The following is a 472,348-nucleotide window of genomic DNA, read 5'->3' on the forward strand; positions in this document are numbered from 1 at the left end:
GGGATTAGGTGGAGCATATCCTTTGCCCCTCGCGTCGTTTAGCTTGCTGGTAGCGTGCCAACATCTCGTCTCCCAATAGTATCTATCGTAGCAAAATGGACGCCACGGAATTTACTAAATGTTGGAAAAATTCAACTGGAGGTAAATCATTCTAATACGGATCACGCTCTAACTACTATTTACCGCATCTGTAGTAGGACTGTCGAAATACTCGCATAATCGAGCAGTTCGAAATTCGAATCAAGTCTAAATTTTTTAATATTATCATTTTTAACGAGACTTTAATACATTTCTAACCTATATTCGGACAAGTTAAATGGCTCCCAGATTTGTATACAGGGCAAAATAAATTACGATATAAGGCGAGAAATATCAATAAAAGTATGAAAAAAAAATAGTTCTATACTGCAAATATAAAAAAATGATTACATATGAAAAATACACAATATTGTTTTCCATAATAATTAATTCAATTCTGTTTGTCTAAAATGTTAATAATCGTCCAAAAAATTTTGATTATTATTCTTATAAGTCAAAATTTTACTAAAAGGTCTACGACCCGTAGGTATGGTCGCCTAAGTGCGAGGGCATCTTTTGCGCCCCCGTCAGGAGCGACCCTGCATGCATAATACTCTTTCGATTTCTTTCGAGCCGTTTTTCCAACAGCTTTTACTCATAAGTATTCAAGTATTCTGACAGCCCTAATCTACGTGTTTACGATTGCAACGAAGTGCATTCGAATGTATAATAAATCTGTGATACACTGAAAACGGTAAATTGTTAATCGTCGTACCGACGCCGTTCGTATCTACAGCTAAAAAATAATTTTTAAATACAATCAGTCTACACCAATGATACATTGGAATCGCATATAATATTTTTGAAATAAAACGTTGCTTTCGCTATTCTTATTTTAAATGTGATTGCTCGACGAGTATTTACATCGCGTTCTCACCAGTCCTCGGGTTTTAAGAAATTCGTTTCAGAACCGAAAATAATACTGATGTAATTTCATTTCGCCGCGGCAAACATTAGGCTCGAAAGTTATTTCATACGAAGATGAGGAGGGTAACTAATTAAGAGACTTTCCGTTAACTAACGAATATTAAATTCTGATTACATTTTGCAATCCCCGATTTCGATTTGCACAGCGTAGCAATTATTCTTGGACTGTTGTATATATGCCTTATAATATTTTGTAACGACAGCTTAAGGCACACAATGTTAAAATTATGGACACTGGTAATTAACGATAAACATTATACGTATATTCTTAACACATTTAAAATGTTTCGACAGTAAATAGCTACTCCCTCTCTGTGCAGGAATTTATTTTTGCTTCTTTCGAAAGCAGCACACGATCGATCGAAAGGTCCAAAAGGGTTAAGGTACTCGACGCTCGCAGTAGTTATCATACATTTCGTATTCACAAGAAACTTAAGGATTTAAAATAGAAATATGATAAAATAATCTTTATTCTATGTACATATTTGCAGTGCAGCGGTAGTAAAGTTATAATTTACTTTCGTTATCTTTTTTCCCGTCGCCCGACGCGTTTATCAAAACGTTTAATAACGTATAATAAAAATGTTATAATTTGTCGCACTAAACTCGAGCATCTATCACCGAAAACGATGCACAAAGCCCCATTTTCCTACGCTTTGATGCAATTTCTATAATTGTTGTTCAGGGAACGAACAACATCCGACATTCGTGTAGAACAATCGCCTAGATTTTGATTTCTTTTTTTATGAAACTTTCCCTTTTTTTAGTCTTTATCACATCGACGGGATCCTCGAAAATATCAAACTCGTCGATTCGATGTGTAATTCGCGTTTCAGTGAACTCTGCCACAAACCTGGGATTCTATTCCACCCAGATAAGGATAGCCACTTTTGGCCTCGCTGGGGCTGTGCGGCGTAATATGGTGGCTCATTCCTGTCGGGGCCGACACTCCTGAACTTGCACCCTGAGCCATGCACTCGCTCATGTTCGAAGCAGTGGAACTCACGCTGCTGCCCAGACTGCCCAGATTCAAGTTGTTGCTGGTCAAGTTCGAAGCTAGATTGCTGCTACTGTAATGAGTCGCGTTAAACAGTCTGTAACAGAAAAATGACAGGCATCTGAAACCAACATCTTCTTCGTTACACTTTGGAAATTAAATAGACTGCACCACGGAGCACAAGCACCACTACAATTCTCGAGAGACCGACGATAATTTGTTTCAATAAAACGTACGGAAAGACGAACCAACACTAATTAAAAACACGCAAGATATAAACTGTCGGAAGCACGCTGGTTGTACTATGGACGCCATGAAGTTGCATCTTAACGACCTCTTGAAGGAGTCCACAAAAGCGTTCCAGTGGCGTGACGTTTGAACCGGCACGACTCAACAAATTAACGATTTCTAAATATTAATAGTATTTCACGAATCAGGCTGCAATGAAATTTTAGTAATTGAAAAAGGGCGAACGTAATACTTATTTGAGACAAAATATAACAATAAGTATTTCACACAACCAATGGAATTATAACGTAATAACAATATTAAATTACAATGAAACGATTAAGTTATAAATTGAATAGATTGGACAATTTTAATGATGAACAGGACCTTGTTTCTTTTCTATTAACTCTATTGAAGTCGATTGTAAATCGAGAACGTCACGTAGTCGATCGGTGAGGGCGCCACCATAATGCAAGCGTATGCGCCACCTTGATTAATTAGTACGTCTTGCGACACGCGAGAAAGAAGATATGTATATCGAAATACAGTTTTTTTTTATAAAAAAGTTATCTCGTGCAAACTATTTCTTACTTATAAATACGTGCTTACTTATTAAAAATTTTTTCGTTAATTTCATTCCACGATTCAATTACAACTGTGAACTGCTTGAAAATTGTCGATTCTGTGCATAAACATATGCCCTATGATATGCCCTGCATATTTCATAAATATCAATAAATATGTGTGAGGAATTGCAAAAAAAAAAAAATTGCCAAAAAATTTAAAAAAATCGTGTTTTACAGCAAACCAGTCATTTGAATTTTGGTAAAAATATTAAAGATGTAAGATTGGATTTTGTGTACGGGAAGCCAGGCTTAATCAACGCGCGGCGTAGAAATTCTTTAATTTTGAGGATCGAGGATTATAAATTGTTCCTGGCGGGCGAAGTTCGCCGGAATTCATTAGCACTTGTATAGAGGCGAATTTGATTTGTGGCGACGCGCCGGCTAGAAGAAAATAGATTTGTAGAACGGTGCACGGGGACAGTCGATAAATTCTCGAGCTTCCGCCAGTTCTGCACTGGTTCGTGAAAGAAATTAAGAGGAGAGGAGAAAGGTCAGAGGAAGGAAACGAAGAGACGAGGAGAGAAGAAGGAGAGAGGAATTAAATGGTTTCAGCATCGGTACGTTTCAGGGTTCTTAACCGTGCTGCTGTGCCGAAACGGTCAAAAGGACCGCTACTCCGTTTTGAAATCGGTTGTTGGCAGCCTCGACACGCCCTAAACGATTCTTATTTGTATGTGTGCGAGCGTGAAAGTTTCTCGCGCTCGCGTGTGCGTATGGTATCGGTTTGCAAACGAGCAGTGAACTTTGATTGCACGGCAAAACGAGAGAGAACTTGTCGGCGGTTACTTTGAGAGTCGCGAAACGGAAAGAGAATTTCATCCCGAGGTTATGGAGGTGAAACTGCCCCGCATTAATATTTTAATACTGTTCCTGGAACGTAACATCGTCAACCTGCTTCTTATTCCCTATAAAATACCAATGAATTTGTTACTTTTTGCAAGATTTCCGAACCTTTCGGTTACCATTGTCGGATCGGTCGAGATAATCCTGCCGCGAAATAACGAACGTACAAACGTTTCGTTTCAAGATGGCGCCCTTGATATAGCCGTTAACAGATTTTCTATCGTTGCGCATCCACCACGCGCATACCGCTCGAACGACGTTAAAGGATCTCGCGTCCAGGCTGCCGTTTACTCGAATCTTTTGTGATTTCTTTTTTAATAGGTAGGTGGTCCGTTTTGTATTGAGACTTCGCAGACATCCAGTAATCCCTCGCTAATGTTTGCTAGCTCGGTTCCACGACGCGAACGATATCGAGGGAGGTACTTACACTATTCCAGGAATTCTCGACTCTTATTTATCTCTGTTAGACTCGATCGTATTACAGACGAAACTGAGAATCACTGAGAGCGAATGAAATGAAGAAAGATATCCAACGTTTGTTTATACCAGAGGTTCTAAAATTACTCGGAAGGCAAAGTATACAATTTTTTTTTTTAAATTGCATGATTTTCGTATTGTAGCTCGAGTTTAAAATTTGAAGGCTGATTTTTCATTTTTAATTGCTTCGAATCGTTTTAATGCGTACAACATCCTTATACATTTCTTCTACCTTATTTTTGTACTTCGTTTTTAACATTTTAATCTACTCCATTCCATTGTCTACATTATTTTGTGAATTTTTTCATTTCCTACATTTTCTGTTCTTACGAGTTGATTTCAAGGTTTTAGTAGATTGTTATTATCTAAAATGTTGTGTATTTTTTATATATAATCATTACTTTTTTCTTACTGTTAATAGTATTTTTCACTTATATACTTATATTACTATCATAAAAGTGTTGTACAATTTATTTTTTATTCATTCTCTAATTCTCACACGTGTGGTGCAAATATAGTCTTGTTTGGTATCATCTCCATTGAAAAATGCTCAACAATGCGATTACAATAATTTTATAATTATAAATTGGAAAATAGAAAAATTTCGTGTTCTTTCGGTGATTCCTTCGTAACCGCGTCATTACTGTGTCTACAGTTCTAGGAATTGGTGGGGATGACTCTGCGAACAATATCGAGGGAAAAACTAGAGACCATCAGCGAGGGACCACTATACTCGAAACGCAAGTAGAACCTGATTTAGAATTTTTGTGTTAAAAGTCACGGAATCGATGTCGGCGTCAGGTTAGGGGTCAAAGCAAATGAAAAAGATTCGCGATAATGGCTCGTTGAGAAAAATTCTTAGAAGCGGCGAGTGTTGAGGTTGTATCGCTTCCGGGGTGAAAGAAAGGGCGCGCAGTTGCCGGTTAAAGCTGGATCATCGGCGAAGATTAGCCGGTAGCGTTTCATTACGGGGGCCAAAGAAACAACATAATTGAGGACCACACAGAAAACGTGTCGGTGGGGCCCCGACAGCTTCGCCGCACTCAACCAACAACTCTCTCGCTCTTTCCCCTTTCCTCCATCTCTCTCTAACAGACCCTCAAACTCACCTGTTTCCACGTTCTATTTCGCTTACTTTTTATTCTCGCATTTTTCTTCGTGCATATCATCTTTTTTATATCTTCATCCCCATTTTCCTAACCTCTTTTACCCTACAATTGCTTCTGCCATATTTTATTCTCAGTTTTGGTAATTATTTACTTTAGGGGTCCTCAACTCCGATCTTGATGATTGTAAAATGTGTAATAGAAAATAAGTTTGCTCTATCTCTCTCCAACAGACTCCCAAATTCACCTGTTTCCATGTTCTATATCACTTACTTTTTATTCTCGCGTTTTTCTTCGTGCATATCATCTTTTTTATATCTTCATCCCCATTTTCCTAACCTCTTTTACCCTACAATTGCTTCTGCCATATTTTATTCTCAGTTTTGGTAATTATTTACTTTAGGGGTCCTCAACTCCGATCTTGATGATTGTAAAATGTGTAATAGAAAATAAGTTTGCTCTATCTCTCTCCAACAGACTCCCAAATTCACCTGTTTCCATGTTCTATATCACTTACTTTTTATTCTCGCGTTTTTCTTCGTGCATATCATCTTTTTTATATCTTCATCCCCATTTTCCTAACATCTTTGACCCTACAATTGCTTCTGCCATATTTTATTCTCAGTTTTGGTATTTATTTACTTTAGGGGTCCTCAACTACGATCTTGATGATGGTAAAATATGTTACAGAAAAGAATTTTCCTCCATCTCTCTCCAACAGACTCTCAAATTCACCTGTTTCCACGTTCTATTTCGCTTACTTTTTATTCTCACGTTCTTCTTCGTGCATATCATCTTTTTTATATCTTCATACCCATTTTCCTAACCTCTTTGACCATACAATTGCTTCTGCCATATTTCATTCTCAGTTTTGGTAATTATTTACTTTATGTGTTAATATGTTATAGAAAATAAGACACTGAACAACTTTTTCCTATAGATATAACCGCTGCACGGCCTTAATTTCCGAGATATTCCCAAAATTCCTTCCATTCCTCCTCTTAGGTTAGGTTCACACGAGCATCGAAACGGCATGCGTTTCTATGTTCTTCCTCGTCTTGTAATTGAAAACAACGAAGACAGACATGACCGGCGTTCCGGTGTCTGCCTTGGTTGTTTTTAATTCAGTTGTAAGACAAGGAAAAACATAAAAACGTCGTTTCGACGCTCGTGTTGCCTCCGCCCTACCGTCCGCCCCAACCTTATCTGCTGTTTCTATAAACATAGGCAGCGGCCGGCGACCAGAATAATGTAACGGGTGAACCTAAAAATTGAACTTAACCGATTTCAATGATTTTGAATTGCGCCTCAGCCTAAACCAGACCTAACCTATCCACACTGGACGATATGTGTACGATGTTATGATAAAATTTATTCGATTCGAACAATTTTGAATGTCAATGTGCGTGGTCAGCGACGAATCGATGGATTGGTTTAGGGTTAATATAAAAATAATATCGCAAATTAATTTAAACTAATAAAGTAACAATAATTATTAAAAGAATAAGTGTTTATTCATTTTGTTATAGAAAATTGTTTTTTAGAAATTACGAATGAGATGACCACTTCGGTGGTAGGTACTTTCGAAAAATAAAAATAAAATAAAAAGATCGACTCTTTGAAGGTGTCACAGAGAAATGACCCCCTAAATCACTCGATGGGTAAGGCGTGGACGGAAAGAGGAGAGGAAGCGAAGAAGTATACGGTGAAGTGTAAGAGCGGATACCTTCTGTGCTCTAAGGGTGTTTCGATCAATTAATTCAGCCATTGCGGCGTAATAACAGGTTGGCGAAATGCTCGGGCTGCTGCAGTATGATGTTACGTTCAGTAACACAACAGAGGCCAGTCCGCTCGAGCGCAGACTGCAAACGAAGAAAGTCTAAGGTCCGCCGAGTGAAAGAATCGACTTGGGAGGCCTCCCTCCCGTCAGTTGCCCTCTACAGGGAGATTCTTTCTTCGTCTCTTACTCCTTCGACTGCCACAATCAGGGGGCGACAGCGTTCGACGAAAGTAACGACCACACTGGCAATGAGTCACCGAGAATTTCTGTTTCTATAGAAACTATTCTCTGGCCAAGTCGATTCTTACGTTTATCAAACCGTATCATTTGGACAACGAATCTACCAAAGTGGTCAAAATTACTTCTTTTCTCATTTATAATAACGATTATCCATTTTCGATACATCTTGTTTTGGAGAAATTTATTGTTACTTTTATCCAAGTACAGCGTTCCCTTTTTAGATACTGTTCGCTAGTTTGGGTCCGCGACACGAACATTATCAATTATTGGGAAATTGTCGATTGTTATCTCCGTTAGGCTTGCACATAATATGGGATAAATGGTATTTTTGTAAGTGGAGACGTAGAGAAAATACATATAGAGGTTAATTTTATTTTTATAAATGGAACGTTTAATTTTTTATGCTCGATTTCGACAGACTGCTATTTGTCGGCCATTTATTTTATTCAAAAATGGCGGGAATAGCTCGTGCACATTTAATGTTATTTTCCTGCCCAAAACAGAATGTGCAAAGCGATAAAAAGAAACTATTATTAACAACTTACCCATAATTATCCGTGGTGGGCCTGGGCCATTGTTGCTGTGCAGCATAGTAATTCTCGCTATAGTTGTAGTGCTGCGGGTAGCCAGCGGTGGTTGTTGTGGCTGCAGCTACCGATGCTTGACCGTAGGTCTGATAAGTTTCAGCACTACCGTAGTGTTGTGTCTGAAACGACTGCAAACTCATTGTGTTGAAAGCGTTCAATTGCTGGCTGTTTAGCTGCTTGCGAAGCCTGGCCCGCCTGTTGCTAAACCAAACTTGCACGCGCGCCTCTGTCAGATTAGTCCTGGAACAACAATTAACAGACATCCGTTAAGGACCCAATTCCTGATCGTTTTAACAAACAGGCTGAAAACGTACACCGTTTATTTATTTATTACTGTATATTTTTACTAATTTTAGCAAAGGCAACACTAGCTTTCAAAATTCATCAATTTTTAGGTTATGTTGTTTACGATTGTCTAAAATGAAAGTTTTTATCTCGTAGATGATTGTACAATTTTCAGTCTGACAGAAACAAATCAAAATTCATCAATTTTTAGGTTATGTTGCTTGCAATTGTCTAAAATGAAAGTTTTGATCTCGTAGATGTTTCTACGGTTTTAGTCTGACAGAAACAAACGAAAATTCATCAATTTTTAGGTTATGTTGCTTGCAATTGTCTAAAATGAAAGTTTTGATCTCGTAGATGATTGTACGGTTTTCAGTCTGACAGAAACAAACCAAAATTCATCAATTTCCTCAAACAATATTGCTAATATTAATTGAACATAATTGATCGAATAAATTATTTTCTATAAACATAACATGTTCCAATAACACGTTCATTTGTACAAAAATCTATAAAAACTTTGACACGCTGATAATCCTAGTGAGATCGTACAATTCGATAGTGTTTGCATTGTTCGATTTACTATTTCATCGAACTTCCAAGTTTACTGTTTGCACGCTTACTTTTGAGCCAATTCCTCTCTGGTGTAAACGTCTGGGTACTGTGTTCGATGAAAAGCTGCTTCCAATTGTTCGAGCTGCTCGCCAGTAAACGTGGTTCTGCTTCGTCGTTGTTTTCTCTTCAACGCGATTCCTGGCTCGCTTTCAGTCTCCGAATCATCGCCGCTGCTTCCACCTTAAACAAAAAACATGATTGTGGTTACAAGCAACGAAACAACTGTAGACAAAGTAATTGATAATAATGCAGAGTAAAGAAGAAACGGGGAACCAATAATAATAACTCAATTTTAAACAAATTGATGTTAATTTTGGATCGTTCGAAACATTATAAGTTGTACTGAACACTGAAATTTAACAATTTTATTCTGCAATTAAATAAAACCTTTATTTATGCATAAGATGTGTTAAATAAAATTACTATGAACATAGAAATTCCAATTGCAAAGTAATACGATTGATTCACTTAAAAATAATTAAGAAAGTATTCTAGTATAAATTTTCCAACAGTTAAAAGAAGCTGTAATTGTGTCATGGAACGAAACTAACGACGAAATTTTGGGAAAACTAATCACGAGCATGCCCGGTCGCATTTCTGAGTTTATAAAGAAGAAACAACTCTATTCAATTTATAATTTAATCAATCCATTATAATTTAATATTGTTATTACGTTATAATTGCATTGGTTTAGTTGTGCATCTGTAAAATACTTGTTGTTATATTTTGTTTTAAATAAATGTTATGTTCACCCTTTTTCAATTACTAAAATTTCATTTATTATACAATTAATATTTAAAAATCATTGCACCGCGAAATTCTCGGAAAAATTGTGTTTCGACCAGCTTCGTTGACCAGTTTTGTCCAAGTATAATACTTGGAAACACAAGTCGAGTCGAGCTTAGCATAGATTGTTTAAATGAAATCAAACATTTATTTTTTATTATGGGAGTTTATATTTTATTATTATCGTTTAAGTAATCTTGAAAAATCCAAGGAAACCTTGATTATTCAAACAAATCCTTGGTCCTATATTTTTGTTGGAAATGTTTCTTATTCCCATGTTGGCAAACATGCATGTGTTGGAAATATTTCTTTTTCCCTCGTTGGCAAACGTGCACGCCATCTTTTGTTTCAGTATAGCAGTTGAATAGCGTTCAGTACCATGTATGCAATTATGTATTCGTGAAATATTAAACATAACCTGAAAAGTACATGCGTCGTTTTTTATTGTCTAATCCTATAACCTCCACTAGAATTTTCTTAATTATTGCCATACAATGACGTGTCTGACTCGTCATAAGTTCATGATGTAAAGTTTCACAATTACGAGGCCACTCACTCGTCGTCGTGCCTTATAAATTAAAATCAACAAATTATTACGTTCACGGGGTGTTCGTAAATCTATTCTTTTTCGTGGCCATTGTACAAACAAATTTAAACAAAATTAAACGGTACACGTTTGAAAAATTATTTGGAATTAAATCATAAGTAAAGGGGTTAAAGAACATGGATTAGCTCGATCGATTAACAAACGCGTCGTAAAATAAATTAGGTGGGTCTGTGGTGTGGGAAAGCAGGAATTGAAAATTCGTTAAAAAGACGCTAGCAAAGGGTGTTATCGTGGAAAGGAATCGATGCGAGGCGATGCGAGGCGACGGTAAGGTCCGAAAGATCCGAAGAGATGTTACGAAGCACGCTTCTTAATAGCAGCAAGAAGGTCTTCCAGGCCAGCACGTGCTGCACGTCAGATACCGAAGGTAGGAAGCGAGTCGTTCCCGCCCACAGTTCACACGCCGGACTCGGCAACCTACCATTAAGACCCTTCTGATTACAGCCGTGCCAGCCGAACCTATACTAAACTAAAACACTGGCGAAATTAGGGTTCGCCGCAAAGAAATTAAGTTCTTTGACATGTCCCGTCCCACACGAGCTAAACGAAAGCCTGTCCAGCGCGGCAGCCTCCCTGGCAGATCCATATTTTCTTTCGTTCCTCGCCGTCGCCTAGTTTCCGTTCCGTGGTTGAAAACTTTTCCACCCTCGTACCCATAATCGCATCTTTACGCACGATCAATTAACGCTTAATTACACTGTCATCGATTCTAACCTCCGCGTGGCACTCGATAGCTTTAAATTTCTTCCGAGCGAGACTCGTCACTCGCGACACCTACAGTCAGTCACGAGAGTCTCCGTACGTCCCCCCAAAATGGTCGTTTTATGGAAAGCAAACAAGAATTTCGCATATTATGTTTGTTGATTAACGTGTGCGGTATTATTAAGTATTGTTGGTTGGTGAAATAATAATTGACGAAATAAAAATTGTATATGTATTCGCATGATTTTATGTACAAAGTAAGTCGCGTTCTTGCTTTGCACAGCACTTTTATAAAGCCTAGATGGCACCAATGCAATGTTTATTGTATGATAACAGATGTCGCGATTAACCCCATGCTCGAATTTCCATATTCCAACAAGTATCATTAAGAAACGAAGTACTTATGCCACAAAAGTGTTCACCAATTGTCACATCTAGTAAATTTTGATTACATTAATATTTTTACGCTTATTTAAACTGCTTTTAATCGCCTTGGCATCGAATGGGCTGATTTTGGACAATGACATATAATTCAATCAATTTTGATTATTTTCATTTGAAAAAAATGGTGAACATTCGTAAAATACAAATAAATATGTATGCAAAATGTCGAAGTTAAGAAACTTATATTTCTTTTGTAAAAAAAAAAAAAAAATATATAAATAATATATAATATAATCTACAAGTTTTATCGAAGATGTTTGAAATTTTGTAATACATTTTTACAGACAACTGTGTACCCTGAATTAAGTTCACACTTAAAATAAAAAAATACAAAAAGACAAAATCTAGTGAACAATCCGTTAATATCAGAAACAATTTAAATATATTTAAATTACAAAAAAAAAATGAAAGGAATTTTGGTATTTTATTTAAATTCGATTGGCTACAATTAAGAATTCATCTTCGTCTATGGAATTAGAGTTAATTATTTGTACTTTGCTACCGTTTTAATTTCAATTCCAGAATTTACTCGTTGCCGATATGGAAATGGATGTCTAAATCAATATACACGAACGTCAGCTAAAATTCATGAAGTCGAAGGCAGCGAAGTGGCGTAGCGGTTCGTTCAAGATTAAAGAGTCCACCGCAGCCGTAAATCCCCGCGACGGTTTCATCGTGCCACCTTAACCACTTCTTAAAGCTTTCCACGATGCATCGACGCTCGATAGTGCTTTCTTTTAACGAGCGTCGAAAACTATCGAATCCGTTACACGATTTGCCCCCAATTCTCACCCATCGATCACAAAATTTCCCCAAGACGATAGTTTCATTTTTAACAAGGTACTTTTAAGGTTTTCGAAATTTCAAAAAATTTCTTTTGATGAAAAACTGTAGCTTCGACCCTACAAAATGATAGAAAAAAGGTCCTGCCGTTGAAAAATCATGTTTAAGATTCTTAGAATTAGAAAGTTAGGTTAGGTTTTAGGAAGAATAATTAATCATTAGTTAACGATTTATTTTCATATTTATGCACGTACAGACGTAGTCAGAATGTTATCTAGAAAGGGGCAAAAATAATAGACTAAAACTTAAATACTAATGTATTTATATTTTATTTTTTAATATAATATATTATAATATATTATAACACGTTTTAATATAACCAATATGTATTTAATATATTATAATAACAACTGGTTTTGTTAAACTCACATTTCTTAGACTTTTCTTGTAATCGACCTGTTCTCTCTCCAATTGTTTCCATTGCCTTCTAAATATCATCACAGTTCATTTAAAATAAAATCAATAATTCATTCTCACACACACACACACAGTTTCATTTTTAACTCTGGAACGTCGTTATTTGTTTTCTAAATTTGCAACTTTTTAACAGATCCCTATGAACAAAACAATTGGTCAATCTTTGTTTTTTGTGTACGAATTTTTGCTTCTTTGGGGCAAAAACATCCCTTAATATGTTGAGCGCCGTGCCGGTCACCGGTGACCGCTTTTCACCTTGCGAGTTAAAATAAAAATTCTTTAACAAATTTTTAAGTAGAGGTTTCACCCTTTAAAATAAATCCTTTCTCTTAATAAAGTCACATCCACTCGAATATCAACAATTTTTCAGTGGAAATTTAGTCCTCTTCTATGTAGACGAGTGCATTATATAATATTTTCCCTTTTTCTTCGGGCAATTAAAGATTATTTTCTCACAATCGGTGGATTTGAATTAACTGATGCAAAGGAATATTAGCAAGAGTAAGAGGGAGATCAATGGAACGTCTAAATCAATAGAGCGCGGTTCACTGTTGGTTGAGAAAAAGAACAGGTTGGCTCTGATACTGGCGGTTTCTAAGATTAGAGGCAGCACGAGACCACGATGGACCACACGCCGCGCAACGTGCGTACGCGTTCAACCTTTTTCCCTTCTCCTTCTACCTTCTACCTTCTTTCCTCTTCGCTAACCATCTCAATAACCTACTGTAGGGATTAATACTATATTCTAGGTATTTCCCCACGAAATAGTTGTACAAGATTAAACGGGAATCGCTATAATTAAATTCAAGAAAACTATGTATTTAACTATATTACGATTTATAAGTTTAGTTCCTTTTGTTTTATTAAATTCTATCTTTCTTTTGTGCTGGACAAGCTTACATTTTATTTTTTTAAATTTGCCACTGCGATACGGAAGTTGAGGAAATTATGTATGCCTGTAGACGGTGTGTTCATGCACTATTATTATTACGCGTGTACTTCCGTTGCCGGTAAGTTACGCGACGTATACGTATAAGTTATGTTGGAAAGATTTCGTTCTATAAGTAAATAAGTCTTTTATCTTTTACAAACCTTTAAAGGTGTATCCAATCCTACTGGATTGAAGCTTCACTGAAATCCAGAGAAATAGTAACAAACTATAACAATAATAAAATATATCGCAGGCTACAACATCTGACTTCCAAGGCGCGAACGAGGACTGACTAACTTGGTGTCACTTTTTCTTAACGAAACTTCTACGCGACTGTCATGCGCACTAAACAATAAGACACGTTTTCAACATATATGAAAGCGTGCCTATATGTCGCAACAAGGCGTATCCAGAAAGTAAGTTTCGTTTACGAATATGTATTGCAGCTGTAACCTAATAACTGTGAGTCTTGATTTATGTGAGGATGTATTTTTATGAGTGAGATTTCTTAGTCTATCATTATTTTATATAGTTTCTGATGAGTCCAATCTAAAGGTAAGAATATTGTTTATGTTGTGAAGTTTATCCGAAGGAGAGTCGAGCAGTTACAGTCAGTGGAAAAGAGAGTGAAGAAGAAGAAAAGTCGTTTAGAGCGTGAGAACAGAATGAGAAGAGAAAGAGAGAAGAGAGTGAACCGCGAATCATCATTTTTGTATTATCGCTTATACTTCATTTCTATTAACTTACTTGTTCACTTAAATATACTGTGTCTGTGTTCTAAACGAAAATCATATTTCGTCCTATTCTAACCTAATAACGTTACTCTTTTTTTGCGTACTGATGTTCGTTTGTTCATAGCCAAGCCATCGAATTATCGTTTTGATAGAATCGGATTCTGGTTACAAGACAATTTGCATTTTAAACGCGTTCAAACGTATCGAGCCGATTGTAAAGCGAAATTTGCAATTCGTTTTTTAAACGTGCGAAATGTGAAACCGGCAGACATTTATCGTGAAATTTGTCAAGTGTATGGAGAACATGCCATGAGTAATTTAATGGTTAGAAAAGAGATTCTTGACCTTTTGTCTACCTCAGACCGCCTTTAAATAATTTTTTGTTGTTACAGACCTCCAAAGACTTAACTCTCGAGGTTTAAGTTTAGATATTTTTAGGGATATTTTTACAGAAAATTTCGATATTTTGCGTACATATTTATTTATGTTTTACGAATGTTCACAATTTTTTTCAAGAGACAGTAATCAAAACTGAATGAATTATATATATCATTGAACAAGGCTTCGCTAAAAAAAAATGGATAGATAACCTAAAAGTTAACAATATTTAAAGGATAGCTGTTTTTCAGGACTGCGTTCACAATATTTTAAAATCTACTTGATCAATTGATATCAAATTTTACATAAACATTCACTAGACATATGGCTATAGTTCGAAGTAAAAATATTTCAAAATTTGCATTTGTTCTACTTTCTTCAGTCCCATAGATTAAAAGAACATCTAAAAAAAATCGGTATTCGAACTTCACAGATTCGCTATTTTTTTAGTCGTTAATATTTCGTATTTATTCTAGTTCCAACTACAGATATACTCGTACTAATGAGAAATATTTTTTTATTTTCTCTTGTCGAATAAATGGAAAAGTCGAAATTACGAACGCCATGAGACGCCATTTTTTTTTTAAGTCGACTACGGACGAGAGCTCGTAGCAGTGGTCATTTTGATTTTTTATAAATAAAAAAAATTATAGTTATTTGAAAAATACGTACAAATATACCTTTAAATTTGTATGGCAACAAGTCTCATAGTTATTTTACCAAAAAATCATAAAATATAGTAAAAAATCGCGCGTCACGCTAAAATGTCCAGTTAATTAATTGTCAAAATTTATATTTTCACTCGGTATAAAACGAATATTTCTAACGTTAATCTGAATAATCGATAAATGAAACTTTATTTGAAACCTTTGAAAGGTAAACAAATAGAGAATTAATCGATCGAGACAAAATAATGAATAAAATAAAGTAGTTTTAATAATTTCAAATTTTGATTTCTTTTTCTTATAGATCCTAATACAATTTCGCTACTACTCGTCGCAAGCATTGATAAAAGATCAAGGTACTATGAAATATCGGTAGTAATAAATATAAATAAACATCTGTGTAAACGTTACTTTTTCTGCGAACGGGCACGTTTCCGTCGCGTTGATTTCGTAGTTGCCCGCGACGATAATTTATTTAATGATTTAACAATAAAGCACTGGAAGAAAGTAAATTGTATAAAAGACGATTTATTCGAGTCTGAAATGAAAATTTTCGCAACAAATGGCGCTTACCGATCAACAGGTAGATTCGCGTTGTTAGATCGAGTTGCAATTCCAAGCGTACATCTAATCAAAACTAAATCTTCTCGACGTGGTAATAAACTCGACACATCTACGCGCCACGGGATGCCTAATATTTCTTTGTGGGCTTCACTGCAGCTAATAAATAGACAAAAAAGGAGCTCCCTTTACGTCCGCCGACTGGACCTATATTCCAGTTAATCTCTTCCTGTCCTCCAAACCATTCAGCCTTCAAACAAGACAAAATTTCTCGATGCCATTGCCAAAGTATTCAGCCTTCGAACCGACCGACCACTTCTCGACGCCATTCTCGTTGCCACTCGATTGAAAATCTCCTCAAAGGCTGATACCAACCTCTCATCGCTAAACATAATTTCCCTATTATACAGGTTGTTCACGCTATTACCAGCCAGTAATTCTTTAACAACCTTTCATCGGCAAACATAATTTTCCTATTATGCAGGGTGTTCATGGTATTACCAGCCTGTGATTTTTTCCAAAAGTATTCGAATTAGAAGAAAATGAAAGAGAAAAATGCTTTACAATTTCTTATGACCAATAGGATAGTGTATATCAATTTTGCATATTTTTAAAGGGAACACTATGTATATTTTTACGGATGGAGACATTTTGGAGGTTAGAGGGCAAATTGATGTTTTTTAAAAATTCTCAATATACTTTTCATTAACGTTGAATCTCTAACATAGGTTTAAGACCAGTAAATGTACTATTTTACTAGAAAATTACAGTCGACTTTGAAATTTCCAAAACGTCTTCGTCAAGACGAATTTCTGTCTTATAAGTGGCCTGAATAGTTAACGAGTACTTCCGCTTTGTTTCTTGAAAATTTACTTTACATATACTGATTGTAAATTAGAGATTCAACGTTAACACGTTCGCGATCGTGAATACTATAGCATTCATTATCATTGCGATGGAAAATGACACGTATGCAATATAACCCACACTATCATGCATATTTCAAAATTATTATGCACTTTAATGTAATGGCTAATTGGTTCATTAAGTATTTTCATTTCATTTTGAAAATTCTTTTTAAATTCTTCAAAGCACGGACAAAATAATTCGATTACAATTTCTATAGCTTCTCCCACTTTAAATTACCCTTTTATCGTATTCAACTTTCTCTAAAACTGTTAGACAGAGTTTAAAACTCGCGATCTTTGCGGTGTGCTTCTATTGGTCACGCGCACAATCTATTGGACCAATCACGTATTTCTTGCTCGTTAGTCGTACGCGTTCTTTTGTGAACGCGACTCGAAAATCATGTGCCCTTTATTTATACGCGTCGTGTTCTGTCGTAGTATGACTACAAACTAATATATATTTCCGTCTGTTAATACGATACTTGTGAAACCGTAGGAAGTGTTTATTTGAAGTCAATCCATCGCCCTAACCAAAACGATATCACACGGCCACTCGTAATATCTTCCAAAGTAAGTACTAAAATTGATTGTTCATAAACTAAGTTAGTTCTAAACGTGTTCGCGAATATGAAGGCTATAGCATTAATTTTCATTGCGATACAAAATTACACTAATGCTATAACATTCAAATTCATAACCCCTGGGAATAATTTTAATGGGAGATTCTAGAGGCCAAAATAAGACGAAAATCAAGAATACCAATTTGTTGATGGAGGCTTCGTTAAAAAGTTATTAACGCCTAAAGTTCCATTCGTAATGAACTTTTTTCTCGAAAATGCGCAGGATTTCGGGGGTATGTCTATTCACCAAAAATGATTGTAATTGACCCCCGCAACAGAAAATAATTTTTCCAGGACCATTTCAAATTTTTTTTTCCGTCGGAAAATTTCACACTTTCTCGAATTTTTTTCTAGAAAGTGGGTAGGATGTCGGGGGTATGTCTATTAACCAAAAATGATTGTAATTAACCCCCACAACAGAAAATAATTTTTCCAGAACGATTTGAAATTTTTGAATTTAATTGTTAATAATTTTTTAACACCCTGTATAATTCTTAAAAATTTGGCTATAACCACTACCATAAAGAAAAGTAAGGATTTTAATATTACTCCAAAATTCACATACTCGACAATCTCGAGAATCATGACTTTTAAAACTATTGTCTGACGCTATTATTCTATTAAGTGTTGAAAATGAAACTTTGTAAATGTATATTTAAACTGTTAAATTTGTGAAAAAGTGTTATAGTTTGGGGAAGGCCACCATTAACGCGAACGTATTTGATCTAGTTATTATTGCTTTAATTCTACATAGTGTAACTTTTACGGAAATAAAGAAAGATGCGTGATGTTTCACCATCGAGTATGCGCTACGAACATTCCAGGCGCCGCGCGGGGAAGTCCCATTCGGATAAGTCTAATAGATGGCGACACTGCATTCCTCAACAAAAAGTAAAATGAGTTTTTGGTTGTTGTAATTCTGGACGGTGGTTGTCGATCTTAAAATTCTAAACATACGAATATAGAGCAGCTTAGATCATTTTTCGGGCATCGGTAGAAAATTCAAATATTGGTCGAAGCACATGCTTCTGGAGATTCGAATGAAAATAAATCGGATCTCGTGGGTTTATAAGTCGGAATATCTTTTTAAAGGAATGTTCCAGAACGGTAGATGGAAAATTAGCGAACAGCGTCGTTGTTTTAGCGCCGCATAAACCATTAGACGGGTGTAAATGAAACGCTCGAGGTAATCGTGCGATAAGCGTAATTATAGAGTGTAGCAACGTTAAGTTAATTGAGTTAAGGTAACCGTAACGATAAATGCTGCTCGAATATTGGCTGTATTTTGCACTGGACTAGAAAGCTCTTACGTTTTCTTTCCTACGTGACTCTCGATTTCTTTGATATTCATAACTTCCTTATCAACAAGTTCTGTTGCTTTAGGTATACATCGTAACCGCTGTAACACGTACAGTGTGGTCCACGAAACGTGCACGCAAAAGTTTTTTAAAAAGTTATTTTTATATCCAAATGGAAGCAAGAAAACACGAAGAAAACAAACGATCGCGTTCAATGGTAATATGTTTGTTTATGTAGTTGGTAAAATATGTATTTAACACTTTGACTGCCGCTTCACAGGATTTACCACTATGGTATTAGAAAAAATAATTCTCAAATTAAGACGTTAAGGGAAATAAATTTGGATAGAATTTGTGCATTTTAACAAGGTTAAAAAAAATTAAGTAACGATACAAATTTTAGGTTATGTAGCTTACAATGGTCTAAAATCAAAATGTTATATGGTTTTGATTTGGCAGTGAACGTGTTAAGGGGAAAAATTGTACTAGACTCACCGAGTATTCCATCGATAGAATGATTTCTTCGGGGATCGTCTCCGGAACGAGTTTGATTTGTAGGTCCTCGAAGGAGCCTCGAGATACTGGAAACCGATGGCGCTGACGCCTTATCACAGACACCATCCTGCTGGCAGAACCACATTGGACTAGTTAGTATAACAATGGAAACTACCAAAACATTCCAATCTACGTACACTCCGTGACAAAAATACAGCACACTGTATCGGTATAAGATTTTTTAACTTTTGAAACTATATATTGCATTACTTTTGATGTTTCTAACGCCTCATAATAATAACAAATTACATAAGTATGTTTCAAAATATTTATTGCGAAAGGAATAAATTTTATTTTACAATATTGAAAAACAAGGAAAAATCGGTGCACATATCTCTTAAACGACTTATTATCCGTAGAAATATATTGTTTTAATATTCTGTTGCTTCACCTTTTGTTTGTATAACTGTTAATAAACGGTTTGGCAGAGACTTAAATAATTTTTTAACAAATCTTTTACTTAGAGATCTCCAGTTTTCCTCGATACAATTCTTTAATTCATGAACGGTCTTGATAATTGTGCCCAACAATTTTCACTCATGTTCTAATCTAGTAATCTGGCTTGGCCATTCTAAAACTCGAATGTTTTGCTGTGTAAAGTACTGTTTCACAATTCTTACGAACGTTTGCATTATCTCGTTGACAAAATAAAGTTTGCACCCACAATTTTTACTAATTTTTTTTCCAATGCATCCAATACAATTTAGATTAATACAGATGATATCAACAGACCTTTATCAGCTTCTCCCGAATCTCCCAGCTGAATATGCCAGGATTTTGTTTCTTCATGTCCTCGATTTTCGCTTCGACTTCCGGCGTGGCGACTCGCGGTTTGCTGCCGCCGATCACGCCCGGCCTAATCGATCCTGTTTCTTGATACCGATTCAAGATTTTCGAAACGCAACCGTGCGAAACCCTTAACTGCCTGGAGATTACGCACGGTCTGACGCCGGCCGCGGCCATTTCTACTATTTTCAGACGAATGTGATTCGGCAGCGGACGCCCGTTTATGAACACGCCACCGAGTTGATTCACGCGTCCTTGTCCTGGAACCAAACAAACCAAGCTACAATTTTATTTACTAAACATGGATTTACAACAAATACTGCGCGTAATTTTTCCTCTATTTTAACCCCTTTATTTTTCTGTAATGTTGCAATTTTTCTTTGACACTTGGTACTAGTTCCAAGCACCCCAAGTCGTTTTCACAACAAAAATAGAGTTTTAAACATTTTCTTATCAAATGTTTTTCTTCTATTTTTCCCCTTTATTTTTCTGTAATGTTGCAAATTTTCTTTGACACTTGGTACTAGTTCTAAGCCTCCCCCAAGTCGTTTTCACATTAAAAATAGAGTTTTAAACATTTTCTTATCAAACTGTACAATATGTATTGTTTACAATCGATGAATCCTGATACTTGTAAGATTGTAAATAACGTTAAGTTGGAATATTGTAAAGTCACAATTTTACCATTGAATTATCCAATATTTCCACGTTTTTATAATTTGAACACACTAAGAACTTCACTAAGAATGTATATAAAACCACATGTCATTAAATTGTTAAGAGCAAAACACACAGGGTGTTGAGCCACCCCTGGGAAAAATTTTAGAGAATAAACTAAGACGAAAATCAAGAATACCAATTTCTTGATCGAGGCACCGTTAAAAAGTTATTAAAAAATAAAATTGAAACATTTCAAATCACTATGGAAAAATTATTTTCGGTTGCAAGGGTCAATTACAAAATTTGGGTAGACAAAATTTTTCGGCGATATTAAAACATTTCAAATCACTATGGAAAAATTATTTTCGGTTGCAGGGGTCAATTACAATCATTTTTGGTCAACAGATATACACCCGAAATCCTCCGCAGTTTCAAGAAAAAAAATTCTTTTTTGACAATATAATTTGAGGTTAGAAACGTTACCCTGAAATTTCATGCAGATGTTTAAACCATCATAACTTCTAAACGGATTGAAGGATTTTAATGTTTCAAAATGCAAACAACGCGTATTTTGGTATAGAATATGTAGAAATTCTAACAATGTTCGAAAAGTTGTTTCTTAACCACGTAAAGTGAGAAAACCCCATATAAAAGTGGTTCAATATTCAAACGTCCATTACTCCTACAATAGTGAATGTATTCCATTGAAATTTAGTAGAGCAGTAGAGCTCATGGATACCTATAAAAAAGTATTAGACAACTTTTCTGTAGGGCGTCAAACAAAATTACTAAAAATCAAAAACGAATTTTTAAGAAAAATCGACAGGGGAGGCAGGTGCTGAAATTGTTCGGCGAAAATGAAGTTTCAAATCGTTTTGGAAAAATTATTTTCGGTTGCAGTGTGTGAATTATAATCATTTTTGGTCAATAGACATACCCCAGAAATCCTATGCAGTTCTGAGAACAAAATTCTTCTTCGGAAATATAATGTGAGGTTAGAAATGTTACTCTGAAATTAAAACATCATAAATTCTGAACGGATTGGAGGATTAGAATGTTTCAAAAGGCAAACAATGCGTATTAATGGAGCTCTAGAGTCTCAGAAAAATGGATCGAAAAGATATATTGGATGTAAGGTTTACTCGTATACCTCATCTGTGATGAGACTTTTAAACATTAATAACTTTTTAACGAAGCCTCAATCAACAAATTGCTATTCTTGATCTTCGTCCTATTTTGGCCTCTAGAATCTACCATTAAAATTTGTTTCCAAGGGTGGTCGAACACACCCTGTATATCGATCTGGCTCAATTTATTCTCCTAAAAACCCAACATAACGTGTTAAATCTATTATCGTAAATTGGATTTTTATTGGCGAATCAAGGAAACACAGCTGTCTCGAACTAAGAAAATTGCACATGGCGTTGTCAGAACGGGAAATTGTGTTTGTCGCAAATGGCGATGAAAATATTAAGTTTTGGTCGTCGATGCAAATCGAGTGTTACTCGGAATTGTAATGCAAACGGTCCTTTATGTAAATAGAAGCTGGTGGTCATTGAGCGTGGCTGGAAGGAAGTTTGTTTTACATGCGTGTGTTTTGAGGAGAAGAGATCCAAGGATCCGACATGGCAGGTCGAACGTTACCCGTTACCAGGGTCCGGTGAGTTTAACTGCTCGACGCAAAACCGGTGCCGTAACTCGTGACTCGTAACTCGTGACTCGTGTGATTCGTGACACCTCCTTTTCATAGTCCCTCGATCTCCGTCTTACGCAAACTTCTTCCAAGGTGGACATCATAAAAGGGTACGAGTAAGTCCCGACTACCACCGCCGCGAGACGCATCTCATTCCGCTTCTCTCCCGCTGGCTCTTTTTCAGAGGCCGGCCCTCCTTCCTCCGGACCTTTTTCACTTTGATTTTGCTGCCATTTCTGTCACGCTGTTTTCTTTCACTTCGTGATTATAATTAAGCTAATTAAAACGAGGACTAATTACCGGTAATTAACGATGTTTGAGCGGCACTTTGCGTGCTACCGCGCATTTTTGCCCACCTTTCGCTGCCCTATCCTCGAAACTGTTCCTCTTGTTCTACTTCGGTTCAAACTTTTACCCTCACCTTTCGTTTCATCTTCCTTGCGTTTTAACCGTCTCTGCGATTATTCGTGTAATTTCGCAGAAACTTCCGGATCGATCGTTTCTAACGCGAGTCTTTCGAGTCATCGATTTAGGGGGATCTTCTAGCGTCAAATGTGTTTTTTAAAACTTTATTCGTAAATTTCTTGCGAACAAACCGTAACACCTTTTACAGTCACAAGGTTTATTTGTACATGTTTCATTATACTTATACAAACTCGGCTAGCTTCGTGATAATTTTACATTTCGTTTGCTACATCATATTATTCAACTGCACCGTGAACAAGTAATAACGTTAGGTCAAACATTTATGCAAATAAATAATAGGGAGAAAAAATCGTTATGTGTTATTGTGGGTTTGATTCGCGCGCCATGTTTTGTGTTGGCCACTCTGTGCGTTTTTTGTGTGTTTAAGATCGCGTCGCCGCTTGTGGCGACACTTCGGGTTTTCCCCCTTGTATTCGTCAACGCGATCTGGGATTCCACCTATATATTAATTCTAATATATCACTCTGTTATTAACTTCTAATGTATCACTCTGGTATTAACTTTAATGTATCACTCTGGTATTAACTTTAACATTATGTAAGTATAGCTGCATGATAACAACAAATCGAGATCTAAAATTCTCTAACAATATCTGTTTTAACCGGGTTATTCTAGCGTCAAATGCGTTTTTTTAAACTTTCTTGGGGGATTTTTTGCAAACAAACCATAACACCTTTTGCAGTCAAAATAAGGTCTATTTGTACACGTTCCCATGACATTTAAAAATTTTTTTTTGACAAACATAGTCAAATATAATGATTCCGGCAATTCTGTTTGTTTAAAATGAAAAAACGTGAAAGATTCATGATTAATATCAATTTATTATAACAAAAAGATGATAATTACAGGAAAAGTATAAATTTCTTAATTTCTTACTTTATTGATATTTTTGTTTCATCAAAGAAACATCGATTGCGATGATAATCATGATCGTTGAATCGATAACGATATATCGATGTAAAAGTTAAACCGTATCTATGAGAAGTGCCTTCGTTTCCGTAATTTCGTAATTCCATTCAAGGTAATCGTACATTCGCGCATACCCGGTATATCTGAGAAAGAATTGCTAGACGCTAAAAGTCCATAAGATATTACCATGATAAAAAGTTTACGACGCACAGAGGTAATTCGATGCGATAAAGAACCATTGTCTAAAAGTCTTTCAGAATATAACATTTCGTTCGGTCGGATCAAATCTAGACGAAGTGCGTTAAACTCGATTCGAGGCTGCAGATATCCATCGATTTTCAAAAGTAACAATCTTGAAGCCAACCAACGATTTCAACTCTAAGAAAATTATGCTTCAAAGTGGAAGACCAACGCAATTTACAATAGAATTCCATTGGTAGATTTAGCGAACTTCTTCTAGAATCCTAATTACCTCGATTACTACCGACCGTCGCTCCAGTTATAATAGCAAGGCGAAAAACTGAACCCACCTCTTAGGCGAACGGTATAACTTGTATACAGTTTCGTAACTGTTTCTTCAAAATGTTTTTATTCGTATAGCGTGTCTCGCGGGCTCTGTCCACTTAAATATCTTGATTATTTCGAACAATGCGAGAAAACTTACGGAAGTTGTAGAGTTTACGAAAGTACATAACACGGTACAAACGGTATTTCTGCAAATGGAGACGTAGTGGAGACATAGAGATCAACTTTGTTTTTTAAATGTCCATTTTCTGTATTCTGAATATAAAAGTACTAATGCATGTTTGTCCTAAAACTTACCGTTTCTGAGATATTTTACTGTTTTCGTGATACTTGTTCAAAATGGCGGTCGTCTGCAACGTGTGGATAAAGTTCGTGAGATGACACGCTGTGTGTTCAAAATTCATGGTTCGTAATACAATCGACCCACATCATATGCACTATAACATAACCTTCATGTTTTAAAGTTTGCTTAACGTGACACGGGCGAAGAAATTCCCGTTTGCGAATCCAAGAACGTCCATCGGATAATATTCTGTTTACGTTTGTCACATTGCACGTCTCCGATCGAAAGCAGATCATTCTTTACATTTTTCAGCGAAAGCTATGGTGGGTATTGATGAAATAATAATTGTTTAACGCGTAAAGATATATGTATATTTCTAGATATATTGGGTGGTATCATGATGTAATCGTTAATAATTCTCTCTTAATGACACTCTCCGTAGTTTTATGCACCTTTTTGATCTATGCATGCACGCCGCCATACTGCCAACTTCACATTTCTCGCTCGTTGCCAACTTCTCTTCTCTACCGTGTTCATACCATAGTACCTATATGTATTCTATAGATAATCAACTCTATGTAAGAAACCATCTATCACAAAAACCAATCGAGCTTTAATGTTGCTCTTTGGCATCGTCGCTATTTTCTTACTTTGTTTACATTACTAATTTTGATTTCTGTGTCTTTTTATAATCTGTCTCACAATTTATAATATGACGAATAATTCGTCATTCCTCGAGTCACAATTTGCCTCATATTGGAACAAACTGACACGTTGTAATTCATTTTCTTCAATTTTTACTCGTGGTGTTTAACCCCTTAATGTCACGTTTTACAATCACGAGGCTACTCGCTCGTCATAAAATCTTGTAAAAATCAACACACTTTTATATTCATGAGGTATTCGTAAAACAAATGTATTCTTTTCAAACAAAATTGAACGGTGTAAGTTCGACAAATTATTTCGAATTCAATCGTACGTTGAGGGGTTAAAAATAAATGTTCAAACTAGGAAAATTAGGAAAAATGAAAAACCAAAAAGCGTATCAACGTTGCCCCGGTGCCCCCTACTTGTCGAAGGGTGAAAGTTTTTTAAACAGCGTATTTAGTCGGTAAATCACGGCTGCTCTTATAGAAATTTCGTCGAGCGTGGGGTAAAAATTGGTAATCATCGCGAGGAAGTAATGGGCCTGTCGTTACACAGGTCCCTCGTAACACCTGCTATGAAAACTCGGGCTAATTACCAAGGCGTAATTCAAAAACGGGCAACGAAACCCGAAGCGCTTCACCGGGCCGGTCCCGGTGCTGCCAAAGTAGTCCCGTTTCGTCATTCATCAAATTCACAAGATTTACATCCCCCTACCCCGGCGGAATCCCAATGGCCCGTAAGGACATATCCACAAACACGTATCGCACACTTACACAGCCCGGTCGCGTACGTAAGGCCCTCGGACACCTTTCATGACGTCAGTCAGGCCGCGGGGCCCGACGGGATTACAGGCAAGATCAAAAGGCGCCGACCGATGCCGCCGCCGCCGACTCGATCACTCTTCCCCCCTCTCTCTCTCTCTTACTCTTGCGCTCCCAGTGGGTGCCAGGAGAGTCGCACGGGGCCCAGAACGGGTTCGAGGGACTTATATAGTCACTGGGGGTGGCCCGTTCTTACACGGGCTACGACTTCTTGCGCGACAATACGTGAAATTCTACGTAACCGACCCCGTGGTTCGTTACGAAACGCCAATAAACGGATTAATCCGTTGTCGGGCGACCGGGGCCTTACGATGATTTCGTTCGACGATCGTACCGCGATTTAAAAATACGTCAGAGGCCTGTGTAACCGATCAAATAAATATACACGTGTCTGGATTTTTTAATAAATAAAGTGATAAATTTCGTTATAGAGACATATTTAAATTATTTAAAAGATGGCGGAAGGTAACATTGATATTTGATATTTTTACGAAGAAACGCGACGGAGCTTGTTACATAACCTAATAGATCAATGCCCGGTTGTCACTTTTGAATGCTTTTGACAATACGGACTGTATCAAGTTTAGCTTGGATCGTTTAAATCAAGTACTTGATTGTTTAAGTAATCTTGATCAACACTCGCTGGGTCCTTTCAGACCCATATCTAACATTTTTCAATACTTATATATTTGGACTTCTAACCTATGAAAATATAGAATGTTCGTTTTACCCATTTTTAGAAGACCTAATGATTCTGATTTTTGTCCTAAATATTTCTGAGTTTTATTAAAAGAATATTTTATTGGGCCCTTGTTCTTAAAATACCAATGAAATATAAACAGTCACGGTAAACGTTGTAGAAAATGGGAGAAAAGAATCAATGAAAAATTAGTGTTATTTGGGTCTAATGAGTGTTAACCAAACAAACTTGATTCTTTGTATTCTTTGTTAATTATGGCGTTATATTTTTAATAATAAGTTTAGGAGGACTGAACTTTGTATTTACAATTTATTGTGGATCTCTAATTTTCTGCCTGCAAATTGCGAATAAATTGTTAAGGGAATGAACATTTATTTGTTGATAGGAATAACTTTATTATTTCAAATATTTACGTATTATTTTAAACGAATTGACATTTCGAAACAACATTGCGAGGAATAAAGGACTAAATAAATTTTAAGTAAAATTCATATAAAAGTGTACACTACCTATAGTCGAACGTGCTTTCATAGGCTTCAACAATAGCAATTTATATATAATTTTGTTTCATTGCTTTCAATTTCACTGCACGTTTCAAAATCATTCCGAAGACCGAATTAACGACTTAATTTCTTCGACTATTCGCTGATGAAATTTAACAAGAAGATTCTGGGCGAAGAAGCTCATCGAATCCGTTGATATTAATGAAGCTGTCAAAATTTCGTTGGCATTCCAGATTCAAACTCTAGACTCAAAAGTGAATCGTCATTCCAATGAATGAACGTGGCGCAACACGCGGCTCCTCAGTGGAAAAATCTAATTAGCGATGCTTTCTTAATAGTCCAAACTAACTACCTATCCATTAATTAATTCATCAGCTTGCAAAGTTATCGCACTAATTACATCAAGTTTTCTTTTTGTTAATGGATGATCGACATGAGGGCGCTCTATGAATCGATGCCTGCACTTTAGTTAAATTATAGGTTAGTTGGTTCCGAACGACGATTCCGGAGAGTAAAAGCGTCACGTTGTTAATAATATACGGTTATTTTTCCACCTGCTGTTCATGCACTTCATTTGTATATATTTACGTGTGCCAATATTCTAACCAATTCTAATCAATATTCTAAAGCGAAATTCTGTGTATTGCTGCCACTTTTAACACGTTCCATTCATAAAATTAATTTCTTACAACATTCGTCTCGCTTTCCTCTCTATCAAACTATATTACCTTGACAATATTAAGGAATTGAGTGTTTATTGTCGGGAGTGTGTGGTAAGATTCTATTCAATTTTGTAATATTTCACGAATGATTTGACAAAATTTGACACAAACTATTCTGTGTTCCATCTACAGATACGAGTGCGTCGCGAAAATACGGAATGAGTGAAAAATCATAGTGTAACCGACTAGGGAGTAATTCTACGTAAAAAAGTAAGTAAAAAATGTGGTATTCAGTTTTACCATTCGAGGATTCGTTTGCTTGGTGCTAGTATTTACAAACATTGATAATAATAGGATGCTGTAGGAAATAATGAAACAGTTCGATGTCTAACAGAAGTCATAGTTTATCAAACTACGTAGCAGTCCGTTTCGTTTTGTTTTGTTGCAAATTATCAAGTTATGGCAAAGTATTTTTATCGAAAGTGTTAAGAAAAAGGAAACAGGAGTTGTTTAACAGATGTTTATTTATTATATTACTGTTACAATGCAACTAAAACTAACTTGTCTTGCTAAATTAACTTTTGTTCTTTTAACCGTGTAACGCAACTGCTATTTCTATAAGTATGCAGAGACCAACTTATAGAAAAGAAAAATGCGGAGTGCTTCCGTCGCGGAGGGGCGCCAAATTCAAACCATACTTGCTACATTTAACAATTTTAATGTAAAGTTAAATAAGTTTTATCGTTAAGGTTTACTTTTTTCATAAAATTCTATATGAGGTGACCTAGTACATGGCCTAACAAAATAAAATCATACCGTTTGCTGAAGTATGAAGTTAAGCATGCCCCTTTTCACGACAAACTATTCAAATACGAATCTTTTCAGCGTTACAAACGGAACAGGCTACTTTTATAAATCACACAAATGTGTTAATTTTCGAAGCAAAAGATGAAACATACTTCTTTTCATACCTAACCTCCCAAGCGTGTTTCCATTATTCGCTGCGAACGGAACATGCTACTTTTCGTGGAAAATTATTCAAACGTATTAGTATTCGTGACAAAAGGCGGAATATGCTTCTGTTCGCAATTAACCTGCCAAATAGTCTTTCTATTCACGAAGAAAAACGAAATGTGACATTTTTTATGTCGAGACAAACGTGTTGTTCTTCGTAAGAGAAATGAAATTTGATTTACTATGAATTATTTAAATTGATACTAGACAAATGTAGTTCCTAAAATGCACAACAATATAATTGTTTTTTATAATCAACGAGTTATGCGTTTTGTTACATTTCATACTGTTGGAAAAATTGTTTTTAACATTTTTATTTCTACAATTTTAATTACAACAATTTTAAAAACAACTAATGATCAAAAGAATTGCTTTTATAATAATATTATTATTCCTGAAATTTCGAAAGAAATGTTGTTCCTTTTTTTTAAATTTCAACTTGCCAACAAAATATTGCTTTTAATATTATTATTTGTAGATTCTCCTTTTGAAAAAAAAACGAGTAAAAAATGACAAGTTTGTAAATTTTGTATCTCGTCGAAAACGTAAGACCACCCTGTAGTAGAAATAAGAGGAGGCTTAGGTGCTTGGAATGATTGAGAAAATAATTTTCAACATGAATTATTGATAACGGGTAATTGATTGTGGGCGATCACGCTAATATCCATGATCGTGTCGATATGACGCGATAGGGGCTTCCCCAATTTGAATTCGTTCTGCGCAACTCGAATCATTAAATTTAATCCTCGAGGCAATGCTTCCGAGAGTTATGGTATTTCGTAGACATCGATACCTAGGAGTCGATGGCATAAATATTTCATTTGTTGAACACTTATGGGCGGAGAAATGACACATTTTGTCATTGGTTATCGATTATTCTTTTTCAATTTCACCAAACCTAGTATTTTTAGAAAATATGAGATATATCCAACAATAATTTTTTTACTTCTTCTTACTTCGTAATATGTTCAATAATATAGAATACGAAATTATATTTTAAGTTTTACTTGAACACAGCTTAAATATTGAGCAAACTTTCAAAACAAAAAAAAAACGTTATCGTGCCATAATTTTTAATTTATCAGGGTTTTCTTTCAATGTAGCAGTATTACATCCTAGAAATTATTAAATATCGTCTGAAACATCTGAATATCGTATTAAATATATGGCTATCGTCTGAAGAATGAGCTATAAGTGTGATTAAATCTGTTTATCCGAATAAGAACTCCAGTTATTCGAACGGAAAGTTAAAAGCAGTGGGGATAATCGATGGATTCCTACTGTATGAACCTGCCCGGTTGTGTGAACTGCTAGTCCCCCGTTGAGTGCACATAAATGGAGTCCTACTGTATGATTAGACACTGAACTATACAGGGTGTTCGGCCAACCTTGGAAAAAATTGGAATGGGAGATTGTAGAGGCCAAAATAAGACGAAAATCAAAGATATTAATTTGTTAATCGGGGCTTCGTTAAAAAATTTCAAATCATTCACGGAAAAATTATTTTCGGTTGTGGGGGTCAATTACAATCATTTTTGGTGAATAGACATACCCCCGAATTCCTACGCACTTTCGAGAAAAAAATATTTAAATATCTTAAAAGAAAATTTGAAGAAAAGTGCAGAAAAATTAAAGTTACCGGCAAACCTTCATTTCCAGCAAAATAATGCACCTGCACATATGGCATATTATACAGTTTGTCAATGGATTGTTTACAACACAGCACACACTTTAAGAACACCTTCCCAAAAAGTGTCCGTAAACACCACATTTCGAATAAATCGGAATTAAAACAAATAATCTCAGCAGAATGGTTTAAAATCAGCAGTGATTTAACAAAGAAGTTGTTCCATTCTATGTCAAATAGATTAAAAGAAATAGTGAAACAAAGAGGACATGTTAAAAAATGTTAAATTATAATTTAATGCGATGTTATATAAAATGTGCCAATACTTTTGTCCATGTATCAGATGATAATAGAACAGATTTTCTTTAATTATGTGTTCTCTATTTTATTAATTTTGTTTTGCCTTTGTGTATAGATAAATGAGATATTATAAGTAAAGATACGTACAAAAAAGAAGCGATACAAACAATTTCTTCAATAGTTCTTAACATTTTACTTATGTCCACCACTGTTGGTGTAGAGGTTATGGAACACTGTCCTCCTAGCATCAATTTCGACGATGTCAAACAATTTTTTCACACAGTCCTGCTAAAACAAACGGCTCGTTAACTGGCCCGATCGTAGAATCGAGAATCAATCACCGATTCAGCCGGTCGCGAATCGTTCTGGTAACTGTATGATAAATGAGGAATTGCGCAAACAATCAGGTCGATGGTACCGTACGTGTCTTGATCGGTCCCCCAGAGGCGCAGGTTAAGGCGCAAGCGCGAGCGCAGGCGCAGGCGCAGGCGGTCCGATGAAAAGACAAGAGCCGGGAAGAGGAAGAGCCGTGTGCGCTTGCATCTGAATATATCCGTACGGTCGAAGGGGATGCATGTATTTAACGTTCGGTGTGAGTTCCGAGTTGCGAAGGCTTCAATCAACGTGCCGTCGCTCGGGGCCTATCCGATATCAGACATTAGGTACCCACGGCTCCAGCTACGTATTTCAACTCTTTCACGTACCGACGCGACGCGACGCGACGCCCACGAGAACCCGGCTGCGGATCCTATCTCGCCACGATACCCCAACTTCTTAGGCTCTCTTCTCTCAAGAGAAGAGGCTACGGTTACACTCGATGCGTTTTCGTCGCAATTTTTAGTTTTGACGAACACGTGAAAGACCATGCGCGTGCTGACGGGCTCGACGCGCTTGTTTAACGCGTTTACTGCCAGTCCAAAACCGTAAAATTATTTACAAGACCAAAACTTTACTTACTTTCATAACCTCGCGAAAATTTATGGAGCTTATTCAAATTTATTTTCTTTAACATTTCAACTTGAGAATTAATTGCTTTAGTTCCACTGTCACCCGTATATGTATAGGTGAGGTGGCAGTCAAAGTGTTAAACGGCGGTTACAGCGGATACAAATAATTGCAATTTATTTGCGAAATAAATATACAATACCGAACGGAAACAGGACACTCGACGCTCGCAATATTTGAAATACTGTAACTTCGTAAAAAATAATTGTACGACAGCCTTTGCGGGGTCATTTTAATGATTGGATTCTGTACTTTCGCACCCTTGAATTCGATTTTCTCGAATGTCCTTTTTACACTTGGAGGAACGTGATAAAATGAAACTGATGTTTTTAACAGATATGACTCTGAAATTCAAACTGTTCCCAAATTAAAAATAGAATGAATTTTAAGCTTCCCCTTTTCAAAAGCCTCTCTAAAACTTAGTATACGATTAATATTTCAAGCTGCTCTTTAAGAGCATTTGAATTTTTAAACAACATTTCCTTAATTTATTGTTACGAGAAAATTATCTGTTAGAAAGTATATATAACATGACTGATTCGTTATGAAAAACATTGTGCATACGAAGAAACCTGAACACAAGAATATACTTAAACGTAATAAAAATCGTATAACTGTTCTTTTGTGTTCGAATACATCCTAAAATCATAAATTGCCGATTTTATTGATCGATAAAAGTAAAAACGTTGATTCAGCAACAAAAACTTGCCAATAATAAATTTGAATAAAAGAGCTTGAATGTACTTAAACGCGTTTCTTAAATGGTTCAAAAATGTGTTTATATCAAATATTGAACACTTAAATGTAATTACAAAATGAAAGGATAAAAAACAGTCTGTTATTATTCGATAACGCAACGTATCATTAAACGAAGACGATGAATTTATTAAAGTAATCTTTTTACCACCCAATGTCACTTCATCGATACAACCAATGGACCTAGGTGTCATTGAATGCTTTAAACGATTTTATAATAAGCATTTATTGTAAAAATTTATGTTAAGAGACGACAATAATGAAGGTTTCCTGGATACATATAAAAATTCAATTTGAAGAATGGAATCAATTGTTGTTAAGAACAGAAGTGTACCAACGATCAGAGAACGATTTAACGAAGGCAATTTATTATAAATTCGCTGTCGACATTCTTGTCGACTCCATAACACAATCAATGGAGTTTTCTAATAATCCACGTAAAAAAAAATCAATTTTTTTGGCATCTTTCTAAAATTTCGGGCCTCGAAAATATGTCTATAAAGTCATTTCACGGAATCCGTAAAAGTAACGTAAAAATAATGATACCAGAACCTCTAAACGCGTTTTTCACGAAATTATATTTTCGAGACTGACTAATACGCTATCATAAGTTCTAATTGACCGATTGACTTGATAATAAATCTTCAGGAAATCTTTACGGTCGAAATTAGGGATATTAAGATCTGTTATTTTAGTTTTTTTAATCTGAAAGATGAAAAAACGAGAAAAAATTGATATGTATACTGAATATCATGTACTTTCGATCACTTCTGTAAGTAATATTTTCTCGCATTGTTTGGAGTGATCAAGATATTTAAGTGGACAGAGTTCACGACACAACACACTACATGTTCATAATTTATGGTTTACGTATTCCTTATATTTTTGCATATCAAGTTCATTCTGTAGTTTCTTGAAAATTAAAATTTATCATAAATGAATAAACATCCGCGCTATTACAGAACGAATACTCTTTAGACACTTGTATGTTCGCTAGCTCTTGGTTTAAAGGAAACATTAAAAATCTGGGGGTGTCTTATAGGTTTGTCGCTATGTGTATTCGAAATTATTTATTTCAGCATAAACTGAACAGTACAATCGTATTTTACACGTTAGAAAACTCACAAATGAACGCGTTATTCCCCTCATCAGCACTGCTACAACCTTCTTGGGTCCACCCTCGACGTACAATTTCATTCAACACTTTCTTCATTTCGAAATATAGCTCGTTAAAAAATACACAGACGTAATTTCCTTTCTTCTCTAAAGTCGAGTGCTCCGAAATTGAGAAGGAAAAATTCGAATATGGAGCAAAATGGAGCACCTTAAATGTCCATAGAAGTTGATTTTCTTTTGCCCCAACGTGAGATAATTTAATAAACACAGTGTCTCGTCACTGCAACTTAAGATAAACGATTTATCGAAACGCCAAAATACGTACTGCGCGTACAAGTCGTAAACAAAGCTCGAATCATAATATTGACGATTTCAGATCAAACTTTTTGAAACTTATTCAAACGAGAACTGATGCGTTGTCGCGTCTATTCTTTATCTCGTAATGGTTTGGGGGAGGTTTAGAACTGGTACCAAGGATTAGACGAAAATTGCAACATTACGGAAAAACAGACGTACTCGGATCTATTAGAAATATCTTGGATCGCGAAGGGTTAAGTGCTCTTTATCGATGATACGTTGAAGAACGTTCAGGGGGCTAGTAATTCTGGGTGTTTACTCGTCGGTGTGGATCGGCCAGAGGGTAAATTACATGCTTCTGATCTCTGGATTATGGTGATATACAGTCGCGTCGGTATTTAAATTGACACACTTGTGTTTCGCCAATTGAACTTCCCTTTAGTATTATGATAATACTAGTTTTTTACCTTCTGTAAGTTATTTATATTTGCAAAAGCGTGCATTCAATTAGCAACGTATTTCTAAAAGTATTGCCAATATTTGTCTAGTCGGAAAGTAGTTTAACTTGAACAAATTCTGATTTTGTAAACTAATTTTGTAAAACTTACATCTAGTTTCTTATCAACGTGTATTTAGACACTCTTTCCAGCTTCGTAACGATGTTACTGAGAATTCTTTGTCGTTTACCGAGAATCTAAGAATTAATCGTGACAAGAGAAAAGCAAGTAATTGAATTAAAAATGGAGCGGCAATTTAAGCCATCGAAGGAAGACAACTTATTACTATTTGAATATAAGACGAAATCGTTGACTATATTAATCAGAACTCGAATAAATATATTTCTGTTAACGTTTGGCTCTCTGGTAATTTTTCTTCGATCTTTCGGGAGATCGATCGAGGTACAGCGGCGTCGTTACGCGAAACACCGAATTTCCTCAAAGCAAACCCTCTAAACTAATCTCTGAACTTGGACTAATTTCACCGGTAAAAAGTAGAGAAGTCGTGGCTTACCTTGGAAAGGATATCCAGTGAAGTACGGTGCCATGTTCAGGGTGCTGACTGCCATCTAATTAAGCGCTTTTGTCCGCGGCAGTCTTCGATCACCGAGCTACCACAATGGAAACAAGAGGGCGGAAACAAAGAGACGAGTCGTTCTTTGTTCGATGGTTACGGTGATTGGGGCCCGGATCACTTAACCGAGCGCAACAAGTCGCGGATTCGCTCGGTACTGGCGAACGCGTCGGAACGGAAACGAGCTCACGAGAATTGGTCCCGAAGCGACACGGAAACGGTCGAACGAGTCGCGGTGGACGATCCAGGCTCAGCCGAAACGTGAGAAACGGAGCATCGGCCCCTGTTTTTTTTGCCCCCTGAACGCAAACTGGACGGAACGATCGAACGGACGTGAGACGTGGAGACCTGTTTGCTTCGGGGTCTCGGCTCGAACTGTTCGGTTCCCGAAACGGACGGGTATTAGCAGGAAGGGAACACCCGTAGGAAAAAGAAAGGAGAAGAAAGGCAGGTACCTGAAAGGAAAGAAGGCTCCGCCTTCGTTACGGGGACCTGTCGAGGAGGGAATATCTGGGCTCAAAAGTATTCTTGATGGCTCTAGTCGAGCGGTGCATTGGTTACGACGAAGGTGGTCCCCTGGAGGCGGAGGTGGTCTTTTCCCTGACTCCGCCCGAGCCGGTCAACTCCTTTACGTTGCAACCGCAGCCCCGGGGCGCCGCTCTTTACCCTCCCCCCCCCCCCATTTCCCTGCGTTTCACTTTCCCGGCTACCACGCTAAATACTAATACACCATGGCAATCAGCGAGATAAGAGCTTGACCAAACTGGAATATTTCAAGAAATTTCCTATTTAAACCGAAATAACATAGAATTTTGTTTTCGGACTAAATGATAAGACGCTACGCTGCGGAGCATAACTACAGCACCGCTGAAAATGAGACGAGTACTTTTTGAAGACGCGACTGTGTTTTCTCTTCAATAATTAAATACATTTTTTTTTCTATTGTTTATTTGCATAAATATAAAATTATCGCGAAGTTAGCCGGAGTTTACCCAATTGTTACTTTACTTAAATCTACTTATTTAGTAATTACTCTGTAGTGTCACCGATTTTTATTTTCTTTCGTCCAAACGATTATTGAAATGTCACTAAAACATGTATAAGTAAGGGGTTGAGACAACTCTCTGTAAAGCTTCGACTTCGTTAATTCTGTTAATGGAAATATAGACACGCGTAAAGATTTTTTTCCTCTATTATTTGTTTGCATAAATGTTTGACCTAACATTATTACTTGTCCACGGTGCAGTTAAATAATACGATGTAGCAATAATAATTGATACAATTTACCCAATTGTCACTTTACGAATCTATTTTTTTAATAATCACTATGTTTGACTATACTTGAATATGTTTGAAAGTATGGAGTATCATCAATTTTAGTTTTCTTTCGTTCAAAACAATTTAAAATATCACTGAAACATGTATATATAAATCTTGTAAATCTGACTGCAAAAGGTGTTACAGTTCTTCGTTGCTAATAATCCTGTAGAGGGTTACACAGCATTCAATAAAAAAAAAGGGTGTTACAGTTTATTTACGCGAAATTGCACCACTGAAATTTTTCAGATTTTTATGATTTAAAAGCAAAATTCGAAAAAAGTAATTTTACAACATAAAGAAGCATTAAAGAACTTTAGTCGAAGCATATACAAGTGGATTGCATATGTATGGAGATAAAATCGAATGTTGACTATGTTGAGGGTTTACAGTGCCAGCAATTTTAACTTTCTTTCGTTCAAAACATTTTAAAATATCACTGAAACATGTAAACCTTATAAATTTTACTGTAAAAGGTGTCATAGTTTGCAAGAAATTTACGAAAAAAGTATTAAAAAACACATTTGACGCTAGGAGATCCCCTCAAATTGGCGACTCGAAATTCGTGCGCTAGAAACAACGAAACGGAAGTTTCTACGAAATTAAAACGCAAGGAAGATGAAACGAAAACTTATAAAAAATGATACTGTAATAAGTACTATTTATTAAATTTTCTAACGCGTCTGAATTAATTTCTATCCATTTCTCAATGCTTTAAAAACTGTAATTTTGCCCAAAGATGCTCTATCAAGTTCAAGATGTGTTATTATCTTGCCAAAATTTTGTAACAATTTTCGTAATATGCTTTGGGTTGTTATCACGTTGGAAATCAAACGTTCTATTATTTCAAAATTGTTCAATGGTTGGAAACAAATTATCCTTTAACGGGTCTATGTATTTGATTGCAGTCAATTTTCCTTCGGTAATTGATAAATTTCTCGTATGGTTGTTACTAAAACAACTGTATGTATATCATAATACAACCACCGCCATGTTTGGCAGTAGGTGTTATAATTTACAATAAATAATTACAATAAATCTATATTATTTTTAGTCAAAAATACGTGTGGAGAAAAAAGAAAAATTAAAATAAAACAAAAATTTGTAACCATGTGAGAAATGTATCGATCGAAAAGAAATCGACTGCAATCAAATACATAGAGTTGTTAAAAGATAATTTGTTTCCATCCACAGAACAATTTGTCTTCCAACATGACGGCCCAAAGCGTATTACGAAAATTGTTACTTCATCTTTCGGATGACTCGAACGTGATTTTATTCATAATTAACGAACTAGCACTGAAACGATGGCCAATTGATACTTTTAGTATTAATTAAGTATAATTTAATTTTATTTTTTGTTTAAGTGTTGTTACATACGTTCAATACACATTTTTATTACAATGGTTCCTGGAAACAAATTTGAAAAAAAGGTCTTGATTCGCACAAAAGAGTTAATTGGGCGTACGAAATCTGTATATTAGCAAAATAATTCTAGTAAAAATTGTTTAGATCCTATAATAGATTCGCGACGGTCGTGAAACGCGACTACATAGTTACGAAAGAAAGGAGATGGAAACGAGTACCGTAAATTAACTAGCAATCGTTAATATAAATAGCAACGAGATTAATAGATAGTGATATACGATGCGTTTAAAACGACTTAGTTCCACGCCTATCCTGCCGTTGATCTCATTTGTATTAATATCAGAAAAGGAGAAATTCTAATTATAGTTTTAAATTCGTCTTTATTTTCTTAATTAAATGTAACGACAGTAAAATCGATGTATTAACAACTTGTAATCAATGAAAATGGGTAATTCCTGCGGCCGTAAATCAAAAAATGACGCCCGAGGCCAATGATCGATCTTAGAATGAATATTATCGATACTTCCGACCAACGATCGTTCTATACAAAGTTACCACAATGTAACCTGAAAAATGGTGAATGTGCGCGAAAAAAATAAATCTTTCTGTTTTAACACTACATTTCCAATGTACTTGTCTCAGTTTTACTTACAATTTTAATACCACAATATTTGCAACGTACATGTATCAGTTTTTAACCTCGATCGTGAAAATGGCACAAGAGAATTTCAGTGAAAAACGTAAACGAAGACAAACGTTTGAAAAAAAGAGTGCTTTATTATGAATTTCCAAACATGTATGAGTAGGTATTATAACGCTTTAACCTATTAAAATTTAACTTCATTCACAGTTTCCTTAACCTAAAAAATTTTGCCACTCGTGTCACTTTTAATTATATTATTGAAGTATGAAAATGATACTATTTAATCGTAACAACTAATCAAACTGAAGACACATCCACTATACAATAGTTAACCTAACCTTGTACCACCAGATTATCATTCGTTTCGTTCTACGTAAAACTCTTTTAATGGTAAAAATTTTAATAAAAATGGTGATATCAAATCGTACTTGATTCCATTTTGTAAAAACTAGAACTTTTATAAACGTGAAATTATGATGTTGAAATATGGCAAAAGGTCATTGGTCATTTTATTCTCTTTATATAAAAGTTGCATGATTTAAAGGAGCACATTATACATATATTGCATGTATTTTTTATGGGCAGATTCATTTCGAAAGGCAATTATTTTTTTTTAACAGAAAGCTATATTTTTTTTATGATAATATAAAAGAACTCTGACCAACAAAATTACGTACTTAAAAACGAGAGAACGAATATGATTTGCAAAAGTATGAATTTGGAGTGTAAACCCTGTAAAACAAATTTCATCCAGAATGTATCATTTTTAGAATTATTCGGTGAAAATTTCGTTACGATTTATAAAATTGACTAACACGTTTAAAATAACGAACGTTCGATAATTGTGGTGCTCGTTAAATTATTAAGATATTTATTTAATTGTTTGAGAAACCTCGCGTTGAACATTCTTCACGATGCGTCTGTTCTTTTTCTATGACTGTGCGGTTCATTTATCTTCTCGACAAGCTTAACAAATGTATAATTACTACGCATACGCGAAAAGTAACATGCCCGATGTAATCACACAATAGCATATAATTATTGTGTGTTCAATACATTTGAAAACGAACGTAAAAATAAACTGCACCGAACGACTTTAATTATTCCATGGTATTCACTTTAAAAGTAAATTGCACAAATTTCATCTATATGCCCAGCACAGAAATATCGTTTACACGGATACGCCATGCAGGGTGTACTGTGCTAACTCTGCCAAACGAGAACTTAATTTAAAGGCCAAACGGGGAAAACAGGTGTTAAATAAAGTTTGCGAGTAAACGCTTTGTTTAAATGTTTGAAAGAAATATTGTATGAATAGAACAAGTAACACATTCTCCGTCACTTAGAAGCTCGATTTTTTTTATTTAGTCTACATAGTTGCATATTTTCTATCGTCTGAAAAAAAGCAAACTATATTCTATATAATTATACAATCTCGTTTCAAAATATCCTTCTACTTGGATATGCAAGCTTAACATCGATAAACAATTGAATTTGTTATTCTACAAAGTTCCTCGATATTTTGTTGAGGTTAACTCACTGCGTGTTTCGTTCGTCGTACGAAGTCGCTTCTGTTAAAACGCGCAGGAATCTATTATTTCCACGTCATCTATATGTATATGGGTGACAGGATTTACTAAAAAAATTTATTCTTAAGTTGTGACGTTGAGAGAAATTTTTGATAGAATCAGTGAATTTTAGCAAGATTGTAAAAACAAGTACCGAAACAAACGTTAGGTTATGTGTGTTTTCATCTGACAGTGAACGCGTTAAAGAAATGAGTTTTCGTATTACAGTGACATTACCGGGAGATAGGATTTACTAAAAAAATTTATTCTTAAGTTGAGACGTCGAGGGAAATTTTTGATAGAATTAGTGAATTTTAGCAAGGTTATAATAATAAGTACCGAAACAAATTTTAGGTTATGTGTGTGTTCATCTGGCAGTGAACGTGTTAAAGAAATGATGACGATACAAAATATAAAATGAAAGTTAAATTCAAATTTTTATGGTTTTTTATATTCTATAATGTGGTGGGGGAAAAATAACTACGCATCACCTCTGCTTGACTTGCGTCTACGTAATAACGTTACACCTTTGTTCATTTATACAATGTGTCCATTCATAAATCTGTTTCTGTAATTAGAATCAGTTTACAGGCATATATTCATATTTACTGTATCGTAGAAAGAACTGTAACTACCGTGAAAGAAGACCACCTTTCCTAGGGATCTTTCGCGTTCCCTTAATTTCGTTTCAACGTCTTAATTTTAGCTTATTCGCGTTGTTCAGTTTGACGCCTTTCGTTCCGAATGTTTCTACGTATTGACGACAATGTTTCTGTTTCGACTCGAAACTTTCGAGTTGCTGGAGTCTGCATTTTCGAAATGTACCCAGATTCTTCCGATTGTTTTGAGGTTTGCAATATTTATCATTTAGCTGAACCGGTGACGGCTTAGGTTATGTCTAGTAGAAGAGGAAGAGAGGATTCTTTGAATCGTAGTGGATCGGTTGATCAGGCTGTCAAGGGTTCACAGAATTGGTATTAATTACGTGCCAAGGTGTCAGCGTGCTCGGTGCGGTTCACTGTGTTTCGCAAGCGTTCTGAATTCATATCCCGGGGGATTTAATCCTTAGCAGCGATCGTCTGTTTACAGGGAGCACCAGAGGGATAACACGTGTCGTGATTGTAGTTTATGGGAAGCTGATTGCAGAAGCGTGGGACGGTTGCAAGATTGTGGATGGGCCCAGTCGCTAGTCCTGTCGCCATTCACTGGCCGCACTTACGTATCCACGGCAGTGTCAGTGTTTCGTTTCGTAATCATTAAGATATGCATTATCCCTCTAATGACGAGCACCGCTCTGTAATACCGTGTCCGATCGTCGACTCCGCACTTCGTTCTTGCTCCCTTAAGAGGTCGCATAAATTTCATCTAAAATGCCTTTCCGCGGTGCACGTTCAGTCTCGGCTTTCATTTCACCCGAAACCATGCTGCATCCGTCCACCAGATTAATTAGTCCGCTGCGGTGCCTCCCCTGCATTATTACCTTTTTTTTTTCTTTTTTTAACCTCTCTTTCGCGTTGGTTACTCTTTTAATCTGCAAACGTGCTCTACTTATTCCGGTAACCACCGAAATAAATAGCATCGTGCGTCTGTATCGAGTAGTACGATCGTAAATATAGAGGGCGTTACGTTCAAGTGCGAATGGTGGAATATTTCATGAGGTATGGAAGGTATCAAAAAAATGTTCTTAGAAAAGTTGTTTCATTTAAAGGGGCAAATTATGTGGTGTAAATAACTTTTGTACAGGTGGAGTGGTGGGGGAGATTTCAAGGTCAAGCTAATTTTTTTAAATGGAACCATATATTTTTTTGTTAATAATTTGATAGCGTTTGCTGAGACAAATTCAACTAACTACATGATATCATTACGAGTCAGATAAACAGAAATTACTAGCCAAACCCTGCGTGTAGAATACCCGTTTTTTGTTTGTCGCTTTGTTTTCGAGAAAATTAATTTTCAGAATTCACAATAACATTTGTTATGCTTTCAAACTGATTCTAATATACGTCAGGTTTAGTTTATAAATTAATCTTCGACCTCCTGCGTTAAATCATCTATAATGTTTATTCAAAGAGAAGTTTTCTTCCCGCCATTTTTAATATCGTCGAGATCTTAAAAAACAGTAGTGAGTCCAACAAGTAACACAATTCAATCGAAAAGATTTTAATGGGGGATTCTAGAGGCCAAAATAAGACGAAAATCAATAATACCAATTTGTTAACGGAGGCTTCGTTAAAAAGTTATTAACAACTAAATTCAAAAATATCAAATCGTTCTGGAAAAATTATTTTCGGTTGCGGGGGTCAATTACAATCATTTTTAGTCATTACACATACCCCCGAAATCCTACACACTTTCGCGAAAAAAATTCCTTACCGAAAATCTAATTAGGTGACTAAATTCGACGAAAAAAAAAATTTCAAATCGTTCTGGAAAAATTATTTTCGGTTAGGGGGATCAATTATAATCATTTTTTATGAATGGACATACACTCACAATCCTACCCACTTTCTAGAAAAAAATTCGAGAAGGTGTGAAATTTTTCGATGGAAAAAAAATTTCAATTCGTTTTGGAAAAATTATTTTCGATTAGGAGGGTCAATTCCAATCATTTTTGGTGAATAGACATACCCCCGAAATCTTGTGCATTTTCGAGAAAAAAATTCAGTACCGGCGGAACTTTGAATGTTAATAACTTTTTAACGAAGCCTCCATCAACAAATTGGTATCATTCATTTTCGTCTTATTTTGACCTCTAGAATCTCTCATTACAATTTTTCCCAGGGGTGATCGAACACCCTGTATACCAAAGATTTTGCGAAAGAAATTTAAAATTGGACAAAGAATATTTTGAAAACGAATTAAAATCGGGTGAAATCTTCCAAAGACCGGCATTTTTTCATTTGGTTGATAAGCTGTCCCTTATGCGTCTACTCTTACGACTATATCTGTTCGAATTATTAATTGTTTTCGTCGCTATTTTATTCACTTACCAAATATTACTAAAATTTATGTTACATATTTAAGGAAATATTAAAATATATTCCTGTGTACAAATCATGATAATGGGACAATATCTCTGCGAATATACAAATATCGATATTGTGGAAAATTTGTTGAAACTTTTTTTGCAGTCAACAGCAGGACAAAAAGACAATTTCGGTCGAATGCCGAACAATCAGAGTAAAAGTCTCCGGAGCGACTTCCATCATCGACTAACAGAGATTTTTCAATTTCGAGGCTCGGCTGTCAGTCCCAAAAGCAATTTCTAAAGAGGGCCACGAACCTTTGCAAAGACCTAACCCACAACCTGACAATATATTCCGGTACCTGCGGTTTAAATGATAAATTGGTCTATCGGGATTGATACGACTAGAGTTTTCATAGGAAATATCTGAGATTTCCGATTTCATGATTCCGTGTTAAATGAGACATACTTGTGGAAACGTGTAAGGAAAAGGCGACAGAACTTCGACTCGAAATAAAATGTAAATCACAAGGAGGCTAATTTTAACAATAGATGACATTTCACTATCGTGGAAAGAATAAAACAAATGCATAGACAAAACGTGTAAAAAGTGGAACTTTTAAATATCTTTTAAATCAATGGTTTCTCGTCATAACTGATACAATAAATGACGAGCTGCATTGAACACTAAATTTAAAAAAAACGTATGATCCTATTAAAAAACCATGTCTATAGATAAACTAATTGCATCAAACTATGCTTTCATTCTCTGAGATTTTCTCAGATCTCAAGGTTTGCATTTCCGAAGGATTGGAGCACACAGATATTTGCTTACTTCCAATATTATTATTTGTAACGTCAGACATCGCTGAATCAGTTGTCTTATAACTAGACTGCGGATCTCTATGCATTCATGAGGAATTTTAATTCTCAAAAAACTACAGAATGCACTTGTTATGCAAAAATATAAGAAATATTTAAAGTAAGATACGAATTATTATATTTAGGGGTTGAGACAACCCTCTACAAAGCTCCGATTTCATTAATTGTATTAATAAAAATATGAATTTGCATAAAGATCCGCAGTCTACTTATAACTTTCGAACAGCGAAGTTTATTTATTTGTACAGTAATTTAAGGTGTTATACGAGTCATATCAAGTTTATATGCGTTATATCAAATAATGATGCAAGAAGAAAGCATTAATCTGTTAGATAGTGAATCAGATTCTCATTTGCAAAAAATAATACGCGTAGCAGAACGGAAACCTCTTCTTGACGGAACATTTTTACAAGTAATACCTGGACAATCAAACTTAAATGGATTTCTAGTTGCTATTTGTAAGAAATGTACAACCGAAGAACTTGGAATAAAGGGATCTTCCAAAGATCCGAACACAGTTAAAATGGATACATGGAGTGGAGGAACTTAATGAATTTATTAAATATTAGGTGTACAAATGAATAATCCAAATTATCTTAAGCAGTTGTAAAATTAAGTTTAAAGACAATATATTTTTCCGCTCTTTTTCGGTCATATAGTGTTGATAGTGGGGTCCATTCGATGGGAGGTTTCAAGATTTTGTTGAGTCTGTTACAATATATGTATAGTATAATTCATTGAATCAATCAGAGCAGATACGGTTGAAGGTAGGATTGTTCGGAGTGGCGGAAATTTTTGAGGCGTATTTGAGTGTTAAGTATTTCCTTCTTAGTTCGAGGGCCATTTCATTGGCCTGCAATTTAAATAGGAAAGAAAAGTCCATAATGTCTCGACTGAGGTCAGGTCACACAAAGACAACGCATGAATATCTAATAAAAAAAGGAGATCGACCTTACTGCAGCTACTGCCCCACTGAAACTCTCACAGTAGACCACATCCTATATCAGTGCAGAAGAACCGAACTCCAAAGACAGAAATATGGTATAAAACCGAACACAGCCCTTACAGCTCAGGACCTCATTAGTGACACTATAAAATTTCTCAAAGAAACAAACATGTATAACCAAATATAGCGCGCAAGCACACATCCGCCGCCAATGACCCCGTAGTCGACGCAGCGTTAAAACACCCATGAAGAAGAAGAAGAAGATATAGCTACTTAAAACAAAAGATAGTTTAGCGAAAGGCTCAACATAACTTTCAAAAGTATTCAATTCAGTGGAGTAGAAAATGGCAACAGATGAGATGTATATCCGACACTGCATTCTTTACGAATTCTAACAAGGGAAAAATGCTGCGAGAGCATGCAAATCGATTTGTTGTATCGTATGATGTGTGCACATTTTGGTTTAAGCGGTTTAAAAGCGGTGATTTGAGTCTAATCGACAAACAACGCCCTTGAGGCCCTCGGAAGTGCGACAACGATGATTTGGAACAACTGCATGCTGATAATGCGGCACAAACGCAAAGAGAACTTGCAGAACAGTTAGGAGCAACCCAGCAAACGATTTCCAATCGCCTACGTGAGACAGGAAAGATCCAGAAAGAAGAAAAATGGGTTCCTCATGAACTCACTGCAACCAACAAAAATCAACGAGTGGCAGCGTGTCTTTCTCTTCTCAATAAGCAGCGTCGAAAGTCTTTCTTGTGGAAAATCGTCACGGGCGATGAGAAGTGGATACTCTATGACAATCCGAAACGCAGAAAGTCATGGGTAAATCCCGGCGAAGCATCAACATCGATTGCAAAACTCAATCGCTTCGGAAAGAAGGTTCTTCTCTGCATTTGGTGGGATATCAAGGGCGTGGTTTATTATGAGTTGTTGGAACCGGGTGTAACAGTTACTGCGGACTGCTAGCAACGTCAATTAATCTGCTTGAGTCAAGCATTGGAACGAAAACGTCCGTATACTGGCAAAGGAGAACGTCCAGTGAAATTGTTGCATGACAACGCCAGGCCGCATATTGCTTCCCATACAAAAGACACCATAATGAGTCTTGGCTGGGACGTCCTGCAGCACCCGGCGTATTCACCAGACATTGCTCCATCTGATTATCACCTGTTCCTGTCGATGCAATACGCCTTATCCCATATGCACTTCCAATCAGTGGATGAGATCCGAAAATGGCTCGACGACTTTATCGGGTCCAAAAATGTAAAATTTTCCCGAGATGGAATTCATCAGCTGCCTGAAAGATGGCTTAAAGTTCTAGAAAGTAACGGCGAATACTTCGATTGAACAATTCAATTTACTTTCTTCTAAAATAAACATTGAATGTGGCTGAAAAAATTGAATTATTCATTTGTACACCTAATAAAAATCGTAGTGTTCTTTTAGAAATTTCCTTCACTGTAGATGCAAGGGTCGTTCAATGAGTCCTTAGAAAATCTGAGATCTGGCGATCGTAGGATCGAAAATGGTTTGTTTTTAGTACTAAATTTACGGGCATTGACCGCACGTATATTTATTGATATCTTCCATGTTGACGATTACCTTACAATACGATTTTTCTTTTAATTATAATATGTATTCATGCCAGTGCATCAATCAAATTCAACATAAGTTGTTAAAAAATAATATTTACGCGTTCTGCAATTTTAAATATGGAATCAGTCATCTGTCAAATTGACGGCTTCCATAAATTTAGTGTTAGTAAGCTTCATGATTCACTAGACAACTTTCAAGGTTTCAGTTATATCCACCACATGGTTACATGTTTATTGTCGATCAAAGCAAGCTACTTTCCCTTGCATCAAGACAATGCACGGGTGCACTTTCAATGGCCAAAATCATGGAATTAAAGTTTGAATTATTACAACATCCACCGTATTCATCGGATTTGGCCCCCACTGACTTCTTTTTATTTCCAAACTTAAAAAAATGGCTAGGTGGACAACGGTTCACGTCGAACGAGGAGGTCACCGTCCAAAGAAATGCCTATTTTGAGGACTTTCCGAAATTTTACTTTTTACATGGCTCAAAAAAGTTGGAGAAACGCTTGGAAATGTGTATAGAGCTAAAAGGAGATTATGTTGAAAAATCTACCTAAAATAATTTGTTTATCTATCTTTTTCTAAGGACTTATTGAACGACCCTCGTACCTCCGTCGTATTAATGTTTATTAAATCTGTTGAATACTTCGCCGCAGTTCCATCGTACACGATCCGCCCCACCAGCCACTTTTGACAAAATCTTGGAACTCGTAAAACGAATCCTTGTCGAGATCACGCCCATTGACTCGTCGCGAGCAAATTGTTCAGGACTATGGCTGGATCGGGAGGAGGGTAAACTGTCGCGATTATGTGACACGGGAAGCTTGTCACAGTACGTCAATGCATGAGTAATAGTACTCGTTATCTTGTTGAAGCTGGACCGAACGAGCCCCGCCCGTGTCTGAGAAAAGGGGTGAATCGACAACAATTAGGTAGATCGCCATCCCCCGGGAATACTTCGACGAGCAGAAAAACTTCGTTTCTCAAGATTTCAAACAGTGGAACGCGGGATCTGGTTCCCGAGGGGATGCAACAATATTAGCAAAGAAGGAGGACCAAATGTTAGAGTATCGAGACGCAAAAAGGTTTTTGTGCTCGCCTGTTCAAGTAGGAATCGTTGCTCGAACTGTGTTTACCTCAACATTTTCTCCTTATAAATCTCCAATTAAATTTCAACCTCGATAACGAGTACTAGAACTGTACCGACAATTACAGTGTATTTATCTGTGACAATGAAATTAAAACGATAGACACGCGAAGAAATATAATATAATGCAATGGAGATAATTATTCATTCTATTATAGAAAATTATGGTAAATTTTCAAAAAATCAGTCGAGTAAATTTTTTACATGTTTTATTAGAAATTACGAATGGGTAATTTTGTCTACTTTGGTAGTTTTAATGTTAACACAAAAATAAACAAATTTAACCGAATTTAACCACAATGGCCGTCGATGTATGTATATCGATATAGCTCAGTAGACATAGATAATAAGTATTTGCCTAGATATAACACCTTTTGCAGTCAAATTTACAATATTTATTTATACATGTTTCAGTGATATTTTAAAATGTTTTTAACAAAAGAAAATTAAAATTCCTCGCACTTATTACATTATCTAACGTTGAGGCAAAACTGGACACTTCGATTACTTCTCTCAACTTCAGAGAACGAAGAAAATAACCTCTGTATATTTTTAAACGAGCTATATTTGAATTCGAAATCAAAAAAGAGTTGGATACTATGCGTTGTGTGTCGAGGGTGGACCCAAGAAGGTTGTAGTAGTGGGACAATGCATATATTTATGAGTAGATTGCGGATGTTTATTCATTTATGGGAAATTTTAATCCTCAAAAAACTACAGAATGCATTTAATATACAAAAATATAAGAAATACTTAAAGTAAGATACGAATTATTATATTTAGGGGTTGAGACAGCCCCCTGCGAAGCTTCTTCCGTTTCATTAATTTTATTAATCAAAATGTGAATTTGCATAAAGATCCGCAGTTTAGTGATAACTTTGGTTCTAAGTATGGTTACGTTTGAATTTGGTTACTGCTTAGAATGTAAAATGGTGGTCAGTTGGATGCCAGAATTACATAACGCACTGCATTAGTTACAGAAATTGGTCCCCCCCTACGTACGAGTCTAAACAAGTCCGAAAGGTTTGGGAAGAAAATTTTTAAAACTCGTTCGAACAAAAACTGGTGCATGCTTGCTCTTTATCTTAAAATAATTTGTAGAAGTTTAGAACTGGTGCCAAGCATTAGAGAAAAAACATAGGTATAACTTTGGTTGCAAGTATGGTTTGGTTTGACGCGCTCGTGGCTGGTTAAAATACAAAATGGTGTCGGTTTCGATTGTCTGACAGATATAAAACGCACTCGTCCCTCTCTTCTCTTTCCCTCTACCAGTATAGCGATCGAATATCTCAATTATCGGAGTGGTTTTCGTCGGTAGCTCAGCGTCCAGCTACGATAGTCTGTCGAACTTGACAATAAGTGGCCATTTTCATTTACCCGGGTCGGGCAAGGGATGGCGAGGGAAGGGAAGCGAGGACACGTGGGTTGGGTAGGTGTGCGTACATTGGCAGTTCGAACTGGTACACAGGGGTACGAACGAGCCAGTCGTTACAAAAGCACCGGCCATTACGAGTGTTACAGCGGCGGTTCGCGCGGCGCGTCAAAGAACGCTCATTAAATGCTGGCAATTAACTGCGGGCTAAGATCTCGAAGGCTCGAGCTTCGTTCTTTCCTCTCGCCTCTGCCTTCGTCGCGGTTGATAACTTGCTCTCTCTCTCTCTCTCTCTCTCTCTCTCTCTCTCTCTCTTTTGCTCGTGGCTCGCTACAGCAGAGCTCGCGGCTGTAAAAGCGAGTCAGATCCGAGACTTGGACCCACACACACTTTAATGAGCCGTCTTGCCAACAAGAACGATCGGCATGCGACCCATCTATCACCCTGCGACGTTCTTATTTAATGCTTTGCATTTCTACGTACTTGTGCGACCGAACATTGAGCCACTTAAGGGGGGAACCTCATGTAAATGGCCTGTTTTTCAAGAATTTTTTCTGAAAAATCCAATGCACAGATTCATTTAAAATTTGAAGTATCATTTATTAACGTTATAATGTAAAGAAAAATATTTTTTATAAATTTTAATTGTTAATAACAATGGTGCAATGGTGGCTTGAAAATGGCATCCTGTAAATTCGCCGTGCAGCGTACAATGCACAAAAATGATCTGAAACAAAAAAATCAAAATAGAATAGTTAGTTTATGCAAAAACGCTCAGCATGACATTCTTCTTTTGTTAAAATTGTGATTTTTGATTATGAACAATTGTTAATGATCACTTTCTAACTTTTTTATCGTATTCCTGAGGAAATTTCCTACCAATTTAAGCAAAAAAAAAAAATGCTCAAAAATTTCATTTTACATGAGGTTCCCCGTTAAAATTCAAGATTTTCTTTTTTAATCTTTTTCGTAGAGTTAAAAGCTCTACTAGACTCACAGGAACACGAAAACACACCCTTAAACTATACGAAGATATTTTTTATTTCATTTTTTATTATCTTTTTATTAAATAGTATTCTTTACCATCCATCATTAAAGAAAATATTTTCTTATAGTTGGTTGGCTATTTTAGACGAAAAATATGAAAAATTTTAAAAACTATAGCATTTCGAAAACAAAAATTTGTATACCGAAAATTGTTTTGAAGCCCGTTGGTTTCCACTGGTACTGAATCTATTTTAAAACAAAAAATATGAAAAATTTTAAAGACTATAGCATTTTGAAGAAAAAGTTTTTTTTTGGTATAAAAGTTGTATCTTTGAAATACTAGTTTTTAAAATTTTTCATATTTTTATATAAAAAAAAATTAGTTTCATTTTATATTTTACATAGCTTCTGTGTCAATTCGTTTCTATTCTACGTTCGTTATTTTCTAGTTACCTACTCACTTCTAGTTGCTTACTTTCCAATGAAAATAAAATATATAGCGTGTAGTTTACAATTCTCATTTATAGGTTAGAATCGGGCACCGCAAGAGCTACAATTTCTATAATTCTACCGATCCAACGGATTCTACCGATTATTATTGGTGATATTAGGAAGCGTGTCTCTTTTGATGTTTTCCAATTCACACGGTATTTGTAAAGTAGAGGCGATCTCGTCCACCGGCAACCTGTTTCGGACAATGATACTGGACCACACGCAGGCGAAAAGAGTGAAGTAGCCGGGGCAAAGAAGCCTCGTCTTTTCCTGGCCGGCCTATCGACCTTTCAACGGAAACCAGGACATGACATTCCTTAACAATTCGGCTCATTGACAATTGCCTGCCAGTAAATCAACATGGCGGCGGCGCTTTTGTAGGTCCGTCAAAGCCTACGGGAAAATGGTGATGCGGTCACAGCAAAGCTTTGCTCCCACGCCGCCTCTATTGTGGCGGCTACGATTTGAGTGGCGTCCAACGCCGACTTCAAGGTGTAAATGTCAGCAAGAAAAAGAAAGGAAACTGAAAGATGACCTACACTATTTACCCTCCGCCGGATGCTGAACCGTTTAAGTACATCGCTATTTTTGGTAAACGATTTCCTTTACAATTGTCTCAATGAATTCCTACATTCGAAGCATTTACAGTTTTTGCTCTACGAATTAACCCTTTTACAGATCATGTTCACCTTTTTGCACTACGAACTAACTCTTTTCTAAAACATATTCGCCTTTTTGCAAATTAAATTTACTTTCGTGTACCGTTTTATTAAGATATAAAGTTATTGCATTTATGCAATAATAATTAAACAAAAAATAATATAAAATTAACAAAAAGAAACTTATCTAACACTGAAAGTATTAATTGGTCGACTTTTGAATATTACCACAGACAATGTACAAAATAAATGTTGATTCGCGAACCCCCTTACCACTTTCGTGTCATTTCCTACGTTATCGATTTACACTGGAATTCGAATTTAGCACTACAGTGTCTGGAATTAAGACTAAATATTGGGAGAATTTAATTATTTCGAAAGCATTCAAAATTGGATCTCGAAACGAACCCAGACACTCAGGACATACATCGTTTTCGAAATTTGTCTATTATTTTTTTTTAGTCTATTTCGTTATAATATAATCAAACAGCAAGCAGAACAATTCATATAAGGTTTTTATACCCTTCACCACGTTAAATTTTATTCAAATCATTATGTACCAGAATAATCACAGTTAAATAACTCTACTACTCTAACACTAAATTCGTACTGTTGAGTGTATACATACATTTAAATATAAGCCGGCACGTGCTGCCCTCCTGTAGGTGCGTGCTAATATAAATACCGTACAACTTTTCGGGTGTGACCAGTCTAGCATCGGCTTATGTAGAACGCATTAATAAATAATAAAGTTATTATTCTCAATACGTACATTATGGCCTTAATTCTAATTTAGTCTTAAATAAAGAAACAGACTTTGGAACTAGAAACAAAGATGAATTGGTTGGCAAAACTGAAGCATCAATATTTTAGAATTCATTGGCATAAACTATTCCCACAGACGAGGTATACGAGTAGACTTTTCACCTTATGGGCTTTCGTGGCCGAATCTGACTGCCATACCGACCTGAAAATTCGGAGCTGATTTTAACGGCCTCTTCTCATGGATGGCGGTCAGTTGAGAAACTATTCATTGAATTAGCATTGATGGGCAGACAGCTGTAGTGTATGCGTAAATACATGTGAGTTGACTATGGAAGAGATTAAAATTCATTTCTGATTCTGTTGGTAACGTTGCGAATGACACGAAAATGGTAATGGGGCTCTAGAGCCCCAGAAAAATGGACCGAAAAAATACTTTGGGTGAAAGGTCTACTCGTATACCTCGTCTGTGGTGTAAGCAAGAGGCTAAACAAGCAAAGGGAACAATTCTAAAAGAAAATTTTGTTCCTAAGTACAAGTATCAAACGTGTAATTTTCACAGTTGTTGTTTAAATAAAATACCATTCGGAAAAGAGAAAATATGTATATTGATGAAAGAGTACTTAAAGTCCCGATGCTCACTAATGCTTAAAATCACCAAAAATTAAAAAGTAACCAAAGTGACTAGATAAACGTTATGTGAACTGTACATAAAAAAAGCTGCAAAAACTGTCACGCTATCACTTTGTGACACTGTCAGGAACTTCCACGGCGACCACGGCAGTAAAAGTCATAATTTCTACCGTCATGTGAAAACAATTGTAAATATGACCGCATTACGGTAAGAAACACAAAGGCAAATACACAACAGTATAAAAATCGATGATGTCGTGGAACTAAATTTGGTGACTTTGTGTCATGTGAAACTACCTTTAACCTCTTACGTGACAAGTTGACAACGAAGTTATATCGTTAAGTCATAAAGGTTATGTTGGACGGCTCTGCTTTACAAATTGTTGCTTGGTAGATTATTTGAAAACATTCTATATAATGTGTATGAATATTTGATATACAAAACATGTAAATATAATGTATAATCACAATTATATTTACACGTTAGTATGTCAAATATTCCATTAATACATTGAAACTTAAATAATTTAAATTTTGTTAAGAAAATGGGAGGCCACGGACATGCCTTACCTAAAGTACCAAGTCCTGACGCATTCAAAGTAGAAGATGTACCAAGGCTTTTACGTGTTCAACAAAAATTAGCCGAAAAAGGATTGAAAGATCCTTGGTTGAGAAATGAAGTTTGGCGTTTCCATTCTTTAGAACCATCTTTTTTTAAACAAATAGTAAATGGGTTATTGAGAGGTTGGAAACTTGGAATTCCAGCATTTTTATTAACAATAGCCGCGGAACAATATCTTGGAAATGATCATAGTAATGGGCATCATGAAGAACACCATTCTGATGGTCATCATTAATTTTATAACTGTATGTGTAGTAAAATAAAGTAATTGGTATTATTGTATATATATTGTATCTTATATTGTACAAAATAAATGGTAAAGTAAAACAGAACTATGTTACTGTAGTAATTAGCCCTTACATTAATTTTTATTCAACAAACATAATATTAATAGAATTATACAAGACTTAAATACAACGCTTATAAATATGAGAAAACTGTTTTGATTTTGATATTATCGTATAAAAAATGTTTTGTCTAATAATATATTATTACCTAAATTCTTTGTCCTGTTATGTTTGACAATTGCAATTAGTAACATTGATATCGATACTGTAACTATAACAGCTAATATGCAATCTTCATATAATACTAGCATGTAAGTAAATATTGACATTTCAAAAGTAGCTAACAACCACTCGTTGCCATAAAATAATACTTGGTCGAAAGAATGGTTATTATCTGTAAATGAGATAGTAATTAAACGATTTTTAAAATGTTATTCTATTGTCCCTTAAAATAAGTAACATTACCAATATAAAAGATCGACTTTTCTGCCTTATGTAAAAATAGAGTATTAAATAATTTTTCAAAGAAATGTTGTTCTTTAATAATATAGTCCACATCTTTGAAATAATGATCCACAAATTTACATAAGAACTCTTTTAATTTAAATTGTCTATCAAAACTTTGTTCCCAGTTTGTTGTGGAAAAGAAATACGTTCTTAGAAAGTTATTAGACCTCTGAAGAAAGATAAACATAACATATGATATATTTTTGAAAATGTAAGTGAAATTTAAATAAGAATCATGTAATACGTACAACCTTTTTTTGTTTTGAAAGTGTGGTAAAAACAATTTTGAATGTTTTTGCTAAAGATAATATAAATGTTTGTTGAGACGTTCCGGGTAAAAGACCTCTATGCGCGCATAAATTATTTTTCTCTTTCTCTAAATCGTTCATTAGAGTAGGTAAATCTGTATCTGCATAACCGTGTACTGATCTGTCATGGAAGAATAATAATAACAGTTAATTGAAGTTATTATGTTTTTATAAACTGCTGCTTTATGTATTACCTTCCATGAATATAAAAACCATAATAATTAAATGGTAAAATGAATACACTGATATTTGCGACCGAACATAGATTTATAAATTTTTGCATTCTATTTGTAACATGTCGTTCGTAGAATATTGTGAATAATAACCATTGAATGCAATATATTAAAACATATACTAAAGTGCACATTGTGTAGTACACAGTAAAATTCGAATTTTCTTCAGGAATTTTCGGTATTAATTCTGGTATTGTAATAACCCATGGATATATCTGTATAATCTACTTAAAATATAAAGATTACTCTCTATTCTAAATTTAATTTTTAAATTATTATTTTAATAGAGATTCTCAATTTACCTGAAAAATACCTAAAACAGCGACTAATTGTACCAATACATTTATTTTTCGCTTTGTTTGAAGCTCTAGCCACTGATTAGCAATAAAATATGTTCGCCAAATACTAACAGGCAAACGATGAAAATTATTATACCTACTTATTTCTTCCGCAGAATTTTTTAATATCGAATACGCAGCTGAACAATTATCTTCGCGTTTATCAGCTGCAAAAGATTCAGAAATACAATTATGACTACTGTGTTCATCTTACTTATATGCTGCTATCTTACATTCAGTTATTAACATTTCTGATGTCGTTTGTGAAAATTTATATTTATTGTCTGATAATTTATTCGCCTGTAACTTGTACAAAGAAATATCTGGAGAGTCGTATTTAAATTGATTATATGCTGGTTTAGGTTGCTCCCAATCAATAAAAAATATATCGATATTCCAATACCGACAAATAAATCCAAGCATTTCTATGAACTAAATAAGAAGTTATCAATGCTTGTATAAACAAATAAATTATAATAGTTACGTTCCTATTTTATTTTGTAAGTAAATACTTACTTTAAAAGCAAATGCTATTGTAGTAAACATTTTAATAGTCTTCTCATTAATATCATCAAAAAGCAGAATATATGGGATTGTTTGTCTTTTGTAGAATATACATAAGTATATACATAAACTGATCAGATTCAAAATAATTACAGTTCCTACAGCGCCCATAGCATAAATAAAAAACCAAAATAGTACAGTTATATATGAAACGTTGGCATAACGTTGTTTACTATGATTCCATGTTTTTATGCCAGAAACGCTTAAAGCTAATGCTGAGAAAACTCCAACAATTATCTAAAAAAGTATTTTTATAGTTTGTAACATATCAATGGTAATAATGCTTAAATAGATTGTTTCCAATCATTTTTATTATTGTAATATTTACCTTAAAATTAAAATCGGTATTACGATCATTCAAAATAAACTGTATCTTGTACTTTAACGTGACTTCTGCAGTTTTGCTTATCTGTTCATGCGTTAATTCAGTGTATTCAACAATTAATAAAGGTGGAAATATTTTGTTCCTATTCTCTGCATTTTGAATATTAATACTGTAAAGGATGTTTTACTTTTACATTAATAGTCATTAAATTTAAGGAATATTAAAAATATTGATCAGAAGGATGTACAACTTACATAACATTTAAAGATTTCATATAGCGTAATACTGATAATGTACTAACGTTTTCAACTTTACTATCTGTGAAATTTGATGTTTTATATCCACTAATATTATCAACAAGGAAAAATTTTCGCACAAATTGCCAATTCAATATATTATTCTCATTCTAGAAAATAATTAAAAACTGTATACAATGATATCCCAAGTCAGTAATTGTACAGAACAATATATTTATTACCACATTTTGACATTGTCTATTATACCTATGAATTAATGAAATTGGAAAACACCTTTCTTACAGTTATTTAAATGTTATTCCTTTGGTTTTTTACTTACCTGGTTAATATTTTTAATGAGTACAGGCAAGGCATGCATTAAAATCTTTTTATTGTCCATAAATGTTAAATAAGGAGATATAAATTCTACTTCTGCGTTTAATAAATTTTTTATCGTAAATTTACATTTCCTGTTCATGTTTACGCCAAATCTAATATATTTCAATAAATTGCATGGTATATCAGGTGTATCGATCGATTTCAAGTTACCATCTAAATGAAATGTGACAAACGTAAAATTTAGTGTACTGTCCTAAAACAAATATAATATATTCAAATATGATATTCATATAAATATCATATAATTTATATGAATATATTCTTAAAAAATATATGTTACATACACCGTCGTGCTTTGATAAACTATATTTTTGTGTTATCTGTCTGGTATTCAGTACCGTTGTCGTTTCATTTTTATTATAAAATAACCATACAGGTGGTTGTATTTGCATAAATAATGTGCAAGCCATTTTATTACTATAAAGACTCAGGGCACACATGTTTGATAAATGTTCGCACGCTAATTTATACTTTCTCTAAAAAAATCTTTATATTATTTTTTTTATTTCATATATAGTTATTTTATTATTTACCTTACAAAAATATATTGCGGATTGTAATTCGTTTGAGAAATAGTAACTATCTATGCTTTGATTTTTAAGTTTTATTATATACGTGGTATTTGCGTCTAATCCATGAGAAAATGAAGCATTTCCATATGGACAGTGATCTTGTATTCGTGCATAATATTTTGACAAATACTTATGATTTATGTACGAATTATATTCAAGATCATTGCAGGGTAAGCATTTAAATCCATCCAAAGATAGATAAGTATTAGCAGGACAAGGCAGACAGTACATACTGTTTAATAATGTACCATCCAAATTTCTATCTACTGTAAAATTATAACATAGCAAAAGTCAATAATTTAATCTGTAATTCAATAGTTTAATTTCTAATGTGGTAATATATGTATATTGTGATCAAGTTTATAATAATAATAAAGTAATTTTAAATGGCAATGTATCATTGTAATGTTTCGATTATTACTTTGTATTTCATTAGTACTACATCTACACATTGCATTGTTACACGCAATACAATCTCGCCCGTCTATGGTAATTGTTGCGTTAGGACCACAAGACAGGCATAACGGATAACCGTTGTTCAAACCAATTTGTTTACTAAATTCATTACATATACATCGTGATCCTACAGAAGAAATAAATTCAACATGAAATTATCTAGCTTTTTTTAAAAAAAAATCATTTTAAACTTACGATCGACGGACGGTCTTAGATTTTTCTTGGTATCGCATTGTATACAGGAAAGCAACGTATTATCAAAATATTCATTATTCTTACACTTTGACAATTCAGATACTTTTAAAATTTCTTTATTCGCGACAAGTGTTTGGAGAAAAATTAAATAAAAAATTAGAAAGTAGGTGGAAATATACTTTCTTACGAAAGAAAGCATTTTTTCAAAGCCTACTTTGTTTACATCTTTCGTTACTATAGCAATCATTAGAAATATAAACATATAGTGATAGACAAAAGTATTAGCAACACAAGGATGAAATTTGTTCAATTTAATTTTATTAGTCTTTTCATGACATTTTCTTCGAAATATATTTACACGTAATTAAAGTAGAATTCCTATTCTTTAAAATTTGTAAGCACAAATCGAGAGAAATAATTTCTCTTCAAATAAATAAAAAACCTTCATTATATAATATAAATATCTACGCATAGTCTTCGTACAGTCGCAGAATAAGAAGTGTAGATGCTCTAATGTTTAAACAAATAACAAAATAAACATCTAAATTCCGAATTCAGGTTAGGCTTGCAAAAGATTAGGCAAGCTCAAATGGGGGTATATTCCTAGTAAACGGACCGTTCACCAATCGGGGTGAGTTATACGCCATTAGATTCGTCTAATTCACTACATTATTAATATGCATTTCATTATTTGCGAAAATTCGTTATTTTTGTTTAAACTTGTCGGAAAGTTGCAATAAAAAAGTAAGGTTAGTATATTTCGATAGGTTCGTACAGCCAATCGACCATTATTTGTCCTATAAAATAAGACCATTGTAAAACAGTATTTTTATTTAATTTTAGTTATATAATAATATGACGTTGCTCATAATTGTATGTTGGCATACATGTTAATTTTAAGACATCTGTAGCTAAATTAAGTCTGGGTTAGGTTAGAAGCCCGGGGGGGTGCAATATTTTGTACTGTTGCTGCACATACTGTCTACCTAACCTACTCCTGCATAGTATGTGCATAAAAAAATGACTTTTACGCATTCATGTTTAACAAATTAGCATTTGACTACGTGGCATTTATAATTTACATCATGAATACAGTAACGACAGTCATTTATTTCTAACTGTGAACCTGTTAAAATATACTTAATCTTACGTTTCTATTGCAACTTTACGACAAGTTTAAATAAAAATAACGAATTTCCTCAAATAATGAAATGCATATTAATAATGTACTGAATCAGACGAATCGAATAACGTATTATCACCCCGATCGGTGTATGGTCCGTTTGCTAGGAATGTTCCCAAATAGGTATTCGTTGTTAACAAATATTCAGGTAACCCGATTTTAAGTAATCCGGGCAGCCCAACCTTTTTGTAACCGAGTTTGAAGATGTTCGACTGGTACAGATTTGGGATTACATTGCGAAAACGAAGTCAATTATTCATAAAATCGGTATCTATAGTTATTCAGTGACTTGCACTAAAAATCGTCCAGTACCGTTTCTTTTCTAATTTTATTTGTAGAATATATTATATAAACATGTGGCTGTCATACTCGATATATACCCTGTATAAAAATATTTTACTATAAAAACGAATGAAACATAACCTCTTCGGGCCATACTAAAAATCATAAATCATATCTATGTTAGACGGTAAGGAAGTTCGTCGTTACTAGTGTTACCGTTGATGCACTCAATTATGCCAAATCTGGTCACACTGATTTAGGGATTCCCCGAACTAAAAAATATATTGTCAACAGTGTGGCTAGATTTTGTATAATTGTGCAACACTAATAACGATGAAGTTCCTTTCGCGCCTAACGGAGTGGCGGGAAAAGCAAACACATATTACTGCATGGGCCGCGTGTACGTGAGCTCGACCTTTCTCGCAAGTGCTCGACCTACTACCTTTTCTTATAAGACCTTCCTCGGCTAACCATTAAATTTCCATGCATGTAAACGAGGTTTTTGAAAGTTTTCCCTCGAGCCCTAACCCAAGGAAAATTACAATATCGCATCCTCATAAACATTCCAGAACCTAACAAACGTTTTTAAGTGCAGGTTATAGGGCGCCAGCCCAAGGTACTGCAGAGGAAGCATGAAAACGAGTTAAAAAAAAAAACCATTAAATGTCCCATCCCGGCGTTTAACCCTTTGACTGCTAAAGGCGTATATATACGCTTTCACAAGTCTATCAATATTATACGAAAAGCGTAAATTTACGCTCTCTGCATTTTTTTTACTATAACACCTTTTACTGTTTTACCAATTGATTCGACATGGGATTGGATAAAAATTGGATATTTCAATTTATTTGCATTTATTATTTTTTTAAACCGTAAGAATGGTCTCTTAAATCTCCGGGTACTTTTATGGTCAGGCATGCGACGATCGCGCCATCTATGTTGATTGATTCTTCCTAGGACGCGCCGTAGTCAAAAGGTTAATGCAGGGCCTGCTGAGGTTAGTTAGGGGTTACCTTACCGATGAGTAATTTATTACAGCAGGCCCAGTATGAAAGTATTATATGAAACGTCACTCCCCATGTCCTTTTCCTTCTCTTTCCTCTTGTTGTCTCGCCTATTTATTTCCTCCATACAACAAGCTGCCACAGTTGCATAAAGTCGACAGAGATCCATATATTTATCCCGTTTGTAAGAAAAAATTATTCATGTCGATTATCGATTATATTTATAAACCAGGCAGATTCCCAATGCCATATCGACAATTATAAAAAAAAGTCACGTAAATGCTCGCAATTCAAATAACGATTGTACAACACAATCCGATGAATTTGTTCTGTGATTAAATGAACGATAAGATCCGTGGAAATTAAATTTTGCAATATTAATAGTTGAAAAAAGTATTCCATATTGAACCGCAGAAACGATTCTTTGGAGTTTTCAAAGTCATTAGGCAAGATCCTGATGTCTTGAATCGTATTTTTCATATTTTACAGTGTAGTGCAAGTATTGAAAAGTAACCAAAGTAACTAGATAAATTTAACAAAGTCGAACAGTACGTAAAAGGAGCTGTAAGGACAGTAAAATTGTCACTAAATAATTTCCGCGGCATTGAATATTTCAACTTCTACTGCCACATAAAAACAAGTCTTAATATGTTTTTTTGATTATGGTCGCGTGAACGACCGACAATAATTCGTTGATTGGCCAGATTCGAGGATGGCTGTTCTCACGAATTTAAATTCGACTCGTGGAGGCGTATTCATATTTTAATTTTAATTTTATTCGAATAACAAGTAATCTTATATTAAGAGAATTTACTAGTTTAAATTCGAGTCGAAAAGGCGTATTTTAATTGTAGTTTTATTTAAATGACAGGTAATCTTATATTAAGAAATTATGTCTGTCAATGTCACTGTAAACGGAAATCTTTTGAGCATACGACGCGGAAGAATGGTGCTGTCTGATTTAGATCAAATCAAGAAAAATGAGCGTGATCGACGTCGGAGGTTACGGTTAGAACAGGTAGACATAATGAATAATTTAAAAGTTTGAAAACAACAAAAAGAATAATATTTACAAATGCATTGTAATGCTTTATATTATTTACTGTATATTATTGAGAAATTTCTCTAGGTACGACAGCAATCTAAAGAAATATCCGACAGGCTGTTGGAACGTGCAAAGACAATAGCTAGGCAAGAGCTAAAAAAGTTAGACAACAATGACAAACTTAATTCCAAGCAAGCGTACGATGGCAAAATCTTGGAGATCCAACAGAAATATCAGGAAGACATGGCTGATATTGGTCAGGCGCACATATCTGCAATTTTAGAACCAAATCATAACGAGCTGTTGCAAGAAAGAGAGAAACAAAACAAATTAACTGCAGTTAAAAGAGGAAAAGAAGCAACTAGACTGATTAGTAACACGCAAGTAAGAAATTTGCATATTCTTTTGATCTGTAAAGTTTGTGACCTGGTCAAATCTATGCAGGAGGAAAATGCGCAATGGTTACACCAGGATAGATTGCGTAAAGTTAGGGAACTGGAAAACATTAGGTCGACAATGGTGGCTAAACTTCCTAGAGACGCGATGCTAGAGAAGGAGAGTGCACAGGTGGAAACCGACGGAGCAAATAGTCAAAGTAGATGTGTGAAAAAAAAGCAGAGGAGGGGTTTTTTTCGAAAATCGCCTGGGAAGATCACCAAATCTTATGTTAAAGTATAGTTTTCGTTTTTAAAAAAATCAAAAAATATAACTCGCAAGTTTTCATGTTCGGTAAAATTATTTTTCACAGGTCGCTTTAAGCGATTTTAAAACCTGTTCACCACGTTCAAAGTCGAAAACTACAAAAAGGAATGGTATAAGTTCAATTGTAGAACCTTCAACATTGAAACCTGTGGCTATTGTTGAATGTGATAAGTTGCAAGAGTCTGAGAACAAAGATTCTGGGAGAACTGAGTCAGTTTCGAGTGCTATACAGACAAAAGTTGATAAAATCTCGAGGTATAGTTTTATAATACTTTACATATAAAATAATTTAGGTGACAATGTACTTAACACATCGAGTACTGCAACCTTTTCATAAAATGTAGCCTAGGAAATTGTTTTCGATTTAATTTTGAATATCTTTTTATATTGTAAATTTAGATTTTTTAAATTTCTTTTTTTTATCTACCGAAATATTGTGTATAGTGTCGCTAAATTCTCTTAGAAGAAAGGCGTGACTCGCTATCAGATGATAGGTAGGTCACAGGTAACTAACATGTTAAATGTTACTAGTACAATCGAAAAAATAATTTTATGACTGTATATAAAAAAATTTGGTGATTTGTAATAGGTACAATCCAGAAGATTACGTGCAATCAACTTCGAACTCGATCATCAACGGTTCAAGCGACAGTTCTAGTTCGTTTAGCGAAGATTCGTCGTTCGTACCTGATACTATACATTCTAAATGTATAAGACAATCGGTGAACGATAAAGTACAGTTGTACGATCATAGCAAGCATCATTGTAATACATATAATAAACCGGCCGGAGTGGTTGAGAAAATACACGTGTGGAACGAGGTTTGTATTTGTTGACAAGGAATAATAATTATTGTGGCTATAGACAGGAATTCGAATTTAGGGAATCGAATTAGGTCGAAAAATTTCGAGTAATTGAATGTTAAAATTTTTAGGGTTCTAAACTTCACTTTGATTTCGAGTACTAAAAAACTCGTGGTACTTACAAGTTTCTAATATTTAGATATTCGAAAATTTGTGATATTCGGATACCCGAAATTTTGCAATGTATACGCGACAGTGGATATTAAAGCTTTAAAATAAAATATTTTATTGTAGACAGTATTATTGATTCAAAAAATCAAAATATTTTTTCATAAGTCATAAAATATATTTTACGTTCCAATGATACATTTCAGTACAATAATTTTTAATCAGATATTTCGTGTATGGTTACAGCCCAGCGCGATAGATTTAGCGCAAGAAATTGAACAGGCGCAATCTGTCGAATTTCATTTAGCAAAGAATCGTAAATCCGAGGCTCAGAAACGTGGCGAAGACGCTGTGCTCAGGGAGAAAGTCCGTCGCGATTATCAGGCACTGGTCCAGAATTTAAATCATCTGGCTTGCGAGGAACGTAAATTAAAAGCTAGCCACGCGAAACACTATCTGGTAACATAATATTCTACAGGTTTTGCACTCCAAATTAACCATTTTGCACCTTGTGAGTGACCGAAAAACGAAGTAATACAATGTCATTTTGTCGTTTTCTTTTTTTGATTTTATTCGTAATTAGCAAGCTAGTGATCAAAACACAACTAACTGATGCTTTTATGTTATTTTTTGTATTATTACATACGTACAATAAAATTTTTATTCCGGAATAATAACTTTACGACGAATTGTATCATTATTACAACGGCTCAAGAGAAAATTTTTTTAGGAAAACTTGATTAGCAGAAGGGTTAATTTGGAAAGCAAAACGTATATTCAAACTTCCTACGTGGACCATAAATTTTGATTATAATATTATCTTATAACCAGGAAGATACAAATACGCAAGTGGAACGAAGAAAAGTACTACAAAACCAGCACAAAAAAAAGATAAATCGTACCATGAAAGCTTTATTGGACGAAGAATGTTTGACACAATGTTCGTCCTATCCAATAGAAAAACAAATTACGCTTAAGCCAAGAGAAAACGATAATGTCGACGTGAATGCTGTGTGGGAGGACCACGCTGACGAGAACATCGTGAAAAATGACAATTTACGCGAAGAACAAATATTAGACATGTTGAAGAAGGTTGAAAAACAAAAACAGCTACTCTTGAAAGAATTCGGGGCAGATTTGCCGGACGATGTTTTCAATGCGACAGTGAAGCCTCTGTTTGAAAAGGAAAAATCGAGTATCCAAAAACCACTTTCTCCAGAGATTAAAGTAATAAACACATCTTGCAATGAAAACAAGACCGAGGAGAAGCAGAGCCCGATAAAAAGGGTGGAGATTGCCGTGCAAACGACCACTGGAGATAAACAGGACATCGCTCAGGACAAAAGCATTCAAGTAGAATTGATACAAGAAAAACAGGTCGAATCCAATTCAATCGACAACGAGATCAACACCTCGAAACACCATCCGCTGGAACCAAAAATCACGGTTATCGCTCCAGCAGACGAGAGTGAATCTAGTTCCGTAATCAACGAAATTGATGAACAAAGTTCGAAAGAAACCCCCGTAAAGCAAGACGCGAAGCAAAAATTGTCCCCGGCGAAGAAGTTTTCGAAGACCATGCCGAAATCGCGCTGTAACGGCGTTAAAAACTTGGAAACCGTGACGAACACGCCCAGCAAGAAGATCAAGATTTACGTGAACCAGGGTGGGCTCGATATTAAGGTGAACCCGCCCCAGGTCGTGGACGTGAGCACTCAGAGTTCTCGAATATATTCGATCGAGGCTCAAGAAAAATTATATTCCATCGAATCGCGGGGAAGGCAAATGAGAACGAGGGAAATCTCGGACACTTCGACGTCATTTGCAAGCCCTCCGCCGATAAAACCCAGAGACATACTGGAAGCGCTGAACAATATTTCTATCCTCGAGATGCTCGATTCCTCGGCGAACGAGAGCTTGAGACGGTTGAAAAAGGACGTGAGCCCGGTCTCTACGCCGGAAACTCCCTCTCCGCGAACAATGGGCATGCCTTCGAACGTTCCGCGACTCGCGAAAATCAACAGAATGCTCAGATACGCCTCCGCGGATTTCCAACTCAACGATAGCAGCATTCAATCTTCGAAAAACGATGGCTCGACGTCGACGAATTTATCCAATTCTGGGGATCTGTCCGAGCAAACGAGATTTTCGAAGCAACCGATCGTCTCTGTGGAGGTCTGCTCGTGCGAAAATCCGGAATGCAAGTTGACGCTTGGAAGGTTTGATAATATTCGGAACTATGCGCTGAAGAATTGCCCTCAGATACTGCAGAAGTACGAGGATCTGCAAAATTTATGCACGGAAAGGATTGTTTCTTTGACGAATCTTATTGAGAAAGTCCGCAATGAACAGAAAGGTACGTTTTTATCCAGAGTATCTTGAAAAAGTTACGAAAATTATTGACCCAATCTGTTGTCGGTTATCGAAAATCAATTTATTCGCAGGCAAGTTAAAATCAATTTTAAAGTAAACAATTCGAAGAACATTGCGGAAAGAAAGGTATCAAGAGTGATCGGGAAAAAGTGTTATATTTAGTACACATTCGTACAGGGTGTTCGGCCACCCATGGGAAAAATTTTAATGGGAGATTCTAGGAGCAAAAATAAGACGAAAATCAAGAATACCAATTTGTTGATCGAGGTTTTGTTAAAAAGTTATTAACGTTTAAAGTTCCGCCTATGGAACGGCAATTTGCGAACAGCTGCGTGCGCAACTCCTACTTACTGACGTATCAACAGTTTTACAGTTTTGTGAATGAGAACCACTATCATGCGTGCGCAGCTGTTCGCAGATTGCCGTTCTACAGGCGGACATTTAAACGTTAATAACTTTTTAACGAAGCCTCGATCAACAAATTGGTATTCTTGATTTTCGTCTTATTTTGGCCCCTAGAATCTCCCATTAAAATTTTTTCCCAGTGGTAGCCGAACACCCTGTATGCACTTCTTTTTATAGTATCTTTGATTGACCTTTAAAATTGAGTTGGGAATATTAAGAGTAGGGATACAAACTTTATACTGTAAAAACGAATAATAAAATATAGAAATAACATAATTTCTTTCAGGTGTAGAGTTTTCTGTAATTAGTGCAGGCGATGAAACCAGTTTGATGCAATTACCATCGCCGAAAATGATGCCCAACGATCTGGAAAATGTTAAGAATCTTGTTGAAAACATAGAAGCTATCCACGACCAACTAACAAAAACGCTTCTTGAATCGCAGAGAGTTATTAAGAATAAGACAGAAGTCGAGGAGAAGAAAGATCTAGATAAAGAAAGTGTTTTAATCAAGGTACCGGATGAAACACCTAAAAATATTATTCACAGTGCACAAGCGAAAGCAGAAGCGAAGGAAACCAAAGCCAAGCCAAAGATCATAAATGAGGAAAGAGTGAATATTCACCTCGATAGGTATAAAATACAATACAAACCTCAGACAATGGCAACATCTTTGAAAACTAATTCTCAAGATAAATCAGATTTTCATGATGAGGTGGTGATAGAAAAATTGTCGAAAGAAATTTTGGAGCAGAGTAAAAGCTTCAAGAATGATTTGATTGCAACGAAAGAAAACGAAACACGAACGTCAACGGACACTACTGGCTCAAAAACCGATATTTCATTGAAACAATCCAACCAACAGGTAACTGGAACACTCTAAATTAATCCTCACCAATTTGTAAATCAAGTTCACCCTTATATTTTAACATAAAATTTTTAATTCAATTCTGAATTATGCATCGTTTAGTCGAAAGAAGACAGAAATTTCGTTCCGTTATTGTCAGACATTCCAAAGCTCCCAAGATCTTTGGAAACTGGCATGCTATCCAACGGAAGAAGCAAACCACCGGTGAGCTTGCTTAGTGGGCCGTATAGGTACAAAACAAACATTTTTGTTTCTTTTCTTTTCCCTATTAAATCCCCATTTACTTTTCTAACTGCAAATTAATTTTAGAACCGAGATTGAGTCTTCAGGCCACGAGCTATCAACAATAATCGAATTCGACACGCCGGACACAGTAACCAAGAGTCCACTATCTACTCAGAAAGTTACAGACACCCAAATAAACAAAGTTTCTTTCACAAACGTCCAAAGTAACCGTTTTAAAAAATCTTACGACTCGTCGACCTCGAAACAGTCTTCGGAGGAAGCTACCACGTTTCGGGATTCTTCAAAAGTGTCAAAAAAGATAGAGTCTCGAGCTCCGGTAAAACCGAAGGCCGAAAGGGGGGAAGAGGAGTCGGAATGCGATGGAGTCAATCGTTTGGTGCCCGGTTCTAACGAGCTGGAGGGAAATGAGAAAGATAGGATGACGTCTACGAGTTCTAACAGCTTTTCCGGTCTGTCTGGAATTTCCCAGATAGTCAGCACGCCGTCTTCCGATGTAAGGTACCCCTCGTCGCCTGAAGAGATGGAAACTGCCTTAAAGAAATTGGGATTAGACTGGGCGATCACAACGCTGAAGAAGACTCGAGAAGCCAGCGCTCTGAGCTCCTCGTCCAACTCCGACGACCGTACGCCGATGAACGCCGCGAAAAGAACGATTTCCCCAGCCAAGAAACAATTCGATAGTAATTACGGTCTACCCGACTTCAGCGACGTGTCCTCGATATCTATTAAAGATGCCAGCAAGAGCACGGAGCAAGCCGTTCTTTTAAAGGGGAGGACTTCTACGCCGAAATTGCAGAATTCGAATTCTAATAGTACCGAGACCAGTTTTAGTATCACGAATGCTTCGAGACGGATTCGGGAACAAAGCGACGGCTTGATTATTCCAGATTTATGCCTGACTAATGGAAAATCTGCCAGCAAGAAGGTGGATGGTTTCTAATAAGGTTTTGGGTTGGTAGTTTTCGTGGGAAATATTTATAGAATATAATAAATTTAGGAAGGACTGGACTTTACAGATTTTGTACTCCTAATTAATCATTTTGCAGATCATATTCACCTTTTTGCAAATCAAGTTCATTTTCTTCTTTCGTACTCTACTTTTTTCTATCGACGAATTCTCCAACAACAGAATCCCATTCTTTCTTTTAAAAAAGAAATTTAATGTGGAACGCGTGTTAGTTGATTTTTCGAATTAAAAGTATTTGATAGATGTAATTAATAACACTTTTTTAACTATTATCTCCACAAAATTGTCGTAATTATTATACGAAATCATATCTAATGAATTAGTAATTTCTATTAAGTAAGTAATTCATACGGATCTTTGTATTGCGTATAGTAAAATTTGGAGTATTTTAATAATGAATTTGCATTAAATTTTATTTTTATTAGAAAAGGTTAAATTGTAAAAAATTGAATTTCGGGCGCAAAACGATAAATTTGAATTGCAGAAAGTTGAATTTGGAATGCAAAGCCTGTATCATAAATATTTATAAGTATCTAAATAAATTTAACAAAAATTGGTTCAAATAGTTACTATTTGACTTTGTACCTTATGTTTACCATAAACGAATAATATCGGTATGTTTTCAGGATCTATATTTTGAGTGGGCTAGGGTTTTGGAAAAAAAAAGAATATAACTGAAGTTTCTAATAAAAATTAACTTACCACACGACTCTGTAATCATGGGTTTGGGTTAGGTCTGTTTACAACGGTAACCTATACAAGTTTGTATAGTTTAACTGAAAAAGCTAACATTTTCATAATTTAAAACCTATAAATATTATAATTTAGTTTAGAGAACGAATAGAGAAGACTGTACCTATGTGTATGTATATTTAAAATATCGATATTGTATCGCAATCACTATTTTTCGTTCACTCTAGACTAATTTTATACTTTGTGGTTCGACGATGACCAGCAGTCTAACAAGGAATCATCGCGAATGGTCCGGCTTCGATTTTGATGAAACTTTGTACACTTATAAAGCAGCCAAAAATAATCGACACGTATTTTTTTTTAGCTGCGCTAACTCGAGTTTAAGGGGTGAAACCACCCCTTGAAGTTTTGGCTCGAAACGGCTATCTCGAAAACGGAAAGACATACAAAAAAATTGTTAATGGGCGAGGTTGATGGTTTCTTATGTACAATAACATGGTGTTAAAAAATTTTAAAAAATACAATTTGTTTATAACAAAAAAAAATTTATTAACTTAATTTTTCATTTTATTGAAATTTTCATAATGACAAAAAATGACGAGCATTTTATTCCAAATCCATTGGTATGCGATTTTTTAAAATTGCCTCTTACAATTTTGCAGATTTTGATGATTTACATCTTGCGCGCACATCCATTGTGGTAGCAGCCGTTCTAACTTTGATTTTAATGAAGCACTGTAGGCTTGCACTACTTCTAGAGGACAAAATTAGGAAAAATACAAGAATACCAATTTGTTGATGGAGGCTTCGTTAAGAAATTATTAACGTTTAAAGTTCCGCCCGTACTGAATTTTTTTCTCCGAAATGCCCAAGATTTCGGGGGAATGTGTAATGACCAAAAATGATTGTAATCGACCCCTGCAACCGAAAATAATTTTTTCAGAATGGTTTGAAATTTTTTAATTTTGTTAAAAAATTTCACACATTTTCGAATTTTTTTCTCAAAAGTGCGTAGGATTTCGGGGGTATATATATTGACCAAAAATGATTGAAATTGACTCCCGCAACTGAAAATAATTTTTTTAGAACGATTTGAAATTTTTTTTTTTCGCTGAAAAATTTAGGCACTAGGCCCTGTCGATTTTTCTTAAAAATTCGTTTTTCATTTTTAATAATTTTGTTTGACGCCCTACAAAAACGTTGGCCAATACTTTTTTGTAGGTACCTATGAGCTCTACTTCAGAAAAAAGTTTCATTGAAATATATTCACTATTGTAGGAATTATGGCTGTTTGAAGATTGGACCATCTTTATGGGGTTTTTCTCATTTTGCGGAGTCAAGGATCAACTTTTTGCATATTTTTGCGATGTCTACGTATTCTTGATTAAAATACGCGTCGTTTGCATTTTTGAAAATTAAAATCCTTCAATCCGTTCAGAAGTTATGACATTTTAAAGATCCGCATGAAATTTTCGGACAACATTTCTGGCCATAAATTACATTTTCGATTAGGAATTTTTTTCTCGAAAGTGCGTAGGATTTCGTGGGTATATGTATTGACTAAAAATGATTGTAATTGGCCCCCGCAACCGAAAATAATTTTTTCCTGGAGGATTTGAAATTTTTTAATTTAATTTTTTAATAACTTTTTAACGAAGGCTCAATCAACAAATTGATATTCTTGATTTTCGTCTTATTTTGGCCTCTAGAATCTCCCATTAAAATTTTTCCCAAGGGTGGCCGAACTTTTCCAAATCCATTGGTATGTAATATTCTAAAATTGCCTCTTACAGTTTTGCAGATTTTGATGATTTACATCTTGCGCGCACATCCATTATGGTAGTAGCCGTTCTAACTTTGATTTAGTGCAAGCCTACAGTGCTTCATTAAAATCAAAGTTAGAACGGCTACTACCATAATGGATGTGCGCGCAAGATGTAAATCATCAAAATCTACAAAACTGTAAGAGGTAATTTTAAAAAATCGCATACCAATGGATTTGGAATAAAATGCTCGTCATTTTTTGTCATTATGAAAATTTCAATAAAATGAAAAATTAAGTTAATAAAATTTTTTTTGTTATAAACAAATTGTATTTTTTTAAATTTTTTAACACCATGTTATTGTACATAAGAAACCATCAACCTCGCCCATTAACAATTTTTTTGTATGTCTTTCCGTTTTCGAGATAGCCGTTTCGAGCCAAAACTTCAAGGGGTGGTTTCACCCCTTAAACTCGAGTTACCGCAGCTAAAAAAAAATACGTGTCGATTATTTTTGGCTGCTTTATAAGTGTACAAAGTTTCATCAAAATCGAAGCCGGACCGTTCGCGATGGTTCCTTGTAAGTTGGAATAAAAAATATATGGAAAACAATCAGTTTAAACCGACTCCCTTGATCGCAGCATGAAAATGTAAAAATGGCTTTATGACAGATTTTTGTATGATACAGATGGCGTTTCCTGGTATCCCTTTTCTCGCTGTCTCGTCGTGTCGATGGTGACAGAAAAATCTGTTAATTACTTAAATATTTATCTTACTACCGCATTCTGTTGCATTTCGTTGCGCTTGCAGCGTTGGTCGCGGTCAAAGCTAAGTATTCGAGCGGGAATCGGTGTCTAAATCAGTGATGAACATCGTGGAATTTTGGTCATGCGCACTGGAATTTTCCCTCGTGGGATTCCTTTCTGTGCATGCGTAAGCTGACGTCACTGCTACCTGTCGTCCGCTACCATAGACGTATCTTTAGCGCAAAGAGAGGTGCGTCTGTCTTCGTTGTTTTAATTGCAGAACAAGGAAAAACATAGAATTGCTGCGATATCGCAACAGAAAAAGTTGCTCGTCTGTTTCCGGCCTTATTAATTATGCGATTGGCGACATGATGATTCTGCGCGTTTGTCAAGCACCTTGACGCACGTATCGAAAAATAGGAGTAAATTGAACTGACAATTAATCATCGTATGCTCTTTAGTTGGCAAGGATCTACATAAACTGGCGTACATATACAAATTCTCTTGAGTCAAGTATACAAGAGACCCTCAAAAGGAGATACAATATAATTATCCATAAAAAAAGTTACTTACATTAGTGATCAGAATAAAAATTTAATAATTGGAGCGTATTTTATGGATCATTTATTCCACGTACTTCCCCTTAAATTACAACGTGGAAATAAATATTTAACATTATAGAATGTTCAAACAGAGTTAGATTAGATCGAATAAATGAATTCGATAATGTACTTAAATTAAGCAATCGTTTTACACAGATTTAATGGCTCCTTCCATTGCAATAATAACAGACTTATTTGTAAAGTGATAAATAACTATGCACGAAAGCGAACATTGCAACAAAATCGTTAGTAATATTCACAAGTTTATTTTTTCTCTTGTGTAATTATTTATAATTTATCATGAATTATCGAATAAAATTAATATACAATATATTTCGGAGCAAGAATTTGTTATACATGATTACAAACTAAGAAAGTAGATACATAGGTAATTATAGCAGCAGAAATGGCCTACTATCTTACAAGACGTTTCGCGTGCCAAAAGTTCATCGTACATTGTATGTTTTAAATGTATATTATCATTACTAATATTAATGTTATTATTATTTACCATTAACATTATTATTACTTATTACCATTAACATTACTTATTATATAAATCATATTTATTAGATATGATTTATAGTATAATCGTATTTATATATTTATATATTTATATATATATGTATGCATGTATGTGTGTGTATGTGTATATATATAACGAACATCGCCCATTACTACTAGAATTACAAATGGGAGCTTCACCATATCTCTCTCGCTCGCTCTCTCTCTCTCTCTCTCTCTCTCTCTCTCTCTCTCTTTCTCTCTCTCTCTCTCGCTCTTCGATAGATCTGATACTCAAAATAGATGATATATCGTCGAATGCAACGTAATACACGCATTTTTTAAATCACTCAGGCAAAATGTTCGTCCTGCACAGTTCACCTCCCATTCCAATATAGTGGCATTTCCCCATTGTTTCATATCCATTCAAATTCATTGAGGACACACTCATTGTGTATTTATATTTGTTGATTATGGTACATATCTGTAAACAAAAAGTAGAGTGTGTCTCCTACAGTGCTCTGTTAATAAATTATATCGACAAAAACAACAATAATTTTTTAATTAATGTACTCATTGGAGAAAAACTCATGAAAAAAATATCGCACTACTAAGTACGTGTTCTTCCTGAGAAATAAAAATGTGTAGCAGACAAAGTAACGCGATAAAAAAAAAGTACTGTAATAAAAATGTATGATAAATATATAGTATGCGTTTTTTATTCAATATGTACATTTACACAGTATTAAAATCATAATTCAAATCAAAGAATTACGTTTTCAGGCTGCAATTAACTTAATGCAATTTTCATAATTCTTTAAAATCGTTATCACGAAATCAAAAATAATCATAAAACCGTACATTTGATTGTTACTAAATGCCAAAACATTTTCGATTTTTTTTTTTCATGTATCTACGATTACACACCTACTTGAAACCTATTAAAGAAACTGTAGTATAACTTAATAATTATATATTTCTTTTTAGTTCGTAATTTTAAACATATAAACTCTATTACAACATCAATAATTTAATATTTATTAATTACTACAGAATTAATGATCCAATGATCAATATTTACAATACTATTTATCAAAATAATTTAATTACAATAACTGTGGTTATAAGCAGTACAGACTGTAAACTTACCTAATAGTGCGTTTGAAACAAAGCTAATATGCATTTGCAAAAAGAAATAACACGTGTATACTTCAGTATAATAATAGGAACTTGGATACTTCGATTTATCAGCCATTCAAAAACCTGTAGTAACTAATTGTATATTACATTAAAAAATTTCTTGTTAATATTAATTTGTTTTAATTTCAGCACATACATTTGGATAAAAAAAAGACAACGGCCAAAAATAAAATGCAAGTGTAACAAAAGAACCTATTATATTTTGATTTTAATTTACCGCAAACAAATTAATTAACAAAAATATATCACTACTGTGCAAAGCTAGACATATTTTAAAAATGTGCTACTTAAAAATGATACCTCGAGATTAAAAAATAAATTAATAATATTATAAGTGTAAATGAAGAATTTTAATAACAATTGCAAGAGACGTAGTAATGTAATGTATAAAATAATAAAAAAAATGTTCAAAATATATTTATATTAAGTTGTACACTATCTAGATAAAGGTATTTGTCGAAGTATTTACAGTTGGACTCATTGAATTAATAGACTCAACTGTCGAGTAAGAAATTAATATTTCCTTTAATGCCATTTTAAGATTTACAATAACAAGATTGTGAATATATTACAAGGATCATTTACTCTCTTGTATGTAATAAAGAACTGTATACTTCATATTATAAAAATAAGTATTATATAAGTATTAATCAAACTAAAGTTACAAAAAATAAACATAATAAGAAAAGTTATAATATTTATAAGCATAATACAAGCATCACTACCCTCGTAGCAGAGTCTTGCAGAATTTAACGTGTAACATATAAAACAGAGAAGGTATTTCCTTTTAATTCGATTCTGTAAGTTTGATTATATATTACTCTCAATTAAATGGAAATATTATGCATGACTAACGTTTTTACAAAAATTGCACAAGTGATCAAATAAGAGTTTAGAATTATATTTAAGATTTACAAATAAAAATAGAAAGTATGAAATACTTAGACGGTGCAATGATATTTACTGCAATAGTTAGTCCAAGCCATGTGAAACACAATAATTATACAAGAAAATTTTTATATAAATAATTAATTTTTGTTCAAAATAAACACTCTACCAAATGTCAAAACATTGGATATTTGTAGATATTCATCATAGTATTGTGCAAAAACAAATTTATAATAGACGAATGTGCTTAAGTTACTTACAACTTGTATAACTTTTGTTTTAAGTAGGTTTTCATAAATGAGCTCCAAACTATTGGTAAGATCCTTCTTCTGATAACATCGAACTGGCGATGTATTTTTTGTAGAAAAAAAAATTTGTTTATGCATAATTCTTCTTTTCCCTTTCGAGTTTCAATTATTGTATACAATCAATAAAAAATGTATTGAAGGGACACTGATTCAACTTTTGATATTCCCGTGTCCTTTTCACTTATTTAATAAATATAAAAATCGAAATAAATCAGGAATACATGCAATAAAAATATTAAACGTAACAAGAAATATACTACAGCAATATCTACTCAGATATTTCATAATACTAATACGAAATTTTGCATAAAGTATCCATGAATTGAAAATTTTTAATCTATTTAATATCGAATTTGTTGTCATTGCAAGACCATCATCGGTCCCTTCTCCTTATATATTGATGCATTATAAAAATACGTAGACATAATGTATTATTATACTGAACATTATACTCATAACATATCTGCATATATCAATTGTTTTGTGACTCCTTAACTGTTATTATGTTTCCCACCATTGTTGATCACAAACGTGACAAATTTTAACTAATATAAAAATATATACCAACGTAATATTTGACACGTACAGATTTGGATAATCACTTGCAACAATTGCCAGTTGCTGCCTTTTGTCCTTCTGTCTCAACTAATCGACGACCTTGCCCACTTGTACTTGCGCTTCCCGATTGCTCGTTCTTTGGAAGTTTTTTAGCTATAACAGCAAAAGCATTTATGGACATACCTTGTTGGAAATTAAATTTAAAAACTTTATTGTTTCTTAAAAAAATAGAAAAACAAACACTGTCGACAGAAACGACTTTAACGACGCGTACGAGGCTGTGGGTAATGCATAAATTTATGTAATTTATGTTTTTAAGTTTTTTAATAGATACTAACAAATCCCCTTGAAGTAATATATAAACAGAAAAATGGCCGTTAAACAGATTGCTCGCTTATTCCATGACCATACCAACGATGAACATCAAACTTCCGCTTGTACGAAGCGTTTGTGAAAAATAATTATCTTACCGATTGCCAGGAATATGTCATTAACATTCATTGCTGTTTTGGCTGAAGTTTCCATGAAAAGAAGACCGTTTTCCTCCGCGTATGTTTGGGCCTCATCAAATTCTACAACTCTCTTATTAGCAAGATCCGCTTTATTTCCAGCTAATGCTATAACTATATTTGGACTGGCTTGTCGTTGCAACTCCTTCACCCACGTTTGGGCACGTACAAATGTGTCCTGCAGTTTTAATTAGAAAATTATATAATGAAAAACAGATATACGTTTTAAATGCCAATATGAAAACCAACAAATATTTATAAACATTATTTAAGAAATAAAATCCCAACATATCAATATTCTTATAAGTATGAAACTCAGAATATTTAAATGTTAATTAGGGCATGCTGCAAGATATAAATATAGTTGTAAAAACCATTTGTGTATTTACTGTTACCCTAGGTGGTCATTTACCTTGAATATCGTATACAATCTTTTACGCGTTTAAAATGTTATATTTATAATTACATTATGTATTAAATTTTGTCAATGTTTACTTGCCTGATTTGTTATGTCATACACAACAATGGCAGCCTGTGCACCCCGATAATACATTGGTGCAAGACTGTGATAACGCTCCTGTCCTGCTGTGTCCCAAATTTCAAATTTGACAGTTGTGTCTTCCAAACATACTGTTTGTGTTAAAAATGCAGCTACAAAGATTAAGATAAATTATAGAATATAATCAAATATACAGAGTGTTCTGCCACCCCTGGGAAAAATTTTAATGGGGGATTCTAGGGGTCAGAATAAGACGAAAATCAAGAATACCAATTTGTTGATTGAAGCTTTGCTAAAAAGTTATTAAGTTCACATTCAGCATGAGAAACTCTACTTACTGACGTATCGACAGTCTTACAGTTTTGTGAATGAGAACCACTATCACGCGTACGCAGCTGTTCGCAGATTGCCTATCTACAGGCGGAATTTTAAATGTTAATAACTTTTTAACGAAGCCTCGATTAACAAATTGGTATTCTTGATTTTCGTCTTATTTTCGCCCCTAGAATATCCCATTAAAATTTTTCCGAACACTCTGTATACTACATTAAATATAAATTATAACATGTGTGTGTGCGCGCGTGCATGTATAACAGGGTGGTCCATCATGACCCACCACCTAATTTACTCAAAAACTGTTTCTTCTATAGAAAAATGTTTCACACAAATGTTATGAAGTATGAAGTGGGATCGATATGATTAATTTTTTCTATATAATTTTTTTTTATTGAGATTTAAAGGTCATTTTGAGTGTTTAAAATCATAATATATAAAATTTGGCTCTACTAATGAAAAGAGTAAACAACTAAGTAAAAAACTATAAGGCAGCATTATATTAATGAATAAGATATTAATTGAACTTATGTTTAATGCAAAAGATGCTCAAAATGTTGTTGGTTTTCCGCGATAGACTTCGTTTCTCAAATGTCCCTAAAGGAAATAAACGAGAGGCGTCAAGTCAGGAGAATGTATAGTCTGTTTGATAAGAGCGTGGACGCGATAAATTAAAAAGTGGTGCATTTTTGACTGCCTTTTTAAATTAACTTCTCTGAAATTTGTAAATGTAACTTCGTCAGTGAAATATGGGTGGGATGAAATTTCTATGAGTATAAGATTTGTAAAAGATTTGTTTTACTAATTTTGTTCTTCAAACTATTTGACGTGTGTTAACATACGAACTATCATTAACTTGAGCAATTAAGATATTATTATTTCTCTCAGTTCTTACAGTATTCTGTTGTTCATACTTCTTTATAAAGCTACGTGTTTTTCTAAGAATTTTACTGAGCTCTTAAAATATACATGATGATTGATTTTGACTTGGATATTTTTTAATATAGTCTTTCTGCTATCACAGAATTCTCTTTGTTTACACCATACATGAGTATCATATCTCTCTTCTCACTGTTGCCAAATCTCATTATTAAGATGTTAATTATCAAATTTATTTCTACCCCACAGTTTACTTTTACGCATATAACTTACACAGTACTAGTTTCACATTGTTATTGCGAAAAGTAAGATATGCATAAAAGTACAGAATATGAACAATAAAATGTAAATAATTAATATAAATAATTCAATACCAATGAAAATTTATCATGATCAATGTAGTTATACTATACACAATGGATGTACGCGCATGTGTTGATCAGAATAGGCAACATTTTGAGTATCTTCTACATTGAACATAAGTTAAATATTAGATTTTAGACCCATATTACCTTACAGTCTTTTACTTAGTTTTGCATACTCTTGTCAGTGGTACATTATGATTAAAAAATGCAATGTGACCTTTAAATCACAATGAAAAAGCAATATAACGAAAATTAATCGTATCAGCATATGCATCGCTTCATATCCTACAACTTTTCTGTGAAACATTTTAGTACAGAAAAAATAGTTTTCAAGTAAGTTATATTTACTTATTTTCTTCAAATAGTATTTTAATTAGCATCCGCAAAGGGATTAAAACATGAATTCTTACCTCCAATGGTACTTTCTTGATACTCATGGAACTGTCCTTTAACAAACCTCAAAACAAGGCTTGACTTTCCAACTGCAGATTCTCCAAGTAGCACCAGTTTAAACTGACAAATTTTCCCTTGTGCTGAACCATTTGGCCTCTGGGCTGTACCCCGATTAGCCATGATCACCTAAGCATAACAATAATTATTAGTTTTGATTTAATCTGTACGCCGTATTAATAAACATGAATTCATACTACTTTTACTGTCAGTAAATGATATTATATAAAATAATTTTAAAATTTACGAATTATACACAATTGATATATTATTAATTACTTAACACATTCGCTACCATGCATTACACATGTGCGAGACATACTCTCACGATAGATATCAGCTGTACATATTTGTGATAACAATGATTTTTTTAATCCACTACCATACAAGTAACTAAAGTATGAGTTTTTATCGATGTCATATGCATGGCACATTCAAAATATAATACTTTGTTAGCCCGCTAATATATTTTACTTGCACATATGTAAAAACATGCACTATATTATATAAAATTACCATAAATGTAGCATAGTTTGTGGTTGATGGTTTTCCAACTGAACGATGGTAGCGAATGTGTTAACAATAAATAAAAATAAATGTATATTAATTTCAATCTAAGTAAAGTAGCATATTTTGAATTTTATCTTTAACTAGATTCTACAAATATACATTTCTTATACAATATTTAAATTCAATAACAGTAAATTATCGAAATTGATGTTAGAAAATTACACGAATGTTAAATAGTTAAAATTGTTCGTTTCTGTCTAAACTCCTAAATCAGAAGATAAATGTCTATTTATACTGAAATTCCATGCATAATAGATAAGGCATTTTATAGATATTTCATTTACATACCGTACAATCGACATTTAACTGAACGTTTTTAATTCAAACATATTGAATTGATAAGCATATGTTAAGAATTATTAATTATTTTTATAAACTGTAAGTTGATTTTACATACCTAACAAAGAAAATAGCTATGAGGTACTTTATTGAAATAAAAACTAATAAAAGATGTATCAAACCATGCAAACAAAAATTTTTATCATAATTTTATAATCTAGAGAAGTTGCAATGAAACAAATATTAACAAATGGAAAAGTATCCTGTGGAACATATGTTATAGCACGACAATTCAAATAAAGTTTTATCAATGGCAGAAGAACATTTCATGATAAAAAAAAAAAAGGATAATGTATATAATTCTTGTTTTACAATTACAACAAAATAACCCCGGTGATTCTAGAATTACAAAATTAACTATTTTAATTAAACAATAATGTAGAAATAATACAAATAATAACGATAAAACAAAGTATAAAAAAGGAATAAAATAATACTTGCAATTGTTTTAATATTCCTAGCCAAAATAATATGAAAATAATTTGCAACATTTAGTACAAAATTAATGTACTTCTTGTGCATTACACAAAGCAATATAAAGAAATCTAAGAGGAATACTTTGCAACAAATGTACATAAACATACAGGCAAATATATATTTTTTAAAGTTATAATAAATGTCTGAATTAACAAAATATACAGTTTCATAATATGTAAACAATCTCCACAAAATTCCATGTAGAATTTAATCGGCTATAAAATTCAATGTAATAACATACAATATTAAGTCTTACTTGCTCGAGAAACTATACAGAATTGAGATCCTATGGAAAAGCATGACATGCATGTATTAATTAAAAAAAAAAAACGAGATACAAAAGAAAAATGACATTAATAAAATAAAATGAACAGATTTAAACAGTGTTTGTATCACCAGTTCGTGAAACATACAAACGATAATAGAACGTGTCTTAAAAAAATAAAAACAAATCTTTACTCCAATAAACACGTATGCGGAATTTCATTATCTGCTTTGTCGCGATTAGTTTTCGTGTCTAACAAAAAGTACCGTAGATTAGCCAACAAGAAATAATAACATATGCTGTTTAGCCCATTAGAGCTTAGCTCCTGTTAATTACATTATCCAATTAATTTACATAGCGGGCTCTTAGCGAATCGACGAATCTGGTGTTGTTTTGCAATAACGTTACGGCTGATAAAACTCAGGCTCCCTAAATGATAATGTACGGCCAGTTTTAACAGGCAACGCGAACGAATATCTAAGACCGTAATAAAACGGCTAAACGCAACAACTTCATGGCGATCACGGAATCGCGTAACAACTCACGGTGACGAGGAAGAAACAGGTTCAAATTGCGCGAACCCGTCCGGGTACAGGTTGACAAGAGGAACACATTTGCAAGAGTGAGAACCGAATGAAAAGCATGAACGTACATCACCAACCTTACACACTCTTTCGACAAAGCAAAGCTGCATCGAAGTCTCATGCTGCGAAAACTCACCCGAAAGTTATCTATGTAACCAATACCTCATAACCTTCGACGAAATGGCATTATCGAAAAATCACGAGAAACCGTTAAAGCGGTGCATAGGGACTGCGAAAGAAAGAAACCGATAAGGACGGATAGAGTTTTCTGTGTACGCGCTCGCGCGCGCGCGTGAATTCTCCTCTCTTTTTCTCTCTATCGCAGGCGCACTCGTACAATTTCTCTCTTCTACTTCCCTACTCTCCCTCTTCTTCCTCGCTCCGTTACTCGTTTAAACTACGACTCTCTTTCGCATTCAGTTACTCATTCGCAGGCTTTCCTTTTTTCACTCGCTCTCATTCTGTTCTCTCGCTCTCTTTCTTTCTCTCGAAGCATAACAAGAGAGAGACGAAGAGAGACGAATAAAGGGAGTAAGCGATGTGCCACAATAGTTACGGCTCCGACTACTTGTCACCGCCCGTGAAACGTCAGCAATATCTAAAATATCGAGTTCTTCGGGAAGCCAGAGAAATTTATCGACCAAAAAGAATGGCAGAGAAAAGGCACAGTCTGAAAAAAATTGTTTGCTCAAGATACATATGATCTTATCGATGTCCATGCGATAGGGTACACGTAAAGAGGCGAATAATATAGGTACATTATCAAGCACATTCTACGTCTTTGTCGTAGATGACACCGATCGTAAACATGACTCTTTTGCACACGACGGGTTATGAGAAAAAAAAATCATTAGAAATGCGTATCGGAGTAGTAAGGATAAGGACACCTGACAAAATGAAAAACTCGAATCTTCGGTGGCTTAACCTGCTGCGTGAGGAAACTCGCCGTCGGATAGAAATGCGGCACTAGTTCTTTAGATGGTCGATTGGTGCACAACACCGCGCGACGATGATTAATGTCAATTCACTGCCGCGCGTCAGACACGATCACTTGTCTCCAGTAAATCGGCCCACTAACCGAGCATAGATCGTGCAATCTATATAGAATGTGTACATTTATGACAGCTCCGGTTGGTACACACAAGCAGAGATACACGACTCTGCGAACCTCCGTCGGTTTATTCACACTCCCCTTTTTCTCATTCAAGGAATATATATTTTTGCCACTTTTTGCGAGACAACAATTGTTCCGCACGACACTTTCCCGTAGAACCGGACAATATCGGTGTCTTTCTAACCTAATGCGACCGAATCGTAGGGCAAAAAATTCGATTGCACTAAAAGAGATTGAAATTCAGACTCGGATCACGACAACAGTACACACGGTGCTGGAACACTTTTATTTACAACGTCGAACTCTAATCACACGCACGTAAACATTTACCGCTGATCAACAGATCAGTCAATTACCAGGTATTGTTCGTGAAACCGTGAAGAAACAACGAAGTGACTTCAATCTCAGAAGATCCTTCGAGAGTACCTTTCTTCAATGTCGTTTTCTTTTTCCTCGAGTTGGAAATGGTGCATTTCAATGAGAACCAGCGAACGGTGCCACTACCACAGTTTATACAGTTGGTCCACTCCCCCAATTTTTGTGTCGCCGAGGTTTCATGTGAATGCACCAATAATGCAACTAAGAACATGGCGGAATCCTATATATTTATTCAGAGTTCAAAGAAAACACATTTTAACGGTTTAACGTAAAATTGTATATTATACAAATCCAAAAGAACATTAATATGTACAAATAAAACAATAACTAATAAATATTTACAATTCCATAAACCACAAGTATCGTTATAAAATGGATAATATAAAATGTACAAATTTAACAAACTGACTTCATTCATTCTCCTAACCAAATTCTCGCGCGCAAACACATTTGCGCGTGCGTACTCGTATAACACTTGACAAATTTCTATGTTGCGTCCCGATCCCGACAAGCGATTACCTGGAATCCGGACCCCGCCAACGGAATTCGAAAATTCCGCCAACAACGCGCAGCGCCGCTTTGCCGCGAAGCCACAGCGCTGACCATCGGAGGCGAATTCAACCAGGTAAGTCTAGGGAATTCCTTTTTATCTCCGTCGGCGGACTCTTACCACTGTTGCGTGACCACGCGAACGTAGCCCCAGAAATATAATAATCGATAGGTAAATTAGGAGCGAAATTCAAAAGCGGATGGTTATGCGTGATTGAGAGAATATTGTTAAGGATGCGCGATGCTGGTGGCACGCGTGGGAAAGATCTTGGGTAGAGCTCGAAAACAGGAAGAGGACACCAATTAGCAGACCCCGAAACGAATCGCGAGTTTCTTGTAAGTCACGTAACCTCTTGAAAAGGCCTTGTCCTTTTGTTAGTCTTAGGAGCGTCGATCGACTCCAGAAATGCTGGCGACGCTAAGGAAGTCATAAATTTCCTTCAAGGGTTGTTCTCTCGATCCTCGGAGCAGAGCCTATTTTCTCTTCCCACGTAGGCACCCCGCTGTGTAACGGAAAAGCGCGACTCCACCGAGTTCCCACCACCACCCGAAGACGGAGGGAAAGTTAGACGCCGATTCGCGGGGGCGTGTGTGCATCGGAAGGACGGCCTACCGCTTGGATCTGATGCGTCCTTCACCCTGATTGGACTACGAGGATCTATGGGAGGACTAGGAGGATTTGGCCAACGACTTCGGCGAGGACCTCGGAGGTGACTTCGAAACGCTACGATTTTTCTTATGTCATTGTGTCTCTAACCGGCCTTCGGACCAGTAAAATAAACTACGAAGTTTACCTAACAAAAGAGTTCTCTTGTCTAGTTTTATTAAAATTCCCACACTCCGACAAGCAGAGCGGTTCTGCGCTCCACGGGCACCAACCCGCGTTCTTATCTTAAATTCCCCGCTAAAATACACGACACCACGCCATCAGTGTTACATCGGGATTCCGTCGGCATTGGCACGTAGCGCTGTCGTCGTGGTTAGATGCCGGGATATTCATCAATGGAAGGTTTGTCGAGCGCTTGCAAGAGGAGCGGTCCCTCTGGTGGCGAGTACGGGAAGCGATGGGCTCCACTGACTCCACATACTATGTTAGTTTTAATGCCAACATCGTTTGTTAAAGCTCGAAATTTTAAAATTATTCGCGAGCAAACTACAATGGAGAAACATCAGCTTATGAGGACATTTATATCAACTGCATTGGATTACACTAAACATCCAAGTGAAACAACCGCCTCGATGTTACAACGAAATCTTGGTGTAAGTTTCACTCAATTTTATATATTATTTTCAATTTATATATTACGTTATCAATATATTATTCTTAATGTTATTATTACGATTCTCCTCATTGTCACTGCCATTATATTTTTCATTATTAATACAAAATTCTGTATGATTTACGTTTATTGGAAGTTGTACAAGTTTAATGATTTATATAGTAATTACTGACATAGGCAGAGAATGTCATCTTACTAATATATTTCACAAATAAAGAAGATTGTCCTAAAAGAAGTAATTGGAACAAGATTACTATCAATTTAATAAATATAGTCAAATATATTGTATAGAAAGTTTATAACAAATAATGATTTGAGAACATTGTTTGAAAAAACGAGAATAAACTGACAAAATTAAGGATTATCTTTTAATAACAAAAACTTATGTTTAAAAGGTAATAAGCGTATCATTGGATTTAAGTATATTTGACCCTGGAACCAGCATAGCAGCAGAATTCTATGTTAGTTTGCATGAACTTATGAATTCTTTGGCATCAAGGACCACTTTGATTTGGAGTGCGGTCGATGTTTTACAAAATGCTTGTCGAAATACTGCTGCAAGACAAGCTCTCATTCACATTTACAAATTTGCACCTATATTGGCCAGATTATTGGAGGTATATATACATTTACATTCTATTAACAAATACATAACTATATTATTTTGAGTTTTTATTATATTATTTTCATGACAGAAAATTAAAAGGTTGTATAACTTTTAAAAATCTAAAAATAATATGTTTTAAAATTCTGTTTATATACAGGGTGTTCGTTCACCCCTGGGAAAAATTTTAATGAAAGATTCTAGAGGCTAAAATAAGACGAAAATCAAGTACACTAATTTGTTGATGGAGGCTTCGTTAAAAAGATATTAACAATTAAATTTAAAAATTTCAAATCTTTCCGAAAAAATTATTTTCGATTGCGGGGGTCAATTACAATCATTTTTGGTGAATACGCATACCTCCGAAATCGCATCCACTTTCGAGTAAAAAAATCGGGTAGGTGCTGAAATTTTTTGGTGAAAAAAAAATTATTTTCGGTTGCGGGGGTCAATTAAAATCATTTTTGGTCATTACACATACCCTCGAAATCCTGCACACTTTCGAGAAAAAAATTCCTTACCGAAAGTCTAATTAGGTGCCCAAATTTTTCGACGAAAAAAAAAATTTCAAATCGTTCTAGAAAAATTATTTTCGGTTGCGGGGGTCAATTACAATCATTTTTGGTGAATAGACATACCCCCGAAATCTTGCGCATTTCCGAGAAAAAAAATTCAGTATGGGCGCAACTTTAAATGTTAATAACTTTTTAACGAAACCTCCATTAACAAATTGGTATTCTTAACTTTCGTCTTATTTTGGCCTGAAGAATCGCCTATTAAAATATTTCCCAGGGTTGACCGAACACCCTGTATATAGAAATATTTATTTACAAATATAAATATGTTTTAGGCTAATTTAACAAGCGAGAAAAGAATACAGGTATTAAAGTTACTTCAAGAATTAACATACGGCATAAGAATTTCTTGGCAAGAAACCCATTTACCTTATTTAATATCAATATTAACACAGTGGGTTACACAGTCTAAAGAAGAAGACATTATTGCACTTTCATTAGGTGTATTAGTAAATCTTTGTTACAAAAATCTTCCAGCAGTGTATACCTTGATGAGGACAATAAATACAAAGACATTTATGCGAACATTGTTAAAATTGCAACATTGCAATGTTAACATCAGTGTACAGTGTTGTAAACTTTTAATTATACTAGAGCATTCGAATACAAACATTTCAGAGAAATACATCTTGGATTTTGCTGCTGTTACATTCAGTACTCTCATTACTGCAATGAAACAAAAGGACGTTTTGCTACTGAGACACGTCATAGATTTCTTTAATGATGTTTCACAAAATGAACATTCTCACTGTGTGTTACTTACATATGTATCGTGAGTTATTCAATAATTTATATTTTAATTGTATCATTTTGTATGGAACGCTGTTTCACTTTTTTTTTTCTTCAAATTAGTTATGGCAAAGATGTGGAAGATGTATTGGTTACATTAAAAGACAATGCGGATCCAGAATGCGTCGCTCTTGTAATGGAATTTTTATCATCATTAGTAAAATTAAAATTACATAGTTTAGTACCCTTGTATCCTTTATGCGTGAAAACAGCTATGACATGGGTTCCTGTGGAACAGGTATGTCTTTATTTTTTAACCATGTGAACGCCCAGTCGTTAGTTCTGAGGGCGTTAAGAAATTGTTTGTTCTATTATAATAAATATAAAAATTTATCAAAATAATTATTTTTAAACTAGGTGTGTTCTAAAGCATTAACGTTGATCAGAGTAGCTGTAATTGATGCACGACGTACCAAAACATCTGCCGAAGTTTTGGCAGAATTGGATGCTTCCGTTTTGATGCTAATTATAAATTTAAAAAACAACGACATTCAAGGGACACAGGAATTGAGTTTGGAAACAGAAACGAGACTAGCAGAATTAATGCAATTATTCCAGGAAATGGTTAAAACTGCCCCGCTTAGAGCAAAAGTCATGCAGTCCTTGAATGAAAATATGATACGTAAATTATTAAGCCCAATGTTGGATTCTGAAACATGTACTGCTGGTGATTTTCCAGAAAATTTTATTCAAGTATTCTTTTTTTCTCACCATATGATAATGTTAACTTCTTGATAGATGCAATTCTATTATTAAACTTTTCAGAATCCTACTACAAATCTATGCATCCACGTATTAGCTTTGACTGCTGACCTGGCAGCTCATAATTCAAATTGGTTAACGTTATATTCTGAACTGCGTCGAAAAAAACAGATTCAAATGACAATGGCACATGCGCTATTCACTGGCGATGGAGATGTTAAACAAAAAGTTTTACAATTGGCGTCGACTGTAGGATTTCCTCAGGAATGGTAAGTCTTATTGCAAAACATTCAAAGCATCTTTCACCGTGTAAATGATATTAATAGAAATTACTAATCAAATATGTTATTATTGTATTTCCATTATTGACTGCATAACACTGTAACATGAGTATACATACATGTTACATTTTTCTCTAATTCTAATACTATATTCGTATATTTTATTTTAAAGAATTTTTAATCATCAACTTATTAAAGATAGATCACAAAAATCGGTCGCTGATTTCAATCACATCTTTTGAACGAATTCTAAAAAAAGGGTATAACTTGTTAAAGAGTTTGTACGATTTTTATCGTGCTTCGAATAAGTAAAATACGTCTTCGCTTAATAATAAATTTTTAACGTTAAATACAATTCGCAAAAATATTAATAATAGTAATAATGTATTGGCGCAAAATGGTTGAACGTATGTCCTTTTATTCTCGGTTTGGATTCACAAAAAAGAAATGGTTAAGAAGTGACAAATTCCATTGCAAACGGTTTTTGTAAAATCAAATATTTTTGGCAGCATATTATTTAAATCTTTGTTAATGCCAACTCTAGACAAATTCACTGTTGCACGTAAATTGTATCCCATGTGTTTTGTGTGACAAGTGTTTGCGCGGTGGCAGAATGTATGAAGCAATTGGAACCTCTGATATTGGTACAGAGTACTCCTGGTGCGGTAACAAATTTTGGAAGCAAGATGTCCATCACTTCAAATAGCGATATGGCGCCACTTTTCTCTTTCGCGCAAGAAGAACGGCTCGACGCGTTTTTAACAAAATTGGAAGTAGCTTACGAGACAAATCAACTAGGTGATATTACCACGTCTGCAGTAATGGAATTGTATGAATACAAGGTACAGTACTCCTTGAATAAGTATCCATTTTTCATACCGAATAAGTGGTCAAAGAGTTACCACTACTTTTTTTGTTTTCTCTATTTTTATTCTGAGTTTTATCTATTACTAGCTGTCGCTCGCACAGGAAACCGTTTACTTCCCTCGGAAATAGATATTGTTTCTCCATAAAACCTTTGAAGCCCCCATTCACCTTTATAGAGTTTTAATTTTATGTCATGCCGCCATCTTACATTTCAAAAGACCTTCATAACGACACCCATACCGATATTTAGGCGTATTTACCTACACCATTGCAACGGTCTAGTGATAAGATAATAATTACGTACTTACATGTTAAATTTGAAGTTTCTAGATCCATTTACGAAAATAAGGCAACTTTAATGCGAAATAAGTGTATCAATGAGCATTCAGACCAAGTATCAGGTAAATCCGATCACGAACAAAATATGTCCCATACAAACGTTGCAACCCCTTTTCACCCCTTCAGAGGATGAATTTTTTAAAATGCCGAAATAGGTGTTTGATTAATTATATCAAAAAGCATTAAGGTCAAGTTTGAAGCAAATCCAACCACAAATAAAGTATTTCTCGTACAAACGTTGCAACCCCTTTCCACCCTTTTAGGGGTATAATTTCTTAAAATGCCGAAATAGGTGTTTGATTAATTATGTCAAAGAGCATTAAAACCAAGTTTCAAGTAAATCCGACCACAAATAAAATATTCCTCATACAAACGTTGCAACCCCTTTCCACCCCTTTGGGGTTGAGTTTCGGAATATCCTTCCGTATTCCTTGTATACACCATAAAGGAAGCCTCTGTGCAAAACTTCAACTTTTTATGTCCAAGGGCTTAGCCTGGGCGTTGATGAGTCAGTGAGTCAGGCCTTTCGTTTTATATACAGGGTGTTCGGCCACCGCTGGGAAAAATTTTAATGGGGGATTCCAAAGGCCAAAATAAGACGAAAATCAGGAATACCAATTTGTTGATGGAGTTTTCGTTAAATAGTTCTTAACGTTTAAAGTTCCGCCCTTACAGAATTTTTTTCTCGAAAATGCACAAGATTTCGGGAGTATGTCTATTCACCAAAAATGATTGTAATTGACCCTCGCAACCGAGAATCATTTTTTTAGAACGATTTGAAAAATTTTTTTTTCGCCAAAAAATTTCAGCACCTTCCCGATTTTTTTTTCTCGAAAATGCGTAGGATTTTGGGAGTATGTGTAATAACCAAAAATGATTGTAATTGACCCCCGCAATCGAAAATAATTTTTCCAGAATGATTTGAAATTTTTGAATTCAATTGTTAATAACTTTTTAACGAAGCCTCCGTCAACAAATTGGTATTCTTGATTTTCGTCTTATTTTGGCCTCTAGAATCCCCCATTAAAATTTTTCCCAGGGGTGGCCGACCACCCTGTATATAAGAAGACTAACAATCCTAAATTATCTTTTCCATTGTGGCTTCGTAAAAATATTACTATTGGATTGATAAGATTATTCTTTGTATCTTGATTATCTTTTATATATTTTGTTTTGATTTCCTCACCGAATAATAGATGTAAAGCGAGGTTCCTACTCGAGGTTAAAAAGAAACTCTGTTCTTGAAATTGAAACGTTATTTTTTCTGGTTAGATTCGGTGACTACTTAATGAAAAAGAATTTAATGACTGTCACTATTATTTTGTACGATATATCCTACTCTAAATGCAATCTATATCCCGTATTCATTATCGGTTTGCAATATGAAAGCTAGCAGCGATGAGACACGCTGAAAGGGCTATGCAATCCAGTTTAGAGGCAGCAAACAATCATGGAACTAGTTTACAACACAGACTTGCACAAGTAGTAGCCGAATCGACTCGATTGCATCAAATGCTGTTCGACACACAACAATGTTTGGAAGGAGTGAAATCTATGTTAGCAGCCAAGTTCGCTGAAGCAGAGGAACAGAGTAAAAAAGCAGTCGCTATTAAGAAACAGGTTTATATTTTTTATAACGAATTTGAAACGGTAATAAAAAATGAAATTTATATTGAAACTGAATTGAAAATCGCATTTATAGGAGATCGACGCATTGAGAAAAATAGTGACAGAAAAGTGTGCCAGTATTGATCATTTAAACATAGTACTTTCACAATATAAGCACGAACTAGAAACCAGTATTAATAGGATCGATGAATTAAATAAAAAAATAAAAGAGTTGGAAGTTGAATGTAAAAATGCGGATGCAAGGACTAGAGAAATGGCTAATAGGAATGACGAGTTGAACAAAATCCTCCATACAATGCAAGAAGAACTTAATAAAAGGGATCAGGTAGGTTTGTATAAATCTATTATTACGAGGGAGTTGTTAATTCATGATCGGTATTAAACAGGTAATAGAATCGAAAAACGCGGAAATTCAATCCAATCAAAAAAACATTTCTGCACTTCAACAAAAGACTCAACAATTATCACAATTAGTGCATACATATGAAGAGAGTATTGCAGAAAAAGAGGAGAGTCTTAAGAAAATGAGAGAAGAACTGACGAATCTAAGCCGCATGCGGGACATGATTTTTGAGATCACTGCCAAGAAAAAGGAGGATTTAAACAAAAGCTAACATATTACATCTTTACTCTAAATCATATATTGAGAATATCAAACCATATTTTTATAGCAATATTACAAACAAATTTTTATTCGAACTGTTTTTTAAATATATTTTTTTTATATAAAAAAAAAAAAAAAAAAATAAATGACATTTACGTGTACTTGTATGTACATAACATGCGTATATTAATCCTCATGTGCTGTGAAAATGTTCGGGTTGAATTTGCCAAAAATTAAAATTAAATTAAACAATTGTAATAATGTATGATTAAATTGTCCACTCAAATATCTTAATTATTGCAAACAATGCGAGAAAATGTTACTTGCATTAGTTGCAGGGTTTAAGAAAGTTCTTGCAAGGGTCTTGCAAGTGAAGAGATAGAAGAGATATAGTGGTTAACTTTTTTTTTTTTTTGAATCATATGTCTAATTTTTTATACTCGATTTCAACGATTTATTTTCCAAGAAGATAATGACCCAAAACACATCTAAAAAATTTATAACGTGTCACGGATATTTGGACGAATAGCAACAAGCTGGTATCCTTAAAAGAATGGTGTGACAACCATAATTACCGGGTCTCAATCCTATTGAATTATTGTGGGATGAGCTAGATACGAAGGCAAAAGCAATGCTCCCAAGAGCAAGGAAGACATATGTTGTAGAAGTTACAGAAAGCCTGGGACGAAATATTGATAGTAACATTAATGAAATTAATTCAGCGAATGCCGAGAAATTATTGATGAGAATGCTCCTATTATTATTATATATTCAAGTTTATTGTGCAATTGTAACATAAGGGAAGCACAATCAATAAATATCAGTTCGGTGTTTTTACTTTCGTATATTATTTAAATACGTTATCAATTTTATATTTCTATGAATAACTTACGAAGTATAAAGTATTTTTAGTTTGACATACACGATTTATTTTCACACAGAGCTTTCATATTTTAATACAAAAAAGTGATAATAGTTATAGCTATTCTTCTTTTTCTTCTATATTTGTACAATCACCTACATTAAATTGCTTCCCTAGTTAATTGACAATTAAAGTAAAATTGTTCGACTTATAATAATAATACAATTGGTTAACTTTATATAAATAGAACTATATATTATTATTATTCTTAGTGAACTGACTACTCGAAAACAATTACTGAATACTGAAAAAGACAGAAGAAGAAGAAGAGGAGGAAATATTACAGTTACATGTAAGTAAAAGTGTTTGTAGCTTAAGTACAAAAAAAAAAACAACAAAAAGTAACAAATTTTCCTGTTTTAAAATATAACTCATCGTACAAATTTATATGCAATAATCACAATTTTTAATCAACATTGTACACGAACAAAGTGCTGTAAATTATATTTTATTACCGTATTCGTATATTATATTTATATTTATTTTTTAAACAAAATAACGACTTTGTATAGATTATTAAATCGTTATTCTACATGAAAGGCAACAATTTTATTCCTACGTAAGAATTAGTTTTATAAAAGTTTGCAGTGCATTAATATAGTAATCTTTATTAAGATATTTTGTATGTTAATTTTCTTGATATCTTTGTATTTTCTATGAAGAAATTTGTATCATTCTATTTTTATTTTAAATTTATGTATGATATTATTATTGATTATCACCACGAAAAGTGTAAAGAAAAAATTTATCACTCTTTGTTGTTATAAAATGAAAATATAAAATTTTTGTTTAGAAATCATATTTCTTCGTTTTATATTGTATGTTACATTCATATTACATATGAAACGCTTACATGTAAACAAGAATATAGATTTTCTGTGCTTTTTGCACATAAATATAAAAAATATTTGCAATAATTTACACCTTCTATATATATATATATATATATGTCATGATATTAAAATAAATTAAATTATTTCTAGGTTTAATATAACATTAATTTTCTTTCGAACTAATTATTAAAAAATTAATTTAAATACCAAAAATCAAACATCATTATCAAAAGTTATATTGTCATGTGAATGGTTTCATTGGAATGTCATATACAAAGTACATTTAATATTTAGCTAATATTATAACAAATACTCGCGTATGAAAATTTGTCATTTAATTCCTAATTTGGTGTTATTTTAGCAAATCAATATAATAAATTGTACCAAGGTGTAGCTTGTTCATTTACGTAAAATTAATATTGTAATAAACTTGGAATTGAAAGAAAAAATTTGTGCCTAGCTGACAGAAATTATTACATAATAATTAGTAACTAAAATGAACTAACCGCAATGCGGTCTAACGATAAATTGTTTTCTATATTAAATGTTTCGTGTCCAATAAAGCTTTGTCATCAACTACCTTTACTCCATGGTTGTTCTGTAGCAGATGCGAAGATCAAGTAAAAGCAATTGGTCGTCATGTTTATTCCTGCTGCCAACCAAAAGACTGTATGCCAACGTGCTAACGTTTCCTGTAACAATTTACTCACAATAACTTTCGCCTAAATAATAAGAATCATTGCAAATTTCATTATACTTACATGTCCCTGAACTAATTTTCCAATTATATACGGTGCTAAAAATCCGCAAGTATTTGCTGCTGTATTCGAAAGGCCATAAAGTGTTCCTGCATAACGCGGTGCTAAAGCAATATGATTCATTTGGTTCCCGGCGTAAACTGCGCCCTGCAGAGACCCTAAGCCAGCAAGCATTATCATTACAGCTGTAGAATCGCATCCAGCCCATATAGCACCAAGAAAACTGAGACTGGGTCCTAATGAACCCACTGTATTCCATAACTTAAATGATGCCAAAGGAGATAGTAACTGACGGACAAGGAGGGCATCTGCGAAGCTTGATATACCGAGTCCGACTAACCAAGAAGTTAAATAAGGCAATGCTGAAAGAAATGCATACTGTTGCATATTGAAATGCAAGATTTTTTCCATATACGTTGGCAATTCTGTCAAAAGAGTATAAAATGCCCATGACTGTCCACATTGCGTTATTGTTATAGCCCACATGGGTAAGGATGTAAATACTGATAACCAAGGAACATCTAAATCGTAGTCCTGTTTCAGACATAAGCAAAGTAAATTTTAATTAATAAAACAATCTGTATCCTACTAATGTAGCAAAAATAAAATGAACCTCATCTTTCTTTTCCACAGTAGCTTCGATATATGCTCTTTCAAGAGGGTCAATTTTTGGATGTTGCGCAGGCGTATCGAATACAAAAATTAACCAAAATGCATACCATACTATGCCAAGGCTTCCAAATAAATAAAATGCAAGAGGCCATCCATCCCAAAGTTCAAATGAACATAACCACCCGCTTACTGGTAAGGATATAACAGTTCCAAAATTTATGCCTACGTAAAAGTAAATATGATAAATTAAATGTATTGTATATTGTATATTGTGAATGAAAAAGTAATTACCTGCATACACTACAGCAGCGAATTTATTTCTCTCCAAAGGAGGTATCCAGTGTGCTAGCATACTATGCATTGCAGGGAATGTAACACCCTAGAAAGTTAATTAATTGCATTTCAGATGTAATTATTTTTTCTCCTTTACAAGGAACATTTACCTCAGTTACTCCTTCTGCTACTCGCACAATTAAAAACGGTACTAATCCTGCATACGCGGCAAAAGGGCTAATTACAGTTAGTACAGCAGTAAAAAACACCCCTAATCCATATATTAGCTTTCCACCAAATTTTTCTGCCATTCTACCACCTGGGACATTTGTAACCACATAGCCAAGGAAAAAGGCACCCAATATAAGACCTTGTGTCTTTTCATCCCAATCGAATTTTCCAGCTTTCTAAAAATTAAAATTTAACTAACCAGATAAAGACAAAGAATGTGGGTGTGCAATATACGTTCCGGCCGCGTACAAGGACATATCAAAAGTGATAAATCTGCATGAATAATACATATGATAATAAATATCTGAGTAATACAGGCATTTGATCTGTGTCAATACTATACACGTACAATATGCTATACCATGTATATAAACTTTAATTCTATATTTAATGTAATAAAAGCAACATATTATATGTATATTAAATAATTATTTAATTGTGTATTATATATAATGTTATGTGACTTAATACGTGTAATGAATATAAAATATTAATAAATAATTTAATTGAATATCAATGAAAATTAAAGAAATTAACATTAAAAATAATATAAAATAGTAATTGTAATATAACAATTAATATAGATGGTAAATATTAAAAAAATATCAAAGCACCTACTGGTATAAATATTCCATTACTAGATTTTGTATTATTACAAACATCGGTAGTGTCATCATCATGATGTATCTCTGCTGTTTGATTAACCATTGAAATAATAGCCACGGATAAATTTACTCTCATAGCATAGACAAGAGCGAAACCTAGAAATCCTAAAAAACCTAATGTATACCTTGCTTTTAGGCATGACTTTGTATCTGATGGTTTATCTGGCACGGTAACTGAAAAGAGAATTACATTATTACACATAAATATGCTGCTTTTTGTATGACAATACTAATTAATGCAATTGATATACATCAAAACTCTATTGTATTTTATTATTTTGAAATTGAATCAATTAATACAATTATTTTAAGAACATAATGGGTTTTGCATTGCTTACGCAATAAATTAATCTAACGTTTGCATTTTTTATAATGTTAAATCTATTACTGTACATATATGACTTCATCTGTTATTATCAATTAATTATGATCTAGTTTAACAAGTTAACTTTCCAAAGTTACCGTTTACATATGGTTATGCTAGAGTATATATTTTTGTTTCATATATTTATAGTTTACTATTACTGCTCATTATACAGTATTGTCTTGGAAATTGGCTGGTTGCTGTCCCTATCACTTCTCAGAACTGGTTCAGGCTCGTCTCTTGCTAAATATGTTTACGTTTCTAAGCTTGCGATATATTGATATGTTATGTTATGCATTTTTTTCTCACTTAACTTTGATCAGTTTTGGTTCTGAATGTCAACCAATATCCAAGACATTATTGCATGTATAATGCATAATAATGTTTGAAGCTAAGGAGTTACGATAAATGATAAACCTGGTTGCTATTTAATTATATTTTATAAGTATTTAAAGTTGCTATTTCTAATACCTTATCTATAAATATTAATTATACTCTTTGTTGCCTTATTGCAAATGAAACATGCCAACTCCTCAGCTCCCAACAATGTGCGAAGTCGTTTTGCGTTAACCTGGCACATCTTCTGATAATACATTGTATAATCTCTGGTTCTTTCTCATTTTCAACATCTATCATTATAATTTGTTTTTATTCTATTTATATGTTCCGTTTATTGTTTATCGCGAATTCTTCGCGCGCCAATTATTACAATCGGTTAATAATTTTGAAATGTAAAGGGAACGTATGTATATTTTCGAAAAATAACCGTCAAAAATAAAGCGCACGGAGTTTGACAGGTGACAGGTGACAGTGCCGCGAAGAACTAATGCGTCGTCTAATCAGTCTTTTGTTTCCAAACAATGCCTCCAACAATTCAAGTGAACGAAGGCGATAAACGCGATTGAAAAAAAACAACCGTTTCTCACGCATGAAAGAAATAATATCCTGAAACGAACAGAGTGATAGAACATTAGTGAGAAACCTTTTTCCAGGTGATCGTTGATGCACAGAGGTTGGTCATCTCTCGAGACACTAGGATCCAGCACCTCCATGTTGTCAATGCGTTATTTTACAGAATCCGAAACATTCACGATTATTCCTGTTTTCTCTGAATCCGACACATTCAGTTGTAATACCAATCTAGCAATACGACTATTAATTGATTTTGTTTAAAACTCGAGACATACAAAGTAGCCCATCGTTCGCTGCCATCGCCGTTGGCGTTTGAACTGCTACCAGCGTAGCCAGATTTGACATAATTGAGTGCATCAATCATCTAGTAATGACGAACTTCCTTTAGCGCCTAACGCGAGTGGTGGTTCGCGCAATTTCAGGTAATCGAGAAAGCGAGTGTGATCCTTTCCTTCTCGCTCTTACAACAACTGAAATCCGACTCGCAACAATCGACATGGAATTTCAAGCAGTGGTACTGGTATAGTTAATATATCTGTATTTTAATCTGCGTACTGATTCTCATGTATAGAAATACGTTTCCACGTGAATTATTATATCCATATTTTGTTACATGTTATTATTCATGACTAACGTATAAGTAAATGCCTGAATGTTTAGGTATTGCGCAAGTAATTTGTTGATACAGACATGATTTGACAGATTGTAGATAAAAATAACTAATTACGTTATTTGTTATCTGTGAACTGGAATATTAACATTTTCTAGGAGTAAACGATTCCTTTTTGTTGTCGCCAGATTTCGAATTTCTTTGTTCTAGCCTTTCACCGTGCGTATGTTCGTACGGTATGAATCTAATTGTAAGTCGTAGTTGTGGTTCGATCGTATGCTTTTCCAATTCAATATTTACATTATTATTAGTAATTTTTACATTGTTTATAATCAATGGTACACGCAAACGCACAGTGTCATCTTCGTTTTATTCAAGTTTAAATCGTTTGACATATTTAATTTTCGAAATCAAAGCTTTTTGAAATGCATACAAAAACTGTGTTATCATCGTAGCTTAAATTAAAATGGTTTTCCATCACTTCTTTCATTATAGTGGAAACAACTGAAACAACTTGCAACGGTTTTAGAATATTAATAATAGTAATAATGTATTGGCGCAAAATGGTTGAACGTATGTCCTTTTATTCTCGGTTTGGATTCACAAAAAAGAAATGGTTAAGAAGTGACAAATTCCATTGCAAACGGTTTCTGTAAAATCAAATATTTTTGGCAGCATATTATTTAAATCTTTGTTAATGCCAACTCTAGACAAATTCACTGTTGCACGTAAATTGTATCCCATGTGTTTTGTGTGACAAGTGTTTGCGCGGTGGCAGAATATATGAAGCAATTGGAACCTCTGATATTGGTACAGAGTACTCCTGGTGCGGTAACAAATTTTGGAAGCAAGATCACAGACGAGATATATGAATAGACGTTTCACGTAATGTAATTTTTCGGCCGGAGTTTCTGGGGTCCCGGGACCCCATTACCATTTTCGTGTCACTCGCAACGTTATCAACAGATTCAGAAATTAACACAAGAGGAAGTGAGACAGAAAATAAAATTACATAAATTTTATTATTTTTTAACGGAATTAAAGCTGTAGGGTCTATCATTGGACATTAATCGATTAATTTCATTGGAGAAATCAATCGATTAAGAGTATTTAAAAATTTCAAGGTTATTAAAATTCCTAAGGATGTTTTTCATTGATACGTACACCGCAAATTCTCTATTTTTTATTTTAAATTGTAATACATCATTTATTAAAAAAATAACTCGGCAGAAACGTATTTGCGACTCGAAATCAGTTTAATCAGACTGTGCATCGGGGCCCCGGAAACTTCTCATTCCTCACTTTCGCACACTATGCCCAATTGCGTGTACGTGAGCTCGTTGAGTTTCGGAAGAGCCGAGAAGAACAGGCTGATACTCGCTTTCCTTCTCGCTCTTGCGTCGCTGACGTCGCTTACATTTCTCGAAAGCAAGCCTGCTGGCATCGCCACCCGTTCGAATCGTCAGTAAACGACAAAAGCCATCGTGACTGATAGACCTTACATTTCTCGAAATCGGACCTGGGCGCTTTTTGAAGATTCATTGACTTTCCATACGAAGCGACCATGCGTTATATACATATACATGTTATACATGCTAGTAACTATAAGTTGTATAACTTTCGTCGTATATCTACTTTCTAATAACATGGGAAAATTTTAAAATATAAAAAAATGTAAGCATACTGTAGAATTTTTGCAATGGAGAATTATTGAAGGAAAATGAATTGATTATATACATATGTATATATCGGACACATCCCTCGCAAACACGCTGCAAACATTAATGAGAACAAAACTGCAAATCTGTCCTTTCTTAAAACCCCGCAACTGATCTTTGACTCGGAACTCGTCCTCTTCATTTAGCAATTATAATAAACGTAGACTCGTTAAAATTCGTAAAAATAACAAAGTTATAGCCATTTAGAGGGAAGAGTACCCAACGGTTAATAATCATACCAGAAATTTAAATGAGTTTTTCTCGAAACCATATTTTCGAAATTGGCTGACATGATATCACAAATTCATATTGATTAATGGATTTGAAATTTATAGAGACATGCCTGTATGTTAGAAATTTTGCCTTTGACGGTTCTGGGGTAAGTCCTGTGCTCTTCTCACAGTGCTCTTACCGGAAGGTCCCACGCCTTCCCTACTCCGTGGCCAGATCCTTCAGGACAAAGTCTTCATTTTTTCTAGCAGTACGACGTCAGGTCGTCTGCCTCTTTTAACTACTCTCTCTCTATTCATAAACAATCAATGCCTCGACACGCGCTACCTGGAGACCCAACGCGGTCGTCCGCTATCGCGTCATCCGTTGCCAGGCCTGTTTAGTCTCATTCGCTCTTTAGGCCACATGCACCCCAAAACTCTGTCATAAATGTATCGTAGACTGAGCGTCCTTCAGTGGTCCTTACATTCGACTCTCTTGGAAAATACATTGTCGCTAGCGTTTCTGGAAAACAAAAGCCGATCCCCTATTTCGGGGGAATGTCCACGCGTCGCGTCCAACCATTGTTGCCGTGGCGAAATCGACTTTTTTGCCTTCGCCTTCGAAAAAGATTAAGTAAAAGAGTTTTCTTCATTGAAAGAACAAAAATTTTCCAGTCCTTTATTTTCAGTAGGGGCGGTGTCAACTTCCATTCATTTTCATATGATTGATTTTAATGAGTCAGCGTTTTTTTTAAATTGCTAAACAAAGAGGACAAATAGGACAGTATTCTCAAATATTTTCAGATTTAAAAATTTAAAATTACAGTGAAATTTATTCGGTTGTTTAGACCCAATAGTATTAATAGTATAAATATATGAACGCACGTCCATAAGCATAGCAAAAAAATGTCTTTTTTTTAATAGTTAAAATATGATCAAGGGGTCCTAAAACGTGTATTTCCGTAAAAAAAATTTTTGAAATTTTTGTTTCATTATGGTATTTTGCTTATACATTGTATACGCCTACATAGATCGAATTTCGGCTGTGTTAAGAGCAAGAAGGATAGACTGACATTCGCCGCCTTTCTCGAATCCTCAAAGAGATACGAAATGCCAGAACTCATATACAAGGAGGTTGGCATTAGTGTGTGTAAGTGGTGGGGCAGCTCCCTTTGGGCACGGGTCTGCCATCTGATAATACTGCACTGCTTTTTCAATTCCCCTCCATAGTCAACTCACATGTATTTACGCACACACTGCAGCTGGCTGCCCATCAATACTAATTCAGTGCCTAGTTTTTCAACTGACCGTCATCCATGAGAAGAGGCCGCTAAAATCACCTCCGAATTTTCAGGTCGGTATGGCAGTCAGATTCGGCCGCGAAAGTCCATAAGGTGAAAGGTCTATTCATATATCTCGTCTGTGCTGTAGTGTATGCGTAAGTACATGTGAGTTGACTATTTTTGAATCTATTGGTAACGTTGCGAATGACACGAAAATGGTAATGGGGTTTCGAGACCCATTGTGGCCTTCCGATTGGCTATTCTTTGATTCAACACTGAAATGATAGCAATTTGAATTGAAAAAATATTAAAATTTTAAAAATATTAATGAAATCTGTACCTTGTATTAACTCTTTTTTAGATTCGAAAACAGAAATATTAGTAATTTCTGTTCAGGTATTAAAACTGTTTTATCCTTATGTTAGCATAATCCTAGTTAACATAAAATAATAAACGAAGAAGTACAAAAATATAGAAAACTGAGGTTCTAGAATTTGAATTATTTTTGTTGTTAAAATACATAAAACCATTGTAAAATGTTATTAACTGAAGAAGTAAATAGACCGTAAGACATTGTTTATATCAAAAGAACCCTGTTTAGGTATATTTGTTAAATTATTTTCTAGTTTAATTATGGCTTCTTCTTCCATCTTCAGATTCCTGAAACAATTAACTTTAGATTAATATTTTTACTGTGCCAATTTTATTTAAATATTTAGAAATAACATTTTTAATAAAAGATTCGAGGATTCTAAATTATATTATACATATAACATAGAATACGATATTAGCATTGTAAAACTGAAATAAAAATTAAAAAATATTAATCTTTTATAAAACCAATTAAAACAATTTAAATAATTCCGTAAATATTGCTTACGTGTAAATTGGTCTGTAATGTTTAACGAAAAACTTTGCCAAATCCTCGAGGATCGGTTCAGTATGGAGAGCAACAAATTGTTCTCTGCAAATCTATAAAAATTACAAACTCAATTTTATCAAAATTAGATTAGTGTTCTGAAAAATTTCAAATTTTTTTTATTAGAAACAAGGACACAAATCTATTTTTCAAATCAAAAATTTCAAGATCACAACATAATTACGACACTTTTCCGAAGATTTTTCAACCCAAGTTGACTAGTTATTTCTGTTTTAGGGATATTCTTTATACTTTTTCAAAGTACAACATGATTAATAGATATATTCGATATTCGATATTCGGAGGAGTATTTGCCATTTTACAGTATTCCTAATCTGTAAAACACTTAAAATAAATGAATCTTAATATTTACAATTTCTTTAACAACGGTCACTTAACATTAGAAATGCTTAATCATAATATATTCCACTGAATGTCCACAGGATATTCCCAAAATAGAAAACATCAGTAGTTTTGAATTGGAAAATCTTCGGAAAATCGTCATACCTATTTTTTAAAATCTCAATTTCATAAATTAAAAATAAATTTAAGTTTGTATTAATTTGTGTCAATTGAAATTATAAAACAAGTATGCACTTATGTTTCGAGACGATTTAACTCGTTTATTAAATATAATAATAAAAATAATTGAAAAACTCGAATTTGGTTACTTCGAATTCTACTAACTTTATTCATACTGTCCACGGTCCCCACGGGCCATGGTCCACGGTGCAAGCATGAGTCCAAAAACAATCGTGTACAGAAACGAAAGTGACATCAGCTCTGTCGCAATATAAACTAGTGAGCATCATGTGTGTAGAATCAAGAGAATGTATGAAATTAGGTGCAAATGCGTTCCTCTGTTTCACAGCATCCGGTTTACTGAAATCATAAATCATAATAATAATAATACTTCTTCCCTCTTCTTCCGTGAGTAGGAGGAAGGGAATCCCTTCTAAATCCGCCGTGCCACGAAAATATAGACCATCTCAAATTATAATATAACATTTTCTCAAAATTGCAATTTTGGAAAAATAAATTTCTAAAGAAAGATTCACAAAGTGTTGTCAATTTTATAGAATAATTTAAAATTTCACTATGAATAAATTTTATTTTTATACTTTAAAGACCTTTATCCTGTCATAGTTTTTGAAGAAAATATATAAATAATTGAAAAACTCTTAAATTTTATTCAGATTAATAAAATATTAAAAGAATGTTTGTAAACAAGTTTATAAGCATTTCAAAATGTTAAACAAAACAATTTTCTACTTAGATTTAATGGCATATCTTTTTCCAAAGTAGAATTCATTTTCTGAAATACAAAAACAACATTTTTAGGTCCATAAAATATCAAATTACGTTTTTAAATAAGCCTACGACCGTTCTAAATACTCTATAAGATAATTTTCTACTCAGATGCTTTTTCTGAAGTAGAATTTCTGTTCTAAAACAAAGAAACAACATGTTTAAGTCCATTAAACATTAAAAATTCGCTTAAATAAGCTTAAATGCATTTAAAATATTTAACAAAATGATTTTCTAACCAAATTCTTCTTCTAAATTACAATTTCATCTCTAAAATACAAAACCAAGTCTTTAATTTATTTTAATAATTCAAAAAACAATTTCCAACATTTTTTGCAATTAATTCTACAGATTAATAAAAACATACTAACGGTTTAGTTTCATTATATGTATTTCTTCCTGAATATCTGGTATTTACTGTAAGGTTGTGCCACAGGGAATCCCAACGGAGTAATCCATTCGATCCATCTACATTTTCACAACAAACGATGGAAATAATTCTTGCACATTTCGTAAACCAATCTTGAATTTCTCTGGCACTTGTGAACATAGTTCTAAGAGTATAAAATGTTTTCTCCGTTAAATACATATAGATACTTCCAGCCCACACATATTCTTCAGGAAAGTTTTCAATATCTAAACAAACCCATAAACAATTAAAGAATAACTTGTGCAACAAATGAAAGTTAGAATTCATCTAAATTACTGAATTTGTATTCGACTCGAAACGCCCTATCAGAATATAAACAAAAGACTATTTTCTTTCATTTAAAAACGTCGACCTCATTTCTCATGACCTCTATGTCGCTACTTATAACAAAATCATTTTATGGCAATATTGCTGAATTTCAAGTACATTTAACTAAATATAGTGACAATATAGTAGGAAACCAGGCACGTTGATATTGTAGTTTAAAAAAATTTTTATAACTTGTTTGGCTGTTTACACTTCATTCAAGTTTTGAATACCGTCCAAACTATTTTTGTGTATAAGTCCAAACGTAAAATCGATCGCCCTATATTATACAATGAAAAGGAAAATACATATAAATGTATTTGAATAATTAATAACAGTTCTATTCGTAAGTAACTTGGGAGAACCGTGATGCACGTACACATAGACATTCACGAATAACATAATCGCGGTGCGTGTTTATTTAATTGCATAGTGGTTAGTGCCTGAAAGGATTATTTGTGGACAATCGTGGGGCGTGTATAATCGCGTGTGGGTGATTTTTGTTCACAACATTGTGTATTGGAAACGTTAATAACTTTGTAATGAAGCCTCCATCAACTAATTGGTATTCTTGATTTTCGTCTTATTTTCGGTTCTAATATGTAAATGAATATGTATTCCCAACACTTATACTAGCTTTTATTTTCAATATTTTTTCTATTGTATTTAGAGACTCTAGTTAAGCAATTTTCATTCACGTAAAACAAATCCACGTGGAACGGATACCTCGCGTAAATTGAGCGACAGGCGTATTTTAATTTCATAAAAATCGATAAGGGTGCACCTTCTCGACAATTTCATCTTCTTTTTTATCGTTGAAAACAATTAAGTTATACAAATGGAAAGTTTTAAATTTTCAATATAATACACATTTACAAAATTGGAAAATTAAACGTTTACCTTTCAACTGTTTAGCAATTTGATATTTAGCGCCATATTTTGTTACTCCATAAACCGATGTCATCACGGTTTGTTTAATTACCTTTCTTTTAACAAATTTTTCTAAAACTTTAGCAATTTTAATTCCGTTTTCAGCATCCTTCACTCGTTCTTTCTCAACCTAAATATCGGTTTAAGAGCTTTGTTTGAGAAGAATTTGTTTTTGTTTGATTTTGAGTTTGTTTGTAGCTTACTATTGCAGCCACTGCTGAGTAAACGTCGTTTGGAGCCTTGAATGGATACAGATTAACGCTTTCTGCACCTATTTTGTCTCTACCCAAAGCTGCATAGTGTTGCAAACCGTTACAACTTCCATCTTGATGCACTGGGAATTTGCTTTGGTATTCCTCGATGTTTGGTGATTTTAGGGCATTTGATATCTCCATGCATGTTGCCAAGGTTTGCCAGGGCTCTTCTGATTGGGTCCACCACATTTTACCCTGGTAGAATTGTAAGTGGTTAGAATTTTAGGTGAAATTTTTATTTTGGATGATTATGGTTAGAGAAAGAGAAGTATTGGATTAGTATTGACCAGAAAAGTTTGAGGATTAGGTAGAACTTAAATTGGGTTTGAATAGGGTTTAATAAAGAAACGGATTAAGTAGAGAACTGGAACGTTTGTAACTTGAAAACTTATACAATTTGTAACATGATTTTTTGCCATAAATGGTTCAGAATTGCACCTAATGATGTATTAAAAAATATATAATTCCGTTTAGGAAAACAAAGTTGACTTTTGTATGTACTCTACACGTCTATTTAGAAAAAAGTTACTCGCATCTAGTTATGTATTGCCTGAAACCATTCAATTTTTAACCGAAACACTTTTTAACACCGTCAACGGTTTCGAAGATATTTCAATTTCAATATTTTAATAATATCATACTTATAATATCACCAACCAGACAATTTTCTCGACTTTAGAAATTTCCTAATTACAACTTAAAAAGGTTGTATAAAATGGGAGAAAAGAAACACTATTCCTAGAAAAATAATTTTAACTTCTAGTATAACTTGCTTTCCTCTCCACAGAGACCATAAACTCACCGTCAGAGGTTTTTCAGCACTGTCCAGAATATTTTCTATATTTTCATCCGCAAACTTCAATCTTTCCTCCATAGAGGATCCCTTTTTCATATTCGTCAAGTTAATTGCATGCAATTTCAACCAATCCAATCCATTCCTACCTAATGGTTTCGGTTTCCCAAATAGGAGTAAAGAACGACCTAAATCGGCGGTCAAATGATTCAAATGTGGAGGAACTGGATAAACTCGTCCTCTGAAGTCCAAATTGTGCGGGAGCCAGAATACCTTGTCTCTCAACTTAAAACAACAACAAAAAAACAATAAATATAGAAAATTGCGATTCAAATAAACTTTTATGGTTTCACAATGACCCAGAATTAAATTTGAAAACATCCCAATTTAGTAATTTCTATATAAATAAATTAGAAACTCACATAATTGGCTAACGAAAGCCTGTAGAGCGAATCACACCACAGCGAATACATTTCATACCTCTTTTGCTTATATTTGGCCATTGCTATCGCTGTGCTTCGTTTCTCATCGGGAGTTGCATCCTTGTTAATAGTTGGTGGAGGACTTAACTTAGAAGTTGATTGTGGAATACATAATCCCACAGAGCCACCATCCTGGAATACCTAAACGATAAAAAAAATACATCGTTTACTATATAATTTTTTCAATGTATTATTAATAATCGAAAAATAAATGATTATTACTTTTATGACTATGTCAAGTATAGCGGAGTTAATAACCCAAGGAATTGAACTGAGCTGATTTAACGAGTCGAATATTGGATATAACTGTTTCAATGGTGTCTTTTGAAGATTGTTCCAAGAAACATTCTGGAAATTAAACATTTGTATGGTTAAAACATTTTTCTCACCTAATATTACAATCTTAAGTGTTATTTGGCTTCATATAAATTGTTCTACCTTTCAAAATCTACCATAAAAATTATTTTCCTCTATAAAATCCACCATCTAAACTATTAATACTACTAATACTACCCAAACTATTATTAAAAAATTTTCCAAACTGTACCGTTTTCTTCGAACCTAGCTTAATTAAAAATACAAGCTCACTGTTTGGTCTGTAATTCGTACAAAATCCGTTCTTGTCAAAAGAAAACCTCCGCAGTCAATCGAAGTCCAAGGGCGCGATGGGCAACGAGAAGGCAGAAAAATTGAATTGAACGTCAGGATTTCAATTTGCGCCTCTTTGTACAATTTCGACACAAAAGGATGGGGTTTAATCTGTAATTAATGTTCTAAATTATAAAAAACATGTCTCACGTACCATTAGTCGATCCAAAAGAATAATTTTAAAATAACATTTCTTAATTTACAAACCTGTTCCATTAAATAGTTTCCTTTATTTCTGAATAGCGTGTAAAAAGCAGGAATCGATCCTTTAACGTCTTGGCCTTTCAACATATCGGGTTTAAGTATTATATCGTTCAAAATAATATTGTACAAAAATTTTCCAACATCCGTTACCACCTCTAATGGCCAATTTATACTGACGGTGTTTATAGATGTTCCGTGTTTCTCTTCCTCAAGTTCCAAGTACTTCCACACGGTACGATTGTTGAGATTTTTTAATTTTGGAAAGCATTCCGGATGTAAATACCATTCTAGGTACTTTTGGTAGACACTTACTATTTTGTCCAGTACTCCAGTCTGTTCTTTTACTTGCATCTAGAAGTTATCATCGTGAAAAATAGTAATTAAACAATACGTACAAATTATAGATGAAGAATTGTTTTTCGTAAATTAATTTCAAATAGAACAGTTTCCAAACATATGTATAAATGTGAAACAATTGCGAAATCCAATTCAAACTTTTGGCTTCCAAATTTTTTTTATATTTACAATATTTGATGTACAATTGTAAATTGAATAAGAGTGAAATTTTACACATCGGTTTTCTATACATATAATATTCCTTAAATTTATTAAAAAATATTTTTGAAATTGAATATTTTGAAGCAAATGATTACTTTTACATAGAAAATTCTAAAAAAAAAAAATATAAAAATACATACCTCGTACTTCTTATGAATATGGTTTCCCAAATTGATGTACAATAACTTTAGAGGCGTGCTATAATTCTCAGAACCCTGTGCAATATGCCTAATTTCTCTCATGATAGCATGTATATAGTGTTTAGTATCCAAAACTTCCAAAAATGGATGCAAAACCATCAAAGTATTATGGGATTGGCATTCTTTTTCTTTCAAACACTTCAAATTCCTTTCAAAAACAGTCAATGCTGTCTCTTTCCAATAATTTTCCATTCCGATCACTTTCTGCCTCTAATTTAGAACACAAACTCCAATTAGTCAATCCAACTCGTGAATTTTAACTAAAAAGAATATCTTTAAAAACTACAATACAAATTAATTAATTTGATACATGTTTAAATAAACACCAATTATCCAATCGAACTTGCAAATATTAACTAAAAAGAAAAGTTTTACTTATTCTATATATGTTTGAACAAATTCAAATTATTATCTCAATCGAAAAGAAGACTTTAGAAATTACAAATACGAAGAATCGCTACTTATTCTATAAACGTTTGAAAGAATTTAGCGGTACCGTACATATCTATTAACAGAAGGGTTTTCACAATGTTTGACGATGCTTTCAACTTGCACTTCAGTTTCCGCTTCATTTTGCATTTGCGCTTTCAAACAATCTTTCAACTCCTCCATCGTAATGATCCCCACCGCTGGACTTTGATAATTATTCTGCATAATAGTTTTATTCAAAACATTATGCGTATATTCCACATTCAATTTTACATCAGGTAGTTTAAAGTTTGGCAAAATTTGTCTAATTAATTCCAAAATCGTCTTTCTTTGACCGTGCTTGAAATACGAATTATTAAATATCTGATTAAATGATATATTATTAATAAACATTTCTCGTCTCAATTGATTCAACAGAGCTGTGTAAAAGAAAAAATGAACTTGTTTATTTTCATTTTTAAACATAATATTATTTTCAACAATGAGAATTACCTATTTGTTTTTCCCCCATTTTTATTTTTCCCAATGTATCCAATATAAAAACGTAAGTTTGTGGCGTTGGCTTGACAGAATCCATCTTTATCACTTTGTAGAGCTCCATTACTTTAACGAAGTTCCCTTTGGAGGCGTAAGCTTCCAAAACGACGTTATAAAGCTCGATACATTTGTCACAATGTTGTAATCTGCCTTGCATGTGTTTTCTGTATAGCATCAACGTCTTGTTTGTTCTCTTCAACAGTCCACAGCTCAAATACACCTGCATGTACACTAATAGGGTCTGGATATACTGTTCTGTCATATACTTATTGACAGTTTGGTCCGATTTCTTCTTTTTATCTGATGCTTTGTTCCTGTGCAATAATTCAGTTGTGTAAAGGTTATCAATCCATAGAAATTTCAAACTATTCGTAGCAATTGCAAAATTAGTCTATAATTAATTAATAAATAGTTAATAATATTGACAGAGATTTGATGAACATAGTATTTCCCCCAACTCTTTTTAACTTTCTAATGCTTTGCATTAACACTTTTTGTATTTAAAAACCACCATATTCTTATCGTACTTACGTTTTCAATTTAACCATATTTTCATCTACTACCGTCTGTGCTACTTTTTTCCCATCACCAGTATTCTTCTCCTTATTAAATTTTTTCAGTTTTCTGTTTGTGTTTGTCAATGTTCCTGTTTCGTTTACCTGTAATTGTACACGTATTTATATAATCACAATCATACTTCAATCAAAAATTACATTTCCAAATCTCAAATAAATCTCTTTTCTATCCAAGGTTTTATAAAGCTAACACAGAAATGTAATTGCTCTGAATAAAAAACATGTTTCTAACCTAGGTATCGCAAGATTAGACACTCTCGTTAATGATACAGAACAAATTTACAGTAGAGAACAAAAGAAATTAAAGCCACCAAAGTCAAATCGAGCTATAGAAAAAGATTTTAATTTTCATACTAATTAAATAATTATTTCTTGCATAAAAGGAGCTAGAACAATTATTAAAACCATAATTATTAATGTATATTCATTATTGAATCTAAATTGGTTCCAACAAATGTTTGTAATGTTGCTAGTTTTGTAATTGCTACTCATAAGAAATAGAAAAATTATTGAGTACTTACTGCACTTGGATCAAAGTCATTTTTACAAAAACTTTTTGTATTCTCAGATTTATGCGATTTATCTACAACATTTGGTTGATTGACAAGCATGGCTATGTCTGAAGCCTCCAGCTTTTGCACCGTGGCCTTCCGATTGGTTGTTCTTTGATTCAACACTGAAATGATAGAAATTTAAATTGAAAAAAATATTAAAATTTTAAAAATATTAATGAAATCTGTACCTTGTATTAACTCTGTACATTTCTTCGTTCTTTGTTTTACTTTCTTTTTTACTGGTATTTCACTCAAGACATTTGTTGTCATTGTGTTGTTACAAATTTGATAATACATCACTGGGGATACTTTTAAAAGAAATTAGTTGAATTTAAATACAATAATATCATGGGAACAAGGTAATCAATAGTGGAAAATATAAAATAGTATGAAAGATAAAATATTGTACAATATTATAGGACTGTAAAAATTCATTATGCGACTAATTACATTTAAACATATCTATTGTAAATTAAAAAACACGTAAATAACAAGTCAAATGAAAATTATAGAAAATAACACTATAATAGAAATATATATAATAATTGAAATAACACTAGTAATATTTTAATTTTAAATAAGTAATAACTACTGAATGATTAAAGAATTTTAAATAATAGTTAAAGTAATAATAATATTAGCAATCTTACATTTTGTAACTTTTCTATGATAGAAGTTACAGAACGAACATAACCTTATTGAACTCTGCATAATTATTTGCTTTGGCATGAAGGGAATATCGTGTATGGAAATGCGTATTGTAACTAAATTTACGAAATGTTTATACATTTTCGAACGATTAATCACGATTTGTTCCAAATTGAATCATTTTATGAATGATTAATTCAAATAAATAAATAACTTTACAGACAATATTAACTTTACGAGAACCGATCAACCGCATTCTGCGGCTTAAACCATTCTGATTAAACTATGTCGCACTGTGGTGGCTGTAAAGTTACGTGAGCGATAAAACTATTTCTTTTTTTTATACTTAATTATTAAATATATTTGTTTGTTTCTTTTTAGCTTCCTGGTTATTACTTTTATTCGTTAACCTCAACAGGTTATGGGCCCGGGGGCTTAATAAGATTCAAACTAGGTAAAAGCCATTTGAAAAGGAAGGTTAAATTAACACGTGACACGTGGTTGAAGAAATAAATTTTGTTGTTTCTCTCCTCCCTTGACGTTAAAGTTCGTAAATCACCAATTCAGTAATAAAAAAAACAAAATTAGAATGTCTAGAAATGGTTGCAATTAACTATTCTGCATGGAAGTTTCAAATTATGGTTTTGTTATGAAATATTGGATGAAAATCACATTGCTAGTAAGTTTAACCGTCCGGTAGGCGCACTTATGTACAGAGTACCAATACGACTTAGTTTCGCGACTTAGTGTTTTGCCAAAAACTTATTTTCTTGTGATCGGATCGACTTCGGAACTTTTTCTATTCCTCATTTTCCTATTTGATCCAAAAGTTAAAATTTTATAGTATCAATGCCGCGTGTACGGAATCCGAAAAAAGGTGCGCTTGTCGTGGGATTAAAGATGTTTGTATGTAACACACTGACATGCAATCTTCTTATCTGAAAGTAAAATCACATTACATTTTAAATCTACATTTTAAAAACATTCAAACGATACAAGTAAGAAAAGAAAAATTATTATTAACTTTAAAAGAAGTATTACAGACTATTCATTTAGTTTGAGGACTATTCCTTAAATTAGACATTTTTATATTAATTGTTAAAGATTCTGTTTCATTTATCGGATTACAAAAATTAAATGATCGCATTTAATTTTGTTTCAAATTGAACATGATGTAGATCATACGACATTAGGGGTAATTTAAGTCATCATTTTGCTAGTTTCGAATTTATTTAAAAAATATATTTTTTATTTTATCTAACGACTTTTGTAAAAATGCAAATGCACACTTTGTTAATTATTAATTGTTTTATTTGTCATATCTTAAATATGCAAATTTGATGTAACAATTTCGAAGTTTAAGTCACGATAACCCATTAATATTTCGATAGTAATAGGTAGTACACTGACTGAAGTGGTATCTTGAACGATTTCATAAATCGATTTTCAATAGATCGATTCTGCAGAGTTCGATTTCATGCTGCATCGATTCTAATCGTTTCAATTTAGAATTGATTCAAGAATCGATTCTTCTTGCAAGAAGTGGGAAAGTAAAAATGCTCGGATGGTCGAGACTCGAAATCGTATGCCGATTGTCATAAGATTAGATTTTAACTGTTGCAAGAGCGAAAAGGAAAGGCTCACACTCGCCTTTTTTCTCGATTCCCCGAAGTTGTGCAAAGTGCTGAATCCACATACGCAGAGCCCATGAAGTAGAATGTGTCTGTTTTCCCCGTCACTTCACTAGGTGCTATAGAAAATTCGTCGTTACTAGTGTCGCCCTCAATGCACTCAATTATGCCAAATCTGGCCACACTGACTGGGACTGAAGTCAGTTCTAACTTCGAAAAGGAAAGATTAGAAATTAGTCAGAATCGTGTATACAGTTGAAAAACCTCGGTAGATAGTTAGTAATTACTATCTTAAAATATTTTAATTAATTAATATAAAACGCAATAATGATTTTGTTAGAGATACACAACAGGATACTTGAAGAAACCTTAACTAACAAAGTTAAAAATGCTTTGTCGGGGTAAGTAATTTTCATTAAAAAAAAAACCTGTTTTTCAATGAATCACAAACGAATCAGATTTATTTAGGGCGGAGTCCACTTCGAAATATTAAAATTTGCATTTGTATACAACAAAGTTCCAATAAATCGGTTTTTTAAATTAACATTTATATCAACATTCGTTCCCAAATTAAAGTATTTTAATATAAAACAATTTTTGCAATTTAAAACATATTATTAATTTTAATTGTAATATTATAATTGCAATATTTTTATTTAGTTGTCAATATCATAATGCTATCTAATTTAATTCTAATTGTAATGTTAAAATGTATTGTTTATAATATAGAATTTTGACTAATTATTATGAAAATACTATACTAATTAACATTTATATTAAACACTTTTCCCGCAATTAAACTGTATTATTTATAATATTGCGAGAAATTGTTACTAAATTTATGTAAACATTATCTACTTTATACAAATATTGTTCAATTTACAATAAATATCAAGTTTTTTTAGCATTATCTTAGTTTAAGATAGGTTATGTTTTTCATATTTTCTATATTTTCTGTTTCTTCAGGCACAAACCAGAACCAACAGACGTTGTTGTGGCTGACTTTGATGGAGTTCTGTTTCACATTTCGAACCTGAGTGGTGATAAGTCAAAAATCAGGGTAAGTATGACAAGAATTTCACAAATTGCATAGTATTTCTTATGAACAATTAAATTTTTGGCAACAATGAAGTCTGTATTTGGTGCTTGACACTTTCCAGATAAGCATTCTGCTAAAATTTTACAAACAATTGCAAGAACACGGAGCTGACGAATTGCTTATACGCAAATATGGATCTTATCTTATTGCACCAGAGAATGGTAAATGGTTTCGCCCATTTTATTTGTAGAAAATATATTTTAATTACAGTGTTTGTTCAAATCAATGATTCTTTTCAGGTTTCAATGTTTCAGTATTGTTGGATTTGGAAAATCTACCAGAAGATTGGGAGGGATTGGTTAAAAATATTGCGCTTTTAAAAAGACATTGTTTTGCCAGTGTTTTTGAAAAGTACTTCGATTTTCAAGAGGAGTATTATGATTCACCAGGGACACAGCTGCAAAAGCGGGCAGTGATTCAATATAGGGACGAAGAAACCATGTAAGTTGGACAAGTTTTCCAAACCATAATGGAAAAGTGTGTATAATTTATTACATTTGGAGTTCAAGGGTTTTATAAAAGTAAAAATTAGGTTTTGATTATTGAATAAACGTCATCTAATACTCGGTCAAAAATCAAAGGCTTTCTAATACCATTCTTGTGTTTAGGTATGTAGAAGCGAAAAGTGACAGAGTAACGGTGGTGTTTAGTACGATATTCAAAGACGAGGATGATATGGTGATCGGGAAATTATTTTTACAAGAATTGAAGGAGGGCAGACGAGCAAGTCACACGGCTCCACAGGTTTTATTCAATCATCGCGAGCCACCGTTGGAATTGCAAGACTCTGAGGCCGCCATTGGCGACTGTATTGGATATATTACGTTTGGTAAACATATTACCCGAAATTTCGCGTATCAGTATATCTCTAAATTCGCATATCCGAGTGTAGCATATCGGAGCGCATAAATTCGACATTCTGTTATAATTGAATCTCTAAAATTGTCGGGCACCCGTAAAGCCGAAAAAATATCATATTTAACATCAAACACCTGCAAAGTTCCTTACTCATAAATGAATTGTCTTTTACAGTTCTATTTCCACGTCACACAAATAGAGAAGCCCGCGACAATACGATCGACCTAATTCACATGTTTAGAAATTACCTGCACTATCATATCAAATGCAGTAAGGTGTATATTCACTCAAGAATGCGTACCAAAACTACAGACTTTCTAAAAGTAATAAATCGGGCCAGATCTCAGTCGAAAAATACTGAAAAGAAAACCATCACGTATGTCTTTTTCCAAAAATAATATTCTACAAATCCTGAAATAATAACGTAGTTAGTAGTTTCAATATTTTTTTTCCATTTTTCAGGGGTCGAACATTCATCAGGAAGGAATGAAAGACTAAAAAGGAAGGTTCTATTCCTAATATCGTTTTTCGATAAATGATAAACGAAACTCCCGTTTATCTTATCAATTTTGCTGGAAACTTTTTGATTTTCTAGCAAGAAATATTCTTTGTAATGAAAAATTCTAACTCGGCGAACGAGTCGAGAATTTTGAATGTTCGAGTTTTATCAGAAATTGTCTCGGAACAGTACAATGTTCTTTAGAAGAGTCTATAATTGCTGTAAACATATTAAAAACGTTATTGTACGCAGCAACAATGCGCACGGTTAAAAAGTCATTTTATAATTAAAGTTCTTAACACATAGAGTTCACGAAAACAAATTTATTTCACTATTCCTTTATGTAAAAAAACGATAACATAATTCTATATAACACATAAGAAATTGACTAAAAATTTATTTGAATTTATTTTTAGTTGGTTAATTTTACTATTAAAAATATTTTTTAAAATAAGAGTTTATGCGTTAAATGAAAATTTATTTAAATTACAAATTTTATTTACTTAGTAAATAAAATAAAAAGATAACAATAACCGATCCCCGTGATCAAATTCTATATAAACCTGTTTTTTTATTATACCACAATTGTTCAACGAAAAATATGAATATTTTGAATAATTTTATGAATTTTATAAAAAATAATTACACCGATATATATATATATGTATTTTTTTTTTTATAAATTATTTCTATTGTCTATACTCTATTATTACCGGTATAATTATTGTAAAATAATAAAAGTATTAATTCTACATAATAAGTGATAAAATTGCAAAACCTCCGTGTCTGTATTAATTAGAAGCATGTATTTGTAGAGATAATGTAGGAATTGCTATTATCAATACGTACTTACTATGGCTGGAAAATCGAATCTAGGTGCAAACTGGGGAGTGTCTGATACGAGAATTCATTAATAACCACACCCTTTCGTTTAAAACAGACACCAGAGACAGTTGGAAGACTTTTAGATCTTCAGTTTGAAGTGTTCTTTCGACTATCACACAGGTTGTGGCGATTAAACCTAGTACTTTTCATGGTACGAAACAATTTGTCCAACCAATCTCATTTGGTTATAAGATGCGAATATTATGACCAAAAAAAATTTTATTGAGGTGATATTTTTCGAGATATCAAGATTATCGAGGTTTTTTTAAACAAAACTATACATTTTTATCGCTGTAATGTTATAGTGGAGGTCAAGATGAATCTAACGATACGTGACATGATCTACATTTCCTATATTTAAAGTCATTTGAAGGTCAAATCGTAGCAATCGATATATTCGTCTTGGAGTAAACGATAAAAATATGGAGTTCTGCTTAAAATGTTCGTTTGGAAGGGGTAAATATCTAGAAGAATAAAAACAATTTTAATCAAGGTCATACTATTTGAGATTCTAAGTTCACCAATATTATTTTTAAATGATACTATATCTTCATCGGTGTAATATTTTTGTTGATGTCAATTACGTCACGATCATAAAAATATGCAGTTCTAATTTTAAAAAATTTCGATAACTGATATTTTAAAAAAATATGACATTAAGGGAAGTCTTTTGTGTACCATAATATTCTTCCCACGGAGCTAAGCAAGATTGGTCAATAAATTTTTTTTCCCATCGTGCAAAAGTAGGCAAGTTATTTAGTTGGCCTGTTTTAAACGCCTCACCCTGTATAACGCTACCGTTTTTTTCTATATTAAGTGAAATTTTCGTCCTCGACGCATGTTTAACGATACGTAAGTACAATATTTTTTCTATAGAAGCGACGCTTTCGGGGCTCAACGCCGTGGACGAGAAACGGTTCTTGATATTTTGTTGATGCCTGCTGGAGGCGGCGAGTGTAGAAAAGAACAGCGAGCATATGACAAAGAAGGACTGAGGCGCTCGAGCATCGCCGAATTTGATATCGTTTCTTTCGCTTCGGGTCGGCTGCAGCGAAACACAGACGATGTTTACGGTAGCCTGTACGAAATCGGTATCCTCTCTCGGTAGAGGTCGCAGAATGAAATACTGATTCTGTATAGGCCCTCGTAAACATCGCCTATGTTTCGATGCATGCCTTTGATCGCTTATTGCGTTAGTAAATAGGATTTAAATTGTATATCGTATTTGGTGTCATTTTAATCGGAAAAGTGTCACGAATATATGTCGATGAAGTTTGAAAAAAAAGAAGAAGAAAAATAAAGATATATTTCGTTGTTGATTTAATATTGTATACGTGTTAAAGTGAAACACCGAAATCTGGAGAATGTCGACTTTCACCGGTGAATGTCAACATTCACATAGTCGCTTAGTGTATGTCCGAAATATTTGCTAAACACCCTTATTTCTGACTTACACCGGTAAATGTTGACATTCACCATGCACTAATGGTGAGTGTTGAACATGTTGGAGATTTATATTTTCTTCTCCGTAATTCAGTCGCTATAAAACGTCACAAGGGTGACGTAACTTTTTCGCCTCTCTTTCTGAAAGGATCTAACCCAGACCTAACCCAGACCTAACCCAGACCTAACCCAGATCTAACTCAGATCTAATCCAGACCTAACCCAGATCTAATTCAGATCTAACCCAGACCTAACCCAGATCTAATTCAGATCTAACCCAGACCTAACCCAAACCTAAGCTAGACCTAAGCTAGACCTAACCCAGACCTAACCCAGACCTAACCGAGACATAATCCAGACCTAACCCAGACCCTAGATCTGGGTTAGGTCTGGGTTAGGTCTGGATTAGATCTGAGTTAGGTCTGGGTTAGGTCTGGATTAGATCTGAGTTAGCTCTGGGTTAGGTCTGGATTAGATCTGAGTTAGCTCTGGGTTAGGTCTGGATTAGATCTGAATTAGATCTGGGTTAAGTCTGGTTTAGGTCTGGGTTAGGTCTGGATTAGTTAATAATCCAAATTATCTTAACCCTTTGCACTCCTATGTCGAGTGTGAGGAGCACCTTCGTCAAGTCCAAACCAAACAGATATCATACACTTGGAAATTACAAAATACAACAACAGTGTAAATAAAACACTTATTTTAACAGGTCAAATAAAACACTTAAAAGCATTGTTCGTCAAATCCCATTCGACATTTTTTCGAGTCCAAACCAAATCATACACTTGGAAATTACAAAATACAACAACAGTGTAAATGAGACCTAACCCAGACCTAACCCAGACCTAACCCAGATCTAATCCAGACATAACCCAGATCTAATCCAGACCTAACCCAGATCTAATCCAGATCTAATCCAGACCTAACCCAGATCGAATCCAGATCTAATCCAGACCTAACCCAGATCTAATCCAGATCTAATCCAGACCTAACCCAGACCTAACTCAGATCTAACCCAGACCTAAACCCCGTTATCAGCGATGAATTGGTCTGGGTTAGGTCTGGAATAAGTCTGAATTAAGTCTGGGTTAGGTCTGGGTTAGGTCTGGGTTAGGTCTGGGTTAGGTCTGGGTTAGATCCTTTCAGAAAGAGAGGCGAAAAAGTTACGTCACCCTTGTGACGTTTTATAGCGTCTGAATTACGGAGAAGAAAATATAAATCTCCAACATGTTCAACACTCACCATTAGTGCATGGTGAATGTCAACATTTACCGGTGTAAGTCAGAAATAAGGGTGTTTAGCAAATATTTCGGACATACACTAAGCGACTATGTGAATGTTGACATTCACCGGTGAAAGTCGACATTCTCCAGATTTCGGTGTTTCACTGTAACATATGCACATGCAGCTTTAATAGCTTCTTAGCGATCATTAAATGTGCCCATGTAAAAGTTAATATTGTAAGATTCTATCAAATATTTGTATGATTCGTCAACAATTTATTCATTCATAAAAAATACCTAAGAAATTTGAGTTACCAAATTTAGAAGAAGATGAACGAAGCAACAACCACCATCACGTCAATTTTGTCCTCGTCGTCTTTTTCACCATGCTCTCCCAACGAAGTAGCCATACGTCCCGGAGATTGCGTCGAAGGCGGAGTCGAAGAATGGTTGGAGGACGAAGCGTTGCCTGGATTTCGTGTTTGGCAATTAGCCGGAATAATCCTCTCCATTTTGCTTAGCGTGCTCGTTGGACTTTGTTGCTGTATTCGATTCAGAGTGCCGCGCACTAAACAGGAAATAGAGGCCAATTACGTACGAGAAAAAATTACGAAAAGCTTCAGAAACGAACTATATAAAATCAACAACGGCGAAATGGACGAAATGGATTTGGAAAAAGGTGATGCAGGTTTTACTCTCTAAATTAACCCTTTTTGCAAATCAAGTTTTCTAAAATCCTACGTGAAGTTATTATTCGGAAATAAAAATTTTAAATAAAATTCTTCAAGTGTCGACTGGCCGCGTAAGATAAAGGAGTGCAAAACCTGTATAAAAAAAAAAAAGAAAACACTTGAAAGATATTCGATATCTTTTCATTTTACTGTTCCATTCTAATTCTGCTTTCTTTTACAGCTTTAAATAAAATTCGAATCAAGTTCGACGCGGAAATGCACGAATCGCGAACGGAAAGTCGAAAAACAATAGAAAGGAACACACAACGCGGATTATTATCAAGATTTAATGCAACAATTAGTGGAATTCATTTCACCAAGACTGACAATATCATTTAATCGATTTGTGTCATTTTATCCTTGGGATAATATTAATTGACCAATAGAATTCCGATTATCCGGCATGTTCAGGATCGAGGCAGTGTCGAATAATCAAATATGCCGGATAATCGAATTATACCTGCATATGAACCGATAAAAGTAATATTACATAATTTAAAAACAACGAACGATACAGGAATACAATTTATTAACAAAAATAAAATGTAGAAAATAAAATATATGGATATAGAACATATAAATATATAATATAGGATACTTGATACAATATGTATGTACTATCACTGTCTACATATACTTCATTTGTGATAAAACAGAAAAATCGGTAAAAATGATAACATTTTTAGATATTAAAAATTTCCGCCTCCATTTTTGTGTTTTAGAAAATCTAGAAACAAAATGTTAATTTAACTTTCGTTTTCATAATTGGGATCATAATAAAGACTAGATTCAATTGCTCGCATAAAGAATACATATTTCGTCGTTGGTAATTAAAAAAATTGTTTAATGTTAAATACTGTTACAGTCATCGATTAAAATTGTTAATTTTTATAATTGAATAAATACAACGCGTTAAATATAATTGACTAAATATAATCTTTATTTAATGGGTATAATACAGAGAAATTAAGTTACTTTACATGCAACAATAATCTATAATACAGCAAAAGGATAATATAGTTTCACAAAGCACTTAATGAGACTATGAGGAATAGTTACCTACCGGCCATTACGTTTTTATGTACTTATGTTAATAATAACTGTGTAGTGCAGCTTGTCCACTATTGAATAAAATAAAAGTTTTTGTTTCTTTATTAATTATATACAAAGTAAATAAATGTCTGTGACAAGAAGAAATCACAAAATAATCACAGTATAATAAAGTAATATTATTAATTGTTAAAAATCGTTATTTGCTTTATTATTTGTTATTTAAACGACGAATCTTCATTATTATAAAGAGTGAAATCTTATGTAAGTAAAAGAAACAAAATCTGTAAGTAAATTACGTTTCTTATTGTCTCTCTGTCTTTCTTATCCTCGTTTCTTACAAAAACAAGATTGGAAAACATCCATTCAAAATAGATCATAAAATTAAATAGCGAATTGGATTATACATTATAAAATTAGATTACGAAAAACAATAACAATAATATGGAAACGTCAAAGAAATAAAACAATCGAATAGAAATATTGGTAAAAAATATTTATTACTCAACAAATATAAAAAGATTAGGTATAATCATCGAATGGAACTAAATACAAGTTCTTAACTGAATTTTGTTTACAAATGGAAATTATCGAAGGGAAAAGTAAATCGAGAATAATAAAAAACCGAAAACAGAAATTGATACTTCTGAAGGAAAAAAAAAAAAAACTGAAGGAAATATGTTTTAAATTTATTTTCTTATTTTTGTTAGCAATATGGATCCTTTTTAATAGATATAAATTATAATAAACGACATTATTTCTCACAGAGAAATACAATGTTTAGAGGAAATTTGACTTGTCATATACGCATCGCATCGTAGGTAACACATTTTTTTACACGCACGCATGATAGGAATGATTTTTCCAGTTAATCATATAGTACCTTAAACTAATTTAATGCATCTTCCATTTACATAAAACGAATTTATATTATGTTTAACAAGAAAGTCAACAAGAGGTTTTATAAAGGATTAAATCTATACTTCTTAACAGCATAACAACAACAACTGGAGAATTAGTTTTCTTCGTAGTTTTAATAATATCACATAGAGAAGTTATTTCGCATTGGAATTAATTTGGGTTTGTATTTCGGGTATCCGACAGTACGAATAACGAACTCGAGTGGGCCAGGGCTAAAAAAATTTCAGGTTTCGAATATCTGAAAATAGATTCAGGTCCCACAAATTTTTCTGAAAAATTTCGTGTTTTAAACTTCAAGACTTGAAGGTATCATCGTATTCTATTATTACAATCGGTAGCATATAAAAATAACTAAGGAAAGAACCAATTGTATTGTAAAAAAAAAAAACCCAAAATTTTTCGGGATCCGGTTTTCGCTTCAGACACTCAAAGTTGAAACGGGTCTCAAAAAGTTTAAATTTAATTATAACATAAATATGACGCGTCTCGATTGTTTTATTCCCAGGTTTTCCATTTAAACTTTTCGTCTCTGAAGCTCAAACGCCTGAAATTATTTTCGCCCCGGCCCGAAAAGAACATATAATTGTTCCTCAAATATATCATACCAATACGTAAATTATATTCAAGTTGTAATCCAATAGAATTCACAATACGACCGACGTGTCTTCTCAAATCCATACTGTATTTTTTTTTTTGTATGGTTATCATTTATTTATCATGAATTTCTACCGTTTATTTCCTCTAAGTAGACAAAATTGCAAGGGGATTCTCCGTTGGAAGGAAAAAGGTACTCGTTTCGTTCTACTCGTAAATTAACAATGTTTAGGAAAAAAAAAAATGACTTCATAGACTAGAGCAGTGTTTCCCAACCGATGTGTCGCGACACACTGTTGCGTTGTGAGGAAAATTCAACATTACGATTAAAATATCTTCGAAACCGTTGACGATACTGAAAAACCTGATGCAAGTAAATTTTTCCTAAGCGGATACGAGGAGGATGTATCAAGGCCAATTTTGTTTTCCTTAAATAGAATCACAGAAAAATTCTAACGAGAAATTTTAGAGGCCAAAATAAGACGAAAATCAAGAATACCAATTTGTTGATGGAGGCTTCGTTAAAATGTTATTAACGTCTAAACTTCCGTCTGTAGGACGGCAATCTACGAACAAATGAGTGAGAACCACTGTCGTGTGCGCAGATTACCGTTCTACAGGCGCGACTTTAAACGTTAATAACTTTTTAACGAAGCCTCGAGCAACAAATCGGTATTCCTGATTTTCGTCTTATTTTGTCCTCCAGAATCACCCATTAAAATTTTTCTCCAAGGTGACCGAACACCCTGGTATAAACCTTTTAATGTATCATTCGGTGCAACTCGTCATTCTTTACATAAAAGTACTGAGCCACTCATGCCGGGAAAACATTAGTTTAAAAGATATTTTAATTTTAATATTTGGGGCGATGCCATTACAAGTATATTATTAAAATTGAAATATCTTTTAAACTAATAAGTTTTTGCCCGGTAGTAGCCAAAATAAGACGAAAATCAAGAATACCAATTTGTTGATGGTGGCTTCGTTAAAAAGTTATTAACGTTTAAAGTTCCGCCCGTACTGAATTTTTTTCTCGAAAATGCGCAGGATTTCGCGGTTATGTCTATTCACCAAAAATGATTGTAATTGACCCCCGCAACCGAAAATAATTTTTCTAGAACGATTTGAAATTTTTTTTTTCATCGAAAAATTTAGGCACATACCTGATTTTTTTTCTCGAAAGTGGATAGAATTTCGGGGGTATGTATAATGACCAAAAATGATTGTAATTGACCCCCGCAACCGAAAATAATTTTTCCAGAACGAGTTGAAATTTTTTTTTTCGTCGAAAAATGTTTCGATCGGTATGGAACTTTAAACGTTAATAACTTTTTAACGAAGCCTCGATCAACAAATTGATATTGTTGATTTTCGTCTTATTTTGGCCTCTAGAATCTCCCATTAAAATTTTCCCCATGATTTCATTTAAGAAAACGAAGTTGAACTTCGCATACCCTCTGCTTGTCCATTTAGGAAAATTCGCTTTCATTAGATCACGTGACCCCGAAAAGCATTCAACTTTCGTTCGAAACGTTTTCCGATATCATCGAACAATTTCGAAGATATCAAAGTCTGTCGAATATTATAAATATTTCTACGCTTAACGGATATTTTTTTAAATAAACAATGACGCGCAACGCGCGTGAATACGTTCATCCTCGCAACCGCAGTGCGTCTGGGAATCCTAACCATCTCTAAACTTATATCATTAACTCAAAAAGGTCCGGGGGAAACACTGGACTAATTCCCTGACACAATCGTAATTTACAATATACACATTATCCTTCATACAGGATTAAAAACATTTACGTCGTGCTAAACGTAAACTTTTTCCAATAGCGTGTGAAAGGAACTACAAATACGTTTTTTTTTGTATCTACCTAGCATGCGTTCTCTCGTTATAACCCTACTTGTAGTAATAAAACGGTTAAATTAGACTCGATTATCCCGATACCTCTCTAATTGATCGAAGATTGGGGTGGTTCTTGAACTACAAGGTAAAAGAAATTTTTCCAAATAGATCTTTACCCGAAACAAACCATTCTCGGATCACTCTACCCAAAGATCGTCTCTTGAATCCTTCGTGACGATCCTTCAAGCGTACCTTCACGATATTTTATTCCTCCACCAAGAGAATTTCATTTTCGGGCTCAAATACTGAAAGCTGATCACCGTTTGTGGTATTAACGACAAAATCGGCAAAAAGCTGCCGCAACTTCGAGTCTTTGGCTCGTCTTCGGTTGTTTCCGCTACGTTTTCGCTTTTTATGCTCCGATGGGGTGTAGAATAAGGGTACGGCGTCGCCAGAGGGTTGCAAGTTATGCGAATTTCCGCCGTGTTCCACTTATTCACGGTCAAAGAAACGTTTGACGCGGAATTCGATGAATTCGTCGACCTGGGTGACGATTTTCTGTTAATTTTTATCGACGATGGCGTCGATCTTCCCGAACTTGAGTTAGAATCTCTCTTAGAGTCAATTACAATTGGACAATCGTTACAGTTTTTTTTAGAACCCGGGTCCTGATTAGTGGATTTCGTGAAATAAGAATTAGAATCTCTTTTAGAGTCGATTATAATTGGACAATCATTACAATTTTTCTGAGAACAAGCGACCTGATTCATGGAAAATGAGTTGAAATATTTCTTAGAATCAATTATACTTTCGGAATCGTTACAATTTCTCTTTAAATCAATTACAATTGGAGGATCGTTACAATATTCCTTAAAAGATACATTCTGATTCGTAGAATATGAATTAGAATCTCTTTTGAAACCGATTATAATTTCCGAATCGTTACAATCTCCCTGGGAATCAATTATAGTCCCGCAATCGTTACAATTTTCCTTAAAATTCGCATTCTGGTTCAAACATCGAGGTTCAACATTTTCTTTAAACTTCTGGTACTCGGATTTTGGGATTCCTTTCAGAGTCTGCTCGAGTTTTTTAGTTTCTATTGTCGCATAGGTCGATTTGGAGGAGTTTTGGGAGAGTATGGGAGTATTTGGGAGCGCTTCGTTAGTCCCTAGGCGATTAGGTTCGAACGAAGCGTCCTTGAACCCTCAGCTCGGGAACCTCGAATAAAACGCGCAGGTCAGATCGTAGTTTTTGAAACGGCAATACTGAACGTCCGTTCGAAGCCAATCACCAGAACATTTTAAACAGTCGGTTTGCTCCAAATCGCGGGGACAACTGGCGGCTATCGACTCTTTATTGGCGAATATGGTTACGACGAACTTCTTTGGTTTGAAAGTATTCAGAACTCGTCGTATTATTTCCTCGTAGGAAGTTTCTGGAATGTTGCTCTCGAACGACACGTACGAGAATTCTGATTCTGGCGTTATGTGGATGGTCATGTAGTTTCCCTGTAGAATATTAATATAATTAATTAATTTTGCGAGGAAAATAAAGAGGCTCTTACAATGGGAAGAATAAAACTTTCGATTTAAATGGAATTAAAAGGAAGATTCGGCACAACTTGGGCAAGCTATATCTCTGAAAGTGATAGAGATACAAAAAAATAAGGCAAAATGAAATGGTATTTCATGATGCACAAATTAAAAATAATTTCATTTATTTTTCTGCATCGATATGTTTAAAAAATGCAACTGCATCCTTTTTTAAACGGGACTCTATAATTCTGATTCTGACGATATATCCTAATCTTGATAATTGAAAAATTATAACAATTTAAAGTGTGTCGATCTAGAGGGTGTTCCATAAATCGAAGGTTCTATAGTTTCCATTGGAAAATTACAGAATCTTACATTTTTCGAGACTCCATTCATGGAATATCCACAGGGCTCGAATAGAAAATCGTCGATGATCATGTTTGGGATTAATTTGTCGATTCCAGATTTCTGGGTGGCTTCATCAGCAGACGAGCAAACGTCTCTTGTGAAAACGGCCATTACTTCTGGATCCAAATGCGTCATGAGGATTTCCAGCGTCTGATCCGGCTCCGATGGCTCGTCCACCGATTTCTCTCTGTTCAGAGTGTACAAGTACCAACAGTCTGTCTCCACGGATCCTAAACAATAAGCTGCACCGTCTAGAAAAAAAATAAAAGTCGTTAATTTAGAAGATTTAGGTTTGTTTGAAAAATTGTTTAGACACAGGGGAATATTTAATTACCTGGGAAGAATGTATTCAGCAGAGCTACTTCTTCCTCGAATGCTTGATGGGGAGATATCTGTAACTCTGGCTTTTTGTAATTTTTCCGGGAATAAAACACATTCTGAAACAAATGGGAAAAGATTTTGATGAAACTTTTTATGAAGACTTGAAAAGATTGTAGATTTTGTGTAATGGGTAAAAGAGATCAATAAACAGGCAAGTACCCTGTATTATAGAACTACCCTATATACAGACACTTATTCATTCACTAGGTCAAGTTATATAGTCGACCACTTTCGACTTCTAATTGGTCGCAGTAAACGACAATTTTTGTGGACCAAAATGATGAAACTTCATTAGAATAAGAAAACTTTCGACTAATTACGCTTCCTTCTAGGTTTGGAAAAGAAAAATTAGTGAAATCTTACAGACTCTAAACAATAGTTTTTATTCTTCACAATTAAGCAGCTTTTCCATTTATCTATGTATACTAAAATAGGAAATAATAGGGGGAAAAAATGATGTGGCTCCTGATTTTTAAAATATAAAGCTTAATTTATTTAATTCAAATGTAATGGATTAAAGTATGTTAAAATAAAACACAATTTTTTGTATGAATTTACTCCATGGAGTTTTAATGATATTAAAACTAATCGATTACCTCTACTTCCTCAAAGCCAGTGTACTCTTTCACCAACTCTAAAAGTGGCTCCAAACACTGAAGAGGTGTGGTTGTACCACACGTTTTTAGAATTAGCCTACGCTTTGATAGGAACATACTGCTTTCGCTGAAAAATAAAAATTACAAAAAATTTATTTCTCTTTATACTATTATTATACATATATATATGTATATACATTTTAATATCTTATCTTAAAATTCGTCTTTTTTTAAATTATATCTACTAAATTACTGATTTTATATATGAATCATCAATTTTAGAAAACATTATTTTTTTAAGAATGATCGAAATGTTTTATAAATAAAAGTAAATATTGTGCATTTTAAATTGTTGTTAGTTTAAGTATTTAATACCGTTTTGATACAATTTTAATTTGTCTAACGTTAAATAATTCATACGTATCTTCGACTATTCTAAATTTTTAAATAAGGAAAAATATTTAAAAAAATAATTTCATAATGTTTAAATATCAAACAAGATTTAGAGTTTGAGATATTAATTTCGACTGTAATTTAAACCGTCGATATAATATGTAGTTGTTCTTCGAGGGAAAGTGCATTCAATAACAACAGGTTTATTTGATATAAAATATAAAAATGACAAATGTATAATGTATATTTAACGAAAGATACAAAGTGGTATCGCACGCACGATCGTTGACCGACTGACCCCCCACACACTCACACACCGCATTCAGACAAACGACGCTCCCTGTGTTCTGAGAAAATTTCGCTCGCAGTTTGCTATCTTGCTTTTTACATTCTATACACTAAATTCTAAATATTCATCGTTTATTAGCATTAACTATACATTTGCGCAGAGAAACATTTCGAATTCACATTAAAGAATTTAATCTATTTCCTTAGTTAAAAAAACATTCGAATAAAGATTTCTTTTGATAATAACGAATTCAAGGTTATGAAAGAATGAAGGTTATTAAAAGACGTTTACTTGGCTTCTACTGTAATATTATTTTTAGCTTTGGATTTAGACAATATTAGGCGAGGATAAAGCCCAACTATGCGAATCTTCAATTTTGAATACTATTTTGAAAAAACTTCTTCCCAATAAAATAAAGTATTTTATTCTCGCAAGTACATGTACGATCTGAAATCAAATATTAATTAAAATAGTATTTGTACTCGACTCTGTCTACAAACGCTTTTAAAATGTCGCGGAAGTAAAATGCTTGTAATATAATTCAATTTCATTTCTATAATTAGAGCATGAGGTCTAATAGCTTTATATTTATATAGAATAAATATTGTAATTTTTAATAATTAATTGCTTTTAAATTTAAGTAATATATTAATGTTAAATAATATTGCATCGTATGTTCCATATAAATTAATTAAATTCAAATACATTTTAAATAATATTTTGTATACCAAGCCCCTAACTTTCCATACAAATATTTATTTCCACGAAACTTCACAGTCATAGCAATGTGTAATGGTCTAATAATGAATCAATTCTGGCGATCATACAGTGGATCCTCTAACTGCCTATATCTGCCAATTAAAATCAAATAAATCGTGACAGATGTTTAATGAACAATGTTTATTGGATTATGATAAAAAATTTATGTAAATATTATTTACCTGAGAACATAAGCGTCCACTTGCTCGGTCTGACAAATGCTGATTATCTCGCAACGAACAATCTTCAACAAGGACTGCCATTTCCGTCTGGAACAATAATGTAGATATTGTTTAGAATAAGTGTTAATATTATTATACATATATTATATTCTTCTTGTAAATTGTATGTATAATGAATCTTGTAATTTTCGTATCTTTTGTTAAAATAAATTTAGCAATTATTATCTGGCACAAACAAATACTTTTGTTACTTATTCGCGTTTAGTTTAGAGTATCTTTACTTTACGATATATTATTTTTTTTCAAAAATTTTCCAAAATCGAGGAAATTTTTTTAATTGTAATTTTTTTATTCGTTTACCATATAAATGATAAAAATTGTTAAATTATTTCTGATAAGAATAAATTTTATAAGCTAAACGATTTTAATAATTTATAAGAAATAACAATTATAAATAATAATCAAACTTGGACTAATTAAAAGATTTAAAAACCGTTGCGTAAACGCTAACACAAGGAGTTATGTTATCCTGTAACGAAAACCTAAGTTCGTTAAAACGTTGAACGATTTTGTAATAAAAATCGGGGAAAATAATTTTTAATGAACTCGTGGGGGAAAAATCTTCTGAGATATAAAAGTTTAACAAATCGGTACATTAATAAATTACGATCCGTTCAAATTTCCATTTAATAATACATAAACTATATCAACGTTTTTTGACACAAATTTTGATTCGATTTTGGAAAATTAAATTTTTCTTTCTCGAACAAAGTTAACATAAACTTTTAAACATTTTTGTTAAAATTAAATTTTTCATCTTCAAACAGCCTGAATATAAATTTTAAAAAATTAGGTATCCAAATTTTGACTAATATTTCTAATCACCAGCCGAAATAGCTCAGCTGGGAGAGCGATAGCCTGACTAATATTTCTAATCATTTAAGAAATTTGTCATACTGTTTTCATTATCTATTTCATTCTATTCGTGATATCTTAATACTCGTGACTATTTCTCTATTTTTCTAGGAAACTTTCGACCGATAATCAGAATAAAAAGCCATGCGCTATGCACGTGTCTTCATTTTATCTTTTATATGTCTCACACAACATAAAATTAAATCCAGAACTGAAAGTAAAACTTATTTAAAATAATCACGTGAAATAATGTGAATTGATATTTCATAAATCATGCATTTCAATTGATCTTTAGGTTCTTTGCTTAATCAATTAATAGTAAATTTGAGGAATTTACTGCTTATTTTCAGGAAATAACATTTATTTCTAGCGTTCAACAAAGGCTTTGAATAATTGTAATAAGTTTGTAATAGTGTTACTAACACTAATAATAATATAGCATTAATATGTTAATATCTAATTGTAATAATATACGCATAAATAAAGAACATATCGTAGGAAAAATTTGTTTTAGCTTTTAACAGAACTTTATTAAGAAACGAATTATTTTCGTCAAATCCAATTAACAAATAATTAATTTTTTAGAAATGGCGAATAAATGATGAATTGGAAATACATTAATTCATTTGAAATAATAGCGTTATTTCGAAATAGATTATTTGTTAAATAACTCTGAAAAATAATTTTAAAATAATATATTTTGAAAATTTCTCAAAACGCCCAGGTTCGTATTAAAATCGATACTTCGTTATCCACAATATTTTAAACGTTCCTTTTTTTAATTAATTAATTAGTTAATTGATAGCGAATCGATGAAACGTACATAAATAGACCCATTCGTACGCAATTTCCTAAACGATTTCGATATCGACCGCAATTTATGTGCGGGAGATTACAAACAAAAGCACACATCGTTTATAAAATATTTATAAACTTGAAAATTATGTAGGAAGTGAATACAAAATAGCGGCCGCGTCAGAAGCACGTTTGCCAAATTCTGTCAATCATTTGATTCGTCTAATTATAAAAAACTTTATACTCGCCCAAATGCACAATGTTCGAGATAAATACAATAGAACACACAGTGCTACCAACAATATAAACAAACATTGATTGCCAGTAAATATTTTAACAAACAGATAAAAAAAAGTAGAAAATAAAATAAAAACAAAACACAGAAAAACCAAAACCATAACGAAAATATCTAAATCATTATAAAAAAAAAGTATTCACAAGTAATTTAGTCAATTTATATGATGAATTAACTAAATTAAAAAAAATTAATGTCGTGTTTACCCAATTATTACACAGTCCTTTCTCGAAGGAATCATGATTTTAAACAAATTTCTAATTATCGACGGAGACTGAATTACAGATATCTGCTTTTACCAACTGGTAGTGCCAGTTTTTCGAACCGAATTATAACAATGCTTACAATAAGTTATTAAAGTATGAACTTCATTTTACGGAACTAAAAGCTATGTTTTTTTTTAAACATTCTGGAGTAGAATTTGACAAAGTAGATCTAAAAAATACTAATTTTTATCGGCATGAAATTTGATCGATAAGGAAGTTTGTGGTTATTTCAGCAAGAACAGGCATTAACCATATTCAACACACTAAAGTTGTTCAAATCTGGCCCAATTATGATCGGTTATTTCTGGGTTAGGTTTGGATACATTCACTAATATCAAATTTGTAAAATAATTTACTATTTGAATATACATATATTGCCTTTTAAGACGAATAAACTTGAAATTAAATCTAAATTATTCATTATCATAATTAATTGTCCATTTCTAATAAAAAAGTGAAACCAAAGTTTTCAGGTCCCCCAAAATCGAAATTTAACAATAATCTTGAATTTAAAACTGAAATAAATGTTTGTATTGGCAATAATCGATATTCCCAAAGTTTGGAACGATAATAAAGTTATGAAAAATGTAAGATCGGCGGCCAAAGCTTCTATTTATATTGACTGTAAAATAAGGCGATAAAGCATATAGATATCAACAGTAGAACGGTCGGTATTACTGGGAACGAGAAGGTGGGCGCATCGATCTTGGCCAAAAAACACGCACATACTCGTCGCGTTGCGATTCAATCGCCCAACTAAACTCATTCCTTGATAAACTTCTCGAAACTACTTCGATTCTTTTCAAAAATTAAAAGTTGCAAAGCTTAGGTTCGCGATAAAAGTCAAAGCACGTGACACACTGTACCGATTCCCGACTGTGTGTTAGGCACACTAACGATTACTGCCGTGGAACATTATATCGAAATGTGCCGGGCGATAAACATAAACACCGATCTTTCGTGTCATCTCTAAATTCTCAATATTTATATCCTCACACTAACCTTCAATGTATAGACAGTTTATTAATTTTGACCAAAGAATCGCGAATTCTAATGTTTTTCTATTAAAATTTGGAAAAGAACGTTCCAAGTTTCGAGAATTGGATTTCGGTATATCGTGTTGGTTAGGTTTCGATAGGGGTTTCGACTTACTGGGGAATCTGCCTGAGATCGCCCTGCTTTCTGTTTACGCTGCTGTTGCTCGTGAACCAAATCTCCAGCAGCTTCTCCACGCCTTCGAAAAATTGCACGCTGTCGGCGACGTCGTCTTTTGTGGTTGCCATCTTCTGAAGGCGGAAAATTTTGTTCACGTTGATGCACAAGAAATTTCCGAATTCGTGTAAATTTTTTAATGAAATCAACGGTACGACAAACCACTCTACGCACAGAACTTTGCTTTACTACTGAGAACAAGCGAGCGAGCAATCATACGGCGGGTGGTTCTGTTCTTCTCCCTCTAATCTCTCGCGTGCGCAATATGGGAGTTCTGTCCTTGTTTCGTGCACCCGTGTAACGTCTTTCTCCAACTACGTTGGGATGGAAATTCATCTTTTAGCCAATCGCAGATTACCTGACGCGCAGGCGCAAGATAAATGATCGTATTTGAAGAGGATCCTTGCAATCGTGCTTAGAAAAGAATTAATAATATAAAATCTTTTACGTTGATATAATTGCAAAAATTCTGTCGAATAATACTATTTCCAACGGATTTTCATCTATATATAAATAATAATTTATGCACGCACAGTGTAACCGATTATATTTGAATTAAAATTCTTATAAAAATAAATAATAAATTTCGAAAATTCTGTCAAACAAATAGTTAATTTTAAATATTGTTTTCAACGAATTTTAATGCATATATAAATTATAATTTACGCATGCGTATAACAGCCAATGGTATTAGAATCAAAATTCTTGCAATCGTTCTTATAATATAATTTATGATTTAAAACTTTTTTACTAAATTGTTAATTAAGTTTGATACATATACAAATTATAACTGCATACATTATAGGGAAATTAATTTTCTTAATTTTTCGGGGTGGAATTAAATTCACGAAACATTTTGATAGATTATAAACATAATTACAAATCAATATACTTTGCCAGAAAATAAATATTTTCTAGTCAACGAGGTTTATTGAACAAAAGATTACGAAATTAAGTATCGAAATATTATATTACAAGTCATTTATAAAAATTTCAATATTATGTTTTTTTATTTTTGCACTTATTTCAATGTTTCACAATTTGATGTCAAGGCCTATTTTATTCTTTTCTTTTTAATTACTTTACTTCTTTTCTTATGAATAAAATTTCGACTTTTATCTTCTTGTTTCAATAAAACATTTTCATCCATCGGTTCAATAACTTTCCCCATACTAGTTTTAACAATAGGTTCGATTAACTTCCTGTGAGAAATTTCAGGTACAAAATTTCTTCCAATCGGCATTCTCAAACTGGCTTCATAGTCTTTGACACTGGTAAATGGAAATGGCAATTCGTTTACTTGGTGTTCTTTCAATTTTTTATTATTTTCTTCCAATATTATAACATCCCCTTTATTTTCATCTTTTCTTGGCAAATCTTTAGGAAACTTCAAAATGAAACGTTTTTTTTTCTGCTTTGATACTTTAAAATTTTTCCCATACCAATTTCCCCATCCTGGTATAGTTAAATCGATATCCTTAGGTTGGAACTTCTCCACCTATGCACAAATGATTTTTAATATTGCTAAATTAAATTAATAATTTATTAATAACATAAACATTTTATAAGTACCTCATCTTGCTTTTCTTTTCGAAATTCTTCGATTACATCATCATCGGCAAATGCTTCGCTAATTATATTATGGTTGTCGTCGTCGTTTTCACTATCGTCTAAAACATCACCACCTTTTGCATCGATTTCTGACAATCCAGTATTCAATCTCTTAGGTTTCACGTTTATATACTTATTTGGATCTATTTCGCTTGGCTTATTTACTACCAAACTACTTCCATCTTCTACAATTTTCAATTCACTATTTATTTCTTTCATTGAACCATTTTTGTCTATGGTTTCATGCAAAGATGAATCTATAATTGGTTTCGGATTTTTTAATGGCATTTCCAGCCCGTCAAAATTCCCTTCCTCGCTCTTAGAATTCGTTTTTGTTTCATATTTCTTTGATTTTTTATTGTAACTTTCTGTAAATTGTTGGAGTTTCAATTTAACTTTGTCTTTCATATTTTCTTCCATGTCATCAAATATATTGTTCACTTCTTCGATATTTAAAATGTTCAACGTCGAAGGTTTAGGTAAATTTTCGACGGATTCTACGTTCCAAACGGAAGTGGCTGTGACTTTGTTTAAATCTTGCTTTAATAATTTGGACTCTTTGTTCAATTTCTTATCATCTGTCGATGGTTTTTTTTTCATTATTTCGTTATCTGAGCTATTCGATTCTGATGATTTTGTACAATTAGTACCTTCATCTGTGAAAGAAACGGAATTTTACTAACGAGATTTATAACTTTTACTAATTGTACTAATAGCCTTACTAAACGTACCTTCTAAAGTAGCATGATTATTTATATTTTCCATTGAAACGTTTACTTGGCTGATATCATTTTCGTTTTTATCGGTTTTGCTTACGTCGAGTCTATGATTTTCGGATCGATTATTTTGTTCGTCCCAATATTTACGATAATTTTTAACAAACTCGTCTATTTCCGTTTCGGATTTATTAGTAGATGTCCATGGATTTTCTGGATCGTGAGAAACAGACTGCATGGAAGGAGTATTGTCATCCTCATCGGGTTCACAATCATCTGGTTTTTTAAACTTTAGCGTCAATTCTCGACTAACCGATAATTGTTGTGCGAGTTCTTGTCGAGTCTAATAATGATAAAAATAAAATATTTTATAAATAATTTGATTTCTTTTCGCCATATATATCACTTTTTTGAAGCAAATTAATTCTCATATTAATCCATCTTTAAATTTTTTACTTTTTTTAAAATATATACGGAAGGGAATCATTTCATTAAATAAAGAATTATTATTATCGTGAAATAAATTAATAGTGTAATATTAGATTAAATTAAAATTATATAGGTTTTTTTAATTAAAGGAAATAATTTTAAGTAATATTTATAGAAATATATTAATTATAATGTTTTTGGCTCGACTTCAATTTTTGAGTTTCCAACTCAATTTGAATTTCGAGTACACAACATTTTTGAGTTCACAGCCCGATTTCAATTTTTAAATTCTTGATCCAATTTGGATTTCGAGTTTCTGTCCCAATTCCTGACTCAATTTGTGATTGTAGATACCCAATGATTTCAATATTGGCTATCAAACTTTTCTGGTTTTTGACTAGATTTCGATTTTGGGTACCCGAACTTTTTGGATTATTGAACCGATTTTGACTTCAGGTATCTGTAATTTTTGCATTCGAATGCTTTCTTTACCCATTAGGAAATAACGTGGTACTTGTAGCAAAAAATATCATACAGGTTTGAATCATTTTCTAATTTTACTAACACTATCTTGGAACTTCTTCTCTATTCTCATTCAAATTGAATAGATTGAAAGTCATGAATTTAAGTGTTGGAATACTTTCATTATTCACTTACGTCTTTATCGTATTTCGCCCTAATTTGTTTTGATTTCGCCCATTTCCCAGTACTCTTGTGCCTCAATGACATTCGTTCCTCAGCCCTGCTCTTATCCAGTTGTTCTAGCTTCTCTAACGCAGCTTCAGGATCAGTTTTCTGCAATTCCTCAAACTCTTTCAATTGCACCTTAATCCTTTTCTTTTTTTGATAACGATGAAATTTTTTGCTCTTGATTTTCCTTTCACGACGAGACTTCGATTCCTTGTAAGACTGAAAACGAACAAAATTCAATACCATATGTAACAATATTCTTTCTTTGTTTAATACTAACTTGTTGTGCTCTGATTTTGGCAGCTTCTTGCCTCTTTGCAACAATTTCCTGCATTGTTGTGGAAAATTCATCGACTTTCTCTTCAATATTCTCTTTCTGTGGCTCCAAAGCAGCCAGTTTTTCCTCCAACTCCGATCTAAGCCTGAATCTCTTGACAAATTGTTTGGATGGCTCTAATCTCATAGACGATTGATTCATGGGAAACTGAAGGGACCCTGCCACTCTGTTTTTGCTTATTATAGCGTTCCATTTGTTCAGTTCTTTCTTTGCATTCTCAAAACCAACAATCCTTTTTATCTGAAACAAAATTTATACACACTATGTTTCTAATATTTATAGGAAGTCAATTTACAATTTGATATAGAAAAATATAATCTGAAATAAAGTTTTACCCTTTCTGCAACTGGTTTTTCCAATGGTTTTCTCAGAATATTTGATTTATTCCTGGCGAATTTTATATTTTTGGTAATATCATGATGGTGACCCTTTCTGCCCAATGCTTTTGACAAATCATTCATGTAAACTGCATCTCTGTCAGATATTCCACTCTTTACCAAATGAAATTCGGAAACTTCCAAAGTAGGTTCGCTCCTCTCTGCTTTCTTTACTCTAACAGAAATATTTGCTAAATTGAATATCATTTGGAATACAATATGTAGTTCTGAGAAACGTCATTTTTGAAAGATTTCAATAAGTTTTAACAAAGCATTTTATGCTCAGACAGAAAAAGACAGTATGCAAAGAGATTTTTACATAAATAAGTAATTTTAACAAGTTAACTTCCATAAATGTAATCGAATAGTAATATATTTTATTTACACAAATCTAGAAGAATTACGAAAAGTACACAAAAAGGTGTACAATATTATGTATCCAATAAAAGCGTTTTTTCTTAAACATTTTAATGCTAATAATAATTCTTTATTTAACAGATTATATTCTCCTTATATAAATTTAAAAACAAACAAAAAATTTAAAGATTAACTTGTACTAAAAAGTAAACATTTTGATAACTATACTGGAAAACAGGTAATACAATTTAGGTTATGCGCTATAACCTTATTTACCTTTGGTTTTTGTCAAGTTGTGATACGGCTTCGAGGAGTTTAGAATGAGATTCCGATATAATTTGTTCGGTGTCATCTAAATATTCTGAATCACTCATGATTGTAATTATTTAAAAAATATAATAGTTCTTTCAATAACCTTAAAATGCGACGGGCTGCACAATTTGAGATAATAGTATGTACCAGCACTACTACTACACCAGTACATAGTATGTACTACGTACACTGATACATTCTAGCCATAGTATACTTATTGGCGACACGATGTATCGATGTTTTGAGAACTATCGATTTTTACTGACGATACATCGAAAGTCGAAATCATCGAAGATTCGTTTTAGTGAATTCTTTCATTATGAAAATTGTTATGAGTTCTTTTAACAAATGGAAGAATATTTTCTTATCATAATCAAATATAATTGATTATATAAAAGTATTTCTAGAAATTATTACCAAAGCTTTAATATAACGACGATATATTCTGTCGATACATCGATGCACATCGATGTTTCCTGATCGAAACTTAGTAACTCCTTTTCTAACCTATAATCTGAATTTTACTAAATCAACTTCGTAGGAACTTATGTATTTTTCGCATTTCAATATCGCAGACAAATTTTTTGGAATTTCATTTTGTGAAAGGTAAATTTCTTTGATGTTCTGAGTTATTTTTTCTAGCCTATAATCTAAATTCTGTTAAATTAACTTTCAGAAATTCTAACCTATAATCCAAGTTCAACCAAACCAACTTTCCAAAAATTCTTTTGTCTTTTATATTTCGATCAATAACTTCCCCTGTTTCCCCAGAAAATTCAATGCTTCCCTTTTTCCAAATCTAAAAATTGCAGCCAAGTTTATTGAATGTCATTTGTGTATTCAAAATTAGATTTTTCTTAATGGAATATCATAGTTTTCAGATTTAAAGAACCAAAATGACAATAAAAAACGAAGCAAAGAAAACTATAAAATTCTCTTCTCAATAAGTGGATGTAAAATTCTAAAAACTAAAGAAGCTATGAACAGTATATCTGGACAGTTTCGCAAAACAATATGGGATCCCATTCTGATAATATCACAAATAATAGCAGTCCAAACTGTCATGTACTTCTGCCTGGGTTTATGGATTTGGATCATTGCTTCGTTACTGGGATCAACCAAATCCTTGGATTATGCGTTTCATTATAAGGAAATACATGTTCGGGACTTTGCCGGACAACTTACTATAATTGTCTTTATTATAAATGCCTTAATTGGCGCGTTTGCTCTGTGGTGGTTGGTGCAAAGGACAAAACAGTGTATGGATTTTGCATGTACGGCTCATTTGATACATTTGTTGTGCTGTTGGATGTACAACACAAGTTTCCCTTCTACCTTCAGCTGGTGGTGCTTGAATATTGTGTCTTTGAGTATAATGTGCGTCTGTGGAGAATTCCTCTGCATGAAAACTGAATTACAAGCTATACCATTGGGTATGAACAGTCATAAAACAGCTTTGTAATAGAAAAATCAAAATTAAATTAAATTATCACAATATTATTTTGGAAGAATTTCGATATTTGTGAAATTATAATGCTATTTTGATTAGGAATGCTGTCTAAAATAATTTGAAATTATCAAATCATAGAGGAATTCGTATTTCACTGTTTAAAACTGGTGGCAAAGCTATTAATATTACAAATTTAACTTACATTTTCACAAAATGGAAAAAGTGATCTTTAAATTGAAATTACAGTTACAATATTATTTACTAATGGCAGAATCCTAATATTTGTGAAATTGTAACATTACGATGATTAAGAATCCTATAAAGTAATTTGTAATTACCAAATTGTCGAATAGTACTATGTTTTACACTGTAATGTGATTAATTAATTAATAAGTATGAGAACATTAAAAATAATAATAAATATATCAATTTAAATTATTATGTTAAATAGATTCTAGGATTAAAATGTTAATAAAAAATCAAATCTCGCAGTTATTTTTACAATAAAGAATACATAAAACATCGATTCCTTGCCATGCTTTTTTTAAGTGTTATTACAATACTCGTCTTTACATAATTCTGGAAGAAAAAATAAATCTGAGAACATTTCATGTAATTACAATATTGTCTTTGTGTGTAAATTTTATCCTCAAATTTTGATTTCCTTGAATTTTCACAATAATGAAACGATTTAAAAATATCAATCTATCGATCTTTAAACATCGATACACTCTAAACTTACAAGGAACCATCGCGAACGGTCCGGCTTCGATTTTGATGAAACTTTGTACACTTATAAAGCAGCCAAAAATAATCGACACGTATTTTTTTTTAACTGCGGTAACTCGAGTTTAAGGGATGAAACCACCCCTTGAAGTTTTGGCTCGAAACGGCTATCTCGAAAACGGAAAGACATACAAAAAAATTGTTAATGGGCGAGGTTGATGGTTTCTTATGTACAATAACATGGTGTTAAAAAATTTAAAAAAATACAATTTGTTTATAACAAAAAAAAATTTATTAACTTAATTTTTCATTTTATTGAAATTTTCATAATGACAAAAAATGACGAGCATTTTATTCCAGATCCATTGGTATGCGATTTTTTAAAATTGCCTCCTACAGTTTTGCAGATTTTGATGATTTACATCTTGCGCGCACATCCATTATGGTAGTAGCCGTTCTAACTTTGATTTTAATGAAGCACTGTAGGCTTGCACTACTTCTGGAGGACAAAATTGGGAAAAATACAAGAATACCAATTTGTTGATGGAAGCTTCGTTAAGAAATTATTAACGTTTAAAGTTCCGCCCGTACTGAATTTTTTTCTCCGAAATGCCCAAAATTTCGGGGGAATGTGTAATGACCAAAAATGATTGTAATCGACCCCTGCAACCGAAAATAATTTTTTCAGAATGGTTTGAAATTTTTTAATTTTGTTGAAAAATTTCAAACCATTCTCGAATTTTTTTCTCAAAAGTGCGTAGTATTTCGGGGGTATATATATTGACCAAAAATGATTGAAATTGACTCCCGCAACTGAAAATAATTTTTTTAGAACGATTTGAAATTTTTTTTTTGCTGAAAAATTTAGGCACCTGTCGATTTTTCTTAAAAATTCGTTTTTCATTTTTAATAATATTGTTTGACGCCCTACAAAAACGTTGGCCAATACTTTTTTGTAGGTACCTATGAGCTCTACTTCAGAAAAAAGTTTCATTGAAATATATTCACTATTGTAGGAATTATGGCTGTTTGAAGATTGGACCATTTTTATGGGGTTTTTCTCATTTTGCGGGGTCAAGGATCTACAGGAAATTCGTCGTTACTAGTGTCGTTGTCGGTACACTCATTGTCAGTTATGTCAAATCTGGCCACACTGAGACCCAGTACTAGTAATTATTATCTACATGTAGTTCATAAATTTGTGAAAATACACACGACGTAATTTCGATCATTCTGTCATCACGATTAGTATTGCGTGCAAACAATGCCGTTTTGGAATTTCTTCCACGATATATTTTCTGGGAAAAGTTCTGAAGAACCCAGAAACGATTGGTAAAGTTCATCATTAAATACTGTAATTAATCAAAACAACCTCTAAACCGTGCATTGCATTTAATAATACCAAATAAACCTTTGTTTTGACGGTTCGAAAATTTTATACTTTCTATCATTTTTCATTTCTCCATTATTTTTTATCGAAATTTAAATTAGTAAATGTTTCAAGTTTTCTAACCACTGAGACAATTATGACAGGGACAGTTTCAGGAATCCAATTTGGCAAAATGACGAAGATGACGATGATGTCGACGATTTCAGGTAATTTATACATTTTACACTAATGATAATAATATTAATTGTATAGAGTTTTGACAATGATAATAACAAATAGTTTGCATAGTATGATGAAATAAGAAATTACTCTTACATAATTATATGGAAACAGTTGTACAGTTCTATATTTTTTTTGCAAAGTGCATCTTACTTTGTGTTACAATAAAGAATAGATTAATAATTCTATGATATAAATTTGTTTGTTTTACAGGCACTCCCGGAAAAGAAATCATTTTCATATTTTTAGTGAACCGCTAGAAATTACACGTTATTTTGAATCCCAAATAAATGAAATATTAAAGAATTTCATGTTTGAATTTGGCAGTCAAGGTACATTTTTATTTTCTCATATATATAAATACAATGAATCTAAATTTATAGTTGATATTGGGCTGTGATTTTCCAAGTATTCTTTCAGATTTGTTAATGTTTTCGTATTTTATAGAAGTGAAATCAAATTGAGTCAATTTCAGTTTCCCATTTCTAAAAATATCTTTGAAATTTATTTTAATTAGAATGTGGATGTTAGAAATTTTCTATAACTGAATGATGATGTATTAGACAAACGATTTTAAAATTTATAGGAAGTTTCTGGTCACTGGTGACTACCATGGCGCTAAATGTGTTAAATTAGTGTGAAAATTCAAAATTGTTGATAATTCAATAGTATGTTCTTTTATAACATTTCTAATGATAGTAATCTTATTCAAAATTTTGTGAATATTAAGCAAATGATTTTAAAATTCTAAGAAAGTTGTCCATCACTAGTGACCACCAAGCCACTGAATGTGTTAATACATAGAAAAAAAAACTATTCTAAAATAGTTCCAGGTCAAAATACATTTATTGATACATTTCCATTTGAAAATTCTCAACAAGAAAACTTACGCGACAAAATGTTAAAATCGTCGGAAAATGTAAATCAATTACAACCAAAACTGGACACAGATTTGGATAAAGAGTAAGAATCCAAATAAATAATAAAAATTATTGCAAATTATATTAACACAAAAGTAAGCTTTCTTCTAATCAAAATAGGGTCACGATGGACAATTTTTCCAACATTTGGAGTCAATATAGTAAAGAGGGACAACCTGAGGCTATGTTTCCAAAACAACGTATTTTTGGAAAATCCATAAGTAAACGTTTCATCCACAGACCGGATGGAACAATAGAACAGAAGCAAGTAATCAGAGACAATGAAGGGAACGAAGAAACAATTATTTCACATCAAAAGGGTGACAAAATGTACACTGTTATCACCAAAAAAGATAAATATGGTGTAGAAACTAAAACAGAAAATATTGTCGATATCGACAGCAGTAAGTAAATTATAATAGATTTAAAAATGGAACAATAGGAAATTATTGTTACAAGTATAACAATTATGTCATATTTTTAGGTGAATCGAAAAAAATAGAGGATAAATTGTTACCATTTAGAGACAATAGTATTGATTTTAATTTTGGCTTGAATTACTTTCCTTGGGAAAAGTTTTTCAAACCGGATCCAAAATTGTAATCAAATTGTTTTTGTAGTAAATATTTATTAACTGGTTGGTATAGTTTAATCTGAAGCAGAAAGTTGGACACGAAATTTAGAAAAAATATACAATAAACTTATTTTATTCTAATGTAAGTTATTTTACTCAATAAAGTATACAAGATTTTCTGGAATTTTAATTAACCAGTTAATGTTGATTTTTAACCAATTAATGATTTAATCCGTTGTACGATTGATTCAAAATATGTAGAGTAATGGTTTTAATGGTTTATCATTATAAAATACAGTTTTAAATTTTAAAAATTACAATTAAAAGTTTTCCTTCTATATTGTATCGTTTAAATTTTTCTTTTAGCCCTTACATGGACTTCCAATCTCAACTGAATTATTTTACTTAATGTTGATTTATACCAAATTGGAAAATGGAAATCAACTTTCCCTTGAAGCATTTAAAAAAATAATGAACTAATGGAGAATTCCATAAATTTTCAAATAACTACATTGACATGTATTAAACAATTAGTAGTTTAAACTTCAGAGGGCCGTAGCGGCCCCAATAATCCATTTGAAGCTTAAATTTTACAATTCTGTTGTTGTTAGCATATGAATAATGAAGGGCCTATTAGTTTATGTAAATTTTAATTTTTCGCGAAATAATTTGTTGGGACATCAAACGTATGGTTAGGATGGCTGACGCTACTCTCTCCACTCTTTCGTCATCTTTAAGGAGGGATATGAACATAAAAACCCCATAAAAATGGTCCAATTTTCAAATGACTATACTCCTACAATAGTGAATGTATTTCATTGGTCCCGGCTTTTTTGGCATTTCCTTGTGGATTGCTGTTCTTGATGTCAACTATATTGTTGACCATCTATGACCATCGAACCAATGGCTCATTAAAACCATTACGAATTCCAAAATTAAAGCCTTCCAGAAGGATACATTTAAATCAAATTAATTTCATATGTTTTAATCGACTTAAAACTGAAAATGTTGGTATTTCCAACAGACCCCTTACATGCTGTCGTGAACGTCGCGACAACACTGGTATGGTTGGCTCACGACGAAGAAGTATAAGCTGGTTGGTTTTTAAAATTATTTATTGCGTGAAGTGCGATTGAAGTCCACGGCGGCGAACTTTGACAATGGTTGTTTGGATCTTACTGATCTTCGGAATTTAGAAGTAATCTCTTTCGGATTTTTTAGAGTGCCCTCGGTCGTAGCTCGCGGGCTACCTTATATACCTAATTTTGGTGGGTGGAGACGCCGGAGTCGGAATAGAAAATTGGGAGTGGTTTATCAGGATTGGCTAGTTGGGAAAAATGTAGGCTGGGACCTAGGAAAAGGAGTGGAGGTATGCATAGGGCTGTTCTGGAAAAGGAAAGTCGGTTAAGAGGACAACAGGGTAAGTGAAAACATGTGGGAAATATGGGTGGTCGAGCGGCGCCTCCAACCACCTAGCCGACGTCTGGCCTTGAGGGTACCACTTGCCCAGGCGACGAAAACTGCCTAATGAACAGGCGAGCAAGTGGTTGGGCCCTAACACTTGGGCCTACCCTACGTATTTTATTGCGTCGCGACGGGACGCTCGAGGGTCTGCGACGCAACACATGCACCTCCTCTTGCGTTTAAGATACATCTATGGTAGCGGACAACAGGTACTTAGCTGTGACGTCGCTTACGCATGCGCAGAAAGGAATCCCACGAAAGCCATCATTGACGGTCAGTGACAGTGTGGTGGCATACTACTATACAATCTACATATATAATATCAGTGATAATATGAGGATGTATTGTACCATGTGGTCCATGTGCCGGATATTCTATAACCTAAATAGTTTATAATTGACGGGTAAAATTTATTTTCAAAATGTAAGATGCCATTAATGCGATTTTTGTAAAATAATTTTCTCATGAAAGTTGCATATATTGTTTTATTTGAAGAAAATATATTACAGGTATAAATAAAGCATTCGTTTCCCATTGTTACAAAATATATTGTTCTGTAGGATGTAATGTGTGTTTGTTAAAATTACAAATGCTTATTTTTTTTTTTAGAAATCTGTAAAACTGAGAAGACCGCCAAAATGATACAGAATAAATATCGTGCGTCACGTTTAACTCCAAAGCATTTAGACCCAAAATGTCTAATGTTTTCTATGTTCACTGCAAATGATATAAGAAATTTAAGTGTTACTAAGATACGAACACCTTTATCATTTAATATATTAGGGCATCCATTGAAAGGGGGATTATACGATCCAGCATTAGGTAAATAAATTAAATAAATGATTAACCCTTTCGATATGACAAGCTAGGTAACAAATACGCTGTTACTATATGGCGTAGTCAAGATGAGAATATACAGGGTGTCTCGGCCGATTTTGACATCTTGATTTCCTCAGTATTCTGGCACGTAGCGAAAAATGTTTTATAGGGAACTTAAATGGTATCGAATGGGGCATACTCTTGTGTTATTAGTTTTTTCGTAGATGGATGTGCCAAGGATATATGAAGGTTAACTTTGTTTATTTAAATGGAACGAGGTACTTTTTTATGCATCAAATGATGCAGCTAGACATTCTTTAGAAAAAAGTACTGACCTATGTCGAGGAAATCAAGATGTCAAAATCGGCTGAGACACCCTGTATAATAATTATTATTGATAATGTTGTGGCATGAAAATATTATATTCCATACATTAATACTTTTCTTAATACACTTCTTGTACTTTGTGCAAAATACAAGCATTTGGTTATTAAATACATGTAATTGTAATTGTGTGTTACATTTACTTGTATTTCGAGGTTTGCTTTAAATTTGTATTATCTAATAATTTTAACATGCTGATTTATAATTTAGTATAATAAGCACTGTTTTATTTTAAGAACAAATTCTGTGTATTAAGCAAGGTTTTACTGTATATGTATTTTCATGTACACAAAGAAATAAATAAATAATTTATTAAGATACATCATTTATTCTGTAAATTAGGCCCTCTGATAGAAAGTTCAGATCCGTGTGGAACATGTGGGTGCAATGTATTCAAATGTTCAGGACACTTTGGACACATAGAATTACCTGTACCAGTTGTAAATCCATTGTTTCATAAAGCATTAAGCATGTTGATTAAATTAACGTGCTTGAACTGCTTTGTTTTGCAAATTCCAGCTTATGTAAAGTTATTGTTGTCCGCAAAATTGAAATTACTTCAGCAAGGATTGCTTAGCGAATTAGAAGGATTGGAACAAGAAGTAATGACTGTTGTTTCAAATTCGAGCAGCCCTTTCGAAGTTGATTTGCAATGTGTTCAAAATGTTATTGATAATTATACAGAGAATCTTATTAATCAATCAAGATTTAATCAGTCATTTATGCAATGCAATGAAATTCAATTGAATACAAAAAATATCAACATGCAGTGGCATACATATGTAGAAAATATTCTCAAACAATATACAACGCCAAAAATTTGTGTATATTGTCAACAACCCATACCGAAACTCTCAACATTAAAGAATAAAATTATGACTACTAAAGTACCCAATACAGCTGCTGAAAAGGAACATTCACGTGGAGTTATTCATAAATTAGAAACGATTATGATAATGCCAGATCAGTCTAAGGATTATCTCAGAAACCTTTGGCAAAATGAAAAAGATTTTCTCAAAATAATTATTCCTTGCTTTGGAATGGTAGACATTGAATATCCGACTGATATATTTTTTTTCGAAATAATACCAGTTTTGCCACCTATAGTTAGGCCAGTTAATTTTGTTAATGGCCAAATGATCGAACATCCACAATCTCAAGTGTACAAAAGTATTATTCAAGACTGTCTTGTTCTGAGAAATATTATTCAGACGATTCAAGATGGAGATACAAATCAATTACCAGAAGAGGGTAAGGTAGTCTTTGAACAAATAAAAGGTAGTACAGCGATTGAAAAATTACACAATGGTTGGCAAAGTTTACAAATAAATGTAGATCATTTAATGGATCGTGATATGAATAAAACGGCAGATTCTGTAAACTGTCAAGGATTGAAACAAGTTATAGAAAAAAAAGAAGGTGTGATTAGAATGCATATGATGGGTAAAAGAGTAAACTTTGCAGCTCGTTCGGTTATTACACCTGACCCTAATTTGAACATAGATGAAATTGGCATTCCCGAAACTTTTGCCCTAAAATTAACGTATCCAGTACCTGTTACACCTTGGAATGTTGTGCATTTAAGACAATTGGTTTTGAATGGTCCCGATGTTCATCCAGGTGCTGTACTGGTCGAGCACGAAGATGGAAGCGTACAACGTATTTCCTCTGATAGCGCTGTCCAACGAGAAGCCGTTGCGAAACGTCTTTTAACAACAAGCGATAAAGCAAATAAATTTTTTAAAGGTATTAAAATTATACACAGACATTTACAAAATGGAGACGTCTTATTATTGAATCGTCAACCAACATTGCATAAGCCTAGTATAATGGCTCACAAAGCACGTATTTTGAAAGGAGAAAAAACATTACGTCTTCATTATGCTAATTGCAAAGCTTATAACGCAGACTTTGATGGTGACGAAATGAACGCACATTTTCCCCAAAATGAACTTGCTAGAAGCGAAGGATACAATATAGCTAACGTATCCAAACAGTATCTTGTACCTAAAGATGGTACTCCATTAAGTGGTCTTATTCAAGATCATGTAATTTCTGGTGTCCGTTTAACGACAAGGGGAATGTTTTTTTCACGCAAAGATTATATGCAATTAGTCTATGCTGCTTTGTCTACGATACAAGAAAATATAATTCTTGTTCCTCCTAGTATTATAAAACCAATACCATTGTGGTCTGGTAAACAAATCATATCCACCGTTATCATTAATATTATTCCATTGAATCAAGCACGTATCAATTTAACATCAAGTGCTAAGATTAATGCAAAAGAATGGCAAGTTGCGAAGGCACGGCGTTGGAAATGCGGTACTGAATTTTCAGATCCTAAAACAATGTCAGAAGCCGAAGTTATTATACGAAACGGGGAATTATTATGCGGTGTACTTGATAAAACACATTATGGCGCTACTCCGTTTGGTCTTATACATTGTATTTTTGAATTATATGGTGGAACATGCTCTACAAAAATATTAAGTGCCTTTGGTAAATTATTTCAATCTTTTTTACAAAGAAATGGATTTACGCTTGGCATCGAAGATATCTTATTGTTGAAAAAAGCAGATGTTAAACGTAAAGAAATTATTTCCAACTGCAGAAAAATTGGGGGAGATATCCAAAGATCAGTACTAGAATTACCCGATGACACGTCAATGGATGTAGTTACAGCTAAAATGGAAGAATCTTTTTGGAGTAATTCTAAATTTCGCGCGCAAGTTGATCGAAAATACAAAACTGCGTTAGACGTTTACACTAATGACATAAATAAAACATGTTTACCAGCTGGTCTATTAAAAAAATTTCCAGATAATAATTTGCAATTAATGGTTCAATCAGGTGCAAAAGGTTCTACTGTAAATACTATGCAAATATCTTGTTTGCTTGGTCAAATTGAGTTGGAAGGAAAGAGGCCACCTTTAATGATTAGTGGAAAAAGTCTTCCAAGCTTTCTTGCGTATGATCCAACACCGAGAGCTGGCGGTTTTATCGATGGTCGATTCATGACAGGCATTAAGCCTCAAGAATTTTTCTTCCACTGTATGGCTGGTCGTGAAGGTCTTATTGATACTGCTGTAAAGACCAGTAGGTCAGGATATTTACAACGTTGTCTTATTAAACATCTTGAAGGATTAGTTATTAATTACGATTCAACGGTACGAGATTCAGATGGCAGTTTAGTACAAATTTATTATGGGGAAGACGGGCTTGATATACCAAGTTCAAGATTTTTAACAAAAGAACAAATTAACTTTTTAATAGATAATAGGAATGCTATTGTTAATGAAGAGGTGGTTAAAAATCTGAAAGAAGATATAGATGCAGAACAAATTTCGAAACTAACGAAAAAAATAAAAAAATGGATAAATAAAAACGGAAATGCTTTACAGAAAAGGAGAATTAGTCCATTTATGAAATTTTCTACAGAAGATATGAATATTAAGAGTTCGAAATATGTAAAAATCGACGAAAATAGTGGAAGAAGTAAAGCTGCACTTTCGCTTATGAGAAAATGGTTAAGAACTACAGAGGAAAATAGAAAATTTATTTATGCCCAATGTATCAAGTGCCCTGATCCAGTAATGTCAAAATACAGACAAGACATAAATTTTGGTGTACTTTCAGAGCGATTAGAAAGTTTAATAGATGGATATATTGCTAATAAATCTAAAACTTCTTTAATAAAAAAAAGTAATTTGAGAGATCTTTTGTCCATGAAAGTAATGAAAAGTGTTTGTCCACCTGGTGAACCAATAGGGTTATTAGCAGCACAGTCAATAGGAGAACCATCGACTCAAATGACTTTAAATACTTTTCATTTTGCTGGCCGTGGAGAGATGAACGTCACGTTAGGTATACCTAGGTTACGTGAAATACTCATGATGGCATCCAAAAATATTAAAACACCCAGCATGGAAATACCATTTCATAAAGATATAAATAATATAACAAAACGTGCAAACAAACTGAGATTAAAATTAACCAAATGTATATTATCAAATGTTTTAAACAGTGTTACAATAAACAGACAAATAGAACTTGTGCCAAACAGACGATTGGTATATACTATGACTGTTAATTATCTTCCACATAAATTGTATAAAGGAGAATTTTGTATACAGCCACATCATGTACTGAAAAAGACAGAAGAAGTATTTTTCAAGGAAATGTTTAAGGAAATTAAAAAAGTTGCAAAAGTAACTGGTGCCTTATTACATGTTGAAGAAGAAAGGAAATCCATGTACGAAGATGATGCTTTATTAGATGAGGCTGAGCCAAGCGAAGGGATAAAATCTGCATTGACACCACGAGCAAACTTAGGAGAATTGCATGAATCTTCAGATGAAGATGAAACAGCAGAAGATGCAGATGCAACTTTAACACGATCAATTTCTCGCCACAAAGAAAATCAGGAATATGAAGATCCCGAAGAAGAGGAAATAGATGATATAAACGAAAAAGAAGATGATATTACAGAAAATGACAATGAAAAAGTAATAAATAGAGAACAACAAGAAGATGAAGACGAAGATGAAGACATTGATAAAGACAAATTGGTGTGCGGCTCAAGTGAAATATATTATAAGCAAAGAAGAAACGATGTTACAAACATGTATGTTCATGGAGTGGAATATGACTACGATGAAGATAAATACTCATGGTGCAAATTAACATTTTGGGTAAGTTCTAAAAAAGTTAATCAAAATAATAATTAAAATTTTTTGGCGATTACTAATCTTTTAGATAAGCAGAATTCATTCTTAGTAATACTACTTTTGATCATTGATCGAGCACGAATCTTACTCTCTTCTTATCGGAAAACATCAAGAAGCTTCGATCGCGTTTCCATAATTCGTCTCATTATAATTTTTATTTTTCAGTTACCACTTCAAATGATAAAATTGGATTTACCGACAATAATTAGGAATGTGGCAAATAAAGTTGTATTATCAGAGGTACCGTGTATAAAACGTGCTTTTACATTTCAAAACAATAATGGAGACACTGTTCTCAAAACTGATGGCATAAATATAATAGTAAGTGAAAGTATAATATTAGTTAAAATTTCATATTTTATCAATTTTTATTAATTATTTTCTTTTATAATATAGGAAATGTTTAAATACGACAAATTATTAAATTTAAATAAGTTATATTCTAACGACATTTATGGTATTTCTCAAACATACGGAATTGAAGCTGCTAATAGAGTAATTGTAAAAGAAGTCAAAGATGTGTTCAAAATGTATGGTATTACAGTTGATACCCGCCATTTGTTATTAATTGCGGATTATATGACTTTCGACGGCAGATTTCAACCCCTAAGTCGTAAAGGAATGGAAGACTCTGCTTCTCCTTTGCAGCAAATGAGCTTCGAAAGTTCTCTTAATTTCTTAAAACATGCTACATTGCAAGGTAGAAAATTAGAAATTAATCTGTAAAATGTTTTATGGAAAAATGATAATTGTCGAATTAATCTTGAAATATATATCTTTTGTTTTCAGGAAAACGAGATAATTTAGTGTCTCCCTCTAGTCGATTAATGCTAGGCCAACCATGTAAATCTGGTACTGGATCATGTTCATTATTATTAAAGATACAAAAACAACCAGAGTCCTCTTTATCAGTGGGTGCATAATAACTATGTAAATATTCAGCATCTTTAATGGTATTGCCATATAGGGGACATAATGAATTAATTATACATATTCATGTAAGTAAATTTAATTTTGAACTATGAACTTTCATATCCTATTTTATATATTAACTAAAACATAATAATATGGAAATAATTATATTGTACATAAATGTTTGTAAGCTGATTACATTTTATTTTGCAATAAAATATGTATAATGAAACTGACAATGTATTAACAAAAAATTCTGTCTTAAATTTTTCTTACAATTAACGCATAACATTGTCTTTAGCGATCACAAGGCTTTTGTTGTAGTCTGTATTGATTAGTACCAATTAGTAAACAATTCTGCTTAAAAATAAGAATATTCAAATCGATTGTTCATTTGTGTTTTAGAACTAGGCTTTTCAGTTTATCATAATTTGCACCGGAGAATGTTTCCAGCTGAAACAAATATAAAATATTAATTCTTAACTATTGCTTTCTGTCTTTCCGAAATGTATATTAGTTTAAAATGATACATACCACTTTACCATTCTTAATAAATACAAAGGTGGGCATACTGGTGATTTGGTATTGCTGTGCAATTTCATGAGCTTCGTCTACGTCTATTTTCAAAAATACAATATCTGGTATTTCCTGTTGAAGAGAACATATTACTTAATAAAAAATACTCCGTGTCCTAATGGAACTTTTTTTACGTAAAGAAAGTCATCTGACCTTTAACAATTCAGTAATCTTAGGTGCAATGGCCTTGCAAGGATTACACCACAAGGCAAAGAAATCAAGTACAACTAACTTATCTCCAGCCTTCGTAAGCTCGCTCTCCAGAGTGGTCTGTAAATGTAATTAATGGTTATTTTCTATATTTTAATGTAGAAGAAATAATATAAATTCTGCAATAACATGTAATTTTATTCATAAAACATTTTTTTTTTACTACATGTGCATGTGTACCTGGTACACTGATATTCTATCACGCTAATGTTGCCGATAGATAGAGATAGCTAACCATGATAAGACACTTGTTTGTCACTAAAAAGTAAAATTTAAATCTGCGTTCTAAATACAGTCATAAAATGTACAGACAACTTATACCGAATAATTTACTATACTAATATCAATTGTAGAACATTAGAATCTATATAAGATTAATTATTATTTTATTTTAAAAAATAATATCAAAATTAAAAACGTACGATTTAAAACATGAATAAAAACGAAAAGAAATAGTTTCTCTAACGACTTTCATACTAAAGGCTTAACGATCAACCATGCGATTTAAAATTAATAAATGGTACAGTGACATTTAATTATTGGGTATTATGTGTATGCATCCATCGTTGGTTACGGGCAGTTTATATCAATACGGTAGAGTAAATTGCACGTCCGCTAAAATTAATACATTTACATTTTTCATTATCTTTGATAATTCAATACACTAAAATCGGGAATAAAAAGTATCGCTTCAAACTAAGCAAGCATTAATTGGAATTGTTTATTGTTGTCGTAATGCTACACGAACGCTATACTTAAAAATGATTGTTGCGCTATTTTCCGCGGCGCTGCGCGGCCGGTACAACTTGTAACCGCAATTGCGATTACACACGTTCTAAAAAAACCATTCCATCGTAATACAAGAAAAATTTCTTACGACATTGCGCGGACGAGCATAAAGTCTTACAAGGTCAACCGGTTATACAGAAAGTATAATAGAACGAACCGCGCTATGATCGAATTCTAACATCGATTCATTTTACTTTCCAAAATTAGTATAGTATGGTTACTCCCAATGTGGACGAATCTCATGTAGCTTATATACACAGTGTATAAAATGTTTATACGAATACGAAAAATAAGATTTAAAAATAATTCTAGTTACTTACAGCATCGTCAACATAGACAGCCATTTTTATTCCTCTTGCGAATAAAATTTATCTAGGTACAAACACAAGGAACGTCGCAACAATCGCTCTGAGACTTTATTAACGACTGAGTGAGCTGGACTAAGTTAATGGTGGCAAACGCGATCCTTCCTTCGGTAGTCGATGTCGATAGCAGTGATGGACATTCGTGGGAATTTTGGTCATGCGCACTGGAACTCATGGTCACTACCGTATACACATAACTAGAATTTAGGGTACCGTTGGATCACATTCAGGAACAAAAGGGTCTAGCCGAATAAGCATGGTAAAAGTGCCCCCAAACCAAATTGAACGGGGTTAATACCACTCGATATGTGGTTCGAGAAAAAAACCCTTTTCACAGAGTTTCATTCCGGTATCTCTACTACAGGGTTAATTACGGGGTGAAAATCATTTTTTGGTTTATCCTTAGTATCCCGGTGTACATGTACTGATGTACATACTCGAGAATTTTTTCAGAATTTTTGGATGTAGATTCGATTTTTAAAAAATTCGAAAATATTTTAACCGGCGATTTTTTGTTGAAGTTATCAAGTGACCACGTTTGTTTTTATACAGTATAAATGTCTCAAACGAATTACTAATTCCTAATTTTTTCAGATTTTTCGAAGGGGTCTAACGTAGTCAAAAAAATAAAAAATGATTAAGAAATGGTGAAAAAGCTTTATATTGCTTTAATTACTTACGTGACTATGTTCGTAATTTTTTCAGATTTTTCGAAAAAATTGTTAAAGAATTATTAATTCATGTTTCCCAATTTTTTATACGGAATACAGCCGCACATGTTTCTAATATAGATATAAGTAAAATATATTTGTTTATAGGTACTTAGTTAACTATATTTAGTTCCAAATACGTGTGGTACCGGAACTCCTGTTGATTAGAACCGCCACGGCGCGGCGCGATGCGCTGATTATTTTGGTAAAGCATCCGCGACATTGCCAACATTTTGTCTGAATCTGAACAATATCATGTACTGATAAACAGGAAGATTGGGATGAGAAATCTTTGTTATCCAAAACAAAACGAAAATATAGTTCAGTTCAAAGTCCAATCACGACACATTAATAAAAAAACTGTACAAGTGTTACATATACTACATCAAATCCAACGGGCTACTAGGGAATTAGACGATGTTTTTGCGAATGTGCAAGTGATAACAGGACAATTGGATGCTCCTCCCATATAGCTGTGATAATTTATTATCTATCGCATGCCAGATATACTTCAAAAATAATATAACCTGCAGAAATACCGAGTAAATTATTTGAGGGTGAAAAGTCAATCATTGATTTTGTTTAGATCATTTATTTTAATCGAAGGAATATTTAAAAAATATTGTTCAGATTCAGACAAAATGTTGGCAATGTCGCGGATGCTTTACCAAAATGATCAGCGCATCGCGCCGCGCCGTGGCGGTTCTAATCAACAGGAGTTCCGGTACCACACGTATTTGGAACTAAATATAGTTAACTAAGTACCTATAAACAAATATATTTGAATTATATCTATTTTAGAAGCATGTGCGGCTCTATTCCGTACGAAAAATTAGGAAACATTAATTGATAATTCTTTAACAATTTTTCCAAAAACACTTTTCCAAAAAATCTGAAAAAACTACGAAATAATAGTCATAATGTTACGCTATAGCTGTAAAAATATGAACATGGTCGTGTAAGCAATTAAAACAATATAAAGCATTCCACCATTTCTTAATCATTTTTTATTTTTTTGACTACGTTAGACCTCTTCGAAAAATCTGAAAAAATTAGAGACTAGTAATTCGTTTGAGAGCTTTATACTGTATAAAAACAAACGTGGTCACTTGGTAACTTCGACAAAAAATCGCCGGTTAAAATATTTTCGAATTTTTTAAAAATCGAATCTACATCCAAAAATTCCGAAACAATTCTTGAATATGTACATTAGTACATATATACAGAGATACTAAGGATAAACCAAAAAATGATTTCCACCCCGTAATTAGCCCTGTAGTAGAGATACCGGGTTGGAACTCTGTGAAAAGGGTTTTTTTTCGAACCACATATCGAGTGGTATTAACCCCGTTCAATTTGTTGAAGTTACAGGGAAAGAGACAAGTTTTTATGAAAGAAAACAGCATAAATGTACAGTAAAAAGTGGAAAACAATTTATTATTTATTTAGTTTTATTTACGTGTGCAGCCGATTTATTACATGAATACCAACATTTGTTGCTGGGGTAAGGAAAACTGTAGAAAACCTTGCCAGTATTCGAACAAAAATGTTGCACGTAAAAATGAACGTGAAACACACAGATACATAAAATATATAATATTATATACTGGAGACATATACTTTATCAATATTAATAGAATACCTTTAAATCAAATTAATTTCATATGTTTTAATCGACTTAAAACTAAAAATGAGGGAATTCCCAACAGGCCCCTTACATGCACCTCCTCTTACGCTTAAGATACAACTATGGTAGCGGACGACAGGTAGTTGTGACGTCAACGTACGCATGCGCAAAATGGAATCCCACGAGGGAAAATTCCCACGAATGTCCACCATTGGTCGATAGCATAGTTGCCAGTGTTAGCGTATTTTTCAGTCATGCGCACTGGGATTCGTCTCAGTATAGGACTAATATCGAGTAAAACGGGTAGTATGTGATCCCTGTTTGATTATACTAGATAGTTTTGTTTAAACTGTTAGAAAATGAATAAAGAAGGGAAAGATGTTGAAATATCTGTTGAAACAGAACGTCAGTCTCATATAATAAAGAATAAAAACTTTATTTTGCAGAAAAAATTGTAGAATGTCAATATTTGTTGCGAGAGTATAAAAGAATACAAAATACATTTATACAAGGTAGTCATAACATTATATGCTTGTGTGTATATAGTGTGGTTCACCTACATAAGGCAATCTAAATGTTTCCTCCAACCCCTTGTGGGGGTATAATAAAGTTTTCAAGGTTATCGATATTTATCGCGTATAATTGTATAATCTTTTTTATTGCAGCGTGCAGTTGATGTAAAGATATGCCCAGATATGTGCATTACATGTCCTTGAAATGACCTTTCCTATGAAAATTAAAAGGAAACGACAAATTTTAGTCCATCGAGACTTTAGAGAACCTGTAAATGTAAAAAAACATATCCCCGAAATCTTATCATTAGAAAGCAATGTGACAGTTTATAGATATGATCTATTGACCAAAAATGATTGTAATCCATCCCTGCAACTGAAAATAATTTTTTTAGAACGATTTCAAATGTTTCTTTTCCGTCGAAAAATTTCCACACCTTCTAGAATTTTTTTCTCGAAAGTGGGTAGGATTTCAGGGCTTTGTCTATTGACCAAAAATGATTGCAATCCACCCCTGCAACCGAAAATAATTTTTTTAGAACGATTTGAAAATTTTTTTTTTGTCAACAAATTTCATACATACTCGAATTTTTTTCTCGAAAGTGAGTAGGATTTCAGGACTTTGTCTATTGACAAAAATTGATTGTAATTGACCCCCGCAACCATAAATAATTTTTTCAGAATGATTTAAAATTTTTTAATTTAACTTTTTAATAACTTTTTAACGAAGCCTCAGTCAAGAAATTGATATTCTTGATTTTCGTTTTATTTTAGCCTCTAGAGTCTCTCATTAAAATTTTTCCCATTCATCTATTGATATTTAATGCAAGCAATTTGTTGTATGTATCAATAATGTTAAAGAAGCACATTTCATCGTCGAAAAGTAAGTTAACGATCGTACAGTTCATCATTTTTAGTAGTTGTCTCCTGTAAGATTTATTCTTGCACATTTTTTGAACTTATGGTACTTCTATCGGTGTCTAAAACCAAGTCTGAAACAATAACTTCCAATATTTTGTCGAGCATGATAAGAAGGCAAGAACGATCTATTCAAAGAAGATGTTCCTTATCTTCGATTACAAAAGTCCTCAAACTATATAACACTGGAGTTAAAATAATATGTGATTCTATCGAAGAGAGGGGTTTTTGCTGAATGGATGCCAATAACAGGAAGAAAGCGCGAAATCACGCTGCGTCACCGGTAATCATACTGATTGCAAAGTAGAATGCAATCTTCTAATTATAACTAGAAAGTAAAATTTATATTACTTTTCCATTTCAAACGAGGAAATGTTTATAAAAAGAGGGTTTTGATCACCGTGTATGTCGTTTTATTAAATTTTTAATTTATAAGAAGAATTCACCGAAATGGTTAAAATTCGCCACTGAAAATTTAAAGAAGCCAATTGAGTTTTTCAAGAGTCGGTTTTTTGGAGCGACGAGTCAAAATTTGAAATTTGTAATTAAAATAGGCGACGGTATGTTTGGAGAAAAAAAGTCCTTGACAGTTGATTAATTTATATCGTGAAATATAAAGATATTCGATGATTCGATGTTGCAGTTGTTATTTTACAGCGTTTCTAATTGAATTATCGTTATTTACAATTTCACAAGTATCATATTCGCCACTCTGGCTACGCACACCGTTGTTTCGCAGTGCGCATGACCGAAGAAGATCCAAAGTTGGCAACTACCGGCTCGATAGTTCGATTTTCCCCACTCTGACTCAACCTTTCGTGATTTTCTCTGCTCCTCTTTTACATGTGCATTTTCTCTCTTTAATGTTGAATGCTTTAGGTGTGGTGTGTCCCACTCGTAGCTCAACGTCAGATCTACGATGACTCGCAAACATCTCCGAATGCTTAGGTCATACTATGATTCCCAGTAGCTAGTATCGCAATGAGGAAGTGCACACGTGATCGCAAGGAAACTCGATAATTTTCACGTATATACGTGTACCAACGTATATATATCTTCATAACTATATTACCTTGTCACGAACACCACTTATTAACGACTATTTTTTATTTTTCAACGATAAGATACTGCGTATTCCTCGTATCCTACCTTTACAATATAAAATAAAACTTAAACTTACGTAAATAGAATTTTTACTGCTTCCATTTTCATTCAATTTTTCATGGAAAAATTTCGACTACCTTAAATATTCATATTTAAGTCTAAAGTACAATGAAAGAAGCGGGAGAGAAGCAGATTACGCAAGACGTAGGCATATCTCTCTCGTGCTACATATTACGTGAGATAAACCACGTAAACGTGATTGTTTCGATACTCGAATATCAAAAGTGCTAGACAAACTATACAGACTGAAATGTTTTGACATTTCTGAGAAACACTTCCATGTATAAGTAACCTTGGCATCAAAATGGTATGGAGCATGTAGCTACCGGGTTTGCAACGAAATTGATCAATATGCAACACAATCAGTTTTTGAAGAATTTCTGCGAACGTAATAAGAGAAATTTTTATAAATTGTATATAATCGACCATTTACTCAATTTATCTAATTTAATCTACATGTATATCTATTTTTAGAAGTGAAATAATAAACATGACTAGCAAAATAAAATTTAACCAAAACGCTGATCGCAGATGATTTCATTCATAAGATAGTGACGTCATCCAATTTTCTTGTTAGTCTGCTGGCAACCATCATCGAGAGATATTCAAACAAATCATTTTTATCGATTATATTAAAAATATTATACCTGCGAACTTAATAAAACTTTTCTATTTTTTTCTGCATTTGTAAAATAGTTTATGTAGCGCTAGTAATGTGACATGCCACAGTAATAATGTAGATAGATCGATCGATAGATTACAACGCAGTAAATCGTTACTTGTTTCTAGTTAGACTGAATTGTCCGACGTATTAAACTCTTTATTGTACACGACGTGTTACCATTCGCCACAATTCACATTCGTTGTATAGTAAAGTTGTTTTTATAAACTCACGTCGTCGTTAATTTTAAAACGATCGCGTGCCGCGATACGATGCTTTATCAATACATAAATTATTATCATAATTTTATAATTTTTGCGAGTTATCTATTATTTTATTCTTTCATATTTTTGAATATACAGACATTACAGACTTTAGAAAACAATAAATAGTTATTTTTAATGTTATTGTTTTACAGTAGTTTATTTTTAGTATGATGAAATAATTACATAAAAATCATAGAATTAATAAGGCAGTAGGTAAAGTTTTCTGGTATTGATTAAACTTATTTGTGACACAATACTATGGCAAACTAGCAAATGTAGAATAACACGTCGTGACGTACATGTAGTGATCAATAAAGAAGTAGATATGCTTGCTTTACATTCGTGCACTAACAATACTTGTAGATACAAGGTGTTCGGCCAACACTGGGAAAAATTTTAATGCGGGATTCTAGAGGCCAAAATAAGACGAAAATCAAGAATACCAATTTGTTGATGGAGGTTTTGTTAAAAAGTTATTAAAGTTTAAAGTTCTGCTCGTACTGAATTTTTTTCTCGAAAATGCGCAAGATTTCGGGGATATGTCTATTCGCCAAAAATTATTGTAATTGACCCCCGCAACCGAAAATAATTTTTCCAAAACAATTTAAAATTTTTTTTTTCCGTTAAAAAATTTAGGCACCCTGTCGATTTTTCTTAAAAATTCATTTTTGATTTTTAGTAATTTTGTTTGACGCCCTACAGAAAAGTTGTCTAATACTTTTTTGTAGGTACCCATAAGTTCTACTTCAGAAAAAAGTTTCATTGAAACATATTCATTATTGTAGGTGTTATGGTCGTTTGAAAATTGAGGTTTTTTATCCGTCCCATAGTCAACTCACGCACACATTATAGCTGCTGTCCATATATTCTAATTCAGTGAATAGTTTCTCAACTAACCGTCATCCATGAGAAGAGGCCGCTAAAATCACCTCCGGATTTTCAGGTCGGTATGGCAGTCAGATTGAGCCGCGAAAGTCCATAAGCGCGCTGTATACCGACACAATCTGGCCCGAAATATGGGTTTACGGGACAAGAGATTTTGTTTTTATATGAGCAGATTTTGGATCTGATAAGGTGTTATTTGAAAGAGGAAGGTCCAATGCAGCGCGCGCTGGTCAGTATCGAACGAGATTGTGTTCACATTTATTAATATCAACGTCGAAAGTCGAAAAAAAAATTGACAAAATACAGCCATAGAATCGAGGACTTTTTCGGTTATTAAAAGAGTTGTGTGATTCCAATACTGGCCAGGGCGCGCTGCATTGGACCTTCCTCTTTCTAATGAGCCCTCATCCGACCCAAAATCTGCTCATATAAGGGTAAAATCACTTGTCTCGTAATTGTATCACAGACGAGGTATACGAGTAGACTTTTCACCTTATGGACTTTCGCGGTCGAATCTGACTGCCATACCGACCTGAAAATTCGGAGCTGATTTTAGCGGCCTCTTCTCATGGATGGCGGTCAGTTGAGAAACTATTCACTGAATTAGTGTGATAGGCGGCAGACTAGTTGTGTGTAAATATATACGAGTTGAAAAGTACGAATTATTCGCGATTCCTTGACTAGTTACAGTTGTAAATAATTTGCTAAAATCAGTCTATCCGCGGTTTCTACCTGAGGCATCCCTCGGGTTCGTAATATGAGCTTCGCGAGGTATATGATACCTCGTCTGTGATTCGGCCACGAAAGTCCATAAGGTGAAAGGTCTACTCGTATACCTCGTCTGTGATCTTACATCCAATGTATATTTTCAGCCCATTTGTAAGGGGCTCTAGAGCCCCATTATCATTTCGGTGTCGCTCACAATATTACCAACAGGCTAGAGAAAGCGACCATAGCGCTTCTTATGGCAGGAAATGAAATTATAAGAATTCTTTTGTTTCCCAACAGAGTGAAAGAAGACTCAGGCTGCGGAGATTCACAGTTGATTCCTCGACCCTACCCAGAATGACCCTACTCAGGGCCTCGACTCCGCAGAGCCTTCTCTCTTCGGCGGTCCTGCCGAAGCCTGAAATTTAATACTAGGCTCGAGATTCCGCGCAACATACAGTCCTTCAACGATTCTAGGAATCGTTATCAGCGCAGATGTGACGAAACTCGAGCGGTACAATCCGTTTGTATCGGCTAACGTTTTGACTCTCCAAATCGAGCTACAGGAATAGGTCTGCCGCGGAAATAAAATTCGTGGCAGTCCTGTCCTGACCCTATCTACTTAAATCTAACACACATACCAGAAAATAAGTTACCTACCTATCTAACCCTGTATTTCAAAAATTCCAACACTCATTCTCGCAAGCAAACACTCCACGGTTCTCACATATAATGTCCGAGCGCAAAAGCCTACACTAGGGAGGATTCCCCGGGGTTCCTCCGACACTCGAACATTGTAACAACATTCATACTTTAAGGTACGTACCATTTACTGAAATCGTCCGACAAATACTAACGACCATTGCGTGTTTTTGTTATATGTATATATAAGCATTTATACAGAACGTTTTGAATATAATATGTGTCAGTGATTCGAAATACTTGTGCTTTGGAAACTCGATCGGTCCTTGTTTATATATTTGGTCGCCGGCGTCTCGATTTCACCTTGGAGCTGGGCTCATGATCCCTTGGTCGCGTGGCACGGGAAACTGTGTTTTTTACACGTCTACACGATGCATTGTCTGTGTCGTTAATCCGTGTGTCACGAAAAAGTTATTGCTGCTGACATCTGCCTGCACAACAGATTATCCAATGGTATTGTCACAGAATCACGATAGGCTTTTATGTAGATCTAGTAAAAATTGAAACAAATAGCTTTAGAAAATATACAATACACAAAAGGAACATTTACATAAGAAACTGGTTGAAATTTAGGTTGAAAACTATTATTAACACATAATATATTTCTATGATTAGAATTAATATATTTGAATCGATCTAGTAACTTGTGCATCCAATAACAGGTCGATATTCAATGTTCAAGCAGAGCCAATGAGCGGCTTGCATTCTAACGTCACAAGAATATAACGTCAATTAAGTAATTAATTGTTTATCTAATATCTTTTTATATGTATTTTGTAGCCACAAATCCTAAATATGTATATTATCAATGTTATTCGAAATATATGGCTTAATCTTTCCTTCAAAGTATACATCGAGAATCGAGACGGTGTACGTGACTCCCTCACCCCACTCCCCACTCCTCGCGCGGGAGACATGTCTGATCCTGTTCGTCATTCTTCGCCTGGAAAGTGGGGCGATAAGTGCGTTAACAGTTTCGCGTCTAATTAGATATGTAATTTTTAATTATTGTCATTTGAATGTCCCGCATTGTTCGTAGTACTCACCGTTAATCTTTGTTGGTGCTTTCATGTAATATTAACGCGTATCTACTAGACATTCTGCCGGAATCGCGAAAAAAGTCGAGTCAGTTTCGTGCGTTTTCTTACACGTCTAATCGACGCCAATTATGATATCTGCAAACGTAATTATCAATTCATAGACCATATTTCGGGTTCAGCCGATCTTTAATTAAGGTGTGAATGCATTTATTCTAACGCAATGGATCGTAATTTTTGTTTTATCTCTGTTATAGACTTTGCTGCAATTCGGCTGGAAGGGATGCTACCGGTATGCAACGGATGGACGCCATTGATTCTTAATGTAGAGTTGCGATGTAGAGAATGCCTCAAATATAACACAGGTACCTACCTGCTTCAGCATCAATTCATCCAACGCCTGTCCTCGTTAATAAAATTAGCGTTGCGCATTATTTAATACGCGATTTTATTAGTGTAGCGAAATATCAATACTAATCGCGTTTGCTTGTATGATAGTGTTGCGAATAATATCAATATATCATGATTACTGTTAGAGTTGCGAACAATTAATATTTTTCGTGTTTTTTTTTTCAAAGTAGTGTTGCGATTAAGAACAGATAGCGGTTTGTTATTAGCGTCGCGAAGTATAAATTATTCGCATTTCTTTGTCTAGTTAAAGTTGAAAATAATTTTTATTAATTGTATAGTTCCATTTAGAGTTGCGAATAATGACAATTTTTGCGTTTGTTTTCCAGGGTAGAGTTGCGTGTAAACACTAATCTCGGTTTGCAGTAGCGTTGCGAAATACGAATATTAATCGCGTTGCAAGTTGTAAATAATATTTTGATCGCGATTGTCTTTAGTGTTGCGATTATTTTTTTGCGTTTGATTTTCAAATAAATTTCCGGTAGCTTGGAATGTTTATTCTACTTCTTTTACAATCGCGATTCCTACCTAGGATAACCGCGGCGAGAATTTTTTTCTCGAAAATGCGTAAGATTCCGAGGGTATGCGTATTCACCAAAGATTATTGTAATTGACCCTTGCAACCGAAAATAATATTTCAGAGTGATTTGAAACTTTTCAATTTCGCCGAAAAATTTAGGCCCCTACCTCCTACATCTATTTTTCTTAAAAATTCATTTTTGATTTTTAGTAATTTTGTTTGACGCCCTACAGAAAAGTTGTCTAATACTTTTTTTGTAGGTACTCATGCGCTCCACTTTAGAAAAAGTTTCATTGAAATACATTCACTATTGTGGGTCTTATGGTCGTTTGAAAATTGCGTTTTTTTAATCCGTTCCATAAGTCAACTCACATGTATTTACGCATTCACTACCAGCTGCTGCCCGTAAATACTAATTCAGTGAATGGTTTCTCAACTGACCGCCATCCATGAGAAGAGGCCGCTAAAATCATCTCCGAATTTTCAGGTCGGTATGGCAGTCAGATTCGACCGCGAAAGTCCATAAGGTGAAAGGTCTATTCATATATCTCGTCTGTGGTGAAAGGTCTACTCGTATACCTTCGCGAGACATCGGAGCTTCCCCCACCCCACCGCCTAATTCGCGAGCGTTGCCGAGCACAGCGGACGGCCATCATTCGTACTTTGAAAATAAACATAGCAAGACGTGTCAAGACGTATCGGCGTTTCGCGGCCGAGGTGCGTATTTCTAACCTGTTTATTCTTCCACTATTACTACTCGCGTTTTAATTACGATCTCTTGCAATACGGTTTCGATTTAATCATTACTTAATTGTAATAATCGTTTGCGTACTTTAATGCATCGTTATTTCGTTTCTGTTACAGTCTCTTATTGGAATTCGAAATTAAGAAATAATAAGACTTATTGAAACCTCTCAAGACGTGTCGGCGTTTTGCGATCAACGAAGTACGTATTTCTAACCTTTTGCTATTTCCTCATTATAATCAATCATTGTTTAATTATGATTTAATTTGTATTTTATTTCTGTTGCAGTCTCTGATTGAAATTCGACGCCATGGGATGTTTTATTGGCGCGTAAAGTACATCATAACAGATGGCAGACGAGTCGACATATTTTGGAGGGAATATTGGTAACGTTTAAACAATTACAACAAAAATTAACACCGATATTAATATTTATATATTTTTATTTCATTATTAAATCATTCGTTGCAAGCATGATCTTAATTTTGTAATCGGTCATTGTTAAGATAAGATATTAAAATCGTTAACAAACTTTTTATCTACTTCGATACATATCGAAGTATATAGAAATGGCGTCGGTAGATATTAACGATAAATTGGAATAGTTTATATTAGACTGTATTCTGATCGCGATTAAATATCTCCGACTGTTATTTATTTAATTGATCGTTTATATTTCTTTATGAATTGTTGTAATTGCAATTTGCATACATATTTCGATACAAGTTTTAGAAAACGTAGTAACCGCGGAGTTGGAATATGCTATTCAAGCATAAATAACTAGCGAACTTTAATTCTTGCAAATTTCGGAATATTTATAAAAATTACGGGATATTCTAACGTTCGAGAAAGTAAACATAATCATGCTTACAACTCTAACGATGAAACTTACTGATATAATATTTATAAATTGAATAATTACTTATACGTAATTATTTTCGTAGATAATATTTTATCGTTGAAATTCTCATTGGTTGAGAATATTTCGCCTTTGTGGCATTGATCATGTCAAACTATGTATACAGCAGTACTAAGAAAAGCAGTATTTCTGTTGACGAACTCTTGTAAGAAGAAAAAAGAAAATCGATAGGCAAAGCACAGGTGTGCTTGTTGTGTTTCTTGTCTCCTGTCCCTTTCTTTTCAGCTCTTTTCTTTCCAGGAAATTTGTTGGCCGCGCGCAATGCGGCCGGTAGATTCAGTGATTATGCGTAGCAACAAGTTTGTTTCTCGGGGCAAAGTGACCCCGAGTACGTTATCGTTCACGATGTTAGGCAAACGCGAGAATAGAAGCAGTGTTTCTTACGCGGTATTAAATTATTTACAGAGCATCGTGGCTCTTTCTGTTTTCTGAATCGCGATAATAGAATCATTTGTTCGCCGATTTCAATCTTCGGTCGTGGTAATTTAATTTAATACTTTCCAATCAAATTAATTATTTTTTCAATTTGAAATTTAAACTCCTCGTTACCGGAATTAGAGTCAGTGCATCACCGAAGAGGATTATTAGGCGATGCTCCACGAGCAAACAATGTAAGTATAAATGTATACTTTGGAATTTTTAATTAAAAATCTCTACAGTTTTGACAATAGATTCTAATTGTTTTCTTATAGTTTTCTTACAGTTTCTGAACATGATCCTGGGAACCAGCAGCAGTACCCGGGGGGTATCGGGCGGTGGACCACGAGCGAACAACGTAAGTATAAATTTATACTTTGAAATTTTTAATTATAAATCTCTATAATTTTAACAATAGATTATAATTGCTTTCTTATTCTTTATAGCAGGACCATGCAGGAGGCTTTGATGACTTCCACTGGGCAGCAGCAGCAGCATCATTATGCAGTCACTTCAGAGGCACAAGTTCATCATTCGTAAGTCGCATGCTATTTGTGTTCCTCTGGTCCCCAATCATGTTGTAGGATGAAAGATCCGAATCAACACGGGTGACCAGTTGTATACTTAGTATTTTTGACGAGTTAAGTGACCGCGGGTATGAGAAATACCCGTGAGTAGCAACATCAATTGTTATATTTTGTTAGTGCAGGCTAGGGTCTTCTTGCACTCGCGTTTTTTAATGTTACCAATAAATGTTACACAACTTCATATGAATTATATAATTGTGTTGAATACGAATTAATATAATGCGAAAGCATTATATCAATCATATGATCCAGTAGAATATCTTACAACATTAACATAATTATTAAATATTCGTTTTATCGATTAATACATCATATGATGTATTTCACGTGCAAGAAGGCGTTCCGCGACTGGTCGTTTCTCAACTCAAAGGAACATGCATGTTAGTTTCATCTTTTAAAAAATTTACTTTGACGACAGAATCGACCAGGGATAATTGAATATTTTAAATAATAATTTAACAAACTTATTTCAATTTGCAAAGTAAATTATTTTATCATGATATCTTTATTAAAGTTTCCCATTTTGAACAATTACATTTCAGTTACAAATTTGTCTTGAATAATAATATTTTTCAATATTAACGTACTCTGTTGTTGATATATTACATATAGCAAGTCGAGTCATTTTAATTGAGAATAGATACCGTTTAGTTAATTACTAATAACCAGTTCTTCTAGTCAGGATTTTCAGGATACTTTTCCGTGTTCGTTGCCTAAGTTCATGCACATGCCCAAGTGTTATTTGCACGAGCAAAGGCAACGGGGCACGATGACTTAGTTTGTAACATTTATAATAATAATTTATCTGTGCGACTGACAATGCTAGTGTATCGTGCACGATGTACTGTTCACATATGTGTGTTTGTGGTTAGGATGTGGAAGTGCATCGTTTCAAAAGTTTATTACAATTCAGATACAGAATTTATTATTTACTTGGCAATTGTTCGTATTGCATACACGTCAATAATACTGTAAAATGCATAATGAATTAGCTTTTCAATCTTATATAATCATGTATAGAGCATATTTTAATAAAGACTATATTAGATATATTAAAATGTTTTACATAAATATTAAAAGTACGCAATGGGCACTAGCTTTGTCAGTCCACTGCAAAAACTGGTACGTACACAATTAGAGTATGAATGAGGTTGTGTCCGGGTGTCGGAGGAACCCCGGGGAGTCCTCTCTAGTTTAGGTCGCGCCCGGACATTCAGAATGAGAACCGTGGAGTGTTTGTTTGAGAGACTGAGTTTTGCATTTTTTTAAATATAGGGTTAGGTAGGTAGGTAACTTATTCTCTGGTGTGTGTGCTTAATCTAAGTAGGTAGGGTCAGGGCAGGACTGTCCACATTAGTAATTCTGGTAGGCGCGTTTTCGCGTGGCAGTTCTGTTCCTGTAGTTACGATTTCGAGAGTAGAAATCTTGCTGATTCAAACGGTGCACTTGTGCTGTTTGTTTCGGCTTTATTTTCGACTCCTCGAATCGCGCGACTCTTAAAGTCGCTCTCTCGCGTTCGCGGTCGTGATCAGGTCCCTTTCGAAACGTTCGTCCCGCTCGAGATTCACCACGTATGCTCTTGCAACAATTCGTATATTGTTGGAAGACTACGTATTGCACAAAATCTCGAGCCCGGTCTTTCGTAAGTTTCAGGCATCGGCAGGACCGCCGAAGAAAGAAAAGGCTCTCGATGAGCCGAAGAGGCCCTGACAAACTGTCTCAAGAGTGGGCTACAACAAATGGCTTTTCATCTTCATCCTCGGATGAAAATGGAAAGTCATTCCTGTTACTACTTTGTCAGTTAACTCGTCTGTAGTTGTAGTTAGTTTATTTTTCTGACTGGCTCACGTATGCATGTACCTGATGGTACATGATTGCACCATACATGCCAGCCATCCCTCCCCATAACCCGCGGTTATGATATACATAGAGTTGCGAATATCCAATAATCGCGTTTGCTTGTAGAGTTGCGAATTGTTATTTTTCGCGTTTCCTTTTCAGGGTAGTGTTGCAAATAATTACCATTCGCGATTGTTTTCATGCAAACTTAGGTACCGGGATTTTGCTTTAAAAGTAGCCTTGCGAATTATTGATAAACGCGATTGCTCGTAGAGTTGCGAAATACTATTTTTCGCGTTTGCTTTTCAGGGTAGTGTTGCGAATAATTACGATTCGCGTTGTTTTTTACTCTTTTTATACATATAATGGACATCAACCGCGTTTGCAATTTTCATACTATAAATTAGCGTTGCGGTCTTGATCAATCGTGCGATTTTTTATTTAGCGTTGCGATATTTTCAATGCCCAAATTCTACCCCAATTGTAGTACTAGTAGTAGTTAGTTTATTTTGTGGCCAGTACATGTCTATGTACATGTACAAATAGCCCCTGATTAAAGTTAGAGTTGCGAATAATATACAATGTTCGCGTTTGCTCGTAGAGTTGCGAACAAATATTTATCGCGTTGATATATCAGTGCTGCGAATAAATACGATTCGTGATTGTCTTTATGCAAACCTAGGAACCGGGCGTTTGCTTTAAAAATAGCGTTGCGAATTTTTAGTAAACGCGATTGCGAATTAGAGTTGCGAATTACTATTTTTCGCGTTTGCTTTTCAGGGTAGTGTTGCGAGTAATTACCATTCGCGGGTTGCTTTTATTCTTACAAGTCGCGTTTGGAATTTTTTCTATTATAAATTAGCTTTGCGATTGTTGATTTATCGCGTTGTTGCTCCGTAGTGTTGCGATATTTAAAACGTCTAACTTCATCCCCATATATGCCACTCTATTGTAGTTTGAAGTAGCTTGATGTAGTTAGTATTTTGTGCATGTATGTTTCTAGCTACAACCGAAGACGCCAGTACCTGATCCAGCGTTTTTGGGCTACGCGATTTGCATTAGCGTTGCGAAACATAAATGTATTTCCATTAAAGATAGAGTTGCGAATATACAATAATCGCGTTTTACTTGTAGAGTTGCGAATTCCTATTTTTCGCGTTTCCTTTTCAGGGTAGCGTGGCGAATTCCATACGCGATTGCTTTTATTGTTATTTAAGAATAGCGTTGCGAACGTACCGATCGGTTTGTTCTTAGCGTTGCGAATTACTATTTTTCGCGTTTACTTTTCAGGGAGCGTTGCGAATAATCATCATTCGCGGTTGCTTTTATTGTTATAAATCGCGTTTGGAATTTTTCTATTATAAACTAGCGTTGCGATCTTGTCACGTTTTTTATTAATTAGAGTTGCGATCCAATGCCCAAAAGCTGGTCAAAACGTTGCTCACATTGCACCAGGATCATCGAGAAGCAAGCTGGGATTCAGCAAAGCCTCGAATGGCTCAACGTCATTATTAAAATTAGTGTTGCGCATGATTGAATATGGGTGCACGCGATTTAATTAATAAAGGAACCCTGTATGGTTCATTTTACGAATAACAAGCACCATTCGCGTATAGCTTTTTATTTTATAAATTAGCGTTGCGAAAGAAAGAATGGTCCACTCACGTGTTGTTTGAATTTAACACGAGTGGACGTTTATTCCAATTATGAGTTCATTCTCGAAAGAAATACTGCTTGAAAGCACTGTTGCGAATAGACCAATTGTTTTATTCTTCGTAACGTGTTAAAATCTGTAATATATGGGAATGTATTTTCATCACAGATTTCTGATGCATTTAAAAATTCTATATTATGATTAATTTTATTGTAGATTGAATTTATGATTGCTATATAGATATCTATATCACTAATTATTCATTCTTAGAGTTGGTAATTTTTACGGGATATAATAACGTTTGCGATCCAATTGTTATTTATAAATAGCGAATTTTTTATAAATATTCTGTATTCTTTGCATAAATCAAAGTTTGTTCGCGATCATTGTTTTAATTGATGGAAAATAGAATGCTTGCATCAAAAGGGTATGCAAATTGCAATTCGATATTTCATATTGAGAATTAATTTCCGCGTAGAATCGACATTTTCGTTCGTTATTGCTTTTTCTGTATGAACGTAATTTAGTTTTGAATACAGTAAAATATAATTATTGCAATGTATACGTCTTGAAAATTTTTTTCTTGAAAAATAAAATCTACGGTAACAAATGAATAAAATTTTCAATCTATTTCTTATTTATCTTAACACTGGGACGAATTTAACTTTTCATTCAATTTCATGTAATATTTATGTTTTTAAACTTTTAATATCAATTTTTACTCGTGAAAGCTTTAGTTAAAATATTAATTTCATTCACTTTTACTATGATCGATTACTATGAGTCTATCTTGACGGTACATAATTATTTTTTTCTGTGTTCATTAATACACTTTCATTTCAGCTCTTAATCCTTGGAACAAGTTTTTGTTACAGAATATATAATCATCGAAGAATGGAATTGGAAATGGTACACGGATTCCATCTTGATCGCTCTTAGAGATATATTTCATACAATTTTATTTATTGTCTGATTTATGTTTCAGGGAAACAACGTAGGATTAATCAAGACACCAAGAAGAAATATTTTTTCATATTTATTTGTTTTATATGAGTTATATATTTTATTGGATATGAGTTTTTGTTTCAGGAAAACATCGTGGGAGTGACGAAGACACCAAGAAGAAAATATCTTGTCGTATTTCTTTGTTTCATGTCGGTTATAATTTATTGTATATTAGTGTATGTTTCAGAAAAACATCGTGGGATTGACGAAGACACCAAGAAGAAAATATTTCCTCATATTTCTTCATGTTTCTACAGATTGCGTTAAAATATAAGTACAAATGTATATAGATTATAAGATAAAAAAGCGTTCTCCTACCGTTTATTAAATATTACCGAAACGTGTGCGTAAATTTAAGTGGGAATGATTAATATTAAGATACATATTAGTATTCTAATATGCAAGGTCCATACGTGCAGTTGCACATTTCTGGTTGGATCTTCAGGATCCTTTCTTCGTTTTGTACGAGTGTCTTGTTAGGCACTGTCATAATGCAAGTATTTATTTAAGAAGGAACAAGTAATAATAAAGTACATATTGATACTTTAGTAATAAGGATTCATACGTGCAGTTGCACATTCCAATTTCGTTTCTAGAAAACATGTGATGGATTATTTCACATGTATCAACATTTTGTTAGGTTTTTGATCTCTTCATCGGTCAGAGTTCGTGCATGCAGTTGTACATTTCAATTTCGTTTTTAGAAAACATGTGTATCATCTCACATATATTGACATTTTGTTAGGTTCTCCATCTATTGATTGGCCAGTTCTTTTAAGAACTCGACCTTTGTAGTTCGTTTCTAACTTTTCGATAGCTTCTCCCTTGGATAGGTATTCCAATTCCTCGCCAAAGGAAGGGTGGTTGGGGCGAGGCTAGGGTGGGTCTCCAGTCGCAGCAACCTCCACGCGGTGAGACCCGGGTCATATTATTTACTATGTAATTAATATAATTATTAATTACATAGCAAATAATATGAGCCAATGGCTGTGTTCTTCTTATAGTTTGACATACCTTCTTCGCCCCCGTGTGCATTTAAAATAAAAAATAGAGGATTTGTGGTGTTCTTATCAATGAGGTACATCCCCCCACGTATTTTAATAATCTCGATATTTTTAAATAATCTTAATCGATTGGTTGCTCCAATGAATGATTGATGCTCAATTCTGTACTGTACAGCTTTCATTCCGTTAAAAAATACTAAAACTCTAATCTTTTGTTATTTTCTGTCTCATTTCCACTTGTGTTTATCTCTAAATCTGTCGGTAACGTTGCGAGTGACACGAAAATGGTAATGGGGCTCCAGAGCCCCAGAAAAATAGGTGAAAGGTCTGCTCTTATACCTCGTCTGTGACATCGCGTTCACGATTGAAATTCTATACGTCAATCCCCATAATTCACTTATGATTTCAATTACAGTCAGCACTGCGATCTTATTCCCATAATTCAATCGATGCTCAATTCTGTACAGTACAGCTTTCATTTCGTTAAAAAATACTAAAACTCTAATCTTTTGTTATTTTCTGTGTCACTTCCACTTGCGTTTATCTCTAAATCTGTCGGTAACGTTGCGAGTGACACGAAAATGGTAATGGGGCTCCAGAGCCCCAGAAAAATAGGTGAAAGGTCTGCTCTTATACCTCGTCTGTGACATCGCGTTCACGATTGAAATTCTATACGTCAATCCCCATAATTCACTTATGATTTCAATTACAGTCAGCACTGCGGTCTTATACCCATAATTCAATTATAATTTCTCTCATACGTAGCGCTGGGGTCTTATTTTTTCTCGATTGGTAACATCACACGCGACTTGACAATCCATCGGATAACCGGTCTATTCTGCTCGTGGTCCACGGCTATTGATTTTCATTTCTCGATAATTCCATACCGTTGTTTTTTTATATTACCGACGGTAGATAAGACCTTGATTTGTATGATCGAAAGAGCGGTGTCGCTGAACGAGAGCCGCCAGGCGCAGGAGCCGAAGGCAAGATTGTCCTATGGGTTGCCAGTCGACAGGAGTTTAGTCGGTGTCAGTCCCGAAACGCGTTCACGTCTGGACATCCTGCCGGACACCATATCGAAAATGGCAACAGATATGTACATTTGATAGAGCAGTTCATTCGAGGGAAAAGCCGTTTTTCGTCCGAGGCAGGACCGAAGGGCACGAACGACCGGAAGTACGCGACATGTACGGATAGTTTAGGGATCGGTCGTCGCCAGTCGTTCGTTTGAAATCCCGTATCGGTGGCAGCTGGGGGGGGGTGTGATATTATTTTTCCGTTTAAGTAATTTTCTAACCAGCCGGAATAGACGCGGTGCGTGGGAAGTTAAGCAATCTCGATGGCACACCCGTGACGAATGGTCCCCCAGGATAAAGGTAAGCGATACACACGTCGGTTTTTAACGAGCTACCCAAACTGACAGCGCGAGTACCGTATCTCATTCATGAAATTTCACACTGTTCGTATCGTCGCGGTAATCAAGCTGCAACTACGTATCATCCTGAACCGATATAAAAAAAATCCAATTATGTCTCGTAGGATATCGCGAATAATCCAATAATGGAACAGAAAGTTAACGTTCTACAATTATTGTAGAAGTCTGGATTTCCGGATATGTAGCCACGAACGTATTTTTAGACCATTTTTTAGTGAATCGTTTAAACGCAGATACGCACGATCGATGTTCCATTTTCTTCCGAATTCCAATCGTGAAGTAACCAAATTTCAATCCACGCGATTCGAACGTTCGAACAACGAAAGTAGACTGTGTCTTATCGATCCCCGTCGACGTTTATCAATAGAATCGAATCGAAGTACGACGTTAGGCACGCTTTGATTTGCCCGCCTCGCTATTAAATTCCTCGCGGACATTGACTCGGTGATTGCACGTTATCGCTCTGGCAGATTAGATCTAACGGTTGAAATTAATTCGCAGATGGAGATCTGTCATACCGGTAACTTAAATTGCAGACACTATAGTCAGCGTCGAGCAGCTCGTCTCAATTCAACTATTCGTCACGATACCTTTAACACCGAATCGAAAGTATCTGGCAACTAAAATTAAAGTAACTTCATAACGATCGTAATCGTATTAAATTTTCAGCAACTTTTATCAACGACGGAATCTCAATTTCACTCTCGTCAAGGGAGGTTTCTATTTTTTTTTAACGGTCCAAAAGATTGAATTTCGATTACACGTGCGTTTTCGTATATATAATTTAAATTTGATTTAGAAGTTCGCGAAATTGGCCGAGTTACGAGGGGGAGACTTATCTTTCGCGACCCTTGGGACACACCTGCTTATTAGCCAGTTGCGTCAAGAAAGGAGTGGCTTTGAATCTTTTTAATATGCCCTTTTGGCGAAGGTAGATTACGGTGGGGATATTGGACTTAAGACAGGAGGTATAAACTCACTAACAAGGGAGGGACTCGAACTGTTCGACTTTAATGTGCTTTTACAGAATGATTGAAGACTAATATTTGGTGTAAAATATTAGTTGTAAATACCGAACTCTTTTTAAGATATAAATAATTAAAGTGGGACGATTAGAAGTTCTGTGTAACCCAAACTATTTATGGGATGCTCGCAAAATTTGATATTATAACGAACAATATTTTTAAGAGTTCTCAAAAAGGTGTCAGATTTGGAGATCTTGGTAGCCATTTTAAAGGTTCACATGTGTATTATTTCACATGGAACATCACTAAACAGTTTACAACGTAGAAATGACGTTGCTCAATAAGAATAGAAATAGATGTAAACAACCTGATGCTAAATTTGCAACAAGATACTAGAAGAAACATTTCTAAATACAATGTTATGAATAGACTGCGGATGTTTATGCATTTATGGGAAATTTTAATTTTCAGAAAACTACAGAATTTAGTTAATATGCAAGAATATAAGAAATACTTAAAGTAAGGTACGAATTATTATATCTAGGGGTTGAGACAACCCTCTACAAAGCTCCAATTTCATCAATTTTATTAATAAAAATAGGAATTTGCATGAAGATCCGCAGTCTAGTTATGAAATATTCAAACTTCTTTCATTCCCGATTTTCTATGATCTCGAAGGTTATCATATAACACACGAAGGAACTCCACTTCATTTAAAAAATTGAGTCACCTTCATTTCTAGCAAAATAGTGTAAATATTGATGATAAAAGAATTATAAAACTTTTTCCTCTCTCGTTCTTCTAATCACAACAGTTTTAGAAATAATCGCTGGTTACTAATAGCATAAACATGAATATAGGAACGAGTGGGTTGGTCGAGCGCTTGCGAGATGGTAAATTGAGCGTGTAGCCCTCTAGTGGCGAGCACGGGAAGTGTCACTACCTCAAACTAGCTAATGGGACATCGATTTGATATTAAATATTGTTTCTTCGCTAATCTTTCTAATTGCAACACACCTAATATTTTACACGCACCAAAAGAGATCACTATCATTCTGAAAAAACAGATTAAAATTTCTAATGTAGTGAAACGAACTACTACATCCCACGATGGACTTTCCTCAACTGAAAAACTCATTAAAGTTATTTGGTATCATCGCCTAATATTAATATTATTTTCAACAATTTGGTCGTTTCTTGCGCAATTTGTTTCGTTTATTTCACCAACGCGGGTGAGATCGTTTCGGTTTTCGTCGGAATCGGCGTTACCGCGTCTCGACACCTAGTTTATTATGTGCACAATTTTAGATACACTATTTTATCGTGTCGCCACCAGGAAGCTTGAACACTGACGAAACGTTTCGCAGCAATTCGCCGTTTCAAACGAAACCCTCCGGATTCGTTTCACCGGGACGTATGCCGGGAAGTTTCGCGCGAGGATTCTTTTAAAATTCAAGACAAGCCAGAGATGAAATCCGAATATAGTAGAAATAGCTGCGTTACGAGATGCGACCTGGAATGGCTCGAAAATTTATGAATCCGCGTACGGTGTAATTTGCTTAAAACCCGAATAAGGGATATAATTTATGATGGGTGGATTATTATCCCATTTTCGTTCGGTATTATGCAGGAATTTGTGGGACAAGGTTCTCGAAGGTTGCTTCTATCACGCTAATTGTACGAACCTAACCGGAGGTTCCATATTGTTTAACGACGAATATTTTAAAAAGAAAAAGTTTCAACTTTTCTGGCACGAAGATCAATATTACCGCGTTAGTTAGACTCTTCTGATTATTTAGATAATTTCCATGGTAAAGAGAATTTATGATCATTTTCATGATTTACTGAATCTCAAGCTGCCCAGACTGTGTTGTAATTGTACAGTGAGAACGATGAAATGGAGTAAAAGAAGTGTTATAGTCGTTGGGTCAAAGACATTTAATCAAATAAATGTTATCAAAGACATTACGAAAGGTATCTTTGCTTTGAGAGTCTATTCTTATTTATTCGTGTCAGTAACTTTGGCAATATTTATTTTCAACGCAATGTTTATATAAGTTTTTTTATTCTATTTCATCGAACCACTTCCTCTAATCTTCAATCCTTTATATTTCAAAACATTTTCGATATTTCATTCCAGCTGGCCTGTACACTTCTGCTTGCATTTCAGATAATTTCAGTGAAAATAATTCATACAGGGAAAAATTTGAATGGGAGATTCTAGATGCCAAAATAAGACGAAAATCAAGAATACCTATTTGTTGATCGAGGCTTCGTTGAAAAGTTATTAAAGTTTAAACTTTCGCCTGTACTGAATTTTTTCCTCGAAAATGCGTAAGATTTCGGGGGTATGTCTATTCATAAAAAATGATTGTAATCGAACCCCGCAACTGAAAATAATTTTTCCAAAAAGATTTGAAATTTTTTTTTCTGTCGAAAAATTTCACACCTTCTCGAATTTTTTTCTAGAAGGTGGGTAGGATTTCAGGGGTATGTCTATTCACCAAAAATGATTATAATTAACTCCTGCGACCGAAAATAATTTTTTCAGAACGATTTGAAATTTTTTTCAGCACCTTGTTGATTTTTCTTAAAAATTTGTTTTTTATTTTTAATAATTTTGTTTGACGCCCTACAGAAAAGTTGTCTAATACTTCTTTGTAGGTATCCATGAGCCTTACTTCAGAAAAAAGTTTCATTGAAATATGTTCACTATTGCAAGAGTTATGGCTGTTTGAAAATTGGACCATTTTTATGTGGCTTTTGTCACTTTACGGGGTAAAGGGACGACTTTTTCAATATTGTCAGAATTTCTACATATTCTTCACTAAAATACTCGTTATTTGCCATGCGAAACATTAAAATCCTTCAATCCGTTCGGAAGTTATAACGTTTTAAAGATACGCACGAAATTTTGGAGTGACATTCCTTGGCTTGAAATTATATTTTCGGTAAGGAATTTTTTTCTCGAAAATGGTTAAGAATTTAGGGGTAACTGTAATGACCAAAAATGATTTTAATTAACCCACGCAACCGAAAATAATTTTTCCAAAACAATTTGACATTTTTTTTTCCGTCGAAAAATTTCACACCATCTCGAATTTTTTTCCAGAAAGTGGATAGGATTTCGGGGGTATGTCTATTCACCAAAAATGATTATAATTAATCCCTGCAACGAAAAATAATTTTTCTTAAAGAATTTGAAATTTTTTTTTTCCGTCGTAAATTTTCACACCTTCTTGAATTTTTTTCTCGAAAATGGATAGGATTTCGGAGGTATGTGTATTCACCAAAAATGATTGTAATTGACCTCCGCAACCTAAAATAATTTTTCCAGAACAATTAGAAATATTTAAATTTAATTGTTATTAACTCTTTAACGAAGCCTCCATCAACAAATTGGTATTCTTGATTTTCGTCTTATTTTGGCCTCTAGAATTCCCCATTAAAATTTTTCCCAAGGTTGGCCGGAACACCCTGTATAATATAAAAACTGTTTTTCGGAGAAAAGAACGTATGGATGTTCGTTTATAGGAATCTATTTTCTTATCGTTAGCGAGTCGAACCCACATGTTTTGGAACACCCTGTGTATTCGTAGATCAATATACTCTAGAAATATGTGAAAACATACCTCTTGAAAGGACCATCTCTGTTAGAAGCTCTCTATATACAACGATGTCTCGTGTTTTCTTCTTGTCTTTTTGGCTTATTTAATCGTACATCAGGCCTTGTATATTTTTCTATCGCGCGTAAACTTCAATTTAGTGGTATTGATCAGCGAGTCAGTGATGAATGCGACTGTAGGATAATGCGAGATCGTCTTCTGAAATTGGAAATGCCGTCTATCTTGTCGCATGTGGAGCGTTGGACTGTGATGCGTGTAGGATGTAGGAAAATTGCACTCGGGGGAGTTGCATATTAGACGAGGTCACTGATTCCAATCGCTGTTCGTGACTAAGGTCCATCAAATAAAAGAATTTACATGGAAGGCTCGACGGAAGTGGAATCAAGCCTGTCTCAACGAATTCCAAACTTGATCGTGACATTAAATAAAAGTGTAAAAGTAATCTCTATGTATAAAGTGTTACAATTTTTACTAAGTTTAGCTCTCAATTGTACTCTCTTATTTTCTTGAGCTCGTTTTTTTATTTGACAAGTACGATTTCTTGAACTTGCCATTGTAATCTATACTATTATATAAAGAGAGAGCCGATTTTTATGTTCGCGCAAAACTCAAGACTTATTGAACCGATCTTCCTCAAATTTTGACACGTTATTCCTGCATACTCTAGGACAGACATAGGCTATGAAGCATGTCTTAGAAGCGCGTTATTAACATGTAATTTATATGCAAAGATTTCATGTGTACGACTGTTTGGCAGACCACGTGACCCCTGTATACGATAGTCTACTTGCTCGCGCATGCGCATATTCGGCCCGCGCGATACCTCGCCCGTAGCAGTACTGCGATGTTACCGCCAGGTGGCGAAACTTCTCGAGCGCCTTCTCGCGAGAGAATTGCATTATCACGGATATATATGTCAGGACGATCGTCTGGTCATCAATTGCTTTTGCACTAGGTCGGGCGAAGCCGAGACGGGTAATGCTAGTATGGAATATAATTGATATCTTTTATTTTATGTACAGGTTCTATTATAAAGGTTTCGTCTATGAGTCTTTATCTTTTGCAAGTCCTCTTAGAAGTACTGGATTTAAGTATATCGTGAATAATTGTTCGAGTGAAACATTGTAATGGTTTGAAAGATTCATTATCATTACGTATTGCATACATAGGTAAATAGATAGGAGTAGTAGGGGAGAATGATAGCAATAATGACGATGATGATAAATATTATTAAGGAAGTGTTGAGTGAAATCGGTGGTAAAGTTGGATCGTAAAATGCTTCTAATACTTCGCTATCGTTGGGAAAATGAAAGAATCGACTGGTGAAAGCTCTTGTGGGTTACCCTGTTGAGGTAAACTCTTTCGTTTCTTCGTGCACTCAGCCGGCAGATCGGATGCTCAGAGGTCGGTAACATTGAACGAATTGTAGCGATGGATTCGAGTGCATCGCGACGATTCTTTGTTCGTACAAGTATTTCAGAACGATATTCAGAATATTCATGAAACATTGGCACAGTACTTAAAAACATCTCCTCAACATATTTTAAATTGCTTAACAATACACATAGTTATAATTGTTAATATCATATTTTAAATATCACCGATGTTACCGTTTAGCATAGAAACAAACAAATAAAAAAAATACGTGTCGATTGTTTTTTGGTTACAATTCTACAAACAATCGCTACAAGAATATTTTATTTAGTATTCCTCCCGCGAAAAAACATTATCATCGCTATTATTATAGTAAAAGACGGTAATTAGAATTATAATTGGTGTTTAATATTACGTAACGTATCAAAGGATTTTATTAAATTTCTGACTTCTTGGCGTATTTATTCTCTAAAAAAATCGTGTCTCGATGAAAACAGTAAATGCCGGGAACATTTTTATCCAACTGAACTCGCGGAAAGTAATTTTAAAGAAAGTGCTACTACGAAAGATCTATCGCGTACCGTCAAGCTTTCATCTCTGTACTGTAATATAACGAAAGCACGGCGCATAACGTACACGAGACACGTTATTAGCTATTCAGAAAAATGAGAAGACATTATCGAATATTGAGTCCCGAAGATAGGAAACTGAAAAGCTATTCTGCTTTTTCTCCTATTCCCTAGATTTCTGAGTAATATCTGTCCCGCTTTCTCCATGTATCGACGAGGGGCCGTGTGTATTTTTTCTGTTGAGAAGTTGAAATTCAAAGGGAGCGAACGTCTCCCGCGTGACCTTAAAATTAATATACAGAGTGGTCTGTGCAAGTTGTGCACCTTTGATTTGCCCATGGTTTGAAGGGGTACACCATATGTAGTGCATTTATCTTTTTCATAGGTGAGAGCGTTTGAAGGTCGACTTTCGTTTCTTTTAAATAGAATATCAAATTCTGAGTAAAAAAGTGTTGATCTGTATTGTCTTTAACTTCAACTTACTTTCATCATATTTCGACTTGCAAGTTTTTAAGTGTCAGACTTTAAATGCTACAATGACGTGTAAATAATGATATTAACCCTTTGCACTCCTATGTCGAGTGTGATTCGACATCAATTTTTATCTCAGGAGCTCCTTTGTCGAGTTCCAGTCGACACTTTTTCAAATCCAAACCAAAGAGATATCTTAAAAATTACAAAATGCAACAACAGTGTAAACAAAACAGATATTTTAACAGGTAAATTTCAAATAAAACACTTAACTCGATTGATCCGTTTCATTTTAAAATATCGCTATAGTCAATCTTTATTATCCAACTAAAAATTAACTTTTCTTATTATTAAATAACTTTTTTTTATACCATAAGGCTATTTCATAAGAATTTCATTGTGTTTCATTTTAAGATATCACTATAATCAATTTTGATTATAAAACTAAAAATTGTACATAATTATTAATAATTTTTTGTTTGTTTGGAGCTGCTGGTAACAAAATTGAAATATAAGTCGGAGTGCAAAGGGTTAAAGTCATTCAAAACAATCTTTATTCGTCTCAGAAGTAATATAACTTTGATTACAATATATTAATTATAATGCAGTAATGTGTGGAATTTTTTCAAACATTCATTGGGATGCAAACTGGTTTTGCGTTCACAGATCTCACAGTAGAAAACTGTTTGTTTTTTTTTACTGGATTATCTTCCTTTTGGTGAACAAACAAGACACATATTTTTTATTTGTAAACAATTACCGATAACGACCCAAACATACATTTGGAGTAGAGCCACACTTGGAACGTTAAACCTAATAACTGATGAGCAATTTCACTTTATTTCTTGACAATTTCCACTGTGATAAAGTTGAGTCTCCAATTTGATATTACGCGAAGAAAATTTTCAAATATCATTCAGTACATCATCATCACTATATATTGTAAGCAACCTTTAGGTTTGTAATGAATGAGTGCAGTTCTATTATGTGAAGGGTTTCAATTAAAGGCATTGCCGACTATGTGTGTGTGTTTCGCGTGAAGTATGCATTTAGAAGTTGTTCATTTTATTAGTTAATCGTTTGTTAATAAACCATTGAATTAAGATATTAATGGGAAAATATCTTACAATATAAGAAAAAATCACGTGTGCAATTTACGATGGGTATTCTCTATCAAAAATGTGAATAACTTTAACACGCTCTTCTATCATTGCAGGTTAAAAATAAAATAAAACATGACGTTTTTTGAAAGATATTCTCATTAAACGTCCTGAAGGTACTTTTGGATACCCCTGTATATCGTACAAAAGCACAATAAAAATTGAATTACGTCGAAACCAAAAATCCACGCGATACACTCGATTCCCTTGCTACTACTTTCATCGAACGTTATCTGACTCTTGAGTGCCGACGTAGATTGAAAAAGCTCAAGACTTAGCTGAAACATGTAGACCACCAGATAGATGTTGTAAGAATTAAGCGGTATTATTTATAGAACTTCGATTATTATGGAACAAACGTGGCTAAAATTTCATGGAATCCAAGGTATATAATTAATCGAATGAGGAGCCCACTTATATAGTATATCTCTGCTACCTGTGGTCATTATTATTAGTTAGTTCACTCTCCAACTTCCACTTGAGAGAATACAACGTACGAGACCCTCGCGAACTAATCGAGGTTGCAATAATCAACGTTCTGCTGTAACGAGAAGTAATAAGGGCGATCGAGAAACAGGATCTGTAATAGAAGTTCCACGAAGTAGTGGAGATGACTAATTGCAAGTGACATCTTGCTTGAGGGTGCCTTTCTGAATGTCTTCCTGTCTCCGTAGTTGTACTATCTTTTTTCATTCTCTGCATGCATATACTATAAGCAGATAAATTAAGATATTAAGGACTCGAGTCAGACCTTTACCTGTTACGATACCTCTAGAAATGGTTTTATAAAAATGGCGACGCTAGATAAAAGACATTTTTTCGTACGGCCCCGACTATGGTCTAAGGGCCCTCAGCTGCTCGTATTTCTGTCAATTCACTTGTTTCAGGAGCTGAAACGTGTAAACCTTGACACCTACTCGAGTTTACGACCTCGCTATGTCGTGGCCCGGACTATACATTATTATTCAGTTTCGGTTCCATAACTGACCCGATCATACTCGAGTAAAATCTCATTCGGATCGAGACAATCGTCGAGCAACGTTTGCGCGAGCCACGGAACGGCAGCCAACAGAGGATCTCCTTTGTCCTTTAGAAAACGCTTTCAAACCGTACTTCTGGTACACTTAACAGTTTAATCCCTGGCGAGCACTCGAACGCGCAGGACTGAAAAGTGCTCCCGGATTCCGCCATTAGACAATAGGGGCTCCCGGGTGCTCATTAATGTTGTTTCTCGGATCACGTTACGTCCACCGTGAAAAAAGCTTTCCCCGTTCGCTTTTATATCGCGCGGGGGAGCGTCGGCTTCGTAAGCCCCGTGGCTGGCTCAAAGGGTATCGGCTCGTTAAAAGGAACCAAAGCACACGATCGCGGAATTCCAGGCCAACTTCCCTGTAACCGGCTGGAGATTCTTCCGCGGACGCAACGCGACCGTGAAATCCTCGCCGTGGACGACGCAAGGACGCGAATACAAGGACGCGCGGACCTGTGCTATCGGCGCTATCGGGAATTTCACGATATCCGGCCGAATCCAATAATTTCCTCGTTTGAAACGTGTTCATTCGCGAACGGGAACCGGTTACGCCCGGAGAATTCGCTGAATCTAACGATGATTAAATGAATTTGAATTGCACCGCGTGCACCTGCACGCGTAACTCGAGCACGACCCGACCGGGGGAATTAGTTGAGAAAAATTACCAGACACGGATTCGCGCGATTCGATTGCGAAAAGAACCGGGGAATAGAGTGAAAATTGCCGGAGCAGATTGAAAAAGCCGTTGGCGCTGCGAGGAATATTTTTTTGGAGTTTTTTATGAAAAATTGACAGGGGGTAGGTGCTTAAATTTTTCGATGAAAAAAAATGTCATAGCGTTATAAAAAAATTATTTTTGGTTCGGGGGGTTAATTGCAATTGTTTTTGGTGGATAGACATACCCACGAAATCCTACACATTTTCGAGAAAAAAAATTCATTACTGAAAATGTAATGTCTGATCATAACTGTCCGGTTACCCTGATAAAAAAAAATTTCAAATCGTTCTGAAAAAATTATTTTTGGATCAGGGCGTTATATACAATGATTTTTGGTGAACAGACATACCCACGAAATCCTACGCACTTTTGAGAAAAAAAATTCATTACCGAGAATATAATGTCTGATCATAACTGTCTGGTTACCCTGAAGAAACAAAATTTCAAATCGTTCTGAAAAAATTATTTTTGGTTTTGGGGGGTTAATCACAATCATTTTTGGTGAAGAGACATACCCACAAAATCCTACGCACTTTCGAGAAAAAAAATTCATTACTGAAAATGTAATGTCTGACCATAACTGTCTGGTTACCCTGAGAAAAAAAAATGTCAAATCGTTCTGGAAAAAATTATTTTTAGATGCGGGGGTTAATAAAAATCAGTTTTGACGAATACACATAATCCCGAAATCCGACGTACATTCGAGAAAAAAATTCAAGAAGGTGTGAAATTTTTCGACGGAAAAAAAATTTTTCAAATCGTTCTGAAAAAATTATTTTCGGTTGCGGGTGTCAATTACAATCATTTTTGGTCATTACACGTACCCCCGAAATCGTAGGCACTTTGGAGAAAAAAATTCCATACCGAAAATCTAATTAGATGCCTCTTTTCGACGAAACAAAAATTACAATAGTGAATGTATTTCAATGAAACTTTTTTCTGAAGTAGAGGTGATGGACACTTACAAAATAGTATTAAACAACTTTTTTGTACAGCGTCAAACAAAATTACTAAAAATGAAAAACGAATTTTTAAGAAAAATCGACAGTGTCGCCTTTTTTGACAAAAAAAAAATTTTAAATCATTTTGAAAAAATTATTTTCGATTGCGGGGGTCAATTACAATCATTTTTGGTGAATAAACATACCCTCGAAATCCTATTCACTTTCGAGAAAAAAATTCCTTACCGAAAATCTAATTGGATACCTAAATTCTTCGGCGAAAAAAAAATTTTGAATCATTCTGGAAAAATTATTTTTGGTTCAGGGGGTTAATTACAATCATTTTTGGCGAATAGATATACCCTCGAAATCCTATCCACTTTCGAGAAAAAAAATTCTTTACCGAAAATATACAGTGTGGCCGGAAATGTTTCTATAACTTTTTAACGAAGCCTCAATCGACAAATTAGTATCCTTGATTTTCGTCTTATTTTGGCCTCCAGAGTGTCTAAAATGTAGGTATGTTAAATTATATTCGCGCAAAACCTTCAAAAATGTCAAACGCCCTGTTTTTGTCCGGCACTGTAGCTTCGAACGAAAAACTGTACAGCAGAGAAAATTACCAGTGGCCGTTCGTCGGAAGCTTTCTTTTTCGACTGCGGGGGATACCGACTGCAAGTCTGCCGATTGAAACTAAAAATAACCGATAGAAAAAACCGTGTCAACGATCAGTGCGACGAAGTACCTGAATTAACCGCAGTTTAGTGTTTACCGAGCCCTCGACAATGTCTGGCGAGCGTGGAATCGATAGCGAAACGTGCAAAAAAAGGTTCTGTAGCCAGCCTTTATCGACGAGCCTGATGAAGTGTGCACGTACATCGTCGAACGATGATCGCAAAAGCAATAGTTAGCGCGGCTGAATCGCTCTTTTTCCGTCGTGTATCGGACCCACCCGCGAGCATTGTGGAATCGGCCTCGCGAAGAGAATCAACTTCCTACCGTTTGCTTATCCATGCGAGCCTTGCTCGTGCCCTCTGGAAATTCAATATTCTGGGCGCGCCAGCCGAAAAAACGCGGTTCCGTACGTGCGTGAAATTCGATTGGTGTCTCGCGGAACCCCTTCGGATTTCGTTACGAGTTCATTTCGTTTAATTGCGAATATTATTCATCGCCGGGCTATGATGCAGATATAAAGCGCGGAACAAAATGACAGGGCGTTGGATATTTTTAAATATTTTGCGTAATGTACTTAAATATGCGTAAATTTTGGACACTGTATATATTGGTAGTGTCCATAGAGGTGGGCATAATTAATCTCAAGTTTCCATCTTGGGCACAAAGGGAGGTAAGGGGCCTTTCTACCTTGTGGGATTTAAAAAATCGAATTTTTTTTTTTCCGTTTTCTTTTAGTAGTCTCGATAATATATTTATGAAATATTAAATTGAAATTTGAAAAACTAACGAAGTTATAGCCCGCTGAAATGTACCACGCGCAGGGATATACATATAACTGGACGTAAAACTTCAAGTTGTCTTTCTACTTTGTGGGATTTAAAAAATCGAATTTTTTTTGCGTTTTCTTTTAGTATGTAGTCTCGAAAATATATCTATGAAATATTAAATTGAAATTTGAAAAACTAACGAAGTTATAGCCTGCTGAAATGTACCACGCGCAGGGATATACATATAACTGGACGTAAAACTTTAAGTTGCCTTTCTACTTTGTGGGATTTAAAAAATCGAATTTTATTTGCGTTTTCTTTTAGTATGTAGTCTCGAAAATATATCTATGAAATATTAAATTGAAATTTGAAAAACTAACGAAGTTATAGCCTGCTGAAATGTACCGCGCGCAGGTATAACAACTAAAAACTACACTTTTCGGCACTGCGTATTTGATAACGAGAAAACTATTCAAGATATCAACATGAAATTTATACAGTATCTTTAGAACTGGTCTCCCTATAGCATGAACTAGGATAATTGCGATATTTGCGATACTTCTTCTTTTATTAACAAAAAAGCAACCGAATATATGAAAATATTCAGTATTTTTTCGTAAAATAGCATTTTGCCATTTTTTGTTGGGATCGTGGTTTTTAATTCGAACAAACATTGCAGCGGGAGGAGCGACAAAAAATATCTATATATTATTTCCATTTATTGTCAGACACTGTTTTCTTCGTCGAATAATTATTTAAAAATTCCGAATTCAATGCATCGAAGCAGAATAAATTCCACGGAATTTCAATCCCGGCCAGGAATCGAATAGCGAGGAATACTATAAATAACATATGTTACGCTGTCTCTTTAACAACATTTATCATTCGCGGTCGAACGTGACACAAATAGCATCGAGATTCATTCTCGGAGAAAATACGTGCTATGCGTGGGATATTCCTGTCGCAAAACGCACATATCTCGTGAAAATCTCGAGGAAATGATGTTTCGTTCTCCTCGCGGAACGAGACGGCGACGTACGCAAATTCGATTCAACTATCTTGGGCAAGGGACGTTAACAAAAACGACACGGGAATGCAAAAACAGTTTCGCGTCTTCTTATCGCTACGAATTCTGTTATTGACTTTCTATCTTCATTTTTTCGATGGTACAGGATACAGGCAAAGACAAAATTTCGACGATCAAAGTTTGAAAAATATCATCCTTTTGTTTAATGTTGTTGATGGGATATTAATGCTTCACTTGTATTTCACTTGTTGCTTGGCCTTTTATTTCTTTAATTGGTTTCTCTTTTACAATTTCAAAGAAAATATAGTTCTTCTAAATCCTATATATCTATTTTTTATGTTTAATGTTGTTGATGGGATATTAAATGCTTCACTTGCTTTTCCAAGACACATTGCTTGGCCTTTTATTCCTTTAATTGGTTTCTCTTTTACAATTTCAAAAAAAATATCGTTCTTCTAAATCCTATATATCTATTTTTTATGTTTAATGTTGTTGATGGGATATTAAATGCTTCACTTTTTTTCCAAGAGACATTGCTTGACCTTTTATACCTTTAATTGGTTTCTCTTTTACAATTTCAAAGAAAATATCGTTCTTCTAAATCCTATATATCTATTTTTTATGTTTAATGTTGTTGATGGGATATTAAATGCTTCACTTTTTTTCCAAGAGACATTGCTTGACCTTTTATTCCTTCAATTGTGTTTTCTCTTATAATTTCAAAGAAAATAGATAACGATGATTAAAAAGATTCGAATCGACGTTCCGTTTCAACCCCACATTGAAGTGTTCAGTTTTGCCTCATACATCATTCAGTAACTATATTTATATCTAGACTTTAAAGATGAGATAACAAATCGAATTAAACTGCAAAATGCATGGTAAGGACTACAGAATGAAATGTTACTTATACATAATTCAGTAACTATATTTTGTGGTGGATCGGCTAGTTACGGTCCTGGGTAGTCGCAGCGCCACGCTGTGGACAGCGAGAGAGTGAGTGTGTCGCGAGCGAGTTGAGGAATCGCCACGAGGCGAGCCAATTCTTTCTTTTGTAATTCATATACCAATATTAAACTATTTATTCACTACGCAAACTACGACTGAGTTATTTCAGACACTACAATTTATATCTAGACTTTAAAAATTATATAACAAATCGAATTGAACTGCAAAATGCATGGTAAGGACTACAGAATGAAATGTTACGTATACTCCTACGAAATATCTAGAATGAAGCTTCGGAATACAGCACCGAAGTAAACGTAAAATTAAAACCCCGACACTGGAAAATTTTCCTTTGTTCTCACTCTGCTAATAACGTTTGTTCGGCTTTGTGTTCCGCAACGAAACGACGCGATGCTTAGTCTGAACCACGCATCGCGATCTCAACACACGTACAGGTTTTGTCTAAGAGAAACGCAACTGTTCCATTTTACCCGCCGTTTCGTTTTGCCCCACGTTCACCTGTATGTTAAAATGACGGCGTACGCAGATGATTTAAAAGCTCTTTTAATACCGAAGTTACTATACAGATAGTTATTCTTGGAACATGTGGGAAAAGAATTGTAACGGAATGTTTAGACAGCAATTAAAATGCAGCAAGCAATCATTCTTTTTTTAGAAACAGGAACTGTTTTATTCTTTTTCGTGGAAAGTACAATTTTCAAAGCATTGTTTCTTTTTTTTCGAACCGGCCTGGATCTCCGTTTTTACATAGAATTTTTTTTATTAGCCTTTTTGTGGTAACACAGTTTTTGCAAGGTGGTAGTTTGAGATTTCTGAAATGGCACTCGAGAATAACCTATTTATTAAAAAAGAAACTGTAATCGAATCTGATACTCAAATTTTCGAAATTTTCGGTGAATTTTCAAGCTAATTTAAGATTTAAGGGGAATTAACGCGGTAAACAAATGTCAGAATTGGGTCTTTGGTGAGCTTTTTAAAATGGTGATTCCAATTCACTGTTTCAACGTTGTAGTAACAGGTCACGAATCGAACAGTGGCTGCAATGAAAAATAGATAATGTATGGTAAACTATGTCGATTCGCTTAATGGCTGGATATTCATGAATTACCAAACTCTACGCCCAACCCCATGTTTACACCCTAAGATGGTAATACTGACTGTTTAGAATGGTGTGTCCAAAGTTGGAAGCACGAGCCCTAGGAAGAAGTGTCATCTTACAATGTAAAGGAATCGTGAAAGAAGATTTAACAACCTTCCTATTTTTTAAACATTTCTTTCCTTTAATCGTCGAAATTTAACAGCTAAAAATTTGCATTTTTTTCGTACCACTAGAATATTCCCCCATGAGGATTTATATTAAAATTAGTATTTACAGACATTCTTTAAAAAAACAATTTAAGTAAAAATGCCAGTGTTTTTTAAAGACCATTGTTCCTTTCTTGTTATTTTCCCCGAATAATACAAATTCTAATATCGTTTTGAATCCCTGAACAAAATAGTTTTTTTAAAAACCTCAAAGATAACGCAAAAAGTGAGCTGTTCGCGGTAAATAAAATGGCTCAGAAAGTAGATGTTACTGCAAACGTTTGAATCGTCTGCCGTGGTTTTTCAGAAATGCGAACATATTTAACGTTTGAAGATAAAGCAGAAACTCAAAGCAACGCAGCAAAAACGAGTGCACCGAATGTATAAGTCGAGATAAGTTTTATGTTGAAAAGATGTTGAATTTGATCCAGGTGGTTCAGTTTATCATTATTGTGATTTGCAAAAACATATAAATAGTAATAGCTCGATGACAAATGGCCAAATAAGAGCCGGAATTGCGTACAATTCCAAACATATACAATTTATGCAAAGAAAAACGAATACCAAACCTCATTTAAATTTAATAAAAGTTAATTTTCACTCATAACGGACCACTGGAAACGGATTCATTTTCAAACACAATAATGCTGCGCTTTAGCAAAAATTATTGAAACATGTTCCGGAGCAGAAAACAGAATTTTTTCAATTTTCATCTCGTTAATAATATGTAACAAAGACCTAATTCGAACAAAAATTGTATTTTACTAATTGTATTTGTAAGAAATTAATCCGTGGTTTCAGTTTCAAAAATTGCATTTCAGTAAAATTATATCCAGCTGAAATTTTGTTTATTTTATAAGAATCTTCGATAACTTATTTATTAAATATATTAAAATTAAATTAATTTTCTATTTCGATAAAACTATGACACTGTCCAACGTTGGAGAAAAATCCTTGAAGCAACATATTCTTGATCGAGAAATTCATAAATTTTTTTTTTTGAAATTTAATACAAGTTTGCTAGGGAAATTTTGTATAAAATGCACTTTAATATCGAAGAAAGTCGCTTAAAATGCTATACAATAAATGCCGAATTGAGGGTGGACCCAGCATCCGTGAAGAAGTAGTATTTGAAATGTATGATAATATATTCCGAAGGGAGGTAGTTTAAAATTTCTTGCTTTAAAAGGAATTGCGTAAGAGAGATATCTATCCTGGGAATAGAAATGTTAATTCTAAAATGAAACAAGCAACGAAATCTCTCTTTTTTTTTCCATTCGAGATGTAAATTATCCTTCTTTAGTTCGTTCTAACAGTTTTACTTTTACGATTTTATTTACGGTTCTGTAGGAGACGAGTGTTTTCCGTCGTTTCGCATCGATCTTGAAGAACGGCTGAGTGATCTGAATGTGTCGACTCTAATTGAATGATTGAATGTATTATGAGTGCGTTGGCCATAGTGATGGAATGTTTGGAAATGTTAAGAACATTCGGGAAAGATTACCGGATGTGGAACTGGTAAGGATTGAATTGCGTGAATGTGTCGTCCCTGAACGATTGCATGATTGGATGTATGAATGCATGAAGTATGGTAACGAAACGTTGTTGCGAAACGACGGGAATGTTCTGGAAACTTCTCCGGATATGGAATCGGCGGATGTTCGGGACGGGAAAAGGTTAAAAGGACGCGTCGAGAAGGCAACGGGGTCTTTTGCCGGTCGATTCGACGACGAAACGATTGTACGTGACGGTGATTACGATTATAACGATTTAGTGAATATTATTTGTTTGGTGTTTGTTCTGGTGTTAATAAAGTTCCTTGTTCCATGTTTTGTTAATTCGCGAGTTCTGACTAATGTAAGTGATTAAATTACAATTTGAATCCTACAGTTCTTAGAACGCGGGATACCAATATTAATCTTACAAGAATATTATTTTTAAGTTTCTATCCTATGCAATTTGAATAAACGTTCCCATATTTGTGTAATATGAGAAACAGAATTTAACAAGGGATTGAAACAAGCTCGAAAATAAAAGAATATTAAATTGTTACTATCAATGCGTCTTCAAAAATGAATGATACTTTTATTATAAATATTTTTTCGTATTTTATTCACGAATAACGAAGGGTATAGCCGAATAAGGGGGTCAAATGTGCCCCCAAATCGAATTTAACGAATGACGGGTCATTCTATAGGTTATCCAACAAAAACCCTGTGTGCAAATTTTCAACTTGAAATCTCGACCGTGGGGGTAGTAATGGGGTAAAAACGAAAATCCTGTTTTTGTACAATTTCTCTTGACCTATCCAGTAAAAAATTATAAAAGAATTCAGAGATATTTCGGGGTATCCGGGCACATACTTCGGGAGATTTTCAGATTTTTTGATCGAAGAACCAGGTAGTAAAAAATAAAAAAACCGCAAAAAATGCCGAAAAATGCCGATTACGTATTGAAGGAGGCCCGGAACTACTTTTATACTTTTACAGTAAACACGTATTACTGTTACTATTATTCTCAATTTTTTTCAGATTTTTCGTTTTGGTGCGTCGCAGTGAAAAAAAATAAAAACCGATTTTTTTCTCATTTTCTGCGTATTAAAGTAACTTACACGTTGAATTTTTATGCATTCTTCGATATATAAGTGGTTTGTTGGATGTTGGTTTAAAAAATCCGTTAACGAATTCCAATTTTCTCGAGTTTTACGTCGCATCGACCTATGGGTCATTAGCGACGATTAGGATCTGTTTCCTTCTTTCTGTCCGGTCATATGCAGTGGTAGATGTTGATGTCCTTTAGGTAGTTCAGGATATTTTCTATGTGCTTCTTTGTCGTCAGAACTTCTGTCGATGTTATTTTATATTTCTGCCTTTGGGTGTTGAATCTCCTGCATTCGAATAATAGGTGGTTGGTTGTAATGGTTTCCTTGCAGACAGTGCACATTGGTGGTTCTGTTTTCTTAATTAAGTATTCATGTGTGAGTTTGCAGTGACCAGTTCTAAGCCTGGCCATGATTATCCTGTCTTGCCTTCTCATATTGCTGCTAGGCATTATTTGGAAGAAATCTTGGGTAACGTCATGTGTTTTTATTTTCTTGGATGTGGTCCATATTTTATTCCATGTTTGTTGTTCGATATGGCGTAATGCAACGATGAGGTCTTGGTGTGGGACTTGTCTGACGATGTTATCTGGTGGAAGTGCTGTTGCTTCATTAGCGGCTATGTCGGCTGCCTCATTTCCTTTGATGCCTTGGTGAGATGGAACCCAGGCTAGGGTTATTTGTTTACCGTTATTGATGAGATCCGTATAGGTATAATGGATGTTTAGAATGACTCCATGTTCGGTTCCGCGATTTACATTTGCTATTGCCATGAGTACACTCATTGAATCGGTGAAAATGATGGAGGGTTGGACATTGTGGTTACGTATGTGGTTAAGAGCTTCAAGAACTGCCCAGGCTTCTGCTGTAAAAATGGATGAGGTTATTGGGAGGTGGAATTTCTTTGTCATGGTGTCGCAGACGATGGCAGCTCCTACTCCCTGGTCAGTCTTTGATGCATCAGTGTATATCGTTTGATGATTTGGGTATTTGTCATACAGTTGTTGGAAGTAAAATCTATGTTCTGTGCTGCTTATTTGGTCTTTAGGAAACCTTACGAGGTCGACGTTGATTTCTGGTGTTTTTAGAATCCAGGGAGCTAACTTCCTGAATTTACATGGAATAGTTGGTGTTGATATAATCACAGTGAAACTATCGCATTTGGCAATTCTTCCATAGAATGGGTTTGGAAGCTTGGGTTTTTTAGCTTGTACGTGGGTATATCTGTTTGTAAATATGTTGTTGTATGTGGGATTATTTGGAGTGGAGGGCATTTTGGCTGCGTATTTTATGCTCAGGTATTTCCTTCTTTGTTCTAATGATGGTTCTTTTGATTCAAACAATATGCTGTTTATTGGACTAGTCCTGTAGCTTCCAGTGGCTGTTCTTAGAGCGGCGTTATGTATTGAGTCGATTGTTTTCAGGGTATTGGGTTTAGCCGAGTTATAAACTATTGACCCGTAGTCGAGTTTGGATCTGATTAAAGCCTGGTAGGTTTGTATGATGATTTCTTGCTCAGCTCCTCAGCTATAATTTGCCAAAGCTTTAATGATGTTCATTTTTTTTGTGCATGTAGTTTTTAGATATTTCATATGTGGCTCCCACGATAGCTTATGGTCAAAGATGAGTCCAAGTATTCTAATGCTGTCTACTTTTTCGATTACAGTATTTCGTATGTAGAGATTAGGGGGAAGTACGATTGTCTTGCGTTTCCTCGAAAAGATGATGTATTTTGTTTTTTGGGGAGAGAATTTAAGTCCTGATTTTTCGGACCATGACAGAAGGTCGTTGATGCTATCCTGTAGGAGCTCAATGATAGTGGATTGGTTTTTCCCGCTGCAGGTCATTGTTAGATCGTCCGCGAACAGTGTTCCTTGAATTGGTGGCTTGATGTTATTTAGAACGTCGTTAATTACTATCAGGAAAAGCGTAACGCTGATGACCGAACCTTGTGGAACTCCATTGTGTATGGTGGTTGGTTTGGAAAAGGTTCCGTTCGTTCTCACTTGGATGGTTCTGTTTGTCAGGAAGTTTTTGATGAAAGCTAATATGTTGCCGTCTAGCCTAGCTTTAGTTAGGGCCTTGATAATTGTAGTCTTTGGTATTGAGTCGTATGCTCTTTCAATATCCAAACATACTGTGATAAGGAATTCGTTTTTCAGAAATGCTTCGCATATGCTTGTCTCTAAGTTTATCAGTACGTCAGTGGTCGAGCGGTGCTGTCTGAATCCGTATTGGTTAGGTGATAGCATATTGTTTGATTCGAGGAACCATCTAAGCCTTTTGTTAATTATTCTTTCTAGAAGTTTACACATGCAGTTTGTTAAGGCGATCGGCCTATAGCTTTCGGGTTTGTTTTTGTTCTTACCTGGTTTAGGTATGGGTATAACTGTAGCCTTTCTCCAGTTGTCCGGGAATGCATGGTGCGTCCAAATGCAGTTGAATATATTGAGGAGATGGTTGATGCCGAGTTGTGGTAGTTCCCTTATCAGTTTATTAGGTATATTGTCGGGCCCAGGTGCAGAATTGTTTGAGCCCCGGAGAGTGTTCATTAGCTCTTCTAGGGTTATGATTGAATTTAAGGTGAATTCGGAAACGGGGCCTATTAGATGGTTGTTGTCGTTTTTTGGGTTTGTAAGGGGCGGCGAGGGTATGTGAACAATTTCTTCGTGGCTTTTATTTTCTGAATTTTTTTGGAACGTCTCTGCAAGGGTGTCGGCTATATCCTGAGGATTAGTTATAGATTTGTTATCCCCTAGATCGAAAAATTGGATTTCAGTGTAAGATTCTACTCCATTAATATTTCTGATTTTTTTCCACAGGGTATTTATTGGTGTTTTGTTTGTAATGGTTGATATATATGATTGCTAAGAATTTCTTTTGCTTTCTTTTATTACCTTGCGAAATTTTGCTCGAAGTTTTTTGAAGTTGACTAAGTTTTCGGTTGTTGGTTGTCTCTTTGCTTTGTTAAAGGCCCTATGGCTTTCTTTCATGGCTGCGTGGCAATTTTCGTTCCACCAAGGAGTATTTCTTTTTTTTGTGCTTTTTGATTTAACTGTACCAGAAGATTCCTGCGCTGCCTTTTTAATAGCTTTTTCCAGTAATTCGATTTCTTGGTTGATGTTGTTAGGATCGATTACGCTTTTTGGAGGGTATTCATGATTATGGTTTTGTATATACCCCAGTCTATTTTTTTAATGCTCCATTTGACAGTGGGTTTGTTTTGCAGTTGTGGGGTAGAATCTAGGTATGTAACTTTTATGGGAAAATGATCGCTGTTATGAAGGTCTAATAAGGATTCCCATTCTAGGGATTGCGTCAATTTACTACTACAGAGTGTTAAATCGATCGCACTCGTTTTCCCCGTACTTACTGTAAAATGTGTTGGACTGCCTGAGTTTAGCAGAGTGATGCCGGGGTCTTCTAGTAGACTCTCAATAATTTTCCCGCGGCCGTCTATCTTGTGCGATCCCCAAATATAATGGTGACTATTAAAGTCGCCCATTAGTATGAAAGGTGTTGGAAGTTGGTTTGTAAGCGTTTTTAAGTCCGTTGGGGTTAGAGCATGGCTATTCGGGAGGTAGATGTTGCATATGTGTATCTTGCTTGGGAGTAGCACTGTGATTGCGATTGCTTCTAAGTTTGTGTTTAGCAGAATTTCAACGGCATTGAATTTTTCAGATACTGCGATGAGTACTCCCCCACTCGCGTGATTATCGCCGTCTCTATTTTTGTTGAAGATGACGAACCCTTTGAGTCTCGGGAGGTGGTGTTTCTTGAGGTTTGTCTCTTGTAGGCAAATGATGGATGGGTTGTGTTGGTTAAGAAGGAGCTGTAGTTGTTCGTATTGCGTGTAAAAGCTATTTATATTCCATTGAATAATATGTTTCATTGTGCTTAAGAGGAGTCACTCTCTACTTCTGATGCCCAATTGACGGCTGTTTTTCATCATTCCAGCTAAGGCGAGAGTGTTAGTTGTGTATGTTCTTGAAATTTCTAAAGGGTTTGGGGCTGTGATTGAGTTTTCTAGGAAGCTTTTAAATTGTATATAACTTAGCACGTGGTTGTTCCCTTGGTCTTCAATGTAGTTTTTGGCTGGTTCCAGCATATCGTCGATTTTGTCTAGTGAAAAGGCGGGTGATGGGGGCCGTTTTGTTTTCTTAGAGACTGGTCCAGGGTTCTTATGCGGTTTTTTGGGTATTGCGCCTGGTGACTTGAAATCAAGATCGCTTAGTTTTATTGGTTTTGTGTTACTTTCTTCTGAAGTTGTGGATAACGGTCTTTTCCTACTTATTTTATCTGCAATCGAGTCATCTAATGCTCTTGCTGTTGGTTCTGTTGCGTTAGAGTCGTCTAGCGACATTGGTTCCATCTGTTCAGGTGTATTTGGCATTTCTATTTCCATTTCCGTTTCTTTAGACCGATCTTCGGTGTGTGGCGATGGAAGGGGTTGAAGGTTGGCATCTTTTGGTGAGCTGGTTCCGTTTGGATTTTGGTTGTTAGGGCATTGCGTGGCAATATGTCCTTCTTGGTTGCACCTGAAGCATGTCTGTTTTTCCGTGGTAGCGAATATTCTGTAGGCGTTATTTCCTAACATAATAAGAAAGGAGCCCGGGATTTGTTTTGCATCTTCTGGATCTACGTAGACCTGTCTCCTGAAGCTTAAAATATGCGACAGGTCCGGATCGACGATTCCTGCTTTTAGTGGGGTTATTTTTGAGTATAATTTGATATTGTTTGTTCTGAAAACGTTTTCGATAGCTGTGTTGGGAATTATAGGTGCGATATTTGATAGTATGATTCTAATGGCTGGTAGTACCATTGGGCGGATTTCTATATTTACGTTATTTATTGCAATTGTTTTGTGTTTAGAGGTTAAGTTTGTAACCGTTTCTTTGCTATCCAGGTACATACAGATTCTTCCATTGGAGATCCTTGATAGATATTTTATAGCTTTGGGTCCTGTTATGTTACCAATAGCCCGGGCATACTCCTTAACACGTTGAGCGCCATGTCAGCCATCGGTGGCTGACACTAGACTTTCCGTTTAGGCCGCGTCACCCATCGGTGGCTGACAGCGTGTAACATGAGAACTATAGAATTTACACTATTTTACGGAATTACAGAAAATTTATTTAAAATTTACTTAATTTGGTATCATTACAGGATTAATGGGATTCATTGTAACATGGCAAACATAAAAATGGTTCTCCTTCACAAGTATTACAAAATGTTACAACACGCTTGGTCTTTCTCCTTGCCATCTCTCTACCATCTTTTCTTACATTTTTGTCATAACATAATTTACAGTATTTTCGAACTTCATAGACTTTTCCCGATTTTCTTTGGAGTTTGTGTTCTTTTTTGGATCTTCTTGCAATTCTGCTCGGTGGAATGTTTTCTTTGTCACAACTTGTAAGATGGACTGCTAATTTTTTCCGAAATTGCGTGGCCTGAACGGGATTGTCTTAGAAATACGCGTGGAGCTCAACGTGTTAATGGTGATTCCATCAACTGATTGCAGAATAATAGCTTGATCTCGGGTTGGTGTGTATTCATGTTTTGTTATGTTGGCATATGAGGTTTTGGTTTCGGTCATATTGAATTTTTGGGTTATTTGGTTATTTTCCGATTGAATATTTTGGTTCTCGTTAGTTTGGAAAGGATACACCGATTGGGATTTGTCACTGTATCGGTTTACTGTCTGTGACATGGTGATACGTACGGCGTACGAATACTGTATGTCAGAGGTTTCTGTAGTGGTGATTGTATCACCGCTACTTTGTTTCCGAGACGGCACTCACTAACACTAAAACTACTGCACACGTGACGGTACGAGTTAACAATAACACGTTCGATCGGTTCCGCGGTCACAGCGAGACTCGAATTCCAATTTATACGTGAATTTACGAATGAATCTAAAATTTGTATCCGTCGTTATTCGCGAACAAAATTTGCCCAACTTCGGTTTCCACGAAACAAATTTTATTTTAAGTCGAGTCCCCCATCGAAAGTCTGTTGCGGAAATAAAGTCGGTTGTAGTTTTAATTTGTGGTCGCATTACTCCGGCGTTGCTGTTGAAACGCAGGGATGAAAGTTTGCAAACGGTAACGATCCCGTGTTTCGATAAACACACTACATTTATAGTACATGCGATCGTATATCCGCCGATACAGTAGCATGAGCGCGTAATGGAGCGGACCGGGAATTACGAAGCATTAACTGTGCTTTAATTTAGTGCAACGCGAAGATTTTCATCGACACGATGATTCCAATTGTGATCTATATCCAACGTAGAGGATGCTGATATGATAAACATTGACCGACAATGGCAACTCGCGCGTCCATTTTTGTGTTTGTAAACACAATTATCTTTCTACTATTTGTCTGTTCCTTTGTTGCATCTTTTTACTATTAATGTTTCAAAACATTGATGAATAGAAATCTATTGGGGGGTTGTATAACGCGTAAAATAACTTAATTGACGATAAAAATTTTGGTTATAGTTTTATCGACGATATTAGTAATAAAAATATAACCCAGCAGACACAGTTTAATCTTAACTGAATAAGTTCGTTTGTGGGTTTATTGAAGAAGTTTTTATTAATTATTTCAGACATGTGACTTTGGAGGTTCACATTTTCTGATCGAAATTTGTGTAATATTAAATTCACACAAAAATCATGTTTTCAAGTAGCTTCGTTCGTTAAATTTGTGTATGATAAATATCGTCGTAAAAAATGCTATGCATTTGTCAAATTCTACATTTTATATACTATCGTCTGATAGTTTAAACACAATCCTATTGAATGTTGAGAAATGTAATATACAACTGCTGTATTGATACCATTCTAGTCATTATTACATGTACTTAACATGCAAAAATATAAGAAATACTTAAAGTAAAATACGAATTACTATATTTAGGTTTTGAGACAATCCTCTAAAAAATTTCCATTTCATTAATTCTATTAATAGAAATATGAATTTTAATAAAGATCGGAAGTTTATTATTATGTACTATACGTATGTCAGTGTATTTTGCAATTGGGGAGGCAAAAGGCGTTCCTACGATAGATGCCTACTAGAGACGCGAACTACTTAAAGTACTCAAGTTAAGACGCGATGTAGTCTAAACATTCACAGGTAGCCTTCGTCCTCGTCAATAGCTATTTAGCATATACTGTCACGCTTGACATCAAGGCTAAATAACACTTACCTCGGTAACAGATAAGATATTTCTATACATACATAATACTCTCTATATCCTACGAAGATTATACAGCTCGTTTTAAAACACGCGAGCAAGAAAAATAAAAGCATTCAAAACTAATATTATTTACACTTAATACGTTGCACCGTTTTCTTTAATTTCTCTAGAAATTAAGTCATTCCTTTATTTGACATATATTGGTGTTTGCAAATTTTCAAATCACCAATATTTTCCATGCAATACCTCAAAAGAATTATTTATTATAAATTTATTTAAGAATCGTTCTTGATATTCTGTTCTGTATAGTTTTTCAAATTCTTAGTAAAATCAGTCATAATTTTTAACCAATATTTTTCATGCAATACCTCAAAAGAATTATTTATTATAAATTTATTTAAGAATCTTTCTTGATATTCTGTTCTGTATAGTTTTTCAAATTCTTAGTAAAATCAATCATAATTGAGAACTTATATCACATTTTCGGTAAATTTTTTTATGAAATCAAATCAGATTGCGAACTACCTTCTGAAACAGGACAAGTCAGGAATCTTTCACGCGTACGAGCCAGGAAAATTAAATGAAATTAGAGAAAAAGAAAATTTATTACAGTACAGTTTAAATTTTATATTTAAATTTATGATTTATTATGTAATAATTGAAAAATTATATTGAAAAACCTAATTGCGTATTATTTTTTACATTCGACGGGGGTTCGATTCGTTTTTTAAAAACAAGAAATTTAAATCACTGTATTTTGAACTCTGCATCGCCTTAGAAAGTTATATAGCATGTTAACGTTGAATCGTCGTTTATTTAAAATTCAACATTCAGCGCCAGGCGAAGTAAACTTGTAAAAGAGGGCTATTTTCGTAGAATACGTAAAATATAATATAAAGTAAAATATTAAAATGAAAATGTTCGTTTCAATGTAAAGGCACGCGTTGATCAGAACGCGTAAGTTGCACATAAAACGCATCGATCAATATCTTTCGACGCCTCGGACATCCCGACTTACAATCTCGCAGTAACTAATAATTTCCGGTCCCGGTGATTCGTAATGACGGGCACGTAAGCAACGCCGTTAATATCGATTTCCAATTTCACCATCGGGCGAGCTTCTCACGAAAACATACGGATCCCCCGTAATTTCCGTCCGCGATTTTGCACGATGTTCCAGCGGCTGTTCACAATTTTCGCGTTACTGCATCAATTTGTGTTTCTCTTTCGCCCCGCGTCCGGCACGAACTCCAAATTGAACGCATCCCTGTTTGCGTACGAGTACACAGAAGACGAGCCCTAACAAGGAAAGGACACGAACTGTCCGATTTCGATTTTACCATGCTTTCACAGAACGACAGTTTAGATTTGCGACATGAAAATCGATTCTTCGTTAAGAATAATTCGTATAGAGTTAAGTTCACCTGGTATATGAATTAAGAACGAACAAATTTATAATTCTATTGTTACAGCTCATGCTTTTATTATAATTTTTTTTTATAGTAATACCTTTCTTAATTGGTGCATTTGGTAATTGATTGATTCATTTAATAATTGGAACTCCAGACGTAGCATTTCCACGAATAAGATTTTGTTTATTACATCCTTCTTTAATTTTATTATTATTACAGGATGAACTATTTATCCTCCTTTATCTTCTTTAATATGTCATCCTTTTACATAATCTAATCTATAGGTAGAGTGATTCCTTTTGATATACAGACAATAAAATATTAGATGTTGATACTCGACAATTTTGAAAATACAAATAATTGAAGTTATACTAAAATCTTTCCTCTTTTCGTAAGATAAGATTTTGTACGTAACTGGAATGCATTATAATGTCGTTTTCGATTGGCTAAGCGAACGGTAGTCATCTCTACCACTGACAGGGGGCGCACCAACCTGATCTGGGGCTCGACGATACATGGAAAGCTGAAAATTTTCATTTTCATTTCCTTTTTAAATGAAACTTTTACCAATGTGTTTGCGAGAGTTTTCCGATCAAAATAAGACCAAACACGATATAATTTGTTTCTAACCCACTCCTAATAGAGTACAAAACCTCGTTAAATACGCAAATATGATCAAAGTTATCGTGTTCGGTCTTGTTTTAATCAGAGAAACCTAGCAAATATATTAGTAAAGGTCTCAATAAAATAAAAATTAATAAATTTCGCATCGTGTTATTCTTAATTTATCCTTCCTGGGAACTGAAAACCGTGCTTTTATAACTGTTTATACAAGATTTTCTATATTACATTCAAAAGAACACACGTTTGTCGAGGAACAGCGTACTTTTATAAATAGTTTAAACTCAAACCAGAACCATGACAGATTCTACTTTATCAAATATTGTTTGCAACGCCATTTCTAGTCAGGGAAGTACGATTATATCTTAAAAAGTATCGAGTATCTGCACCTGATATTTTATATACAGCAAAAGGGATGACTCTGCTGTTATTTTGTGCAAAAGCACATTAAAAACGAAGTTGGACAGTTCGTGTTCTTCACTGGCTAGCGATATATGCTCGTGAAACGGCATACACGCAAACAGGTGCAATAAGATACTTTTTTCTGTTGAGTTTCAGGTGGGAGAGGAAGAAAGCACTTCTCACCTTAGAGAACAAAGGGAGAAGAAAATATGGGAAAAGGCGACAAGCGGGGCATCGCGCAACGCAGCGACGGTGAGTGTTTGTTTAATGTTAATTGAACCGCGAGCAAAATACTCGACGCAGTCGCTGCACTTTGGCAATTGAATGCGACGCTGGTACTCTTACAAATAATAATAATATAATAATTAAAGTTAAATGTTTGTATCGCGTCGCGAAATATCAATTTTAACGGTTTATCCACGGCAGTAATTTAAAACTTGTTCGGTTCTATTATCACGGCGTAAAGCCGTTAGCAGAATCGTTTTAGGTCGCCTTGATTAAACGTGGCGTCGAAAGCGTTCGACAATTTTATTGCATCAACTCACAGTGTAAACTGAACGTAACTCATTACGTATGTGAATTGAACTGGCGATACAATATGGCGGAGTTCAGTTACGAACTTGTTCTGGTTTGATAAGACGTTATCAGATACATTCGTAAACACAATCACAGTAGCTCCGTTTATCTCCATCTCGTCTCGTAGAGAAAGCAATATCGAATTCTGGATCTTAAGCTACCAACACTACTCGAAAATCTAAGCCTAAAAAATAGGACAAAACATTTGGTATCAGCATAAAATTGAAAACACATTTCTCCACATATCGTAGAAAATATTCAACTCACAGAGAAATATTTCAAGCGGTACTTGTTAATTTGTTTTACTTGGAATATGATTTTTAAATGTTTACTATAAAAAAAAAATATTAAAAGTCTTTTTTAAACCACGTGCCTATGAAAATTGTTATAATCTCAACTAAAATCGACACACCCTGTACAATTGTCCGAATAGAATTTTATATTAACTCTCTGTTGTTGCAGAAGTTTATGTCAGAAAAATAGGCACGTTGTTATAAATACATTACGCTAGTTTCAAATGTTTTCATATACAAATATCATAGATATTGATTGTTTTATTCAAAACTGCGATATATTTATGTTCGTTTCCCCGACAATTTTCGATTCTTTTTTTAATAATATTAACGAGCAAGCGGTGTCCAATTATAAAACAGTATACAATAAAAAAGTTTTGTGGTTAACTGTATTTCATTCTTGAAAATGTCTTGTGATGCAAATATTGAAATTAATCCACGTAAATGTTGGAAATTCCGACGCTTTCCCCTTTGGACAAAGGGCACGACGAGAGCCAAGGCGTCGCACAGTGGTCCCAAATGCCGAAAAGTTGGCCATAATATGAAGGAGTTCTTCAATTTAGCTAAAAATTTGTAGGTAGGGGTTATCGAGGTCGCTGATTACGAATCAAAAGTTATAATTAAAAAAAACAAAATGGCGGCTCCGATATAGCTCACACATATGCGAAAGAAATGTCGGAATTACCTGAAATTTGATACATAGTTACTATCGAGGTTGCTGATTACGAATTAAAGGAAAAATGACAAATAAATAATCAATTGCATTTATTAAATGAAATGACTCAAAAACATCTTACGTCAATTACATATATACTGCTATGTTTCAAGGAGAATCATCGGAATCATATTCATTGTCAGATATGTCGCTTTCTGTGCTGGATTCTGTTATTAACATTGCTGGTTGAACTAATAAATTTAACGCCTTTTCACAGTGGTCCCAAATCCCGTAAAGTTGGCCAAAAGAGTATCGAATTTTATTACTGATAGTTTATACGTTTAATTACAAGGGTAAAAACACGTCGGATTTCGGAGGTATGTGTATTCACCAAAAATGATTATAATTGAGCCCCGCAACCAAAAATAATTTTTTCAGAATGATTTGAAATTTTTTAATTTAATTTTTTAATAACTTTTTAATGAAGCCTCGGTGAAGAAATTGATACTTTTGATTTTCGTCTTATTTTGGCCTCTAGAATCTCCGATTAAAATTTTTCCCAGGGGTGGCCGAATACCCTGTATAAGTAAAAAATCTAAATGAAAACGAAAGGCAATACCGCACAAATGTTTTATGTCTGTCATAAAGTAAGGCAGGTATAAGGCACAATTTACAGCTTACAGCAGTGCCTTCATATTATTTGATTCTTAGTGCTTTTACATGGCAAATGCGAAAAAATGTTTTAGTTTGGAATTCTCAAATTTTATTAACTATTTTCGAAATAAATAATTTTTCATGTAAATAGTTTAATGCAGATTTATAGTCAATAATGAAGTAGATCAACTGATTCATTGAAAAATATACAATATTTAATAATGAAAAATTATTTATGCATTAATTTCAAAATTTATTAAATCTAATAATAAATCCACCCAAAATTATACATTATTTATTTTAAAAAATTTGTTGTATCTGCCACAGTTTCCAAGAAAAAACCGCGTGATTTAGTAACGCGGTCACCCTCCATTATAAAATAGGGTGGTACGACGTAACTTGCAAAAACTTGCAGCTAATTCTTGCAAATTCTGCAAGGTGAAAGTATCACATACAAGCCTGAAAAAAATGGCAGCGGGATCTTGAAGGATGAGCAACTTTTTGCCTACTTGTTTGCGATGCATGCATGAAATTTTACATTTTATTTTCAGTAATGAATGTACCGGTTTAAAAAATTAATGGATAACAATTTTTAATATGTTAGTACTCAGAAATGTTCTACGTACTTCCAGGAACAGCATCCATTTTGCAGAATTGAAATTGATGTCTTCTAAAAAAACTTATGCACTTTTCACTCTGTGGTACGAATTGACGCTTACGCTCTCGACAAACGACTGACTAACGAAGCCGAAGTTTGGATCGCAATTGCCATCCAGGTATAAAAATATGACTAATTTCATTTTCCCTACCCTAAAGAGACATCCTTAAACTGCCGATTCCAACAGGTAAAACCTCCATGCCGAAAAATTATTTTTTGGGGTTTTGGCCACGATTTCACGATTTGGGACCACTGTGCGTCGCGTAGGGGAGCGGGTCCCGGCGACGGGCGCCAGGCCCGGTCGTAAACCACCCCCAAAGGCCCTTGAAAGGCCTTCGTCAAGAGGACTGCGTGGGGACTTTCCACCAGTATCGATAGGAACACTTTCCCAGGCCGGGAAAGACACTTCCGCCTGAACGATTGACTGCGACACATCGTTCGACGCATAACGGCCACGAATCACCTTTGATTTGCCCAGTTTCCATTGTTTTCTTACATAAAGACACTTTTCATAACAAACAAATGGTTATTGGAAAATTTAAATATCTCGTTATTCTACTATGAATTTCATTAAAAAATCATCTTTATCTCGTGAATCGTGCTTAAAAACTCAATAAGGACGCTTCGTGTAAAACAGAGACGAATAAAATTTTATTTTAATAACATTCCATTTAACAGCTGTTCAGATAAGCTTTTATTCCTTTGTCGTGAAGTATAATTCCATTTTATAATTAAAATAGTAATTTTCACAGCGATAATTTATATAATATCTTATTATTTATCCGTTATCACTGCAGACTCAGGTGCTCGTTATGTAATCTCAAACAAAATGAAGCAAAGTTCATGCAATGGAGAGTCGAGGCTTTTATTGAATTTTGGGTATGTATTTTCTGGGAAAAAGTGGCTCGAAGCGAAAGAATTATTTGAAACGTTATCTCCGATATTACAGAAATAACAATAATAATGGTATAATAATATTATATTATCGAAATTCTGTGGAATTGAAAAATCACCGCGGGGAAGATAAAACGATACATTGAATCGAATAAATGTATGCATAAGCTGAAAATAATTCTGATTGAAAACAAAAAAAATTAAATCGTAGCAAGTATAAAATGTTGCTAATATTTATCTACAAAAAATGAGTAAATATTTAAAAATAAGACGCGTTAAAAATTGGACAGATTTTCCGTATCTTAATTTCTGTAAACTTAGAATTTTCTATCGAGTTCTAGTTTCTTAAAAAGATTGCCATGCTCGTGAGACGCGGAGGAAGTAAGTCTATTAAAGTTTAATGAAGTTAGACATGCTGGTTTGCTGTGTCGGAAGGGAAGTAAAGTTTTAGTATTTTGAAGGAAAGGTGAATTCACTGTTTCTTTGATTATAATTAAAAACTTTGTTGTCTAGGATCTAGATAATGACTTGGTGGATCGTGTATACCTTAGATCGATAACAAGACGGTAGAATGGAAGTTATTAAATTACAACGTTGTCTTTAATAAATATTCAAAATAAATTTTCTCGAAAACGAGACGTTATTACGAAAAATCGTATTCCTCATTTTTTATTCAGTATTATCAGTACTCTGTATAGTTATCATTCATAAAAGTATAACTTTGATGCGAATAATTTTATCAGTGTGATCCATATGTATTAATGCATTGTTTAGAAACTTCTCACGAGTCTTTGATTTGCTAATGAAATATCTGACGTTTCATATTTGCATATTATTACAGAAGATTAGCCAAGAATAAAAGTATGCAAATGTTATTTCACGATGAAAGTTTAATATTCGTGCGTAATAAATTTTCTAAATGCGAATTGGAAACAGCTTTTGACAGAAATCACTGTCACGGTTTGAATCTATTTCAAAGTTCCCTTTCCTATTATCTTTGTTAATGAATGCAAAGTGGGTTTACGGAGCCGTGATCCGTAAATATTTATTTATATGCGCTCATGCACTTCGTACTCTGCATAATGTAGTCTAGTTTGAATTTCAAAACGAAGGAACTTTCCATTCCATATGCGCATTAAACAGAAGTTTTATAAGAATACCTTCCATTCGCGCTAAGAAACGTACAATCGGTCGCAAAAGTGTTCAAACGCTTCTATAACTTTCCTGTGCACGTTACAGTACAATTTTTAACTAACGAAACTGCAAAATATTTTTATTTATTATTTGAGAGAAACGAAATATTACAATCGTTATAAAAATCGAATTTCTGAACAACAAAAAATAAAATAAAATAACAATTTTTAATTAAGCAATCGGTATTTTTATGGCATTTTGTTCACACCTGTTGGTAACTTGGACAAAATTTATTTTCAATAATCGACGTCAACACTTTATCATTGCAAGACAAAACAATTTTATTTAACTTTTCTTTTAAAATGGTAGTTTTTCAAACTTTGTGAACAAGTATTCCAACTTGTTTCGTTTCTGCTTAGATACATGTATTTCTAGCTGTGTTTACAATACAAAAAAATATGGTTCGAGTAACAAAAGAATAATAATACCTTATGATGGCGCAGCAGGGTTAGAGTGAACGTGTAGTTTATATGAACACAGTTTATTTGAGATATAGGCAATAAAAAAATAGGTTACATATTTATAGAATACACAAATGGAGTAATATAAATGACAATATATAATAGTAAAAAACTTTTACGCGGTTACATCTTTACCACGTGCCACAAGCAACAAAAAACCGCAGCAGCGAGCGAAGCGACGCGCCACGACGCACAGTGGTCCCAAATCGTGAAATAGTGGCCAAAACCCCAAAAAATAATTTTTCGGCATGGAGGTTTTACCTGTTGGAATCGGCAGTTTAAGGATGTCTCTTTAGGGTAGGGAAAATGAAATTAGTCATATTTTTATACCTGGATGGCAATTGCGATCCAAACTTCGGCTTCGTTAGTCAGTCGTTTGTCGAGAGCGTAAGCGTCAATTCGTACCACAGAGTGAAAAGTGCATAAGTTTTTTTAGAAGACATCAATTTCAATTCTGCAAAATGGATGCTGTTCCTGGAAGTACGTAGAACATTTCTGAGTACTAACATATTAAAAATTGTTATCCATTAATTTTTTAAACCGGTACATTCATTACTGAAAATAAAATGTAAAATTTCATGCATGCATCGCAAACAAGTAGGCAAGAAGTTGCTCATCCTTCAAGATCCCACTGCCATTTTTTTTCAGGCTTGTATGTGATACTTTCACCTTGCAGAATTTGCAAGAATTAGCTGCAAGTTTTTGCAAGTTACGTCGTACCACCCTATTTTATAATGGAGGGTGACCGCGTTACTAAATCACGCGGTTTTTTCTTGGAAACTGTGGCAGATACAACAAATTTTTTAAAATAAATAATGTATAATTTTGGGTGGACTTATTATTAGATTTAATAAATTTTGAAATTAATGCATAAATAATTTTTCATTATTAAATATTGTATATTTTTCAATGAACCAGTTGATCTACTTCATTATTGACTATAAATCTGCATTAAACTATTTACATGAAAAATTATTTATTTCGAAAATAGTTAATAAAATTTGAGAATTCCAAACTAAAACATTTTTTCGCATTTGCCATGTAAAAGCACTAAGAATCAAATAATATGAAGGCACTGCTGTAAGCTATAAATTGTGCCTTATACCTGCCTTACTTTATGACAGACATAAAACATTTGTGCGGTATTGCCTTTCGTTTTCATTTAGATTTTTTACTTATACAGGGTATTCGGCCACCCCTGGGAAAAATTTTAATGGGAGATTCTAGAGGCCAAAATAAGACGAAAATCAAGAGTATCAATTTCTTCACTGAGGCTTCATTAAAAAGTTATTAAAAAATTAAATTAAAAAATTTCAAATCATTCTGAAAAAATTATTTTTGGTTGCGGGGCTCAATTATAATCATTTTTGGTGAATACACATACCTCCGAAATCCGACGTGTTTTTACCCTTGTAATTAAACGTATAAACTATCAGTAATAAAATTCGATACTCTTTTGGCCAACTTTACGGGATTTGGGACCACTGAGAAAAGGCGTTAAATTTATTAGTTCAACCAGCAATGTTAATAACAGAATCCAGCACAGAAAGCGACATATCTGATAATGAATATGATTCCGATGATTCTCCTTGAAACATAGCAGTATATATGTAATTGGCGTAAGATGTTTTTGAGTCATTTCATTTAATAAATGCAATTGATTATTTATTTGTCATTTTTCCTTTAATTCGTAATCAACAACCTCGATAGTAACTACAGTGCGTAACAAAAAGTTGTACGCACCCACTTTTTTTCGATTATCTAACGAACGAGTTGTGATCCATGGATGAAACTTTTATACAATAAAGAGCATCTAAAAACACCTATTCTTATTATTTGTATCATCCGAATTGGAGCACACGTTCCCGAGTTGTGCAGCCGGAACAGTTTTCGGCTGGAACGAAAAGTTGTACGCACTTAATAAAAAATTAATTTAGTAATATATAAGACGCATTTTATTGATGGATACAGTGTTTTAATAATTAATGGGACCTCCTTTATTTTCTAATACTAAAAGGAGTCTCCTCGGAACACTTTGGATCAGTTTTTTGAGGACTTCCGGTGTGATCTCGTTCCAAGCGTCGATTATTGCGTCCTGTAGGCCAGCAATGGTTTCGAATTGTCGATGATCCTTATACACATCTCTGGCTATAATTCCCCAAACATTCTCAATAATATTCAGGTCCGGACTTATAGCCGGCCACTCCAAAACCGCGATATTCCGGTCCGCGAAAAACTTTTGTGTCTCTTTCGAACGGTGAATAGCGGCATTATCTTGCTGAAAAGTATCTCCATCATCCATATGAGGCAAAAGGAATACTTCAAGAGTGCGAATGTAGTCCTTCGAAGCCTGTCGACCGCTTAGAAATGCCATCCGCGATTTCTTCCCGAGCTTGAACGCGGCCCAAATCATAACACTTCCTCCGCCGGCTTGCCGTCTGACCTTCCGGGGTTGTTCCTTCCTGGTATCCTGCCAGCAGTAATCCCATCTATCAGGCCCATCAAGATTGAACTTCTTTTCATCGGACCACCACACATTATTCCATTCGGACGTCCACGCATGGTATTTCCTTGCGAACACCAACCTGGCTTCTTTATGATGCGGTTTCATTCTTGGTTTTCTAGTGATTTTCCGATATTTGATATTGGGATCTTCAACTAATCTTCTTCTAATAGTTGTATGGGATACCTCGTTCTTCAGTTCCGCGGAAATCCGGCGTGTAGACATCTTCCCGTCCGTGGCCAGCTTCTTGATCCTCCGAAGTGATCGCTCATCCAACTTTCTTGGACGCCCTGGAGACTTCTTCTTTCCATAATTTTCACGTAATCTGATGAGGTTTCTAATTACTCCATCAGATCTACCAAGTTCTCTTCCAATTTGTCTCATTGACTGTCCGCGACCGTACATTTCCCATGCACGGTTCTGCTCCTCCACGGATAATTTCGCACCACTTCCCATTGTTGTAGAATCAGAACTACGAGCGTCGATATCGCAACGACAAAAGACGAGTGACGATATTGTAACGACAAAAGACGTTCGTCTATTTCCAGTCTGATTCTACAACAATGTTTTATTAAGTGCGTACAACTTTTCGTTCCAGCCGAAAACTGTTCCGACTGCACAACTCGGGAACGTGTGCTCCAATTTGGATGATACAAATAATAAGAATGTGTGTTTTTAGATGCTCTTTATTGTATAAAAGTTTCATCCATGGATCACAACTCGTTCCTTAGATAATCGAAAAAAAGTGGGTGCGTACAACTTTTTGTTACGCACTGTATGTATCTAATTTCAGGTAATTCCGACATTTCTTTCGCATATGTGTGAGCTATATCGGAGCCGCCATTTTGTTTTTTTAAATTATGACTTTTGATTCGTAATCAGCGACCTCGATAACCCCTACCTACAAATTTTTAGCTAAATTGAAGAACTCCTTCATATTTTGGCCAACTTTTCGTCATTTGGGACCACTGTGCGACGGGCCCTAACATTACTCGCCGCGGGAATTATAACCCAATTACACCTTATATTGAAAAAAGATCATTTTGAACCATTTAATTTAGAAAAGGAAAAAAGTCAAGACCATGTGAGAAAATAACGATTTATTTTGGCCATACTATAATACATAAATACTCTTTGTAGTTTCGTTAATTAAAAATAGTAGGTATTTGTGTTCCTTGTACATTTAGTTCACTTAAATATCAAAATTATATTTAATAAGAAGACTAAATATTCTAATTAGCAACCACATTGAACAGCAAAACTCTTGCACAACTGTATTTGGAAATTTTCTAAAGCAATAAATCTAATTATTACATTCGAACGCACATTTGTAAAAAGTTGGTTCAAACAACTGATAAAATGAATTTTCATTGTTATGGATAAATTTTAAATGTTATTGGTGCTATGTATTTAAGAGTGGTTTCATTTTAAATTTCATTTCCACTAGAATTTATTTAAATCCTATTTTAAATTTTTCCGACGTTTTAATTTTAAACGCGAATTTATGAAAAATGCATCAGATTGATTTTCAATTTTTGAATCAAATTCTTATAAATCATTCAAATGGAATATAGTATAAAGGCACGCGTGTAGCAGTTTGTTGAACGCAAAATTGTATTCACGGTGTGCTTTTATGAACGCTGAAGTTGTTTCAGTAACAATGTTGTAGGGAACAATAGAAAATTGTCGCCTAAAAATTTTAATGTTATTGTACTGTGGAGCGTTCGATCAAGAGTGCGTTTATTTCTGTCTAGGGAAATTGTTTAAAAACCGAGGAAATACATCGCGAATAATATCTGTGTATGCGTTTCAATCGATCACGACTCACGTTCCATTATACGTTTAAATAAACTCTGTTTATATCGATCGACAAATAAGAGCACAATGCATCTGTAACAATTGAAACGGGAAAAACGTTTCTTGAAACAATTTATCGGGCTGTAAAAGCTGGATAGTATTTACTAGGAATGTTTATTTTTCGAAAATAGACGAAAGATTAACCAAATGTGTTCAATTTTAAAATGAGGAATAATTGTATCATAAAAGGAATTATTACTGATGCAATTATAATTAGTATCGTGTACATAGGAAATAATCTGGTTAAAATTCTTACGAGAAATTAATAAATAAATTTCATTTATAGTGTTTAAATCCACCGCCTTAATTTATTTATTAAAAATAAATTGTAAGAGTATAATTGCGAATATATAAGACGAATACAAATCTAGTCAATTAAATTAAAAAATTGTTTCAAATGATTCTTTTTAAAGTAATAAATATTAATATAGTAGTTGGATTTTTTTGAAATGATTGAACTTAGCAATTAACAGATATTGTACTAATAATATGGATTTATATTTTAAGTAACACTGAAACGTGCTTAATAATTAAAATTTTTACCGAAAATTTTTCTATAACTTTTTAACGAAGCCTCAATCAACAAATTAGTGTTCTTGATTTTCGTCTTATTTTGGCCTCCAGAATCTCCCATTAAAATTTTTCCCATGGGTGGCTGGATAGCCTGTACAACTAGTAGTATATAAATAGTATAACATGATTTTTAGAGCAGACTAAATTATATAAATAATATAACTAAAAGTGAGACTGTAAGATGGTGAATTAAAGGACTACATAATTTGTTAAAAAGTTATTAACGTTTAAAGTTCCGCTCTTACTGAATTTTTTTCTCGAAAATGTGCAGGATTTCGGGGGTATGTCTATTGACCCAAAATATTTGTAATTGACCCCCGCAACCGACAATAATTTTTTTAGAATGATTTGAAAAATTTTTTTTTCGCCGAAAAATTTCAATACCTATTCGATTTTTTTTCTCGAAAGTGGATAGGATTTCGGAGATATGTGTATTCACCAAAAATGATTGTAATTGACCCCCGCAATCGAAAATAATTTTTCCAGAACAATTAGAAATTTTTTTTTCGCCGGAAAAGCCCCCATTGTCGATTTTTATTAAAAATTCGTTTTTCATTTTTAGTAATTTTGTTTGACGCTGTACAGAAAAGTTGTTTAATACTTTTTTGTAGGCGTCCATCGGCTCTACTTCAGGAAAAAGTTTTATTGAAATATGTTCACTATTGTAGGAGTTATGGCTGTTTGAAAATTGTACCATTTTTATGGGGTTTATCTCACTTTACGGGGTCAAGAAACAACTTTTTCAATATTATTAGGATTTCGACAAATTCGTCACTAAAATACGCATTATTTGCCTTTTGAAACATTAAAATCTTTCAATTCGTTCAGAAGTTATGACGTTTCAAAGATTTGCATGAAATTACAAGGAAGCATTTTCTGGCCTCACAGTAGATTTTCGGTAAGGAATTTTTTTCTCGAAAATGCACGGTATTTCAGGGGTATGTCTATTTACCAAAAATGATGGTAATCGACCCCCCCAACTAAAAATATTTTTTCCAAAACGATTTGAAATTTTTTTTTTCGCCGAAAAATTTCAGCACCTGTACGAATTTTTTTCTCGAAAATGCGTAGGATTTCGGGGGTACGTGTAATGACCAAAAATGATTATAATCGACCCCTCAAACTAAAAATATTTTTTTCAGGACGATTTGAAATTTTTTTTTCGTCGAAAAATTTCAGCATCTGTACGAATTTTTTTCTCGAAAATGCGTAGGAATTCGGGGTTATATGTAATGACCAAAAATGATTATAATCGACCCCCGCAATCGAAAATAATTTTTCCAGAACGATTCAAAATTTTTTAATTTAATTTTTTAATAACTTTTTATCGAAGCCTCAGTCAAGAAATTGATATTCTTGATTTTCGTCTTATTTTGGCCTCCAGAATCTCCCATTAAAATTTTTCCCAGGGGTGATCGAACACCCTGTATAGGGGAATATTGATAGCATTTAATTATCCGTGCTACACTCTACTCCTAAAGACGTGTAAAACGTGTTACACGGAAAATATATATCGCGTATCTGAAATTTCTCTATAATAGAGAGCTTCTAAAAAAGAAAAAAAAAGAGAGGGTACAAGGTGTAATGCGAAATAACTCGAACATAAAGAATGTCATGCGCGCGAAAGTGCAGGCTCGTGCTTCTCCTCTATTCCGCTCAAATTAAATTTCGAGGATAACAGAATAAATACTGAAGTCGTCGGCAATATGTAATCATATTACTTTCACAAGAGAAGCGTTTCCGTTGCTGAATTCCTCGTTGAAATAACACAGGGGTGAAATAACGGTGACTTATATTACGCGCGTCAGCGTGAAGAATTTTATACGCGTGCCATAATTGACTCTCTATGCGTTCCAAAAACCAAATCGATAAGTCCAGTAGTTTTTGAAATAGCAACGCTGATAAATTGGCAAACATAGTTCCAAAGAACAAAGTTTTTACGCGGTTGTTCCAGGATTTCTGTGATTTTCAGTCGACTATAGTAGAGCTATTATCTTTACATTGTTTATCAGTGAATTCTTAACTTCCTACATCTGCTAAATTTCTTGCAAACAGCCTGATATTCGTTTTTATTACTGTCACGATTAGTAAAATAGTGTTAAATATTCAATATTTCTTATTTTGTATATGTATGCCAAGGCAATTATTCTTTCATTTAGAAACCTTTGATCACGTTGTTTTTTAAATGCACTCTTCTTTTGCGTAAGAATGATCTATTCGCCACGTTTTTAGTTTTAATAAACCTTGAACGCCTTTACAAGTATGCAATATTCTCCGGACAACAATTTTTTGATCGGATAACTGAAACAATTTTGATTAAATATTATTTTATCGATAACCGAACATTTCGAATACCTTTTACTTTTCAACCTACATGGAAGGAAAAATCCAGAGAAATTGTGAAATTTTTTTGGAAATACGTTTTGACGTTTCGATTATTGGAGCAGAAATTGAATCAGACTTCAGATGAGAATATAGATAGTGTCTATGGATAATAATGGTTACATCTTGCAATTTTGTGGCTTTTCTGATATACAGGGTGTTCGGCCACCTCTAGCAAAAATTTTAATGAGCGATAGTAGAGGCCAAAATAAGACAAAAATCAAGAATACTAATTTGTTGGTGGAAGCTTCGTTAAAAAGTTATTAACGTTTAAAGTGCCGCACTTACTGAATTTTTTTCTCGAAAATGCGCAAGATTTCGGGGGTATGTCTATTCACCAAAAATGACTGTAATTGAACCCTACAACCGAAAATAATTTTTCCACAACGATTTGCAATTTTTTAATTTTCTCGAATAATTTCACACCTTCTCTATTTTTTTTCTCGAAAGTGGGCAGGATTTCGTGGGTATGTCTAATGACAAAAACTGATTGTAATTGACCCCCGCAACCGAAAATAATTTTTCCACAACGATTTGCAATTTTTTTTCTCCGTTGAAAAATTTAGGCACCTAATTGGATTTTCAGTAAGGAATTTTTTTCTCGAAAGTGCGTACGATTTTGGAGGTATGTGTAATGATAAAAAATGATTGTAATTGATCCCCGCAACCGAAAATAATTTTTTTAGAACGATTTGAAAAATTTTTTTTCGCCGAAAAATTTCAGCACCTACTCGATTTTTTTTCTCGAAAGTAGATAGGATTTCGGAGGTATGTGTACTCACCAAAAATGATTGTAGTTGACCCCCGCAACCGAAAATAATTTTTCCAGAACGATTTGAAATTTTTGAATTTAATTGTTAATAACTTTTTAACGAAGCTTCCATCAACAAATTAGTATTCTTGATTTTCGTCTTATTTTGGCCTCTACTATCGCTCATTAAAATTTTTGCTAGAGGTGGCCGAACACCCTGTATACAGTTCTACATAGTTGATGGAAAAAGAGACTTTCATAGTAGAAAATTTACAGTGTACTTTGGAAATACTATGCAGGACAGTGGTATCTGTACATTACGTTTCTTATTAAAAAAAAAATTTATTTTCAATTTGTTTCTTATTTATATTTCGTACAAAGTAATTTTTCTAGCTATCATGCAGTAATTTTGTCTTCTAAGACACATCGAGGATATAGCATCAAGGTTGAAATATCGAACAATATCTGATAAAGTTGCACTTTCCATAAAACGATACATTTATGCAAAATAATCCTCCTTTCGGTCTACTGCAATATCCGCCGTATTTTTGTACATATTGCTTCTCACTTTTATCCAGCGATATTGAAATACAATCGATTACAAAAATATTCGGACATCGATCTGTATTTACAAAATACATAGAATCGACGAAACAAAAATGTTATTTTACGTTACAATATAGTTTGTAGGCAACAAAAATATAAAAGCTTTTTATTTTCAATCATTCGATTTATTAGATAATAAAGCAAAAACAAGAAGACGTATATTTCTACGTTAAAATTAAGATAAAAGTTATCGGTAAATGATTAATACTTACTGTGACTATCGCACTCCAATTTAAATACGTGGATGCCTAGTTTGAGGGATAAATTCAATTCTATCTTAGTGATCATACTTTTGTATATCTGATACAGTGTTTATTTTTAAAATATATGCAATCTCACGAATAGTTTCTCCCTTTTTTTTTTTTTTTTTTATTGAGCGTTTTAGGTCACATGCACCTTTTAGGTTATTAGTGACCACAGTTGGGTTACTTAGTGGGGCTAATCATATTTAGAGCAATTGGTATACATTGATGTCTTTTAAGAAGTTTAAAACTTTTCTGCAGGAATCTGTTTCTCGTAAGATCGTTAGTGAGTTTTGTAACTTGTGTTGGATCCTCTTCATATTGTATTTAGGGCAGATTGTCAAGATGTGTTCAATACTATTTCGTACGTTACAGGTGTCGCAGGAATTTGGTTCGGTTTTTGTGATAAGGTATGAGTGTGTCCAGTTCGAGTGTCCTATTCTTAGTCGGGTTATTTTCACTTGGTCTTTTCTATTTAGTAGTAGCGCCGGATTGAAGTCATGTATATTATTTCGAACTTTATGTAGCTTAGTTGGTCTGCTATTTCTCCATTCTTCATTCCACACTTCCGTTTGCGCCTTGGTGCAATGCTTTTGGATGTCTTGATGAGTTGCCTGTTCACATTTCGTTATAGCTGTACTGGAGCTAGTTTCTCCCTTTTCTCAATGAAAAATCACAAATTGTCTGATATTAAATTATGCATGTTTACCTTTACTTACATTACTCTTACATTCCATTGTTGGTGTTTCTATTTCTATTTTCTATTTTTTTTGGGTGCGATACTGGCACTATCAGCTTCGTAATAACACCATTTATCTCATTGTTGGTGTTATTCGTACCTAACATCGGTATCAAATCTGTTACAAACAAAACTGAAAAAAGTTTTTGTAGATTTGTAAAATAGTTTTCTTTATTTATTTTATGTGTATTTAACACTGGAACTAACGACAATTATAGTGTTTTTATTTGTATCAAGGAAATTGAAACGATAGGCCCGTGAATAAATGTATAATTCAATGGAAATAAGTGTTTATTCATTCTCTTATAAAAAATTACGATTTTCCAAAAATGCAGTCGAGTAAATTTTTTACAGGTTTTATTAGAAATTACCGATGAGTCATTTTGATTGGTTTGGCAGTTCTGGTGTTCAAATATAAAGCCTAGAAGTATTATATTCGTGTGTGAATATTTTTGTGGCATAAAAGTGAGTTGTATTTCTCTTTTTGGTTCATTATTTATACAACTGAGCATAGTAAAAAAAAGTTTCTACCCAATCCAAAATATTTTATTTTACATACATTTAAAATACGAGGTCTAGAAGTATTATATCGGTGCTCTAATATTTTTGTGACATAATAATCAGTTGTATTTCCCTCTTTTTGCTTCATTAATTACACAACTGTGCGTAATAAAGAAAAGTTGCTACACAATGCAAGATATTTTTCTTTATTTATTTTATGTATATTGAAAACATGAGGTCTCGAAATATTATATTGGTGCGCCAAAATTTTTGTGGCATAAAAATGAGTTGAAATTCCTTTCCTGCTTCATTATCTTCACAACTGAGCATAGTAAAAGAAAGTTTCTACACAATCCAAAATATTTTATTTTACATATGTTTAAAATACGAGGTCTAGAAGTATTATATTGGTGCTCTAATATTTTTGTGACATAATAATCAGTTGTATTTCCCTCTTTTTGCTTCATTAATTACACAACTGGGCATAGTAAAAAAAGTTTCTACCCAATGCAAGATATTTTTCTTTATTTATTTTATGTATATTGAAAACATGAGGTCTAGAAATATTATATTGGTGCGCCAAAATTTTTGTGACATAAAAATGAGTTGAAATTCCTTTCCTGCTTCATTATCTTCACAATTGAGCATAGTAAAAGAAAGTTTCTACACAATCCAAAATATTTTATTTTACATATGTTTAAAATACGAGGTCTAGAAGTATTATATCGGTGCTCTAATATTTTTGCGACATAATAATCAGTTGTATTTCCCTCTTTTTGCTTCATTAATTACACAACTGGGCATAGTAAAAAAAGTTTCTACCCAATGCAAGATATTTTTCTTTATTTATTTTATGTATATTGAAAACATGAGGTCTCGAAATATTATATTGGTGCTCCAAAATTTTTGTGGCATAAAAATGAGTTGAATTTCCTTTCCTGCTTCATTATCTTCACAATTGAGCATAGTAAAAGAAAGTTTCTACACAATCCAAAATATTTTATTTTACATATGTTTAAAATACGAGGTCTAGAAGTATTATATCGGTGCTCTAATATTTTTGCGACATAATAATCAGTTGTATTTCCCTCTTTTTGCTTCATTAATTACACAACTGAGCATAGTAAAAAAAGTTTCTACCCAATGCAAGATATTTTTCTTTATTTATTTTATGTATATTGAAAACATGAGGTCTCGAAATATTATATTGGTGCGCCAAAATTTTTGTGGCATAAAAATGAGTTGAATTTCCTTTCCTGCTTCATTATCTTCACAACTGAGCATAGTAAAAGAAAGTTTCTACACAATCCAAAATATTTTATTTTACATATGTTTAAAATACGAGGTCTAGAAGTATTATATTGGTGCTCTAATATTTTTGTGACATAATAATCAGTTGTATTTCCCTCTTTTTGCTTCATTAATTACACAACTGAGCATAGTAAAAAAAGTTTCTACCCAATGCAAGATATTTTTCTTTATTTATTTTATGTATATTGAAAACATGAGGTCTACAAATATTATATTGGTGCTCCAAAATTTTTGTGGCATAAAAATGAGTTGAATTTCCTTTCCTGCTTCATTATCTTCACAACTGAGCATAGTAAAAGAAAGTTTCTACACAATCCAAAATATTTTATTTTACATATGTTTAAAATACGAGGTCTAGAAGTATTATATCGGTGCTCTAATATTTTTGTGACATAATAATCAGTTGTATTTCCCTCTTTTTGCTTCATTAATTACACAACTGGGCATAGTAAAAAAAGTTTCTACCCAATGCAAGATATTTTTCTTTATTTATTTTATGTATATTGAAAACATGAGGTCTCGAAATATTATATTGGTGCTCCAAAATTTTTGTGGCATAAAAATGAGTTGAATTTCCTTTCCTGCTTCATTATCTTCACAACTGAGCATAGTAAAAGAAAGTTTCTACACAATCCAAAATATTTTATTTTACATATGTTTAAAATACGAGGTCTAGAAGTATTATATCGGTGCTCTAATATTTTTGTGACATAATAATCAGTTGTATTTCCCTCTTTTTGCTTCATTAATTACACAACTGGGCATAGTAAAAAAAGTTTCTACCCAATGCAAGATATTTTTCTTTATTTATTTTATGTATATTGAAAACATGAGGTCTCGAAATATTATATTGGTGCGCCAAAATTTTTGTGGCATAAAAATGAGTTGAAATTCCTTTCCTGCTTCATTATCTTCACAACTGAGCATAGTAAAAGAAAGTTTCTACACAATCCAAAATATTTTATTTTACATATGTTTAAAATACGAGGTCTAGAAGTATTATATTGGTGCTCTAATATTTTTGTGACATAATAATCAGTTGTATTTCCCTCTTTTTGCTTCATTAATTACACAACTGGGCATAGTAAAAAAAGTTTCTACCCAATGCAAGATATTTTTCTTTATTTATTTTATGTATATTGAAAACATGAGGTCTACAAATATTATATTGGTGCTCCAAAATTTTTGTGGCATAAAAATGAGTTGACTTTCCTTTCCTGCTTCATTATCTTCACAACTGAGCATAGTAAAAGAAAGTTTCTACACAATCCAAAATATTTTTTTTTTTATTTTACATATGTTTAAAATACGAGGTCTAGAAGTATTATATCGGTGCTCTAATATTTTTGTGACATAATAATCAGTTGTATTTCCCTCTTTTTGCTTCATTAATTACACAACTGTGCGTAATAAAGAAAAGTTGCTACACAATGCAAGATATTTTTCATTACTTATTTTATGTATATTGAAAACTTGATGTCTAGAAATATTATATCGGTGGTCGAATATTTCTGCAACCGACTGTATATTTCGCTTCAATTTGCCCCGCCGTAAAACGAAATACACGCAAGACAAATAACGAAGAACGACAGAATCCACGGCACGAAGAACCCGGCGTGCGATCGGAATTCTGCGGCGGCGTGTATCAGTGGTTCATACGTCGCCAGTAATTTTATCGGGGAATGTACATCGGGCAAATTGAATCGACGGAGGAACAGACGAAAGCCTCGTCTGCATATTTGCGCCCCGTTCTCGTGCGCCGTTTCCTACCACTTGCTGTCCCGTTTCGTTTGTTTGCTTGTTCATGTTTACAGCGACTAGTCCGATGCCCCGACACAAGGAAACAGCGTCCCGTTCCGCGTGCATACACGCGTGAACGATATTACGGGCCGCGGATCGAGCACCGAGGAATTCGACGCCCAGCGTCGACGCTACGACGATGCACGCTCACGCGCGCTTTCGATTCGATTTCTGTTTCTCCAGTGACTTCTCGCGAGCACCAGCAAAGCGGCAAAGAATTATTTTGTGGTTTTGGTTCAGCGGTTAACCTCTTACCTTCTACAGACCCCTTTCTAGAGTTCGACAAACCTGTGCAATTCATCTTTCGTTATCAATTTTAATCCCTCATTCCCGCAATTTGTAAATAAAACTCAAATTGCTTGTTTTATCATCCAAAGTTATTTTGTCGCCTTCAACGCTTCTCCGAGTCTTCAAAGACTTTTTAAACGCTGGAGAAGGTAGCGTCTTCGGTTCCATCCGCGAGTTTTCTTTTATGGCCTCTGTCGACCAAAAACGCCTTTCTCGAAGGGGTAATTTGAGTTTTGGAAATAAGAAAAAGTCACCTGGTAGCCATAACTGGTGAATACGGTGCTTTTCGATTACATTTGTTGAGTTGTTGGCCAAATATTCGCGTACCAAGATCGATGTGTGCATTATCGTGGCGCAGGATCCAAGATTCTTGCGCGAGACGTACGATGTCAGATCTATAACAGTGTTTTTATATACTTCCTATTGGATTTCGACATTGACAAAAGGAACGGTAACTACCAAAATGAAGTTTGCTTTCGAATTATTCCGAAATTGTGAAAAAAGACGGAGATTTCACGGTGATAGAAACACGGGAACTGATACCGTGGATATTAACTCGCGAAATAACATTCTTTCGCCGGATTAAAATATCCAGCGGATCGTCTCATGAGATGTGAAGTATGATAATTAGCACTTAAGGAGTTGTTCTTCAGTCCGTAGCTTCGTTGAAAATGTAAATGCCAGGAACTTATCCAGGCTTTAGCTTTTCGGGGCGAGGCAAGACAAAATCTTAATACAACGAAGGCTTACGGCTTACGCTCGATAGGCACTCCACCGAGCACTACTGAACCGTATAAGCAGTGAAATACAGCCCTGTTGAATTTCTGTCGCCGCCGGTTCCATTCAAACATATTAACGCTTACATAGAGACCACATGTTTGTGATCGTGGTGCTGTGCACCGGTGTTAGCGAAAGCATAGCGTTTCGAAGAAGCTGTTCTGTCACTAAAGTCATTGGTTACCAGGTTTAGGCGTCTTTGGTTGTTTTTGAATGTAATAATTTTTGGGGGGATCCTTTTCTGATGTTTCATACGATACTTTAACAAAAATAATTTTTTATTCAATATTTCCACGTAGAATACAAAAGGAACAAACGTAAGAAAGTTCAATGGTATTATAATGCTTATTTTTCTATGATTTCACTTTTCGTTATAAGCACAAAGATACATTTCTTGTCCTCTGTGAAATCAAAACTGTTAATTTGTACACATTCATTGGTAGTTTACAGCTACTCTGTAATTAATCATTTTTTGTTACGCTTCAATTCTTTGGAAATACATGTTGCTATAGCATATTTTGCTACCAGGTCGTGTGATAAAGTTTGGTCGCGTTTCTTTATAAGAATGATGAATTTTGGTAATTTTATATGAGACTTACTTTCACCAATGACACAAATCGTTCTAAAAAAATTAGATTTGGTTGCAGGGGTAAATTATAATCATTTTTGGTGAACACACATGCCCCCGAGATCCTGCGCACTTTTGAGAAAAAAATTCAGTAAGTACCTAAATTTTTCGGCGAAAAAAAAAATTTCAAATCGTTCTGGAAAAATTATTTTCGGTCGCAGGAGCCAATTGCAATCACTTTTGCTTGATAGATATACCCCGAAATTCTAACCATTTTCGAGAAAAAAATTCAGCAGGTACCTAAATTTTTCGGCGAAAGAAAAAATTTCAAATCGTTCTGGAAAAATTATTTTCGGTCGCAGGAGCCAATTGCAATCACTTTTGCTTGATAGGTATACCCCCGAAATCCTAACCATTTTCGAGAAAAAAATTCCTTATCGAAAATCTAATTTAAGGCCAGAAATGTTGCCTTGAAATGTCATGTGTATCTTTAAAACATCATAACTCCCGAACGGATTGGACGATTTGTATGTTTCAAAATGCAAATTACGCGTATTTCAGTGGAGACTACGTAGAAGTTCCAAAAATATTCGAAAAGTTGTTCCTAAACCCCGCAAAATGAGAGAAACCCCATAAAAATGTACCAATATTCAAACGTCTATAATTCTTACAATAGTGAACATTATTCAATGATATCTTTTTCTGAATTAGCGATGAGGGTACTTACAAGCAAGTATTAGACAACTTCTTAAAATAAGTTTTTATCCAATACTTCCACGTGGAACACAAAAGGAACGAAATACTTAGTACTATCTAGGATCTTCTGGCTTTCCAAAACAAATTTAACATTTGTGATTATTATTTCTCTTCGTGTAGTCGATTTTTCAGTGATCATTTGGTACATTTAATTTTAATTGAAAAATGATACTATCCTTTATATCTTTCAATAATGGTTTCGTGACGTTGTATTGGTGTTATTGACCGTGATGGGCTATCAAGTTGCTCACAAAATCTATCTTTATTAGCTTCTAATCCCCAGAATCTTAATGCAAACCTGACTACAGAACAAAAATTTTAAATTTGTTAAAATGTTAAAGTTTGTAAAATGTTAAATTTGTTTTTAAAAGCCAGAAGATGTTAGTTTCTTTTCTATTCTACATGCAAATATCGAATAAAAAATTATTTTTATTAAAGCGTTGAGCTCAGTTTTGCTGCTTACTGTATAATAGTGCAATGCATGGTTCTTTCTTACAACTTCAACTTATCGTTGCTGTGAAAAATCGTAATGCAAAACCACCGTTCGATCTCGTATCGATCCGTATTTCGTGCCCAGTCCGCATCCACAAAGCCGATTAGCTGTCGTCGGCTCTATATCCAAATTTCCGACAGCTCATTTAACCGGCTTAATCGAAATCATGTTAGTCTTGTTAAACAGAAGCCAACGGACTATCAAAGCAAACGAAATTTTACGAAATAATTACTGTCAGTAACGCCAAAAACGCTCGATAGAATTATTACAAATATAATTATTCGAACAATTTACTTACAGGTTTGTAATACTTGAATAGTCTATCGACGCAATTTCGAAGCTACTCGTGTTTTCTCTATAACTGTGCCGTTATTCGAAAGGGTAAAGCTTCCTCTTTGAAAAATGATTTTTCTTTTATATCGATCCGACTTTCCGTTTAGGAGATATCGTCGCTCAAAGGAAGGATCTTTCAAACTCTACTGTGTCTCTTTCATGGTCGTGTTGACCTGCTCCAAGTGACCTAAACGGTGGTCAGTGATGCGCAGTATTTCCACGAATTTACTATAACCACGCGTGCATACGCATTTCCTAGAATTCATAATCTAAGAATTTCAATCGTATCAATGAAATGCAACGAATTATGTACTTCGAGAAGCTTCATATCTCCGGAACTAAATATGCTGTCGACTTGAAAAAAAATTCGTTTTTAAGGGCGTTTTATCTCCTATCTGAAGAATATAACAAGTATTATTATTTATATTGTCGGATGACACGCATGAATCATGGTATTTTTCTTCTTGAGTCAAAGTCAGTGTACTCTAGATTGTAAGCACTAGGGACATGGTCTTACTCATCAACACTAGGACTCATCCGAGTGCTACTAGGGTAGTCATCCGGCACCCCTTCCTCTCTTACTACAAACAGATAAATAGGGACAAAACCCCGAAAAAGGGCCTTCTGGTGTTCAGTCGAAACTGTAGTCCAGTCGATATTGAACCAGTCTACACCATCAACTCGTGTTCTTCCTTGGACTCCAACAATGTCTACGTTTATTTTGGAATCTACTTTGATGCTATGTTAATTGGGAAAAGAACTCAATTAGAAATGATGATTGCTGAATAGACTGCGGATATTTATGCATTTGTGGGAAATTTAGATTGTCAAAAAACTATAGAATGCATTTAATATGCAAAAATATAACAAAAACTCAAGCAAGATAAGAATTATTGTATTTAGGGGTTGAAAGAACCCTCTACGAAGCTCTTATTTTATTAATTTTATTAATAAATATATGAATTAGCATAAAAATCCGCAGTCTATTGATGAATATACCAAGTATTATTATTTATGCTGTCTTCTATGTTTATTTTGGAATCTACTTTGACACTATGTTAATTGGGAAAAGAACTCAATTAGAAATGATGATTGCTGAATAGACTGCGAATATTTATGCATTTGTGGGAAATTTAGATTGTCAAAAAACTATAGAATGCATTTAATATGCAAAAATATAACAAAAACTCAAGCAAGATAAGAATTATTGTATTTAGGGGTTGAAAGAACCCTCTACGAAGCTCTTATTTTATTCATTTTATTAATAAATATATGAATTTGCATAAAAATCCGCAGTCTATTGATGAATATACCAAGTATTATTATTTATGCTGTCTTCTATGTTCATTTTGGAATCTGCTTTGACACTATGTTAATTGAGAAAAGAACTGTGGCGCTTGCTTCGCTGCGGGTAGGGGATCTCGTGAGAATTCGTAGGAGGACAGAAAAGGAAAGGAGGGGGCGCGTTTCGTCCGGGCCTGCCAGTGGACTCATCAGTAAGGCTTTCTAGCAGGCCCTGCCTTAGACGACTGGGATATTGGGAAGTCGTTCGAGAAGTGTATATATAGCAACGAAGGGGTCGGTCGAGCGCTTGTGAGAGCGCGACCCCTCTGGTGGCGAGCATGGGAGGCGACGCCACAGAACTCAATTAGAAATGATGATTGATGAAGATACCAAGTATTATTATTTATACTGTCTTCTATGTTTATTTTGGAAATGGTGATTTCAATTGAAAGTTTGGAGCAACTATAACTATATGTATACGCTTATGTAAAACACGTACCACCGACTCTCGAAAAGGTAGAACTGATTACGGGACAGAAAAAGTTTTCTTATAACGGTCTGAGTTCGTTCGTGTGTGGAGAATCGATGAATCTCTGATAACTTTCCTCCCGTTCCTGCCATTTCCTGTTCTTTGATCTAAAGATTGAAAAAAAACGCAAAATATATAAGTTAAATTAGGTAGGAATATCTCTTGAAACAAGAATTGCAAGAACGTACCGCGTCCATCGTATTTGTTTGATTTCTTTTTTAATTTTATCAGATATATAATTTGACATATAAAATTATAGCTAGTTATATAAGTAGCATTGGAACAATAAATGCAATTTAAAAGTAGAAATCGAAGAAATAAAATTATAGCTCGTTATATAAGTAGCATTGGAACAATAAATGCAATTTAAAAGTAGAAATCGAAGAAATAAAATTATAGCTAGTTATAAGTAGCATTAGAACAATAAATGCAATTTAAAAGTAGAAATCGAAGAAATAAATTTTTAATTTGTATCTTTTATATTTGTCTTTATTATAAGTAAAAATATGTTATTTAAATTGAAACTACACGTGATCAAAAGTTTCGAGAAAAAGCGTAATTCTAAACAGATTAAGTAATAATATTATTCATTCGTCATTCTTAGCTTTTAAAATCAGTCATGGAAAAGTAAACCTGTGTCAGAGGCGTGAAAGTTTTATTAATTAAAGTTAATCGATTTTAATTACGAAACCCCCTGTACACGTAAACATTTAGGAATTTATTTTATTTTCTTCGCCTTTGGAACACTTGCTAGACCAGAATCTTTACAATCTCCTTCTTGTTTTTATTCTATTTTCTAATTGTAGCTTAAATCGATGAATCGAGAGGGATCAGCAATTATCGAAATATCTTTTCTATTCACAAATTAAAATGTGGCTACTTAACTTAATGGTTTCCTGAAGTATTTCTAATTTATATCTAACATACACTCTTTGTTAACTTTTTCTCTGACAAAGAAAGACATTAATTATCGAATCATCTGCTAGAATCTTTTATGCCAGCAAGAATTTATTACCGAGACATTTCAGAATCTTTACAGATCAAAATTTGACATAATTATCTGCATGGATAAATTCTAGCTTTGTAAAATTCAATGTGATCATTCTGTAAAAAGTAAAAATGTTAGCTTTTACAATTTTCTTTCGAAAATGGTTGACTCTACTTCAGTTTAAGCAAATCTGATAGATCTAGTACGTATCTGGTAGATCAAGAAAGCAGACCCATCAGGTTAAATAAGGACACGACAAGGTGGTGAACAAACTCAAAGCGAAGTAAACGAAGGTGTACGTAAAGGGTGTTAGCAAAACTTTCATTAGACTTCATTAAAGCTTCGCAGTTTGGATCACGCGCCGCGAAAAGGACCGTGCGGTCACGAAATTCAACCGCTCTGGATTAGTTAAAACAAACATGCACTTTGGTAGACCCAACAGTATGGAACGACATGAGATAACAAAAAGCAAAAGTTCACCAAAGAAAATTGTAGCAGTTCGAATGAATCGCGGAAGGAATAAAAGAGTTCAGAGTTGAGACATGAAAAGGAAAAAGTTTTTCTATGGGTCCGAACGAACGAGCTAAGATACAGTATTCCAACTGTTCTTTGCGTAAAAGAACGCCTCTTTATCTTCACTTTTCTTACAAATAGATTTTTATCATTTTCATGATGTTCTGTTTTATGTTCCTGTTGTTTAAATACAATTAAACACGTTGAGCAACAGAGCAATGTATGCAAAATTTTCTATGAGACCAAAACTTTACTTTTGGACAATTTAAAATGGCATGATATAAAATTTATTTTGGTTTTGTTAAAATTCAAACTTAATTTATTTACGTTAGTGAAAAGTTCTGTTACCTGTATAGGAATGATACAGCCAATTTACTAATAGTTTTCTTAGGAATTGGGATTAGAAAATATTTTCGATTTAAAGGGGGATATTTAATTCTTTATTTTCTGTTGCTCATTTCAGTTTATTTTTCTCACTCTCAGCGTACTTTATTTTATTTTATTGTGTTATTGATTATTTTTCATTTCTTATTTTCCATTCTATACTTTCATAACTTTTTCTTTTCCTCCTATTTTGAAGGTTAATAACAGCATGTATTTGTACCTTTTTTTTGTAGAACGTACAATTTTAGGAGTGTTTCTAGACAAGTTATATGACTCGACCTCTAAATTCAGGGCCAGGTTTAATAACAGCTGTCTTATTGCCTAAACTCGCCCTTTTCTCTGCCCCTACGAGACTTTTCCATCCTTATAAAATGTCTGTGTTCATGTTTCGAGTAACAGAGACGTTAAACAATTATAAATATTCGTTACTTTGTGCCCAACCGACTTTTTCCATGCTTTGGTTAACGTTTTAATAAATTAATAATTTAAGACTTCTTCATCCTTATGAAATGTCTGTGTTTATGTTTAGAGCATTTTACGCCCAATGGACTTCACCCAGACTTTCTTTAACGTTTTAAAAAATTAATAAGAGCAGAAAGTTTCATCAACAGCGAATAAAAATTCACGGGACAAATTCCACTGTTCTCTTTTAAAGTAAGCAATAAATAAAGTATATCGTGTCCGGATTGGAAACAGAGATGGTGAAACGAAAGTCTTCGAGCGTAAACCGCTTAATCTCGCGACGTAAATTTCCCGCCACTCGCGGCGTAGGTTTAAACGGGATAATTTATTTGACAAACACCATTACTTTAAATTAGAATGGCCGTCGTAAATTATAAATGCATTAATAACGGACTTAGCGAGGGTAACGTTAAGACACCGGCGGCGCGAATGGAACTTGGAAAATGAAATGGAATAATGCCTGGGAAACAAGCTTCGACGAAAAAAAGACCTTTATCGTTACTCGTTTGACTGTACCGTGTAGTTTTCGTGCAGATGGGAAGATTGGGAACGGTCGAAAAACGGAAAATGGAGGACGGAAAAGAGAGGAGTAAAATTGAAAGCGTAAAGACGGCGAAACACGAACTGCATTGTCATGCATGCAATTCACGGGAAGAGGTAGCGGAAGAGGAGGTAAAAGTTGGATAGAACGAAATACAGAGGAAGTTGGTGTCGTACGGGGGAGGGAAAAGAGGAAGGTAAACTCGAGTTGAACACGTATCAAGATAGACAGGAAAGAAAAGACAATAGCCTCGGGGATCCTCGGTACAGACGGCGCCTAGACGCACCTGTCGCAAAGATGTCCCTCGTCGTCGATCGTTATTGGGATTTCTCCACGTGCGAAACGCCCCGGAGAACGTTCTTGACTTCTCCCTCCACTGAATTATTCGAAATTCTCCCGGGGGTAAATCTAATCGCATTCCATCGCGTGTTTTATTAACAAGAACCGCCTCGATGTTGAGGATTTATGACGCGAACGGGGACACAGCCATTTTTTAAAATTTTCGGTTCGAATATAAATTACTAAGACATACTGAGATTTTATTATAAGAACAAAGGGGACTCTGTCATTTTTTAAATACATATTCATGCATCCAAATTCTTATTTTTATTAACCCCTTAACGTTCATGCCCGAGTCTGACTGCTTTGAAAAATAATATTTGTTTAATCCAACGGTTTAAGGGATGATAATATTTGTTTTCCTTCAAATTATACGTTAGATACAACATTGTAATTAACAAAAACCGTATTTTTAGAAACAAATCCAATAAAGAAAACTGATCAATTGTTGGTTGACCCGAAAAATATGAGCGTTAAGGGGTTAATAGAATTAACGAAATGGGAGCACTTAGAGCTTGCAGGGGGTTGTCTCAATCCCTAAGTATAATAATTTGTATCTCACTCTATTTCTTATATTTTTCTTAAGTGCATTCTGTAGTTATTTGAGAGAAAAAAATTACCAGGTTTCGTTGTTTTAACGATAACTTGGTTTTTGGACAATTATTAGGAACAATAGCCGATTAATTAATGAGCCCCGGGCCCGGATCCGAAGTTCCATGGTGGCTGTACAAGGCAGCCGCCTGGAATTCTCGTTAGATCGTTCGCTTTGACTGTCGTCACGAGACAAGATGAAAGATTGATGGCATTTTCGAGTACAACAATGTGGTTGATTGGACGGGAAACGTTTGGAAGCCCTTAACCGTTGAATGTCCTTGTTATCGGTCGCCGGGTATAGCGTGGCAAAAGAAAATTGCAACGATAGACAGGACGCTAGGCAAATGCAAATGCCGGAAGTTCCGTTGGGCGGTAAAGCGCGACGGTGATTTTCGCCAGTTGGCCGTCCAAGTTTTTGTTTCTGAGCACGGTCGCGCGGGAAAACCCCGAAAGAACTTGGCGCCCGTTTAGCAGAATCGATCGAACCGTGTTATATCTGGAAGATTTTTTTCTTAACGGGGAACTTGCTCGACTTCCGGCGACGAACCGATGGGTTCCATTCTGATCGCGTTGCGGTGTTGCGACGGGGTTCGTCGTCCATGGCGGCTTCAGAAGAGTTTTGGTCATTTTCTGAAAGCGCCTGCAGTCGACGTACAATCTATGATGCTTGGCGTATACCTTTATGAGCTGCATCATTGCTGTTGAAGCGTGTATGAATTAAATGTAAAGTATGTATATTCAGATGGACCTTATTTTTGATTATCGAAATTTTTGTGGATTTGTTCAGGGAAGCATTTCTGATCCTCACATTAGATTTTCTGTAAGGAATTTTTTTCTCGAAAATGGTTAGGATTTCGAGGTTATGTCTATCGACCAAAAATGATTATAATTGATCCCTGCAACCAAACATAATTTTTTTAGAACGATTTGAAATTTTTTTTCGCCGAAAAATTTAGGCACCGACCTCCTCATGTCGATTTTTGTTGAAATTTTGTTTTTGATTTTTAGTAATTTTGTTTGATATCCTACAGATAGGTTGTCTAATACTTTTTTGTAGGTGCCCATGAGCACTACCTCAGAAAAAAGTTTCATCGAAATATATCCACTATTGCGGGAGTTATGACTGTTTGAAAATTGGACCATTTTTATGGGGTTTTTCTCATTTTGCGGGATCAAGGAATAACTTTTCCAACATTTTCATAATTTCTACATATTCTCCACTAAAATACGTGTTGTTCGCTTTTTGAAACATTAAAATCGTCCAATCCGTTCAGGAGTTATGACATTTTGAAGATTCGCATGAAAATTCAGGGAAGCATTTTTGGTTCTTGCATTAGATTTTCTGTAAGGAATTTTTTTCTCGAAAATGGTTAGGATTTCGAGGTTATGTCTATCGACCAAAAATGATTATAATTGATCCCTGCAACCAAACATAATTTTTTTAGAACGATTTGTAATTTTTTTTCGCCGAAAAATTTAGGCACCGACCTCCTCATGTCGATTTTTGTTGAAATTTTGTTTTTGATTTTTAGTAATTTTGTTTGATATCCTACAGATAGGTTGTCAAATACTTTTTTGTATGTGCGCATGAGCACTACTTCAGAAAAAAGTTTCATCGAAATATATCCACTATTGCGGGAGTTATGACTGTTTGAAAATTGGACCATTTTTATGGGGTTTTTCTCATTTTGCGGGATCAAGGAATAACTTTTCCAACATTTTCATAATTTCTACATATTCTCCACTAAAATACGCGTTGTTCGCTTTTTGAAACATTAAAATCGTCCAATCCGTTCAGGAGTTATGACATTTTGAAGATTCGCATGAAAATTCAGGGAAGCATTTCTGGTTCTTACATTAGATTTTCTGTAAGGAATTTTTTTCTCGAAAATGGTTAGGATTTCGAGGTTATGTCTATCGACCAAAAATGATTATAATTGATCCCTGCAACCAAACATAATTTTTTTAGAACGATTTGAAATTTTTTTTCGCCGAAAAATTTAGGCACCGACTCCTCATGTCGATTTTTGTTAAAATTTTGTTTTTGATTTTTAGTAATTTTGTTTGATATCCTACAGATAGGTTGCCTAATACTTTTTTGTAGGTGCCCATGAGCACTACTTCAGAAAAAAGTTTCATCGAAATATATCCACTATTGCGGGAGTTATGACTGTTTGAAAATTGGACCATTTTTATGGGGTTTTTCTCATTTTGCGGGATCAAGGAATAACTTTTCCAACATTTTCATAATTTCTACATATTCTCCACTAAAATACGCGTTGTTCGCTTTTTGAAACATTAAAATCGTCCAATCCGTTCAGGAGTTATGACATTTTGAAGATTCGCATGAAAATTCAGGGAAGCATTTTTGGTTCTTTCATTAGATTTTCTCTAAGGAATTTTTTTCTCGAAAATGGTTAGGATTTCGAGGTTATGTCTATCGACCAAAAATGATTATAATTGATCCCTGCAACCAAACATAATTTTTTTAGAACGATTTGAAATTTTTTTTCGCCGAAAAATTTAGGCACCAACCTCCTCATGTCGATTTTTGTTGAAAATGTGTTCTTGATTTTTAGTAATTTTGTTTGATATCCTACAGATAGGTTGTCTAATACTTTTTTATAGGTGCCCATGAGTACTACTTCAGAAAAAAGTTTCATCGAAATATATCCACTATTGCGGGAGTTATGACTGTTTGAAATTTGGACCATTTTTAGGGGGTTTTTCTCATTTTGCAGGGTCAAGGAATAACGTTTCGAATATTTTTGGAACTGCCACATATTTTTCACCAAAATACGCGTTGTTTGCATTTTGAAACATTAAAATCGTCCAGTCCGTTCAGGAGTTATGACATTTTGAAGATTCGCATGAAAATTCAGGGAAGCATTTCTGGTCCTCGCATTAGATTTTCTGTAAGGAATTTTTTTCTCGAAAATGGTTAGGATTTCGAGGTTATGTCTACTGGCCAAAAATGATTATAATTGATCCCTGCAACCGAAAGTAATTTTTTTAGAACGATTTGAACCCTCTGGATTTTTGTTTAACTTTATAAACAAATAATTCCTGCAAAAGGGGAAGCCAATAGAACAATGGGAAAGGGTGACACAATTTACTTAAACTTTGGGAATTTCAGTAATTTTACTTCGATCCTACCTCTTCTACTTCTTTCAATTCGTTCATCTCGAATCATTTTACTTTAGGTGTCATTAAGTTTGTAAATCCTTGAGGATCTTCGTTTGAAACATTATTTATCCCTAGAAATTATTTAAATTGGTTTAATTTTATTGAGAAACTTGGCGCTTCTATTCTTCTTGGAAATCTGTTTTTGCAAACAATGATATTAGAATGATTTCATTCTGTACAACAACAAAACAACTTTTTTTCTGCTACAGTACATTATAAATATACAGATTTTAGTCTAAATTAACCTGTAGTAATCAAATAACGTGATAAAATCGGTATTTTTCCATCTTCAATGAAATTTAATTTTTTTTTACATATGTAAACAAACCTGTTGTGCCATGTATTTTCTATTATCCAATCGACTTGGTTGTTTGTAGAAATTATGTTTTTCTTAAAATGAAACAAATTGTGGTCGCACGATTAAAATTCTGAAAAAAATTTTAGGTTCCACCCTGATGTACATACTATATCGTATACCTGAAATTTCGTCACTTTTTACACGAAAACAAGGAATCTCGGCTCAAGTTTAGGAAATTCCATGACAGAATGTGGAACATATTACCTCGTAGTTTGAAATTTGTGCGGTTTGATGGTCGTTCTTGAGGATGCAACGTTTCAAAAGGATTCCAACTATTCTCAGCTGCTAGCCACACCGCGATCTAAGGATCGAGCGTTCTGGTCACAAGCAGGCATATCACAAAACTAAAAAAGAATGCTTCTGATTCGTATTTAGGGGCCAGAATTGAGAAAAAAATTATTTCACATAAACTAACGACTAATAAAAACAGTATTTGTTCAGTTTTACAATTATGGTGAAATACATATCAAATTTCTTGTCTAATGAACCATTCGCTTGAGTTAAAATTATTTTTCTCAAGAATAAATAGGACCAAGACTAGAGTACATCCAGATTTTGATAATAGGATCTGTTCTGACAATAATTAAAAATAAATGCTCGTTTAAAAGACTCTTAAGTAATAAAAATATAAATGTATGTACTGCTTCTTATTTTTTCAAGAATAAATAATATAATCAAGTCTAGAATACATCCACATTCTGATAATGGGATTGGTTCTAATAATAATTGGAAATAAATCTTCGTTTAAGAAACTTTTAAATAATAAAAATATTTAGAACATTGTAAGTCATTTTATAAATATTTAATAATTTATACTGATCGTTATAAACAGCTTAATTTAAATTTAAAAATTTATTTAAAATAAATTATGCTTGTTTGGATTATAGTATAATAACGAGGGGATGCTCATTGTAGCTTATTAACAAGAGAGAATAAAATTGAATACAATCTTTGTTCGAATAAATGTCAAATATAATCTCACATTTATCTTACATGAAACACTTGTCGCACATCAGTGTCCACAAAGTAACTAGAGAGAGTTAGACTTAATAAAGTACGGGAATATTTTATTCTCCATTGTATATAAACAGCTGTAACAGAATGCCAGCCAATGTTAAACAGAACACTAACAAACGTGAGTTCATCCCGAGCAAATTCAAAAGACAAAGTTGAAACTGTTCCCAGAGTTCATGTTAAAGTAGACGCTGAAACTAATCCCGCGAGCGAAGTTCCAAAGATAATCTGCATCGAAAGTTGGGGAGGAAACTTAAATTAACGTAAACTGCATTTAGAAAATGGACTGTAATTAAGATGTACCGAATTCGCGGAATTGAGAGTGAAACTGGAAATTGAGGGGAGATCGATTGTCCACAGCTGGCGGATGGTTTTAAATTGCATGGCGGGGGGGTTAAAAAGACAGAGGCGAACAAATTCTTCTCTTTGAGACGCTGGTCACGTCGCTTTTCAACAGGCAATGCCCATTTCGTGCTCGATAGAGAACGAGATTATTTTACTTGCGTGAAAAGTGGCGAAGACTTTTGTGAATTTCTCACAGTTCAACTATAGTTCACACTGCGGCGTATAAAATAATATTTTGCTATTTTTACTATGAAGATAAATTATATTTTGTTGCTATTTCCGAACAAAGGTAAGTTCGATGTAGTCTGTGAAAGAGCTTTGGATAATTTAATTCTCTATTAAATATATTTTAATAATTTTTTTACGTTGCTTTCTTGGAAGCGAAATAAGGCCATTGAGAAATAATGGCTTATTTGTATAAACTTCAGATTTGCTTTTTTTTATTAAGTATTTCTGATTACACCAATGCAGAATTGGTATAAAATATATAAAATACATGCTACAGTTTTATGGAAACTTTTGTTTATTACTTTATCTTCTGTCTGTCATTTTATTGGCACAGAAGCAGCCAAGCAACAATTTGAAACATTTGTCTAACTATATTCATAATGTTCTTTTATTTTTTTCCTTGCCTGATATCTTTTTTGTTTTTAATCTTCTCATCAAAATATTGAAAATTATCAAAAAAGAAAGAGACAGGTTTTCTAGTGTTTAACAATATAAGATACAATTCTACGTAAATCTCTAGAAAACAAAAGATGTACGTGTTTCCTTTTAAAGTGTAGGATTTTACACGACTATTATTTAAATGTTACGTTTTATTTCCAACGAAGAGAAATGAAAAGGTAGATACTCGTATAAGATTAATTCAGCATTTTTATTACGTCTATTACAGAAACAAATGTTTAATATACATATATTACAGCGAACTAAGAATTCCCAGAAATTTTCGTTATACTCTTACATTCTGTTGGAAAATACCAAGTAGAAAAATATTACTATAAATTTCGCTACATTTCTCAGACAAAGCGGGACGACAAATACTTAACTATGCTTAACTAAATACATTTATAGTCGCAAATGTTATGTACTCGAAACTCGTCGGTGTGCCTGTAGCCACGTAACGCACTCGAATACGTGAAACTGATTCTGTAGTACCCGCCTTCGAACATGCATAATTTATATCGTATAATAACAGATTTCTCAGACGAGGTATTTTTTTTTTTAAATTCAAGAGAGCTCTCGTCCCAGCATCAGAGCACGTATTCTCGTGAAGCATTAGTCGCGTTCGTTACACAGATAAATATTTAACTATATTACGGCGAATTAAAAGCCTATCTATATATCACATGTGAAAAAGCTGCGAACGTATAACTCGACGACTACGTACAAAAAAAAAAGAAAAAAAAAGAGAAAGACTTAAGAGTTAATAATTCTACGTTCGTTAAACGCGAAACGAACACGCTTAATTGCACGTGCGTCTGTGATACGAACAAATGTCGCGCTATTGTTCTCTCTTTTTCCCCTCCTGCCTCTCGTTTTCGTTTTCTCTCTATGACTATATTTTCGCGTGCTAACTGACTCGACACCGAACCTGGCGACCGGCCAACACTAAACGATCAGTTACTCTCTGTTGAATATTGGCTACCCCTCGACATTCTAGACTCGTAAAGCATAACGATTGCTATTTCGTTGCTCCTTTTTCTTGCGAAGCTAAGAGGAACGAGCGTTCCTCGACGATCGAGGGATCATTTTAAGCGCGTATCCTCGCTCGTAAGTTCAAAATGATCGATCTTCTTCTACCGCGTACTTCACCACTTTGAATTATTCCAAATTTTTTTTATCAATAATATGGACATTATTAGTTATTTTATTTGTCTGTGTTTTGAATTGAGATAGTTAATTACTTTCAAACGATCAGTTACTCTCTGTTGAATGTTGGCTACCCCTCGACATTCTAGACTCGTAAAGCATAACGATTGCTATTTCGTTGCTCCTTTTTCTTGCGAAGCTAAGAGGAACGAGCGTTCCTCGACGATCGAGGGATCATTTTAAGCGCGTATCCTCGCTCGTAAGTTCAAAATGATCGATCTTCTTCTACCGCGTACTTCACCACTTTTAATTATTCCAAATTTTTTTTATCGATAATATGGATATTATTAGCTATTTTATTTGTCTGTGTTTTGAATTAAGATAGTTAATTACTTTCAAACGATCAGTTACTCTCTGTTGAATGTTGGCTACCCCTCGACATTCTAGACTCGTAAAGCATAACGATTGCTATTTCGTTGCTCCTTTTTCTTGCGAAGCTAAGAGGAACGAGCGTTCCTCGACGATCGAGGGATCATTTTAAGCGCGTATCCTCGCTCGTAAGTTCAAAATGATCGATCTTCTTCTACCGCGTACTTCACCACTTTGAATTATTCCAAATTTTTTTTATCAATAATATGGACATTATTAGTTATTTTATTTGTCTGTGTTTTGAATTAAGATAGTTAATTACTTCCACCGTTGTTTAACATTTATTCTTATAATTAGAGAATTGAATGTCGTCTACATTTTTAGCGTTTCCCCCAAGTGTCTACTAGTGAAATAAAAAGCTTATTTTTATTAACTTTTCGTAATTAGAGGATATTTTGTCACATTTTTATAGAATCTTAACCACGTGAAAAGGTAAATAAAAATGTACTGCAATATTTAGAGATCTGATTTTCCAATTTAACAGAATACGAAGGAAACGTAGTAATTTTTCTTTAGGAAAGGCTTTATCTTACTCTTGAAAAAGAAAGTTTGAAATTTAAATATTTTTGCTCCCGAACGAGAATACCCTTTTGAAATTTTTACAAAATTTTACAGACACTTCGAGTGAATGCTGCACGGTTTATTTTACGATTAATAATTATTCAAAATCTTTTAATTCAACGGTTTCTAACTTGTTGAACGTTGTGACCCCTTTTTAAGCTTTGAGGGAGCTTTATATTATTTATAATAAAGTGACATTTATAGACCATGTGGACAAACAAATAATAAAATTGAATCTAATTGTAAGTAAAAATTCTCATAAACATAGTTCAATAAAAAGTAACAAAAATTGACAATCTAACTTGATCATCAAGTTTGGTAGAGGTATATTTGGTGAACAATATTCTGTTTGACATCCTAAAATGGAATAAGTATATTATTATATGCTATATTATGTTTTGTGTATTTTTTAACTATAATTTAAATTAAATTGAAAAATTGTATTTCTGGGCTATTTCCAGATAAAATTAAAAAATTTGATTAAAAAAAGAAGATCGTCAAATACCAAAATCATTAAATACGTGACTAAGGGTTTAATTCATAATTAAATTAATAAAATCATCAGAAAGTAATTTAGAAATGTTGGAACAGATTTTCTAAGCCATAATCGTTCGAGAGCATGTAAAACGAAATAAGTAGTTAAATATTTTTTACCAGTAACAATTGTTACACGATTTATCTCTAAATATAAACTTCTAAAACAAATGGCTGACATGTTCGTGCAATTATGATACTAAAATTTATTTAACGTTGTCATTAAGGCTGAAGAATTTTTAATGTTTTGAAAACCCTATCGGTCTCATTATTTTTCAGGCTCTATGAGTTATTTCTTGTAAATTGAAAAGCAAAGATATTGAATAACAGATATGGAACAGCTTACTGTGAGTATTTGAGAGGTTTGCAACCCTCGCAGAATTTCTTATGCATCGGTTTCATAAGAACAAACGTATCGTTTCGAAGCCGCTGACGCGATCGTTTGTTTTGTTAAATTTAAAATCGTGCAACGCTATCGTGGTCTAAAAAGGGCGACTAGAAGAATATCGACTTTATGATTACTTGTTTCTAAGAATACGAGTAGAACGAAGAGCATAAATTGGCGCTCTATTTGCTGTTTGTCGTCGGTCCTGTCGAAATATCAAATGATCGAGGGTTCGAGTAGGTAAACATTCAGAACGCAATTTTAATACATTTTCGGTAATGTGAATATAAGCATCAAATGACGATATCAACGCGAATACTGTTTACTGTTTGTAAACGACATATTTATAACAGAAACGTTTATTAACAACTGACTGTCTTCTCCACCGTCTTGTATAATTTGTTGCAATGAAAGTCCTTCGGAAATAGTAAATTCGAAGTTTCTTATGTTTATGGAATCTTCAGTTATGTATTCATAAATTATCTTCCAGTTTCTGACGAATATACTTTGTTTAGAATATTAGACAACCACCTGGGTGCACTTCGTGCGACGTTAAACAAATATTTAAAAAAGTTCTTGACGAAATTATTTACCAATAATTGTTCCAAACTTCCAATAAGTCATAATGTTTGTAATACCCGCAAAAAATTACGAAGCAGGTTGCCAAATGTTCAAGTTTCTTATTCAAGGTGTTGCAAAACGACAAATTGCAACCAGAAAATAATTCGTACTATGAAAAATTGATAATTATTAATTTGAAAATGTAAGGTTGTTGTACATTTTATTCTCAAATTGCAAAATAGTACAGAATCTCCCGATTTCTCTTCACACGAGAGAATGTTATTTACTCTCTGTATATCGAACAATAAAAAGTAAACTTCTTTTACAACACGAAATTGAACACCGTAAGACCGTGTCAGTGAAGAACCATAAAAAAACAATCGAGAACGCCTCGTGTCAAATCGTCAACAACAAGAAGAAAAGTTCGAACAAAGCATTCTCCGAGCTATCATCGTTTGATCTTGAAATTCACATATCCGAGCTTCATTAAAATATCGACTCGTCCTGCGATCCCCGTTTAAGTTTCACCTTAAGCTTCCTCGGATGAAGTGTAATCTCTTCGAGATTGATATCAACTAAATTTCCCAACGATCCACCGAGAGCTTATCCTATTCGTTACGCGCATCTTTTAAAGATGTCTGTTCTCCTCGGCTTCCGCGTAGAATTTCGTGACCTGCTCGGTAGCGGCACGCATAATGGAGGCCCTGCATGGATTCGGGTCCCAATTGACACCTGGGCAGCCGGCTGACTCGAAACACGTCACCAAACGGTTCGCGTTGTACGGGCAACAACGTACAACCGCCCAAACGCAGAGTGGAGGGCTCCTCACTGGCGGCCATCGGGTCGACGGGGCTGGAAAGTTGCTCACTTGCAACCCCTGACGATTCGGATTAATACCCTGCAAATAGTAACAGATGATAACTAATTTTGCTGCAACTAAACTTCCTCGCCTGTTAACCCCTTGCACTTCGAATTGTATTTGAATTTTGTTACCAGCAGCTTCCACCACTTCCAAGTGTTTTATTTGAAATTTACATACTTCAACTAATAAGTAGGGTAAATTTAAACAAATTCAATGAAATATCTGTTTTACTTACACTATTGTTGTAAGTGTACGAAATCTCTTTGGTTTGGACTCGAAAAAATGTCGAGGGGGATTCGACAATGGAGCTGCTGAGATAAATACTGACGTCGAGTCACATTCGACATAGGAGTGCAAAGGGTTGAGGATTCTTAAAAAACCTTCACATCACGGGGTTTATGATAGGGACGTGACTTCTTCGCTATTTTTTAGGGTTAGGCCTTCGAGACATTTTTACTTGACAAATTAGATTACGGTCATTAAGGAAACTCTAAATTCTACACGGGATTTGGAATCCTTGGAGCTCTTCCTTGCCTCAATGGCGATTGACGTATCGTAAACTCGCGGGAGTGCACATCTGCAGACCACAGGGGTCTTGGGGGTCATTGACCTGGCCATTTTGTTTGACGCCCTACAAATAAGTTGTCTAATACTTTTGTGTAGGTGTCTATGAACACTACTTCAGAAAAAAGTTTTATCGAAATATATCCACTATTGCAGGAGTTATGGCTGTGTTTGAAAATTGGACCATTTTTATGGGGTTTTTCTCATTTCGCGGGGTCAAGGAATAACTTTTCGAATATTTTTGGAGCTGCCACATATTTTTCACTAAAATACGCGTTGTTTGCATTTTGAAACATTAAAATCGTCCAATTCGTTCAGGAGTTATGACATTTTGAAGATTCGCATGAAAATTCAGGGAAACATTTCTGGTCCTCACGTTAGATTTTCGCAAAGGAATTTTTTTCTCAAAAAATGGTTAGGATTTCGAGGTTATGTCTATTGACCAAAAATGATTATAATTGATCCCTGCAATCAAAAATATTTTTTTTAGAACGATTTGAAATTTCTTTCACCAAAAAATTTAGGCACCAACCACTCCATGTCGATTATTTGTTAAAAATTCGTATTTGATTTTTAGTAATTTTGTTTGATACCCTACAGATAAGTTGTCTAATACTTTTTTGTAGGTGCCCATGAGCACTACTTCAGAAAAAAGTTTGATTGAAATATATACACTATTGCGGGAGTTATGGCTATTTGAAAATTGCACTATTTTTATGGGGTTTTTCTCATTTTGTGGGGTCGAGGAATAACTTTTCCAACATTTTCATAATTTCTACATATTCTTCACTAAAATACGCGTTGTTTGCATTTCGAAACATTAAAATCGTGCAATCCGTTCAGGAGTTATGACATTTCGAAGATTCGCATGAAAATTCAGGGAAGCATTTCTTCCCTGTGATAATTTGCATTCATTATATTAACAATTACTGAAACTTTTGATCTACTTTTACAATATATTAAACAATGAAGCATTGAAGTATGTCCCTGCATCTGTATTTTAGTTTCCTGAATCGCTAGGTGCACGATTTTAAGCGACGGCCATTGTATTTGCTTTTAAACGAGATTCAATCAGTTGATTCGCTAATAAAGTACACTTTATCACAGTATTATTTGCCTTTCTGTAACATATACCGTTTCATGGTGTTCTAACAATCTCGCGTGCGAATATTATAGTAGCAATTACTTCATGGTTACTACGGATAACAGCTGCCCGATGAGCAATTATTTCTTGTTTAATGATCGCGAGCTTGCATTGCCAGCGGATCGATATCACTGTATCGATCGTCCAAAGTTGTTTCCAAAGCACTCGTACAACGCTATAACAGAAGTGCAACCGTGCCGTTCTATTGTACGACAGATAGAACGCTACCGCATCGGGCAATATGCATAGGTATAGTCTGTCACACGAAGGTACAGGCTGTTCCACGTAAATGTCGACACAATTTTCCAAACACTTACGACGGTTCGAATCAGTTTCTGGTCATAAATTGCGGCATAAAAACTACAACAAAATTTTTTTATTCCACAAAAGTCAATTTCAATATCACCTTCGTGCATTGTATATTTTTTAGTTTATATATTATCGTAGCTCGTGTCCTCGAGTGACTTTGAAGGTAAAAATTAGAGCCATGCATGCAACAAAACGGAACACTGTTTGAACATTTATTACAAGATTTCTTTCGTTTCAACGTCATAGAAAAGTAATGGTATATCAAGTAGTTGAATTCGTCTTGACACGATCTCTAAAAAGTATACAATGCACAAGTAGATAAAAAAATGAAGGTGACAACTTTCGTGGAATAAACAAATTTTGTTGCAGTTTTTATATTGTAAATTTGTAGCTGGCCAGAAATTAATTTTTGTTGGGTACATTTTTCTGTCAGACCGTCCGAAGACACCCTGCATATCCACCATATCGCCACGAAAATTAATTTATATATTTTATTTCCCGTCGTTGTTACTTTAAATATAAATATAGAAATTTTATTCAGCAGGAAGCTATACTTAACCCCGACCCTGAATTTATCTACATCGACTGTAATTCTGCGTAACAACGCTTGGAGTACCGAGGCTGGAAGCCTTTAACTTTCCCAGGTTTCGAGTCTATCTCGAGGTTCGAGTATACTCGCAATACACTTGACCCCATCGCTAATTATAGGAGCACGATTATCGTATGGGCACGGAAGCCGCCGACGGCGACTATGCTTTTAGACAATTGCATGGACCGAGGCCGAGCTGTTTTAACAGGCAAACGGAAGAAGCTCACCGAGAAATCGATATCATTGTTGACACCTGCCCTCGATAACAGGACCGGCGGGGAGGAAGATGCTCCAGGCTGGACTATTATTCTTGCGCTCACAGGTAGCGCGTTCAGTCTGGCCTCTTCCTGTCGCCGTTTCCATTCCTCTTTCACGGCCCTGGCGCGCTCCTCGTTCTCCCTGGCCTCTTTCGTTCTGCGGGGCGAAAGGGATAAGGGAGCATTATATTATCAGTGTAGACTGAAAGAGGAAGCTCATTGTGCGTGACACGACCGAGGTGTTTGTTTCATTAACGTGGCTCGTTTCGCGACGCCGCGTTAACTTACGGCCCCCCGCGACCGAATATTTACCGTACCCCTCCCACGCGACGCGCTATGGATCTTCGGAGTTATAATAACCGACGCGGAGCTATTTCGCCTTTGCGAATTGTTGTCTTCTCTAGTCGCTGACGCGCTACAAAACCGGGCAAGAGGAGCTTCTGGCAATAGAAATCGCTTTTGAAACGGTAGTAGGTTGCTACAAGTCGTAGTACATACCTAGTATCAGAAAACCCTAAAGGATTAGATTTGTACCGTAAAACATTCAAAATTTCGTTTCGATATCCTTATATAGCATAAAAAGACGAATTCAAAGAGGTGCTAAACTATAGGATAGCGATACACTTTAATGGAGAAAAACGGGTTACAAAAATACCAAATTTTCAACTGCGATATGCCACGTTTTCCCGTTGTCCGATCAATCTCAAATTTTGCATATTTTTTTCATCTAGTGTCATGATTTCAGTGGGTGAAAGATAAGGTCCACCCTACTGTACGTTGGTTTCTTTACCTGCTTTCCTCCTGTCTACGCCCCTCGGCCTCGATTCTCCTTCTCTGTTGCTCCAGCCTTTGTCTTTCGAGCTCCATGGTTCGCCTGGACTCGTTCAAACGTAAATTGACTGGAATAAGACTCGCGTCTTGTCTTCTCCGTTGCTCCTCGAATCGCCTACGGTCCTCGTACGCCGGTCTCGTGTTCTCCGTCGGTCTGGTCCTTCCAGCTTGACTTCTCCTAGCCTCCACCTCTACCAATTCCTTGATCCTTCTGTCGGCTTCCAACTTTGCCGCTTCCTGTCTCCTTCGTTGCTCCTCGTATCGTCTCGACTGTATCCTTCGAACCTCTTTCTCCCGCCTCGCAGCTTCTCTCCTCAGCTCCTCCTGCCTTTCCATCTCGCGAACTCTCTGCTCCTCGAGCCCTCTGTTCGTGTAGCTTTGAGGATAGACGTACGTCGGGGCAGACGGACCGTGATTTCTTCTGCCAGTTTCCGGCATCGGATACCTCGGCCGATTATTCGATCCCGCGCTGTCCATCGTTCTTCTGTGCTCCAAGAAGTATCTCGCGTTGGATTCGTTCGCTCTGTGCACGTGTATAGGCTGATTTCGTCGAATGTACTCCTGCAACTTGCGTTCTTCCTCCAGCCTTCTTCGTTCCTCCTCCAGCCTCTTCTTGGCCTCCTCTTTGCGTCGATCCACGGAACCGTTCACGTTGATCGGTCGATTGCGTTGCACGTACTCTCTCACCTTCTGCTCGCGATCCCTGTGCTGCTGTTCCCTCATTCGTCTCTCCGTTTCCGGGTCGTACGGTCTGCTCTCGTTGGGACTCGCTCTCATCGCGTACAACGAGCTGGGTGGCGATTCGTTCCTTCTCCTCTCTTCCTCCTCTCTGTTCCTCTTCAGCATCCACTCCCTTCTCCTGGCTTCCAAATTTCTCCTGTCCAACTCTTGCTGCTCTTGCCTCCTCCTAGTCGCTCCCTCCCACCTGGATCGTTCCTCCTCGAGCATCCTTCTTTTCTCCAGTTCCTTCGAACGATTCTCTTTCAGCTGTCGTTGCCACTTCCTCTCCTCCTCGTCCGGAGAAGCGTGGCGAGACTCGTACCTTCTGCGTTTCTCCTCCTCCATCCGCCTTCGTTCGACCTCCCTCTCGTACTCGGTTCGATCCTCGATACGACTTCGCCTCCTAGCCTCCTCTTCTCTCCTTCTCTCCTCCTGTTTCCGGCGTCGCTGATTCTCAGTTTGCAACTCGTCGCTCGTCACTACGCCCTCGTCTTCCCCGTAACCCCAAACCTCGCGCTTCGAGCTATCCTCCAGCCCCGAATCATCCACCCACAAGATTTTACGACTTTGATTGGCCGCCGAGCCGCCGGGAACGCTTCGTTTCGCTCTACCAAAACGCGAGCCTTTGTTCTCCCCCTTTTCTGCTCTCTGATTATCGGGAACAGTCGCCGGCAAAGTAGCCGACTCGTTGGCGACTTTAACCTTGCCCAAGTCTCCCCGAACCGGTAATTTCTCCGCTCGTCTTTTCTCCTCGAAGAAGTCCAAATGAAGAGTCGCCTCCATGTCGCCGCGGTTGTGCTTGCTCCTCTTCGTGGTGGTCTCCAATTTCCTGAGCTTCAGGAGCTCGTCCATTTCTTCGTAGCCATCCTCCTCCGAGAGCTCGTAGTCCACGTTCAGCGATATAGGCGTCGCTTCCGCCCACAGATCGACGCCAGTTTCCAAGTTCTTCTCGTTGGTCGGCGGATCTATGGATCTCTTTTGCTTGTGGTCGAACGCCTCCAAACCCTCGCAGCCCACTTGCAATTCGGGCACTCCACCTATGCTGAACGGATCGCTGTTGGGTGGCAGCTCCGTGCTGCTGTCGTCGAACGTGTTCGACTGTTTGTGGATCATCTTCGGGCTGGTGGCTCTGTACTCCGTCGTTTTCACCTTCCAGTTAACGTGCCCGCTCTTCTTCGGTGTCTTGCTTTTACTCTTCGTTAACAATCTTGTCGCGGGCGTTGGGCTCAGCAGAGGCTTCTCTCGGAGAAGGTCTAATTTGTATATCTCCACGGAGCCCGGCCCTTGATCTTGGAACGTGTCGTCGGCCACGAAAGGATCCTCCAATTCGGACGGCGGTAGTTCGCGCGAAAGTAATTTCGGTGTCTTCGGCCCTCCGCCATCGACCTTCTCGTCCGCGAATTTTCGACCGTCGTAATTATGGAACTGCTTGACGTCGAAGAGAGGCGAGAAATCGTCGACGGCGCTGTTCCCCATCCGTGGGATGATCACGTCCTTCTCGAGGTATTTGGACCCGAACGAGTGGTCGACAGACTCTGGAAAAATATGGATCAGTGGTCAAGGTTTATTGTTTACTTGAACCAATAGGGAGACAAATGTGTGCTAACACTTGTTTATCGTTCAATAATATACAAGGTATTGCCAATTTTTAAATGGCTACAACTCCTACAATAGTCGAAGGATTGAAATGACCTTTGAATTTAGAAATTATTAGGAATCTGTAAGTGTGAATAAACATGTTTACTATCACGAAACCTCATTATGAAATTTATGATACCTTTTTATGAATCTATTTTCTAACCTGTCGTTGTAGTAAATGTTTGAAACGACGCCCCTTCTCATACATTTTTTGAAACGTACAACAAGGAAACTTTCTCGTTCTTTGAAATATTTCAGAATTAATTGTAGTAAATGTTTGAAACGACGCACCTTCTCATACATTTTTTGAAACGTACAATAAGGAAACTTTCTGGTTCTTTGAAATATTCCAGAATTAATTGCAACGCAAGTTTAATGAGAAATTAGATTAAAATGTTTGAAATTGGTATTCGGAAACGTTTAATCGATATGTATAAATCGAGAACACATGTAATTGATATGAATACCAAATATTGACGAGTTGTAGAGCATGTGTTTTACTTTTTAAGAAAAAGAAGAGAACAAATGGCTAGAACAGTAACGTTGAGTTTTCTGTTATGCATGATACATTATTAAATAATATTTGGGAATGTGAAAGGAATTAAATCTGGTTTTAACCGCGTTGTTTACTTATATTTGATTTTATCGTATTATATTAATAGAATTCAGAAGATTGGTCTCGAGCAAACTGCAAATTGCGGGATACCTACTCAAACACGCGCAACCAGTGGCTTGAATTTCAAGCGCTCCATTGAAGATTTAAGCGGTCTTGTGCTTCGATATTCTAACTACGTTATATTCGAAACGCAACTTTAAGTGGCTAGTCAAATTCTTAACAAAGGCTGGATAAAGTAATACTTGAGATGCAACAGCGCGCGGGTCGTGGAATCGAAAGAAGCACCTGGGCATTTAGCAGTTTGCTTTAAACGAACTATTCCCCTTAAGATTTATTTCAAACTCGTGAAATATTGCAATCATAGGCACATAATAAATAAGAAATAAGAACAACTATAGTCTTCTATATATGAACCACAATACACTTTTCTGCAATGAAAATTGCTATTTTTTGAATTAATTATTCTGATGAATATCAGAAATTTATCGGAATAATTAATTCGAAAAATATCAGAAATTTATCGGAATAATTAATTCGAAAAATATCAGAAATTTATCGGAATAATTAATTCGAAGAATATTAGAAATTCATCAAAAATAATTAATTCGAAAGATATCAGAATTTATCAAAATAATTAAAAAAATATCAATTTTTTTTGCAGAAATCGTATTGCATGAAATGCCAATGATTATTATTGGCAAACTATAGTTCGTCATGAAAGTTCTCGCGAACGAAATTCGATTCAATTTGAAACTAAAAGAGAGAAAGTTAAGGATGATCCATGCTTAGGCACGTGTTTTTAAACGATTCTAGTCTCACATGTCCGATAATTGGGTCATTTACCTTTAACCACGAGTTCAAAGTTAGGGCTCGTAAATTCCATAGGCTCGTTATGGTAACAGAGAAGCTCTATGTTATAAAAAATCGAGCACATGCGTACCGCGCCCTCGGCGGATTCTAATTACTGGCAAAATGAACGTAAATTGCGTCTGACACGGTGAATGGCATAATCTTCCAGGGAATGACTCGTCACTCGTTCCCGCAATTCACGGTTCTAAGTTACCGCAGCTCCGAACAACTTACCACGCTTATCACTATCGTTCTGTCGTGGAACTTTATCAACCGTCTCTACGACCCCCAAGTAACTGAAACCTTGTCGTTTCCTATTTTCAAGATACTGTGTCAGGAACGAACGTATTAATCAGAACGATTATTTTCATTGCTTGCTCAATATTACTAACTCTAATTTTGTGCAACCTTACTGATACTCTTACAAGGAAAAAATAACTCCTTCATATTTTACATTTACATTTACTAATTTAGTTTATATTTTTCTGGACATTTTTCTGTATGCTTGATCCAACTTTTTACCAAATTTTGTTGTTTAAATTTATTTTCTTAAATAACTTGATATATTCTTGAACGTCTGTAATATTTCTATTTTAAAGTAATTATTTTGCTTTATATACATATATGAGAAAAGGACCTTGCAAAGGGTTCCATCGAAACAGGAATTTTTAAAATTTTTAAACTTTTCCTGAACTTAGAGTCATTCCATATTAATATAAAATCATTTTGTTTTGGCTTTGAAAAATATTTTATACAGCAAGAATTACACTAATAAGAAATCAAGGATTCTCTTTCTTATGAAATAAGTTAGGTCTCTGAATTTACCAAAAAATTTTATTTCTATTTATTTATATAATTATTGAAATATCAGGTTATATATAAACGTATAATTTCAATATTTTCTTACCTTTAGAAGTTTTTCTTGATCTAAAATTGATCACCCTATTTATTAAAGAAAAAATCAAAGAATAAATCAATTTCATAAATGCTTTTCAACAAGAGTTATACATATACAACTTTTGCACAACTTACATTTATATAATAATTAATTTTATACATTTCAAGTATATTATTCTCAAGCAATTTATTTGCACAATTATAAATATTGTTTTATTAATTTAAAGGAATGTATTTAAAAAGAAAAACTTATTTCTAACCATAAGATAGGGAGTTCGTCTAATTTAAAATGAAATACTAAAACGACATAATAAATGAATTTAATACTTATTACTGTAAACTCTCATCTATAAAAAAAAGTCATGAAATGGTCTTTATGATGCAAGTAAGGGATAAGTTAATAAAAATAGACTCATCGATAATTATTAATACCCAGTTGTACAGACCTAAAAATTTAACTAAAAAATAGCTGATAAATTATTGTTTTAATTGTCTCTTTTTATAAAACATATCGTTTCACACTGTGCTTCACCCTCGATAATTTTATGTTTCTAATTACGGATTCGAACGAGTGTTAACAAAGTAATTATTATACTTTTACGAGAAAATAATGTATTTTGGCTTGTTCTGTTGACTTGCACATAAATATGAGCAATTGCAATTAATTTTCTAAACTAAAATGTTTAAGCGAGGCAAAATTTCGATTTTAGAGTCTTTGATTAATGTTTTGTACAATTATACAGAATGATTCATACTGCCAAGTTTAGCCATAGCGTTAACAAGGTAGACGATAAAGAAAATCTCACAAGAAAAATTTAAATGGTTATGAGTGATGCATCACTCGGTGCATAGGTTATATTCATAAACGAAGACGTTTCAAATATTTCAAGGTCTTCTCTATTATTTTTAATGGAGCTATATACTCGTTTATATTCCAATCGACGCACTATTTTATTTCCAATAAAAAGGTATGGAAGCACTTGTCTCGAAACATGTTTAGTTTAAAAGACATTTTATGCATAAAAGTATAGTGAACGCACAATTATTACAAAATTAAAATAACTTTTAAACTAAACATTTTTCCACCCGAATGCTTTAATAGAAAATGATTGATATGTATTCACTTACGAAGATTATTCTTACATTAAGTGATCACTCGAAACCATCTAATTTTCCTAATAAAACGTTTCCCTACCTTTCATTGTTTCAACGCTGGTTGAAATTTTATTTAACAAAGACAATCGATATTACAGTTAAAATAAAAGTTCCTAATTGTTTGACTCAGAATGTTCTTTCGTCGATCGTTCACATTTTTATTTTTCTCCTACGTTCTCTCCTCCATTATAAGAAAACACAGATTCACTGTTTTCATCCATGTTATTTTAATAATTGAAGAGATTGCGAGTAGTTAATTTTTATGTGCACGTAATTAGTACACATTATAAATGAATCTGTCAATTTTTTTTTCATTAACAATCAACGATAATTAATATATATTTTCTTATACCGAGTGAAAGGACCATAGTAAACATAAGTGAAAAATACCACCATTTTTAAGATACAAATATTTTTGCACGTTTTATACAAAGGAGATTCGGTCACCTAACTCTTCTAAATCATTTATCAGCGAAGAATGCACAATGCTTTTTAAATATACCCATGAAAAAGGGTCCAAAGGATTAAAATCAGGGGGCCATGCAACTTTGTTCACCACGTCTAACCCACCTTTGATCAAACACCGTGGTTAAGTGCTCTCTCGCGTTACGCACAAAATGAGCTGGAGCCCCATCATGCACGTTCAACATCGATAATCTGTCAGCGATATACATATATATCCTCTAAGAACCGAAGTAACGCATTAGATAATAAATTGAGATAAACAACGCCTAAAAGCACGGAAGCAAACGCTGCATGCATCGCGTAAAAATTGAATAAATCGAGCTTTCGATCTATATTTGCCAAGATTAAACGCTGAATGATTTTCTCTAAATACTCAACATACGTATTTTACTCTAAAACCTTAAAAAAATTGAATTTTTTATATGTGAACTGAGAAGTTAAAGAAATATTGATGCGTATTATTCTTTTTTTTACGCCAAGCACGAAAATGAGGTAACAAATCGTAAATTCAACTTTAAGGTGCCGCCATTTTTTTGTTTATAAGAATGTTTAGTTCTCCCTGGACCACATCGTAATTGTATATTAATTGAAATGCTTTCTGATTCGTTCGTTTTAGATAATCAAAATGGCCAATCGTGGGAATCGTGACAAGACTTTTTCGAAGGGACGTCTTATAGGGACACGTAGCTTCTATAATAATCGTTATTTTTCTATGAAAAAATTACCATGTGCTCGTGAAACTTTGCCAAATGTATGCACGAAAACCTAGAGCCATACAATTTACTGATTTAGAGAGAAAAATTTTCAAAAAAAGCGAAGATAATAACTCTCTGGGCCAGAAGACTTTGCAATTTTTTGATGGAAAAAGTATAATATTTCTGTACCAAGTTTCAATATATATATTTAGGTCTATATTTGAAGAATGTTCACAATTTTTTTCATGGAAAAATATTGAATATTTTAGAAGTTGCAGCAACCTTAGCAAAGGTTCTTCCGAAAATAAGATGGCTGCCATAATTCCGGTCGTTCTGCTCATTAAAAATGAAATATTATTTAATATGGACGTGGTCATAACCAACGGATAATAAAAAATATGATAAAATAAATTTTTAGATAATGATTTTCATCATTAGAATTTACAGACAATTAATTCCAAAAAATTGTTAATTTAAAGAGTAATTACGATTACGAATATCTTTGTATTAAATACAATTAAATAACCGACGAATAATAAAAAATATGACAAAATAGACATTCGGCAACACTTTAATCCCAAAAAAAACTATTTTCTGTGTTTCGTTTTTTACATTTAACGTATCAAAAATACAGTAAAAAGCATCGAGTATGGAAAATCGTTGTTACCAACCGATCCACTGTAACTTAAGATATCATGGCAACCATTTCGAGAGGCTATGAAAAACATCTTCGAATCCGGTAGTCTTCAGCGACAGAAACATGCTCGACACACATACATGTACTTAAAAAAAAAATTCTTTTCACGGTTTCAGAGTATAATGACCCCATCGAGGAGCAAAACAAGGAAGAGTGGGAATTGTGCTCGTCACGGTTGAACGATCGACAATTCTACCATAATTTTCTCGAATCGATAAATTATAGAAATTGCTACTTCCACCGCAACGGTGGGATTCCGGTTCTCGATACCGGCGTTCCGTTTCTTCCGCGGGAGCCAGAGCGACAGAATTAAATTGCTGATGTAACGAATGCCAGACGTACCGGTGTTCGCAGAAATCGACCTTCGCGGGCCGATCGAAAGGTCGAGCGGCTGATTCTCGGCAGGATTCTGATCCTTCCAGTCCAGTTGGCCCTCGACTTTTCGATAAACTCCATGGCGTCGCGGGGCCAAAGGGGAGTATTGATCGAGAGTAAGGCGGGAGGGGTAGAGGTTGGCGGTCCCCACCACGTCCGCGTACACCGCCAGCCAGACCGTGGCCAGAACTACTGTCACCCCTGGCTGCATCCTCCTGCAATCAAACGGGTGTTCTTCGTTACACTTCTTTTTCCGTTCAACCGGCTCGGGGAACGGCACGAAGTTCCGTTGTGCCGCGGAACATGTGAATTGTTCGAAGGACGCTATCGCGGTGAACCGACAGGGGGACCAGGGACGCCTCGTGCTCGTATTTTTACCGCCACTGTCGCGGGATACACCGCGATAGGATTGGTCTTAACGTTTCTGCTTTTGGGAGACGAAAGAGACGTTGTTTCTTAAGGGGGCAATCTCAAAGAAATTTTAATTGGTGATTCTGGGGGCCAAAATAAGACGAAAATCAAGAATACCAATTTGTTGATGGAGGCTTCGTTAAAAAGTTATTAACGTTTGAAGGTCCGCCTGTAGAACGGGAATCTGTGAACAGCTGCGTACGCGAGATAGTGGTTCTTTAAACGTTGATAACTTTTTAACGAAGCCTCCATCAACAAATTGGTATACTTGATTTTCGTCTTATTTTGGTCCCTAGAATCTCCCATTAAAATTTTTCCCATGGATGACTGAACTTCCTATATACATATTCATTGTAACGAACAATAGGATCGTGTTTCAAATATTAGACGATTGTATATAAAATGCAGAATTTGACAAATGCATATTTTGTTGCAATCTGATAACTAGAAAATGTTGCCCAACGATATTTATCATATGCAAATTTGACGAACAAAATCGATTGAGAACGACATGATTTTTGTGCGAATTTAATATCACATAAATTTCGATCAGAAAATGTGTATATAGGGGCTACTCTTTTATTAATTCGTTCGGCCACCCCTGGGAAAAATTTTAATGAGGGATTCTGGGGGCCAAAATAAGACGAAAATCAAGAATACCAATTTGTTGATGGAGGCTTCGTTAAAAAGTTATTAACGTTTGAAGGTCCGCCTGTAGAACGGGAATCTGTGAACAGCTGCGTACGCGAGATAGTGGTTCTTTAAACGTTGATAACTTTTTAACGAAGCCTCCATCAACAAATTGGTATTCTTGATTTTTGTCTTATTTTGGTCCCTAGAATCTCCCATTAAAATTTTTCCCATGGATGACTGAACTTCCTATATACATATTCATTGTAACGAACAATAGGATCGTGTTTCAAATATTAGACGATTGTATATAAAATGCAGAATTTGACAAATGCATATTTTGTTGCAATCTGATAACTAGAAAATGTTGCCCAACGATATTTATCATATGCAAATTTGACGAACAAAATCGATTGAGAACGACATGATTTTTGTGCGAATTTAATATCACATAAATTTCGATCAGAAAATGTGTATATAGGGGCTACTCTTTTATTAATTCGTTCGGCCACCCCTGGGAAAAATTTTAATGAGGGATTCTGGGGGCCAAAATAAGACGAAAATCAAGAATACCAATTTGTCGATCGAGGCTTCGTTAAAAAGTTATTAACGTTTGAAGGTCCGCCTGTAGAACGGGAATCTGTGAACAGCTGCGTACGCGAGATAGTGGTTCTTTAAACGTTGATAACTTTTTAACGAAGCCTCCATCAACAAATTGGTATTCTTGATTTTCGTCTTATTTTGGTCCCTAGAATCTCCCATTAAAATTTTTCCCATGGATGACTGAACTTCCTATATACATATTCATTGTAACGAACAATAGGATCGTGTTTCAAATATTAGACGATTGTATATAAAATGCAGAATTTGACAAATGCATATTTTGTTGCAATCTGATAACTAGAAAATGTTGCCCAACGATATTTATCATATGCAAATTTGACGAACAAAATCGATTGAGAACGACATGATTTTTGTGCGAATTTAATATCACATAAATTTCGATCAGAAAATGTGTATATAGGGGCTACTCTTTTATTAATTCGTTCGGCCACCCCTGGGAAAAATTTTAATGAGGGATTCTGGGGGCCAAAATAAGACAAAAATCAAGAATACCAATTTGTTGATGGAGGCTTCGTTAAAAAGTTATTAACGTTTGAAGGTCCGCCTGTAGAACGGGAATCTGTGAACAGCTGCGTACGCGAGATAGTGGTTCTTTAAACGTTGATAACTTTTTAACGAAGCCTCCATCAACAAATTGGTATTCTTGATTTTCGTCTTATTTTGGTCCCTAGAATCTCCCATTAAAATTTTTCCCATGGATGACTGAACTTCCTATATACATATTCATTGTAACGAACAATAGGATCGTGTTTCAAATATTAGACGATTGTATATAAAATGCAGAATTTGACAAATGCATATTTTGTTGCAATCTGATAACTAGAAAATGTTGCCCAACGATATTTATCATATGCAAATTTGACGAACAAAATCGATTGAGAACGACATGATTTTTGTGCGAATTTAATATCACATAAATTTCGATCAGAAAATGTGTATATAGGGGCTACTCTTTTATTTATTCGTTCGGCCACCCCTGGGAAAAATTTTAATGAGGGATTCTGGGGGCCAAAATAAGACGAAAATCAAGAATACCAATTTGTCGATCGAGGCTTCGTTAAAAAGTTATTAACGTTTGAAGGTCCGCCTGTAGAACGGGAATCTGTGAACAGCTGCGTACGCGAGATAGTGGTTCTTTAAACGTTGATAACTTTTTAACGAAGCCTCCATCAACAAATTGGTATTCTTGATTTTCGTCTTATTTTGGTCCCTAGAATCTCCCATTAAAATTTTTCCCATGGATGACTGAACTTCCTATATACATATTCATTGTAACGAACAATAGGATCGTGTTTCAAATATTAGACGATTGTATATAAAATGCAGAATTTGACAAATGCATATTTTGTTGCAATCTGATAACTAGAAAATGTTGCCCAACGATATTTATCATATGCAAATTTGACGAACAAAATCGATTGAGAACGACATGATTTTTGTGCGAATCTAATATCACATAAATTTCGATCAGAAAATGTGTATATAGGGGCTACTCTTTTATTAATTCGTTCGGCCACCCCTGGGAAAAATTTTAATGAGGGATTCTGGGGGCCAAAATAAGACGAAAATCAAGAATACCAATTTGTTGATGGAGGCTTCGTTAAAAAGTTATTAACGTTTGAAGGTCCGCCTGTAGAACGGGAATCTGTGAACAGCTGCGTACGCGAGATAGTGGTTCTTTAAACGTTGATAACTTTTTAACGAAGCCTCCATCAACAAATTGGTATACTTGATTTTCGTCTTATTTTGGTCCCTAGAATCTCCCATTAAAATTTTTAAAGGAAATAAGTGTTTATTCATTCTGTAATAGGAAATTATCGTAAATTTTTAAAAATTCTGTCGAGCAAATTTTTTCTATGTTTTATTAGAAATTACGAATAGGTCATTTTGACTGCTTTAATAGTTCCAGTGCTAAGAAATAGAAATATATTACTTGGATTTTTGTTTATAACGAGCAATTTGGAAGTCTTTAATTTAAACAGCATTTCATAAGAAACGAGTAAGAAATTAAATTAATAAAAACAAGTAAAGCAATTTAATTAAATCGAACGTAATAAAAGTTCTTTGATTTACGAATACCGAACGCAGAGATTCTCTCCTTTTTTTTGCAAATCACCGATCAGAAGAGTCTTGCGAGCAGTTTGCACTGGGCGAAGATTCTTATTAGGTATTCATGTCGCGTCGAAGGTGTGGGTTAGGAGTCTGAAGGACTCCGAGGGTACAGTGTCAGCCACATCGTACGACTATATCGCTGAATTTTGGTTTAGACACGGTTCATATTCGAGATCCATTAAAATATAACGAGTTGTCGCCTGGAATGATGGTGCTTGCATCGACTTTGGATTTTGAAAAATGTATCGATCTTGTCAACAGCCTGTAAATTCGATTTTATAAAGTTTGAAAGTATCGGTTATCACGTTTACGAGTTTCATAAAATTCGCTCCCGTTTACCGCGATGGCTGTTTGCAGTGCTAATTAAAAGTTAATTAGCTATCTAATTATCAGCGTGATTCGTTCTAAATGACCGTACAATTTCCCGCACGGAATTTATTGAACGCGTTCATTACTGAGCATTTGCGTTTTTGATCATTTGTCGGACAAACACCGTACGAATATCGAAACGTACAAAAGTTAATGAATAATGGATCAGGACAGTTAAATTATGCATGATTCTTATTTTAAACTTTCTAATTACAGACAATTGCTGACAATTACCAAATCGAAACATTTGATTGCTCAACGCTAGATTTACGGAACGCGTCGTTTTATATTTTGATAAATAAATTTACAATTTGTTCCTTTTTCTGCGATGATATTAAATATTTTTTTAATTTAAAATTTTGAGTTAAAAAAATTATTGATCTTCATAGTTGAAAATGTAATTTTGACTTGTTTCAGGTTCTGAACTTAACGTTGTAGAATCGTAGCAATTTGTTTTAAATCTGGTCGATATTAATATACATATATGTATATATACTAATATACATATTCTAATTAAGAGAGATTCGAATGTGACTGTCGACAGAACGGGTTTCGATTAAAGATATCTGCAAACAATGTCCGTAAATCTAGTGTCAAACGTGCCAAAACAACCTAAACGAAATTGTCACACGCGTTTTGATTATTCCAGCTCAGCGAGCAGCCTAATAGACGTCAACTAGCGGTTCGCGTTTACCTAACCCCCTAAACAATCCACGAATTCATGAATTCGTATCGCACTAAATAACCTGATGAAGCAAGCTGTTGCGATCTTCTCGACAAATACTAAAATTATATAAATAACAAAATTAATTTGGCTCTGAAATCTCATTATTAAACTATTTATAGAGGAAAAGCAGAGTACATATATAGAGTACTGTTGATAATTTGGTTTACTGAAATATCTTCACAAATACTCGACAATAATAGCAGCAAATTACTTATTAACGATTAATATTTGTTGACAATGTACTGTTGATAATTTGGATTACTGAAATATCTTAAAAAATACTCGCGAATAATAGTAGCAAATTATTTATTAACGATTAATATTTGTTGATAATTTACTGTTGATAATTTGGATTACTGAAATATCTTTAAAAATACTCGACAATAATAGTAGCAAATTACTTATTAACAATTAATATTTGTGGATGATTAGATCGTTTAAATCATAATTAAAATATATGAAAAATTTTAAAGAGACTCATGTAATGTGCTTACTTATTTACAAGACTATAATGAAATTTGAGTTAGTATGTTTATTTTTATTTTCTTGACAACATAATTTTGTTTATATTTATATTTTTTAGTGCATAGTAAAACAGAGAATCGCCTGAGGCTTAACAAAAACGATCGTTTCTATATTGTAATTTTTTCCTCCGATTCGATTGCAATAACAAATAATTTTATCTTCACAAATTCGATAAGAACTAAGACTGAAATTGACGCGGATAAAGTTTGTAATTTAGCAAAAAGCAAACAGAATTTGTCAGTTCAGGGCATATTTGAAATTTTAAATTAAAATTAAATTTTAATCAAGAATTCATAGGAAGCGGATAGATATTGCATGAATATTTTTGTTAGCGTATAGTAAAATCGAAATTTATAAGAAATAAAATACAACAATCTCCATGCTTGTTAAACAATTTGAAAATATCAACGTTTCAATGAAAAACTGCAATGGAAATACAAAAACAAGCTTTGTAGCGCCGATATATCATTGCCAGTGGAAAGGGTAGTTGTCGAACGAGAAGTTTACTGTTTTTCACAAAATTCCATTATATGCATCAAGGCATAATACAAAATGAACATGTGGGCGTAATAATTTATCGAAGAAAATTACCACTGCATATCTAAATTTTATCTGAATCCAATTCCTCCAAAAAGTGTACGCTTGCAACTATACGAAGTTACAGCGATAATCAAAACCACCCTTACAACACCATATCGTAATTTTTATCGAAGAAAATTATCACTGCATATCTAAATTTTATCAGAATCCAATTCCTCCAAAAAGTGTACGCTTGCAACTATACGAAGTTACAGCGATAATCAAAACCACCCTTACAGTACGAAATCGTAATTTTCACATAACGTTCGAGCAAAAAAACAGAGAGCAAAGACAACAGTGAAACTCAGACGTCACACAGAAGTGGTCGCGTGGAAGTTGTCACCCTCGAACGAGAATCGGTGCACGGTTCGGTAACCGAGTATCGCTCACTTGGCTGACACAGCGAATTCCAGCCCGCAAAAAGCAATTGGTCGTCAAACGAGCGTGGGGTGAAGAGGGGTGGTGGCGGGGAGGGGGGAAGGGGTTCACGTCGCGCGTAAATCGATCGGGCAAACTAGACACCATGACCTTCCCATTCGCGTTTGCGATCGAGGAGCACGTACCGAGTAACAAGATCACATCCGTCGCTACACACGAACGCCGTGGCCCGGGCTATCGATTCCCCCCAACGCTCGATTGCCACTCGAAGAAACGACGGTTCCACGGTAGCCGGTCCCCTTCTCGTCGAAGGTCCTCGTCGCACCCACTGTTCACCCGGAATTCCCGTCTGCTTTGTGAGCTCGAGTACGGCTCTCCTGCTGACCCAGAGAAAGAGAAGCAACAATCGGTACTCGAGCGTGTACGCGTTCGAAGGCGAAGGCGTAGCGGGATCAAGTGATCTTGACACACTGTCGCTGCCAGGTCGCGGCTGCTATACTTAACGGCAACTCCACTGGCTTCGCTGCCAAACCCGCCGCTGATCCGCGGGATCAATCGTGTACACAAACCGTGGATCGACTTCCGGCAACGACGTATCTCGATCACTCTACGACGAGCTGCGACGTCTACTCGGCTCGTACTGGCGATTTCGAGCTAGCCACGGTCAAGAATACCGTCCACGGTGAGAAACCCAGAGATGAAGGAGCCGCGTTGTTCAATTGACCCGCCTGTCAACGAACAATTTTCCGATGATGCAAACGTCTACGAGGTAACCAACAGTTCAATTGTACGGCCGCGAAGGAGGAATCATTTAACGAGTCGATGTGAATGCGGTTTAAAATCGTCCGTGGCGGGAGTTCGTGATCTATAGCTGCTGCGTGCTATCTGGGAGAGTAGATGCGTTATCGTCTACATGTGGACCGTTTTCTTGCAATTACCTATTGGATGGATGGTAATTGCAGAGAAGCAACGTGTTACCTCTGGGATTACTGGATTACAGCTGTTTTAATTCACAAATGTATTTATTTTTTAAAATGGCGGGCGGTCAGAATGGAGACGATGGTGTAGGATTTAACAAAGAGTCTTTGGAATGTAAAAACTGTTGCACTTACGTGATAGTGCTTTGTAGGAACGTGTTACCTGCTTATCTGGGATTATTGGATTATTCTAATTCACAAATGCATTTATTTTTTAAACTGGCAAGCTGTGAAAATGGAGGCGTTAGTGTAGAACTTAACAAAAAAGAATTGCATTTGGAACAAATGTAAAACCTATTGCACTTACGCGATTAGTGACTTGTAGAAACGTGTTACCTACTTATCTGGGATAATTGGGTTCCAGCTATTTTAATTCACACATTTATTTTTTTAAAATGGCAAGTGGTGAAAATGGAGACGATGGTGTAGGACTTAACAAAAAGAATTGTATTTGTATTTTAAATGTAAAACCTATTGCACTTACGCGATAGTGCCTTGTAGAAACGTGTTACCTCTGGGATTATTGGATCACAGATATTTTATTTCACAAATGTATTTATTTTTTAAAATGGCGGGCGGTGAAAATGGAGACGATGGTGTAGAATTTAACAAAGAGTATTTGGAACAAATGTACAAACGAATTTAAAACACACAATCGAATACACTCGAATCTATAGTAAAAATTGCGATAAAAAATCCAATCCTCGAACTTTTGCGTGACAATGTATAATTAAATGTTAACTGTTAGATAATTATATGGTTTTAATAAGATTTCAACCGAAGTTAGTTGAGTTTCAAAACCCGCGCGAAATATTTGACCATTTTACATTATATATGCAACTGAAATTAATTTTTACTGTTGCATCAACCCATTAGGGTCATTAGCAACCACAATACCTTACAAACGTTTGATATAGCATCGGGTTATATAAAATGAATAAATTTTATACGTTTAACATAGAAATATAAGGTACGCTAGACACAGAGATTAAGTTAAATTAAATGAACTATGTTTATATGTTTAAGAAATTGTTTAATATTTATTATATTATATTAAATAGGGCTTTGTTGGATATCTGAACACACAATCTTTTTGCAGAAATTAATAATTAGCAACAGAAATTAGTATTATGTAAGAATCACGTCTGTCACGTTCCCTCCGTTGTCTCGCTATCCCTGATCGCCCATTCATTCATGAACCACCTTCAACCCTTTTGCACATAAATTAACATTCAGCAAAGCTACAGCGCGGCACAAATATTCGATACATGCAATGGTAACGCAAGTCTGATTTCAGAAAATGAAGATTTTAGAAACGAAGAAAAAATATAAAGCTAATGCATAGCTTATTTCGATGCATAGAATGGTGAAGAATGAAAAATTCTATTATTTAGGCGTCACAAATATACAAATTTTGGTCAGTGATCCAGACAATTACAACATCGAACCCATTTTTCATTAGGTTTACTTCTATTATTTCTTACACACAATGGAATAATATTTTTTTAATATTTTGATATTTCTATACCAACAACTGCATTTATGAATTTTAATTGTAAGTTTTCATTAATGGTACGCTTATGAATGCTCCGTGACGATCAGTATTTCTTCACGAGACATCAAATTGAAGATTTAAAACAAAGAAGAAGGATTACATTTGCTGAAAGAGCGTTTAATTAGAATCTTAAAATAATGGGAAAAGTTTACTTCCGGGGGTCGAAAAGTTATTTCCTTCATTATACAGTTGCTTAATATCATGCTATCCAAGCATTTTACATTATATATGCACCTGAAACTTGCGTTAATATTTATTATATTATATTAAATGGGGCTTTCCTGGATATCTCTTGCAAAATGGGATTGTTTTCAAATTTGTTACAGTAAAACACTACTAACCCATTGTCAGTAAATTCTTAACACCAGTATTGTTATTGTAATCCTTTGTGTTGACATTTACATTTGTTGGATTTCATAAAATATCGAGTTGGCCAAATATTTCGCGCGGATTTTGAAACTCGACTAACTTCAGTCGAAATCTTATTAAAAACATATAATTATCTAACAGTTAACATTCAATTATACATTGTCACGAGAAAGTTTGAGAATTGGATTTTTTATCGCAATTTTTACAATCGAGTTTTCCTCGTTTTCCTGTTCTACGTTTATTCGTACCATATACATATATCTATATTTTTCCCCCAGTTGGTGATACTTTTTGTCCCCAAAAAAATAATACCAAATAACAGTTATTTTTTTTCTCGTAAATTAAATTAATTAAGCAGAATGATCAATGAGATACTGCAATGGTACAATACGGTGACATTAGCTAGTAAATTCATTTAAAATTGGTATTTTGTTCAATGAATATAGTTGTGCTCCGGAACTGGAATTTCTGCAAGGCTTTTCATCTCTAAAAATTTTAATTTTATCTATATCCTTGAGTTATTTAAAGATACAATGTTACACAGTTCTTGCGCTATTATATCGTAATCGATATACTGCTTGCGTTGAGATCGGTTTAGAAAAATTTCTATATCTTAAACCTGACCAGTTCTCTCTTAAGACAGATTGTACTATCGTTCTATTGATAGTTTATTTTTTATCATATTGTTGATAATTTTCTTTCATCCGCCATAATATTGGTGGTTACCATCCTACTATGTTATGGCTAATTTGTATTCACATACATTTCAACTTAAATCTAACTTACTAATAAGCATCGATAGTGATATCATTATCAATATTGCAATATGTATTTAGCACATTAAAATATATTAATACAAACTTTCAGTCACATAAATAATACAACAAAATTTATTCCAAAATGAAGCGATGAATATGTCGTTTCATTGAACATATGCATAGCTTTATGTATATAATGAACGTAATTTTTTCAATTAGATTTTGGAGAAGAATTTTGAATAACTTGCTTATTCTATACAATTCGAGACAATTCACGGAATAATTATATTTCTAACTAAAAAGTGACCAGAGTTTATAAGAAATACATTGTTATGGAATTTTTCAATATTTGTTACATGTCAAATCCATTTTCATGGCTTTCTTTCTGGTCGTCGTCATAAATAAAGTTTATTGAATATAGAAAATAAATTTTGTTTGTAATAAAATAAAAGAAAATCGATAAGGAATTAAATGAAAAATGAAAATTGTAGGATGGATTAGATGTCTTTCAAAATTAATACGAATTTAATGATACAATCATCACCAGTACTAAAACTGACTTAAAAACAGAATTCTTCGTTCCGTTTTCTGTTAATATTTTACGTAAAATCAATTTTTAGATAATGGTTTTCATCATTAGAATTTACAGATAATTACTTCTCAAAAATGATTAATTTAAACAGTAATTACGATCACGAATATTTTTGTATCAAATGCAATTAAATATACAATATAATTTACAAGCCCATTTAACAGTTTATTATGAATTTTTAGGGTTTAAAGTATCATCCATAGTGATCTTTTGCTTTAATAATTACAGTGTTAATAACACGTTAATTTAAAAAAACGAACAGTTAGAATTTTCAAGACATCGATGGATCTTTAAACGTGAATTTATTTTGTTATTAATCGTTTACTTTGCTAAATGAAAAATTTTTCTTACGTAACCTTCCGAGCTTTGAGAATTCTGTCGTATTAGACACACATCACCAGCAATCTACTGGGTAGCAATTAATCACTGTCACCGGAATATTTGTCGCTTGGAAAGAAAGTTTCGACAATATAAACCCCCGTGTTACTTGCTTCTTGCAGGATGAGATTATCTTATCGAGGCCCATCGTTGGAAATAAAGTGCGAAAATTTGCTGTGAAGGTTCGATATCTCGACGATGATAACAATCTGAGCTAGTAATTACATCGATGTGTCGTGGACTTAATCTAAGTTAAAAACGCGCTATACACATTTTATGTCAATACAAAATATTTTCATTTCACGTAAAATATGTTGGCGCAGTGAGGAAAAACAAGCTGATTAGGAGTAATAATATTATTTAATAAGAACACATGGTAGGAATACATGTATGTTAGTAATTATTAATATTAATGAGAATAAAGTGTAACACACGTGGCGCATATAGCGAGAAAGTAGAGACGACAAGGGCGCCGCCTAACGGTGGGCCTCAACAACACGTTTTTGGGCATTTTTCGTCTGCTTCACGCGCGCCAATTATAACTAGTCCACAAAATATTACTATTTCGATATCTGTAGCCTCCCACTATGTTCGTGGAGCCGTTTTATTTATAAATAGAAGGTTCAATACTATTTACAACACTTGAATGTATTTACAAATATGTACACGTGTTAACAGTTCAATTTTCAATGTTCTTACTGGCGTTCTTATGGAGTTCTTGTGTTATTCTAACTTGTAAAGTCTGTTGAAGAAATTAGTACGCAAGTGAAATATGAATATACAGGGTGTTCGGCCACCTCTAGCAAAAATTTTAATGAGCGATAGTAGAGGCCAAAATAAGACAAAAATCAAGAATACTAATTTGTTGGTGGAAGCTTCGTTAAAAAGTTATTAACGTTTAAAGTGCCGCTCTTACTGAATTTTTTTCTCGAAAATGCGCAAGATTTCGGGGGTATGTCTATTCACCAAAAATGACTGTAATTGAACCCTACAACCGAAAATAATTTTTCCACAACGATTTGCAATTTTTTAATTTTCTCGAATAATTTCACACCTTCTCTATTTTTTTTCTCGAAAGTGGGCAGGATTTCGTGGGTATGTCTAATGACAAAAACTGATTGTAATTGACCCCCGCAACCGAAAATAATTTTTCCACAACGATTTGCAATTTTTTTTCTCCGTTGAAAAATTTAGGCACCTAATTGGATTTTCAGTATGGAATTTTTTTCTCGAAAGTGCGTACGATTTCGGAGGTATGTGTAATGATAAAAAATGATTGTAATTGATCCCCGCAACCGAAAATAATTTTTTTAAAACGATTTGAAAAATTTTTTTTCGCCGAAAAATTACTCGATTTTTTTTCTCGAAAGTAGATAGGATTTCGGAGGTATGTGTACTCACCAAAAATGATTGTAGTTGACCCCCGCAACCGAAAATAATTTTTCCAGAACGATTTGAAATTTTTGAATTTAATTGTTAATAACTTTTTAACGAAGCTTCCATCAACAAATTAGTATTCTTGATTTTCGTCTTATTTTGGCCTCTACTATCGCTCATTAAAATTTTTGCTAGAGGTGGCCGAACACCCTGTATATATATTTCAAGCGAAAAATGGCGGACATTAACTCGTTGACTGCCAGACCAAAACTACACAATTTTTGACGAGACCAAAACTTTGGTTTCAGACAATTGTAAACCGTATAAGTTAAAATTTGTCTTAGCACTTATTTTTGTAACCTCACTAAAATTCATAAATCCTATTCAAATTTCAACTTTCACGATGGAAAGAGCCAATTAATTTAGATATAACTACACGGATCTATCAAGCGAACATGTAATTACAATTTACAAGTGTAATGTTTGCATCTCGAAAAGAGGAACACGACTATAGGAAAGTAATTAACCCACGAAACGTTCTGTACGAAGCTTTTTAGTTCCGCATGACGGGAAAGAGACGCGTCGCGTTTCAATTCCTACAATCAGCATACATAATCTTATAACGAGAAGTATAATCGTTGAGATAAATAATGGAGAAGGAGGAACGGTTGATGTGAATATTATATTTCGAGCCTTTTCTTACAGTCCTCACCGGATCGATGCATTTAACAGTAAAGTTCATTTTATAAATACAATAATGCAAGAAATTACTTTTCATCGATATATGTAGAAAATAAAAGTGAAGCTATATGATAACGTTAATTATTTATAACTAGAAAAATTGCAAATGTAGACTTTATCGTCTTCGTCGTTTAACAATATAAAAATAGATTTGGAAAGATAAATGAAATTTAATTTACTTTAAAAAAATTTTAGTAAATATTTTTAAATGCCATTAATTTGTTCCACATAATGGAAGATATCAATACGATCCTAAATCAAATGGTGAAACGTTCTTAATAGTATATATCATTGAATAATTCGTTTTAACCAACGTTCCCATGTGTTTTAGATATGTTCGTATATAATATACACAATTGAAAATATAGTGAAAGTATGTGTTTATGTAATTCTGTACAAATTAGTGAGACCGTGGGAGAAGAATCTGTCCTTTGGTAAACGAATAAATAATAAATCAGACACGAAGATCACGATAATGTAATATATAAAGCATGGACTCGTCAAGTGAAATACACGATGCTCGATAAGAAAGAAGAATTTCGCCGATGATAAATGAATTTACTGCCGCAAAGCGTTACGATAACTCAAGAATACCCTGATAACGTGTTTCATTTTTCAGGGACTCGATACACATTGAAATATGAGACTCGTTGGAAGCACCGAAAGAAAAATGAATGATTTCAGCGATTCGTGGATTGAGATCGATCGCTGAACGAATTTGCAACACGCAAGTCCACTTGTTTTCAATATTCTATTCGCAATTATCGATTAACAGACAATAAGAGTTGGATGATTTTAACTTTGACTAGGTTTTAAGTTTATGGAAAGAAGAGTAAGAAATTTCGAATAGCAGAATGTGATAATTCTTCGAGTGATACGCATTTGCAATCAAGACTGACATAATAATTATGAATTTAGCAAGCGTTTTAATACAAATATTATCACGCTGTTTATATACATGTATTCAAATATTACCGCAAGACACTTTTAATACTTAATAGAATTTGAAAAATATAGCTTTCGGGAGGTACATACCATTAACATTTATTTTCGTCTTATTCCTAAGAAAATAGTTATTACGAAATATTTCAGAATTATGTAGCAATTGGAAATAGTAGTCACTTGTGTGGATTTCCATGAATAAACTAAAACCTATTTCCAAAGATGTAGATCGATTTCCAAAAAAAAAAATATAGGCAGCCACTCGAAATTTTTTCTCGATACTGTGTAGGATTTCGGGGAAATGTCTGTCCACCAAAAATGATTATAATCGACCCCAGCAAATGAAAATAATTTTTTTAGAACGATTTGAAATTTTTTTTTCGCCGAAAAATTCCACATCTCCTCGAATTTTTTTCTCGAAAATGGGTAGGATTTCGAGGGTATGTCTATCCACCAAAAATGATTATAATCGACCCCCGCAACTGAAAATAATTTTTCCAGATTGATTTCAAATTTTTTTTTTCAACGAAAACTCGATATTTCTTAAAAATTCGTATTTCATTTTTAATAAATTTGTTTGAAATGTTGTTTAATACTATTTTGTAGGTATCCATGAGCACTACTTCAGAAAAAAATTTCATTGAAATATATTCATTATTGTAGGAGTTATGGCCGTTTAAAAATTGGACCATTTTTATGTTGTTTTTCGAACTTTACGGAGTTAAGGAACAACTTTTCGAATAGTTTTGGAATTTCTACATATTCTTCTCCAAAATACGCGTCGATTGCTTTTTGAAACATTAAAATCCTTCTATCCGTTCAAGAGTTATGATATTTTAAACATTCGCATGAAATTTCGGGGAAGCATTTTTGTGCAGAAACTATATTTTCGGTAAGGAATTTTTATCTCGAAAACACGTAGGATTTCGGGGGTATGTCTATTCATCAAAAGTGACTGTAATTGACCCCTGCAACTAAAAATAATTTTTCTAGATCGATTTGAAATTTTTTAATTTTGTCAAAAAATTTCACACCTTCTTGACTTTTTTTCTAGAAAATGGTTAGGATTTCGAGGATATGACTAATGACCAAAAATGATTGTAATTGACACCCACAACCGAAAATAATTTTTCTAGAACGTTTTGAAATTTTTTAATTTTGTCAAAAAATTTCACACCTTCTTGAATTTTTTTCTCGAAAATGGTTAAAATTTCAAGGGTATGTTTAATGACCAAAAATGATGGTAATTGACTCCCGCAACCGACAATAATTTTTCTAGAACGATTTGAAGTTTTTTAATTTTGTCAAAAAATTTCTCACATTCTTGAATTTTTTTCTCGAAAATGGTTAGGATTTCGAGGTTATGTCTATTCACCAAAATAATAGTAATTGACCTCCATAGGCCAAAAATATTTTTTCCAGAACGATTTGAAATTGTTTCTGTTCGAAAAATTTTCCGGTCGGCGTGGAACTTAAAATATTAATAACTTCTTAGCAAAGCCTCGATCAACAAATTGATATTCTTGATTTTCGTCTTATTTTGGCCTCCAAAATCTCCCATTAAAATATTTTTCTCAGCTGTGGTCGAACACCCAAGAATTTTCAAAGGCTGCTCGATCGTAAATCGATCTCCATTTACAAAAATGGATATTCCAAAAATGATAGTCTTCATTGGAAGTTAATATGTTACAAAATACACGTCAGCGTGGTGCTTCTACGATTGAAACTAATTAACAAGGGCGGTCAACGCGAAACTTCAAACGCCCGGGAAATCTTTGTAGAACTAATTAGTTTTCTTCGCCGCGTCGAGTGTTCGATCGAAAAATCCAGTTAAGGGAATATAGCGAGGTGAAAAGGGAGGCAATGGGACCGTGCCGCGAGCGGAAATTTAAATCGTACAAATTGTCACAGACAAGGGAATTAAAGTTCCTCCGATAGAGGCGATTCGGTTCACCTACGGATGCTTACAGGTTTCCCTTTTCTCTTCTCTTATCTACCCAACTCCTCGAAACCCTTTCTACGGTCCTTTTCTTCGTTCCGTTTCCATTCGTCTTACATACCTCGGGGCAACGAGGCGTAATGTTACGGCCGCGAATAAACTCCGTTCTCGAACCGGAGGCCAAAAAGAATTGGTACGATCTTGCTTTTTACGTTTGCTTTTGACGTTTTGCAAATCTACAGAATCATCACGATCGATTTAAACAATCATATCGGCCATTGCAAATGTCAGTTTCGTGTCTGTTTCGTCCTTGGGCAAGAATATTTTCAAAAATTTATCGTCGATGATAGATCGCGGGTTTTAGACGTTCGACGCTTCAAATTTATTGCTTGATAGATACCGTGTGCGCGAAAAACATTTTCGTTATTTTGAAACACAGGAAAAAAACGTGTAGAAAAGTTGCAGGACATAAAAGCAAGCAAACGAGGTCAGATTTTAATTTTAAATGAAATTTCGGTGTTTGAAAAATTAGTAACTTGTAATTGGTTTGTGCCACTTCTTTACTCTAAGGGAGAAATCTCTTATTCTAGCCAGCTTTCTATTGAAAAGTAGTTCAAATGAAAGTTCTACTGTTCTTGGAAATCAATAAATTGGAAATTAAATTTTATAAAGAATGGAGAATGGAGAATGAATTTAATTTGTGTGTGTGTGTACATATGAAGAAACGAAAATAAGTGATAGTCGATGGTTTTAAATATAAAAACTATCGAATGCATTCTTAAAAGACCAAGGTAAGTGGTTACTAAACATCTGTAGTTGTTACGACTATAAACACACGCTGATGTATTACAATATAAGGGCAGGAAAAAGGGCAGCGGAGTATAAAGAAGGTATTATAAGAGGAGAGGGTCTTAGCAGAGACCAGTGTCTGAAGAGAAGAATTGAAGTGGGGCAAAAAGTGGTAATGATAGGGGACATTACTTACAGAAGAATGGTTTCAGTCAACAAGATGTAGAGAATTTCATAAAAGAAAAGAAGGGCGCAGAAATGGCCCTCGGTGGAAAGGTGTGGAAATGCAGCAAGAAGCCCAGTATAACAAAATCGAGAGAGTAAAAACATAATGGGTTTTATGAATTTTGTTGGTGGAATATTTGCAAAAAGAAAAAAATTGGTTTTGCAGAATAATTGTTGAGTGTATATCAAATATTAAATATAGATAATGAACACTTTTTAAGATTTAAATAATTCAAGTGGCAACTTCTTCGTGTTATACTCTCTTTGAATGTTTCTTTTAAATTATGAGAATTTTAAAAATGTAGGTGACGTTGAAATCGATTTAGGAAGAATCTTAAATCTGTCAAGTAAATTTTTGTAAAATGTGTTTAAATTGTACGGTTACCTAAGAGCTGTATGTACAAAGATTACAGTAAACGAGCAATGGTATAATGGCACCCACGAATCCCAAGGGGATGGTAATAAAAATGACATGGTTGTATATTGTTCTGTCATGCAGTCCTTATCGATCGAACCAGTTTCCGCCTGACTTTTCGGAGATAACGTAATGAAATATTGGAGTGTTGTTTCACACGAGTCCCTGTGCCAGGATGTGCAAGGCAAAATCGACAGGTAACGAGACTTATTTATCGCATCCAGGATCATTCGATGCTCTTATTACCTTTCACGACGCGTGATCTTCCACGACAGGCAGCGAAAGTTTATAAAAGGCATATTTCGAAGGGATCGTTCTATCGAGAAACATTTCTGACAACACGTCGAACATTCGAGCGGGCTGTGAAACATTTTAAACTGTCCTTTAGCGCCAAATTTAGGAGGCAAACCTGCCTGGGGGGGACTTGGAACAAAATGGGGCGTCTGAAATTCCATGAATCATACAAATTCTTCATTTCTTTTTATTATGCATCGATAAACTGAAATTAAAAATGTAATCTGCTGACCAAATATTGTTACTATTTAAAGAATATTCTTATGCGTACATTTAACGAATTCTGGTACAGTTTTTTATTATTGAAAAGATTGACAATATTTTTGAGAGCCAAGAATAAAAAGACGTTGGCAAAATAAATGATTTTACATTCGATATTAAGCACAACGTATAGAAATTCCATAAATCATAGAAATTATTCATTTCTTTTTATTATGCATCGATAAACTGAAATTAAAAATGTAATCTGCTGACCAAATATTGTTACTATTTAAAGAATATTCTTATGCGTACATTTAACGAATTCTGGTACAGTTTTTTATTATTGAAAAGATTGACAATATTTTTGAGAGCCAAGAATAAAAAGACGTTGGCAAAATAAATGATTTTACATTCGATATTAAGCACAACGTATAGAAATTCCATAAATCATAGAAATTATTCATTTCTTTTTATTATGCATCGATAAACTGAAATTAAAAATGTAACCTGCTGACCAAATATTGTTACTATTTAAAGAATATTCTTATGCGTACATTTAACGAATTCTGGTACAGTTTTTTATTATTGAAAAGATTGACAATATTTTTGAGAGCCAAGAATAAAAAGACGTTGGCAAAATAAATGATTTTACATTCGATATTAAGCACAACGTATAGAAATTCCATAAATCATAGAAATTCTTCATTTCTTTTTATTATGCATCGATAAACTGAAATTAAAAATGTAATCTGCTGACCAAATATTGTTACTATTTAAAGAATATTCTTATGCGTACATTTAACGAATTCTGGTACAGTATTTTATTGTTAAAAAGATTGACAATATTTTTGAGAGCCAAGAATAAAAAGACGTTGGCAAAATAAATGATTTTACATTCGATATTAAGTACAACGTATAGAAATTCCATAAATCGTACAAATTCTTCATTTCTTTTTATTATGCATCGATAAACTGAAATTAAAAATGTAATCTGCTGACCAAATATTGTTACTATTTAAAGAATATTCTTATGCGTACATTTAACGAATTCTGGTACAGTATTTTATTGTTAAAAAGATTGACAATATTTTTGAGAGCCAAGAATAAAAAGACGTTGGCAAAATAAATGATTTTACATTCGATATTAAGAACAACGTATAGAAATTCCATAAATCATAGAAATTATTCATTTCTTTTTATTATGCATCGATAAACTGAAATTGAAATTGTAATCTGCTGACCAAATATTGTTACTATTTTAAGAATATTCTTATGCGTACATTTAACGAATTCTGGTACAGTATTTTATTGTTAAAAAGATTGACAATATTTTTGAGAGCCAAGAATAAAAAGACGTTGGCAAAATAAATGATTTTACATTCGATAGTAAGCACAACGTATAGAATAGAAAACGACTGAAACATTTTGAATTTAAGATAGAATTACATAAAAATCATTCTTTCGTGTTATAGCTATTCTATTATGTGTCAAGAAATATCCAAGTTATTGAATAAACATAGCAAAATTCACTAAATATTCAGAACTGGCTACATTTGGAAATCACAGGTTACCAAGTTTCCAAAGAAATGTTGAAATACTCTAGTCAGCAAATCGATAGCGAACTATTAATTTGATTACTCGATCATAATTCTTTTTCTTATCTCAAGTCTAGGAATCTCCGATTACGCGAACGGATAATCGAGTCAGCGGTTCGACGTTCCAATCGGAAGTTGAAATAATTAGCGTCTGGATAACCAGCGCTCTACTGTAATTATATGTTAATGGACTGAAAAGGTATAGTCGCGCAGGAATTTGAAACGCTAATGACATACTAATTGCCGCGCTGTCCCCGTGCTTCTATGTATAAAACCATCCACATCGATAATTTTGTTTTGCAACGACTTCTTTATTTCGTTCTGTTTTTTTTCCTCAAATTACAGGTTGTAAGATACGAACGCCTTACTTTATAATCTACGATAAACTCGTTCGTTGTGCCTGATAATTTATTTCTTTTAACTACAGTTCTCTTGGCCCACTATTTCTTTCTAAACAGAGTTAGGCAAACTTTGTTTCCAAACAACGAATACAAATTTCAATATTCCTATGTAGACAATATTTTTATTCGTTATTCGGAAATACAATTTTCCCAACTCTACTACAACGCAATGGATTGTAAGCCTAATGATAGTTCCACGTAGAATTATACTACTATTTATGATTAATATTTATTACACACAAAAATGAAGATCCAAATTGTAGAATAATCGCTGAAATACATGTTTTACGCGTTTGTTATTTATCTAACAATTAAAATTATGCATCAAATACGTTTCCAATGATTCATAGTTAACGATTACGCTTTAATTGAATAAAAAGTATGTTAGAGTTATGGGTTTTTCTTTATTAAAAGAACGGAACAACATGCGGCTTCTTCGTACGATTCTTTTGTTTATTCAACAAACGACGACCACACTTTGTTCTTTCACAACTCCAACAAAGTATAGTAAAGATGTTTGATCAATTTCTAGAGTCACTGTATACATATGTATATTCCTGGCACGTTGCCGTCATCGTAACGATATAATTCGATCGCTAACAACTATTCCTAAGAAGATTTAGCGAGCAACTTTTAATTGTTATTCTAATGCGAGGATAACGGAGTACTCGATCTAACTCGATTGGAATAATATACTTTCGCAATTACTAGGTAACATCGTATACCGCTACCGACCCATGTCCTCCGGGTCGAGAGTCCGGAAACCTTGCTCGTAAATTATTCCTCGCTCGAACTACTATAGGTTATACATTCTTCAATAGGTGGTCAATGACCATACAGATAGAAACGATACGAATTAATGATGTCTCATGATATATTCATAATCTATTCATGAGTTATAAACGAAGCAAGTGTCTTGCAGAGTCTAGTTAACGAGAAACGAAATGTTTGATAAAGGCGTATTCGGTATTAGAAACCATCTTGGATTTATAAATACAATATAATACAATGTAATAACTCGAAATTAAAGGAGCATTAAATTTGTATCTACAGTCGATAGCTTTAATATTCGGACACCACCAGTATTTCCAAGTCTGTTATTTTATATTTTCGCAGATTATTTATTAGGTGTGCAAATGAATAATCAAAATTATCTTAAGCAGTTATGAAATCAAGTTTAAAGTCAATAGATTTTCCCGCTCTTTTGCGGTCATATAGTGTTGACATGTAGCTAGTTAAAACAAAAGATAGTTTAGCGAAAGGCCCACCTTAACCTTCAATAGTATTCAATTCAGTGGAGTAGAAAATGGCAACAGATGAGATGCACATTCGACACTGCATTCTTTACGAATTCCAACAAGGGAAAATGCTGCAAGAGCATACGAATCGATTTGTTCCTTTCTCGGTGAAGGTGTTGTATCGTATGATGTGTAAGCATTTTGGTTTATGCGGTTTAAAAGCGGTGATTTGAGTCTAATCGACAAACAACGTCCTTGGAGGCCCCCGGAAGTGCGACAACGATGATTTGGAACAACTGCTCGCTGAGAATGCGGCACAAACGCAAAAAGAACTTGCAGAACAGTTAGGAGTAACCCAGCAAACGATTTCCAAACGCCTACGTGAGACGGGAAAGATCCAGAAAGAAGGAAAATGGGTCCCGCATGAACTCACTGCAACCAACAAAAATCAACGAGTGGCAGCGTGTCTTTCTCATCTCGATAAGCAGCGTCGAAAGTCTTTCTTGTGGAAAATCGTTATGGGCGATGAGAAGTGGATACTCTATAGCAATCCGAAACGCAGAAAGTCATGGGTAAATCCCGACGAAGCATCAACATCGGTTGCAAAACCCAATCGCTTCGGAAAGAAGGTTCCTCTCTGCATCTGGTGGGATATCAAGGGTGTGGTTTATTATGAGTTGTTGCAACCAGGTGAAACAGTTACTGCGAATTGCTACCAACGTCAATTAATCTGCTTGAGTCAAGCATTGGAACGAAAACGTCCGTATACTGGCAAAGGAGAACGTCCAGTGAAATTGTTGCATGACAACGCCAGGCCACATATTGCTTCCCATACAAAAGACACTATAATGAGTCTTGGCTGGGACGTCTTGCAGCACCCAGTGTATTCACCAGACATTGCTCCATCCGATTATCACCTGTTCCGGTCGATGCAACACGCCTTATCCCATATGCACTTCCAATCAGTGGATGAGATCCGAAAATGGCTTCATGACTTTATCGGGTCCAAAAACGTAAAATTTTTCCGAGATGGAATTCATCTGCTGCCTGAAAGATGGCTTAAAGTTCTAGAAAGTAACGTCGAATATTTTGATTGAACAATTCAATTTACTTTCTTTCAACACTTTGACGGCCGCTGTCACGTATACGTGACTTTGCAAGCTAGTAGACGTTGGCCACTGTCACGTGTGCGTGATCTACTGTATCAGTCACCATTTCATCATACATTCAACTTATTACGTTTGTTGAGGTTACATTTATAATTCCTTATAATAATATTCCTAGAATCTTCGTGTATTTCACTTTGGTCTACAATATCAGTGGTGATGGACGACGGTCTTCGCGTGATATGTGCGGTCATTAAAGTGTTAAAATCAACATTGAATGTGGCTGAAAACACCTAATAAATGATTATTAATGGACAGTATTTGCCAATCATAGAGGAAGACGTATTACCAGAAACAATATTGATATTATTCTTATAAATTCTTCGAAAATATTTGCCTAAAATTCGTCGAACGGAAGATTAAAACAAAGAATAGGATTTACTTTGAAGCATGTTTTAAAATAAAGGGAATGATTCCTTTGAAGGGAATAAAATGTGCTTGAATTCCCACTGTATCTTTTGTTTTTATAATTAGTCTCTTTGACATAATTCAGACGCATGTAAATAAATGGTAATTCGCGGAAATGTAGCATGTCTAGGATTGTACAAACTCTTTGTGACTTCGTTATGACTTGAAAATATCGCATGGTATTACCAGGACGGAAAATACATATTTTATTTCGTACTATACAGTGAGCATGAAAACTTCTATCAATAAAATAGCGTGTACGGGGAAATCTACCTATCTTACTTATTTTTAATGACAGAAAAACATGATTATTTCAGTCACTGATATTTTTTTAAACGGAAGTATTTTCTTATATCATCGAGACCGCACCAATGATCTTTAACACCAGATGTATCGAAAATGGTCAAAATGATTCGTAATTTTTAATAAAAATTGTTATAAATTCACTCGACTGGATTTTTGAAAATTTACCGTAATGTATCAAAGTTGCTTAGACGTCATTGTGAAAATTAATGTATCTATTCCCATATATATCTGGATATTTCATACTCAAGGTCACTTAAAGGTCATAGATCAACAGTTTCGACCCTCAATTATATTGCATCGCGATGATAATTTCGAAAAAATAGAACTATGAAAGAAAATTTGTTTACTCGCCATAATATCTGCTCTCGCAAACAAATACTATCCCAACCATCGAAAGCAAGTGAGTTTCTATATAAACAATTCTTAATTCTTAATTCTCACGAACTAAGAAGAGTCACATGTAAACGTTGCAAACCTTAACCATCTTTATAAATATTTTTAAAGCACTCGATATTAAACTCTCAAAATTTAACAGTACATTCTCAAATATATATCCTTCCAAAAAAATGAAATAAAAAAAATATTGATTTATTTGAGGTCCCACATGAGACTGTCCCCTTAAAGTTCGTAATCTTAGTCCCAAAATTCTATTATCTGTGCAACCAGATACAGCAAGTTACTACATTCGTGCATTGTAACGAACCAAAAAAACCATTCACCAAGTACTTGATATTATTATAATTACAAAATGAAACGAAACAGTCACGCTTGCCAGTAAGAAGAAGGGTCGAGAACGTATGTACATGCGTGTAACGATCACGCGCGTGACACAGGGCACGTGTTGTCGTTCGTGTTCGACGGGAGATGACGCGATTAGTATGAAACGGCAATATCGACGGTTGAACGGATTTAAAAATGAGAAAAGTGACAACGCTCGCAGGGAACGTTTGCTCGAAGTAGCACGGCACCTAAGCAGGATGTACTTACTAGCGAAGCGATTAGCGTTGAAACTAATTGAAGGCTGACGGTGGTCGGGGTGCGAAAAAAGTGTCACCTAATTAACGTGAGCGGCTGCGTCGTCGCTAATCGGTAGGCGGGTTCGCGCCTGAACTGCTAAATGAGATTACTTATTAATGGCGAACGATTTGCGCTGGCTGCCAACGAGTGAGTAAGGAGGGTAATGGTCTCGTTCGTTTAATAACGTAATTGTCGTCGGACTCCGTGCCGAGCAAATAAAGGATTACAGCTCTATTGCCCGGGCCGTACCTTTTTTTTTTTATGAATGCAAGAAACGACCGAGGAGCAAATTAACTAGATGGATGGACATTTTCTTTTTTGGTCGAACGCTCTATCAAAATGACGTTATCGTGTTATTACGGTGGCTTTGATATTAGTGCACCTTCGTACAGGGTCAGTTGCCCTAATATGGAATACGTTCCTAATTTGGAGCGCCGAAATATTAAAGAATCGTGATTTTCCCATCCATTGGCGATGAATGCAATCGATTATAAAGCAACACGTACTCGTAGAAGAATATTCAAGAAAATATCGCAATCAGAGTCTAATATTATACATAATAAGGTAAGTGCATCAGTTTAGTGTTAGCTCGATTATTTTTTCAAACAAGAATATAAATATATTTAATATAATTGTACAGGGTGTTTGGTTAACCCTGGGAAAAATTTTAATGGGAGATTCTAGAGGCCAAAATAAGACGAAAATCAAGAATACCAATTTGTTGATGGAGGCTTCGTTAAAAAGTTATTAACGTTTAAAGTTTCGCCCTTACTGAATTTTTTTCTCGAAAATGCGTAAGAATTCGGCAATATGTCTGTTCACCAAAAATGATTGTAATTGACTCCCACAATTGAAAATAATTTTTCCAAAACGATTTGAAATTTTTTTTTCTGTCGAAAAATTTCACATCTTCTCGAATTTTTTTCTCGAAAATGAACAAGAATTCGGGGATATGTCTGTCCACCAAAAATGATTGTAATTGACCCCCGCAATTGAAAATAATTTTTCCAAAACGATTTGAAATTTTTTTTTCCCGTCGAAAAATTTCACACCTTCTCGAATTTTTTTCTCGAAAATGCGCAAGAATTCGGGGTTATGTCTGTTCACAAAAAATGATTGCAATTGAACCCCGCGACTGAAAATAATTTTTTCAAAACGATTTGAAATTTTTCTTTCCCGTCGAAAAATTCTAAAATTATGCATGTTGCGAACATACTATATTTTTTAATAAAATACTCAGCCTTTTTCTAATTTAATTAAACTGAGCGGAGGTAGATCAAACAGAGTGTTTTGTTACTTCAGAAAGTTGTATTTTACGATCGAGATTCTAATCAAATTGCTCGTATCAAAGCTATGTATTTGATTAGTTGTTTCATAAGAATTCGCTTATATCGAGAAAAGAATTTACTCCAAAGAGAAAATTCTAAAACAGCGGTTGCTACGAGTCTTGATCGCGTTGAACAACGCCGGCTGATTTAATAAAAGAGATTGCGATGTTTCTGTAGGTACACAGTCGCGGCAAGTAATGGAATATTATTTTGCGTGCAAACTTGAAACAAGAGGCTGAAAGTTAATAAGGGACGAAACAAGGCCTCGTTTCTTGATACACAATCTACTCTGTAATTTTCTTTTAACTCGCCGACTTTTCTGCAACTGACGTCTTAATTTCAGATAGACTATCAGCGATCGCATGGAAAGCAGTGGAACTGCGATAAGAGGAGGAGCAAAGAGATCTCAAAACTGCCCTAATTAGATTCTATTGTCATTTCGCATGAAATTATGCCAAGCGTGTCGTTAATTACCCGTTATCTGGTAAACGACGCGCGATGCCTCGAAGAAGATCCTATTGCGTGACTAAAAAGAAAAATTACAGTCGCAATTTTCCGCAAGAAGGTGAAAGAAATTTTCCGCGTTGTAACCAGAATTGTTCACCAGTAATATTACAACGTAAACAAAGATCGTTCCTAATTTAAATTGCAAACGAAGGAACGAAGTAATAAAATATCCTGCAATCTTTGTTTCCAAAAAGCTTTTTACTGTTGTTCGATTGATCGTCGATTGAAAATGGAAACCGACTCTTGAGCAAATCGAATACAGTGTTAAAGTATTTTAAAATCATTCACGGCGCGCGTGCTGCGGCATTTCCGTTTGTTAAATGGAGCAGTATATTTTACTCGCCATAAAATTTGCAACATCGTATTGACAAATCGATCGATGCACTCGTTTTCTACATCGTGTATTGCGTATGGTTGCACGATTGATGTTTAGACACGAACCAATGTTTCTTTTGGCGATTAAAGTGTTAAAAGAGTACAAAATAATTGTTATACTAGTTCCTAGCTTGTTATTCTGTGCGAATATTGAGAGCAATCTTCTGGCTAAATGTTCATTTTCCGGATTTTCAAAGAAGGAATTTACAAAATTATTTGTGTTTTCATTACGTTGATATTTTACATAATTGATATTGATATTTTCTGTGTCAATATTAAGTTGTGAAAATTGATACTTTTAATAGGAACTTTATATTTTTGTATAGAGAACGAGTTCGTCAAAAAGAAAATAATTGTACCAAATCACTTCCCTCTTTCTTCCCGCCAAAACCATTTAAATTTAAGAGGAAATGTTTTATGACATACTCACCATTTTGACAATATTGTGAATTTTGCCTTAATAATAGTAAGAATTCTCATCTGGATACAAATTTATTTGTCAAACATAAATCTATGGCATTAAATAGTTCACGACGAACAAATGAAAATAAACATAGTTGGTCTTAGTAGGTATCCATAAAAATGTTGTCTATTTCTAGTTCATTTCCTCGAGATACGTTGTTTGAAATTACCTTTCGTCGATCTTGCAGTCGAATTTTCCTCAATCTTAGTTCACATAAATTACTAACAGCGCTATTAATATACTCATTGGAGAAACAACTCCATCAACCATTTTGGGCTACTTCAAGCCTTTGTCTTCCCACTCTTTTCATTTTAACTTTAAACCAAATAAACGATCAACTAATAACTTACACTTTACCAGCAAGCAAGAATATTCAACGAAAACAGATGAGTCCCTTGCAGGAATTCTTTCAACTTTTTTCACACACGTCCTTCCCGCCTGGAAACCCTTTTCGTTCTCCTCTTTTCTCTTCGTACATTCCTTTCCATTAAACGTTCCAACCAGACGTTTGCGTTTTCGATGGCATTCTTCCCATCGATTGAATTTAGGTATCGATCAGGGCCAACATAATTTTATTTATTCAACGTGAAGTATAGGGTTACCCAAATTGAGTGTCGCATCTTTAAATTGAAATAAATCACAAACTGTTTGAGATATTTCAGGTTTCTTTATTTTAATATAAAGTCCACTTCGAAACATTAATCGTGGAACACAATATCATACAAATGACCGGCTAGGCTTTTTTTCATGAGCTCGACTCTTTTCCCCAATTGTCTATTACACTATTACATAATTGGGGTTCTATTTCATTAATGGCGGCTATAATATTGTTTTTTAGCTCCACGTTGATACGTATCACGTGTTACATTACAAACTGAACAGCCTCTTTGAATTTATCCACAATTCGACGAATTGTTTTGTCAGAAGGTTGCTTATTTGGACCAAGAATTTCGCGAAGCGCACGAAAACAAACTCGAACAGAAATTAAACGTTTCTAATAATTTTCAACAATTTGTACACGTTGTTGCACAGTGAAATATAACAAAGAACAATCGAACCGTTTAGTAGTCCCATCTGTTGAAAGATGTGACACTCAATTTGGATAACCCTATATAAGTAATAAAATTCTAGTGATTTTACGACATACTGTTTCTTCTCCCCAGAATAAAAGCTTCGACGAGTACATGAACGTCGAGAAAGCGTCAACGTAAGCTCCCTCCAGCTTCGTTAGAATCATTGTGGAATGCAATTCCATATCCGCGTTTGTCCGCACCTAAAATCCACACGACTGAAGCAAAACACGCGTGTGTCAGCGAGCAAACTCGATTCCAAGGTGGAGATTGAAATGCACAGATCGGTCCTCCCGCTCGGAATGGAGGTCACGCGTGGCTAGGAGGATGCTACCGCAAATTATAGGATGATTATAAATTAATGCATTAGTATCAGGACGCGGCAGGCGTCAGCCCCGCGTGTTGAACGGCGTTATCACGTTAGTCGCGAGCGAGCGAGCAAAATAATTAGAACGAGCCGGTATATAAGCTGCGGAGGAAAGCCTATTTCCAACTAAACGGATAACCCTCGGGTATTAATCGCCGGGCGTAGACGCTGCTTAAGGTGACGGGACGACGTCGAATCCGGAATGACTCGCGATTTCTTTAAAATTGGCCTTAATCCATCGTTTAGCAACGACGACGACTTTTGCGCCGGCGCTAATAAGATTTGCGCGTGCAGTCGTTCGACCGGGATTCACCCTGGGATCAGAGTGGAAAGACTCGAGTCGCAGGACCGATGCAAACGAGATAAAGAATTTGCAACCTTCCTATTAACACTAAACCCACCGCGACCAGAATTTCTAAAGGTATGATTCCACTGAGGCAACACTATGCGACTTGTAACATGCCACGTGTCGTTCGGTAACACTATGCGACCTGTAGCATGCTACTTGTCATTAACTGACGACATTGCTCGACATGTTCAATCTTGTCGATTCGACAAAACAATATCAAATAATCCCGCGTTTCTTTATTTCGGAAAGGAAACAAATGAATGTGTAGCAAATACACATGTCAAGTGTCTACATAATGTCGACATGTTGCCTAAATGTTGCCTTAATAAAATTGTGTTTCGTCGCGTGCGTCATTGCCGCATGCTACATGTCGCCTCAGTGGAATCACGCCTTAACAAACTGCGAGTAAGAAGGACAATAAAACAATTTATTTGTACAACGAAGACACGGTACAAACACTATGTGAACGATTAAAGCACGCTGATATACAGGAATTGGTTTCTCTATTGGGTCTCTCTTACTCTCACTTGATTACGTTTGCTCTCTGTCGCTCAGTATTATCTCGTTTCTTAATTCGTACTGACCATTGCATAGATTGTTCGGTCCAGGGATACCTCGTTCAACTTTCTCGCAGTATGTCAGATCACGCGTACGTGAGCTCGTAGACTTTCGGAGAGTCGACAAAGACAAACTGACGCATGCCCTCTTTCTCGATTCCCCGAAGCTGCCCGCAGTAATTCCGAACCGTCTCGTGGGAGTCGAGAGAGAGCCTCGTATCTGCCTTTTCGTAACGTATGAAACAGTTAAATGAAACTAACAATTTTTCGATCTATTACACTTGGCACTGTTAGGTTTTCTTCTAAAAACCAAGAACAAAATTAATCGAATTTACTGGTCTCCTATTCTGAAGGAGAGAGATATTCCCTCGTAAGATTCGGTTTCCTGTTAATACAAAGATGGGGTAGGACCTCGCATAAACACAGGGGAGATATTGGTCTCCAACGCCGCAGTTCGTCGGCTCTCAGGTTTTTCCTGTACGATTGCAGTTTAGTTCTGTTGTAAAACTCATATAGAAAGGAAATCTAAGTACTTTATTTAATAACCAATTTCTAACAGGCACATCAAATGTAACATGACAAGCCGTCGCAAGCTTGGGCATTCTGGCCGTCGATAGTGGTATAGTTCATCATAAAGTAGCATGTATTTTTGAATTTTCCTACAGACCTCTGCTGACCACTGATGACCACTCCTGATACATCTTGTATAACGATTACTACTGACTGATGTCAGCCTCTGCTGGTCTTTGCTTGCCTCTACTAGGTCTCTATATGCCTCTACTGGCCTCTGCTTGTCTCTGCTGACCACTGATGACCACTCCTGATACTTCTGACAACATATAACGATTACTACTTGCTATATGAAATACCAGGAGTGGTTAGCAGAGCCACGCAGAGAACAGTGGAGGCAAACAGAGGCTAGCAGTAGTTAGTAGCAATAGTTATTCGTTGTTAGAAATATCTGGAGTCAGCAATGGTCAGCAAAAGCCAGCAGGGACCCCCCAAGGGGCAGCAAAAGCCAGTGGAGGCAAACTGAGGCTAGCAGAGACCAGCAGGGGCAAGCAGTAGCAAGTAGTAATCGTTAATCGTTGTCAGAAGTATCAGTAGTAGTCATACGTTGCTAGATATGTCAGAAGTTATCGCCAAATGATTTCAAATATTGTGGCAATCGATTCATGGCAATTTTTCTTTCAATGTTATGTGGAGCTCATAGTGTAGCGGATCGTTGAATACGTCTCGATGTCACCTACAATACTATGAATTTAAAAATACCTAGTTCCATTTGAAAATATAACAGTGACCTTAATTTTGTATCGAAAATCAATTTGTTTTTACATTTAAGCAACTACGATTTGTTGTCCGTTAAATACCGATTAGCTTTGATAGGAAACGTGTTCTTTGTCAGACCATCGAAAAGGGCTGAAAAACGATTGTTTTATTATAAACGTTTCTTTCAAGTATTAAATATGTCTTCATCTTTTACAATGCTTTTGCATCCCACTGGATTGAAGCTTCACTGGAATCTAGAGAAAAAGTAAAAATTAGATCTGGATTTCCGTAAATGTCGCTCTGTCTAGAATCGTAATCAGAGGACCTCGTCCTGGAGAACGTATCAGACATAACGGAACATTTAGAAAACGGGTCAGGATTATTCGTTAGAATGTTAGCTGAGATTTGATGAGGGAACATGATACGCGGGAACGCCAGTGTGAAATGCTCGAGACTTCTCTCAGGCATCAAACAAGTGGCGCCACCCGAGAAAGCGCAACGGAAATTGTACGGTGACCCTTGAATATTCAAGCGGTTTCCGGGACGGGGGGGGAGGTGGCTTTTGCCGCGCGTCTGCGGGAAAGTCGGCGAAAAACTCGAGCGAAAGAAAAAGCCTCCCGGAAAACGCGGGGCGACGCTGGAAAAATCTCGTTACAACGACGCGGCACGTTTTACGACTCGACGGAGTCGAACAGCTCCCCGGAGTTCCGTGGTCAGGAACAGCTGAATCGTTTCATCATCCCCACCCGAAACCTCTTGTCGCGATGTTTACGAGGAAAGAAAGCTCGGTGCATTTATAGGGCCACTATCCTCGTCGCGTAAGCTCTCTGTTTAGTCGCGAAGCTCTGTATTTCCGCGTCGGTCCTTTTTATCGCCGATCTGAGCGGTATTTGTGTAAAAAGTATTCGTACAGTGACTAATTACGACTAAAATGCTGAATAATAGTGTTTCTTAAGTAATATTTTTTAAACAAACATGTTACATGTATTCTCCAAAGTCTGTAGAACAACAATATCAAATAAATAAAAAATAGTGTATGACTAGCGTAGTAGCGGAAGCTAGCGTAGGTTCGGTAGATCGAGGTGAGGGCGCTGCGAGCAGACGCCAGCGACATGCAGTTTGGTCGTCTCCCGTGTCGCAGCCCGAAATAAAGCAGTTTTAAGGTTAACCAAGTGGCACTTAATTTTTCACCGATCTCCTTCCTCCCCGGCCACCTACTACAAAACATCAAGAAAAATGAACAAAATGACAGATATACAATGAAGAAACGACAGGTTCGTTTAAAAAATATTGTTTAAAAGACACTATTATTCAGTATTTTGGCCGTAATTAATCACTGTACGAATACTTTTTACACCCACTGTAAATGTTACGGAACAATTTATCGACAATTTATCGAGACGGTATTTGTGAGTACACAGGTTCCCTTTTCGAACGATGAGACCTAATCTTTGTGATTGTGTGATATGGCGAGTGTAAAAAGTATTCGTACAGTGACTAATTACGACTAAAATGCTGAATAGTAGTGGTTATTAAGTAATATTTTTTAAACAAACATGTTACATGTATTCTTCAAAGTCTGTAGAACAACAATATCAAATAAATAAAAAATAGTGTATGACTAGCGTAGGTTCGGTAGATCGAGGTGAGGGCGCTGCGAGCAGACGCCAGCGAAATGCAGTTTGGTCGTCTCCCGTGTCGCAGCCCGAATTAAGCAGTTTTAAGGTTAACCAAGTGGCACTTAATTTTTCACCGATCTCCTTCCTCCCCGGCCACCTACTACAAAACATCAAGAAAAATGAACAAAATGACAGATATACAATGAAGAAAAGACAGGTTCGTTTAAAAAATATTGCTTAAAAGACACTATTATTCAGTATTTTGGTCGTAATTAGTCACTGTACGAATACTTTTTACACTGTGAATGTTACGGGACAATTTATCGACAGCTATCGAACATTCGGAGGAACAATTTTTTACGGTGTGTGGTCCGATAACTTTGGGTATTACAATAAGTCGAAAGTGTAAAAGAAATGTTTTCGTACACGGAATTATGTTTTCGAGGAAATTGTCTTTGAGGATCTGTCGAGTACAGATGCACTTAACTAACTCCCCGACATGAGGGGACTTTCGGAGCTCTTAAAAATGCACAAGTTTGAGAGTTTTTTTTATTGAGAAATAAAGGTGAGTTCTTTGAAACGTTGCGTACGTATTATTTATGCAGGAATAACGATTTGAAGCGAAAATTCAAATATAGTTTTATTTATTTGGAGCGTGGGTAGGTTATGGGCTTCAAATGTTGGATATTAAAAATTGACAAAATGGCGTCGGTTTAAAGTAAAGGTATAAGTTCCATAACGATTTCACTTTTGTATAGTGCACAAAAGAAAAGAAAAAACAGTGAAATTGAAGATATAGATATTCATACTTTCGAGTTAATTGATCGAGCATTTCTCAAGAAATTTTGTTTTGAGAAAATCGTATTTAAAATGTTGAATGTGATTATCTCATAAATGAATATATTTCATTAACAATGTTACTCACTCAGCTATTCTGGGACCATACATATAGTATATTCTCTGTTATTTAAAAAAAGTTTTTTCTTGCGATGTGGTTTTACAGTAAACAGTACCAACTGAAAGACGATGCGTTAAAAAAATAATCGAAACAAATCGAAAGATGTATTGTTCGCGCCAGAATTTTATTTCCCAATTGTATTGACTGCACAAAAATTTTTCCAAATTACAAACGTCTCGTTTATTTTTACAGTGACCGGTATTCCTATGAAAGAAATTAAATAGTGCTCGAGTTTCGAACGTATGAATTTTCATCGAGACATTTTATTCGAGTTTTTATAACTACAATTTTCCAAGATTTATCAATCTTTTTATCAATACGTATCTTATATGTTCAAAACTTTGAAATTGAACGAGTTTTAATATGTTCTACTACTTTGGCTTAAGCCTATATGTCAATATACATTGTTAGTTCGGTTTTAAATTTTGCTGATTCTGTTTGCACATTGAAAGATATTTTATTGTCCCGTTCAATCTCCAATACAATTCGTATCCGTTCACGAAGGATATTTTCTTGCTGCTTTACATTTCCAATGCTATTTTTATTCAATTTATTCTTCCGCAGATATCATCTTCCTTGGTATTTTAATGTATCCTACAAATCTCTTTTATCTACGTAATATGTTATTTCAATGGAAATAATTTTAAAGATGTTCGTAAATATAATTTATTTTATAGATTGTCGATATCTATTGAAATATTTCTAAAGTAATTTCAAATCATTCTAAAAAAATTATTTTCGGTTGCGGGCATCAATTAGAATCATTTTTAGTGAATAGACATATCCTCGAAATCCTAACCATTTTTGAGAAAAAAATTCGAGTAGGTATGAAATTTTTCGTCAAAATAAAAAATTCCAAATCGTTCTAAAAAAAAATATTTTTAGTTGTAGGGGTCAATTACAGTCACTTTTGGTGAATAGACGTACCCCCGAAATCCTACGCGTTTTCGAGAAAAAAATTCCTTACTAAAAATATAGTTTCTGCCCAAAATGCTTCCCCGAAATTTCATGCGAATCTTTAAAATGTCATAACTCCGGAACGAATTGGACAATTTTAATGTTTCAAAATGCAAACGACGCGTATTTATGTGAGGAATATTTAGAAATTCTAACAATATTGAAAAAATTGTTCCTTGACCCCGTAAAGTGAGAAAAACTTCATAAAAATGATCCAATTTTGAAACAGCCATAACTCCTGCAATAGTAAATATATTTAAATGAAACTTTTTTCTGAAGTAGTGCTCATAGGCACCTACAAAAAAGTATTAGACAACTTATTTGTACAGCGTCAAACAAAATTACTAAAAATGAAAAACAAATTTTTAAGAAAAATCGTCCCCTTTTTCGGCGAAAAAAAAAATTTTTAATCATTCTGGAAAAATTATTTTCGGTCGCGGGGGTCAATTACAATCATTTTTGGTGAATAAACATAGCCTCGAAATCTTATCCATTTTCGAGAAAAAAATTCTTTACCGAAAATATACAGTGTGGGCGGAAATGTTTCTATAACTTTTTAACGAAGCCTCAATCAACAAATTAGTATCCTTGATTTTCGTCTTATTTTTGCCTCCAGAATCTCCCATTAAAATTGTTCCCAGTGTATAGTAGAAGTATGCAAATAAAATTTAACGTAGAATAGAAATCTATTTGATTCTTAACGAAACTATTATTGCTATACCTTTAAATTGACAATTTCATACCATTGAGTTTCTTTGCTTTTGAAATTCACAGTTTCTTATCACAATGCCTTGGTCATTTATTTTCCACAATCTTTTCAGCATTTGCGTGTCTCTTAAAGAGATATTACTTTCCTTTGCTTTAGTAATAAGTTCCACCAGTTTCCTGCTTACCTTCGCCGAGCATATTAATATTTATGAATGTCTTCAGAGATACAAAGGCTATCTGTTTGTCAAATACGCGACAGACAATTTCTTAGACGTTGAATAGGGGGTTGAGTGAATTGGTCAGCTAGTTCTCTCGCGCTTATTCCATGTGATTTCGTTTTTATGGGAACACGAAATTCCATTACTTTGGACGAAGACGTTTAAAAGGAAGCTTTTACGTAAAACTAAGCGCTTTTAGAATGAAAATTCGTGCAATAATTTGTTTAACGTTATGAGAATAAATTGAAGAGATTAAGGGGGTATTCTACCCTAAAGCACAATTTATTAGTGTTTATTTTTGGGGGAAAACGGTGAAATATTTGTTTTTTTAAATATGTCTATTCGTTCTATTATAGAAAATTACGGTTTTTCAAAAGTTCAGTGAACTAAATTTTTTACAAGTCTTATATCAGAAATTACGAATCATTTTGGCTGCTTTGGTAGCTCCGAGTGTTGAACGAAGTTTCTGGGGCAGCTAAGAATTTCTTCCTTCGAATCCACATGTAGATTTAAGCATCGAGAAGGAAACGTACGTTTTATGTTATTCGCCGTACACGCAGCTGGAATTTCATCGACGTTGTTGTTGAACGATGGTCGTCAGTTTTCGGATGATGCACCGTGAGCAAAGAAAAGATGAACGGGCGGCGTCAGGTAGTCTCGACATGAATAGACATCGGAGCTAGATTCGAGAGGTATTTCGAGTGGATAATGGTACATAAGGCGTTCGACTTGTGCGACGCGGCTTCTAATGGGAATTCCTCGAACGTCGTATGGTAATTCGTAAATCGGAATTTGCACGCGAACACTTCGTACGACACTGTCGTATTAGCGGGTCGGCATTCCGTTTCTTGCTTGGAGTGTATTCCCGTTTCCTGTTGGAACTAATCGTCCAGACGATGGCGGATCAAATACTTGTTGCAAGAATAATGAACCCACCGCTCGTAGCTACCAAAACCAATCACTAATTCGGTACTCGTAGCTACCAAAAATAAAGAATAATTAATTCAGTGCTACGGATTAAACAGTGCATTCGTCTTAGACGCAGTGAAATACAGGGTGTTCGGCCACCCCTGGGAAAAATTTTAATAGGGGATTCTAGAGGCCAAAATAAGACGAAAATCAAGAATAACAATTTGTTGATGGAAGCTTCGTTAAAAAGTTATTAACAATTAAATTCAAAAATTTCAAATCGTTCTGGAAAAATTATTTTCGGTTGTGGGGGTCAATTACAATCATTTTTAGTGAATAGACATATCCTCGAAATCCTAACTATTTTCGAGGAAAAAATTCGAGAAGCTGTGAAATTTTTCGTCAAAATTAAAAAATTCCAAATCGTTCTAAAAAAAACATTTTTAGTTACAAGGGTCAATTATAATCACTTTTGGTGAATAGATATACCCCCGAAATCCTAACCATTTTCGAGAAAAAAATTCGAGAAGGTGTGAAATTTTTCGTCAAAATTAAAAAATTCCAAATCGTTATAAAAAAAATATTTTTAGTTACAAGGGTCAATTATAATCACTTTTGGTGAATAGATATACCCCCGAAATCCTAACCATTTTCGAGAAAAAAATTCGAGAATGTGTGAAATTTTTCGTCAAAATTAAAAAATTCCAAATTGTTATAAAAAAAATATTTTTAGTTACAAGGGTCAATTATAATCACTTTTGGTGAATAGATATACCCCCGAAATCCTAACCATTTTCGAGAAAAAAATTCGAGAAAAATTATTTTCGGTTAGGGGGGCCAACTACAATCATTTTTGGTGAATAGACATATCCCCGAATTCTTGTTCATTTTCGAGAAAAAAATTCGAGAAAATGTGAAATTTTTCGACGGGAAAAAAAATTTCAAATTGTTTTGGAAAAATTATTTTCATTTGTGGGGGTCAATTGCAATCATTTTTTGTGAATAGACATACCCCCGAAATCTTGCGCATTTTCGAGAAAAAAATTCAGTACGGACGGAACTTTCAACGTTAATAACTTTTTAACGAAACCTCCATCGACAAATTGGTATTCTTGATTTTCGTCTTATTTTGGCCACTAGAATCCCCCATTAAAATTTTTCCCAGGGGTACCCGAACACCCTGTTTATGGTACAATTTCATTTCTCTATATATCTTTTGTTATTACTATTTCTCTTGAAATGCTTGTAGTTTTACACAGTCTACTTGTAATATTGGCCAGTAGTGTATAATAAACTCTGGTTCACTGTGGTACGGTTGCATCTCGACAACGACCATACGTGACCGTGAACTTCTTAGCGCGGCTGTCGCTCATCTAATTCCGTCTAATTGACGATGCTCACCTAACCAACGGGAAGAGGTTAAATAGAAATCTGCATGCCGGCCGTATTCCTTTGGACGACGAATCAAGAATACGGTCGTTCCAGAGCGCCTCGAGTTTTGATAAACATCGCTGGATCTCCAAGGTCCGTTCCATCAGGGAGCCAAGTCAGCAATTTCGTGAAATTACAATGACTTAATTCAAGAAGTTCCGGGAAAACAGAGCGAGCCCGCGGTGAATTACTGTTCGACGACGAAGCACGGCCAACGAGTTGACGTCATTGGTAACAAACGATTAATTGCTCGAGGTTGCATTCGGGCTGAAGAGGATTCGGACAACCCGAAATTCCTGATTCCTGATCAGAAATTTTCATCACACGTATACTATTTTCCTTAACACATTCACTGCCAGATCAAAACCGTATAATATTTTGCAAAAGTAAAATTTTGATTTTGTACCATTGCAAGCTACATAACCTAACATTTGTTTCGGTATTTATTTTCGTAGTCTTGGTAAAATTCACAAATTCTGTCCAAATTTATTTTTCTCGATGCCTTAACTTGAGAATTAATTTTCCTAACATCATAATGATAAATCCAAAATCCAGTCAAAGTGTTAAAGGACACCACACAGATCTTATGGAAAATGGCCCCTGAAAACAAAATGGCTGAACTTTTGATACGATATAGTTCATGATGTCTCGATGAAAAGTTCCAATGGACCTCAAGCTCGTAAATTGAACAGTTTTCAAGATATGGGGGGATCAAAAGTCAATAATAGTGCGCCTTATTCTAGAGTACCATTTGAGTTTAAGAAGCACTGTTGTACACTGTCCATTTATTTGACCCCTTAAAACTCAATAGTAATATTGTGGGCCCTTAAATATTACCTTGTCCTTTGTTATGGAATGGTCACGAAAAAAATAGAATTGTTTTACGGTGGTGTGCATTTGATATCTTGATTCAATTCATCATTTATTTCGAACGTCACTGATTCGAGTTTTAAAAAATAATTTGAAACGTAAGTCTGAAATAATCTGTGTTAATTCAACAGTTTGATGCTTTTTCTTATATCTATAGAAATGATAAATAAAATTTTGTGAAAGCACTTGCTATATTTTCTTTTGCTTATTGCAGAGTAGTTAAATCTGATAACATTTTTTTATTTTCATGACAATTGATTTTCTTAAATCGTAAAATATTTTATCAGAGAATTTGCTACAGGGTGGTCTCAACTTCTCAACAAAAAGTAACAAAGACGTCTATTCTTAGAAAAGTTAATTTTATTAAAATACCGAGAAAATTAGGCAATTAAGGAACATTTGATGTCACGGCTGCAAAATTTAGGATACCAGCATGCCGTGACTGAATTTATGAAGTGTTGCGTAGCAAGCCAACGCCCTTAATCCCTTGTCGTGGGAGTTTTCGAGACTCTATATTTATAACAGTTAAGGTGGTAATAAAATCCTAGTCGAGACAGTAATATTTAGCGAGAAAGAGGAAACTTCCATGCAGTCTCAGTTTTAAACATATTATTATTAACGTTTAATCCATTACTACAGAAATTGAAACTGTTATTAAGTGTTACTGATTCTTTTTAAATAATAAAAGATATTGTGTTTTCTTTCAAATAAAATTAAATAAATATTACAGATCTTGGATTCACAAGGGCTTCGTCTTCGATTCACATTCCAAAATATAGGATCAAGGCTTGGAATATTCCTAAAATTATAACATCAACACTTTTGACAAATTTAAGAGATAAAAGTAGAACAAGTTTTTAATATAACAGTTTTAGGATATAATTGTAGTAAAGAAGGTTTCAAATTATTTATTCTCAAGCATACGTTATCATTTGTTTCTTATACTAAGTGAATATTAAGTGATGCTCAATTTTTATGCTGAGTGATTTGTAGAAAAGAATCAATAAAGGTTGTGTGCATCATTGAAAGATTATGGTACATCAAATTAATATATTTTAAAAAGTATAATTAGCGTTTTGAAATGAATCTTTTTAAAATTATAAAAATAATATTATTTTTAATGATGATCGAATATTCCACCGATTATATGGACCAAGAATATCGTGGATTCTTATTAGACCTAAAAACTGTTCTGAAAAGAATGTTACATTTAGTCCAATAATTACATTTAATCCAATCATCTCTAACGTAATGTTAACCAAGTAAAATCGTAATATCGATGAATTAAACTAACAATAATTGTTAGTACAAGGTACGAATTATATGGACCGAGAATATCATGGATTCTTATTAGACCTAAAAACTGTTCTGAAAAGAATGTTGCATTTAGTCCAATAATTACATTTAATCCAATCATTTCTAACGTAATGTTAACCAAGTAAAATCGTAATATCGATGAATTAAACTAACAATAATTGTTAATACAAGCTACAAATTTGTTAATATAGTTTTCGTAAGCTTTCTGTAAGATTGAAGGGGATTACAATGTGAAAAATATTTAGAACAACAAGTAAACGTTAACAAACTGTGACAAAAGATGAAATAGATCAGAAGCATTTTATAACTTCTTTTCACAATATCGATAATTTTCTCTAACGCAGAGAAGGAAAATAATAAAAAATATCGTAGAATTATACCTGAAGCAACGAATAAATTGTTCCTTTGCACTGTGTGCATAATTTGTGAAATCTGATCGAAAGAAATCCTCGTATTAATTTCCGTTTTGACTGAACGTACGAGTTCATGCTGGATAATATCTAGTGGCTCGAACATAATTAGAAAAAGATATAAAAATATGTTGAAAAATCAAGGCAAGGCATTTTTCTTGCACGTATAATTATTGAAAATCACTGAACCAAATAATAACACGGCTGGCATTGCGATTTAAAGATTAGAGTATTCGAGATGCTTAATTATACACCGCCTATCGTTCCATCGTTAATCTATAAACAGGCAGACCGTATCTTGCATGTCATTGAACGACAAGAAAATAGCATAAGAAAATTAATTACTGACTCTGCGATCTGACATACCGGTGGAGAGAATAATAAGCGGCTTCGAATCGTAGAAAATAATCTCTTCGAAGTAGTTCCATAAACAACACGATAACATTTCTGAAGCATCGAATATCATAGAATTAATTATGCGAGACTTTATTCGCTTAAAACAGTTGAGCCCCAATATACTATGTTAAAAGTTTTACTATGTACATATGTTATCTCGTATACTTAATAATTCAAAAACGAAGCCCCATCCGACATTTTTGCAAAGGAAATTCTTGTTCAGAATCGTCTCAGCTACCCCACATTTCCGGTTCTTACACTATTTACGGGACACCCTGTAGAGTTTACGACAGTGATGAATTTAGTACCAAAAGAATGGTGAAAAGAAAATTTGTACAAACGTGGGTTTGTTTCGCCTTGTTTTCGAGTTCCAACCAGTTTTGTGGTCTAATATTAAATACAATTAAAACATACGTATAAAGAATATGAAAGATTTTATATAAATCTTAATAACATTCTTATTTGACATCACACAAATTTTGTTTATCGAATTTATTTAGTATAATAGCCAAGCTTTAGATATATATATAATAATCAAATTTTTTCAGCCATATTCAATGTTTATTTCAACACTTTAATTACAGCTATCAACTGTAGATATAGATTTAATGTTCCTTTAATTTCGAGTTATTATATTGTATTTATAAATCCAAGATGGTTTCTAATACCGAATACACCTTTATCAAACATTTCGTTTCTCGTTAACTAGACTCCTGCAAGACACTTGCTTCGTTTATAACTCAGGACTAGATTATGAATATATCACGAGACATCATTAATTCGTATCGATTCTTGACTTTAAACTTGATTTTATAACTGATAAAATTATTAAGATAATTTGTATATATACACGTAATAATATCGATAGAGTTAAATGTACACGATATATGTTTCTTAAATATACAATTTTTAACTGAAAAGTAAATGGTGGAAGTTAACAGTAATCTTAACAGTAAGTTAAGAAAACAGTAATCTTAAAATGTAGTGTATGATATTATAAATAATTGTATAGCAGAAATGAACCTCCTATGAGGTTTCAAATCCTTAAAAAAAAGAACGAAAAAGAGAATTCCTCGAATAATCTGTACGATAGGTAAATTTCTGATGGATAGTTAAATAAAAGTAATCGAGAGAGAGAGAAAGAAAATCGAAATACCATGCGTCCGATTGGAAGTGATTTATAACAGTACTTTGATGAATGACATTTTGGAAACGATAACATCGAAAACGTATTTCATAGATGATTTTTTTATATTTCGAAATAACACGTGTACCACATGCCAGGGATGATCAATCGTGAATAGATAAGGCAGTGATTAATTCGTTTAATTTCAATAGTCCGACTCGTTTTTCTCGCGTCGATCTTCGTACCGTTTCGCTAATCTCGTCTTAAAAAACGTTTACTATTGTTCGTACGCTTATATATTCGATGGTCGAGTAATGAAATTAGCTGAATAAAATTGTACGCGATAAACAACGTTGAATTTACATAAATCGTGTTTGAGGAAAATCTTTCTTACTACGAAAAATAGAAATATTTGTACGATTTTACCATGATTATGTTTAAATAAGTATGGAACGTTCCATATAAATCGATCCAGGTGAATATCTCTGAAACTATAACCTGGATCGATTTAAATGGAGCACCCTGTATTTACTTTCAATACTTGTATAGATTCTATACAGTGTACGATAATCGAATTAGGAAAAAAGCTAAAATTGTTTTACGAAATGACGATATGTATTAAATATTTAATTCACAGTTGAGGAACTACTTTCCAACGCTCAATAAATTAATATTTTTGAAAGAGTCACTTCGCATTGAAGCTTAACGAACAAAATAAAAAGACACTCATCCGCCACCAGAACCTGCATTAACCAAATGGATCGAGCAACACTCTTTAAACCAAACATTTTGATGAAATTAAAAATTTAATACAATACAAATTTGAATACTTAAATACCAAAGTGGAATTTGGATTTCCATAATACAATATCCAATTCATATTTCATATTAATAAATGATGGAAGTTTGTCACACATCCCGTAGCGTGCGCCTGTGAGTATGCGCAGAGGAGTGTGCGCGAGTGAGAACGCGCGCATGAGTGTTGCGTCGCTTTCCACCGAGTTCGTTGTGTGGTCGTCGTGCGTTGTTGCGTGCACCTACATGTATCACTTCTGTATTGTTCATTATTATTAAACCGTTATATATATATATATATATGTATCCAACAATCTAACAGTAAAAATAGTTAAATAAATCGAATAAAATTAAAATGTAAAATCACGAAGATTGGGTCGCGAAAGCGTAACGATTGTAATTACGAAATAAAGTAAAAAAATGGAACAACTCGATAGTATAATTATAAAAGGTTTTGAACACATTTCTTCTTTAACGGGAACACAGTTTTTAACGACATAATAATAATTACGTTTCATGGTACACGTGTTTTTGACACGCCCCCCGTAGTATAAGTTTGGTATTTTACTTAAGCATCTGTAACACGACGTACGATACGAGCGAGGTAGTTAACCATGTTCTAATTCAATGCACCGAGTTACCAAGGGAAAAGCATCGAGCTTTATCGTGCATTAAAGTAATTAGCGATTAAAGCAATTAGCCGCTAATAGTGGATGGAACGGCGCACCTTACTTTGCGATAAAGGACGAAAAGTTTTATTCCTGTATTACAAAAAAAAAAAAAAAAAAAAAAACCGAACGCAAACGCTATCATACAATTTCGAGGGGGAGCGCAATTTTATATTCAACCCAACCTGATATAGTTAAAAGTAATCGAGTAATTATCGATTGAAATTCTCAGTCATTAGAGCACGTAAACGATTGCGCAGCGCTAAATTAAAATCAACACGATAAAAATATTTCCTTTTCTTTAACTTAACGACATACTTGCACAAATAAAATGTAACTGCTATTTTCCATTCCAAAATACGACTTTGTTCTCTTAACTTTGCATAAATTTCACAAACGTGACTGATTTACTCCCTTGGTCTTACAACTTATCAATGACCAAATGGTAAACTTAAATAAAAAGTTTCCTATGTAGAATAAGTTACAACTATAATAAATATTATATTTTCTGTGAGTACTACAGTAGATGTTAATTATAGTTGCTTTAAATATTGCAATTCTTTTCTTTAATTAAAAATATTAAATTCGTTTCTCATTAACATTATGATATATCTTTTTTTGTGAAAATTCCTACACAGGGTGTTCGACCACCCTTGAGAAAAATTTTAATGGGTCATTCTGGGCACCAAAATAAATTTCTTGATTGAGGCTTCGTTAAAAAGTTATCAACAAAATTAAATTAAAAAAATTTCAAATCATTCTAAAAAAATTATTTTTGATTGAATAGACATGGATCAGCAAGGGATCACAACGTTTCTGAGTTCTTCTCCGTTTCTCGATTAAAACAACGAGGATAGACGCGACCAGTGCCCCCGCGTCTCTATCGATTGTTTTCCATTGCAAGGAAATAGTATAATCGCCGCGAGCTTCGGGGGAAACAGCAGTGCGAATCGTGCCTCTCGATAGCTATTTCCGGCTGAGCCCGGTCAAGGACCACCGTTAAAACGTCTCCCCGCACGAGAAGGAACCGAAAACGAGCGAAAAAAAAAGAAAAATATTCGAAACTGCCTCGTTACGTGTATGCAGTTCCCCCGGGAAATTGCACAAAATAGACGGTGGAAACTGACGTCGCGGAACATGAGCGAAATTGTCCGTTCCCCATTATCCGTGCGCGACGGTCGTGTGCCTACGGACCACTATAACGTTAGGATAACGGGGTATAGAGTACCCGTAAATGTAAATAGGGTCCGAAGCCACCGTCGACAATTATTGGTCGATCTCATTTTGCCGTGTCACGCACGGCACACGAAACGCGTACATACGTCTATGCATATGGGAATCACCGGGCGTCGTCGTCGTCCCGAAACAGAAATCTCGAATTCCGATCGCCTCGCTAGATACCACATTACTTTACCCAGGTACGCGATCGTGTGTCCGAATCGACTCAAGGGGCCATTCTACCTTGTAGGCACGAAAAATACATGTTTTTTGTGATTTTTTTTATTAAAGAGCGATTAATTCCGTGGTTTGTAGATATAGAAAGAAGTAGAAGAGGTAGGATCGATGTAAAATTACTGAAATTCTCAAAGTTTAAGTAAATTGTGTCACCCTTTCCCATTGTTCTATTGGCTTTCCCTTTTGCAGGAATTATTTGTTTATAAAGTTGAACATATCCATAGGGTTCAAATCGTTCTAAAAAAATTACTATTGGTTGCAGGGATCAATTATAATCATTTTTGGTCGATAGACGTAACCTCGAAATCCTAATCATTTTCGAGAAAAAAATTCCTAAGAGAAAATCTAATGCGAGGACCAGAAATGCTTCCCCGAATTTTCATGCGAATCTTCAAAATGACATAACTCCTGAACGGATTGGACGATTTTAATGTTTCAAAATGCAAACAACGCGTATTTCGGCGAAGAATATGTGGCAGTTCCAAAAATATTCGAAAAGTTATTCCTTGACCCCGCAAAATGAGAAAAACCCCATAAAAATGGTCCAATTTTCAAACAGCCATAACTCCCGCAATAGCGGATATATTTCGATGAAACTTTTTTCTGAAGTAGTACTCATGGGCACCTATAAAAAAGTATTAGACAACCTATCTGTAGGATATCAAACAAAATTACTAAAAATCAAAAACAAATTTTCAACAAAAATCGACATGAGGAGGTTGGTGCCTAAATTTTTCGGCGAAAAAAAATTTCAAATCGTTCTAAAAAAATTATGTTTGGTTGCAGGGATCAATTATAATCATTTTTGATCGATAGACATAACCTCGAAATCCTAACCCTTTTCGAGAGAAAAATTCCTTAGAGAAAATCTAATGCGAGGACCAGAAATGTTTCCCTGAATTTTCATGCGAATCTTCTTAAACAAATCCGGAGGGTTGGACACAAAAATTTCGATAATCAAAAATGAGGTCCATCTGAATGTATATACTTTACATTTAAGGGACCATTCTACCTTGTAGGCACGAAAAATACATGTTTTTTTGTGATTTTTTTTTGCGGGCTATTAAAGAGCGATTAATTCCGTGTTTTGTAGATACATTTATTATATATTTAGCTATATTTACGAATTTTTGCAACGCATAATATCTATTGATTACGCTGTTTTTGTTGATGAACAAACAACAGTTTTTAGGAACGGCGCCCGACTGCGTGTGTGATATCTTGCGAACAAGTTATCCAAAATCCAAAAACCAACGATATTCTTAATATAGATGAGTGTGGTTACAGCATTAACTAGGATCTTTTCAAAAGAACAAAAAATGGCAAAGTGGCAGCTATTTTACGAAAAAATACTGAATATTTTCATATATTCGGCTGCCTTTTTGTTAATAAAAGGAAAAGTATTGCATATATCGCAATTATCCTAGTTCATGCTATAGGGAGACTAGCCCTAAAGATACTGTATAAATTTCCTGTTGATATCTTGAATAGTTTTTCTGTTATCACATACGCAGTGCCGAAAAATGTAGTTTCGAGAAAAACAGCTTTAAAGTTTCACGTTCAGTTGTTATACCTACGCGCGGTACATTTCAGCAGGCTATAACTTCGTTAGTTTTTCAAATTTCAATTTAATATTTCATAGATATATTTTCGCGACTACATACTAAAAGAAAACGCAAAAAAAATTCGATTTTTTTAATCCCACAAAGTAGAAAGGCAACTTAAAGTTTTACGTCCAGTTATATGTATATCCATGCGCGTTGTACATTTCAGCAGGCTATAACTTCGTTAGTTTTCAGAATTTCAATTTAATATTTGGTAGACATATTTTCGAGACTGCATACTAAAAGACAATGCAAAAAAAAATTCGGTTTTTAAAATCCCACAAGGTAGAAAGGCCCCTTAAGGGGACGAGGCAGTCAGATCGAGCCTTTTTGCAAGGACTTATTAAAAAAAAAAAAACGGTTAAGTATACGAGGTGTGTGTTACGAAGCGAAATAACAATTAAAATTGATAAAGCCAGCGGATGTCGGATATTTCGATAAATATTGTTCGTTTCCCATTACGAGAAAAACACAAAACGAGTTATAATTTTCCGTGAAAAATCTTCACCGTACGTTTATCTGAAAATCTTTACGATTTATGCAAAATTTCCATCTAGCTAGAAACTCATTCCCTAAATGAAGTCGTTAGACTATGATAACTTCTGCTTATGGTAATGCTGCGCTCTCATTATGTGCTACATCCAAGCAGGTTATGTTATAATTAATGAAAACATGAATCGAAGAAAAAAAAAATAGAAATACAAAATTTTACTAATTGCTAATAACTAAATTACTAATTGTGTGCAATATTTATTAGTAAACAGTGGGGTTCGTGCAGATTTATATTTCTCTAAGGAAATAATAGAAATGATTTGCACTGAAATTTTTATTTTGTTATTAAAGAATTTTAAATATGTACATTTTATTGGACATGATGAATGCAATTTGCATATTTCTATTACGTTATCCCATAAGATAAATGACAATCTTGGCCTTCTGACAGATTTATTATTCCAGCGTTTCTGAATAATTCTAACCTCAAACACGTTTTTCTATTTCTTTTTATAATGTTTCAAAGACACAATCGATCGTGTCAAGATAGTAAAAAGTTTCGTACATAAGCAGTTTTTTCTCTTCTTTTGGCTCTGCAAACTGCTTGTTCGATATTTAAAAAAGGACTAATAGGGCTGTGAACATTTATAAAATTTAATTTTTGTTAATAGCTCGTTGAAAATGATTTCGTTCTTTTCTTTTATTTATTTGGAAAGATGGTATTATAGTAACCATTTAAAAGTATTTTTTAAACATTTTGTTGGTTTACATTTGCCACGATCATGTAATGAATAACTAAATTATAATTTTAAGAAAAAATTTTTATTCATTCTTTCTAATTTCCGAAGAAGAAAATTTATGTTGACTGTATTCTGATCTTTGTACTCTGTTGCGATATAAAAACACACAAATAGTTTCTTCGTCCTCTGTTTTAATATTACGAAGAATATAGAAATATTGTTAAATAACTACAGTGTAAAATAAATTTTATCAAAACATTTTTTCCGGCTAATCTCTCGTTTCTAGCATAAAAATTAATAATATATGATAAATATCAACAACTGACTCCTTTAAACTTAGAAATATTAGTCATCGTTCGTAAATATGTTGTTGATAATAAAATTATTGTTTCGTAAATTTTCGTTAATTATAGCGATTTAATTATTGAATTACATTGATCAAGATATTTAAAAAATTTCAATAACATATTACGACAATTGGGATATTGTTCTGTAAAGTAAATATTAAACATTATATATACATACTATTTATCTATTTATCGTATTTTACACAATGTCAATTAGATAATTGGAAAACTATTTTATCAAATTTATGTGCTTCGAGTTTCTAAATTCATTCGTGTATATTTCACTATTAAAATCGAAGTATAGCTTGTCGAATAATTTGATACAAATAGTGGCCGACTAAAAGCAAACGTGTACATAAATTGAAAGTGATTGTTATTTTCCGGTAAATAATCAACACTCGTAAACGCCAGGGACTCTTAATCACAATAATACTCGGAATATGAGTGCAACAAACGTGCGCTCTTCAAAGCGTGAAACGACCAACAGAGTTTCCACGCACGATATAAGCCACACATTCAGTACATATTCACATTATGGTATTAAAATCAACGTTACAAATATCATAATGCAAACAAATACATTTTGTTTCGACCCTCCGTTTAAAATTAAATCAAATTATAAATATAAAGCCGAGCTTTTAATCTTAAGTTCAAAAAGCAAAAAAAGTATTCTCACGAGCATTGAACTTTCTTAATTTTTAATTCATTAATTGAATATCCATGTCGCGCGTTTTAATTCGAAGTTTTAATTAAATCGATGGATTTTTAATACCGCTGCGTTGTTTCGTTGCACGACGTGTCTTCGATTCTTTGTCCTGGGTGCCTTCGATCAATCGGCTTTATTACATTTTTTCTGATTCGTTACATGCGCGAAATGAAATGTCACACTACGGAGCACCGTCAGACATTGCAGTTTTAACGCTGAACACGTTACGATATTGGAATCCAGCGAACAATGTTCTGTATAGAAAGCGTAGAAATTACATTGACCGAGAAAAGGGCGAAAAGTCAGAAATAATATTTTACTATTAATCAGAGACGTTACTTAAATGAGTTTGCATTATTGCATATACAGGTTTATTTAATGAAAATCGAAAATATTATAAAAAAAACCGTACAATTTATTTTCTCTTTACGCATAAATGTCGAAAATAAAAACCGTAATTTTATTTGAAAAAATAAATGAACATTTACAAATCACAAAGGAGAATGCAAGAATTTTCTGGACGTTGATTTTGTTTAAATTTTTAACGCTGATAGATTTCGTTATTCTGTTTATGAATAATCCACCATTACACGGTTAGATAATGAATATTTTTTAAGATAAGAACAATTAAAATTTTCCTGATACCTGAAAATATCATTAAAACGAATCCTTCAAGTGTTATTGTAAATAATTCTTCTATGTTGTTATTCAAGGTATCCCAGCTAATTACATATTCTTTGTATCAGTAGTAACCATTTTTTAAATTATACCTTAATCTATGTAAAGTAATATTTTATACACTGTGTTCTACGAAGTATAGTTCACTCCAACGAAGAGTAATTCTACATGAAAACGTATGTAAACTCAAGAATAACAACTTTGAAATAACGCTTCGTTTTCGAGTAAATCAATTTATTCTACGTGCACTTTATTTCAAGATAATAACTTTGTAAACCTAAGCGGGCATCTCTCTTACTGTTCGTGCTTGTATCTACAAACAGTTAACGTCATTGTTTGTTAGCTATTATCGACATAAAATCTACAGTAAGTCATTACACTCAGATAATATCTTAAGTGCACGATAACGATTTATTCTCTCTTTCAATGGTCGCCATTAAAGCGCCCTCTGCAAAAGCGCCATCTAGCAACAGCGCCATTTTTTACTTAAATTGGACCAACCACGAGCCCTACAAGAGATACAAAATTCTATAAACGTTTCTGAGTACGCACTTGTATAAACAAATAGTACAAAAATTGTTTGTTTACATTGCTTTTCGATAAAAATACAAGAAACTTTCAGACGTGAACAGGAAAGTTGAAAGATACATTTCTATGCATGGTACATATTCAAAATCGATTTTCTCGACGGTGTTATTCGAAGAGACTGTATTCTCGACTTTTAATTTACGTTTTCGTGTAGAATTGCAATACTCTGTGTAAGAATTTATATTAGGAAATGTATTTTAAGGTTTATGCACAGATTTCAGTTGTCATCGATCCGCTTTACATGCACGCGTCTGTTTCAAAATTACTCTCGGCAACTTTCGCCAGATTTAGTATCTCGTATGCGGCGAACGCACGCAAACGATGCACTTAATCGACGAATCAAATTATTCAGACTTCTGCGTGACAGGTAATAATAAGATCTCGCTGTTTCTGCCCGTAGCATCGCGATCGGACTTCAAGCTGCAAGAGTAATTTGCATTCCCTTCGAGAGTTTAAGCAATGGCGGAAATTGACAACCAGACCAAGTTCATTTTGCATTAAGTAACTAAATACGTAACGACGCAAACAAAGTAATTAGCTTTTTTCTTCTTGGAATAATGTTGCACCGATTACAACTTTTCAGCGCTTGTTTGACGTTTACAGATGTACAGTGGCGGCCAGCTACTTAAAACCGCTGGTTAGTTAAAGAAATAAACAGTGTTAATATTTTATTCATTGTATTTTTCGTATACTAAACTCATATGAAATATATTTTGAAGTATGTTATACCATAATATCGCAATAATTTTATTTACAACACAATAGACTGCAAATATTTTTAATATTTTCTCAGATTAGGTCGTTATAACAGCGGACAACTACTTAAGACCGATTTGTGTTTTTCATTTTTTGCTGATTTTCACATTACATAGTTGCATCAGATCCTTAGTTACCATTACTGTTGACATGGTTGCGATGGATCACTGCATTCAAGATCGCAAACAACTGCTAATCAGTCAACAATCATGAGTCGAGAAAAGAACATTACTCCAGAACTAAGAATTCAAATTAAATTATTGAGAGATGAGGGATACTCATTTTCAGCAATTGCTACAAAATTAAATATTTCGAAAACGGCGTGTATACAGGCAATGCAATACATATCTAAGACAGGATCAGTTTGTAACGTGTCGCGTAAAAGAAGGCCTCGTAATACAACAGTGCGAGAAGATCGCATTCTTCACCGCATCTCTGAAGCGGATCGTTACAAAACAGCCGGACCAGTTCTCAATGAATCTGGTGTCGAAATTATCAGGAAAATTAGTGTTCGAACAGTGCGAAGAAGATTAAACGAATTTAATCTTATGGGTCGCATCGCTCGCAAGAAGCCACTCATTTCCAAACGAAACCGAAAGCTTCGTTTACAGTTCGCTAAGAATCATCGCAACTGGACAATAGCAGACTGGTCAAAAGTTGTTTTTACCGATGAGTCCAAGTTTAATAGAATGGGGTCAGATGGCAAATTGTATGTTCGACGTCGTATCAACGAGGAATTTTCACCAAAATGCATAAAATCAACCGTGAAAGGTGGAGGAGGTTCAGTGAACGTTTGGGGAGCGTTTACGTTACAAGGTGTTGGCCCAATTCATAGAATTGGAGGAATAATGGATCAATACAAATACATTGATATATTAAATGAGGTATTGCTCCCATTTACAAGAAATCAAATGCCAGATAACTGGATTTTGCAAGCCGACAATGACCCGAAACACACAGCCCGTAGGGTTAAACAATTTTTATGTCAGCAAAATGTAAACATTTTACCATGGCCCTCTCAATCTCCAGACCTCAATCCTATTGAGATGCTATGGATTGATGTGGAGAAACATGTAAAATATAAAAAGCCCAAACATTTAAATGAATTGTACGCTGTTATTCAAGAAGGGTGGAATAATATTCCAGTCGAGCGTTGTCGCCGTTTAATTGAGTCTATGCCAAGACGTTGTGAAGAAGTGATACGACAAAAAGGGAGTGCAACGCGTTACTAACTATTTGCTAAGTTTTATTTTTCCGCAATTAACAAGTTTCATTAATTTAACCTGTATTTATAGTATTAGTCTGATTTGGTCTTAAGTAGTTGTCCGCTGTTATAACGACCTAATCTGAGAAAATATTAAAAATATTTGCAGTCTATTGTGTTGTAAATAAAATTATTGCGATATTATGGTATAACATACTTCAAAATATATTTCATATGAGTTTAGTATACGAAAAATACAATGAATAAAATATTAACACTGTTTATTTCTTTAACTAACCAGCGGTCTTAAGTAGCTGGCCGCCACTGTAGGTATTGTACACTTTTCAACTGTATAATTTTACGGGATAATCAACGTATTTGAAATTATAAATATTAGTATCCTAACCATACATGGACTCCATACATTTGTATTAAAATTTACAAACTGCTTTTTTTTGGACTGTGATTTAAGTCGTTTTGAGGTGTTTTTTAAGGGAAGATTTACACGTGACAACTTTAAAAATCATAGATATAGAAAAAACTAGAGCCTCATTTATCATAAAAACATTTCAAAGTTTCCACTTCAAAAAGAAAATTTTTTATATCAATACTGACATATCTCACTAAAATCATTAACTAAAAAATGACAAGCGTTATTATTCATTATTTGCATGTACAATAATTGTCACCTTACATCTAGAACGATGTGCTCGTAATAAAATTGCATAAAAACGAAAAGAAATAACTTTATATAGAAAAATCGATCTAAAAACAACTTCTTTAACTTGTATTTATATTTTTAATAAATCAGGAGTTAAGTAAATATAGTTTGCATCGTTAAAAGCGACATCTATTGTTTCACATATTACATTAGGCATCTACATATGCGAACGATTGACATTGATAGCACATAGATGAGAAATAATTGCACATTACAGACATGTATGTGGCCTCTGTGCTAAATAGTCGATTCCGCGTCAATTCCTTAAGTAGTCAATTGTATGAATTATTGGAAGAAGCTCCATTAGATGCGGTTAGTCGCATGTGGTTTACACATGATAGGCCATTATGCATCGTCCCATTTCAGCATAATAGCCAGATGGTTCTCCCAACGAACGATTTTCCAACAGAAAACAAATTGTCCAGGATCCATTGTCTGGCCATGAGCTATCCTCAGATTTTAATCGTTCGATTTTTACGATCGAAATCATTTCAAGACGTTTTTCATAGAACTGCAGGATCTTTTCAAATACTTTCCAACGTAACTTTCACGTACACAAATATCTCCAAAATCATCCAAAAAATATCATTAATCTCTCCAATTATGCGTGGAATATAATATTGGTAAAATGATCACCCCTAGCTCCTCCATAAATATTTCATTAATTAATCGTGTCAAAAATAATTGACAATGTAGGATTTGTTAATTTTCGAAGAAAAAGTGTAAATGTATATGTTTCTTCTCAATAATTTTTTTGATCCCTCCCAATTATATGTGGAATATAATATGAGTAAAATAATAATCCCTAGCTGCTGGACAAATACTTCATTATTTAATCGTGTCAAAAATAATTGACTGATTTTTTTTAATTTTTTGAGGAAACAACATAAAAATATATATATCTTTAATCTCTCCAATTATGCGTGGAATATAATATTGGTGAAATGATCACCCCTAGCTCCTCCATAAATATTTCATTAATTAATCGGGTCAAAAATAATTGACAATGTAGGATTTGTTAATTTTCAAAGAAAATATATAAATATATATGTTTCTTGTCAATCATTTTTTTTATCCCTCCCAATCGTATGTGGAACATAATATTGGTAAAATGGCCAAACATTATGTGAATTAATCGTGTCAGAAATAATCGTCTGATTTTGGTAGGAGTTTTGAATTTTTCAAAGAAACAACATAAACATATACATCTTTCTTATCAATAATATTTTCAATTTCTCCAATTAGACATGGAATATAATATTGTACAAAATTATAAACTCGGGTCAGAAGTGGCCCGACTTCGTCATCCTATTGTCAGTCACCCAATTCTTCGAACTAAATCGATTTTATGCCAACGTCGTAATTAAGGACGTCCTCGAACGATTAGTTGGGCGTAGAAAATGCACCGGTTAAAAATTCAGAACGCTTTTCAAGATGTTCAATATTTTACTCGGCCTGGCATGTTCGTCTTGCATGCAGACTCTTCAGAGACACAAAAGTCTCTTGCCTCGAAGGAACTCGACCGTCTTCTTTTCTCCCTACGTCAATTCCTATTGAGAACAATACAACTCGAATCTTACCCAAGGAAAGTTAGCTGACAGTTTCCAGTTGTAAGTTCTCTAGAAACGTGCATGTATGTATGTAAAAGGGAACCGTTCTGGCGCAAAGGCTGGTCAAAATGCAATTTTCAAAGTATCATGCATAGAGTGTCTCATGAACCATGTCCATTCAAATATCTTCGAAACTGTTGACGATACTGAAAAATATTTCTCTACGAGAATCGCACGGCTTCGAGGGAAGGATAATTTGATGCAATTAATTTGTTCATAGATGGATACATAGAGAATGTGCAAAGATCAGTAATATTTTTTTTAATAGAATCATAGATTTTTTAACGCACTGTTCAATGGAAAAATCATTAATTTAAAAGATATTTAATTATAAATGTTTCTGCTATGTTTTTCAAATATTATTTTAAAATAATTCCTTCGTATGACGTTCAATATTTTTTACCTCGTTGATCGATTCAACTCCTCGTTCCCAACAAAAAGGTATCGCGTTTCTTATGACTAAAAGTCATTGGTTCAACAAATATTTCAACTCGACAGTTTAAAAACTACAATATTTACGTTGAAGTATCTTCTGAACTAATTATTTTTTACCATGAACGACTCAATAATTTTACACAGAAAATGACTACGTACTTGCATCGAATGACATATTAAAAGACATATGATTCCATTTACATGTCTCCTACGCGTTTACTTACGAAAGAAAAAATTACAGTAAATTTAGCTAGGGATTATTATTTTACTCATATTATATTCCACATATAATTGGGAGAGATCAAAAAAATTATTGAGAAGAAACGTATATATTTATATATTTTTATTGAAAATTAAAAAATCCTACATTGTCAATTATTTTTGACGCGATTAATTAATGAAATATTTATGCAGCAGCTAGGGGTGATCATTGATCACTCGGCGTGCCATCAAGTCATCGCTGTATAGTACTTGACCGGTGATTTTAGGTATGGTTAGGAGAGAGAAAGGAGTTCCGGACGAACCAGGGGCTCTATATCCTGGAAGCTGTAGAAGAAGGTTACGTGGACGAACCAGGGGCTCTATACCCTGAGAGCCATGGGGTTAGATTTATAAGGAATATGAGTCAGGGGCTCTATACCCTAGAAGTCGCTAGAAGGAGTGGACGAACCAGGAGCTCTATACCCTGGGAGCCACGTAGGTTTTTAGGATGTTTTTAGGATCTTGCTCAGTCGTAATGGTACATCTCGAGCGGTAAAGGTGTACCAGGTTCGTGAGATACCCCTAGTCTACTGTTAATAGGGTTCAGGGTTGTATCAAGTGAACAATGCAAATGAGGATAACTACTTGAATATATTCTAGTCGATGCTCAAGTACAATGGTCAATTAATAGAACTGGTACTACATATATAGCGTGACTACTATGTAGCCTCTATGGTGGGAATAAGGCGGCGCATGGACCTTCCCTCCTTGCCCTTGTCCCGTTTAGTTTATGTGTGTCTAGCCATCAAATCATCGCTGTATAGTACTTGACAGGTGATTTTAGGTATGGTTAGGAGAGAGAAAGGAGTTCCGGACGAACCAGGGGCTCTATATCCTGGAAGCTGTAGAAGAAGGTTACGTGGACGAACCAGGGGCTCTATACCCTGAGAGCCATGGGGTTAGATTTATAAGGAATATGAGTCAGGGGCTCTATACCCTAGAAGTCGCTAGAAGGAGTGGACGAACCAGGAGCTCTATACCCTGGGAGCCACGTAGGTTTTTAGGATGTTTTTAGGATCTTGCTCAGTCGTAATGGTACATCTCGAGCGGTAAAGGTGTACCAGGTTCGTGAGATACCCCTAGTCTTACTGTTAATAGGGTTCAGGGTTGTATCAAGTGAACAATGCAAATGAGGATAACTACTTGAATATATTCTAGTCGATGCTCAAGTACAATGGTCAATTAATAGAACTGGTACTACATATATAGCGTGACTACTACGTAGCCTCTATGGTGGGAATAAGGCGGCGCATGGACCTTCCCTCCTTGCCCTTGTCCCGTTTAGTTTATGTGTGTCTAGCCATCAAATCATCGCTGTATAGTACTTGACCGGTGATTTTAGGTATGGTTAGGAGAGAGAAAGGAGTTCCGGACGAACCAGGGGCTCTATACCCTGGAAGCTGTAGAAGAAGGTTACGTGGACGAACCAGGGGCTCTATACCCTGAGAGCCATGGGGTTAGATTTACAAGGAAAATGAGTCGGGGGCTCTATACCCTAGAAGCTGCTAGAAGGAGTGGACGAACCAGGGGCTCTATACCCTGGGAGCCACGTAGGTTTTTAGGATGTTTTTAGGATCTTGCTCAGTCGTAATGGTACATCTCGAGCGGTAAAGGTGTACCAGGTTCGTGAGATACCCCTAGTCTTACTGTTAATAGGGTTCAGGGTTGTATCAAGTGAACAATGCAAATGAGGATAACTACTTGAATATATTCTAGTCGATGCTCAAGTACAATGGTCAATTAATAGAACTGGTACTACATATATAGCGTGACTACTATGTAGCCTCTATGGTGGGAATAAGGCGGCGCGTAGATCTTCCCTCCTTGCCCTTGTCCCGTTTAGTTTATGGGTGTCTAGCCATCAAATCATCGCTGTATAGTACTTGACCGGTGGGTTTAGTTATGGTTAGGAGAGAGAAAGGAGTTCCGGACGAACCAGGGGCTCTATATCCTGGAAGCTGTAGAAGAAGGTTACGTGGACGAACCAGGGGCTCTATACCCTGAGAGCCATGGGGTTAGATTTATAAGGAATATGAGTCAGGGGCTCTATACCCTAGAAGTCGCTAGAAGGAGTGGACGAACCAGGAGCTCTATACCCTGGGAGCCACGTAGGTTTTTAGGATGTTTTTAGGATCTTGCTCAGTCGTAATGGTACATCTCGAGCGGTAAAGGTGTACCAGGTTCGTGAGATACCCCTAGTCTTACTGTTAATAGGGTTCAGGGTTGTATCAAGTGAACAATGCAAATGAGGATAACTACTTGAATATATTCTAGTCGATGCTCAAGTACAATGGTCAATTAATAGAACTGGTACTACATATATAGCGTGACTACTATGTAGCCTCTATGGTGGGAATAAGGCGGCGCGTAGATCTTCCCTCCTTGCCCTTGTCCCGTTTAGTTTATGGGTGTCTAGCCATCAAATCATCGCTGTATAGTACTTGACCGGTGGGTTTAGTTATGGTTAGGAGAGAGAAAGGAGTTCCGGACGAACCAGGGGCTCTATATCCTGGAAGCTGTAGAAGAAGGTTACGTGGACGAACCAGGGGCTCTATACCCTGAGAGCCATGGGGTTAGATTTATAAGGAATATGAGTCAGGGGCTCTATACCCTAGAAGTCGCTAGAAGGAGTGGACGAACCAGGGGCTCTATACCCTGGGAGCCACGTAGGTTTTTAGGATGTTTTTAGGATCTTGCTCAGTCGTAATGGTACATCTCGAGCGGTAAAGGTGTACCAGGTTCGTGAGATACCCCTAGTCTTACTGTTAATAGGGTTCAGGGTTGTATCAAGTGAACAATGCAAATGAGGATAACTACTTGAATATATTCTAGTCGATGCTCAAGTACAATGGTCAATTAATAGAACTGGTACTACATATATAGCGTGACTACTACGTAGCCTCTATGGTGGGAATAAGGCGGCGCATGGACCTTCCCTCCTTGCCCTTGTCCCGTTTAGTTTATGTGTGTCTAGCCATCAAATCATCGCTGTATAGTACTTGACAGGTGATTTTAGGTATGGTTAGGAGAGAGAAAGGAGTTCCGGACGAACCAGGGGCTCTATACCCTGGAAGCTGTAGAAGAAGGTTACGTGGACGAACCAGGGGCTCTATACCCTGAGAGCCATGGGGTTAGATTTACAAGGAAAATGAGTCGGGGGCTCTATACCCTAGAAGCTGCTAGAAGGAGTGGACGAACCAGGGGCTCTATACCCTGGGAGCCACGTAGGTTTTTAGGATGTTTTTAGGATCTTGCTCCGTCGTAATGGTACACCTCGAGCGGTAAAGGTGTACCAGGTTCGTGAGATACCCCTAGTCTTACTGTTAATAGGGTTCAGGGTTGTATCAAGTGAACAATGCAAATGAGGATAACTACTTGAATATATTCTAGTCGATGCTCAAGTACAATGGTCAATTAATAGAACTGGTACTACATATATAGCGTGACTACTATGTAGCCTCTATGGTGGGAATAAGGCGGCGCGTAGATCTTCCCTCCTTGCCCTTGTCCCGTTTAGTTCATGGATGCCTAGCCAACAAGTCATCTCTGGATAGTACATTCCTCGAACGAATCCAGGATCTCGCGTTCGCGCTCGTAACGCTCTTTGTTATTTCTTGGTCCTCGCGAAACGAGATTGCCAACGTCAGGCTGGCCAAGAAAATAAAGGAAATTACTAATCGGCGGGCAACCACTTTTGCACCGGAATCGTCAATAAAGCAGGAGCAATCGACAGATATTACGATCTCGTTTGGATGTCGGGGGAAGCCGAGAAACGCCGACCAGGCGTAAGGGAAATAATATAAAATGCAAATTGTAATGAACGGAAGGGAAAAGGGGGGGAAAAGATGTTCGTGGCGTCGAGGAGGGGAGAGAAAGAGGGTGGCCGATGTCGAAGAAGAACGGTCAGGAAAGCGAACCGTTCGCTCTGTTATTTTTTAATTCGAAATACGTGCACGCGGAAGGGACGAGCGAATTGATTTTATGCAAATGCCCCTTGAATTCCACGATAGCTTGCTACGTGCTGGTTTTCAATAATGCCTACGCTGGATAGCGGCGAAATGAGCGATACGAGTGTACTCGATGAAACGAAAAATATTTCGACTCTCTGAATGTTCTACAAAGTCCCCAGAATATCAAACTTGTATTCTTTAACACATTGGGTGACACGACTTTTCACCAAGGAGTTAAAAAAAATTAATTCTCGAGCTTAAATGTCGAAGAAAATAAAGCTGGGTAGGACTCTTGAATTTTAACGAGTCTGTGAAAATAAATTCAATAACAAATGATGGGTATGCTAGTTTCCAGTTAAACAAAATTTAATTTCCCTTGTAATTTGTGGAGTTTGATCTGACAGTCAACGTGTTAAAATAAAAAAACACTATCATACATTCCTACAAAAGAGTCCCAACAGAACAATTGAAACTCTTTTGGAACTGTAAATTTCTTTCTTTCATCTTACCTTAAATTTCGAATTTCTAATCGCAGAATCAAGCCTGTTCATGTGTTCTTACCGTTTTCAAAAACAGTAATCTTAAAATGTAGTGTATGTTATTATAAATAATTGTATAGCAGAAATGAACCTCCTATGAGGTTTCAAATCCTTAAAAAAAAGAACGAAAAAGAGAATTCCTCGAATAATCTGTACGATAGGTAAATTTCTGATGGATAGTTAAATAAAAGTAATCGAGAGAGAGAGAAAGAAAATCGAAATACCATGCGTCCGATTGGAAGTGATTTATAACAGTACTTTGATGAATGACATTTTGGAAACGATAACATCGAAAACGTATTTCATAGATGATTTTTTTATATTTCGAAATAACACGTGTACCACATGCCAGGGATGATCAATCGTGAATAGATAAGGCAGTGATTAATTCGTTTAATTTCAATAGTCCGACTCGTTTTTCTCGCGTCGATCTTCGTACCGTTTCGCTAATCTCGTCTTAAAAAACGTTTACTATTGTTCGTACGCTTATATATTCGATGGTCGAGTAATGAAATTAGCTGAATAAAATTGTACGCGATAAACAACGTTGAATTTACATAAATCGTGTTTGAGGAAAATCTTTCTTACTACGAAAAATAGAAATATTTGTACGATTTTACCATGATTATGTTTAAATAAGTATGGAACGTTCCATATAAATCGATCCAGGTGAATATCTCTGAAACTATAACCTGGATCGATTTAAATGGAGCACCCTGTATTTACTTTCAATACTTGTATAGATTCTATACAGTGTACGATAATCGAATTAGGAAAAAAGCTAAAATTGTTTTACGAAATGACGATATGTATTAAATATTTAATTCACAGTTGAGGAACTACTTTCCAACGCTCAATAAATTAATATTTTTGAAAGAGTCACTTCGCATTGAAGCTTAACGAACAAAATAAAAAGACACTCATCCGCCACCAGAACCTGCATTAACCAAATGGATCGAGCAACACTCTTTAAACCAAACATTTTGATCAAATTAAAAATTTAATACAATACAAATTTGAATACTTAAATACCAAAGTGGAATTTGGATTTCCATAATACAATATCCATTTCATATTTCATATTAATAAATGATGGAAGTTTGTCACACATCCCGTAGCGTGCGCCTGTGAGTATGCGCAGAGGAGTGTGCGCGAGTGAGAACGCGCGCATGAGTGTTGCGTCGCTTTCCACCGAGATTGTTGTGTGGTCGTTGTGCGTTGTTGCGTGCACCAACATGTATCACTTCTGTATTGTTCATTATTATTAAACCGTTATATATATATATATATGTATCCAACAATCTAACAATAAACGTTGAAACAAAAGGTTGCTGCTGCAATTAAGATCTACTTGATCGCTAGATACGTTCCAGCAAAAATCAACTTCTATGTAATTTAAACACATTAAGACCCACTTGTGCATTTTATCTGTCACAATATAGAAATTGAAAACCATTACCATCAACCGATTTGATATTTTTCAATTTTCATACATGAAAGTCGTTCTTGTGTGCTTGTTTCCATTCTTGTTTTCTTCGTAGAACCTCGAGAAATTCAATTGGGATAATTTCATGAATTGTTGTTTTGTTTTGAGAAATGAAAATGCACTTAGCAGCAAGTGAAGCTGAAAATGGAAGCAACAGATGTCTATAGGGGGCTTCTTATTTCTTTATTTACCTTTAGTTACAGATATTCTATCGTATTTAATTTTCATCCACGGATCGATTTTCATAAAGTGACCTTTTCAAGATTACTTTTTCGAAATTTCAACGTCACGAATATTTCTCCAAATGCAACCACATATTTCTCTTTCCATATTCTTATAAACAAAACAAGACAAATTCGATGATATTGTATATAAATATAAATTTTTAAATTAGATGTGCCAACACTTTTGCACAAATTTTTTTCTTTCCATATGTTAGGATTATCTATTAATCATGATTATATTATTATTAAATGAATTTAATAATTTTTTAAACCTTCTGTTCCACCTGCGTCGTGTCTTCATTTCTCGAAACGCTTCAGCCAGTCTTCAGATTTATGAATAATGCCCAATGTCTCCTGAACTTCCTTTTCATAATTAGACAATGCATTCCTTTCAGAATTTAGTGGAAACACCGCATGTTCTCGACCCTCTTCCTTAAATCATCCATGCAGAAGTTTGTTTAACGGACATCTGCTCAAGGAAAAACGGAATCTATTCATCCCAATCTCTTTGATGCTTATAAATTAAAATCAACAAAGGCTATAACATGCTGCGATTCAATATCTTGACTAATTCAAAGTCTTCATTGTTCCTTGAAATAATTTTGCCTCCAACGAACATCTTTGATTCGACTGAAATTCTAGTGGTACTCTATATCGAGAAATATTGCCTCTTTTTGTAACTAATATTAATAATAATAACTAGGATCGTGGAAAGAAATAGTCTGTTACCATTGGAAGAAATTGAAACCAAAAATATTTTGGTTGTTGGACAACAATATAGTCAGGATTGCCAACCATACTTTTCTTGAAACAATAAAACAATAACCTTACTTATCACTTATCAAAATAATCTCCGTGTGACAGAACAGAATAGAAGATGCAATTGTAGAAAACAATTTAATTTTTTGTTTGTTTACTACATATGTAAACCACAGATTTAGATTCAATATATTTAGTTTCAATAATTTACAATTATTGTAAATATACTTATAATGTACGTGTTAATCAATTTTACTTTCATTTTTATGATGATACTAAAGATTTTGGTCATTGGTGGATATTTTATATTTGTATGAATGAAAGTCATGCCCCAGAAATTCTTTTCTCATTGTCAGATATCTATTATTGGATGATCTTCTTTTAGAGAATGAAATCATGTTCTTTTTCCATATGATTAATCCAGCTATTCCTTGAAAAGCATCTCTGACATTATAAATGTGGATTTATGTTGTTTTAAATTATATTTTAGCAATACAATTGCCCACGTCTATTTTACAAGTTATTCAATGAACAATCCAATTTTTTCAGCCACATTCAATGTTTATTTTAATACTTTAATGGCCACACGTATCTCGCGAAGACCGTTGTCCGTCACCACTGATATTGTAGACCAAAGTGAGATACATAAATATTCTAGGAATATTATTATAAGGAATTATAAATGTAACCTCAACAAACGTAATAAGTTGAATGTATGATAAAATGGTGACTGATACGGTAGATCACGCACACGTGACAGTGGCCAACGTCTACTAGCTTGCAAAGTCACGTATACGTGACAACGGCCGTCAAAGTGTTGAAAGAAAGTAAATTGAATTGTTCAATCAAAATATTCGACGTTACTTTCTAGAACTTTAAGCCATCTTTCAGGCAGCAGATGAAATACATCTCGGAAAAATTTTACGTTTTTGGACCCGATAAAGTCATCAAGCCATTTTCGGATCTCATCCACTGATTGGAAGTGCATATGGGATAAGGCGTGTTGCATCGACCGGAACAGGTGATAATCGGATGGAGCAATGTCTAGTGAATACACTGGGTGCTGCAAGACGTCCCAGCCAAGACTCATTATAGTGTCTTTTGTATGGGAAGCAATATGTGGCCTGGCGTTGTCATGCAACAATTTCACTGGACGTTCTCCTTTGCCAGTATACGGACGTTTTTGTTCCAATGTTTGACTCAAGCAGATTAATTGACGTTGCTAGCAGTCCGCAGTAACTGTTTCACCCGGTTCTAACAACTCAGAAAGAACCTTCTTTACGAAGCGATTGGGTTTTGCAACCGATGTTGATGCTTCGTCGGGATTTACCCATGATTTTCTGCGTTTCGGATTGTCATAGAGTATCCACTTCTCATCACCCGTAACGATTTTCCACAAGAAAGACTTTCGACGCTGCTTATCGAGATGAGAAAGACACGCCGCCACTCGTTGATTTTTGTTGGTTGCAGTGAGTTCATGCGGAACCCATTTTCCTTCTTTCTGGATCTTTCCCATCTCACATAGGCGTTTGGAAATCGTTTGTTGGGTTACTCCTAACTGTTCTGCAAGTTCTTTTTGCGTTTGTGCCGCATTCTCAGCGAGCAGTTGTTCCAAATCATCGTTGTCGCACTTCCGGGGGGCCTCCAGGGCGTTGTTTATCGATTAGACTCAAATCACCGCTTTTAAACCGCATAAACCAAAATGCTTACACATTATACGATACGACACCTTCACCGAGAAAGGAACAAATCGATTCGTATGCTCTTGCAGCATTTTCCCTTGTTGGAATTCGTAAAGAATGCAGTGTCGGATATGCACCTTATCTGTTGCCATTTTCTACTCCACTGAATTGAATACTTTTGAAGGTTATGTTGGGCCCTTCGCTAAACTATCTTTTGTTTTAACTAGCTACATATCAGCACTATATGACCGCAAAAGAGCGGGAAAATCTATTGACTTTAAACTTGATTTCATAACTGCTTAAGATAATTTTGATTATTCATTTGCACACCTAATAAATAATCTGCGAAAATATAAAATAACAGACTTGGAAATACTGTGGTGTCCGAATATTGAAGCTATCGACTGTAGATACAAATTTAATGCTCCTTTAATTTCGAGTTATTATATTGTATTATATTGTATTTATAAATCCAAGATGGTTTCTAATATCGAATACACCTTTATCAAACATTTCGTTTCTCGTTAACTAGACTCTGCAAGACACTTGCTTCGTTTATACCTCATGAATAGATTATGAATATATCATGAGACATCATTAATTCGTATCGATTCTTGACTTTAAACTTGATTTTATAACTGCTTAAGATAATTTGGATTATTCATTTGTATACTTAATAGATAAGAGATCTTAGTTTCTGGTATTAAGTTCTGTTGGGGTATACTTTAATATACGAGACGGCTTGTCTTGGTTTTGTGAGAGGAAATCTTTATTATACATGTGCTGTGGTCAACTATCTTGTAACGACTGCCCGATTCCGCCACGACACGCGGCCGCTCGGACCTCCCCTCCGCTTAAACAAACACGCATCAGGACTCTGGAAATTTCCAGAGTCCACGTGTGGAATTTTTATACTTCCACAAGTTCACTAATCTAACTAATTCTAACTAATTCTTCCTCTAACTGCAACTCGTATTGAGCTTTCAAGTCAGACATAACACAGACCTTCTTCAGAAAAATTAATTTTAAGTTATCAAGTTGAAATATTTGTGAAACCAACGGCTTTTTATCATAAATAATGCAGTACTTCTTTGTTGGGAACGAGGTGTTGAATCGATCAACGCGGTAAAAAATATTGAACATCATACGCAAGGAATTATTTTAGAATAATATTTGAAAGACATAGTAGAAACATTTATAATCAAATATCTTTTAAATTAATGATTTTTTTCATTGAATAGCAATATTAAAAAATCAATGATTCTATTAAACAAAATATTACCGATCTTCACATATCCCCTATGCATCCATCTATGAAAAAATGAATTGCAAATTAATTTGTAAATCAAGAAAATTCATTTCGAAATGATCGCATTACAATTAGAATATCTTAAATTTGAATCCGTCCTGACAATTTCCGCAGAACTGAATAAAAAAATCTCAATAAAGTTGTTCTTCCGTGACAGGGTGGAATAATAATAAATCCTCGAACAGAAACGTAGTTGTTGTTCGATTGAACGTAACTCGCAATTTCCGCGGAACATTCGACCTTTATCCCCCTCCCCTACGATGAAAAATAGCGCTACCTCGCATAAATCATCGCAGAGGCGAGCGATGCTCGCAAGAAGCCGCTCGATAATGCGCGGAAGAAAAGAAAGAAGCGATCGCGGAGAGGAGAGGAGAGCGTGGAACTGGCGCAGTTCACGCACGTCGTGCAACAAAAAGGATATTGTCGCGCGTGCCCTCCCCCCACACTTCGCGAACATTTTTCCGCTACAGTTGAAACGATTTCGAACTGGCGGCGCAATCTATGCCGGGGATCTGCAAGAAAATGTCGCCGCGGGACAAGGAACGTTATAACAAACATCGGGAACAGCCGCGGTCCGCAAAAAGGGCCGTTTACACGCCGCTTGGGCGTTGCTTTTTTCGCTCGTAGTTATAAATTTCTGCGTCGTCGCGCCGATTACATCATACGTGCGCCAACAAATGGACGCGCTATAACTCTTCGCAGCACGGGTGACCACCTACGAAGTGTTCATTCGAGCATAGTGGTAAGCGTCAGTCACTGCAGTCGGTCGCAGAAATATTCAGACACCGATACAATAGATTTACATTACATTTTAATTAAAAATTAAAGATTCGACTAAATTCGTTGGGAAATTTCAGATGTAACTAAAATTGATCAATTTTACATTAATTTCGATTAAATTTAATTAAAATTTTAGACTTAGTATTTTAGATATACGTGCAATAGATAAGGAAATATATTTTGAAACTTTTTTTTATTATGCATTGTCGTTCAAATAATGATGTAAAAAAGGGGAATACAGATCACTTTTATGTTACAAAAATATTCGAGCACCACTATAATACTTCTAGACTTCATATTTTTAAAACACATGCAATACATGCATAGGGGAAAATATTTTAGGTTAAAACTTTTTTATTATGCACGGTCGTTTGAATAATGAAGCAAGAAGGGGAATACAACTCATTTTTATGACACAAAAATATTCGAGCACCACTATAATACTTCTAGACTTTATATTTTAAATACACATGCAGTGCACAAGGAAAAATATTTTAGGTTGAAACTTTTTTTTTTATTACGCATAGTAATGAAAAATACAACTGATTTTTACGTCACAAAAATATTCAGACATCTGGTATACCTGCATAAGCTGTTTTCCACTTTTAACAAACGAAAACAATGTTTGTGGATTTAATTCTGAATTTAGCTACAAAGAACACCAATAGTCGAATGTAAGAGTGATGTAAGTAAAGGTAAACGTACATATTTTAATATGGAACAATTGAATGACTTTTCACTGATTGTGAGAAAAGGGAAAAACAATGATATAAACAATGTTAAACAATATGCATCCGGAAAACGTAAGAAGGCTGTTAGGATCAGAGGGCTATAAATTGATGGAAAATTTAAAAATTAAAGAAATAATACAGGATGTTCCGCCACCTCTGCGAAAAATTTTAATGGTAGATTCTAGAGCCCAAAATAAGACAAAAATCAAGAATACCAATTTGTTGATCGAGGCTTCTTTAAGAAGTTATTAACGTTTAAAGTTCTGCCAGTAGAACCACTATCGTGCGCGCGCAGCTGTTCCCAGAGTAGTCTCACAGGCAGACCTTTAAACGTTAATAACTTTTCAACAAAGCCTCCATCAACAAATTGTTATTCTTCATTTCCGTCTTATTTTGGCCCCTAGAATCTCCCATTAAAATTTTTCCTATCGTTAATAAATTATTGTGTTGGCAAATAAGTGTTTCTTTTCCATTTGCTAACTAATCGCCTCCATGAACTTTATGGAAGCCAAGAGCTTAAGGAGAGAAGAATAAAAATTTCGCTCGAAAGGCAAGGGTCCATTTTCTCGGGAGTTCCACGGCCCCTAAAAAGGAACAACGTATGGTACACGAAATAACAATATTACCAGCTCGTCGCGCGAAAACGCCGTCGAAATTCAATCGGCTGTTCGAACGGGGAACCCCACAAATCGAGTTTGCGGCTGAACGATGGTAATAGGACACCATAACGCGGTAGCCAAACGGGCTAGGAAAAAGGGTGAAACGTTCTTACGAGGGAATGCCCATTTCCTTCTAAGCAATACGGCTGAATCGTTGAAAAATTTTCTACCCGAGAAACGGGTCAAGTTTTTGCCAGCCGTTGGGGTAAATGGAGCAACGCGGGGGAATGGCTTCTTCCGCCTTTCATTTCGCGGCCGTTCGGAACGAAAACGATCGCTCCGCGCGAAATTATTATCGCGAGCCTGTCGCGTTCAACAGGCTATTAATTACACGCCCCGTTGGCGCTCCCCTTGCGAGAGATGCAGCGGAATGGACCAAGAAAGTGAGACAAGACTCATCATAACAAGACTCCGGAAAAGGAGGTTTTCATACTCGACGAATTCCCTTTGAAACCATTCCCTCGGTTATCCCGCCGTCGAGTAATTGCTACTCGCTTATACATATACAGGGTGGCCCCACGCAACTGGAACAGGCCTCCTAAACGGTTGGAAATAGAAAAATATCTTGTGTCGTAGTTAAATGGTATCGGACGATGCGTAATATGCAACTAATTTCATGCACTTTTGTGCCTTGGTGCGTCAGAAAAATTGCAACTGCACCTTTTTTTTTAATGGAAACATTTCTCAATGCACCAGTCGATGTAACTACGTAAGATTCAACTTCACGACTTTTCTTATAGTGTACGTGCAATGAATTTCTCAATATTTACTTCTATTCTAATTGTTTGTTTTCTAAGAAAAATTTTTTTTGTAAAGAAACCGGACAAAATTTGGTATCAAACATATAGCAAAGACGAAAGGAGAGAGTCATGACTGAGTCGTATTTCCAATAATTTACTACTATTTACTTTCTAAGAAGGTCAATGACCTCGCGATGTAAACAGTGAAACGTAAACAAACGCTTCAAACTCTTATATCTTCGGATCTAGCCAGGCGATCGGCTTGAAACAAGTTTCATTTTAAAGGGCTTTTCATCCTCTATCCGACGAATATATCAGTTCTTATTATTTATGCAGTCTTCTATCTTTATTTTGAAATTTGCTCAGACTCTATGCGCCCAAAGAAGTTTCAACAATTCCTGTTGATCATACGACTGTTGTGCGATAAAACTGGACCATAAATTGTTTATTTAATTGAAAATTAATTTGAATTCGTATACAGAATGTTTGCCTCGTCACTGTGCCATTTGTTCGTAAATTGTTTTCACCGGAATTAACCACGATATCGACTCGAAACAAAATTCGTTTTCACGGGCGTTGTATTTTCCATCGGACGAAAGTTTATAAATTTCAACGTGGTTTGTAAATTTTCTGTACGAAGTTGAAGTACCGAGTGTGCATATTTCTGTACAGATTTTTAAAATGCATGCTTTAACACTAGATTTACGGACAGTGATCGCACGTATATTTATTGATACCTTTTATGTTGACGTTTACCTTAAAATACGATTTTTCTTTTAATTAGAATATGCATTGCATCAATCAAATTCAACATAAGTTGTCAAAAAATAATATTTACGCGTTCTGCAATTTTAAATATGGAATCTGACATCCGTCAAATTGACGGTTTCCGTAAATCTAGTGTTAAGAAAGAATATGTGACATAAAAGAGGAAATATATTTCACGAATAAACTTTAAAACACCACTTTCTACACGTACAGTGAAAAAATTATATTTGACAAGCTGGGGAAACTCGCAGAAGAATTTTATCGCTCCTGCTATTGTCGAAACAAAATCTGACCCCGCGAGGCCGTTTCTACCTTTTTGTCGTTTCAGCTTTTCGCTTTGTTTGAGAGACAGAGAGAGAGAGAGAGAGAGTGTGGCGTGTGCAAAGAGAACAGAAATAGAGAGTTGGGGTAGTCAAACAAAATGTGGGGATAGAATGTCGATAGCCGTGAGCGGTCAGTTGATTTTGCTGCAGAGTTGAGCATTATTCAAATAACTTCAAATAAAACTTTATCTGGATAATTATTCCAATAAAACTGTTCCATCTCGATAATCGTTATCCGGATAAACACTTTGAGTAAACTTTACCTACATAAAATATTGTTCGCTATTTTCGTTCGTGATTATCCGACCATAATACTGTCTATCTTTATTTTCTTATAAAATTCTACGAGATCAGTCTAAAAGTCCATTTCACTATCTTGTCAAATGCATTTTGAAGTAAACAATATATGCAATGGTTTAAATTATATATAATATTATATTTTCCTCGACAAATCGATCTTTTACGTGGAGAATAATTCCAGTAGTTTCCAAATCTTCTGATAGATAAATGGTAGATTCTTAAATTACAGGTGACCCTCCTATAACACGATAGGTTCCTAGAAAATGCCCGTGTTATATGAGACCCAGAGCCAGTAGAAGATTGATTAAAAACGAATATTATTTTTGTTTATTCTACATAAGTAAATCAATTTTTATGAAAAATATAAATCTATATATAACACAAAACAAAAAGAAAGACAAAAAATATTATTTTAATTTAACGCGACCTTAATTTAATAAATTATAATTTGTTTATATTTTTTCATATGAAGCCACTATAATTCATTATTTTAATTTTTAAATATGTTAAGCAAAAATCATGTTATCCAGTGCTGTAGAAGTACAGTGTTGTACAAAGGTTTTCGCAATTTTCTTATGTGTGTTGTAGGAGGGCTAACTGTATATAAGAAAAATATACCTAATACACTTAAGGGGCCTTTCTACCTTGTGGGATTAAAAAAATCGATATTTTTTTTTTTGCATTTACCTTTAGTATGTAGTCTCGAAAATATGTCTACCAAATATTAAATTGAAATTCGGAAAACTAACGAAGTTATAGCCTGCTGAAATGTACCACACGCAGGTATAATAACTGGACGTAAAACTTTAAAGCTGTTTTTCTCGAAACTACATTTTTCGGCACTGCGTGCGTGATAACTAAAAAACTATTCAAGATATCAACATCAAATTTATACAGTATCTTCAGAACTGGTCTCCCTATAGCATGAACTAGGATAATTGCGATATATGCAATACTTTTTCTTTTATTAACAAAAAAGCAACCAAATATATGAAAATATTCAGTATTTTTTCGTAAAATAGCTGCCATTTTACCATTTTTTGTTTTTTTGAAAAGATCCTAGTTCATGCTATAACCATACTCATCTATATTAAGAATATCGTTGGTTTTAGGATTTCGAATAACTTGTTCGCAAGATATCACGTACGCAGTCGGGTGCCGTTCGTAAAAACTGTTGTTTGATGATCAACAAAAACAGCGTAATCAATAGATATTATGCGTTGCAAAAATTCGTAAATATAGCTAAATATATAATAAATGTATCTACAAAATCCGGAATTAATCGCTCTTTAATAACCAGCAAAAAAAAATCACAAAGAAACACGTATTTTTCATGCCTACAAGGTAGAATGGCCCCTTAACATCGATGATCGAATGTTTGTGTCGTCTACATGTTGTACATTAAAAATTTCAAGTAGGTAGGTCAAACTTTCCAAATTTTCCATATGAAAAATTTTCTTTTGCCTTGGGATTGCGAAAAGCTTTCTTATCGCAAGAAATTAGCTTATCCTCGTGCCATCAGAGTTTGCAAGCCCCGTTAAACGGTTAGACGAGAAGAAAGAATGCACTTCTAAAAATGTACCGTCTATTTGATCGTTTTTCCGTTAATATTATACGTGGAACGAAGTACAAAAGGAAATCTTCGTCGCGCGCCACGGCGACCGACTTGAAACGAGTGGCTCGGTATTAACGACAGTAACCCTGGCTGAAACTGCACGGATAGCGTATGCAAAGTAGAACATTAGCATGATGTGCCAGAACAGTAGATATATCTTGCTCGCCCTGTTCCCCTGGCTCTTCCCTTCTGTCTAGTTTCTCCCTCTCTCTGCCAATGCGTCCTTCTATTCCCAGGTATTATTAATGACACCGTTCCGGAGGGCAACCCCGTACTGGCTCGTAAACGTACGTGTAAACACGTAACGAACGTTGTTGGTTTGCTGAGAGGTTTATTTATATAGCAGGAAGGAACAGTCGAACAATACTGCTCAAGAAGGATTTCCTTTACCTTCAAAGAGGAAACGGTTTTCAGGGCGACGATCTAGCTTGTCGTCGGGACACCCAACGCGGGATGAAAATGGAAAACATTTGCAAAACATGCTCGCGTATTCTCCCGTGGAACTAATTAATGTGTTTTGTTGTTTTCTGCGAAATAGGATTGGTATACAATTATTCCTGCTTTCGAGCATTCGGTGTACGGGTATCATTAGACCCTAGTAAAGCCAATTTACAGTATCGCAACATTAAAAAATTCCTTATGAAGTGAATTCTTAACGGGAAGTAGGCAGTTAGATTGAGTCTTTTTGCGAGGACTTACACAGGAGTTCTAAAACAACATTGAATAGGGGAAATTAGAAACCTCTTCTACAATGTTGAAATAAAATTTGATTAAAAATTTCATTATACCAGGTCTGTGAATATGAAACCGGAATTTTCCCATACGTGGCGCAAGCTGTTAATGTTGTTACCTTCAGACCGTTTCATTGACGCCATTCTTTTGTTTTGACATGTGATAAGGATTTGCAACTCACAACAATGCAAGTTTCATACAATAGCGTAGTTTTTAATAGCGTTGAACATGTCGAATTTTGTGCCTGGAAACTATGATTTGCGGACAGCATTGATTTTCTGTTATCATTTGAAAAAAACCACTGCAGAATCACATCGAAAGCTTGTCGAAGCTTATAGTGAGCATGCTCTTGGCAAATCACAGTGCTTTGCGTGGTTTAAAAAATTTAAAAATGGCGATGTTTACGTGAGAAACGAAGAACGTGGAAGACCACTGAAAAAGTTTGAGGACAGCGAGTTGCAATCATTGTTGGATGAGGATGATGCTCAAACGCAACAACAATTCGCGAATCAATTAAACGTGACGCGAGAAGCTGTCTCCATGCGTTTGAAAGCCATGAGAAAGATCCAGAAGATGGGAAAATGGGTTCCACATGAACTGAATGAAAGACAGCAGGAAAACCGAAAAACTACTTGCGAAATGCTGCACGCCAGGTACAAAAGAAAGTCATTTCTCCATCGAATTGTGACTGGCGATGAAAAGTGGATATATTTCGAGAATCCTAAGCGTAAAAGATCATGGGTAACTCCAAGTGAACCATCGACATCGACTGCAAGGCCAAATCGCTATGGGCGCAAGACAATGCTCTGTGTTTGGTGGGATCAGAAAGGTGTGATCTATTATGAGTTGCTAAAACCTGGCGAAACCGTTGATACCAAACGCTACCAACAACAAATGATCGATTTGAATCAAGCTTTGCGTGAAAATCGACCAGAATATCAAATTAGGCAACACAAAATGATTTTACTTCATGATGATGCACCATCACATACTGCAAAACTGGTGAAGGAAACGATTGAGGCGTTTAGTTGGGAAATACTTTCGCACGCGGCTTACTCACCAGACTTGGCTCCATCTGATTATTACTTATTTGCATCGATGGGACACGCACTAGCTGACCAGCACTTAACATCTTACGAAAATGTACGACAATGGCTCGATGACTGGATTGCCTCAAAAGAGGAACAGTTTTTTTGGCGTGGCATCCACAAATTGTCAGAGAGATGGGAAAAATGTATTGCTAGCGATGGACAATACTTCCAATAAAGTATTTTTTACCATTTTTATACAATAAACGTGTATTTTCTGTACAAAAATTCCGGTTTCATATTTACATACCTGGTACATATAGTGAGATGTAGTATTATGCTACAGTGTTAAACTTTTGGTTCAAAGTTCATTATACATATAACAAGACGTAGTGTTATACAGCAATGCTAAATTAAAATTTGGTTCAAAATTCATTACAACTTATAATAAGATGTAGTATTATGTTACGGTGTTAAATTCAAGAATCATTATACATATAATAAGATACAGTGTTATACTGCAATGTTAAATTAAAATTGGGTTCAAAGTTCATTATACATATAATAAGATGTAGTGTTATGCAACAGTGTTGAATTAAAATTTGGTTCAAAATTGATTATACACATAATAACATGTAGTGTTATGTTATAGTGTTAAATTCAAGAATCATTATACATATAATAAGATACAGTGTTATACTAGAATGTTAAATTAAAATTGGGTTCAAAGTTCATTATACATATAATAAGATGTAGTGTTATGCTACAATGTTGAATTAAATGTTGGTTAAAAATTCATTATACATATAATAAGATGTAGTATTATGCTACAGTTTTAAACTTTTGGTTCAAAGTTCATTATACATACAATACCATGTAGTATTATGCTATAGTGCTAAATTCAGAGTTCATTATACATACACTCTGTTCCACAAGAGCGTGTCGGTCATATTTTCTGCGAAAAAAGGTATTGTTTATAATTGAACATATGACCTCGAAATATAAGCATTGTACTACAATGCATTTGCTTAGTATGTTGTCTAGTCGCCATCATTGACGATTATAGCCCGGGCACCGTTTGGGCATACTTTCGGCGAGATTTTCCGCCATTGTTTCGGGCAGAGACCTCCATATTTGGCGGATGTGACGTGTCAATTGTTTCACATTAAATGCACGCTTTTCTCTGAGCTTGACCTTCATTGCTGCCCATACGTTTTCGATGGGATCAGCGTCAGGCGACTGAGAAGGCCGATCCAGTGTTCTGATGCCATTTTCGCGTTTCCACTCCGTGCATGCACGACTTCGGTGCTTAGGGTCGTTATCCTCCTGAAGCGCCCACAAGCTGTTATCCGAGCCAAACTATCTTCCAGCAGACTTTAATAAACAATTTTGATATATTTTGATCATCTTTTGGGCATTAAGATTGTCCGTAAACAGGTACAAAACTCCAAATCCTTGTCTACGGAAGCAACCCCAGACATGCACCTTTACCGGGTGCTTCACTGTGCGCTGGATAACGGGAACTGCACGAGGTGGACACGTATGAATTCTTCTACCCCAGGCCCAAAAAGAGAGCCATCCAAAATTATCATCCGTAAAGATAATGTTGGAGAAATCACGGTCGATATTAGCCCTCGCCCACAACAGACGCTTTTCCACTTGCTTTTCGTTCAAAAATGGTTTCAACTTTGTGCACCGCCACCCATAGTCAGCATCATGTAATCGACGTCGAATTGTATTCAGGCTCACTTCCACACCCTTTTTCGCTAAAACTAACTTGGCTTTTCGTAGGGAACACCCAGGATTCTTTTTAAAGATTCTTAAAATTGCTTTGTCGTCCTTTTCCGTCGTTGAGAGACGCTTGCCACGTTGGGGCAGGTCGTCAACATTTTTAACTTCCTCGTACCTTTTCACCCACTTCTTAATAAAGGACACTGACTTGCTCATGCAGCGACTGGCCGCTGCAAACGACATTTTGGGTCCTTTTGGATGATTACAGAGAAACACCGCTTCGAGGCGACTAGCGTACGCTGCACTCATTGTTATTTTTGTCACCTTCGACGCAGATAACAGCCCACACTACTGATTTAACCTCAGAGCATCGAAGCCAAGTGTTCAAACAGTCGAATCAACCGATTGTTGAACAGATGCGTTGTCTAGTGACAAAATTAGGAACGACACGCTCTTGTGGAACTGAGTGTATAACAAAATTTGGTTAAAAATTCATTATATATTAAGATACAGTGTTGCACTCGCACGTTAATTATCGAAATACCGTGTTTCTCGATTAATTCTGACAACGAAGGTTCTACTGTAGCAGGCATTCAGCGGGATCGTGAATATGTTTGCTCGAAACGGTGCTTCATTTCTCCGTCACATGGTTCCAATGACCACGTTGAACAAGCTTCTATGAACGACGATTCGAGCGTAATTGCCCGTAAACCGGTTCGTTCATTGATCCAAGTCGTAGACAGCAGTTACACGTCGACCTCTTATTCGTTTCAACGCTCACGAATCGTCTGGCTCGCGTACACGCACCGCTTTGCGATTCAAAACACGCGACATTGACGCCTGAATGCCAATAGACCGATCGACCGATTTCGCAAACACGACGCGAAAATAAATTGCTCAACTTAATTGCGTGCAAACTATTATTAAGTGCAACGGTTTCGCCCAAACGCTGCGATTCCGACGGAACAGCAAAGGATCACGATTATATTATCAACTAACGAACAAAATGGTACATGGGAATGGAAACGGCGTTAACCTGATTCAAAATCTAATTTGAAAATATAGTTTGAAGCGAGAACGAAAAATAACTGTTTGAAATAATATATTCTCGTTCAGATAACGATACTGAGGAATAAAAATAAAAATATTTGAGATAAAACGATTTTATGAGTTATTTCGTTGTTTCAAGTTGGCCGAAATAATCCTGAAAATAATAATTAACAGAATGATTTATTTTAGCTTCATAATTATTTGTTTGAAGCTCTGACTGTAAGCAAAAATTATAAACCAGATCCAGAATTAATTGTCAGATGCTGGAAACAAAGTGCATTTTTATTAAATAACGGTTAAAGTCGTACCAAGAGTCGAGGTCATTAACGACTAATAACTATTAATAGTGGTTTGACAATAGCGGTTTTCCCGATGCGTTGTTCGACTGAGAAAAGTCAATAAAATTACCTCGATAAAATTCTTTTTTCCCGAGCATATTCTGTCATTCATTAATCATATTATTAGTTCACTGATAGATTTGAATTGCAAGCACACGGGTAGGAATGCTGTTATGCAAAATGCATAAATGAGTCAGTTTGGCGTGTCCTGATTTCATCATAATCATTATAACATGATGCTTACGAGACGAAGTATGAATCTTTGAACGATAAAAAATAGAATTGGATTTTTTACGTAGACTTACTTTGCATCTTTTCAACTATACCTTTCATATTTATATTTGTAAATAATTTTCTTCTTTAATTACTAAATTTTAAAAAGAAATGCACGTTCTTTCATAAACAAATAGTCTACGTGACCACTGGCATTAAAAAAGAGAAAAATTCTGGGACACGTCCAATTTATGAATTTTCAACGAATCTTTTTATACCAATTGATGATCCCTAGTACATTTTAATTTTTCAATACGATGAAATAACAAACTATAATATTATATACGTACATATTTATAGGCAAATAGAATAAAAATATAAATACAAATAATCATGAATAATCAAATTGTACCCTACAATACGTTATCGATAATGCCAATAATGATTTTACTATACTTTTAGAAAGCCTCTGTTTTATTTAACTGGATATCCATTATCTTCATAATTAAATTAAAATTAGTAAATTTCCAAACGTTATATCTTGAAAACTAATAAAACTCGGGTGAACAAATTGCAGGTTAATGAATTCGTCTTGACAAACACTATCGCATGATCCAAAAAAAAAATATATAGTTCCATTTAAAAGACGAAACTTCACCATCGTATCTTTGAAATTAATAATATAAACAAAATTTTCGTTCACACCAAAATAAAGATCCTATTTTATCCTGCAATTATTCATATAAACAATTTTTTCGTATCATCGGTAGTTATTGAAGTATCGCGACTGTCACACTTTAACGGGGACATCCTGTAAATGTATGTATTTTCTTTAGAAAGAATAGATTTTTCTGCCCCAAAATGTATTGTTTTATTTTTAAAAATAGACGAGTTATCCAGTCGACCTACCTCCAAATGCCCCGGATGAATGTTTAAACATCGTGTAAGTTAAAATCCGCTGGGCGGATTTCGCGACCGTTACAATCTGATCGGTTCGATCCCAGTTAATTACTCGGAATTACCCAACGCAGGAAATTCCGTCTGATAGCGCGATGAATTTCAGAGCATTTGCTAAAACCAGACAGTCCAGGACGAGGAAAATAATCGGATTATACGGGCAAGCATGTTTTAGAGCGACCGGTTAATCTAGTCGTTACAACATTCTGATACACATCGTGGACGAGGAAACGTACACTCGGTTCCACAAGAGCGTGTCGTTTCTAATTTTGTCACTAGACGACGCATCTGTTCAACAATCGGTTGATTCGACTGTTTGAATACTTGGCTTCGATGCTGTGAGGTTAAAATCAGTAGTGAGGGCTGTTATCTGCGTCGAAGGTGACAAAAATAACAATGAGTGCAGCGTACGCTAGTTGCTTCGAGGCGGTGTTTCTCTGTAATCGTCCAAAAGGACCCAAAATGTCGTTCGCAGCGGCCAGTCGCTGCATGGGCAAGTCAGTGTCCTTTCTTAAGAAGTGGGTGAAAGGGTACGAGGAAGTTAAAAATGTTGACGACCTGCCCGAACGTGGCAGGCGTCTCTCAACGTCAGAAAAGGACGACGAAGCAATTTTAAGAATCTTTAAAAAGAATCCTGGGTGTTCCCTACGAAAATCCAAGTTAGTTTTAGCGAAAAAGGGTGTGGAAGTGAGCCTGAATACAGTTCGACGTCGATTACATGATGCTGACTATGGGTGGCGGTGCACAAAGTTGAAACCATTTTTGACCGAAAAGCATGTAGAAAAGCGTCTGTTGTGGGCGAGGGCTAATATCGACCGTGATTTCTCCAACATTATCTTTACGGATGAACCCTCTTTTTGGGCCTGGGGTAGAAGAATTCATACGTGGCCACCTCGTGCAGTTCCCGTTATCCAGCGCACAGTGAAACACCCGGTAAAGGTGCATGTCTGGGGTTGCTTCCGTAGACAAGGATTTGGAGTTTTGTACCTGTTTACGGACAATCTTAATGCCCAAAAGATGATCAAAATATATCAACATTGTTTATTAAAGTCTGCTGGAAGATAGTTTGGCTCGGATAACAGCTTGTGGTCGCTTCAGGAGGATAACGACCCTAGGCACCGAAGTCGTGCATGCACGGAGCGGAAACGCGAAAATGGCATCAGGACACTGGATCGGCCTTCTCAGTCGCCTGACGCTGATCCCATCGAAAACGTATGGGCAGCAATGAAGGTCAAGCTCAGAGAAAAGCGTGCATTTAATGTGAAACAATTGACACGTCACATCCGCCAAATATGGAGGTCTCTGCCCGAAACAATGGCGGAAAATCTCGCCGAAAGTATGCCCAAACGGTGCCCGGGCTATAATCGTCAATGATGGCGACTAGACAACATACTAAGCAAATGCATTGTAGTACAATGCTTATATTTCGAGGTCATATGTTCAATTATAAACAATTCCTTTTTTCGCAAAAAATATGACCACGCTCTTGTGGAACAGAGTGTATGTATAATGAACTCTGAATTTAGCACTGTAGCATAACACTACATGTTATTGTATGTATAATGAACTTTGAACCAAAAGTTTAAAACTGTAGCATAATACTACATCTTATTATATGTATAATGAATTTTTAACCAAATTTTAATTCAACACTACATCTTATTATATGTATAATGAACTTTGAACCCAATTTTAATTTAACATTCCAGTATAACACTGTATCTTATTATATGTATAATGATTCTTGAATTTAACACTATAACATAACACTACATGTTATTATGTGTATAATCAATTTTGAACCAAATTTTAATTCAACACTGTTGCATAACACTACATCTTATTATATGTATAATGAACTTTGAACCCAATTTTAATTTAACATTGCAGTATAACACTGTATCTTATTATATGTATAATGATTCTTGAATTTAACACCGTAACATAATACTACATCTTATTATAAGTTGTAATGAATTTTGAACCAAATTTTAATTTAGCATTGCTGTATAACACTACGTCTTATTATATGCATAATGAATTTTAAACCCAATTTTAATTTAACATTGCAGTATAACACTGTATTTTATTATATGTATAATGATTCTTGAATTTAACACCATAACATAACACTACATCTTATGATAAGTGTAGTGAATTTTGAACAGAATTTTAATTTAGCGTTGCTGTATAACACTACATCTTGTTATATGTATAATGAACTTTGAACCAAAAGTTTAACACTGTAGCATAATACTACATCTCACTATATGTACCAGGTATGTAAATGTGAAACCGGAATTTTTGTACAGAAAATACACGTTTATTGTATAAAAATGGTAAAAAATACTTTATTGGAAGTATTGTCCATCGCTAGCAATACATTTACCCCATCTCTCTGACAATTTGTGGATGCCACGCCAAAAAAACTGTTCCTCTTTTGAGGCAATCCAGTCATCGAGCCATTGTCGTACATTTTCGTAAGATGTTAAGTGCTGGTCAGCTAGTGCGTGTCCCATCGATGCAAATAAGTAATAATCAGATGGAGCCAAGTCTGGTGAGTAAGCCGCGTGCGAAAGTATTTCCCAACTAAACGCCTCAATCGTTTCCTTCACCAGTTTTGCAGTATGTGATGGCGCATCATCATGAAGTAAAATCATTTTGTGTTGCCTAATTTGATATTCTGGTCGATTTTCACGCAAAGCTTGATTCAAATCGATCATTTGTTGTTGGTAGCGTTTGGTATCATCGGTTTCGCCAGGTTTTAGCAACTCATAATAGATCACACCTTTCTGATCCCACCAAACACAGAGCATTGTCTTGCGCCCATAGCGATTTGGCCTTGCAGTCGATGTCGATGGTTCACTTGGAGTTAACCATGATCGTTTACGCTTAGGATTCTCGAAATACGAGATCATACGTTCAATTATAAACAGTTCCTTTTTTCTCAAAAAATATGACCACGCTCTTGTGGAACAGAGTGTATGTATAATGAACTCTGAATTTAGCACTGTAGCATAACACTACATGTTATTGTATGTATAATGAACTTTGAACCAAAAGTTTAAAACTGTAGCATAATACTACATCTTATTATATGTATAATGAATTTTTAACCAAATTTTAATTCAACACTACATCTTATTATATGTATAATGAACTTTGAACCCAATTTTAATTTAACATTGCAGTATAACACTATATCTTATTATATGTATAATGATTCTTGAATTTGACACTGTAACATAACACTACATCTTATTATAAGTGTAATGAATTTTGAACCAAATTTTAATTTAGCATTGCTGTATAACACTACATCTTGTTATATGTATAATGAATTTTGAATCAAAAGTTTAACACTGTAGCATAATACTACATCTTATTATAAATGTAATGAATTTTGAACCAAATTTTAATTTAACATTGCAGTATAACACTATAACTTATTATATGTATAATGATTCTTGAATTTAACACTATAACATAACACTACATCTTATTATAGGTGTAATGAATTTTGAACAGAATTTTAATTTAGCACCGACACGCTCTTGTGGAGCAGAGTGTATATTCGAACTGGCCACTCTTACACAACCTCGGTGACCGTAATCATTCAACATGATCCGTTTTCGACCGATCGTGAACTCGGTAACTCGATGTGAACGGCCTAGCCGCTATTACATCGACCTAATCAGCGTCCGCGGATTCGTATTTATGCGTGACAGTCGAATTTGATACTTGGATAAATGAAAACGTTGCACCGTCAGTTTCAGACCATTGCACGAACAGTCTGCAATAGAGTTTCGTTGTTATGCAGACTGCTTGTATTAGGTTTGGGTTAGGTCCCGTAAGTTCGTGCCTTTTTCTTTTTAATTTTTGGAGGAAAAGGGTGAAACATTTTGGTATCGAGTTTAAACGCATATATTTCAATCAAAATTTGACGAATATCCACAATTTTTTTCATGTAAGAATATTCAATATTTTAGAAGATACGGTAACCCTGGTAAACCTTGAAACCTGGTCCTTAAAGAAAAAGATGGCTGCCACGATTTCGGTCATTCTCCTTGTTAACACTTTGACTGCCACGTCATCCATATATGGGTGACAAAACTTTCCTACTATGGAATTAAAACAATTTATCATGAAATTGAAATTGAAATGTTAAATAAATTTGTATAAGACGAAATTTAATGTGATTACGAAAACAAGTACCGAAGACAAATTTTAAGTTATGCAGTTTACAATTGTCTAAAATCCAAGTTTTAGACTCGTAAAAAGTTGTACGGTTTTGATGTGGCAGTCAACGTGTTAAAAATGGAAAAGTCAAAAGGCATATTGTTTAGTATGGACGTGGTTAGATTTTTACTGGAGGTTCCACCGCTATCTAAATAGAATCTCGAAAGATTCAAGGTACAAGGCCGAGCAACGGTTCCTCGCGATCGACGTTTAGTACGGAGCCAGGTGTTATGGAATATCGATTTACATGGCGAGGCTTTGAACCCCGGGGTCTCGTTATCTCGTCGTGTAGATTGCTTAACGAATATCTAAACGACGATCGTTCGACGTCCACGGGAATAGCCGATATCTTAAGTTTTAGCGTGGAATCGCATTGATCGACGCGCGGAACGCCAATTAGCATATATACACGTGATCCCAGGCGATTGTGTTCAGACGCGTGCGCGGTTATTAGTATGGTTGTCATTTCCTGAATGGGTATCAATCATCGGGGCTAATGGACGGATTCGCACGTAGCCAGCGTACATGCAATCAAGTCGGTTTATCTAAGTTACCCCGAGAAGTTACTTCGCAGTTTCACGTCCGGGACAGTTGCCGAGTTTCTAGGAAACGCAGCTCAGATGATGAATGTTGCAGGTAGCGATGGTTGGCGTTCGTAATACCACGATTCCAAGACAAATCTATTAGGTCGAGTATCGATTCGCGTTCGTTCCGCGTAACGCTGCTGTTACACTGCAAGTCAATGGCATTCAGCCGCGGATGAAATTAAATGGTGGGGAAAATAGGTACGAATTAAGAATCAAAACGGTATAACTATTATGCGGTGGAGTTTCATATATTATACAGGGTGTTCGGCCACCCCTTAGCAAAATTTTAATGGGATATTCCAGAGGCCAAAATAAGACGAAAATCAAGAATATTAATTTCTTGATTGTGGCTTCGTTAGATAGTTATTAAAAAATTTTAAATCGTTCTGGAAAAATTATTTTTCGTTGCGGGGGTCAATTATAAGCCATTTTGGTGAATAGAGATACCCCTGAAATCCTACGCATTTTCGAGAAAAAAATTCGGATAGGTCCTGAAATTCTTCGACGAAAAAAAAAATTTCAAATCGTTCTCGAAAAATTATTTTTAGATGGAGGGGTCGATTACCATCATTTTTGGTGAATGGACATACTCCTGAAATACCGTGCATTTTCAAGAAAAAAATTCCTTACCGGAAAATCTAATGAGGCCAGAAATTTCATGCAAATCTTTAAAACGTCATAACTTCTGAACGGATTGAAGGATTTTAATATTTCAAAAGGCAAATAACGCGTATTTTAGTGACGAATATGTCGAAATCCTAATAATATTGAAAAAGTTGTTTCTTGACCCCGTAAAGTTAGAAAAACTCCATAAAAATGGTCCAATTTTCAAACAGCCATAACTCCTTTAATAGTAAATATATTTCAATGAAACTTTTTCCTGAAGTAGAGCTGATGGACACCTACAAACAAGTATTAAACAACTTTTCTGTACAGCGTCAAACAAAATTACTAAAAATGAAAAACAAATTTTTAAGTAAAATCGACAGGGTCCCCTTTTTCGGGGGAAAAAAAGTTTTAAATCGTTCTGGAAAAAATATTTTTAGTTGGAGGGGTCAATTACAATCATTTTTGGTGAATAGACATACCCCCGAAATCCTGCGCATTTTCGAGAAAAAAATTCAGAACTGGCGGAGCTTTAAACGTTAATAACTTTTTAACAAAGCCTCCATCCACAAATTGGTATTCTTGATTTTCGTCTTATTTTGGCCTCTAGAGTCCCCCAGGGGTGGCTGAACACCCTGTATACTGTTATTAAGACACTGAAATTATTATCTGCACTTTGTGTATAAGAGGAGCACAAAATGTTTGCAGAACTACTAAAATCTCTGCTCTTTTAGGGCGTCCTGACCATAAACTTATGTGTCCATATACTTCAACGCTTGAAGTACTGTGACAAAGTAGTCCCTACTAAATAGTATGAAAAAAAAACGTAAAATAACAGGCACCTCTTTTATTTTATTTTCTAATTGTTAAATGGATGGCGATAGAAATATTTGTGGATCAAAATACTTTTATTTTCTTCCATATCTAGTAAACCATTGAAACATTTTGCATCAAAAAACACAGTTGCATTGAGGCCTATTTTACAGAGTTATAAAATAGAAATTAATTGGAATATAAATTTATCATCTGTTTTTGTTATTATGTCGTAGTTAAATGCTCCAAATATTCAATTATAAATTCTCGATTAATGTTATTTCAGAGTCTGCTTTTGATAGGATTATTTAAGTGCTGTGTATAGCTGTTAATATAAAAGATATAATAAACTTGTTCCGTATGTCAGTAGGCAGCAATGACATTCCAATTATATGCAATATGCCCGTGGTATGCGGCTGACAGTGTATACCACGTTTCATTAATTTTGGAATGTAATTAAACCAGACCTTAATGCGATCCATGACTCTCTCCGGCTAGAGGCGCAGATGTCTTCGTATAATTTTAAACGTATTTTTATTAAACTTTAACTCAACTCAATGTATTATTCTAAAAAATGATAGTAACAGTTTCCGTGGCTCCGAAAACCTAATTACTTTATCTTTTGGATCTCTGTAGCAGAGGTTATACAAATGAACAATAAACGACACATATATTTTATGTTACGTTTAACGCACATGGCACGTATCGTTGCACACATTGTACTGGTCTGCCCATAAAACAAAAGATGGCGCTCACGCCTGCCAACGAGGTAAAAAGAAATACCACCAACATACGCATGTTTGCCAACATGGGAATGAAAAACATCTCCAACAATTTCTTAATTTAAAAGAAATTTCTTTTCCTTTATTATCGAATGAAATTCGAATTTGTTATATTATACTAAAATATGTAGCATTTTTTTTTATTACTTGTTTGCTTCTTAATACAAATCATGATGTTTTTATCTTGAAATTTGTTTAAAATGAAAACATAAAATTCGTGAAAGTTTTTATCGAGCTTGATAGAAACGAATGTATTGAAAATTCCTAACCTACAAAAATAAGTATGTTAGAACTTACGAGCCACAGTGAGTGTGCCTTAGTAAAAAAATTTATGAGATCAGTTCGTATTTGATGTAACTCCTTTTTCAGGATATTCATTTTATTTATTGCAACGATTGCAAAATTTATTACGTAATTCGTATTGTTAAAATATGTAGTAAAAGTTGTAAAATGTGCTTCGAGTTATCACAGTTTGTTGTTTGTTACCTTTCTTTATTTTTCTAAATTAATAAACAAATATTCAACAAATTGAGTTTATTTTCTTTAATTCTAACACGTATAAAATTATTTAAAGCGTACAGTCGTGTTTCTGCCAAAGACGCGAATAAACAGAAACGATGATATTTTTGTTAAAAGCGTGAAACATACAGATTTTTGGTTATTCGTGTTATTACGATAAAAATTTTTCGCCACCGCTTTGTTACTCACCGACTATAACAATCTGGAGTTTCTGGACAGCTGAATACAGTGTGCGTCTAAGTTTAACTACGGGTTGTTTCAATAGTCCATACGTAGCTTGATTTCCACAGGAGTCCTAAAACAATATTGAATAGGGAAAATCAGAAACCTCTTCCTCTCTTCTTCGAAAACACGACTTATTGTGTTACAATTAAGAACACGAATCTACCCAATCGCTTGTAAATACACTCACTTTCATCTTCCAAATAATTTTCAAGTATTTTTATAGATGTTCAAATACAACAGAAATATGAACAGTGAAATAACAAAACGACATCAGGTAATTTGCAAATTACTTGGAATATTTAATGTTGATTCTTCTTCCCCCATTTCTACTTTCATTATTTTTACAAGGGAAGAACACGAATTGTCCGACAGTGATTTTAATGTACTTTTACTATCATTCTCCAAAATCATACTGAAATCAAAGTCTGTCAGAATACTTCCTCTATTAATATTTAAGGGGGTTTGAATGCTGGGAGTTAGTAACTATTGGGAAGTTGTTCGAGCAACTGAGTGGTCGGTCGAGCGCTTGTGAGAGCGTGAACCCTCTAGCGGCGAGCATAGGAGGCGACGCCACAAGTCTTTTTGTAAGGGCCTATTAAAAAAAAAAAAGGTTAGGTATAAATAATTTGCCTTTTACACGATGCTTTGACAGCTTAAAATGTTTATGAATACAAATTTCTCATTGCAAAATGTTGTCAAATAAATTGTGTCTTAACTTGAGTACTGTAAGTAGTTGTTTCTAGTAGGAATTTTGTGTTCCCATTTGCAAAATACACTGATATAAATTCGTACATACTGGCTAAGCTTCATTTAACAAAAGAATAGCAAGCACATCAATATAAAATTGTAAAAGAAAAGAAAAATAATTAAATACGTAGCTACTTAGTCATTTATCTTTAAATTTTCTACCCACATTTCAAGATATCATTTGTTCCCATTTTTTTTAAATATTTTAATACTGGTCCTCTGTTATTTTATTATTCATTATTTTCTTTTATTTCGTATTATAATACACGTAAGGTTTCAACAAGAAAGGAAACTTTTCAAATGTCCTCATGTTCGAGAAATGAGTTAAACAATTATTTCGTCCTAATTTTAATATTTACTTGTTTAATGAAGAATGAAACAGTTTGGAGGCCTCAGACTGTTTAAGATCGCTCAAAATAAGCGTTTCGTTCTGAAAAATGGAATTTAAAATTATGATCCTATACTTACAGATGATAATGCAAACAACCTGTGTGTGTATTTTGTATATTATTTTGGCTTCTCGTTTACAGCGTGCATCGAATGAAAAATTTTAACAATTTTCTGGAAATTTGCTCGGTATGATAAACCAAACATGCACTTTCCGTAACAGCGAGTAAAACGTTGTTTACTGAGCGCTTCGAAAATGCCAAAACGATTATCGATGAAAGCACACGGTCCCAAAAAATGATTGCAAACGGTATTTTGGATTTCAGATATATGTTCTAATATACAGTGTTCTATTTACGACTATTAAATAAAAGTCGATACGAGCACGTGCCATTAATCTATAGCGTAAAAATATTGGTTGCGTATCGGGCCACGGTTCACTTTGTACGTCGTTAACAAATATTCAATATTCCAGAAAGTCACAGTTATATTCTGTGTTTGTTAGTCAAATACGAATAGCACGATATTTGGTACGTTGGTTGTTAATTAAGAAAGAAACTATTGTTTTTAATTATTTCATAAATTAATAGCTAAATATCTGTCAAGTTATTTTTATTGATTCTGCTCATACGTTTTGTATAAAATATAAAATTTAAATTATATTCATAGTAAGAGTAAAGATGGATATGGTATGAATTATATAAATTACATGATATGTAACAAGTATAATATTTGTGCAATATAATTCAGATACATAAACTAATCGTTAGAAAGGAGGAGAGACATTTTTGTACAATATTGGCATTATTCTTTTTCTCTATTGAATACAAATAAAAAGAATAGTAAAAAGCAATACGCAGACACGATAAGAAATAATAATTAAATGTACAAATGAAAAATGCGTGCAATGATGAAATTAATGGTAGTTTTGTTTCTATTGGTTTTTTCCAAAAAGTCTCTTTTTTCAGATTTTAACAAATATTTTCGTATCTTGGTAACAATTATTTGGTTGTTATTTTAGAAGAATTAGGAAACATATTTTATTTTCTAATTAATAATGATAATTTCTCACTATGGTCGTGAATATTTATAATTTTAATTCCTTGTTTACAAAACATGTTATTCGAAGCGTTAATGGATTGTTGAAGATCGATGACTGTTCGTTATTAATAATTCCATAACATTCCAAACAAAATCTGTCGATCTCTATGGGCGTTACTGATGACTAATGCTATCGAATTTAATTGAAACATGCACACCGATAAACCTCGACACGCTCGTCAAATTTTAAGCTTGTCCTGATAAAACAGTAGATCGATGAATAATTCGAACGCTCTCAAATATTTTAAGGGCTAAATAACAGCTAAATAACTCTGTTGCTCTTAAAGATGCCCTCTTAACCTAATAGCAAAGGGAGAGAAAAAGAGATAAGACAGAAAGAGGGAAAAACGAAACTGGAAAATACTCAGCGTAGGAAAAGTTTAGCGAAAGAGCGTCATAAAAGTCAAGAAGCTCGTTGGGCCCGGATCGAGGTGGTCCAAGGCCCAGGCGAAATCTTGAAGGAAAACAGGCTCTGGTCGCCAAGTGTTTAACAGGACAACCAGGCTCGCAAGACCCTGGGAAAATGGAAAAATAGAAAGCTTAAAACTATCCTTACATTCCATTCCCATTCATACGTTGGCAAGGGTGTAGTGGCTATACAATGGCCGCTCCGAGGTCATAAAGGGCTACGCAAGGAGGACAAATAAAACAAAGCACCTCCATCGCCAGGCAGCGCGTTTGGAAGATGAACCTTGGTACAAGTGGCAGAAAATTACAAAATATCGAAACATCACACACTGGCGTACGAACGAGAGCGGGTAACAGAGAAATACAGTCCACTACGGGGTGGTTCGAGGCCCAGGAGAAATCTTGAAGGAAAACAGGCTCTGGTCGCCAAGTGTTTAACAGGACAACCAGGCTCGCAAGACCCTGGGAAAATGGAAAAATAGAAAGCTTAAAACTATCCTTACATTCCATTCCCATTCATACGTTGGCAAGGGTGTAGTGGCTATACAATGGCCGCTCCGAGGTCATAAAGGGCTACGCAAGGAGGACAAATAAAACAAAGCACCTCCATCGCCAGGCAGCGCGTTTGGAAGATGAACCTTGGTACAAGTGGCAGAAAATTACAAAATATCGAAACATCACACACTGGCGTACGAACGAGAGCGGGTAACAGAGAAATACAGTCCACTACGGGGTGGTTCGAGGCCCAGGAGAAATCTTGAAGGAAAACAGGCTCTGGTCGCCAAGTGTTTAACAGGACAACCAGGCTCGCAAGACCCTGGGAAAATGGAAAAATAGAAAGCTTAAAACTATCCTTACATTCCATTCCCATTCATACGTTGGCAAGGGTGTAGTGGCTATACAGTGGTCGCTACGAGGTCATAAAGGGCTACGCAAGGAGGACAAATAAAACAAAGCACCTGCATTTCCAAGCAGCGCGTTTGGAAGATGAACCTTGGTACAAGTGGCAGAAAATTACAAAATATCGAAACATCACACACTGGCGTACGAACGAGAGCGGGTAACAGAGAAATACAGTCCACTACGGGGTGGTTCGAGGCCCAGGCGAAATCTTGAAGGAAAACAGGCTCTGGTCGCCAAGTGTTTAACAGGACAACCAGGCTCGCAAGACCCTGGGAAAATGGAAAAATAGAAAGCTTAAAACTATCCTTACATTCCATTCCCATTCATACGTTGGCAAGGGTGTAGTGGCTATACAATGGCCGCTCCGAGGTCATAAAGGGCTACGCAAGGAGGACAAATAAAACAAAGCACCTCCATCGCCAGGCAGCGCGTTTGGAAGATGAACCTTGGTACAAGTGGCAGAAAATTACAAAATATCGAAACATCACACACTGGCGTACGAACGAGAGCGGGTAACAGAGAAATACAGTCCACTACGGGGTGGTTCGAGGCCCAGGAGAAATCTTGAAGGAAAACAGGCTCTGGTCGCCAAGTGTTTAACAGGACAACCAGGCTCGCAAGACCCTGGGAAAATGGAAAAATAGAAAGCTTAAAACTATCCTTACATTCCATTCCCATTCATACGTTGGCAAGGGTGTAGTGGCTATACAGTGGTCGCTACGAGGTCATAAAGGGCTACGCAAGGAGGACAAATAAAACAAAGCACCTCCATCGCCAGGCAGCGCGTTTGGAAGATGAACCTTGGTAAAAGTGGCAGAAAATTACAAAATATCGAAACATCACACACTGGCGTACGAACGAGAGCGGGTAACAGAGAAATACAGTCCACTACGGGGTGGTTCGAGGCCCAGGAGAAATCTTGAAGGAAAACAGGCTCTGGTCGCCAAGTGTTTAACAGGACAACCAGGCTCGCAAGACCCTGGGAAAATGGAAAAATAGAAAGCTTAAAACTATTCTTACATTCCATTCCCATTCATACGTTGGCAAGGGTGTAGTGGCTATACAATGGCCGCTACGAGGTCATAAAGGGCTACGCAAGGAGGACAAATAAAACAAAGCACCTGCATTTCCAAGCAGCGCGTTTGGAAGATGAACCTTGGTACAAGTGGCAGAAAATTACAAAATATCGAAACATCGCACACTGGCGTACGAACGAGAGCGGGTAACAGAGAAATACAGTCCACTACGGGGTGGTTCGAGGCCCAGGAGAAATCTCGAAGGAAAACAGGCTCTGGTCGCCAAGTGTTTAAGAGGACAACCAGGTTCGCAAGACCCTGGGAAAATGGAAAAATAGAAAGCTTAAAACTATTCTTACATTCCATTCCCATTCATACGTTGGCAAGGGTGTAGTGGCTATACAATGGCCGCTACGAGGTCATAAAGGGCTACGCAAGGAGGACAAATAAAACAAAGCACCTGCATTTCCAAGCAGCGCGTTTGGAAGATGAACCTTGGTACAAGTGGCAGAAAATTACAAAATATCGAAACATCGCACACTGGCGTACGAACGAGAGAGGGTAACAGAGAAATACAGTCCACTACAACAAACCAACGCCTTGCATACCAACAGACGTGCAAGAAGAGCTCTCGATGTGCAACACGTTGCACGAGCTCTCAACAAAGATCGTATGTACGTTTGGTCGAAAGCAACGTTAGTCACGAGTTAAAAATGGACACTATCTTTCGATTAAACGTGAAAGAAAACAGAATCGAAGGAACCTTCAAACTGCACGTTGCCTTGATATTGGCAGCGCTATTAATAAACACCGAAACGGGAAACTCGCCGTCAGTGCAACCTTATCACTGGACTGCGGATGTTTATGAACTTATGGGAAATTTTCATTCTCAAAAAACTACGGAATTCACTTAATATGAGAAAATATGAGAAATACGTAAGTTAGGAATTACTGTATTTAGGGTTTGAGACAACTCTGTACGAAGTTCCCATTTCATTAATTCTATTAATAAAAATTTTTAAGTTGCATAAAAATTCTATGTCTACTCATCAGTGACACATTTATATTACTATAATTACATCTAAGATTATTTAAAATTCTATTCCAAAAAATTGTTTTTAATTTAATTCATTAAGATGTAATAACTGCAAAATTGAGAATACAATGCACTTAATATTCAAAAATATAAGAAATACTTAAAGTAAGATACAAATTATTATATTTGGCGATTGAAACAACCCTTTACGAGGTTCACAAATTCATTAATTCCGTTAATAAAAATACGAAGTTGCGTAAAGATGATGCAATCTAACATAATTATCACTCTTGTTAGTTCGAATGCACGCAAATTCCATGCGTTCGACTTCGCTACGAGCGTTCGATTGATTTCGTTTTGCAATAATCGCGGATTAAATTTAACCAGCGAGTAATCAATCCGCACGGCCGATCGGAACGTTTAACAAGATCATCCGCCAGTCTCGATTAGGCGGGATAATCTTGGACAAAATGAACTGCACTGCTGCACGAACGGTGATTGTAAAATCGCGTGCCAATAGATCCTCCGGTCCCTCCCCATTCATCGAACGGGGCAAAGGCTATTTCCATATTTGAAAAAAAAGAGAGAAGAAAAAAATAGCTGAGCAGGTTTGTTTTCACTGGTTTGTCCAATTTTCCAAATGGACGTCAGACATTCGCGGCGGGCAGCTGTAGCGTTCGAACACGGATTTACATCCGCGTGTTTCTCACACGATTCCTCCACCGATCGTGTTGCTGCACTACGAACCTGTTTTGCTCTTTGGAAATTCGCAAAACACGAATTTTCGTCACTCGTCTGATAACAACTGAAATTACGTTTTAAATATTGTGGAATATTTACAAAAAAAATTTATTTGATGTCTTTGTTCTGTGCTATAGACGTATTTAGAATTTCCATTTTTGTAGGATTTATAAACTTTTTGGTTCGTTGGGTAACAGTTGGAATTACCTTTCAAATATTATGATTTTACAAAAAAAATTTATTTGACGTCTTTGGTCTGTGCTATAGACGTATTTAGAATTTCCATTTTTGTAGGATTTATAAACTTTTTGTGTCGTTGAGTAACAGTTGGAATTACCTTTCAAATATTATGATTTTACAAAAAAAAAATTTATTTGACGTCTTTGTTTCGAGCTATAAACAATTTAGAATTTCCATTTTCATAACATTTATAAACTTTTTGTCTCGTTAGATAACAAATGTGACTACCTTCCAAATATTATAATTTTACAAAAAAAATTTATTTAACGCTTTTATTTCGAGCTATAAACATACTTAGAATTTCCATTATTGATATTAATAACATTACTTAACAATTTTTGGATGTGACATTTAATGCACAATATGTGAATCTGTAACGTGTAAATATTGTAAATTTCGCAATATTTTAAAAAAATTACATTTCTATAATAGAGAAATTAAAACGTCTGACGATAAACCAATGATTTTTGTAATATTTATGACGAACGACTTTTGTTTAGGAACCTGAAAAAATTCTTACAAAACACCGTTTTATATTTTTCTGTAAAATTTGAGACGAGAACTTGTAACGAAATGGAACGGAGTTTTGAAAGATATATGCGCCTTTTAATATAAAGTGCCTAAGTGGCTGCACAGCGTTCAAAGCAAATAGCCAGACATCCAAAATTTATCTCGAAGCTTTAAGCAAGAATGAGCGAGCGTTCCTAATGGATACTTCACTTGCCAAGACAAATAGGCAAAATTCTTATTTAAATGAAACTCTGAACAATATAAAAAGATAAATAATTATTGTCTAAATGAAAATAAAAGCTTTGGTAGTATTAAAAACAGTGATATTATACTAGATGTTTCATAAAATAAAATTAGATATTGAGATACGAGACACAAGAAAAATTTGACGAGACAATAGATAAAACTTAAGCATTTTTTGTATTTTTTTGTATTTGTTGAAAAGTACTTGAAAAGACATTGTTTCGTGTCTTTTACAAAATTCAATGTAATTTCGAAGATATAACGCGAAAACCAAAAAACTACACCTTTTCTGACTTTTTGTTTTGTATGGTCCCTTCTGAATTCGTTTCTGAAAAATAAAATACACTAAAACTTCCTAATTTTTTAATCAATGCACTGTAAAAATCTCGTAAGATTTGTTTAAAAATGTAGCAGTGTTACATGTATATAAAATTCAGTTCAAAGTAACGCAGCTAATGTTTCAAATTTCAACGATACATTTCTCGATGCATGTTTTCTATGTTTAAAAAAGCAAAGCAACAATTTAGATACGACCACCACCCCCTTAATAATATCAATATAAGTCCTCTTTTTCAAGTAACTGTCCTTTGGATTTATTTAATTCTTCAAAATAAAACTAAAGTTACTAGGTCTCAATATTAAATACCACGATGATAACAGACTTTAGGTTACAATTTAATTAGGTTAAAAAATCATAAAAAGAATGAAGCATTCTTTTCAAAATTTTACTAAAAAGCTATATTATATATACATTACTAATTTAATTCAATAACAAACTTAACGAATAGCCTGGAATAGTGTGAAACGAAAATCGTATTTCCAGAGTTATTCCCCAGAGACAGCGCCATCTAGAAAAAACCTGGTGGTGCTAAACGAAAACCAACATAACCTATATTTCTCCTTTATTTTCCTTTACAGGGTATAGTCGCCGCATAATAGGATAATCCGATGGGAAAATGTTGAGTTAACGCGCGATTTTAAAGCGACGCGTTCCGTTGTATCGATTTTCCCGGAGCATCGAATTTACATTTCGCGCGGGCAAGCTTGCTCAATTACGAGAAAGCGTTGCAACGGAAGTGGCGCAGCATCTGAAATATTCCCCCCCGTCTCGTTCCGCAACCGTTCCATTGTTCGACGACATGCTGGATGTGCTCGAACGATCTTAAAGGGCCGAGACGCTTAGAGAATTGCCGTAAGTATCAGTCTGCGTCGAATCTCGCGCCCGTGGAATAATGATTTCCGCCAGACGTCGGCCGTATCCGGCATTTGAAATCCGTAACGAGCCATTAGACACTCCGTGACTCGTACCCTTAACCAGACGGGACAGATCTGACGCGCCGTGTCCAGAAAAAGATGTCGCGCATGCGTGACTCGACCTTCCAGCAAACGATCTTCGACTTTAACAATAAATTTACGCGGAAATAATATTTATGCAACATGGGTCGGCGCTATCTCGGCAACCTAAACGAGTGTATCGATTAGCTTCGAGCAGGGCCGGGACTATTTGAATATTTTATAGGCACGACTGTTTACGAATAAATTTCGAATATTTCGGGGCACGAATTATAGTCTCAGAAATATTCGAACGCGTGTTTTACTTAAAATATTTTTCTGTATATTATAAATCATATAGCGGGAATATTTACCTCCAATCTAACGTGTGTGTATTTATTTACACATATAATAGATTCGTATCTTAAGGAGGTATTTTACTGTAAAATTAAAAAACTCGAGTTCTTATTATGTATTTTGAAGAATATGATTTGAAAAACCAGTATGTACAAAATCAGTATCGTGGGCGTAATTTCATAAATTGAATTTTATTCATATTGTTACGTTATATATATATTAAGTTTAAGTTTAAGTTTAAGTTTAAATAGAAAGTTAAGAAACGTACAATCTGAATAAATATAACAACAATATATATTGTATATATATATATATATATATATATATATATAACGTAACAATATGAATAAAATTGAATTTACGAAATATATTATTATATATATATATATTGTTGTTATATTTATTCAGACTGTACGTTTCTCAACTTTCTATTTAAACTTAAACGTTCTTCTAAGACTTATCCGTTTATTTGATTCTTTGATTAATTGTGTTTATAGTGAAAACGTAATACTTTTTATTTAACTTGTATTATTTCACATTTTATACCACTCATTTGATACAATATCGTGTTTATACAAGAAAAAAAGTTAAAATGCTCTGGTGTTGCTATAATATGAATGCATGCACAGACACATAGTGTATGTATATAGCAGCGACAGCTTCCGCCGTGCATTCAAATTTGCATATTCTTGTTACATTCGTAATTTTCTCGTCGAATATTTTCTAGGTAGATGTGAACTATAAAAATAAAGCATCTAATCACCATATTCGTTATTTAATGCACGAACAAATATTAAACACAATGAATGATTATAGAAAATCATGTGATTCTAAAAGATCAATTGTCTTTAACGTAAAAATCGATATTTCTTCAAATTAAATAGTTTTAAACTACGACACATATTTTATTAATTTATCGCTTGATTACATTACATTTTGGAACAGCTATTTTTCAGTGATAAGTGAATTTATGTTAAACAAGTCGATATTGGAGAATGTCTTATTTTTAAATGAATTCAAAATCATTTACAAACAAATACTCATTATTTAGCTTAAAGTTACTCAAAAAGCTGCAATCGACAGTATTTTTAAGGCAGAAAGATTACTGCATAGCCTCGAAATAGCTAATTGAGAGTGAAATTAAAAATCAGAAATAAAAAATGTTTCACAAAAAAAACGTGCAGTGTTGAAACTTCGTTCGCGTTTCTTCCGGAACTTCATTTTTAACCTGGTTGCAAAGAAATTTCCGAAACTCCTCGACCAATTTTGTTAAAACTTTGTGAAAATTGTTATGAAAGAAATTGATGGAAAATGTAAATTGAATTTAAATTGAATTTAAAGGGAACCCGGTAAAAATGGTTTTCATTTAGTTAACTTTTCGTAGATGTACTCAGCCACTCGATGATTCTATTGTTTAAATTACTCTGGATTTTTACAAATTGCTCGATGATGTGTAAACTCAATTTCCTCCACACAGTTTTGAGAGCTTTGAAGTTTTTATTAAAAATTAAATTCTTATATTATAAAATCGACTGTTTCTTGGAAAAATATGTGCGTTCGAAGTATCCCTATTGTTAAACACGAGAAAATTCATTTTTCGTTTCACTATTATTATTTGTTACTACAGTTTTACAAATCAGAAAATAAACAAATCTATTTTCAAGTGATACAAATATATCTGTGTTTAAAATTGCATCTATTTGTGATATGCTTTGGAAAAGGCTGAGAATCACTGGTAGGGGGTATTAGGGTATTAGTATGGAAGGGAAGAATAGTAGAATGCGGTCACCATCCTCGAGGGGTTAAATGTTTAAAATTGGCTTCCGTGGGTAAAAAGTAATTTTACTTCTTGAAACTACTGTCATTACTATAATTATTACGATTGTAAAATCTAACGTTGCATCAAAGACTGTAGACTTTCTCAGAATTATTTTCGACACTTCTGCTGGCAGCAGAAAGGATTTCGTGAATTATGAATGACATCACGTAGTTGCAACACTTTTTAAAAATTGGAGATGTTGAAAATAATTTCAATATTATTAAAAAGTCTCACGTTGCATCGAAGACTATAGACTTTTTTTATGAATCGATCAGAATTATTTTCGACACTTCGTGCTAGAAGACTTTGAATTTTGTGAATTACGAATGACTTCACCAAGACGAAACACTTTTTAAAGAAGATGTTGAAAGTCTGTTCCTCGAAGATACCTAAAACACTTCAGTTGGCAGTAACTTAGGGAAAAGGATTCCTAGATATTAGCTATTTTTAGACTCTCCAGGGCAATATCCCTCCTTTAACGAAAGGGTACATAATTCATGTAATCACTCGAGCACTACATTCAAATCGAGATCAATATACGATCAATAGGGGAACACGAGCTACAGTAAATGCTTGTTTTCTCTATCACGTATTCCCCCTGACAACTTTGTCCGCGTTACGAGGAAACTTCGATGCTGGCAATTGGATGTCCGGGTTCGATTTTTCGAGGGCGAATTTCGAATGAAAAAAATAAAAAAAAAAAAAAAAAGGCCAGAGAGAAAATTGGTCCGCGGTGCTTGGGAGCGTGTCGGAAATTTATTGTCTATTTTACAGGGCGCTGCTCGCGCGCGTTCCTCGCCGGATAAATTCGGACGTTCGTTCGAATGGACGCGAGATTGTCGATAAGCCTGTCCATGGATATTAATCTGTGGGCCCTCACCACCCGAAAGCGCCGCAAGATCTGGACACCCGGAACGAGCAACCCTTGCCCTTTCGAATTATTCCCGCGTTTGTCTCGATCCGTCACGTTCTCCACGCGACTTCACGTAATTTCACGGGACACGTACTTCCCGGGGAAAATTGTATTCCGAAACTGGGCTTGAATTACCGTGCACTGGTTTGTAATTTCCAACCCGGTTCCCGGAAAAATCTTGTTAAACAAACTTCTCTCGCAGAAATGAATTTCCAGTGGAGTGTACACGCTGTCCAAAGTATGATACGACATTGTTCGGAGGATTTTGTTTTGAAGATTAGGCCTTCAAGACATTTTTACTTGATAAATTAGTGTGGCGCTGCTGGCTGAGGGTTAGGATCTCGTGAAAATCGCAGAAGGACAGAAAAGAAAAGGAGAGGACGCGTTTCAGACGACTGGGATATTGGGAAGTTGTTCGAGGAATGTATATAACAACTTGTAGGGAGTTTCGCGATTCGTAGGAACATTTTCAAGACTTTCGTAATTTAAAAGACAAATTCAAAGTACAGTTACTCACAAAATTGAGCGTACACCTATATTAATCACGAAAAATGGTGGGAAAACTAATGTAAATGCACATATATCAGAGTAAAAACGCAATATAGTATATAGCAACCGAGGGGTTGGTCGAGCGCTTGTGAGAGCGCGAGCCCTCTGGTGGTGAGAATGGGAGGCGACGCCACATTAGAACACGGTCATTGAGGAACCTCCAAACTCCACACGCGACTTGGAATCCTTAGAGCTCTTCCTTGCCTCAATAAAGTATTGGAATTATAGTCTTTCGACTGTTTCGAGTATTTTCAAAGTAAAGTTTATACTATATCAAGACTTATATTTGTGTTTATATTTATATTTACATTTATGCTCACTGTTACCTTCAGAGAGAATAAAAATGTCGTTGGAAAGTGACTTTTTCATGAATCAATTTAATTTTTGGAGTTAAAAAGAATTTTCAGCTTCGTTTTCCCAAAGGAAATTACCAGTTTATTATAGCAGATTTTGATAGTGTAATGCATTTTAAGAATAAACTATCAAACTATTGGAATTATAGTCTTTCAACTGTTTCAAGAATTTTCAAAGAAAAGTTTATACTATATCAAGGCTTATATTTATGTTTACATTTATATTTACATTTATGCTCACTGTTACCTTCAGAGAGAATAAAAATGTCGTTGGAAAGTGACTTTTTCATGAATCAATTTAATTTTTGGAGTTAAAAAGAATTTTCAGCTTCGTTTTCCCAAAGGAAATTACCAGTTTATTATAGCAGATTTTGATAGTGTAATGCATTTTAAGAATAAACTATCAAACTATTGGAATTATAGTCTTTCAACTGTTTCAAGAATTTTCAAAGAAAAGTTTATACTATATCAAGGCTTATATTTATGTTTACATTTATATTTAAATTTATGAATACTGTTACCTTCAGAGAGAATAAAAATACCTCTCAAAAGTGACTTTTTTATCAGTCATTTAATTTTTAGAGTTAAAAAGAATTTTCAACTTCGTTTTTCCTAAAGGAAATTACCAGTTTATTATAGCAGATTTCGATAGTATAATGCATTTTAAGAATAAACTACCAAACTATTGGAATTATAGTCTTTCAACTGTTTCAAGAATTTTCAAAGTAAAGTTTATACTATATCAAGGCTTATATTTATGTTTATATTTATATTTACATTTATGCTCACTGTTACCTTCAGAGAGAATAAAAATGTCGTTGGAAAGTGACTTTTTCATGAATCAATTTAATTTTTAGAGTTAAAAAGAATTTTCAACTTCGTTTTTCCTAAAGGAAATTACCAGTTTATTATAGCAGATTTCGATAGTATAATGCATTTTAAGAATAAACTACCAAACTATTGGAATTATAGTCTTTCAACTGTTTCAACTATTTTCAAAGTAAAGTTTATACTATATCAAGACTTATATTTGTGTTTATATTTATATTTACATTTATGCTTACTGTTACCTTCAGAGAGAATAAAAATACCTCTCAAAAGTGACTTTTTTATCAGTCAATTTAATTTTCAAAATTAAATAGGATTTTCGTTCCTACTTTGTATTCAATTTCGTTTTTCCAAAGGAAATTTCCAGTTTATTACAACAAATTTTTATAGTATAATGCATTTTAAGAATAACCTACCAAACTATTGGAATTATAGTCTTTGAATTGAAGAAAAATATTCTTTAGGAGAACGAGTTCAACAATTTAATTTAAAATCGCTGAAAGTTGACCGAAACAACTAAAATTTTGCGTAAATTACTGGCCGCGTTGGTGAATCGTTTAAACATTTTTTTTACAACATCGTGATACTCTTTTAGAATTGTCAGGGTTATTTTTTCTATTGTACGTACAATGCAATGTAGTTTGACGCGTTAGAATGATATTGAACGAGACCTAATGCGGGTGAATGTTGTCCAATTTCAATTAATTCAATCTTGTTAGTAAGCAAGCGTAACAATAATCGCGTCTATTCAAAGGTCTGTCAATGAACGCGTTGATAAGGTTTTATGCGGCGAATTTCAAAACACCGGTTTAGTAATGTTCGTATTGAATAACTGGTTCGTTCTTGTAGGATTAAAATAACTTGTGTAAATATTAGTGGAAATTAACGAAAGGTTAATGCATTATTAAAAAGAAACTTTCGTACTTTTGTCAGAATTTGATGATAAAATTAAATAATAACAGAAATAATAACCTTAAAAATAGCAACAACATAAAAGGTACTTCCATCAATTTAAAATAAATGAGAGTTATGAAATTTTGATTGGGGCATAAAATAAAAGGTACGATATTCGACCGGAAATGATCAATAATTTACTAGAAATTCCGCTTCAAACAACGGTGAATGTTTAAAGTAACTAATTAATAATGGAGAAAATATCCTTTAAAAATAAAGTAATAAAACAAAGCAAGTATAAAACTAAAGTATAAAACACAATGTTAAAAATGGAACATTTTTACGCGACAAGTATCTGTACATTTTCAGTTAACAAAAAATAATAGTTATCGATTAACAAAAGTGTGTCATTAGATTTAAAAAAATGTGAATTTTGATATCTCGTGAAACATGACTGGTAAAATAAATGTTTATTTATTAAATAATTATCCCCTTAAAAACAGATGGTCAAGAGAAGACTGTATTTTAATGAAAATAATATCGAAAAAGTCTTTATATGCAAGAAAATGAAATATAAATAATTTTGGAAGTCAATTTCCTCAAAGCCAATAATATATACAATATTTATGTAAATATTTTTAAACTAATTCGATAATATAAATATAAAATTAATTTTCAAAACATGAAATAAAGTATAATAACGACTTAACTATCAAACGATGATTTTAATTAATATAAGGCATAGTAATATTCTTCATTACATATTATGTAACTTTCAAGTGATGTTGCATAAAAAAATTGGCGTTTCGCCAAGAGATACTGGTGTACTCCTTAATGAGGATAATTCAGCAAATCTTGCCTTAAAAATTACCGAGTCTTATATTAATTAAAATAAGTTAAATATCCAACCATACCTAACAGTTAAATATTATATAATTTTTAATGAAAAAGCTACTATAAATATTAATTCAAATAAATCGTTATTACGTTTTACTGTAATGAGTTTATTTATTATAGTTTTCTGAATTCTCTTCTACCTGTAATTGCAATGAAAAGTTATTTTCTAGATAAAAAATAGTTATATTTACTTTTTCTGGCCAGTTCTTAATTTTTATATGTTAATTGCTATTTAACTTTCTCAACTGACTTTTACACGCTTTCCACGATAATTTTTATCATTTCGGGATCACTGTTTTGCATAAAGGTGAAATCGTTTCTGATAGAAACTCGTTTAAAACGTTCAAATATTATTCTTTTTCCCAATACGTCATCCGCTATCGGCAAATCTTCGATACTTTCCACCCCGAAACAACCCCGTATCATTGCAACCACCTCACGCGTTCAACTACGGTTGCAATATTGCACGGAAGTAATTTTTCATTCAACTTCCGTCGGAGAAAAATATTGCGTTCGTGTCCAAACGCTTTCAGTTTGGTTTCGTTTCAATTTCTTTAATTACGAAAATTCCCTCGGCCATTTGAATCTTTTCTTTTTATTATGTTCCTTATTTTACTATCAAACATTACTATTATTATCGTTAATGCTAGAATCCATTAGAACAAAATGTATATAAAATTCCAAAACCACAAAATAAGCAGTATTGTAGCAGTATGAGTTGCTTATTTACAATGTATACTATTTATATTTAAAAATAAGCACATTTAAGGAAACAGAAAAATAACACGATAAAATTGGGGTTTTTTGACATTTATACGCAAGGTGTGTAAATTTTATACAATTAAAATAAATGGAGAACAAATATTTACCAAGTATTGATGATAAATTATCATTCTTTTTTTATAAATCGCCAGTGGAGTATCGTAATCAGAAAATGGACGATCAGTATTACTGGCATAGTAAATTCACTATCTCGTTCTATCGATCTTACTCGCAATCAGTCAGGTATCTTTTTATAGGATGCGTCGAAAGAAAAAATGCACGAAGACAATTCAATATCGTCGCAGGACACGTGACGGAGAATTCTAAACGCATGCTTAACTATAAATACTGATGTCACAGAGAAAAACCCGTCGTTTATTTACTGTTTATGCAAGTATATTGCAGCTGTCAAACACTATTTTTAACGTCGTGTCAAGAAAGTTAAACAATGCTCCCTTCACTGCTTCCTCGATTCAGAGGCAGAATTAACATAGAAAAAATTCCAGTTTCGTTCATAAAAAATTGAAAATTACTTGGATAAATTCTAAGAGAATTTTGAAAACGTATATTCGTTATAAAAGCATCTTTAAATCATATTATACATAGAACTGGTATAAATTATAGTTTTATTTGAAAGTGACTATAAATTCTAAAAGAATTTTAAAAACCTATATTCATCCTAAAGGTCTTTTTAAACCATATTATGCAATGCACAACAGATTTCAATCGATCCATAATCTAATGTAGGCAAATTTTCATGAATATATTACAAAACAAAATTCAAACGATTGATTTAGACATAAACGAACGAGAAACGTATAATCGTGATTCTAACGAACTCGAGATACGCCATTTTTACTACCCGTCTCATGCACTTACTTATGTAATTTTTTTTTCTCTTCATTCATATTTTCTCTTCCTTTGGTGTGGTTATATGTTGTGGTAGGTGTTTTAGATATTTATTTTCTATATGTTTCTGAGACATCAAGCATATTTTTGTTTTTGGTTGTAGTATCTTCTACATTCGTATAGTAGATGGTTGGTGTTTATCGGGAAATCAAGAAAACTGGCGCATTATAATAGAACGTGGACAAATTGTTCGGCGAAATTAAGAAATTTCAAATCGTTCTGAAAAAATAATTTTTGTTTGCAGGGGTCAATTATAATCATTTTTGGTCAATAGACATACCACCGCAATCCTATCCACTTTCGAGAAAAAAATTCCTTACCGAAGATATAATCTGAGGCCTGAAATGGTTCCCCCAAATTTCATGCAAATGTTTAAAATATCATAACTTCTGAACGGATAGGAGGATTTTAATGTTTCAACAGGCAAACAACGCGTATTTTAGTGTAGAATATGTAGAAATTCCAAGAATATTCGACAAGTTGTTTCTTAATTAAAAAACCCCCATAAAAGTGGTCCAATTTTCAAACGGCTATAACTCCTAGAATAGTGAATATATTTCATTGAAATTTGGAGGGGAAGTAGAGCTCATGGATACGTACAAAAAAGTGTTAAACAACTTTTCTGTAGAGCGTCAATCAAAATTGCTAAAAATCCATAACGAATATTTAAGAAAAATCAACAGGGGGTAGCTCCTGAAATTTTTGGTAAAAATTAAAACATTTCTAATCATTATAAAAAAATCATTTTTAATTGCGGCGGTCAATTGCAATCATTTTTGGTCAATAGACATACCCTCGAAATCCTAACCACTTTCGAGAAAAAAATTCCAGTATATGATAAAAATTAAAACATTTCTAATCATTGTAGAAAAATCATTTTTAATTGAGGGGGTCAATTGCAATTATTTTTCGTCAACAGACATACCCTCGAAATCCAAACCACTTTCGAGAAAAAAATTCGAGTATGTGCTGAAATCTTTGGTAAAAATTAAAACATTTCTAATCATTATAAAAAAATCATTTTTAATTGAGAGGGTCAATTGCAATTATTTTTGGTCAATAGACATACCCACGAAATCCTAACCACTTTCGAGAAAAAAATTCGAGTATGTGCTGAAATCTTTGGTCAAAATTAAAACATTTCTAATCATTATAAAAAAATCATTTTTAATTGAGAGGGTCAATTGCAATTATTTTTGGTCAATAGACATATCCACGAAATTCTACACACTTTCGAGAAAAAAATTCTTCAACGAAAATACAATGTCTGACCATAAATGATCCCCCTGAAATTTCACGCAAATGTTTAAAATATCATAACTTCTGAACGGATTGGAGGATTTTAATGTTTCAACAGGCAAAGAACGCGTATTTTAGTGTAGAATATGTAGAAATTCCAAGAATATTCGAAAAGTTGTTCCTTAACACCGTACAGTGAGAACCCCCCCATAAAAGTGGTCCAATTTTCAAATGGCTATAAATCCTAGAATAGACAATATATTTCATTGAAATTTTGGGGGGAAGTAGAGTTCATGGATACCTACAAAAAAGTATTAAAGAATATCTCCGTACAGCGTCAAACAAATTTATTAAAAATCAAAAACGAATTTCTAAGAAAAATCAACAGGGGGTAGAAATTCGATGAAATTAAAAAATTTCAAATCATTCTGGAAAAATTATTTTCAGTTGCAGGGGTCAATTGCAATCATTTTTGGTCAATAGACATACCCTCGAAACACAAATTATTCATGAATGATATGTAACAGCATATTAAATAAATAAATGAGACTGATCCTATTTGGTAATTATGAATTGCTTGTTCCTCCATTGGATTCATACAAAATGGAGTTCCCATCGGATGAAAGATTCAACGTGTAACTAACCTCCAAGCTTTTTCACGACAATCTATGCAAGCTTTCATCATCGTGACTTTGTCGAATGCAGCGTCCCGAAAATTACAATTTTGCTGTTACCTGTTTTGTATTACTAGGATTATATACCTTTCGTTAGTGACGTCAACATTGCGTTGTGTTACTTTACAATTTCCATTGTACGGGGAACGCGTTACGCCATCAAACGGCGAAAGAACGGTGCTTTTTTCCTTGATCCGCAATCCCTGTGAAACGCGGCCAGATCGAAGTCCAATTCGACGTTGGCACGTGTATACGATTCTCTTTTATATTCGCGTCGTGTCAGGTTGTTAAGCGTCCCTGCTTGTTAATGACGATGTAGAAAAAGATAAAGAAAAACAGAAGCCGTTTAATTCGCTTAGTTTCGCGTTGTGCAGGTTTGCTGGATTCGCAGATGGATGAATCTGTTACGAATATGATCGATGGGATTTTGTAAGTGTAGTTGTTGCGCCCCATTAACCCTTAAATGGACTCTCAACCTTGATTGAATTATTTTACTTAATGTTGACTTTCACTAAATTGGTAAATGGAACTTCTCTTTAAAGCATTTAAAAAATAATGAATTAACTTAGCATTTAATTATCAAAACTAATTTAAAAGCAGTAACATAATATTTGGTATTCGACTCTCCGCCCTTTTTATTTTGAAATATGCATTACAATTGTGAAAAATTTCCATTTTCCAAAGTGGATCTCTTCTGATAAAAGTTTTGTAGAAATGGACCATTGAACGCAAAGATTTGTTTAAAAATGATTTAATATAATATACAGTAATCGACATGGGGTTCATTAATTATCAATATTAATTTAAAAGCAGTAACACAATATTTGTTACTTGACACCTCTTGATTTTGAAATATGCATTGGGTTGTGAAAAGTTTCCATTTTCGAAAGTGGATCTCTGCTTATAATAGTTTCAAAATGGACCACTAAATGCAAAGATTAAAAAAAAAAATGAATTAACATAATACACAATAATTGACATGGTGTTTTCATTTATTTCCAAAGAAAACTGAATTTCAAATTGTTAGGAGGGGGTGAGTACCCCATCTGCCACACCCTAGCTACACCCCTGCTTGGAGGATAATATTTAATTTGATTTCGTTACTGCAAACAAGTATTGTAATATCAGTTATTACAATACTTGAGTATTGTATACAATTATGTATTTACATTGAGTAATTTGTCATAAACGGAAGTATTAAATTGCAATGTAAGTTTTAGAAGCAATGTTTTTTTACCAAATCAAATTTAGAAAAATCATAAATTCTACATTACATTTTTTTTTTTAAATATAGGAGAAACACGCTGTCATAAACAGACGTATTAAATTGCAAAGTAAGTTTTGGAATGATTAGAAATAAAAGATATCATAATGTATATTAAGTGAAAGCAATGTTCGAAGAAATGCAAAACAATATGTTTTTTTTTATCAAATCGAATTTACAAAAATCATAAATTCTATGTTAAATTTTTCTAAAAAATGTAGGAGAACCACTCTGTTATAAACAGACTTATTAAATTGCAAAGTAAGTTTTGGAATGATTAGAAATAAAAAGAATCATAATGTATATTAAGTGGAAGCAATATTTGAAGAAATACAAAACGATGTCTTTTTTTTACCCAAATCAAATTTAGAAAAATCATAAATTCTATGTTAAATTTTTCTAAAAAATGTAGGAGAACCACTCTGTTATAAACAGACTTATTAAATTGCAAAGTAAGTTTTGGAATGATTAGAAATAAAAAGAATCATAATGTATATTAAGTGGAAGCAATATTTGAAGAAATGCAAAACAATGTCTTTTTTTTACCAAATCAAATTTAGAAAAATCATAAATTCTACGTTAAATTTCTCTAAAAAATATAGGAGAAACACTCTGTCATGAACAAATGTATTAAATTGCAAAGTAAGTTTTGGAATGATTAGAAATAAAAAGAATCATAAACGTATATTAAGTGGAAGCAATATTTGAAGAAATACAAAACAATGTCTTTTTTTTTATCAAATCAAATTTAGAAAAATCATAATTCTACGTTAAATTTTTCTAAAAAATATAAGAGAAACACTCTGTCATGAACAGATGTATTAAATTGCAAAGTAAGCTTTGGAATGATTAGAAATAAAAAGAATCATAATGTATATTAAGTGGAAGCAATGTTCGAAGAAATACAAAACAATGTCTTTTTTTTACCCAAATCAAATTTAGAAAAATCATAAATTCTACGTTAAATTTTTCTAAAAAATATAGGAGAAACACTCTGTCATGAACAGATGTATTAAATTGCAAAGTAAGTTTTGGAATGATTAGAAATAAAAGGAATCATAATGTATATTAAGTGGAAGCAATATTTGAAGAAATACAAAACAATGTCTTTTTTTTTATCAAATCATATTTAGAAAAATCATAAATTCTACGTCAAATTCGATCGTATCAGAAAGAAAATGATAAACAATCTGTTCGCCGTGATACATAAATCGGAACGCAGGTAATTTTTCAGTGGTGTTGCTGCAATTGGTCCACTGGCGCCTTTTCAGCCGATCGCGGTAACGTTTCGATAAATCAAAACTGCGGAGTCGCTTATGGGACCATCGTTTGAAATGACGAAGAATAGGGTGCTCGACAAGAACGGAAGTAAAGGAAACGCGCGCGCGTCTGTATCGTTCGGGAACTGTCAGACGTGGCGAGCAATTCAGGTTTCGTTAAAAACTTGTTTATAGAATATCAGCGACGTTCCAGTCACCGTTATCGCCCGTTCCGGCCACTGTTTCTCCGATTCTCGTACCAGGGAGATCTATAATTACAAATGTGCACGGCGGAGAGTGAAGCAATTCAATACCCAAGGCGACGCCCGTTGCCGTATCGCTCGTGTTAGGTACACATATAGTGTCCACCACCTAACACGTGCGATTTAGTACGGAGCAGAGCCAATCGTCATTGACATAATTAGCCGATAGCCAGTCGAATAACGGCAATACACCGCGTAAATCCTAGATATTGCAAGAACACAAATAGTAGCTACTCTCGACAAATTATTTTTTCCTAAATATCTTGTTTACATAGTACCAAGCAAAACTGAACGCGACAGTTTAACAGAAATAACTTTTTATTCGATATTTTCATGTTGAATATAAAAGAAACAAAATAGTATTATCTACAATTTTTTTTTCTTAATTTTAATTTTTTGAAATCCATCCTGTGACCAGGTATGGTGTCCACATCACTTGATACATCTCATTTTGATTATTTCTTCTCTAATTTATATAATATCTTTAATTTCTAATTTTTATATCTTCTCTAATTTTCTTTAGTAGCATCTTCTTATCTTTTGTAAATTAAAAATTTTATGGCTGGTAAGCTAAAGTTGGTATTCAGCACAGGAAATGTTTTTTCATTTAGCCCTACTTGATGAAAATGATTATAGTAGGCTCTTAATTTGTATGTTGAACCAAGTTTCATTTATCTTATTATTCATATTAATTCTTTTCGAAAAAACAGGTTTAAATCGATCAGATTATTTCAGCAAACTGATCCAATATTCAAGTTTCCGGGTCATTTCCAATTTTCTTATATCTTCTTCTCTGCTCGTCTGTTGTCAGCATTCAATAATAATTCATCACTGCGTTGACAGTACACCTTGACACTTCATCCTAATTTTTTGGTTGTCTCACTTGTAAACGATCACTGATCCAATTGTCGATCGAACCAGTACTCACATAATTAATAAATATAAACGCGATGTGAGACGACAGATCGCATTTTTTAATTTATCGTAAAAAATTAATTTCAAAGTAGTCGTTCAGTTTGAAACGTAGAAAATCAAAATGATCCAAACATTCGTCAAAATTTCTGGTAACTTTATATTGTTATTAAAATTTAACACGACTTTTAAGAAATTTCTACGAGCACATTGATTAGAATTGTTTTTATTAAAACGAAGCATAACCACGACATGATTTGGATTAGATTTACTGAATTGCTGTTAACGATTAAAGTAGGCATTTAATTCGTGATCAGAAATTCGATTTTAATCGTTAATCGTTGATTAAGTTTTTGTTTTTACCTGCAGGGTGTGGTCTCAAGGTTTTCTTTAATATTTCTAAAATTTCACCGTTTTATAATAACAATAATGGTAATACGTGTGTGTCGTGTCAAAGTTGCATACAGTATGAAATGTAGGATTGAGTAAATATTATACATAGATAATACACGGTAAGGGTAAATTTACATTTACGATGCAGCGGTGGGCTACGTTTACCTGTACTATTATTAACATAACATGGAATACAGATTCTATGCAGAAAATTAAAATATTAAAAGTAATAAACTGTTCCGTATTTTGTCAAGTAACGATCTACATATTACTACGTATAATGTACAAGTTATATTTACTTTATTTGGACTTTCAAAGCGAAATTCCAATAATTCCAATTTTTCAATGTTTCGACCTTATTATTTAGATCTTCCTCGGAAAACTCTGTTAAAGTAATATCGAATGTTTAAATAGTTTGAAATATGTAAATAATCCGGGAAATACCTTAAAATTAATTATCGAATAAAAGTTTCAAGAATTTTTCTAAGAATTTTACATCTGATATAAACGATTTTACATTTGAGCATTGCAGGCCTGAGTTAGGTATACTTTATAAAAGTATATTTTATGTAATTTTCTAATTATCACGTATTTGAGAAACTTTAAATACCAAGTACTATTTTACGAGAACCTCCTGACGTGTACCTAAATAACGAGATAGAAACTTTGAGGAATTAAAATTACCGTAGCCTAGTTCCGAAGTGTTTAAAATAGAAAAAAGTTGAAGCAATAGGGTTGCAGACGTTGTTGTATAGTAATCTATCGCTCTGTTTTTACATAATATGCAGTTGGCTGATTGTCTACGAAATCCTCATTGTGATTTAACTATGTAGCACAAGCGTTCGTTAAAAACTTGAGAACTTAATACGCTTTAGTATAGGGATTCGCAACAGGGGCCACGCGGCTACTCACAGTGAACCGCACTGTATTTCTTTGGTGATAAAATACAAGAAATATGAGAATACTAAAATATTAAAAACGTAAGAATTCGTAACTTTTAGAAAAAAGCATTAAAATAACACTATAATGTCTCGTACATACAGGGTGACAGTCACGTATGTAAATGCGAGCGTATCTGAAATTTGCTGAAGCCAGATTCGAACAAATAAGAATTTAAACAATTCTGAAATACAATTTTACTCTTTTTCCAGAGGCGTGGAATTTTTCTTTTAATTTTTCTACTAACATAGGAATTTTCTTTGGCACTTTTAAATCAGGCCAGAGCTGTTAAAACGCTCTACTTCAATCAAACCCATCCAATTTATGGTTGACAGAGTTTTTGAGGGAATTATTCGCAAGGATATTTTGTAAGAAGCATCTGTTTAGGATTGTGTTATAAAATTCTTAGGCGCGAAGGGTTTCATACGTTTATTCCAATGGAATATGAAGGGGCCTTCTTCAACGAAGACTCTTGGTATCTTTGAAAAGTTAATCTTGTACAAGTAAGAATAACATTATTAACAAATTAGCCTCCACTGTTTTTAAGTTGATATTCGATACGAGAATATGTACTTTAATTTCTGAACGATTGTAAAATCTGTAGAAGAAACAAATGTTGAACATTTCTCTCTGTCTCGGTCATTCTCAGTGTTTTCCACTTTTGTCTGCAATGTGACGAAGTCTATCAGAAGTAACAATCGACAATTTAAGAGTACCTCCCTCGATAACGTTCGCGTCGCGAACATTAAAGTCACTATAATTAAAATTAGAATCACTATATTTTTACCAATATACAACACTCACAACGTAGGATCCAGGGTTAAATACAACAGATATGGGAATATTAGGGACCAAAATGGTGGAGAAACACTGATAGCGTCCAACACATTGGTTAGGCAAAGGATTATTATCGACCCTCAGGAAAAAGAGCAATTTAATACCAATTTTCAGGTTTAATACCTTTAATACCAAATCAGAGAAGGTATTATCAGGAACCAAAATGGTTGAGGAACACTGAATATTACCGAACTTCAGGAAAAAGAGCAATACAATACTAATTTATAGTCGCAATTAAAATCCACAATTTTAATACCTTTATTACCAATGTACAACAATCACAATGTAGGGACCAAGGATATATAAAACAGAGAAGGGACTATGAGGGATCAAAATGGTGGAGAAACACTGATTTCGTGCATCACATTAGCTAGACAAAGGATTATTATCGAACCTCATGAAAAAGAGCAATACAATACTAATTTACAATCGCAATTAAAATCTACAATTTTAATACCTTTATTACCAATGTACAACAATCACAATGTAGGGACCAAGGATATATAAAACAGAGAAGGGACTATGAGGGACCAAAATGGTGGAGAAACATTGATTTCGTGCATCACATTAGCTTGACAAAGGATTATTATCGAACCTCATGAAAAAGAGCAATACAATACTAATTTACAATCGCAATTAAAATCTACAATTTTAATACCTTTATTACCAATGTACAACAATCACAATGTAGGGACCAAGGATATATAAAACAGAGAAGGGACTATGAGGGACCAAAATGGTGGAGAAACACTGATTTCGTGAATCACATTAGCTAGACAAAGGATTATTATCGAACCTCATGAAAAAGAGCAATACAATACTAATTTACAATCGCAATTAAAATCCACAATTTTAATACCTTTATTACCAATGTACAACAATCACAATGTAGGGACCAAGGATATATAAAACAGAGAAGGGACTATGAGGGACCAAAATGGTGGAGAAACACTGATTTCGTGCATCACATTAGCTAGACAAAGGATTATTATCGAACCTCATGAAAAAGAGCAATACAATACTAATTTACAATCGCAATTAAAATCCACAATTTTAATACCTTTATTACCAATGTACAACAATCACAATGTAGGGACCAAGGATATATAAAACAGAGAAGGGACTATGAGGGACCAAAATGGTGGAGAAACACTGATTTCGTGAATCACATTAGCTAGACATAGGATTATTATCGAACCTCATGAAAAAGAGCAATACAATACTAATTTACAATCGCAATTAAAATCTACAATTTTAATACCTTTATTACCAATGTACAACAATCACAATGTAGGGACCAAGGATATATAAAATAGAGAAGGGACTATGAGGGACCAAAATGGTGGAGAAACACTGATTTCGTGCATCACATTAGCTTGACAAAGGATTATTATCGAACCTCATGAAAAAGAGTAATACAATACTAATTTACAATCGCAATTAAAATCCACAATTTTAATACCTTTATTACCAATGTACAACAATCACAATGTAGGGACCAAGGATATATAAAACAGAGAAGGGACTATGAGGGACCAAAATGGTGGAGAAACACTGATTTCGTGAATCACATTAGCTAGACAAAGGATTATTATCGAACCTCATGAAAAAGAGCAATACAATACTAATTTACAATCGCAATTAAAATCCACAATTTTAATACCTTTATTACCAATGTACAACAATCACAATGTAGGGACCAAGGATATATAAAACAGAGAAGGGACTATGAGGGACCAAAATGGTGGAGAAACACTGATTTCGTGCATCACATTAGCTAGACAAAGGATTATTATCGAACCTCATGAAAAAGAGCAATACAATACTAATTTACAATCGCAATTAAAATCCACAATTTTAATACCTTTATTACCAATGTACAACAATCACAATGTAGGGACCAAGGATATATAAAACAGAGAAGGGACTATGAGGGACCAAAATGGTGGAGAAACACTGATTTCGTGAATCACATTAGCTAGACAAAGGATTATTATCGAACCTCATGAAAAAGAGCAATACAATACTAATTTACAATCGCAATTAAAATCCACAATTTTAATACCTTTATTACCAATGTACAACAATCACAATGTAGGGACCAAGGATATATAAAACAGAGAAGGGACTATGAGGGACCAAAATGGTGGAGAAACACTGATTTCGTGAATCACATTAGCTAGACAAAGGATTATTATCGAACCTCATGAAAAAGAGCAATACAATACTAATTTACAATCGCAATTAAAATCTACAATTTTAATACCTTTATTACCAATGTACAACAATCACAATGTAGGGACCAAGGATATATAAAACAGAGAAGGGACTATGAGGGACCAAAATGGTGGAGAAACACTGATTTCGTGAATCACATTAGCTAGACAAAGGATTATTATCGAACCTCATGAAAAAGAGCAATACAATACTAATTTACAATCGCAATTAAAATCTACAATTTTAATACCTTTATTACCAATGTACAACAATCACAATGTAGGGACCAAGGATATATAAAACAGAGAAGGGACTATGAGGGACCAAAATGGTGGAGAAACACTGATTTCGTGCATCACATTAGCTAGACAAAGGATTATTATCGAACCTCATGAAAAAGAGCAATACAATACTAATTTACAATCGCAATTAAAATCTACAATTTTAATACCTTTATTACCAATGTACAACAATCACAATGTAGGGACCAAGGATATATAAAACAGAGAAGGGACTATGAGGGACCAAAATGGTGGAGAAACACTGATTTCGTGCATCACATTAGCTAGACAAAGGAATATTATCGTACCTCATGAACAAGAGTAATACAATACTAATTTACAATCGCAATTAAAATCCACAATATTAATACCTTTATTACCAACGAACAACAATCGCAATGTAGGGACCAAGGATATATGTATGTATAAAACAGAGAAGGGACTATGAGGGACCAAAATGGTGGAGAAACACTGATTTCGTGCATCACATTAGCTAGACAAAGGATTATTATCGAACCTCAGGAAAAAGTGCAATTTCGGAGTAACGTTTAAGACACTGTCACAAACAGCGATCAGAACGCTCGTAATTCCCGCGAATCTTGCGGTGGGTATGCGTGACTGTCTCGCGTCATGCAATGTCTCATTTACTAGGCAAGTTGTGCCACACGAGGTCATTACACGAATCGATGATTCGGCCAACTCGAGACCATAAATTCTGTCGGGCAATATCGATTCCTATTGCGTGATATGGTGGTCGCTATAGTTGGCCGCGCGTACGTATACGTCCCGCGCGATTTATACGTGTGTATTTGAATGAACGCAGATGCATGTGCGCGTTGCCGTACGCACAGAAATGTCTCCGAAGTGTAATATATGTGGCTGTAACGTGTAACGCGCGGGGAATCAATTTTTGATTACGACACATGTTTGCGTGCATGCTGCGGATGACAGGTCGGATGTTTCACATCGAAATGTACCATAAACCTTTGGTAAACAAACATTTTTGAAGGCCTGCACGATACTCGCGTTTTGAACTTTTTGGAGGCGATCTGGTCGTTCTAATCGTTATCGATTTAGATCAGAGATCCTTGCGATTTCCTTTAGACGTGCACACTGCTTTCCAAATAGTCTGTAATTTATATTGGTTCGAAACTGTCCTCGTACCTGTAATTTTCGTTTATTATTAATTTAAACGAGAGAAGAACGTTTAATTATATTATAGTTTCTTAGAATTTTGAGAGGGTTTATAGATAAACACATTTTAGAAATAAAGCTCAGAGTAGATATTATTGGATTTGTCCAAACAAAAACTATAATACTAAAAAAAAGGTAAAAAATAATGACACTTCTGTTAAAGATAATTCGTAACGCCCTAAAGTATTTTAGTATTTGTCATTTTTGAAAGAAATTCAATTTTTTCAAAAACTGTAATTTGCAATCAATAGTTCCTACTGAGTCTTTAATTATTCAATGATGCCATTGGCCATGTTTTTATATTGCAAATTTTTAGTCGTACTTTTGTCGTTAAAAATATTATTTCTTGAAGCAGCTTCTATGAAACAAATAATATCTAATCTGGCCACATACATATATGTATGTTTCACGTAACTGGTCCATGAATCCAATTGCCATAATCGCGTAGTGCTCTTACGTTATATCGTGTCACTGTTTACTAAAAATTGCTGAATCAATTCAGTGCTAATTTTTATTTAGAACAGTTTCTTTTAGATCGTTGTAATAAACACTTTGTTTAAAGAATACTGATTATTTATTTTGAAAACGAGTAGAATAAGATAGAATAAGCGCTTTATGAAACGTATACAATTTTTAGAATGTTAAATAAACAACCAATAATAAAATAGTTTTATTCTTTTTCTACGATAACAAAATTTATCAAAATTTTATAAATGATCAGATATTAAATTTTAGAACAGAATAATAATAAAGATAAATACGAAATAATATATAAATAAGAAACTACTACAAGTAAACATAGTTCTATTGAAATCCTTCGAAATTTATTTGCTACGAATCTACAATTTTAAAACGTAATTTCATTATTCCTAGTGTTTTACTATTTTATAAAGAAAGATTACTATTTTGCAAAGTTAAACCTAAAAAATACATAAAGTAAAATTTTTGTAAATCAATTTTTATCGCGTTACATGCTCAATTAGATAATCTTCTACGAAAGAATGGAAACTCGTTTCGATTAACGAAAACGAAATCGACATAGCCACAACGATGTTTTGTGAAAGAACAGTAATTACAATAATTTTGTAAAAATATTACACAAACATTCGCAGAGATTCGTAGAAACGCTTGCGTTTCCATCTACAACTCATTCCAATTACCTAATAATTACGCAAACATTTCCGTCTAGCTAATTACACAGCACTGCTAGTTGCATTAACTTTTAACAATATCTCATTTTTGCAATGCAATTTTATGTTACGAAAGTATTTTCACAGGCATTAACAAATAATTTTGAACAACATTGCGATTATATTTTAAATAAATATTACTTGAATCTCTTCTGGTTTCTCTCGTGGTTTGAATTTCATAGAAAAAGTTACTCTTTTCTTAAAATATATATATATTCATTCTTTGAAATACCATCTATTAATTAGTTCATAATCACACCAAAAATTACATCTCCTCTAAAAATATTACTTTTTACGTAAATAATTTAAAATCACGCTAATCTTATTCCACATAAATCTTCTTTGGGAATAATATTATAATAATAAATTGCTCGATAGACGATAATCAGCAAAGAATATTTATATTTTCTTTTGCAAATAAATTTGAGATTTCATTTAATAGAGTCAGGAATATTGCGTGGACCGTGAATTTTGATCAGAGTCGAAACTAATGAATTTTAATATTCCGCGCCAGTTTCTCGCCGGAATCGATCGGTATGCATCTAACGCGTATACCTAATTGCGTCAGTTTCGCTAATACAAATTCCAATACGTTTTGCAGCGGTCTTAATTGTCATTTATTAAGCGAATACTTGCCGGGTGTTATATCGGGACACGTGACAGTTACTGAACGTACGAGGAAATTAAACGTTTATTCGATATTCCTGTCCCACCCGGTAATTGCGTCCAACGAAAGGAACGTTACAACATGTCATTGAGAACTGTCACCAGTTTCTACTTGACATTTTTGCAACCGTCGGCAAATTGTTCTTCGACTGTCCTCAGATTATACGCATATCACGTTCAAGAATTATAAAACCTGCCATAATTAAATTCAAAATAAACGAGGAAGTATCTGTGTTCGAGATTAACTATTATATTTTAAAAATTTTAAGTGATTTTTAATGTCATGTTGCAAAGTATATGTTTTGATATTCAAGTAACATTTTTTAAATATTATCCATTTATATAAATATCTAGCCTTTCGAAATTGATAATATATATTTTGATATTCAAGTAACATTTTTTAAATATTACCTATTTATATAAATATCAGAAATTGTTTGTTTATTGACCTTTTAAATTACTATTCAAAAGCATGGAAGAAACATTTTCTTGTTCTTGGAAAATTGCACATAACGTTTAATATTTGCAAATTTATTGTTAATGTTAACATCTATGTATTATTGCATCGAATAAAACACGAAATTTTTGTGAAATTATGCAATTCGATAAGATAATAATTAATTTATGAAATTAAATACGGATTGCCTTACACAAAATATTTAATAATATTTTGAGGTCAGTCACTGTGATATAAAATAAGTTAACTTTGTAATAAAATAATATCAAATATTTAATGATATACTCATTTATAATTTCTCTCAGAGATTGTTTCTAAAATTCTTTTCCAAAACTGTTTAATATTTCCTTTATATTTACATTTAACATACGCATCATTCATTTTAATTATTTAGTATATTGAAACAGTATGTTAATTAATATTTTATAAAGATCCTTTGACGTAGTATTATCATATAATTTACAATTTTATTATTAAAGGTTCGATTATAAACTTTAACACACGGACTGAAGAATTGTCAATATCTAATCAACATATCAAAACATACAATACAAAACTTCGAATATTCGAGTGAGCACCGAACACGTAATCCTAATCAATCACAATCGGATAATCCCTCAATCCCTTCTTTACACAATCGACTCCAAGGATCAAATATTTCCTCGAAAAGTTTGTTCTCCGTTAATGGCTGCCAACGCATTCGCTGTTATCGTTCATGTTGGTGCTTCCTAATGGAAGACAGGACATCGAGACGTCTAAAAAATATTGTTCATAGACAATCAATCAATATTTAGATATTTACAAAAGACATAAAAGTAACTTTCATCTTTATTTTCCAATTTGTTAAAAGTAGAATTGCTTTTAAATATTTAATTTGACCAATGGGGATTATAAAAGAAATGAATTTTATTACCCACTTGTTTTTATAATTTTTTTAAAGTGATTTCCCATTAGCTGAACCGTAACAAAATCGTTATGGTCGTTTTTCAATCAGACCAAACTTTCAGATACTATTTGTTTTTCATTATTACCGAGAGTAAAGCCAAACAGTTCCAGCAACCGACCGCATATCATACGAATGCACCCTCAAAAGAAAGGAACAAATAACGAACACAGCAAGATATAAATCATCACAAACACTATCGTCGCTAATGATCAAACAATCGATACGACGTGAAACGTTTAAAGAAAAAAGAAGAAGAAATATAAAAGTTTGATGGCTTTTCCGTCGTAATTTTTTACTCATCTTAAACAAACTGGTACTTCAAATATTAATATAGAGTAACTTATACAGTTGTTGTCTCCCCCTCTCCACAGTGATTGATCCTTTTTATAAATAAGTAATAAATATTAACACGTTAACTGGAACATAGATTCATTCGATAATTCAATTGTGAATTTATTATTTTACAACATTCCAAATTAACACTTTGACTGCCACGTCATCCATATATGGGTGACAGGATTCTTTACGATGGAACTAGAACAATTAATTCTCAGGATAAAATGTTAAAGTTGAAATTTGAACGGAATTCATGAATTTTAGTTAGGTTATAAAAATAAATGGTGAAACAAATTTTAAGTTATGTAGCTTATAATTGTCTAAAATCAAAGTTTTGGTACCGCAAAGAATTGTATAGTTTTGGACAATTTATTTTAATTAGTTATTTACAATTTCATGAGTATTAGGGTTCCTTCTATTCTAAACAATATTGCAAGAGCCTGTAAGTCCGATGTATCGATCACCCGGTGACCACCGTGGCAATCAACGTGATAGATAATAATTATTACGTTTCATTTTTGATTAGAAGCTTCTTTTCTATAGGGTGTTTGGCCACCCCTGGGAAAAATTTTAATGAGAGATTCTAGAGCCCAAAATAAAATGTAATTAACCTCTAAGTAAGATTGTAATTGACCCCCGCAACCAAAAATAATTTTCCAAAACAAATTGAAATTTTTCAAGTTCGCCGAAAAATTTGACTAACTTACTAGAATTTTTTTCTCGAAAATACGTAGGATTTCGGGGGTATGTCTATTCATCCAAAATTATTGTAATCGACCCCTGCAACTAAAAATAATTTTTTTAAAACGATTTGAAATTTTTTAATTTCGCCGAAAAAGTTCATCTTCTTGAATTTTTTTCTCGAAAGTGGGTAGGATTTCGGTGGTGTGTCTATTTACCGAGAATGATTGTAATTGACCCCCACAACCAAACATAATTTTTTTAGAAGGATTTGAAATTGTTTACTTTCATCGCTGCACCTACCCTCTGTTGATTTTTCATAGAAATTCGTTTTTGATTTTTGATAAATTTGTTTGACGCTCTACGGAAATATTGTTTAATACTTTTTTGTAGGTACCCATGAGCTCTACTTCAGAAAATAATTTCAATGAGATACACACACTATTGTAGGAGTTATGGTCGTTTGAAAAGTTGGACCATTTTTATGGGGTTTTTCTCAGTTTACGGGGTTAAGGAACAACTTTTCGAACATTTTTGGAATTTCTACATATTGTTCGCCAAAATACGCGTAGTTTGCATTTTGAAACATTAAAATAGTCCGATCCGTTCAGGAGTTATGATATTTTAAACATTTGTATGAAATTTCGAGGAAGCATTTCGGGGCAGAAAGTTTATTTTCAGTAATGTATTTTTTTTTTCGATAGTGCGTGTGTCTATTGACCAAAAATGATTGCATTTCACCCTTGAAACTGAAAATAATTTTCTTAAAACGATTCAAAATTTTTTAATTTCGCCGAAAAATTTTTTTACTCGAATTTTTTTCTCAAAAATACATAGAAATTCGGGGGTGTGTTTACTCACCAAAAATGATTGTATTTAACCCCTGAAACTGAAAATAATTTTTTTTATACGATTTAAAAATTTTTAATTTCGCCGAAAATTTGTTTACTCGAATTTTTTTCTCGAAAATACGTAGAAATTCGGGGGTGTGTTTACTCACCAAAAATGATTGTATTTAACCCCTGAAACTGAAAATAATTTTTTTTAAACGATTTAAAAATTTTTAATTTCGCCGAAAATTTGTTTACTCGAATTTTTTTCTCGAAAATACGTAGGAATTCGGGGGTGTGTCTACTCACCAAAAATGATTGTATTTGACCCCCGCAACCGGAAATAATTTTTTCGTGAATGATTTGAAATTTTTTAATTTAATTTTTTAACAACTTTTTAAGCCTCGATCGACAAATTGACATTCTTGATTTTCGTCTTGTTTTGGCCTCTAGAATCTCCCATTAAAATTCTTCCCAGGGGTGGTCGAACACCCTGTATAGTAATTATTATATAAAAATGCACATATTTATGGCTTATTCAGGAAGAGGGTAAATCATTGTATGGGGCATCAGAAACTCCATTATATATTTTTTACGTTCATATAACATATTTTTCAATTTTAAAAGAACACAAAACTACATGTTATACTTTTCACAATATCCTACAAGCCGAACCCTAGAATCACCTAACCGATCAAAATGATCCATTCATAATTTCAAATAATAATAGTAACAAATTTACCATAGTTTTTCATAAGAAACTGAACAAACATTTTGCATTACATTATATTACATTTCTTCTCATATCCGTCGTTTTAATTTCTTTGGTACAAACGAATACACCACAATTACCAGTAGTTCTAGCGTTAACACACTATCGACGGGAAACGAGAATTCTCGTTTTACGACAAGTACATTATGTGTTTTCCTAGTAATTTCTCCGATAACTGTATTATTTACGAGAAAGGTGCAATTTTTACATTTATTCCATCGTAACGTATATTTATTAGTGTTTTTTCTGACAGTGTTAAAAAAAATTTAAGAAGCTCCGATGTACGGTCACTGCGGTTACTCACGTTTCGCCTCTTGCGTTGTTCTCCCGGTAGCCTGATTCGTGCACACGTGACCGACGTTCTCGTTCGTCTCGTTAGTCCACGACTTTCGTTAATCACGATAAACGACCGGTTGTGTGTGCCATATCCAGCGGCGAATATTCGTGTTGGCCGGGCGTCCGGAAAGGTGTACGCCCGCGCCGGACCAGCGGAACGTCAGAATTCACTCTCGTTACCGAACTTTGTATCGTTCCCAGCGGCACTGAACACTATCCCGTAAGCCGTAAGATAGCCCCGGCGTTTTAGCGGCAATCCAATTTGCGAACGATCGATGCGACGGCGGCCACGTTCGTGTCGGGGCTGAGCTTTCCACCCGTAACCCTGTCCCGCGAGCTCAAAATCTTTTGGGAACGGACGAACTCGCCGACGAGCACCGCGACGCAACGGAACTCCCGCAGCCCGGAGGCCCAGCTAACAACGAACGATCCAGAGACGTTGAATCAACCACTACGAATATACAGCAGCTCGCGAAAGTGTTCGAACGCTTCCTATTCGAAATAGGTGGTAAATACTTTTTCAAACTAAAGTCTTTATTTCAAAACACTTGCACGTCTGTTCAATTCGGAAGAAAGATCAGTGAGGAAGAATTCATCGCGTACCCACAGACCCAATGGGTCCTATGAGTTGTTTAAATGAGCCAAGGAAGGGACAAGGCTGCACCTTCTTGACATGTGTCTCGAAAAATGAAACGTCGATGGTTTTTGTAAATGAAAGAAAACTTTCTCTTTTTTAAAGAGACGAACCAACACTTCCGATCTACTGGTTTTGGCAACTAAGTAATTGCGGATTTTTTTAATAAAATAAAGGAGATTTTTAATTGGATTTTTCGTGGAACGAAATATAATGTATTGTCCATTTTTAACAATTATCTTTTGCCATCTTTCAGGCAACATCATAATTCCACGTTCATAAATTGCATGGTCGGATGAACCGATCATTCGCGACAGGAACGTCTGACAAATTGCTGAAAGTTTAGTGTTGATGGCGTGTCTTTATAAACAAATAAATACAGGTGGTTCTTGACAACGTATTAAACGTTGTTGATAATTTATTTTGTGCGTTGAATATGTACTATGTTAAATTTGATTTGACTATATAACACATAATGTATTACATCATTATTGTGTATGAATATATAATGAAACGATTTGAATGAAATATCGCGCCATTAGCGTCACACAAAAGTACGTATACACGACGATGTCTTGGTATCGCTCGAAAGTTTTACGATTGCAAGACTTTGCAGAGTTTCTAATCTATCAAGACTTGTCATGGAGTTTCAAGCTACGAGGCTTCGAGTAATATTCGCAGTGATTCGAAATCGAGCCATGACTGAATCGATTGAAAGTTTGCAAGACAATAGATAAAACGTCCTTCACCATGGACGCAGACTACTCTATTTGACTAATGCGTCTTTGAGATATTGAGCGAAATTTAATTATTGTACGAATGGATTTCGTCGTCTCGACTCAGTTTCTGATACACTATAACTCGTAATAAATATAACTGAAGTGTTATGAAGTACAATTTCAGGCATTACTAGAAGTAATGATAAAACTTTCTTCGAGCTTAATAATTATTACAATTTTTTTAGTAATTCTTTCAAAAAAAAAAAGAACTAATATTTATTGAGACATTATATCTTGAATTTTCTATTTCTGTACGGAAAAAATTTTTAAACAAGAATCATATTAATGTACATATTAATGTATTTAAGTAACATACTGCTAGCCAATATTATTCGTTCACTTTATTTTTGGTTCGTTTATCGTTACGGTTAGAAATGTTGCTTTTTTTGCAAAATTAAATAAAAATACACGAAAGATAAAGCAGTGGGACAACATTTGGCAATATTTACGTAAATAATGAATTATTACCCTTTTTAAGTTAAAAATAAAAAATATATATGTGCATATATGTATATTCGTAAAAAAAACATTATTTGCTTTAATGTAGCTTAATCTCCCTTAATTCTTATTTAATTTGTTTTGTTCATTTTAATTTCAGTATATCAAATTATTACTGAAATTACTTAAAATTCTTTCAGTTATGATTATGTAATACCTTTATTACTATTATATTTTACATTTTATATTTGGTTCGTGTTTATTGCAATGGGAACTAGTAGACATTTTATTTCTAACAGTTAAATATTGAATTTATGTAATACCTATTTGAAAACTATTAAAAAACTAATTTTCACTTCGTTTAATTAATACAGCAATGTTTACGTATTACGATTTATTTAGAAGAGTTTCTTTATCTCGTTTCAGATGTTTATTCCAATTACAATGTTCTCTTTTCTAAATCTAAATTGATATGGAAGCTTGTTATTAGCGACTAGTTGAAATTATTTATAGTTGTTCTTAAATATTTGCTCAGGTGTGTGTATCGTTGACCAGTTGTATTGTCTTGTTCGTGTTATTCTTTTTACTGAATGCTATTTTTAGACTACTGGGTATTCAGCCTTGAAAACAAAATGTTTCCGGGTTCTGATGATAATTATATGCACGATCGTTAATTTTTAATTACAGTTAAAAAATTTAAACGCTGTAGAAATTCTTAAGTAAATATTCTATAAATTCCATTTGTCCTATTTCGATTTAAGTAATTTCGATTTACTCAGTTTAGATTTCCTGTGATTGATCGTTGATAAAAGTCATCTATTAGCTTCTAAATATTTAATATCTTTCACATTTTCCCAGTTTCTTTTTAGATTTAGATATTCGTGATACGTGTATCAGAACAAGTCCATAAATTCATTTGTATTTTTAAGGAATTTTCTCAACGTCAACAAGTCGATTTGAACGTGGTTTATCACTAGACTGCGGATGTTTATGCATTTATGAGAAATTTTAATCCTCAAAAACTACAAAAAACTTAATATGCAAAAATATAAGAAATACTTAAAGTAAGATTCGAATTATTATATTTAGGGGCTGAGAGAGCCCTCTGCGAAGCTTTCGTTTCATTAATTCTATTAATAAAAATGTGAATTTGCATAAAGGTCCGCAGTCTATTTATCACTAAAACTGATATTCTCTCTTCTACATCTTCGAAACCATTTCTGAGCAGTCCTCACACGATGAAAATAAAAAAATCCAATTTCTTTTCATTTGTTGAATTAATAGTTCTGAAAATAACAACCCGCTAGTCTGAACGTGAAATCACCACTTTTTCATAAGTTTGAAGCCAATTGTAAGTGTACTATATGTATACTATGTATGTACTATTTACTATAGCGTACCCCTTTAAATCATGCAACTTTTTACAAAATTTTTTCAAGCAACCCATGCTTTGGAAGTTATAGGGGTGCACAAATTGCACAGACCACCCTGTATATACGGTGAAATCAATTCTCGTAGTAAAGTTAATCGAATCGTGAACCACATTAGGATTAATAAAAAATTTATCGAGAACAATATATCTCGGAGGTTATTGGATTTCCACGGTTCCCGCAGTAAGTAACGAAAGCTCGATCCATTAAGAAGGTTGATTAACGCTTGCATCGATCGCCCGCGTGAGATGAAATGCGTTTTCGTCCCAGAAATATATACGCTGCGTGGTTTTCGAGTTTTCAACGATATTTCGAGAACTTTTTTTTGCTTTCATGAGTTTAGAGTCGCATCAACAACAGGGGTTGTCAGCGACTGATTATTGGCTCGATTGATCTGTCTATGGTAGTTATTTGGTTAGAAGCTTGTGGAGGAAAATTTATAGGATTAGCGAGGGTGGTGTAATCTTCATAGATTGTCTAGAATTTCGATGGTTTCGCAGAATAATAGTAGTATGTTCTGGAATGAGGGTGAAGTGGTCGCCTAGGTGATGTTGTCCATGATCTTCAGGCCTCTTCTGACTTGATCGTACTCCCTACAATCGAGGATGATGCGTTTAACAGTTGAGGATGTGCTCCATGTTTCACAAAACCTGGGTTAGGTCTGGGTCTAACCACCACAAGACCCATTTGCCTGTGTTGAAACTTGGAACGAACATGTACAAAACTTCTAGGAGTATTCTTTGACTCTAAGCTTGCATGGAGCAACCATTGGTTTTGCAGAATAATAGCAGTATGTTCTGCAACGAGGATGAAGTGGTCGCCTCCGGTGATGTTGTCCACGATCTTCAGGCCTCTTCTACTTCGAAATCGAATTAGCGATTTTGAATCGTTTATTGTAACAAATTTTCTTACTACTTTGTATATTTTTACACTTTTGACAAATTATTAAGCATGTTGCAATAATTTTGGTACCTGTTATTTGACACTTCAGTCAGCAAGCAAACTTACATAATTTATTCAATTCGAATAGTTTAATACATATTAATATACACGTCTATTTTAGTTTGAGAATTTATTAGAATCGAGAGAAATTCATTGATTTAATATTGCTTATTTTAGCTCCACACTTTCTGCTTCGATTATAAATTATCACTAAAGTCATAGTATATTTAATTACGTGAAATTTAAATTTAAATTAAATCATGCTTAATAAATTTTCTTCCACTTGAATGGAATAATCTATGACATTCCATTGAAGTAGCAATCCATATTAATTGATCCATATTGGAAAAGTATAGAATATTATATTCTAAAAGTATCCATTGTTTTTTTAATAAAAATCTATTTCGTATAAAAGAAGACGATATTATTTAGAAATTTTAACAAATCATATAGGATTAAAAATATTTTTAATAAAGAATAATCACTGTTTTTCTGATAAAAATCTATTTCGTATAAAAGAAGACGATATTATTTAGAAATTTTAGCAAATCATACAGGATTAAAAATATTTTTAATAAAGAATAATGGAATATTGTTTGCTGTATTACTTATAGATCGATAAACTGTTTCTACAGCGTAATTTTACTAAATTTTCAGCGTTCAATTTCTAAAGAAAAAATTCAACTAAGGTCAAAAGATCGAATTATTAAATATTCATAACTGTTTGGTAATCACTATAATAATAAATGCAATTAGAAACACACCTAAGAAGTTAACTTTATTAAATGTTAAAAACCATTCGTCTCACAAGGAACCATCGCGAACGGTCCGGCTTTGATTTTGATGAAACTTTGTACACTTATAAAGCAGCCAAAAATAATCGACACGTATTTTTTTTAGCTGCGGTAACTCGAGTTTAAGGGGTGAAACCACCCCTTGAAGTTTTGGCTCGAAACGGCTATCTCGAAAACGGAAAGACATACAAAAAAATTGTTAATGGGCGAGGTTGATGGTTTCTTATGTACAATAACATGGTGTTAAAAAATTAAAAAAAATACAATTTGTTTATAACAAAAAAAAATTTATTAACTTAATTTTTCATTTTATTGAAATTTTCATAATGACAAAAAATGACGAGCATTTTATTCCAAATCCATTGGTATGCGATTTTTTAAAATTGCCTCCTACAGTTTTGCAGATTTTTATGATTTACATCTTGCGCGCACATCCATTATGGTAGTAGCCGTTCTAACTTTGATTTTAATGAAGCACTGTAGGCTTGCACTAAATCAAAGTTAGAACGGCTACTACCATAATGGATGTGCGCGCAAGATGTAAATCATCAAAATCTGCAAAACTGTAAGAGGCAATTTTAAAATATTACATACCAATGGATTTGGAAAAGTTCGGCCACCCTTGGGAAAAATTTTAATGGGAGATTCTAGAGGCCAAAATAAGACGAAAATCAAGAATATCAATTTGTTGATTGAGCCTTCGTTAAAAAGTTATTAAAAAATTAAATCAAAAACTTTCAAATCCTCCAGGAAAAAATTATTTTCGGTTGCGGGGGCCAATTACAATCATTTTTGGTCAATACATATACCCACGAAATCCTACGCACTTTCGAGAAAAAAATTCCTAATCGAAAATGTAATTTATGGCCAGAAATGTTGTCCGAAAATTTCATGCGGATCTTTAAAATGTCATAACTTCTGAACGGATTGATGGATTTTAATTTTCAAAAATGCAAACGACGCGTATTTTAATCAAGAATACGTAGAAATCGCAAAAATATGCAAAAAGTTGATCTTTGACCCCGCAAAATGAGAAAAACCCCATAAAAATGGTCCAATATTCAAACAGCCATAATTCCTACAATAGTGAATATATTTCAATGAAACTTTTTTCTGAAGTAGAGCTCATAGGTACCTACAAAAAAGTATTGGCCAACTTTTTTGTAGGGCGTCAAACAAAATTATTAAAAATGAAAAACGAATTTTTAAGAAAAATCGACAGGCGCCTAAAAAAATCGTAGGTGCCTAAATTTTTCAGCGAAAAAAAAAATTTCAAATCGTTCTAAAAAAATTATTTTCAGTTGCGGGAGTCAATTTCAATCATTTTTGGTCAATATATATACCCCCGAAATACTACGCACTTTTGAGAAAAAAATTCGAGAATGTGTGAAATTTTTCAACAAAATTAAAAAATTTCAAACCATTCTGAAAAAATTATTTTCGGTTGCAGGGGTCGATTACAATCATTTTTGGTCATTACACATTCCCCCGAAATCTTGGGCATTTCGGAGAAAAAAATTCAGTACGGGCGGAACTTTAAACGTTAATAATTTCTTAACGAAGCCTCCATCAACAAATTGGTATTCTTGTATTTTTCCCAATTTTGTCCTCTAGAAGTAGTGCAAGCCTACAGTGCTTCATTAAAATCAAAGTTAGAACGGCTACTACCATAATGGATGTGCGCGCAAGATGTAAATCATCAAAATCTGCAAAACTGTAAGAGGCAATTTTAAAAAATCGCATACCAATGGATTTTCGTCATTTTTTGTCATTATGAAAATTTCAATAAAATGAAAAATTAAGTTAATAAATTTTTTTTTGTTATAAACAAATTGTATTTTTTTTAATTTTTTAACACCATGTTATTGTACATAAGAAACCATCAACCTCGCCCATTAACAATTTTTTTGTATGTCTTTCCGTTTTCGAGATAGACGTTTCGAGCCAAAACTTCAAGGGGTGGTTTCACCCCTTAAACTCGAGTTACCGCAGCTAAAAAAAATACGTGTCGATTATTTTTGGCTGCTTTATAAGTGTACAAAGTTTCATCAAAATCGAAGCCGGACCGTTCGCGATGGTTCCATGTCAGTAAGACACTCCAGAAACGGACAATTTAATCGTGTTATAAGAAGATTAATCTTTTTAAATATCATTCCAATAATTATTTATCGTTTCAGTCGAGTTGATTACGTATTCAGGTCAGAAAAATGAACATGTTATAAAGTATTTGATAATGCTCAAGATTATCAAATATTTTCCAACATATTCTCAACTATATTTGATACATACAAGATTAAAACAAGTACAGTGTGTGTAAAAAGTATTCGTGTAGCAGTCAATTTTGACAGAAACTTTATAGAACTTTGTTTATTACAAAAACAATGCATACGTATTCTTAGAAATTTCAAGGACAAGTTTCGTTTAAAATAAATTGTTCGTTATATTTTCTGTGAGAATATTAACAAAAGTCTCGAATATGGTCGGAAATACACGAATAATAACTATCCGTACGCTTCTAATTTTATAACAACGACTGTTAATTTTTGTAAATTATGTCATAAAGAACAATTTATACGGAACAAATTTGTTATTAATATTTAGAGGAGTTGCCTTTCGATTGTATAATCGCTTCAAGCATTCGTGGCATTTAACTTACTAATTGTTTAATGATAGTGCTGGAAATTTTATTCCGTTCTTCTGAAAGTGTATTTTTTAAATTGTTTTTTGAAGAAATATGGTCATTTCGAATTTTATACAAAACCCATTGTCCCGTATTATAAATATCATGCTTAGGATCATTATCTTGTAAAAAGATATAATTGCCCTTTAGTTGTATTTTATTTGCACTAATTTGAAGATATTCCTTTAAAATATCAAACTACACTCTATGGTCCATGATACCAATACTACTACAATTACTTACATTAGAATTGAGAACCTGTATTGACGTCTCCAGATACACTGATGATAATTATGTTAACATACCATGGATTACCTTGTAATTATTACTCATACAATGTTATGAAACAGAAACTATACAAATACTTATTACTATTACATGTATATGTTCAACCACATTCAAGACTTTTGTTAATATTTTCATAGAAAATATAAATATTTATTTTTATTCGTTCTTGAGGTTTCTAGGAATACGTAAGCATGTTTGTGGTAAGCAATGTTCTATAAAGTTTCTGTTGAAATTGACTGTATATAGGAATAGGTGGTCAATCGAGTACTTGTGAGAAAGGTACAGTTTTAGTCGCCCTCTGGTGGCGTGTGCAGAAAGTGTCGCTGCTACCAGAGTCAGGCTTGGACTTTTATACGATGTTTCTCACTTCTTTTAACGCGTAGATTCAGCTCATCGAGTGTTTACATTATTTCCAAGCAAACTATACGACGTGTTATCAGAAATTCAGCCATTTGAATGCATTATCGCCCTGTTTCGTTATTCTTTCAACAAAATGCAGTCAAGAACAATCACTCCGATTACGATGACAACTGTAGGGGGCGGTATGGTAGCTCGTTAATGAGGCATTCGAGAAATTAATTTACTCCGGACGAAGCCAATCTTGTAATATCATCCGTTCGTATTAACCAACCGTGGAATCGTTGTTTTCTTTTATTCCCATTTAAACGTGTAAAAAGAAGCATCGAAGGCTTCGGGCGGAAAACGTAAGTGCTGATAGTTGGCAATTCTTCGAAGTCATGTAGAATCCTCGCCGTCGTCCGTTTTTTCCCCCAGAAAGAGCACTTTGCCGCAAACGAGGTTTCGGATCGCGTTGAAAGCCACAGAATTACGGAAGCTCGGGCTCCGGAAGCGAGAAAGGATTTCATCTGACGCGCACGATTGATACAACCCGGTGATGACCGACGTTCTCAGCGATCAGTTTTCTCGTTAATTACGGTGAAAATCCTAGGAACTTGATATTATCAAATAATTGTAACTCGATTCTTAATAAACTTTTCCTCGTTTCTTGTTAAACTCATGACTGGATTTTGATATAAAAATTTGTTTCAGCATATTGGAGACACTGATAGCAAACAAATACAAAATAAAATAGAAATATATTGTAGGGAGCGTCTAAAATTCAATTAACAAAATTTTCCAAATAAAAGGGGTTGATGGTGTTTACGTGATGAGAATCGAATAAAAATTTTGCTCGTTTTTTGTTAGATTCGCGACTGGATTAATTTCGTTATAAAAATAAAATAGAAATATATTGTAGTGAGCGTCAAAAATTCAATTAACAAAATTTTCCAAAGAAATGTTGTGCTTTGAGGGCCAAAAGTTAATATTAAGGATAAAATTTGTACATTTTTGTTATAAATAATATATAGGATATAAGTGTATTTGCAGAGATTTTTGAGAAAATTAGATTTGCAAATGTTCAGCGAATAGGACTAATGTGCAATAAGAGTCGAGACATTTTGAAAATGTCTTTAGATATAATCAGGCAGTACTAGGTACTCAAATGAAACCATATAAGTTAATTAACGACCCTAGATACACGAAGTAGCGTAGCTGCACCCCATTAATACTACTCTGTGAATACTAAAACAGCAATTTTCTAAATCTACCCACGAAATTGCTTGAAAATCAAACTACATGGTAAACGAACTAAGTGCAATATTTCTTTGTTAACCTAATAGTCTACTAGTTCCATTAACCAAGTCAAATATACCTTGCGATCATAAATCATGGAATGTAATAGAAGAACTGAATAATTCTAACTCAAAGCTATATAAAAAAGTATACAATTTTATATGAATAACAGATGAACGAGTAATTATAGTTAGGCTAATATGTACAGACCAGACTGAACTGAAACAAAATTGAAATAGATCAAGTTAATTCAAAGTAAATAATGTCTTTTCTGTAAAATTCCACACAAGAATAAAATCATGCAAAGTTTAGAACAGTATGCATATATTGATAGCTTTCTGTAAATGTAAATTTACACAATTTTTCAAAATTACTACATTTCCATAGCAGGTAAGTAGATTGTATTTTCAAACTATTTGGAACTTTATTGTTTCTATTGACATGTGACTGGATATATATGAAAGATTTATCTTTAGAATTGTATCACTCTTATCATACGTGAGAGATAATTAAATAAATCTGTGATAAAATACGATGCACAATATTTCAACAAATGTATATTTTACATAGAATAAGCACGTAGGTGTAAATAAATATAGATGCTTTGCATCTATTTATAATGGGTTTAAGAAAATTTCAGCAGAAAATTAAAAATTAATTACTCGACATGGTTCTAAGCAAAACCTTTTAATATTCAGTTATGTTACATATCAAATAAATAGTTACACTCTGTAAAGTAATTTACGATACAATTTTTTTGTTTTTTAAAATTCACACATGACTTTTGTTGTTCAAAGTCATCTGAATGCCAACACAAGCAATTGAATTAGTCTTTTTATTGGCTATTACTAAACTATTTATTATTAAACATTACAAAAATCAAAAAAATCTTATTTTAATAAACTTCCTATAATATTTGAATCCGCGACATTTATAGAGCTTAGAGAGTGTACGAAACACTGAATGAAACACAATAATTATAAATTTTTCAACTCTTCAAAAATCAAGAAATCAAAAAAATATTATTTCAAGAAACTTCCTATAATATTTGAATCTGTGACATTTTTAGAGCATAGTGGGTGTACGAAACTAAATCGACTCGATCTGTCGACACGAAACACTGAATGAAATACAATAATTGTAAATTTTTCAACTTCTCAGAAATGAAGAAATCAAAAAAATATTATTTTAAGAAACTTCTTATAATATTTGAATCTGTGACATTTATAGAGCATAGAGAGTGTACGAAACACTGAATGAAACACAATAATTGTAAATTTTTCAACTTCTCAGAAATGAAATAAATCAAAAAAATATTATTTTAAGAAACTTCTTATAATATTCGAATCCGTGACATTTTCAGAGCATAGAGGGTGTACGAAACTAAATGAAACACAATAACCATAAACTTTTCAACTTTTCAAAAATCAAGAAATCAAAAAAATATTATTTTAAGAAACTTCTTATAATATTCGAATCCTAGACATTTATAGAACATAAAGCATGCACCAAATTAAATCGATTCCATAAATCACAAATTTTTCAACCGTCACACAATTATTGCGAGCAACCGAGTTGCTAGATTTTTGATCGTCGATGGGGACTCTCGTGCATCGATTCGAGCATTATATTCCACAAAAGATATACACTCAAAACTTTCTATAATATTCGAATCCATGGCATTTATAGAACATAAAGCATGCACCAAATTAAATCGATTCCATAAATCACAAATTTTTCAACAGTCACACAATTGTTGCGAGCAACCGAGTTGCAAGACTTTTGATTCGAGCATCGTATTACACGAAAGCTACACACACACACACTCAAAATGGTACTATTTTAACAAACTTTCTATAATATTCGAATTCCATGGCTTTATAGAACATAAAGCATGCACCAAATTAAATCGATTCCATAAATCACAAATGTTCCAACAGTCGCACAATTGTTGCGAGCAACCGAGTTGCAAGACTTTTGATTCGAGCATCGTATTCCACGAAAGCTACACACACACACACACACACACTCACACACTCAAAACTTTCTATAATATTCGAATCCATGGCATCTATAGAACGTAAAGCATGCACCAAATTAAATCGATTCCATAAATCACAAATGTTCCAACAGTCGCACAATTGTTGCGAGCAACCGAGTTGCAAGACTTTTGATTCGAGCATTGTATTGAAAGCTACACACACACACACACGCACGCGCGCGTGTCTTAAGAAAAATTGGTCGAAAGCGTAATGGGATCACTCACGTTCGAATCGAAGCTACTCCACCGTACGTGTCGGTCCCCCGGATGTATCGTCCTGTCGCAGACTCGCATCCGCGAAACTTCCACTCGACGTTCACTCCCTGGTTCCTTCTACGAGCACTTTATCTCCACCTTTGTGCGGCTCCTTCCGCCTTCGACCCTCTCCGCGAGAGGTTGAACTACCGGCTGGCTTCGCGACGAACACGTGGCGATTGTCGGCGGATTCTGTGGGGGTCCCGCGCGATCGAATTCGCGGCGACCGGTTGCAGGCACGATCGATCGCGGTCGAGGTGTCACTGGTTCGGCACCGGCGAACATCCTCGCAATTTATAAAGCCCCGTCCGCTCTCTAACTTCGCTCCGTGTGTCGTCCGGCTCGTTATTATTCCCCTGCCAGCTAGCTGATTCCCCCCGCCAGACCCGGTTGAAGCTAACGTTCCATCCACCGTGTTACACGCTCGCTACGAACCGCGACATCTTCCGAACAACGTCCCACGATCTCCGTTTTGCTCGAAATTTCGGACGCGGGGGCGGTTCGAGGGGACCAGGCGAGTCAGATCGAGCCATTACGTAAGGGTTTAAGAAAATTGTTAGGTTAAATAATTTCACTTCACAAAAAAATTTCAATGAGATACACGCACTATTGTGGGAGTTATGGTCGTTTGAAGATTGGACCATTTTTATGGGGGTTTTTCTCATTTTACGGGATTAAGGAACAACTTTTCGAATATTTTTGGGACTGCCACATATTCTTCGCCAAAATACGCGTTGTTTGCATTTTGAAACATTAAAATCGTCCAATCCGTTCAGGAGTTATGTCATTTTGAAGATTCGCATGAAAATTCGGGGAAGCATTTCTGGTCCTCGCATTAGATTTTCTCTTAGGAATTTTTAGAACATTTTTAGAATTTCTACGTATTCTATACTGAAATACGCGTTGTTTGCATTTTGAAACATTAAAATCCTCCGATCCATTCGGAAGTTATGATATTTTAAACATTTGCATGTTTCGAGGAAGCATTTCTGGCCAGAAATTAGATTTTCGGTAAGGAATTTTTTTCTCGAAACTGAGCAGAATTTCGATGATTTTTTTACAATGATTAGAAATGTTTTAATTTTGACCAAAAATTTCAGCACACACTCGAATTTTTTTCTCGAAAGTGGTTGGGATTTCGAGGGTATGCCCATACACCAAAAATGATTGTAATCGACACCTGCAACTAAAAATAATTTTTTTAAAACAATTTGAATATTTTCGATTTCGCCGAAAAAGTCCATCTTCTTGAATTTTTTTCTCGAAAGTGGGTAGGATTTCGGGGATATATCTATTCACCAAAAATGATTGTAATCGACCCCTGCAACTAAAAATAATTTTTTTAAAACGATTTGAAAATTTTCAATTTCGCCGAAAAAGTCCATCTTCTTGAATTTTTTTCTCGAAAGTGGGTAGGATTTCGAGAGTATGTCTATTAACCAAAAATGATTGCAATTTACCCCCATAAGCAAACATAATTTTTTCAGAACGATTTGAAATTTTTTAATTTAATTCTTTAGTAACTTTTTAACGAAGCCTCAAGTCTGATTTTTGCCTGTAGAATCCCCCATTAAAATTTTTCCCCAGGGGTAACCGAACACTCTGTATATAAATTTCAACTATTCTTGATGGAACACATCATTTTCTACGTTGTAAGTATGATATACAGCTCTGCGCGTAATTAACGGAATAACTGTGAATAGAAGTATGTGGAAACATCGCAAAACGCCATGCATTATTACGATGGTAACGAAAACAAACGATATCGTAACGGTTTCTGTACGTGTATAATTATCAAACTTTGGAGACGAGTTTACTTGCTGCGGAGGTGTTTTCAAACACGAGATAACTCGTTCCCGCTTAACAGGTTAATAAAAGGCTCTACTGGAATTGAATAAAGGTCGTGTGTTAAAATTGCTATGTCGTTGAAACTTTCAGGTGGTTTCGTTTATAGATGTACACACAGCAGTTGGGTCGAGTATGTTTCACGCATGGTATGATAAAGAAAAATTAATTCGATATCCCACCAATTTTTTTATAACAGCTTTTCCAACACGTGTAATTAAAAATAAGTAAAAAAAGTTAACTTTTAGAATGAAAACTCATTACACATTTTCCGAGATTCCATTATTATTATTACACACTTATTATATATACTTAAAAGTGGATACAAAAAAGAGGAAATATATATAAATAGAGTCTTTGAAAATGTGTAATGACTTTTCATTCCAAAAAGTTCTACTTTACCGGTACATTTTACCGACATCACGTCACTTTTGATTTTTTTCATTTATCTTATTTTTTGTAATATATATTCCCTAGTGGAACTTATAAATTTTCATTGAAATTAAGATATTCACATGAGATGAAAGAAAAATGAAAAATGCGAGTTAGAGAAATACTCTGAAATATTTGGATAATGTTTAATTATATTTCATTAATTTGTTGGAGGTCACGGAAGTTTCAATTCCTCTACGAATATATCGGCCAACGCGAATATTTCCAAGCGTAGATAAGTTTAAAGCGATTCGACTAAAAATAAAACATAAAGATCGCGAGTCAGTGCGTACGGTCGTATTTATGTTTCACGATGCTCGTTTTGAATGAAAGCTGAACAGTAAACTATTTACGTTCAACGGAAAATCTGTAAGGTTTCAGCCTTTACACGAAACGTGTGATAAAAGCAAAGGAAAAACTTTACAAAAAACGAGATAATATTAAACGATAATAAACGAGATGAATTCTGCTGCGTGATAAAAAAATGAAACGAAAACTATAATCGAATGAAAAGTAATAATGGTTCAAATTAATCGTCCTCGTTTTCTGTTCGGAAAAAAAATGAACACTGAGAAAAAATTGAACGAATAAAAGAGTAGTTTTATTTATTTTGTAGTAGTTTTAATTATTTGCAAATTTCTTTGGATATTTGGATATTTTTCAAAATCACACGTAAACTTCGAATATTATTTCCCTAACGAATGAGAAAATTCTTTGGATCAATTTGCAACGTGTGCATTTGGAGATGATTGAAACCTACATTTCATTTTTAATTCCATTGATAAATACCTATTTATACTTCCACAGGCAATTAACTTTCAATCACCGCAAAAATTACTGTAAAATTTGTATCAATAACGTAAAAGAATAAAAAATGTTGAGCCAGTTGTACATTTCATTTCTTCATTTTTATGTTTCCCAGATCTGAGATACCGCTTTATAAATAGTAACGCGATTTATAACTAACAGGTTTAACTCCGCTGTTTCTTCGATAAATAAAGTTATTTGTATCTACGCGCGAACCGCCAAAAGTAAAAACTCGAAACTAATTTTACATTCGAGCTGGAATTATAATAAAATAAATAATGAATGAAACTTCAGTCATGAATCGAAAGGAATCGAAAATATTAGATTTCACGAATGGCGACACGATGTACATACTTTGTTCCCAAAATCATAATAAATGAATATAAAATAGAAATTTTGCTAACTTCATTTTTCATTTTCATGACTCAGAAAATATGTTTTCTACAAAAAAAAAACTATCACTAACATTATAAAGTGTAACATGCTATATGTGTTATTAATTTGTACGAATAAAATATTTACTAAAATTGTTGCTTTTATTCTCTCATTTTTTCTATCGAATTTTGAATTTTTTTCAACAAACAAAACTATTTGTAGCCGTAGAAAAGCTACCATAATTAATTCAAAAACTTTTAAAGACAGTATCAAGTGACAAGAATAACAATTTTTCCCAAATTTTTACAAGGTGCGTCACGATTCCTACAAAATTTTATATTTTCCAACAAAGAAAAGATAACAGTGTATAAACTGCAACGATTAATCCACTAAATTTTAATTCGCGTTTTTAAACGAAAATTTAGCTAAAATTGCTCGTTTCATTTCCTAATTTTTCTGTCTCGTCGACTCGAGACATCTCTTTATGAATGGCGGCACGATTCTCGTATCTGAATTGTTCCAGTGCAGACATTTGCACGTTATAGCGGTTATCTCTTTCCCGACACGAAAGAGTTCGTTGCTGTACGTCTGCTTCCTCCCATGCGTCATCTTGCGTGGGAAAGTTTGTTTAACAAATCTCGCCGGCGGTTATCACGCCGCTGACAAACTACACGCCGCGAGTTTTAACACGATACACGATATAAATATCGACTATCGATCGAACAGTAGACCCAATGTGTTATGAATTATTCCCTGTCCCGTATCTGTCTTTAAATAAATATTATTGCCGTAACCGTTTTACGCAGCGGGAACAATTCAACACTTTTAACGATGCAAGAACGTGACTGCGATTTTCGAAAATCTGCGTCGAGATTTTGCGCTTAACAGGTGTCCGAATAGCGAAACGGTCACGTACTAGAAATTATTCCTGCCTATTCCCAGAGTGATCTGCTATTTATAGCTATTGCGTAGCTTTTAAAATTCTCGTTCAATGGACGAATTAATATACGTAGTGTATCGTATTGGAGACTTTTTTTTTTTATTGAATGCTGTGTAACCCTCTACAGGATTATTAGCAACGCATATAAATGCGTAATACAATTAGGATGTATACCTACATTAAGATTATCTGAATACACTTATCGATTGAAAATTATAAATTACAGAAAATCAGCAGCTGATTTAGATTAAATATACAATGCTTCTCTAGGAATTTGAAAATACCTGTATTGGAGACTAAATGTTTGAATAATTTTCAAAGATTCTTCTTTTTACTATAATGCAATGATGTAACTTATTTTAGAACATTTTCATTTCATAATATTTTTCACTTTTTTAGGTTATTTTTTTAGTAGTCGCGCCAATTGTACACTTTAATGCACGTGGAAAAGCTTAATTGTTTACTAATATGTTTTGGTCTTTGATCAAATTCTGCGGGAAAAAATTCGTAAGGTTTGATGGTAGGATCGGTTGAAAAAATTGAATAATCCTGAAAAGTGTTTGTGCAGGCTTTGTATCGTGATTATTCAAATCTTGAACAGCGAATTATTCTCAAAATCAGGGACTACTTGAGTTGTTATGAGACAAGAGTAGTCTACATATATTCATAGATGTGTTCTAACTGTATCTAAAATGTATGGTCTGGGGAATATGAGAAACATAGCTTTGGTCTATTTGAGAGAATTTAAGGCAACCAAATTCAATCAACTTCTTTGATGATACAATTTACTTATGCAAAACAAATTTTGAAGAATATAAACATAATACTATGTATAAATAATATCCAGTACTTTATTTAACACGTTAGAAAAACATTTTAAATAACGTTAAATTATAGTAGGAAATTATACTTTATTCGACTATATTAACGAAGCAATTTCCTGAATAGTAGTAAACAATTCTAACAAAATAGCGTAGAGGTTATAAAACGAGACTATACAAACATAATAATATGTACAAATGCATAATAATAACCAGTAAAAATTTATTTAACACGTTAGAAAAACATTTTAAATAGCGTTAAATTACAATAGGAAATTACACTTTATTTAACTATATTAACGAAGCAATTAACAGAATAGTAGTAAACAATTCTAACAAAATAGCGTAGAAGTTATAAAACGAGACTATGCAAACATAATAATATGTACAAATGCATAATAATAATCAGTAAAAATTTATTTAACAAGTTAGAAAAACATTCTAAATAATAGTAAATTAAACTGGGAAACTATATTCAATTATATTAAAGAAAGAGTTACCAGGATATCACTAAACAATTCCATAAACAATTTAGCTTTTCCAACGTGCATTAAAGTGTACAATTGGTGTGACTACTAAAAAAATAACGTAAAAGTTACGAAACATTATATAGCAAAAAGTGAAAGATATTATGGAATGAAAATATTTAAAAAAAAAAATGTTTTCAAGTACTATAGTTCTTTCTTGAATTATTTTATTCATTTTTATTGACCACTTATGCTCAATTATTAGCCTCCAATACGATACACTACATATCTTAAACAATTCTTGAAAGTTTCAAAATGGTGGAGTAGAACATTTACATTTAGGGTATTTTCACAAACAATAGAACATTAACTTTTCCAACAGTGACCCTTCTATATATTAGACACAGCAACAATAATCATTTTCTTATCAATTTACGAATTTCATATATTTTTTATTATTAAGGAGAAGAAAGTTTCAAAATGGTAGAGTAGAACATTTACATTTAGGGTATTTTCACAAACAATAGAACATTAACTTTTCCAACAGTGACCCTTCTATATATTAGACACAGCAACATTAATCATTTTCTTATCAATTTACGAATTTCATATATTTTTTATTATTAAGGAGAAGAAAGTTTCAAAATGGTAGAGTAGAACATTTACATTTAGGGTATTTTCACAAACAATAGAACATTAACTTTTCCAACAGTGACCCTTCTATATATTAGACACAGCAACATTAATCATTTTCTTATCAATTTACGAATTTCATATCTTTTTTATTATTAAAGAGAAGAAATTTTATTTACGTATTCAACTACGTAAAATTACATTTTTTTGTTTCTCCCCCAAGTATTTGATTTTGTCGTTTCTAATATGAATATTAAAATTCTTTCGATTTAACAAATTCTTTCCCGTTTTATTTTAGTTTAGTAGTTTGTGGATTATTTCATTGCTAAATCACTTTTTATCGCGGTAGATCGCTTCAATAGAAACTCTTCAAATATAGAATCTATAATATATAAATTATTTGCAAACGACAAATATTTTTTCGAGCAAAATGAAACGAATGAAAACAGACATTCCCCATATTTTCGTCACATTAGATTCCGAATCCCTGACGTAAAACATTTTACAACTTTATTTCACACGAAAACCGTGCAAAATTAAGGATAAGTCAAAAGAATTAAATTTTATCTTCTCCAAAAAGCAATTAAAAATTATAAAAATTCTGTAAAACTTATCACTTGTTTCCAATCTTAGTTCTCCATATATTTTCTGTTCGAGTTTCTTTCCTTAATTAAAAATATCTCAATTACTTGCAATTATCATATTCATGAAAATATTGTTTTTTTTTTATAGAAACATTATCTCTGATTAAAGTATCGCGACGTATTCGTCTCTGCTAATTCAATTCTGAACTTTCTCGCGCATAACAATATCGTAAATTGATTTATCATCGAGCATTTTGTCCAAACGTTGCACTCCTGTTTTAATTAATATTTGTCTCAATTAACATTTTTGCCGGGTGATCGATAAAACAATTCCGTTTCTTTTTCGTGATATCGATGCGTCCGATGCTTCTCAATTATTTACGCGGTTAAATGCGCGGGGCAAAATCAGCTCGTTAATCAAACACTTGATCCCGATGGCAGAAACTTCGTGTTTTATCATTTGCTCTTTTACAAAGCAATTGTAGAATTGTAATTAGAATTCGTTCTAAATAAATGATTTAAAAGCATCTAAAAATTTACGAGGACACGAGACATTTTTTAAATTTGTTGAGTAATGTAATCAATGTAAAATACTCCCAAAATAATAATTAAAGTGTCTTGCTATATTTACTATAGAATTTCAAAATTAAGAAACTTTGTTTGTTTGTTTTACCATCGTTAATATTAATCAAATTCTTTGGAGTCGCAGAAAATGTCGAATAATACGAAATATGATTTTTTCAATTTAAGGATACCAGAGCATTCTGAAAATAAGCCGAAAAAAAGGAAAAATAAAAATTAAATTAATTAAATCAATTTCCATAGATTGATTCGTGATATGAAAAGGATTTGATCAATGCCGTTTTATATTACTTTCTTGGACAATGGATGCATTCTTTCCGAATTTTCACTGATTTAAAGACGAAATCCCAATTACGTATTGATCGATCGTTTTCGTTGATTATGAAGAGAACAAGGGAGTGGTAATTATTTTTCAGCGTGTAATAGTCACGCGTTGCTCTGTCACGGCTGGTTAAAGATACCCAGCGTTATTAATAATTCATTCATAGCTATGAATTGAAACACAATCGACAATTCGTTGCGATCGTGTTAGTCTCGTGTCGCGAACGATCGAGGAAGACGAAGAACTGTTAATCTTGTAATCATACATCAAACTGTCGGTAATCATGTACATGGTGTACCCTCGTTTTTTCTTTAAAATTACGATTCAATTCCAAACGTGAATTTGAAATTGAACGTTTATTATCGACTGACACCGTCGATTATAATTTGACGTTCGACATTACTCGATATTCATTCATAAATACTAATTAATAATTACTAACGAATATTTCCGTAATTATTGCACTAATTGTTAGTTAAACGTGAATTATAAGCATTTTATTTAAATTCTCATTCTCATCTGATTTAATTGCAAATTATTCGTCATTTCGTGCACTTTCTTTCCATAATTGACTCGAAAATTTAATTGAAAGCCTCTGAATAATTTTCTGCGTTCTACGTCACTGCAAATATCGACATAATATCGCAACTCTATATTTATCATGAGTTTGGAGCACTTTCGATATTCGTAGAAATATAATTTCTACGAAGTAGAATATTGGAAGTTTGTGCATTAAAAGTACATCACGTAAATTGCAAATATTCTTTGGAAAAATAGTTTGGAAACTCTTTCTCTCGAGGAAGTATGAGATATTGAGCTGGATCGTTTTGCTGAATATCTTTTCTGGCGATCGATTATCTAAATGTTTGACTTCGATACAGTTTCTTAGAGAAGCGACAGCAATCTTCCATTTTCGAACAACCGTTCGTATCGACAAACTTTGAAGAAATTCACGGACTGAAATAGTTAAGAATTTGCAATGATAACATATCTTCATCTAAAGGAACTATTAATTTAAAAAATAAATTACATACTTTATAATTTTTATTAATTTTAATCCTCTCCAAAGAAATTCGAAAGAGTTCTGTTTTTTAAATGTAAATTTATGGTTTTATTGACGCTGTAAAATTGAAAATTGAACTCAATTAAATATAAAAAATAATATTAATCTGAGTATAAAATAATATACATATAACATCACACCAATTTTTACATAATTTTATACAATATTTTGTACTCGAATTTCAATTCTCTATGAAAAAAATTATCTGTTCTTTTCTTGTTTATACCATTATTTTTCACTTGTAATTTCAGTAGAAACTCCTACTTTGAAAATCTCTGAACCAAATCATTGAAAATTATAAGTATTAATTAATATAAATTAACTTTCGAATAGAGATTTAATATTCTCTCCTCAAATTCTGTCACAAAAATACTGTACGTTCATAAATAAATTTTGTCTGTTACAAAAATACTTCTGCCTAAATTGTTTTTTTTTTATCCTTTTGAATAACTGAATAACACGTAAATAATTCGGATGATCATTTTATGCAAACGTGTATGATTCTACGGCTCATTGTCATGTTCGATGCAAGTGGAATAGGCTTCCAAAGTTTAATCAGTCGGTTCTATACAATCAAAACAAAACAATGGACGTAGAAGCGACGCTACACGTTCTAATCGCAAAACTAATGGAGGATGACGGAAGCACGGTTATGAAATTGACGATTGCTTGCTCGGATACCAGGTTAGGTTCACCCAACGATTCGCGGATATAAATCGACAAAAATTCTACCCATTTCCATGTATAATTGCACTCGATCAATGCGAATCTGCGCACTGAATCTAATAAGAATAATCCGTCGATATGCAGATCACCTACATGCATAAATTATGTAAAATATTATACGGATATTCCATTACTAATGGATCCTTTCGAGCAGATTGAATGGATTACGAACGCGACGGGACACTTTTGAAGTGTTTAAAGTGCAAGTTTTTACGCGGAGAATTGCAAAACCGTCTCATCCAGACTGATAATCATATTTGAAGGTGCCCCGTCCGCGATGGTTTTAATATAGTACACCGTTTCTTACGAGCAATAAAATTTTACGGCTTATATGCGTGATAGCAATCGCAACGCAATATATCTTTAGACGTGACGGCGCAAACACACCGCCTCGCCGTCTACGACATTGTTTACCGTTAACATGTCGCTTTTAATGATATCACTGTTTAAAAACAGCGCGCCACCTCGCGGAATACCGAAACGCGCGCGTCAAAAGAACTGCGCGCAGGTACAAATCTAGGTACACGAGAAAGCTCTTTCCAAGTTCATACTACACGGGGAGAAACGGATTCAGACAACCGGCACTCTTTTTCCATCTGACCTGACACGATCACGGCAAACGTTCCTCGAGAGCTTCCGATAAAACATGGACGGCGGTGAACGATCGACGATTCAGCACTATTTCGCGGAGCCTACCACTAATTAGCAAAGTGACTGTTAACCAGACAATTTAAAAATTACTGAAATAATTTACACGATCGAGAAACTTTAGTTGTTTACCAATTTTTAACTCTGAACTAACAAACTAATCAAAATGGCTGATTCGTAATTTCTGATCTTACAAATTTACTCGACTGAATTTTTGTAAAATTACCAGCGGTCTTCTATAAGAAAGTGAATGGCTGATTCGTAATTTCTGATCAAATTTCTTACAAATTTACTCGACTGAATTTTTGTAAAATTATCAGCAACATTTATTGTTTTAATTCCTTTCGGTACCAAATAAATACTCCATAATTGTTGGTAGTTTTAGCGTTAAAAATTAATTCCAAATTTCAAATTTCTCGTACCAGTGTGTCTTTCAACAGCCTCTGTATCTCTCAAACTTGCTCGTAGGTAAGATAACATTGTCTTACCAAAACAAAGCACTTTTAACTATGATTGATTTTTCGACCTTATTAAAATCCTATTAACAAGGACTAATGAGTTGAGAAGTCCAATGCTATTGTTATCGTAGGTGTTGCTATGTTATTTTTGGCACTGTGTATAAACGTTTTCTTTCCAACAATACACAGTATTTAACTTTAGAATGTTAGTTTGTCGACCATGCAAAGATACAAAAATGAAGTGCGTGAACAACAGGTGGAAAAGTAATTGTATATTATTAATTACGCCACGCTTGTACTCTCTAACCTGTAATTTAATTAAAGTGTAGACATCATCCGTCAGTATTTCTATATAAAGTTCAAACGTGATAATTAAAAGTTGTTTACAAAAGGTTAGGATATCGATTCTGTACGACGATTTTCTCACACTTTATAAAAGAGTTTTGCAAACGTTTGAAAAACAATATTCGAAAGGTTTTTATGCAAGTTTTTAAATATTTTTTTGAATTATGTGAACTATGACACCACTTTTTTTTTATAAAATAAAACTCCAATAGTGTTGTTATGATTTAATCATAATACTTTTTCTTCTATTTTTCGCCTCATTGGAATAAACTTGCACTCTTAAAATAAGTCTTAAAATAAGAACGCAGGAAAGAGTAACTTCATTTTGTTCCGACCTGAGCGTAAGATAGGAAAAAATAGAATAATTATTTGAAGAAAGACAAAATGGAGTTTTGGAGAAATAAACAAATCCAAAGTGACTTGAAAAAAATGACGGATAGTCACCGTGTCTATAACAGACAGTAGGCAACGTGGACTTTTAAGAAGTGTTTTGAATATAAATGCGAAACGAGGAAAGAATGGAGAAGAACGGGAACAATCGAGCGGTGACTCGATAAAACGTTTCGCAGACGAGTCTTTAAGGTGCAAGGTCACTGTCCAGCCTGGTAATTGCAGTTGACATTGCATCGGCGCAATCTCGCCTGGATGCACGCTGACTGACTGACCGAATGTCAATTATATCTCGCCGCGTCAATTCAAATTATCGCCGTGATTGCTGTTCGACGAACTGACACCGACGCGGAATGACATTTATAGTACATCATCGTACTCTTGCTGTGTTCCGGGCTATAAAAACAACTGCAAACTGCCAGGACTTAAACGTTATTCCCGATGCAAGCTCGTAGACAGGGAGCATAGACGAGGTGTACGAGTAGACCTTGCACCTTATGGAATTGCGTGGCACAATCTGGGTACCATATAGATTTTAACGTCCTCTTCTCATGCACGGAGGTCAATTGAGAAACTATTCGTATTTTCGAGAAAAAAATTCTTCAATGAAAATATAATGTCTGACCAGAATATTCTACTGAAAGGACAATGTTAAGTCATAGAGGGGTTTACTGACCCAAGAGCGTACAGCATATGCTATACACCGTTGGAAAGGTCTCGCCAAGGCGAATCGACTGATACCATTTTTAACTTCGATATCAGATGGGATAATGTCGAAAAATGGCCTCAAAGTTCGAGATTTTGCGGTTTTGAACAAAAAAAACCGGTAGTAAAAGCCCATCCGGCCCGAGGGACCTCGGGTAGGCACCTGAGGAAAAACCGAGGGGTGTAAGCGATACTCTAGCAGATTGGGACGGCAAATGTGCCCCACCACCTTCATTTCAGTGCCGTGTTGGGCCTGCGTTTGCCGCATGGGCCCCGTTCCAAATGCCCACGGCGAAATCGCCAATGGATCAGTTGATTTTCATGAACATAATATATTCATGATAGACGATTCGCAGGTATGAGTTGGGAATGTGCAGGTTAGTATTCAGTATTCACATCATTATGTTTCGTTCAATCAATAAAATGTCACTCCATTCACTATTGAAAGTGACGCATTAGTCTGAATACTAACCTGCACATTCCCAACTTATACCTTGCGAATTGTATACCATGAATATATTATGTTCATGAAAAACAACTGATCCTTTGGCGATTTCGCCGTGGGCATTTGGAACGGGGCCCATGCGGCAAACGCAGGCCCAACACGGCACTGAAATGAAGGTGGTGGGGCACATTTGCCGTCCCAATCTGCTAGAGTATCGCTTACACCCCTCGGTTTTTCCTCAGGTGCCGACCCGAGGTCCCTCGGGCCGGATGGGCTTTTACTACCGGTTTCTTTTGTTCAAAACCGCAAAATCTCGAACTTTGAGGCCATTTTTCGACATTATCCCATCTGATATCGAAGTTAAAAATGGTATCAGTCGATTCGCCTTGGCGAGACCTTTCCAACGGTGTATAGCATATGCTGTACGCTCTTGGGTCAGTAAACCCCCTATGACTTAACATTGTCCTTTCATACGTATGTCCAAAACATCATGACTCGTGACCGGATTGGAGGATTTTAATGTTTCAAAATGTTCTATATGTATTCTTATCCTTATACAGGGTGTTCGGCCACCTCTAGCAAAAATTTTAATGAGCGATAGTAGAGGCCAAAATAAGACAAAAATCAAGAATACTAATTTGTTGGTGGAAGCTTCGTTAAAAAGTTATTAACGTTTAAAGTGCCGCTCTTACTGAATTTTTTTCTCGAAAATGCGCAAGATTTCGGGGGTATGTCTATTCACCAAAAATGACTGTAATTGAACCCTACAACCGAAAATAATTTTTCCACAACGATTTGCAATTTTTTAATTTTCTCGAATAATTTCACACCTTCTCTATTTTTTTTCTCGAAAGTGGGCAGGATTTCGTGGGTATGTCTAATGACAAAAACTGATTGTAATTGACCCCCGCAACCGAAAATAATTTTTCCACAACGATTTGCAATTTTTTTTCTCCGTTGAAAAATTTAGGCACCTAATTGGATTTTCAGTAAGGAATTTTTTTCTCGAAAGTGCGTACGATTTCGGAGGTATGTGTAATGATAAAAAATGATTGTAATTGATCCCCGCAACCGAAAATAATTTTTTTAAAACGATTTGAAAAATTTTTTTTCGCCGAAAAATTTCAGCACCTACTCAATTTTTTTTCTCGAAAGTAGATAGGATTTCGGAGATATGTGTACTCACCAAAAATGATTGTAGTTGACCCCCGCAACCGAAAATAATTTTTCCAGAACGATTTGAAATTTTTGAATTTAATTGTTAATAACTTTTTAACGAAGCTTCCATCAACAAATTAGTATTCCTGATTTTCGTCTTATTTTGGCCTCTACTATCGCTCATTAAAATTTTTGCTAGAGGTGGCCGAACACCCTGTATATCCTTATCCTTATATGTATATGATAGAGTCTATCCTTATTATTTTCTGCATTGGTATATGACCTCTATATTATAACTGTTCTAAATCAATCGTTACTTAAAAACTATTACTTTTATTTGTTTGGGTGTTTGAATATTCTCATGACAGCACAATTGGCTATTCTTGCGTTTACTCTTATGTTTAAATGATCGTCCTACACATAATTAATTCCTCCTCGAGGCAGAAAAATTGTCGATCGAATAATTACATAGTGTGACGACACTTGCCGTACTCGCCACCAGAGGGATCGTTCTCTCGCAAATACTCGTTTTTTTTATCAAATTATTTCTTTCTTTCAATATTCATTACATGTGGAATTTTATTTTCTACGAAATATCAAATATGAATATTTCATTTTTTACTCTCCTAGACAGAGAAATCAATTCTCGATAGAAGAACGTCTGTTTTTATATTAAAACGTTTAACAATTTTAGAATTTGTTTCTCATGGAATACAAAGCGTTTAATTTTTACTTGTTTCCTATTATTATTCATTATTAATCGGAATCTTTTTACTTTTTCTTATAATTTTTGCACCACTAAAGAACGTACTTTCATATGGAACAATGCAAACTATCGAAGATGATTTTAAAGAATGTTCTTTTTAATATTAATTTTATACAAATACTATTTTCTATTCAACGATTAAAATTCTTTATTTTCGTACAATTCATTAGCAGCAACGAGCTGTTTCAAAATGAATCTCAAACTCAAACGCAAAGAAATTAATTTATCAAAATAAATTCATTCTGGTCGAACATTTAAATGCACAGAAATATTTACTCACGATTGCGTACAATACCTTTATTAATGTACAAAAGTAGTTTAAAATGCTTTGCATTTATTCGTTTGTAGACCCGGAAGGTGCACCCCCGCAGTAAAACACGAAAGCTCCCGTTCTTAAATTAGTATTTCCGCGTAAACGTGCACGTCGAAATAACCACAATGAAATCCTCGGCGGCTTTTTGACAGGTTTACGGGGATTTAGTTGTTCACAAAGTGTTAAGAGGGTTTTCAGTAAATGTATATATGCTCACCGGTAGGCTTTGGTTGCAAAGTCACCTGACGCATCGACCCGAATATTCGCGGCACGAAAGCAATTCGTGGAATTTAATTAAGCCCCGTGTATTTTTTCAACCGCCAGCTTCGCCTACTTCATCCTTATTCCGACTGAAGTAGACGGGTATTGAAGATTCTTAGTCAAACGATTAACTCAAACTCAACGAAAGTGCATTTTACAATGACGCGTTTTAATGGACATTAACAAAACAGGATCATTCTAGCCACGACAAAATAAAAAATAACACAACATCTAAAATTTATACAACTTATATTAATTCTATTTGAGTTTTAATTGAATCGAAAATCAAATTTTTTTAAATGTTTCACTTTTGAAATAATTCTATTTGAATTTTTGCTCCACTTTATTATTTCGATAAGCAAGCACCAAAAATTCTCAAAATTTATTCTATAGTTATTCTTTTACGTATGACGACCACTTTCTCATTTTTATCGTGCAATTTAGAATTCACAAGGCAATCACAAATAAAGTTATACAAGCAATACGTCTCCTTGTAAATTATCAAAAAAATAATATTCGAAACCACGATGTTCCACTATGTATAATATAAGGAAACTTTTCTACAGTAGTGATTAAAAATTACGAAAGTAAGTGAAAAATTTCGTCTATGTTTATTGATTGATAAATTAATACTTCGTAGCTATTTATTTACGTTTAAACAAACACTAATTTTTTCACAACCCCATATTCTATGGACTATTTTTGTTCCCTAGTTTCTAATGGCGTTTACAGCTGGAGAAATATAATTACCTTTCCTAAGATGTACCCGAAGAGCTGCTATTCTCTCAGCGTACAATAAACCAGATTGAAAAGAGCGGTAAATGTAGTATCCATCGAGAAGAAACTCGAACTCTTTGCGAAGTCGATTCTTAAGGGTCGCGCGAATCAATTTCATTAGTTTCACTGTGGCTGTTTTCCATCTACATTCACTCGAAAATAAAGCGACTGCGCTGAATGTAATTAAAGGCACTTTTAAAGCATCTCTTGCTGTAGTACTCTTCAGCCTAAGCACCGATAGAAGTGCGAATAGACATCGATAGACAATTACCGAGGTAGAAAATTTTTGTTCGAAAGGATTTCATCTGAATTTTATTCCAGTAAGAAGAATAATAATCCCTCGAAACAAACGTTACTCGATTATCCTAAAAGTTAATAGCGTTTCCCCAATCAAAACATTATCAACAGTGTTGAATAAAAGGAAAAAATAATCCTCTGTTACGTGTGTTTTTATTCTGTGGCGACGCTTCCTGTACTCGCCACCAGAGGGACAGCTCTCTCACAAGTACTCGCTAAAATACGTACATATTGCTTTGCTGATGAATTCGCTAGCAATCTGGGTCACAATAAAAGTTTTATCAAGTTATTCTTGTAACACGAGAACCGAATTACGAAGAAGAGTGTTTTTCTGATGTCGTTCTTAGTAAGCGACATCGATAGATCACCGTTCCAAGATCTACCAGGCCATTACACGCTCTACGCCAGAGTTACTCAAACAGAGTGTGCAAGTTGCTAAAACTCGCTGAACACCATTGAAAATAATATTATGAAAATTTGCATACATACGTACACACGCTTTGAGAATACACTTTTGTCATAAAGAAACATTAATTCGTCGAAAAAATATATTTCTATAATGTCGTCTTCTAACAGATATCTAGAATAAAAGAAAATTTTTAGCGGGCTCTCTAATATAGAATTACATTTTAATTTTTTTTTTATAAAAACTCTAATTACAAAATGTTAAGGTAAAAGTTCTTCGTTAGTTTTATTGAGGTAGAAATACAGAACTAGAATCTAAATGTAGAAATGGACTCTTATGGAAAATTTCATTAAGCGTGTATAATTAATAACTTTCTTCGAAAAGTAACAAAATATAGTAAAAGAAGTTTTACTAGATTGCTTATTTGCAATAAGATAGTTTTACCTGAAAACCAAGTAAGTTATTTAATATCAATGTACAAAGCAATGTAAAAAAGTTTAAGTTAAAAATAGAAAACTATCATAAATTGAATAAAAATTTGTCGAGTGTAAATAAACAGCGCTTTAGTTACATTTATAATACGATTCTGCCGCAAGGTGTACGTTAAAAATGTTCCTTTATCGAGGTCTGCGCGAGGAGAACGTTTGAGAACCCCTGTTCCCACGCCATGGCGCCAGGAAAGAACGAACAAAGTTGCTTTGGTCCGCGAGAGATAACGTGCTCTCCACTCTACATCGATCGAAGATAAACGAGCGGACAATTGATAAGTAAATAATTCGTACCAGCAGGAAATAACTCTTCAAGATACTACGAACGGTTGTCCTCGCGTAGGAATAAAAAAAAATGTGTGCACGAAATGAATTGACTCGATCGACACACTAATTACGCGCCATTCTTCGGATGAGATTAAATAATAGAATTGCGCGTAAACAAGCAGAGGTGATTTATTATTGCCTTGTTCGTGTCTTGACAGTGATTTGTTTCCTCGACGATAAGACCAACGTAATGACATAATAAAATGAAAAATATAGTTAACTGAATTCGATTAATATCCCTAGCTTTCTGCGAAGACATTAAATCTGGATGTATTTCCAATCTTGTGAGTTACGTTGCTCGAAATCTACTTTTGTACTGATGTACGGTGTTTTCAATCTTTGTTGCATTTAAATACTAAACTGTATTGTTATGAAAGTTAAAAAAGTTAAACAATTTATACTTAGACGTTTTTTTAATTTATGTTTTATTCGAAATAAATTTTTCCTCGTTCAGAGCTACATACGCGTAATGTACTTTGGATATTTAGTCATTAAATTAAATATAGCATGTTAAAAAAATCTTTAAGCGAGAAAAACTATACAAAGCAAAATTAAATCCAGTTACATGCAGAGAGGGAGGTTGTTTAGAATTAAGTGAAAGATGATATACTTAAGGTACTGGGATCACATTTAAGTTCGCTGCAACCACTAGTACTTGTCAGTGGTGAGTCTGTGTTTATCACCTTAGACGATTGGAATATTTGGAAGTCGTTCGAGGAATGTATACATAACAACCGAGGGGTCTGGTCGAGCGCTTGTGAGAGCGTGAGCCCTCTGGTGGCGAGCATGGGAGGTTACGCCACAACACCTACGATACTCTTGAGAATCTGGTCAAAGCCCCAAATGCATTCACCCTGACACGTGTCACCCCTTTAAAAAGGAGTATATAATTTTTTCAAGCGCCACAATTAATTTGAAGCTTTTTTCATTGTTTATAAGCAGGCATAAAAAATACCACGTTTGGGTTAACCCATTGTCAGTGATTCTATTTCTTGGCCACCTTCGATCGAACTACACACTCTTGCGAAAAGAACGCCAATACAATTTCCGTCTGTTCGCTGAAAGTGTGATTGTAAGTTACGGCACTCAAGCCGTGGCAGATAATTGCATTCCTTGGCGAAACTTCTTGCGTTAACTCTCCTTTCAAAATTGCTATTCGTCGAAATCTATGGCCCAGCCTGAGTGTAGTCTATATAAACTTCATCTTCCAGCAACCATCCACATTAAGAGACAAAAAGTATAGAATTTGTTCAGAATTGTTGCAACTTGGAAATACGATGGGTAGAAGTTCCCAGATGTTTTATTAATTGTTTATTCGAGAGTTAAATTACATCTTTCGTTATTTCCTTTACACTTTATAACAAGATTCTTAACTCACAAGACTGAAGAAGGAAACTCAATATTATTTGATTTTTAAGTAATTTTTACAATTATTATTCGTTTACTCGTCTTTACCAATTACCAAGTAGGTAAACTTTTTATTATAATCACTTGAATAGGTCTATGATTCGTATGAATTCAAAAGAAATCCAATACTTTGAACAAATATTACTGTACCTTTAAAGAGAAAGAAGTTAGAAACTAAAAAATAGTACGATCCTCGCATTTCAATATTTTTAACGTGGAGGTTACATTCGTTTGAATAAACTGTATTTAGAGTTTGTTATTGCGAGACATTTAACACGAAGTTTCACTGAACATTAAAGAAGATTATATTTAAGAAGTTTAATGCGATGTAATTGTTTCAATTAATGAATATGTCTGGAAATCAAGGACATAACATCGTCATATAAAAATGGAGGATTACTGAACCGTTTAATACGAACTCCTTTAATTAAAAGCTCGACGGAGTGGTTAATTGAAGACGTTTATCCTTCGTTTTGCATTGTTTCGAAAGAATCAGATAAATCACTTTGATAGCTAAGTGGTGAGAATCGTGATGAGGAATGTTATGCATAGAAATATGGAAATTTCTAACTCATTTTCTATAATATAACGAAATATTTTGTGCAGCTATAAACTTTTACTATTTTTTCATACTGAACAAAGTTACGAAGCGTGTTATCTTTTTATTGCGGATTGTAATTACCACGTAAACATGCGTAACCATACTCAACGAGTAGAACAATAAAAAATAAAACGAAGAATAAATACACAATTTAAAGCAGAAACTTTTAAACGTATTTTTGCAAAATGTGTTGATAATTTAAAAAGTTAAATGAGAAAATGTGGGATTTGTTGGATCGATTACTAGGAACAAGTATTTTTATACTTATTTTGTTTCAAGAACCGTGTAATTTTATGGTTTTTTCCCCACAGTAAGATTAAAAATTTTGAGTTCATGAACTGTTATTTTATATATTTATTCTAATTAATTTGTTGTTTCTCTGACATAACTGAATCAACCTCAAACAATAATTATCGACAACCAGTGTAAGTATTATATATTTTGAATAGTATGTTTTTACAAATATTTATTATAACACATTCAGAAGCATCAAGAGAATAAAATAATCATCAATGACATTCATAAAGAATTTTCTAGTTTAATGAACAAAAAAAAAAAGTAGTGTAACTGTCGAAGAATATTGAACAGAAAGGAATTTAATTACTTCGTTGGAAGAACTGCGAACAATGGAACGTTAAGATTTCGCTGTTGCAATTTTGTTCCGGAGGTATTTTATAGAAAGATTTCATACTGAGGAGAGAGAGGTAATAAACGTTCTTGCTAAAATTTATTAGAAAACGTTTCCTTACATTCGACTATTTAAGGGGGAGGAAACGTCTATAGTGTTGGCAAAATTAAATAACAAGCCACATGTTGGCGACATTTATGGATCGCTTATATGTATTTTCCCAAATATGCGAGAGATAATTACGTAAGTAAAATTTACGAGCAAGTCGCTGGGCAATGTTGAGCCAAATTACATCAACGATGTCTTATAAGTCTATGCTTTGATATAATTGGATTATAAATTCGAAAGAGCTGCCTAAATATATTCTTATCAGTGACGTATCTTGCAATAAATGTATATGTTTAACGAATTAATAAAATTTAATACAATAGCTATAGCAAAGTGTTAAATGAATTTTAGAAAATAATAATTTACGAAAAGCTTCATGAGTCTATAAATTCGTTTCTTTAATGACGAAAAATATGGAACAAAATTTCCAGAAGATTCATAAAGTTGCAAATGTGATGAGAAATTTGTTAAGTCTACGAATCAATGAAAACGTGTATAAATTATTCGAATTATTATAAGAACACAGTGTAAATTATAATAATATAATATATAATTTATAGTGTAAATTATACATCCAGGTGCGTAAATTTTTTTATTTTTGAGGGGTTCTTTGATACTCGGGCTTCGAAACGATCAAGACTTGTTAAATGTTTCAAAACCGATCAAAACCTGTCAAGACGCTCGAGATCGTACGGATTTGAATAATGCTCCAAGCGACTTGAAATTGCTCAGTCTTCAAAGTTTCGAATCTCATTCGAGACACGGATTCAGACGCCCATCACCGTTCGAGAGTCGTTTAGTGTCGTACGATATTAATTCAGCGACGCCGCTCGATTCGTTTACGACCACACTGTAGAAAGTGTTTCAAAAGTAAAAGAAGTAAAAAAATCGTATAAAAATACGTCCTATAATCCTTAGTTATCGAGTTACGAATGATTAACACTCTGACTCTGGCGCCAATAAATATGTGGCTCGCTTCCCGCGATCGTCAACAGAGGGCCATGCTCAACTTGTACCTCTCTCGCAAGTACTCGACTGACATTTTCAAAAGTGAATCGGAATATGTTAAGTATTCAATAATGTTCAAGATTGTCAAATATTTTCCAACATATTCTCAACTATCTTTGATACATACAAGATTAAAACAAATTTTTAGTGCTGGAAATTTTATTCCATTCTTCTAAAAGTGCATTTTTTAAATTGTTTTTTTGAAGAAATATGGTTACTTCGAATTTTATCTTCCAGACAACGCCATAAGTGCTCTATGACATTTATGTCTGAAAACTGTGGGGGAATTTGCAACTGGCGTGGTACATTATACAGAACCCATTGTCTCGTATTATAAATATCATGCTTAGGATCATTATCTTGTAAAAAGATATAATTGCCCTTTAGTTGTATTTTATTTGCACTAATTTGAAGATATTCCTTTAAAATATCAAACTACACTCTATGGTTCATGATACCAATACTATTACAATTACTTACATTAGAATTGAGAACCTGTATTGACGTCTCCAGATACACTGATGATAATTATGTTAACATTCCATGGATTAAATATTTATTTTTATTTGTTCTCTTGAGGTTTCTAGGAATACGTATGCATGTTTGTGGTAAGCAATGTTCTATAAACTTTCTGTTGAAATTGACTGTATATAGGAATAGGTGGTCAATCGAGTACTTACAAGAAAAGTACAATTTTAGTCGCCCTCTGGTGGCATGTGCGGGAAGTGTCGCCACATATCTACCGCTACCAGAGTCAGACTTGGACATCACCGTTAATCACTCATAACTCGAAAACTAAGGATTAAACAACGTATATTCATACGATGTTTTTTACTTCTTTTAACGCATAGATTCAGCTCATCGAGTATTTACATTATTTCCAGGCAAACTGTACGGCGTATTATCGGAAATTCGTTGATTCGAGGGTAGCATCGTCCTGTTCCGTTATTCTTTCAATAAAATTCTGTCAAGAACGATCATTCGGATTACGATGACAACCGTTGCAGAATCATGGCTCCTTAATGAGGCATGAAAACGATCCCGCCGTCAGCTGCGCGGGCGTGTATCGAATATCCTGCTAATGGCGATCCCCGACGGTAGAAGGGAAGAATCGAAAGCACGTAATGCTTGTGATTTACGACCGAGGAGAACGTATCGAGTTCGTCGACCGTATAAACTATCAGGGGGAGAGAGAGGGAAGGAAAATATGAAAATAAAGGGCCGCGAAAAGAACAATGGACGATCGTTCCTTTGAGTCGGCGCGGACGTTCGGGCATTTGCATCCTCGATGACGATGAATCAACCGCGCCGGGGAAAGGAAAATACCGAGGGAACGTAATTCCCTTGTAAACGATTTGTTACGTGGACCTCTTTCTCCAAGATGTTTCTTTCGCCGTTGTCCATTAGCAGAGCACCAAGTTCTTCTTTATCCTCGTTGGCCGTTTTTCAAACTTTTTCCGCCTTCGGGGCCGCCTGCACAGTCTGGCTCGCCGTGCAATTTAAACGGGATTTATTGTAATTAGAATCGGAACAGATGGCTCCCGGTCGATGTCGCGAGCAAGACATCTCACGTTCCGTGTTGAAAGAGCAGGTGTCCCGAAGGAAGGTCGAGTCCCAGTACTCTCGATTCATCGTGTCACGTGTTCCACGGTCGTCTTCGAGGACACGCGACTTCGATCTTCGAGGATTGCGTGAATTCAGATTACGTTCCGTATAATCGATTCTTGACTCACCTGGTGATCGACGTACTTACCAGAATGGGTGCATTCTTAAGAAACAATCCTTATTGTTCTTCTCTTTTATCCTACCGGTTACTTGGTATGTAGATGGTATCATACGACAGGATCGGCAATTAGTTATCTTGCGACAAGCGAAGGTCAGTTTGAATGGATCTCATTCTCCCTTAATCATTCGTGTAGAGGAAGTGCTACAGTGGATGAAGTTTCTATGAGAACGCTATGATTTTCTGTAGAATATTCCTTTGTTTTATAAATATCTGGTACTGGTGTGAGAAAATCTTTCGCCAACCACCGCATACAACATGTGAAGAAACTCGCGTGTTCGACGCTTGGTAAACAGAAATAATATTATGCTGATGGAGGCAATGATGAAAGTATAAGAACAGCAAGTATTCCTCGGTTTTACTTTATCATACATGGAAGTAACCTTGATCTCATTTTACTAAGAGTAAGTATTGATACTGGAATACAATATTCATATAAGAACATTAAATAATTCTATGGTGTATTAAAGTAAAGCTAGAAATTTTGTCTTCGCAGGGGAAAGCAAGAATAGATGCATTCCACAATGCACGATTCTCTTGTGGCGTCGCCTCCCATGCTCGCCATCGGAGGGCTCACTCTCTCACAAGCGCTCTCACAACCCTTTGGTTGCTATATATACATTCCTCGAACGACTTCCCAATATCCCAGTCGTCTAAGACACACTCTATTCGTGAAATTGCCAAAAAATCTAGCACTTGTGTACATAATTACTTAGAGTTAGGTATTAAATATGGCAAAAACCACTATAGTGGAGGGAATTAGAAAGCTAACCAGGCGTGAGACTATTCTTGAATTTTTAAAGAAATATTAATACAACTGCCATTAAAGTAAAGAGAGATCTATATCTACCTATAACTATTCCACGTGTACAACAAATATTGCATAATGATACACAGTTAAAATGGACGAAAATGGTAACTAAGTCACCGTTTATACAAGAGCACACACAGCTGTAAAATTTGAATTTATAAAGAAACATATGGCCTGGGACGAAGAATGGAAGAATGTTGTTTACAGGAAATATAAAATGGTAAAATATGTTTTATATTCGTATACGGGAGTAACAGTAGATTTCTTTTGTAGATAATTGTAGATCACTTGTAAATCATGCGAGTTTTTTCACGTACTCGACTGCCTAGACCTTTTTGTTTTAAAACCACGGACTTACGTAAATCCTACATGAACCTTTTTTTTACGGTACGAATATTTAAAAGATTCTTGACGAAGATATTTATAATTTGAGTAACAGTCTTATCAACACCAAAAATTATTTTTCTTATAAAAAATGAAGATACTGTGACTCTCGCCTAGACCTCATTAATACCGTGTACGAGTTTAGTAATTTAATTTCTTTTCAACAAGTTAAAGCACTTACTCTCCATAAAAGCATAAAATTAATTAAACCAAAACTCAAATCAATCTGACGTTTCATTACACACTAGTGGAAATATCAAAGATTTTTTAACTAATAAAATAACAATTAAAAGGGATTTCTAAAGAGTATCATTTACTCGTGACACGGCTCTCTCATAATCCTAACTCTCATAATCCTGATCATATCTCCAATAAATTACGTAACTCGTTCCTCGAAACCTCAAAATAAAAAAGTTGTAAAAATTAATCGGCGTTCCATCCGGGTTTAATTCGCTATATTTGCGGAAAATGTTGGGAAAACAACTATTTTAATATGCTTCCCTTTAACAGAGTTACCTTCGCGGTGCCCGATGAAAAACTTTCTAGGACACTATTGCGTCTCGTTTAATCGCTGAAAGTCTTTTCTCGCGATAAAATTAAGAACTCGTTATAACAAGCTGTTCTGAAACGTGGCGCGGTACGTGCATAAATCGTGTAGCGCCGGGGAGAAAATTAACAATCATTTTTTCCAGTTTCGCGGTAATTGCCGCTCGCGTACAGATAAGATACTGCCCGCAGCTGTACTATAATTGCAAACGCGTCCAGAGCCGTAACGTTTTCACATTTTTGCGATTTGAACCAAGGTTCTGCGTGGCACAATGAATTCATTGATTAATTAAGCCTGGTGTCGTCTAATTCTAGATATCAAGGACGCTATAATCGTCTATCCATTAAGACAACACGAGAAGGATCTTTTTTACTAATTACCAAGTACAATATTATCACGTTTAATAAAAATTTAATTTAAAAATTTAAAAATTTAATATGCATTGCATTTAATATGTACTATTGAATGTAAATTTGTTATCGCTATAGAGGTTCATATATTTTCCCTTTTTTTTTAGCTGTTTGTTATAGTACTGAACGTTCGTGAATATTACTCTTAAACTAGTTTGCTTACTATTTTTAAATAACAATCCTTTCGCTTAAAAAAAATGTTCTTTAATCACTTTTGTCAGTTATTGTAAACAAATACGATTTTATTATTGCCAAGTCAGATTGGAAAATTAAAAATAGAAAAGAGAATACGGTCCTATTTGCCCTTTGTGGAGAAAAATTTAAAAAAATATTGATACTTGAGAATTGGCTGTATGATAACCGATGGAAGTTAATGTTGTATCGAAACCCAGTAATTCGATCACACGGGACAAGTACATAGAGGCCAGGTGAGCATTCCTACCATTGTTATACAGAGTATGCAACCACTAAAAGGTCTCCTATGGTTAACAGATATCGAGAACTCACTCTTTGTCAATTAGCATTTATTGTTGGACACATTCAAGTTGCCACAATTCAATGAAAACCGCGAGAACACGGTGTGCATTTGAATAGGATTAAATGGGATTAGATTAATGGATAAATATTCTATCGACTAATTATGTATCTTACAGTCCCACTTTTAGTTTTATTATTTATATAATTTAGTATGCTCTACAAATTATGTTCTACTATTTATATATTACTAGTTATACACGGTGTTTTAATAAGAGATTCTAGAGGCCACAATAAGACGAAAATCAAGGATACTAATTTGTTGATTGAGGCTTTGTTAAAAAGTTATATAAACATTTCCAGCCACACAGTATATTTTCGGTAAAGAATTTTTTTTCTCAAAAGTGCGTAGGATTTCGAGGGTATGTGTATTGACCAAAAATGATTGTAATTGACCCCCGCAACCGAAAATAATTTTTCCAAAACGATTTGAAATTTTTTTTTTGCCGAAAAATTTAGGCACCTACTCGAATTTTTTTCTCGAAAGTGAGCAGGATTTCGAGCGTATGTCTATTCATAAAAAATGATTGTAATCGACACCTGCAACTAAAAATAATTTTTTTAAAACGTTTTGAAAATTTTCAATTTCGCCGAAAAAGTCCATCTTCTAGAATTTTTTTTTCGAAAGTGGATAGAATTTCGGGGGTATGTCTATTCACCAAAAATTATTGTAATCGGCCTCTGCAACTAAAAATAATTTTTTTAAAACGATTTGAAAATTTTCAATTTCACCGAAAAAGTTCATCTTCTTGAATTTTTTTCTCGAAAGTGGGTAGGATTTCGGGGCTATGTCTATTCACCAAAAATTATTGTAATTGACCCCCGCAACCGAAAATAATTTTCTAGATCGACAGTTAAAATTTATTGAAGAAACGTTATTATTAATTTTCGACCAACTATAAAATAAACAATTTTGAAAAATCCTTTGCTTACAGACACGTTACAATACTTTTAATCTATTTTTACAATATTTTATTTCTTTTTCGATTTTTCAATGCGAGCGTCACAAGAATTAACGAGTAATAATTGCTATTGTGTTTCCGGAATAAATATTTTTATTTAAATCGGCATATGTGTACTTGAACAATTTACCGAGTGGACAGAATCAGTATCGTAATTGCACCGTGGTGTTGTGGTCCCCATGAAATACAAGCTTCCTGTTCCCAAGGGGATTAATTAGACTTCAGCCGAGGTTTGCGGATCGTCCTCAAAGGAAAAGCTTTTATTATTCGCAATCTTCTCGAGAACTTTGATCGAGTATACTCGCTAAAGGTACTACAAGTTTCCACAAAGACATCGCGGTTCCTTATTAGTGAAGTGCGAAGAAGATTAATACGCGAGTCGCACGCGATGTACAGCGAATAGTCACGTAAGTCGCATAACTCTTCACGACATTCTGGCCCATTAAGCAACGCATTAACTTTAACAAAGATTTTAAACTACCTTCTTAAAAGATTTGTTGTTACTCGATGTATCGGAAACAAAAAAAGAAAAAACGCTTTGGTTTATTAGACCCGAATAAATTACATTTTATATTACCATCGGATCACAGCCAGAAAAACACAATTAACACGAGCTATAGGAAATTAATTTCTAAAATTATAACCAACAATGAACTTAAATGACTTTGGTATCGTTTGGTAGTGGAAATTGAATCGACTTATGGTTACAGGGCGCGTAATACGCAATCTATTTTTACTGGACCGGTATTGCAACGTAATTTTCCAATGAACAACGCCTCTATTTGTCATCGACAGAATTTGCCGCAAACAAAGCGCGCCGGATACTTTTCTCCCGGTGATCCGGAATAAAGGTCCGCGTCATACGTACGGATCAGCGGGTTCGCGAGCGGTTCCTCTAGAAACGATTGGATTTGCGTACGTCATCAGTCCCGAACTATCGAACAACTTGGTTCTTCGAGTTTCTAAATCACTTACGTTTCTAGTTCGTTGCCGCCGAACTTTGCAGAAGGAAGCGCGCGCGCGCGCGGTCGTCGGAACTTCCGAGATTCGGGACGCCGTGTCGCAAAAATCTCGTAACTTCGCGAATCTATTACGTACACGTACGCCAGCCGGTTGAATATTTGCCAACACAATGCAGCTTGAAACACACCGCGTAATGATCGAAAGTATAAGCGCGGAAGTTTTCCAATAGACCTCGCATGGGATTGAAATTAGATCTGTCCTGGTACCGAGAGTACCCGGAGGCATAACATTTAGACTGACAATGAGCAAAACTCGAGTTATTCTTTTAATCATTCGAGAAGTTCGAATATACACTAGGGTGGTCCTTATTTTTCGACTTTCGATCACTTTTTCACGCACTCGCCCAGATTGTGACGCTTGGAAAATTTCGGCGAGATTAGACAACAGGAACACGTGCCCCGTTTAACACATTGACTGTCACGTCACCCATATAATTTTATAATTCTCCCAAAATTTAATGTCAATCAGCCACTGGGGCTTCTCGGAAAAACATTCCTCATTTTACTTACAGAACATATGAAATCGTCGCTGAATCTATACTACGACTTTCAGTGAAAGTATACATAAATATTAGAGGGTATGGAATTTCATACAAATTTATATATGTCGGAGAATGAGTCGAAAATCCCATGGTCGGTTCGCCAGCGCCATTGCCATCCATAATTCATAACTTCACTTCGTCCACCCGGCGTGGACACGCGGTATACCGGAGATACATCGATGAATCCATGGGTCCTTTCGAATGTTTCACACGAAGTCCTTCTCACGTCTTTTCACTACTCTTGCTTACACAAAACTGACTCCCCTTCCCAAAAATACTTCCGGGACCTTGGCTACGTTCAATAACACCCTAACTTCACGTTCCCCTTTGGACCGTTTACAAAAATTCCCAAAGTTATTTATTTTATTGCGAGGCATTCGCAAACCATTTCTCTGAGTGTACAAAACCTTTCGCGCCTTGAGAGTTGTAAAACTTAATCCTAAACAGATGCTTCTTACAAACCATCCTTGTGAATAACTTCTAAAACTCTGTCTGTTCAAGAATTAACTCATTCTCTGGCCACCACGACACTCATCAGCAGCACCTCTCGGGCACACTTTGTGCTCGAGTAGGATAGTTGGCCCAGCTAACTGCGTGATGCGCCCAAAACCGATTTTGGGCATTTGCACATCATTGATATGCGCGCGCGCCGATCCATTTGCCGGCCGGTCGAAATCATTTGATTTTCTGTAGATGTCTCGCAATTAATCTTGCATTGTTAGAAATGAAGATTCGACAAACACGTATTGTGTGTTAAGCCTAAACTAATAATTGTTTAATATATGTCGACGTAATTATTTGAAAATTTAGTGCATTATTTTTTAAATGCTTTAAAGGAAAGTCGATTCCCATTTGCCAATTTGGTAAAAATCAACATTAAGTAAAATAATCAATTTGAGATCGAGAGCCCACTCAAGGGTTAAATTGTACGATTATGGTTGAAATTATCTATCACGGTCGTTCTAATTAATATTAATTTCGAAATTCGGAGTATTTGATACGACCAAGGGCAATATAATATTTAATTGTAATCTGTATAAACGTAATTATATAATATTTAATTACGTCCATTGGAAATTAATATGTAAATCGATTTTGGGAATTAAGTATGAATATGTGTATCTCGTGTAGCTGATTTTGAATCTATTTAATATCATATCTGTCATTTGTGTCTATTAATGATTCATAAATTGAAAGGTACCATAAAATTATAAAAATTATATTACATATATCAGGAAAGGTTATGGAAATTTTAATCGTTATCGCAACAAATTTTTTAAGCACTTATAATAATAAAAGGAAGGATTTCGAAGGTGATCTGGGTTAGATATCTAGGAAAACTTGAATAATTTAAAAAATATAAACAATCTGTCTCTTATATTATCATCTGATTTCTGTTATAGGTATTTCTCTGCTTGAAACACAGAATGATCAATCTCAAAACGATATAAAAAAGATAAAAATACAAAAGATGTAAAAAAATATAGTTGAAATAAAAGTTCAACTGTTTCTATAAATCTATAAATCTGGGTAATGCATTTTTGGAAAAAACCTATTTCCTTTGTACAAAAATTAAATCCTCCATTTTATTTGAGAAATTTTATTTTCGAAAAATTATTTGTACGAGTTTCTATTGCATATAATATCTATATCAGTCGATGAATTTCGTTCATAAGCAGATCACTAATAAATCAACATAATATTAACTAATTATGGATGTACATGTAATATAATAATTATTATCGTATTGTTTAAATAAATATAACACCTCAATGTGGAGTTACGTTCCTATTCATGTGCTCGCCTAAAATCTATCGTACCATTTATTTCAAAATTAATATTGCTATTTTATTGAAAGGAATATCCGTAAAATTAATAGGACAATTCAGGAATTACAAAGTGACCAATTGTTCACGTGTACGTACAACAGAGATTTCCAAATTCGAAACATAATAACGTAACGGATGCTACGCTCGAGGTGCAACAATGACCCTCGATGTGATATTCTACAATTAGAGAAACACCCTAATCTGTGCATGAACCACTCAACGGGAGACAATAGAACCAAGAGCATCTACGCGGATAGACGGAAGATGTAGACGCGACCATAAGCGTAATATAATCCTTCTGCCGAATTATCACTTTTAACTGATAATGATTGTCACTATTTAACAACAGACATACACAAAGTGTACACTTTTAATCATAGTTGACTTATACGAGCACATTTCGAGAAATTTATTAGCAGCGAAACGATGTCCATTATTTACATATGTCTGTGTAAATTTATTAGGATGTATAATAGTTCATTCAAATATTTGAAGAGTATTGCGATAAATATAATGTATGTCTAATAATTACTTTGAATTTTGGCTTAAATAGCAATACGATTAATTTAGAAGCTGGTGATAATTCTTGATAATTTAAGCACAGTTTGTCATCCTAGTTTTGTTTTGTAATGTTTTATATAAAGAAAACTAACAAAATTAAAGTTTAACACTTTTAAATTATATCCCAACGTTTCGTCTCTTATTTTGAACTGCACTCGTGATACTAAATTTCCTTCGAAAGTTCTACAAACGAAGAACTAATAAAGTTAATTTCATCTTTTGTTAGTTTAATGTTAACATTTTCCATAGCCGTTATATTAAAAAAGTTCCTACTGTTCTATCAATAATAACACTTTGACATCAGAATTAATTTCAAGAAAATAATATACGCGACAAAAGGAAAGATATGATTTATCATAATACCATATTTAACACGAATAAAGTACTGTGTTTTTCGATAGTAACGAAGTCATTACTTTTAAATAACAAATTGTGAACTGCAGAACAATTTTTGTTTCATATTTGTTTCAGTTCAAATATAAAGTTCTGAATAATGTTGTGTCAAACAATAATAAAGGGTCGGTCGAGCGCTTGTGAGAACGCGATCCCTCTGGTGGCGAGCATGGGAGGCGACGTCACAGTGTCATCAACACTTATATGAAGTACTATTGCAGTTAACGAACAAGTGTTGTATTCGATGCATTTCTAATCATACGTATATTGTTGTTATATCGCGAACTATACGACGATAATTTTTATAAACTATACATTGGCAAACTGTACAATGCCTATACGTTTGTTGAAAGTCACAAAGAAGTAAATCGAAGAATATGAAATACCAAATACATAATCAAAATAAAAAACTATTAATTTTTATTGCAAAGAGTTTAAAACCCGAGGACTGGTTTGTGACAGTGATATGTAATTATGATCACTTTAATCTTCACATTTTTCACGTACGAATATACTATATAATCAGTTTATCGCAGACTGTAAATATTTCTAACCATTATCTAAGATAGAATCGATCGACACATGTAACATTACAATTTGTATTTATTTTATACGTATATTACTTAAAACACCACAGGTTAAAAATACATAAACACTGTAAATTTGTTTACACTGAATAGAACAAGCTCGTCGTTTGTAGTATTTTTTTTATGGGAGATACTATTTTAATATAAAAAACTTTGCAGACGTATTTGTGTATAATTAATTGAAATAGATCGCACTGTACGCGAGTAATATTAAAATATCTCATTGTTACCGTCTACTGCATTCAAGTGACACGGATTCGCAAGTATTTAATCGGAAGAAACTCAAATATTTGCAAACTCAATATACAAAGTTGATTTAACCGCGATTCCCTTCAGCACACCTCACTCATTTATAAAGCAATATATACAGGGTGGGGCAATAACTATGTCCACCTTGAATATCTCCGTTATTTGTAATAATATTAAAAAATTTTATATACAAAACTTGCACGATACAGAGGGGGACACATTGTGATATAAACATTTTTCGTGTGGGTGGAGGCATAGAGGAGAGTTTAAAATCACGTTCATTTTTTTAAATGAGATCACCCTTTTTGAAACACCTACAATAATAGTCCCTTTCATTAGGAATTCAGTGACTATAATTATTCAAGGTCATTCAAGGTCACGGTCGGAGAAAATGTATAAGATGCAAAATATGAAAGCAGAATACGTTTATCGCAAGGAAGACTTGTAGTAAACATACTAAGGCCCTTCAATGTTGAATTAATTTTTGTCAATGGGGATTACATCAAAATCGTTCATTTTTTTCTAATGTCTTGTTTACGGGCGAAGCAACATTTAGTAATCATGGCTCAATTAATCTACGGAACGTCCATTATTGGTCTGTTGATAATCTGCACTGGCTTCGAAGAGTTGATCACCAAAGGCAATGAAACGTAAACGTGTGATGTGGTATTTTGAACGATGACAGGGCAAACATATTCTCAATTTTTGCAAGAAGATCTGCCAATTTTGTTGAAAGATGACCCTCTACAAAACCGTTATGATATGTGGTACCAACATGATGGCTGTCCGGCCCATTATGCACGAGTAGCGAGAAAAACATTGAACTCTAGGTTTCCAAACCGATGGATTGGACGAGGTGGTACTGTCTCATGGCCAACACATTCGCCTGATTTAAATCCACTGGATTTCTTTTTGTAGGGTCTGCTAAAAAAGACCGTATACGCGAATGCTCCAACAACAGTTGAAGATATGCATCAGCGGATCATCACAGCATGTGCGAATATGATCTCGGATGTACTTGTCAGAGTTCAACATTCCTTCAGAGCCCGTTTACAGCAATGTATCGACGTAAATGGCCATCATTTTGAACATTTATGAAACACAGGTATTCTGCTTTCATATTTTAAATTTTATACATTTTCTCCGACCATGACCTTGAATAATTATAGTCACTGAATTCCTAATGAAAGGGATTATCATTGTAGGTGTTTCAAAAAGGGTGATCCCATTTAAACAAATGAAGGGGACCTTGAAATCTCCTCTATGCCTCCACCCACACGAAAAATGTTTATATCAAAATGTGTCCCCCTCTGTACCGTGCAAGTTTTGTATATAAAATTTTTTAATATTATTACAAATAACGGAGATATTCAAGGTGGGCATAGTTATTGCCCCACCCTGTATATACAGTGATGGGCAAAGTAATTGGCGCAGGACTGTAAAATGAAAAATTTCTAAAAATAATTTTCAATTTTATCAAATAATATCTCTCAGTAAAACTGTAAGCAAAGAAAATAAAACCGATAAGCAATAATAAAAGGAATAACAAGAGCTACTAATTTCCAATGAATGATACAAGATTTTTGTTTAATTTCAGGAAGAATAGATAGAAATTTAACTATTTAAATATTTAATTAGATTTAAGTAGATGGAAGAGAGAAGTATTGTACTTGGAAGAATATTTTGTTGATTAAATATTTCTTTAAAATAAATAACTTTGGTTTGTTAGCGTAGCCTCGTGCTAATAGTAATCGCCATTCTTAATCGATTCACGTATCAAACTCATCTTCAAAATATATCCATAAATATCATACACATTGTGAATAATTTATGGAATGTGAATTTGCCATGACACACGATTTATACTGCGAATTATTTTAATACTTAAACCGTAAATGTTAAAGGAATTTTTATTCTAACTCTATGATGAATAATGTATTATATTCTTCAGCAATACTATAACTCGTATTATTTTTAAGAAAGAGAAAAATAAACAAAAGGTTACAATGTGTACATGAGTGCCTAAGCTCGTGGGAAAGTGAGAAAATTTGTAAAAATTGCCACGTGCCAGCAGCGTCCACAATTTGTATTAATAGTTTGGGGATAAATAGCCACTCTTTCTCCGCTGCCGTAAAACTTTATGGCGAAAGGAGGATGCCATAGAAATGGAAAGGTTACGGGACCCGAGATGAGTAGCGGAGTTAAGCTCGAGCGGTGCTCGATTATTACAGAAGTCGTCAATTTTCTCGGCGAGATAGGGAGCGAGTCTTTCCGCGAGTGTCGGGGAACGTATCAGCACGGAACAATCTCTTGGAAAACGAGATGCCCCGTATCAAGTCGGACATTTTTCGGACTGAAAGAGAAGTATCGGGCGCGGCAATGCATTAGACGTCGCTCGTTTATCGACTCTCCACGCGATTCTGGCCGCCCCGAAGCTGGTATCTATGCACCCATTTCGGATCCGTCCGATAAATCGGAGCTTTTCCCCGAAACTTTCGTAACGACCAGTCGCGAAGCTATCGTTAACCAAATCCCCCCAGCGATTGTTCTGCATCGCGATTTTTCTTAAAAGCTCGCGACTGGGAACTGCACGGATTATAAACATTCAACAACTCCTTGCTTTAATCGTTAGCGTTCGATAATTCTCTTTCTTTATTCTGTTTATTTAGGGGCAGAATGGAACAGTATGTTCGAAGAAGGTGCTGATTAGTAGATAATGAAATTTTGTTAACTGGAGGAAATTTATTTAGAATAATTTTATGTAAAAAAAAACATCGATTTTTTTGATCCGTTACTCGAGTCTCCTTCTCTTTCTTCTTGGGACAAGGGAAAGTCAGTGATGACTAACGAATTTCATTGCACTACCGTCTTTAACTATAAGTCTTACACGTATGTACGCTATTTAGCGTATAATACAAACTTCGATATTGTAAAGTTATTTCGTTAGTGCCCTTAAGGCAATGGGGGCCTAAAGCCATTAACGAGACTAATGAAGTAAGTGACCACCGTTGGGTCAGGGTTTTCCACCGGTACCTGAGACGTGCCGACCACCGTTATGGATGCAAAAGTAAGAAGTAACAGCGCACCAATCAGAAAAGTGAAATTTTCTGATTAGCTGGCGGCTGACATTTCAAGTTACACTTAAGCCGCCGCGTTTTGTAATTTTGAGGAGACATACACCCGACTAGACGTATGTACGACGTACGACAGACGTAATTGGAACTTTGGCAGCACACAACGTGCAACGCTGGTCCTTCGAGCAAAGTCGGCACTCGAAGTACAAGCTCACCAAAGGCTTGAAGATCTCACGATCACCACAAGCCCCACCATACTCTTTATTCGGGGTCCCCATCCTGGGCCTAGACCCTCGTCTTTGTCGTCAGCCTTCTCCCCCATTCGATAGGGGGTGGGAGTGCTGACGGACGAGGGCCAGACTCGATCCCTTATGAACACCTCGACTTGGGGCCTCGCCTTTTCCCAATGCCTTACACGAAAATGAAAAATCTGACATTCGATGCACGGTGACTGGCTGTAATTTGTAACGATGAAAAGCCTGTATGACCGGTGAAATCGCCCTGGTGGTTTGATAAACGGACACCGTTACATCCGAACGGTGACAAACGCATCGATCGTCGTTGGAGGTATGCAAACCTGTTAGGAGCGTCGCTTACCGCGAAAGGAGATTTACGTCGACGTAACACGAATCCGACCGCGCGGTTACGTATCCACGGACGTTCCTTTTTGCAACGAGAAATAGTAAGCGTCGCGTCAGCGTGCCTTTTTTACAGCGGAAACTTTCCATGAAAACGCTGAGAGGTTTCTATCGACTGGATCGCGTCGGTCTCCATTCTCTTTTTTCCACCCAGGGGGGTTACCCGCCTCGATGGGACCGTGTTCTTTTTCATTCTTCGCCGTGTGCACGCGTGTCCGCGTCCGTGCACACACGGTTATGCCCGCCGCGCGTATGTAGACACGTGGCAATTAAAAGCGTAACGCCCAAAGAATCGTTCTAAACTCGGGAGTGCTCCATGGTACTCGAATAAATTGGAGGCAGAGGTTTTAAGCGCGGTGTAACGTTACTTTATATCGTTAACGGACGCAAACGGATAAAATAATCCGACGACGGCTCGTCCGTTACGTTAAAAGTGGGAACGATTTCGAGAATGCTTGGAGCGAGGGTGGGAAATTGGAATTGAAAGAATGTGTACCACGTTGATGGTCGATTTTTACTAAAATTATAGAGACTCCCAAATGTAAATAAACGTTTATACACTTTGATATTTATTGATAATTCTATTATCGAGATAATGTTTTTAATTTTTGCGTTTATTTCGTTCCTATTGATTTGTTTATATTTTTACAAAATTTGAATTTTTACATGTTGAAATTACCTTGTTGTGGTAACAGACCCAAGAATGCAATTTGAATAATTTCTAGCGTAAGATTAAGGAACTATATGTAACGACAGAGTGTGGGATCAGGATGAAAGCGATTATTCAATTGGAAAATATAACAGATACGTACTAAAATAATATTCTTGGGGTCGTAAGTAAAAACGATAGTTGAAAAGATACATTTGGCCCAAGGTTATATGTTAGTCCTTGACACGTTCAATTCTCTGGGATATTACTGTGGTGTTGAGACCCCAGTCGCGACAGTTAGAGAGGGAGTTTGGCATTTCAGGAATTCACCACTGTTATCCCCGGCTCGCTGGCCTCCGAATACACCGAAGACAAGAGTGAGAAACAGCGAGAGCAAGCGAGATGCGGTTAGATGCTATTTATTATCAGTCGAATGAACATCTATCGTGGGTCAGAAGTAATACGGAGGCTCGCGACTTATGGAAAGTTACAGAAATTAGGCGACAGTCAGAAAAGCTGCGTTTTAAAATCAATAGTAGTTAACAAACTTGGAAAAAATTGCTTTCCCCTTTTAACAAACGTATACTTAATATTCAAACACGATGAAAAAAGTATATTTATAAATAATAAAATGATTATTGATAGCTTCACTACATTTATAATATACGGGGTGTTCGACCAACCTTAGGAAAAATTTTAATGGGAGATTCTAGAGGCCAAAATAAGACGAAAATCAAGGATACTAATTTGATGATTGAAGCTTCGTTAAAAAGCTATAAAAAAAAAGAATTTAAAGAATTTTTTTCTCGAAAGTACGTAGGATTTCGGAGGTGTGTCCATTGAACAAAAAGGATTGTAATTGAACCCCTCAAGAGAAAATAATTTTTTTAGAACAATTTAAAAAAATTTTTTTTCGACGAAAAGTGGCAATAGAATGTTCCTGATCAAACATTATATTTTAGGTAAAGAATTTTTTTTCTCGAAAGTACGTAGGATTTCGGGGGTGTGTTTATTCACAAAAAATGCTTGTAATTGACCCCTGTAACTAAATATAATTTTTTTAGTATGATTTGAAATTTTTTAATTTCGTCTAAAAATTTCAGTACCTACTCGAATTTTTTTCTCGAAAGTGGGTTGGATTTCAGGGGTATGTCCATTCACCAAAAATGATTGTAATTGATAACCACCAGCGAAAATAATTTTTCCAGAACGATTTGAAATTATTTAATTTAATGTTTTAATAACTTTTTAACGAAGCCCCAATCAAGCAATTGATATTCTTGACTTTCGTCTTATTTTTGCCTCTGGAGTCTCCCATTAAAATATTTCCCAGAGGTGGCAGAACACCTTGTATAATCACTTGGTGAAATAAAAAAATAATATTTCTTTGGTACTGACACATATGAATTTTAATCATTTTCTATGTTTCATATCACTACTTTGTAAGACACAATAAGTTTCAATAAATAACATTACAAATATACAAAGTACATACAATTTTGATTTATTTTACGTGTCTCAATTTCCCTTTTATACGTTGCATTGCAACTCAAAAATATTTTAAGTACCCTGTAGACTAAAGAAAACACTTGGAATGCTTTTTCACGAGCCTATGCATACTTGTCCATTTAGAAAATGAAGTCACGTGCTCGAAAGAAAACAGCGTGTACGTGTTGCACCAAAGTTAGGAACGTTACCAACTTGCTTCCTCGTTCTAACGCAAACGCGTCGAATTTTGTAGCCAAAGATAGGAGACGACGCCTCGCCTTTATTCAAACGTTATTACTATTTGTCCTTTTATCGATATGTACACGGAATCACTTCGCGCTAGAAACTTGGACAATCGTGTAGAAACATCTTTTTCGCCTCTTGTATGGTCTCAGGGCTGTATCGAGGGGCTGAATAGTTCGAGGACTAGTTTCAGTCTGAGAACTTTCGCCAATAAAAACACAAGAGATCTCTGAACTCCACTTCCTCTACAAATACGCGAAGTTCCAGAGAAGTCGGCTTCAACGTGAAAGTAGTACTAAAATTTAGTCGTACAATACTTTAAACGAGTGTTTCCCGAGGGGTCGGGCATGACGGAGACGGAGGCGGAAGCGTGACCCTTAGAGTAAACGCCTCACGATCCCAAGAAAATTTTTAATACAGAAAAATGTGGACACCTTCCAACGCCTATTTATTCCAAACTAAAATTTCAATTGTGACGACGTTGACGAGTTAAATTGTTGGAAAATTTAATTATTAATATTCATTCATAGTATGTATCGCTCAATATTATAATAAATTAAAAACTAAACTCCGTTTCTATATTTTAGTTCGAAAAAATTGTTAGAAATAAATAGGAACACGAAAAACACTGGTATTTAATATGACACAGAAAAATGGTTGAATCTAGATTTATCATTAAATTTAGTTGTAATCAATATAATAAATCATAAATGTTCTACTTTTGTTTTTAACAGCAGAAAATTCCATAAATATGTTACTTAATTTTTTATTATATTATCTGTAAACATAATTTACTTACTATTGCAAGTGTTTTGCAATCTTTACAAAATTCCTTTAAATAATTTTTTAGATTTAATAAGTCATAAAAGTAGAATTATGAACAAATTAAATCTATCATAGGGTATAGAAGCTTTTGATCTATTTTTCACAAAACAGGAAAATTAAATACTTAGAAAAAAGCATCGAAGATGTACTTTAGATTATATTGATTTAATTATGTCCCTGATTATAATTTTTAAACTAATAGGAATGATCACTTATGTTTATGTAAATAATATTCTTTCATTCGCCTAAATTATTGTGTTTATAGTTTCGGGCGTGCACCATGTTTTAAGTTACGATAGAAAAGCCTACGGATACGTGCATTCAGTTGCAAATATTATTCGCGTGGAAAATGCGAGTTAATTCACGAATGAACGATTTCGCATTATTCGGAGAATAATGTTGGCTGGGATTCAAGTTCACAGGCTACAGTTGTATCTACGGATTCGCCACAAAATAATACGTAACTTTACGCCGATGCGCCACCATTTTGTTTCTGCAAAAGTTCCTCTTACGAGCATTACGCGTGTTAACAACGGAAGACTGCAGTTTCGGTCGGAAGATTTTGGTTCAGAGACTTTGAATAAAAGTATCAATTATGACAGAGTGTGTCTGCTTTTATTAGCGTCGTGGAAACAGGCTCTTACCGCCATTTATAATAATTACACTTGCACTCTGTTGTCCTATAGTTATTGCACTTATTGTACGTGTGTACAGCCAGTGAAATAATAAACTAAAAGGCTCTATATTATAAATGTTAATTTCAAAATTACAGTATGAATGTTGTATCAAAGTTTCATTCGTGGCAATTCATATTAAGTGGTGTTAGAAATACTAATTAGTTGATTACGAATAACTAGAAAAATTGAGTAATATGTATATCAATGACTTCTATTTATGTATACAATAAATTAGAAAAATTAGAAAAATCATCCGCACAATTTAAAATCTTGATTACCATGTGGTAATTACAAAATGTTGTTCATCAAATATCGATTCTTGAACTACTTTTAATAGTAATTATAGACAAATTATTTTAATGCTTACGCTCATAGAGTGTTCGTATATTTTAATACAATTTTAACCGTTATTTCACACGTTTAATCTATAAATGACCTAACCACTACTGACACCAACAGTTTTTCATGTTTTTCGATTACTCCAAAACAATTTATAGCAATATAAATACAATAATACAAGAAATTTCGATACATTAGAGGTCATAAAAGATGCAATGAGGTCTTTTTTAATGATAAATTTTTTTAATGATAAAGATTTGTATAAAAAAGCATAACACAACTTCCACATAGTTTGGAAACTGGTAAATAATGATAGGAAATACATAGTTCAAGATGGAAAAGCTAATATAGTAAACTTTTTGATACGAAGTACTTTACTAGATTGTATTTAACACGGTATCCATCAGAACTTGAATCAAGATTTATATACGATAACACAAACTTAATTTATCATTTATACATTTTTCTGTGAAAAAAACACAATTTTAGTTCCCTACAATGGCATCAGAAAATTTCCAACTAGTCGTTTCTATTAAAATCAACTTTTCGAGTGCAAATGGCTAACGAATTTGTAATTTATATAAATGTAAATAGTAACTGTAGTTGCTAATAACCTTTTTCAAACAAAACTTATTAAAACAAAGAAATCTGTTGGATTTTATTTAACATGCTAAGCAACGAAATATGATTAGTATAAAAATTTTAAAAATGGTAGACCTCAGAGCAAAAAGCTTAATATTTCAAAGAAGACTTGTATTCGTTTTTGCATTAAAAATGATGTTTATTTCCGTGATTTTAACTTACTTTTAAGTTCATCCATGAGACATTACTACCATTAAAATGTGTATTAAATTTCAGTCGGATAAGTCGAGTAGTTTTTGAGTAATCGTGTACACCGATTTTGAACTTGACGAAAAAAGAAGTTTCGAGTAAATCGCATTTAAAGTTTCGGCAAGAGAAATATGTATGATTCTGTGGCTTTCTGGCTAATCTGCTATTCCAGCACCGTATAATAATCCTTCTGCTTCCTCAAAATAGTCATTTTGCCCCGCCAATTGTTTTCTACGTGCTGTACGGGCCTCTTTTGTTGACAACGAGCTAAGCCTTTCTTGCCTCTGATTAGTTTTCTCGGCATAATCCATTGCTTGTTTTCCAATTGTCAGTTGTAGTTCCTGCATTGTTCTTAGGATTGAAAAATACCCTTCATTAAAAATGCTGGCTGCTATAAATTCAACAAATTCCATTATTTTCAATCCAGAATGGAGGTGCTTCGAAGCCAAACACCAGACGGTTGAGTGAAGCTCTCATTAGCGTCTTGTGTATGACCGCCTAAACATTTCTGCAGCAAATCTTCGTTCGATAATTCTTCGATAACCGAAGAATACGCTTCTGCACATCGGGGTTAAGAGGTGGAGGATGATTAAAATTCAAAAACTCCCCGATCATTGTATCAATGCGCGCGAATTGGATCGCGATTAGGGCGAAGGTGGGTCACGAGTGCATTCTCTATAAGGTTCAAAGTAACTTTTTAAACAATAAAAAAAAAATGACTTTTTTGACTCCATCCACATAGAGATCGCGCCTTAATGACCGTAAAAATGTCTTGAAGACCTAATCCTCAAAAATAGCGAAGAAGTCACGTCCGTATCATAGACCCGCTCACTATACCGACCCTGAACCGCGTTTATATTTCGCGATTATGTGTTCGAGGCGGAACAGAGGGACCCGTCAACGGTGACGACGTCAGTTTAGAATGCTGGTGTCAAAGTTCCGTCAAATTTACCGCAAAATAATTGGAGACCGCGTTCCGGAATGGTTTTCGTGGCTCTGTGCAAATGTAACAATTAGATCCGCGATGTGCATAGCTATCCGTCCCCACTCGGTCTGGCACTTACACGGATCGTATGAAAGCCACAGAATTGCGGTCGATACGTTTGATCTGTGCGGCGAGATCCGATGTGGACCAGGCGCCCGTATTCAAACCACTCAACTCGCACGTCGATGCTTCCAATAAAAAGCACAGTTTACTGATTTTCAAAGTTACACGTTGCACGGAAATACCGGTCGCGTTTCACAGTGCCGGGCGAAACCTTCGTAAATTCAGCTGTTCGATTTTTGTGAGCTTTCGCGGGAATACAACCGTACTTGGTTCGATTCCGAGCATTGAACGTGACATTATCTCTATTATCTAACATTACTTGTTAAGGTATGGCTTTTTTTTCCATTAAGTCACATATAATACACGATGGTTCTATTTTTCTGGTGTGGTTCTATTATTCTAATGCCTTAAATTTTATGAATATTACAGCTAACTTTTAATACTGGTTGAGAAAGATATTACTTTGGGATTTTTTATTTTTTGAATTAAAGATTATATAATTCGATATTCTACGATGTGTCGGCATATAATACTCCCAAAATGTTGTCAAAATTGTCACTATTGTTATCGAGAAATATTTGGTGACGTGATCGAACTAATTAAATATACATTTCAGTTTTAGCAGCGAATGTGTTTTAAGTTATTTCGTAACTTCAAAGAAAAGAGAAATATAAATATATATGTAAAAAAATGATGCAAAAGTGATACTTCAATGCAAATAATAGTCCCATATACATATGTACAGTGTTCCCAAACTGATCGACGAATATTTTCTATATTAATTTATCACAATATGTAAATACATTATTAATAGTATCGATATAAAAGATACCATAAGTTGTGTTTCTAAATTTCTGCTCAAAACTTTTTTCTAGTTTTAAAATCCAAGAAATCTGAATTAAAATACTACGCTTTGGTTTAATCAAGTTTTGGAGTGTCTCTGGCACAGCAGTTGGTTATTGTCGTTACACGCTGCTAACTTAATTTCAACTTTGAAAGCTCCATTATTCCCTCAAATCCTGCAATAATATCATCTAGTATCCAACTTACGATCCTATCGTTTCAGGACCATATCAGAAGCGTACTTCCTAAATGAATCAATTACACAGATCCTTGCTTCGCTTAATTCGAAGGTATGCTGCGAATTTAATTTTTACTTCGACTCGTACTTACTTAATTGCATTCCAACGCACTTAGCAACGATTCTTTCTCATTTTCTGTTCGAAGTGAAAATTAACAACATTTTTATTCGAATAATAGATAACAATTTATAGTGACTTCTATTGAATAACGAATTATTCGACCGAAGAGATATTTATACAATTGGACAAACATGGAAGAACGAAATCTTATTTTAATAATAAGTAAAAAAAAATAATTTCTTTACTCGTTTAGATAATGTTTAGCCCATTATTCAAATCGTACTTTACGTGCAGTGATTAATATACACGCATTTTAAATAACAGATAATATACAACTAATTTTATTAGTAAGTATAAAGCATTAAAATTAAAATAAAATACTTGATATTGAAACTAAGATTGTCATCTGCATTGTATTAAATAAACAGCTTTCTTTTACGAGAAAAAAATTCCATTTAACAAATAAAATTGTATTTAAATAGCGTTTAACTACGAATAAAAAATAAAGTAACCCTATCGCATAAAATTCAAAAATTAATAATATAAATTTAATACCAATAAGGTTGAACTGAGTATATTAAATTCTATTTTAATCATAGCGTTCGAAACAAATAAATTTGAATCGATTAAACGATATCTTTGCTCGTAATTCGGTTTCAGTAGTTCTGCATCGTGTATGGTCAGACAAAGTGGAGTTTGACACGCGTAGACCAATCTATAGTATGGTAAACAATATTTTATAATTAATTTTCAATTCAGGTGAGACTGATGAAATAATAAAATTATGCAGTATTAGATTAGAATAAACCATTATTTAATGAATATTTAAGGGGATCAATAATCGATAGAATAGGAGAACATAATTGGTACATTGATTGAATGGCTTCATGTTTCGGAACATTAAAATATTTATTTAATTATAGTATATCATTGTCCTTTCGTTTTCTTCTTTTCACTCAATATTTCGTTTACTATTTGCTTGAAATAAAATCAATTTTTTTGGTAAAAACTTACATTTCACTATGCAAATAAAATCAATGCTAATAGAAACGGACTTATTGTACCCGATAAATCAACAAAAACAGACTACTTCAACGACAGAATTAAGGAACACAGAAGATCTAATTTACCACGAAGAAAATAATTGTCAACCCATTGTCGAGCGAGGATCAACAGTTTTTTTTTTAAATGTACTTCATTCACAAGAGTATCGTAACAAAGTTTGAAAGACAGATGTTAAAATCGTCGTTCGGTTGCAAATGTTGGCTCAAGAAGCATTTTCCTCGTCTCAAAGAACAAGTCACATATTTGAAAAATTGGACACTATTGAAAAATTTCCTTCAGACTGTGATTTTCCTGGCTTACAGGCGGCTTCCTGGCTGATTATAGCTCTAAGCTGCAGAGATAATTTAAAAAGCCGAAGCTACTAAGGAAATACTTGGTGAAAGAACACTTTTCTTTTTCTTAAGTATGAAAGAGGACCAAACTGAATTAAGGTCGATAACACCGTCGCGAGGAGTTCTTTAGACAGACCACGGTCATTTTAATCTTACTTCAATCGCCTTTGCCTATTCCCAACGAACGTCTTTCACCCTTCTCCTTTGGCCAATTATTCAGATTGTTGTCTGAACATCTCTTCTTGAATATATAACGTACGATGTAAATAGATGGTCCCAATCTGAAGTATTTACTGCGAAGGAACATTATAGAAACTGTTATTTAAAGTATCAGTGTATCTAAAATGAGTTTAATTGTACGCAGTCGCCATTTCGTACCGAAAAAGTGTTCTAATGGCTTCCATGATACCAGTTCTGTTTGTCTAAGTCAAAAAAATGAAAAAGATTCTTAATCAGGATACATTTCTCTGTAGCCCTTACTAAAAGGACAGAAAAAAATTGATAATTAAAAAAATAACAGCATTTTGAAGTTGAAATATCGATTTTTTCCTGTTTTTAACTTTAGCAGGCTGAAAAAGAATAGAAACAATAATGATTTTGACTTCATTCTGGTACGGGCTATAGCAACATATGTACTGATGATACGCGAGAAATTTGAACGAAATCGGTCGTGTAGATCTTGAGATATCATGGAAGCCAATTCAGAAAAGATAGTTTTGAGAAAAACGTATCTAAGCAGAAGGATCAGACCGTTCAAACAGGTATACCTCCGTTAATTTTAGGAATTCAGTGATATGCTTTTGCACACATATTTCTAAGACTACATTCTTTAAGAAATTGCAAAAAAAAAATCGAATTTTTTGACGGTTTACTGTAAAAGACACCCTTAACACTAGAAAGACTGAAACTTAGTTGCATATATAGCGAAAATGAAGGAGGGGGGAGGTAACTACAATTATTAATAAATGCATTTATATGTTGTACAAAAAGTCACAAAATTCTAAGAAATTGTGTCATTATATACGTAATTATTTTTCTAATTGAAATTAAAAAACAGTCAAAATGACTTCCTTGGGCAATCTAGTGTTCAAGAGAGATATAAATTATCATATTTAAGGGTTGAGACAACCCGCTATAAACTTCCAATTTCATTAATTCTATTAATAAAAATATGAATTTGCGTGGAGACCCGCAGTCTAACAATAAGATAAGAGTTAATTCAGAGATAATTCGTTGCAAGTTCCGGAGTTATTAGAAAAATAACAAGACAATAGTCCGGACCGTGGCCCTTGTTCCTGGCTTGCTCAACCGAGGTTGAAGCTCCGGAGGTCGGACGACGACCCTCTTACGAGGATTCTTAACGATTGCTCTGCTCCGCCAGGGTTACGACTGTTAGACCAAAGGCCTGGAAAATTGCGTTCATCGTGGAAAAATGGAGTATTCCGGCACATTTTCTCTCCTCCGGATTATTGTCTTTCCGCGAAAGTTACCGCGGTCCTTTTACGACACGGCGTCTCGTATCGCGCGACGCTTTTTCCGCCCAGACGTAGGGTTCGCGACAAGCAAATCGTCGTTTCAGGGTCGTCTCGATGTAACTTTAATCACCGCCACGTCCGATATCGAACATCGTCGGACGAAATTTCGCTCGGCGGATCGCGACCGTAATTAATTCCACTTCCCGTTGATTTGGCTTTTGTTAATCCCGTTATTAAACGAGCTTGACACAATTGTTAACGCTCGAACGATTCGGGATTAAATGAATTTATAATCACTCGGTTACTGGGTGGACTGTATGCACTTGGCGATCTGATTACTAGAAATTATTAACAATTTTTGCTACAAGATCACCCAAGGAGCATTCAAAGGTCGGATGAAGACTATACAGGGTGTTGGACCACTCCTGGGAAAAATTTTAATGGGAGATTCTGGAAGCCAAAATAAGACGAAAATCAAGAATTTGTTGATGAAGACTTCGTTTAAAAGTTATTAACACAGACGAGGTATATGAATAGACCTTACATCCAATGTATTTTTTCGACCTATTTTTCTGGACCTCTAGAGATTCATTAATACGCATTGTTTGCATTTTGAAACATTAAAATCCTTCAATCCGTCTAGAAGTTATGGTTTTTCAAACATATGTATGAAATTTCGGGGAACCATTTCTGCCCATAAATTAGATTTTCGGTAAGGAATTTTTTTCTCGAAACTGAGTAGGATTTCGAGGGTTTGTCTATTCTCCGAAAATGATTGTAATTGACCCCCGCAACTGAAAGTAATTTTTTTAGAACGATTTGAATTTTTTTACTTTTCTCGAAAAATTTCATACATTCTCGAATTTTTTTCTAGAAAATGGGTAGGATTTCAAGGATTTGTCTATTCACCAAAAATGCTTATAATTGGCCCCTGTAACTAAAAATAATTTCTTTAGTATGATTTGAAATTTTTTAATGTCGTCTAAAAATTTCAGTATCTACTCGAATTTTTTTCTCGAAACTGAGTAGGATTTCAAGGGTTTCTCTATTCGCCAAAAATGATTGTAATTGATACCCATCAGCGAAAATAATTTTTCCAGAATGATTTGAAATTATTTAATTTAATGTTTTAATAACTTTTTATCGAAGTCCCAATCAAGAAATTGATATTCTTGACTATCGAATTGTCGATTGTTATCTCTGTTAGGCTTGATCGTATTGCAAACGAAAGAAAGAAACACTCCGAGTGAGTTAAATAGAGAGAAATGTTTTTGTTTCTTTTAAAGACTAAAATCGTTTCGAAATTAAAGTACAATAAGTACGTAACTTTTTTACAACTTGCATGATTTTCGTATGGTAGCTAAACATAAAACGAAGATTGATTTGTTAATAATGTTACACCTTTTAACGCATTCACCAGCGATCGTTGATCTATTCTTTTGTATTGCATTTTTAATTCCTACACATTTTTTTAGTAAGTTCAATATCCGATCCTTATTTTTAAATTTTGTTTTTCACGATTTTTTCACGACAATATCGAGGAAGAAAATAGTCAACATTAGCGAGGGACGACTCCGTAAGAATAGATGGTCGATCGAGTACTTGTGAGAGAGGTACAGGTTAAGTGTATCCCTCTGTTGGCGAATGTGGGAGCTATACCAGTAAGTGCATCGGTTATAAACAATTTTCGGAGAAGACTACACAGTTTTGGGACAGATTCTATCCTTATGCGTTGATACTTTGAAAATTTAAAATTAATGAATTTGTTCTATGAAATACATTCCACAAATATTTGCTATCGAAAGAAAAAATATCAGCTACTGCAATTTTTTCAGGAATAAATCAGATAATATTATTTTAGCGCATTTTCGTATAATTTTAACCACCTTAGAAATCGAAAAGAGGAAATCACTGCTCAGTAAAGAAATTTGTTACAGCAATCTAATAATAAAAGTAGTTTTTCGCAGAAAATAGCCTTGAAGGTGACAACTACTGATGCTCTTGCCTCACTATACGTCTGTGGAAAGCTAATCCGCGCATATTCAGGGAACATATCTACATTTCTCGCGCACCGAGCCTGACTATTCCAGAAATTACTTACACTCGCGGATCCTTTACGAACGTACGTTCAGCTTGAGATCCCGCGTTTAACGCTTCATGTGAATTTATTCGTACAAAGCGAACTCTAATTGTAGAATAGTAAGTTAAAATGTTCAACTTCATATATAGAGGGAGTGACGAATAGCATCGTATGGGTCTGCTAATGAAATCACCAAACCGCCTTTTAAATATTATTAGTTTTGCTAAATTTACGTCCCCCGGAGCACTTTATGTGCACAGAGTGTATTAGAACGTTTCAAAAGTTTAATTGCTAGAACTCGTAATACAGAAGCAATCCTGTACAGTGGTACTCCTCCAGAATTCATAAAATCCATTTAGCACAATTGTTTACAATCTGTGTTGATTGCTAAGCTCTACTATTTTTGAAACTCGTATAAAACAAGTTGTGTTATTTTTTAACGCTAAACCTACCATGACCGGTCAAACGACTGTTTTTTAAATTTCGTTTATAATTTCTGATATACAATGTTATTTTAGCACCATTTAATTTCAGGATTTTCCTTATTCAGTTCTACTTTTATCGCTTGTTTTCCGAGAAAAATATTTGATCTGTCTTGCGTAGGTACTACGATCGATCATGTAACTAGTCGAACGATTTATATTTTTTTGTAAAAAAATGGATTAAATTAAATATAGGAAAGATGAAAAGACAGAATATTCAGTTTCTACTGTCTTAGAACAGTCTAGGAATGCGTATTAAAAATAGTTGAACTTTACACATAAGCAGTTTTGAAACTACTAGTGTCGTCTCCATAATTGAGCCACTGTTACAAATGGCAAAGCTTCCCCATTAAAATGGTTTTCGGTTTATGTCGATCTGACTCTCCGTTTTGGAGATACCGTAATTCGTGTAAAGGGGTAATATTTTTAATTCAACTATCTCTGTTTTCGCCTAACGTGTCGCGTAAGCTCTCTCTCTCTTTCTGACACGTGAGTCGAGACAGTCGTGACCAGGAAGTCGTAGTATTTCCAAGAATTTACTACTCACTGTTTACTATTTACACGCGCGGTCAATTACCTCGCGCAGATGTCAACAATGAAATGTAAACAAACTTCGAAGCCTTATTTCTCCGGAACTAATCACGCGATCGACTTGAAACAAAATTCGTCATATCTCCGGAACTAATTAAGCCACCAACTTGAACGAACACTCGTTTTAAAGAGCATTTCATTCTCTATCCAACAAAAATATCAACTATTACTATTTATGCTGTCTTCTATGTTTATTTTTAAATTTGCCTGGACACTATTCAAGGAACTCTATCCAAAGAACTTTCAGGAATTAAAATACTAAGTATGCACATTTGGAGTAAAATTATTAAATATTAAAACACTACATAAACTTTAAAACACAACTTTCTATACATATAATGCAAAAATTAGAAATACGTTGTACCTGATCCTCTGTTGGTGTTTAAAAAACGAAATAAAACGCGATAATGGAAGAGAATGTATAACCACTCTGCATTATTTTTACTGTTTCATTTTTTCTATGGTCTTAATCTTCTATGGTGGCGTAAATTTTGATTAAGGATCGTAAGCGCGAGTTCCCAGGAAATAATCAACATAAACGTGTCCCGTTTACAAGCCACGGAACGGAGAGCAAATTCGCTTGTTGCGTTTTGGCATCTAGCCCGACGAAACAAACGGAACTTTCTGTAAGTACTTACTGTGAACTCTACTTGGACCACTTATACCGTGAATGAATCTCCTTGGAAAAAAGTCAATTGATCTGAAAGATTCGAAGATGTAGTACTATTATAACTACGATAGAATAAAGCTATCCAATGTGTATACAGGGTGTTTCATCATTCATGGTGCAAATTGGATCGGGCAGATTTTATGGCTAGAAATGAGACGAACATAAAAAATAACGAAATTGCTTGGAAGCAATTAAATTTAAACATTCAGTCAAGCACGTACATATGTACTTAACTAAAATCTGCTTCGCTGACATTTTGTGTCCTACGGAAAATTTAGATTGTGAAAACAATGACATCTATATAAATAAAACCTAGTTACGTCTATTTATTATTGAAAATAGACAGAGTTGCAAAATGTTCTCGAAAAAATACTACGATATCTATGATAACAGAAGTTGTTTAAAATTAAATGTTTTATTCTATGGAAACTTTAGATAAAAATGATAATAACGAAGATATAGAACATGTGCAAAAAAAATAACAACAAAGAATTGAACGAAGGAAAATTTTCCACCCCTGGGGAAAGTTTTAATGGGGGCTTCCAGAGGCCAAAATAAGACGAAAATCAAGAATACCAATTTGTCGATGATGGCTTCGTTAAAAAGTTATTAACGTTTAAAGTTTCATTCGTACTGAATATTTTTCTAGAAAGTGGGTAGAATTTCGGGGGTATGTGTAATGACCAAAAATAATTGTAATTGACCCCCGCAACTAAAAATAATTTTTTTAAAACGATTTGAAAATTTTCAATTTCGCCGAAAAAGTCCATCTTCTTGAATTTTTTTCTCGAAAGTGGGTAGGATTTCGGGGGTATGTTTATTCACCAAAGATGATTGTAATTGAACCCCGCGACCGAAAATAATTTTTCCAAAACGATTTGAAATTTCTTTTTCCGTCGAAAAATTCCACACCTTCTCGATTTTTTTTCTAGAAAGTGGGTAGAATTTCGAGGGTATGTCTATTCACCAAAAATGATTGTAATTGACCCTCGCAACTAAAAATAATTTTTTTAAAACGATTTGAAAATTTTGAGTTTAATTGTTAATAACTTTTTAACGAAGCCTCTATCAACAAATTGGTATTCTTCATTTTCGTCTTGTTTTGGCTTCTAGAATCCCCCATTAAAATTTTTCCCAGGGTTGGCCGAACACCCTGTATATGGATGGGAAACGCTGAAAAGCTTTTTGCATTTAACCGATAATTCCTATTCCAGACAACGTCGTGTAATTCATCTATGAAGCATATAAAACGTGATGAAGGGTCTTCTATTACTTTTATCTGGAATGAATATTTATAACCAATACTGGAATTCTTGCTCCATATGTGTCGTCGCGTGAATATTCGTCACTTCCGAGAGTTTCGACTGTCGTCAAACAATCCGATTTTTATTACATTTTTCGAGCAGGTAGAGAACCAAAAAATATTAGAAACGTATTTCATTCAGTATCGACTGATATTTATATTTAAGAGAAATATCTATTTAGTTGTATTTTTCAACGAAGGTACACAAGAGAGAAAACAGCAATTTAAATCTTTATTTAATAAATTTCGTAAACTTTTTGTAAACTAATTTTTGAAACTTATAATGGTACAAAACCCTATGCTGGTACTGAAAAAAATACATTTTTCCTTATTTGTTAAAAAATCGGAATATTGGAAAAATATATGGGATCACTGACCTATTATTTAGATTAACCAATTTTCGGCCAGTAAAAACATGTTTTGATTACAATTTATATTTACAAAATAGATTAACTAAGTACTAAAATTCTATGGCCAGTTTACTTAATAAACAACGTAATATCTGTCTACTTTAAATTTGAACTTTAATTGAACATTTATTGTCAATGTAATACTTTAATCAGGATTCTTTGAAATTTCGCGCTGAAGATCCTTGTACTTCTATTTAAACTTCTTGGAGTTTTAAAATCTGTTTACCACGCATTGTATCTTACAATTTAATTATTAGATCTTTATTGAATTGCTCTTAAATCAAATTTACTGCAATTACAAAAGAATATTTAGAAGCAACTGGCAAATATATCGAGATCGGTTGAAATTGACACGACAATTCGAGAAAAATACAGATCGGATATTAAATTATAAAATTAGTAGAAATCCTGGTGAAAAATTCTTCGAGTTCTGTGAATCAGGGGACGCTGACTCGATTACTTTCGCGCTGATACTGACGTAGCTTTGGCGTGTTTCAATTTGAAACTTTCGCCTCAAACAAGCTCCTCTTTATGCCCTTATTTCCCGAAGATGTGTACAGAGCAAAGAGGGTGCCGTGTCGAAGATAGGAAAACCACCTAGGAGACCCGCGCTGAATTTTAATATGTCCAAACTCTCGAAGGCACGGACGCGGGACAAATTCCGGATGACATAGCTGCAACGATTTCGTGACGAGAGAGCATAACGCTAATCTACAGATGGCACGTTCTTACCTCAAAATGTCTGTCCGTCTCTGCGTAACCGTCTCCAAAGTAGCCTATTCGTGAAAATCAAAACTAAACAAGTATTGGGTAAATAAAAATTAAAAGTATCGACACACGATGCTCTACGAAAAACTAATATCAATGTTACATATACAAAATAAAACTACAAATTCAAATTTCTTTTTGTTACACATACATATTCGATGTAATTATTATTAATATTCAAACTTATTCTTGGAACATAAAAAATGAAAAAGAAATTAATATCGAGGTTCCATACCCAAAGTATAGCTACAAATTCAAAGTTCTTTTTGCTGTACGAAAATACTCGATATAATTATTATTCATATTCAAACTTAAATAAATTAAATTAATTAATAAATTAAAATGATAAATTAATTTTTCGATCCTTGTTTCTGTTTTATTTAATATGAATATACTAAATATAAAAAAAGAAAAGTAAAATTCTTTATTTCTGCAATTAAATAGTACGTTCTATTTAATGAAAAAAAACTTGAAATAGAGACTAATAAATGAAAGAAAAAATAATAAATAAAAGCAATATTTCGTTCGTAAGGATTTTGTAACGAAGAAAACGCATATTATCTAGCAGATACATGATTGTTCCATGGAAATTAATTGAAATCACGCGAGAGGAAAGAATGGGCGCCGGATAGCTATCATGAAATCATCCCCTAAACGAGATTACTGTTCAGAGCTGTGGTGCAAGTTTGCGGAACATTCCACGCCTGGCATCTAGCCAAGCACGCGAAGGCATATCACATTTTTTTTTTTAACGAGCCCAGATAATGCTCTCTTGCTCGTAAATGCGACCTCAAGTTGACTGTACAAACGAGTTCAACTGTCAGAATACAATGCCAAGGTAAATTGCATCCTTAAGGATACCCTTATTAACCAACTGTTCGAAAGTACATTGTAACACACAATTAAGCAATGTTATCGTTACTTTATGAATCGAGACGGATTTATTTCACAGTAAATACGGATTAAATTTTTGAGTAAAATTTACCAATTGATAAAGATGGTTACCTATAGTAGTTTTGTGGATTTTTTAAAAGTTCTGAGAAGGGCTTTAAATAAATCCTAGCAAGAATTAAATGTTACAAAAAAAAGTTCTATAAACTCTATATCTAACAAAAAAAGAAATGGAATTTTATTAAATGCATGGTTAAATTACATTAAAAGCGATTGAAAGTATTGTATTTCTTGTCTGGTTCTATTTAACAGTTTTGTAGATTTTCTAATATACATATATTCATTATTTTTTTAAAGTTCTGAAAAAGGTTTTAAATAAATTCGAGAGAGAATTAAATTTTACACAAAAAAATTTCAACAAACTCTATCTATAATAAAAAAAGAAATGAAATTTTATTAAATGCATGGTTAAATCACATTAAAAGCGAGGGAAAGTATTGTGTTTTTAGTAGTTTTGTGGATTTTCTAATATATATCCGTTATTTTCTAAAAGTCCCGAAACAGATTTTAAATAAATCCTAGAGAGAATTAAATATTACGTAAAAAAAGTTTGATAAACGTTCCCTCTAACTCTAATGAAGAAAGAAATGAAATCTTATTAAATGCACAGTTAAATCACGTAGAAAGCATTGCGTTTTATTCGTCTGGATTAATTTTTATCGCGTCTGGGTTGCAATATCCAGTAACGTAGTATCTACGAAAAAGAAATCTTCTCTTTTTCCGAGATATTAAAGCGTTTCCACCTTACACTCCGTGAAAGACGATACTTGGCAATATGCTCTGACAGGAATGCCGTTTTAATACTACAATTCAAAAGATGTAACCTTTCAAAGTAGCAGTTCGTAAAAATAAATACATTTTATAGAATTCATGTGGCAAATAAATTAATATTCTACTGTTCCATGGCTTCTGACAATTGATCCCTGACTACAGTCGTGCAAATAAAAAATATTCCCAAGAACAACAACATTTTCATTCTCATCATTCAAACGTTGTAACCTTTCGAAATAGCATTTCGTAAAAATAAATACATTTTATACAATTTATGTGGCAAATAAATTATTATTCCTTACTCTCATACATCATCTATTATTTAAATAATATTCTACTGTTTCATGGCTTCTGACAATGGATTCCTGACTACCGTCGTGCAAATAAAAAATATTACCAAAAACGACAAAATATGATTCATTTAACAGACTAGGTGAGAATATAAATATTATAATATCGAAGCTTGACTCAACCACCTTATACAGGGTGTTCGGCCACCCCTGGGAAAAATTTTAATGGAAGATTCTAGAGGCCAAACTAAGACGAAAATCAAGAATACCAATTTGTTGATGGAGGCTTTGTTAAAAAATTATTAACGTTTAAAGTTCCGCCCGTTCTGAATTTTTTTCTCGAAAATGCGTAGGATTTCAGGAGTATGTCTGTTCACCAAAAATGATTGTATTTGACCCCCGCAACCGAAAATAATTTTTCCACGACGATTTGAAATTTTTTTTTTTCCATCGAAAAATTTAGGAATTTAATTAGATTTTCGGTAAGGAATTTTTTTCTCGAAAGTGCGTAGGATTTCGGGGATATGTGTAATGACCAAAAATTATTGTGATTGACCCCCGCAACCGAGAATAATTTTTCCAAAACGATTTGAAATTTTTTAATTTAATTGTTAATAACTTTTTAACGAAGCCTCCATCAACAAATTGGTATTCTTGATTTCCGTCTTATTTTGGCCTCTAAAACCTCCCATTTAAATTTTTTTCCAGGGGTGGCTGAACACCCTGTATATTTCACTCGTTTTTCACGATGGAAAGAAAGGTCAGATGGGGAATGTTATTTATTTGAAAAAGGTAAATTTTTGATCAATTGTATGAATCAAATGAATCGAATTAGGGACTAAATAAACTATCCAAATGCCCACGGTTCGTAGTACTACACTTAACAATTATTTTCAACGAAGGAATTGTAACGAGCGCGCGAAAGGATATCGACAACTGGTGCAATCTAACGCGAGTAAGTGTATCCGAACAATAGATTATCTGTCTCGAAAAGTTTGAGTGCTTTGAAAGCTACTTCGGTGGTCTTAAGGACAATTCTATGTTTTACGACTAAGAAGCTTTATTCACCCTTCCGCACTGTCGCATTTTATGTCAACCAACGTAAATACCTACCCGGGCCACATTTCCGCTCTTGACGAAAACGTTTACGCTCTCGAAACTGCGCGCCGTGCCTACGATTCCTTGCGCGGTACTCTTATTTTAGTGCTTTCTCGTTCGACGGAGAAAAGACAGGCTGTTTACTATAAAATTCGAGCAAATGTGCCACCCACGGTTAAACGGAAACGCGATATTTGTCGTAACTGCGACCGAGATTTAGGAATGTTAAACTATTTTATAGAGACTTTTATCACGGAAATGTGCCAGGAAATGGTTAATGAATAAAAATTAACACGAACTGCGGGGAACACTAAAAAGTAAATTGTAAAACCAAGTCCTTAAAAGTGCTTAAACCCAATGTCTAAAATTAAGAAAACTATCACAACTGATACACGTAAAAGCAATATTTTATTGGAAATTCCATTCCCAATGGGATCACTTTATCATTATCAATAACAAATAAATTTCTAACTTCTTAGAAATTTAATTTTAAAAGTATTTTTCTTTTTTCTTTGTACGACATTTGCAAAATAATTTTATATAATTGTGAATCGATTTGTTTCAGCGAGCACGAATCTGGTGGGGAAATTTACACAAAGTGTTCGGAGAATCGTCCAGGACGTAAAGGATGAAGGAACTTCAAGTAAGTCTTCGTTAAATATTGCATAATTTAGGGAGAATTACAGAGTACATTTTGAACAAGTATACATAATCTATTTCCATGTACCGATGGCTCATTTTCTAAGATTATAATTCATACTACGAACTAAATATGCAAAAACGGTGCACACAAAGTCCTGTCTGTGACTATTTTCCCATTACTTTAACACGAATCGTAAAATTTCACAATTCCGTTTCTATTGGAACAAATCTGTGATTCTAGGCTACATGGATCCTAAACTATTTTTGTTTGGACATTCATATCTTTTCAATGCTTTACTAAAGAAAGAAATACTCTTCAGTGTATTGATATTGGTATAAAATGTTAAATGCTTCCTGGAATATTTAAAGAATAGGCAAAGCTGAGTTAATGAAAATCTTAGACTATTCTACTCTTCCCATGCGTTTTATACCCCACATACAGGCGCTATTAGTCACGCTACATTAATGAAGTTACTCTCTACGAAAGGTTTGCGATCGTTTGAAGTCCCAATAGTACTTCCGACGCATCGTTATGTTCATTGACCGAGTGTAAGAGCTTCTGCTTCAATTCCATTCATGAAGCTAACGACCCACTAGCTGGCACATAGCCAATAGCTTATTTCTAACAGTTGGCGCGACCATATTCCTCCTAATTCTCTGGTATTACAGTTCCACAAACAAGTACGAGCTCCTGGGATTCGACAGTTAAGATAACAGTATAAGGGATGCAATTTACACAAAAACTACCAATAGTTCTCAAGATAAACTTTTCGTAAATGGGAACGTTCATGTAATTTTTGACGTTGAATCGATAGATGTACAAATAAATTTGGAAATGCAGCTTCTTCATCGTTTTTGAAAATAAATTTATAACAATTGGACAACGTGGACTGTATTTTTCCCGCAGGATGTTGTTTTTGGAGCTATTCACCAATATTAGAATTCAAGCTCTCGTTAAACTTTTGTGCGAATCCATTTTTCATATCTTTTTAAAAGCTCATTCGATGTTCTCGAAGAAGAGGAATTTTTGCCAACAATTTATACAGCCCTGGGGCTCTGACAATATTTTATACGCTCGACACTTTAAGAAAATGTAAACAAAATATTAGATTTTCCAAAAAAAAACCAGGGTTGGCATCCCCTCTTGAATGTTTAATTTTATTCAAGACGTACGAACATTTATAATGTGCAGTAGAACCTCGATTGTTGCAGGATCTGAGAATGTCTAAATTGTTCCAAGTTCCAGCAAGTACAAAAAAAAGAAAAAAAACAAGAGTCCATATTTCGTAAAGCGACTTGGCCTGAGAAATTATTACCACGCCTTGATTAAGGCCCTCCCCTTACATGTAACTTTTACTTGACCAATTTTCTCCTAACTACTATAGTTTCGGAACTAATTAAAGTGCTAATAGTTATAGAAGCACCTTATACACAGAAGTTCCCCCAGAAAGAGAACGGCCGAATGCACATACGAAGCTAAAATTATGATCTGCTTGCAATACATATAAAACATTTGTAAAATACACAAAATATAGTTATACCTTGAAGTGACTGCAAATTGAGTACATTTTAAAGAATAAAAAATAGTGTAATAGAAGATTAGAACTGGTTGCTTGTTCGCCTCAGGTATTTTCTACTGCTCGAAACAGCTAAAAGGAACCATTTATCGGTACTTCAGCCTAATGAACCATATTTCATTTAACACTAAACCTACCAAGGATCGATCAAATGACCGTTTTTTAAATTTCGTTTAGAATTTTTAACATACAATGTTACTTTAGCGCCATTCAATTTCACGACTTTCCTTATAGAGTACGAACAATGAATTTTCTCAATATTCATGACTACTCTTACTGTTTATTTTCTTGTAAAAAAACCGGACAAAATTTGGTATCAAAGGAGAGAATCCTCTATGTGATTGTCATGAGTGAGTGACGTGGTATTTCCAAGAATTTACTACTATTTACTTTCTAAGGAGTTCAATGACCTCGCGACGTAAACAGTGAAACGTAAACAAACGCTTTAAAGTCTTACATCTTCGGAACTAGTCAGGCGATCGACAATTGAAACAAGTTTTTTATTTATGCAGTCTTCTATCTTTATTTTGAAATTTGCTCAGACTCTACGCGCCCAAAGAAGTTTCAGCAATTTCTATTGATCATGCGACTATCGTGCGATAAAACTAGATTATAAATTGTTTACTTGATTAAAAATGAATTGAAATTTGTATACAGGATGTTTGCGCCATTACTATGCCATTTTTTTCGTAAATAATTGCTTTCTCTGGAATTAGTGGAAGTGTCAGTAGGTTTAGTGTTAATTTAAAAAGCATTCAGTCGATGACTAGAATTTATTTGGACACGAAGCATGTATAGAAATTAGCGTAGATCATGTAGACATTTTATACTCTGTAATGAAAAATCTGTTACTTACCATCTTATTTTCTTATGTAGAATCACTGCACGAAACTGTTTAAATCAATGATTATGGTCAGTCGACTGTGTCCTTCCCTTGTTTCCAGTTTCTGTAACAATACAGAATAATAACGTTAAACAATAATGTTTTGTGATTCCCTGATTATATAAGAAATTAGTCTACACAGGACATGGGACTCGATTATAATTGTTATTGTCATTTCTGTTGTTTCAGGTGGGCAAACTAAGGAAGAGGTCATTGAAACAAACGAAAGACTCAGAATCGTAAGGATACGCCTGGATGGAAGTTATGAAATCGCTAAACGTGCCCTCGTTGAGCTTATGTGCAAATATACTGACAGCAAACAAGTCCGCAATGTGTTTCAACGTTACAACCTTCTAAAACTTATGATTAAGGTAATTATTATTTCATAAACAAATAATTTCAAGACAAAATATTTCACAACTCTTCCGCCTAATTGGTACTATTATTTAATTTGTTTTTTGCTTCCTTCTAGTACACCTAAGATTAGTATACTTTTTTCCAACATTACTGTTATATATTGTTATACTATAAATCAATTTTTCCTAGCACACCTTCCTTCTTTAAATAAAATATGATACATTTTTGGAAGTTTGCATAATACTTTTAATAACAAGTGATATTTACTCAGAAAATATTTTCATATTTTAAATTAGATGTTTCAATATAAGGGAAACTATCGTTTGCTGGGGAAAAAACGGAATGCGTGGTTATGAATAGTAAGAGAATTGAATTATAGTAAATACGTTATACGTTGATAAATATACTAAATAGTAATACGCTGAAAATAGTAAATTTCGATAGTTGGGATTCTTTTGCAAAATGTTTCACTAGGTATCAAAAGGGGAAAAATTATTAAATAGAAAATGTGGTATAACAGGTTGTTTTCATGTTAATATCCAAAGAGCTAATTGTAAGTAATGATCATGGCTGTCACAATAAAAGAAAACACGAAACAAAAATCTATATCGCTTATGCGTCGATGTGTAAAACGAGGCTGTCAAATGTTCGATAGAATTTTATTGTAAAAATTGATAAACAATCACAAACACGTGGACACGATTTCAACATTTAGTAACATAAATTCCAACTTTGAACTTATTGGTTCTAACGTGTTTGAACCCTAGATCCTACTTCTTTCAGCAAATATGTTTCCTCGTATTCCTTTAAGAATTTAAAATATGGAAAACGTTTTCAAATTGAATATCATTTTTTATCGAAAATTTATATAACATTTCCATTATTGATGCATCTTGGTGATCTCTGATGAAAATCATCTTTTTCTTAATCGAAGGATATCAATACCCTTTATTCTATCTAGATGAATATAGAAATTAGATTCTTATCTAAATTAGATAAAAACGATTATTTTAACACTAGATTTACGGAAGCCGTCAATTTGACGGATGTCTGATTCCATATTTAAAATTGAAGAACGCGTAAATATTATTTTTTAACAACTTGTGTTGAATTTGATCGATTCAATGGCACGAATACATATTCTAATTAAAAGAAAAATCGTATTGTAAGGTAATCGTCAACATGAAAGGTATCAATAAATATACGTGCGATCAATGCCCGTAAATCTAGTGTTAATTCGTTTCTGAAACACACATTTTGTTTTTCCTTAACCATTCGATCATTGGGACACATAATCCAGTACTTTTGAACGGTACCTGCGCATAAACGTTTGCATGAAATAATAAATTTTATTGCGACTTTGTCACCGTGGACTGCATACGGACGAAAATACACGTGGGAAGATATCAAAGAATTGTTTCTGATCTGATGCGTCCACGGTTGCCCCGGAGACAAAGAGCAGTAAAACCTTATTGGTCTTCTTCCCCTCATCTGGTCGCTAAATTCTCTACCCTCGGGTGATTTCACGCTCAGAAATTCAAAGTCGATTCCTCTCGATGTTGTAGGGCTGTACAGAAGTTTAGAAAAACCTAGCACCTTCAACTTTATCGCGCTAAAAAACGAGAAACAAATTAAGAAAGGAAAGATACCTTCGTCTCGAATCGATATAAAACGCGCGTGGATAGCAATAACGGTAACAATGCGGCGTGAATATGAATAAAACAAACAACAGAAGTGTAATTTAAAAATAATCGAAACCTGAAACGTACCTTTTTTAATTGGAATAGCTATTTTTGTGGAAGGATATTTAGAAAATAATTAAAAGCTTCGTTAATTGCATTATTTGAATTTAATTTCTAATAACAAAATCTAATAACGTTCTGGGCATTGTTTAGCGGCGCGTACGCGTTATTGAACAAAGAACCTCCAGATTCGGCGATAATATAACCAAATTACCATAACCTACTGATTATTCAAATTCAATTTTGAATAAGATACATATTTGCATAGTAAAATGTATTTGAATAATACGGGCTGGGCCGATAACTTTGACCAGCCTGCGTGCCACTATTGTTTTTAGAGATATAGAAAAACTTTATTCGCTGAATGTTATAAACAATATAATTAAAATGATAGTTAGAAGCTCTGGATTAAATTGTAAATGGAATGGATTTCGTGTAAAATCGATTTACCTATTACTCTGCGCGCCAATTTGAAAAGTGTAGACCCGAATGAAACGTGTTTAAAGTTTCTGATGAAATTTCGCAACAGTTACAGCTGAAAAATCGATCTGAATATTTACTATTCCTGAACCGTAAAGCAATCCTTTCTTTTCCTCGAAGAGGATTTACTGGGTAGTATTCTCCATTTTATGGGCCTTACCAGCATCTTTACTTCTCTCTGGATCGTGACGCTCCATTCTCACTGGCAGTTTCTTATATTTATTATAGGAATCGACAAATACTTTACGTCACTAAGAAGTAAAATTGAAAATAAATTTTGGTTGCATACGGTTGATGATGTGACAACAAAGAAACCGTGATTCGCTGAACCAAAACATAAGAGACTATACGAGACACCAATCTAGTTAGGAACTCTAATTCTTGTTATTTTATAGTGTAAAAATATTATTTTCTTCTACAGACGCCGATCGAATTATCAAATCAATCTCGTCAAGAACTCTAATTCTCTAACAGTGTAGAAATATTATTTTATTTTCTTATTTTCGATGATTTAACCAGAATCCACAATCCCTCGATGCCCAACTTTTCCATCCAAACAAGAACCAACTACAACAGTTTTTTAAATGCAGTGAAGTCGTAAATAAAATCAGCTGCCTCGAAGCTTTCAAATTTTGTCCACTTAGATAGTCCTTGTTATCCCGAACAAATTAAAAACAAATCCTAAAGAATCGAACCGGTTACACTGAAGTTTCTCCTTAACCTTTTGTCTGCGGCGTGTCCTAGGAAGAATCCATCAACATAGATGGCGCCATCGTCACATGCCTTGTGACCAAAAAAGTACCCGGAGATTTAAGAGACCATTCTTACGGTTTAAAAAAATAATAAATGCAAATGAATTAAAATATCCAATTTTTATCCAATTCCATATCGAATCAATTGGTAAAACAGTAAAAGGTGTTATAGTAAAAAAATGCAGAGGGCGTGAATTTACGCTTTTCGTATTGATGGATACGTGAGGGCGTATATTTACGTCTTTCGTATATATTGATAGACTTGTGAAAGCGTATATGAGCCGTTTGTTTTGAAAGTGGCGTAAGTCCATTTATGTTCAAATCGAGATATTGAAGGGTTTATTGCATAATATTTTCCATATCCATTTGAAACTCTCACATTGGGACTTACGCCACTTTCAAAATAAACTTTTTCATCGCTTCATTAACCAGCAAATTTTCGTGTTACAAAATCTTAATGATTTTAAATATATTAGTAACAAGTTGCTTCAGAATGAAAAGATCATGTAAAAATGTAACTATTAAGGTAGCTGACTCGATTTTTTTGGAAAATGGACTTACGACACTTTCAAAATAAACGGCTCGTATACGCCTTTAGCAGTCAAAGGGTTAAGGAAGTGTACAAAGAACACGAGTATCTCGACAAGCCATGAACAGGTTCTCGAACTTGAGATTAAAGTAGAACCAGATTTGGGTTCCGTAGCGAGAAGCAAACCCACTCGCGAGATAAATTTTCGATCGGTCGAGGCGAGCTGGAGCTTTCCCGGCTAAAAACAGTGGATTTCTCGGCGGAGAACTCGTTTCATGGAGAGTGTCACTGCGGATGAAAATATCGGTTGGCCGAAGGTAGCCAACCGTCTAATTCCTCCTTTGCTCTATCCCCGTAACCGTTCTTTTTCCACGGGTTCCGCTATGCGTGTATGTAGCGTGTCTGCGGTTTTACCTTTCCAGGACGTGATTAAGTTAGAGACTCAATACTGGACGCTGGTAGATATACCGAAGCAGGAAAAACAGGAAACGGTGCCCGCCTTTGTCCTGCGCGCGTGCTCCATCATGGAAAAGACCCACAAAAGCGGGGAGGGCGTAAAAACGTCGGCTCGACTGGCCGAGGAAGCGGAGACGAAACGTGAACGCATCGACAGACTCGAAAGTAAGCAGAAATTACAATAGAAATTACGTCGATTAATTATGGACGCGTGTGCAAGGGATACTTGTCATTCAACGATATTAACCCTTTCCACTCCTATGTCGAGTGTGACATCAATTTTTTATCTCAGGAGCTCCTTCGTCAAGTCCAACTCGACATTTTTTCAAGTCCAAACCAAACAGATATCATACACTTGAAAATTACAAAATACAACAACAGTGTAAATAAAACACTTATTTGAACAGGTAAATTTCAAATAAAACACTTAAGAGCATTGGCAGCCGCTGGTAACAAAATTGGAATATAATTCGGAGTGCAAAGGGTTAATTATCGAACTAGGTACGAACGTTACTTCTTTTGATGTTCTCCACTTAGGGGTGTGCGGGATTCCCGAAAATATTCGGGATTTTGAAATTCTTGGGAATCCCCAATGGCTTCGGAATCCTGAAAATTCGCGGGAATTACGGATGTTTTCGGGATTCCACGATCTCGAGAAAAATTCTCATCCCGATCGAGATCTCGCACACCCCTATTTACACTGCTTGGCCAATATTACAGGTCCGCTTCATTTTTGTCTCGTTTATCCTGACTCTTACAGCTATTGTTTTTTTTTCTTTTTGCAGTATTACGTAAATATACACGAAAAATAATTTTGCAATACTCACCTGACAATAATCGAGTCAAAAATGAAACTTATAATATTGGCCAGCAGTGTAGAACGAGTTCCTTCTTTACTGATACGTGGAAAGAAACTTCGACTCGCTTCCTTCAAGAAACGTGAATAAAATTACGTGGAAATAAATTCTGCACGACATAAGCAAGAGTATATAAACGTTATATGTAAATAGAATGAAATACAATTTAAAGGACGAGATATAATCTAACAAGTTTTCAATACTCGAGGGAATGTTTCATCTTTCAGGTTTGAAACTGAACACAGAGAAAGAGAGATACGAGTCTTTTGAAGTTTAACGTTTAACGATATAGTTCAAAGAGGAAAAACTTGACATTATATTTGTAACATTATGTTACAATGTATATCAAAATTTAGATAAATATATATTTCATCTGATTGGTTGTATATGTATGTGTATTCACCAAAACGAAGTCACAAAATCAGAGGTCACAGACTTCCCAATAAATTAATTTCATAAAGTTACAGTAATCAGTATTATTTTTGCACGATGTTATTTTTCTAACAATTATGTTAGATACTTTGTTTTTAAATGCATAAATATTGCTATTGTTACTAATGTATCACTGTTGAAACTGTACGTGGTGAATAAAATCTATGATTCTGTTTTTTTTCATAACAGATGAAAAGCATTCAAACATCAAAAGTAAAACGCGAACAAATATACAAGCTCTATGAACGAACAGTTTTCTTTCGTATAAATTATACGGAGCAGACGTGAACTCGATAGATGCCTTGTAGCTTGGAAACTTTCCAAGCATGAATAATATATTATCTTCTATCATACGTGCTCGATGGAGGCAAGAAGAGATCGGTTATTGTATTATAGCGCAGCTGTCACTTAATATTATTCCGCGCTTCCGAAATATGTATTCTAATAGGAAAGTCGACATTTCGATGAAAATATCGATGAATATTTCCTTCCACGTGTTATTAATAATAACGTATTCGACGAAGCGTTATACAGGGTGTTCGGTCACTGGGAAAAAATTTAATGGGTGATCTCTGGAGGTAAAAATAAAACGAAAATCAAGAATACCAATTTGTTGATGAAGGCTTCGTTAAAAAGTTATTAACAATTAAATTCAAAAATTTCAAATCGTTTTGGAAAAATTATTTTCGGTCGTGGGGATCGATTACAATCAATTTTGGTCATTACACATACCCCCGAAATTCTACCCATTTTCTAGAAAAAAATTCAAGAAGGTGTGAAATTTTTCGACGGGAAAAAAAAATTTCAAATCGTTTTGGAAAAATTATTTTCGGTCGTGGGGATCGATTACAATCAATTTTGGTCATTACACATACCCCCGAAATTCTACCCACTTTCTAGAAAAAAATTCAAGAAGGTGTGAAATTTTTCGACGGGAAAAAAAAATTTCAAATCGTTTTGGAAAAATTATTTTCGGTCGTGGGGATCGATTACAATCAATTTTGGTCATTACACATACCCCCGAAATTCTACCCACTTTCTAGAAAAAAATTCAAGAAGGTGTGAAATTTTTCGACGGGAAAAAAAAATTTCAAATCGTTTTGGAAAAATTATTTTCGGTCGTGGGGATCGATTACAATCATTTTTGGTGAATAGACATACCCTCGAAATTCTACCCATTTTCTAGAAAAGAATTCTTTACCGAAAATATACTGTCTGACCGGAAATATTTCTATAACTTTATAATGAAGCCTCAATCAACAAATTAGTATCCTTGATTTTCGTCTTATTTTGGCCTCTAGAATCTCCCAGAAACAATTTTGTGGCTCGAAATTATTATGTAATGTAAAAGTAATTTTAAATTTAATTTCGTAATATAAAATGTCTATACATTTAAAATAGAAAGAAAATTGGTTATTCTTTATTTTATTCTTCAAACTTGCCGATATGCTACCTCCTTTTCATTTATTATATCATTTAACACTTTAATAACATTATTATACGAAAATGATTTTACTGGAAACTCAATCGTAAATAAAAAGTAGCTCAAGTTGGACAGAACATTTCCCAATTCATTTTCGTTTTTGAATAGAATTTGTCAAGTTTAATTTCTCATTTCAAAAACATACTTTTCTGAAATATTTAACTAATGTAAGATATTAAAACATTGAAAATGTTGAATACCTTGTGAAGTCGTTTAAGTGAAATAATAACATTGAATTAAAATTAACACGTTTATGTTTCTTTTCGCACATGTAGGTATGACAACGGCCCAAATTGAAGCAGAGAACACGCAAATGACTAACGATTTGTACAGATTACTGAAAAAATATACAGGACTCAGAAATCTCATCCGAGGTTTGAAGGTATTTATACAACCAAGTGCACCAAACACAATTACATTGTTCTTTTATTCCCTCTTTCGATCCCAACAATCCAGTAAACATTCTATGAACCCGTCTTTCAATAAGAAGCATCGACATCGATAAAAGGTTGCTTCAAAACGATTCGTGCATCTCCATTATTCTCTACCTATTCACCGTGTTCGCTTTCATTTCTCCTCTTTTCAATGTCAAGCAAGCTAACCACAAGGTTCTACACCGAGAGATGAAAGAAAAAGTAATCGTTACTTTTGCTGCTCGAGAACTTATGGAGCTCCTTCCCTGTCGATAATGACATTGCCTCAAGCTGAAAATGCTCTTTCGCGCTATCTGGCCCCCGTAAGAGACCAAAATATCGCATTATCGGCTAAGAATTCAAATACTCGATATCCAATAGGATTTTATCTCACGTTTTTTCGGGCAACGAAAGCACCGTGTCAGCTACCGTAAATCCGGGACAAAAGACTATAAAAGAGCTATAACAGACAACCACAGAGAATGAAATATGTGCACAGAGTGTACAAGATTTTTCTGTTATACAAACTTTGCCAGTGTGATCTCAAGTATTAGCAACCTCGTGTGCACCACTTAAATCGATAGAAATTACGTCAAATATATTTTATCCCATCTTAAAAAATTATTTCTCGTGTATATTTCATTTCTAGTGGTCTATTTTGTATAATCGAAACATAATCAAGAATTGTCCAAATTTATACGAACACGGTGCTTCTTGTTTTCTTACAATATTAATGGTCTACTTTGTATAATTGAAACATAATCCAAGAAATGCCAAAATTTATATGGACTAGATGCTTCTTGTTGTGTTCTTACAATATTGATGGTCTACTTTGTATAATTGAAACATAATCCAAGAATTGCCAAAATTTATATGGACTAGATGCTTCTTGTTGTTTTCTTACAATATTGATGGTCCACTTTGTATAATTGACACATAATCTAGAATTGCCATAATTTATACGAACTCGATGCTTCTTGTTTTCTTACAATATTGATGGTCTACTTTGTTTAATTGAAACATAATCAAGAATTGTCAAAATTTATACGAACTCGATGCTTCTTGTTGTTTTCTTACAATATTGATGGTCTACTTTGTATAATTGAAATATAATCAAGTATTGCACATACGAATTCGATGCTTCTTGTTGTTTTCTTACAATATTGAAAAATTCACGAAGTTAAATTGCGTTAAAATAACATTGCGTGTTAGAATTTCGTCGCGGTAGGTTTAGTGTTAAACAATTTTAAATTGTTCTTAAAATAGCTAAAATATTATTCTAGAGTAGAAGATATCTTTATTGAAAGCTGATTTTATATGCTTCACAGCATTTAGTTTCAAAGGCAAGACATTTCCGGTACCTCGATTAAAATTTTAAATAGAACTCATTTAATAGAACTTAGAAATTCATTGTATGTATACTATATGGAAAGTCACGAAGTTAAATTGCGTTAAAATTAACATTGTGTGTTAGAATTTCGTCGTGGTAGGTTCAGTGTTAAACAATTTTAAATTGTTTTTAAAATAGTTAGAATATTATTCTAGAGCTGAGGATTTCTTTATTGAAAGCATTTTTATATACTTATATACTTATAAAATTTTAAATAGAACTTTCTTGTTTGCATAATTGTGACACGGCTAAGGCACGCGTCCAAAGTCGATGTTATTAAAATTACTTTCGCGTAACGAACGCACTGTTTGCTGCAGGAGGAGTACAACAGCTCGAAGGTGTACCCAATTTTTCCTCGTTATCCGATACTAAAGGATATGATAAAGGACATAATGCACAACCCGGACTACATGGAAGTTTGTCACGAAGTGGACCAAGCATAGCGGCCGGACCCCCTCCACCGTTCGCCGCGCATGACTTTGTAAAATTCTATTTACAACAAACGTTCCGCGTGGTAGTTGGTGAAGGGGGTGAACTAGATAAAACGAGCCTCGAGGAGGCAATTATTTCGTACGGTGGATTGATCGCCACAAATTGAGTTTATTTCAAACGCGTCTCCGTATGAACACCCACGCACCTACGTTTATTAATCTCTAATCAAAGCAATTTATAAAAAACGGTTGATTACCCATCCGTCTGTTACATTTACGCTATCATTAATTTCGCTCACTGATCAAATAGTCTGTCATAAAACGAATGAACGTGAAACGACAAAATGGGGGGTAATACTGTCGTAAACAGAGAACCAAATGAGAATTTGGGGGGGGGGATAGAATTCTGTCGGAACATTTATCATTAAGGGAAGACTTTCTTAGGGATCCTTTATATGTTGGAACGAATTTAGTAATATAGTTGTAAATGTACGTCATGTAAAATCTGCTACTTGGTGATTACGCCAAATGCGAAATTTAATTTTCTTTACCGCGTAACGGTAGCTTCGAAGAAATGTAATATTACCGATTATCACTTCTAAATAAGAATTTATAATTGAGAACGAGGATTATGGTTAACGATATTAACATTGCACGTTCGAGGCGAGCCTGCGGAGTTACGGTACCAAAGGCAGTAATTAATGGACTTAAATTTACGAGCACCAAGTGGCGGAGTGGAAAAGTCATTCCAGCATAAACGATACGTAATCGATCTCACCTTAGTTTCTGATTTCGATCGGAATAGCCGCTTGCACGTTGACACACAAAATACATAATTACACCGGCGCGATCCGCGATAGCGCAGCGCGTGGTGTAAAGTTTTTATCGCGACAGCTAACGTCGCTCGTAAACAAGAAGAAAACCTGAAAAACTTTAGATTCGTAAGGCGTATACTGCTCGTTGTGTGAAAATGAAACTACGTTAAGAAACCTAAATACGAAGAACGATATTCCGCTTCCTGCTGAATCGGATTCGCTCGATACGCGACGATCGATATCGATATCGCGAACCTATTATAATAGTTTGTTGCGCGAAGGAGATCTCTCTTTACCTACGAACAGGACAAACTGTAGGAGTCTAGTTAAATATTATATCTATCTTGCACCGAACGCTATTTCACAGACGACAACACTTCTCGCGACACCGAAAAATTTTTGCTTCGACTATACTACGAACTGCTATATATAAAAATCATTAACGATGGATGTTATATGTGATAGTGTAATCGATGTATTAAACGGTGTACGCCATATCGATGTTGTCGAAACAGAAATTACTTGTACCGATCGTTTCAATCTTTCCTTGTTTCTGAAAATTGTTGTCGGCTACAAAACACACGCAGAGGAAAACGACGTAAACGAAACTGAGTTTACCAGTAATATTATCATTCTATTTCTTTCTTCCAAAGTAAATAATTAAGATAAATATGTGTATAGTTTGAAAGTTTTCGATCGATTCGTTTAATTTTATAATCAAAACGTAGAATACGTGTCTGTGTAGACCATTTCTCAAATACACAGTGAAATCGTGAATGTTAGCAGAGTTAAGATTAGTTTAGACTGGATACCTGTATGTAAACATGTTTTTTCTTAGGTTAATGAGAATTAAAAATGTTACGAGGAATATCTTTGTTTCGTAGAGGTAAGCAGTTCACTGATAATGGCCAGGACGAGCTTCGTTCACGTCTGTCGAAAGACTTACACGAGAGTGTGCATTAAACTGCATATCCTCGTATAAAATATACCCACTGTGTATATTGAAACAATAACAGCCATAGGTCGCATATAATGTTATTATATATTAAGACAAAAGTATGAAGGTATACTTGAAATTATATAAGTGTTAATTTGATATAACAGACATATCGAAATTGTCGTATTAGCGTACACAGTGTGAACGAAACTATGCATACACACTCGCAAATATACATATCCATACGTATGTAGTTACAGTGTGGAATTTGAATGTGCATTACATTATTCGATCGTTGCAAAATACAATAATTATTACTTAAAACTGCACAAAGATGCAGTTGCACGTATTAAACGTAATGCACAGGATTTCAGTTAAACAAATTAAATATTTGTCAATTTTATGAAAATATCGTTGATCATCACGTTATGTTATTAATTTTGGTGTTCAACGAACACAGAAATTAGGATGTTCTTTTGTCAAATGTCGGTGTGCGTGTAATTCCTTTTTGGGAAAAATGCAGTAATCGTAGCATACAAAGCTAGTAAACTATAGTACATCTTCGAACCTCATTCATACTTTTTGGACACAATTAATCGTAATTCATAACCATAGAAAATTATCGACAATTGAACCACTTGTCGAATAACTAGAATAAAAACAGTGTTTATTTTTTCCTTATTCAAACAGCGAACAAGATCAAAGTTAAAAATTCTCATTTTTAAAGGTATTTGCCAAATTCTACTTTTCCATTCGATCTCGAAGGTACGATTACGATAACGAAAATTTATACATAGCGGATAATCAGAATTTGGATAAAATATCGAAAATCGAGTATTTATTTTATTGCGCGCCATTGTGATACCGATTTTCATTTCAGACAAAAAACACTCAGCAGCCTTTAAGAATCTATTATGCGTTCTATCGTTAAGATCTAGATATAAAAATAAAAATAATCTACTGCATAAGTATTATATAAAAAAAAAAAATATGGCTGATAGCTCAAAATCAAAATGCAAAGTATAATGCACGACAGACATTGAGGCAACACGAGGATCCACTTTCAATTGTCGATTTGGGCCCCTCTCAATGTGTGACGATGACTAGGAACCCACACACACTGTTTCCTTGTATGTTAAACCAATCTTATACTCCAATCAAAACACATTATGTCGCATACGTGCTGCCTACAGAAAGGCTGGGTACAGGCATACACAGAAATAATAAACGTAGTATATAATATTCAGAAAGTAATTTATACTCTAATAATATACACCGTTAAAATAAAGTAACTGACAACGTGTCAAAATGAGATCAACTTTTTACATTTGAAAATTAAATTCTCCAAATAGAAGGATATTTTTTTAGGAGTGTTCATTTCTATTCCATCGATTATTCGCGATTTATTGTTGTCAAAAGTAATGCGTGCAAAAGAAAATAATAAATGATCGTGAACGTGTGATACGATCGGAAGATAAATAAATAAATCGAAAATATGAAACAAAATTTGTTGATAAAAGCTATCGTTTTCGAGAATCTTACTATATTCTAACCAGTTTGGAGAGGAAATGAAACAAATAGTATCGTATCACTGTCAATATTTACAAACATGAACACAATTAGAAAAAGTGAATAATGGACAGACGCATTAAGTAAAAAAAAGTTGTATTCTACATTTACGATTTATTTTTACATTCCAATTTGACTGTATCATACGTCATCTACCGCTTTGTATATTTTTAACAGCATCAGACTCGAAGAAATAATAATATAAATCAAAATATTATCAGATAATAACGATTTGAAAAAAAATATAGGATGTAAAACCGCGAGAAATACACGTTAAAACTTTTTTGTCTGCATCCAGCAAATCTACATGAAAACACATACTGTACTGACTATTTAGAATAACGCTTGTCATAGATATTCATCTTACTCTATAACGTGTGCATAGAAGAAAATGTACCGTATCTAAACGAGTTTCACAACATAAAGAACGACACTGAAGCTTGATAAATTGCAATTTATTTGTATCGCTCTTGGTGATTTTGTCGTTTTCTTTTAAATAAGAAATTAAACAAGTTTAAAAATAATCAAACATTTGCGCGTGTTATGAATCAAATATTGGAAAATCAAATATCTGTTATCAAATATTGGAAAAAATCAAAATTGTGTCAGAATGGCGACCATTCATTGTACAATGTCGATTTATTGCTCTATTTATAGTATTGACGATACGAAGACCAAAATCAATCTAAATCCTACTAATACATATACATATTATACGTACATAAATTAATCATTACCTTTTTTTTTTTGTTTTTTTAAAAGTTGACTGGTCAAATTCTATTTACAATAATTATACACTCTATAACAAAGATATTTATAATTATCTTGGGGCAATTCGGTCGCAAAGCCACGGTTGGTATTTTTTACGCAAACAAATACCTTTTTAGACCAATTATCCTATAAACGTAAGGCAAATTTAAGGTATAGTGTAAAGTAACCGTATGTCTAGCGAACGAGTAAAGCTATACTCACATGCAATGTCTTTGAATTGATGAATATAGCAAGAGTACTCGTCTTTTTGAAGAAACTAGGCGAGTGCCAAATAGATTTTGAAAGTTTTTACATGTGTGCAAATGTATATGTTAGCGTTATACTAAAGCATATATTTGTGAATGTTTCTGTAACATTTTTATATAGCGTGTTGTATGTAATATTATCAATACAGTTCTATTTTGCTGGATCGATCAATATTTAGGCGTACAAATTATAAGTGATAACGTCAAAAAAGAAACTTTTATTTGTACCCGTTTTAAAAATTAATTTATCCGTTGTACATAATAATACAAAAATTGTCCTCCATTAAATGAAGGAAATTAATAAATCTCGTCAGTTATAAATACGATCTATTGAAAATAAATTATTTTTTGGACGTGTAAAGATCGAGGATCACTCCAGTGAAATGAACTTTTTACTATTTAAAACTAAACGTAATTACGATGAATGTATACAGATATGAGAGATCTACCTAAAGTGTTTAAAAGATGTGCTAGTGCATACTTAATGCTACTTGGAATATCCATGTTAATGTCGTATTGATATGTATAACGTTCAATGGTGCTTTGGTTTCTCGCAAAATATTGTTTAGAGAGATCTTTTAAAATGCGATATTTCTATACAGACGAACACTAACGCGATAAGAATGCACGGTGTAATATTTAGTACGACTGAAGGGGTGGTTCAAGGTAACAAAATGAATTGAAAATGTTAAACGAAATTTTCTGTGACTATAGTCGAGTCTTAGAAAAAAATTTTACAAACGAAAGTGTACGATTTTCATCTTTCCTGGTTACACGAATGTTTGCAGTTAATTTATATCAAAATTTTAATTTCGTAAGATGAAATAAGATTCTCTTTTATATAAAATAATATTTGTTTCGGAACTGCGCCAACTTATTAATTTTCTATATTTCATAAGTATGTAGAAGTTTGATAAATACGCGATGTATAGAAAAGAGAAATCGAAAATGTCTTTTACCATTTTGAAATGGTTTTGTTTCGAAGATATATGCGATAAAACTTTTCGCGCATGTTTACGTCAGAAACACGTGCGTATATGCGCAGTCTATATACGCAGTCAGCTCGACGAAACGTCAAATTGCAAAATGACAGAGGAAACTTCGAAATAATGGAATATTCTGTTTGACATGTTCGACTCATTTTTTCGCACGATTACCACCACTGTAAAAGTTACGAAACTTTCTCTCGAGCCTAACGATAATAAAATTTGTACGAACAAATTGAAAAATCCGTTTACTTTGGGATACGTTTTTAGAAAAATCGACCCAACAATTGAAAGTTTGTGCTCTCGTTTGATACGCTCTTTGCAGGTCGAAACAAAGAATTTGTGATCGAAGCGACGCGTAAAGATCGATTATGAAATCAAAGGACCATTACCCGCTGATTGCATATGCGTAAGTGTACAATAATAATGTTAATCGGCCGCCTAAACAAACGTATAGCTTTCTGTGAGAAACTTAAATTTCGGATCATCGTCTCGCGCTCTTGGTAAGTGTGTGGTGTTCTGACTCCACCAATGAAAAAGTCGACCAATTTACGTGTCTATGCATAACCAACTAATTGTACGCTCCTCGGCGCATGTATCGTCTCCGTGTCTAAACGATTTTCTTCTAAGTCAGATATACATATTCGCTTTATAACGATAAGCTTTTGGGTGCATATCGATAAGTTACATAGATGTAAATTTTTACGGAGAAAAAAAAAATAATATATATATACATATATTTTGAAAGAAACTTCGCGAGGAAGTTCGCGAATACTTGAAGATCTTCACCGAGACTGTTCGTTTGTTGCATGATTTGCAAGGGGGAGAAAAAAAAACATTCGAACGGCTGTTTTGAAGAAGAGAAAACAGTTTCGTGATATACATTTAACGTCGTATCTCCCCATAAATGGTTTATGATATCTTCGTGATATTTTCTGATGCACCAGGCAATATAATATATGACGGCGTATCGAACTGTTTTGGACGTTTTTAATCTCGCCGTGGAAACGATTTTCACGCGCTCGTAACGTGAGATTATTGTCCATGGTAAAGAAACAAGAGATAGAATTTTCTAATTTCATAACGGTTAGTGCGAGATTCTAGATCCTTCGTTTTCGTGATCGTGATTACAGTATATACACGCCATATTGTCCCAGAGAAATTGATTTTCACTTACTATTATTGTAACAGCTTATGGTGAGAAGTCTCTAGATATCGTTAGTGCAGCTAGCTTCGTGTGAAACGTTCGTTGTAAAACATTGACCATAGCACATCAAACGAAACGATATGTTACGTGAAACTATACCGTACGATTTATCTTTCACAAGTACAACCGCGTAATCTATACGGTAAATGAATATCGAAGTATAGATTCAAAGGGTTGCGTGTGAACGTTTTGAAATCGTCGAACGATACAGAAACGATCGGAGGAGTATTAATTGTTCCGCAAATGCTTTTCAAACCTCGATCGTCGGTACCATTAATTGATAGTTCGTGTAGAATTTATAACATGCATATAGTCGCATATGATAACAAAAGAGATAAACTGTTGTGATGTTTGTATGTCCGTTACGGTAGAGCTGCGAAATCGAATTAGTTTAGGAACACGTTACTGTACAGTTATATTGTAATCGTGTGTGGTATTTGTTCAAATTTTCATTATCCCGTACCGCATGATTTCCACAACGTCGAAAGTCGAGGAACCAAGCATCGAAATGCAAGTAGTTCTCGACGTTTCCTTAAACCGATTTTCCTTCGATCGAAAAATTTTGCGTTCGAAGAGGGTGAGAAACGAAAAGGATCCACCTGTAGGCATTACGTTAGGTGATCAAGTTGTTTCGTATTTTAGAAGTTTACGACTTTAATACACGTGAACGCTACACTGTATGCAAACAGTATTTATAGAGGGAAGCTTGAAAGATCTGTCCTGAGTGGGTGGACCTTTTCTAATGGGATATATTCGCCAGAATGTTCAACACCGCCTTTATAGCGTCTATGACTAAGCGAACAAATTTGTAAACAGTATCATCTATTGGCCGATGTACATATCATCTTGTCACACATACACGCGTCTACTTCGGCTCTTTCCTGAAAGGCAACTACTAGATACACACAGGTATATCGCTTAGGACACTCGTGCTCCCATCTATACTATCACTCGCCAAAAAGAAAACCATCGATGTCCTAACTGTTTCGTGTTCAGCTAATGTTTTTGATGTTTTAATAATTGCATCGTTAAAGTAACGGAATCTTAACGACCATGTTGCTGAAATCCAACGTTTTGTTTCATAACTTTGTAATTATTTCCCGTAACGAGTTCAGTTTCGTTCGATTGAGAGTTTTTGGAAAAACAGACGCGCCATTTTATTTCATAAACACGTGACTAACAAATAAATCTTATCAATTGGATTTCAATCAAAGTGTTTTATATTTCCTATTAGTACTCGTTATTTTTTAAGCATTAATGTTATGGACGAATCTAATCGCGACGTTCAGTTTCTTGCGTGAAAATTGCATTTAAACGGCAACAGGCGCGTTAAGATTCCTTGAAAGAAAAGTAGAAAATAGAAGACAAATTATGTAATGTCGATGTAAGTAATTAGTTTGCAAGTCGTGTTACTAGTTAACAGATGAACGTGACGTATGTTAGTAAGCAAGGAAAATGTTACAAGGAAAATGTGTGTTTGTAATCGCGTTCCTTAAACAGACTGCATAGTTTACATAGTAACGCGTTTATGTATGAACGGTGTTCATTAGTAAATGACTAGCCACTAGATATCATGCTAGATTAGAAAAAAAAAACTAAACGTACGCTAGATGTTATAGTATCGTACTAGTATTTACACCCTTCCATTTACGCATTCTATGTTTCCTGATGGAAGATAACAAGTAGTTATGTGTACATGCTAGATTAGTATAAATATTAGACTTTAGTCCACTGATTTGAACACAAATTTATGCTACGATGTATATTGAATGTATGACTTTAATTTTGTCTAATACATCTTTGTTACCGCTAAAAATACTTTACTTGTTTATTGGTTGTTAAGCTTTGTTAATAAAACATTAAAAAATTTTGAAAGATTCTTTGCTAAATTTTATTAAACCTATCGAATCCTAGAGAAATTTACATCTTACGAATAATATATTTCGCAATTCAGTCAATCGTTTTGTACGAGCACAGAAAATTTACGTGCCTGTTGGTTTTATAAATGTTTGTACGCTGATTTTATTTGAAATTTTACTTAACCGTGGTAAAATAAACCTGTACAATTATAGCCAGTGATATTTACAACAGACTCATCGAATAAATAGACAGCAACAATTACTCTGATCATACGCTAATAGGCGGCACCACTATTAATATGGAAGTTAGTAACCATCAAGATGGCTGCTACAAACTCGAGTATATCCAGTGATAATCCAACAAAGAAAGAGGACGAATTCAATGAATTTTATTCAGAAGTATGTAAACATTGGAACTAAGATCGTGCTATTATAATATTTTCCCGCGAGCAATTTATTTTTCAATATAATTCTTGATTATATAACCGTAAACACGCATACCTCGTTTTGAGGGTTAACAAACGTCAATTTATATGTACCGAATAAAAACAATAAATAGACTTTTAAGACGATGTGCATGTCGCAGCTGTCTTTTTATTGAATAAATAATACCTATTATCGTTCGAGAATTGCAAATAAAATTGTTTCTGTGGTAAAAGTTTTAGTTAGAAATAAGTTTAACCTATACGAATGTACGCGCGCTCCAAACAAATAGTTGTTTTCCTGAACTTTAGGGAATGCTGCTTTTGTTTAGGTGAAAGAAATAGAAAAAAGGGATTCAGTATTAACTCCTAAACAGCAGATCGACAGATTACTTCGGCCTGGATCATCTTACTTTAATTTAAATCCTTTTGAAGTGTTACAAATTGATCCTACTACCTCTATAGATGAAACTAAAAAGAAATATCGACGTGTAAGTTAACAATCCTGTTTATCTCTTGTTGTCGTGCACATTTTAGGATATATGATACTAAATTACTTTCACAGATGTCAATTCTTGTTCATCCTGATAAAAATCAAGATGATGCAGAACGTGCGCAACAGGCGTTTGAAAGTATGTATTAATTTTCTGTATATACAGTGACAAATTTTTAACGTTATTTCATTGTTTGCAGTTGTTAATAAGGCATGGAAAACATTGGAGAATGAAGAAACTAGAGCAAAATGTATGGATGTCATCGAAGAAGCCAAAGCTCGTACAGATCATATGGTATATATAATAAAATAAAACCTTTAATTGCTTCATAGAAACATGCATAATGTTAACAAATTTATTAGATCGCAGAGAAGAAAAAGAAACTTAAAAAAGAAGGAAAAGCTGAGGGGACAACTATGCTTGAAGAAGAAACGGAAGAAGGTTATAGACATGCCGTTTGGGTTATGACAATGAAACTTTTTGCTGATATGGAGCGAAGAAGGTTTGTAATCATTTGAATTATAAAAATTATCAATACGCAAGATATCTGTGTACTTGTGATTACTAATATTCATTTTCTTTGTATAGGAGAGAGTTAGCTACTAGAGACGCTGAGCAACGTAAAAGGAAACGAGAAGAAGAATTATCTGCAGAAGCCCAAGCAGCGTTAGAACGTGAGTGGCAAAAAAATTTTGAAGAGTCACGACAATCAAGAGTTGATAGTTGGAAAGCTTTTCAGTCTGGTTCTAGTGCTACAAAACAAAAGAAGGCAAAGAAATTGAAAGCTTTCAGGCCTCCAAAAACGAAAGCTGAATCCCGATAATTAAACAATTCTTGTTCCTGATGCCTAACATAGATTCTTTCAATTGACATGGTGTTTCATATTCCTTGCAAAGTGAAAGTAGTTTGAGTAGCGTGTTCTCACCATGTGACATAAAATTACTAAGTTTGTCAAAACTAATCGGAATTGTTCTCATTTTTAATTAATTTGTTAATTAAAAAGTTGTGATTCAAATCTAGTTGAAAATATGTTAAATCAGGTGTCAAAGTAGAAAATGTGTTATAAACGGAGTGATGAGTAAGTTGAGCAACAAAGTATGAAAATGAATTATGTGTGTATCTTCCAAGAGTAATTGGTATGTTTGTGGAATGTATATGTATGTATGTGTGTGCGTACATAGTTGTGATACATTTACATGGCCTGACTAAGTTAAATCTTAATGTACAATCGTAGCGTGACAAATTATTTCAAAATTATATGAATGCTACTGCTCGATATGTATAAAACTTAAGGCAGTTTACATTTATAGCATTGTTGCATAACAAATGTAATATATAACAAATTTTATGACATACAGGGTGTTTCTTATAAAGTCACCAACATAATTATCTCTAAAATTTGAAGACATCAAAAACTGTTAATATGAAAAATGGTTGTACCAACTAGAATATGCATTCCTCCAAACAAGATATATTCTAAACGTGTCTCAAAATGCTGAAGATAATCGTGTCATTCGCTTTATAAAAATCATCCTGTACATATATATACCTCATATTTTTATCTCAAATGTACAATTAAATGATGTGATGCTTGTATGAAAAAAGGTCAACGTTTATTAGCTTTTCGAATCCTTTCAAACTGCTGTGAAAAGTTTACACATATCGAAACGATAATCGGCCATTGAATGAATACTAATTATATCTTAATATAATAAAATTAAAATATAAAAATATGTTTCCTTGTATAGAACATAACCTTTGTTTATATATTGCACAAAAGAGTTCGATATTATTACGCATGCATGCAAAAAATACGACGATGAAACACTGACTTCGTGACGTAATAATTACTATATTTACGATAAAACTTTACGTCTGTATTTTTACTCACGTAATGCAGATAAAATCCCGATATCTCTTGCACTTTATAACTTATTATTAAGTTATTCATTTTTACAGCACAATCAGTTTTCATTCTTGAACAACGCATTAGTCATATTAGTGTCTAAAACTTTTTTTTTTTTTTTTATTTATTTGTTTAAAGTCGCATCAACCGCTAAGGGTTATTAACGACTCGGAGAATACATTTTTAGAGTTTGTTGTACAATTTGGTCATTTTGAGGTACTGTAATAGATTTTGGGTCGATGTGTTGTTAACGGCCATTTCCGGTAATTTTAAATATACGAATCCTGCAATGTGTATATAAATTTTTTTGATAAATATTTAATTTAAAATTGAAAATATATATATACGTTGTTCTTATTTTATAGAATGTTTTAAATGAAGTGATCTAAATATAATTTAAAATTTTACCGTTGTCAATATAACTTAACAGGCCATGTAGTCATGACATCCGGTGTCCGATACGTATTCGAGTAACAAACGTTACGTCTTAACGTACACTTGGTCCAATTGTAATTTGTAAGGTTATTGTAAGGAGAAAAATTTCTATGGTGTAAGTTTTCTCATTGCAAGTCATTTGGAATAGTGTTATTAACACATGAAAGTCAATGTCGTACAAGCGCCGATAAGAATGAACGTGAGGTATTGTGAGATAAAACTTTTATTAATGATATTAAATAACATGAATGATCGAATGAAACGAAACTGATTTGTAGCGTTTCGTCTTTTTTATAATTCATTGCGAAACAAGAATATCAGCATTCATTTTTATTTCGCGTATTGTCAGTGTGGGTCTTCTTTTTTTTTACGATGCCATAAACTCCGTGAATGTCGATTTGTACATCAGCGTAATATTAATAATTGGTTCACCATTAGGTAATATAGAATAACACATTAAATAATACACACTGGAAAGACGCCTCGTTTATTTATAACACATATATATATACAATTTTAAGCGATAAAAAAAGAATATCTACTCATATTTTTTATTTGTGTATATGGCAATTTTTTATTTTGCTTAGTAGATTAAATTGTAGACATTCTGTGGCAGATAGAATTATTTACAAATTTTTTTAACATTTTTTTTATACCAATTTCAATTATTCATCCATCTGTATGTAATATCAAATGCACGAGCACATCGTAGTATTATTTAATAAAGAAAAGAAATTCATTTTGTATTTATATACTAAAGCATCAACGATCATTGATAATTTGTATTGTTTCTTATTTAGTTCAACCACACATTATTAATGTATTCGTCTTGTATGTTATGACGTCCATAAGATGTAAAATGTAAATATAATGCATATAAAATATCTATTATTTAATAGTTTCACTCAAATTTTATCAGAAACATATTAACATTTATGTGAAAAAATTTTTTAAATACGAATTGTTTAACCATTAATTAACACTCACATCTTTTAGAGGAATAAATTTCGAAAACTATGAGATGCAAATGAGAAATAAAAAACGCGGGAAATTTGAACTACATTCACTGGGCAGACATTAATTATTTCTCTTTGAAAGTAACACGGTATGTCTAACTTTTTACAACTTCTTCGGGCATTTATCGTTAACTTAAAACATGTATGAATGTTCAAATTTATACTACCTTGCATTCTTTTGTTATAAGCGTACAACATTTATGAACTTATAATTGATCATTAATTTCTTTAATGTTGCATTATTCACGTAACTTTATAGTTGGAAAAATAATAAAGTTACATAATATTTTCGACTTTAAAATAAACCTTCGGGAATAGATTTTGAAGTAGTTGAATTTTTTAAATATGTAAAGAAGAAATTTTCGATATTTTTTAATTGATTTCACACAAATCATTAATCAACGTTATGGTTGCAATCAAAAAACGACTAAGGTAATTAATTAATTAAGTCAAAAATTTCATTAATCTGGTAATTTATTACATATTCAGTACGAATAATACAACATTAGAGGTGTTGATGATTAGCTGTTCAAATGTGTAAATTCATAAATTTTCTAAACTTATATGAAAGAAAAGTAGTACAAATTTTTCAAAAATTTGTACGTTTTTCAAGTCTATGACGAATGTATGAAAAAGTTGTAAAATATTTGGACTTCGTGATAAATATATAGTAAAAAGTAATTCGTTTTTTCATACAAAATACCAGCTTCATTCCTAAAAACTATACTCGAACGTCGGGTACCCGATAATATATCCACCCCCCACGCCCCTAGAAATAACGATGCTCCATAATATTTAAACTTTATAACAAGTTATCAATTAAATCTTTCTTAAGTATGTATCATTATGTTTTGAGAGGTAATTTCGGTGTATAGCACAAATTATTGCTGAAACATATTTAAAATATTTAAAATAGATCGAGAAATCGTCTGAATTACCACAATATTATTTCAAACATATTACAATAACATCTAGATAAGATTGGAGGAATATATGTATTAATCGAGGATAACAATAATGAATTGACAATAATAATTATTTATTATAAATCAAAAAATACTTATCATCACAAAATTATTCTAAGGAGCTGTGTAATATTGTGTTTCTTCTTATTCGTATATTAATCGATAATAATAATAACAGTTTATTCTAATAAAACTTTTGCGACTGTATCTTTTCTTTTAGATTTGATTCTCTTTCGATCTACGTATTTATGAAAATGTGTTGTATATTAAAGTAATTAATTTGTACATTTGCTTTATTCTGTGTGCAAAACGAATGTACTAAAAAGCAGTATTAAGTGGAAATATTGCAGTAATATATTTGTAATATTTTCAAAGCAATATTTCTGCAACGTTTCTGCAATATTGGGAATATAACACGCCAATGAAATATCGGTGCATTTATGAAATATGCCATACTGTGTGCAGCGTTGGGAAAATTTTACTCTCGAATAACAAATACAAATTTCCGACTCATTCGAAAACCAACTTTCATTTATGTTTCATTCGTAAATTAGAATCCTTTAGTGAACCTTTTGAATCAACATCCAGGTTAAAATTAGTGTATAAATGAATCTATAATTTTTGTTCGTGAATAAAGTTTGCCCGACTCTGTACAGAAAAGAACAATGCTCTGCAATATTTAATGTTTACGATAAATTATCAACAGAATTTAATAAATACGTACTGTTCATTAATGAAAACGAATTCTGCCACATCTATCCAATATTTTGCATATTATTGTATTTAAAGAACATTACACAAAAATATATCACATAATATTTAATACATTAGAATAAAATGTATATATTACTACGGTGCATAAGTATTTGTACACTTTCGCATTATTGTAAATGCATGAACTTCATTTTAAGTAAGACGCTCTAATATAGGTTTTACTTCCGATCTTATCTTAGATGATCATACAACGTTTGTAAATACCGTACAATAATATTATTTAACATGAATTTGTATAAATAAAAGAGCAATAACTAAAATTGGTTGAAAATCGATCTTATGTTTTCAGCAATGCTTTCAAAGTACACATTCGTATACAGGGTGTTCGGCCACCCATGGGAAAAATTATAATGAGAGATTCTAGAGGCCAAAATAAGACGAAAATCAAGAATACCAATTTGTTGATGGAGGCTTCGTTAGAAAGTTATTGACAATTAAATTCAAAAATTTCAAATCGTTCTGGAAAAATTATTTTCGGTTGCGGGGGTCAATTACAATCATTTTTGGTGAATGGACATACCCCCAAAATCCTACCCATTTTCTAGAAAAAAATTCGAGAAGGTGTGAAATTTTTCGATGGAAAGAAAAAATTTCAATTCGTTCTGAAACAAGTATTTTTGCTTGCGGGAGTCAATTACAATCATATTAGGAGAAAAAATTCATATATCTCGTCTGTGGTAAGATCATAGACGAGGTATCCGAGTAGACCTTTCACCACAGATGATGTATATGAATAGACCTTTCACCTTATGTACTTTCGCGGCCGAATCTGACTGCCATACCGACCTGAAAATTCGGAGGTGATTTTAGCGACCTCTTCTCATGGATGGCGGTCAGTTGAGAAACAAGGCACTGAATTAGTATTAATGGGCAGCCAGCTGAATGTGTGCGTAAATACATGTGAGTTGACTATGGGAGGGATTGAAAAAGTATAGCTTCGAGGATTCGAGAAAGGCGGCGAATGTGAGTCTATCCTTCTTGCTCTCAACACAGCTGAAATTCGAACTCGCATAATCTCGAGTGCCCAGACATTTTTTACTTTCCGACCTATGTAGGCATATATGTATATGTTCCTACGCTTGGGTACAAAAAATACCCGCGATCACTATATTCGCCAAAAATACTAAGTATACAACTGGTCACCCGTGTTGATTCAGATATTTCATCCTACAACATGATTGGGGACCAGAGGAAACAAAATCGCATGCGACTCACCAACTGTAGAATTCAACCACCCGGGCGACGATGTCGCCTAGTAGGAGTCATCAGCGAAGTCATCAGCGACGTTAGAAGCGAAGTCAGCATCAAGGTCAGCAGCGAGATCATAGTCGAGTTTCTCTGGATCCACAAGTACGATGATGAGATGTCAGGATCCTTTAGAAGGAAAGAGTAAATGTTTTTACGAAAGGTTTCTACCGTATTTGAAAACTTGATGGCAAATTTAAATCAAACAATTTTTTTTAAGCGTACTCGGAACAAAATACAAAGGATACTTACATTTTTCGCACGTGAGCATCGCCAAATACTCTTTTTCGTATAGATACAGGTTTCCTGTCGAAACGTGTTCACAAACTCTCAAAGCATTGACCAAAGCGTGACCGTAGTTTGGCCGCAGTTGAGAGTCTCATGTGGTTGAATTGTAATTACGAGCTGCCACAGAAATAAAACACAAATTTGTTAACAGACACTTATTAATATTGGATAAATGCATCGATGGATAATGACGAAAAGAAGAGAACCGGTTAAAAATGAAAAATACGTTTGACCGTAGTTGAGCGTCCCGTGTTTGAATTGTAATTACGGACTCTTACAGAAATAAAATACAAATTTGTTAATATGCACTTATTAATATTGTATAATTGCATCGATGGAGAATGACGAAGAGTATAGAAATGGTCAAAAATAAAAAATACGTACCTAATTAGACGCGAAGCTGTCAACGCACTTCTCACACCACTTTCCAGACGAAGAATGACGAACAGGATCGGACACGATCTCGCGCGAGGAGTGGGGAGTGGAGTGGGGAGTGGGGTGAGGGAGTCACGTAGTCCGTCTCGACTCTTGATGTGTATTTTCGAAATAAAGGTTAAACCTTATATCTCGAAGAACTGAAAATAAATAAAATTAAGACATGAAGAAAATAAAATTAATATAAAAAGATATCAAACAAACAATTAATTAATGATTTATAATCTTTATACTCCTGTGACGTCACAATGAGCAGCATCCGACTTTCGATTATTCGATAGATTCAATAGTGTCTCTTAAAGATGAAATATCGATATACATAGGGAATTCATTTTATCGAAATATGTACTAATTAATATGTAAATATATTAATTTTTAATTGAAATTTTAATAAATGCTTTTCATATAAATTGAGTGAACGCAACAACAATAAACAAATAATATGTATAAAATATACAAATATATTAATTTTTCACGATGTTTTTCTTTTGCGTCATAGGACTCCCACTGAATATTGTTCCTGTCTGTTACTCGTCTATACCTATTTCTAGTGTATTCTATAATATTCTTTAAAAATAATTTTATTCTTACCATTGTTAGCATTCCTAAGACAAGGATAATGATGCGATACGTTTCTTATCTTTTAAAAGCTCGGTCAGGTTGTGTTTACATTCTCGGACGCCGGCCTCTCGACTTCACCTTGGAGATGGACTCATGAATTCCTGATCGCGTGACACTAACACTGTTGTTTTATGCGTCTATACTATGCATTGTCTGTGCCCTTAATCCCTGTGTTACAAAAAAATATCGCGTTCGGCGTCTACTTCACACTTCGTTTATGCCTGTAGAAGACTTCTTACCAAACTGCGTCAAGTTCAATGTTATCGACACCGCGTCAAAGAAGGTTGGATATCTAGTGAGAATTAAAATAAATATCTTTAGAAAATTTAGTAGAAACAAAAGAAACTTTTATATGAAAAACTGATTGAAATTTAGATTGAAAGTTAATACTTACGCATTATATGGTTATAATTAATATATTTTAATTGATCTAGTTATATATGCAACCAATAACAGATCGATATTAGATGAGCCAATGACAGCTTCTCATTGTGACGTCACAGGAGTATAAAGATTATAAATCATTAATTAATTGTTTGTTTCATATCTTTTTATATTAATTTTAGTTTCTTCATGTCTTAATTTTATTTATTTTCAGTTCTTCGAGATATAAGGTTTAACCTTTCTTTCGAAAATACACATCGAGAATCGAGACGGTGTACGTGACTCCCTCACCCCACTCCCCACTACACTCCCCACTCCTCGCGCGAGATCGTGTCCGATCCTGTTCGTCATTCTTCGTCTGGAAAGTGGTGTGAGATGTGCGTTGACAGCTTCGCGTCTAATTAGGTACTTACGTATTTTTTATTTTTGACCATTTCTATTCTCTTCGTCATTCTCCATCGATGCAATTATACAATATTAATAAGTGCATATTAACAAATTTGTGTTTTATTTCTGTAAGAGTCCGTAATTACAATTCAAACACGGGACGCTCAACTACGGTCAAACGTATTTTTCATTTTTAACCGGTTCTCTTCTTTTCGTCATTATCCATCGATGCATTTATCCAATATTAATAAGTGTCTGTTAACAAATTTGTGTTTTATTTCTGTGGCAGCTCGTAATTACAATTCAACCACATGAGACTCTCAACTGCGGCCAAACTACGGTCACGCTTTGGTCAATGCTTTGAGAGTTTGTGAACACGTTTCGACAGGAAACCTGTATCTATACGAAAAAGAGTATTTGGCGATGCTCACGTGCGAAAAATGTAAGTATCCTTTGTATTTTGTTCCGAGTACGCTTAAAAAAAATTGTTTGATTTAAATTTGCCATCAAGTTTTCAAATGCGGTAGAAACCTTTCGTAAAAACATTTACTCTTTCTTTCTAAAGGATCCTGACATCTCATCATCGTACTTGTGGATCCAGAGAAACTCGACGATGATCTCGCTGCTGACCTTGATGCTGACTTCGTTTCTAACGTCGCTGATGACTTCGCTGATGACTCCTACTAGGCGACATCGTCGCCCGGGTGGTTGAATTCTACAGTTGGTGAGTCGCATGCTATTTTGTTTCCTCTGGTCCCCAACCATGTTGTAGGATGAAAGATCCGAATCAACACGGGTGACCAGTTGTATACTTGGTATTTTTGACGAGTTAAGTGACCGCGGGTATGAAAAATACCCATGAGTTATATTTTTTTAGTGCAGGCTATGGTCTTCTTGCACTCGCGTTTTTTAATGTTATCAATAAAATATTACACAATATGATTATTACACAATTTTGATAAAATATATGAAATATGTTTATTATCTTTATATGAATTAAATAATTGAGTAGAATATGAATTAATATAATGTGAAAACATTATATTAATCGTATGATTGAGTAAAATATCTTACATCATTAATATAATTATTAAATATTCGTTTTATTAATTAATACATCATATGATGTATTTTATGTGCAAGAAGGCGTTTCGCGACTGGTCGATTTTCAACTCAAAGGAACATGCATGTTAATTTTATTTTTTTTTAAATTTACTTTGACGACAGAATCGACCAAGGTTAATTGAATATTTTGAATAATAATTTAACAAATTTATTTCAATTTGCAAAGTAAATTATTTTATCATGAAATCTTTATTAAAGTCTTACATTTTGAACAATTAAATTTCAATCACAAATTTTTCTTGAATAATAATATCTTTCGATATTAACGTACTCTGTTGTTGATATATTACATATAACAAGTCGAGTAATTTTAACTGAGAATAGATACCGTTTAGTTAATTATTAATAACCAGTTGTTTAGTCAGGATTTTCAGGATACTTTCCCGTGTTCGTTGCCTAAGTTCATGCACATGCCCAAGTGTTATTTACACGAGCGAAGGCAACGGAGCACGATGACTTAGTTTGTAACATTTATAATAATAATTTATCCGTGCGACTGACAATGCTAGTGTCTCGTGCATGATGTACTGTCCACATATGTGTGTTTGTGGTTAGGTTGTGGAAGTGCATCGTATCAAAAGTTCATCACAATTCAGATACAGAATTTTTTGACATTAGATTCATAACAATCACAATAATAATATTAAACTTATAGTTATTATTTACTTGGCAATTGTTCGTATTGCATACACGTCGATAATATTGTAAAATGCATAATGAATTAGCTTTTCAATCTTATATAATCATATATGTATAGAGTATATTTTAATAAAAACTATATCAGATATATTAAAATGTTTGACATAAATAATAAAAGTACGCAATGGGCACTAGCTTTGTCAGTCCACTGCAAAAACTGGTACGTACGCAATTAGAGTATGAATGAGGTTGTGTCCGGGTGTCGGAGGAACCCCGGGGAGTCCTCTCTAGTTTAGGTCGCACCCGGACATTTAGAATGAGAACCGTGGAGTGTTTGATTGAGAGACTGAGTTTTGCATTTTTTTAAATATAGGATTAGGTAGGTAGGTAACTTATTCTCTGGTGTGTGTGTTTAAACGTAAGTAGGTAGGGTCAGGGCAGGACTGTCCACATTAGTAATTCGGGTAGGCGCGTTTTCGCGTGGTAGTTCTGTTCCTGTAGTTACGATTTCGAGAGTAGAAATTTTGCTGATTCAAACGGTGTACTTGTGCCGTTTGTTTCGGCTTTATTTTCGACTCCTCGAATCGCGCGACTCTTAAAGTCGCTCTTTCGCGCTCGCGGTCGTGATTAGGTCCCTTTCGAAACGTTCGTCCCGCTCGAGATTCACCACGTATGCTCTTGCAACAATTCGTATATTGTTGGAAGACTACGTATTGCACGAAATCTCGAGCCCGGTCTTTCGTAAGTTTCAGGCATCGGCAGGACCGCCGAAGAAAGAAAAGGCTCTCAATGAGCCGAAGAGGCCCTGACAAACTGTCTCAAGTGTGGGCTGCAACAAATGGCTTTTCATCTTCATCCTCGGATGAGAATGGAAAGTCATTCCTGTTACTACTTTGTCACTTAACTCGTCTGTAGTTGTAGTTAGTTTATTTTTCTGACTGGCTCACGTATGCATGTACCTGATGGTCATCCCTCCCCATAACTCGCGGTTATGATATACATAGAGTTGCGAATATGCAATAATCTCGTTTGCTTGTAGAGTTGCGAATCACTGTTTTTCGCGTTTCCTTTTCAGGGTAGTGTTGCGCCTTGACACGATACGCGATTGGTTTTTTGCAAACTTAGGTACCGAATGTTTGCTTAAAAATAGGGTTGCGAATTATTGATAAACGTGATTGCTCGTAGAGTTGCGAACAATCACGATTCGCGTTGCTTTTTTTACTCTTTTATATATATAATAATGGATGTCAACCGTGTTTGTAATTTTCACGTTATAAATTAGCGTTGCGATTTTGATTAATCGTGCGATTTTTTATTTAGCGTTGCGATATTTTCAATGCCCAAATTCTACCCCAATTGTAATACTAGTAGTAGTTAGTTTATTTTGTGGCCAGTACATGTCTATGTACATGTACCAATAGCCCCTGATTAAAGTTAGAGTTGCGAATAATATACAATGTTCGCGTTTGCTCGTAGAGTTGCGAACAAATATTTATCGCGTTGACATATTAGTGCTACGAATAAATACGATTCGTGATTGTCTTTATGCAAACCTAGGAACCGGGCGTTTGCTTTAAAAGTAGCGTTGCGAATTTTTAGTAAACGCGATTGCGAATTAGAGTTGCGAATTACTATTTTTCGCGTTTGCTTTTCAGGGTAGTGTTGCGAATAATTACCATTCGCGGGTTGCTTTTATTCTTACAAGTCGCGTTTGGAATTTTTTCTATTATAAATTAGCGTTGCGATTGTTGATTTATCGCGTTGTTGCCCCGTAGTGTTGCGATATTTAAAACGTCTAACTTCATCCCCATATGTGCCACTCTATTGTAGTTTGAAGTAGCTTGATGTAGTTAGTTTCTTTGTACAATTTTATTTATTGTCTGATTTATGTTTCAGGGAAACATCGTGGGATTAATCAAGAAACCAAGAAGAAATATTTTTTCATATTCATTTGTTTTATATGAGTTATATATTTTATTGGATATGAGTTTTTGTTTCAGGAAAACATCGTGGGAGTGACGAAGACACCAAGAAGAAAATATCTTGTCGTATTTCTTTGTTTCATGTCGGTTATAATTTATTGTATATTAGTGTATGTTTTAGAAAAACATCGTGGGATTGATGAAGACACCAAGAAGAAAATATTTCCTCATATTTCTTCATATTTCTACAGATTGCGTTAGAATATAAGTACAAATGTATATAGATTATAAGATAAAAAAGCGTTCTCCTGCCGTTTATTAAATATTACCGAAACGTGTGCGTAAATGTAAGTGGGAATGATTAATATTAAGATACATATTAGTTTTCGAATATGCAAGGTCCATACGTGCAGTTGCACATTTCTGGTTGGATCTTCAGGATCCTTTCTTCGTTTTGTACGAGTGTCTTGTTAGGCACTGTCATAATGCAAGTATTTATTTAAGAAAGAACAATTAATAATAAAGTACATATTGATAATTTAGTAATCAGGATTCATACGTGCAGTTGCACATTCCAATTTCGTTTCTAGAAAACGTGTATCATCTCACATGTATTGACATTTTGTTAGGTTCTTCATCTCTTGATTGGGCAGTTCTTTTAAGAACTCTCCTTTTCTAGCTCGTTTCTAACTTTTCGATAGCTTCTCCCTTAGATAGGTATTCGAATTTCTTGCCAAAGGAAGGGTGGTTGGGGCGAGGCTAGGGTGGGTCTCCAGTCGCAGCAACCTCCACGTGGTGAGACCCGGGTCATATTATTTACCTATGTAATTAATATAATTATTAATTACATAGCAAATAATATGAGCTAATGGCTGCGTTCTTCTTATAGTTCCACATACCTTCTTCGTCCTGGTGTGCGGTCTAATAACACTGATTTCGAGTCGCAAATACGTTTTTGCCGAGTTAGTTTTTAAATAAATAATATATTACAATTTAAAATAAAAAATAGAGGATTTGCGGTGTATTTATCAATGAGATCCTTACGTATTTTAATAATTTTGAAATCTTTAAATTATCTCAATCGATTGGTTATTCCAATGAAATTAATCGATTAATGTCCAATGATGGACCCTACAGCTTTAATTCCGTTCAAAAATAATAAAATTTATGTAATTTTATTTTCTGTCTCACTTCCTCTTGTGTTAATTTCTGAATCTGTTGATAACGTTGCGAGTGTCACGAAAATGGTAATGGGGTCCCGGGACCCCAGAAACTCTGGCCGAAAAATCACATTAGGTGAAAGGTCTATTCATATACCTCGTGTGTGGTGAAAGGTCTACTCGTATACCTCGTCTCTGGTATTAGTCAATTTTTCTGTAAAGCGTCAAATAATTTTGTGGCGGCCAAGGCACCACATACGCCTTAGCCGTTCGAAGCCGCTACAATGTATGGTTGCACACGAGACGATGGTTGCACACGAGACGACCAGAGCCGCGTGAGCCGAAAAGCCGTTGTCGTCGTCTCTGACCGTCTTCGCACCACGAGTCACGTCGTTGTACGACAGCAACAATACAATTGTGCGGAACGGAACAGAGCGGAGTCATTATCTTCCCGATCCCACAATTTTGTTAAAAATGAACAACGAATTTTTCAGAAAAATCGACAGGGGGGGTGCCAGAGATTTTCGACGAAAAAAAAAAAATTTCAGTTTCTTCCGAAACAAGTATGTTTGCTTGCGGGGGTCAATTACAATCATATTAGGTGAAAAAATACCCCTGAAATCCTCCCCAGTTTCGAGAAAAAGATTCGAGTAGGTATTGAAATTTTTGATGAAATTAAATGTTATTTTATTAGAATTATTTTTTGAAACAGAGCTTGAAACACATCCCATGGGTTCCTACAGAGACTTGCGGGGATCAATTACAAATCATTTTTGGTGAATAGATATACCCCCGAAATCCGACCCACTTTCTTGAAAAAAATTCGAGGTGTGAAATTTTTCGACGGAAAAAAAAATTTCAAATCGTTTTGGAAAAATTATTTTCGAATGCAGTGGCCAATTACAACCATTTTTGGTGAATAGACATACCCCCGAAATCCTGCGCATTTTCGGGGAAAAAATTCAGTACGGGCGAAACTTTAAACGTTAATAACTTTTTAACAAAGCTTCCATCAACAAATTGGTATTCTTGATTTTCGTCTTATTTTGACCTCTAGAATCCCCCACTAAAATTTTTCCCAGGGTTGGCCGAACACCCTGTATATACAATGTATATGTGGATCTCGTTATAAAATTTTAACCGTCCATTAGAGATAAGATACAGAATTAGAGCATTGCAGTTGGTTTCTTTATCTCCATTGATCACAGTTATGTATAGCGAAAGGCGAGGAATAAATACTTGGAAAACGTGCTACTGTTATAACAAAACATCTGTTGTGCAATACACGATTACTAAAGTTTATCGATAAGGACTCTTATAGAAGCGAGAATCGGTCAGAGTGGCTTAAAAAAAACTGTACAAATTGAAGATCGATATATTCATACTCTTGGAACAAACAAAGTGGACGAATAAAAGCATCCTATTGAAGTTGCAATAGTAAAAGTTACAATAGTAATTAAAATTTGTATTGTATGAGACGTAGTAGTTAGCATACAAATTAGACGATAGCAAATCGAATTTAGATCGATCGTTAAGCGAAGAATTTTCATTCTTATAAAAGATCATTTAAGAAATGTATCGAATAATGTTATTCGTTTTCGTAATCGTTTATTCGAATAATATTTTACACGTCTGTTTTCTATATACGAGCATGAAAAATAAGTATGATAATGCAATCAGAATAAATGAATACAAAAGTGTGAACACGTTAGTGCTTCCCATCGTGACGACATTGACTATTAATTTTATGCTAATTTTTATCTGTATTCCGGGTCTTATTTCTGTTATGCGTTACTTTAGTTTGCCCATATTAGTAAACATTTGATTTTTTTTAGTTGTGCAACATAATCCTAAATAACTTCCATAGTGGCTAACTTGGCTACTTAATAATATTAACGTTTTCTTTTATCAAATATACTTAAAAATTTCCAAAACATTTTACTTCGCAAAATTGTTATCGATGAAGTTTTAATTGCACACATTTTTTCAATAAATCTATTATTAGAACATTTGATCCGCATACCTTAACTTGCTCAGACTTTCGGCTGATTATATAATCTGTAAATATTTTATACAAAGTATAAATTACTTACGTATTTTTATATTTTATATATTTATATATTTTGTACAAAGTATAAATTATTTTAGAATATTTAATCTTTAACCAACGTTAGTGTGTTTCTATTACGCTCAGAACCGGCTATGTATACTTGATGAAACTTCTCTGTTACTGAAAGTACTATACCAACTCCGGCTTGTATGCACTCGAGTCGATTTCACTCATTTCCATACGTTCAGTGAAACTACCAATTTTTTTCAACACGACCCTTTTTATCTTAAGTTAGTTCCGAGACAATTGTCGTTGACACAAATTTTATTATTACAACGCTGTTATTTATAAAACATGAGTAACTGCATATATCGCATAAAAGTCTGTTTTAAAAATGATGATCATGATAAATGTAAAATACAAAAGTTACTTGGTCACAAGGAGGAGAGAACTATTTTACTTATTTTCTATTTGTTTAATGCTTTCAAGGTTATTTACAGAGTAACTTTATTTTTTAAATGGAAACTTATATTCATATTTTATGTAAAAAAAAGAACAAACTTTTGTATAAAATATTTTTTTATCAAATTTTATTTTATAAGGATATTTAAAAAAATAACAAATTTGTTTACTTACGAGACTTCTTAATTTTCTTTATGATCGAATGATGACAATAATGATCAATAACAGTTACACATGAGAAGTGAATTTCATGACATTTAAAAAAAAGGTTTCGTACAAAAGTTTGTTCTGTTTTTACGTAGAATAAGAATGTGTAAATAAAAACATAGGTTTCAAAAACGTTCGATAAATAAAAAATGAATAAAATAGTTGTATTGCTCCCTTATAACCGAGTAACTTTTTTATTTTACGATCAAACCCTAGCAAACAGCGAACTAACTAGGCCATGTATTTTATTATAATTAATTACCGTTTTATAAAAAATATAATCAATGAGAAAACTGTACGTCTTGTAACTAAGCAGGTTCGTTCAAACTTTTTTAAAAATATTAAAGATGCTAATATAGCCAGACTATTTTATTAATTTATTACTAATATGTATATATATATATAAATGAAATCAGTAATTTAATTTACTTCAAAACTAAAGGATGGGTTCATTAAAATGACCATTTATTTAAAACATAGAAATATTTCTAAGTCTAATTCTCGAAACTGAAAGTAAATATTTAAGTTGCTCAAGAAATTTGTCGGCATAGTGTATTTCGAAGTTGCTGCATCGAGTTACGATTAAATATATTTTACGTGACTGTACACTTCCATCCGGAGTGTGCACGTGGTATGAATATGAAGTCTATTAACCAAAACTATACACACGTGCCTATATATATTATTTATTTACTTATCTATCTCGTTAACGATATACTTTTATTTTCTACATACACTATCATAAATATCAACGCATTTTTTATTTTAAGAATTTATTTATAATTCTAATGGAAACACATCAAATTGCATAATGTCATAGGAAAACCAATTAACTTTTATATCTCAGTCTCTCGGTAATAACGGAAAACAAAAAATATCTGAAACTTTGTCTAATTAAAAATGACGTAAAGTTCATTTTATAAAATTAAAAAAAAAAACAAGTATTATAGATAGCAAAATTATTTTTTCCTACGATCTCGTCAGATATAAAAATCACAACATAGGAGCAATCATCTTATATGAATATCAATTGCATGTCTTAAAATTAACTTACGGCAGTCGCAGGTGCAACTTCCGGAGTCATAACCAGCACATTCACAGTGCGCCCACATTTCACACGTGAAACATCTACTCTTCTACTCCTTTGTCTTCGCTATAATTTACATTGCAGAAAAGCATCGCTACGTTTTGAAATATTCTAAATAAACGGATAATTTTCTTCTATTATTTGAGGTGTTACTAATTAAATAACGTTGGTAACTTTTTAGATACTTTTAGATACGGTATTCCATAATATTCTAAATAATATATAATAATAATATTCTAAATATTTACTTACATAGGAGAATATAGCTTAGAAAGAATTAATTTGATCAAACATTAATTATATTTTGTATGCATTTAAATCTCATGCACTTTTGCAAGAATCGAGATTTTTAATCAAACATAAATATACATACATATATAGCAATTTCCAGAATAATTCATAAATTGTATCGATTTGCACAAGTTCTTTAAAGATTCGAAGCCACTTTGCACGACTGTTAATTTGATTTTGCGTACGTAGTCTGCGCATGCGCAGAACAGGTGCGTGAAACGCGTCTCGCGTGCAACAGATATCAGTGCATTCTCGTCCTTTCAAATTTTCAGTTCGATCCTTAGGAATCGGTTTCTCTTTCTGTAAGAGCGATCGCGACCGATCGGTTTGCGGTTGTGGACGCGAGAGTGAAATTCCAGTCGGAAGAGCAATGACATATCGTGCTAATACGAGTGAATGCAACAAGAAAGCTATAAGAAGGACATAAAATAAATTGAAACGGAATATCATTGAATATAATCCACTAATACAAATATTTTTATGACGTAATATGGAATTATTATTAGTTATTCTTCGTAAAGGCGTAAGAAAGGTTAGCGTTGAAAATGTTACGCGTGTCGCAGAGGAGCCAATCGAACCATAACGATGCTGTCGCATTAGAAACGAATGGTTTTATTAAGCAACTATTATATAATGTGTCCCGGAAATTTGTATCGAGAGAAACTGAATATCGCGAGTAGATTATAACTTACACGCTTTAGAGTTTCTACCGAAGAAAATGGCATCGACG

The 472,348-nt window shown here is 34.2% G+C and overlaps 19 protein-coding genes across 38 annotated transcripts; 10 read left to right on the top strand and 9 right to left on the bottom strand.

Moving 5' to 3' along the window:
- Positions 1–1,837: 1,837 nt before the first annotated feature.
- On the bottom strand, positions 1,838–35,095 carry LOC122397509 (protein gooseberry-like). The gene is made up of 6 exons (XM_043396697.1): positions 35,041–35,095; positions 19,971–20,284; positions 19,179–19,308; positions 8,798–8,969; positions 7,848–8,129; positions 1,838–2,099 (listed from the first exon to the last, which is right to left on the bottom strand). Exons 1-6 carry the CDS (start codon positions 35,093–35,095, stop codon positions 1,838–1,840), a joined length of 1,215 nt encoding a protein of 404 aa, XP_043252632.1.
- A 17,898-nt stretch (positions 35,096–52,993) lies between these two features.
- On the top strand, positions 52,994–53,305 carry LOC122397427 (NADH dehydrogenase [ubiquinone] 1 beta subcomplex subunit 3). Its single transcript, XM_043396580.1, has one exon. The coding sequence runs from the start codon at positions 52,994–52,996 to the stop codon at positions 53,303–53,305; it is 312 nt and encodes a 103-aa protein (XP_043252515.1).
- Positions 53,306–53,524: 219 nt separating this feature from the next.
- Positions 53,525–57,689, bottom strand: LOC122397428 (meckelin). Its single transcript, XM_043396581.1, is given in 13 exon segments — positions 53,525–53,751; positions 53,823–54,033; positions 54,113–54,293; positions 54,367–54,629; positions 54,708–55,175; positions 55,260–55,544; positions 55,636–55,801; positions 55,887–56,038; positions 56,209–56,460; positions 56,552–56,743; positions 56,801–57,105; positions 57,261–57,422; positions 57,491–57,689. Coding segments are annotated over 13 exon segments (3,063 nt in total).
- Positions 57,690–60,642: 2,953 nt separating this feature from the next.
- LOC122397151 lies at positions 60,643–67,803 on the top strand. Of its 2 annotated transcripts, XM_043396086.1 has the most exons (11): positions 60,643–60,748; positions 60,831–60,977; positions 61,089–61,388; positions 61,449–61,676; positions 61,753–61,961; positions 62,296–62,527; positions 62,924–63,136; positions 63,509–65,033; positions 65,742–66,319; positions 66,425–66,552; positions 66,632–67,803. In XM_043396086.1, exons 2-11 carry the CDS (start codon positions 60,852–60,854, stop codon positions 67,506–67,508), a joined length of 4,416 nt encoding a protein of 1,471 aa, XP_043252021.1. In that variant the 5' UTR covers positions 60,643–60,748; positions 60,831–60,851; the 3' UTR covers positions 67,509–67,803. The 2 variants fall into 2 exon arrangements, with proteins under 2 accessions (XP_043252021.1, XP_043252020.1); XM_043396085.1 differs by having other exon boundaries at positions 60,683–60,977.
- A 3,543-nt stretch (positions 67,804–71,346) lies between these two features.
- LOC122397225 (ras-related protein Rab-5C) lies at positions 71,347–81,628 on the bottom strand. 8 transcript variants are annotated; one of them, XM_043396253.1, is made up of 7 exons: positions 80,993–81,628; positions 80,230–80,737; positions 77,793–77,961; positions 75,806–75,957; positions 75,268–75,484; positions 74,826–74,950; positions 71,347–72,327 (listed from the first exon to the last, which is right to left on the bottom strand). In XM_043396253.1, exons 3-6 carry the CDS (start codon positions 77,953–77,955, stop codon positions 74,838–74,840), a joined length of 645 nt encoding a protein of 214 aa, XP_043252188.1. In that variant the 5' UTR covers positions 77,956–77,961; positions 80,230–80,737; positions 80,993–81,628; the 3' UTR covers positions 71,347–72,327; positions 74,826–74,837. The 8 variants fall into 8 exon arrangements, with proteins under 8 accessions (XP_043252188.1, XP_043252185.1, XP_043252186.1 ...); XM_043396250.1 differs by having other exon boundaries at positions 80,204–80,737; XM_043396251.1 differs by lacking the exon at positions 80,230–80,737.
- Positions 81,629–83,262: 1,634 nt separating this feature from the next.
- On the top strand, positions 83,263–89,805 carry LOC122397224 (protein CIP2A homolog). Its single transcript, XM_043396246.1, has 10 exons — positions 83,263–83,368; positions 83,784–84,005; positions 84,843–85,339; positions 85,420–85,594; positions 85,714–86,049; positions 86,122–86,327; positions 86,935–87,181; positions 88,935–89,165; positions 89,248–89,499; positions 89,561–89,805. The coding sequence occupies exons 1-10, from the start codon at positions 83,267–83,269 to the stop codon at positions 89,786–89,788; spliced, it is 2,496 nt and encodes an 831-aa protein (XP_043252181.1). The 5' UTR covers positions 83,263–83,266; the 3' UTR covers positions 89,789–89,805.
- Positions 89,806–91,685: 1,880 nt separating this feature from the next.
- On the bottom strand, positions 91,686–95,803 carry LOC122397228 (sialin). Its single transcript, XM_043396259.1, has 7 exons — positions 95,419–95,803; positions 94,026–94,246; positions 93,347–93,583; positions 93,195–93,282; positions 92,905–93,125; positions 92,295–92,825; positions 91,686–92,225 (listed from the first exon to the last, which is right to left on the bottom strand). The coding sequence occupies exons 1-7, from the start codon at positions 95,486–95,488 to the stop codon at positions 92,106–92,108; spliced, it is 1,488 nt and encodes a 495-aa protein (XP_043252194.1). The 5' UTR covers positions 95,489–95,803; the 3' UTR covers positions 91,686–92,105.
- Positions 95,804–95,827: 24 nt separating this feature from the next.
- Positions 95,828–113,401, top strand: LOC122397229 (actin-related protein 2/3 complex subunit 2). 3 transcript variants are annotated; one of them, XM_043396260.1, is made up of 8 exons: positions 109,781–109,823; positions 110,918–110,978; positions 111,544–111,637; positions 111,738–111,837; positions 111,916–112,117; positions 112,285–112,505; positions 112,709–112,910; positions 112,997–113,401. In XM_043396260.1, exons 1-8 carry the CDS (start codon positions 109,796–109,798, stop codon positions 113,022–113,024), a joined length of 936 nt encoding a protein of 311 aa, XP_043252195.1. In that variant the 5' UTR covers positions 109,781–109,795; the 3' UTR covers positions 113,025–113,401. The 3 variants fall into 3 exon arrangements, with proteins under 3 accessions (XP_043252197.1, XP_043252195.1, XP_043252196.1); XM_043396262.1 differs by lacking the exons at positions 109,781–109,823; positions 110,918–110,978 and adding an exon at positions 95,828–95,862; XM_043396261.1 differs by lacking the exon at positions 109,781–109,823 and having other exon boundaries at positions 110,615–110,978.
- Positions 99,714–109,262, bottom strand: LOC122397227 (DNA-directed RNA polymerase, mitochondrial-like). 2 transcript variants are annotated; one of them, XM_043396258.1, is made up of 18 exons: positions 108,949–109,262; positions 108,487–108,606; positions 108,266–108,420; positions 107,701–107,828; positions 107,125–107,483; positions 106,705–107,051; positions 106,144–106,413; positions 105,449–105,796; positions 105,182–105,352; positions 104,816–104,941; positions 104,534–104,734; positions 104,121–104,396; positions 103,268–103,513; positions 103,035–103,194; positions 101,770–102,034; positions 100,789–100,972; positions 100,052–100,143; positions 99,714–99,831 (listed from the first exon to the last, which is right to left on the bottom strand). In XM_043396258.1, exons 1-18 carry the CDS (start codon positions 109,085–109,087, stop codon positions 99,714–99,716), a joined length of 3,705 nt encoding a protein of 1,234 aa, XP_043252193.1. In that variant the 5' UTR covers positions 109,088–109,262. The 2 variants fall into 2 exon arrangements, 1 of the variants encoding a protein (XP_043252193.1); XR_006259090.1 differs by having other exon boundaries at positions 99,806–99,831; positions 100,778–100,972.
- Positions 113,402–116,911: 3,510 nt separating the features above from the next.
- LOC122397429 (transmembrane inner ear expressed protein) lies at positions 116,912–117,651 on the top strand. Its single transcript, XM_043396582.1, has 2 exons — positions 116,912–117,260; positions 117,494–117,651. The coding sequence occupies exons 1-2, from the start codon at positions 116,912–116,914 to the stop codon at positions 117,649–117,651; spliced, it is 507 nt and encodes a 168-aa protein (XP_043252517.1).
- Positions 117,652–122,515: 4,864 nt separating this feature from the next.
- On the bottom strand, positions 122,516–130,005 carry LOC122397139 (S-adenosylmethionine decarboxylase proenzyme). The gene is made up of 6 exons (XM_043396053.1): positions 129,699–130,005; positions 126,276–126,362; positions 124,653–124,779; positions 124,010–124,112; positions 123,643–123,926; positions 122,516–123,240 (listed from the first exon to the last, which is right to left on the bottom strand). The coding sequence occupies exons 1-6, from the start codon at positions 129,827–129,829 to the stop codon at positions 122,938–122,940; spliced, it is 1,035 nt and encodes a 344-aa protein (XP_043251988.1). The 5' UTR covers positions 129,830–130,005; the 3' UTR covers positions 122,516–122,937.
- Positions 130,006–130,811: 806 nt separating this feature from the next.
- Positions 130,812–134,720, bottom strand: LOC122397153 (U3 small nucleolar RNA-associated protein 14 homolog A). 2 transcript variants are annotated; one of them, XM_043396089.1, is made up of 7 exons: positions 134,552–134,720; positions 133,877–134,093; positions 133,485–133,781; positions 133,172–133,423; positions 132,101–132,428; positions 131,331–132,025; positions 130,812–131,256 (listed from the first exon to the last, which is right to left on the bottom strand). In XM_043396089.1, the coding sequence occupies exons 1-7, from the start codon at positions 134,647–134,649 to the stop codon at positions 130,813–130,815; spliced, it is 2,331 nt and encodes a 776-aa protein (XP_043252024.1). In that variant the 5' UTR covers positions 134,650–134,720; the 3' UTR covers position 130,812. The 2 variants fall into 2 exon arrangements, with proteins under 2 accessions (XP_043252024.1, XP_043252025.1); XM_043396090.1 differs by lacking the exon at positions 133,877–134,093 and having other exon boundaries at positions 134,552–134,638.
- A 195-nt stretch (positions 134,721–134,915) lies between these two features.
- On the top strand, positions 134,916–136,431 carry LOC122397154 (protein SYS1 homolog). 3 transcript variants are annotated; one of them, XM_043396093.1, is made up of 2 exons: positions 134,916–135,193; positions 135,438–136,431. In XM_043396093.1, the coding sequence occupies exon 2, from the start codon at positions 135,567–135,569 to the stop codon at positions 136,047–136,049; it is 483 nt and encodes a 160-aa protein (XP_043252028.1). In that variant the 5' UTR covers positions 134,916–135,193; positions 135,438–135,566; the 3' UTR covers positions 136,050–136,431. The 3 variants fall into 3 exon arrangements, with proteins under 3 accessions (XP_043252028.1, XP_043252026.1, XP_043252027.1); XM_043396091.1 differs by having other exon boundaries at positions 135,462–136,431; XM_043396092.1 differs by having other exon boundaries at positions 135,469–136,431.
- Positions 136,432–137,884: 1,453 nt separating this feature from the next.
- Positions 137,885–140,056, top strand: LOC122397199 (HCLS1-associated protein X-1). Of its 3 annotated transcripts, none has more exons than XM_043396191.1 (6): positions 137,885–138,095; positions 138,297–138,359; positions 138,586–138,704; positions 139,200–139,335; positions 139,413–139,696; positions 139,777–140,056. In XM_043396191.1, the coding sequence occupies exons 1-6, from the start codon at positions 138,028–138,030 to the stop codon at positions 139,893–139,895; spliced, it is 789 nt and encodes a 262-aa protein (XP_043252126.1). In that variant the 5' UTR covers positions 137,885–138,027; the 3' UTR covers positions 139,896–140,056. The 3 variants fall into 3 exon arrangements, with proteins under 3 accessions (XP_043252126.1, XP_043252127.1, XP_043252128.1); XM_043396192.1 differs by having other exon boundaries at positions 138,303–138,359; XM_043396193.1 differs by having other exon boundaries at positions 138,309–138,359.
- Positions 140,057–141,588: 1,532 nt separating this feature from the next.
- Positions 141,589–148,223, top strand: LOC122397324 (DNA-directed RNA polymerase I subunit RPA1). Its single transcript, XM_043396438.1, has 6 exons — positions 141,589–141,839; positions 141,940–142,152; positions 142,876–147,227; positions 147,429–147,584; positions 147,660–147,963; positions 148,053–148,223. Exons 2-6 carry the CDS (start codon positions 141,969–141,971, stop codon positions 148,184–148,186), a joined length of 5,130 nt encoding a protein of 1,709 aa, XP_043252373.1. The 5' UTR covers positions 141,589–141,839; positions 141,940–141,968; the 3' UTR covers positions 148,187–148,223.
- Positions 148,224–148,356: 133 nt separating this feature from the next.
- On the bottom strand, positions 148,357–150,232 carry LOC122397325 (thioredoxin-2). Its single transcript, XM_043396439.1, has 4 exons — positions 150,071–150,232; positions 148,905–149,021; positions 148,710–148,823; positions 148,357–148,628 (listed from the first exon to the last, which is right to left on the bottom strand). The coding sequence occupies exons 1-4, from the start codon at positions 150,092–150,094 to the stop codon at positions 148,566–148,568; spliced, it is 318 nt and encodes a 105-aa protein (XP_043252374.1). The 5' UTR covers positions 150,095–150,232; the 3' UTR covers positions 148,357–148,565.
- Positions 150,233–203,426: 53,194 nt separating this feature from the next.
- LOC122397498 lies at positions 203,427–445,113 on the top strand. The gene is made up of 6 exons (XM_043396680.1): positions 203,427–203,547; positions 433,056–433,133; positions 435,782–435,963; positions 439,875–440,073; positions 442,956–443,062; positions 444,801–445,113. Exons 1-6 carry the CDS (start codon positions 203,529–203,531, stop codon positions 444,924–444,926), a joined length of 711 nt encoding a protein of 236 aa, XP_043252615.1. The 5' UTR covers positions 203,427–203,528; the 3' UTR covers positions 444,927–445,113.
- Positions 230,943–435,583, bottom strand: LOC122397497 (trichohyalin-like). 4 transcript variants are annotated; one of them, XM_043396679.1, is made up of 6 exons: positions 435,566–435,583; positions 330,981–331,086; positions 246,997–247,244; positions 238,882–241,177; positions 238,062–238,248; positions 230,943–235,264 (listed from the first exon to the last, which is right to left on the bottom strand). In XM_043396679.1, exons 3-6 carry the CDS (start codon positions 247,238–247,240, stop codon positions 234,995–234,997), a joined length of 2,997 nt encoding a protein of 998 aa, XP_043252614.1. In that variant the 5' UTR covers positions 247,241–247,244; positions 330,981–331,086; positions 435,566–435,583; the 3' UTR covers positions 230,943–234,994. The 4 variants fall into 4 exon arrangements, with proteins under 4 accessions (XP_043252614.1, XP_043252612.1, XP_043252613.1 ...); XM_043396677.1 differs by lacking the exon at positions 435,566–435,583 and adding an exon at positions 377,474–377,938; XM_043396678.1 differs by lacking the exons at positions 330,981–331,086; positions 435,566–435,583 and adding exons at positions 253,570–253,761; positions 253,889–255,357.
- An 8,298-nt stretch (positions 445,114–453,411) lies between the features above and the next one.
- On the top strand, positions 453,412–455,905 carry LOC122397356 (dnaJ homolog subfamily C member 8). The gene is made up of 6 exons (XM_043396479.1): positions 453,412–453,702; positions 454,058–454,216; positions 454,291–454,357; positions 454,419–454,513; positions 454,582–454,721; positions 454,808–455,905. The coding sequence occupies exons 1-6, from the start codon at positions 453,625–453,627 to the stop codon at positions 455,040–455,042; spliced, it is 774 nt and encodes a 257-aa protein (XP_043252414.1). The 5' UTR covers positions 453,412–453,624; the 3' UTR covers positions 455,043–455,905.
- Positions 455,906–472,348: the final 16,443 nt, after the last annotated feature.

The sequence above is a fragment of the Colletes gigas genome, unplaced genomic scaffold, assembly GCF_013123115.1.
Source record: "Colletes gigas isolate AHSC1104 unplaced genomic scaffold, ASM1312311v1 Colletes_gigas_Sc00009, whole genome shotgun sequence".
Lineage (NCBI taxonomy): Eukaryota > Metazoa > Arthropoda > Insecta > Hymenoptera > Colletidae > Colletes > Colletes gigas.

Bases quoted from the DNA above. Each gene is read 5' to 3' on its own strand.
- LOC122397497 (XM_043396679.1), bottom strand. From the start codon at position 247,240: ATGCAGCCAGGGGTGACAGTAGTTCTGGCCACGGTCTGGCTGGCGGTG. The intron at 241,178-246,996 runs GTACGTCTGGCA...ATATTTTTCCAG, and splicing joins GTCGATTTCTGCGAACACCG to AGTCTGTCGACCACTCGTTC. The intron at 235,265-238,061 runs GTGAGCTTCTTC...TACTATTTGCAG, and splicing joins ACAATGATATCGATTTCTCG to GGTATTAATCCGAATCGTCA.
- LOC122397325 (XM_043396439.1), bottom strand. From the start codon at position 150,094: ATGGCTGTCTATGTTGACGATGCT. The intron at 149,022-150,070 runs GTAAGTAACTAG...TTACATTTACAG, and splicing joins CTGTCTATGTTGACGATGCT to ACCACTCTGGAGAGCGAGCT. The intron at 148,629-148,709 runs GTATGTATCATT...TATTTGTTTCAG, and splicing joins TTATTAAGAATGGTAAAGTG to CTGGAAACATTCTCCGGTGC.
- LOC122397199 (XM_043396191.1), top strand. From the start codon at position 138,028: ATGCCGTTTTGGAATTTCTTCCACGATATATTTTCTGGGAAAAGTTCT. The intron at 138,705-139,199 runs GTACATTTTTAT...ATTCTAAAATAG, and splicing joins GTTTGAATTTGGCAGTCAAG to TTCCAGGTCAAAATACATTT. The intron at 139,336-139,412 runs GTAAGAATCCAA...TAATCAAAATAG, and splicing joins GACACAGATTTGGATAAAGA to GGTCACGATGGACAATTTTT.
- LOC122397509 (XM_043396697.1), bottom strand. From the start codon at position 35,095: ATGGCAGTCAGCACCCTGAACATGGCACCGTACTTCACTGGATATCCT. The intron at 19,309-19,970 runs GTCTGTTGATAT...TGGTTCTGCCAG, and splicing joins TTCGGGAGAAGCTGATAAAG to CAGGATGGTGTCTGTGATAA. The intron at 8,970-19,178 runs GTGAGTCTAGTA...TTTTTGTTTAAG, and splicing joins TTCTATCGATGGAATACTCG to GTGGAAGCAGCGGCGATGAT.
- LOC122397227 (XM_043396258.1), bottom strand. From the start codon at position 109,087: ATGTATAAACATTTCGTAAATTTAGTTACAATACGCATTTCCATACAC. The intron at 108,421-108,486 runs GTACAGATTTCA...CTATCATTTCAG, and splicing joins ATGTACAGAGTTAATACAAG to TGTTGAATCAAAGAACAACC. The intron at 103,195-103,267 runs GTAAGCTACAAA...ACCGATATTTAG, and splicing joins ACTCAGCAGTGGCTGCAATA to GTTGAGAAAGAACGAGTGAA.
- LOC122397228 (XM_043396259.1), bottom strand. From the start codon at position 95,488: ATGGAGGTGCTGGATCCTAGTGTCTCGAGAGATGACCAACCTCTGTGC. The intron at 93,283-93,346 runs GTAAATGTTCCT...TTAACTTTCTAG, and splicing joins TAGCAGAAGGAGTAACTGAG to GGTGTTACATTCCCTGCAAT. The intron at 92,226-92,294 runs GTAAGTATAATG...AAATTGTTACAG, and splicing joins GAAAATTAGTTCAGGGACAT to GAAACGTTAGCACGTTGGCA.
- LOC122397427 (XM_043396580.1), top strand. From the start codon at position 52,994: ATGGGAGGCCACGGACATGCCTTACCTAAAGTACCAAGTCCTGACGCA.
- LOC122397225 (XM_043396247.1), bottom strand. From the start codon at position 80,177: ATGCAGCTTTGCTTTGTCGAAAGAGTGTGTAAGGTTGGTGAT. The intron at 77,962-80,135 runs GTACGTTCATGC...TGTTATGCTTAG, and splicing joins GAGTGTGTAAGGTTGGTGAT to GTGATCATGGCTAATCGGGG. The intron at 75,485-75,805 runs GCAAGTAAACAT...TTAAAACTGCAG, and splicing joins TGTATGACATAACAAATCAG to GACACATTTGTACGTGCCCA.
- LOC122397139 (XM_043396053.1), bottom strand. From the start codon at position 129,829: ATGGCAACCACAAAAGACGACGTCGCCGACAGCGTGCAATTTTTCGAA. The intron at 126,363-129,698 runs GTAAGTCGAAAC...TTATTGTTCCAG, and splicing joins GATCTCAGGCAGATTCCCCA to ACGGAAATGGCAGTCCTTGT. The intron at 124,780-126,275 runs GTAAATAATATT...TTTATTTTTCAG, and splicing joins GTGGACGCTTATGTTCTCAG to CGAAAGCAGTATGTTCCTAT.
- LOC122397154 (XM_043396093.1), top strand. From the start codon at position 135,567: ATGAACAGTATATCTGGACAGTTTCGCAAAACAATATGGGATCCCATT.
- LOC122397224 (XM_043396246.1), top strand. From the start codon at position 83,267: ATGGAGAAACATCAGCTTATGAGGACATTTATATCAACTGCATTGGAT. The intron at 83,369-83,783 runs GTAAGTTTCACT...TATGTTTAAAAG, and splicing joins TGTTACAACGAAATCTTGGT to GTAATAAGCGTATCATTGGA. The intron at 85,595-85,713 runs GTATGTCTTTAT...TTTTTAAACTAG, and splicing joins CATGGGTTCCTGTGGAACAG to GTGTGTTCTAAAGCATTAAC.
- LOC122397229 (XM_043396260.1), top strand. From the start codon at position 109,796: ATGCCGCGTGTACGGAATCCGAAAAAAG. The intron at 111,638-111,737 runs GTAAGTATGACA...GACACTTTCCAG, and splicing joins GTGATAAGTCAAAAATCAGG to ATAAGCATTCTGCTAAAATT. The intron at 111,838-111,915 runs GTAAATGGTTTC...GATTCTTTTCAG, and splicing joins TCTTATTGCACCAGAGAATG to GTTTCAATGTTTCAGTATTG.
- LOC122397153 (XM_043396089.1), bottom strand. From the start codon at position 134,649: ATGAGTGATTCAGAATATTTAGATGACACCGAACAAATTATATCGGAA. The intron at 132,429-133,171 runs GTAAGTGAATAA...TATCATTATTAG, and splicing joins GGGCGAAATACGATAAAGAC to ACTCGACAAGAACTCGCACA. The intron at 131,257-131,330 runs GTACTTATAAAA...ATTTGTGCATAG, and splicing joins GAAAAGAAAAGCAAGATGAG to GTGGAGAAGTTCCAACCTAA.
- LOC122397324 (XM_043396438.1), top strand. From the start codon at position 141,969: ATGATACAGAATAAATATCGTGCGTCACGTTTAACTCCAAAGCATTTA. The intron at 142,153-142,875 runs GTAAATAAATTA...TCTGTAAATTAG, and splicing joins ATTATACGATCCAGCATTAG to GCCCTCTGATAGAAAGTTCA. The intron at 147,964-148,052 runs GTAGAAAATTAG...TTTTGTTTTCAG, and splicing joins AAAACATGCTACATTGCAAG to GAAAACGAGATAATTTAGTG.
- LOC122397356 (XM_043396479.1), top strand. From the start codon at position 453,625: ATGGCTGCTACAAACTCGAGTATATCCAGTGATAATCCAACAAAGAAA. The intron at 454,358-454,418 runs GTATGTATTAAT...CATTGTTTGCAG, and splicing joins TGCGCAACAGGCGTTTGAAA to TTGTTAATAAGGCATGGAAA. The intron at 454,722-454,807 runs GTTTGTAATCAT...TTCTTTGTATAG, and splicing joins GCTGATATGGAGCGAAGAAG to GAGAGAGTTAGCTACTAGAG.
- LOC122397151 (XM_043396086.1), top strand. From the start codon at position 60,852: ATGTCTGTCAATGTCACTGTAAACGGAAATCTTTTGAGCATACGACGC. The intron at 61,962-62,295 runs GTATAGTTTTAT...GATTTGTAATAG, and splicing joins AAAGTTGATAAAATCTCGAG to GTACAATCCAGAAGATTACG. The intron at 63,137-63,508 runs GTAACATAATAT...TCTTATAACCAG, and splicing joins GCCACGCGAAACACTATCTG to GAAGATACAAATACGCAAGT.
- LOC122397498 (XM_043396680.1), top strand. The intron at 433,134-435,781 runs GTAAGTCTTCGT...CTGTTGTTTCAG, and splicing joins AAAGGATGAAGGAACTTCAA to GTGGGCAAACTAAGGAAGAG. The intron at 443,063-444,800 runs GTATTTATACAA...TGTTTGCTGCAG, and splicing joins ATCTCATCCGAGGTTTGAAG to GAGGAGTACAACAGCTCGAA.
- LOC122397429 (XM_043396582.1), top strand. From the start codon at position 116,912: ATGAACGAAGCAACAACCACCATCACGTCAATTTTGTCCTCGTCGTCT. The intron at 117,261-117,493 runs GTGATGCAGGTT...TTTCTTTTACAG, and splicing joins CGAAATGGATTTGGAAAAAG to CTTTAAATAAAATTCGAATC.